Source organism: Callospermophilus lateralis, chromosome 16 (genome assembly GCF_048772815.1).
Source record: "Callospermophilus lateralis isolate mCalLat2 chromosome 16, mCalLat2.hap1, whole genome shotgun sequence".
Classification (NCBI taxonomy): domain Eukaryota; kingdom Metazoa; phylum Chordata; class Mammalia; order Rodentia; family Sciuridae; genus Callospermophilus; species Callospermophilus lateralis.
Window position 1 is genome coordinate 53,284,673 of NC_135320.1, and position 564,829 is coordinate 53,849,501.

Consider the following 564,829-nt stretch of genomic DNA (forward strand, 5'->3'; position numbering starts at 1 on the left):
GAGAAAGAATAGTTTTCTACTTGTTGCAAACTTCTATTCTCATTCTAAGAAAACCTAGGGTTTATAGTATTTTATGTTTTTATGTCATTTTTGCTAGCATGTTATTGTATTTTACATACTGTATATACAGAGTTACAAAAACTTATGCTGTAAGTGGGTAATAATGAGTGTAATACATTCTACTATTGTCATGTATGTAAAAAAAGATAACAAACAAACAAAAAGACAAAAAAAACAAACAAAAACCAAAAACAAAATATAGCAGCCATGAAAGATTGGACATAATAAAAAGTTGTTCTTTACTCAAGATTGTTTGAAATAAAAGTAATTTAATGGGCTGAATATGACATCCTAGAAAAAATGATCATGCAAAGGTTGACCAGGGCCCCATTGTGAGGGTCTTTGAAAGCCTTATAGAGTTGTTGATACTTTGTGCAGTGGGCCACTGGATTCATTAAAATTTAGAAGCATTTTAAACCAAGGTTTATGTGTATGTAGGTGAATGGGCTTTGCACATTTTTTGTGTGTTTAGTGAGCATGTGATTTTTCTTTTTATTTTTTTAAGATTTGTGTGTGTGTGTGTGTGTGTGTGTGTGTTTGGTTTAGAGGAGAGACTGGAATTGCTCAGTGTTTCACAAAAATAACTGTTTGTATATGATAAGAGTTTGATTAAACAAAAGAATCTAGATAATCAAAACATAAAACGTTGACAATACGTGAGCACATACTTTTGTGACCAGAAATGCGTGTGACTGTTGAGATAAGGTAAACCCGGTAATCGGATGAGTCAACTCTCTTCTTGGGCACCCTTATATAATTAATGGAGAGAGAGAGAGAGAGAGAGGAGAGAGAGAGAGAGAGAGAGAGAGAGAGAGAGAGAGAGAGAGAGAGAGAGAGAGACTTTCTGATCTCCTAGTTTGGGTTATCTCCTCTCCCCTCCATCATCACTGGCTCTCGAACAATCCTGAGCCAGGAGGATGGGGAAATAACGGTTTAATGATCGCTTCCCGTGGGAGGTGTTTGACAGCTCATAAAGCACAGTTTCTAGACACCGGACTTCGGGCTTCGAGGATGGCTTGCCCTTAGCCACGCTCAGAGAAAGAAAAGCACCGGTCCACTTTTCCTTTCAGCTGCGGAGGCCCATCCTTTCCCACCTGCAGAGATTTCTTAAAGCACCTCCACTACTGTCGTGCCCCCAACCCTGTGCCTTCTGGTGGCCCTGACGCAGGCCTGACCGGAGGCCACAGCTTCAGAAAAAGAGCCCAGGCCCTGCAGACCCAGGTTTGAAGGCGACGCCCGCGTCTCGGTCGCCCCTATAAGCAGCAGCTAGGCCAAGGGTCCGGGAACTCCAGGTGACACCGATTTTCCAACAGGAACCAGAACCTAGAAGGTGGGGGGGGAACCATCCGGCGGACTGGTGGCCCCGAGGTCGCCGGACTCCGGGCGAGACCCCCAGGCGCTCTGGACTCCGCGCCGGAGTCAGGCTTCCCGGTCCCGCCTCACGGCCCAGGACGCGGGGGAGGGGCGGGGGGAGGGCGACGGTCAAGGTCCGGCTGGGGGTGTGGCCGTCGCTACTTCAAATCCCGAAGCAACCTCCCTTGGGCGCTGCCTCCCTTGGGCGCTGCCTCCGCCGCCTCGGCCGCCTTCGCCCTGGAGCTGCCCGACCAGGTGCGTGCGCCACGGCCCGGCCGTGCCCGCGGGCGGCTGCGCCAGGCCCAGGCTCCTCCTGGCGGGCGGGCCCGGAGAAGGGGACAGGTTTTCAGCACCTCTCATTCGCAGGAGCGACTGAAGGACGGGACTAGGGAGCCACTGGGAGTCGGCCCGGGCCTGCCCCTTTCGTGACACTGGAGGCCCGGGCGCTGGAAACCTGGAGGCCCCAGGACGTAGGGTGGAGGGGGAATCCGCGCGACCGCAGCGAGCTCTGCCTTCCTTAGCAGCCCTTTCCCACCGCGGCCTTCCTCCGCCTGGGCCCCGGGCCCCAGCCCCGAGCCGCCCGCGGAGCTTCCCTCAGGCCCCAGCTGCAACATTCTTAGTTCCTTCGAACAGCCAAGGGGCTTGATCGGGGCACTTTTGAGGTTCCTTTCACTTTGTACCTAGTACTTGTGCTTTTGGTGTGAGTGTCCAGTTTCCACTCCTAGACTCTGTGTTGCATGAGGGTCAGGCCCACGCCTGGCTTGTCATTACTGCTCTGTAATGACATGAATATCAACGGAGTAGAACCGAATGAATGAACAAGTTAAGTGATTGATTTATATAGGAATATAGGAATGGATACAAATACCTATGAATACCTAGTTTGGGTCATCTCCTCTCCTCTCCATCATCACTGGCTCCCAAACAATCCTGGAATCGGCAGGATAGGGAAATAACGGTTTAATGGAGGCCCGTGGATATGCAGGCTTATAATTTGCATTTTCTGATAGTTTTCCAAAGAGTTGTGTAAGTGTTGCACTTTTACAAGTGGAGTCGTTCTGATTGTCATTACTTAAGAGGAATTCTATGCTATTGTTAAAGAAATAATCACCAGGCACCCCCCTGATATTTTTCTTAAAACAAAATATACCCAGTCCTTAATTTTCTTCTACATTGAGACTTTTGAAAGATCTTTGTCAACACGGTGTTATTTAATATATTTCTAAAAGATAAGTTTGGATTTAAAGGTAGAACCACATGACTCAGACTTGTTTCAAGAACCAGGCGTTTCTTTTGAATTCAGGATTGTGAAGAATCTTCTCTGTTTTCCTGAGACAGGTGCTGGTTCATCTGCAAATGACTGAAGAAGGCTAAATATGGCCCAGAGAGGAAAAGAGAGACATTTATCCATGTGTGAACACATAGTACATGAAAGACTGCTTTAACAATTGGTTAATGAAGCAGTTCTGTTTCTATGTCAGAGTTCCAGAAAAGCTGGATGACCTTGGATCTCACTTAATCTCTTTAGGTTTTAGTTTCTTAATTTCCAAGATGAGGGAACTTAGCTGGGTCTCCTTTGTGAGTTAAATTTGGGGGATTCTATTTTATCCTGGTTAGAGAGTGCAGATCATTTCTTGGAGTTCTGCTAACTTCACTGGTCTGCTTGGCATTCTGCAGAATCTTGTTATTTTCTTCTCTGCAAATTACAGCTCATTTGCTTTCCTCTCAACATTTGCAGAAAGAGGAACTGAGACCCTGGCTGGTGGGAAGAAATGAGGGAAAGACTTTGTTCTACATTGTCACAGGCTTCCCACCCTGGGTCTAACTTGTTTCCAGTGCAAACCAGACAGAAGATGCCATATATTTCCACTTATCTAGGGAGTTGTGTCACTGTTAATTTGCATGCATTTGAGATTAGTTATCACAGATCACATTTTGGAGCTGAAAGGACCTTGGAGATTTTTAAAAGGCACTTAAAAAGTCATTTTACATACATATTAAAATATTTTTGCACGCTACATTTAACAAACACAAAGTCCAAAAATAAAATTAATGTTACCTACTTCAGTTATTTCAAGTCTGCAGCAAGAAGTGGAGCAAATGTTTTGCTTTGTGAAAAAGACTGATTTTCTCAGGCTCTTTTCCCAAAGAGCCAGTTATGGGGTCATGTGTTATTTAGGCATGGAATGTCACAAAGATGATATTTATGGAGCACTGACCATGTTCGAGGCACTGGTATATTTAACTTTTTTACTTATGTTGGCTCATTTAATCCTTACTGTAAATTTAAGAGCTCGGTACAATTGTAATCCGTGTTTGACCTTCCTAAATAGGAACAGTACTTGCAAAATGGAAAAATCAGGACTCAAAATACAAGCAGATAGAGGCAGGATTCCTCCCAGAAACACAGACAGTTCCTGCTAGGAAAGCCTATGTCTTGTTGAAGAGTATGGTCCAGAATGAATGCACATTCTGGGGCCTTGAGGATAAGTGAATTTAGAATGGAAACCCAGGAGTGGAATGATAAAAACTGAATTATAAAGGTGTTGATTTTGTTTCATTATATTGAAAAGTATTGACTTCTATTGAGATTCTAGAAGACTGTGATACTTTGACCTAGGTGCTCATATATTGTAATTTTATATGTGTTCAATCTTACCGATTTGGAGAGTATAAAGTGCCTGACATTGGGAGCTGTCATCAGTGAGTGGCACTTGAGAGCTTTGAGGCAGGAGTGCCAAGCACTGTTGTTTCTTGGGCTAGCTTTGTGTACTTGGGAAGGTGCTGCCTGCCAACCCCTTCATAAGGAGGACAGTTCTTGGTGCAGACAAAGCCCAATGCCTCCATTTCTGTAATCCAGGGATAAGACAGTAAGATGGGTTTCCAGGATCCTTAAAAATTAATTGACAAGAGCAAAGGACCAAAAAAAAAAAAAAAAAGTCCATAAAATAAGTGAAAATAATAATAATAATAATATTTATTATTATTATTATTTTGTCAACCAGGTTTATCCTCATGGAAGGCAGAGACCAATTGTGAATGCCTGAAAATCTGAGAGCTGTTGCCAATTTGATTTAGCTCAAGAAGCTGAAACTTTCTGCCCTGAAGGCTGGTGTGATGGAATAGACCTTCCCATTGCTTGCAATATTATGGAAAAAAAAAAGCCAAACAAACAAACATTAAAGAAACAATTTTTATTACTTGCCCTGGAGCTGGAGCTTTAAAATGTATCTTCTCCCCCTACCCTTCTTAAACTACTTGGTTTTTAAAAACAAACAACCCAATTCATGTGTTAGCTACAGTCAGAATATTGGTCCTTTCTCTTTATTCCTGGGCTCCTTTCTTTAATGCAACAAAATAATAGGACTGGTGTGCTTCTAGGTCTCTGGAATTTTTCTTCAGTTCTTATTTTATTCAGCAAATATTAATTTTCATAGCTATTTACCAAATGTGTATTATGTGCACATAAAGAATGGGATACAGAGTTTCAGGAGAAGAGTGACCCATTTACAAATATTTGCACCCCATATGTAGAAGAGGAAAGTGGTGTGGTTGGAGCTTTGAAATATGTTTTGAGGGGAGAGGCAGCTGTGAAACATCCAAGTATGGATGCCCAGAGAGCCTTGACCCTAGCAGAGTTGTCTCATGGTGGAGACTTCTGTCAAACATTACAACAGGTCCTTGGACTAAAAAGGCACAACAGTTCGGTATCTAACTTATAAAGAAGAAGGAAGAAGCACATTTGACTTGACTAATGACCATTACATTGTATTTCAGGAGAGTTCTTAGACATCAGATCCTTACGTAAATTTCAGTGAAGAAAGGTTGGAGACTTGAACAACAAGGAATACTACAAGCCATCAAGAGAGACTGTTATAGGGAAAAGGACAGTTTCTTTCTTTGTTCAAAGAAACAAAGATAAGAAAACTGCAGGACTGTAACAGAGAATGGTGATTGCTAAAGATACAAGTATGGACAGATTTAGAAAACAGAAGAAAACCGAGCTGTCTTTTCCAAATAACTGTACTTCTCTAAAGATAACACTGTCACAAGCTTTGATTTCTCATCTTTACTCAGTTTGTCAGGAAGACAAACAGAAGATTGTTCAGAGGTGTGCAAGTTGTCTAGAGAGTTGATCTTATTTTGCAGAGAACATGTTGGGAGACTTTGAACTAACTGAAGAGTAGCAGAGGAAGAATAAGATGGAAAGAAAAAGGGTAATGATTAGGCAGAAGTTTTCAGAACATTTATCAAATTTCAAGAAATGGTTGTTAATAAGGAAGAGGTCACCTGGTGCATTGTATGTTGGTATAGCAGTATTAGATTTTCTTGGAAAAAAGATTAGTGAAGTACCTTGTATTTAAGAAGCAACTTTACATTTGATTACAAACATGCTCAGATGTAGATGTAACCAGGGACTATCATCTTTCTCTTAGAAACTCACAATCTGATATTAAGGTAGCTAGCTATCACTGGCAACAACTCTCAGCCTTCTGACTTCCAATCCACTGCTCTGACTGTTGTATCAAAGTCTTGCTTTGTCTTGGAGCCTTGGTTTCTTGCAGTGTATCCCCTCAACCTCTACCATGTCACATCAAATAAAAGTAAAGCAGATGGTCTTTGAAGGCCAACAGAGTAAAGATCTTCAGGGGGAGAGGCAGTGATGGAAAGGATGCTTAGTACAAGTTCTGATGAATAAATGAAGGGTTGTATTTAGAGAACATCTGTGGAAACAAAATGACACTTTCAATGCAACAGGCAAGTACAATATGTAATCTTACAAATCAATCTTCTATGATATATTATCTGAATAAATCCAATTTTTTAAAGTTTGCTTAAAGCAATATACATCTCTAACATCTAACTTTATTACACGTGAAGACTTTCCTGACTTGGGTATCAAATATGAAGATGGGAAGCTGGATCCCCAAATTATTAGAGACTACACATTGAACATAATGATTTTCAGTTAACTTCATCTAGCTACTTTTACTGCTTACCAAGCACCTACATGTAGGGCACTGGATGGAATGAAGGACAAATCCAGCCCTTGTGCTCTTCTCAGTTTAACTGTGGAACTTGTAAGTCAGTTATAATGTAATCCATCCAGACAGTGGGTCAGGGCAGGGAAACCGGAAACTCTTATGGTCCTGAGTTCCATATTATACTAAAGTGAAACCAAGTGTCCTTCAAAACAAAGGGCATTACACTAAACCCAGAGTTATTTTCTATTGGTAAGATATAAAAGCTAGAAGGAAGAGGTAGTTGTGACTTTTTATGAGTCAAGCATTTAAAATGTATATCTTCAAAATAAACAAAACAAATGGAAGTATGAAATACTAGAAAGCAATTTATAGGAGACCTTAGGTCTTTTGTTTTACATGATAAATAAATTAGACAAAGCTAAATGGAATATTTGAATAATATAACTAAGGAGATTGAAGACTATAATTTATGAGTGAATAGGGATAAGAGTTGTTTCAATAATATGAAATTTCAGTTGTGGTAATTTCTGTAGGGCAGACATGACTAGTGGTCATGAACTCTGTTAGTTTTTGTTTTTCTGGAAATTTTTTATTTATTCCACATTTCTGAAAGATAGCTTTGCCAGGTAAAGAATTTTTGTTGGCAGTGTTTTTCTTTCAGTGTTTTGAATATATTATTCCATTCTCTTTTGATCTGCAAGGTTTCTGCCACAGATAGCTGTATTGAGACTCACTTTTTGTAATGTATTTCTTATGTCTTGGTGCCTTTAAAACTTTTTTTTGTCTTTGATTCTTAATAGTTTGACTGTTATGTATATTAGTGAACTGCTCTTGAATTGGAGACCTCTGTAACTTCTTATATATAGATATTGGCAATATTGGCATCTTGTACCAGATCTTGGAAGTTTTCAGCCAGTATTTCTTTAAATATGCCTTCTGGCTATTTTTTTTCCTCTATCTTTTCCATTTGAAATTTCTATTATGTAAGGGTCATTTCTCTTGATGCAGTTCCACAATTTAATTTCTTCATTTTTTCATTCTTTTTTCTTCTGTGACTAGATGATTTCAAATGTTCTTTTTTAAAAAAAATTTTAAACATTCATTTTTTTAGTTGTAAGTGGAAACAATACCTTTATTTTATTTTTATGTGGTGCCAAGGATGGAACCCAGTGCCTCATACATGCTAGGCCTCACACATACTAGGCAAGCACTCTACCTTTGAGCCACAACCCCAGCCCCTCAAATGTTCTTTCTTTGCACTTACTCTTTTTTTTTTCTGCTTTACTGAGTCTGCTATTGAAGATTTCTGTTGGATTTTTAATTTTAGTCATTGTGTTCTTCATATCTATGATTTTTTATCTTTTCTTTTTTTATCTTCTGATTTTGTTTTTGTATTGTTTTCCAAATTTTATTTAATATTATATCAACATATTCTTGGAGTTCAGTGTATATTTTTTAACTAGGATAATTCTGAAATTGTTGTCTGTTATTTCATAGTGCTCCGTTTCTTTTTTTAGGCCTGTTACTGGAGCTTGATTAGTATATTTTGGTGATATAATTCCATAATTCTTGTGTTCTTGGACTTGGTGTCTACACGTTTGAAGAGACAGACACCAGTTCTGGCCTTTGCAGATATTCTTTGAAAGTGATAGATCTTCAGTACTTAGTTTAGCCTATAATTCTGGTTGGGCCATCTGGTATTGACCAAAGGCAGGTAAATCTTGTTGTTGGGTTCTCTAGTTAGCTAAACTGCTTTCAGTGTTCTGAGGTTGAGTGGGGCTGCTGTTTAGGCTCTCAGCAATCAGGTGGAACTTCCAGTTATGTGCTGCAATCCCCTCTGGTTGAGTGGAGTTGTTTCTGTGTGTTTTTGTAGTTAAGAAGGTCTGCAGAATGTACTTTGAAGTTAGGTAGAAATGCTGCTCAGAATGAATGGGCCCAGAGGTTGTGCTCTATCAAAATGCAAAATTGAGAATTGCCTCTTTTCCTCTAGGTGTCCTGGAATGGGCTCTGAGTGTAGGCTGAGCTGTTGTTTGCTCCCAAGTTGAACAGTTTCAACCCCCATACTCCAGAGAAATGCTCTGTGGCAAGAATCTCCCTTCTGAGCTAGAGCCCTGGAGTAGATTCAGAGATAGAGCCCAACCACTATTTGGACTCCTAGATTGGGCAGGAGTAGCTCCTGATATGCACAGAGGCAGTGTCCTCTTGCCTGTGCAGGCCCCTGGAGTAGGCACTGAGACGAGGTGTGGAGGCCATCTATCTAGGGACTCAAGCTAGGTCGAACTTCTCCACTGTGCTTCTGGGAGTGACTAGTTTGGCTTTGCTGCTGAGCTTTGCAGTTGACTGGTAACTGATTGGATGCCTACACTGGCAGGAGCATGAAGCTACCACCAAGATCCCTATGTTGGTTACTGTGAGCTCTGCCTCCTTTATTTCTACCTGACCCCATTAGGTCTATCCCTGCCCTTACCCTCAGTGTTTCCCATGAGGTGAGACAGAAGTGGACTTCCTGGGAAGTGTCTCAGAATCCATTTTTCACCTTTATCTACTGTGTCCCTTCTGTGCCCAGATGATCAGAATGCTAGAAAAGCTGGATGATTACTTCCAGTTCTCTTTTCTCGCTGTAGAAACTGTGAGCCCAGGGAGATCCTGTCTTTGTGCTGCTGTGGCAACTAGGAAGAAGGGGGAGGGTTGACATAGTCAAAATGAAACTGTTCTTCTTGCTCTCTAATATGATTTTACTTGGTTCTGTGAGTCATGTGGTATCTTGTCTTATTCCCAAGTTTTGAGGTTTTCACAAAGGTGTTCTTGTTTGTGGATATTTGTTAGTAAAAGTTTCTATTGGAGGGAAGAGAACTTTCTGCAACCTCTTAGTCTGCCATCTTGCTGACATCATTTTTATATATTTGCAGAAAATTTACTTCCTTCTTGGAACACTTATGAGAAATTGTTATTAAAAAAAACTAAACGAAGACTTCAGTGAAAAGTGTCTTTCTTATTTTTACTGGTCTTGTTACTTAGTCCTCTTGTTTAGTGCATGGTTTTAGCCAACTTTGTAATAGATTGAAATAGTAAAATAAAAAAGGTAACATCTCTCTTGTTTCATGATGATGTCAAGCTGCTCATATAATCTATTTACCACTTTCATATACATATGCCCTTTTTGCATCCAGATAATTTTTTTTGTTTTGTTTTTGGTACCAGAGATTGAACGCAGGGGCACTCAACTACTGAGCCACATCCCCAGCCCTATTTTATATTTTATTTAGAGACAGGGTCTCACTGAGTTGCTTAGCACCTTGATGTTGCTGAGGCTGGCTTTGAACTCACAACCCTCCTGCCTCAGCCTCCTGAGCTGCTGGGACTACAGGCATGTGCCATCATGCCTGCCCAGGCGATCATCTTGAGGGGCCTTTTTCATTATAAAACTACATTAGATCTACGTTACATAACTAATTTATATCTGTATTTATTATATTTCATTGATTACTATAGATCTATCTTGGATCACTAATGCTATATATTATATCCTACAATTTACTTTTTACAATATCTGGATGTTTTTTCATAGGGTTTCTCTTTTCTGAGCTAATGCTTTTAAAAAAATAAACAGGGGACAATAAGAAGGTTAAAAAACACAAATGGAGGAATCAAAAATACCAATTAACTTATTTGAGAAGCAGATGGTAAATAGTGGAAATCAGCCCTATTCTGACTTTATTTATCTGCCTATTCAGTCTAGATTTTAGGTTTGCCCTTAAGCTAATCACTCACTAGTATCCTGTATCCCTAGTAGTTTACTGGTGAAGAACTTGGGCTTTGGCCTGGTGTGGTGGTGCATACCTGTAATCCCAGAGGCTTGGGCAGGAGGATCCCAAGTTTAGCATGTCTTAAGCAACTATCTCAAAATAAAAAATTTAAAAAAGGGCTGGGAATATGGCTCAGTGGTTAAGTGCTCCTCAATTCAATCCCTGGTACAAAACCAAAACCAAAACCAACCAAACAAAAAACATGGGCTTTTTAGCCAGTTTGGGTTCAAATGTGAGCTCTGCCACTCTCATCCATGTGACCTTGGGCCAGTTATATATCTTCTCTATACTTCAGTTTCTTTATCTGTAAAATTGGGAAAATAAGTATAGCTGTCTGTGGTAGACAGAATAATATCTTGTTTCACCTTCAACCGTGTCGATGTTCTAATCCCTGAAACCTGAGAATATGTTAAACTACATGGCAAAGAGGAATGAAAGTTACAGATGGGGCTGGGCACAGTGTCACATGCCTATAATTCCAGCAACTCAGGAGGCTGAGGCAGGAGGATTACAAGTTCATGCCCAGTCTCAGTAATTGAGCAAGACTGTCTCAAAATAAAAAAATGAAAAAATAAAAAAGGGCTAAGGATGTAGCTCAGTGGTACAGCACCCCTGCATTCAATCCCAATACCTCCCCGATACAAGTTGCAAATGGAATTAACATTGCTAATCATCTGACCTTAAAATAGGGAGATTATCCTGGATTATCTAGGTGGCCCTCATGTCAACACAAGTATTCCTAACAGTGGAAGCAGAGGAAGAGATGTGACTCTGAAAGAATGATCAGAGAGAAGCGATATTGTTGGCTTTGAAGACAGAGGAAGTGGGCTATGAGTTAGGGATGGGAGTGACCTCTAAAAACTGCAAAAGGCAAGCAAATGTTGAGTTCCCTCCTAGAGCCTCCAGGAAGGGGTACAGCTCTGCCAACTCTTTGCTTTTACTTGGTGCATCCAGGGTTGGTTACCTGGCCTTCAGAACTGAAGAGTGTGAATTTATATTATGTGAGATACCTATTTGGTAGTGATTTATTATATTTCTGTGACAACAAAGTAAAGTTGTAGCAAATCCACAGTCCCATGGAGTTTCAGACTGGTTTCATGCAAGGATCAGTGCTGAATCAATATTAGCCACAATTAGTATTTATTGGTACTGTAGTCTCCCTTTTGTCCTTGTCTGTTTGTCATAGTTGTCTTGTGATTATCCCATTTTGTGGTACCTCCCCTACCAAGACCGTGGATCCAGGAGTCTCTCACTTTCCTGCCGGGCTAGACTCCGTCTCCAGCAGTTTGCCTGCATTACTATTTCAGTGCTCCCATCCATCATGGCTCCGGTAGCATATGGTTCAGGTAAGCAGCTCTTGGCTGTGACTCTCTGGCTTTGCCTGCCTCTCTGATTGTAGGATGGTGGTTTGCCATTTCAGTTCTCTGATGGCTCCAAAGAAAGTTACTGGTTTTCAGTTTGTTCAGCTTTATCTGTTGTTGTAAGGACAGGAATGATGACTGGGAAGGTCCTTCCATGTTGGAGCTGAACTTGGAAGTTCTGGCAATGTTGTCTTTACCCCAGGGCTTTAGGGATCTCATTTGTCCTTAGGAGATCTTTCATGTCTAGACTTCTTTCTGATTTTTATTCTCTGGTCTTCACCTTATCAATCTGTAAGAGTGGCAGAATTTTCTTCATGATTCTTTTCTTGAACTAAATATTAACATGTTACACAATCAGTGTTCTTAATGTATATGTCTAATTTGGGGCTTTTAACACTTAAATTTTTCTCTTAAAACATTTGTGATAATAGGACAGAGTGAAGGTATTATAACAATTTGAGATAATTGAATCTTTTTCTTCATTGCATTGTTAAAGGCAGAGTATTATTAGTGGTTAAGTTCTTAAAGATGAATGTGTTCTTCAATGTGTATTTGTAGTATATCCTTATTTATTCTTCCCAAAGAACTGCTTCTTTATAGCTTGTATGTTAAGTTGGACTTGTCTCTTAGCTGAGCCACTAAGCTGAATTTTCCTGGGTCAGTGAATAACAGAAACAATTCTCAGAATAATTAAATCCGCTAAGACCCAGTTTCTGGGCAAGGAATTAGGACTTGATATTTTCTTTTTGTTGGTTTTCTGAAAACTACTAAAACTTTAACACTAAACTTTCTAGAGATGGAGCAATCACCTCTCCAGTCATTTCTCCAAAGCCTTTTCTGAATGGAGACAGGCATTTGCAAAGATTGGCAGGGGAAGGAGGATGTCTACTCATGAGGGAAGAAGGACTGGGCTTTGAAAACACAGATGAGCCTTTAGATGTGGAAATTTACAAGGCTCAAAGAGCCCTGAAACATCTTTAGAAGCTGAGTCCAGCAGAATAATGGGAGGCTGTGTGCTGGCTTGGCGTTGAAGACTGTCTGGCACAAACTACACTGTAAACAACTCTTCAAACATTTGCATCTGCATACATGACATTAGATTCGCAAAATGTCCAATTAAACACTTGTCAATGGAAGAAATGTTTGCTTCCTCCGGGGACTGGGTGTCAGCCTTGGTCTTTCTGCTGGGGAAGCAGCTTCAGCTGATACTGTTGTGAGCTCTTCCTTTCTGGGCTTGCTCCTCTCCTTCTTGTTCTGATGAAATTCCTCTTGAAAGCTGTGGACAGTGTGCCAAGCTGTGGGCCATGGGATTTGACTAGGTAGCTAAAGAAATATCCAGGCTGTGAGCACTTTTCAAACCCAACAAAATATCCGTGTTTCAATTTATTTTGCACAGTTCTAAACTGGTTGTTCTTGAAATTTTTTAGCAAGTGATTACAGTTGAGGAAAAAAAGGGTAGTGCTGTTACTTTTTTTTTTTTTTTAAATATACTTTTTCTAAGGACTAGATTCATTTTTTCAACAAGCTTTCTAGAATAGGAATTAACAGTGCTGTTGTGTATGTCTTCATATGTCCTCATCCTTGTTGACCAAAGTGTTCAAATATATTTCTCTGTAATTGAAATAGCAATGAAAGATTTGGATATATGTTATAGAAACGCCGAGAACAAGAAGTTTCAATTATTTTTTGGAAAAGTTGTATAAAAAGAAAACTCTGTGTCCTTGAGAAAATTTCCCATCCCACTGGCCTCACTTTCCTAATCTACAAAATAGGTAGTATAATATCAATAACAGCAAAGATTAGTGTCAGAATTAAATATGGGAAGCCCCTGTAACAGTACTTACCCCATTGTAAAGACTCTACAAATTATTAGCTAGTAATGAAATATTAATAGCTTTATGGACTAGGGAGGTTTAAACATTCCTGTATGGTGAAGAAAAGGAGAAAAGAACAGGGAGAGAAATTAGATAGTTGATGCAGTATGGAGAGGGGATTTAGTCTGGGGAAGGATGGTCGGCAGTTCTTTTATCTTTGTAGGAGTTGAGAAGCTCAGGATAGATAAAAGGATTGAAAAGTTTTGAGGGAGGGTGAAGGAATACAAAGCATCTCACAGTCATAAAATTGTCCCCTGAATTATGTGGAAGAAGAGAGCTTTCACTGGTCATGAGGGGGAACAGGGGTGGAATTTAGGGCTTAAGGAGAGTGGAAAAATTTTGTAGCAGCTGTGTGGGGAACTTGATAGGGATCAACTGAAGATAAATATAAGGGTTGCCCAGCAATGCTGAGGATACAGCTGAGGTCAGACAGCCCCAGTTTCTTGTGGAGATATTTGGTTATATGAATGTTAGTAGTAATATTGTGCTCCTCGGAGCATGCACAGAGACAATCCAAAATCAGTTTGGAGGAATAGAAAAGGAGGTGAGGAAGGGATGCAAAGGCATTCTAAGGTGCTAGTGAGAACATTGTTGAACTTATTGACCACCAAGTAAGTTTGTGAGCTAAGATGAATCTGGAATAGTAATTTGGGTGGATAAATGTTCAGACGACCTAGTGATAGAGGGCTCTTTACTGAGCCCATGTGGATCTGACTGCTGCTCTGTTCCATTCATGTACCAAATAATAGGGTGACAGAGACGTAGGAGAACACGGTCACTCTGAAAACTCAAAAACTGGGCAGATGATCCAAAGGACAGCAATCTGTCCCTTGGGAAGTTTAGCCTGTGACTCAACCAGGTAATTCAAATTCAGACAGTGAGGTGCTTTGGAAGAGGTAAGCAGAGGGTGTTAGGAATTCCTAGAAGAGGACCTTCAAACAACCTGTGAGAAGAGGGTAGGTCAGGAAAGGCATGCTGGAAAAGATCTTGCCTAAACTGAGCCAAGGCAATTGTAGGAGGCTGAGGTGAAGAATGACAGGAAGAGTGAGGAGAAAACAAGGAAGAAGACCAGGGCAAAAGGAGGGCAGGGCATTGATTTGGTCAGGGCAAGTGAAGAATTTCACAGAGAAGGTGATACCTGAGGTAAGTTCTGTATGATTCTGCTGCTGAGCAAGGGAAATCAAGAAGACCTGAAATGAAAAATGGTAAAATTTTATTGGTAGGGACTGAAAAAAAGTCAGTAGAATAGGAAGATGAGATTTAGTGACTGATAGAATATGTGGGGAAATGAATAGGTGATTATGTACTTTTGAGCCTGAGTAATGGGGAAAATTATAGATTCAATAACAGAGGGAAATCCAACCATATTCTCTTTTTTTCTGTTCCGTTTCAATTTTACTACTATTTGGTTTCAATTTTATTTGCTCTTTAATTATCATGCCTGTAATGTTTTATGCTTCTGAGGGGAGGGATCTTTGCTTTCACTTCTTTTGTATCATGGAAAGTTTAGGAGATATTGTTTTAAATAAAGAAGTGGTAATTGACTAATTATTAATTGGAAAAACTACTAATCTGCAGTAATTGCACTTTGAATATACATTGTAAGCTTCCCTTTTTCCCTATGGGAAGAAATAATTTTGAATTGATTGGACTGACAGATGCTGAAACAATTTAGTTCAATTAAGCAAATCCTTATTAAGTTCTAGAACATATGGAGAAGTGCTGAATAAATATTCATTTGTTCACTCTTTCAGTCAGCAAATATTTAATGAGTATACACTATTTGTCCTGTACTCTGTTAGGTACTGTAATAAATATTTACTGTTAGACATTTAGATATTTAATTTCCAAACATGATAGCTGGGCATGGTGGCTGAGGCAGGAGAATCACAGATTTAAAGCCAGCCTCAGAAATTTAACGAGACTGTAAGCAAACTAGTGAGACCCTGTCTCAGAATAAAAAAAAAAAAAAAAAAAAAAATTAAAAAACGGCTGGGGATGTGGCTAAGTGGTTAAGCACCCCTATGTTCAACCCTTGGTAATAATCAAAAAACAAACAAATAAATAAATAAAATCCAAACATGAATCTTATCCCCATCAACGGATTATTGCATTGATAGCTGAATAGACTACTGAGGGGTGGTGAATATGTAGGTGGAGGTATCATGTTTGGAGGAAATAGGTCACTGGGGGTGTGCCCTGGATGTGTATTTCTTGTCCCTTGTCCTCTCCTCTCTCTCTCCTTCTCAGCTGCCATGTTCTTCTGTCTCACTTCAGGTCCAGGCAATGAAGCCAGCTAACCAGAACTGAAACCTCTAAAACCATGAGCCGAAAAAAGTCTTTCCTCCTTTAAGTTATTCATTTCAGGCATTTTGGTCCCAGTAACAAAAAGATGACTAACACAATTAAAAAGCTTTTCAGAAAAACGGAATATATGCTTGTGAACATTTGAAGAAAGGAATAATTCATTCTGACTCAGATATTTCAGGAAAGGATCTACAGAAAAGTTAATATATAGGAAAAAATGAAGCGTGCTGAAAGGAAGCATTGACACTCATGTTTGCTCTGGGAAAATCTTGTGTTTTCCACAGGGTGTTGTTAAGAAGTGGCATGTTGGAATGTTTTCATTTCCAGGAAGATAGGAGCATATATAGTTTTTCCTGTTTACCACACAAGTAAAACTAAAAACCTTGACATTATGCATACAAAACAAATATACAAAGTCTCTGAAAAGTGAAAAGAAGAAGGCAGACCATCCAGGGAACTTGGGACCTAAACAATGACATGTTAGTGTGTTTTCTGGGTTTTCTTTTTATGTTGTATGTTTCAGACTTACAGCCGAAGAAGTGGCAAATTGGAAATAGCAATGGATTTAGAGATAAGGAAAAAAGGGAAAGGAAAACCCGATAGTCTAGCCAGACAGAAAACTTTTAGAAGGCAAGCACTCTACTCCAGCCCATCATCACAGATAAACACTGTTGCCACCCTCAGCAATGCCACCAAAGATGGAGCAGGCACCTTAGATATCTTCCCAACCAAGGCTGTGTGAGATATCCTAGACTCTTGATTTGATGGTGTCAGAGAAGACCAAATGGAGAGCCAGGAATTTTTCTCCCTCCACACCCCCATCTGTGGTGTCAGTAGGGACTTTGCTGGATGCTTGGACTCATGGTATAAGTAGCAACAATGTACTCTTCCCATTCCCTGCTGGAATGGTGTCAAATATGGTTTTGTGGAGATTCAGGACTTTAACTATTGCCCAGAAGCAATGGGGCCATCCTGTCATAGTGTCACTGGAAACCACACAGGGGATCTGGAATTCCTTCACCCAGAATCAATGAAGAGACCTCCTCCTCCTCAAATGTCCAACCAAGTAGGCTACCTGGACTTCCACATATACTTGGCACTGATGAGGCACTGTCTTCCTCTTGCCCTATAATGGTGGTATCATGGAAAGCAGTTTAATTAGATCCAGAGCCTGATAGTACAAAAGTGACTAGATTTCAATTAAAATTTATTTGTTATAACAAGAACTAGAAAATTTCATGGTGAAATGAATGGCTACATGTGATAAAAATTGCTTTTATTTTTTAAATACCTGACAGTGGAGTGCATCATAATTCTTATTACACATATAGAACACAATTTTTCATATCTCTGTATAAAAAGTATGTTCAGTCCAATTTATGTCTTCGTACATGTACTTTGGATATTGATGTCCATCACATTACCGTCGTTGCTAACCCCCTGACCCTTCCCTTCCCCTCCCACCCCTCTGCCCTATCTAGAGTTCGTCTATTCCTCCCATGCTCCCTCTCCCAACCCCCCTATGAGTCAGTCACCTTATATCAGAGAAAACTTTCATCATTTGTTTTTATGGGGTTGGCTAACTTCACTTAGCATTATCTTCTCCAACTGCATCCATTTACCTGCAAATGCCATGATTTTATTTTCTTTTATTGCTGAGTAAATGTGATAAATTCTTTAAAAAGAAAATAAATGATAAAAGAAGGAACCTTGGAGTGTTAAGAGGGAAAGAATGGGGTAAACAAATATGTTGGCAAATCCAATTGGTTTTTCCTCTTGAGCTTTATTAATTGTGTTTGACAGGTGAGGTGAAAATTATTAATACTGTCTAATGTAATTCTAAATCTATTTAGAGAAAATAGTTATGATTATATTGTAAATGTGAAAAGGTAATGGAATATAATAGCAAGTAAGTTTCCACTCAAACTGGTAAAATGATGACACAAGCAGACCATGATATGTATATCAATACTCAGAACAGGTACTAAAAATGCTATGGATGTGATCCTGCAATCTGTACACTCAGAAAAATGAGATATTATATCCCATCTGATTCAAATGTATGATATGTCAAGGTCATTGTACTGTCATGTGTAACTAATTAAAACAAATAAAAAAGAATTACACTAAAAAATGCTACAGATAAAACAAAGTGGAATTCTATAAATGTTCAAGTCTAAGAAAAAATAAGGACAAAAACCCAGAGAAACAAAAAATAGAAAGGAAAAATAGAAAACAAAATAAACAGATGAGTTTCAATGTATAAATAATTACATTAAAGATTAATAGTGCAAATATACCAATTGGAAAATAAAAGTTGGCAGAGTGAATTAAAAAAAAAAAAAAAGAAAACCTGTTTCAATTGTATGTTGTCTATAAGAAAGACACTTCATCTATAATACAGGCAGGTTGAAAATAAAATGACGAAAAAAGATGAAGTGAATTTTTGTTATTTAAGGTAACTATATTATTTAAATTTGACTTGAATTATGAATTAGCAAGTATTGAACTGCTGTTCCTAGGGGAGATGCAAGGTTAGCTTCCCAGGTGTTACAGGGTTAGGAGCTTCTGGTCACATTTTGTCAATTGGTAAGTAGATAATTTGTTTTGTGTTTGTTTCTGTTTAAAAATATCTTATTGTATATGTATTGTTGATTCATTAGCTTTGAACTCATGGTCAGTAGCACTGTGACTCATGTCTGAACAAACCTTGTCTTACATATACAGTGTTTCTCTATAAATCATGTCATGGCCTTCATGTGCATAAGAACAATAGTCAGCACTTCATCACTATTTTGAACAGTAGAATTACCAAGTTACAGCACAAAATTATTAAAAATTTGGCATAAAATATACTGGGAGAGAATGACATTTGTTTATAGCATGAGAACTAAAATAAGAAGCCAGAACACTGTTTTATTTAACTTTGACTTGGACTGTGCAGGTGTGGGGGAGTGACTCAAGGTTTCTGCTACTCTTGATGTTCACAAATGACTGCAAGAGCTCTCTGAATATTGATTTTGGTATTACAAATAAATTTTAGCAGAAGGTGAATCAGCAAATATAGAATGCACAAATAATGAAAATCAACCATCTTATGCCAAGATTAATAAAAGGGAAGCAACAGTGGCTATATTGATATCAGATAAAGTAGACTTTGGTCAGAGAAAATTACCAGAGACATTATGTAATGATAGAAGAGTTAGTCTGTCAAGAGGACGTAACAATCCTACATGTGTAGGTACCCCAAACCAAACTAAACCAAACCAAAATAACAATAAAACAGTTATATAGGAAGCAAAACCTAACAGGAATGAAAAAATAAAAAGACAAATGTAAAGTTATAGTTGGAGACTTCAGTATCTCTTTCTTCTCAACTATTGGTTGAAGAGTAAGGCAGAAAATCAGCAGGGATATAGTAAAACTCAACACCACCAACCACTAAAAATATATAATGGGTATTTATAGAGCACTCCACCCAACAACAGTGGAATTCACATTTCTTTTCAAATGTCCGTGAAATATTATACTAAGATCATATCCTGGGCCATAAAACAAACCTCAGCAAATTTGAAAGAATGGAATTCATGGAGAGTAGGTTTTCTGACCGCAGTGGAACCAATGTAAAAGTCACTAACAGGAAGATAATAAATCTATAAATCTATAAATAGTTGGAAATTAAACAACACACTTCTAAAAATAATTCATGGATCCAAGAGAACATATCAATGAAGTAAAGAAAAATACACTGAATGAATAAAAATGAAAATACACATGTTAAAATTCATGGGGCACAGCCAAAGCAGTACTTAGAGGGAGATTTATAGTACTATACTATCTGTATACATTAGGAAAAAAAAGTCTAATATCATTGTAAGCACCCACCACAAGAACTTAGGAAAATAAAATCAAAATCAAAGCAAGCAGAAGGAAGGAAATTTTTTTAAAAAGTCAATATTCAATGGATTTGAAAAAGTAAAACAATAAAGAAAATCAATGAAACGGTGATTCTTTGAAAAGATTTATGAAATGGACAATTATCTAGTAAGATTGACAAAGAAAGAGAAAGCACATGCTAATAGAAGCAAACTGATGAAAAAGAAAGAAGAAAAATAGAAATGAAAGAAGAAAAGGACAAATCTAAAGCTATACTTGGAGATTTCAGTATCTTTCAAATATTGCTTAAATAATGAGGCAGAAAATTAGCAAGGATATGGTAGAAGTCAATGCCACCAACAAAAGGCTAATAAGAGAATACTACAAACAGCATAAAGCTGTTGAATTTGACATGAATTTCTGAACATAAGTGAAATGGACCAATTCCTTGAAAAGCAAAAACTACCAGAATTCACTCAACATGAAAAAAATAATTTTAATAGCCCTGTAAATATTAAGGAAATTTTAATTTATAATTTTAAAACTCCCAAGAAAAGAACTCCAACCCCAGATGGTTTCACTGCAGAAGTCTGCCAAATATTTAAAGAGAAATTAATACAGATTTAATACATTCTAATCCAGAAAACAGAAGAAGGGGAAACATTTTCAGATTCACTTTATGAAGGTAGTATTACTAAGATACCAAATAGTAAAAGCAATAAAAAATAAATATATAAAACTAGAGACCAGTATTCCTCATGATTATAAAGGCACAAAAATCTTGAATGAAATATTACCAAATAGAATGCAGTGATACAAAAAAAGAACTGTAAACTGTGACTAAAGAAAATTTATCCCTGGGATGCCAGGTTGGTTCAATATTTAAAAATCATCAGTGTAATCCAGCATATTAGAAGACAAAATAAAAAAGAATCAGATGATCTTATCAATAGGTACACAGCAAGTATTTGACAAAATCCAGAACATGTTCAGGATTAAAATTCTCAGCAAGATACTTTGTTAAGGAGTGTCTATAAGAAACTGTTAACATTTTTGTTTACTGATAAAAAGCTCAATGTTTTCCTCCAAGATCAAAATAAAATGGGGGGGGGGGGGAATTAGTCTATTCTTTTCAAACATTATTATACAGGTACAGTAGACAAGACTGTGTGGTATTAGTGAAGAGATGGACACGTGGATCAATGGAGCTGAACAGATAATGAAAAAGTATATCCACATCAATGTGTCCCAGTAATTGTTCACAAAGGTTCAAAAGAAATACAATGATAGAAAGAAAAGCATTGAACCTTCTCAGCAATATATGATCCTTGATGTAAGTCTCAGACCCTATATAATATTTTACTCAAAATAGATCATGGACTTAAATGTAAAATGTAAAACTATAAAACTCGTAGGAAAAAAAAAAAAAACATGGGAAAAAATGTTCCGGATCTAGGGCTAGGCAAAGAGACTTGACCTCAGAACATGATTCATAAGAAGAAACAATAAATTTTCAGTATTCAAAATTAAAACCTTTTGCTCTGTGGAAGATTCTGATAGGAAGATGAAAAGACAAGATGCATATTAAGAGAAAACATTTGCCAACCACTTATCTCACAAAGGTCTAGGTGTCTAAAATAGAAACTCTCAAAACTCAAAAGTTAGAAAGCATGTAACCCAATTAACACAAGGACAAAGATAAGAAGAATCATTTTCCTGAGGAAAATATACAGATAGGAAATGAACACCTGTAAAGTTCAGGGATCATTACACACATATCACAATGGCTAAGATAAAGAATAGTGACAACAGTGTCCCTGGTAAGGATGTGGAGAATCTGGATCCCTCATACATTGATGGTGAGAACATAAGATCATACAGCCACTCTGGGAAGAGTTTGGCAGTTTCTTTACAAAACTAAACTGTAACTACTATGCAACCCAACACTTGTACTCCTGGGTGTTTATTCCTGAAAAGACTTATGGTCACTCAAAAGCTTATAACTTAATATTCATGGCAGCTTCATATGTAATAGCCCTAAACTGGAAACAACACTGATATCTGTCAATAGGTGAATGGTTAAAAAATTCTGTCACATATCCATCCTGTGGAATATCACTCAGCAATAACAAAGGACAAATTATTGATGTAAGCAATGACCTTGATGAATTTCCAGGGAATTCTGAATTTAAAAAAAACAAGGTAATCTACTGTATCATTCTATTTATATAATATTCTTGAAATGACAAAATTATAGAAATGGGGGAGAGAATAGTGGTTGTCAGGAGCTAAGGAGTGAATGGGTAGGGGTGGAAGAAAGGGTAAGCTTAGTTCTTAAAGAGCACACAGACAGCACATCCTGGTGCTGTCGGAATGTTCTGTATCCTGCCTGTCTCAGTGGCAGTATTCTGGTTCTGATGCTGTACTATAGTTTTGTAAAACGTTATATCGGGTAGTGGGGGTAACTGGGAGAGGGTTCTGTAATGAGGCTGGAGATGCAGCTCAGTGGCAAAGTGCCTGCCTAGCATGCATGGAGATCTGGGTTCGATCCCCAGCACTGCAAATGCAAAACAAAGCAAAAGACCCAAAAAGCCTATAAGAAAAAATCAGGATGCTTTAGTGTGGTTTCTTTCCCTGTGGCTGATCATTTTAAATCTTTTTGTCAACCATTGAACACTGATCTACAAATATTTATTCTAAATTCCTGATTTGCACTCAGCATTATGGTTGCTGGAACTATTCAGTTCAATTATAGAAACATAAGATTTGGAGTACATACAAAAATGTGTGTGTGTGTGTGTGTGTGTGTGTATGTGTGGGTGTGTGAAGCATGTGCAAGTGTGGTCATAATTCTCCTCTTTCAGTAGTTCTAATGTTCCACTGTAAATTATAAAAGTTATAGTGTAAAGTGGTATTTGTAATCCTATTTGGCTCTTAACTTGCCAGGAAGAATATCCTCTCTCAGGATATGTAGCTTCACTACAGTACCAACCATTGTATTGTCAAATCCATGTGAATTATGCAAAACAAAAGAAAAACAAATGGCCTAGCTAAGGTTTGGCAGCTGCAACAAGGAACCTATCAATCTGAGGTTTGTTGTAATGCTCTGCATTTAAAAGAATATTCTTCCAAGTAAATCTAGTGCTTGGAATGAATGAAGAATCGTATTAAAAATCTGAAGTTCATTTTCGAAAGATTGGAGGAAAAAAAAAGAAAAAGAAAATGCTTGCCAACTTTTCCTTGGTTTGAACTTATATAGAAAGATTTAGCAGTTTAGATTCTTTCCTAATTATTGGTTAATTTGCCAGTGAAAGCTCTTGGAAAAATCTATTTTCACATTTATTTGAATTTGAGGAAAAATGGAAAGTTTGGGAAAAATAAGAAAAGCATTTAGCTTGAGGGATAGTTCACGAATATGGTTTTCAGGGAACTGGCAGAAAAATAGTTCCTATCAGATCTCATGGTTTAGAAGATTTTTACAGATTTAGGTAAACCAGATTTGAGAATTCCTGATTTTATACAATCAGATAAATGTCTTGTTATGCAATGTACAATTCCAGCTTACTACGTGATAGAAATGAAACTATAAAAGCAAAAAGGAGGCAAAAATAAGGCTTCATGGACTCCTTAGGCCATTTGTGAAAGCCCCTGTATTGCAGATCGCAAAGCAGGTGGTGAGCAAAGACTTTGTACCTTGACAGGGCTGCGCTATTGTACTGCTCCAAGGCTGTGCATACGATGTCCTCTGGGCTGTGTACTGAAGGATTGGTCTGGATTGGTGAGGATAACCTGATGCCTGACTCTGTGTTAGGTATTGAGGATACAGCAATGAACAGAACACCTGGGAAAAAAAAGTCCCTTTCATGGTGTTTCCATTCTAGATGAGAAATACAGACAATAAACTAAGGGTTTGAGTTAATTTTACAAAGGTTGAATCACCCTTATCTGAAAAGTTAGGGGCAAGAAATGTTTTGGATTTCAGATTCCTTTTTGGATTTTTGGAATATTTGCATATACATAATGAGATATCTTGGAGGTAGAACCCAAGTCTGAACACAAAACTCATTTATGTTTCATAGACATCTTATTCACACAGTCTAAAAATAATTTTATATAAGCACCACATAAAAATAAGGATATGTGTCCACTTATAACTGAAAATAAATATTTAAAAAATATATTTGTTATGGTTTTGATGAGAGGTGTCCCCCAAAAGCTCATATGTGAGACAATGCAAGATTTGGGAGATAAATGATTGGGTTATAGCCTTCACCTAATCAGTGAGCTCATCCCCTGATGGGAACTGAGTGATGACCAGATGCAGGTGAGGTGTGGCTGGAGGAAGTGGTTCATTGGGGGCGTGGCCATGGGGTATATATTTTGCATCTGGAGAGTGGAGTTTTTCTCTCTCCGCTCTCTGATCATCATGTGAGTTGCTTCTCTCTGTCATACTCTTCTACCATGATGTTCTGCCTCACCTCAAGCCTCGAGGAATGAAGCCAACCTTCTAGACTAAGCCCTCTAAAACTATAAATCTCCAAATAAACTTTTCCTCCTCTACCATTGTTCTGGTCAGATCTTTTAGTCACAGCAGTGAAAAAGCTGACTAAAACAATATTTTACATAATTTTATGCTTGAATTGAAGTTTTATGGTATGGAATTTTCCACTTGTACATTATGTCAGTATTCAAAAAATTTTGTATTATGGGGAATGTTTGATTTTTTTAATTAGAGATACCCAATCTCTGTAATCTGTTGGAAGTGACATGTTCTATGCAGAAAAATAAAATAAAGGTGGAGGAAAAGGCTATCTAGGATTGTGGGGTGGGGGTGAGGTCACTGTGATTTTAAATGGGCAGGTCAAGGAAAAATTCCCTGAGAGGATTTTGTCAAAGACTGGAAGTTACTACATTCCCCCTGGTTAAGAGTTTTCCAAGCAGAGGGAACAGCTGGTTCTGGGACTGAGGTGGTAATATTACAACTCCACAATGAAGCCAGATTAGCTGGAGCAGAGGGAGGGAATGCTAGAGATGAGGGGCTTTGGGGGTCCTCCCCAGGACTTCCTCATAGTGAGTTGAGACCATTCTGAGTGCGGTGAGCCAGGGGGCAACACCATCTGATCAGGTAACTGGTATGAGTTCTGTGGTGCCTGGTTAGTTAGGAAGTGACTTAAATACCATATGGATGCAGTTCCAGTAAAACGCTAAAGCTAGGGCTGAAACTGGGAAAGATGGGGGTTAAAAGGGCTACAAAACAAAAACAACCCCTAAAAATATTTTTATATTGCTTGTCAGTGGAGCTGTAAGAGTGGTGGATATTGTTTTGTAGTTAAAACTTGGTCTTACTTTCAAAAAGTCATTGTTCCATTAGAAACAATGAAAATGGATCATAGGGGATCCATTTTAGTAGGTGATGCAACATGTCAATCATTGTCCTGGTATGTTAAATCTTTTAACATTGGCAAAATATGTAAGGCTGATATGACTGCTTGGATTCCTCCTGTTGGAAAAAAACCGAAACAGAAAGATTCTGAAGAGGAAGGGAATATGAGAAGTAGAAAGGGCTGAAATGAATGGCCTTTTTTCTTCTTAATAATGTTGTGCTTAAAATACTCTTGTGGGTTTATTTAATAAATTTACATCTCTTAATATTAGATCTACATGGCAAAATAGTACAGTTTGGTATTCTCTAATGTGTAGGACTTCATGACCTATGTAAACTTTCATATTACCCTGAAACAGTATTATTAAGTGTACAAGTTTCATAAGAAATGCTTATGGAGACTTTAAAATAATGAGAAGTACCCAGCACACCTGGTTAAGAATGATTGCACGACATCCCCACTTTTCTAGATAAAGGTCTGCCAGCACATTTGCTCCAGGTGCATAGGTGCAGGTTACAACTTGGCACAGTGGCTCTAAAAAGGATAGAGATTCAAACGGGACATGAACAAAATCTTTCTTTTGTTTGAAGGAGACATTCTCTTCATACCTTGATATAACTGCATCCCACAGAACTTTGGGAATCTTATTTTCATTTTGTTTTTGGTAAAATAATAAGTGCCTTTGAAAACCAGTTTATCTTCGGATGTAAAGGAAGAGAAAAACCTTTTGATGTTTGGCAAGATTTGCTTAAGAACAAAAATGATTTAAAGGGCTTTTTAAAGTGAGCCAGTGTTGTCGATTTTTTCTTCTTCTACAGATCGTAATCACACAGAAAATTGAAATATTGATACCCTTAAGGCTAAACATAGTCTGCCTATCCCTGGAATACCCACAAACAGGACACCCTCTTTGGAAGAACAAACATTAAGTGCATATCTGTTGACAATGTGAAAAGATACAAGAGTCAGATAAAAGAAACCATATTAAAAGGCTTTTTAAATTTCATTTTTTTTTCACTTTGCCATCCCCAGCGTGTAAACTCTTATCTTCATGGTTATCTCTTTTGGTTGCATAACTGTGGCAAGAAACAGGAAAAGTGCTGTTTCTCACGTTTCTTTCTAAAAGCAGAGAAACAAATGTTTCCTTATGTCTCATTGGCCAGAATTGAATCACATGTTCATGTTAAAACAGATTAATATCAGGGTCATAGATTTACCAAGATTTGCTGACACTAATCACAGATCATTTCCTGGATCTGGGGAGAAACTCTTCCTACTTCTGACAAGAGAAACAGGAAGGATGGATTTGTATAAGTCCCCCAATGTATCTGTCACCCCTGCCTTGATGAGGTGAGGAAATCAGCACAAGTATACCACCATCAACTTTCTCACCCCTTGTTCTCACTTTTGTTAATTATGCATTACTACATGTTAGGGTTTCTAACATACTCATTCTATTCTGTAATCATAATCACTGTATTTGTTTCAGTCTTAGTTATAGTGAATTCAGTATAATTACAGTCATGTGCTGAATAATGATGTTTTTGTCAATGACAGACTGCAGATATGACAGTGGTCCCATAAGATTATAATGGAGCTAAAAAATTCCTATTGCATACTGACATTGTAGCTGTCATGATGTTGTAGAGCAATGCATTATCCTGTGTTTGTGGTGATGCTGGTATAAACACACCTACTGTGCTGTCAGTCATATAAAGTATAACACACAGTTATGTGCAGCACTTAATATGTGAAAATGATAATAAACAAAATGTCACTGGTATATGTATTTACTGTTCTATACTTTTATCATTAGAGTGTACTCATTCTAATTGTTTAAAAAAGCTTCCGTAAAAAGGTATGCGACTGACAGCAGCCTCGAACAGCAATGCCTCTTGATAGCATTGTTTTCCCTTGTGCTTGATTTAATTTTATGTTGGGTTCATCATGGATTTAGGAGCAATAGGCTATATATCTCATATAGCCTGGGAGTATAATAGGCTCTACCATCACAGGCTGTGTAAGAACACTATATGATGGTCACACAATGACAAAATCACCTAGTGACATATATCTCAGGACACATCCCTGTTGTTAAATGAGGCATGACTGTATTAGTCCTTTTGCCAGAGTCGTTTATTTATTTATTTATTTTTAATATACTTCTTGGGTAAAGTGAATACACTAGCAATTTCTTCCAGAAAAGGGAAAAAAGATTTCTTTGGGTTCTCAGACACTCAAAAACTATTTGTCAGCCTTTCCTAATTCCTGAAGTTCCGGAGAACCTATGAGATTCTGAACAAGTCAACTATAGCATTCAAAGAATCAGGCACACATCATTTCCCCTGCATGGCATATGTAAGCCATGACACAATGCCAATAGAATAGTGGTAGGATGTCAGAAGAGAGCAACTGTGGCTCCAGATCCGTGGTAAAATCAGCAGAAGACTGAACACATTCTCATCATGGGTGGAGTGAGTGTGCAGCAGAACATCTCTCCCAATAAACCACATGCACCTTCTGAGTATAAATCACCAAATTAGTGAAAAACAGCAGCATCAGAGAGAACCAGACCTGTATGGAGTGGGAATCCCAACAACCACCACCTGTCCCAAGCAGCCAGTTCCATACATCAACCCCTGCACCTGTTAGATTTCACCCTCGCTGCTGTAAGGCCTGGGTGCACTCAAAGCCTGGAAGACGGAGGAGGGAGGAGGCACAGTGCACACACAGTATGTAGGAAGAGAAGAGCAGACGCTGCTCCCTTCAAGCAGTGACCTGAACCCTGGCTGGCTGGGGAAAGGAAAGGAGAAGAACTTTAAACTAAATATAAATTGGAATTTGAACACCTATTAAATACTTGAATAAGTCTTGTAATAACAGAAAGTGATTGAAAAGTTGTGGAATCTGCCCAGATGTTATTACACAGCTGGCAGCAGGGATCATTTGTATCCCATTGAGTGTAGGCTCTACAATAACCTGTTTATATACAGTACAGTAGAACCAATATAGACGTCAAAGTAAGACTGATTTGGTTTGACTCCTTGCTCAGTCACTTATTTTCCACATGATTTTTGGAAAATTTTGTTACAATTGTTTCCTTAACTATAGAATGGAGATGGGTGGTTACATCAACTTTCCAGGGATTTGGAAGAAGATTAAGCGAAATAAATTCCAGGAGATATCTAGTGTGATGCTTGTAGCATAGATCCTTGAAAATGGGTGGTGGTGATAACTATTGCATCTGGAGACAGATGTGTAAATCAAGGACTAATGGTCAATGTAGCTATTAAGTGTAGTTTGCAGTGGTTAGATGTGTCAAGTGCAGGGAGTGTTGGGCGTTTTCCCCAAACTATGTTTTTTAATGAGGTCTATACATTGAGAAAGCATTTTTTTTTCCCCTGCTTGCTTTGAAAGTTCAAATGTAACTAACTGGAAGCTAGTACTATGAAAACCATGATAAAGGGCTTCTTGTCTTGGATCAGAAAAATGAGGACGCTCCAAAGAGATCTGAGGCAGACTTCTGCCAGCCCCAAAATGTGCCACCCACATTTCACTGGAAAGATGCTCTGAATAACATGCTCTGGGCCATGTGAGTGTGTTCCTTGGCAACCCTGGGCCTGCAGAGTTTGGCAGGAAGGGATTTTCATCTTGCCAGCTAAATCCCTGCCACTCTAGACTGGCTTTAATGTCTTTGCTCCCGACCCCTTCCTTATCCCCAGCTGAAGGAACTTATGTTTGCACAATAACCATTGTATCCTGTCCCTTCTACTTACTGGCTCTGGCCCTAACCTCCTCTCCATATTCTTTAGCTCGGACATGCGCATGGAAGGCTTGTTCTGAGAAGACCCCAGCTTTGGGCATTGCCAGTTTCTCATCTGCTTCCCAATCTCTCTCTCTTACTTTTTCCGGAGCCTATCTCCTTTGGTGACCCACTAAAAACTGATTTTATGCTGGTGAGTGGATAAGTCTGTTCTAGGCTGGTGTGGAAGGAAGAAGTTGTGCAGAGCTTCAGGGTTAGTGGGAAGGTTCCTGCTGCCCACAGATGGTCAGTTTTTCCTTGGCAGCAGCTGATGGGAGTACAGCACGGAGGTGAGATCATTCCAGAAATTGTCCAGGCTTTACTTGAAGGAAGTGCCATCTGAGAGCAACTTTCCCCTAGAGCAAGCTCTACCTTTGATTCACCACACTCTTTGAACAATATTCTGGGGGGGCCTCTCTGTGGTTTGAGGCATAGACAAGAAGGAAGTAATGAAAATGAGGAACCAAAGTGGTGGGAAGGGACTCTATTCATCTCACTAATTGTTTCTTTTGCTGAGAAGAAGCTCTTTAGTTTGAATCCATTCCATTTATTGATTCTTGATTTTAACTCTTGTGCTTTAGGAGTCTTATTAAGGAAATTGGGGCCTAATTCAACGTGATGGAGATTTGGGCCTACTTTTTCTTCTAATAGATCAGTGTCTCTGGTTTAATTCCTGGGTCCTTGATCTACTTTGAGTTTTGTGCACGGTGAAAGATAGAGGCTTAATTTCATTTTGTTGCATATAGATTTCCAGTTTTCCCAGCACCATTTGTTGGAGAGGTTATATATTCTTCAATGTATATTTTTGGTGCCTTTGTCTAATATAAGATAAATGTGGGTTTGTCTCTGTGTCCTTTATTCTGTACTGTTGGTCTACAAGTCTGTTTCACAATAGCTAAACTGTGGAACCAACCGAGATGCCCATCAGTTGATGAATGGATAAAGAAAATGTGGTATATATACACAAAGGAATACTATTCAGCATTAAAAGAGAATAAAATCATAACATTTGCAGGTGAGTGGCTGGAGTTGGAGAATATAATGTTAAGTGAAGTTAGCCAATCCCAACAAACCAAATGCTGAATGTTTTCTCTGATATAAGGTTGCTGATTCATAATGGGGTTTGGTGGGGGTAGCATGGGAGAATTAGAGGAACTCTAGATAGGGCAAAGAGGAGGAAGATGAAGGGAGGGGGCTTGGGGGTAGGAAATGTGGTGGAATGAGATGGTCATGATTACCCTAAGTACATGTATGAAGACACAAATAGTGTGACTCTACTTTGTGTATAACCAGAGATATGGAAAATTGTGCTCTGTATGTATAATATGAATTATAATACATTTTGTTGTCATATAAAACAAATTAAGAGTTTTGAAAAATGAAAAAAAAAATAGTGGTAGGAAGGAAAAGGGAGAAGTATGAGAAAGGTGAAGGAAAGCAACCCCTACTGAGTACTTATCCTGTTCTAGTCCTGTATTTTTACTGATAGTTTAAGATAATGTCCCATTGTTTTGTGTTTGTTTACTTTGATAAGTAACACTTACATAGTGCTAATTATGTACCGGGCACTGTATCAAACACCTTACATGTAGCATGTTTCTTAATCTTCACTGCAAACACTTGAGACAGGTAATATTATTATCTTCATTTTGGAGATGGGTAAACCAAGGCAGGGAGTTATCAAGTAACTTTCCTTAGATCACACAGGTGGTAAATGGTAGAGCTGGGTTTCAAACCCAGGAATTACATTTTCTTCTTCCTTATATGTCGAGATATTAGGTGTCCCCCAAAAGCTCATGTGTGAGACAATGCAAGAAAATGTGAAAGTGAAATGATTAGGTTAGGAGAGCCTCAACCCAATTAGTAAATTAATCCCCTGGTAGAGATTAACTGTGTGGTAACTAGGTAGGGTGTGTGTTTTTTTTGGGGGGGTTCTTTGGAAGTTTGCCTTTAGGGTATATATTTTGTATCTGGCCAGTAGAGTCTCTCTCTGCTTCCTGGTATGATGGTTTGAGCCTCTTCCCTTGGCCACACTCTTCCACCAAGATGTTCTGCATCACCTCAAGCCTGAAGAATGGAGCAGGCTGCCTATGGACTGAGACCTCTGAAACTGTGAGCCCCTAAACTTTTCCTCCTAATTGTTCTTTTCAGGTCTTTGGGTCACATCAGTGAAAAAGCTGACTAATCGCATGCCCCTCCTCCCAAATTGTAAACAATTGTCCTTTTTGTAGTCTACTTAGTTTGTTATATATATATATATATATATATATATATATATATATATATATATGTATATATTTATGCTTACTTTGAGTGATTTCACTGTTTAAAATGGTCTCTTGTATAGGACTATCTAGTGCTTCTGATTGCAAAATGTTTGTGATATGCTTCCTGCAGGAAGTATGTATACTAGACAGAACTCCTTCAGACTTCAACTTTAAAGCCAGAAAGACTGTGGCTACCTGTCTTTGGCTGGCACCTCTGGCCATGTGTCAGGCTGTGCTAGGTATTGTACAATACTATCTTAATCCAGAGATAGATTGTTGTTGACTGTGAGTACATTGTTAAAGAATCAATATATATTAAATCTGATGTCTTTAAAAGAACCATGCATAAAACAAGATTGTGTATTGATAAGCTAATAAAAATGATGCAAACAGAGGTTTATATAACCTAACCCCATTTTCCCCCAGGAGCCATGATTCAGTATTCTCAGTCCAGGGTTTGTGGCAACTTTACAGAATATAACTACTGTGCATAATGAGACTTAATCATATGTCTGTTATTATTTTTTTTTTGCAAAGATGATAGTAAGTATCTCCTTGCCAAATCTAAGTTTGGTTAGATACACTTTCATCTTTCTGAGCAAGGTGGCCATTTTCCAAATACTGTCACTATATAGGTTTTTTTTTTTTTTTAGTTCATAAAATCCTATACATAATACATGGTGCCTGGCAAGTAGTCTGCACTTGATAAATGCTTATTGGTGGTAGTGGTATCCCAGGGATGGAACTCAGGGGCACTCAACCACTGAACTCCATCCCCAGCCCTATTTTGTATTTTATTTAGAGACAGGGTCTCACTGAGTTTTTTGGCACCTTACTTTTGCTGAAGCTAGCTTTGAACTTGTGATCCTCCTGCCTCAGCCTCCAGAGCAACTGGAATTACAGATGTGCACCACCATGCCCAGCTAGTAAATGCTTATTTAAATGAATGAATTATTAAGTGAATGGGAAAATTAATACTTTAAACCTAAAAGATAACGTAGTCTAGTATTTTGCATTTTAAAAAATATATGAATGGACCTGGGAATCAATATTTTCTTTCTTTTAAATAAACAGTAAAATCTTTGAGGTAAGAAAGTTGTTCCAAGTTGCATTCTAGTTGATTAATATACTATTTGTTGAGCACTAACTATTGGGAATTTTTTTTCTGTTGTGATTTTTGATATGCAATTTTACACAATTTGCTGTGTGGATTGTTTATTTCCTTTAGTCCTGTTGAATTAGATTAAGATCCATCTGTCTTGAATAAGATTTCACCATTTATTTATCAATAGTACTTCATAAACAAAAAGACTATTAGCTACTCATATGGGTACCTTATAGTCTGTTAGGCTATAGTAGAGTTAAAAGGTGATGGCTCAAATGATTTAGATAGATTATATAAGGGTATTCTGATCCATAAAGGGCCTTTTAGTCTGGTGTCTTATGGCAGTAGATTTCTACTTGATTTATTCATCTATTCCACAAATATTTTGAAGATGGATTGGTGATATGATTTGTAATATTAAAATGTGACTTCATTGAGATTGTTCTTTGGCATATTAGAAAATAGTCCTATTTAGAGAGAAAGATATCTTTTATACTTTTATTCCTCAAACATTCACTTAGCCCGTATGTTGCAGGAACTTGGGATACAGTATAAGAAAAAGCCCCTGCCCCTAGAAGTTTATATTCCTTCAGGAAAAGCAGACACCAAGCAATCTACCCAAGGTTTACTCTCCCTGTGGCCCTGTTTCTGAGCCAGCCACCATCTATTTCATCATCTGTTTTATTATACTCATATCACCTATTACTGTCTAAAATTATCATCTCTATTTATTTATTGCTCGTCTCCCCTGATGACAAGTGTGCAGCTTTAGAAGAGCAAAGACCTTTTTGTCTTCCTGCCGAATCTCCACCTGAAATGGAGAATTTGGTCCAATAATAGCTTCTTAATAAATGTTTGTTCTTATTTAATTATAGTAATGCCATGAAGTATCTTCTTGAAAAGTTTAACTTAGCGTGGGGAATCAGGAGTATTCATTAAGGAAATACTGATTGAATTAAACTCTGAAGAAGAAGTCAAAACTAACTGAAGGAGCAAAGAGGATATATTCCAGGCAGAGCAATCAGGACAACACATGGCACATTGGCAGATGAGAAATAAAATCAATATATCTGAAGTTTCAGAGTTCGAAACTGAGATGGGTGGGCCTAGAGGGGTAGGAGAGGGCAGGTCATTCAGGAAATAGGAGGATTTCAAGTTGTACCTTAAGAGCACTGGGAAGCTATTGTGGACTTTTAAACAGGAAATTAATCTGTTCCTCTATGGATTGAATAGGGACAACTGAGTGGGTGTGTTACTACTCATAGCATTGAAGATTAGTCATTCCATTTTGGAAATCTTGAATGAGAGGTACCTGTGAAACATCCAGTTGAAGATGAGAAGTAGACAATTGGGTGTACACATTTTGGGGTTCAAAGAAGAGGTTTGAAATGAATATGCTTATTTGAGTGACAGCATTTTGGACAGTGGTTGAAATCAAAGACTGATGAAATTGTCTGAGGAAAGAATACAGAGGAAAAACAAGACTTCATTCAGAGTAGGCATTGAGGAACTTTACCTTTTAAAGACTTGATAAAGAAGCATGAACAGAGACCACCTTGAAAGCAGAAGAGACTTACTTATGCTTGTTTCCATGCCCTCTCTAAATGGTTCTTTTCTCAATTACCCAAAGTATCTCTCTAAATGCACCTCAATTTACTATAATTTAATCATGGATTTTTTTTGGTCTTGTTCTGTCTATTGTGCTTGAGAGTGGTTTTTAAAAAAAACATCATGCTTGAAATCCCAGTACCAAAGGCACTGCTGTTGGGTAGCACAGAGTGTGCCTGTGATTAAGTCAGAGTAAAGACTAAGGACCCTCCTTAGGAAAGAGCTGGAGCAGAGAGCAGGCTTTTCCTCACAGAGCTTCTTCCGATGTGGGAGACCATAGGCGTTCTATTTAATTCATTGACCTATCACTGTGAAAGTTTGACTTCAGGTATTGACAAACAGATGGGAAACTTTTGAGGGGCAGAAGAGTCTAAATTCTGCATCTGTGGATTTGCACCTACTCCTAGACCCGCAGCTGGTAGAAGTTATTTCCAGAAGCTTTGTGGCTGAGAATTTGATGTCACCAACTTGGAGCTTGGCCTGCCCAGGTCTACCAGTAGGCCCTTTCCTCTATTTCCTTTCCCTCTGGACTTCTGCCACTGACTTCTCTTAATTTTACCCATTTCCTCTTCCTTTGCCTAAAGAATCCCAGGGACATATTTCATAATTATATCCATCATTTTACTGAGGATTTAATAATGTTTTTGGTTAGCTAGCACCTTTTCTTCTCCATTTTCCATTCTGAAATACATTTTCCCATCTCATGTAATTTTTGCTTTTGGTAATGAGATTTCTGTATTTTCTTTGATAATGGATCTGATGCTAATGTGACCAGTGTGTGAAAGCCAGTGGGCTGCCTCTCCTTCCTGTCATTCCTTATTCTATCTGGGTGTCTCAGCTAGCTAAGCCTGCCATTCACATGTTTGGGGATGTGTTCTTTTTCCTGACTGAGGCACTCAGTTGTAATATTAAAGCTTTTTGACAGCTAGTGATCCAGACGTTGCTGCCTGGACTCTGCTTTGATTCATGATCTTTGCTGTCTGAATTTTCTTTTTTAAAATAGTCTTACTGTTTGTTCTTGACCTGTGGAATTTTATGCCTACTTGATCTGTGGAATTTCTCTTAAGTCTCTGGTTTTGAACCAATGACTCTGTTATTTAAAGCCAGGTATATGTCTTTCACCCTGTGTCTGTCATCTTTTGTGCTGCCTTTTATATTTCCCATTCCCAAGTGCCTTGGTTGATGGCATTTTGTCAGCTTTGGGGAGGACCAGCGTCAACATGACCTTCTGTGATTGGAGAGGAGGACTTAGCTCTTGAGGGCTGGGCAAGAGTATGTGAATAGAGAGTCCAGGAGAGAGAGTCCAAGCAAGAGAAGGACAAGTGGGAGGGAGATTTGCAACAAAAGAGTTTTACTGGTTTCAAATCAATTGAATGTGAAGTTCTGTCTACATGAGTGAAGGCTAATTTTTAAAACATTTGAAGGCATACATTTAAAACGACAACTTAATGTTAAAATGGGAAGTTATGATTCATAAGTAGTAGTGTAAGTTTGAATAACATGACCTTATTCCTTGACCCTACTTTCTTATATCTTCGGGTTTCATTATATTAGTCCTGTGAATAAAACCCAGTAAAGTTACAGAGGAGGAAATGGTTTTGAATTTTTTATCCATTATTCATTATTTATATTGTATATTATTTGAATTACATGACTTTTTACATTTTTGCACATTTTAAATTCCAGTAATGATCTTGCTATTCAATTTTTCTATTTCTTATAGCCATAACCTTCTGGAATAGGCACAAAGGTAGAAGTTAGCTGAGGTAAGAAGGCTTTGAGTTCAGTCAGTTAAATGCCTTCCCCCGGAGCCCATGGTATCTCCTTTCCTATGATAGACCCTGACTTTATTTGACTGAGCTATATCCATGGCATTTTATTTATTTATTTTCTTCTGGCAACATATATATTTATGTTTGATCTAAGAAAGAAAAGGAGGCAGGCTTATAGCTACAGAAATAGTCAGGCACAAGGTGATAGGTCCTAGAGCAGAACTGAGGAAGGCCCTGAAATGATCACTGCTGTTCAACAGAAATTTGTGTTGGAGATTGAACCATGGCCCTTGAGCATGCAAAGCAAGAACTCTGCTGATGAGCCACACCCCCAGCCCTGTGGTAACTGTTTTGAATAGCACGGTTCTAGATCATTATACTTAGCTTTATTTTTAAAAAAGTTTTTTAGTTAATTTTTTTAGTTGTAGATGGACACAATGATTTTATTTATTTTTTATGTGGTGCTGAGGATCAAACCCAGTGCCCCACACTTGTGAGGTGAGTGCTCTACCACTGAGCCACAACCCCAGCCCCTGCATTAGCTTTCTAATGCTTTTATTAAAAAAAAGCCACAAACTTAGGTGGCTTCAACAACCTAATTATATTATCTCTTAATTCTGCAAGTCAGAAGTTTGGCATAAAAATCAAGGGACTGGCAGAGCAGCTTTCTTTTCTCAAGCTTCTAGGGGAAAATCCATTTCCTTGCCCTTTCTAGTTTTAATGGCTGCCCACATTTCTTGGCTCATGGCCTCATTCCTTCATCCTCAAGGCCATCAATGTTGTATCTCTCTGTTTCTTTCTTCTATAGCCACATCTTCCCCTGAATTCGCTCTTTGCTTCTTTGTACTTATTTAGCCTAACATATCCATAGGTAAACATCTCTGGCTCTTCTAAACTTGGAATCATTTAGTGAAAGGACAGGTGAAACTCTATAATTTATCTATAATATACCTTATAGATATCTTGAAATCTGTTGTCTGTCTCTGAAGGTGTGTGTGTGTGTGTGTGTGTGTGTGTGTGTGTGTGTGTGTATTTTAAAGGCAAGTTGAATTACTGATTAAACATTTTGAACTTAGATAGAATTTTTTTCCCCATGGAGATATCTCCATTGTGCCCTTCTAATTTACTGGGACTTAATTATAAACTGTTTTCTCTGAAAATCTTATTAAGGCTTTCCTTGGATAGGTCTACAATACTAAGTATGTTAGGGCAGTGTTTCTCAATCTCTCTCCCCACCCCCTCTCTTCTCATTATTATCATCCAAAGAGACTTTCTGGACATTTTCTCCCAATTATGGTTTGCCCCTGCACAATTTTAATACCAAAGCATAACTATATATCTGTTTGTATATGGTGTTTTTTGGAGAGATACAAAATACTAAGATTCTTTTTATATTTCTTCTTCCCACTTAGAAGTAATTTTCACCCCTTTGGGGATAACATTACCTCTGTTGAGAAGGCATTCTCCAGGCTATGGTCCTTGTTCAGAAGGTGAAGGCTTTCTGGTGTCTCTGCTGGATGCCCAGGGTACTAAAGGGGTATTAATGAGATCTTTTTCTTCCTTAACTGAGTCAGAATTCCAGTTATCCTCAACCAAAGCTCAGACCCTACTGTTTGTATCCCTTTTGAACTCAGAAGAGCCACTCTCTGTAAGCTTTTAGTAATTTGCCCTGTAAATGAACAGCATGGCCCTCGGTGATGGACTTGCAAGGGACCCTTGCATAACTTCTTCTGATGCCCTGCCCTGAACAGTCCAACTCTTGACCCTTACAACTCTGCCTTTTCAGTTCAGTGTGACTGTTGGGGTCTACTTGGAATCTAGCTTACTTCCCTGTGATTGGAAAGTGGTCTCAAGGCAAAAATGTGGACAATCAGGATTAATTGATGATTTTTTATGTTCAGAGATTATAGTCTTTTATTGTCTCCTTTCCTTTGCCTGAAAATAGTTACCTGTTTGTGTCTGTTTTTTCTTTTCTTTTCCATCCCTCCCTCCCTTCCCCCCCGCTTCTCCCTCCTTCCTTCCTTCCTTCCTTCCTTCCTTCCTTCCTTCCTTCCTTCTTTTTTTGGTACCAGGGATTGAATCTAGGCCATATCCCTGGCCCTTTTTTCTTTTTATTTTGATACAGGATCTTGCTAAGTTGCTTCAGGCCTTGCTAAGTTGCTGAGGCTGGCTTTGAATCACAATTCTGACTCAGCTTCATGAGGAGCTGAGATAATAGGCATGTACCACCATTCCTAGCTTTTGTGTCTGTTTTTTTGGTTCTGTGATCATTTATGGTGGGAAGGTTAGCCCTGTACCAATAACTCTAGTCTCTCAACTTCTGTAGGAGACAGGCTTTCCTGTGTAATCTGCCTCCACTTCTTGAATCCTTATGTATTTTTATGTTGATCATTCCCAGTTTGTCCAATGTGCACTGAAGTTACTTGCCCCCTTGCCTTGGCACATTTATTTTCCTATGTCTGGAATCCTCATTCTCTGATTCCCATGTTACTTGTCTAACTCTGCTCGCCCTTAGGTCTAACCTTTTCAAAAATGCCTATATTAGCCCCTGCTACATGCTCCATATGCTACTACCCTAGTATAATTGCTTAACAATTCTCCTAACTCCCCTGGAAATAAGCTGTATTAAGATAGGGATTTTATCTGTCTTGTCCAGTGCCATGTCCACAGTACTTAATACAATGCCTAAGGAAAAACTAGTTAGCCTATTAATATTTATTTATTGAATGAGTGAATATGTAGAAATTATGTTTATTCCTTTTTTTGTAAAACTCTGCTTCAAATATGAAGGATTATGATTATGGATTCCTTAGTCTTTGCTTCTCCTGGCTATATATCCATAGATCATGATGGAAATTATTAAATATTTATAGCAGTATTTGGCAATCTATGGCCCTTAGGCCAGGCCTGGCTTGCTATCTGCTTTTGTAAATAAAGCTTTATTGAACACAGTCCTGCCCATTTCTGTATGTAATCTACCTATGGCTGCTCTCTTTCTTCCATGGCAGTGTTGAGTCACTATGACAAAGACATATGAAGTTTTAGTCAGCTTTTTTTGCTGCTATGACTAAAAGACCCAATGAGCACAACTGTAGAGGAAGAAATGTTTACTTGAGGGCTCATGGTTTCAGAGGTCTCAATCCACAGACAGCAGGCTCCATGCCTTGGGGCTCAAGGTGAGGCAGAACAACATGGTGGAAGAGTTTGGTGAAGGGAAGTGGCTCACATGATGAAAAGGAGAGAGAGAGAAAGAGAGAGAGAGAGAGAGAGAGAGAGAGAGAGAGAGAGAGAGAGAAATCTCCATTTGTCAGATACAAATATATACCCCAAAGTCACGTCCCCCATGCCCTACCACCTCCAGCCACACCCCACCTGCCTTCAGTTACCACTCGGTCAATTCATTCACTGATTGGGTTAAGGCTCTTGCAATCTAATAATTTCTTCTCTGAACTTTTTGCATTATCTCACACGTAACCTTTTGGGGGACACCATATCCAAACCATAAAATATGACCAATGTACCCTAAAATATTTGCTTTCTGGACTTTTACAGAAAAAGTTTGTTGACCACAAGTCTCCAATATCTTCTATTAATTTAAAGGGAGAAACATGGGAAACTATGGTAAAGTACATATTGTTGATGATGTAGGTTAGTTTGAGGTGGAAGTTGACCTTGAAATCTCAGTGGTTTAACTCAATAAAGATTTATTTCTGCTTCATGCAAATTCCTGTTCTACTTTAGCAATTTTCTCTGGCACTGCTCTCTCTACAGTGCTACATGAAAGCACCTATCTTCCTGATTGCCCTGGCAGGGTGAGAGGAGGCTGGAGGGCCTTCAGTTCTTGGGCCTCAAAATGACACCCATCTCTTCTTCTCATAGCCCATTGGCTAGAGTATTTATGGCCTTGCCCAGAAGGGTGTTGAAAAATAAGGAAGAACACATGGATACTTGGTGAGCAGTGTGTATCTGTCACAGGATTGTCTTTTAAGATAATTAAAAAATCTTTTCCTTTCGGGGGGTGGTTAGTTTTTCAACTTAGTGCTTTCAGTTACAGTTATCTTGCGTAGGCACTCTTCCATGCACTGCATTATAGTTATGCTTTTATTTATAAGTACCATATTCAAAATATTAATACATCATTAAAAGTAAATAGGAGGGCTGGAGTTGTGGCTCAATGGTAGAGTGCTTGCCTTGCATGTGTGAAGCACTGAGTTTGATCTTCAGTACCACATTAAAAACAATAATAAACAAAATAAAGTTATTGTGTTCATACACAACTAAAAGGTAGCAGTTCTGTTAAAGAAAGTAAATAGGAAAAGGTATTGTTTAATCAGAAAAATTTAGAACCACTTTTTTAATAAAATTAGGGTTGAGTGGTTTTTTAAAAAAATTATTATTTTTAAATACTCAACTGATGCAATTCTTCAAGAATATAACAGTCATGTAAATTAACCAAAAAAATACAGTAATGTTTAATTACATGGCCTGAAGGATCTCCCTGATGTAAGAGGATCCTTTTATGAACTCTTAAATGTAGACTGAAAATTTATCCCATTACTGTGGTATCATTTGGAGTGATGATTTTCAAGTCTTCCTCCACTTTTGTCTTTTAAGCAATGGAACCCTTTAAACTTAGGAGGAAGCCTGTTTTTTAAACTACAGGAAGGACACTGCTGTGGTTGATGTGGATTCCTGTCTACTCAGTCTTTCTTTTATTGCTCCCATTTCTCTTTCCCTAGATGGGCACCTTTGTAGGTATCCTTGAGGAGTGAAAACCACTGCTGTATATATGTCTTCTGCAGGACAGAGTTTTGAATTGTAGAACCATAGATGTTAGGACTCAAAGGGAATTTAGGGACCATCTATGCCAATTCTACTGTTTTTTAGTAGTTGTTGGTTATCAACACTGGAAATACAGAACAACAACCAACGTGTGTGCCATATCTTCTACAAAAGTAGGGACTCTCAAACAAAAATAACTTGAAAGTGCTTAACATATTAATTTTTGTGAAGAGAACTCTTTATTGGGTAAATATCATAAATTCATATCAAAATATATTCCAAAGGACATTTTCAGGATATAAACTTTCCATTGAGCTTAATTTTTATTTTCATTTATTTTTTAATATTTATTTTTTAGTTGTAGTTGGGCACATACTTTATTTTAATTAATTAATTAATTAATTTATTTATTTATTTATGTGGTGCTGAGGATCAAACTCAGGGCCTCAGATTTGCTAGGTGAGTGCTCTACCATTGAGCTACACCCCAGTCCCTAATTTTTTTTTTATTTATTTATTTTTGCTGTCACTTCAATAATTTATTTTTCGTAAATTGCTTTACATATTTTTGTTGTTTTATTTGTGCTCTCTATGTATAATAAGAATTGTAATGCATTCTGCATTATATATATATATATATATATATATATATATATATATATATATATAATTTTTATATTTAATAGCATAAAAAGTATCCAAGAAACAGATAACCAAAACAAAAATCTGAGATTTTTACAATAATTTACCTTTACCCCTCATGAACACATCACCCTGCCTTATTCCTATCTGAACTAATCATTATCCTGAATCCTATGTTCATATTGTTTTGCTTTCATTTTTATAGTTTTATTACATCTGTATACTGTATACTATCTCTCTATCTCTCTCTCTCTACACACACACACACACACACACACACACACACACACACTGTTTTTAACTAAAAAATAGGGTTTCAGACTATTTATAATTTTGGGGGATTTATTTTTTTAAATTCAGTATTATTTATTCTGAATCATCCATATCATTTCATGTTACTGTCATCCATTTATTTTGACTTCTTTGAATAATCTGTTGTATCAGTATAACAGTTTATTCATCCACTCTCCTGTTGATGGGGAATTGGGTTGTGTCTAGGTTCTTATTGTTGAGTATATGAATATTCTTGCATATGTTTGTTTTTGGACATGTGCAAGAGTTTGTTTCTGATTGTATGCCTAAGATAATTATTGGGTCATGGAGTATGTGAGTTTTCCAATTTGGAAGTAATACTAAATCTATCCCTTTAGCCAGTGTCTGAAGCAACAGCATCTACTTAGGTCTGCCCTTGCTATCCCCATTCCCTCTCTTGGGCTGGAACCTGCATTACTGAGGGTGACTAACTTTGGAAACAGGTGGGTTCAATCAACTGCTTTCATCTTAGATCATTCTTGGTCTGATTAGCAGTTTCTGTTCTTGACACGAGGCATAAAACACTGTCAGATCCGCTTCAGGTTTGGTCTCATCTTACTGCTGAGTTCTGTGTTGCTGCCATCTTGATTTTCTTAGCTGCTTGAGTCCTGACAGTTCTTTAATATATCACCTTGCTTTATGGTTCACAATCCCTAACTTGTAATTAAACATGGAGGAAAGATAACTCCTAGAACTCACTGACTTCCAGACCTCTGCTTCTTTTTCACTTTTGGCAGTTGAGTAATTTTAAATCAGAGGTGACAACATTCAAATGCTTATATGGGCTGGGATGGGAACACCAAAAAGTGATCCAGCATCCCAGGATTAATATAACACTATTGGGTGTAGAAAGACCATGGAGGCTTGATGATGGGGTAGACTCTTCTCATGGGGCTGCTCCCAGAACTTCTGCTATTCCAGAAGAAAATAGAAAACTAGTTTTGTATGTGAACTTGACCTTTTTATGTCAGCACTTTATTTGATATTTGCAAAAATACTGTGCAGGCCAAACAAAATACATCTGACCTGGTCTCATCCCACAGAACACTCATTTGTGAACTCTGCCTTGCACTTTGGCTTATCTGCCTTTTGCTTTGCTATTGCCCTGTCTGGCTGCTCCTGCCAATTTGTCAACCACTCTCTGGAGGGACACCTCGTTGTAACATCTGTCAGGTTAACCTTGACTTCTAAGTGGACTGATACTGAGAATAGGCAGGGCAGTGTTGATTATTTAGCCGTTCCCTCACTGCTTGCCTTAAGTACTTCTATCAAGTGTTGGTGCTTAAGAGGCCTAAGATTTTTTTAGAATATTAGGAACAGAGAAATGTTATATGGAAGGTTTTTTCTTAAGCTGTTCAAAAATTAAGCAGGAGAAAAGGCCAGAATTTCATTGTTCAGTGCCTCTCATACCTGTTTGCACTTGAGGGTTTCTCAACTTGATCTTGCTCTAATAGTAATCAGATACCTTGCCTTTAGTAGATGCTGAATCCCCCATCCTGCTTTATCCTAATGACTAGTGGGCTGAAATAACAGTATTTTTACTTACAAAAAGAAGTTCTTTCACCCTCTGCCATGTTAGAAATGTTCACCACTGTGTGATTTGTGGACTCTAGGCTATTGAGTGTTTTAAGCATAGCCTTCTTGAAACAGAAAACCTTTGCTTTCCTTGGAATTATTTGGCACATTCAAAGGGTGGATGTGGTCAGTATCAACCTGGGGAACCAAGAAAGCACTTCATAAATCACATAGTTTTCTCTGCTTTTGAGTATCAGACACAGGTATTTCCTGAATTTGTCCTGCTGATCTGCCAGGTGTGGGATTATGGGTGAGGTCTCTGAGCTTGAACTAGAGCAGTTTATTGGAGCAAGGTAGAAATAAGCACCAGATCAAGGGTTTGATCCCCAAATTTAACTGTCAGCCCCCAAAGAGACTCCTGACTCATCCAATCTAGCAAATGTATGGTCTCAGGACCAAGGAGGATTGGATTAGTGAGAAAATCCTTCATCATTAGAAAGAAGGGAACTTCCTCTTGAATGTAGGAAGTGATGTCATCTGTGGCTGGAGTTAACATCAGTACCACCCACATATAGGGAGAACATTTGCATCCAATGAAATCTCCCAGCATTTAAAATATAGAACACATGATATTAAATGCTCAACGAAACTATTATGGTTTCCAAGAAATATAGCAAGAGAGGAGGAGTCTTGTAGTTTAATGGGGCTGGGATGGAGCCCATGGCCAAGTTGGAGCTCTGTTGTGTGATTCCTTATTGGGTGTAAAGTCACGCACATGCTCTCTAAGACAATGCTCTCTTCTCAGGGATATTAGGTAGAAGGGCAGAGAGGTTGTCTGTGGGCCTAGGATTGTGGATACTTGTGCTGTGGCTGCTTTATGCACTCTGTATATTTGTACACCTGTTGTATTATTTCCCAAGTGTTTTCCTATAGAAATCTTCATTATAAGAAGGACAGTGTTTTCTAGCTGTACCTATTTATTATAAGGATGAGATATTTAATTTTTTTTTTACTGTGAAAAACTTCAAAGTAACGAGAATAGAATAATGAACATCCATATATACATCATCTGAATTTAACAATTGTCAACATTTGGCATATTACTTCATTATTATTATTTGTGCTGCTGTTATCTCATCCTTACATATTTTTCCAAGACAATGGCAATTTCCTGCATAGCCACAATACCATTATCACTCCTATTAAATGAGCTATAATTTCTTAACATCATCTAATACTTGGTCCAAATTCAAATTTCCCAGCTGTCCCCATTGTGTCTTTAGCAGTCACTTTGTTTAGTTCAGGATCCATTGAAGGATAATGAATTTCATTTGGTTATGTCTCATAAGCCTCTTTTAACCTAGAATTATTTTTCCTCACTTCTGCTTGTGTGTGTGTGTGTGTGTGTGTGTGTGTGTGTGAACATATGACACGGACTTGTTGAAGATGTAAGTCAATTGGTCTGTACCATGTCTCATTTTTTGGATTTGTCTGATTTTTCAGGATGAGTTTTGATGCTTTGCATTTGGTGTTGAAAATGGACTTGGGTCTGGAGGTTGGCAGTGACCAAGAGACCCTGTACACAGAACAGCCTCTGATAATGAGTAAACACAAAGGCAGCAGGGACGTTCCATGTTCCTGCTCCCACCAGGACTGACAGAGTCATGTGAACTCAGAGTCTTTTCCAAAAGAACCAGGGAACCTTCTTTCTTTTCTAGGCCTTGACACAGAGCTTGATTATGTACTGATACTATTGAATGTATATTTTGAATAGTGTGCCCTGAATAAAACAAGATCTACAGGAATCTAAAGCTATAAGATGGTCTAGCATTTTGAGTTTGTTCTTTCCTGAAATCTGCTGGTTTCTCTAAACCTGAATCCTTTCATTTATTCTTCAGAGCAGCATCTTCATAGAATTAGGCTGTGAAGAGGAGGACCATTTGGAGAATGACTGGTATAGAGTTTACTGGATTTCAACCATCTAAAGCTGGATTTGAATCTGCCTTTGTCAATATTTTTAGCTGAATATCTTTGGACAGATGTACTGAAACTCTCTGGTCCTCAGTCCCATGCATCTTAATTAGAGATCATAACTATCTCACAGGTGGGAATGAAGACTAAATTTGGATGTTAACTAGTGTACTCTCAACAGAGGTTAGTTAACTCCTTTGGTAGGCCAGGCTCTCCTGAGGTCACTGTAAACCTTCAGATCTGTTCTGGGCTGGGATTGATGGTTTAGTTTAACATAGGAAACTTTAATCACCCTGGTATTATTTTATAGGATGAACACAGATTCCCTTTTCTTACGATGATCTAAAATTTCTGATTCACTTGCGGTATAATAGAAGCATATGTGATGGGGTTGAGGTGAGGGTTTGTTACTGAGTGATGAGGAGGAAGCCAGGCACTTCCATGGAGTGGCTCAGGAAATGCTGTATAACTCAGGTAACCTGATCAGTGGAGAGGGAGCCAGAAAAAATCTGCTTCTATGAAAATGACTGGGTGAAAGAGGAATGAAGGTTCATTTAGTGTTACTGAAGGGGCTGGGTCAGGGCTGAGGTGGTTAAGGAATTCTCTATGGACTAAGGAGCAGTTCAGGAGTGAGAGAGGAATTTTTGATTTTTTGATAGGTATATTTTTAAGAACAATGAATTTTAAGCAGGCTCAAACATGAGCACATTTTTTCCAGTTTTTGTGTGCCAATATGGTTCAACTGACTCCCAGATTATATAGAAATCTCTTTTTTCCTTTTACTAATATTTTGCCAGGTTATCAAGAAGTTAGATTGATTGAAATGAATGCATCTCCCTCCTCCTTCTTATTCCCACCAAAACATTAGTAAACAGTAAAATGGCTAGAGATGTTCAGGAAGATGACAGAGGAAAAGTCAGAAGCCTGGGGAATTCTAAAGTTAGGTGATGTATAATTGAATAATATTGAACAAAATACAAAAATCAAAAGTCGTCTAAAGTCTGTTAGAGGAGAAACTCATTTGGGTTGGCCCTGTCTCAATTACATTGAACTGATGTTTCAAGTCTAAACATGGCCAGAGGTGGTATTTCCTGTTTATCTTTCACAAAGCTAGCAGCAATTTCCACATCACATTCTCTGCAACATCCCTGACCTCTACAGAATGAAAAGTGCTCTTGAGTTTCGTTAGCATTCACAATGAAGAACCTTCCAGAGAAGCTTTCTTTTCTTCCTGGCATCTGAATAAATGGTGAAATATTACCCAGGGGTAGAGGTATTTGGCCAATGAGAATGTTCAGTGGGCTCAGTGGGAATGATCCTTAGTGTTAAAATTTGTTTTTTATAATTATCTTATTTATATATTATTATCCGAAAATCTCACAACAATGTTTGGTCACTATCCCACCTTAAAGTAGTAGCTATATATATATATATTTTTGTCTTTTAAAACATTTTATTTCTTAATAGATAAGGAAAGAAACCAACTCAATTTTTATCCTCATATGAGTGTTTACATATCAAAAGGAGTCTCCTATAGGCCACAGCTAATACATACACAAAGGTGTTTTCAGTCTTTCAGGTATAGATTTCATGGCTGGAGCAGAGTGGCATAATCTTTCATATAGACCTTCCCAAATCTCAGTGAATGACTTCTATTTTAAATCTATCAGAAAGGCAGAAACTGTTTAAATTTTACCACAACATCATCAAATTCTGCTTCTCTCATATTTCCACATTGCCAGGACATTCAAAAGTGCTTTCCATTCCCACCAAAGAAAAGACATGGGGGGCATCCCATCTCCTTCCTGCCTGTGACTATTCTTGATCCTGGTGAAGAGGTAGAATGTGTACACAAGGGATTTCACCCTCTCACGTTGCATTCATTAATACATGACTTCATTTATAATGGTCCTTACTTTTCAACCTGAGGCACATCTTTATTTCAGTTTCTGCAGTGTTAACAATGAATATTTTACAATCCATCACTTCTTAATGAAGACATGATTAATAGTGAATACATGGTTTGGTTATTTCTTAGAATAGTCCTGTACAATGAAAATATGATGTGAGCCTCATGTTTACTTTTAGATTTTCTAATAGTCACATTAAAAAATAAACAAGTGAAATAAATTTTACTTAATCCAATATATCAAGCATAATATCATTTCAACATGTAATCAATAAAAACAGTGAGATATCTCATATTCTTTTTTTTTCTGTACATGGTCTTTGGAATCTAGGATGTGTTCTAAAACTATAACAGATCTCACTTGGAGTAGCTACATTTCAAAGTCTCGATTACTAAATGTGGCTAGTAACTACCATATTCACAGCCTTAGGACATTTCTGAGGAAGAAAAGTATAGAAATTTGTGAATTTGTGCTTAGTTTTAGTTAGACTGGCTGGGGATACAGCTCAGTTGGTAGAGTGCTTGCTTTGCATGCACAAGGCCCTGGGTTCAATCCCAGCAAAGCACACACACACACACATACACACACACACATCAATTAGACTGCCTTCTTTAAAAAATGTTTAAATCAAAACCAATGATTTTTCTCCATAAATCTGCTTCTGTGCTGTAATTCTCCAGTCCAGTAATTGTCTCTGATAGTCTTGCCATACATATACTATTTTACAGGTAGGACACTATACCTCCAAGAGGTGCTATTTACAGTGTGCACAGTTGTATGCAGCAGTACTGTTTCAATGATACTACTGAGGTGTTCATGCCAGAAGGGAACTTGTTTCAACAATTCATCTCCTTCATCTCTACACTCAATCCTCTGAAATTTTCTTCTGTTGGTTTTCCCAAAGGACGTCTAGATTCAGGCCACAGCTCTCAACTTCTCCTAACATCTCTTTAGATAAGCTGTTACACCAGGACTGCTACCAACACCTCTAACTGGCTCTCCATACTGGGTGTTCTCCAGTCCATCTTCCATGCTGCAACCTGTGTCGTCAGGGGCAAAGCTGGGCATGTCACTCTCCCTTTTAAATCCTCCAACAGCTTCCCAGGCTGCTGGAGGAGAGCCCAGCATCTGACGGTGGTCTGGCTCTTATCTACCTACCTCTGCTCCCTCCTTAATGTGCTATGCTTCCCTCTCTTCCTGGGGGGACTTTCACACACTCTATAACTTTCATCTGCCTTGCTGTCGCCTTCTCTCTTTGCCTAGCTATCCTCTTCCTGCCATTCTGGTTAAACTGGACTTCCTCAGGAACTTCTTGACTCTTGGGCTCCATTATTGCATTGTTACAGTACCTAGTATATCTCCTTCCTACCACTTTTAACAACCATGTCTCTATGATTTTTTAATTTACTTTTGATATATCATCTCTATCCATCAATTTAAACTTTATGAGAAAAGAGAACCACATCTCCTTTGTTTTTCTCTGTTGTTTCTGTGGGATTAGCCCAGGATCTGGCATATAATAAGCCTTCAATAAATTCTTGTTGGTGTGTCTATGTGTTCCAGCTTCTGTTTCATTGTGAATATTTTGTGTATAAAATTTAAGAGGCAAACCATGACACTGATCAAATAAAAAAGCCTGATAATAACTATGAGAGAAGACTCAAAACAAAAGAATTCCCACACTATTGGAGAAAGTTCAAGTTGGTATAACCATTTTGGAGAACAGTTTGGAACATGCATGTATGCATTACGACCTAGTAACTCTATAAACACAAGCTGGAGTAAGGGGCAAGAGGGATTAGTGATATGAGTATGCTTATTTTACAAGGCTAGTGGATGACATTGTGATAATCTCCAGACCTGGTAGAAGTTATCTGGGTTTATCATGTTGACATCTCTTGCTGGCAAGGGTGGACACTCAGTATCTACGTCCTTTGGTGCATGGGAGCTCCTCATGTTGGGTCTATTCATTGCCTTCATCCCTGACACCATATTCTACTGAAGCACCTATTGTGCCGCACTCTTGTGCCCCAAATCAGAGACTGGATCCTTTTTGTCTCCTTGGTTCTTGAGTGCTTTCTCTGGAAGCATTCTTTTTGGTGAGTCCTTCATACATTGTGATAGGCCTCAATCATTCCATCTTCAGGCAAGCTTCTGGTTCAGTTTTCTAGTTAGTGGTCTTTATTCTTACGTCTCAAGTCATTCTTCACTGTCTATTAATACTTACACCTTCTAATAGCACGCCACTTCTTTTGAACATAAAGAAGATGACTAGGTACACTGCCTGGAGCTTTGTCCTTTAGGAAGGTTTGCCCTCTTTGCTGTTTTGTTTTTGATTTTGTTTTGTTTTGGTACTGGGGATTGAACTCAGGGGCACTCAACCACCGTGCCACATCCTAGTCCTATTTTGTATTTTATTTAGGTCTCATTGAGTTGCTTAGTGCCTCACTTTTGCTGAGACTGGCTTTGAATCTCAGATATTCCTGCCTCAGCCTCCCGAGCCTCTGGGATTATAGGCATGCGCTCTTTGCTATCTTTTTAGTCCATCTCTGATTGGGTTTGTTGTACAATAGCTGTTCAATTTTTAGTCACATTGATACTAAGTTTTCTTTCTTTCACTTTGGAACATGCATGTATGCCTTAGGGACTTTGTCATTAGGTACTCTCCATGTGGCCACAGGTATCATTTGAGGAGAAGTAGATGACATGGGCATCTGACAGATACAGTTTGCTTGTGCCCTTAGGTCCTTTTTTGAGTCCAATCCTAGGTCTTATGGAAAACTGCCAGACCTTAAGACTTGATAGGTTGGGAAGAACTCAGCTCATGCTTGTCATTTCTTATTGTAGGGTAACAGATGTCCTATGGTAGATGCTCACTTTCTTCCAGGGCTCAATAGTATCATAGGAGGTACATATTGAATGACATGTAGTTCTTTGTTGGAGATGGCATGGTCTTATTTCAGAACCTAGGGGACAGATTATGCTATGATTCTACTATTGTATATTTCTGTAAAATCCATCGAGTATGTTTTCATACACTGAAACCTCAAAAGCCAAAGAGTCGACCAGATCAGACCCTGCTGCAGAGGTATTTGCTGTTTGGGTCTCTACTTATAGCTAGAAAGCATGCATTGTTGCCTAACACATGTAAATGGGTACTGCTTCTGATCCTCCTTATTGATAGGAAAGGCCTACCATGTGCCAGATGTGTTAAGTCTATTTTAGCAAAGGCATCATTTCTAGCGCAGTAATTGTAAATGAGGCTACTTGGTTATAGAATGTTATAGATTTAATTTCTTTAATAATTATTAGGCATCAGAGATTTTTAAACATCTCTTTGAATCTCTTAGTATAAGTATAAGTATAAACTACTTCTCTAGGACTATTTCACCTAAAATAGTTCACAAATTTGTCTAATCAGCTTTGTAACATCTGCTACATCTATAGTTGCATTTTTTTTAATTCCAAATGTTATTTATGATATTTTTATTATTCACATTTGGCATGCTAATTTTATTGGTTTTGGCAAAGAACCAGTATTTGAATTTATTATATCCTTCTATTATATCTTTGCTTCCTATTTTATTAATTTCTTTATTTTATCTTTATGTTCCTTTTCATTTTTTATGTTTCTCCTGCTTGTTATTTCCTAATTTCTTAAGTTGTATACTTAACTTATTAATTTTTAAGCTTTCTTGTTCTCAGTTACAAGTATTTAAGGACATATATAGGTGTTTATATATATATATAATATAATATATAATTTATTTATACATAAAATATATTTATATTTAGTTGCAAAAGACTATAAATCTGAATCTTGATGCATCTCATGAGTTTTACTTGGTAGTATTTTTGGTTTTTCTCAACTTTATGTATTTTCTAATTTTTATTCTTCTATAATACATGGATAATATAGAAGTGTGTTTATGAATTTTCAAATATATAATTTTCTTTGACAGTCCTTTTTGCTACTGTTTATTGATTTAACTACTTTTGTAGATAATACGGTACATGAGATATGGATCCTCTGACATTTGTTGAGATCTATTTTATGATCTGAAATGTAATTAAGTTTTAAACTTGTTGTTAGATGCATTGTTTTATAGATACAGGTTAGATCACACTTGTTGAATTGTTCAGAATTTTTAATATCATTATTGATTTGTTGTTGGTTGAGATATCAGTTATTGAGGAGGTATGTTAAAATCTATTATTATGTGGATTAGTTTATTTCTCTGTATTTCAGATATTTTTTTGCTTCACATATTTTTCGTAAGTTACTGAGCACATATAATTGTGAAATTATTGTATATTCTTGGTGAATTGGGCCTTTTATGTAGTGATCTTTTATATTATATATAATCTTTTTGCCTTTAATTTGTTTTTGTCTGATACTGATAAAAGATTTACCAGTTTTGCCATTAATGTTTCCATGACATATCTTTTCATAAATTGTACATTAAATTTTTGTGTGTTAAGCTTTGAATGTGTCCCTTGCAAATGTCTTTGAGTTGTATTTCCATTTTTAATCCAGTCTGATGATATTTGTCTTTTAGCCAGAGGTATGCTAGGTAATCAATTCCATTTACATTGTGATTAATGTTATATTTGGATTTATGTTTATTATCTTGTATTGGTTTGGATGAAAGTGTTGATCTGAATTATTCCTAATTCTTTGGTTGAAAGATGTTCCAACCACTGAATCACCCAATCACCCATGCGTTATGCTGGATTAGCCCTATAGTCCCTGACTGCACAGTGACCTGGAATCAAATAGTATCATAAAAAGATGCAGGAACTGGACGACAGTTGGGTAAAGAGAGCAGTTTCAGGAAGGGACAAGTTCATCATCATCCTGTCTTTAAAGGACTATCATGTTCATATGAAAGAAGGATTAAAATGTGAGCGGCTAGTAATAGAGTTAGAACAGATGACTGAAAGAATACTTTATGCACTGAGCAACTGTATGTGCCAGAAAAATTGCTAAGTGCTTTAAGCATTTTTCACATATAACTTAATTCATATAACAAGCCATTGAGAGAAGGGGTTTGTTATCATTATTGTGTAAAGGGTAAACTAAGACTCAGAGATTAAAGAAGACACTCAAAATCAAACAACTAGTTAAGTGACAGAGTTGGCAATCATAATAAATTCTGTCTAACCCTAAACCCTTGCTTTTTTCACTGAATTATACCACAAGGAGGTAATCTGGTGAATGTCAAATAATAGAGGAATTATCTTATAATTAAAATTTATCAAAAATGTAATGAAGTGTCATTTGAGCATCCCATCACTGGACATCTATCTCTAAGCAGAGATGATGTGGCTATGTCAGGACCATTACACTGGAGTGGGAAGTTGGACTTTAGAACAGAGGCTTGGATTAGATGATCTTTAAGATCTAGTTCAGTTTCCATCAGCTTTTTGGAATTGTCAGAATTTAACAAACCTGTGCTTTTCAAAACTCTCTATTTTCTGAAACTAGCTGTGGTATGAACTTGTCCTTTCTTCACTTAGTCTCCTTAACTCTCTGCAGTGACAGGTGATGTGTGCAGGTGGGGACTTAATACAATGCTCTTTTATGATGAGTTGATGAAAGTCTGTTTGGCTCATTTAGATGAGAGAAAAAGAAGTCATGTATGTTTCATAGAGTGAAAATATGAGAGCAGAGTAAGGCTTATTAATGGGATATGCTAGAGCCAAGAAATGCAAAAGCTGAGAGACTCAAGACCACGTTCATATATCAACAACCTTAACATTAAATTCGTAACTCATTTTAAATACAAATAATATTTTAAATATGATATTATTTTCTAGGTAGATTTTTAATTTGTTCTTTTTAGTTATACATGGCAGTAGAGTATATTTTGACATATTTATACAAACATGAGTCCATCTTATTCTAATTAGGATTCCCATGTTGTGCTAGTACACGATGTGGAGATTCACTGTGTCGTATTTGTATGTGTACACAGGAAAGTTAAGTCAGAGTCATTCCACTTTCTATTTTCTGTCCCCTCTTCCTAGGTAGCTTTTTTGTAAATTTCCAGAGTTCATTGGGAGGTAAAATAAAATCTATCTTTTATACCTTGTTTTGTGGACATGATCTACCTTATGAAGGCCAGGAGTCCATAAGAATAAAAAAATTAATTTCTGTCAGTAATAGTCTCATCAAGCTTGTCCCTCTGTGACCTCTGCTTCTGTTGGCTAATTTTTATCCTCACTGCTACGAGATCAGTGACCACCCCCTTCTTTCAAAGCCTAGCCAACAGCATATTTCTTTCAGAAGCCTCCATTGACTTTGGCCTCTCCCTGTACTGTATTTCTCCAGGTAGCTGAAGTATATGAACTATTTTATACATCTTTACTTTTATTTTTGAGTAATCCTTTGAAACCTTGTAAAAGTAATTCATAACTGGTCCCTACAAAATCTCTCTGTGTCCTCCTTTACTTGTGGGGGGCACATTCCAAGACTTCCAGTGTATCTCTTAAACTGTGTGTAATGACATACGTCTATGTGCTTTGTTTTTTCCTATAATATACCTACCTATGATAAAGTTTAATTTATGAATTTGGCACACTATGAGATTAACAATAATCTCTTATTAATAAAATAGATAAATTTTTACAATATTCTCTAATGAAAGTTATGTGAAAAAATATTTTATTGGGCTTTCACATTTTCACTTAAATCATGGAGTCCCAAATTTTTAATTCTGAAAATATTTCAATGAAATTGGCAGGTATATTAAAATAGGTTTGAAATAATAATCTAGAGATTGTATATATTATTATATAAATTAATATTATTATAATTATTATATTCTTCATATTATTATATAATCTTATAATAATAAATACTATATTTAAATTTTTTAGTTGTTTCACATCAGGGATGGTGGGACATAATGGGTTAAAGTAAGCACTTTATACCTTCTCTTTGGTATATCTAAATTGCTGTCACTACTCTTGTGCCTTAAGACCATTAGTAAATAAAATAAAGTTTCCTTTAACACAAGTACTATGATACCATGACAGTCAATCTGATAACTGAGAAAGTTACTAAGTGACTAATGGGCAGATAGGTTATACAGTGTGGATACATTTGATAAAGGGAAGATTCATATGAAGTGGGATGATGAGAAATTTCATCTTATAAATTAGAATGGCATGCAATTTAAAAATCATGAATTATTTTATTTCTGGAATTTTTCCCTTAAAACTTTTGGATAGTCCTTGACTGCAGGTAACTGAAACTATGAATGCATGAAGAAACTGAAGCATAAGGAGACTGAATTGCTCAGTAGTTAGTGATAGAGTTTTATCATCTTTCAGCTCCACAGACTTATAAGCCAAGTGTTATGTTCCATAATATTTCTTATGGATTTCTGATTCTTGGATTTTTATATTATATGCCATAGCAGACATCTGGAATTTGTGTTTGCATTTGGCTTGACTTTTTATTTGAAAGGGCCAAGGAAGAGCTAACCAATGCAAACAGGAAAGAATGGATATTAAATTCCTACTAGAATGTGAACAAATTTTGAAGAAAGCCTATAATTGAGGAGAGTACACTATAACATGAGTGTGAGGCAGAAGGCAGGCAGGCAGACAGGCAAGAAAGTAAAAGAAGAAAAAGGAAGTACCCAAGAAAAAGTCTTTCAGAATTTGGCCATGTATCTCTCTGGGTTGGATATTCTGGTTTCATCCAGTTGACTCCAAGTTGACTGGGGACTGTTTGGGGCAGTCAAAGATGTGTAGTGTAAAGTTTACTGGGGATTAGGAGCATGAGGTTCTAATTCTGGAACTTCTCAAGGTTAGATGGTTAGATTTATCACTTTTATTTTCCTGGCTTCAGCTTTTCTTGTCGACAGTTGAGGAGCTTGCACCAGACCAGTGATTCTCAGAGTATGTATGGTCTTTGGATGACATGCACCAGAATCACCAGTGGAGCTTGTTAAAAGTCCAGATTCCTGGACTCCACCCAAGCTGACTGAATTGGACTCTCTGAGGGTGGCTCTCATGTATATTTGCCTTTTGACAAGTTGACTAAGTATGTGCATTGGAGCTTGAACACCTCTGGATGAGGTAATCTCCAAGGTTCCTTCTACTTTTGACATCCTATCATATCCTGAGTAAGAAAGACAGTAATTACAGATTTCTTTATCCTTCTTTAGTTTCAGAGCCTCTAGTGGTTTTAAATTTGTCAAAAATCATCTAATTAGCATGTGATGACAATATATTGTTTTTATTTTTGTAGGCCTCTCCTGGCTTATTATGTGCTTTGGTTCCGTTTCTTTCCTCTGCTACTGTTCAGCAATCTTCAATCTCTGTCATTTATGTTATCACTGGAGTTTTTAGTGTTTTTTTTCCTATTAAAAAGATACTAAAAAAAATCCCTCATACAATTAATATACTGTTCCTTTGTATTAAAAAAAATCCTTCAATATTTTAGCAGGATTTACTTCCCAAGTATTGCATTATATCTCATTTTTGTTGTTTTATCTCCCAAATTCTCACCTTTATCCATCCAGGTATCCTTTAGTTCTTGAATGAATTTAGGTAGCTGATTACCTAGAGCCATCTGGTTTTTATAATAAACATTAAGTAGATTTATATTTTACTCCATTATATCATTCATGGGCAATTTTATTCATGGAAAACATGAAATAATAAAACTTTAGACAGTAAGCACTTATTAATAAAGAAAATAAACAATATATTTAGTTTGGCTCTTCTGAGTTTACTATTTGACATTTTTTGTATCTTTTTTATTTTTTGGTTTATTTGCTACCTCTTAGTTTTAGAAAAGTGAAGACAAAACCATGTAAATATTTATGGAAGAATAACTTAAAATAATTCCATATATTACATAAGAAAATAGACCTTGCAACAGATTGCACCTTCTTGCCATTATGTAACTCAGTTGATAGATAGGGCACCAACACGGCTGGGGCAGCAGGACCTGTGCCCTTATGTGTCCCTATGGTTGGGATGTATCTCTTCAGCTTCTTTTCTTAAACAGCTCCTACTCAGATTTCAAGACCCAGCAGATCTGCCATCTTTCCTGTGAAGACTTCTCTGGCTTCCATAGAAATAACCGAGTCCTCTTCCTTTATGTTTTCCATGTTACTTGGAATATTTGTCTATACCTTAAAAATAATTTACATATCTGTATTTCTGTCTTTCTATCTATCTATCTATCTATCTATCTACCTACCTACCTATCTATCTATCTATCTATCCATTCATTCATCCACCCATGCTGGGGATTGAACCCAGAGGTTCAATAGGCAAGTGCTCTTCCACTGACCTGCATCCCTAGCTCTATAATTCATATTGAACATCATAATAATCATGCTTCTGTTTCTGTTTTGCTCTTATATCGCATTTATCTGTATGTCTCTGATTTTATGGGGACTGACACAAAATATGTGTTCAATAATTGATGTTTCTTGAATGTTTTGTATGGACTGAGATATTTGTTCCCTAAGTAACATACTCTTATCACCTTATTCTGCAGTACCTAGAACACAGGATCTTTTATGTACCCATTTAGAGATGACAGACTGGCCAAGTGATCTGGTTTCTCTCCCTGCTATGGGAAATAGTTCAGCTCTGCCAAAAAGCTGTCAAGAAGAGTTCTTATATTGAGAGTGATGTGGTGATGGCTACTTGAACAGCTCAGAACTCCCTTCTTAGATTAATAGAGTCGGGTCTGCCTCAAGTCTGGATTAGGGCCAATGCTTTCATATCCCAGTCAGCAAAGATCAGAAGTCAGCAAGTCACAATCTTTCATTCTGTTCTGAAAATTGCAGAAATGATTTGTCAATAAACAACAGAGACCTTCTAGGACTGGATACGAGAGAGGAGAAGCCTAGAGATCTGAAGGCATGTTTTTCTGTTAGTTTGGGATTGTGGGTTATGCAGGAATCTTACTTCAGTCTGGTAAAAAATTTGAGAATAAGGGCAATGCAAGGGCATAATAGTCAAACAGTATAATAATACTGGATATTGGTTCAGGTGTGAGAAAACAGGCACTTCACACTGTTGGTGGGAAGGACAGAAGTGTAGGTATCATCTTTCTACAGTGCAATGTTATAATGTATCTTAAAAATATTAAAGGTGTTTATACTTTATTTTCCCACCAATTTCATTCTATGAATTTTTCTTAATGAAATAATTGGACAAGTGTATCAAGATGTTTGTATAAGGATGTTAAATTAGAACCAACCTAAAGATCTCAAAACTGTTCAAATTGATTCATCTGTATAAGGGGATATTATAAAGCTACTGAAATAATGATACAATGACATTCACAGAAAAGGAAAGAGGTATATATTTTTAAATTAAAATGAAACTAAATTATATCTATAACAGATAGTTTATAATTATAGATTATAATTAAATTTTATGAAATTAATTAAATCTTTATGTATGTATATACCAATTATGGAAGTTACTGCTGAGGGATTTTTTTATTTAATTGATTTTATTTTTTTTAAATGCATGACAGAAGAATGCATTACAATTCTTATTACACATATAGAGTCTAATTTTTCATATCTTTGTATATAAAGTATGTTCACCCCAATTCATGTCTTTATACATGTACTTTGTTTTTTTGTAATTTTGTAATTTTTTTATAATTCTGATTACACATATATACCACAATTTTTTATATCTCTGTTTGTATATAAAGTAGATTGACACCCAATTCGTGTCTTCATACATGTACTTTGGATAATGATGTCCATCACATTCCACCATCCTTGCTAATCCCCTGCCCCTTTCTTTTCCCTCCCATCCCTCTGCCCTATCTATAATTCATCTATTCCTCCCATGCTCCCCCTCCCTACCCCACTATGAGTCAGCCCCCTTATATCAGATAAAACATTTAGCATTTGTTTTTTGGGGGATTGGCTAACTTCACTTAGCATTATCTTCTCCAACTGCATCCATTTACCTGCAAATGTCATGATTTTATTCTCCTTTATTGCTGAGTAAAATTCCATTGTGTATATAAGCCACATTTTTTTTATCCATTCATCTATTGAAGGGCATCTAGGTTGGTTCCATAGTTTAGCTATTGTGAATTGTGCTGAGATAAACATTGATGTGGCTGTGTCCCTGAAGTATGCTGTTTTTAAGTTCTTTAGGTTTAGAGGGACAGCTGGGTCAAATGGTGGTTGAGGGATTTTTTTCTTTTGATTTATTTTTATGTCACACATTTTTCTACTGAGAATTTGTATACTCAATTTATAAAGAAATAATTTTTTTTTTCCAAATTAACTTCTTCGGTTTGGCATTCTCCAGGTTGAATGAGCAGCACTTGGAACAGAATACAAGAATCAATTATTAGGAAATTAAATGACAGAGTGAACAGGCAAAAAAATCTACTTACTCCAAATTTGGTGATATTTGGTAATACTTTTGTATTTTCTGAATTTTCCCCTTTCATCGCCTTCCACTGAAACTATTTTGTGGGGTAGCTGCTTTTAAATTCCTGAGATCTTTTCTCTTTCTCTGGCTTTCGCTTTTCAGAGGTTACTGTCCTTCTGCCATACACATGAGATTATGCCCCTTCCTTTGAGTGCTGCTGGTGTATTTCAGGTGGACAATTATCATTTTACTTGTTTCATTAAGGATTTTGAGAATCAGGTTCCATGATCCAATGTCATTCTTCCATGTTGGCCTGTTAAGTAAATGTTATGATGTTTAGAAACATCTTCCTCTGTCTGTTTATTTACTTATTTTATAGTCTAAAAATTCATTAGTTTTCTCTTTAGAGTTTAATTTTATGCATCCTTTCCTTGAAATTAATTTCATTACTAGATTTTTGATTTGATTGAATAGTTCACCTAAAACACAATTCTTGCTTAATAATGAAAATATTTGTCTATCCATTTGATTTCAACTTCTGTATTTTGTGGTACTTTAGGTACATGGTGCAAATTCCAAGGAGAAGCTTGAGATTCCTTCCCCTGCCCAGTCTCATAGTTCCTCCCCAGAAGGCAACCTCAGTTACAGAGACCCTAGTCTTTCCTTCCAGATCGATGCTAAGTGGATTTGAGTTCAGTTTTGCCTGGAATGCATTGTTTTTATTTGGTTACTATTTTCATTATTTTAATATAGGTTTTACCTTTAATTTAAATTTCTTATTTGATATAATAATTAGGAGAGTGGCTTTAAAGCACTTATTCATGGGATACTAAATTATCTTGTTTTTAATTTCAAGTTTTATTGCATTCTGAATAGGGAGCACAGTGTACAATTTCTATTTGTAGAGCCCTGAGATTTTTCAAGCAATCAACTAAATGGTCAATTTTTATAAATATTTTCTTATATATAAATATTTTCTTATATATAGAATGTATAGTCTTCAAATGACACATAGTATATAATTATTAATTCAAAATAATTTTATTTATTGTGGTTTACTTAATCTATTATGAAAAGTGATAAATTTGTTTCTTTCTTAAAGTTTTATCAACTTCTGTTTATGTTCCTGATAATTTTATGTTTATATTTTAATATAAACATAATATGAAATTAATATTTGGCAGGAATGCATGATTCTCATATATTAACTCTTAATTTTAATTTTTAGTACAAAAATCCTAAAAGTAGCACCTGTACCTGGTTATAAGAAGGACTCCAGATGAAAAGTAAAATCTTTCCTCAGTCTCCTCACCTCCAATTTTACACTTCAGTGGCAATTACTTTCAAATACTTTTTATTATTTTTATTTATTCTGGGTGATAAACTTAATAGCTTTAAATAATATGTTTATATCTTTCATTTTTAATTAACTAACTTTAGGCATTATATATTGATTCATTGATATGAAAGATCAAAGATAAAATTATCTGCACTACCTTCTCTTTTTCAAATAATTTCAAAATTTTTCTTAGACAAGTGAATTTTATAATTAAAAAAGACACTTCAACTTCTTAATTCATGAACATTAAACATTTCTTGACTCTTTTTAAATTTAGGATGGTATGTTAATCAGCTTTCCATCACTGCAACAACATGCCTGAGATAATTACCTTATAAAAGAAAAAGTTTATTTTGGCTCACAGTTTTGGAGCTTTTAGTCCATGACCAATTGGCCCTGTTGCTTTGAACCTGTAGTGTGGCAGCATGTCTTGATGGGAGCATATCGCAGAGCAGAACTTCTTACATCATGGCCTGAATCAAAGAGGAAGAGGGGCTGCCTGGGGTCCCACAGTCCCCTTTGAGGGCATGTCCCCAATGACACAAGGACCTTTTACCAGGCCTCACCTCCTGAAGGTTCCACCACCTCTCAAAAATGCCACCCTTGGGGACCAGAATTTTAATACATGGACCCTTAGGGGACATTCAACATCCAAGCTATAGCAGATGAGAACATGAATTCCCTAATATAATGTTTCTTGTGTCTCCCTTTCTCTAACATGTGACTGGTATTAGCTACTTTATCTCTTTTGTGTGGTGAATAGAGCATTAAAATCTCTAATTTTAATTAAATCTATGTTTTGCCTATAGGTTAATTAAAAATGTCAAAGTTTGATAGATAACATTTCAAAACTAACTTTTTTTTTTTTTAAATGGGGGTCTCATTATATTGCCCAGGCTGGCCTCAAACTCTCAGGCTCAAGCAATCCTTTTGCCTCAGCCTCCAGAGTGACTGGTCCTACAGGTGCACACTACCACACCTGCTAGATAGCATTTTAATATAATAATTATGTAAATAGTCACTGCACATTTGGTGGGAATATTGGACATGTAGAGAAAGCAATGCAATTCAGTGCACCTATGTCCCTTTAAGGAGAATGCTCTAAAGGTTGTGACAAAATGGATTCGCTCTAAATTTTAATACTCATTTCATCTACTAATCAGATTAATGCCAAATAACTTAGTTCTCCCTTCTTTTTGACTACACTTTCTATAGCTTCATTCAATCTATTAGTTTAACCTATTAGTTTCTATCTATTTATTTACACCTTATGTTCTTGACAAAATACACCCATATCTTTCTACCCTATCACCAATACCTTGCAACCATTAGTCATAGTATTTATTGAATGCTCTAGCAAGAGTTGTCTTATTTCTAAGTCTGTCTCAGAGCTGTCGCTTCTATATTAGTTCCACTATTTCTTAATCCTGTATATTACTTAAAAAAATACCTTTACCCACCTTGCAGTGACATTCCTCCCCTCTCAAAAGTTTATGGAAAGTAAACTTTCTGGGTTCTTGTTTGTTTTGAAAAATGTCTTTATTTTTTATTTTATTTTATTTTTTACCAGTGTTTCCCTGAAAGTTTTGCTAGGTAAAATTCTAGACTTAAAATCATTTCCTCTTAGCAATTTGAAGTTGCTGCTCCTTTTAGCATCTCTCACTTCTAATAAAAGGTCTGATGCCAAACTGATTTTCTTGACTTTGTAGGAAAGATGATTTTTTCCTACTGGAAGAGTCTAAGATTTTTCTTTTAAACTTCAGTATGATGAAATTTTGCCAAATGTGTCTAAGAATTGCTTTTCTGTATTCATCTTAGTGAACAATCCTAGATTCTTTCAATCTCAGATTGCTATCTTCAGGTTTGAAATTTTTATTATATCTTCAGTTATTTTCTGCTTTTATTTTCTTTTGTATTTTTAAAAATTCTTTCTTCGGTAGGTTTTCTGCAAGGAGAAGAGTTATATATTGATAATCAATCTCCTTCCTGAATTGGAAAACTGCACTGTAATTTTTTTCAATATGTTGTGATCCTTTTTGTTCTACTTAATAATTGTTGACTCAAATTCCTTTGTGTTTTGCATGCACAATGCACTCCTTTTTTTGGCCTACATTTGTTATAGCTTTATTCTATCTATTGGTTTAAAATATTAGTTTTTATCTGTGAATTTACACCTGAGGATCTTTGAGGTTTGTCATTTGTCAGCAGCACTGAATTGGATTTCATGCTCACCTGCAGTCCTTTAACACTGTGCCTTTCCTATTCATTGGCTCTTCATTTTGATTAGACTCTGTAGGTAGAATGTCTTTAAGTAGTTTTATCTGGAAGTGTGAATCCATAGTGATATTTTCTGAGAACATTCACATATGAAAATATTTGGGACATGCATGATAAATTGTATGATATTGGATTCTTTGGGCACAGAATTTTTTTCTCCAATATCTCTACGTATGTGTTCAGTTTAGGGAAGTCTGAGACCAGGCTCTTCTCCATGCCTTCCTTCTCGCTCCCAACTAGCATACCTACGCCAATTGAAGTCGATATTTATGCTTTTTATTCTACTGACCATCATTCTTCTTGTAGCTTTTTTTTCTCTGTATCCTAGGAGAGTTTTTCACACTTTTTCTCGTTAGTTTTGCTACCTTCTGCAGTTTCAGCATCACCAACAGCTTGTTAGAAATGCAGAATTTGGGTCCCACTCCAAGTACAAGTCAGAACTGTTTAAAAGATTCCTGAGTGACTTCTGTGCTCATAAAAGTTTGAAGTACTATTTTATCATAAATTCTATGTTTGCAATTTCCTTCTGTTCTTCATTGTTTTTCATAGACTTTTAAACTTCTGATAGCATTTTTAGTTTTCTTATTTTTCTATATTTTAGCTACTTCCTTTGCTAGCTTATTTTCTATTTATTGTGTTTTGGTTTTGTTTCATAGAGATGATGACCTTTGCCATCTTTAGGAAACCAACAGTAAAAATATGCTTAAAAATTTCACCTGTTGTAGAAAACTGTTTTTAGAAGTTTTTCTTTTGGAGGTTTTAGTTTTCTCTTTTGCTAGAATATCATTTTCCTTTTTCACAATTTCATTGTTAGATATTTTACTGTTTTCGCATTCTGGAGGAAAAAAAATGTATATTTGAGAAATATCCAGACTTTGTCTTTATAAAAAAAAAGAATTATTTGCTATTATACTTTTTACATGTTCTGTCCAGATTTAAACTAAAAATTGAGTTTGATTCTTTCACTTGCCCTCCCAGAACCTGAGCTGTTTGTTACCATTTATAAAGTCTTCCAAAAATTTGTTTGCACATGTACTCATTATCTCACTAAGTTATGAGTGTAAGGAAAGTAGAGGTCATGGGACAGGAAGACAGGTTTATGTGGGAGTCCAGGATGGCAAGAGAGCATAAAACTAGAGGCTGTTCACCGTATTTCTAGCACTGCAGCCCATGTGTTAGGAAAGTTGCTGTAGACTCAGGAGGTTATTGAGATCTTTTCCTTTATTCTTTGGGACCATCCATTCTGTCTGGTTGTAAGGATAAATTATGTGCTGTATGGTATAAGTGAACTTCCTACCCCATTCCCATTCATGCTGTACTGAATGGAATTTTTTATTCTCATAGTGAAGGGCTCTATCATGTGTGTACATGTTTCTTGAAAGGGCAAGTGGGAGAAGCCCTTCTGTGCACATCTAACCTGCTACCTGCTGCCATGTGTAGAAGTCCAAGCATTGGCTTCTTAGTGAATTTGGCTCAGCTAGGCCTCTCAGGTGGCACTTTTGGTTTTCCCTTTAGTTATTATTATTATTACTTTGCTTTTCATACTTTGTGATTACTTTTGTGATTATTTTAATCCATCTTAAGTGCTAAATTCCCTCTCACTTAATTCATCTTGGATTCTCCCTTAACCTTTTTGCACCAGAGTCTTTTATAAATCTTCTTACTGCTTTTACATCCTGGCTTACACCTTACATTAAAAATTACTGATAATTATTTCAGCAAGTAGATTGTGAGCCATTTCCATAATGTTGGAACCAAATCTTCCTCTGTATTCCCCACATGATAGATGTTTGATGCATATCTACTGATACAGCTAATCAGCATCCTGAATGTAGAGGAGAGGAGTAAGCTCCTGCCCCTCTTTCTTCCACCAAAGCTAAACCCTGGAAAAGGGCAAGATCTGAATGATACTTTTTTTTTTTTTTTTTGGAAGGATATTTTTAAGGAGAACTTGGAACCCAGATGCCCACTATTGGGACCTCACCCACTAATGCCCTACTTAGCCCTGTCTCCCTGGTCCAGCCAGTAAGTGTGCTGCTCAACGGCTCTGCAGGAGGGGCTCACTTACCTGCTTACTTTTCTCTATCCCTGCACTGACTTTCATCTGCTTTCAGGAGGCTCAACTGATCCTCTTGTCTCCTTTCTTCTCTTCCTCCCAAACCTCCAGTGAGAGAAGAGATTTTAGTGTTAGGAAAATGGGATGTTGAATTTTAAAAATCAGAAATAGATCACATAAATATGTATGAAGCATTAAAACCCTTCTTTGAAGTGTGATTTCCTGGCTAATGGATGCTTCTGGGCTGACTCCCCCTCCCCACTCCCTTAGTTAAGCTCTATTCAGACCAACTTACTTTTGGGATGGACTTAAGGACTTTATGATTAACAACCATTAGCATTTCTATAACATTTTGTATTGTAATCATAATACCTTCTAAAATTTCAACACCATATCTGTCACAAGAGTGCTTTCACACCTAGTTGTTTTATTTGATGCTTCCAACAATGTCCTGATGAGCATTGGGAGTCGGTTATCTTTCCTGTTCTGTAGAGGAGGAGACTGAGATGCACAACCTCTGAGTGGCTTATTCAAAGTCATGAAGTGAGTAAGGTAGCAAATGCTGAGTAGGAGCCATGTGTTCAGCTGGTATGGTGAGGATATGCTTTCTAGTGCTGTTAGTTACTGCAAAGTATCACTAACACAGAGTGTTAAAACACAGTAACTCCTATGAACATTTTTTTCTTTAATACTCTTCACAACATGGTAAAGCAGATACTACCATTATTCCCTCAATTACACGCAAGGAGACTACAATTTAGAGAGGCTAAGGAAACTTACTCAAGCTCACCCAGCTAGCCCTGGTCTAGCTGCAGTCGGGACCTAGGCTTCCCTCAAGTTTAAAACTCTAGCTCCTGGCCACGTGGATCTCTCTCAGCCTTCTTGGACTGAGCTGATGAAGATGTTCAACACAGCACAAATATTAAGAGGCTGTTCGATTTTCCATGATTTCCTGAGTTGTGATTACAAATTCTGTTCTCCTCCCAGTGACTGGCACAGGTCTGGGGCCAGTTGTCAGGGGTAGAATTCAGAACCATGTGGTTGAGAAGTGGAAAAAGAAGGGAACTAACATTTAAAGAGTACTTACTACATCCTACTGACTGTTAGAAACCTGTATCACAAGAACACTCTATGTCTGATATTATAATTCCCACTCTATAGAGGAGGAAACACAGGCCAGAGATGTGAAAAAAAAAAAAATTGTGCAAGCTTGTCAAAGTGGAGGAGTGGGGATTTTTTTTTTTTTTTTTTTTTTTGCCCAGGTTTGTCTTATAGAAAAGCTTACAATCCAGACTTTCTCCTCTGTGCTCCACCAGGCCTGGGCTCAATGTCAATGTTCTAATGCTAATGAGAAAGAGCAATATTTCCCAGGGGTCTAAAGGGGACTTAACTAACAGATGAATTTAGCCCCTGCTGGTTATAAAGCATTATAATCAGTATTCCACAGTCCCATGAGCTCTGTGCTCGGAAGGAACTCATAAGAGAACCCAAAGTCAAGAAGAGCTGTGGGAAGTTGGAGGCTACATTGCTTAGCTTATATCACGATGCCAGCGGGCCTTTGACTGGGATACATTGGAGCTGGGACTTAACCAGCAAGAACACATTGGTAAACATCATAATGTTACCCACATTTAGGAAAATGATGTTTTTAATTTTAAATGCTATGCAGCCTTGCCTTTTATAGTCAGTGCTGGGAAGTTGTGGTATACCAGGAAATGATTTACATTTTAGCCTTAGGGCAAAAATATGGAACTTGTAATTATGTGAGAGAGAGGCAAAATCTTCTAACGAGAAAAACTGAAGCTGTAAAAGTCTCAGTTAGGATGTGTGTTGATTAAACTGAGTGCTTTGCCTGACATTTCATAGGGAATAAGCAGCTTTTAATGACTTTCAGGTAAAAACTTCCCTTCTAAATCTTCAGTGCACTACTGCCAAAGTTACAGAAGTGGTGGGGGGCAAGCATTTTTCTGTTCCTTCTAGGGCCTTCCTGATCCATGGTGGTCTTGAGCTTGGAAGGCTGTGCTGGCTGGGCTTTTGGCTCATGGGAGGAAAGACACACATCAGCTCCAGATACACGCTTGCTGGAGCTGGCCCGAACTCTTATGCTGATGATCAGTTGCAGATAAATTGCCAGACAGAGAAGCTGCCTTGCAGATGTGACTTTGCTGCCTCTGGGAGCCAGGGCTTTCTGCACCTGTGATCTAGGCACCCCTAGTTTTCCTTTTCCAGTAGTCCCAGGATGACTTCAGTAAGAGAAACCCTTCACCAGGGTATCTGGTGACAGGCAGTTGATTGCCTCGCCCCTGGGAATGGAGTGGGGAGTTTACAAGGGAGTTTCTGATTCCTTTGTTCTTCCTCTGCCTGAGAGAGGTAGGCTCTAACAGTAGTTTAAAGAACTGACTCTGCAGTCACAAATCTGGTTGCAAATTATGGCTCTGACTTTTACTTATTGTGTGACCTTGACCACATCATTTATATTCTCTAAGCCCCTTTTTCATTTATGACATTATGTTAATGACACCACAATTACAGGGTTCTGGGAATTAAATGAGATAAAGTCATATGGAGTCCTTAGGACTTGGTAAAGTTTAGATATTATTATAACTTTTACCTCTACTGATGGCATCAAAACATGGATCTAGTCTGAATGTGGTCTCTGTATTACTTACTATTATTATTTTCTATTTTCTTACCATTTTGCTATTAGGCCCTATTTCTGAATGCAGCTTTGGCTTTTAACCCTGTGAATTCACTAGCCACAGGTCCCTGTGCACCACTTGCTTGATGGCAGGGAAGGTGTATGCATCCGGAAGGGGGCTTGTCAAAAATATTTGTTCCATAGCTACCACACTATCGTGTGGCTGTGTTCACGGGAAACATATCCTGGAAATTTGTTACAAGTTATTTTTACCTGAAATTTATCTTCCTAGGGAAATAAACTTTTCATCTTTTGAGAAAGGATATTCATTTCGTACAAGTGGTTTATGTCCACAGAAAGTTCTTACGTTTCATGTTGGTTTTAAGTCACTGTGTGTGTGGTGGCCCTAAACATTGGAACTCTGAGGAGTGTGGGCTTGGAGGTCAAAGCTGGGTCTAGATTCCAGTGTGACTGGCGCCACCTGTGAGAGCCGTCACTTCCTCATGGGATTAGCAGAGAATATAACACAACAGCATATCTATCACATTTATAATAGCCTCTCAGTAAAAGTTAGCAGTTATGATTTGGGGCAGATCCCAATATCATGTTACTAAAATTCCTCAGCTTCTCCAGGTTATTCTTTGGGATTCCACATTCTGTAGTGTCACCTTAGAGGTTCCAAAGGAAGGTGATCTGGAGACTAAGTATCCAGGGCCCCTGTTTCCTTCAAAAACAGCTCTGTCAGTGTCTGTTTTATATATGGTGCTCCTTGTAAAAAAAATTTTTAAGAGGGGAAAAAATGCTTAGAAAGTGTTTTAGGTTCAATTTGTTATTTGTTATTTTTATTTTTTTTTACTATATGAACCATAGTTTTAGCATTGTGTCTAGGAAATGTTTGCACAACCAAAATTCTGTTATACTGATTGATTTATCGATACTTCAATAACAAATTGTCTTGATTGCTTTAGCTTCATAATGTGTTTTAGAAATAACTGATTAAGTAGACTTCTTCAAAATGGAAAACTTCTGCTCTTTAAAAGACACTTCTAAGAGAATGAAAAGACAAGCCATGGCTGGGAAAATTATATACACATACATCTATGTATATACACACATATAAGTAATTTGTAAATCATAAATCTTATACAGGACTTACATTCAGAATAAAGAATTCTAAGATCTAAATTATAAGGAAATACCCCAATAAGAATGGGCAAAATTTTTGAACAGACACTTCTGTTCAGAAAAAAAAAAAATGTGAATAGCAATTAAGCACCTGAGGATATACTCAACATGATCAGCTGTTAGGGAAAAGTTAAGTAAAACCACAATAAGACAACTCCATACATCTGGCTATATCAAGACCGATGATATTAAGTATTGTTTACGATATAGGGAAACTAGAACTCTCATACACTGTTGGTGGGAAATAAAATGGAACAGATATTTTGGAAAACAATTTGGCAGTTTTTTAAAAAGTAAAACATATATTCTTCTAGCTGTACTATTACTAGAAATGAAAGCATATTTCCATATAAAATTATACAAGAATATTTATAAGATTTTTATTTGTTATAGGCCCAAACTGGAATAGCCTAGTATACTTCAACAGGTGAATGGATAAATGGATTGTGGTATGTATAGACAATGGAATACCACCCAGAAATAAAAAGGAATAAACTACTGACACTTGTTACAATGTGCATGAATCTCAAAATAATTATACTGGGTGATAGGAGCCAGACATAGGAAAAGCATATAGCATATAATTCCATATAAGTGAAGTTCCAGGAAATACAAGCTAACACATAGTACCAGAAAGCAGATCAGTGTTTTACTTGTATCAGGGGTAGAAGGTACAAGGGAGAGTAGGAGGAAAGGATTACTAGGGCATGAAGAACTTTGAGAGGATGTTCATTATCGTATGTTCATTACCTTTACTTAATAAATGTATATTCATTAGCCAATGATTATATTTTCATTATCTTTTTAAAATTTTTTTATTAGTTCTGGTCAGTTATATGTGACGTAGAAAGCCCTTCAACTCATTGTACACAAATGGAGCAGGATTTTACACTTCTCTGGTTGTACATAAAGTAGAGTCACACCATTCGTGTGCCTAGGGTAATGATGTCTGTCTCGTTCCACCATCTTTCCTGTCCCCATGCCCCCTCTCCCTCTCTCCTTTGACTTGTCCAAAGTTCCTCCACTCATCCTATGTCCCCGCTCCTGCCATTATGGATTAACATCCATTTATCAGAGAAAATATTTGGTTTCTTGGGATTGGCTTATTTCGCTTAGCATGATATTCACCAACTCCATCCATTTACCTGCAAATACCATAATTTAATTCTTTTTTAATCCGGAGTAATATTTCATTGTGTATATTACCACAGTTGTTTTTTTTTTGTTTATCCATTCATCTATTGAAAGGCATCTAGGTTGGTTCCACAGTTTAGCTATTGTGAATAGTGCTGCTATAAACATTGAAGTGGCTGCATCACTGTAGTATGATGTTTTTAAGTCCTTTCTGTATAAACTGAGGAGTGGGATAGCTGGGTCAAATAGTGGTTCCATTCCAAGTTTTCTAGGGAATCTCCATACTGCTTTCTAGACTGGTCACACCAATTTACAATCCCACCAGTTTGAGTGTGCCTTTTCCCCCACATCCTCGTCAGCACTTATTGTTGCTTGTATTCTTGATAACTGCATTCTGACTGGAGTGAAATGAAATCTTAGAGTAGTTTTTATTTGCATTTCTCTAATTACTAGAGATGTTGAACATTTTTTCATATATTTATTGATTATTGTATATCTTCTTCTGAGAAGTGTCTGTTCAGCTCCTTGGCCCATAATTGATTGGGTTGTTTGTTTTTTTTGGCATTAAGTTTTTTTGAGTTCTTTATATATCCTGGAGATTAGTGCTCTGACATGCGTGTGGCAAAACTTTGCTCCCAATATGTAGGTTCTCTCTTCACCTCATTGATTGTTTCTTTTTCTGAGAAGAAGCTTTTTGGTTTGAATCCATACCATTTATTGATACTTAATTTAATTTTTTCAGCTTTAGGAGTCTTGTTAAGGAAGTCAGGGCCTAGTCCTACATGAAGAAGATTTGGGCTTACTTTTTTTTCTATTAGGCATAAGGTCTCTGCTCTAATTCTGAGGTCCACTTTGAGTTGAGTTTTGTGCATTGTGAGAGATTTGGATTTAGTTTCATTTTGCTGCATATGGATTTCTAGTTTTTTCAGAACCATTTGTTGAAGAGGCTATCTTTTCTCCAATGTATGTTTTTGGTGCCTTTGTCTAGTATGAGATAACTTTATTTATGTGGGTTTGTCTCTGTGTCTTCTATTCTGTACCATTGGTCTACATGTCTATTGGGGTGCCAATACCATGCCATTTTTGTTACTATAGCTTTGTAGTATCTTAACTGCAATAATGATCCCATGAGTGCAAAGACATGTCAAAACTTATCAAATTGTATAATTCAAGGCTGTGTAGCCTGTTGTTTGTTAATTTTACCTCAATGAAGTTGTTAAAAATATGATTGAATAATTTGGACCAACTGTTCAAAGGATCAAAGAATAAAGTGAAAAAAATGCAAGAATTTTAGTAATCGGCCTTCAGACCTATTAGAGTTTCCACTCTCAGTGGCATTTGAACAACTATATTTCTTGTATACTTTATGAAATATCCAATCCAGGCTGTCTGGAGACTAAGAAAAGACTCTTTACAGTGTTGGTAGCCCTAAAATAGAGGTTGAACCACACAAATGCCAAGACAAATTGAGGAAGGTTTACCTTTTTCCGTAGATTTCAGTCCCTATGAATTGAATGTCTATTTGGTTTCAGTTCTAGTTGCTAGAGGCCACGTTTTTTCAAGTTCATGATTGGCTCTCTCCTCGACTATGGAATTCAGTAAAAAGAGCTTTTGCACCTGTGTTTGCTAAAATCTCTACCTAAGTGAGTTGGGAACAAGAGACAAAAGTAACAAGAAGCAGATTTATTGCAGTCTGGACTTTGTTGTTTGACCTCTTTTTGCTGGTTTTCTGAGTTGATTAGACTTTGCTAATTGATGGGGCTTCAGGGGTGATAGCCAGGCAGACCCCCCCACCCCTAGCTCTGGACTTGGAATTGATTCAAACACTCCTGGCAGTCAAGTCATGTATTTTCTAGTTTGGAAACAGACATTGGAACAGGATTGCTGGAACACCACTGCGGGGTTCTATGATGCAGAAAGCAGAATCACTTCCAAAAACATGGCTCAGGTAATTTGGCTCTCATTTCATTCCCATCTCTAAAAGGAAAAACCCTCCAAAGTGGAGAGCATCTTAAACATTTCTGAAGTGGTGACATTGAATATGAATAACTGGTGTCCGTGGGCCTCTGAGGGTAAAAATGGGGCTGGTAAGTGCTTCTCATTATTGGATAGAAAAGAACCCAGAAGAAAACCTGTAGACAGACTACATGTCAACCCAGCACTCATTTTCAGCCAAGAAATATAAAATGCTACAGGGTCGTGTAGTCCCTTGCATTTAAACATCCTATTTTATAAGTCCACATCACATTCCACATAGTGGTATTAGTGCCACGGAGGCTTTATAGGAAGATCCCAAAAGTAGGATGTGGATAGTCTTGTTAACCACTCTTTCATTGGGCTAAGCAGCTGATTCAGTTAGAATGCTCTAGACTGTGGAATAGTACCTAGTACAGCACAGTGCTGGGACCTGTGGACCACCTAGCCCAAACTGTGAGGCGTGGTGAGGCTTCCCAAAGAGTGAGTCTTCTTTGAAGAAATGGACAAAGCCTGCATCTCGCTTCCTCTGTGACAAGGAGCAGAACAGTATTCCCGGAGTCCCTGTGTTGGACGTCATACTTTCCCTCACTAGGTGCTCATGAAGATTAGATCAGATGAGCTGTGTTAGAGCACCTGGCCATCTCTTGCCAATATTGTTTTTTCTTCTTCCATTTTTTTTCTCTCTTCTGGCTTCGATCAAGTGAGAATTTTTATTTGTATAACAGACAACACTGAGGTAACTTTGGGAGAGTTCTCAGATGCCATCTCTGTCACTTGGTGTTTATCTTCCTGTTTCCAATTCATTTGGGTCTTTTTTTTCTGTGATGCTGGTGTGGGCCATGCTCCCATCTTTTTATGTTCTGCCCGTGACACTTCATCAGGGGAGGTGGCTGGCTCTTTGAGCAAGTGCTGGAGGCCGAAGGAAGATGGGAAGCAAATGTAGCCTCCACGGGGCTGTGTTGAACAGAGCCGCGTGTGGCCTTCACGTATGTCGCCACGCCCTGAGGGGCGGGAGCCAGGAGATAGGGATGCCTCAGTAGCTGAGCAGAGAGGAGAGACAGCTGAATGCATGTCCTCCAGGGAGGACAAGCAAAGAATAAAATCATCTTCAAGAATAACTCAGATTTATTCTGTATATAGTGTCCTGAAGAAGTACATTATTCCTGCTCTTGCCCAGGTCTTACCTGCTGTAGGAGCTAATGGTGTCACTGCTTTGAGGGGTCTTTCTGACTGGTGAGCAGGTGCTTCCCACCTGGAAAGCAATGCAGAAAACTCCTCAAAGGGCTGGGCACCCTTTGCTTTCTGCTGCTCTGCATTTTCTTTTTTTTTTTTTTTTTTTTTTTTTTTTGGAGAAAAATCAGTTTAATGTCAGGTAATTAACATTTAATTGATCAAGAAAACAGGAGAGTCATCTTCTTGTACTCTCAGCTATAAAGAGTAACTGTGGATATGAGATAAACAACTAAAAAAATATGTAGAAATGGGTATTGGCAGGAAAGAGTACTTAACACTAATACAAGTTGGACACATAAATTCCTAAACATTCACAGGAAGCAATCTCACATTATTGATTTTGGCTATGTTAAGAAAAGCCATAGACCACTTAATCTTCCTTGTATGTTTTTGAGCCACTTTGAATTCTGTGTATCTATCAAATTGTGTTATGAGAGCTGGGTGGGGAGGGAAGCACGGAGAGAGATGTGACCCCTTTTCCTCTGTGGTCTCTGCTATCACTGCTATCAAGCGTTTTTATATTTTCAACTGCATTTTCTTTTGAATTAATTTTCCTGGGCATTCTCTTTTCCCAAGAAGATTCTGCTTTTTCGAATCCAAATCACCTTCTCAGGTTGCAAATCCACCTAACCTCAGACTTTTTTATTTTTTTTCCCCCTGTACAGCTGTCACAACAAACTTCCCCTCATCTGCTACTAAATGTATCAGACACCATTGCACAGGCTGAGAGTTGCCGACTCATTACCCGGGGGGGCTTTCCAATAGAATCTGATGTTATCCAAAACTTCTCATCTGTTTCAAAGGGTACAATTTCCTGCATTCTCTGGAGGGAAATCAAACGCAGTACATTTAGGAAATAGGAGGATCCTTCACAGATTTAGTAGACCTCCAGGCAATTATGAGGTGATTATTCTGAACTTAGCATTTCCTCACCTCATTTCCCATAACAATGACTGGAGTGACCTGACTCTGGGCTTTTCATCTTTAGACTGAGACATTGGGAAATAAATCATAGAAATCAATAGGAGCTGTGGTCTCTTTCACTCCACTCCGTCTTCCTCCTAGGTTGGTTTTTGACTCCCCAGAGGCATCCAGTTCTCTTTCTCCCTTTCTTTCTGCAGTCTCTGCCAGGGATCCAAGAATCATTCTCTTGAAGTCCATTTTCATAATCCTTTAAGTGATACACCAAGTCTCCTGATAAATGTGCTTCTCCTTTTAAAAATTACTTTTTGAAATTAGAAAATGCCTGTGAAGAAAAATCACTTTCAGCTGGTTTCCCAGGCCCCTATACAGGTCTTCTCTCCTCCCTTCTCACCTCTGGGCTGGGAGGTATTTTCTTTGCTCCATAGTTTTTGTTCCACCCTCCAAACTCATCTCTCTTCAAGTGTCTCCCTAATTGCTTTTTAATTTTTTTAGGTTACCCTTTTTAATTTCCTGCTGTCAAACATCTGCTGTATCACCTTGAGTCCTTGAATTCCTAGAAAACCTGTTTTACGAGTGCTCTTTCTCCATGGTATCATTTTGCTAGCTGTGCACTGATGTGGTGTTACCATGGTTTTATTTTACGTTGACTGATTAAGCATTTTAAATCATTGTTTTAGCTCCATTACTGTGAATCTATTTGGCTTAACACCTTTCTCTTGCAAACTTTGATTAATGGGTGACCATTGAGAAAGAGAGGAATCGGCACATTAATTTCCCCTCGACACCACCAAGAAGTGCTCTTTTTCCTGTGCAAGAGCCTGGAGCAACAGATGCTCTGCGCTCTGTTGCAGGAGGAGGGAGAAGGCTCTGTGGAAACGTGTCAGTGTGTGCTCTGAGCCAGTGTTTGCTGATGGTGCTGTGTGGCAGCCATTTCATCCCAGAGAGCAAATGTTAGGATTTAGGAAAAAGCATTCCGGCATATCGGATTTTAAAACAGCGTGGTGAATTTCTGTTGAGTTAACAGCGTATAGCTAGATGGTATTTTCTTTTTAAACTCATGAAACTTAACAGCTGTTTAGTGAAGCGGTATTTTCATATATGTCTGTTTGACAGGTTTAATAGCAAATCTTGCAGTAAGTGACTTGCTGAACAGGCCTCCCTGGCTTGGGCTGGAAAAGAACTGGGTTTGCAGCAACATAGATTGAGAGCTTTTCTGCTTTTGTGTTTATGGGATGGGGAGTCCTGTCTAAAGTGAGGGAAACCGAAAAGCATGTTCCAAAGGAAATTACTAATACTCTGCCAGAGTGTTCCTTGGAACTTGTTATTAACCAGTTCAGGGGAAGATAACAAGGGAGAAACATGCTGTTTAGCAATAAAAGCACGTGAGTACAGTCAGCTCACTGTGACCCTATATTGTTGGGTGATAATTAAATCTGTATATCTCTGGCTTTACGGTTTTCTGCAGCTGAGTCTCTGGAAGACTTCTGTACCTCGTCTTGATTTGAGGAAGCCCATATTCTCTCCTCTGCTTCTGAAAGAGGCTGTCATGTTTTATAATAGCTTTTTAACATTACTAGATTGAAGACAAATGCCTCAGTGGTTTTATTAGCACTTCTTGTTACTCTCATGTAGTGTGTGTGGGTGGGGGGTCCACGTGTTGGAAAACTAGCACTTTATGAAGCTAGAATTCCATTTCCCTTCTTTGAATTTCTCAGTTCCCTCAGATTGTGGGACCTCAGAAGTGCTAGTACCTGGGGTTACCTACTTTATATTTGGACTCCAAGGGTATAAAGTATACTTTTCATGGTTTGTCTGTGCTTGTATTGATTGTATGTGCTTGGTTGTGGCTGCAAATTGTGAGCACATAGTATCACAGGGTGTAGACTGCTATTCCCAAGGGCAGCCACCCTCATGGTCAATTTGACATCTTCAAATGACAAAGGCTTCTATTCCTTTTTTAATTTTAGGACAGACTTTGCAAGTCAAGAATACAATATTTGCCCAAAGTTCATACTTGACTTCATTGATTGTCATTTGAATCAGACTGTTTCACTTAAGCAGCATGTAAGGGAGTATCATACCTGAGTCTTGTTGTAGCAGAAGTCAATAGTCAGTTACATGTAGTTAGCTGCATGACAAACATGCCTTGTTTTGAACAGTAGGAATTTAGGCTTTCTTGTGTTAGGAAAGTTGAAAGATGAAAGAAATCCAGAGAAATTAATAGTAAAATGAGCCTAAATAATTTTTCCAAGATGGAAAACTCAAATGCTCATGGCTAAACTGTAAAATGCCAGGGACATAAAATGAGTCTGCCCACTGGCTTATGGAAGAGAGAGGAAGGGGAGAGAGAAGGTCAGTTGCATTGGTGGAGAGTGTGCCAAGGGCCATGGCGCTTTCATTGTGCCCAGTGGGAGGAAAGGTCCATGTGAGTCCCTGCAGGTTGTTACCCACATGCCTCCTGGCCCACAGCTCCTGAGGTTCCTCTGGGAGGACATCAGTATACCACTTGCCCCTCTCCTCATACCTCACAAGCCTCCTGCCTCAGAACCAGTGGGAGTGGAAAGGGGATATCATGAACTGTCCATTCACCCAGGCCTTCAGATTCACCTCTTTTCCTTTAATCTTCCTTCCTTCTTGTTTCCACAATGCTCATGTTTGATTCAGGATTCTGTGTTCAGTGGCAGAGACATTTGAAATGAAGATTCTTTTTTTTTTTTTTTATTGTGGGTGTTAGGAAAAATAATGGTGAATCCTAGTCCAAGATGGCGAGAGAGTTGGCCCTGGAACAGTCTTCTTCCTGTCCTGGAGCCCAATTCTAAAAAGCAGATTCAGTTCTGGCTCACTCCTGTGTGGCTATTTTCTAAAGTACAGATGATTGTTAATGATATTTTAAAAAAATGTTCAAACTTTTAAATATTGAAGGCAGATAGGGAGGACTTAGTTTTTCTTTTGGAATAATTATAGAATCACAGGAAATTGCAAAAATAGTATAGAGAGATTCAGTTGTGCCCTTTGTCTAGATTCCCCTAGTGAAGCCTATCTCTAACTATGGTATGATGTCAAAACTGGGAAGATGTCATTGATATAATCTGTAGACTAGACGGTATTCAGGTTTTACTAGCTGTTGCTGGTTGGAATTTTCCAAGGAATCCAAATTCTATGCCTTTTTTTTTTTTTTTTTTTTTTTTTTGGAGCGGGGAGCAAGTAGAATTGAGGATGTCCTGGGAGCAAACATTCCTTTTTGCCCTTTTCTTCCTGTCCCCCATATGTAAAAGTAGATACTAGAAAGTTAATCAACAAGTACATTCTGAAGGCTTATTCTTTAAGGTAGTACAGTAAGTATCAAGGAAGACATGAATATGTATAAGAAGAAAAATTATTTTATATCTGGGAACTGTATGCTTATATAAAAATGTTCAGCTCAAATCAGTACCTATTTCCAAATCATATATCTTTAGCATGATTCTTTGGGTTATAACAAAAGAAGAACCAGTCTAAAGTGTACATCCACCTCTTCTTCCTCCTTTAGTGCCTAGTTGCTCTGTTAGGCTTTCCAAAATGAATTCTATATTGCCTCCTGTATAGTCTGCCTGTGTTCCCTTAGAATTACATTCAGTAGACAAAAGTACCTATCAAATTAGAGATTAATAGTACATCCTAGGGGCTCAACAATAGACTTTACATTACTTACCTACAGTGAGTCCACAGTTTAGTGGGAGAGAGAGACATTTAAAGAAGAAAATGCAATAAAGTGTAATAATAGGTATATGTAGAAGTATGCCTATAGGAGCAGACAAAAGAACCAGCTAACTCAGACTAAAGGAGTCCAGCAGAGATTCTGAGAGGAGATATAACCTTTGCTTAGTGTATCGATAGTTTCAAAGGGTGAATAGGAGTTATGATCAGAAAAACAAGCATTCAGGCAAGGGGATCAGCACATGCTATGGCTTTCGGGCATTAGAAATAATGGCATATTTGGGAACTTTGGGTGGCTATCTTTGCTAGACCAGAGGATGTAGAACCAAGAGGGACAAAGGATAAACCTGGTCCAGAAGCAGGGGCTTTCCATTATAGGCTGATGCTTTATTTTGAAGGCAGCATGCTACCAAAGGGTTTGAAGAGAGAAGGGAAACAATTGATTTTTTTTTTTAGAGAAAGATAACTGCTGTAGCAAAGAGACTCTATGGGAGAAGAAGAGGTTGAAGATGGTTGTGGTAATTCAAGTTGAGGGAAGATGTCTAGAAACCAAGGTGGTGAAGAAGAACTAGATGGGAAGGGATGAGTGTGAGGATGACTTGGGAATTAAATTTGACAGCACTTAGTGACTAACTGGCTTCAGCATTTAAAAGAGAGTGAGGTGGCAAAAATGGTCCAGATGTTGGGTGCAGGAAATTTGTCATGCACCAGGAGTGGGAGTTTAGGGAGAAGAGCAGATTCTGGAGGAAAAGTTGTGAGAGGCTTGTGGATAAGGTGGACTTGAGGGGCATTTAGGTTGTCTACACTGGAGCTTATGAACTCACATGTGAGCTCCAGCAATAAATAGTAATAAAGCCTTGGAGTGAATGATTTTGACAGTTTGAGTGTGTAGTAGGACAAGGGGGTCAAGGAGAAAGCCCCAGAATCTATCACATTTAAAGTATATATGGGAAGGAAAGGAGGAGATGGAGGAGAACAGAGATAGAGGAAGATGAGTGTATGGGAAATGAAAAGCTGTCTGCAATGTCAAGTGTTTCTGATGGATGGTAGAAGTGGAAATATTGTCATAGGATTTAGGAGCAAGGGCATCCATAATGACCTTTGTAAGTTCAATTTCTTTTGCAGTGGGAGGAAACATCAAAGCAGTGGATTGAGTAGTGACTTTTAAGTATGCACCAATTAAGAGTTTGGTATAAGGTGATTTAGTTAAGTGCTAACATGGAGTGTAAAGAGAAGTGTGATTGATATTAAAATATTTAAGAATATCCATAATAAAATGTTAGAGTTGCAATGCAGCCCCTCTTTTATATTAAAAAGAGACTTCAAATAAATTCTTCAAGGTCATACACCAAGAGAGACACAGCCAGAACCAAGTCTCAGGTCTCTTGACTCCCTTTGTAGAAGAAACTTGTGAATATGCTGTAGTCTACAGGGGCAAATTAACATCTGATGAAAGAAAAGTAATCATTAAAGTGATGAATCAGAGCCATATACTTCTATTGTGAAATACAACTACCTTATGATGAATTTATTCATTTATTCTATAAATATTTACTGGCAGATATTGTGCCATTTGGTTTGTATACAAAGACAAATAAAGCACATTCCTTGAGGAGAACATGTTCGGTAAATTTGATAAAAGTAAAATATTATCACCATTAAGAAATGTATAGTCTACTAGCAGGGTGATAGACACAAACAGTAGCATACAGGATGCTATTAAAAAAGCAGCAAGTAATTCTGCCTAGGAGATTAAGACGGATAAACTGGGTCTTGCATCATGATTGCAATTTCTCCAAATGGAGAAAGGATGACAGAGGGAATAATATGAGCAAAATCAGTGAGATATGGGTTGGGGTTTTGGCTCAGAGGTAGAACACTTGCTTACCATGTGTGAGGCACTGGGTTTGATTCTCAGCACCATGAATAAAAAAGTAAATAAATAAACAAATAAAATAAAGGTTCATCAATAACTAAAAAATACATATTTAAAAAAATCAGCAAGATATAAGGAATGTCTATAACTTTAGAGACTGGTAAGCAGTCCCTAAAGTTATAGCTTAGTGGGAGTTTTAGTTGATTTGTGCTGCTCTAATAAAATACCCGAGATGGGTAATTTATAAAGAATTAGAGATTTATTTTCTTATGGTTCTGGAGGCTGGAAGTCCAAGATCAAGGTGCTTGCATTTGCTTTGGATGAGGGCTGCTTTCTGCTTTGTCTTGTTGCATTCTCCAAAGTGGGATGAAATCCGTGTTCTCACATGCCAGAAGAGTAAGAGAGAGCTCCCTTCAACTTTGAATCATTTCATAAGTACTACTCCCATTCATGATGGTAAAGCCCCCAAAACTTAACCACCTCCCGAAGCCCAGAGCTCTCCATACTGTTGTGTTTGGGATCAAGCTTCAACATGAAATTTGGAGGGGCCTTCATCATTCAATCCTTAGTGAAAAACACAGCCACAAACAGATGGATAAATAGTGAGAAACTAGTGTTTTTAGCCCAGGAATCATTTGATTTAGGCTTAAGATAAATCTTGTGGTAGTACAGGAGGTGAGATGGAAAAGTGCTTGAGTTTAAGGAAGTGAGATGTGAGGAAATGTTTCTAATGAGGGATAACAGGGTTCTGGGCTAGGGAAGTGATGTAAAGGTGGAGAGGAGGAAAGTTAGTCAAGGAAGAATTCGGAGGTGGAATTGCAGGCAGATTTTTCCAATTGTTCACCTGTTCTCCCTGAGAGTTAGAGAATAAACCAATAAAATATTGCAGTTTCTAACTTACTGATCAGAGTCGGGAATAAGGAAGAGGAAACTTGGGATGGATTCTGAGTTTGGTTTTGGATATTTAGAATTTCAGTAGCTCTGGGATATCTACATAGACCATATGCGAGATCCTAGGACTTGCTTATGGTGTTCATTAGGGTAAACAATATGTTTAGCTGTGGGTCCCCAAGAAACCCCTCAAAGTAGCATATCCATTGGAAATGAATTCATGAATAGAACGAGTGGAAAACCTGACTAATAGTGGCTAAAACAAGTAGAGTTTATTTTTCTCACAAGAGAGGAATAGTGGTAGTGCTGGGTGGTGGCGCTCATCTAGCAGGGTGACAGCTGCTCTGGGATGGAGGACCAGTAGTTCTCTTGGATTTCCCTCAGAGTTAAAAAGCAGATGCAGCTCTAGCATCAAGGCCGCTTTCTTGTTGGGTGCTTTTGTTTGGGTAGGATGGGGCCACCAAGCCTTCTCTGGCTGGAAGGTTGCCTAAAAGAGAAAAGAGAATTATTGAATTTCCTGAAACCATTAGTTCTCATTCTATGAGTCACAGTGCTTCTTTGTAAAAAAAATATTAATAATAATAATAATGTTTGCTTTATTATCATGAAATAGACTTCAAAGATAATTTGCCTATATCCACATTTTCAAATGATCAGTATGTTGTCCTGACTATAAAGCCATGGAGAAATTAAAGGAGTTTATAATAAAGTATTTCAAGATGTAAATTATGAGGCCTGACTATACCAGAAGACATAATGAAGTGGTTAGGTTCTTGCGTGGTGAATGTGACAGGGGCAAATGCAGATCATCCAGGGGTACAGTAATGATGCTTCCAATATCACAAGTGGCAGAGGCATTGTTTTACCAGCTCTCGGTAAAATTTTGAACAAAACAGAGTATTCTCCTTTTGATAGACTTGGTAGTTGCTTCTTGAAAAGATCAACTTGCCTCAAAACTGTAGAAAAACTCTTTTGTATTTGTGTGTACAATAGAGTTAAGTTCAAGGCTCAAGTTTTTCACATCAAGAAAAACTATTTGGAATATAGCACATAGATTGTTGTCCATGTAGCAGTGTGTCTGATGTCCTTGGGCCCTGCAAAACTAATTATCAGTAAGATCAGTGGGAACTGAATCATGCTGATTTTTGTATCTTCCTAAACATTCTTTCAGGGACTAGCATATTTCTTCAAATGACTGAATGAATGATTGGAGAGCAAGTTAACTAGGTGAAATGGAAGCCCAATATTACCGGAGCTTTGAATTTAACAGGCAAGAATCTTTGTAAGGATGTTAGGACTACATACCATAAATCCAGGAATGCCATTGGGAGTGAATGAATTAGGAAGGGAACTTTGATGTGCCAATATCTATGTTAGGATTTAGCATTTCTGATCTTTTTATCTGTCCCACATCCTAGACTGAAGACTTAGAGTTAAATTTGTATCTGTGAATCCTACTCAGCAATGAAAGATTTAGGGGAAACATTTAAGTTTTCATGTAAGTTATATATTCAGTCTTTAGAAGAAAAAGTAACTGATGCAATAAAAAAATCGATAAAAATCTCAGGCCCTAAATCTTACTCCTTCTGTTTTTCAGCACAATTCTCCTTTTTGGTGTTCTTTTCCACTTCTGTTAGTCTATTCATTCTGGCGTTTTTATCATAGCTTGAGATATTTTCAAACAATATTTTTTTAGGAAAGAATATTTAGAAATAGAGGCAAAGGGTTTTGTTTTGTTTCCTCAAAATATAAACCTATTATTAGAATACAATTCACAGTATGAGAAATGTTGGTTTTGCTTCAGTTTACTTCCAGATTTAAGTAGAGAAGAAAAAAAATAACATTATAAAGAATCTTATCACTTTTTGTGAAAAAGATAATCTATAACTATGGATTACAAAGACAATATATGAAAAGCAAATCCTTTTCAAACGGTGCTCTGAAGATGACTTTGAATATATATATATTCAAACATTTTAAATTCAAAGGTGTGATACTGCATGAGTTTTAAAAATAGTCATTTAGCATTTTGAAGAGTATAGTATTTAATATTTCTATAGTTGAATACAAGTAAAGGAACAATGACTTCAAACTTTTGTGTATGAGAATAAAAGGCATTTTAAAATATGCAGTTTAAGTTTAGACATTTCAAATAATTGTAAAATTGCTTGGAAGAGTGCTAGACCTCCTTTTTTGTCAATTAGGTTATTAATAGTTTAGGCATTTTAAATGGAAGAAAATCTTGAGTGTTTTTGTAAATGAATTACTTGACTAATGCATCTTTTGTGGGCAGAGATTACTTTTGCAGGATTATTTTCATCTCTCTGAAAATTTTAAAGAATAACCAGATAGGTTGTAAGTAATGGCTTATTAGGGGGATTTTGAGGAGCTTCTGGTGCTGTCCTTGTCCTAATGTGGTATTGGGCACATTCCCTACACTAAGGAGACAGGGCTAGAGAAGATCAAAGAGATTTCCTTCTTCCCTCCCTCCCTCTCTCCCTCCCTCCCTCCCTTCCTTCATTCCTTCCTCCCTCCCTCCCTCGTCCCTCCCTTCCTTGCTTTTCTTGGCTGCAAAGCAGGCAGGTGAGAGGAGCCCTCACTGTGCCCCCAGTCCAACACTCTGGGACACTTTGCTTCACCTTGTTGGAGCTTCACACTGCAATCTCTTCCAGGCAAACCCTGGGGGATACTCCCTTGTTTTTGAGGCTGTTGTTTTCTCACCATCCACAACTTTTTGTTTACCCCTGCTTTGTGGAACTATACTTCAAACTTTTGTGTATGAGAATAAAAGGCATTCAAGGTTTTGTAATGCCTCTTTCTCTTTGCATGAGTTGATTCCTGTTGAGTTTTCTCCAGTGTCAGTCCCACCTGCTTCGGGCGTCATGGGTAAACTCCTGGTTATGCTAGTCTCCTCTCCTCCTCTGTTTCTCATAGACCCTTGTAACTACCCTACGCACAGGGCCTTTCACATCTACCTCCTTATTATACTTGGCAGCTATATGAGGCTGGGGATTTTATATCTTTATGCCTCTGTGCTTAGTAGGTACTTAATGCATTTTTGTTGAATGAATAGACAGATGAAGTTATGACCCCAAACAAAACAGAACACCTTTTATAATTGAACAAAAAGAAAATGTTTGAGATGAGTAATACTATTTGTCTTTGTAGATCACCATATAATGATTTTTCCTTTTTGTAGACACTATATAAACACTACAGGTTACTTTTTTCAGCTGATATGACTGTAGAAGGACTCTGTATTTCTTTGTAAAAACTTTTTATTTGTTCTTTTTACTTACACATGACAGTAGAATTAATTCTGATATATTTATATAAGCATGGGAAATATGTTATTCTAATTAGGATCCCAGTCTTGTGGTTGTATGATGTGGAAATTGACTGTGGTGTATTCATACATGAACACAGGAAAGTTATATCAGGTTCATTCCACTGTCTTTCCTATTCTTATCCTCCCTCCCTTCCCTTCATTTACCTTTGTCTAATCCACTGAACTTCTATTCCCCCCACATTGTGTGTTTAGAAGCTCAATTCAAAATGACCAAGCTATTGAACCAACTGAAGTGCTCTTCAACAGATGAATGGACAAAGAAAATGTGGTATATATACACAATGGAATATTACTCAGCCATAAAAAGAATGACTTTATGACTTTTGCTGGTAAATGGATAGGTCTGGAGACTATTATGCTAAGTGAAATAAGCCAATCCCCCCCACCATCAAATCAAAGGTTGAATGTTCTCTCTGATAGGCAGATGTTACTTGTAGTCTTGATAATTGCCATTCTGGGTGGAGTGAGGTAAAATCTTGGTGTAGTTTTAATTTACATTTCTCTAATTGCTATGATGTTGAACATTTTTTTCATTAAATTTGTTGACTATTCATCTTTCTTCTTTGAGAAGTATCTGTTGAATTTCTTTGCCCATTTATTGATTGGGTTATTAGTTTTTTGATATTTAGCTGTTTGGATTCTTTGTATATCCTTGAAATTAACATCTTATCTGAGGTGTGGGCAGCAAAAATTTTCTCTCTCTTCACTTTCTGGATTGTTTTCTTTGCTGTGAAGAAGCTCTTTAATTTGATACCATCCCATTTATTGTTTTTTGATTTTCCTTCTTGTGCTTTAGGCATCTCATTAAGGAAATTAGTTCCTAAGCCAACATGTTGGAGTATTGGACCCTATATTTTCTTCTAGTAGGTACAAAGTTTCTGGTCTAATGTCTAGGCCTTTGATGCACTTTGAGTTGAGTTTTGTACAGGGTGAGAGATATAGGTTAAATTTCATTCAACTACATATGTATTTCCAATTTTCTCTGCATTATTTGTTGCAGAGTCTATCCCATGTACGTTTTGGTCCCTTTGTCTAGCATGAGATAACTGTATTTATGGGGGTTTGTCGCTGTGTCTTCTATTCCATGGGTCTTCATGCCTGTTTTGGTGCTAATACCATGCTGTTTTTGTTACTCTAGCTCTGTAGTGTAATTTAAGATCTGGTATTGTGATGCCTCCTGCTTTGCTTTTTCTAGCTAAGGATTGCTTTGGCTATTCTTCCAAATGAATTTCATGAGTTCTTTTTCTATTTCTATGAAGAACATCATTGGAATTTTAATAGGAATTACATTAAATCACTATAGCACTCTTGATAGCATGGTTATTTTGACAATATTAATAAGAACATGAGAGATCTTTCCATCTTCTAAGGTCTTCTTCAATTTCTTTCTTTAGAGTTCTGTAATTTTCATCATAGAGGTCTTTTACCTCTTGTGTTAGATTGATTCTGAAGTATTCAATTTTTTTTTTCAGGGTATTGTGAATGGAATAGTTTTCCTAATTTCTCTTTCAGCTGATTCATCATTGGTATACAGGAACACAATTTATTTATGGGTGCTAATTTTGTATCTTGCTACTTTGCTTAATTCATTTATGAGTTCTAGAAGTTATCTGACAGAGTTTTTTGGGTCTTCTAAATTGATTGGGTCCCAATCAATTGATAGGATCATGTCATTGGTTCACAGAAATTGTTTGAGCTCTTCTCATTCATATCCTTTTAATTTCCTTTTATGGCAGGGTGGGGGCATACCAGGGATAGAACTTAAGGGCATTTTACCACTGAGCCACATCTCTAACCCTATTTTGTATTTTATTTAGAGACTGGGTCTCACTGAGTTACTTAATACCTCACTTTTTCTGAGGCTAGCTTTGAACTTGCGATCCTCCTGCTTTAGCTCCTGACCACTGGGATTACAGGGGTGTTCCACTATGCCCAGCTTTATTTTTTTCTTTTTTCTAATTGCTCTGGCTAGAGTTTCAAGGACTATGTTAAATAAAAGTAAAGAAAGAGGGAATCCTTCTCTTGTTCCAGTTTTTAGCCGAATGCTTTCAGTTTTTCTCTGTTTAGAATGGCTTTTACATGGCTTTTATATAGCTTTTACAATGTTGAGGTACGTTCTTTCTGTTCCTAGTTTTTCTAGTATTTTAAACATGAGTGGATGCTGTGTTTTGTCAAATGCTTTTTCAGCATCTATTGAGATAATCATGTGTTCTTGTCTTTAAGTCTATTAATGTGGTGAGTTACATTTATTGATTTCTGTAGGTTAAACCAAACTTGCATCATGGTACACTACCTTTTTAATGATTTTAAAAAATATGATTTGTCAGTATTTCATTAAGAATTTTTTGCATCTATGTTCATCAGGGTTATAGGTCTGAAGTTTTTTCCTTGATGTGTATTTGTCTGGTTTGGGTATCAAAATGATACCAAAAATGATATCAGAATGAGTTTGAAAGAGTTTCCTCCTTTTCAATTTCATGGATTAATTTGAGGAGGATTGGTATTCCTCAAAGTTCTTCCTCAAAGGTCTGGTACTTGGCCGAGAGTCCATCTGGTCCTGGGCTTTTCTTTGTTAGTAGGATTTTGATGGTGTCTCCAATTTCATTACTTGAAATTGATCTGCTTAAATTTTCTATATCCTCCTGGATTAATTTAGGTAGGTCATATGTCTCTAGAAATTAGTCAATGTCTTCAAGGTTTTCTAGTTTATTGGTGTGTAAATTTTCAAAATAGTTTCTGACTACCCTTTCTATTTCAGAAGTGTTTGTGGTGAGAGTTTCTTTTTTATCATGAATTTTACTAATTTGAGTTTTTTTTCTCACTTTTTATTTTGGTTAGCTTGGCTAAGTGTTTATCAATTAAATTTTTTTTCAAAGAACCATTTTTTGTTTTGCTTTAATTTTTAAAATTTCAATTTCATTGATTTTGTTTCTGATTTAAATTATTTCCTGTCTTCTCATGATTTTGGTGTTGGTTTGCTCTTCTTTTTCTGGGGCCTTGAGATGTAATGTTAGATTATTTATTTATTGTCTTTCTATCTTTTAATGAATGAGCTTTCTGATTTTTTTCTGCTATCCATTCATCATTCAATAGAGTATTATTTAGTCCCCAGATACTAGAGTAGCTTCTATTTTTTTTATCTTATTGTTGATTTCTAATTTCATTCCATTGTGATCTGATATAATTCTCTCTCTCTGTCTCTCTTTGCTAAGTGTTGCTTTGAGGCCTAAGACATAGTCTATTTTAAAAAATGATCCACGTGCTGCTGAGAAGAAATTATATTTAGTCATTGATGGATGAAATATTCTATATATGTCTGTTAAGTCTAAATTATTCATTGTATTTTTTAGTTCTATTGCTTCTTTATTTAGTTTTTATTTGGAAGATCTATTTAGTGATGAAAGAGGCCTGTTAAAGTGACCCAGCATTATTGTATTGTGGTCTATCTGAGTCTTGATATTAAGAAGGGTTTGTTTGATGTACATAGATGCTCCATTGTTTGGGGCATAAATATTTACGATTATTTTTTCTTGTTGTATAATTCCCTTAGGCAGTATGAAATGCCCTTCTTTGTCTTTCCTGATTAACTATAGTTTGAAGTCCACTTTGTCTGATGTGAGAACAGAAAGCCCTGCTTGTTTAAAAGATCCATGTGAATGACATATTTTTCCCCATCCTTTCACCTTCAGTCTGTGGATGTCTTTGCCTATGAGGTAAGTCTCTTGGAGAGAGTATATTGTTGGGTCTTGTTTTTTCATTCAATCTGCTAGTATATTTTTTGATTGATGAGTTTTGATCATTTACAGTCAATATTATTATTGAGAGATGATTTTTTTTCATATCATTTTGATTTACTTCTAGTTTTTAATTTGTATTAGTTTCTCCTTTGATTATTCTTCTAGTTTAGTTTCTCCCTCTTCTAGTTTTCAATTTTATCTTTCACTTCTTTATGAAATATTTTATTGAGTATGTTTTATAATGCAGTCTTTCTAGTTGTGAAATCTTTTAACTTTTTTATTTTTATTGTGGGGGACACTGTATTTCTGAGATAGGGCAGACTTAGGGCAGACTTCAAGTCTTTCAGATCAGCACAGGGAACTTGAGGTTGTTCAGTGTGGTGCCAGCACTTTGTAGTACATTTACGACAGTTTGGTTTCTAATTACTGTATTATTCCTGATTTTATCTAATGCTTTTTTCCCCCTTTGGTAAAAAAATTACATGTGTATAAAGTTGTGCATTTTGATTTTTTAAAAATTAGCCCTGAGTTCCTAGGGCTGCCCCCTGGTACAGTACTAATATTAAATTTGCTGAGTGAGTTTACATTCATTTTATCCTACCCCTTTCTTAATTTAATATATTAGAATATCTGTACTCCTGGCCTAGTCCTTTCACACACAGAAAGGCTAGTGTTTTTAATCATTATGTCTTCAATCATCCTTCTTCTTTGCTCTGACTCCAGGTCTAGAATGGGTTTTTCTAATGTACAGTGACTCTAAATCTGTCTTAGGAGAGACTTTCTTCAAATTACCCTTGAATTGGATTGCTCTTTATCCAACTTTATTCTGTCCTTATATTTCATTATTTTAATTTTCATGATAAATATCCCATTTATTACTTAGAATGTATAAATCAATTAGATTATAGTTCAAGTGTTTTAAAATCACATATTTTGTTTTGTCATTTTTCTTAAGTGGGATATGATATTTCAATATCTTCTTCCAATTTTGTTGCCTCTCCAACTATAGATTATTAATAATAATTATTTTCTATAATTTATCAATAAAAATATCTTAGTTGAGCTACTATAACTTTCTAAAAACAATAATAATAAAAGATTCTCTAGTATTCAGTTTAAATTACATTACAGGGAAAGTCAGGCATGGAATCAATGAACACATACTTACTGTTTACCTACATCAGCTATACTAGGGATTCCTCATATAGTTCATTGTTTTGCACCTTCAATCTTAGTAGATATTTTAAGTATCGATATTATACTCAGAAAAAAAAATTGATCCTTTGAAACATAACAAATCTTCATCTTTTAAATTAGCCTACTTTTAAAAAAATGAGCATTTTTGCATTTGTGGGATTTGAAGATTCAGATTAGTTAAGGTATTCAGAACAACACTCATAGGCATCAGTTTCTCTTTTAAAGTCTTGTTTTTTTAAAGTGTCAGAATTAGTTTACTGATTGCTAAGTATTATTATCAAAATGGCATGATATTTGTTAGCACAATGACATACATATAAAAGGTTGTAAAGATGAGACTTAGGCATTGCTATATTCTTGACCTAGCTTCCATTTATTATTATTATTATTATTATTATTATTATTGATACTACTACTACTATTACTACTACTACTACTACTATTACTGCTGCTGCTGCTGCTGCTGCTGCTGCTGCTGCTGCTGTTGCTGCTGCTATTTGTAATCATCCAAGAGTGGACCTTTCAACTGACTGGCGGTCCCTTGGGAAGGTGTTCAGTTCCCTGTACTCTGCCTGTTGAGCCATGTGAGGATGTCTTGTTTTCTTTAAAGCTTTTCATATAAACCTTTGTTCTTTGTGTTCCCATGGTGCTTTATGCATGAGTCTGTTTGAGCACATGCATTTCATTATAGTTACTTTCTTCTTAGACTGCATTTGGGCATCCCTCATTGAGTTTCTATTATATGTAAATGTACACCATTTCCTATAAAAACAATTTATAATCCTGCAGGAAGTCTGTGTCAGTCCAGATACCTGGTTGATTATAGTTGCTGGTTTTTTGCTGCCTGAGAATCTCAATATAGTCTTTGGTTAACTTTCTACAAAACAAGGGTGTGGACTAGGGATCTCTACACTCTTCTTTAACTCTACAGTGTTGTCATTATGTGATTCTAATTCATCACCAGAAATGTATTGTGAAATTGTTAATTAATGTTGCAGAATGCTTTGAGAATTTTTATTGAGAAGTAGCTACTTGTGGTTAGTGTTAGTGGTTCATAAGATGGTTTATAGATCTTTCTTACTTTCTTCTTTTTTTCTTTGTACTAACACCACATTGGAAAAAAAAAGTTCTTTTATGAATAAATTGTAGTCTTGTGTAATATTTTGATTGCTTCACAAAATTTAACTTTTAAAAACAAGTATGGTGATCACAGAAACCAAGAACCTATACATGTCAATAGTGATTACAATCCAGAAAGTAGCAGCATGAATTTTCAAAATATTTGAAGTATGATAGCAAGTATTTATTCCTGTAGCTTCTTTGTGAAGGAGGCAAGAACAGTACTCTAATACCACTAAAACTTAGATTAAATGCTTATTTATTCCTTAAATTTTAAAAAACACATGTATCGAGTGCCTAGCAATTGAAGGTGCAGTGGTGAATAATTTATTCTACTTGACTCTGATGGTAGGGGAGAGAGATTTATAAACCAATATGTGGCTGATAACATATTAGTCACGGTGGAAGCACAGAAGATGGAGCAAATAACTCAGGTGTTGTTTGGTAAGGCTCCACAGAGGAGGTGATTTTTTAAAGCATGCTCATTAAAGAATGAATGGAAGCATTCACTAGGAGAATAGGAGCAGGGCAAGAAGGCTTTTGCAATAAAAGAGAATGAATGAACATGGGTAAGGACCATGAGTGATGAATAGGCCTGGGAATTTGAAGAGCAGTATGAAGTTCAATGCAGCTACATCAATATTGTGCAATGTATATATAAATGTGTAACCTAACGATTTTCAATAGCCATATTAAAAACAAACAAAATAGGTAAAATTAATAATAACAAATCTTATCTAACTCAATATACCTGAAATATTTTCATATTTAAGTATTTAAATCAAATTAAGTGCATATTTTACACTTATAGAATCAAAATATCTCAATTTGGGGAGGCCACATTTCAAAGTGCTCAGTATCTGGAAGCTTAGAAATTCTGTGTGAAGGCTGCGGGGTGGTGGTGAAAAGAATGAGAAACCACAAGTGCACTCTAGAAGGGAGGAGGAGAGATGACGTTGGCATAGCTGTTGGCCTCATTTTTTGAAAGGCCTTGCTTAGGTGCCAGCTGAATTTAAAATTTATCCTTATAATATAGTTGCTAGTGACTATGTTTCTGAAATTATCTGTGGTACAGGACTATTTTAAAAAATTTTTAAAAATCTATTGCAGACTAAAACTTCTGTAAAATATAATGACCGTGAATTAGACAAATAAAGTGAAGCATTCTTTTTTTTAGTATTACATTTGACAGATGTAGCCTGGGTCCATTTTGTGCTGCTCTAACAATAACACAGAAAGGATAATTAATAAAAACAGAAATGTATTGGCTCACTGTTTTGGAGCTTGGGAAGTCTAAGGTTGGGGTTGACATCTGATGAGGTCCTTCTTATTTTGCCATTATGGATTGGACAACATCATGTGTCAGAGGGAAAGACAGGACAAGAAAGAGAGCAAGAGAGGTGAACCCACTTGTAACACAGTGAGTCCATTCCCGTGATAATAGCATTAGTTCAGTCATGAGGGTGGGGCCCAAGGGTCCTAAACACCTTTGAAGGCCTCATCTCCCGATATTGTCAAAATGGTGCTAAAAATTCAACATGTATTTGGGAAGGGACAAGCATTCAAACCATAGCAGATATGCAGTCTACAAAAGTGTCGAAACCAGATTTATGCAACACTCTGTAATGATACAAATGTTCTGTCTGTCCTGGACGGTATGGTAGCCATAGTGTGCATATTGAGTGCTTGAAATGTGGCTAGTGTGACTGAGGATTTAACTTTTTAATTTTATTTAATTTTAATTGACTTAAATTGAAATAGCTGCGTGAGAATATTGGCGACTGTATCTGGTAGCAATAAATAGATTTACTCCTAATCTTTGTATTTACCCAATATGGACTAGTAAAACCAGTCTGTGGATTGGCTTCAGTCCCAAACCCATACTTTGAGTAGCACCATTTAGAACATGGATTCCCAGAGCTGGGATGGCTTTGTGTGTCAGCCAGTCACTTAATCTCTCAATGCCCTAGTTCCTCGTTTGTGAAATAAAGATAATAATAAGAAACCACTTTATATGGTTGGGTCGTTATGAGGATTAAATGTGTTAATGAATGCAATGTACTTAGAACACTGTTAGATGCATGGCAATAAATGTATCTTGTTATTATCATTATTGTTTTCATTATTATTGTGTAGGTGATGGATATCATAAGCTAATGGAAACAAAGCCCAGTCTCTTTATTAATTCTTTGCTTTTTGTAGCCATTTAGACTTTTTTCTTCTAAAGGCCTGCTGCAGTCCATGGTACATAGTTGGCATTCAATAAAAATAAAAATTTTGAACACATAAAATACTTTTGGAGCACAGATGAAAAAGGAATTATTTTTTAGTGGAAAGGGAATTAGGAAAAGCATTGAGAAAAGATGACATCTGAAAGTGCCTCAAAGGCCATGCTCGACAAGCAAAAAGGAAAGAGCACATCAGATATGGGAACAGTGACACTCACTGGGTCGTACTCTATTTAGAGGGAGATGCAGCACGTAACACTGTTCGCCATATCATTGTTGCCACTGCTTCTTTCTCCCATTCCTAGTTCTCTTTGGTTTTAATCTTTTAGTAGGCAGGATCACTAGATAACAAGAGTTTCTATGTTTTAATAAACGCTGCCCTATTTTTGATAAGGCCAGTCACTGCCCCATTGCTTGAATGTGATGGAGGAGACTGGATACTAGCTGGGAAGGAAAGGGACAGGGTTGCTGCCTGAACAGCAGTCCCTGGGTTATGGGTAGATGGCCATGAGAGTCTTGCCCCCTAACACATCATATTTTTTTACTTACATAGGTTATTTTGGGAAGAAAACCAACCTGAAAAAAAATGAAGTTCCTTATTTTCACATTTGTTGGTGTTGTTCACCTTTTATCCTTGGGCTCTGGGAAAGCTGTATACAAGCACGGCATCACTCAGAGAACTCTTCAAGAAATAAAAGAAGAAATAGCCAGCTATGAAGATGTCGCTAAAGCAATTATCAACCTTGCTGTTTACGGTAAAGCCCAGAACCGGTCCTATGAGCGATTGGCACTTCTGGTTGATACTGTTGGGCCCAGACTGAGTGGCTCCGAGAACCTAGAAAAAGCCATCCAAATCATGTACCAAAATCTGAAGCAAAATGGACTGGAGAACGTCCACTTAGAACCAGTCAAAATCCCCCATTGGGAAAGAGGAGAAGAATCTGCTGTGATGCTGGCCCCAAGAATTCACAAGATGGCTATCTTGGGTCTTGGCAGCAGCATTGGGACTCCCCCAGAAGGTATTGTTTTTCTTTTTCTTTTCAATTTGCTGTGTCCTTTATTCACTTGATATAATTGATTATAAATATGCATAATTTGTATTGTAATTTGGACAATAGAAAGAAAAGGAAAATATAATCATTTCCCAGTCTGTTGACTTACTGAGTTCTCTAACACTCCTCTTCTTCCTTTCTCCCCTTCCTTACTTCCATTGCCTTTTGAAAACAAAAGAAAGCTGATTGTGTAGGGTTACTTTAAAAATGAATGTTCTATAGCTTTTGTCCCCCGATGCTAATAAGCCCCATCACTTAATAATTGTGATCTAATATAAAATTAGCATCACTCTGTAGAGAATCAAGATATATGTGAATAGAATACAAAAAAGAATCACTTCTAAGTGGCCTCAATGTGCAGAATTTCTTAGAATTAGTGAAGTAGAAAAGCTTGTGTAGTGAATTGATTTTAGTTTGTTGTTTTGTTATTATTATTTTACAGAATCTGAGACTCCAATGCAAGGAATTACCAAGGGTCATGTGTAAACTTATCAGAACCCTGGCTCAGTTTTATTAGACACAATAAATGCCTGGATAGGAAATAGCCAGTCAGTAGTGAGCTGTCAAGCAGTCTTGAATGTATTCATGAACTAATTTCCCATGGCAGATGAATTAGTTTCTATTTTTTGACTTTCTCTTATGCTAAGAGAAGTAGAGAAGTAGATTGTCAGTTTAAAAAAGTATTTATTGAGATATAATTCATGCATTATAATATTCATCTGTTTAAAACATACAATTCAGTGGGGTTTTAGTCTATTCAGAGTTATTCAACCTTATTGTAGAACATTTAGGTTGCAGAACACAATCTAATTGTAGAATATTTTCATCACCCCCAGAAGAAGTTCCATTACCCATGAGGAACCCATCTTATCTGTATCTTACTGAGTCCTAAGCCCTAGGGAACCCCTAATCTGCTTTCTATCTTTATGGATTTGCTTATTCTGGACATTTCATATAAATGGAATAATATGCTCTGTGTTCTTTTGTGACTGGATTCTTTATAGGTTTATCTATGTTGTGACATTCATTTTATGGATGTACTACATTTATCTTTTCATCAGTTGATGGACATTTGGGTAGTTTACAGTTTTTTATTATTATGAATAATGCTGCTACAGATGTTTATGCACAGGTTTTTGTGTGGACATGTTTTCATTTCTCTTGGCTATATACCAAGGAGTAGAATTGCTGGGTCATTTGGTAATGCTATACTTAATTTTTTGAGGTACTGCCAAACTGTTTTCTTAAGTGGCCATAGCATTTGTTTTAGTTTGCTTTTGCCTCACTGTGACCGAAATATCTGACAAGAACAACCTAGAAGAGGAAAAGTTTATTTTGGCTCATGGTTTCAAGATTCAGTCTATGGTTGGCTAATTCCATTGCTATAGGCCCAAGATGAGGCAGAACATAATGGCAGAAGGGAGTGGTGGAGGAAAGCAGCTCAGGACATGGCAACCATGAAGCAGAAAGACAGAAAGGGGATAGAGAGAGTTCCCTGCTCACTCATGACAAAATATAAACCCCAAAGGCATGCCCCCAGTGGTCTACTTTTTCCAGCCACATCTTTTTTTTTTATTTTTAAATATTTTTTTTATTGGTTGTTCAAAACATTACAAAGCTCATGGCATATCATCTTCCATACATTTGATTCAAATGTGTTATCAGCTCCCATTTTTACCCCAGATACAAGTTGCAGAATCACATCGGTTACACATCCACATTTTTACATAATACCATATTAATGACTGTTGTATTCTGCTACCTTTCCTATCCCCTACTATCCCCCCTCCCCTTCCCTCTCCTCTTCCCTCTCTACCCCATCTGCTGTGGTTTAATTCTCTCCCTTTTTTTTCCCTTTCCCCTCACAAACTCTTATATGTAGATTTATGTAACAATGAGGGTCTCCTTCCATTTCCATACAATTTCCCTCCTCTCTCCCTCTCTCCCACCCCACTCTTCTCTGTTAAATGTTAATCTTTTCCTCATGCTTTTCTTCCCTGTTCTGATCTTGGTTGCTCTCTTTATATCAAAGGAGACATTTGGCATTTGTTTTTTAAGGATTGGCTAGCTTCACTTAGCATTATCTGCTCTAATGCCATCCATTTCCCTGCAAAATCCATGATTTTGTCATTTTTTAGTGCTGCGTAATACTCCATTGTGTATAGATGCCACAGTTTTTTAATCCATTCATCTATTGAAGGGCATCTAGGTTGATTCCAAAGTCTAGCTATTGTGAATTGTGCTGCTATGATCATTGAAGCCAGCCACATCTTATCTGCCTATAATTACTGCCTCATTAATCTATATCATTGGATTAATCCACTGATTAGATTAAGGCTTTTGTAACATAATCATTTTACCTCTGAACATTTCTTGCATTGTCTTACACATAAGCTTTGGGGGGACCCTTCATATCTAAACCATAATTTTCTGCCCTGGGCCCTCAAAAGCTCATTCCCATCATGCAATGCAAAACATACTTAATCTATTTTCAAGACTCCCCATAGTCTAAACAGTTCTAGTATTGCCCCAAAACCCAAGACCAGAATCTCATTTAAGACTCAGGGCAAACTCATGAATGTTTTCCCCTATAAAGAGCAAAAGCAAATTACACATATTCAATGTATAATGGCAAAGATAAATACCATTTTATGTTCTCACCAACAATATATTATGTGTTTTTTCCCGTATCTTTGCCAACACCTGTTTTGGTTATACCTATCCTACTAGGTATGAAATGTTATCTCATTATGGTTTTTGTTTGCATTTCCCAAATGGCAAAATGACATTGAACATTCTTCCATATTCTTACTGGCAATTTGTATGTCTACTTTAGAGATATAATTCTTTGCCTGTCTTTATATTGGACTACTTGGTTTTCAAAAATTGATTATTGATTTGGAAAAGCTCTTTATGTATTCAAATACAAGACCCTTTTCAGATACATGATTTTCAAATGTTCTCTTCCATTCTATAGATTGTCTCTTCTCTATCTTTATGGTAACATTTGCTGCAGAAATCTTAATTTTGATTTACTACATTTTTTCTTTTATAGCCTGTAATTTTTGTGTCCTGTCTAAAAAAACCATTGCTTAAACCAAGGTCATAAATATAGTTTTACTGGATCTATGATTCTTAGTTGATCATTTTTTTTTGTCAGTACCTTGAATATATTATCCCATTGCCTTCTGGACTCCACAGTTTCTGATAAGAAGTTAGCTGTTAATATCTTGGAAGTTCTGTTATACATGATAAGTCATTTTATACTTACTGCTTTCAAAATATTCTCTTTTATTTTTAATATTTTTACTTTGATGTATCTACATGTGGCTTCTGTTTTTATCTTACATGTACATTTAATCTTCTTGTCTGTGTAGATTAATGTTTATCATCAAATTTGGGAGGTTTTTAGCTATTACTTTTACAAATATTTTTCTTTCCTTTTCTCTTTTTCTTCTGATACTACATTTATGAGTATGTTCATGCATTTAATGATTTCCTACATTTCTTCAAAGTGCTGCCAATTTTTATCTATCTCTTTTCTCTCTCTGTTTTTCAGTATGCATAACCTCTATCAATCTATCATGAAGTCCACTGATTCTTTTTTCCAGTAGTTCAAATCTACTGTTGAAATTCTATACAGTAATTTTCTTTTCAGTTGTTATAGTTTTCAACTCTAGAGTTTCCATTTTATCTTCTTTAAAAACTATTTTTTTATATTTATATATTTTTTAGTTGTAATTGTCACAACACCTTTATTCACTTGTTTATTTTTTTATGTGGTGCTGAGGATTGAACCCAGGGTCTTGCACATGTGAGGCAAGTGCTCTACTGCTGAACCACAACCCCAGCTCCTATTTTTATTTTTTAATATTATCCATTTGATCAGTCATTGTTATCATGCTTTTCTTTAAATATTTATTACTTTTAGCATTGCTTTTACAACCTTGAGTATGCTTATAATAGCTGTTTTGAAATCTTTGTCTGCTATGTCCTTTATTGGGGCCCCTTTGTAGCCAGTTTTTACTGTGTACATTTTGTTTAGTGCATGGTTAACACTTTTTTTCCCTGATTTATAATATTTTAATTGAAAATGAACATTTTAAATAACATATAATATTTAAATAATATTTTGCAGAAAGTCTGTATACTTATTCCTCCCATTGTAGTCACTAGAGGTTGATTTTGTTGTTGTTGCTGTCGTTGTTGTTTTTGTTATCATTTGTTTGGTTTTCTTTTGTTTAATGACTTGCTTTGAAATCTATTTTTTCCAAGTGTACAGCTTCTGATATCCCTATTCATATTACTTTTATTTTTCCTTATTTGTTCTTTTAGTGTGTTTCCCTAATTGTCACCTTGGATCTGCGTGAGCCATTTATTGGTCAAAGATTGTGCTTAAGTCCTCTTTTTACTCTTTAATGTTGGATGTTTTGGTGGCTTGGAGTCTTTTATTAAAACTGAGTGAGTTTATGTTTTTGCCCCAATTTCAGCCAGGACTTAGTTTCCTTTCTAATCACTGCTAAGAGAGTGTATTGGAATGCATATTGTCCTCCAGACTACTAGGATCATGTAATTTTATTTTAAATCCTGGCTTAATCATATTTTCCCTGGGGTGAGAATGGCTTATCTTTCAGTCTATATTTGATGAGAGGTTATACTTTAGCCCCACAAGTGAGTAAGGCTTCTGCCTTTTGTTGATGGACCTGTGCTCAGATCAAGCAATGTTTACAAGTCTGATCCAGATCTTATTCTATTTGATTCTGAATAGGTATATCCTAGGTCATGTGTGTAGGTGTCCCTACTCCCAGGGCTTAATGGGATCCCAGGAGAGTACTTTCGTTTTTTTCTCTCCCTGATCTTTTAGTTGAAGTTTGGCTTGCTCTGTCATTTTGCTTGGTGCTCTCAGTATCATAAAGATACCAGCACCTTAATTTTTCTACCAAGCTTTCTGTTGTTTTCAGCAATACTTTTAAGTATTGAAATATCCATGATCTGCTTAAAATGAAGCCACTAACTGCAATGAAAACTATGGACTTCTTCATCCTCATGACATCTTTTCATCTTCATGGGAACTAGATACAGTGATAACAAGATGTTTCTCCCAGAGTGATATCTTTAGCAAGAGTTAGAAAGGGAGGGTGATGGTTCCTGGTCTTCTTGGGCTGAAGTTCTCAGAATGGGATTATTATCTATAAGGGAACTGAAATGGGGCAATCAGGGTCCCAGTGTTCTTGTTAGAGACCCTTGTGGTAGAGTTTCTACCCTATGAGGAGCTGGGTAGAAGAATGGAGTTAGTCTTCTTGGCCATGTTTGCGTAGAACAGAACTGCAACAGGGAAATGGGCTTGAGGAAATGATAATAATGGTAGCTTGAGGTTGGGGCTGTAGCTCAGTGGCAGAGCACTTGCCTAGCATGTGTGAAGCCCTGGGTTTGATCCTCAGCATCACATAAAAATAAAGAAATAAAATAAAGGCATTCTGTCTATCTACAACTAAAAAAAAAAAAATCCAATGGTAACCTGCCCTTGCAAGGGTGAAACCATAGCCCTAGACTGAGGACTGATGAGGGTAGGCAGGAGCGGGTACCCCATCTTCTTGGCTATACTTGATTGAAATAGAGTGGCCATGACAGAATTTCTATAACACAAAGCTGGGGATGGGAGAGGGAAGCAGGTCGTTACAAATGTCACAACTTTCACTGTTCTTTTCAAGTAGATTTGCTTGAAAAAATATATATTATATTTATATATAAAACTATAATTTTAAATTATATAATAATACATATATGTATACACACACACACACACACACACACACACACACACACATATATATATATATATATATATATATATATATATATATTTGTAGGGATGCATGATGATTTTTTTTTTTAAATAATGCCTTTATTTTTTGTTTTTAAATAATCTTACCTTATAAAAAAGTTGCAAGTACACTACAAAGAACTTCCATATATCATCTAGATTGTTCAGTTGTTAAGATTCTATCATATTTGCCTTGTTATTCTTTCTCTCTCTTTCTCTACACACACACACACACACACACACACACACACAAGCACACACACTGTGCTTTTCCAAAAAATTTTGGAATAAATTGCAGACATGAAGCACCATTATGTTTTTTGTGGGAGAGAGGTCTGCTCAACTCCCCACTCAACCATTCTGGAAGTATGACTAGGGTGGCCAGTTTTGATCTCTCTAAGACTGCATGAATAGGTAGTAGAGAACCCTAAGCTTCTTAGGGAGCCTCTCAACCTGGGTTCTAGTGTCATTCGGGAGTTAGTTCCGTTGCCCTCTGTTAAGCACAAATCTGTGTTAGGTGCCTCTTTTTAAAACCCTCCCAAATGTCTTTCTTTTTTTTTTTTAATATTAGTCTTTTATTAAATGCTACTTTCTTCAAACCAATTGCACGGCCAAAATTTATTTCAGAAACAAGCACTTGGTGACTTTGAACTTGTGATCTCCTTCCTCAGCCTTCCTGAGTCGCTAGGATTACAGGCATGTACCATCATGCCCAGCCAGGAAAGGTGACCGAAATACTCTGGTCTGGATGGATAGGAAACAAGACATACAACCCTGTTGCATAATAGAACATATTGCAAGCCACAAATATGCACCACATGTGTAATTTAAAAATTTCTAGTATCTGTATTTAAAAAGATAGATACTGACAAAATTAAATTTGAATAATATAAAGATTTAACCTGTTATATCTAAAATGTTATCATTTCGATATGAATTACATATTCATAAGAGATATTTTACATTCTCTCCAAATGTCTTAAAAAGGCTAGACTTGACTTTCTTTTCTTCACTTCTTTTCCTTTTCTTTACTTCCCTTTCCCTTCCTCTTCTTATATTTTCTCCCTTTCTTCCTCCTCTTTCTCTCTTCCCTTCCTTTCCTTCCTCCTCCCTTCCTTCCTTCCTTCCATCCATCCATCCAGAAAACCAGACTTTAACAGGTTCTGTGGTTTACCCAGGATTAGACAACTGGTCACAGGGCATGTTGAGGCATATGTAATTGTGAAACTCCAGAGTTGTGTTTTCAGTCATTAGACTACATTGCCTCACATACAAATATTCTGATGTTACTTTAATCTGTAAGATTCCTATTCATAGCCATGGACGCTAGAGCTGATCTGTTTTAAAAGTTACTGATACCTGAATTGTAATGCATCTTCTTTTTGGACACGTTTTTCTATTCTTGTTACTTTCTTATCCTCATTTCTCATTTTGTAGTGGGGCCTGTTCTGCCTTGGCTATCTGCCTGGTGCTGAAAACTAAGCCAAGTTACTAATTGCTCCTGAGGCCTTCAAATCCCAGGGGAAGTAAGTTATACTCACTGGAATCTATCCTGGTGTTCCAAGACACACTTTCACCCCACTCCTCATTCCATGGAGTTCAAAGCAGATAAGCAGTTGTCTGGCAACTGGACTATTTTAGGCTCTGAGGAGACTATGCAGTTAGTCTGGAGCAAATACGGAAGATTTCCATAGGAAGTGGAATAAAATCTGCATAGAAGAATCTCAAGGTGTAAGCCGAGTGAGGCAGAGACATCTCCTAGCCATTCTCCCAGGAGGTCCACCTTATTATTTTGGCTTAGTCATTTAATTACCATAGGCCTTAACATTGTGACTTGAAAGATGAGAGTTAGTTGGAGGGGTAGTCTGTAAGGTTTCCTTTAGATTGGGAGATATCATTTTTATGAGAATCTACAAGGGATCAGGAGAGCTAGAATTCATAAGAGCTGGGTTCTCTCAGACATATGTGATGAAACAAATTCCTTGTATAACCAGAGATGATGGTTTTTTAGCTTTCCAATTTTAGGCTTGAGTTTTATAGTATGTGTTGGTTTCTCCATGTGACAAGGTGAGGGTTCTGTGATATATTTGAGAGTTTGCTGAAGGATATACAAGCAGTGTAAGTAAGAAAAGATGTAGAACAAAACACAGTCATAGAATTAAGACTTGAGAAATAATAATCTCCAAAGAATCCCAAGACAATAAAACTGATATGAGATTTGAACAGAACAAGTGAAAGAATGAGACTCAGGAGTCAAACCCAGAACAGTCTGACATATGGGCAAGAAACAGGAACGTGGGTAGAATGTATGGCTGTTCCCCAGCAGGCACAGCTCTGTTTTTCATGAAGTTTGGTCTCTAAGCCCGCTCAGTAGATCATTGAACATTTACTAATACATTTCTGCAGAGATACAGAGCTTTACCCAATACTATATGCTATAGATCGCATGTCTGATATCAGCTTGAGAGCTCCTGAAGGCCCGGAGAGAATCTTATCCATTTCTGTATTACTAACACCATGTTCAGTAAGCAGTAGTTATTCGTTCAATGTTTGAGCAACAGTGTATTTTTTTAGGTAGGTCTTTCTTTGAGGTATTATTCAGTTGTAATAAAAAAAAGTGCCTCCCAACGAGGCCCGACCCTGGTTAGCTTCCGAGATCAGACAAGATCAGGCGCGTTCAGGGTGGTATTTATGTACAAACAGAGCTATGAAAAATTGTTCTGTATATGTAGTAAGAATTGTGGTGCATTCTGCTGTTATGTATTTAAAAAACAAAACCCATTTTAAAAAGTGCCTCCTCTTTCTATGTACTGAATCACAATGCTCCTGGCCCATTATCATTAAAAAAAATTGTTTTAGATGTTGATGGAGCTTTATTTTATTCATTTAGTTATTGAGAATTGAACCCAGTGCCTCACACATGCCAGGCAAGTGCTCTACCACTGAGCCACAGCCTCAGCCCCCATTATCATTCTCTTATAATTTTCCTGATTATAAAATCAATAACTGATAATCACAGAAAATATGTACATAAATATAACAATTAGTAAAAATCTTGTTGAAATTTTCTCTCCAGTGGGATCAAATGTATTTTTTTCTCCAATATTTACATATTTATATATATTTTTATTTTACAAATTTGAGTTCATACTGCATACATTTTGTGTCCTTTTATTTCATATGTGTGAACAATCACCACATACCAATAAATATCATTTGAAATAAGTTTTAATGTTTATAGAATTAAAATATATGAGTTAATGTAACCCAAGCCATGTTTTGGAATCTAGATATTTTTTTCATCTTTCTCTTTCTCTTCTTTTAAATGGTATGGCAATAATAATCCTTTATTATAAAAAATGCAAATCGATTTTTAAAGGAGATGTTTTTACATTTTTAACAAAATAGAAAAGGAATGACCAGGATATTCTAGGAAGTTGTAATAGAGAAGCAATAAATAATTTTAAAACTATTCCTACAGATTTTAGAAATGCCAATATAATTATTTGAAGCCATTTTCCATCCTAACAGTTTTAATTGTTTAAAGATATTAAAGTAAGATACACACACACACACACACACACACATATAAATAACATTATATGGGATGTTATTTATAATACAATGTAATACACATTTATATTACTAATATAAATATTGATACATTTAGGTTCTTGAAATATTTATCTTAAATTGTTTTCCAGAAATATTACACACATCTACTCCACTATCAGCAATGTCACTTTAATCCTTGTATATTTGCCTGTGTAGATATTTTTTCCTAATCCTTATAAATTTGATGGGCTAAATGTAATATTTCACTATTAATTTACTTTGCATTCTTTTGTTTATTGGTGACATTAATATTTTCATTTGAATATTGGCCACTTTCATTATTCTTCTTTAAATCATTTAGTTCTCTCCTGCCCATTTTTCTGTTTGTGCCTAATGATTTTCTAAATGATGTGTAAGAACTCATTACATACCTAAAGGACTTAAAATCAGCATACTACAGTGATGCAGTCACAATAAGGTTAATAGCAGCTTAATTCACAGTAGCTAAAGTATGGAATTAACCTAGATACCCTTCAACAAATGAATGGATAAAGAATATGTGGTATTTATACATAATGGAATATTACTTAGCCTTAAAGAAGAATGAAATTATGGCATTTGCTGGTAAACAAAAGGAGCTGGAGAATATTATGCTAAGCAAAATAAGCCAATACCAAAAAACCAAAGGCCGAATGTTGATGAAAATTCACAGTAAGCGGGGGAGCTAGGGAAAAATAAAGGTACTTTGGATTAGGCAGAGGGGAATGAAGGGAAGGGAGGGGTATGGGAGTAGGAAGAATAGTTGAATGAATTGGTCATTACTTCCCTATTTCATATATAATTACCCTATATACATATATGTAGATTGGTGTGATTCTGCAACATGTACAACCAGAAGAATAAGAAGTTATACTTCATTCATGTATTATGTGTCAAAATGCATTCTACTGTCATGTATAACTAATTAGAATTTTTTTAAAAAATTAAATGTAAAAAATAAATTTAATTGTTTGATTTTCATGTTTGATTCAAACTGAGCATTTTTTAAAGTAATTGAGATGGTTTCCATTGATCTATCACTCTTTACTCATTTCTTTTTGAATGCATTTATTTTCTCTTATTTGAGAAAATCTGGAGTATAGGCATGTGGCTGCAAAATAGCAAAGTTGACCAATTTACATATCTTCTACCCTATCAAAATAATCCAAGAAACTGAGTACTTTAGGTCATTTTATAGACTTTGGACTTAAGCCTCAATGTTTGCTCTTAAAATTGCACTTACAAACTTAAGATCTCAGTCTAGCTAGACTTGGATTTTGAACTATGTCTACTTCCTTTAGTTCATATTAATGTATGTGTGTGCCTTATTACTTCCCTTTATGGGAATGTTTTAGGAGTGGGAGGAAGAATATGTAGAGATAAAACTAGATGGAGCTTCACGTAGAAGTGATGGGTGGTTATTAATGGTTAGCTTGGAGATTAGAGTCTCTTTTAACTGGTTTAAGCAGATGTGGGTATCTTACAGAATTTTAAATGGCTTACAGAATCATAGGAAAGGTGCATGCTGCAGACTTTAACTGGTGCTTTTCAGAATAAATTTGAGAATCCCTATGTAGAGCCAGGATGCCAAGATGACTATTGCCTTTCCTAGATTAAGCAATGGCCTTTATCAGAAACCAGCTGTGGAAAATTCAGACATTTCCAAAATGGCACTTGTCTCTGAAACAGTAGAAGTAGCAGAAAATAGCCTCTTCCTAATTCCTTCTTTCCAAATCTTGTTCAAGTGCAAAAATTTGGTATCACTTAATTTACCTCTAGTCCCTAGCCGAAAAAGTCCTAGAAATATAGTTTTTAGGTTTTAGTCCGTGCAGAACAAAGACACATTTGAAGGAGGTTGGAAGGGATGTGGAAAGCCAAAAGCCCATATTCAACGCAAAGTTTGTTTTGTTTATGCTTCTTAATTAACACTATGAAATGAAATATTTTGCAAAAATTAAACAAGAAATACAGTCATTGGTTATATAGTATAAATAATACCACCAATTATTTGTTCCTCTGTGGCTAATGGATTAGAATGGATTTAACAGTATGAAAAGGAATACAGAGGAGAGTAGTCATGAAGTGGAGGGGCCCCCAACTCCCAAGGAAGGTTGATGGATTGAAGGGAAGTTGCTGTAGGGTATTCATCAAATCTGCTATATAAATTAAAGTGGGTCTTCCTTCATCGGTTCTACCATTTCTCCCTTAAGGATTTTGCATGATTCTCTTTATTAGACCTTATACTAAAGATCTCAAAGGTGTTTTCAAAGGTTTTTATCTTCCATTGATTAATTTATAAACATTCTGGTGGTATGATGTACTCCATGTCTTTGAGTACCATCAGCTATGTACTTACAACTTCTAAAGATGTGTGTGTGTGTCCTTGAATTCTATCTGCATTTTCAAGAATGACTGGATGTTTTACCAGTTCCATAAATTCAGCATCCTGTTTCTCATCTTTTTTAATGACATTGCCATTCACCCAGACCCAAGCTAGGAGCCTGAAATGGTATTTTGCTTTCATGTTTTTGTCCTCTGTCTGCAAAGCCCATGATTAACAATTCAGCTTCCATGTCTCCTCCTCTGTGGAGAATTTTTCTATGCTTGCTCATCCCCAAAGAAGTATTGACAGTTTCCTCCCATCTGCTTTCCTTGCAATCTGAACATGCTTATATCAAAGCATTTCTCTCCTACATGATATGCCTCTTAAACCCAGACTCCTTAGTTTCAATGGTTCTCAACCAGGGACAGTTTTGCTTCCCAGGAGAAATTTGGTGACACCTGGAGACATTTTGAATGGCTCAACGGGGGATGGTGTTATTAGTCTCTAGTGAACAGAACACAGGAATGCTGCTCCACACCTCACAGTGTAGAGGACAGGCTTCCCCCTCCCTCTCAACAAATGGTTTTGTATTCCAAAATGTCCCCAATGCCAAAGTTGAGGAATCCTGTTCAAGTGTTCAGTACAGCATCTCACATGCTGAAAAGCAGGAAGAAACATTAGTTGAACGAGTTAGCCTGTCCATATCTCACTCTGACATGCAGTGGCGCATAAGGCCTTAAATGTCACATGACTTCCCTTTTTTAATCTTCACTGTTACTTCAGAGTTCAGGACCTCTGACTCAGTGTTCTATTTTCTCTTAGCTGGTATTCCTGATTCAGGAATGCCATTTCAATTTCATCTACTTCCATACTGCTGTTTTAAGTTATCTTTGCAAAATATGGACCTCATGCCACTCCCTTGTTTAAAATTGTTTCATTTTTTTTCAGAGAATAGTTTAAATTCTTATGACCAGTGCCTGTGGTATAATAGATGCAAACTAAAGAATGAAGGGATTTTAAGAAAGTTTAAAAATTGAAAAAGGATTTTGAAAACTCATTCATGCTTAAACATTCTTGAGGATTGTGTGATTTTCATAGTTCTTTTATGCCCCCATCATATCCAAATAATGAGTTTAGATTTTTATTTGAGTGAAAGCAGTCAGGAAAGAGGATGATAAATGAACATCAGTCAAATCATGATGAGGGTGTTCATGACAATCTTTTATTTTTTTTTTAACTTAAGCATCATGGGTCAGAAATTCTGGAAAGCTTATCCACATCTTCTCTGCATTCACCTCATAAGAACCTAAAATAGCATCCCTGCATACCCCTAACACGTCCAGCACAGGGAGACATCCTTCATCCATTACTTTCACTCCATTTGTTAGTGAGGTGACAACTAATCTGCCCATAAGACCCCACCATCAGATAATTAGTCATTTGCATTTGTCCTCTTCAGGAAGAGGACTTCTTTGCTCTCTTCAGGGAAGTAGCATGTTCACGGTTTTTCCCCCCAGGACATGATATTTGATATCTAGTCACAGTATAAACAGAAATGCCTTGAAGAGCCTGTATCCACAGATACTTTGAATTTGAATTTGGAGGCACGGGATCAGCTGATGGATGTGATTGCTAAGTGTCAGAATTTGTTGAGGAGGAAGGGGCAATGGAGTTTGTATTTATTGAGTACCTGTCCATCATATGCTGGAATTTGTGCAGATTCATTTACTTACATTGTCTTTGGGGACAGGGATTGCTCCACTTGATGTATGGTAGCCTCTTGCCCAAAAAGCAAGACACCTGGTAGTCTAGCCCTGAGGTTGTGGCTCCCTGAGAGCCTTCCCTCTTCACCCTGCTACCGGGTAGATCTTTCTGCCTCTGTCCTTCAGGTATTTCCACTCTCCACTTGATTACCTCTGTAAGAATGAGATCACCACATCTATCTTCCATGCACCCTCACACTCTCACACAAACACATCTTAAGAAATGAAAGCACACTGAATTTGGTTGCACCAGAATTAAGAATTTCTGTTCAGCGAATTATACCAGGAAGAAAGCTATTAGCAAAATGGCAAGGGATGTTAGCACTATTTCAAATGATTAAGGGATTAATGTGTAGACTAATCAACAAGGAAGAGGCAGTAACCCTAATAGAAAAATGGGAAGGGCTCTGAATTGGAATTTTAAGGAAAAGGAAGCCTAAAAGCTAACAAGTGCATGAAGAAATATCAACTCATTAATAATCAGGACAATGCAAATTTTAAAAGTAGTAAGATCATAGCAAGGATATAAAATGAGTCGGCAGGGCTGCAAGGACAGGTAGGGCTGTGAGGACAGACAAGCTCATGCACTGATGGCTGGGCGTGAAGCATGGTGCTGCCGTTTTGGAGAGCAATCTTAAATATATTTATAGCAAACTTAAATATATTTTCATACTGTGACTCAATAATTCACTTCTCTGGTATATTTCAAAAGGAAATTGTCACACAGGCCCCTAAGGGTACATATTCAAGGATGATTATTGTAGTTATATTTGGGAGGCAGAATCCATCTGGAACAGTGGACACGTAAAATGCGGCAGATTTCCCCCTGTCAGGAATATTATGCTGTAGTTGAGAGCAGTAGACTAATGTTTTGTATGACAACATGAGTGGACCTGGCTGGGGTTGTGGCTCAGCAGTAGAATGCTTGTCTAGCATGTGTGAGGCCCTGGGTTCAATCCTCAGTACCACATTAAAAAAATAGTAAAACAAAGGTATTGTATCCAACTACAACTAATAAATAAATAAATATTAAATAACATAAATGGACCTTGAAATATTAAGCTAGATAAAATAAAATGAAATATATATATATATATATATATATATTCAGTCATATTTACAAATACAATTTTAAATGCACTCAGAAAAATACTTTACATTTTATCAGAAGAAATATAAGTGAAAAAATTCCTTAGAATGGTAAGACATGTAGGGTAAGTGAGGAATGGGAATTAAAAGAAACAAATACATTTTAAAAACAAGCAAATCAAAGAGATTTGCCTTGAAAAGCCTAGTGATAAGTTTGTACTGTGCATTAAGAGTATAATTAACCCAATATTATGCATCTGATATTAAAACTCCAAATCCATATGCCTACCAGTGAGGTTAAGCTAGATGTTAGGACACTTAGTCATTTTTCCCCAAGAAGAAAGGGGGCTGCTTCTCTTTTACTCTTTAAACATTTACCAGCTCCCTCCTGACCCACCATCTATCTATGACATTCACTTTGAGTTTTTCTTGTACAATGTAACTTATTACTTATTATTCATATGCTTTTAGTTTTCAGGTTCTGTGTATCTTTCTCAATCTTGTCCTCTGAATTTCTAAGATTTTAGGGGTAGGGATGATGACTTTTTTGTTTCCTTTTGTATAACTTTTAGCATAGTCATATCTTTAGATCACATTAGTGATATCCCAGTGTTTCGTTTATAAAAGTATTCTAAGAAGAGATTTTCTTTTTGAAATACTAAATGTGTGGATAATGTTCCCTAGAGATTTGATAATGAAATAATGTAGGTTGATAGTCTTAGAATTATAGCATGTGAAGCAAACTGGTGAGTACCTATTTTGTACTCTATGACAGTAAAAAAAAAAGTTTTGTGATACATTTTACATTAAAAGTAATTCCCTAAGAGTCAGTGCCATTTTGTTGGCACCTAGAAAGTGCATCAATAATCTTAATTACCTGAGGGCACTTTGATTTCTCTAGAGTAGCTGAGTAGGCCACCTATTCACTTATGGGGTGCCTTACATTCTTGATTTTCTTTGTCTTGAAAAATTGCATGTCAATTTTCCAGGAAGCTTTAGAATTGTATATCATCCAAGTGAAATATTTTCTTTTCTGAGAAAAACATTAAGCAAATTGGTTTTCTTTGTTAGCAGATGGCTTATAGGTTTGAGACCAACTACTGGTAAATGCAGTGGGTATTTAAGTTCTGATTGATAAGACGGATATATGTACCACTGGGACCAGATGATATCAACCTAATATTTTTTAATAAACTAGAAGATGAAATTGTCAAAACTTGATTAAATTATGTTTAACCCTTGTTAGAGCTGAGATCAAGAACTGTTAGATTTTCCTTGAACACCTTCTACAGGAATCACTCCAAGAAAACCTTGAGAAGTACAATTTATTGTTGATAATTAGTCTTTATTTCATCTCTGTGTTAGGGTCCTCCAGGGAAATATAAGTAACAGGTGGTTTATCTACATCTATAAATATTATGTATTATATATATGAAGAAACTTGTTAGAAGTTATTGGCTCAGATGGTGGTAAAGGCTGCAAAGTCTCATGCCCTGCCCTCTGCAAGCAAGCTGAAGGCAAAAGAAAGGCAGCAGTTTCGTTTGAAGGCTTGAGAGCTGAAGGGCAGTGGTATAGATTCGGGTTCAGGTCTGAGGCCTGAGAACCAGGAACACCGAGGGCTAGAAGAAACTGGAGTTTCAGCTCAGTCAGACAAATTCACTCAACATTCCTGCCTCTGTGTTCTTCTTGGTCCTTAGTAGTTGGATGATGCATCTCCTTCACTCAGTTCAGCAATTCAAATGCTGATCTCTTCTGGAAACGTCCTCACTAACACCCCAGAAGTAATGTTAAATCAGCTGCCTGAGCATCATGTGACCCAGTCAAGGTGAAAACATGAAAATAGCCATCACAATTCCCAGGTATACAACAAGGTAATGTGTAGGGCATATATAGATGCACATATAGATGACAGACAGTAAGTGACGGAGAGTAGAATGATGATGTCTTAATAGTGATGAAAACCTAAGACAGGGCCAGATTGGATTTATAGTTGGGGAAACTATCGCATATTTATAAGTAGGAGGATTTTCAGACAAACATTTTTTAGAAAGCATTCTCTTGACTCTGTGACAAATGGGTGGGAAAGAGAAAGACTGGAAAGAATCCAGATTCAAGGGACTTATAGTTTGGATTCATGGCTTCAGAAATGGAGGAATAAATAATATTGGAGAACAATACCTTTTTGATATAAGAGATGAAAGATTTAGAGGAATCAACGATGATAAAGCTTTCAGGTATGGGTTAATAGAAAAACCAAAATAATATTCCAGTAAGATCAGTAGAAAAATCATAGTGATATTATAGAGAAAAAATAAAGGAAGGTTGGGGAAGAAAGTGGCTGAAGACAGAGGATAAAGAGTTCAGTTTCAAATATACTGATATTTTGAGATCGATTCCATAGGCAGCAATCATGTCCTTTTATACAATGTCCTCAAATGTCACAGAGTAATAATAATGGACCAGAGTAATCACTGATCCTATCCATGTGGCATTTTTTATTTCCTTCTGTTAAATTTACAAACTCTTTTCCATATCCTCTACGGATACTGCCACCGCAGTCATTCTTGTTTACTAACCTGTCAGATCAGTGTACTGTCAGCTTGATTATGACATGTCTGCCTAGAATTTCTGTCCCTTTGACCCCTAAGGTAGCACCTGCCACATGGTAGGTATCTGGTACTTGGTTACTGCTTTGGGATCACTTTCTGTCCAGTACAGGTGGTGATGGTAAACAGATGGTAAACAGGGTCAGGTGGTGATGTTAAACAGATGAATTAGACAAGGAAAAAACTGGGGTAAGGTAGGAACAAGGAGAAGAGGGGAAATAATTCTGTCTGAGGTTGAATAGTCCTTTAGAGGAATATGACATTGAAGGACAAAGGGTTTACTGGGGCCGAGAAGAGAGGAAGGGTGTTTTTAGGATAGGAAACAGAAAGAGCAAAATCTTGAAGTTGTGAGAGTGTGGGGTCTGTCTCTCAATGACTGGAGGGACAGGGTCATGTTAAGGGCTGCTCAGTGGGTGCTGGTGGGACTGTCAAGGTACAAAGATGGAGAGTAGAAAACCTAAAGCCCTCTTGTGTATTTCTGGGTTGAGAAATATATGGAGGGACCATTAGATGATCATTTAATTTGGTATTTTTAGTAAAAGCACAGAGAACTAGAAGTGAAAACTTGGTTTGAGTTTTAATTTTTGCTACTAAATAATGTGACCAGGGCAAAGTTATAGAAATTCTCTGAGCTATTTGGGGTCAGTTTCTATTTTATTTATTATCATATAATTTTGTATCTGATATTAGCCTCCCTGAGAGTTTTGTTTTTTAACAACATATCTAGTTTTTTGATTTTTAAAAATTGAATAAAATAAACAACATTTCCTAGTCTGTTGATTATATGTACATAGATGAAATAATTTCTAGCCTTACCTTCACAGGAGACTGTTTACTTCATTGCCTGGTAATGTCCCTCTCCTTCTTTACCCTGCCTTCACATAAACTCTCTCTGACAGTCTATGATCCAAATCACTTTAAAGGTAGTGAAGTTTTTAGTGAAAGAACTATTTCTTTGTGAAAAAATGTTTTTAAACTTCAGACTGCCATATTATATTGCTTCTGAACCTACCTTTCAAGTGCATTTTCTGTACTTAATTTGGGGGAAATTATCTCAAAACCTCCAGTGCTTTGTTTTCTGAGAAGGCTTTTGGCTCTCTCCTTCAGTTCATGGAACAGGACATTGGTACTAAAACTGCATTGTTGCTTTATTTTTATCCTTATTTGTGAATACATCTGGTCTGAAAACAAGAAGCTAATGATGTGCAAACCGAAAGTATTAACTCCACAGAGTCATTAAAAATAATATTTTCCTGATTATAAAAGTAATGTATTTTCTTACAAATGTAGAAATTTGAAAAATAAAGAAAAACAAGTAGGAGAAAACACACACACACACACAACAACAACAACATCAATTCTTGCTGTTCAGAGGTAAGAGCTCTGATCATTCTGTTCTATATGCATACTCTAAATTTTCTATGCATTTGAATGTTTGCATTTTTTAATTCTTTTACTGTGAAAACATACTCTAAAAAGTGGGAAGTTTTTTTAATGAGAGTATAGTATAATTGTTCAGAACTTGGATTTGAGGTTGAATCCTGCTCCAGTCACTAATTGACAGTGTGATCTTTATCAACTTATTTAACTTTTCAAAACTATTTTTTTCTTGCAAAATGTAAATAATTGTGTTTAACTCCTTGGGTTAGAATCATGGCAAAATGAGATAATGCATTTTACAGTATTCAGTGCTTGGTGCACAGCAGTTTTTTATATGAGTACTTCAGTATTGAATATTGAAATTACTTCTTTTAAATTTTTTCCTGTATGTGATGTTTGCTATGCTATGCTCAGTTGGTTTCATCAGATTCATTACCATTTAGCTCCTAATCTATAAGTTTGGTTCTGTAAAGGTGAAATTTTTAAGCTGGTTCTAAGTCGCAGAGCCTGAGTTAAAGTGTAAAAGACCGGACATTGTAAAGTTTCTAGGCTACAAGGCTTGGGTTAAAAAGTAAAAGATCAAGTATTGTTAAATTCCTCTGCTACCCCCGGAACCTGTAATCTCTGTAGCTGTTAGGACAATACCCGAACTGCCCAGTAAATATTCTCATTGACTCCTCTGGTTGTCTAATAACTTGGGACTCTGAGTAGCCCGGCACGTAGGCATCCAAGTCCCAAAACCAATCAGTTTAAATGTGTACCCCGCTTAGAAGTGACCAATCACCCCTGTCCAATCTGTTCCCGCCAATGAATGTACTAATCAGGTCTCAGAGTTGTTGTTCAATTTTCCTGCGCCTGATGATGATTTGTTCTGATGTATGCAAAGCCCCCGCCCTCCCCAAAAAGTGTACTTAAGCTCTGCTTAACCTCTGCTCTGGGCTCTGGGCTGCTCTCCCTTTTTGTGCGAGCCTGCCTGGAGCCTCAGCGCGCTGAACCGGATCCTAATAAACTTCCCCCTGCTTGTTGCATGAGGCTGGTCTCTTGTGGTCTCTTTCTCCGACGCTTCGCTGGACCCTTACAGTTCCATCACAAGAAGAATTGCTGAGTCAGATGCTCATGCCCCTGTAGGCTTTCCCAACTGAAAGTTTTTCCATTCATTTCTGAAACTTGGAACTTCACACATTTTTTCCCCTCCATATGCATTTGGTCACTTGTTTGCTGAGGGCTTTACTTCTGAAGTGGTGACATTCTCTCATGGGTCCTCCATGACTTGGTAGGAATGAAACTAGTCAGATGGATCTAATAACAGAGATGATAACCCTAGATGCACCTTCTGGATGCATCTAGAGTCTGGATCTGTGTCACTTCTGGCAATGGGGTCAGCCATAAGGTCCATATGAGTGGTTGTTAGAACCCTATTAAGAAGAGTACTGAAGTCAGGGATAGAGAATGTAGAATGATGAGCTGGCTATCAAAAGCATGAGGTAGAATGGGTGAAGGGATGAAGCTAGCACAAATTTAATTAATTTGCTGCTGTACGGGTTCAGCAGAGTGTCTTCTTGTGTCTTGGTGATGTCTTAGAGCCTCACTCTATTCTTATTATTTATTAAAAATATAATAAATTGAGACAAGATTTAACAAAAAATTTCCAAGTTGGACCCTGGCAAAAAGTTTTGGAGGAGGAGAAACTCTTAAATGCTACTGAGAGTATGAAATGCTATTCCAGCCACTTTAGAGAACTGCTAGGGCAGAGGAGCATATCCTGATTCTAGGCACACCTCCTAAAAATCCTTGCATACAGTACCTAGGAGACCTGTACAAAAATATACATTGCAGTGTTGTTTGTAATAAGTCATTATTACAGGAGAGTGGTCAATAAATTATGAGATACTTGCATAGTGAAATAGTAGCATCAAAATGGATAAGCTAGAGTTATACATATGTATTGAACAATGTTGAATTTTAAAAGTTGAGGAATTATAGGATAATCTCACTCAATTTATATGAAGTTAAAGAACACACAAATAGTTCTGTATTTATATACTTATGTGTGGTGAAAGTATAAATGTGCATATTTTGAATACCACTTTTAGACAATAAGCATTATGTCTGGAGAAGGAAGAGAATGGGAATGTGGAAACATCATAGATTTGTGGCATAAAGGAAAATGGGAGCCAAGATGGCAAAATATTAAAACATAGGGGTTAAAATATATTCTTTATTATCTTCAGTCCTTGTATGGTTAACATATTGAATGTTTTCATAAAATAAGACAATGGGGACAAAGGAAATGAATATATGACCACAATAAGGAGAAATTCTAGAAGTGCAAGGGGAGTAAGTCTTTATTACCTTTGATCCCTGGTCCCTGTCCCTGGGGCCAGAGGAAACCAGTGTTAGGATTTGCCCATGAACCCTTCCTGCCATGGCCTGTGGTGGGAAAGCCTGGCATTCATTCATTCTCTTTGCACCTGCCCACCTAATGCTCTTTGCTCTTTTTGCTGAAACATATATATATATATATATCTCAGTAGTCTCTCACCCTCCAATTTCTAACATTGTCTTCTCAAGAAACTTTTGCTTTATGAAGGTAAATACAACCATAGTCTAATACTCACTCTTGAAATCTCTGCTCTAGAATCTGTAGGATTGATTTTAGGTAGTAAATTGTCAAGACTGGTTGTGCTCAGACCCAGAATCAACTTGGAAACAAAGTATATCTATGTTCATATTTAAAAAGCACTTTCCCCACTTCTGTTTGTCAAACAATTGACTATATCAAGCATGGGACCAGAGACATAATCAGGTGAACACAAGTGAGGGATTCATAACCTTTAAAGAATCCCACTTACTGTGGCTTCAGGCTAGATGGGATTTGGTACCTATGCTACTTTTGCAAGTCACTGTTTAAGACCATAATGGCATCTCAGGGTTGCTGTTGAATCCAGATAATACTAATTTTTGTCCTCATTTGTATTCTATTTAGTTTTACCAAACTAAATGTTTACTAGATGGTACTCTTAGGAGGTTGTTAAGATAGTGTCAAAAAAGCTGTATTTTATAGAAAAACGGAGGAAAGCTCCCTTAAATATGCCTAAACTCTTTTTTAAGGTAAAGAAAGAAGAATAAAGTTGACAAAATAGTGAAGTAAGACTTGGTAGTTGAGCTGAAGCTGCCGGGTGTCTGGCCTGGCTTTTGGGAGGGTTTGTTTTGGTATCGAGAAGAGCCTGGATACACAGAGTGTGGAAAGCCCCTGATCCTTGTCATTAGAGTTTGGCTTACGGCCTCCACCCTCGAAGATGGAGGCTTCCCGCCTGTCTGACACTGTTTTCTCTTTCTCTTCTCAGATCAAAGGTTTTTTGTTTTGTTTTGTTTTATTTTTTTGCTGAAATTCTCTAGAGTTGAATTTTGGAGCATCAGAGGACAGAACTTATGTAAGGCCTAAAGGAGGAAATGTCTCCTCCCTTATCAGTCTACATATAATTCAAATATTTCCTACACCCACATGTTTACTTCTTTGTCATGCTCAGGCAAAGGTCAGAAACTCCAGAAGTTCCAAGTTGAAGTCCTTTGTCTTTATGTTTCTCTGGGGTCTCATGGTGGTCCTAATTCTTGACTTCTTTGAACCTCAGTATCCTCATCCTCAAATGAAGTCAATAATATCTACTTCCAGAAGGGACATTCAAAATGTCTGATAGAAGAGTGACCTGTCACCAGTTGACACAGGCACCCCACAAGGTGCATGGTGCTCAGCAGCTGCCTGTCAATCAGGAACACTTTTGGGGAGTTGCTGTAAGGGTAAAATAAGACCATTCATGTGAATATGCTTTGCAAACTGCAAAGGGGGTATGCAAATTTGTATTATTAATGCAAAGTACATGCAGTGGGCAGGACATGTGAGAAGTGCTTTGAGCTGTTTAACTAAAATATTCTTTAATGGAATCAAGAATTACTATCCCAACATATTTAAGTTATTGTCAACTTATTTAAGCATATGCTTATTATACAACTCAGCAATTGCACTCCTAGCTATTTACCCATGTGAAATGAAAACATAAGTCCACACAAAGGCTTGTATGTGAATATTCATTACAGTTTGATTCATAATGGCTATAAACTGGCAGTAGTTCCCCATGTTTACCACCTGGCAAATGAGTAAACATGCATTCATGCATCTCTACAAAGGCACACAACTCAGTAATAAAAAGGAACAAATGACTAATGGAATGTACAACATGGAGGAATCTCAAAAGCATTATGCTAAGTGGAAGAAGCCAAACACAAAACATTACACATATGATTCCATTTCCATGAAATTCCATAAAAAGGCAAGACTTTAGTGACAGCACTTTATCAGCTGTGTATCAGACTGTGTTCCCTAAGAGACTATGTAGTCTTCTGGAGGTTAGAGACCATAGCTCATACAGTCTTAATCCCCAATGCCCAGCATGTTGCCAATGGTCATAAAAGGTTTGTAGAGGGAATGAATGGGAGTGCCAGAGGGATTGGTGAGGCCACCTGAGACTGCAGAAAGAGAAGGAAGATATCTTTCTTTTAGTGCTTAGAGTAATTTTGGACAAATGAGTTGATGAGTCAGCCTCAGTTTTATCAGATAGAAAATGAATACTAACTATGGGGTAGGATTGCTGTGAAACATAGATAAGAGGATATGTATGAAAGTACCCTTTCATAGTTACACAATTTGAACAATAAATTATTATGATTATATCATTGCAAGAGTATAGTTTTTCAGCTCTGGGATATGGTGATGCAAAACCAGACCTAATATATAAGGTATGTTCACCTTCACCCGTTTAAGTGTAGCTGCCACATTACATTGACGTGTTCACTTGACTCCTTACAACATCCAGTCAGAACTAATTCTGCTTGAGAGAGACATCTGTAGTCTTGTGAAGCTGATTTACTCAGTGTTATTTATCACTGAAGCAATTGCCAACTAGTCTGAACATGGATCTTGTTGTATTTATTGTTGAGTCCTCTACAATACTTAGTAGAATTGCAACAAACCTAAAAATGTTAGAATAGCACACGAAGTACAGTTTAACATAGAAGTCTTAAGAAACGTCATCCAGTGTCTTTAAGAAGGCTTAATTTCTAAATAGTGAAATAATGCCTGTCTGTTAAGGTCATGTTGGGTTTCTGCTGAAACCTTTGTTTAAAAAATTTTTATTTGTTCTTTTTATATGTGACAGCAGGTTTAATTTTTGACATATTTATACAAACATAGAGTATATCTTATTCTAATTAGGATCCCAGTCTTGTGATTCTACATGATGTGGAGATTCACTGTGGTGTATTCCTATATGTACATAGGAAAGTTATGTTAGATTCATTCCACTGTCTTTCCTATTCCTATCTCCACTCCCTTCCCTTCATTCCCCTCTGAGTTTAAGCTGATAAATTGCTCTGAGTCTTTGGAAGTCTACTGGAAATTTGTATGACTAAATAATTTCATAAGAGCTAATATCTGGTTTCCATACGTTTTTAAATCTGAAATATAACACATTATCTGTATGGTATTCTTTCTAGTATTTAATTAACATTTTCTTTTTCAGTTTTCCATAGTCGTAAGATCTGAAATATAACACATTATCTGTATGGTATTCTTTTAGTATTTAATTAACATTTTCTTTTTCAAAAATAGTGTTTTACCTCTATAACAAAGAGAGTGGAGACTAGGCCTTATTTTTAAGCAGGAACAGCACCAGGCTCTTGACCCATTTCCATTGCCTCTATTCATCATTATTTTTAGTTTCTACTAAACTTATTGATATTATTTAGAACAAGATGAGAGAAAATCTAATTAGTCGCATACATTTTGAGGTACATTAAGAATCCATCAAAGTGATATTCTGGATAATGTGACTATTTTCAGAGAGGATTAAAAATAAGAATTGACAAGAAAATGTGAGATGTACTTTGCTGGTACAATATAGTGTTCAAATATTTACATTTGTAAGAGAATTATAATGGGAAGCAAAAATGTCTCTACATTATAATCATTTTTAATAAGTGAATTTCTATTTCAAGGTAATTTAAATCTATGTTCTAATCTTGGTGAGCAATTTAAAATAATTTGTTGACTTGTTGATTTAACCTTTTAAACAATATGCCAAGGGCCACTAGCTTTTTGCAGCATGTATAGATATGTATCTGAATGTGTTTTTGGTTAGGATGTGAAAATATTTGGGGAATAAATCCAATACTTGTGCTTATTTACTTTACATAAATCGGAGTTTCCCATGAGTGGCTGTAAAAATTGGAAAAAGTGGAAAGAAAGCGGAACTTGAATATAAACCAAATGTTTGTTTATGGGCTTTATTTAGAAATCTACATTAGTGACTCTTATAGTTGGAATATTAACCCAATAATTCCTTCTCTTTGTGGATTATTATTTTCATATATGATTATATATTCTTATGAGGCAATTCTCTTTGGAGTACCTGAAGAGAAATATGACATTTTTACCAAATGAATTCTTTTCAATATTCTAATCTAGAAAATTTGCATTTAAGAAAACTATTTTATTTCCATTGTAGATTTTTTTTCCCCTACAGATATTTTTCTGTTCATTCCTATCTCCCACCAACCCAATAAAAGCAGTTTATAATATCTCAGAGCTTGGTCTCCTTTCAAGATTATAGTACTCATGCTGAGCTGTATGCCAAAGCAAAATATTCCCCATCATCTTTAATTACATTTTAATTTACATTAATTTTAAGAGGGATAAAAGCACCTTCAAAAGTCATTTATTTACTAAACATCATGTATTAATTTGAAAAAAAATCATTCTATGGCTCTCGCCCCAATACATAAATAACTTCTCCTTTTGAAAGTAATTGCTGTAAAATATTGCTTGAGGGATTGAAACATTTGTGTGATTGGGAAGTGGGATCCTGGCTCTAAGGTTGTTTTGAGTGGCTTGGGTATAAACATTAAGCTGGGTAAAGAGAGTTGATGTCAGGGGATGATAGAGTAGTAAGTACATGTCTTTGGAAAGTCCTTGAAAACAAGGGGGGGGGGGGTCTTCTGATCTTTGCCCAGTCATTCCAGTTCCTGGTGCAGACCATCCCATGGTGGGAAGGGTGGTACTGGCATTTGAACATCCAGGAGACAAATAAGATGTTGTTGGTGGAAGACGCTGTGTCCCCTGGAGCTTTCTTTTCCCAAGCTGAGCTGATGTCATGTGTTCTGATCATAAAGAATTTCTTTATAAGAAGTAGCATTCCTGTTTTAAAGAAATCTCAAATGTTTGTTTTTAAGTTTGGCAGTGGCTTGGACCTTGCTGAGTGAGAGACTTCTTCCTGTGCTTGGGTCCTGTGGGGTTAAGTCAGAGGGAGATGGTTATAAAATAAACTGTCATTTCATTTTGTTGATCTTCTACTCAGAAATCTCTAGTGCTCCCCATTTCTCCACAGTGATGATAGGAAATAGTTAAAACACTTCAGCATAGCAGGTGAAGGCCTATCTAAGCATGATTTGTAAGAATCTCCAACTCAGGCCTCAATTTTAGCTCAACCACACTTCTAGGTAATCAAGAGTGATTCTAGGCACCTCTGGTGGGAATCAGAGAGTAAGCCAAGGCTGGAGCGGGTGAGGCCTGGGGAGCTCTAACAGAGGTGGATCGCACCCACATCACCGAGTTCAGGGGCCAGTGAACTCTGGTGCTGTCAATCTTTGAGTGGCAACTTTTCAAGATGAGAGAGCAGTGCTTTTCTAGGTGACTGTGTTTGGACACATGACATTTCGTCATACGTGGCTGTCATTTTATTTCTTGGTCAGGACATATTCTATGAGTGTATGTATTTGATTTTGGAAAGAACAGACAATCCCCAAAGACAGGTGGGAATTAAGCAAAGAACTCAGGGCTGGTCTATGTAGTGTTTAGTGCTGGATTTGAGTCCATGAGGAAATCACCATGAAAACTAGGACCAGACTGGCCTAAGACTGGGGGTGCGAATGGGTCGGGGGAGGGCAGCTCATGCTGATGCCTGGACCTCTTATACCCCTGGCACACCAAGCACACAAGACACTCATCCTGCTGTCCCAGAGACGTCTTTGATTTACTCCAAGGGCTCTGGGCAGGGGACAGCCTATCAGTGACTTCAGTGACTGGCTTTTAATTTTAACATCGTGACAGGGCAAATTCTTTCAGGGACTGATATTCACCTTCTCTGGATTCTTTCAACATCATAACCCTTTATGATGTGTATGATTAATTATTTCATCTTTCCCAATCAGTTCATCTTAGTTTAGGCCAAGGAATGACTTCTGTTTATTTTTTATTTTTCTCTAGGTCTTACCAAGATATTAAGCCCTTCTCAAGTGATTAACACATTGGGGTCATTATTATATCCACTTTCTTAAAGCAAGGATGATGGCAAACAGTCTACTTTTAGAAGTTAAATTTTAATTATTTTTAATGGACAGAAATTATTTAATTTCCTTAAGCTCCATTTTCCCTCCTGTCAGTAGAATGCCAGGTGACAGGATCTCTTTATTGCGAGTTGTGAAAACTATAAAGGAGAAGAAGTGCATCTCTTTTGATTATTTTAGAAACTGTTTTTATTTTTTTATTAGGAGGATAAGAAGCTTGAAAGCAAAGACATTTGGCTTAAAACTGTGAGGGGACTTTGGCTGTTCCAGAAGAGCTTCCATTTCAAGCAAAGAAAGTCAGGCTATACAGAGGGAGAAAAATAATCTCTTTGCCATGGAAACTTTACTTATTAGTGTGAAGGGTCAACAAATGAAATATGCTAATCTGAATCTAGATATTTGAATTTCCCTAAATCATGCCCTCACCTATGTGTTATTTCAATAAATGATTTTGGAGCCATCCTTCTTTCATTTATTCAGTAGACTTTTTATTGAACACCTGTTATGTGCCAGTTGGGCTGCAGCTGCTATAGATAACAAAATGATTAAGATACGGTTGCTGGCATCAGGGGCTCACAGTCCTCGCTGGCATCATGTGATGCACCTCATTGAATGCAAAGAAGAGTCTCGAAGCAACCAAGGCATGCACTTTTAAAAAGTGGTATATTCATACAGTAGAATATTACTTGGCAATAAAAATGAATGAAGTAGGGGCTGGGGCTGGGGCTCGGGCTCAGCAGTAGAGCGCTCGCCTGGCAAATGCGAGGCACTGGGTTCGATCCTTAGCACCACATAAACATAAAATAAAATGAAAATAAATATATTATTAAAAAAAGAATGAAATACTACCACATGTTAAACTATGGATGAAACTCAAAAGCATTAGAATAAATGAAAAAAAGTCTATCACAAAAGACCACATTTTTTATGATTTCATTTATATAAAATGTCCAGAATATGCAAATTAACAAAGACAGAAAGTATATCGGTGGTTGTCAGGGGTTTGGACCCAGATGGAGAGTAATGACTAATGCGACAGTTTTGTCCTAGGGACGATGAAAATTGTTCCAAAATTGTTTGTAGTGATGGCTGCAGAGAACTGGATACACAAAAACTTTTGAATGGTACACTTATTTAAATTGGTAATTTCATTGGAAGTTAAATTCACTATCTGTGAATTTAATTTCAACAAAGCTGTTATTAAAAAGAGGAAGAGAGGCAGAGAAAGGGGAAGTCAGAACTGAGAAGGCAGTAAGGAACATGTTTTATCTGTGTATTGGTAATCTGATTTATATAACAGCTTCACATACACATTCTCATTTTCTCCTCACAACATTGCTGTGGTTGTTTTCTATGAAGAAACTGCAGCTTGGAGAACTTAAGTGACTTGTGAGAAGACGTATCACTTGAGTAGCAGAATGACTAATTAAGCTTGGGCCTCTAGAAGGCAGAGCATGATTAAGGAGCTGACTCAGGAAAAGGGTCATGTGTTTACTGAGATGGGAAGAAAGAAGGACAAACAAGAAGAGAAGTTCTCGTAGTCTACATCACAGTTTTGGTATCCATTGTAGGCTAATGGATAAAGCTAATTAAGTCTTTTTCTTTTTTTTTTAATTCCAATTTGTTATATATGACAGCAGAATGCATTACGATTCATGTTACACATGAATTTTTCATATCTCTGGTTGTATACTAAGTATATTCACACCAGTTCGTGTCATCATACATGTACTTAGGGTAATGATATTCATCTCATTCCATTGTCTTTTCTACCCCCGTTTCCCCCTCTCTTCCCCTCCCACCCCTCTGCCCTATCTAGAGTTCATCTAATCCTCCCATGCTCCCCCTCCCAACCCCACTATGAATCAGCCTCCTTATATCAGAGAAAACATTTGGCATTTGGTTTTTGGGTATAGGCTAACTTCACTTAGAATTATCTTATCTAATTCCACCATTTACCTGCAAATGGCATGATTTTATTCTCTTTTATTGTTTAGTAATATTCCATTGTGTATGTATGCCACATTTTTTTTATCCATTCATCTACTGAAAGACATCTAGTTTGGCTCCACAGTTTAGCTATTGTGAATTGTACTGCTATGAACATTGATGTGGCTGTGTCCCTGTAGTATGCTGTTTTTAAGTCCTTTGGGTATAGACTGAGGAGTGGGATAGCTGGGTCAAATGGTGGTTCCATTCCCAGTTTTCCTAAGAATCTCCATACTGCTTTTCATATTGGCTGCACCAATTTGAAGTCCCACCAGCAATGTACTAGTGTGCCTTTTTCCCCACATCCCCACCAACACTTATTGTTGTTTGTATTCTTAATAGTTGCCATTCTGACTGGAGTGAGATGAAATCTCAGAGTAGTTTTGATTTGCATTTCTGTAATTGCTAGAGATGATGAACATTTTTAAAATCTATTTGTTGATTGATTGTATATCATTTTCTGAGAAGTATCTGTTCAGTTCCTTGACCCATTTATTGATTGGGTTATTTGTTTTTTTGGTGCTTAGCTTTTTGAGTTCTTCATCTACCCTAGAGATTAGTCTCTATCTGTTGTGTGAGTGCTAAAAATTTGCTCCCAAGATGTAGGCTCTCTATTCACCTCACTGATTGTTTATTTTGCAGAGAAGAAGCTCTTTAGTTTGAATCCATCCCATTAATAAATTAATAAATTATTGGTTTTAATTCTTGCACTATAGGAGTCTTATTAAGGAAGTAGGGGCCTAATCTCACATGATGGAGATTTGGGCCTACTTTTCCTTCTATCAGGCGCAGTGTCTCTGGTTTAATTCCTAGGTCCTTGATCCACTTTGAGTTGAGTTTTGTGCATAGTGAGGTTTAATTTCATTTTGTTGTATATGGATTTCCAGTTTTCCCAGTACCATTTGTTGAAGAGGCTATCTTTCCTCCAATGTACGTTTTTGGTGCCTTTGTCTAATAATATAAGATAATTGTAATTATGTGGGTTAGTCTCTGTGTCCTCTATTCTGTACCATTGGTCTACAAGTCTATTTGAGTGCCAATATCATGTTGTTTTTGTTACTATTGCTCTGTAGTATAGTGTAAGTTCTGGTATAGTGATACCATCTGCATTACTCTTCTTGCTAAGGATTGCTTTAGCTATTATGGATCTCTTATTTTTCCCAATGAATTTCATGGTTACTTTTTCTATTTCTATGAGAAATGCCATTCAGATTTTGATTGGAATTGCATTGAATCTGTATAGTGCTTTTGGTAGTATGCTCATTTTGACAATATTAATTCTACCTATCCAAGAGCAAGGTAGATCTTTCCATATTCTAAGGTCTTCTTTGATCTCTTTCTTTAGCATTCTGTAGTTTTTGTTGTAGACGTCTTTCACCTCTTTTGTTAGGTTGAGACCCAAGTATTTTATTATTTTTGAGGCTATTGTAAGTATGGTAGCTTTCCTTGTTTCACTTTCAGAGGATTTGTCACTGATATATACAGTAATGCCTTTGACTTATGAGTGTTGATTATATCCTGCTACTTTGCTGAATTAATTTACTGGTTCTAGAAGTTTTCTGGTGGAATTTTTTTGGTCTTCTAGGTATAGAATCATATTGTCAGCAAATAGTGCTAATTTGAGTTCTTCTTTTCCTATGTGTATCCTTTAATTTCTTTTGTCTATCTAATTGCTCTGGGGCAGCATTTCAAGAACTATGTTAAATAGAAGTAGTGAAAGAGGGCATCCCTGTCTTGTTTCAGTTTTTAGAGGGAATGCCTTCAATTTTTCTCCTTCATTTTTTTTTATGAAGGCATTAAAAAATGCCTTCATTTTTTTAGAATGATGTTGACCTGGTACTTAGCATAAATGGCTTTTATGATGTTGAGATATGCTCCTGTTATCCCTAATTTTTTTAGTGTTTTAAACATGAAGGGGTGCTGCACTTTGTTGAATGCTTTTTGTGCATCTATTGAGATGATCATATGATTCTTATCTTTAAGTCTATTGATGTGTTGAATTACATTTATTGATTTCCAGATATTGAACCAACCTTGCATACCTGGGATGAATCCAACTTGATCGTGGTGTACTATCTTTTTTATTTGTTTTTGTATTTATTTGCCAGAATTTTATTGAGAATGTTTGCATCTATGTTCATTAGAGATATTTCTTTCTTTGATCAATTTCGCTTGAAATTGTTCTGTTTCAATTGTATATATCATCCTGATTCAATCTGGGCAAATCATATGACTCTAGTGTAAGGTCTGGTATAGTGACATTGAAGTCTTCAATATTTTATTTTATTGGAGTAAACATTTTCTATTTATCTTCTGTATTTCTGTAGTCTCTGTTGTGATATTACTTTTTCATCACATATGTTAGTATTTGAGTTTTCTCTCTCATTTTTTCCATTAGCATGGCTAAGGGTCTGTCAATTTAATTTATTTTTTCAAATAAATTAAATTTAGGAATCAGGGTGATATTGGCTCACAGAATGAGTTTGGAGGTGCTCCCTCTTTTTCTATTTCCTGAAATAAATTGAAGAGTATTGGCCTTAGTTCTTCTTTAAAATTATTGTAGAACTTGGCTGTGTATCCATCTGGTCCTGGGCTTTTCTTGGTTGGTAGGCTTCTGATGGTGTCTTCTATTTCATCGCTTGAAATTGATCTTTTTAAATTGTGTGTATCATCCTGATTCAATTTGGGCAAATCATATGACTCTAGAAATTTGTTGATGTCTTCTATATTCTATTTTATTGGAATAAACATTTTCTATTTATCTTCTGTATTTCTGTAGTGTCTATTGTGATATTACCTTTTTTATCACCTATGTTAGTATTTGAGTTTTCTCTCTCATTTTCTCCATTAGCATGGCTAAGGGTATGTCAATTTATTTTTTCAAAGAACAACTTTTTATTTTGTCAATTTAAAAAAATTTTTTTTGTTTCAATTTCATTGATTTCAGCTCTGATTTTAAGATTAATTATTTCCTGTCTTTTACTGCTTTTAGTGTTGATTTGTTCTTCTTTTTCTAGGGTTTTGAGATGTAAAGTGAGGTCATTTATTTGTTGACTTTTCTTCTTTTAAGGAATGAACTCCATGCAATGACCTTTCCTCTAGAACTGCCTTCATAGTGTCCCGGAGATTTTGACATGTTGTTTCAGTGTTCTCATTTACCTCTAAGAATTTTTTAATCACCTTCTTGATGTCTTTTGCAACCCATTGTTTATTCAGTAGCATATTACTTAGTCTCCAGGTGTTGGAGTAGCTTTTTTTTTAAACTTTGTCATTGATTTCTAATTTCATTCCATTATGATCTGATGAAATGCAGGGTAGTATCTCTACTTTTCTGTATTTGCTAAGACTTGCTTTATGGCATAATATATAGCCTATTTTAGAGAAGGATCCATGTGCTACTGAGAAGAAAGTGTATTCCTTTGTTGAAGGATGAAATATTCTATTTATGTCAGTTAAGTCTAAGATATTGATTATATTATTGAGTTCTGTAGTTTCTTTGTTCAGTTTTGTTTGGAAGAGGTGTGTTAAAGTCACCTAAAATTATTGTGTTGTGGTCATTTTGACTCTTTAACTTGAGAAGAGTTTGTTTGAAGAACATAGATGCTTCACTATTTGGGGCATATATATTCATAATTGTTATGTCTTGTTTGTGTATGGTCCTCTTAGGCCTATGAAATGTCCTTCTTTATCCCTTTTGATTAACTTTAGTTTGAAGTCTACTTTATTTGATATGAGGATGGAAACCCCTGCTTGCTTCTGCAGTCCATGTGAGTGGTATGATTTTTCCCAACCTTTCACTTTCAGTCTCTGGATGTCTTTTCCTGAGAAGAGTCTCCTAGAGGCAGTGTATAGTTGTTCTTTTTTTTTTTTTTTTTTTTTTTTTTTAAATCTAATCTTTTAGCCTATGTCTTTTGATTGGTGAGTTTAGGCCATTAACATTCAGGGTTATTATTGAGACATGTTTTGTATTCCCAGCCATTTTTGTTATTTAACTTGACTTGGTTTTTCCTTGATTATTTTTTTTCTTTAGTGTAATACCTCCCACTGTTGAGTTTCATTGTTGGTTTTCATTTCCTCTTCATGAAATATTTTGCCAAGGATGTTCTGTAGTGCAGGTTTCCTAGTTGTAAATTCTTTTAACTTTTGTTTTTCATAGAAGGTTTTTATTTCATCATCAAATCTAAAGCTTAGAATCTTGCTGGATACAAGATTCTTGATTGGCATCCATCTTTCAGAGCTTGATATATGTTGTTCTAGGGTCTTCTAGCTTTCAGGTTCTGGGTTGAAAAATCTGTACATAACCTAATTGGTTTCCCCCATACGTAATCTGATTCCTTTCTCTAGTGGCTCTTAATATTCTCTCCTTATTCTGTTTGTTAGGCATTTTCATTATAATGTGACTTGGTGTGGCTCTGTTGTGATTTTGTACATTTGGTGTCCTGTAAGCCTCTTGAATTTGGTTTTACAATTCATTCTTCATGTTTGGAAAATATTCTGATATTATTTCATTGACTTGATTGTTCACTCATTTGGTTTGGAACTTTCTGCCTTTCTATATCCCCAATACTCTTAAATTTGGTCTTTTTATGTTGTCCCATATTTCTTGAATGCTCTTCTCATGGTTTCTTACCATTTTCATTGTGTGGTCTACATTCTTTTTAAGATTATATATTTTGTCTTCATTGTCAGAGATGCTGTCTTCTAAGTGGTCTAATCTGTTGGTGATACTTTCAATTGAACTTGTAATTTGGTTTATTGTTTCTTTCCTTTCAAGGATTTCTGTTTGTTTTTTTTTTTTTTTTAGAACCTCTATCTCCCTATTGAGGAATCTTTTGCTTCCTGTCTTTGTTTATGTAGCTCTTTGTCAACATGATCTGTTGTTGCCTATATTTTTTCTCTTACATCGTCCTTTAATTCACAGAACATTTTAATTATGTACATACTGAACTCCTTCTCTGAATTTTCTTCTGCTATGCTGGCCTGGATTCTAATAATGTGGTATCTTGATTTGTTTCTTCCCTTGTCTTTTCATGTTGCTTGTGTGTCTTTCCTTCTGAAGCATTACCATTTTTACCCTATAGGCTTATAGTGTCCCTGAAGGGTTCCAATACCTATCTTTTGAGGGGAAGTACAATGTTAACAGATCCCAATATAAATAATATACAGCCTTAAAAACAATTAGTTGTTATTAAGACATTTATAATTTGATCATAATGTACAGAAATGATGAATTCAATTATCATCTACAATATAATCAGTAGGTTTGTAAAAGGGTTTACGGTTTCTGATTGTGGGCAAAGAACTGGGGGTGAGGTGTAGGCTGATATGGTAAGGAGGTAGGAAGTGAGGATATAGAGTTATTATACCTTAGGAAGTGTGGAAAAGAAATCTAAAGAAGAAGGCTAGTAGCAGGAGAATAGAGAGAAAGTAATTTTGGGTAGACAAGTATTTGGGAAGACAGTAGAGTACTTAAAATACTCACATATATATTAATAAAAATAAAAAATGTTAAAATAGTAAAAATTAGAGGAAAAAAAAGAATATACAACACAACTGTAATATACTATTCAGATATCCCAGACCTCAAAATCCTAGTTCCCTCAACGTACTTGGTTTCACATATGTTGGGAATGTGAGGTCTGGAGAATAGGAAAGGGGAAGACAAAAAAAAAAAAAAACTTGAAGGAAGAAATGAGGATTGTTTTGGTTGGAGATCAGTATCTTTCCTGCTTCCTTTCTCATCCAATTGGTGGGGTTGTCTGTTGTTAGCCGGTATCTCCACCCTCAGGATGGTGAAGATAGCCAGGGTATCATTGTGCCAGGGTAGCGGTTGCTCGGAGGAGGGGGATGTTAAAACTGGATACCTGGTCAGCTCGAGTTCCCAACTGGTAGTTGCCCCTACTAAAGATGGTGATGATGGTGACCCAATATGGAGGCACCTGCTTTCAGTGATGGGGTGTTGGGTTGGGTGGGGGGAGCCAGGTGATGGCATTGGACATGGATGATGTATTCAGAGAAAGCTCTGTGGCATTCAGTGTGTGGTTTTGGCTCTCTTCAGAATCTGTGAATTTCCCTGGTGCAGGTGGACTACGGCCTGTAGGGGACTATCTACGTTGCTGCTGAGTCCCAAGATGTAGGTGACCAGGGGAGCCTCATGTTGGTATGTGGGGGCCCACATGGGAATGGTAGTTGGAGTTCTTGCATGTGGGTAGCTATTGGGTGTCCTGCATGGGAGCAGTGTTCAGTATTTTGGCTCAGGTGGTTGGCCGGCCAAAAGTTCTGTGTGGGTGCTGATGCAGATAATCCTGCTCTGTCTGACATACGGTAGTCCTGCGTGTGTGAGTAGTCGGAGACCTACTCTGATGCTGAGGCTTAGAGCCCTGCATGGGCACAGTGGCCGTGATTCCTGCATGGGAGCAGGAAAATGGCTTGTAGAGAAACAGTATTCTCACTGGTTGAGTCCCAGGCCACGGAGCGAGAAGGTTGCCTCCCTCTGGCCTGCCATCTTGGATCCCATGCTAATTAAGTCTTTACTTTTAAATTCCTTGGATACAAGTTGATGTTTATGTCATTAAGACTCTTCCAGGTATATGTTGGGACTTGAGCACCCATTTGCTTATGTTAGGCAACTGTATTCCAAGGAAAATGTGAGCTCATAGGCAACTAGCAAGTAGAAGTACAGAGGCCCAGACTCAAACCAATGTTGTTGTCAGTTGTCTTAATTTCTAAGAGGAAAGCCATTGTCATGTCAATATATATATTGTTCTTCCCTGAATTACTGAATCTGAACACACAGTCACCAAGTTTTTGGCAGAATCCATTCTTTTAGCTCTTTATTATTCATTTCTGATCAACTTACTTTCTTTTTTCATTTTTCTTTTCATTTTACTCTTCTTTCTGTCCCTACATTGAATCATTCAATGAAAACTGTTGATTCTATTTTTAAAATATGTTGCAAATTCAGCCACTTCTTTTATTAAACAGGCCAGGTCACCATTATTTATGTTTAGATCTCATCGGTCTCAAACATTTTCAAGTCTGTGTCTTCTCCATAACTGTGAATATTATAATTTTTAGTGAAAATTCAATTATATGGCTCCTGGCAAGGCCCCCTGCCTAGAAAGAAAATAATCATCACACAATTGTCTTTTAAAATGACATCCAAAAAACTCATGAAGCAAATGTTTCAGGACCTACTGTTTGCCTAACACTCTTCTTGCTTTGATTATAGAACAAATTCTCCTTCTTTTTTAGCTGTTACATTTTGCAGTTTTAAAAATACTATTTTGTATAATTGACAAGGAAAAATTATGCACATTTATGGGATACAATATGACATTTTGATATAGGTATATATTGTAAGATGGTTAAATTAAACTATTCAATATATGCACTACCTCACTTTTTTTTTCAGAGAGAACATCTACTCTCTTAGCAATTTTCAAGTATGCAATATGTTGTTATTAACCATAGTCACCACAATGTACGGTAGATCTCTTGCACTTACTCTTCATGTTTTACTGCAATTTTGTCTTTTGGACAACGTCTTCCCAATGCCTGCACCCTCCAGTCTCTAGTTATTTCACTTAACATAGTGTCTTCCAGTTTCATCCATGTTGTCACAAATGACAAGATTTCTTTCTTTTTTTAAGACTGAATAGTATACTATGGTTTGCATATTCTACATCTTCTTTATTTACTCATCAGCTGATGGACCCTCAAGTTGATTCCATATCTTGGCTATTGTGAATAGAGTTACAATACACATGGAAGTGCAGATGTCTCTTTGACATCTGATTTCATATCCTTTGGATATACAATCAGAAGTGGGATTGCTTCATCATATGTGGTAATTCAATATTTAAGTTTTTGAAAATCTTCTACACTATTTTTGATAATGGCTGAGCTAATTTGCTTTTCCCTCAGCAGTATACAAGCATTTTTTTCCTATATCCTACCAACACAAATTCTAACACTTAACTGTTATGATATGGCCTGTGTTTTTCCTGTAAACTTCATATCCTGCTCCTATTCAACCTTTCTTACTACATTTTGGCCATGATGATCTTCCTTTATTTCCTCAGAAAAGTTCTCCTGCCTTGAGGCCTTTGTACATGCAATAACCTCTGCAAGTAATATGTTGGTATCCACTATTCTGTGAATAGCTCCTTAACAGAATCCTTCAATTCTCAGCTTGAATGTCTCCTCAGAGAGGTCTTCTCTGATCAGCTAAACCAAAGGAGATTTGTTTTCCTCATTCTTCAGTTAGCTAGAAAACTCCAAAGAAGAGTGGCTTGTTTATACAACATAGAAGTTTTTTCTCTGGAATGTAAAATTCTAGATAAGTGTCTTATGAATCCACACTGCTGTCCAGATGATTGTGTCTGAGCCTACCTATGGTCCACAATGGCATCCTCCATTCTCATTTGAGGCACCAGGAAAGAGTAAAGTTAGGCATCCCTTATTAAGGAGCCTGGAAACATCCAACTTTCTATATAGTCCTGTTGCCAGCAAGATTAAAAGGTTTTATTACTGAAGGATAGGAGAAAATGGGTGTGGAAGGTGGAAGAATAATGTCCCCATGTTTTATACTCACAGTAGAAATGAACTCTTGTCCATTATTTTAATCACATATTATTTTCTTTATTATTTCTCATACCATAATTTTCTTGTAGGAAAGATGTGCTTTTCCAAGATAACTGCTTGTTTTCCTCTATGAACACTGAATTTTGTGCCTGACTTTTTTGTGCTCTTTGCTTTGTTTTCCAGGCAATTTGTACTGAACTTATGGTCCTCTTCAGCAACTGCATAAACCTTATGGCATATATATTTTTTCAGAATATTAACCATGGTATTATTTTAATTTTACTATCCCTGTTTTCTTTACCTTACTTCCCCATTTATTTTTATATTTTGATGTATTTTTTGAAGTCTTAACAAATTCTTTTGGCAATAAGACAGGGAATAAGCATTTAAAACATAAGTCGAAATAAATAAAATATCCTGTATTTAATGAAGATAATAAAAGTGCCTATGTCACAGGACTGTTGAGAATCAAATAAATTAATATTTAAGGTATTAAATAATAAGGTAAAACACTTAGAATAGTGTCTGGCATATTGTAAAAAGTGTTAGTTCTTTATTATTATTTTAATTAAATATTTATTCAGTGACCATGAAATCAACCTGCTTGAAAAGACAGTCTTATAAACATTTTCAAAGTATGTTAAATGAAGGCAAAGGTGAAAATATATATTTAAGGATCATTCAGTGAATTATTTTATGTCGGCATATGATAATCTGGATAGCAAGTAAGTGCTGTGTAAGATATAGGATAAAAGTCATAGTCAAATGGCTTCCAAGACATTTTGGATATTTTGTATTTAGGCATCTTATAGATAAAATGTATAAATGACTAACTGGATGAGGATTAGGTCACAAGAAGAACTGTTACATGCTTTCTCCTTTTTTCTGATAAAGATAGAGGGTCTCTATCAGATAAGTCTCCATCTGAATCCTGAATTTACAGCTGACCGAACTTTGTGACCTAGGTCAGTCTCAGTTTCCATGTCAGTGTATTTACTGATAGGGCATCAATAATACCTACCACATGGGGATAGGGATTACATGAAACAATGCATATAAAGAGCGCTGCATGGTCCCTGGCCAGAGTATGCATATTATAGTCATTATCATTAGTTTCATGCAAATCTTTCAGGCTGAAGGATTATTGCCTTTTACCTCCTGATTTTATGTTGAGTACATTCAGGCTGATGTCTTTTCTTTTAAATATTTGAAACCCTACCTTGAAAATGGATGGAAATTCTGCAAAGGCTTAAATTTTTAGTTTTCCATCAGGATACTATGCAGAAAAGTGGTTTTCAAATGTGAGTTAAGAATCACAAATGGATTCTTGGGAACTGTGCAGGCTGTGAGCCCCTACAACATTAGTATTTCTATTACCATAGCATTTGTACTTAAGTTTCTAGTGTGGATTAATAAATTATTGATGTTGCTAGATGAGCGCCTGTTTTTCATTAATCTTAGTTCGTCAAAAGCTCATCAGAAACTTCCTATTTGTTTTGTTGAGTTCAGTCACTGGGAGTAAGTGCACTAAGAGGCTCTTTGGTCTGCCAAAGTGGATCAAGAACAATATAGTCAATTTAATTCAGTTCAGCAAATATATGTTGAATTCAGAATATGGGAAAAGCATTGTGCTACATTTTATGGCAATATCAAAAGACATCACCACCACTCTGTGGTAGGCATTTTCCTTCTGTTTGGGAATTGAAGCCTTTGCTAGTTCCCAACCATTTGGTTTGGGTAGGATTGGCCTCTTACCCAGGATGAAGGGACTTTTCTTAAGACAGTAAGCAGAGCCCATCTCCATGGCCATCTAACTGGATTCAGTAGTGGGCCTATAACCCAGGAGTCTTGGACAGACTCGTTTGCTGGAGCTCTGTCTTTGCTGTGGAAGCGACTGGAAGACACTGTCTTTTCCTGGGCATTGTGGTGATATTTGTGAGGTCTGGGAGGACCTGGAGCTGTGATGAGGTAGAACATCACACAGGCACTGGAGATGAAGCTGACATGATGAAAGGTAGTACCAGGAACCAGGAACCTCCTGAAGCCAACCCTGCTACTGGTCACATCAGTGAAAACCTTTCCAAATCAATTGCAGTGGAGTTTTCTACCATTTTCAAGTAAGAGAATTCATATATTCCTTGATCTCAGTAATTAGAAAAACGATTTATGGTAGATACAACTTGAGTGTTACTATTATTCTAGAATACTTACTCATATCCGTAATCAAACTTGACCCAGGGATTAAGATTATTGTGAAAACAAAATTGACCAATGGCAAATGTTTCTTGAAATGGACTTTGAAGTCAGTCTGACTAATGCAGCTCCCCTGCACAGTCAGTTCACGTTCAGTAGTACTGGGGTGAGTACCACCCTCCAAAATCCCAGTGGCTTGGAACCACCAAGATTTATTACCACTTTCTAGTTTGGAAAAAAAATCAAGAAGATTCAAGAATCTTCATGTGACTTAGTAAGATGGGAGAAATAATCTTACCCCCTCTATCGCTGTACTTCTTAAATGCCTTTTCTCACTTATAAAGTGTGGCATTAATATCAATACTTGGATTTGTGTCCTTCTAGGTTAAGAGTTTTCATAAAATGGCCTCCAAGAAATTTTCATGTAAGTCACGTGGTTCTGATATTTACAGCATGTCTCTAGAATCTCCTTCAAGTGGCAAATTATATCAAATTGAGTCATTAGACTGAGCCAGCTTTACTACTATTTCAGACAGAAATTCTGTTTTGTTACAATATTTTTTTTAACCCAAGTTTTACTCCTCTAAGAAGACAGCATAGGACACTCAACATTTCAAAACGATAACTAAATAAAAAGGCCCACTTTGGAATACCAAGTTGTCATAGAGTTGTTTTATCTCTCTGCCATAACACTGTAATGACATTATCTTGTATCTAATATAAACACAAACACACTAGTTTCTGTCATTTTTACCCTTGGTTTGTGAAGATGGAATTCAGAGAGAAAACACATTTAGAGATGAAATAGTGAAATTTTCTGAAAGTGCATAGAATTACTTAACTGTGACAGAGCTACTTGTTTCTTTTAGGAATGACATTGGTAGCTAACTAACTGAAGCTACCAAGGATATGTTTTAATGTCTCTGGGGTTTTTCTGCTATTTAAAATTCTTTGTCATTGTAAATCTACATATGTTAGATGAGTGACATTTGCTAAATTCTTCTTTAGATTTTTTGTTTTCTGTTGTTGATCATTTGATCACTTTGATGTGTAAAAGGCGGAGGAAATTAGTTTTTGAATTTTTACTGAACAATCTTTCTTACAGTATCAAATATATTCATTCTCTATCTTATCAGTTAGCAATAGATTGTGGGGAAGAAAACTCTGATAGAAACTTTAAATTCAGGTCCCTGCAACAGGCAGTACTCACTCAGTAGTATGGCTTTTTTGGTGTGGGGTGGCACCGGGGATTGAACTCAGGGGCACTAGACTACTGAGCCACATCCCCAGCCCTATTTTGTATTTTATTTACAGACAGAGTCTCACTGAATTGCTTAGTGCCTCACTTTAGCTGAGGCTGGCTTTGAACTCTCAATCCTCCTGCCTTAGGCTCCTGAGCCACTGGGATCACAGGCATTCACTACTGCACCTGGCACCATATTGCTTTTTATATATCAGCTGCCAGTTGGTGATTCTTTTGTTCTTGCCTCAAGTCTCTTTTTCACCCTAGATCGAAGAAGCAGCTCCCATCTGGGATGTCCCATTCTCGTGGCCAAAGACAAAAAGTTCTTAAGAGAAGAAGTCAAATCTTGTAATAGTTTTTAAAGGTCCTGATCAGCTGTGACCATCTGTCATGCCCATTCACACTGGGTTGGCCAGGGCAAGTTGCTTGGCCAAGTCTCGGGTCAGTGTCTCCAACAAAGATCCTCCAGTTTATAAGGCAGTTGATAGGAATGTGCTATCCTCTGAAGAGGAAGGGAGAGGAAATCATAGTGTCTCACAGGTCTGTTGTGGATAGGGCCATCATCTCTGGCACCCATGCCATGTTCTGATGCTGCCTCTCCAAAAAGTCCATTTCCTGCTTCTTTCACCCACCCCTCCATCACCGCCTATGTAGCCCTTGTTGTCAGGTAGACCCATGGAAACTGCTCAGCTTTTCTGCAGCCTAATGTGGGGCCTTTATGACACACTGGCTAAATTGTTGGTTTGGTAAAAACTAGAGTTGTTTGATATGATAGGGAACAGCTCTGCTGTAAACTAAGAGGGCTCAGTCTTGACTAAACTCATATCCACTTTTTTTTTTTTTTGGAAATTTATGCTATTGGCTCAAAGCAAAATTTTAAATAAATCAGATAATTACTGCTTATATCTAGTAAATATGTGTCCAGAGCGCTTAAATATATACCCTATTGCCTTAAAGCACTTTATAACATAGAGAGTAATTTTATCATCCTTATCTCATCTGGTGCTCACAAGAAGCCTAGTGATGCCAATATTATTGCAGTTCCCATTTTATAAGATAAGATCAAAAGGCATGTCCATTAAAAATAAGAAAGCATATTTAAAAATAAATAAAAAGATAAATGAGTTTAACAAAGAAAGAAAAATGCCTAGTGGGCTTTATGGCTGGAATTCAAGCCAGGGTACTCTGATGAAGAAATACCTTCTTTTAAGTATATCTTGAAAAATGCATAATGTATTATGCAAAATACCTTATTTTAAAATTATGGAATAAGATGACTATTTGCTTTACTGAAATAATTCACCTTAAAATTTTTAAAAAGTATTTCTTTGGTTTTTGAATATTTGCTTAATAAATTTCAGTTACACACAAATTTCCTTAGGAAGACCATCTTTGCACAGAGCAGGCAGTGTGGTCATTGGAGCACAAAATTCCATGAAGCCAGTTACCCCATCAGAGAAAATGGCCTGCCATCCAAGCGGTTATTCAATGTGGCCCACTGGACCGTATCCCCACTGTCCATCCTGGTCTAAACCACTATCATCTAATCTTAGCCAAAATATGGCAGTAGGACTTTAAACCGCCTTCTATACCTTTCCTTCCCTCCTTCAAGTGCCTAGTGACACTTTCAATCTGTGAATCCAAAATACCTGACTTCTCTTTTTCCACCAAGATTCCTACACAGATTCCGTCACAGCTACAGGCTCCCATGTGCTGTCCTCCCAATGCTGCCAGTGTCTCTTGTCATTCTCTACCTACCTTCATCTCTGTCCTCTTTTCGGCTTCCTATCCTCCTTGCCAATGTCTGGTAGCCAATTAACATTCATTTGGCAGATTTCACCTTTCCAGGGAATTCTGCCATGCCTGTAGATTCCCGTATCCCCAGCCCTTTGTTAGTCTACCTGGTCAGCAACTCACCCCTATGTCCAGCCATCATGAGGTCCCTAGATTGTCCTCTTTAACCACCACTTGAAGCTGACTGAGGTGCTTGGTGTCTTTCTGCTGCTTATTTGAGAAGATGTGTAAGATGATAGTGGTTTTTGCAAAATTCCTTACCCACCCACACCAGTCACCCTTATAAGGTGACACACAGCAGCTGCGGGGAGAGCAACCATGTCAATCATGTTTCAAAGCAACCAACTTGTTCTGAAAAAGAGTCCAACTTATGTTTTAGAGTAGAAATGTTCCCTGTGATAACTGCTAGAAATAATGGAGGTCCTCCTAAGTCTGATCACCTCTTTATGCTGCTGAAAGGACAATGGGAGTGGCTGGATTTTAAGGCAATGGGGTCTCTAAGGACCAGCCTGTGCTCCATGCTTGTAGATGCTGCATGTTGCTGAGCTGGGTCCCTGTAGAACGCGTGTTCTGCCTTAATGCTCAGTTAAGCCTCGTGGTCCTGTGGTAGGCACTGTCCATAAACAACAAAAGCTGTGCTATAAATTCTCTAAATTCTTTAGAGGTTGAAGTAGACAAGTTGCTCGGCTTGCAGCTTGGCCCCAGATGTTAGTGTGGCAAGATGGCTCAGCACCCTGGCAGATGAATAGTGGCCTCTCTAGAGCTGATGATAATTTACTGTGCCAGTGGATTTTGATGTAGTTGGGTCCTCTTGTGAGACTGACAGACCAGGTTTAATTGGAGCCAGGCCTCAGGAGACCCAGTTTGGAGAGGATGGGTCATATACCTCCAGGGACCTTTTGGAGCTGTGCTTTGCCCCTCGCTTATCCAACTTTCAGTCAAACTAATAGCTGAGTTTTATTTTTTTGAAAATTTCTCTAAGAGACCACTTTCCTTCCTTCCTGGAATTCACAGAGGAGAATGAGGGCCTATAAATATCTTGGTTAAAAATTGGAAGATTTTGGAGTGACTGGGGGCCTGGCAGGAAGTCTCATATTTGCTGTAAATGAATAGATGTTTCATGTATTTTTTTCTTCTCTTCTTTGTTCTTTACCTGGGAATGCCCTTTCCCTCATTTTCAGGCAACTGAAATCTTCTAAATCCCTCTTAAAGTTTCTTCTTACAGGAAACTCGCTAGATTCTTCCTGCTCAGAGTTTAAACTAATCTGTGTTGTCATTTCATGATGTTATGCTATACTTTTATTTAGCGCTTGTGGCATCCTGAGTCATTTGAAAAGTTCTCATTTACCCATTTTTCTTCCCTGGATTATACCTTCCCTAAGGTGAGAACTGGAACTTACTCATCTTCCTTTTGTCCCCAGTCCCTGGCATGAAGTCCTGGCCTAGAAGAAGGGCTATAAACTTGTTGAATTAATTTAAATCTTTTAGTCTTGTTCCTCCATGAAGTACATTGCACAATCGCTAATATTCTCCATAAACAAATGGACCCTCAGAAAGGAACATCTGATGTTCTTTTATCTGCCTTGCCATGAATTTACAATTTCCCCACCACTTCAGGCAAAACACTGAGTTTCCAAGAACAACTGTTTTACCTTCTCCATAACTCTGAGTTCAGGAAAGGCCAACCATTCCAGGGACCTAGTCATCTTTCATAGTGCACAGGGTGGAAGATTCCATGATAAGAGTATGAAGCCTGGCTTCCTTTTGGGTAGGGCTAGACCACTTCCTGTTTGGGGGTTAAGTCTTCTTCTGAATCAAAATCAATTTCCTAAAACATACCACTTTGAATTGAGCTCCAGAGACATGTTTTTATATCTTTTGCTTGCTTTCAATAGTAGAAAACATAAGAGTTCTCCCTTCACTATCTTTTTTTTTTTTTTTGAGGCAGTCTCTTTATGTTGCACAGGCTGGCCTTGAACTTCCTATCTTCTGCCTCAGCCTCTGGAGTAGCTGGATTACAGGCATGCACTACCATGTCTTGATTTCTTCTTATTTTTAACTCTGTTTGGAAGGAATCAAGTCAGAAGAGATGGAAAGTGGGTCTCTATCATATTCCCTATAGAATGGATGACTGAGCCAATACCACACTGGTTAGCATCTTTTGTCCCTGCAGGGAGACTGCAAACAGTAATCACACACAGGATAAGTGGCTTAAAAATTAATGGATCAGTTTTGAAAATTTGGTATAAAAAATATTTGTGGCTCAAGCGGTAGCGCGCTCGCCTGGCATGTGTGCGGCCTGGGTTCGATCCTCAGCACCACATACAAACAAAGATGTTGTGTCCGCCGATAACTAAAAAATAAATATTTAAAAATTCTCTCTCTCTCTCTTTAAAAAAAAATAAATAAAAATAAAAAGAAAAAGAAACCCAGGATTTTTGAACTGTTTGTGACTTAAGAGGCTGTCGCCAAGAGAGTCACTTTGGGTGTTTTTAGCTTGGGTCCCACATTCTTTTCTGAAATTAACTACTGTGATCCTTTTCATCACTGTAAGGATCTCACCCTAGAGTGAAGAGCCCCTCAATGCTCCCCTGTGAATAGGCTGGACCCCTTGGATAACAGTACCCGGAGGGCTCCTGGAAGATAACTGATGCCTGACAACTTAGGTTGGCTTCTGTGTAACTATTTCTTTTTCCTTTTTATTCCTCTTAAAATGAAAACACTGAGCTTTTCTTTTGATATGTTCTATATTTATGAGAGAAGAGTGATGTAGTTAATAGGAAGAGCATGGCCCTTGGATTTAGACAACACGGATACTCAAATCTCAGCTTCCACACCTAGTAGTTGTGTACACTTAACTCTTGGCACCTCAGTATCCTTGTAAAAGCTACTTTGTAGACTGCTGTGAACATTAACATACATAACAGTCACCCAAGTACAGCTATTAATATCAATTATTCTCACCTACAGGAATATGCAAGTTCCTTGGAAACATGCATTTTTTGAAGGGTGATAAAGGATGAGGCATTATATTTTAATTAATATTTTTGTTGTTATTTTTTTCTTCAGTCTGTGTTTCACATATATATGTCGGGCATCATTTCAAGCACTTTGGTAACATTAATGAATAAAATAGATAAAAATTTCTACCTTACATTATTGTGATGGGTACAACTGGATGCTGTTAAAGGCTCTGAAGAAATTAAGAGAGCTAAGAGGAACAGGAGGTTGGCAACAGGCTGTGATTGTGAATTGGTTTTGTGTCCTCAGAGGCTTTTTAAAACTACCTTTCAGGATGGTGAATGGGAGGGAGGGAGACGGAAGTGAGGAGTAGGAACCTGCTGATTTGTGGGAGAGCATGAGTATTCCCTTTGGTGTAACATGTCAAAATGCAAACTCAGAAGAGTGAAGTTTTCCAGATGGCCTGATTTTATTTTGTTTAATTTGGGCAAATATCTTCCTGTGATGTTTTGTACGTATCCTGCTTTCTGCAACAATGGCTACTGAGTACAGTCTACCTGGTCTGTGACAACTAGAGGAGATCATCATGCATGTCTGTTATTGGACTGTCACCAAGCAAGTCCATTGGGACCAGCAGAGATGCTCTCAGCTATTTGCCCTGTGCAGGGGCCTGAACCTGCAGTCACTGTGAATGCTACCCACATGTGGCTCTTTAAATGTAAATAGACATTAATTACAATGAAGTGACATTTGAAAGTCCCATTCTCAATCATACCAGTCACATTTCCTGTGCTCAATAGCCATATGTAGCTAGAGGCTACTGTGTTAGATAGCGCTGATGTGAAACATTTCCATCACTGTGGAACGTTCTGTTAGTATTTATTGCTTTGCATGTTTCCCTCTCTGACTTGGGTTTTTTGTGGTGCTGCTGTCAGTTTTCAGACCAATCTTACCCTTTTCATTTGTTGTTTCTCATAGATTTTAGGATTAAATGCCAGATGTAGAATGTTGAGCTAAGGAAGAGTACCTAGGCTTTAAGGGAGATTAGAAGAACTACCTTATGTTGAGGAACCTAGATTTTATTCTTGGGATTTATATTGGTATCAGGATTACCCAGTGCTTCTTTTGCTTGGTTATTGTGTTGCAGCTTTACTCTGGGTGGTAAGAGAGTCAGACTGCTGAGTTACTGTGGGAGAGGGGTAGTCCAGCTTTAAAGGTAAAAATTGCACATTCATGGGAATGCTATTGGTCCAGTCAATGATCCCTTATTTGGAGCCATGACATTCAAGGAAATGTTGAATGCCCAAATGTCTACCCACACGCCCAGAACTGTGTTAGTCCCTGGAGATACAAATGAGAATGAACTTGGCCCCAAAGCCTGAGGAATTCACAGTTTAGGCAGTAAAGAGAGCTGCATATACAGTTTCATTTGTCTAGTGCCCAACTATTCCGAGCACTCCTAAAAATCTGGAGGAGGGTGGTATATGATTCAGCCTTCCCAGGGACAGAGTGAGGGGATAGGAAAGGAAGCAGGAAGCTGAAAAATGCCCCCTAAAGAAATGATTCTTAAATGGAAGCTTGAGGGAGAAATAGGTGTTGGTAACATGAAGATGTTGAGAGAGGAACGGGGCAGAGTGGTGCATGCCTGTAATCCCAGTGGATTGGGAGGCTGTGAGGCAGGAAGATCGTGAGTTCAAAGTCAGCCTCAGCAAAAGCGAGGTGCTAAGCAACTCAGTGAAACCCTGTCTCTAAATGAAATACAAAATAAGGCTGGGGTTGTGGTTCAGTGGTCTAATGCCCCTGAGTTCAATCCCTAGTACCCAAAAGAAAAAAAAATAAGGTGTTGAGAGAATGGGGTCAATAGACACAAGTACCATAGCATGAAAAACAAAACAAAACAAAACAAAAAACCAAGGAGTGGAATAACAGAGGATAAGAGTGAGAACTTGTAGGATTAGGATTGATGAAGCTTAAAATAAACAGGAATGAGTGTCTGTAGAGGTAGGCTGATAGATGAGTTTCAGCAGGGAAAGTGACAGAGTGGTGGTTCTGTTGGCAGATCTGGCTTCTCAGTAATTCAGGTAGTACATTCGGGTAACTGTGTAGGTTACTTTTGGGGGAACTGGGCTGGAAGTTGGAATGCCAATGGTGTGAGAGGGCTGGGGAGGAGGGGCTTGTAAGAATCCAAAAGGAGATAATGAGGGCCTGAGGTCAGAGAGTATAACAGGTTGGACCAGGGGACATGGATTTGGTCGATACTAATTTTTAAAGGTAAAATTATTAGTATTTTAAGGATTGATTTTATTATTGGGAATGAAGGAGACAGGAATAAGAGATGACTCTCAGCTTTCAGGGAAACAGTTTAAGTCAAACTCTTCTCCCAAGTTCATTGTGACAGGCTTTGACCTGTAGTTGCTACTAGTGATTTGCATCAACAACTGTGCTGTCTAGGTTACCTTTTGGCTCTCTTTAGTCAAGATTTGAGTTGAAGTATAGACTGTAGTGAAGTACCACCCTTGTATGACTTTAATTTTGAAATTTTACAGAAGTTTGGCTTCATTTTTAGTGGCTCTAATTTAGACACAAAATTACCCCATTTGCTGGGACATCCCTTGGGTGGACCATTGAACCTGTTATTCATTAGGAGCAGCTGAAAACCATCAGCAAAATTCCTGCACTATGCCAACAATAACACCAGTCAAATTTCAAGGTAACTCTAGGTTTCAGAAAGTTATGAATCTCATAATCTGTCTAGCTGACTCCTTATTTGTATTTTTATGCAGATTTGTCACATAAAGAGCTGGAGGTTTCCTTATTTTCCATATTTGTACACTGCTTTTCTTAGATCATAAATTAAATTCTGAGTTCTGAGTGTTGACGGAGACATACTTATAGATTTGTAGCTAATCATTTTAAAGTAAATGTACAAAACCAGCCTAAAGGGACCATTATAATGGGGCCTGTATAGAATTCTCCAGTACCTGCAATGCATTTTAAAAGGATTTTCCAACCAGCAGTTAGCATTTTAATGACATCTTAGTTAACCATAAGTTAAGCTTTCAAAAGAAAAAGAAAATAAAGAAATATAGTTCTATAGTTTGTATTATTAAGGAAATATGAAAAATATATGTTGATGCTTCACATGTTAGCAATGTATTTCTTGACTGCCTGGTTAAAGCCACAAATGGTAGTTGTTTACCACTTTCTTTTATATGGTTTTATTTAACCACTGCATCTGGCCTTTGCTACTAAATATTTTTTCTTTGTCATTCTAACTGCTCTATTCAGTAGGCTCTTTGGTGATGCTCTTTGGGCACACATCTCCCCAAGTTAACAGGACAATTATACTACATGGTGGAGAGTTTTATTTGAAGACTAGTAACGTGTTTGGTGATGAATGAGGACTGTAAAATGAGAAGCACGGGAAGTTTCCAGATCCTTTAAGAATGTTTTTATACAAAAGAGGAAAGAAGACAAGCTCTCTATAATTCTTAGGAGAAGTCACATTAACCATTTGTTAAAAGTTGGATTTACAAGGAACATTGGCTTCTTAAGAGTGTCCCTCACAGGGCTGGGGATGTGGCTCAAGTGGTAGTGCGCTCGCCTGGCATGCGTGTGGCCCAGGTTCGATCCTCAGCACCACTTACAAACAAAGATGTTGTATCCGCCGATAACTAAAAAAATAAAATATTAAAAAAATTCTCTCTCTCTCTCTCAAAAGAGTGTTCCTCACAAACTGCCATCTTTTGCATGATGTCATTGAAGGTTGTTTAGCAACATATCAAAATAGTTTTATGAAAAGATGAATATGTGTTTCATTAATCCTTAGAGGAATTTTCTAAAATGCCTTTTTAAAAATAAATAATTAGTGTCATTCTGTGAAGTGCATGACTTCTTAGGGTGGGAAAGAAGAAGAAGAAAATAAAAGGGGCTATTTTTTCAAGCAATTAGTGATTTAGTACCAGCTGGTTAAGTGAGGTGAAAAACCCTGAGTTGTATGTTATATTATTTTGAATGCTAACCTCATAATCTTTCTCCCATGGTAAATGGCTCTAAACTTTGATCTTCTCAAACAAGTTTGCCAGATGTAGCGGACAAAGCATGTGTGACTTTTTGTGCACCATTTCCACCTGGCTGATGGGAAACCATAAGTTAATTCTCATTTGACTTTTATTTCTAGGCATTACAGCAGAAGTTCTGGTGGTGACCTCTTTCGCTGAACTGCAGAGAAGGGCCCCAGAAGCAAGAGGGAAGATTGTTGTTTATAACCAACCTTATGTCAGCTATGCCATGACAGTGGAATACCGAGTCCGGGGTGCCGTGGAGGCTGCCAAGGTGGGAGCTTTGGCATCCCTTATCCGATCAGTGGCGACCTTCTCCATCTACAGGTTGGTTATGATATTTGTTTGGAAATTTTAAAAAATCTTTTCCATGAAAGAGAAGCCCTTACGAAATAAAGACAAAGCCATTCAAATGAAAATACTGATAATGCATGGAATTCCCCCACCCCCCATTCCACATTTGGTCATTTGTTGGCAATATCTTTTGGGGGCCTTTTCAGGATTCCAAGCTTCATTTATGCATTCCTTTAAAAAGCTTTCCACATCCACAGCCATCCTTTAACATTCCTTATATAACGAATACACTGTGTATTTTCATTGGAGGGTGGGTTGACTTCACGTCTGTGTTTCATCAGCATTCCTAATGACTTCAGAGGAAGCCAGGCCGCTTTCCACATTGCTAGAGGAGTGAAATAAAAATAGAGTGGGTAACATGGTGGGGGCCAATTCTGGGGTAATGGAACAAGCTGGGGAACTAGAGGAACCTGGCTCTGCTAATGAACAACTGTATGAACAACTTCAGTATTTCTTAGACTTCTCTGAGCCTCACAATTCTCTGTTGACAAATGATGATGAAGAAGAAGTGTGTGAAATTCTTTTAAGATTAAATTGAGCAAACTTATAAAAGATAATCGATTGTCTTTGCAGGTCTATAAAAATATTTGGTGGCATTATTTGAAAACAATGTAAGACTTTTCTTCTTTATTACCCTGGTTTTTATTATCTTAGGAGACTAACTCCTCTTAGCCTGCTTTTTTTTTTTTTTTTTTTTTTTTTTTTTAATGGGTCTGACTGTGTTGTCAAGGATAGCCTTAAATTATTGGATTCAAGGATTCTCCTGCCTTAGCCTCCCAAGTAGATGGGACTACAAGCTTGTGCCACTGTGCTGGGTCAAGTGTTTCAATAATTCTCAGGCCCAGGATGCAATTCAATATTGCAATGGATAAAAGGTCTAAAACTTGACCTGTAGACATTTGACCTAGTTTAATAGTTACGTGTAGTTATGTCACACATTAAGGATAATATATTTGAGTAACATAGATAAAAGAAATGCTATTTTAGTGTTGTAGCCTGGCCCATTTTTTTTTAAAATGCAAAAATAATTGCAGATGGTGTTTATTTGAGTTTCAGGACTGGATTTTTAGTATCTATGTGTTAGTATGTAAGTTTATTCTGCACAATTGCTGTTTGGAGATTAAGACACAGCTGCTTGACCTTAATTAGCGTCCTATACTCTTGAAAATAAGATAACAAAGGAATAGATGTCAGCAACTAGTGAGAGAGGAATGATACAAAAATGCAGAGAAAAGGAAAGAGAGTTAAAAAAAAACAGGGATTATATGTCTTCCCAGGGGAGGAAGAAGACAGGGCATGTTAAAACCACTTTTTAGGAGTTTTATGAGAGAAAACCTAGTTATACTGGTGCTATAGTGCTAAAAATAATATTCTTTGTAAAGTCTTTAATGGCTTCATGACTAGTGAAAAGTGATTGGATCATATTCTTTTGGATGGTTCATCTTCCCAGGAGGGAAATCCTAAAAAGGCTAGCTTACTTCCCAGAATCTCTCTGTCACCCTTGGAATAACACACTAAGCAAGCTATGGCCATTCACCATGATTTCATTGGTTATGAGAATGAAATTATGGAGCTAGTTTGTTGCTTTGTGAAACTGGGAGATTGCCAATAATCTTTATTTAAGGACTACTACTCATAAGACTAATAAATTCTCAGATGACTTAATATACAGTGATCTGCCAGGGTTCATTGGCATATTATTTTTTTCTGGCATAGTAAAGACATCTGAAAAACCAAGGATACAGCATGAATAGGATTGTCCAGCATGAGACTTCAAAATGTTATCCTCTAAGGCTTGGGGTCAGCAATTTGTTATATGGATAAAATGAACATTTTCTTATACTTCTAAATCTAGACTGATGGTAACTTTTCTCTGATTTTATAGTCAACCATACTTCATTGGATTCAACTTTTAAACTCCATTCTCTGGCCATTTGTAAATGTGTAATGACACTGGCCTTTACATAATATCTTAAAACCTTTCACATAGGTCATATTATTTATTGTGATTACATCCTGAAGGGTCATGCAGATGAAGCATTATCCCTTTGTAAAAGTTTAGAGAATTAGACATATTAACATGTTTACATCTTACATCCTGAAAACTAAAAACTAAAATGAAATAGGCTTCCTTTGTCCACTTCTAGCTTATTGTTTTTAGAACCAAGTTTCTTTAGAGTGTTCTGCATTCCTATCTCCAGGTCCTCACTCCCCTACACTATGCAGACTGTTTCAATGTGGCTTTTCCCAGTACCGAAATGGAACTTCTTAAGGTCACAAATAACAACCTAGTTATCAAATATAATGGACTTCTCAAGCCACCATCTTATGGCATCTCTCTGAAGCACGTGTCACTATTGACTTCTTTTTAAATATTTCTTTTCTTTGGCTTTTATGACTTCTTTTTCATATTCACTTTCTTTGTCTGCTCTCTCACTCCTCTGTCCCTATTTCTCTAGCTTCTGACTCTGACTGTTTGTTCTACATGAGCATTACCATCACATTTGTGGCTTCAATCACCTTTATGCTTTGACGATTTCCAAGCCCACCTCTCCCATCTGGACCACTGCCACATTGCCAGTTGCCTATGGGTTCTTCTTTTAGATGTTCTATGGATATCTTGGTTCTAGCTTTTTAAAAATTTAATTCATCCTTTCACATTTTTCTTCTGCATTTTCTATCTCAGTAAAAATAACCTCTGTCTTCTAACTCACGCAGCCCTTGATTATGCTTGTTTTCTTCCCTTGTCCCTCATTTCTAGAAGTTACTAAATCTCTTGGGTTCTGCTCTATATCAATCATTTTAATACATACAGACTGAGCAGCTCCGTTTCCCAGCCTCACTCCATATTCCAGTCACTGGGAGCTGCCAACATTTTCCCCATGTGCTATGTTTCCTAGGGTTTCATGACAGCCTGTGCTTTCTTCTCTGCTACCCTCCTTCCCTTCCTCACCATCACACTCCATTCCTCAAGATTTATCTTAGTGGCTCTTCTTCAGGGAAGTACTCTGATATCCAGTGTAGCCCAGGTGAGCCACCTCTTTATGGTATTCCCATGCCATCCCATATATACCTGTATCACAATGTTTTGAAGATAGTTTTGGCTCATACTTTGGTTGGGTACACTAATGGTTGTAACAAACAACTTCACATCTCAGTCACCTAACTCAACAGAGGTCTCTTTCTTGCTTACATAATAGTGCCAAAGGAGTGTTCAGCAGGTGGACATTTGCTCCTTTCCATCTGTGACTCCACATCTCTGAGATCTCAGAATCCTCTGTATCCAGCAGAAAAAGAAGGGAATATTGAGAGAAAGTCATTCACTAACCAGGAGGTTTTTTCATGGTCATTCCTATTCTGGACTGGATATAACATACTTCTGCTTGTTTTCTGCTGGTCAGAATGCCATTATATGGAGGCTGTGCACTTTGGCTTATCTTTATGCTCAGGGTATAAGGAGAGTGAGTTTGGTGAAAAACTGTTCCGTCTGCCCTGACTTCCTGACTACATACTAGACTAACTAGACTCTCAGTTTCAGAAAGACATTGATTTCGTGTGTGTGGGTGTGTGGGTGGGTGTGTACTTTTTCTTTACTTCTGTGTTCCTATCATCCAGTACAATGTTTGATACATAGTGTTCTAGAAATATCTATTGAAGGAATAAACTTGTCTAAGTTTATATAGTAAATTATGTGACAAACAAATTGCATTAGTTGTGTTAGTTATTCATTGCTGTGACCAAAATATGTGTCAAGAACAATTTAGAGGAAGAAAGGTTTATTTTAGGGTTTACGGTTCAGAGGTCTCAGTCCATGGTCAGCTAATACCATTGCTTTGGACCTCAAGTGAGGCAGAATTTCATGGTGGAAGGGCATGGAAGAGGAAAGCTGTTCAGTTCATGGCATCTGATGTGAGGAACAGCCAGGAAGAAATATAACCCAAGGTCACATCCCACCTGCCTACAATTACTACCCACTATTCCATTCAAATTAATAATCTATCAAATGGATTAATACATAGATGAGGTTTCAGGTCTCATAATCCAATATTTTTACCTCTGAACATTGATACATTGCCTAACAATTGAGCTCTATCAGGGGTATTTTTTAGATCCAAACCATAACACTGGGTGAGCCAATTCCTAGTGATCTCTGACCCAAATATATAACCTCTATAGTAAGTAAGCTTTAAAATGGCTTGATCTTTTAGGGAACTTTGTATTTGGAAGAAAATGTCAGGTACCCAAAACACTAGATTTATATATATGTATATTCTACCAAAACATTAATGAATAATGATGTTTTCAGTTGCTAACTTAAAAAAAAATAGTTCCTTTCTCCCTTGGAAGATTTTCACCCTTAACTATGGGAGTGGGCAATATTAGATTCTATCTAGGAATATTGTAGAAGTCAACAATGCTAAAGAACAGAATATATATTGTAATTTGTTGCTGCTTATCTTCAGAATTAAAGAATCCCGAGAGGAAGTTCGATATGACACTTTTCAGTGCAGTCACCAGTGTCATCGGCCATTTTGGAAGTAGAATAGTCACATGGCCTCATGACAGATTCCTCCAGAGAAAGCTCATTACTTGTTGCCAGCAGCATCTCCAGGTTATTCTCTTTGTTTCTCTGGACTACCTTTATTAGTGGTTCTGTGCTCCGGCTTCAAAGAGAAGACTTTTCCTTTATTGATGTTTTTATAATAACAACCTGACCTTTCATTCACCATTGACTGTCAATTCATTGCACTTTTTATGAATGTAAAACACCTCTTCTCTTTGTAATGGGAAAATATTTTAAAAATCAATGTAATTAATTACAGATTTAGGTTTTACAGAGGAAAACTTCTTAATAGAACCATTTGTCTTATACTGTTTCTCAAATTTATCATACTTTTTAGTAAATGCTTTCTGAGAGCTTACCAGCTACTCCGAAGTTTCCAGGGACTAGGGTTACTAAGATGAATCAGATATGCATTTTTTTTTCCTTCAGAAATAGTCTATCTCAGGAAAGAGAAGGAGGCAAGGTTAAAATATAACTGATTAGGGAAATATATTTTATATGTAATACTTAATGCATGATTAGGGGAAAGAAATGAAAGAAGGGAATGACCATTTATTAAATGCCAACTTTGTACTATGCTTTTCTAAAGGCTTAAATTGTTTTAATTCTTTATGCAACGCAATAGATGTAAATTTTGGTATCTCTCTTTTACAGGTTCAGGGTGGTTAAATGGCTTATAAAGTTACACCCATGAGAAGGCAGAACTAGACCAAGAGAAAGTAGGTGGAAAAACATTCTATACAAGGTCAAGGCAAGGTGGGAGTGCATGATGTATTGGGGAATGCACAAACAGACATCTCTACTGGAGCCAGGTCTCCTAAGAAATCAGAGAAATGGAACCTTGGGGCGAGAGGAAGAGGTCAGGGTTAAAGAATCCAGAGTACCAGATTGGGGCATTGTCAGTGTAATATGGAGGAAATGGAGAACTGCTGGATGTGTTAGCACTGCCCTGGAACAGTGCTCTCAGAATGGTGCCTAGAAGGAATCAGCAACCTCACCTGGGAGCTTGTGCAAATCACAAACTTTAGGCCCAGTAAGAGATTCATTAACTCAGAAATGCTGAGAGTGGGGTCCAGAATTTGAGGTTTAACAACCCCTCCAGATGATGGTGCCGCACAGTGAAGTTTAAGAGTACTGTTTTATTTGTTTGCTTTTAAATGCAATGTTATTTCTTATTTATTTATTTATTTATTACATACATGACAGTAGTGGAATGCGTTACACTCATTATTACCCATTTACAGCAAAATTTTTCTTAACTCAGTGTGTAAAGTATGTTCATGCCAAATTATGCCATTATACTTGTTCTCTCTCTCTCTCTCTCTCTCTCTCTCTCTCTCTCTCTCTCTCTCTCTTTGCATTACAATTCTTAATACACATATATACCACAATAGCAAGAATGGTGGAAGGTGATGGTCATCATTATACAAAATACATGTATGAAGATTTGAATTTGATGTCAACATACCTTATATACAAACAGAGATATGATAAAGATTACCGTTTTAGAAAGATCCCTCTGCACTTGTGCACAACACACTTGGCAGAGGAAAGCAAGGATACCTCCCTACTAGTGCAGAATAATGAGGTGTGGATGACGGTGATGGCGATGGAAATGGCAATAGCAGTGGATAAAAGAGACAGCAGGAGGGATAGTGTGGAAAAAAAAAACAAAAACAACAGAACTTGAGGACTGGTTGGATTTGAAGGGGAAGGAGGAGGAACTCAAGTATGATAGGCAAAGATCAAAAATCAGTTTAGCTTAATATTTTTAAAAATAGTATGCTTTATAAAACAGTATGGGTTTGTGGGGTTTAAAGAAAAACCAGACCTGATGACATATCTGGCCTGTTCTGTAGGGCAAACTTGCGCCCAGGAGATTAGCCACCAAATCCTTTTTATTGGTGGGATGAGCCCTTTTCCCTTGCTTTTCTCTTTCCCCTTGTATTTTACCTTACCTGGTTGGGTACTGAAGGCATTTGTGTTCATGATCTCTGCTCTGAGGATACAAGACTGGAATCTGGACAATGAGGAGATGTGTAGGTATCTAGATAGTCTAAAGGGTAGCACTGCCAGTTTGTTTTTTAGACATTTTGAGTTTGTCTAAAGGTCATAAATCCTATTGATCTGATTTTTATGTATTATTAAAAAAATAGTGCAGCATTTCCATTTCTTCGTTATCCATGTTTTTGACCATCCAAGGCAATTTAAAATTCTAGCCTAGCTTACTCTGCACTGCAGTACACCTTGGGGCTTCCACCTCCTGCTTTCTTAGCACACGAGCTCAAGCATGCAAAATAATTTTTACATTAGCCCAAGTGCAATATAACTCAGAAGGTAACTCTGCTGAGGCCAAATTGTCTGTTACACTGCCATTGCCAAATATTCATATTTTTTCTAGTTATTTTCTCCATTGCCCCAGATAATTGAACAGACGGTATGTTTTAATCAGCTAAGGAAGCAAAAGGCGCTCCTTGTACTGTGCAAAATGTATCCCCACACTGGGTAAGAATTCACGGAGGTGAGAATGAGTTGTTGAGAGAACTTGGCTTTGTAAACACTACTGGCTTGTGTCTAATGTCAGGTGGCCTTTGTGTACTGTTCTGATAGAATAGTGAGAAGGAGGAGGAGGAGGAGGAAGAGGAGCAATCATTTTGGAGATGACTAGGAGCTGCTAAACCATGCAGCTGGGGAGAGACGAGTGCACCCAGGTGATCTTTCTGGAGTGCAGAGAGGGAAACTGCTAGACCATCTAGCAAGAGAGATGTGAAAAAGTATATAAATCAATCTCTGTAATGATACTTAATTAATACAGAGTCAATAAGTAACATAATTGAAGTGCTGGTTGGGCGACATTGTGGAGTTAAACAGCCTCAAAGAGGGCACTGATTAAAGCCATTACAATTTATAAAACATTCTTCATCTTAAGAAAGCGTCTTGATGAGATTTCACACGAACGTTTTGTAATCAGAAGGCCAGCTTAAAACATTCAGAGCAGAGGTGATTTCACCTCTGCTCTGAAGTTTTAAGCTGGCTTCTGATTACAAAAGTTCGTGTGAAATCTCATCAAGACGCTTTCTCCAAGATGAAGAAAGATTTATAAATTGTAATGGCTTTAATCAGTGCCTTTTAACAAAAAATTAATGCTGCAACTCACATTGAGACAGTCTTGGATTTGGTGTGTTACTTTTTGCTTGTATTAATTAAGTATACTTACAGAGCTTGATTTAAACTGTTGTGAAATATTGTTGCGGCGGAGGGGGCTCGTGTGCCTGCTGGGGAAAAACAAGGAAAATATGGTTCTGACTCAAAACAGGACAACTGGGCCAGTCTCGATTAGTAGGCTCTTTCCCCTCTTTTTAATTTTATTTTATTGTTTTGTTTTGTTTTGTTTAATTCACTCAGAACCTCATAACAGATGCACAGTAATCAAGCAGAATGCCAGTTCTCATCATGTATGCTGGTGGAGGCCACCATGCTCCCGAGGGGGGAAACCAGAGAAGACCCACATTGAAGGCTGCATTTTTTCTTCTCATCATCCTTTTCTTTCCCCCACCTCCCCACCTCCTCTCTGGTTATTTAAAAGGCAGATTCTTTGTTTGGAAGACCTTAGTTAGAAATTTCAAAATGTTCTTTAATCACTGAACTTGTAGTATAGCTTCAGGTAGTGAGAACAGGCATGCTCCTCATAATGGAGAGAGCTGGGCCGTCACATTTTGGAGCCTGGATTCTGGAGTCAGCAGTGCTTGGGTCTTTGTTCAGTCACTTGACAGATGTGACTGAACATCTTAGCAAATTGGGTAACCTCCCAATGCCTCCATTTCTTATAAGACAGGGGAAACAATAGAACCTTTCCCTAGGAGTTTTGTGGAAATGAAATGAAGTGATATTATTGTCTGATGCATAGTAAGCTTTAAAAACATGTCAAATACTATTGTATAGTTTTACTAACTAATGACTAGACATAGTTATTGAAAGAAAGTGGAAGGAAGGAAAGAAGAAAGAAGGAAAGGGAGAGAGGCATAGAGAAAAAGAGGGAGGGAAGAAGAAAAAGAAGAAAGGAGGAAAGGAAGGAAGAAGGAAGAGCTTAGTTTTTTTTTTTTAAAAAAAATGTCACTGTTAGAAATTGGTGCATTATAATTGCAGCTATGTGGTTGGAAGACAAACCCTAACATCATATGGCCATTTAGATCTCTGTCTCCATAGATTTTCCTAACTCTGCCGGGTATGTGTCTGCTTGTCTGTCTGCCTTTCTGAATTGACAGCTCTCCTGGACCCAGGCTACACAGTCTTGTTCCTGTAGGTGTTTCCAGGGCTCTGCACAATCCCTGGCACACAGCAGTGCTTGAATGAATGTGTAAGAGTCCCAAGCAGCTTACCCAGTTTGCTAACATGTAAATTCAAGGTGTCACCATTTCACAATCACAAATGTTGAATAATAATATAGATGAGGTGACTAACCTTTGGAATTGCTACTTATCAAAAATAGAATCTCTGGAACCGGAGAGCAGACTCTATAGTTATGTAAATTTTGGTAAAGTATTGCAAACTGCATATTACTATGGTGCTTTGTGAGGCTGCTATAATTAATGGTCTGTTTGCATTTCTACTATAGACTGTCATTTTTCATCTACTTATAACCTTGATGTAAAAATTTATTCTTGGCTGCTATTTTGCATTCGTAATTTTAAAATATATATAAATGTTCACCTTCTATTTTCCGGCTTTCTGATTATCAAAAGCGCCAGCTTAAGAATTACATCACATGGCATGTTTTTCTGAATCTCTAGTGGTAAAAAGAAATTAATGCATTTTGAATTCAGGTTTCAGGATTATGAGAGTGCTGTTTGCTTATGCAGTGCCCTTTGAAAAATGACTAGTATATAGCATAGGAACCAAAAGAATTCTGAGTAACTTTGAGCCAATCCTTACTATTACATGTGCTTTTCTCCCTGCTCTTCCCCACGTACTCCAATTTAAGGATGACTCTACATATCCTCTTGCACCATGACCCTCTGACTCCTTTGACCCACTGGAGAAAAAATCAGCCAAAAGTCACTACCAGCAGATTTGGAGACTAACAAGGATTCAGACAGACTGGATACCAGCGCTGGTTCTGTCTCATAGATACTTTGTGACCTTAAGTACATTACTCAACATCTCTGAGCCTATTTTCCCCATCTGTAATACAGGAAGAATGCTACTTACCTGACAGAATTATTGAGAGAATCAAGTGCGGTCAGGCACTCGACACAGAACCAGCACATGGGAAGTAATTAATGAGTTGTAACTGACAGTTTGTCTTGATCATGTTGATTACCATTGTCACTGTCATTGCTAGATAATGATGGGATGAAGGATGTAGGCTGTTGTGAGATGACTTATCTTAAAAACCAGGTCTAGAACTCTCCTCATGTGGGCTCAAAGACCTTGGTTCCAGATAGTTCTGATTTCAGAACGTACTTTTCCTAATTTCCCTTAGACTTTGGCTTAAAATGGAGATGACTTCTGGCCTGATAATTCTGAGCAGTGTTCTCCCTCAAATTCTCTACATAATACTCCTCTGTGTGCTCAGAGTCCTAATGGCACTTGGCAACTCTGTCTCCCTATCTACTTGTTTAGCGTATACTTTCTCATAAAAATATAAGTTGCATGGGGACCAGAATTGTATTTTTCTAGGACACTGTTATATTCTCAGCATCCAGGAGATTGCCTGGCCCAGGGCAGGTACACAAGGGATATTTGTTGAATGAATAACTATTTTAAAAATCAGCTATGATAAAAGAATAGAGAACAGATACACATACATATTGTATCATGGCTTTTTTCTTTAAAATATACCACATTTTTTTCCTGTGTGGGGGATCCAACCCAGGGCCTCCTCCATGCTAGGCAAACGCTGCCATCAAGTCCATCTTCAACTCTACCACAGATTCTTTTCTTTCTTTCTATTTTTTTTTGGTGGAAAATGTCCATCTGTGATAAAGTTGAAGGAATAGAGAAGAACTCATTGAGTCTTCATAAGAAATTGCCTGGCATTTCCAGAGTGGTTGTATGTCTTACACTCCCCCGCCATGCAGGAAGGGTTCAGGCTGCTCCACATTCACACCTACTCCCGGCCTGGTCAGTCCGTTCAATTTTAGCCTTGATGTTGGACCAGGTTGACATTTCCCTGAAGGTTTGGTGAGCATTTTCCTATTTCCTGAATCTTCCTTTGTAAAGAGTCTACTCAAGTTTTTGCCCTTTCATTATTTATTTTATTCAGGAGTGAGGGTTCTTTATATATTCTAGATACAAGACCATATCCATATACAGGTTTTGCATGTGTTTTCCCTTTATTGATGTGTTGCCTGTTCTTTTGCTGGATAGTGTCTTTTGATGGGAGGTTTTAAATATCAATGAAGTCTACAACTTATCAATTTTTAGTTGCTTTGTATCCATCCACCTGCATTTAATCTCTCTTTTATACTTTTCTGTTCTCTCACTCTTTTGGGGAGTAGGAAGGAGTACCAAGGATTGAACTCAGGGACACTTGACCACTAAGCCACATCCCCAACCCTATTTTGTATTTATTTAGAGACAGGGTCTCACTGAGATGCTTAGCACCTCGTTGTTGCTGAGGCTGGCTTTGAACTTAACCATCCTCCTGCTTTATCCTCCCAAGCTGCTGGGATTACAGACATGTCACCATGCCTGGTGCTCTCTCTCTCTCTCTCTCTCTCTCTCTCTCTCTCTCTCTCTCCACCACATTTGTTTCTATGCCATCCATCTTTCTCTCATTTTCTGGGTCATTTGAAAGTAAAGTAGGAATAATAATGAAGAAACTTCACTAATAAATATATTAGTATGTATTTCATACAAACAACAACTGCAGTATCACTTTATGACTAAGAAATTTAACATTCTTATACAAATGTTATATGTTACAAAGTCCATCCATATTCAGAATTCTGTGACTATTTCTCTCCACCCCCAATAATACCTCTGTCTTTTTCTTTTCTAATTCCATAATCCAATCAAGGACATTTAGTAGTCATGTGGCTTTATTATAACTATTAATTATTATTACTTTAAAATTGGGGTTTATTTGGACTTAATTATCATAGATAAAAATAGAAAAATACATTATTTTTAGGGACATAGATCTGAATTTTGACAAGCAAAAAAGTTGTGTAATGACAACATTAAATTTTGCTCCCTGTAAAACCCTGTGCAGCTCCATCAATGATTCTCAAACCTAATAATGTACCTGGACTGAAAAAACAATATCAGTACTTGGGGAAAAGTAGAGATACTTTTTAAAAATACAATAAAAAAATAAATCAAAATTGTCAAGAATTATAATAAAAATGAATACAATAATTTTCCTATTAAAAAATTCACAGGAAGAGTAGAGATTGGTTTTGGTTGGAGAATAGGTGGAAAGAGAAACCAGGGGAACAGACAAATGAGGAGAAGAAGAATAGCAACAAAGGAAGAAAATAAAGACCTAAGATACAACAAAACTGCAAAACACCATTCAAATATTATCGTCCTTCACACAATGATGCATAAAAACCACCCTGTTCCAAGTATGGTAGAGAAGTTAGTGAGTAGAAAAATTAAATAAATCTCAATGGAAAAAAATTTTGCTTAAGCCCTGCACTCTTAGATAACAGTGGTGATTAAGAAATCTTCTTTTGTGTTCTAGAAAATAACTTATTGCAGAATGGCCCTTCCTCATAAAGCTTATATAAGATTTGGGGACACATCCCTGTTTGCCTACCACAAGGGCAAGGCTTTAGTCTCATGAAGAGACTTGTTTCTTCTTTTTAAATCTGGAATTGTTCCCTATTCCTTTTAGCATTTTATTTCACTGACATTTTTAAAGATTACAGGACCACAGTGTTGTACAGTATCCTTCAGTTTGAACTTTTTGATCATTTCCTCATTAGATTCAGTTTTAATATATTTGGCCAGAATTTTATATGAATAATATTATGACCCTCTTATTATATCACATAAGGAAGCAAATAATGTCACCTTTCCTTGTTGGTGAGTGTAAATTTGATCTTGTCCAAGCCATTTTCTGTGGATTTCTTCACTGAAAGGTAGAATTTCTCCTTTGCAGGAGAAATTGTAATTGTAGTGAGATGCTTTGAGACTTTGTGAATTTTAAGTTCCCCTAGCAAAATTTTAGCATCCATTGATGTCCTTGCCTGAATCAATCATTGTATTTGAAGTTGCAGATGTTTTTCCAATGCAGTTATTTCTGGTTTTCTTATTAGCCAGTGTGCTCTTTTAGGAAAGAGAGTCCAACCTCTTAATTTTCTTTTGGTTTCTGAGCCATCACTTTATGGACTTTTTCAAGTGTATGTGATAAAATTCATTACTGTCATCATTCTTTTTGATAAAACCTCAAAATTTTCAAAGTGCTTAATAAATATCAAAGTTAGAATTATAGGATAAGTTTGAATATTTGAAGCACTGAAAGGCATTCACTTTTTAAAATAATTCCAAGTTACCCAAACTCCAGATAAATCAGCTAATTAGCAAGATGTAATCAATACCATTTCCTCTGAACTTTTTCATTAGCAGCATGAGCTTTGGGAAAATAACTCCTGAAGTTATTTTTAGTTTACTATTACCAATGTATACCATATGCAAATGAAGACTCTTCACCTCATACATAATTGCTGTTAATTGTTAAAATAAGCGAGCAGAAATCTCAAAAACTAGCAATCTCTTCTGAGTTTCTCCAGACTGACTCCCTCTCTTCCTTCCTTCCTTCCTCCCTCCCTCCCCCTTTTCTCCCCCACCCCTCGACTATGCAGCATGGATGTTAAAGAATTTGTTTTCAAAAAGCTCTTTTTTTTTTTTTCAAGAGAAATTAGAGCCTCACTGTGGGTTTGCAGAGGCTGCCAGGATGTTCTCTGAGTTGAGATACTCTGGTATCTGTGGCACAGTGTAGAATCAAACAGACCATCTACTCTGATGATCCCACTCCTGCTATGGCTCTAAAGGGTTACCAGGGGGTCAACAGTCAGTCTAAGGGATCTGTGAATGGCTGCTACTGCACTGTCACTGCTCAATAAAGTAAATATTTGAAGTCTAGGAGAAGAATTCAATTTTAATATTTTCCAACTTTCTTCATTCATTCATCAATTCAATAAACATTTACTAAGCATCTTCTATATTCCAAGTTAGGAGAGGACCCAAGTTTCTTTTTAGTTGTTGATAGACCTTTTATTTGTTTATATGTGGTGCTGAGAATCGAACCCAGTGCCTCACACACGTCAGGCAAGTGCGCTACTGCTGAGCCCCCACCACAGCCCCAGGACCCAAGTTTCATAGACATACATGCTTATATAATTTTGGGGCCTCTTTAAGAAAAAGAATACAAAGTTGCAAAAAAAATTAGATATAAAGCTGGTATTTATTAGAAGAAATTAGAGAAGAAACTGCAACAAATTTAATAAAGATGTCAAACACAAGATTTTGTTTTTATAATACCCCTCAAGGTGCAATATTTTTCTATAATTTTTGCTTACATAGTCATTGTTTTTTCATATAACAATGCTATTGTATTGTGTTATATTTTCTAAAGAGAGAATAAAAAAAGAATTAGTCTTTCCTCTAGTATGCTTGATCAAAATTTAGTTTTTACCAATGATAGCTTGGAAAAACTTCTTTCAGCTTTACACCTTTTAATTGATAGTATCACATACATTTTTGGAGTTGTCACCTTTTGAAAGCTGCTATCAAGTTTCTTTCATGTATGAGATGCAAGTTTTAAGGACACTGTACAAGTTTTCTTGTACAATGACAATGAATTGACAGCATTAGAATTAGTATGTTGTCTGTAGCCTCTTTTTAGTGGCCCATTTGACTTTCTGTTAACTTTGTATATATCAATATTTTGTGTCAAATTAACAAGAAATGTAAATATTTTCCAAAAGTGATTTTCATTATTTGGATTATTAAATAATCTAAGATGATTCATTATGAATACTCAAAGCACATTTCTTTTTTTTTTCTTTTTTTTTCAATAAATCATCATTTCTATGATGTGTGTCTGGAATCACTAGACTTAGTCATTCATAACAGGATGTGTTATATATACTAACATGTTGCCCAATGTGTTGAGACAAAACGTGTGATTCATACACAGATGCGCTCATTACAGCACAACTATAGGTTTGTGCCCTACACATGAGAATTTTGATGAATTCCATTTTGTATGGCTTCCTTAAAAAGGAAAAATAAAATACACAATGGGAAGAGGTGTTTATAATATCATACTCTGAAAAATTGAGTGTGTCCTTGAGAACATTTCCCTTGTAAGTAGGCATCAATGAGAACTGAATTCTTGGACCATAGTTCTATGTGGGGGAATGTTTATATATATATATATATATATATATATATATATATATATCTCAATTGGGGGAATGTTTCCAGTGACTAGAGTCTCCATCTCCACCACCATCTCCATACTTTCACCACCAGGTATTGCAGGATGCATTCCATCACAATAGACCTCTGCCCCCAACCCTTTTGTATTATGACACCAGAATGGAAAGAACTGTGAACCACATAAGTGCATCCCTGTAAACCAAATCGATAATCCCCAAATCAGCTTCCTGTTAGCTAGATCTTCAATGCTTGTAGACAATCCAGTATGATCCAAGATTATGGAGAGTGTTATGGTTTGGATGGGAGGTCCCCAAAGCTCCTGTGTTTCTGAAGGACTATTCAGAGGTAAAATGATTGAACTGTGGAACCTATAACCTATAACCTAATTAGTCTGTCCTAACTTGAATGGACTGACCGGGTAGTAACTGTAGGCAGGTGGGGCCTGGTTGGAGGAAGCTGTCACTGGAGCATGCCCTGTTCTTCCTGTGGCCCCTTCCTCTCTTTCTCTTTCTGTTTCCTGGCTGTCATGTCCTCAGCTTTCCTTCTCCACTCTTCCACCAGAATATTCTGCCTCACTTTGGCTGACCACAGACTGAACCTCTTAAACCATAAGCCAAAATAAACTTTCCCTCCTTTAAGTTATTTTTGTCAGGTATATGTGTCACAGTGACATGAAAGCTGACTAAAACAGAGAATATAACAGAAATGAAGTCAGAGTGGGTCGAAAGAATTAACACCTGTGAGGTTCATGGATTGGTACTGCCCTCCTCGTGAGGTATCCACAGATGTCAGCCAGTGAGATCTCCCTGTCCTTCCTGTCATCATTTCTATGCGTCTTTTAGAGGCCTCCTCCAGTGTTTGCTAGTTTGGCACTTCATAAGCAGCTTCCTCCTATTTCTACTTAATTTACTTTGAGAACTCGGATTTCAAAATTTTTAAAAGGAACTTTTAGATAACATCTGCTCTATCCCTTTTTCCACAGAAGAGGACATTGGGGCTGCAGGTTACTCAGTTAATGGCAGGACAAAGACATATGTCTCAGACTTCTTAATACTATTTTTGTTTTTCTCTCAAGTCTCATGGGTAAATCTCTATCAGACTACATCCAGTCTCCCAAGTTTTAATGTGAATTGATTTAGTCATGCATCAGTTTAATCTTTATGCCTCCCCACAAGGATCTGTGCTTCTAAAATGCTGCGCAACAGTGTTATTTTGTTCATTCTGATGACTTTTAGCAAAGTGAGCTTGTCCTGTACACTCTCATAGGAAATGGAAACTCACATTGTGAAAAGGTGAGCTTTCCAGGGGCTTGTGTTTTCCTTTCCTCTTCAGGGAAGAGCCTATGCATAAACTGCCTAGCCTTCCTCTGGGGCTTGGTTTTTAATCTCCAGGGAGGCAAGGCTGACAAAATGTCATCTCTTTGCCTGCTAAGGAAAGAAGCTGTGAAATAGATCTTCATTGCTTACACTCCTCAAGTTGCTTAGCACCGGCTGTATCCATAACACCATGGCGTATTTAAAATTCTGCTCATTGGATTACTTTTTTAAAGGGGATTCTGATGCTCATAAATAACCAAAGAGGCATTATGGTGTAACACTGATTTTTATCTTTAATTAGATTTATTCCCTTTAGAAAATTTAAGTGTATGGATGGATGCATGTCTAAATCTTACCCATTACTGATCTGGATTTTTCTGTTATAAGTTCTAGAAATCTTTTAATTCAGAGAGGAGAAGAGGAAAGAGCTAACATTTAGTCAAGCTTTTAAGTACTGGGTGCTTTATAAATCTCATCTCAATTAAACTCGCACAAGAACCTTGGGAAGAGGGAGCGATAGATACATTTTGCATTTAACTCCAACAAAATCATACCCTAATATATTTGAAAAAAAAATTTCTTCAATGATCTGTTTTTCAACATGAGATTCTTAATATAACTAAACTAGAATTTAAAAACCTCATATAGCTAAGGGTCTTTGCAGGATCACTTTAGTAAAAGTTACAAAAAAAACCACAAAATGTGTCCCAATTTAGAAGACCAGTAAAGTGTCTTAGTCTGTCTGTGCTGCTGTAACAAAACGTTATAAGCTGAGTAATTTATAAAGAACAATATTTGTTTATCATAGTTCTGGAGCCTGGAATGCATCAAGATCAAGGTGCCAGCAAATTAGGTGGTCTGGTGAGAGCTGCTCTCTACTTCTAAGGTGGTACTTCATTGCTGCATCCTCCAGAGAGGAGCACAGTGTGCTCACATGGTGGAAGATGAAAGAGCACATGAGTTGATTGGTGCCAGGGACCCCTTTTATAAGGGCTTTAATCCTGTTCACACTGGGAGGACCTTTGAGGACCTCATGACCTAATCACTTCTTAAAGGACCTGCCTCCTAGTACCATGACATTGGACATTAAATTTCAGTATCTGAATTTTGGAGGGTTCAGGGTTGAACCATAACATAAAGAAAATAAAAGGAAGAAAACTAACAATAAATGTACTAACATCAGCATTCATGCCATCGAATTAATCCAAAAAGGCTTCTAAAATATTGAGCTCTTTGTTTTGGAAGACATATTTTGAAAGATGTCTTTGGTTCATCTTTGGTTATATTTCTTTGAGGTCCATTTGTTACTACCCTTCTTTCTTGTCTCCTTTCTCCTTTTTATTCAATACCTTCCTGTGGTAAATATCAGTTCCTAAATTAGGTTCACTGTTACTTTCCAATTTGGAAAGCAAAGGCACAGTCAGTGCCCTCCTGGTAATTATTTATATGATTTCTCCTTCCAGAGATTTGCCTTATGGCAGCTTCAAATCATTATCATCACTTCTTTTGCCTATATTGGCAGCTCCCCAAGACTCACAGAGGGAAAAGCAGATCTGAAGATATGTAAACCTCAACATCAAGACTTGCTTGATGAAATCACTCCTCCACTTGCCCTTGCCCGTTACTGAATCCTGTTCCAGCTGAGATGGAAAAGTGCATTGGTCATGCTGTCAAAAGCAGATTGGATTTCTTCACTGCTATTTCCTCCCTTCTTAACTAAAAACAATAACAAAACACCACATACGACAAATAAAAAAGAAAAAGGGCTCTGAGCATGTGAAGGTAGTTTGTAACCATTTTTGTATTTCATATTTCTGTCAGCAAACATTAATGGAAGTGGTTCTTTTCTTTCCTTCCCCACCTTTTGGCATCAGATTTCCAGGTGAAGATAGAAACACACCAACCCTCCAAGAAACACAGCTCTGCACATCCCCTTCATGCTCTAGGCACATCCCATCTTCTTGCCTTGTCCTTGCTTTTGCTCACCTCTCTCTCTCTCTCTCTCTCTCTCTCTCTCTCTCTCTCTTTATCCTTCTCAATCAATTCAATCAATTCAGGGTTTAGAGAAATCTTTCACTCTTCTTTTGACAGGTGTCAGATAGACAGTACAAGCTCCTTTAAGCTAACTATCTTGGGGAAACTAAATTTGTTGAGGAGAAGAACAATTTGGATGACAAGTGCCAGGGTGTACCAGATGGCCCAACTGGAGAAATGCTTTTCAGGCTCCCAGCTCACGTTCCAGGTGGCCTCTCTGTCTTTCTGTGTCCTCTATTCTTCCTGGTTCATGATAGATTCAAATGGGAACCTTTAAATATGAATGAAGTTCTTAAAAATTTCCAAGGGTTAATGGTGACTCAGCCCAAGATGCCTGCATCCCCTCAAAAGGATAGCCAGTACTTATTTATTACTATTTACACTTATGAATGCTTTCCATGCACATTTGGGCATATATTTGAAGAAGCCTCATTTATGAACCCCACTAGTTGTTTGGTAAACAGGTCTATTTCTTAAGCTGAAAAAAAGTGGCATTTTAGACAGTTCCCAACCTCAGCTAAAGCTTGAAAGTTCTTGCCAAGATATGAATGGAAGTGTTCTTAAAATTCTTCATCCTTTGCTACACAGTCTGAGTGATTTTATTGGCTTTTACTTGCCAGAAAGGGAACCTATGGCCATAAATGTCATAGGAAGGTCTTTAGTGAAAGGTGAGATTTTTCTATTCCATGTAAAACAATCTAAAATTCAAGGCCAGGTCACTGTGGCAGGCTCTAATCTATGAATCATTATATTCTTAACATACCCTGAGAACGGGAAGAGAGAGATCAACCTTTACAGACACAGATGGAATTTCTCCTTGGAACACTGGTAATTCATGTGACATTTGCTGTTTGTTTATGTTTGCAGTGAAATTCTTTCCCTCAACCTTACACTTGGCTGTTGCTGGTCACTCAACTGACCTTCTGAAAGAGCAATGCAAGTTGATGTTTGAGGTACACAAACAGGGCAGATGTTTATAATGCTGGGCATCATGCTTGATGTTTTTTGAGTCAATATTTGGTTCACATGAGAAGTTTTATTTTTTCCAGCCTGTATGCTTTGGCTCTGAATTTACATATTTTGGAAGGTCTGATATTGTTGATAATTCAGTGATGAAGCTTAGTCATAGAAAAGGTTTATTGTGAGTGAAGAAAAAAAGTACCTGGTGATCTACACAACACATGCTCTCCTTTATTATTTAATTATACTAAATTATATGTGTGTTTGGTATTAGGAATCCCACAGTAAGGGCAAAACCAATGGTGTCAATGCCACACTAATCTGGAGGCTGAGGTTTCATTAATAACTTACAGTGGAAATCAAAGGAAAAGACCCCTGAGCCACCTTCATAGCCATGAGAACCTTCATGTAGCAAGGCAGCTTATTGCATTTCTGCTGTTCTCATCAAGAGCCTTTGGGGCTTTGGCACATTAGCTTTTACATGTTTAGTTGTCTGGAGTTTGGGAACGTACCAGACTTACAGATATAGGAATGATATTCAGGAAGGACAGAGGAAAACTGGAATGTAGCCACAAAGCTGGATTGTCCTACCTTACAGTGGTGGGGATTCATAAAGATAACATCAAGTTATCCAGAAAAGTTTTATTGTGTCTTCCTTTTAAGAGGCTGACAAGTGGGATCTTCAGGGTGAGTCACATGCTGAAGATGCACTTGTTTAGTTCCTCTCTGAGTCCAAAGGTCTGGGATCCGAGCGCTGACGGGGTAATTCCAGACTGAGGGCTGGCATGCTAGAGAACTAGGGAAAGTCCACATTTCAGTGCAAGTTCAAAGGCATGAAAAAGCTGATGTCTCCTTTTGAGGACAGTCAGGACAGTCAGGCAGGAGGACTTCCTTTTCATTAAGGGGAGAGTCAAGCTTTTTTCTTCTATTCAGGCCTTCAACTGTTCAGATAACCCCGTCCACATTAGGAACATGCTCTACTCAAGTCTATTCATTTATGCATTAATCTCATTCAATGACATCTTCACAGAAAGATTCAAATTATGTTTGACCAAATACTTGGTTACTCCATAAAATTAACACATAAAATTAACCATCACAGCCATCTTTCTAGTTAGTCACAGAAAGTTTTTTTACTCTCTCAGAGCAATAGATGGTTTTCAATAAAGGCCAAGGACGGGAGGTTGATGGTGTCCTGTCATGTATTCAAGGGTCCAGGCCAAAGACAATAAATCCAGCTCTAATAGGAAAATGTCTGGTTCTTAGAAATGGATGGATTAGCTTCTAAGCTATGGAAAGAATCCATTCATTCATTCATTCATTTTTTTTTCATTGAAATCTTTACTGAAATATCAGTTTTTCAGGGGGCCTTCCCTAGATACTGTCTAAAGTACTTCCTTCAAGTTGCTCTCATTTATTTATTTGTTCTGGGACTTCAACAATGACTATGAATAATAAACAAGGTCCCTTCTCTCATGCATTTTATATACTAATGGGGATAGACAGAAACTAAATAAGCAAATAAAAAAGGTAATTTCAGATAGTGGTAAGTGCTATAAAAACAAACTAGGGTAATGGAGCAGAGTGTTGACTTGGGAACAGGGGATACTTACACCAGTTATGTTGGTCAGGGAAGATGTTTCTAGAAGATTACACTCAGTGTTGAGAGTGATGAGAGAAAAGTATTCATTCAAGATCTGGGAGAAGAACCTTCTGGGCAAAGAGCAGATTACACAGCTCAGAGAAGAGAACTGTTTGACCTGCCTCGAGATAGACAGAAAGCCAGTGTGGCTGGAACAGAGTGAGCAAGGCGGAGAGAGGCAGAGGGGTGCAGAGATTGACAAGCAGATCCTCATGGAAGGCCATAGAGACCTTGATTCAGAACTCGCATTTTATCCTAATGGAAATTGACTCTAAACAGAGGCGTGACTTGATCTGATTTGTGCTTTCATGAGATCACTGGCCACTGGATGGGACGTAGATTGTGGGGAACAGTAATGATAGTCAGAGGAATATTTAGGAGGCTTTGCAAGAGTCCAGATGAAAAATTATGGTAGCTTTATTAGGGTAGTAGCAGCAGAGACAATGGGCAGTGGTCAGATTGGGCTATTTTGTGGCAGAGCCTTCAGGACTCACTGATGGATTATATATATAGGGAGTGAGAAAACAAAAGATTCAAGAATGACTCCTGGCTTTTATTTTTTAGTGGCACTTATTTTTATTTGCAGTTATTTTATGTATTATTTGCTATCTGTCTCCTCCCATCAGGCTATACATACAAGGAGATCAGGATCCTTACTTTTCTTGTTTCCTGCCTTTGGCTTAGTATATAGAACAGTCCTAGTGCCTTGAATGCTTGGATATATGTGTTGACTGAGTATGGACAGAGCCTGTGCTAAGCCTGAGATACAAAGGAGAGCAAGACAGAAATGAGCTCCATGGTCATGAAACAGACAATAAACACACAACCAAGTTGTTTCAGATCTTGGTAAGTGCTGGGTTGAAAAAAGGCAACTCCTCTAGTGCTATTGCTCTACATGTATTTACTAGACCGTAACTTCTGGGAGAGCAAGGGCAGGGTCTTATATTCTTTGTATGGTGCTAAGAAGCTGGTGTGTACCCAGGAAATGCAAGTGGTCTAGTCATCCTGGGAGCCAGGCTTGGTTCCTGGCACCCCAGCCTTCAGTACCTATTTTACCTGTGTGATATGACGTGCTGGGGAAATTGGCCAAGTTCCTCCTCTCCTGTGTGGGTTGGCAATGGCTAGGCCCAAGGGCCTCTGCCTGGACAGGCCTGGGATATAACTGTTCCCTTGGCTCTTGTTTTAATAGGCATGGGCAGCCCACCTATGGGTTTGCACAACCACACACAGCCTTGCTGCAATTTAGCAACAGATAGTGCCTCAAGGTCACTAAGGAAGAATTAAATCTCTCAGGGGAATAAACAAAGTCCAAGAAGCTTGGAATGCCAGAAAGCAATGTCCGGACGGATAGGAGGAGCATCTGCATGTTTACTAAAAAACAGTTACAACAACAGAAACCCCACACCTCCTCCTCTCCTTCTGAAGGGGCACATTTAGACCTCCTCTTAGGAGGCCATTTCTTCCCCTGCATATGCCCTGAACAGAAGACGTTCAAAAGAGCTTTGTTTGCCCTTCAGCAGTCTCATCCTCAGATGAGGATGAACAATCAGAGAAATTTCACTGGCTTGTTGGTGAGCTATCAAAATGAACAATGAAAACTCTTCCCTAACTGGAGTAAGTGTGGAATACTTTGGTAGCACAGCAGCATTCAGTCACCCTTTTACAACTCCTGTCCACGTTTCATCCAGAAAAAGACATTTTAGTTGTCAGGTAGTCGATAAATATTTATCACATGCCTTCCATATTCTGGTCCTCCACTGGGAACTGTTCCTAAAGGTTTGCTTTCTTGTTGCTTTTCTTGTCCCTGTGTTCATCATAACTCAGAACCGCTGACCCGTTGAGGAGGTTCAGGAAGGCAGCGTTGATCGGAAAGCAGACTGGACTGATGAGTTGCAGCAGTTCTATGATGCAGAAAACTGAGTGGAGCAAAATGCTAAGCAGGTGGTAGTTCTTCAATTCATAATTCAAAATTAATTCTTTCAGTGAATGATGGCCTGCAATGCGAATGTCTGGTTGTTTTCTTGCTAATAAATATCATGCTCAGAGGTCTCTTCAGTGGCTTAGAGCACAAGCATGAGTAGAGGCTGTACTCCATGAGGACACCACTAGGAATGAGGCAGGACGGTGAGGTACCTCCATCCTGTACCCCTGTCAGCCTTTTGGGCACACAGTGCTAAGTGAGAGCAGAGAATCTGTGTGCATGAAGACAGGATCTCAAGAAAGAATGCGCTACAATTAGTAAGAGAAATAAGAAGTCTTGTGGGGAAAAAAGGGGAGGGAGGTATTAATTCTTCTTGGGAACTTCCAGGTCTTACTAGGGGTCATTCTATACACTTTACCTCCAATCCTAATTCTGAGGGCTCCTCTGTCTTGTGTCAGTCCTCATCAAGACTGGTCCATGTATCTGTGTTTGCTTTTATCAGGTCATCTTCTACCTACTTTGATTTTATCCTTTGTTTTTGAGTCCTAACTTAACTTCTGAATTCTTTGCATAGCAGTGTCAGATATTCTGACTGTTACTCCTTTTTCCCTCCCTATCCAACTGCAAGTTTATATTAACAAAATGAATATGACTAAAATCACCACTACGGGGGCAGTTAATAGGCAGAGGTCTCCCACTCACCCTGCGCCCACAAGCCCCTCTCCTTCGTCCTATCAAGGTGAATGGTTGCTGGCTCACCTATTTCCTAGCTCTTGTGATCAGTGCCTCCTTTCCCCTGAGGCAGACAGCTATGCGCATCTCCCTATTTCCAAGGTGACAGACTCATTTAACTGGTTTTGAGAATCAGTTATGTTAAAAAATGAAAGCATTTGAATAACACAGATATATATTTCCCTTGATTATCCTTTACCCTCCCCTATTCTATTCATTATCCTTAGATTAAATGAATGATATGAATTCGATATATTTTCTTCAAGACTTTTTCTCCATGTATCAGACAATTGTGTGTGTGTGTGTGGTTTTGTGCTTTTACCTAACTCAAATCTTTATACACCAGTATATATATAGCACTACTTCATTGTTTTCTTTTTATTTTTTTCTTGACTATTATTTACATATTTCTGACTCTGTGCATATTGATTTTTGTTAAGTGTCAGTCATTGTTTTAAAAGGCTATAATGGTTACATAGGTTTACTTTTCCTCAACTGGGCATAACAGTTGAGGGACTAATTTCCCTAATTCAATGCAGACTAAATTACATCAGAACAGTTTGCAATTTCCTTAAGACTCAAACTGCTTCTGATTCTGTTTTTGGAACTCCTTCAGGGCTATTATTTATTTTTATTTTTGTGATGCTACGGCTGGAATCCAGGGTCTTGTACATACTAGAAAAGCACTCTACCACTACTCTCTACAGGACTTTTGAACAAGAGCCTTGTTAGCCTTTGTCTCCTGAGCACTGAGAAAATTCAGAAATACTGGTTTGCTTTTAGCAGATTTTGGCTTAGCTCTTTAGTCTTCTATCCTATGCAATATCAGAACTTGACAAATAATAGGGAGACCAACTCTGTGTAGAAGGCCCCACAAATCTTTAATTTTGTCATTGATGTCCTCTGTCATTACCAGAGGATCTACTAGTTTCTCTGTCCCAGCAGCTTTTTTCTGTCTGGTCTGTCTTGGTTCCATCCTCCACTGTCCCTGTGGGTAACGACTGTCCTTAGCTCACCTCTGAAATCTTCTTTTCCTTTCAGAATTATACTTTTAAAAAAATTTTTATTTTTTATATTTTTTTAATTTCAGTAGCTCTCTAATGTCTTTAAATATGTGATTTTTGTAATGTAATTGATTTTTTATTTTATTTTTTTACTGGGAATGTTGGCCTGCCATGAGTAATTCCATTATACTGAGAAGGAGAACTTTCCTCTCATTGTTTTAACTTCTGAAGATTATTTCATTGTATTTCTAAAGTTTCATTGTTATAATCTTACAACTAAAATTAAGATATATGCATCTTGTGCTCTTACTTTGAATAATTACTAATATTGGGGATATCTACATTGAAATGTATGGATTTTAAATTTTAATAGAGATTGCCAAATTATTCTCCAGGGGTTGATGCTTCCTTTCAAGTAAACCAACACTTTTTAGGTGTGTGTTAGAAATACAGAGGTGCTGCAAGAAATCAAACACATGCTCAAAAGGGCAAACTTTACTTCTGCCAGAAGAAAGTGCTAGGGCACTGGTTAGCAAGGCAGCTGGGAGGGCAGTCCCCTTGCTTTTTTCCCTAATGTAGTGTTGTCCCTTGCTCTGATAGGAGAAGCTCTGGGTTACAGTCTATGTGATTGGCTAACTTAAAAATTGGTGTGGACAAAGGGAGGCCTAAAGTTAAAATGGCTATGAATAGGGTCTTACATACCAGTTAATGCTAAACAATATATTCTGAAAATGGACCATTGGACTTTGTATTTTTCGCATGTGTTTCTAGTCTAGTAGCTGCAGCCTAGTACCAAGCAGTTCTTCTGGGAGCATGGGGAGGCTCTAATTCTCATAGGTCCTGAGCCAGTGAGGGTTCACCTGCCACGTGGCCCCTGCTCTTCTTCCTCCTGAGGAACATTTAATAATTTTACCATGTTTTGCATGATCATGTAGTGGATTTCAAGAATTCAACACATTCCCTAAGACATCAGGGGATTGACGCAGGCACTGAGGAGACATTCAGTAGGAAAAAATATATAAATCACTAAGTGGAGTGTATTTTCAATACAGGCAATTTCCCAGTTGAAAATCTTAGTTATTATTGCACGGAGAGAACACTGGCCATAGCTTCAAAGCTGTGGGGCCTACTTTTTATTCATATCAGTGATTTCCCCATGCGCTTTGGGTGGTTCCAATCCTTTGGGTGGTTCCCTCATGTATTTGAATACCTTTTTCAATTCCCCAAAGCTCAGTGGCTCAGTAGGAGTTCCGGTTCTTGCCAGGGTATGGGAATGGAGAGGTGCCTTTTCTAGAGGTCATTTATTGATATTGAGCAATGGGAAGGACTGGAGCCAGTGAACATGTAGTGTGCAAAAGTGATCAGCCTGTAGGAGCTCCTCCAGTTCCTAGGTGGATCTGCTGAGATGGTTGTCTCAGGTCTCCTTTCACTCCAGGGAGGAGTTAAGCTCTTGGCTGATCAGGTGGGATGTAGATAAACCGTAGACCTCTGGGTACTCTACTTAAAATAGTAAAGTAAAATTCCTTATTCGTTTCTTTCTTTTCAGTAGCTTAGCTTTAGGCAGCCTTAATACATTCTCTATTGTACTGAAGAAAGACCCTATAGTGCTTATTTTCAAACCTAGTAAATGAATTTTCATTTGTGAGCATACTGGTTTATTTTGAATTAAAAATTAGAGTTTTGATTTTTGTGCCACAAGTTCAACTCTTTGACATGTAATGGAAGATGAGTTAGAAACAAAGCAGTGTTTTTTCCTCCTGGACTCATTCATTCATTCTTTATAAGAGGTGTTAAATCCCTACTAAGTATATAACATTAGGCTTCGCATTGGTGATAGAAATATGAACCAAACTGTGATATCCTTGTTGGTGCTGCATCATATGTACTGTGTAGAGTGCAATGCTAAGCAATGAGCATTTCAGAATATAGAAGGTAGAAACTAAGCAGACTTAATCTAGTTAGGAGAAAAAGTATATGTCTAGATATTTTTTTTTCCATTTTACAAGTAATTTAGAACCTGTGACTAAGACTAAGCAGAAAATTGGGAAGAGCAGTAAAAAGAACAAGAAGTTATTGGGATGAGGTCAGAACTGAGAGGACAAAATTTGAATGAAGGGGGAAGAGGAACAAGGATTGAGGAAGATTGACCATGCCACTAAACCTTATGTTTCTCCATTTGTACATCGTGACCCTGAAGACGTCAGTACATGACGAGAATATCGCTGAGGTGTGACAAATTCTTCACATTCTCACTTCCCTTTGCTAATTCTGGCATCAGATTTTCTTTGCAGAGAGCATGCTCATCAGGGTACAAGGATACATCTAAAACAGACGATCCTGTACTTAGTCAAGCAGGGCATGTTTAAATTCAGATTAATTCATTAAACAAAAGTTACATAATTATTCAGAATATGGGGCAGCCAGTGTTTCTCAGAGCAGGCATGTGTGTGACCAGCACACAGGTTGGCACTTTAGAAATCTTCAGAAAGGGCAGGCTGGGATAGAGCCAACCAGGATAGAAGATAGAATAGATTTAAGACTTTAAATGAAAGAAAACAAAACAAAATACTATAAACATGCAGGGGGAAATGTGCTTTTGGTTTGGGGAAGGAGGGTAGAGGGAGAGAAGGTAAACAAATCAGAGAAACTTACATGAAGGAGTGAGTTTTTAAACCAATTATAGAAGATTATTTGAATGTCAACAAGTGATGGCATCTTAACGGGAGGAAGGATGCAGGTATCTTGGGTGAGAGAACAGCATGGGCAGCTTGTTTGATAACTAGCAGTGTGTTACAGGGTGGGGGGGGATGCAGAGAAAGAACATACTTTGAGATCACACATTGTGTCTTCAAATCCAAGCCTTTGCACTTATAAAATGGGCCCAAGTGATTTAATTTAATATGGGACAGTTGGTTTGACCTTTCTGAGTCTCAGATTTTTCATCTTAAAAATGAGGACAGTAGTAATGATTTTGTGTACATGTGTGTGTGTGTATGTATGTGTGTGTGTGTATATGAGACAGCGAAAGAAAGGGAGAGAAAGCAATGGGAGAGAGAGAGAGAGAGAGAGAGAGAGAGAGAGAGAACAATGAGAGAGAGAGCACAATGAGAGAGAGAGAGAGAGAGAGAATGAGAATTGTTCATAATCTATGTAAACCCCTGGTGTTCAATAAATGGTAGTATTATTATGGTCAATAGACTGTCTCAATTTTGGACAGTGTGTTAGGTAAGATCAGAAAAGTAGTTTGTGACCCAATTTGGGGTGGTTCTAAGAAGCTAGTTAAGGAATATGGATTTAATTTCTGAGTCATTGAGAACTTTTGACTAGGGAGTGATATGATTAAGATATAAAATGGGAAATTTTATTCTGATAGCAATACTGATGCCAGTTTCATTATAGAGATAAAACCTAAGGATAAGAACCACTAGATAAGGAACATGGTGTCTGACATCTGAAAATTTGTAATTTTTTCCCTTCACAGTAATAAAAACCCTGAGTTTTAACTGGCAACATGACTATTTAAAATAAAGACCTATTTTCCTTGTAGCTGTGTGTAGCTATCTGACTGTTCTGTTCAGAACAAAAAAAATCAGTATAATGGATTTTATTCCCCCCTCACAACTCAGCCTAAAAGATGGCTAGCACACGCCCTTTGCTTCTGTCCTTGTCATCATTTCATCTGTCCTGCTACTTAGGTCATCTGCCATCTTGGTCCAGAGACAGCTTCTATTTTGGACCCAAGGAATATTGGAGGGTTGAGTTGAAGGAGCCTGAGTCCAAGAGAACTTCATGTAGCAGAATTGTCATGCTAACTCTAGAATAAATTCCACCAGATTTCCACTTAAGAAATCAATGTGTACACGTGGTAAAAATAAGAATCCATACCCCATTTGAATCAAATGTATGATATATGATATGTCAAGATCATTGTAATGTTTTGAGCAACCAATAAAAAAAACAGAAAAAAAGAAAGAAATTAATAACTTTGTTCAAACCTCTGGGATTTTGAGATTCTTTGACTTGCAGCAGAATCTAATCCTATCCAATTCAAGAAAGAAGGAAATAAATTACTAAGAGCTTTGTTCCTAGGATTTGAAACCAACCACAGTTATAGCAGTAAAAGAAACATGTTTGGAGCAGGGGAAGGGAGGTGGTGTTCAACCCAGGTGGAGATATCAGGTGAGTGTAATCAAGTGTTGGGAACTTGGAAGAGAGATCTGAGTTGTAGTGTTAGACATGGGGGGTGGGAACCAGGCTTTTAAATATCTCTAACAGTTGAATATCTGGTAGGGGAAGAAATTTCCAAGGGATAGAAGTTTTAAAAGAGTGCAAAAAAAAAAAAAAAAAAAAATGAAGGCTGTTCCTGGCTTGGTTGGTTCAGACAGGGGGAGGAGGCAACTGAGATAGTGAAGTTGGGCAGGAGGAGCTGTCTAGTGAAGGTGAATATAGTGCTATTTTGTTTAGTGTTGGAAAGCTTTGATTCCATCTCAGAGTTGTTTTTCACTTTTAATGCTTAGTTACAGCTTTGTTAGACTCTTCTCAGGTGAACAGCTGCACACTAAAGTGTGCCAATGACAGAATTACCAAGGAATTCCATGGAGGATGGAATTGGTTGGAAAGTTACTTACTGGCTTTTGAAGTTACAAGCAGATGATCATGCTGCATGAATGACAAACTGTGAAGACTGAGAACTTGTGAACAGCTTTGGTGTTGGCTTCAAGTAAAATTACAAACAAGTCATATTTGGTATGTTTTAATAGCCTGCATAATTCTTGTTTGTCTTCATGATCATAGTAAGTTGCTGTTACTGTCCACACTGATATAGATTAACTGGGAGATAGTTATAGGTAGGTAGGGTGTAAGTAGGTAGGAAGTAAGTCATTGGGGGGCATGCCTTTGGGGTTTATGTTTTATCCCTGATGAGTAGAGCAATCTCTATGCTTCCCAGTTGCCATGGTCTGAGCTCCGTTTCTTCATGGCATCCTTCCACCATGATGTTCTGCCTCACTTCAGTCCCCAGAGCTGTAGAGTTGGCTGACCATGAACTGAACCTCTGAAACCCTGAGCCCAAATAAACTTTTCCTCCTTTACGTTGTTCTTGTCAAGTCTTTTGGTCCCATTGATGAAAAACCTGATTAAAACAGATACCTATTTTATAGATTTGTGAAAACTTATAAGAACATGCATAGCAAACTCTGAGACAATTAAAATGTTAGGTGTGGTGATTGATATCAATATAGTAATAAAATAATAAAAAAATGGAGCTCTGTTATAGAGTGGGATCTGTGAAGAAAAGCTTGATTAGAAGCTAGGGTATAATGTGTGGGCTCTGGGACCCTGGATGTGTAGGGAATCTGGGGGCCCCATAAAGTAGAACAACAATGATGGTGTCATTGGTTGTCATTTGTCAATTACAGTATGCCAGACATTTTGCATATAAGGTATTCTGAAGACCCAGCAGTTCTCTGATCTAAGGATTCTTCCCATTTTATTAATGAAGAATCTGAGGCTTAGCCTGGTTTTGAGCCCTCAGTCATACTGGTAATGTCAAAATTGGATTTGACCTTGTTTTACTGGTTCATAGGTGGTCCTGCTCTGTAAGATTCAAAAGAGAATCGACAGTTCCACAAACAACAGCAAAGCTCTCTCCAGTTTGAGCACTTGAAAAGGGTAACTTTCTCACTTAGTGAGACCCTGTGAGTCTGTCTGGAATACAGAGGCAATACTGAGATTAAACCACCAAGTTTAGAGGGGGAGGGGGCTCTGAACATCATTTTGACAGCATTGAGCAGCACACAGGAAGGGTGTACCCAGGTGTCTCACTCCTTGTGCCAGTGAATTCGGCAGGAGCACAGCAGAACCCTTTTTGGTGTCTTTGGTCAATAAGCTATCCTGTGGAGGGTGGCCATGTATTGAATTCCTATTCCACTCAACTTCAATTCATTTGACTTTGGAGGGTTTGCAACATGCCCTTGCCTCTTAAGCTGAGTTTTCTCTAGAGTTGCTATGTGACTGATTCCTTGTCGGACTTCATTAGAAATTCAGATGATATTGATTTTAAATGGACCCATGGGGTTTGAGAACTGGTAGAGCATAGGTAAAAAGGAGAGGTTAAATTTTTTCCTAAATTCAAGTTGTATTAAATTTATCATTTCCCAGTAGTGCACATAGTAGTGGAAACAATATATTTTGGGTTTTTTTTTCAACTCATTCATTCATTCATTCTCTGGGACTCAGGTTCCTTCCAATTTATCCTTCCAATACACCTAGGGTCTAATAAATGTTAAGAGCCTACTGTGTATAAGCATACTGGGGTGAATACTAAGTGCTATACATATAGAGATTTATATATCAATCATGCCTGTCTGTCCTAGGGAGCAGGGCAGAGACCCCAAGGGTGGCATACAGTCTTGGATATAAATCTCAAGCTTTTGCAAAAATGTGAAATTTTGTTTTCTTAGAAGATAGGAATGGCATTTGTTTTGTTTATGGATGTAGCCCATCTCTCTACCACCTAGCACAGAACCTATCTTAGTTAAGCTTCAATAGGCATGTTTGTCTTATATTTTAATTGGTTCCTTTTAATTATACATAATAGTGGGATCCATCATGCCAATAGGCACTTTTTGAATTGACTTTTTTTAAAATTTATTTTTTATATTTGTTCTTTTTAGATACACATGGCAGTAAAGTATATTTTGACATATCATACATACATGGGCTATAACTTTTAATTAGGATCCCATTCTTATGGTTGTACATGATATGGAGTTTTACTGGTTGCATATTCATATATGAACATAGGAAAGTTATATCCAGTTCATTCCACTGTCTTTCCTATTCCCATCCTCCTCCCTTCCCTTCATACCTATTTGACTTAACATTTCTAATTGCATGATCAAGTAGCCAGAATCTGTTAACTCATGAGTTCTTTTTATTCTTTTTAGTGAGCTAGTAATTTTTGGTTTCCAAAGTCAATCTGGTAGCCAAATGATTAAATTCTGGTAATTGGTGAATGTGCTTATCCACAGATTGGATGAATGTTTTATTTTTAATAAAAGCAAAAGGTTCATGACAAGATCAGCCAGTTGTTGGCAGTTTTAAGTCATTATACCAGGTAGCTCAGGAAAATTTCTCAGCAAATGAAACCTGTTAGATTATATAATATTCTTGCAAGGCAACTAGGAACATAACTTTTAAAATTACATCTATCTTGTTATTTAAAATCAGAATTACATGAAAAGTCAGAAGTTATGAAGAATTGATTAGATATTTGATGACATATGATTCAAAAAATTGATGGGTGTCGATTTCTCACAAAAGTTACAATATAATTCTAGATTTAGAAATAATAGTCTCCAGTTGATTACCAATTTTGTTAGAGTCATGTTCACCTACTTTTGGATGATTTTACATATCCCATATTTTTAAAATTCAAATTCTAAATTTAAGGTTATATACCTCATCACTGTGTTTATGAAATGTATTTAATCTTACAGAATGTTCCAGTGCAATCTGAAACCACAGAAAGTATTAGAGTTTTTACGTTTGGAAAATGTTGTAATCAGTGATGGATTTGGAATTATTGCCATCTGATTCCTGACTCTTGAGGCCTAGGCCTTATGAACACATTATCCAGATGTTTATAAAATGTCATTTTACTAATGTCTTGTTTATACTTTGACTTTGCGCTTAAAAAATACATTTGCTTACTTCAAAGTACTAGATGAAAGAATTTTACTTTAACTAAATTACATTTAAGCTACCCAATAGCCCTCCATCCCTACCCCTTCTGTCTTAAAAAAAAAAAAACAACAACAACAACTTCATTCCCTATCACCAATTTTCTCCATGACACATGACAAGAGTTCAGTCTGTTTTGTGGAATTTCATGTGAATACTGAATTCCTGGCATTGCTTCTTGTACCTCCCTTTGCTCTTCTATTTTACCTTAACAGTGTTTTCTCTTTGAAAGAAAACATCAATTTCTTAAGTCAGATTATTAATTAAAATATGCAAAATGGATGAACACCCACTCATTCCTCAGAACTCAGTAGCAAATCTAATCCTTTGAAAATCTTTCTGCTTAACTCATCATTATTAATCAGGGTAAGACTAAGAAAAGGTTACAGGAGACAGCAATCGGAAAAGGGAAGAATAGACACTAGTAGAGCTGATGTGTTATAGTCAGGTTGAGGGGCAGTTGAATGTCCAGCTTTTCTTTTTCAATTAAGAACATCATGTAGTTTGACAATTTTTTTTTAGCTTTACAATGCTTTCATACTTTTTTTCTGATTACAAATGTGATATTTACCCTTACAATTTTAGAAAATGTAGAAAAGTAAAAAAAAAAAAAAAGAACATAAAAATCATTTATGATCCACCACCCAGAGAAAACCACTTTTATGTTTTCTTCCATTGTTTTTTCAAGTCATGTTTTGATGTATAAATTTACATCTACACACAATTAGGGTAAAAAAACATGCAAAATTTTGGAACATGTTTTAACCATTTTCTTGTGATAATATGTTCTTCAAAATGTGGTTTTGGTGGCTGCAGTCATCTGTTATGACTTTACCATCCTTTATTTGGTCTTTCCTGTCAAGTTTTAAAGAAGAAACTTCTGTCATTTCCTCTGACATTCTGACATATTTGTATTATCCCATATTTTTTCTATTTCTTGTGCACAAAATTCATATTGCTTTTCCAAGTTTACATGCAACTTGGCGTTTTCTCTATACCGAAACTTTCATGTAATTTTCTAGTTTTCATAATTAACATTTTAAAGGCTGAAAAAATTCCATTGGAATTGAATGCCATACACATACCACTATTTTCTTATAATTGAGTTCATATTCTGTTGCTACTTTTTTCTAAATACTGTTGGAATAAATAATTTTAAAAGTATCTTAAAACAAGTATGCTAGAATGTATACATCTAATCAGTATTTTTGCATAAATAACTTCTAAAGCTAAACATTTTCCAATATAGGTGCCACTGTGGTAAACATTTCTAATACTTCTCTTTTGAAATTGTCTTTAGAACCTGTTGATGAGCTGCACAGTAAAAACTGGTCTCATTATTTTATAATGTATCTTGGTTTAGACCCCATATCATTCATTCATCATACTTTGATTTGTTTATCAATTCTAATTTTGAAGTGCCAAACTGTGCCTCCATGTAGACCATTTGGAAGGCTGCCAAATGCTCTAAAGGCAATTTCAGGGGTAAAGTTCCCAAGACATTTAGAGCAATGGGCAATGGCTGCAGTAACTGTGGAGCCTACTGCAGTGATGGCTTTGGAGGGATAACACTCCTCCTGTTATGTGAGTTTGAGTAGATTTGTTACTATAGCCATGAAATCCATAACACTGTAATCATGCTTGCCATCAAATACGTGTCACTTCTTGAGAGCAGCAACAAATTCTTTCAGGGTACCTTCATTAGTTGTGCACACAAAATGCATATATATGTGTGTGAATGAGCTGTAGAAGTTCCCTGTTGAGAACACTCTTTTGCCACAAATAAGGACCTACCTGAAATAATACTTCCTTCTGGTGAAGGCTTGAACTCTCCAGAACTCTGGAGTGTGATGCATTAGCATCACCTGGGAATTGTTTGGAAATGCAAGTTTTCTAGCTTTATCTACTACATCAGAAATTCTAAAGGGTGGAACAGCAATCTGTTTCAGCAAGCTCTCCATGATATTCTGACACATAGCACATGATCTGTAAATGGTAGGGTTTGCCTGGAGAAAAGCTAAAAATAAAGGTCAAGGAGATGATTGCATGGTGAAAGAAAGTTGGTGTTAGAGGTCACAGATTGCCTAATTCAGTAAATGTTTTCTGAGTACCTATTATGGACCAGAAATTGTGCTATAGACAGACACTAGATCCACAAAACTATAAGAGATAACATCTTTGTTCTGATGGAGTTGATGGTTTGGAAAAATAAAGAGAAATGCAAATGGGTATAAATATGTAAATAAATACAGTGCTGCATGATACTTGGATATAAAAGTACATGCATGATATGAATGATGATGACTGTCACCACCACTTATGAAATGTGTTATCTTCAGGCAAGTACAAGTGCTCTGCATTGCAATGTATTGTTTCTTTCAGTCTGTCTGTCAGAAGGAATATAAAAGAGACCAAGATGTTTGGGGCCTGAATAGGGTCCCTTAAAATTGGGAAAATTTGTTCTTGGTTTCAAAGTTCAGAATTTCTTATTCAGAGCAATCAATTGATCCCTTCATGGACTCTGAGTTCACTTTAGAAATAGGTATTTTGGCACCCATGTCAGAATCAATAAGTTAAGGTAATGTATGAAGTTGCTTAGCTCATCACATGTCACAGATATTCAATAAATATTAGTTATTTTTATTGCTATTAACTGTAATAAGCTTCATCATCACTAAGGTGAGGAGTGTCAATGTAGTATTGATTCTGTAGAGATAAGAGCATGACTCCAGCCAGGTCTCCAGGGTTTAATTCTGACATTTTCTAGCTGTGTAACTATGGGCTTGGCCTCCCTATATTTCAGTTTATTCTAAAAGAGACGCAATATAAGCCAGTACTTCATAGGGTTGTCTTACTGGTGAATGAATGAATGCACAAAAACACAGAGATGAGGCAGGCAAGTAACAAAAGCTCAGCAAGTTTTCTGAATTATTGTCATTGGTTGATTTAGAATATTCTATGAACTGCTCTGCCTGGGACTCTAACATTTCCTTGTAGGATTCAATGATTTTGATGGGATGGTGTATGCTTTGGGGGGTCCATGGAACAATGCTATTACCCATCTTTAAGTCTGTGGGATTTGAAACTCATTACATATTGGAGCAGAAGATTTCTTCTTAATATCTAAGAATAATAAGAAAGAAAACCTGATACCAAACTAAGGCTTAAAATGTTCCAAGGTAACTGGGCATGGCAGCATGCACGTGTAGTCCCGACTACCTAGAAGGCTGAGGCAGGAGGATTTCATGAGCCCAGGAGTTTGAAGCCAGTCTTAATAGCATAGTGAGATTCCATTTAAAAAAAAAAAGCCAAGGGAGGGAAGTTTTAAATAAAAGTTCATCCATTTTTATTTTATGGAAATATATCATTTAAACAAATATGCTGTTAATGATGCACAGATGCTGTTTGTAGACACTGTTTTCTTTCTTTGCTTTGAAGTAACTGAGTACATCACAGAGTTTTACCTTGCCAGCAGTCTTTTCAGAATTAATTATGTGCTCCTCCCTATCACTGTGTGGGACAGAGATCTCACATGTGACTTTTGTAAAGATTAGAAGACTAAAATATGTATCTGTTGCCTCAGAGGCCAAGAAGATAGACACAAACATGAATAAACAGTTAAAACACCACCAGATGTGTAGAAGAGTCCTTAAACACATATGATTGGCATTTAGAAAATATCAGCTTTGTAATTCTTCCTAGACTGTACATCGCTGGGTTGATGCTGCAAAAGGACTTAGCTGCACATATACCCTGTAACTGATGGTGGAAGAAAGGAAGAAAAGACATTTCAACAGACATATTTCTATTAATTTGCCACAGGTGCTCAAACCCTGCAAGTTAGAATCTCAAGAATTCAATTGCTACTATGATAGCTTTAGGCTTCGCTTCCAGGTTTTTTACTGGTTGTGGCATACACTTTTAAGAATTTAATTCCATTTATTCGTAGTGTTGCAGTTTGCTCGATTATGGTTTAACAGGATGACTGTCATCTTTCAAAGACCTAAGTACACCACTGCAAGTTCATGTTCAATCTTTATCATGTGCACACTGTTCCGTTTTTTTTTAACCTAATATTATTACATCTACATGATTCTGTGTATCACTTTTGGCTAGTCACATGATATAGAAGCCCTCCATTTTACTGCTCCCTTTCCTGAAGTTCCTCTGTTTGATTTCTCCTCAACTTACACATTTATCTCTGTGTAGAGGTACAGCAAACATCTTAGGACACTTTTCTTTTCCTGTGGAATTGTCAAAAGAGTTTCTTCTCCAAAGCAGAATAACGAGAACTAAGTCATTTAAGAATTTTTATGTTTTTTTGATATTGGTAGAATCTCACTCTAGATCAAACTAACTTACAGCACTACACACATGGTGTATATGTGCAGTTTCCCCCACAGTTTACACATTGTTATATTTTTTTTTCTTAGGATGGAATAGTTCTGATGGTAATTTTAATTTGGATTTGTTTACTTGATAGGATACTTTTGTAAAAGGAGTTTAATATTTTTAATGTTAAAATATTTAATGCACTGACATACCTACTTTGGTCATTACAAACTTTAGGGATATATTTGGCTACAAATAAAAGACAATTTGACTGATGGCCTTGTGGAGACTATATTAGTCAGTGTTCCCCAGAGAAAGTGAAAGAGAGGCAGAAAGGAGAAAGGAAGAGATTTACTTTAGGAAGTGGCTCATGCGATGGTGGTGACCAAGTCTCAAGATCTGCAGTTGGCAAGCTGGTGACTCAGGAGAGCTGATAGTGCAGTTCCAGTCTGTGTCTGAAGACCCAAGAACAAGGAAAACCAATGTTGTAAGTTCCGGTGTGAAAGCGGAAGACTTAGATCCCAACCCACATCAGTCAGTCAGGAGGAGTTTCTTTCTACTCAGCCTTTCCGTTCTATCCCCATCTTCAGTTAATTGGTGAGGCCCACCCACATAGGGAGGGCAATCTGCTTTACTCAGTCTGATTCAAAGGCTAATCCTGACCAGGAAAACCCTCATCAACTCGCTCAGCTTAATGACTGACCAAATATCTGAGTGCTTTGGGGCCCAGTCTTGTTGATCATTAAGCATCACCATGGCTTAGAGGCATGAGGATTTATTTATCATACTTAACCGTGAATCACGTTGGGCTTTAGTCTCAGGCTCTTTCTGTCTTGGTCTCCATCCCTGCCTTCATCCTCATGCTCACTGACATATGGTTGTAAGACAGCTGCTGTCTCTTCAGGCTTCCACCCTTTTTCTAAGCAGAGAAGCAACAGAATGGGGAGAAAAGTATGCAAAACCTCTCTTCTCTGAGTCTTACCTCTGCCTCCTTCTGATTGTCTGAACCACATCGTATTCCCAAGTTCTACTTCCATGGGAAGCTGGAAAAATGGGTGTCTAGTTATTCAACTTTGTAGAGGAGGGTAAAACACAAAGTATTTGGAAATGGTGTTGGATGAACCACTATGGAGTTATTTGTCAAACCTCTAACCAAGTAGAATCTGGACACAGTTTTGGTCAATTCTCTTCAAAATATTTTGTACAGTAAGTTTTAATTAGCTATGTGTGTCATATTCTTTCTCTGTGCTATTGAGTCATTATTTTTAATCCTTTTAAAAACACATTTTATTTTGAAAAGGTTGATTTCAGTCCATCTCACATATGCTGTCCTTGCTTATATTTTACTTTTTAAAAAGCTTTGAAGTTATATTAACATTTATTACATAGTTATTCTTTTCCTTTTATACATTTTCCAGCTTTCCTTATAATAACTTATTTTCTGGAATCCATATTCTATATATTGGTTAAATGTTTTGATGATCAGTCTTTTTATTTTAAAATATGATAATGCAATTCTGTTATATATTTAAAATTTTTTTTTTAGTTATAGATGGACACAATATCTTTATTTATTTATTTATTTATTTTTACGTGGTGCTGAGGATTGAACCCAGTGCCTCACACATGCGAGGTAAATGCTCAACCACTGAGCCACAACCACAGCCCCACAATTGTTTTAATAATAAATAATTAATTAATTATTTTAACGTTATATTAAAACATTCTTTATTTCTTACTCTCTGAAAACATTTCATTATCAAATACATTAAGCATGTATGTATTTGTTGAACATAAAGATATGGTAGAAACTATAAATACTCAAAAGTATGGTAAATCCTATAAATTCTTACTATATGAAGAATTAGAAGAAGTCTTAGCTTTTGAGAAACTCATATGTAGGACATGATCTTTAAATTGTTAATCAGCATTTCATTGACTATGACAAAATATCTGAGAAAAACAACCTAAAGGAGGAAAGATTTATTTAGGCTGTCATTTTCAGAGGTGTCAGCCCACGGTCAGACCACCCTATTGCTGTGACAAGATAGAACATCATGGCAGAAGGGCACAGTTCAGGGAAGCTGCCCACTTCATGGCAGCCAGGAAGCAGAGAATGAATGAAGAAGGGGGCCAGGGACAAGATATAGTTCTCAAGGGCACATCCCCAAGGACCGACTCTCTTCAACTAGTCCTACCTCCTACAGTTTTCACCACCTACAAATGGTCCATTCAGCTGTGAATCCATCAATGGATTCATCTGTCGATGAGGTTAGAGCCTTCTGATCCAATCCCTTTCTAAAATCTCACCTCTGAACTTTGTTACACTGCGGACCAAGACTTCAACCCATGAGTTTTGGGGAGATGGGGAGACATTCCAGATTCAAACCATAACAAAAGATATAGTTACAATATAATGTACTAAAGGCTGTAGACAGAGGGATGGAGGGAAGCACAGGAGTAGACCGGGGAGCCCATGTCCAATTCTGTCCAGATAGTTTGCAGAGGTGTTACAGAAGAAGGGCCACTTAGTTGAAACTTGAAGGAAAATATCCAGGTGTTGCCAGGGGGAGGGAATGGTTCAGGCACAGCTGCAGTGTGTGTCAGGATTCCCTGCTGATAAGAAGACAGGACTCTTCTGAGAATGGTATGACATCCGCATCTGTTGGGAAGATACAGGGTTCATCTGGGGAGTGACAAAAGCTGGGGGAAGAAACAAATCGGGGCCAGGTTACGAAAGACTTTATATATCACACAGGTTTAGAATTTATTTTCTGGCAATGGGAGCCAGTAGAGGGATCACTGCACTGGGAGAGTTGGAAATGCTGTTGCTAGCATTATTTCAACAAGCTAAATTGGGATGTCACAAACCATATTCTTGTCTTGGTCCTTCCTTTTTTTTTTTGTATCAGGGATTGAAACTAGGGGAGCTTACCACTGAGTTACATCCCTAGCCCCTTAATTTTGAGACAGGGTCTCACCAAGTTGCTTAGGGTCTTACTAAGTTGCTGAGGCTGGCCTCGAACTTGAGATCCTCCTGCCTCAGTCTCCTGAGTCACTGGAAATACATATATGTGCCATTGTGCCTGGCTCTGGGTCCTTCTTAAAGGAGACTGAATTGACATTTCACCAAAGTTATAACTCAGATAATCTATGGGATGATAAAAGTGTGTGTAAAAAAAAGGTTTTATGTTCAATTAAGTTTGAGAAATGCTTAGTCAATGATGCTTCTTAACTATATTTTTTCTTAGAGCTTATGATAGGCTAATATCTATCATGGCTCCCCTAAATGGGAACACTATCCAGGATCTTATGGATTGATTTAACCATGAATTTTTGCTTCCGTGTAAGATTTTCTAAGTTTAGTATATGATGGAACACATTGAAAACGTGGCTGTAGTGTTTCTTCATTAAGCACTTAACTGATGCTTTCTGTTAGATATTTTTCCTCATGTCAAGAATGAAATCAATTATTCCAACTTTTATCCCAAGAGTTTCAGTTGAGAATGGATGTTAAATTTTTCATGTGTATTTATCCTGCCTCATGTCCAAAAATATATGCTGAGTCATATGATCAGTCCTGTTGTAACAGGAGGATATTGGGGCCCTGAGGGTGATGAGAGAAATATAGTTTAGTTGAGTACACGGGTAACTTAGGATGTTTCTGAAAGAGAAGACAGTGATCTGGGTTAGCTAAGGTACCTTGTACTGTAACTAATCAGTTACAATGGTTTCCCATTGGAGCTGAAACTGAGAATAATAGTTGATAATACAGATAGAGCATTTCTTTGTTGAAGAAATGCTAAAAAACTACTCTTACCAAAAGATTTTTGTGTTCCTCCATAGCTTTATCATTATATTTATTAAAGAAATCATCTATTTTAATATTTTTGTTATTCCAACATAAGTGTTCATTTTGCTTAATATTGCTACACATAAATACATATTTCTTTTTAAATGATGAATATTGAAGGAGAAAATGAGGGGGAAAAGATAAATTAAGATGATAAAACAAGTATAAGCAGAAATTGTAACATAATCAGAAAGGAATCAGGGAAACTAATGTATTTTGTGATGCTGAGTTTGGTCTAGAGACTATCTAACAAAAACAAATATTTATGCAGTGCTTTCTAGCTGACAAAATATTAAGTGTAAAAATTTAGCTTTTTTATTTTCTTTTATATTTATTTCATAGGCAGTTACCTCCTAAGAGTCTCTTTACATTTGTGATTGAGAAAAAAAGCTAAAAACCCTTCCTATGTGCTGTAGATTTTAAGAATCAGTTTTATCCTCTCAGCATCTTGACCATATTCCTTTTTTCACTCTCTTGTGGTGTTGGCTGTTTGGGAAGCTACATCCTCTGCACCGTGTGTGAGAGTCTCCTTACTGGGAGCTGTAGGACATAAGGTATTAATGTGTCTGCTGGGTTTTGTACACATGGATTCTGTCATCCACATGGAAGAGAATTCAGGAGTCTGACTTTTCCTTTCTTCTACCATTTCAACTGAATTGTAGATGTTAGCAATGAACCATGGTCCCACCTCCTCTTTTTTGAGTGGGTTTTTTTCTTCTTTTTTCTTTTCTTTTACTTGTGCAAGTTGTCAATAGTTCAGTATTTCCCCTTTGTGAAAGTATGTTGTAAATTAACCTTTTACTTTTGTGCTGTTGACAGTATAAAAGCTTAAGATGGATTGACTCTTATTGTGGTTGATGACAGTTTAAAAGTCTGAGATGAGTTTGTTTAAAGGTGCTAGATTTAAAAAAAATTAATAAAGTCAATTGTAATTTTTCTTCCAAGAGAATTACCATCTTTTAAATATATTTTTTAAATGTTTAGGGCATTTTATATTCCTAAGAACCCGCCAAATGTCCATCTTTCATAAGGATTTTTAAGTCAAACAGGGCTTTCTAATAAAGAGAGTAAATGTTCCTTACTTACTCTTATAATGAAGAAGGAAAAAAACAAAAAATTCAAAATACCTTCTAGAAGCACAAGACTAGTTTCTGAAGCACACTGTCCTCCAGCCATTCCCACCTCGAGATCTTCTCTTTAGAAAGCACTTCAAAGCTTCATAGTGTTGTGAATAATTTTACCGTAGTCCATATATTTATGCCCCAGAAAAACCTACACATTCTTCATAGAGATACATAATTGTCCTCTTGTTGGATGCTTACCATATAAGTTGACTCCCAGTTTCAAGGATTGATTTGAATTTTGGAAAGTCTCAGAAACAAACTGCCTGGTATCTTTTATAAAGAGCCAGTCAGAAGTGAGTAGTGTTAAAGTAGTTGGATTGATATGTAGTAATCAGATGGGAAATTCACATATTTGTTTAAACATTGCACTACTTTATGTAGATAAAAGGAAAATATTCAACTGTCTTCAAATAAGGTCACTTTTCATAGTATACACAAGCAATTTAATAAAACTTGGTGAACTGATTTAAAGCTTTCAAATCTCATTTTTGTCTCACATTTATTTTATATTTGGGATCTATTGTCATTCACACAGGCATAAGCAGGCACTTTTATATATCTCATAAACCGCTTCCCTGGAAACAGGGTTGTTTTTTTTTTTTTGCGGTGCTGGGGATTGAAACCAGGACCTTATGCATACAAGGCAAGCACTCTACCAACTGAGCGACTGAGCTGTATCCCCAGCCCTAAAAACATGAATGAGAAAGACACCAGGATTTTCTTCTTAAAAATCTGGAAACTTAAGACTCTAATTTTGTTTTTTATAATAGATATTTTATTTGGGATTTATTTCACATATTATAAAATTTGCCTTTTTAAGTTGCACAAGTCTGTGGTTTTAATATATTTACAAGTTTCACAACCATCCTATCTAATTTTAAACATCTCTATCATCCCCCAAAGAAACCTCATACCCGTTAACAGTCACTCACTGTTCCTCTCTTCTCCACCAGCCATAGGCAACCTAAAACTTACTTTCTATCTCTGTAGATTTACCTGTTCTGGACATTTCATATAAATGGAATTTTGCAATGGATGGTCTTTTGTATCTGTCTGCTTTCACTTAGGATAATGTTTTCAAGGTTCATCTATGGTACACCATGTACCAGAACATTATTTTTTTAATTGCTGAATAATAATCCATAGTATGTCTATACTGATGGACATTAGGGTTGTTTCCACCTCTTGATTTTTATGGATAATGCTGCTATGAATATGTGTGTGCAAATTTTTGTGTGGATGTGTATTTTTATTCTTCTTGAGTATGTACTAAATTATAGACTTGCTGAGTCATATGGTAAGTATATTTTTAACTTTTTGAGGAACTGTCCAACTGTTTGATAAAGTAGCTATATCAATTTACATTCCCACCAGCAATGTATAAGGGTTAAAACCTCTTCACTACCTCTCCAATACTTGCTTTCATCCATCTTTTTCATAACAGACACCCTAGTGAATGTAAAGTTCCATCTCATTGTGATTTTGAATACATTTTCCTGTGGCAAATGATGTGCAGCATCTTTCAAGTGCTTGACAGGCATTTGGACAGGTTCTTTGGACAAAGTCTATTCAGGTTCCTTGCTCATTTTTAAATTGGGTTGTCTTTTGTTATTGAGCTGTTGAGAGGTCTTTGTATGTTTGAGGTACTGTACAATTGATTTTTTTTTGTATATTGATCGTGTATCCTACAATCTTGCTGAACTCGTTAATTAAACTGCCATAGAAGATATATGATTTTTTGAAATTTTTTCTACAATTTTGTGTGTTGTCTTTTTACTCTTTGGTGGTGTCCTTTGCAGCACAAAGGTTTCACATTATAATTGTTGAATTTTTCTATTTTTTTCCTTTGTTGTTTGTGATTTTGATATTGTACCTAAGGAACAATTTCCTTACCCAAGGTCATAAAGTTTGATAAATTTTGCTCTCACATTTAAGTCTGTAATTCATTTTGAATTAGCTTTTGTACATCATGTGATGTAGGATTGCACCTTTATTCTTTTGCTTAAGAGTATTTGATCAGCCCAGCACAATTTGTTAAAAGTACTTTTCTGTCCTCATTGAATTCTCTTACCATCATTATTGAAAAATCTATTAACTATCTTATAGTTTCTGGACTCTCAATTCTATTTTATTGATTTATATATTTATCCTTATACCAGTACACCACCTTGGTTACTATAGATTGGTGGTAACTTCTGGAATTTGGAAGTGGGAGTTCTCTAACATTATTCTTTTGTTCAAATTTCTTTTGAGTCCCTTGCTTTTCCATATGAATTTTAAAATGTGCTTGTCAATTTCTTCAAAATGGAAGAAATTTTGATGGTAGAGATTGCATTAAATCTTTAGATCAATTTGGGGAGTATTACCATTAAGCCTTCCAATCTATAAATATCAGACATTTCTTCATTTATTAGAACTTTAATTTATTTCAACAATATTGTTTAGTTCTTATTATGGTTTGGATAGGAGGTATCTCCCCTAAAACTTCTGGGTTCATCCAGGAATATTTAGAGGTAAAGTGATACGATTATGAAAGATGCAACCTAACCATTTCATCCTAGTGTGAATGGATTAACCAGGTGAGAACTAGGCAGGTAGGGTGTGGCTATAGAAGGTGGGTCACTGGGGGTGGTCCTTGAAAAGTTCATCTTTCCTGCGACCCCTTTCCCTCCCTCTGTCTGCTTCCTTGCCACATAATCGAGCAGTGCTCCTCCACCACACCTTTCCACAATGACTGCCTCACTTGGGTCCAAAGCAATGGAACTGACCAAAATATGGACCGAACCTCTGAAACTGTGAGCCCCAATATAAATTTTTCTTTCTTCCTTTAAGTTGTTCTTGTCAGATATTTTGGTCAAAAAACCTAACACAGTTTCCAACAATGTATAAGCCTCATGCTTCCTTTGTTAAATTTATTTGTAGTAATTTACTGTGTGGGTGACAAATACACCATAGTACAATTAATTTTTGTATATTGATCTTTTAGCCTAAAACCTTGCTGAACTTGTTAATTATATATATTTGTGTGTGTGTATTTCTTAGATTTTCTATAAACATAAGCTCATATCATTTGTGAATAAAGCTTTAACTCTTTCTTTTCAACTTTAGTCCTTGATCAGTGTTTTCATCATGAACTAATTTTAGATATTGTCAAATGCTTTTTCAGCATCTATTGAGAAGATCATGTGATTTTTTTCCTTCATTATTTTAACGTGATATATTGCTTGGTATTATTTTGGTAATATTGATTAATTTTTGGATGTTAAACTAACCTTGCATTCCTGAGTTAACTACCAATTTAGTCATACTGTGTAATCCTCTTCATATATTGATGACATTTTATTGGAGATTTCTTATATTTATATCCATGAGGCTTATTGGTTTGTAGTTTTATTTTCTTCTGGTGTCTTTGGCTAGTTTTGACAGACAAAGTGACCTTGTAGAATGAGTTGGAAAGTGTTCCCTCCTTTGCTATTGGAAGTATTTATATGAAGAATTAGTATTAATCTTCAAATGTTCTTTTTTAGTGCGTTTGCATTTAATTTATAGAATAATAGGTTTCAGTGTGGATTTTGTATCTGCAAATAACACACTTTAATCATATTTACCTTCTCTACCTTCCTCTAACCCTCCTTTTTATCACTATTCTTCTCCTTTCCAAGTCTTTAAGGTACTCTTATATCTTTCCCCCCTCTAGATTTCACAAATAAGGGAAACATGATACTTGCCCTTTTGTGTCTGCCTTATTTTGCTTAACATTGTGATCTCTGATCCCATCCATTTCCTGCAAATGACACTACTTCGTTCTTGTTTATAGCTGATGATGGGAGAGAGAGAGGGAGGGAGGGGGAGAGAGACTGAGTATACAAGTGTACTAGGTGTTGATGGCATCTAGACTGATTTCATAACTTGTTATTGGAATTGTATCACATTAAACATGGGTGAACTGGTATGCTGACATGAATTCCTTTGTGTATATATCAAGCTAGAGTATATGATAGTTCTCTCTCTTTTTTTTTGAGTGACAGCTGTACTAATTTTCATAGTGACTATACATTCACACCAACAGTGTACAAGTGTTTCTTTTCCCCTGCATCCTCATCAGTACTTACTGTTTTTGTTTGTTTGTTTGTTCACTTGCTTGTTTGTTTTTGCATTCTCAGTGTATCTTTTATTTGCATTTTCCTGATGGCTAAAGATGTTGAACATTTTTTTCACATAATTATTGGCCATTTGTGTTTCTTAAGTGTCTTCTTTTGAGAGTGCCCATTTATTGGTTGGGTTATTTGAGTTTTTTGTTTGTTTGTTTTGGTGTTATATTTTTTAGGTTGTAGATATAATGCTGGATATTAATTCTCTGTTCAAAGAGTAGCTTGCACAGATTTTCTGTCACTCTTTAGTTGTCTCTTCCCTCTATTATTGGTTTCCTTTGCTCTGTAGGAGCTTTTTAATTTGATGCATACCCCTTTACACAGTCTTGCTATAATTTCCTGAACTATTGTAGTCCTATTCAGGAAGTCATTGCCTATGCCTATGTCTCAATGTGTTTCTCCTATGTTTTCTTCTAGAAATTTCAAAGCTTGTGATCTTGTATTTAGTTCTTTGAACCATTTTGAGTCTATTCTTATAGAAGGTGAGGGAGAGAGGGCTCTAGTTTTAGCTACAATGTGGATATCCAGTTTTCCCAGCATCACTTGTTAATGAAGCTATTTTTTCTTCAACACATCTTTTGACATGTTAATCAAGAATCAAATGGCTATAGCTGTGTGAGTTTGTCTCTGTATTCTCTATTTTATCCCATTGGTCTGTGCGTCTCTTATTATGCCAGTATCATGCTGGTTTTGTTACTGTGGCTCTGTAGTATAGTTTGAAATCAAGTATGTGATGCCTCCCACATTGCTTTGTTTGCTCAAGATTGTTTTGCCTCTTTGGGATCTATTTTGCTTTCATATGAATTTAGGATTTTTTAAATTTATAAGAAGAATGTCATTGGTATTTTGGTGAGGAATGCCTTGAATCTGTGGATTGCTTTTTGGTAATGTGGCCATTTTGACAATAAAAATCTACTGATCCATGAACATGGGAAGGTTTCCATCTTCTAGTGTCTTCTTCAGTTTCTTTATTCAGTGTTATGTAATTTTCATTGTAGAGATCTTTCACCCTTTTGTTTAGGTTTATTTCTTGGAAGCTCTTGTGAATGAAATTGTTTTCCCTATATCTTTCTCAGTGAGTTCATAAATGGAGAATAAAAAGAGCTATTGATTTTTTTGTAAGTTGATTTTGTATCCTGCTACTTTGCTAAATTTGTTTATCAGCTTTCAAAGTCTTCTGGAGGAACTTTTAGGGTCTTCTAAGTTTAGGATTATATGATCTGAAAATAGGGCTAATTTGACTTCTTTCCTGTTCAGCTCTCATTTATTTCCCTCTCTTGCCTAATTGCTCTGGCTAATATTTCAAGCACTATATTGAAGAGGAGTGGTGAAGGCAGATCTCTTTGTCTTGGTCCTGATTTTGGAGGAAATTCTTTCAGTTTTTTTTCCCCATTTAGTATGATGTTGGCTATGGGTTTTTCCTATATAGATTTTAGTATGTTGACATAAGACCCTTCTATATCTGGTGCCTTCAGGGCTTTTGTCATGAAGGGATGTTGACTTTTGTTGATGGCTTTTCTGCATCTACTTAGATGATCATGCAATTTTTACCTTGATTTTTTAAAATAATTTCCTTGGTAGTTTACACTTTGCTACTGTTACATTGCAGAGCCAATAAATGAAGGCAAAAGGTGGTGATTATGCCAATTGTTTCCTCTCGGACAGTTTCACTACAGTGACAGGATAAGGTTCTAAAAAAACACTATTGACTCTTCATTTTGTCCTCTTATACTAAATAATGATGGGTTCACCATTGGAAGATGTATTTAGTTGCAGAAAAAATTTGAAAGGCCTTTATATTTTGAATTTAGAATCATGGCTAAAGATGCCTTTCAGTGTTGTTTCTCCCAGGGGAGCAGTGGGTACAGATATGACTCACTATTCCCCTGTATACACTCTTTTCCATAACCTATTAGTAAAAACTACTCTAGAAACAGTATTTAAAGAGCCTTCTCTTGAGAAAGAGAGTTTGAGAACAAGGAGACTTTGTCAAATTCCAGACATCACATATGAGTAATAAATATTTAGATTGTCTTCCTACATGTTGCAAGGTGATTTTGAAATTCATTAATCATTCTATCAACTCAGTGAGAAAACTCTGTACTGAAGAAATAATAACAACTAATGGTTACTAAGTAATCACTATGTTCCAAGCACTGTCTTAAATCCTTTGTGTATACTATCTTTTATTCCTCATAGCAATAATATGAGATTAACACTAATATTATTCACCACTTTATAGATGAGGGAAAACAAAGAAGTAATCCAAGTTGCTTGGATGTCATACAGGTAGAGAAAGCTGGAACCAAGATTTATGGTTTGGTGACGCCAGAACTTGAACCAGGAGTTGGAGTGGATGACACACAGTCTCAAGCAGGCATTCAGATTCAGGGTATCTCTACTCTGAATTCTGAGCTTATAAGTAATTTGTCTTTCTTTTGATGAATAATAAAGTTTGCAGGCAAAATTTAGGAAATATCCATAGAGGGTATATTCAGATGGTGCTAATGACTAGAGATTAGTCAGTCTCTGCAGGGATTTGTAATAAGCAAGTTAATAAAATAGATATTTAACATTTATTGAATTATTACTATGTTCCAGGGTAAGTTATTTTCTTGCATAAATTTTCTGGAAAAAAATAACTGAAAAATAAATTACTTGTGTAAAATAGTCTGAAAATAACTCTATGAAATACCTACTACTATTATCACCTTTTGTTTTTAATAGAAGAAGCTCCTGCAACAAACAAGTGGGTGATTTTCCCAAGGCCAGTTAGCATTCAATGGCATAGATCAGATTTGAATCCAGATAGTTTTATTCCAGATCTTCTGTTCTTAACCATTTTGCTATGCAATTTCTCTAAGTAAATAGATTCTTGAAATATGGTAAGAACAAAGCAATCACATCAAGAAAGTGGTTAGATATAAAACAGGATTATTGTGTTTGTGTGTAGGGCTTGGAGTCACTCCTTTGGAAGAGAAGTTTCAGACTCTCATCCACAGAAAGAAACGTGATGTGGCTAGAGGAGGGGGCTCCCTTGAACATATGAAACAGCCTGAGACAAATATGTGAATAGGGGAAGAAAAGTTAGAAGGCTTTTATCTTCTTTTCAACAGAACATGGGAACAGACTAAAACATTGTGTTATGCATGCAGAAGCTGGGCTGTGGTCTTGGTGTAAGAGGAACTGTGTTCTGAGAGGGTCTGAAGCTGTATCCCAGCTGTAAAAAGGGACAGTTTGAATATGCAGTTTTAGAAAATGAGTTTGACAAACTTCATTGGCAAATACAGAGGTTGAATCGACAGTACATTAACAGATTCCAGTGGAAGTATTGTGAGTGGCATCCAGACCTAGGTTCATTCAGCCTTTTTCTCATAGGAACACAAATATTTCCCCACATATTTTTCTACAGTTTTCCTGTGCAGTGTTCTACCACCCAACACAGGGCTTTATATTTGAACCTTCCCTTGGAAAAAAAGAGCCCCAGTGCCAGTCAGTGAGGCTGACAGTGTTCTTCCAAGCATGTGAATCTTCTGGTTTACCCTTGATGGACCTCAGAGCTCCCTTAATCCCTTGTTCACATGTGTTCTCCTCTTGATCATGAAAGTACTGTTAATGTCCTTGAGAGCCTATGGCAATTTGCAACTCAAAAGGATCATCCAACTTATCAAAACTAATTCCATATAATGTTTTCAGTGAGATGATTATGAAATTGAAATGTTAAAGCTATTTTTAAATGAAAAGTAAAAATTTTACTCTCACATCAAAAACAAACCAATACTGCCCACTGTTCCTACCCTCCATATGAGAGTCAAAGGTTGATAAGCAGGGGCTTTTGGTCCATTTTCACTTTCAAGGTAACCTGTGGCTTCTCTTCCCAAGTCCTCACACAGGAATGCAGGAATACCAGGATGATGTGCCTAAGATCCCAACAGCCTGTATTACTGTGGAAGATGCAGAAATGATGTCTAGAATGGCTTCTCATGGGAACAAAATTGTCATTCATCTGAGGATGGGAGCAAAGACCTACCCAGATACTGATTCCTTCAACACTGTGGCAGAGATCACGGGGAGCAAGTATCCAGAGCAGGTATGTGAAGGAACGGGGTTGGGTTGTCTGGGAATAGGGTGTTCTGGTCAAGTTTGCACTTCACTTTTAGAGATTGTCTAGGAGAGAGAGACCATGTTTGTGGAAATGATCCTCATAGACTCATTAAAGGCTGAAAATCTCTATCTATCTATCTATCTAATCTAGCCATCCATCTACCTATCTATCTATATTCCCATTAAAATTTTTGTTACATTGGAGAAGGACAAGACAAATTGAAAGAATGAGATCCATACTGTATAATTCAACCTCTGAACCACTCAGAGTGGGATTTGTATATATGTGTTATATTTATTCCATTTGAAGCCAGATAGGCCCTTGAGATCATATCAATAGTTAATTCTTATTATGTTCATTCTGTAAATTATCTTGTTTAATCTTTCAAGGCTCAATTAAATAGAATGTATTTTATTCATTTTATAGGCAAGGAAACTTATCTAGAGAAAAACTCACTGGCCTAGATCCACACAGGTAGTAAGTGGCTGAGAAAAAACTCAAATCCAGGACATTGTACATATGAAAACAGAATTTAACCCATAGTTTATGTACAGTTTCCAGTCTTTATTTTTTTAAGTAGTCTTAGAGGTATATCTAATCTCTATACTAACAGAATACTAAATACCTTACTTAGGCAAGGTGGAAGTCTCTGAGTTTTAGAGAATTTATCTGTAAAAATCGAATAGGTGTATGGAACTAACAGGATTACTATGAAGACTAGACAGAGTACATCAGAAAGGCTAGTACAGTGTTTGTGCCTCACAGGGGCTCACTGAATTTGAGTTTACTTCATGTGACACCAAATGTGCATAAAACAGTTTTCACAAGTTATCTGGTACAAAAATCTTCTTTATTAGTAGTAACTGAAGTTCTCTAAATAGAACTAAAAAAGAGTTATTCAGAGGATTTTTGCTTCTATTTTGATGGTGAAGAAAGAGTTAACGCCGGTGTTTGGTGATGGAGGAGCAGGCCTTCTCCACAGGTCTGGATGGAGCATTGCTGTGTTGCAGTAGAGATTATTTTTCTGTTTAACCCATTTAGTCCCTTCTCAAGCCACCTGCTTCTAGGACCTAGGGCTCTTCAACCATGGGGATAAGACCACAGGGATGACGGAAAAGCAGATTTTAGTTGGCCATAGGGAGTCAAATAGCTGTAAGAAACTATAGTTTCAGCTGAGTGCAGTGTGAACACCTGTATCCCAGCTGCTCTGGAGGCTGAGACAGGAGGATCACTAGTTCAAAGCCAGCCTCAGCAAAAGTGAGGTGCTAAGCAACTCAGTGAGACCTTGTCTCTAAATAAAATACAAAATAGGGCTGGGATGTGGCTCAGTGGTTGAGTGCCCCTGAGTTCAATCCCTGGTACCCACCCCCCACAAAAACTATGGTCTCAAATGTTGAGAAGGAACAGGCTGAGCTCCTTGTCCCTTCAGGAAACTAGTAACAGCAGAAGAACTAGGAGACTATTCCAGGTACAGAACAGTTAGACTCAAAGTGTAATCCTTACCATATCCCTCAACCCTGGTTAATAGCTCCAACATAAAGTTTTGCCATCTTTAGATTAGGGGTTTAGGATTATTTATCATTAGCTGTCTGGGTGAGTGAGCTGATTCTGTCCCCAAAGATGAGTGGTAGGTGGGTAGCAAGGTCAGTGTGAGTTATTGGGATCTTCAGACTAGAGCAGTCAGGGGTGTCAGGGTTTGAGGCTAAAGCATTTTGGCAAAAGAGTTCTTGAGAGCCATATGCAGTGGTAGTGTTGGCTCTGTCGGTGTCCTGAATGCCACTAACATCTTCCAGCTGGGATGACTTGAACCTGTCCCTCAACCCAGCTCAATTTGTTCTTTTTAGTTTTTAAGACCAGTTTTATATATAAGTGAAACCATATATTTGATATCTGACTTCTTTCACTCAGCATAATGCTTTTGAGATTTATCCCTACTATTCTGTCTGTTGTTTCTTTCTGTAAATTGATGAGTAATATTTCATTGTATGGTTGTACTGCAAATCGTTTTCTCATTCTGCAATTGGTACACATGTGGTGGTGTTTAGTTTATGACTCTTCTGAGTAAAATGTCTGTGAATATTCTTTTTTATGTTTTTGTTAATGCATATGTAATAGTGGAGTGTGGTTTGGCATAATCATACATGCATGGAATATAATTTGCTTCATTTAAATCCCCAGTACATCCTCTTTCCCTCCCATTTTCTTCCACCTTTTCTCTTTTCTTTACTGTTTTTCCTTCTATTTGTTTATTGTGTTTAAATTGATGCTTTGTAGATATGCATAAAGGTAGAATTTGCTGTGATCTATTCATGTATGTACACTTAGCATAATTTGATCAATTTCATTCCACAGCTCCTTCCTTTTTGCATCTCGCAGCCTTCACCCTCAATCCTTTTCCTCTACTCTATTGATCTCCCTTCTATATTTAGGCCCCACCCCACCCTGCCATGTGCCTTATTTTGCTCTGTCTTCCACATGTGAGAGTATTCAACCCTTGACTTTTTGAGTTGGGCTTATTTCACTTAGCATGATTTTTGCAGTTCCATCCATTTATCAGCAAATGACATAATTTCATCCTTCTTTAAGGCTGAATGAAATTCCATTGTGTATATAAACCACATTTTCTAAATCCATTAATCTGTTGACCAGCACCTGGACTGTTTTCATTACTTGGCTATTGTAAATTGCATTGCTATAAACATTGATGTGCATGTAGCACTGTAGTATACCGAATCTAGTTCTTCTGGATAAATACCAAAGAGTGGGATAGCTGGGTCACATGGTGGTTCCATGCCTAGCCTTTTGAAGTATCTCCACATTGCATTCCAAAATGTGGAATTTGCAGTCCCACCATCAATGTATGAGTGTACCCCCCCATATCCTTGCCAGTATTTACTGTTTGTATTCTTGATGATTGCCATTCTAAAGAGAGAGATGAAATCTATTCTATTTCATTTCATCAGGCTTCATATCTGTTTTGGTGCCAATACCATGCTATTTTTGTTACTATAGCTCTGTAGTATAGTTTGAGGTCAGGTATCGGGATGTCGCCAGCATTGTTCTTCTTGCTCAGCATTGCTTTGGTTATTCTGGGTCTTTCATTCTTCCATGTGAATTTTGGGATTTTTTTCTAGGGTTGTAAAGAATGTCATTAGTATTTTGATGGCAGTTTCATTGAATCTGTATATTGCTTTTGATAAAATGGTCATTTTGATACTATTAATTCTGCCTATCTAAGAACATGGGAGGTACTTCTATCCAAGGTCTTTGATGTCTTTCTTCAATGATCTGTAGTTTTCATTGTAGAGTTTCTCTGTAGAGGTCTTTCACCTCCTGGGTTAGATTTAGTCCAAGTATTTTATTTTATTGAGGCTATTGTCAATGGGATAGTTTTCCTGAGTTCTTTTTAGCATGTTCATTATTGGAATATTCTTGTCCAAGTCTTTCTGTAGACTTTCACTTTTATTTCTCTTAGATAAATTCCTAGGAGTGGAGCTGCTGGATTAATCTAAATTTTAAGACTCTGGTCTCTGTCAAGAGCTTCACTCTCTGTATTCTTTAGGAGTAGCACCTTCTCCCGGTGGGTAGATGAATGATTTCAGAGTGATCTCAGGACTCAGGATTAAATTTTCAACTCTATCATTATGTTCACTAGCATCCTAAGAATTGGTCATAATACCTTGTTCCCAAGATATAAAAGGTATACTATCAAAAGTTCTCTTACAGGACTGAGGATGTGGCTCAAGCGGTAGCGTGCTCGCCTGGCATGCGTGGGGCACTGGGTTCAATTCTCAGCACCACATAAAAATAAAATAAAGATGTTGTGTTCATTGAAAAACTAAAAAATTCTCTCTCTCTCTCAAAAAAAAAAAGTTCTCCCACAGGAAAAAAACACATTCAAACATTGCTGGTGGGACTGCAAATTGGTGCTGCCAATTTTTAAAGCAGTATGGAGATTCCTTGGAAAACTGGGGATGGAACCACCATTTGACCCAGCTATCCCACTCCTTGGTTTATACCCAGAGGACTTTAAAACAGCATACTACAGGGACACAGCCACATCAATGTTTATAGCAGCACAATTCACAATCGCTAAATTGTGGTACCAACCCAGATGCCCTTCACTAGATGAATGGATAGGTAAGCTTTGGTTTATATACACAATGGAACATTACTCAGCATTAAAAGACAAAAAAAATTATGGCATTTGCAGGTAAATGGATGGAGTTGGAGAATATAATGCTTAGTGAAGTTAGCCAATCCCCCCAAACCAAAGGCTGAATCTTTTCTTTAATATGAGGATGCTGACTCATAATGGTGATAATGGCCAAGGGAGCATGTGAGGAATGGAGGAACTTTAGATAGGGCAAAGGGGAGGGAGGAGAAAGGAGGGAGCAAGGGGATAGGAATGATGGTAGAATGAGTTAGACTTCATTACCCTAAGAACATGTATGTATGAAGACACAAATAGTGTGAAAATACTTTGTGTACAACCAGTGACTTGAAAAATTGTGCTTTATATGTACAATATGAAATGAAATGCATTCTGCCATCATGTATAACAAATTAGAATAAATAAACAATTTAATAAAAAGTTTTCTCACAAAGAAGCCATAACATTATTTCCACAGGAGGAATATAAATGAGTATAGTGAAGTTCAAACTGTGTGGCTGTATTTTGGGGAAAATCTGTCCTATAGCTGGCCTGAAACCCCAGCAGATACATAGACTGTGAAGGCAAGTGACAAGCACAATCATCCCCCCTTCAAATGTTAGGTTGGGTTCATGGACCTGAATAAGCACCATCTATCTCATCCCTTGTTAGTGCCATCTCTTCCAGGAAGCCTCCTCTGGTAACTCTCCCCTAACCCCAACACTTTTAAGTCCCTATTATAGCGTTATTTCCCTAAAGCTTGCAAATGATCTAGGAACTGACGCTATGTTTATTTTTTTTTCTTTTTCTCTTCTCTAATGCCTACCCCAGGACTTGGCATAAAGTAGCTTCTCAACACATATCTTGTTTTATTAAAGTGAAGAGAATAAGTAAAAATGAAATGGATGGAGGATTTTCTTAATCTTTATCCTTTTTAAATCTAGAAGTTTTTCCTGCCCTTTTAGAACATTGACTGTCCCTTGGCATATTGGACGTCACCACTGAATGTGCTCAACATGTCTACAGCTGAGCATACCTACTCCCTCATGTCTTATTCCTTGCCTTGGTTTCTTGTGTCTGTTAAATGAACCATATCTATCTATGAGCACAGCTACAAAGCTTCAAGCTATTTTTCAATCCCTCCTCCTTATCACTGTCTTACAGTCAAGTATCACATCCTGTTCAATCTGCTTTCAGCATATTTTTTTGGGAAAAAAAAAAAACTGTTCCCACCTTGCCTTTACTGCTGTTATTTCCCTGACAAAGACCCTATTACCCTCCTGAGTTTTCTTCTGATGTCTTTCATATCCCTCCTGTTCTTTGCAATGAAGTTCAAATTATCTTTAAAACACGGATCTCAATGTGGTATTTCCATTAAGAAGAAGTCGTATGTTTTTGTTCACAAATGAATGGGATATGGGAATGAAGAAAGGAGGAAAGGAAATGTGTGATGAGATCCTAGGCCAACTACAAAATGTTCATTCACAGTTCAGTGAGAGAACTCAGTTCTCCCAGACTCTGGCAAACTTTCCTAAAGTCATTAAACTTTATGTGTAATTATCAGTAATGCTGACAGGGACATGATGCTGGTTTTGATAGTTTAGGTTGACTAATTTATCCCTGAAGTATATTTGCTACTTTGTTCCACAGCAAACTAGAGAGAAGTGCTGCTAAATAACTGAGTAAATTGGTTGCAGTGGAAATTCTCTTTTAAAGAGGAGACAGGAAGCTGAAAATCCCATTATTCTACCTGCAGTAGGACATGCAGGGTGACTTGAGGATAGGCGAGGGGAGGAAGATGTGCTAACACCCGGCAGTGTCTGAGACATTTCAGTGATAACACCCAGAACAGTATCTTATATCTCACTGTGTATGCCCAGAACCTGAATAAAAGTGAGCAGTTTGCATGTAAAGAATCTTCTGTTTTAGCCTAAAAACCATTGAAAGATGTAGTAAATTTCAGGTCTGGAAAAGTATTTATATGATTGATGAAGTATTAACACATTCAAAACCCTATTGCATAATCCAGCCATAAGCCTGGGATAAATTACCACAGAATTTTTCAAAATGCCAATAATACAAATACTTTTTTTTCCTTGGGATTCAATGTGCGAACATAGTAGAACAGGGTTATTATACACATAAATCTTACTCTTTTCCCAAAGAATTCATGGTGGCACATTTTGGCTGCTCCAAGATAAGGATTCTCTCTCCACTCTGACCTTATCAGAAACTGGCTTTTCTGTGTATTGGTTGTGTTGCAGGATTTATCAGATCTTGGATGCTGGAAACTCTGACATTAGCCTCTGAACTCCTTTCTCAGATAGCTTTCTCCCTGGGAAATCATCTGTGTTAATCAACTTTCCATCACTGTAACAAAATACCCAAGATAACTAACTTGTAAAGAGAAAAAATTTACTTTGGAGGTTCTGGTCTAAGATCAGGCAGATCCATTGCTTTGGACCTCTGGTGGGCATGCTGGATGGCAATTGTGGGGACCCTTGGCAGAGCAAACTGCTTGCCTCATGGCCAGAAAGCAAAGGAGAAAAAAGCAAGAGGTCAGGGACTTATAGTCCCCCTTAAGTGCAGACCCCCTGCTATCTAAAGAAGTCTCTGCTAGGCTCTACCTCCTAAAAGTTCCATCACCTCCCAATAGCACCAACCATGGGAACCAAGACTTTAACCTGTGGGCCTTTCAGGGACATTCATCCTGGTTTCTTTGAGGTCAGTCCATGGCTTAGAATGAGTCATGGGGAAAGAATGTAAGGGTTTTTTTTTAAAAAAAAAAAAAAAAAAAAACTTCTCCTGAGAAGATATTCCATGGCACTGGATAGCAATGAACCCCTTTTCATTAAGGAACTATTTTGTGTCTGAAAATTCATAGGAAACTTGTTGCCATTTATGAATAGATTTTATGTTTTCTTAAATCAATAGAGATGATCCTAAGACCTCTTAGAAAGAGATAGAGTAGGCATCCTAGTACCAACTCTAGAAGTTTCTGTGCAAGGGGATACCATAAATGCATGATAGGAAAACATATGAAGCCTTTAGGTTTCCTGACTCCCATTTCTTCCTTCGCCTAAGAAATTCCATTATGCCTGGGTTCTGAATACTGTTTAAATCTGAGGAATGTAGTAGAATTGATTCAGAATATAAGCAGCACCATCCTTACCAAGTTACTACACAAGAGAAATTTATATCTTTCTCTTAGACTTTTTCTCCTGGCTTCTCTTTCCTAGGCACAAAGAGCTCTCATGTATTTTGACTCTTGTTGTCTCCTGATAGCACCCACCATGGGATTTCACCTGGGAAAGTTACCTACCCTTGGTCCATTCCTCTTTCTTATCTTCTCTCAATCAAGCCCTCCACTGGCGATTCCTTTTTGATTCCTTGTCACTTTAGAAGAGGATCTGATGACTATATCAGTTCTGTGATGTTGATGACTTTATGGTGCCCCTTTTCCTCTGTGCCCCACCCATGTCCCTCATCCTCACCATTCAGGCACGTCTCTTTAGCAGAAGGTTACAGACAAAGCCACAATACCTCTACCAGTCGCATCATCAAAAAATAACAACAAAAACAACTTTTCATTTTGAAATAATGTTAGACTCACAAGAAGATAAAAAAATAATGCAGAGAGTTAAGGTATACCCTTTGCCCAGGTGAACGTGGTCAGTGATCACATCCTATGTAGTGATAGTACATTAACTAGATGAGGAAACTGGTTAAAAGATAAGTTTCTTATAAAGCCTGGGTTGCCCCAGAGCATCCTCTATGCAGCATCCAGTACAGGGTGGACTCTGCTCTGACCTCAGCGCTCAGGCCTTTCCCAGGGTTAGTTTCTGATGCTTCCATGATTTTCCTTTCTAATAAATGAACAAGTAATATGAGAAGAGAAGCAGTTGTCCTCAAACTGACTTGACCGGAGGGCAAATGGATCTGAAGCTAGAGTTTCATTTTACCTGTTGCAGACTTTCTCACTAATAGGGGATTCTCTATTGTTGACTCTTGGGGCTGGCCTGTTTCATTTGATTCTCAGAGATTTCCTAGGTCTTATTCTGGGATTTTCTTAGGAAATGCAATATTTTTAAAATGTTAATATATTCAAGAATATGTTCTGAGAGGACTGTATGGAAAAGAAAAGTGTTTTGGATTTGCAAGGGTGGGGGATTGATCGTATCTAAATGCATTCTGATAAGGCCTTGATGAGGGGAATTGTTTTTATGCACATATTTTTTTCTATAATAGTTATTTTCTTGGATTCAAAGAAAACTTTCAGTTTCATTTGTCAGTATTATTTCAAATGCAATGGAGCACTATGAAGACCAGTGGGAAACAGCAATATGAAAGCTCTAGACTTTCAACTGAGCACTCTCTCTCTCTCTTTGCTGGTGGGGCAGGGCTACTCAACATGGTTGCTGTTGACTCTCTGGGTCAATGGTTCTGTCCTGGGCATTAATGAACATCTAGCAGCATCCCCAGTCTATCCCACTGTATCACTGCCCCCACCCTCCTTCTGTGTTTTCAGGTCTTAGTTGTTATTTTTTAAAAAAGTAGTCAGACATAAATTTTATCATGAATGGATATAGGACACTACATGTACTATTAGAGAAGGGTGTTAGAGAAGAGCAGAATTTCATGGAGTAGGAATGTTACTGAGTTTTAATTTTAATTTTGTTTTCAAATACAGTTAGAAACTCTCCTATTAAAAAAAAATAAACAGGCTCTTCTGAAGCCTGTAATGTTTTAACCTAGTGATATGCATTGGGTGTCTTTAAGAGGGAGTTTTGCAATAGTCTCCCAATTTTTGATCATGGAGCCCTTTTTTCACAGAGTAGTTGAACATGAAACATAAATTGAGAAACAGTAGAATAGAGGAATGAGGTCCACAGGGTAGGTTATGTTTTGAATTTTTTCTGCAGTCTTTTTTTTCTTATTATTCATTAATTCAGCAGACATTTATATTATCTGGTACATGTCAGGCAATAGGGTTCAGCAAGATCATTGGATAGGAAGCTCTGTGATTAGATAACAAAGAAGAATTCAAGTCCCGCCTCTTACATTTTGTTGGTAGGCTATTTTGCATTTCTGAATATAGATATTGGCCTTTTTCAGGGAAGGGAGAGTTTATAAAAGGGGAATAAGGTTATAAAAGGAGGGGAGAGTTTTAAAAGCAAGGAGTTGAGAAATAGGAGGCCACCTCAAGACCATGGTGGTGCTGGGATGGGGATGTGGCTTTATCCTGTAAACAGCAGGAAGTTGCTGAAATGACTTAGCAGTGGATTTGCCTTTTACTTCATTCTATCACTGTGATACATTTGAGTAGGCAAAGACAGAAATTCAGTCAGGAGGTAATAGCTCTTGAGCTAAGATAGTTGAAGTAGCAATTGGAAAAGAGACGGATTCAGAAAATATTTAGGAAATTAAATTTGTAGGAGTTGCTAAAATTGGATATAGGAGAGAAAAAGAGAGAAACCCCAGTTTGGATGATTGAGGCAATTAATTCATTAAATCCACAGGAATTATTGGAATTAATACTCTGGTTGTATTGAATTAAACTCATGGCACTTGCATGGTAGACATGGGCAGTTAAATAAGCAACTGCAATAGATGGTTGTAAGTGCCATAATACAACAGGACATGATTAGATGCGGGCTCATTTCAGTAGCAACCACTGGAGGCCAAGGAAGGCTTTCTGGAGAGATTCAATTTATTCCTACAGGATGAGTAAAATGAAACCATGCTAATGGTTATAAGACTGGGATTGGGATGGGGTGTATTCCAAGCAGAGGAAAAAGTACATTTAAAAGGCCAAAGAGTGGTATTATTCTATTTTTAAGGAATGTGATATAAGTTCCTATATTTTCTGAATCCATTTGATAATAAGCCTTGTTTTCATGGAGTTATGCTATAAAATAACCTGGAGAAAAAGGCATAGCCTATTTCATGTATGTGTGTTTTTTAAAATAAATTATTGAAAAGCTCGGCAATCCCCTTGGAAACTGCTTTAATGTTGACGCTGTCAAGACCCTTGTTGAAGTAATATACAAAACCTGATTGACCTGGTGGACAAAATCATTCCATACATAATTGAATAGTTAGAGGCTGTGCAGCAAATGCAGCTCTGTCTTTCATCTGAATACATAGTCTGATGATTTGTAAAGCCTTCCTAGTGAGTACAGCAGGTTATTCTGCCTGGGTGGGAGCCTTTTTACTAACTTAAGCAGCTGTTTAAACTTTCATAAGCAAAGTAATTATTAAATCTTTCATGAACATATTGGTTGGAACATTTGTTCACATCTTAACCTTGAATCGGAAAGTTTTGAGGGCGGGGTTAAAGGGCTTTAAGCTGACAAATTCATTCTTTATTTTTTTTTCATTTTTATTATAAACTTTTATGGCTTAGAACCAGCCAACCTAAATCATGGAAGGAAAAATACATGTGTGGCAAGCATGAGGCATTTCATTGTTTGTTTTTCAAGTTTCTGAACTGTGCTCATAGCTATGCATGCCTCTGGGCTCATAAAGACAGCAAATAGAAATAGCTTGAACCAGACAGGCTGTTTTAGATAGATAGCCACCCAGGTAGGCAAGACAAACCCTGGTGATTACTCTTTCCTGGAGTCAAGTCATCTCGATGTGCCAAAATGGGACTTGCAAGTAGGAGGATTTTATTTTTTCATAGGTTTGAACACCTTGCCCCTAGGAATGATGGAACCATTTGATAATAATCACAATCACAAGATGAAGGATACTGTACATTTATAGAGCACTTACTACATGGAAGGCTTATTTTAGATGCTTCTCATACATTATCCCCTTTAATCTTTACTACTACCTTCTCAAATAGATAATGCTATTATCCCCACATAACTGATGAAGAAACCAAGGGTTAGAGGGCAAAGTTCACAAAGCATCTGAGAGGTAGAGCTGGAATGTACACCCAAATCTGTCTTATTGCAGAACCTGCATTCTTAACAATTCATCCTCCTGTGCTTCTCAGTTCCCTTCTATGCTATTTTGTAAAATGCTTCTACCTGAAAACTTTCCCTTGTTTTACACTAAATGAAAAGAAGCTGGGACAACCATGAGCAACAAATGCTTGATGAACACTGCATTGTGCAAGACACTGTGTTATGAACCTGGGAAATATTATGGGACAGAGAAAAGAGAAGATAAAGAGTCCTTGCTGGTGGCTGTAAGCTTTGGAACTCAGACTACAGTGCTGAGGCAGGGCTCCTAGTTCTGCATCCTGGCTGGCCCAGTACTAACAGATGCATGTTGCACTTTGTAATCACTGTGCTCTCACCTATATTATCCCTGTTTAATTCTGGCAGCAGTGCCAACTATTATAATTCCCACTTGAAAGATGAGGAAGCTGAGTTTCAGAGAAGTTAAATAACTTGATAAGTCAGACATATGCCTAATAAGTAGGAGATTTTTTAAAAAGTGTGATTCCTCCTTAACTTGCTATGGTCATTGTCCAGAGCCCTGAAACTTTATATAGCATAAGATATAAGCTTTATGGATGCCCGGAAACAAACTGAAAACATTTGCATAAATAATTATGATAATAATGATGCAATAAAAGAAATGTTTATAGTTTTAAAATATGTCTGCAAATTTTTGATCTCCTTTTGAAAGATGGAGCTGAGTTCCCTTCCCCTAAAAGTGCGCTCTACCTTCTGTCTTAACTTCTAATGAATATAATGTGGCAGAAGTGGTGTATGAAAGCCAAAATTAGAATGTAAAAACCACTATGACTTAAAAAGGCGATGTGCTCTCTCTTGAATCATTACTCTGGATGAAGCCAGCCGCCATACTGTGAGGATACTCAAACAACTGTAGATAGGTTCACATGATAAGAACTGAGGCCTTCTGCTGTTAAATATAGTACAAATATTTCAATAAGAAAATCCAACTGCTCCAGTCTGGCCTTTAGAAGGCTACAACCCTAACCCATATCTTGTCCACAACCTTGCCAGAGACCATGAACTGGAACCACTCAGCTATATTATTCCCAGATTCTTGATCCACAAAATCAATATTAGATCATAAATAATATTTGTTTTAAGCTACCAAGTTTTGGAGGAAACTAATGTAGCAATCAAAGAGTACAAGACACACAGAAAAGAATAACTGGGTCTGAGTTGCTACAAAAGTGGAACACTGAAAGATGACAAACACAAGTTAAAAACTTAATAAGTGGACAAATAATTTATTGTAAGAATAGCGTGTGCAAAAAGCATGGAAGGTGTGTCACAGGAAGGTCTGTTGATGAAACTGCACAGTACAGGACAGCACAAAATCACACACCTCAAAACACACAGCATTTTGAGTATGGGAATCTTGCTATAAGAAATTCTTGTATCATAATGTAACAACCAAAGTTCTTAAAGTAATTGGGAGTCTACTATGAGTTCATTTTCATATGGACTATTTAAGAAGACAAGAAAGCAATTAAAACATCATTTGAAATATTTCCTTCAAAAATAAAGTCCTCCAAAATCTCGTATATCCTTAAAGTGGAGTCTAGGCTATCCAGAATGGCACCCTCCCTGTTGATACTTCACCAGACTGTCTGGGTCCAGGTTTTTGAGAACTCTAGCTTAAATGTAGAGCCAAAAGTAACTAATGAAGAACACCTGGACTCTCCCCAGGATTTCACTGCACCAGTTCTGCTACAACAATCAGGTAGAAATTAACATTTTATAACCAATTAAATGTTTTGCTTGGCATCATGCTACCCAACTGAATTTTTCAGAAAGAGAATTGCCCAAATTGACTTGTTATTCTATGCCGTACCTCATTCATTGACTGACTATTTATTGAGTGCTATCCATGTGTTACCCACTGTGATAGGCCCATAAACCAAACCTTTATGGTTGCCAAAATCTCTTGGCATCCCAGTTACAGCTCTACTGTTTTTAAGAGTTAATAGCAGTTCCTGGTACAACAACCATGCTTATTGTTTAAGTTGGGTCTTTAATATAAAATTAATACCTACTCTTTTGGTAAATAGAGAAAAATGAAAGTAATCTTTCCTTGGAAATGCATGAACTCAAAGGGTTGCTCTTATCTTCTTGGTACACTTCCTTCCCCTGTATTTTTTCTATGAATATTTTTAATAGTTATTATATTTTATAGATACTATCAAATTCCAGTTTTACTTAGTATCAGGCCAAAAAATTCTTGAAACAGACTTTTTAATATATTTAAATTATGGTTATTCTATAATTTACTTAACCTGGTATTAAATGTTGTGATTGTGCATGATTGACATGTAAAAATGATGTCATATCTAAATAAATATGTAACTAGGTAATTCTGAATTTGTCTTTTGAACTGTTTATAGGGTTTGTGACAATTGAGTAATTTTAAATAATAATCAACAGGAAACTTAGGAAGAGGTTAGCATGGCTTCTGTCCTTGCTAAAAGAACTGCCTCAGTAAAGTTCTACGATGGCCATTGTGACCATGTGCTGGAGGTGCTGTCATAGTTACACTGCTTGCTAAATTAAGCATGAATGGTTGCATGAAGAACATTATTATTCTGAGTACATTATTGACTCTTAATTTAAGGTTAAACTAACTTAATTTAATGTCATGTGAATTTTTAGCAGCAATTATGGGCAGTTAATGCATGTTCTTTCTTAGTCATGCCTCATCTCTTTGCAAAATTACAATATTTCATTCCAAATTTATTCTGACCAGATTTGTAAAAAGCGTTTTCTTCTCTTTCTTCAGTGTTTGTATCAAAAGACTTTGGGGCTTATACTGTAAAGCCCCATTGTATATTTTCATATTGAATCTCTAAAAATCTAATCTGGATATGAGGGCATTAGAATCAGTACAAATTAGGGTACTAGCCCAGTCCTATCTTCACCCTTTAGGAATATTGTGTGGACAGTAGAAATGACATCCGAACATCTCCATCTGATCCTTTCCCCTCTTTATCTTGCAAACTACCACCCAACCGATATCCCTTCAATCTATGTCTCTGTAGAAGTATAAAAAAATCAAAGTCTTCATACTTCCTCTAAATTCATAGTCAATATTCCTTAAGTCTGGCATTCAAATCCTCTATGTACGAGATGTTATATTAGTCATGTCTTTTCTCAAAGGTAACCTATGTTCAGGAAGCCTAGAAGACTCGGTTCTATGTGTTAGGTTTCTTCCTTGTCTCGGTGCCTTCCCCATACTGGCCCCTTGTCTATATTTACATGTTGAAGTCTTACTACTCTTTTTTGTTCACTTATTCATCAGTTCTTCCAATAGCATTCATTTACATAATAACGACTGAGCACTGACTGTGAGTCAGACACGGTCAAAGGTTCTACTCAAATGTCACCTCCCTAAGAAGCCTTTCCTAACTGCTCAACCCCATGCAGTGTTCTCTCTTGAGAATTTCCATTGGTCTTTTTTTATGCTTCTCTTTTGTCATAAATTCTCTGCCTCATTTCTGTGCCTACTGTATGGGCTCAGAAATGTCTTTTTAATTAAGGAAAAAATAAATGAACTAATGAACTAATGAATAAAAGTTATGACTTCTATACCAGCAGAAGTTAATGACCAAAACAAAATAGTTAATCTGGAATAGAAACTTAGGACTGTCATGGGTTTCTAGTCTATGAAACACCTTCAGCGTGGTTTCCATATTGGATCACACTAACAGAGAAGGGTATAGAACCCTTATCTTCAGATTTCTAGATCATTGCTCTTTTCCCATTATGCTATCAAATTCAACTCCACTTCACAACAGAAGTCAAAGATAGTACTGTATCCTGTCATTGCTTTCCATTGGAAGAATGAATGTGTCATTATAAGAATATGTTTTAAGGATATCATTGAACAGGAAGATTACTTTCAGCAATGAGTAAGAATTAGGGACTATGATTAGTTCCTGTTAGAAATGAGCCACCAAAACAGTGATCATAGCAGTCACTTGGTGTTTACCATGTCTCAGGAACTTTATTGCTCAGTTTCTCATTTAATTCCCCAACAGTTCTATGAGTCATATAATTTTATTGTCCTTATCTTAGAGGTAGGGGACAGGAAGCTTAAAGAGATTAAGCAGCTTGTCCTTGCCCACAGGGCTAGTAAGTACAGGGGCTGGGCAGATTAAACTTTAGTTTTTCAGTCTCTGAAGTACATGAGCTCAACCTCTGTGCTGTTCTTTGTCTATTTGTGATGCTACTGTATGTGTGGGCTTTGACAATGACACCTGAAATGATTTTTATTTACATAGTTGTTTCTGTATTAGCTCTATTAAAGAAGAATAGGACTAGGGGGCTAAATTTTTGTTTGTACTTTATTGATTTTTGGCAGGAAGGTTGTTGAAGCCACAGAAGGAAGGCATCTCAAAAAGGCACATGGCTTTAACTTGCTCTTTTTAAATATATACACAGTTAATACACACATGGTGCATTCAGAAACAGAATATGAAGGACTCTCCTTCTGGAGATGATCATGCCTCCAAAATCTGGAATTATGTTAAATTCTAGTTTTTAGAATAGATTTTCAGAGCAGAGAAGGGTAAAATGTAGGGGCTCTATAATTAAGAAATCGGAGAATATTTGAGAAGGATGTTTTTGTCTTCCCAGTATTCTTCCCTTTGGAAGTAGCCCCTCTCCCAATGTCTGAGCTCCTGGTGGATTTCTGACTCTAAGAAACTGGGATCTTGAGCTGAAATAAGCAGGTACAGAGAAGGTTGGGGCTGAGTCATCCCTGATGATGCCCTGGGCAGCTCAGGATATCTGAGCCTCAATCTTTCTTTCTGCAAAATGGGATTCATTTGCCTCTCTGAGACTTTAATGAAAAGGATGGTCCTCACTGAGGATTCAGTGAGCTAATGTCCATGAAAGCTCTGGCCTAAGGTTGTTATACAATGAATGTCAGTCACCACTCTTTAAGATTAGTAGTCTTGGAGACAATTCTTTTTTTCTGCCTAAAGAAATAAAGGCAAATGCAGACTTTCTACTGAGAAGGCAGGAAATGCAGACTCACTGAAGGTACTTGAAAAGAACACTCAACCATTCAAATGATGAATTAGCAAAAAGATAATCAGGAGATTATAAACTGTGGGATGATGAACTGCTGTTTTGTTAGACTATTGCCATTGAAACCCATGGTACTCAATTCTTTAAAAATCAAGAGTACTAAAGAAACTCAAGCTTCTTGGGAGGGGGAGCGCTGGCAGGAGATGTGGAGAGAATAAAAAGACTGAGAGTCTATAAAGGAACCAGCCGTCCAGCTATCTATGGTCAAGTCCTTCTTTTAATGAATAGAGTTATGATGAGGCTCCAGCATATTAATAAATGTCCCACTCTGGGTGGTGAGAACTTCAAAAGTGAAACATTTCTTATTGGATTTGATAATAAGAATATAGAGAATTATAAATGAGATGTCCAGGAGGCATCTGTGTTAAGGAAACCTAGGATCAAGATTTTGTGTATTCTAGCTGATGAAAGGTTGCGGATAAAATTAGGGTGCTCTGGTGGAAAAAGAAAGGATCCTGCTAGCTGGAGGGACACTGGTGATCAGGGAGTTTTGATCAAGCATGTGTCTTTGATCTTTAATATAGGGGCCTGAAGAGAGTATTAGAAGCCATAGGTGCAGCCACATACCTGATTAAAATGTGACTTTTTGCTATATTATTTTAAATTTGAGCAATTACCACTTCCCCGTGATTGGACAGAGAGTAGATTTTTTTTTTTTTTTGAAGTCTGGAATGCAATTTTACATAGACAGGAAACTGCGCATGACTGTTTTATTCATTTTAGTTTTAGGTGTGTCAGAACAAGGTAAGAGGAGGAGGAAGTCAATATGAGGGGCAGAGGATGATAGAGAGATAGACTTTCTTCAGTCATCTAGGGAATTGTTTAGGGACTTTGGGCTAACTCTTGGGGGGGGGGGGAACGGAGTTATCTCTGATGACTTCTCTTTTCTTCCTCTTCCACTGGTTTCCATATACCCTTATTACTAACAGAACCCTCTTATTGCACAAACCCAATGAAAAGTGTTATCACAATGTTACAGTTAAGGAAAATGAAACTCAGATACATTTCTATAACTTTCGGATGTTCATTTAATAAGTAAATGGGGAAAGTCAGTTTCATAATCAAAAATGTGGGACTCAAAAACTCATGACCTCCAACACTTCTGGCTTGGAATATCTGAGTTAATAGTGCCACCATGAACAATGAAATGTGGGTTGGTGTAGGTAGGAGTAAAGGAAAATAAACTTGATTTTAGATAAGCTGATTTTGAGCTACCTTGGGATAACCATGTTCTTCTGTCTAGTCACAAGGGAAATCATGGTTTGTTACCCAATGGTAGAGATCAATGAACTTGGAATGTTTCATTTGCTTTAGAATTAGTGTTAGATGGATATGTAGATAAATAGATATGATAGATGGTTAGATAAATAAACAGACATATAGTTGTTGGTGAGGTGGGTATTTGAAAGTTGGAAAAAATCTGCACTTACTAGACAATATTCCTATTGCTTAGCAACTTTATTTCTACATGTAGCCAGAACAAATGAAACTTTCATATTTATTTATTTTTGCTTTAAGGTTGATAGTCCTGCTTGTGAATGGTACATAAGTGACAATTTTATATTGTGAACATTACCCTGGTTCTTGGAATCCTAAAATCTCCAGGTTGGAAGGGAAGTTATATTTTCTCTCTTGGATTTGTTCTGTAGTCAGATAGATGTTGCTTCACACCTTCACGAAATCATGATTGACACATTGCTGTTCTTCCAATAGCTTCCTATGAAAGGTCTCACTTTTGAGGTCGAATCTTCCTTGCATATAGTTTTTTATCAGTCATTCCCAGTTCTTCACATGAGGGATCAGCACACTTTTGGAAATGATCTCCATGTTGCTCTTGATTTTCTTTTCACTTGGCTTAATTTTTTCCTCCATGTTGTTCCTTTGAGGACATCTTACTTCAGGGGATTTGTTGGCCCAGGTGGTAGGAATGCATTTAGAAGATGGCTCCAGTGTCACCCCTTTTAGGCAGAGAGCTGCTTATCTTCTGGTGTGGTCCACACTCAACGACTGATTCCACTGTAAGTCCAAAAGCCCAGGTATTTCAGTGAATGACACCTCTGATTAACCATTCTAATATCTGGGATGCTCATGAGGCCAGCTGAAGCCTGTTGGGCTGCATTGCAACTTGACTGCTCCTTCTGTCCCTTCTTGTGTCCTTTCCCTCACTTTCTCAGGTGTTCATCCCAAGGGCATGAACTACATATGCCAACATAAGACACAGTCTGCTTCCAAGGAAGCCCAGCCTATAATATGCAACATCAGATCTTTTCAAGAAGTCATTCCAACTTCTTTGTGGACTTAGATACTTTGATAGGGCTTCTGGAATAGATGGATACCTAGGCGTAATATCCTCTATAAACAATGTGTTTGGATTTGAAGAGTATTTTAAAATAAATTTCATTATTATGTGTCCACTGTTTAAAGCTCACATGATTCAGAAACTTTTCACTGGGGGTGTCTTAGTTTAGCTTCCCTTTCAAAAACAGATCATGAGATGAGGATTTACATTTGAGTGGTTTATCTGGGAAAATTATCTCAAGGGACAGAAGCAGGACACTGGGAATATCAAAGGAAGGACAGCCAATCCAACGTGGCACAACAAAGCCTGAGCACAGAACAAATCCAAGACAGAAACTTCCCATCCAACCTGGAGATTCTAGGATTCCAAGAGCCAGGATAATGCTCATTACTGAGCAACTTAATACTCCAGGCAACTGAGGTATACTCCCAGTTGGGACCTGCTGAGAAGCCATGTAGAATCATTTGCCAGAGGATAAAAGAAGAGCATGTATCACCGAATCCTGATCCCAGTTGGCCAAGCATTGCCTCTTGAGGTATTAATTCCTTTGAATTTTCAGGGTGTGTGCCTCAGAACAGTAGAGTGAGTACTGGTCAGCCTCCCAGGGGACAGGCAGAGAAAGCCCTGGGCAGGAAGTTAGCTGAAACAAGGTGCTATCAGGTTGCTCCTGTACACAAGCGCTTGTTGCAGCAACAATGAGAATAAAATGTTGAGCTGAGAGGATGTGAGATAGTGCATAAAAAGAACTGATACAGGGGATAGCCATGGCCAGTAACATTGGGTTTCTAGAGCTCTCTTGGTGAAGGACAAAGTGCATTGAATTAGATTCTCTCCTGTAACATCCTTGGAACTACTGCCAGCTTCCTTTTCTCTGATCATAAGGGACAGAGAGACTTTCTGATGAGTTCCATGCAGTAAAGCAGTATGCTCATGAATAAATTATTGTCTTGGATAGCTAGACTTATGGCCAATAAAATACTACAAAGAGAAATCACAGAAAACACTATAGAAAGGCCCACATACCCCACATTCTTTAATATCAATAGTGGACACAAGAGTTTTGACAATGGTTTTACTATGAGTTCTGGAATGTCTTTGACTTAGCTGCTCTGTGTCTACTGCATATATAGAGTGCTACTAGAGATTTGACTGGGATGCTATTAAGCCATGTGGTGGTTGATTGATAAATTGAGGTGAGAAGTGAAGGACCTGGGAAATGGCTTGAAATCCAAATGAAAGATCACCTGTCATTGCACAGACTGAGACTGTGTTCCGGCATCACAACCCGTGTAGAAATTGCTATCCTTTATTTTTGAATCACCAATGAAATGATTGGTCACAATAATCTCATGATTTCATAGTTAGTTTTTCATTGGCAACTTCCTATGAGCTCAGTCTTGGGTGTCAAGTGGTAAAGCCATGGGTTCTCGTCAAGAAATGTGAGCGATGTAGTCAGACAGCCAATTAGCATTTTGATTTACCTTGGGAGAGCTTTGAGTCACAAGACCAGCATGAAATTGTCCTGTTAGAACTTTCCCTGTCTAACAAAATGTCAAAGATTTCATATTTGTCACCAGGAATTTGACCTAATAGGACTGAGAGCTTGGTGACCAGGAGAGACTGGTGAGAACTATATGTCAACAAGATGAGACATCCAAAGCATGGAAGAAGTAAAGTCAGTTCAGGTAAAGAGAATAGACTGGGTTTAGTTTAGGAAACACATCTCAGAAACAGGAATCTAGATAGGAGATGGAAAGAAAGACAGACACAGGGCCTTGCTGAAGAACCTAGGAAATCAGAGGTCCAACTGCAGAACAGATGTCTAACAATAGCAAATACATATTATGTGTCACTACACGTCATATACTGTTCTAATAATTTGATGCATCCAATTTGTTTAATTCCCACAAAAATGCCTATGAGGTAGGTGCCATTATTATTATCATCATGTTATTATATGATGATATATAATATCATATAATATTATTTGCAGATGTGGTAACTGAGGTATGAAAGGATCAAAGAGTCCCATAGCTAAAAAGTGGTTAAGCCTGGCTTCAAATCCAGGCAATGTTTCCCAAAGTTCCTGCTCCTCTGAATATTATTAGGGTTTCCACATCTGTTTCTGAGATGGAAGTTTCTTGTATATTATAAAGTCCCTTGAGAAAGGAAAGACTGATTCCGAATATGTGGGGGGAATGCATATGTAACAGACCCTCATTTCTACGCCTCCTCAAACGTGTCTGGTCAGCTGCATCTTGCCCTGTACCACACTTGCCTTTTCCTGCACAGTCCTTGCCTTTTCCAGGTGGCTTGACTTCAGCCTGTCCCCTGCTTGGAGCTTCTGGCCCTTTCAGCTCCTTCAGAACTTGGATGAGCTACTAAGCAACAGTGCCCAAAGAGTGGCCCCTTGAGTATCAGAAGTCACTTATATAACTTGGAAATGCAGGAGGGCTCACCCTATGGTGTGGAACTTGACAGAGGAAAGCAGTTAAATGAATTCCCTCATCTTCTTCTGTCCCGTCAACTACTCAGAGGCATGAGTTTTCCTTCTGGCTCAGACTGTCCCTTATGTCAAGGATGCACCTGTGAAAGACCTGTCCTATCTCTGGTTTATCAAGAAGCAGTAGGCAACACAGCGACACTTTCCTTGGTGTTACTGGTGTTGTTCCTTATCTCACTTTGCTTTTTCTGAAAAAAAAACTTCAAAGAAGCATTAAAAGACAAGTTGACCTGGGCTAAAAGGTGGAAATAAATGAAATAATGGATATAGTTCCTAACACAATGGTATGGTTCAGAGACAAGGAAAGATGTAGATTCTTTGAAAAATGAATTTAGAATAAAGTAGAAGTTGATATGATAAGCAAAAGTGTCGGTACTTAATAACCAGTAACCATAATATGAGCATTTATAAAAAAGGAGGCGGGGATTTGAGGGGGAAAGGACTCCCTGATCGGGCTCTTAGTCAGGTTGCTCATGGCCTGCTTTGCCCATGTCCTCCTCTTCGTGTTACCAACAGCGAAATAGCCACCATTTTCTTAACACTTTAGTATGTCTGACACCGGGCTAAGTGATATATTTCTCATCTACTCCTTCAAGGTAGAAAATTGAGGCAGGAAAATGACAGACTGCCGGAGTGTGAGAGCCAGATCTCCAACCCAAGCCTGCCTAGCTCTGAAGCCTATGCTCAAAATCTTCTGCTATCTTTTGCAAGATTCCTCTTCAAATGAGGTGATTTGGAGCAGAGAAAAGCCACATGGGGAGGAAATATGACATGAGAGAACCTTATTTCTTTGTTCTAATTTGCTGCAAAAGCAAATTGTAATGGAGCTTGCTGCTGATGTTTGGAGTATCCTTACCTCCTATGAGGAAGTGCCCATTCCTGGGAGCACATTGATCCTTCTTAAGGCTAGAGTACTGTCTGTCTTCTTCCTTCCTTTCTCTCTCTCTTTCTCTCTTTCTCTCTCTCTTTCTATCTCTCTTTCTCTCTTTCTCTCTCTCTTTCTCTCTTTCTCTCTTTCTCTCTCTCTCTTTCTCTCTCTCTCTTTCTCTCTTTATTTCTCTCTCTCTCTTTCTCTCTCTCTTTCTTTCTCTTTTTCTCTCTTTCTCTCTCTTGCTCTCTTTCTCTCTCTTTCTCTCTTTCTCTCTTTCTCTCTCTTTCTCTCTTTCTTTCTCTTTTTCTCTCTTTCTCTCTCTCTCTTTCTCTCTCTCTCTCTCTCTCTCTCTCTCTCTCTCTCTCTCTCTCTTTCTCTCTTTCTTTCCCAGGGATTGAACTCAGAAGAGTTAACCACTGAGCAATATCCCAAGCTCTTTATTTTATTGTATTTTTTATGTTGAGATAGGTCTCCCTAAGTTGCTTAGGGCTTGGCTAAGTTGCTGAGACTGGCCTAAAACTTGTGATCCTCCTGCCTCAGTTTCCTGAGTTTCTGGGATTACAAGCACGTGCCATCATGTCCAGCCATTAAGATAAGAGTACTTTCTATTGTAAAATATCCAACTCCTTCATAAACTCTTATGTGTTGGATTGGTATGAGTCAATCCTCTGAGTCTGTCTGACAGAACCCATCCCTCAATATGCTGACTCTACAGATGCCACTCAGCCCACAGCAGCCAGCAGTCTTCCTTCTTGATACCTTCTTTTTTTCTTATTTACATAGAAACTTTTTAATCTGTTCTTTTTAGATGTACATGACAGTAGAGTATACATTGACATATGATACATACATGGAGTATAACTTCCCATTCTGGTGGTTGTATGTGATGTGGAGTTACACTGGTTGTGTATTCATATATAAACATAGGAAAGTTATGTTTGATTCATTATACTGTCTTTCCTCTTCCCATCCCCCTTCCCTTCATTCCCCTTTGTCTAATCTAATGAACTTCTATTCTTCCCTTCACCCCTTTAATTGTGTTAGTAGCCACATATCAGAGAAAATATTCAGCCTTTGGTTTGGGGGTATTGGCTTATTTCACTTAGCATGATAGTCTCCAGTTCCATCCATTTATCAGCAAATGCCATAATACTTTCTTTTATAGATGTCTTTAGGGGAGCCAACATTTCTTTCAAATTATTCCTTTTAATCTAGAGCTCTTATGTCGCATTTCTTCCTCTTGGGTACAATCTTGGAGTCTTACGTTCTTGGTTTAACTAGGGTCACATTTGCATGGGAAGAAGCCATGGTGTAATTGATCCACGTGGTAGAGAATACAAAAATGGCATCTCAGATATGAGGCTAAGAGGTCTCAACCACTTTTTAATCCTCTCAAGTAATGTTGTTGTTATTTTGTTGTTTGTTCTTGTTTGTGTTGTTTGCTGGTGTTTGAATGATGGTGGCAAAGGCCCTTGTTGAGAGTCATGACATCTGGAATCTGACTGCAGCTCTTTCTTACCAGTTGTGTGTGACTTTGACCTGTCACCTAGTCTTCTGAGGTCTCAGCTCATTCTGCTGCAAAATGGGACACTTGGGTTACAGTATTTTTTCCAACCATCCTGATCATCAGAATTTTCAAGATGCCTTTGTTTTTTTTAAGGACCCATCTTAGATCTGAAGTACACTTTCTGATAAAAGGAGGTCAGTGTGGGGTGGGGGAAGAAGCTCAAAATCCACAATTGCAGCAAGCTCCCTAGGTCATTCTGATAGATACTTTATGTAGTATAGCCAGTTGCACAATTCCGTGGGTGCCATTTGCACTGTATGGACTCCATGGGCACGGTTCACTCAGAATAGAATGTGAATAATACCTCTCAAAGTTGTGCAACTCAGCAGCCCTGGTGAGCTGTTTTGGTATAGGGTCATTTCCAGGCATAGCATGAATATTCTTTGATTTTTATGACACTAGAGTGGAGAGAGGTGCTGAGTGGACAGTGGCCCAAAAGCATATGGTTAAGGATGAAGGCATGGTAGCCATGCCCACAGGATAGAGAGGTGGAAGCAACTCAGGAACAGCTAATCAACACTGCCCAAGGATGCTGGCTATCAGCTTGTCTCACCCACATAACATTACAACTAGAACCTTTCGAAAAGAGAGAGAGGTTTGTGAAGAGAGCAGGGAATGGAAGGCAGCTTGGCCCAAAATGTGTCCTTGGATCAGGAGTCCTCAGACAGTCTTGAATGAAGGAAGAGAAACAAGGCTTTCTTCCAGCCAAGCCATGCTTATAGTTGCCAACCAATTTCTCTGCTTCAAGGGTTCTTTGACTTCGCTTTCTCTTTATACATGGTGAAGTTTCTTATGGAAAAAAATTCCAACCATATGTTAGCTAAATCAAAGAATTAAGAAAAGGCTTCTTCTCAGTTACAGCTGTACAGAGATGTTGCAGAAGCTGCCAGAAGCTGGATTATGTTGGTAAAAAAATTGCAAAAGACTCAGGGTATTCAGGCATATAGAAGGCTGAAGTTCTAGGGGAAAAGAGATGGCATGCATTTGTCATTAGATTAAATGTTGTGAGTTCTTTTCTCACAAGCTAGCAAGATGTGGCTGAGCTGATGTGAGGTATGTCTACTATCTAAAACCAAACTTTACTTAATTTGCATGAGGATCAGTTGAGGCACTTGTCAAAAATGCTGATTTCTCTGTGACCCTACTCATTTTTGATTCAGTAGGGATGGAGGGGACACCTGGGCTCTCTGCACCTTACATGAGCATACAGGAGCCAGGGCCCATGCTTTGAGAATGCTGTCCTAAACCATGAATGGAAAGGTGGTGAACTCTACTCTGTCCCAGAACAGGGTCTTGTGTTCCTTGGGAATTATATTAACTCTTCTGAGCCTTAGTTTTCCCTTTTATAATATGGATAATGATACCTTCTTTGGCCAGGTCTCAGAAAAATATTTCAAAATAAACTGAATGGGTTAAAGAGGTGGTGATAGTTAGAAGTCTGATGAATAAAAGTCTATGTAATGGACTTCTCTAAACCTACTCCCCAATGCAGCCTTGACATACATATACATACAAAAGGAACTCTATAATGTCAGCTTAAAATTGCTTAGGAGACTTTTTTGTCCATTTGGGTTACTATAACTGAACACCATCATCTAGGTAGATTATAAACAACAGAAATTAATTCCTCACAGTTCTGATAGTTGGGAAGCCAAAGATGAGGTGCCAGCTGATTTGGTGTTCTTGCATGGTAGAAGGGGCAAAGCAGTTGCCCAGTTTCTCTTTTATTAAGAACATTTGCTCTGTTCATGAAGGTTCAGCCTTCATGGCCTAACCACCTACCAATGGCCGTTTGCTAATATCATGACATTGGTGATAGGTTTCAATATACGAATTTGGGTAAGACACAGACATTCAAACCACAGCAGAGCCTTTGAAATATTTCTCAGAAATTAAAATGACAGAACTGCTATTAATTAGTGCCTATTAGAAAATAGAATCCACCAAAGTAATATAGAAGAAGAACTTGTCAAGCAGATTGATAGAAAAAGTTTAGTAGATAAGTAAAACAAGTATTGACCAATTAGTTGTATTTATAATCTATTTATATTTGTACTACATTTTATTCTTATTTGGAAAATATATTAGGGCAAAGTCTAGCTGCCATAAAAGGAGGATCTAATAATATAGTTTCTCAAATAATAAAGAAGCTTATTTATTGCTCTTGTCTAGTTCTGATACAAATAGTTCATGCCTGATGAGTATCTCTGCTGCCCATGGTCATTCAGGGAAGGGTTTCTTTCATCCTGTTGCTCAGCTATCACGGAGGACACTGTTATCATCTGCACTATAGAAGCTGGCTTATCACCTGGAAGAGGAAAAGAAGATGGAGCATCTTAGGCTCAGACCTGAAGTGACACTTCCTTCACAAACCATTGACAAGCTTAAAAATACTATCATGCCCACGGGCAGCATGGGAAATGTAACCGCAGCTGAAGAGCCACGTGTCTCACTATAACTCTATCTTTAATGCTGTAGACGAAGAGAACAGCAGAGTTGGTAACTAATTAGCAGTCTCTGCCACAGAAAAGGTATATAGGGCTTTGAACATGGAGCCAACCACTAAGTTTCATGGCTTTACTAATTGACCAGAGCTACTACTGTGCTGTACAATATCAGTATTTCCTTTGATGTGCTGTTTCCAGCTTTACTAAAGTCTTATTCCTAGTATCCAGCTAAGCCTGCAAATTCTTCTGTATAATGTGGTTGTTGGTATTTGTGTTGCTCAGTTTTAGTGCTCTCCTTAATCCTGTGTAGGTCACAAGAAAAGATATGTTAATTCTTATCCTATAATTACTAAACATGCTATTGGTTAGAAAATGCTGGCAGAAGTACCAGAATGAATTTTCTTCCATTTGCTTTTTTCAATAGTTATAATGAATCTCAAGTATGACCACTGTCACATAATCAGAGGCTCTGAGCATTAAGAACATTTTCATAAGGATCATCCAGACAGAAAATGAGTGCACAGATTTTCAACATTTTTACTGATGGATCCCAAGGCTCCACCTATCCATCTATCTCTGTATTCTTTATTCTGTACTACCTCTTTATTTTATTTTTCTCTCTCTCTCCCTCTCCCCTGGGGGGAGAGAGAGAGAGAGAGAGAGAGAGAGAGAGAGAGAGAGAGAGAGAGAGAGAGAGAGACACGTTGTTGGGAGTAGGAGAAAGAATGTTTTAAAGATAATATATTTTATGAGTCTTCAAGATCATTCCTCATTATTCTTTGATGTATAGCACTATTCATAACAGAAAGGTCTGATAATTAGCTTCCTTGGGATGTTCTAGAGGTGAAGTCACTCTAAGTCACTCTGCTGTCATGCATCTTGCAAGGTTAGCAATATAGATTGGAGGTTGGCAGGTGCCAGTTACTGTTGGGGAGGACAAAAGAAGATTGATATCAGTGAGAGCTCTGCCAGGATCAGAGCCTTGGTTTAGAGAGTGACCTCCACACCATGGGAACTAGATCCCTGTGAGATTGCAGTATGGCTCCAATGAGAGAAATTACCTCAAAGAAAAAGCTGAAGGCATATTTTGTAGAGTAGGAGGAACTCGGATGTACTTACCATTGAACCACATCCCCAGCCCTTTTTATTTTATTTTTTATTTTGAGACAGAGTCTCACTAAGTTGCTGAGGCTGGCCTTGAACTTTTAATCCTCCTGCTTTAGCCTCCCGAGTTGCTGGGATTGCAGGTGTGCACAATCACACCTGGCTGAAGGCAGATTTTGAGGGCTGAGAAATTGTTTAGGAAGCTCAGATTACCAAACACAAAAATATCTATGTGTATACATGGGGTAGTGGGAACTAGGTTGCTTTCCTAACAGCTACTTGCCATTGTCGTTAAAGTTTGCCTTAGTGGAAAAATTATACAGGCATTTCTCTTTTCAGTTATGTACACACACACAAATTTTGAGAATGAGATATTTTGTTTTACTTTTGTATCACAATTTATTAGCCCCAGGAGATCTGGGCTGCCAACCGTGTTCTTATAGGATTCTGGAATTTTCCAAGAATTCTGGAATTTTCCCTCTACTTTCATTACCCAAGTGTTATGGAGCAGTGCCTCACCAACTGCGTTTCTATTGCTTGGTGAATGTTCCATCTTGGATTTCAAGTTTTGCCGCTTGAGCTGACAATTTATCATAAAACCAAGATATGACCCATTTTGTGTCCAGCAATTACAAAAGGTTGAAGCCTGCCTTTGATGTACAATGTGCCTTCCACGAGGGGACAGCTGTGATGTGAATGTATTTTTTGGGTAGGGAAAAGGAGCCTTAATGCCTCTTCTCTTTTCCCATGGATATAAAACTTTGTTATAGTAAACTAACCCTCTGATATCATATAAACTGCTGGCATTCTAGATTGTTTTAATGGCCACTCCTTATTGCTTAATACTAAACATTACCATCTGTTTCTTTCTTAATTATAAATGCAGCAGGAATTCACGATTACATCAGTAATGGTGGAAATAAAATGGAGCTAGAGGCCTGTATTTAACACAAGGCAGCCTTCCTCTAATACTTCTCTCCTGTCGCAGGCATTCATCAGAGAGGAGAATTCCTTAGTGGTTTTCTTCATCCTCTTTTCAATACACTTACCAGGAGAGCATCATGCTATAAATTCAGTGATTTCTTTTGGTGAGAGGGAGAGCTGTGTTTATTTTCTGTCCATGGAGCTGGCCATGTGTGGGCAGCTCTTTCTCACAGTACTAGAAACCAGTGGTGTGATTGTTCTGCTATTATTGGCCTATGTTTTTGTGAGAAGAGAGATGAGTTGTAATAGCCTAATGACATGAGTCACATCCATCCCCAGAGAAGACTTGGGAGTGGACATCTAAGGAACATTGGTAGCCAGACTGCCTCTCCATGAAAAATAAAGGAACATTTGGGGAGAGAGGTCATATAGAAACTTGAAGATATATTTACTCAGATTGTTTAGGATCTTTTTTCTTTTTTTGGCTGTTGTTTTTCTAAGTTGAAAAAACTAATCAAATTGTAGGCTTGTGAAAATTTAAACTTAAAAGAAACCCTTTGAAATCACCTTTATCAATGCCATGGTCACTATTTTTTCCTTTTATGGTGCCTGGCCAGATTGAGCGTGGGATTTGGAGTCAGCAGAACAAGGTTTGAATTTTGAGTCATCACTATGTGCTTTTGAGTTCTCATTGCTGGGTTTTTAGTGTCTCTGTCCTCTTCACTCAGGGCAATAAACACCATAATGCTTCTTGTGAAGTTTGCTATTTTAGTAAATGAGAGGAACAAGTCAATCCTAGACATTCTACCTTCCTCTTTTTCCATTCATTTATGATATATGAAGAAATATTGGTATGAACAGGTTTGATGCTTCGCCCAATGTTGTATGTCTAGTTAACAGTGGAACTCTAGCTAGAAATAATGTTTTCTAAGACCTTATTCCAAGATGGTTTCTTTCATATCATCTCTAGAGATTTTGCTGTCTTTCTCCACCCTAGTCAACCAATATATTTTTGCACAATGAATGATCATAATAATTATCATTCATATGGTTTTTAATCTGTGAAGTCCTTTTTAATATGTATATTCCATTTAATATGCAGAAGGTAAAGTCATGTTGTCACCTTATCATTACTCCTTAGGGAAGCAAAATTTCTGCAAGGCCAAGTCTCTTGTTGAGATCATAATGAAGGCTGAGTCAAGCCTTGACCCCAGGTCTGTAAGACTCTAGTGTGTGGTCTTCATGCTGTACTCAGAGGACTGTCACTGTTAGACCAGTGCAAATGTAGATGACTGTGCAGTGAAGCAAAAAGGAATTAATGTTCATTTCTATAATTTAGTAGATGTAATTAGGATTTTTAGGTTGAGGATTCTATGAGACCAAAGCAGTTTTCTTGAATTATATTAATATTTTAGTGATCCATGTGCGTTTTAGGGACCAGAAGGTTTCCGTGGGTATATAAAGCAGTGGAGCAAGAGACAGCAGGTTTGCACTGGGAGTGGTTACAAAACAAAACAAAGCAAAACAAACAAATCAAAATGTACCAGACAACAACTGCATAAGGTCCTTGTTCCAACATGCAAATGAGTAATTTGCTACTTTATAAATGTATCTCATGAATAAGAAGACCATTGGAGTTATTTGGTACCACCCAAGTTCAGATTCAGGCCAATAATGGTCAGGCTGGTGCATGATCTTAAATGGGCAGCTGTGAACTCAGCAGTGGGAGAGTCTGTGGGCCTTGTGCTTACCTCTGCATTCCAGCATCCCCAGGTGTGAGGTGTCAGTCCCCTTTGTCTTTTCTCAACCTCTAGGTCTCTTCCATCCAGTGTGGTTTAAAAGTGAGCTTCACTCACATCCGGCTACTCTTGTACAATGCCCGGGCTCCTCCTGTCCTGCCAGGGCTGAACCCTCTAGGCCCACCAGGCATGTACTAAACAGGCTCCTGAAAACTGGTCCTTTCCTGTGGTAAAATGAAATCTTTTAATCTCAGAAGCCCTATTATTGACCATGTATAGAAAACTGTGCAAATTTTAAAAATGTAAACATTGACCTTGTGAGGTTTTCCCGTGTAACCTGATGTAGTCTGACTTGCCCATTCTCTCTGCTATTTCTTTGGGCATGTTACCAAATCCAGTTTTATAAGACACTCAGCAGCAGCATTGTTCTGATGGAAAAAGGAGAAGCGGGAGAGCCAGCTGGGCCTCAGGTGGAGTCTGATATTCTTCAAGTTACCTGCATAACCTCAGATGAGTCCTCTGAGCCTCCATTTCTGTGTCTGTAAAGTCACAGAGCCTTCCCTGGCTGGTGCAGTGAGGATCACAGAGCCACTGCCTACAACGTGCATAGTTACAGCATTTTCCCTGAGCTCACTCCCCAGAATCAGATGAATGCTTCATTTGTGATGTTTTCCCCTCATTAGGAAGCTAGACAAAAGTCATTCAGGATTTTTTTTTTAACATATGAAATACATACTTTTTATTCAAAAAAGCAAGAAATCCTATTTTTAAAGTTTTATCCCTTACTTTAGAAGTCAAGTCTTATAATATTAATAGGTTTTCAGTTCATATTATTTTCATTTCTTATCCTTTCCCTGTGAGCAAGGTAGTGAGAAAGGCATTCTTTCTATCTTACATGTGAAAATCTCCATGTGCCAAGTACATCTTTGTGAGTGTATTGTTTGTTTTAAACTAGCCTTTTAATGTCCAAAAAATTCAAGAGTTCCAGTATAATTATAATAGCTAAAATGCTTATTAAAAAGCATGTTAAAAGATAAAGTTATTTTGAGGACCCAGGGGCATATAAATAGGTTATTATTTTTTCATAATTGTATTAAGCCTAGCATGTGCTAGCCAAGTACATGACTTTATATGGTTTTTTTTTTTTTTAGAGTTTAATTGAAATCATGCTAAAATAAAGGAATGTGAAATCCTTTGCCAGTTCTTTAAAGAACACAGTAGAATCTGGCCTACCTCAAAGGAGTATTGAGAGAAACAACCAGTTTTAGAGCTGAGGGCTTCAAGTCTTTAAATGGTCTCAAAGATCAAACCTCCCTCAGCTGCAGAGTGCTTCCATATGGTCTCCTCTGGAACCTCCTCTCTTCATCTCTAAATGGGGCCATTTGATCCTCATCCAAGGAGGAGAGGGAAACAGAAGGACTCTGCCAAAGAGGGTGTGGGAGATGCTCAGGACACTGTCATCTCATTAATGACAGCCTCACTTCTGTAGAGGCCACCCTGTCTGTCTTCTGTTCTGCTTTCCCCTGCTCTCCTCTTTCTACCACACATGCACCCAAGCTCCTGTGTACCCACGTATGTACACCTTCTCTCTCTTAGAAATGAGAGGCTGCTGGGTGTAGTGCCACACACCTGTAATCCCAGGCTGAGATAGGAGGATCACAAGTTCAAAGCTACCTTCAGCAACAGTGAGGTGCTAAGCAACTCAGTGAGACCTTGTCTCTAAATAAAATACAAAATAGGCCTGGGGATGTGGCTTAGTGGTTGAATGCCCCTAAATTCAATCCCTTATACCCGTAACCACCCCCCACCCCCCAAAAAATGAGAGGCTTCACAAATTATATTCTTTGGGAAAAGAATATCATTCCTCTCTGGTAAGAGGAATCCGTATCAAACATTTCATTCTACTAACTATGCAGATGCACTGAGCTAGACAATCAGGCCACCACATGTAGCTCCAGATGTACCATACAGATGGACCATTGTCCACACTGCTGGTGGGGCTGGCAGCATTTTGGTCCCTTGCCTTTTGCTCTGGCTTCTGAAGTTTACTGATCTAACCACAATATCATTGTGCTGCTTCCAGGGCAGCAAACACATGTTCTCCAATTGTGAACACCACGTTCCCCTAATGCGAGGTGGGAATTCAGTTTCTAAATGAAAGTGAGAGGTACCAAGTTTTTCTGTCATCCTACCCTTGAAAGCAGAGGTGAGTGTTAGGTGCAGAAGGAAGAAATTAACAGATTGGACTCTTCTTTCTTTTCAGGGTTAGGCACCTCCACCATTGTAAGCCTTCCAGCTTCATTGGGTGGTACTTCCTCATCTCTCTCTAGCCAAGGCTCTAAGTGTGATCGCAGGCTGGAAAGTAAATTCTTTGTGCTTTGCAAACAAAAAGTTTTGCGCTCTCAGAGCTGAGAATTCTTGTTTTGCCACAGCCTTCACAGTCATTTTAAGGAAATTTGCTTTGGTTGTCTGGATATTTACAAATTATTATCAGCAGTCGCCTAACATCTTGCTAATTGCTGAAAAATTTAGAAAAAAAGATTGTGGTCATTTACTTCTTGGAAATTACTTTGCTGTATTCACACCCACATGATTACCTTGAACACCACTGAAAAGAAATTATAAAATAATGCTTCCTGAACACATATTGAATTTACAAATTCATTATAAATGGATTTAAAAGAAAATAATTCCTATTCTTTTCATTGTGTTCAAACTTCTCGACATAACTGTGTCTGTGCATGTTGGGAGATTGAGGTGGTAAGTTAAAGTACACAGCCAAATAAATCTAGTTATTTTTTAACAGACAAAATTATACTAGTGGTGCAGATACTTTTGTTTTAATTGAATTTGAAAAGCATTTATCAAGTATCTTCAGTGTGTTGTAAGAAAACTTGACCTTACTTTGGGAATGAGGTTTTTGATTGTTTCCTTGTCTTGACTAGTTTTATGAAAGGAGACAGCAACCCCAAGGACTTTTATAACTATAAAACAGCAAGGGTAGTTACTAATGACGTGGATATGAGAAAAAATCAGTTTTGATTCATTTCTTGAATGCCTCCATCACAGAACAGCCTATAACAATAGTGGTAAGATTGTGAAAGGAAATGAACAGAGCTGCAGGAATGCTCTTATGGTATTTTCAGCAAATATCGGTGGTAGAAAATTAACAGATAAAACACTGTAGTTGGGTGCCATTTTATCTATCCTTTGCATAGGTATAGGAGCTATAATTGACTTGGGCCTAGAAATCTGAAATATAGTTTTTCAAAATAGTAATTTTCTCAGTTCTGGCATTTTCCACTAAATATCTTAGTTTTCAGTGAGAGGAATACAGCCCTGGTCCTGCTTTGTCATTTTGGGATGATTTATTTTAAAATTATAGTAAGGGATTTTTTTTGGTCAGAATTCCACCAGGCTAATTTCAAACTGAGTTTGCTGACTCCAACTAGCCATAAATGGTCCCCCACCTCCAGCATACAGAACAGGAAATGGCATACTAGGATGCCAGGAATAAGGCAATTGCTCAGATGGAATAACACTTGGCAGTTGGGAAGAATTTGTTGATGTAAGCTGAAATTGTAGGTTAGAGACTGATTTGCGGGATGCATTTCTGTCAATGATGGTCCATTGTACAGTCAAAAATAGGAGAAATTACTTACTGCAGCTGGCTCTTTGGCATTGAAATCACTAATGGAATAACCAGAGGGAAATCTAAGTTATCAGAAAAGATGGATTGTGACATAGGATGCTAGTTTCCTATGTCATCTGTTTTACCTGCCTCACATGACATGAACATTTTCTGTTCAGAGGCGCAATAAAACCATGAAACTTCTGGGTATTCTTTGACATTGACTTGTCCGATGATAACTGATGCCCTTCCTGTCCTGCTGCTTCAGGGGCCTGTGTTTTTAAGAGATGAGGCTTTCAGAAGCCTCTTTATCTGTATCCATCCTGGGTCCAAAGCTCTTGGAGCATTGCAACTTCCTGTTCTAGGAGCATGCACATCATCTACCTGGAAGCCTGCAGCTGAGATGCTGGGTGCCAGAATTATTGCAGCTGATCACTGGAAACATGCCTAAGACTGAACTGACTGTTTCTTTTTTCATTCATGAACTTGTACATATTCTAAAAACATCCCTCTAAAAATAAGGTTTGCAAAAGAGAAATTAAGAGAAAAATGTACCACCTCCCCATGTAGACCAAATGGGCAATTCTCTTCCTCTGTGAATTGCAAGTCATTTGGGCTTTCCCTGCTTATTTTTCAGTGAATGCCCTTTCTAGTAGACCTGAATTTTAGTCAGCGTTTTCATTAAAAGAACTGACAAGAACAACTAGGGGGATAAAAAGTTTATTTCGGGGCTCACAGTCATACGTCTCAGTCCATAGATGGCCAGCTCCATTCCTTGGGGCGAGGTGAGGTAGAACATCATGGTGGAAGAGTATGGTACAGGGAAGGGGCTCAAGACACCAAACCAGGAAGCAGAGAGAGAGCTCTGCTCAACAAGGACAAAGTATATACCCCAAATGCACATCCCGATGGACCCACCTCCTCCAGACAAACCTACCTGCCTACGGTTACCACTCAGTTAATACTTATCAAGGATTAATTCACTGATTGGGTTAAATCTCTCATAACCCAATAATTCTACCTATAAATCTTCTTATGTTGTCTCACACATGATCTTTTGTCGGACACATATCTAAACCCTAACACCCTGCCATCATCTGACTTTGTCCTCCATCACATTCCTCCTGGTACTTAGGAAAGATCTTGAAGATTCCTCTTTTTGAAGTCACACCTCCCTGTTCTTGGTACTTTTCTCCTCTGTCCACTATTTCAGGATGCTTGGGTCTAAGTACCTCCTTGTCTGGACCTTCCCTTTCAATTGTAAATTCCTGAGGGGACTCAGACATCTGATGTTTTGGCTCACCCAGCATCTGCTTCCTCTTCTTCTGCAAATAGTACCTTAGTTACTGAGGGAATGCACCCTCTTCATTTGCATGCAGGCTCAGTGGTATACCAAGTAAGACACTCTGCTCTCTTCTATCTGGAGGTGATCACATGATGCCAGTGAGACTATCCAGACTGTTTGTCTCTGTTCTAAGTGAACTCCTCTAAAAGTGGAAAAGACATAAAGCTGATTTCTCTCAAGAGAGTTCACTGAAGAGAAAGCATGAGATACTGCTGCCTGACTTCTACCTGCCTACTTCCGTCCTTTATAAGGTCTGGATGGGTAGATTTATCTTAGAATCTGTGAGCGGCCCCCAGAATTCCCATTAAATCCTTTTGGTTTATCTTAGTTGGCCAAAATTAGTTGTTCTTTGCTGGCAAAGTACCCTGAATAGAACCTCTGTCTTCTATTCCCTATGTAGGTACCATGGTGTCTGCAGCATTTTGAAAGCAAAGTGGTTTGTTTCACAAGCTTCAAAAAACATTCTGGTATTCAAAGAGGTCATAGATACAAATGAGAACCAACCACATTCTCCATTATACCACTTCATTTCTTTCCAGAGTTTAAAATGAAGAACCAGAGCTGAGATTAGCTGGAAATTTAGGATCATTATCTTTTTAAAAAATATTTTTAAAATTTTAGAATAGATTTACATTTTCAGAATTATCATGAAAATAGTACATAGTTCCCATGCATCCTATACCCAGTTTCCTTTATTAGCATCTTAAATCAGTATAGTACATTTGTCATTATTGATGAGCCAGTATTGATGCCTGATTTTTAAATCCATACATTATTCAGATTCCTCAGTTTTGCCCTAATGTCCTTTTTCTGTTCTGGGATCTTACTCAGGGTACCTTGCTCTATTCGGAAGTCACACATCTAGTACAAATTTTCCTAGACTTTCTTGTTTTCATTGGTCTTCACAATTTTGGGGATGGGGAGCACCAGGAATTGAACCCAGGGACCCAGGGTTGCTTTATTACTGAACAACATTCCCAGCCCTTTTATTTGGTTGTTTGCTTTTTTAATTTTGAGACAGGGTCTTGCTAAGTTGCTCAGGGCCTTGCTAAAGCTCCTGAGGCTGGCTTTGAACTTCTAGTCCATTTGCCTCAATTTCCTAAACCACTGGAATTACAAGGATATGCCACCATGCCTGCCCTGGCCTTTACAATTTTGAGGAGGTATTTTGTAGACCAATCCTCTATTGGGATTGGTCTAGTATTTTTCTAATAATTAGACTGAAACAATGGGTCTTGGGGAGGAAGACTGCAGAAGCAAATTGCTTTTCTCTTCATAGCATATCACGGCTACATACTGTCATCGTTGATGTTGACTTGGATCAACTGATTCAGGTAGTGTTTGTCAGAGTTACACTGTGAAGTCACTTTTTTCCCTCTCTTTGCAGACTGCACTCTTTGGAAAGAAACCCCTATGTGAAGCCCACATGTAAAAACCCGGAGCATTATACTCCACCTTCTTAAGGGTGTGGTATCTATATAAACTATTTGTAATATGTTATTATGTTGCTTAAGTTGTTCTAACTTTGGGAGCTCTTTCAGTTGGCTCAGAGGTCCCTTTGACATACTCCCATTATTGGGTTTTTGTTTGTTTGCACTTTCTTACTTTCTGGCACTAGCTATCCTTGGCTTATCCTGCTCAGCCATAGAATCATCGATTTTTCCAAGGAGCCCTAATTATTTTTATTGGAGGATGGTATTCAAAACAAGCCTATCTCTTACACCTATCCTCCATTTAGTTAAATGTGCCATTTCAGCATACATATATTGTCATTTCAAAATCATTAACTTCTATACCTATGGGAAATGATTTTATCAACTAGAATATAGTGCCTATAGTTCAGTTCCTTTTACTTTAAGCCTTAGGGTCCCCTCATTTCCAAAGTTACTTCAATGAGCACCTATTCCCCACCCTACATGGAGAGGTGGTTTCATACCATTATCTTTTAAAACTTATATTTCATATTTTTACAAGAGATTAATTCCTAGCTAAAGACAAAAATTAGTGTTGACAGTCTTATAATGAAAACTGGCTTGGTCCCCTCCTCCCACTCCCACTCACCCTGACCTATTTCCCAGAGCAGACTTTCAACTCTTAGCTGTTTATGTACACTCATCTAAAGTCCAAACAATCTGCCTTTTAACTGTCTCTCGGGACATCAACTTGAAACATTATCCATTGATTTTTCTATCATTGTAGATGAAAATTTAGCTTTATTACATCTCCTCCACCTGACCCATTTTTTCATGACATATTTTATAATTTTTTATTAAATCAATATTTAGTGTTTGAATTACTTTCCTGATAATTTTTAAAACCCTAGCTTTAATAATCACTTCATTCTTTGTTCTTATTGTAATTTCCCACCCTCCAACATCATTCTCCCACACAGTCAAACTGACCCCTCATCTTTACCTCTTACCTCAAGCTTACTCATTGAGAATTGTGCACACCCAGGAATGAGGCTGCTGGTATCTAGAAACTGAGTGGGGGCAGAGTCTTGAGATCTCACTGTCTTATCTGCAGGCTTCCTCTTGTCCTTATTCCCAGATTGGCACCTCATCCCACAGGTCACTAAGACCCATGCCTTTCTGAATCATTCTCTGTGTGAATGTAGGTTGCAGTTTTCTGGGTGGGCTTGGAGAGAGTAGGAACCTGGGGCTCTCAGTCTTTCACAGATGTCTCTTACTTCCAACCTTGTGCTTTATCTCTGCTTTAGTGCCTCTGATTCCTGTACCTTCCTTAGATTCATCGCAGTAATGCTTACTTCTCTTAGGTAGATTCCCTGCTTTGTTCTGCTAATTCAGTAAGAAGTCTAATATCAAGTTTTCAGCTTCACTTGGTGTGTTTAAGTGTTATAGATGTCTTTAAATTTCATCAAAAATGGAATTTATGTTTGAGCATTTTGTGCTGTTGGTTATTGTGTATGTGAGGGGGTGACTTTCTAGAGAAAAGGATGTCCTAACTTAAACCTGAAGTCATGTGCCTGGTCTATGTTTCCTGTGGCCCCCACTAAACCCAGCTTATGTAACCTCTTGGGAGGAGGTCCTCTTGAATCCTCTATGCAAAGGAAGTTGTTTTGGATTGACTTCCATGGCATTTTGTCTGTGCCTCTACCAGGGCACATGCCATACTCTACTGAAAGACGTCTGCTCATTTTCTGTACTAGACTGTGAGTTCAGTGAGGGCAGGAACTACATCTAACTAAAGTATGTGCACACGTGCCCTGCACCAGCCCATCTCTGCTGGGTGTACTCAGTGTATGGTTATCCAGTTAAACATGAGTCAACAGTGTTGGGTTTAGTGCATTAACAAACAGGCTCTGAAACCTCTGAGATACATGACAGTTGCTTAAGCTCTAGTGGAAAAGTTAAGTGACTGAATTAGAACCTCACATTTCCAAGGACTAGGACTTAGTCTTAGGTGACCTGGAAAAGAATTGGAGGAAATGCATAATTTGTAATCTGGAATGTTCCCCCAAGGAACTTGATTTTTCTAATTAGATAGTGGTATCTTTCATACTTTGATTTCATTACTGTGTCGATTTACTGTGACCTTGGTGTGGCCTGATCATTAGAAATAATCACTTTAACAATGGAATTAACTTAGAAGTTCAGTTGTGGCTAAGATAAAAAGGCCACATGAAGTAATGATTAAAATATGTGCTCTGAAGTTAGATGTGACTTTTAATAGTTCATCCTTCACTTATCAAATTGCTCTGAGCCTGTTTTTCTACATGAAAATAATACATACACTATAGAGTTATATGAGGTTTAAACAAGACACTGTACTTAAAGCACCGAGGACAATGTGTGACACATGGCAAATTGTCAATAAGTGTTATCTACATTCATTGATATCCATTATGACAGTTAATATAATGCACAGAAAATTGATTATCAGAAATAAACTGAGAAAGTTTAGTGAAAAAAAAAATGAGGGAGCTGGGAGTTGGGGATTGGGCATAGGAAATTAAGCAATGTGGGCAAGCAGTGGTATTTTCTTCACTGAGCCCAGTTAAATTGAAAGATTATGTTCTAGCAACCAAGGAAAAAAGTAGCTATACGAATCATTTCTTATGATCTAAAGTCCATTAGCCACACCATTTAACTGTTAATGTTGTGAGGCCATCGGTGTAAATAAATGTGTTATTTGGTAATGGACTTGTTTTCTTAACAATTATAATATATTGTTCTTTCCAACTGCCATAATTTAACTCTGGCATTCCACTAATTAGTTGGCAGATCAGCCTTCAGCTCTGTCTCAATAGCCCATCCCACATCACATTTTTGTATGGAAACTTACATTTAGTTGCTGTTATAGGCTGAATTCTATTATCCCCAAATTCATACATACCCTGATCGCTTGTTCCTCCAAATGTGATTGTTGAACTTCAACTGCCAGCCTCCAGAACTGTGAGAAAATAAATTTCTGTTGTTTAAGTCACCCAGGCTCTGGTATTTTGTTATGGTAGCCCTAGCAAAAATCTTATAGTTGGTACTGACAGTCAACATTTAGACAGAATTTCTGATTTTATTTTATTTCTTGTGGTTTATAAAGTTTTATCTCATAGTCATTTGAACTGTACCCATACCTGTAACTAAATGTTAGTGTCACTATCAACTCTGATTTAAGAAGGAAGCAATTGAGTTCAGAGAGACAACACACACACATAGCTACTCAGGGAACAGGTAGAATTTGAACCAGGATCACTTGATTTAACTCCTTTCTCTTCTTACTTTGCCAACTTGTCTCACTTCTCTTCCCTTGAGTAAGGAGAATTCCCCTGTTTCTTCCTTGTGTTGTTTGTGCACTTGTACAAGTGACAGGTTATCCCTGGGGACTATGGATGGCTGCCTCATGCTGGGCTGAAGAAAATAACAAATTTGCTAAATCTGAAAAGAGAGCATTTCAATTTATTACTCAGCTTTCAGAATCTAATGCCTTTTAATTTTCTGTCATTGTTCCACAGAAAGTAAAGAATAGAATGTTGATATCCTTTTTTTATTTTTCTACATTTAAACCATTCCACATGATTAGATCCACTTTTAGGTATTCATTCATTCCACAAATATATATTGAGTACCTGTTATGAGCTCTGAGCTTGCATGTCAGTTTTTGAGGGAGGCTTTAACGTGTTCAGCATGGAGAGATGGGGCTGAATAGAGAACGGCTGGTTCTGAGCCAGGGAGGCTTTTCCACGAGATGACATTGTAGCTGCTTTGCTGTATTGAAAATATGCCTTCCCCTACCCCACATTAAACTTTGAATCTTCTCCCTCATTCTCAGAAGATTTTTCTTGAATGTTGAAGTAGTTTGCCTCAAAATAACATAGCAATCAATCTGATATGACTTGTTTTATATAATCTTAGTTTATTGTCACAGTCATTCATAATTAAAATTATGCTGCTCATATTGCAGGTGTCTTGGGGGGAAAGTGAAAATAGGCAGGGATGAGACATTTTAATAATAAATTTTATTTGGGATTTCTTCCCTAATATTCTTAGACTATAATTTAAATAAGCTTATGTGCAATATCTTTATTTTTTTTCACCAAAAATTCTACTTTATAAAATGGAGAATGCTCCATTTCCCCCCTAAAAATAGCAATAGATTTTAAAATTAAATTAGAAATTTAAATTTCATAGACTTTTGTTGTTGTTGTGTGACAAGACAGAATATGTAACTTCAAGCTTTGAGCCATCTAATTACAAAGCTGTTTCCAAAGTATGACCAGCCCTGGAATCGGGCCAGAGCCCATATTTATAAACAGTCACTACGGCAACCCATTCTTCCTAACCATGTTCAACTCCTAATACTTTCCCAACTGTCTTTTTTTTTTACAAGATGACATAAGTAGAGGGTTTGGAAAAGGAGGGAGGAATAAAAAAAGAAAAAGAAAAACTGGACGACTATCAAATACTTTTTGCAAACAGAGCCTGTAAAGCTGTTTGTTCGGCAGCATGTGATTGGGACAAGTGGGAGTTCATCAGACAGCAAGGATTAACCCCCTAATTTGTTTCTCTTTTTTCCTTTTGGAAGAAGATAGACTGCTATGAATTCCATGTACTTAGCCTGAGTTGTCAACTTCAATTGGAAACCATTTGACTGACTGGTGGCTGAAACACGAGGCGGGGACAATTCATTGTTTTCCTGCTCTTTGTGACCCTATGGAATAAGGTTTTGTTTTGTTTAAAAGAAGCAAAAATATATCACAATTTTCAAATCAATGTCTCCATTGCCCTGAAAGTTAAGTTATCCTTTTCTGATAGAATGAGATGATGCTACTAATTTGTGGCAATTTTAATCAAATTCCTTCTAGTTACCTCCATCTCCAGTACGGAAACTCCCTTCAAATGAACAACACTGCACAGGTCATGATGTATTTGAAGAGCCAGTTTCTTTAGGATGAATGCACATATGATTGCTTTGATTAGACCATTGTGGTATGCAGAGGGCTCAGAGAATCCATGGCAGTGTCAAAATAGCCCTCTGGTGCTTGACTGGTTGGCATATCCTGTAAGATGAACTGACTTTCTAAACTGAGGTGGTGGCAGGAATGTGCAGTTGAGACTTCTCTTTAGGACTGACCCCTCCCCTCCATTCAGTTCCAATGTTTCATTAAGATTTAGTTTCACGTAGGCAAAAAGGAGTTGCAAGAATTCTACTGGAGCAGCCCCATCTTTCCCTGGGCCGACAGTAACTGCTACAAACAGTTTGACCATGTCTCTAAGAGCTCTTACTACTGGATGTTGAAATCATCTTAGCTGTGAAGGGAAAAGGACTTCTCAGTCAAGGTCACAACAGCCATTTTAGTGGCACGGAGCCCATTTAAGCAGTTTGACTTTCTGATACTTTCTCTTGCTTGGGCTTTAAAGAATCTTTTGCTGGATTTTTAAAAAAATGTCATCTCTGCAAATTAGAATTTTAATCAGGGGGTTAAAAGTATTGCATTAACCTGAAGTTGTTAAAATTATGATGTGAAGAAATTTAAGGAAGCTGTATAAAATACAAAATTGAATCATCAGTGGCTGGAAGGTAAAAAATGGTCTGAGTAGTCAGAGAGTACCTTTTTAAATGTGCTTAACTTCCACAAGCCCATGAAATACCTTCTTTTCACCCCTGTGCTGGCATGTCTTTTCTACCAGAATCACTCAATTATACCCTAAAATCTGGCCAAAGGGACAGTTCAATCTCCTTCTTCCACTTCTTCCCTTCTCAGGTGTCATTTTTTGGCCCATTGCACTATATTAATCTCTATAATTTTATTCATTGTCCCCCCGATAACACACTTTTCTTTGTCTAGCTTTCTTTTCATCCATTCATCTGTCTGCCCATCCATCCATCCATCCATCCATCCATCCATCCAATCAATTGTTATTGTGCCTTCACTATATGCATGTGAAGTATATTCCCAAAGCTAGGAAGATGATGCAAGATCAGATGCTCTGACTTAGCCAGGCACAGTGATGCCTGCCTGTAATCCCAGCCACTCGGGTGGCTGAGGCATGGAGATCACTAGTTCAAAGCCAGCCTCAGCCATTTAGGGAGGCCCTAATCAACTCAGTGAGACCCTGTCTCTAAATAAAATATTTTAAAAAGGGCTGATAGTTAGGTGTGGTGGCACATGCCTATAATCCCAGCAGCTCAGGGGGCTGAGGCAGGAGAATCTCGAATACAAAGCCAGCCTCAGCTAGTGAAAGCGAGGCACTAAGCAACTTCAGTGAGACCCTGTCTCTAAATAAATACAAAATAGGGTTAGAATGTGGCTTAGTGGTGGAATGCCCCTGAGTTCTATCCCTAGGACTGCCCACACCCCCCAAAAAAGACTTGAGGATGTTGCTCAGTGGTTAAATCCCCTGGGTTCTATCTCTGGTACCAAAACAAAACAAACAAGCAAGCACTGGCTTAGGTTGGCCCTTCCAAAGCGCACACTATAAGGACTTACTGAGTGTAAGTTGTTTACTTATTTGATAAGTGATACCAGGAAGCAAAAGTGAAGTCAAGAGGGAGAGGGAAGGAGGACAAAGAAACAATGGATGCATTAAGAAGTGGGAGACTGCTGTGGTCAACTTGGACTTTGTCCTTCCAGGGATTTTTTTTGAGAAACTTTGTAGAAAATGCTTCAGAATCATCCCACTGAAGGACCCAAAAGTTGAGATGTTCATCCATTGACTCCTGTCTTCATGGCCTGGGAGTATCTTGGGGATATTACATACCTTGTACTTTCAGGGTAAGTTCCAGGGTTTGCAAGCCCGAATGCTAGAGAAAGCACTCAGGCAGATGATAGGACATTCATAGGTCTCTTCCACTAGACAGCAGGTGAACTCAGAGGTAGGCCCAGTGGCTGTGGAGTGAGGCATTTGTATCTTCTGCTTCAAACTCTGTGACCATACCAACTGCCTTTTGTGGAGGTGCATGATAATTTTCCATTTTCTTGTAAAGAACACTAGGGTGGGCATTTACTCTATTTCATGTGCCGAAGCTCAGCACTACATATAGAATTGGACTATTATAGAGTGCATCTCTTGGAAATATATGACATGCCTTTTTTTCTACAACCTTTTTTTCAACAGATTTATGCAGACAAGAAAAATATTTTAACCCAAAGCACCACTGCAAATTTCACTGTGCTGACATTAATCATGTCCATTTGATTTATTATCTATCATTTGAAAAGAATTATTTTACAACTCTGAATGATGGTTTCTTCCTTTTTTTTACCAAAAATGATTACATCCTTAGAGCATAACTCTTTAATGGCTAATGCAGTTTGCTTTATCACCCGTTCACTCCCTAATTATGGTATGTTAGTAAGCAGACATTATGCATGAAAAGTTGGGAGAGAAATAGTTGATGTGACCTATCTTTTAGAGAAAAGGAGATGGATACAAAAACCAGACAAGATACCATAGCTTATTGAGTGCTTGGCTTGGTGGGCTTAATTTACTAGGTACTATTTAACTGTTGGAAACATTTTCTTCAAAATTCACTTCTGTGGGTATTAATACTTTCAAATATCAAAGTTTGAATTCCATATATTTTGGTCCATTAAAAAGCTTTTCACCTATCCTTTCTGATTGAATTAATCTTTTCCTTTTTTCCTCAACACGGTCACCCACCCTTGTGTATAACTGTTTGTACTCTATACATCCCTTGAAGACAAAAGTAACTGTGAGCAACTAATACATGAAAAATATTTATTGAATGGATGAAAAAAATCCAGTTGAGGCTTATATCCAAAAATGAATGCAGGTGAACTGTAATAGAAACTAATAAATTAGCTTTCGTTTTATGTTCATTTATAGATACCGCGTGTGTGTTTATCAAATACATACCAGTTTATGCAAAGAATGCCTCCCTTTTCCCTGAATTTATTAAAATGTTCAACATTTAAGCCCAGAAATAATTTTTCCTTTTTTAACCCATTTTGTCCCATTATTCTAGATGTGGAACACCTATGAAAACTTAAATATAACATATAACGTAAGTACGTAATATTAAGAATAGTGTAACAATTTAATATAATATATTAATCTGGGAATATGTAAGCTTTATTTATAGTTTCCAACCTATTTTAAATACACCTATGTCAGAGTCATTGAAATTTTCAGAGAATTGAAAACTTGGGGCTTAATGGGTTAATGAAGTTTCCCCAATTTCTTCCCTTCAAGGCTTCTTACTCTTGACTGAAATTGGGAGCTCTTAAAAATCTCTTTGCCTGAGCTACACAATGAAACTTAGATGGTTGAAAACGACACGAATGTCATAGCTCTCTATTCTGAAGACCCAGCAAACCCAGATTGCAACTCTTAAAGATAGTTTAATTGGCATTATATTCCGGATCAAGGAACTTTCGAAGATCAGCTTATCCAATCACTCTCTCAATTCTTGGATACCTTTGCTAGCCTTTGGCCATCTAGCTTGAATACCCACCCATGGAACTCATTCCCCAGTGCAGCCATGTCTATCTTTGAGCATCTCTGACCAGTTGAAATACAAGCTAATCTCTTTGTAATTTCAAAAATCTATGGCCATACCAACTGCCTTAAGTGGAGGAGCATGGTAATTTTCCATTTTCTAGTAAAGAACTCTATTTTGTGTGCAGAAGCTCAGCACTATGTATAGAATTGGGCTTACTCATTTTTCTACCAGTTTTGAGTGGAGATGGGGGAATTCTTATAATAAGTTTTGTAAATGTTTAGCAATTCATTTATTCAATGAATGGTTATGGAATGCCTGTCATATATTAGACACTAGGCTACCTCATGGGAAATAAAAGTATGGGTTCCTAGGAGAATTTTCCATGTCTATAAATAAGTTCTGGTTTTTGGTGGTGATTTTAATCTACTACACTTAAATAAAAAGTTATCCCAAGTTCGAAAAGCAGAAGAGCAAATAGGCTTAAGCTACATCACGAGAAATTTAGGTAGCAGACTGATAACTGTTAAACTTTGGGAACAGTTTTCTGGGTAAAGTGTGGAATCTTTCCTTGAGGCTTTAAATATGACATACTTTCATGTGATTCCCTTTACATTTTATCTTCAGGACAGAGGGCAATGCCCTGGGTTACTTCTCAGAGTTTCTTTTGAGTCACTCTAAGTCTCTAAAAGGGGCAGCCCTGAGGGATGTCAGAATGAACAATCCAGATAGATACAGGTTCATTTCCTGATGATGTTTCCAGGAAAAGTTAAACAAAGAGTCTTCTTGCCACCTGCTGTTCCCCACCATGCACGCGGGCAGATGAGATCTCTGGGGAGAATCATGGTCCAGCAGTGCTTGTCTGTGCCACTTCCCTGAAACTGAGGGTTTGGCTGGGAAACAGCACATTAAGGGTGGATCTAGGTCAACCCAGACTCACATAGCTTTGCAAGGCAGGAAAGGCTGAGTTCTCCTGTTCTCACACTGTTGTTCTCCTGAGGGGATTGGTGGGCCCTTGCAAGAGAGTAATGGGGTGGTTCTGGACCCAGGGTACCCTGGAGATGGGCACCTTGTGAAAGAAGTGTGCTGGAGAAGTTAGCAGTTTCCTGCTCTCCCAGCCCAGGCAATGCCAGGGGTCCTGAAGCTCTTTCTTGAAAACTAGAACATGGTTCCATTGACCCTAACCTGAAATAGACAGACAGGCATTCTATACTGTGGGAACTGAGCTAGCTGTTTCTAGCACTTGCTTTAGCCCCCAGATCCTTCCTCCTTTCAAATGCACCCCACCCTAAGATGGCCTGAATTCTGTCTAATCTGAGTACAAGATTTGTTCTCTGGTAACTGATTTCTGGTTTATTCCTCCCGCCTGTCCTACTTTATCCTGTGGTGTGCATTATGCCCTGATGTAGCTGTGCCCTCCCCCAACTGTATCCACATTAAGGCAGACAACAAGCCCTTGACAATATGCAGGGTCAGACTGGCAGGTCCCAACTACTCACGGTCATCATGGTGTTTTACAACCAACCAATTACTCAATTCATTTTATGAGTTGACTGTGCCCATCTTTTATTCTCAGGAAGCATTTTCTAATATCATAAGACAGGGAGTAAGGGAAAAGTGCTTTCAGGTCCAAACCCTGGGGCATTTATGCACTAATAACCTTCCTCCTCTGTGCTTTTCAAAAGAACGTAAACCAAAGCAATTAAACTAAATGGAGTTAACATTGGTGTGGTAGCATAAATCAAATGTCAGGAAATTCAATATTAAGGGGTTAACATTCCTTTCTTATGAACTGACTGGTATATGCCTACTCTGAATATAAGAATAAGATAAAAATATGACCCTGGTATAAATGAGAAGATTTCACACAAGAAGGAAAGAGAGGTTGACCTCTGGCTGATGCAGACAGGCTGACTTGTGATTTGCGGGGGTGCATGTTCACCAGGTACTTGTTTTCTTGCCCATGGTGTTCTGAGCAGGCTGACACAGTTGAACAGTGAATCACCATGCCTCTGTGATCAACGGTTCTGTTCCAGAGCTGAAAGGGAACAGCTCAGTGTGCTCAGACTGCAGCCACTGAGCTCTACTCTGCAGATGTGCAGGTTTCTCCACATTGCTGACTCTCTTGATATATATCAAGAGGCATCCCCAGCTGGAGAAATCAGCACTGGGAGGGGAGAATCTTGGCCTTTCTGAACTTCACTGGCCTCCTCTTCACTTTGTTCATGGAAGGAAAGCTGCTTGCAGGATAGGCTTCCGAAACTCAGCCTACAATGAAGGAAAATTATACTCTTAAGTCTGCAAGCGGCACATCAGAAGAGACACTTTGGATTTGGGTCTGATTTTAATTTCAGGAATCTGGGGCCTGAAGGTTTTCTGCTGAGTCCAAAAACAAACAAAACCCAACTCCTCAAACCAGGTTGCTTTTAAAGAATTGTAAATTATTTAAAACCTGTATTTTTTTTATTAGAACTTACTGCCAGTGAGTAGATGCTCTCCCCTTCCAACTTCATTTTGCATGTGACTTTCTAAAGAATTATTAACAAGCTTTTTTGCTAAGAGCTTGCTTAGGCAAAGAGGGTACTTTCATTCTGTTTGTTGGGGTGGTACAAGGGAAGGACTAAAACTACCTAGACAGAACCTTTCAAAGACAAAGGACTAAAGTATGTAACATCCCATTTTGTCAGCACGTGGAAGGCCTTATTAAATCTTGGTGAGCAGATGTCACCCATTTCCTTGTTTAAAAGGAATATCAGAAGATAAGATGGTTTGTTCTGCTTGCATGCATATTTTTAGCAATGTTATATCATAAAGAATTTCTGCTTATGACTCTTTTGACCTGTTTCCTGAGATTAAATAGAGGTGCTCATTTTTCTAGGTTTTCTATACTTTGCTCAATTCTAGTTTCTTAGCTCTGATGCTAGACAGCTGAAATGTTATCCCCTGTTCCGTTACCACTTTGACTGAATTTCAGAAACCTACTTAGTTTTTTTATCATAGTTCAAAGCATATCTTCTCACCAATTCTGACTTTCTTGCTGAAACAATCCTTAAGTTTTCCTATATCCTTACATTGTAGAGTTTGGGTTGGAAATGTATTTTGACTGTATTTCTCTTATTTTCAGGAGTGTGTATATAAGTACTCAAGTGAATTATGCTCTAAGATACAATTACCCATGATTGTTTCCAACATAAGGCATCCACTGAAAGTAGATAAAGAATTTAGTAGTACCTCTGTATATCATGTCTAGGTAGACAGAAGTTTCTTTATAGTAATTGCTATGCCTTGGGACCAACCTTTTCTGTGTTCTGAAAACTCAGGAGGGAGCTGTGTTCAGCTCAAAAATTGGGATGAGATATATCAAGAGGCATCTCCAGCTGGAGAAATCAGAACTGGGAGGGTAGAATCTTAGCCTTTCTGAACTTCACTGTTAGAAGATCAAAGGGGACATATAAGTTTCATGAGACATATTTAGAAACTATATGGGTTTCTAAGGCAGACAAAAATGAAAATATAGTGTCACTTCTTTTCCTAAGATCCCTCAGCTTCACATGAGCCCAAGATCAAGGGATCAAATGCATAGAAAGTCATAGAGCAGAGAGAGACACGTGCTCCTTTTCACCCAGCAGATGGCTAGCCACTGGAACACCTTAGTAGCTCTTCACTGGAATCAAGAGAACTGTTGCATTTCTCTCATTTTTGCATAATTTTTGGACAGATTGAAAATTTAATTCTATTCATTTGTGCACAGTTGTTTGAAACAGAGAATTTATCTCATTTGTACCCCCCTATGGAACTGAAGTTCAAATTGCTGTTTTAGGAGTTTTCATTCCCTGGCGAGCTATTTCTAAGTGTAAGTAAAAACCCACACAAACAAGATTACCAAAAGTTTGGTCTTCAGCAGTGAAGATGGCTTTCTTTAAAGACTTTTTAGTTTTAAACCTCGTATTTTATTGGAGGTACAGTTTGCATGAGCCCATTTCCCAGAGGTTAGATGGAAAGGTTTCATTACTCTCCTGGTTCTCCTAGCAGTAACTTTTTGGGTCTGTAGAATGCAGAGGACAAGGCCAAATTCCTTCCCAAGATTACACTCAGACACACCATTTGAGTGCCTGGGAAAAGGGTAGGAATGGAGATAGTTATATCTGGCTGGACTCCAAGATAAGGAAAGAATTTTGATGGGCAATTGGAATGTCAGATTTATGTCTCCTTGGACTTGGGTCTGTCAATACTGCCAGGAGGAGGGAGATGTTTGTCTCACATAGAGACAATCACACTGCAATGTGCTAAGTCTTATAAACATCCTTTGTATCAAACATTTTGGCAGGTGGTCCTGAAGGACAAGCTACACACTCAAGGTAACCCTCTCCTGTCACTGCTGTTTACACACCAAAGGATATATTGACCTTTCATCAAATACACAGGCAGGCCTCAGGCCACCCCTCCCTCTTTCCCACAAAGGGCTTGTTGAAGTAAAGATCATGTTATTGGATAGTAGGTAACAGGCTTCCTCTTATAGAGTATCCCAGGGATTACAACTGACCTTTTCTTTTTATAGCCATGCTAAGTTCAAACACAAAATAGGTTAAATGGTTTTGTTTTTAGCTTCCTTTCTTTTTACTTCTCTTTAACCTTTCTCTGTGCCACAAAGGATACCTGTTTACCTAATGAACTTTTGGCAAAGGTGAAATTTTGGTCCTGTAGTTTGAGGTAGCCCTGGAGAAACTGCTTGCTGTTTCCATAACATTATTGCTTGCTTATTTACTTTTATTATAGCCTCCCTCTCCTTTGCTCCCGTTTGATGGAATAGAAAGCTAACTCTCCTGGGCTCTGTCCAACACCTGTTCTTGCCTCAGCTGGAGAAGCCTGCCTTTCAGAGGCAGAGTGGACATGGAAGAAAGGATGGATATGAGACTACAGAGGTTTAATTTGCTTAAAATGATCTCCTTCTCTTCACCTGGAGCCCCTTCCCTAAGAACCTGCAATCATCCCATGACTTGGCCCAGTTGGGCCCTAGGACTATCCAAGCCATGGTCTCTATATAACAAAATCTCCAGGATAACTATCTCATAAAGAGAAAAGTTTAGTTTTGGTTCGGAGAGCTTTGATGATTCAGTCCATGATCAGTTGGCCTCCCTGCCTTGAGCCTGTGGTCAGGCAGCACAAAATGGCAGGAGCATACGACAGAACAAAATAACTCACCAACAAGCAAAAGCAAACAAAGTTAAGAGGGGCCTGGGGTTCCACTAACCGCCCTCTAGGGCATGCCCTCATTGACCTAAAGACCTCCCTAGGCTCCTCTTATTGGGAGGTGGTTCCACCATCTCCCAATAGTGCCATCCCTGGGGACCAAGCCTTTAACACATGGACCTTTGGGACATTTAAGGTCTAAATTATAGCAATCTGAGTATTGTGAACTTTGAAACTACTATTTTCCTCTCCATCCCAACCCCACGTACCCTCCAACCCCACAGGCTGACTCTCAAAAGAGTTCTGTCAGCAAAATTGCTCCAAATAGATGGTGCTTCCTTTGGAAGGAGGAGAGACACCAGATTGCACATTGGTGTGGTGAAAGGTGGGAGCAGGTCAAGATCTTCCTGGTGCTGACTTGTGTCCTGTTGCCTTGAATGGTACCCACAGATCTCCCTGGACTATTTCTCTCTTACCAATCAGTAACTTCCCCAGAAGGAAACTTGAGATCTTTACCTCTGGGTTTATGTATCTCTAAATTGTCTCAATGTTTCTTTCTTTATTTTATTATTTTAAAATTTTAACGAAAAATGCTTTGAACATACAAAAAAAATTCAGAAAACCAAAAAGAGATGAATGTATATATTCATTGAACAGGTATTTTTAACACTTTGCTGTATTTGCTTCCTATTCCTCCTTAAGGAAAGAAGCAAGAAAGGAAGAAAAGAAAGCAAACAAACAATACAGATAAAATTAATTTTCTACCCAGATTTCCTGTCTTCTCTTTTTCCCCCACAGAATTCACTTAAGGTTTGTGTAAATCATTTTCATGCCTATTTTTATTATCTTTATTCAAGATACCTTTGTTCTTGTAAACAGTGTAGACTATTGTTTTTTAGTATTATAGTTTTAAACATGCAGTGTTGTAAAGTATGCATCCTTTTGAAACCTGATTTTTATTCAACATTACTTTTTACTTATTACACGTTTAAAAACGGGTCAATGTTGATCTATCTAGCTCTAGTCCATCCCTTTTAACTGTGAGAACCAGTCAGAGTTTACTAAGCATCCCCATTGCTCTGAATACTACTTTACTGTGCAAAGTGATGGTTTGTCCCCTACTCTTTGCAACTTGACCGCAACCTGCTCTAGTCACCATGAATGACACATTCTGGATCCACGGCCCTGCTTGGACCTGGCTTTTCAAAAGAATCATTAGTTTGTAAGTTAATTGTCTGTGCTCTGACCCCGGTGAGAACAAATGGTCTCATGAGGAGGCCCTTCCAGGTGAGAGAGATCATTTGAGATAGAATTTGCTTGTTCACCGTTATCTTTCTAGCATCCAGGAGAGTGCTTGATTCTTAATAGGTGTGTAGCAAACACTTGTGGGATGAATGCCTCCTGAGTGGAAGTTAATGGCTGTGGAATAAGGGTTTACTACCCGTGATGCCAGTGCATGTAAGAGGGTATTAAGGTCTTTTCTAAAATACAGCACTCTCCAGCAACCATGGGTTTCCTGCCAGTTCATTATTCAGGCATTGCTACAATGGAATAAAGAGATGATTTCTGTCAGCTCTTCCAATTGTAGAATCCCGCATGGTTCAGTGAGGACCATTGGATGTTTGTAAAGAGACACCCAAAGCTCTCGCCATGAAGAACTGGTGATTTGAAAGGCCTGGCAGATGGTACACTCTTTTGCCATCTGTCTCTTAGAAGTAGCTTTGACTTGTTTTGAATAGGCCCCAGCAAGGTCATGAGTGCCAGATTTGGTGAGAAAATGCCAGTTACATGGCTCTAGTCAACAGGAGACAATTTTCCCATATGCTGCTGTTCTCCACAGCCCAGGGTCAGTTTGCTCTGTCTGGGAGTGGGCATGGCCTTCTGTAATGAGTCAGGCAGGGGTGGGGGGCATGGAAAGTGGTTCTGTGCCATCAGCAAAGGCTTCCTGGGGACCATGTCAGCCTCATTCATTCAAAAATTCTTTACTAAACAAGCAAATGATGAAATGTTACCACTACCCCCAAGTTACTTCTGATCAGTGGAGGAGACAAAATGTGGTGTTTTTCAGACACTCGGTAAATGCTAATGTCAGGAGCAGGAGGACAGGGTGGTATAGGGGCCTGTAAATGTGTGGTGGTCAGCAGAGGCTTCCTGGGGGAAATGTCTATCATATGGGGATAACAGCCATTTTGCAAGGTGGAGAAAATTTAAGGTAATGTCTTTAAATTTCCTGCTGCTTGCTTGGTAACAGCATGATGACAATGTGGTATTGATGCTGTAATGAGGGTGACAGAAAAGGGGGAAGAAATGGCTTCCACACGTATATAGCCCTGGTTTCAAATCTGGCTGTTCCTATTCTTACTTCTATGGTTTTGAGTAAATCACTTAGGCTCTCTGTGCCTCATGTAGAAAATGAAAATCTGATTTGTGGGGTTATCACAGTAAATGTTCCTAAGGGGCCCTCGCACAGTGTCCTGCACATGGGGTGTTCAGTGAGAAGCTGGAGGAGGGAGTTGGAAGGAACATTCTGTAAAAAGAAAATGGAAATAGGAAGGGAAGGTAGCAGCAGGGGGTCCTTAGTGGACATGGAAGGAAAGCTCTTGAGATGGAATCTGGGGACCTAGGCTTTCACCTGACTCTGTCCCTGAGGAGCTGGGTGCCCTTGGGCTTGTCTTGTCTGGCATTCTCTGGTGTCTCCCATTGGTGCAGGTGGGCCCATCCACAAATCAGAAAAACTTTAAAGTGAAAAGAACACACAGAAAGGACCTAGGATTAAGGACAGTGGAGAAATGCCCGACTTAGGAAGCCTTTGTGGAGGAGAACAGCCTTGGGCTGGGTGCTGAAGGTCAGGCAGGATTTAGACAGGAAGAGCTAAATGAAGAGGACATTCCAGGCAGGGGCACAGTTGAGCAACAGGGGCCAAGTCACACGTCAAATGTGTCAGCACCTTCCCTCATCGCCTCCTCCCCTCTGGGGCAGCCCTGCTCACAGAGGAGAACGGGTGATACAGAGGTCTTGACTTTGGCTCAGAAGTTTCTTTCTCTGATAGTCATGACTGGTTCAGGGAAAACTGTCAAGTCATTGGAGTCACCTGCATGGCCATCCATCTTCCTGTCAGTGGTCCACCTTTCTCTGCCTGTGTGCACATTCCTGCCAGCTAGGCTGAACAAGCCCCCATGCTCACCCCTCTGCAATCCTACTTCCCTCCCTCAAAAGCATCCCTGGAATCACTGTATGTTAATGCTTAACAGAAGCTGGGTTCATTGTGACAGGCCCCTAATTTTATTATGAAGGGACATGCCTAAGGTTAAGTACAGAAAGGGGACAGAGGCAGATGACTGTTATGTCCTCTTTCTTCCACTCTGCGCCTGCATTTCTCTCCACCATGCATTTTGTTTAACTCATGTGAGGCAGGGCCTCCATACCCATGTGTTCTTCAGTACTGTGGGGGGTTTAAGCATCAGAAACCTAGGGAGATGGGTTTAATGAGAAAAGGATGTTTCAGTGTGTTTCACTGAAGAATCTTGCGGGACCAAGCCCAGGTTTCCAGAAGGTGGGGGTGTTTGCCTCTCAGGCTCTGCTTTTTGAGTGTGGCTCCATTCCCAGGCACATGGCCTACAATGGAATCCCAAAGTACCAGACTTAACATCCCAAGAGAAATAGGGGGATTTTTCCAGCAGAAGTGAAGATCAGCTGTGTGTGGTGGTGCGCATCTATAATCCCAGTGGCTCAGTTGGCTGAGGCAGGAGGATCACGAATCAAAGCCAGCCTCAGCAAAAGCAAGGTGTTAAGCTACTCAATGAGACTCTGTCTCTAAATAAGATATAAAACGAGGAGCATTTTTAAATGAGGACTGGGAAACTGGCTCAGTCATTGAGTGCCCCTGAATTCAATCCCTGGTACCCCCCCTCCAAAAAAAAAAAAAAAAAAAAAGTCTAGATCAGGCTTCCATTGGTTTTCCTTGAGCCATGTGCCCACATTCCTTGTGGTGAGGGGTTGTTGAGCTGTGATTGTCCATGACAAGGTCAATGCCCTCTATTGGAACCAGGGGTCATGGTCAGTCTCCCTAAACTATGGATTAAGAGTAGTGAAGAGATAGATCCTAAGATATAAACATGGTTCTATTTTTAAAGGAAGATAAATGGATGTTGATCCAGTGTGTGCACCCACTCACACATCACCCCACACAACCTACCACAAGCTGCTAATCGTTTAAGGTATTGTATCCCTGATAGCATTTGCATCTCAGGAAGGATTGTCAATGTTTTAGTATGTGCAACAAGGGAATTTTATATACCCTGGAAAGGTCATTGAGGGCACTGGAGAAGGGAGAGATTTGGGATTTCAGTTTCTTCAGGCTCCCCCAAATCACAGCCCAAGTTAACTGCCTACTTTGATTTCTTCTAATTCCTATCTTGATGTCAGCCAGGGCAATCACCAGATGCACAGGTTTCCACTGGTCAGTCACAGGTGGACAGGTGAAAACTGATGCTACCTAATTGTTCTCCCAACTGTACATCCATTTGGATTCATTTCCTATCAGGTGTTGCTTATCTCCTCCTGAGCATAACTATTATCTTATGAGCCCAAGTTCTACAGTGCCTGTCTGATAAGAAATGATAAATTTGTGTATTTTTTCTCTCTTTTTCATAACCTTTGTGTAGAGCTCATGTGCTTGGAGAGAGCCTGGGAAGTACCTGAGTCCTCTCACCCAGATAGTGTGGCATTGGGTCCAGTGGGCACATTTCAGAGGAGGGAAGGACGGAGAGGGGCAGTTAAAAGGTAACCTAGTCCAATATGGTGGGATGAATACAAATATGCATTTCTGGACTGAATTGAATGGAATTTTTGCCTGTGGTCTTTTAGAGATCATTTTCAAGTCTGTTTTAATTCCTAATGTTCTCTTACATGATTTCTGACTCATTTGCTTAATGGTTTCATTTGTGTTTAAAAAAGGAACACCAAACCTTCATTATTTACTTTTGCTGATGCTTCTCAAATACCATGGAATTCTGTAAAGCCATCAGAGAGACAGAGGGGGCCAACATTAAACATTCATCTTCGTTGCTTTGGCAAAGAATTCTTGAGATAATTTGGCACAGAGGAACCAGTGTGGGTCTTGGATAGCTGTACCTAGAGCTAATTAAAACACGCTTGCAAAATCTCCTGCCTGACAATTGGTAGAAATGTACAGAAATATCTGAATACTCCAAAGATATTGGAGAGATCTCTGGAAAATATTTTAAAACATTTAGAAACATCAGAAGTTTGAAAAACAAAGTACACATGGAAGCCTGGAGGTGGGGACAGGACTATGTATAATTTTTCCTTACATCACTGGCCCTCGGTGCAATGATCGGCAGAGAGAAGCTTCTCAGTAAGTATGTGGGGAAATTTGTGGCTTCATCTTAACACTGATCTTGAGTGAATCTAATGAAGAGCATTCGAGCAAGGAAAACAGGCAGATGGGTTTTGTATTGTCGTATCTGTGGATCAAGCAGCATGAGATTTTCTTCCTTCCTTCCCTCCTGCCTCCTCTCTCCCTGCACCTTCCCTTACTTTCCTCTTTCCTTTACCTCTAATCTGCATCAATGTCCCTGATGAAACAAAGGTGAATAAGACTTAACGGTTTGTAACCCTCAAAGCACTTACAGTTCAATGAGAAGATACAAGCAAATAAATGGGCACTTTTAGTGTAATACAATAAATACTATATTGAAGGAGCTACCCATGCCCATGACAATATTTAAGGAGGAGACTTGAGTAATCAGGACAGGCTTCTCAGAAGAATTACCACCTAATCTGCAGTTTGAATGAGAAGGCAGATTGGCTAGACCTAGTGTTCTGTGGCTGGGTGGGTCAGATGGGAGGAGCCTGGGCAAGGCAAGTGTTGGTCATCAGTCCTGGCTCCAGATGCTCAGATAGAATCCAGTCCAGTGGTCACAGCATGGCAGCCAAAAGATTCAGCCACGTAGTCCATGGTCTAGAGACACCTCCAGGCCCTGGGTAGCAAGAGAGAACATAGAAGTACTGGATGTATCTGTCAGACCTTAGGAAAGACACTTGTATGAGCATGATCAGGTGCAGTTCTAATGCACAGAGACAGTGACAGAACTCAGCCCCTAGAAGCCCCGGGACCTCAGGGGTATGGACCCTGCATGGTCCAGGAAGCAGCCTGACCATGGTTACCCATAAGTAGTCCCAGGGGCCACCTCCGCCACACCTCCCAAAAAGCCTCTATGAGCTTCTCTGGGAAGCATTCCTCTCTTCCCTCTAGATGCTAATCTTGATTCTGAAAAATTCTTCAGGTTTAACGTTCACACTAATGTGTTGGCATTCCTATCAGCCCCTGTGGTGCTGTGCCAGTCAGGCACTGTGCTAGACACAGGGCATGTAGAGATGAAGGGACCTGTGTGTTCTTCAATCAAGGTACTCAACATTAAACATTCATCTTTGTTGCTTTGGCAAATAATTCTTGAGATAATTTGGCACAGACAAAAACAAGAAAACAACAACAACAAAAACAGCTATTATTTTCGGTACTCTTAAAATTTTATTTTGTCCAAATAATTCATGACTACTTTTCCCTTAGAAATAAGTTACACAGTATAGAAATATAATGACCAAAATATTAATGTTTTTCATCTTTCTCAAATTCTAGCTTCCTTCACTGGCACACAGGACTTTTCTCACATATCTCTCTAGTCCATGTTCTGTGCTTTTCTGTCCATATGTAATTATGTCAGTTGGGGCCCCAGTAAGAAACAGATGATACATTTAAATTAGGACCACTTAAGGTGAGTTTAGTAAAGGGAATATTAACAGGTATGGGGGTGGTTTGGGGAAAAGACAAGGGATCATATTTACTATGTTGAAGGGGCACAGAGAGGGAATGGTTATGGACTGAGGCACAGGGTGCCCCAGGAGGTCAGGAAGGACCCCCTCATGGTCGCTGAGACCTCAAAGGAGAGATTCAGCTGTCCTCCAAGATCACAGGAGGTAGCTGGGAATAGGGCATTCCTACTCTCCTGCCAAGCTCCCCCATTGACTGAACCCAGGGAAAGTCAGGGAACAAGAAAATCTCGCCTCCTGGGCCTGAGAGCAGAATGGAAAAAAAGTCTGGAGAGCCAGCTGAAGGGGCCAACAGATGGTCTGCAGCACAAATCCGTACTTATCATATGATTTTGTGACCTTTAATTTCTCTGCTTGTAACAGAAATGAGATGGTACCAGGCTCTTGTTCTGAGAGTTTTGTTGTAGTTAAACTAAACAGTTTGTCTTCAAATCTTCTCCGCTCAGTACATGTGAACCTAACTTATCTATTTTATTCATTGTCTGTGAAGCATTTCATCATACAATATATCAGAAATTTTACATTTGTAATAGTTGCTCTATCCAATAGAATGTGTACCATCTATGTAAATTAGGAAGGCTAACAATACAACAATTACCTGTAAACTCGGCTCTCAGCCTAAGATCACTAATTACATTGGCCCACGTTGGGGCTCTTCACTTGTAGACTTTCTGTGCTCTCTTACCCTGTAAAGGCTAGTCTGATTTTTGTGTGTGCATGTGTTAATTGTCTTATGTTTTAAAAAATGTTTTTTTTCCCCATATTTGCAGGTATCTCTAAACAACACCTTATATAGTTTTACTTTTTGAAGCAATATAAAAAACTTCTATTTTAATGATATATAGTCTTCCTCAATTTGCTTTATATTTTTAAGCATAACATCCATTTTGCTGGGTGCAGCTGTGCTGTGTTTATTTTCATAGCTTATAACGCTGCATTGTGTGAACATGCCACGATTTACCTTCCCATTCGCCCATTGATGGACTTCTGGGTTGTTTCCAGGTTTTATTGTTTCGAGCAATGCTGTTTATGAACATTTTTGTCCATGGCTTCTGGCACATATATAGGAGAGTTGCTCCAGGGCATATACCTAGGAGTAGAATTTCTGGGTCATGGAGTTTACACATATTTGGTTTTACTAGGTAATGTCAAATTGTTTTCAATGGGAGTCTGCCAGTTTACATTCCCACCAGAAGTATGTAAGAGTTCTGGTTGTTCCTTGTCCTGCCGGGTGCTAGGTATTTTCAGACATCTTGATTTTTTTATTGCTAGTATTCTTTTCAGCGATGCCAAGGGAAAGCTTAATGAGTTTCTGACTCTTTTATCATAATAAATATTTTTAATCTGACTATCCTAAAACTTGACTTCTACTTTTCTCTGTAAAAATTCTTTTCCCTTGCCTGCCCTATTTTATTTGCCCCGTCGTTTCCTGAAATTTATGTTATCTACTAACTATAATACATTCTAAACATACTTAAAGGTAGTTAATACACAGAAAACAAACGAGACTTTCAGTTCTTTCCAACTCCAACATAAATTCTGATAGGACTCCATATGCAAATTATGGTTCATGAAACTGAAGACCAGGATTGATCCCATATGGAGATATTAGCTCACAGAGAGAAAAAAGCCAACCAGCGGTTCTCCGTGGCCCCATTTTACCAAACTCTGGACCACCTGGCCTTCCACAGCAAACTGGGTTGTGTGCTCCTTGAAAGGAATTGTGTCTCCCTCCGTCATCTTCTTCCTCCCTCCCTTCATTCTTCTCACTCCATTCTATCTTTTTTCCTTCTTTTATATACTCATTCACTGACTAGCTAAAAATTCTAGTGGAGAAAATAAATGTATTATGACTCAGTGGCCAGCAAAAGGGATGATGAAGAATGGACCATGGTTTCTGGAGGGCAGAGGAGGAAACTTGACCTCTGTATCCTCTGGGTCCACTTCAGTCATGGGATGGGGAAGGCACTACTGAGCATTTGCTAAATGAATAAATGAATCAATACTACAAAAAGTTCTCAGTTCTTTGCTCACTGTAGTTTAGAAAGAGCTGCATGGATTTGAATTCCTAGCAACCTGTCCATCTTTTATTACTAGAGTTAATCTCTTTGGTAATTTAATACTTAGTGTGCCTTCTATGATCTCTTTGATTGATTCCTTCAGGAGATATAAAACATTCTATTAATTTATTTTACTTTTTTTATTAGCTTGTGCTTTCTTTCAAGCACTTCATCTTCTTTTCCTAAATCTTGGGAACTGGCATCAGCTCCTTAAAACAAGCCAGCTTGCTTTTTCCCCCTTCCATACAAGTAAGAGCTTGTAATCACCCAGTGTTCCTCTGACCTAAAAAAGCTGAGAAATTCACATTAATGAAAACACAGGGACTAACAAAATTGCTGTCAGCTCTCTCCCATGGAAGCATGTCTGGTGCTTGGTAATTAGCTGGATGGAATGTGGGTAATAGGTGGAGAGCCTGGCTACTCTGCTGCTGCTGCTGCTGCTGATAAGGTTATGCAACTTTGAAATCAGGAAGCAGAATCTGTGGGGTAGGGGAGAACTGCTTTTAACAAGCTGCTGGGATTGGCTGAACTTGCACTGGCCTTGCACTCTACTATTATAACCTTGATGTTTTTCTCATCTGTAAACTTTATTTGCACGCCAGAGCTCAGCTGCATTTGCCCGGGTCCCTAGTTTCTTTAATCTTTTGTCTTGGCTGCCTTGCATGTAAATTGGCTTCAGACTTTCAGCTGCCCATATATTGCCCCAGTTCACACTCTGTAAAGAGTTTTTTCTTTGTAGGCTCCTGTCCAAATGGCAGTGTGGCTTAACACTGAGCAATATGGTTGCTATTAGTAGTAATGAGTTGTTATTGAGCCTCAGTAAGAAGCTTGAGTAGATGGAGCAATTCAGACAGTTCAGGGCTGAGGGTTTCCCAGCTAATGATCTGTGAGACGCTGGAGAACCTACCCAGCCACCCAGGTATCTCTTCTGCTCCTTCCAGAGGAGAGGTTTCCTTTCCCTACTAGAGATGTCATAACTGATGATTCTAAAACTGTTGCAGTGAAAGTTTGTAACATTATTCTGTGTCCCTCACAGTAATGGTATAAGCACCATTTCCATACCTTTACATAAAACTTATGCATTATTCGGTCCTCTTCTCATACCAATGCTCCAAATGTGGTCATTTTTCTTTTTGAAAATATAGAAATGCAGAAAAACTGAACTGATAGAGAATGAGGCTGTTAATATTGAAAGAGGAAGGTGCTTAGCTTTCCTACTACTTAAATATTGAATTTCTTTAAAGGTGATATATGCTTAAGAATATTTTTCCTTGTCCTTTTTCCTCTACCTTTTCTCTAGAACAGATGAATTTATGTTGCAAAGTCTAAATAACTGAGAGGATATATGCTGATTTACAATTTAGAGAAACAGTTTGGCTGCTCTTGCTAACAGAACCTGAATAGCATTGTCCTTTTAAAGACTGTTTAACTTGATTTCATGAGTTAATCACAAAAAAGAATTATTTTTTTATATTTCATCATATTCCATTCCTTTCTTTCATCCCCATAAAACAGGAGCCAAGTCAGCTTTTTATAAACCTTACTATTTTGACCTGAAGCCCCCCAGTTGTTTTATAGCAGGAACTCAATAATCTTGCCAAATGTCACGTTGAGGCAGGAATCCTGCAGAGGCAGCAGTGTTCTTGGAACCAAGTTCTCAGGGTGACCAGCTGTGCCCATCACCTTCTTCGGTCCCAGCATGATTGGTACACTGAGTTCTACTATTATAACCTTGATGTTTTTCTCATCTGTAAACTTTATTTGAGGCTGGGTGGGGTACAGGGACCAAGAGAATGGAAAATAAAAAGGACCCTTGGGATGCAGAAGAGGCGAACCAGAGGTTAAGTGGCCTACATCTCTGCTAGCCGACACAAAAGATCCATCAGCAATAGCACAGGTCTGTGACTCTGTTCCATAATCTGAGTCAAATTTCTAGAGAAGTATGAGCAATTCAGCACACACAGGAATCATCTGGATGCCTAACAAAAGCATAGCTTCCTGGGGGCCCTGCTCAGATTCTGATGCGGTAGGTCTTGTGTGGGGAATCCAGGTATCTGCCCTGTGTGGAGGGTGCATGTGATTGCTGGTGTTCTGAGGACTACACTTGGAAAAACACCAGGTGAATGCCCCTTGTCATCGCTTCCCTTTGGCCCTTTGACTCTGCTTCATAAAGTGACTCTGAATGTGACTTTAGTGTCACTACCTGGACTGGAGTCAGGATTCCTTTGATGTAAGAATATGTTATATATATATATATATATATATATATATATATATATATATATATATATATTTTTTTTTTTTTTTTTTTTTTTTTTCTTCACCCCACTCGAACTCCATCTGAGGGCACTTTAGATACATTCTTTCCTGGAAACCTGACTTTCTAGAATGTTCCCACTAGTCCAGTGGTGGAACTGTAGAAAGCTGGAACCAACACCTAGCTTTTCAGACCACCACAGATCTTCTTCCTTTGAAAAGCCCTCTACCACTCCAGTGTTAAGAGATGTTCCCAGGCTGGATTTTCAATTGGGAAAAGAAAATGAACCAGAATTAAATTGTCAAGAATTTTAAAGCTTCCCCTGTGTATCAAAGTGGGATCTATACAATCTATAGGTACAACTTAAATAATACAAATAATACAAATCATTTATAATTTACTACTGTTTGTCAGGTCTTATGGTCTTATTCTACAGGAGTGTCATGTATTCAGCTAATCCTTGGAATTACCAATACTTTAAGAATTATTATTATTCTCCTTTTATAGATAATGAACCAAGGTACAGGGGAGTTAAGTAACTTGTTTAGTGTTGGACAGCAAGAAAATAGCAGCCTGACCATCTTGGCTTAGAGAAGTTAAAATGAAGTTCTTAAGGAAACCATGAATCAAGAGCTTCCATTTTCAAAAGAGAAAGGAAGTAAATTCATGAAAGGTGGGGATCAGAGGGACACAACACAACCAACTATGAGAAGCGCAGCTATTTTTTTTTTAATTTCCAGAAGTGTACCTAGACATAGTAGCTTTATCCTCTAATACATTTGGGGGTTAACTCCAGGACTTTTATTGTCATTCAGGATTTGACAATATATAGTTATTTGTGTCACTAAACCTTTAAGGCTGGAAGGTTTTGTACTTTAGTAGCTGTTAAAGATCTTATGGAGGAAATCACTGTCAGGACCCTGGAAGTTCTAATTTAACCCGCATTGGTCAAAACATGTTTTTGGCATGGTCAAACAGTTCTTTCCTGATTCAAGTAGCTTTACAGAGTGTTTTTATTTTTTATTTTTATTTTTTAAAATATTTTGTTTTAGTTGTAGTTGGACACAATACCTTTATTTTATTTTTATGTAGTGCTGAGGATTGAACCCAGGGCCTCACACGCGCTAGACGAGCACTCTACCACTGAGCCCCAGCCCCAGCCCCTACAGAGTGTTTTTTTTTAATTAATTTTTATTGTTGGTTGTTCAAAACATTACATAGTTCTTGATATATCATATTTCACACTTTGATTCAAGTGGGATATGAACTCCCATTTTTACCTCGTATACAGATTGCAGAATCACATCAGTTGCACATCCATTGATTTACATATTGCCATACTAGTGTCTGTTGTATTCTGCTGCCTTTCCTATCCTCTACTATCCCCCCTCCCACCCTCCCCTCCCCTCTTCTCTCTCTACCCCCTCTACTGTAATTCATTTCTCCCCCTTATATTTTTCCCCCTTTCCCCTTACTTCCTCTTGTATGTAATTTTGTATACCCCTGAGGGTCTCCTTCCATTTCCATGCAATTTCCCTTCTCTCTCCCTTTCCCTCCCACCTCTCATCCCTGTTTAATGTTAATCTTCTTCTCATGCTCTTCCTCCCTACTCTGTTCTTAGTTACTCTCCTTATATCAAAGAAGACATTTGGCATTTGTTTTTAAGGGATTAAGTCTGACTTCAGTCTGTCTGGAGATATGTAGCCCTTCTGGTTAGTCCTAGTAGGTTACCTTTTGAGGATTTTTGCTTGTTTATGTTTAGTGTTCTAAAATGACAGAAAAAGAATTGGTATTGCTTAGTTCTTAATTCCAGAGTTCCATCTTGATAGAAATGTCTTCTGGGGCTGGGGCTATAGCTCAGTTGGTAGAGTGCTTGCCTCGCATGCACAAGGTCCTGGGTTCAATCCCCAGCATCACAAAAACAAAAAATTAACAAAAAACATCAACAAAAAATTCTACTGGCTTACCAGCCACAGTGCAAAGGTGGTCTCATTATGGCTCATGTCCAGTTTTGCATCCTGTATCCTTGGCTCGCAGAGCTGCAGCTCCCCATGCCTCCTACCAAGTCTTCTCCAGGCAATTCAGAGAGTTTCAGGGGTGACTCTTCTGTGCTCAGTCCCAAGCTGTTCGTGACCATCAGCTTCTATCATCTCATTAGTGTACTGTGATATAATAAAAGTTGGAATAGAAAATAAGTGATAGGAAGGAACAGATTTCTATGCTTTACCACTATTTCTTTCTGAGGAGCAATTTGTTTAAAAAAAGAAAATTCCCTCTTTCTGGAGGTGTGGAGTTTTTCATATGTCAGCCAGCTGTAACCTTTTGAAGCTTTAATGAAATCAGCAAATATAATCCACTATATGAGAGTGGATATGAATCAAGTCTATTATAGTTGAACAAATGGCATTAATTTCCAGTGCACATGTGGACCTGAGTTTTAAAATATTTGTTTGAAAAATGTCAAGCTGCTCATTGTTTTAGAATATTTGAGCAGCCTTCCAGTGTACTCTTTTTAAACAGTTGTGTTTCTAAAAGGTTACTGTGTTCACATATTTACTCTTTCAAATTTAAAAATTCTTCCAGTGGCATGGTAATAGGGAAGTAACTCAAATCCCTTTTTTTCATAGAGTGTACTTCCTCTAGGGTATAAAAAATTCCCTTTCACTTTCAGCAGTGGCTTTAGGCTATGGGACTATTGTATACCCTGGTGCTTATCAACTTGTCCCTGGGTGGGGAAGGTCACCTCAGAGTCTCCAGAGGTTACAGAATTCAATTGCTTAAAGCTAATGACTCCTGTGTCCAGTGTCAGTGCCCTAGGAAGGAGAGGGCCTGGAGGAAACTAGCTTGAGGGCTCTTAAGACTCTGGGGGTTGAATGATGAAGAAGACAGCACCCTGAGCCCTGTCCCCCTGGAGCCCAGCAAGGGTCACTGTGGGCACAGGCACAGCAGTCTCCAAAGTGAGTATGGGGAAATGCATAAGAATGTTGGGAGAAAATACAAAACTTAAGTTTATCTCATTTTAAGTTTCTACTGTTGTGTATGTTTCATAACGCACATAGTATGTTGATATCATGGTACATCTTTTGTAATAAACTTAATTATTTTGCATATATAGGCACAGATAAGCTTCAGGACTTATCTGTTGTTTTTTTTTTTCCTGTTGATCTTACCTGATATATTTAAGAAAGATTGACAAGTACATTTCAAAAATCTAATCTAGCTAATCAGGAGATTGATTTAATCAGAATGCCACATTCCATAAAAGATTTGATTGAACATTTTTTTCCCCTAAAGATGAAAGAATACCCAGCAGCATGGTTACTTTTTTTGCTCTTATATCCAATTTAGCACTTCTTTCCAGTTAGATTTGAAACTAGAGATACTTCATTGGTGTGAGATAAGCTGTTGTAAAGGTAAGATAACTCCATTTCTTACTAAAACATAGCCCTCCTTGTTAATTTGTTCACTCTTCTCCCTTCAATCCTTTCTGCCTTGTGTGATTTCTCTGTTAACTGGTTTGCACTTGCTCCTAAACCACCTCCCTGCTTGGGGAAGGCCCCCACACTCTCACCTGGCTCTCAAATTACCCTGGGTTTTCTCTCTACCCAACACTGGTGCTGAATTGCAGACAGCCCAGGTGACTTCCAGGTGACTACTTGCCTGAGCAGTGGCCACTCCTTTCATGCACTGCGGAACCCCCTGGGTTAGGCTGACCAATGGTGTCACAGCTGTTACTATCAGAGCTGCTTTCTGTGATTTTGACCTTCCAGTCAACAGAGCCAGAAGACGTTTCTCTGAACTCCGCTTCCTGCGATCCATCACTAGCACTCATCCTTTCCCAGGTTTTTTGTTTTTGTTTTTTCCAAAAGAAATTCTTTCTTTTTCTTCCTTCCTAAGGTACTTCTCTAACAATTAGATGCATGTATTACTTTCATTTCTGAAACAAAATTATTTGATAACTGTGCATGATTGAAAAAAAAGAGTTATAAGAAGATCACATTTTCGTTTGCTGTATTGAATCTTTCCTGGCTTATTTCTCCAGTTCTGATTTGTCACATTTCACTGTAAGAATGGAAATTATCATCAGCATTTCCAGATGGATCTGTGTGTCAGTGTTTAATAATTTCTTTAATTTTCTAAGTTAGCATGCCCATCCATAATTCCCCAATTTAAATTAAGTCAGTATTTCTGGCACCTCAAGTATTTCCTAAGTGGGGCTCCCTGGTTCACTACTCTGCTCAAAGCTGACAAGTTGTTGTGAAGAAAGTCTCCAGCGCTCAAACTCACTTCCACCCGTGGGCCTGTACCAGCTGCTCCCTGAGGCTCAGTCCTCTTTCTCAGATCTTCATAGACTGGCTCTTACCACTCAGGTCTCAATTCAGATTTGACTGTGTTGGCCACCGAGTCTTCTGCCACTGTCGGTCACAATATTTGCTTTTGTAGGAAGTGTCACTGTCTAGAGTTGCATCACCCAACCTCTGATGAGAATGAAGGTTCAGAAGAGGAGGAGCCTTGTCTATCAAGTTCATTGCTCTATTCTCTGTACTTAGTATGGTGCCTGGCACTTGGTGGCATGCGAAATGCTTACTGAATGCATGGATAAAACATTTGAGAAATGCTGGGCAAAATACAGTCAGAGTGAGCTCTATTGGCACAACACTTCCAAATGTACCTAAGAACACACATACACAGCTGGGGGAGCATAGAAGAAACTGGATATAACGTCATAGCAATTTACTGCATATAAGGGGCAAATTCAGGTACATGATTGTCAGCTTAGCCTTTTAGTAATTAACGGTTCTTATAATTTTAAGACTGCACTACAGGCCAGGCTTAAAGGTGAACCAAGAGAGCCTCTAGAAAGTGCAGAAGAGCCCTCCCTCTTCCATTGCCCTCCATGTGTGTCCTTAGTTTCACCATTCAATGCACGTCACTGCTGGAGAGTAGACTTGGAGCTGCCACAGACTAGAGGTAGGCTTCTCTTGTGTCTGATTTCTGTGTTATTTTGGCCTGGTCCCTGATTTTGGTTTGAGAATTTGCAATTGTGATAGCAGAGGTGTTTCCCTTGCCATGTGTGGGACAGCCCTTAGAACTCCATGAAGGGGGAATTCCTAAGCCTCCTTTCCTAAGTGGGGGCCTGGGGCAGCCTCCTGCTTCAGGTATAGGATAACAAATTTGGGAGACAGTCTCATATTTCCATTTTAGTGTCATTTTGATCTTTTATATTGTCAGATACTTCTCCATTAGTACAATACTGTACATATTCAAGAAAAATAAACAGTGGTGCTAGTGTAGTATTGTTAGGCTTTCTAGATTTGGGTGACGAAGCAGAAGGAGTAAACAGATTGAACATGATCATTTTCTACTCGACACAAATCTTTAAACAAGAAGCTAAGGTTGATCATCCTAAATGTCAGGTACATAATCTACAGAACCCTTCATGTGGAGAATCAGAATTGTAGGTTTTAATTTTTTATAAAAACCACTAACTTACATTTCACATTTTAAGCCAAGCATAAGTTTTCATTTATTTTTTTATTTGCCTTTCGAAGATAGACAAATATACTTTAGGACTGTACATTACATAGATTAACTAGAATCATAAACCCACTTTTAAACTTTGCCTTTTTATTTTCTTGTTTTATCTATTAGAATTGGAGGAAGTTTTGCTGCATGTTTAATAACCGTGCATTGTGTTCATAGCTAAGATTAGTCGAAAATTTATGTTACTATGCTGTCCTTATTACAGTGTCAAGAAAAGTGAGTTGGCTTAACTTGATGATTATTCCTTTAAATTGGATAAACTCACTCATCAAACCTCTTGAATCTAGTGACTTCATGTGTAGGTGAAGAAGGGAGAGAGCACTTTTTGATTTTTGATTTAATTTCTCAATGTTTACTTATATTTTCAGGGTTTTAGTTTCTTCTTGAATCAATTGTGATAATTATTTTTTTCTAGATATTTATTCCTTTCATCATCCCAGATAGATAATTTTCAAAAATGTGGGCAATCTTTCCATAAACTTAATGTAATCTGGAGTGGAGTTTTCCTCCTAGCTGTCAATTTTATTGTTTTATTTTATTTTACTGTGGTAAGAACACGTAATAGGAGATCTACGCTCTGAAGAAATTTGAAGTGTGTAATACAGTATTGTTGACTGCAGGAACAATGTGGTTCAACTGCTCTCTAGAGAGTCTTCATTCTTGCTTCACCTTATGACTATTGGTTCATGGCCCCAAGTCCCCCTCCCTCCCGCACTGGGCAGTCACTGCTCCACCCTTTGATTTTATAAATCTGACTATTTTAGATACCGCCTATAATCCTTTGGCACAGTACTTGTCTTTCTGTGACAAGCTTATTTCACTTAGCATAATGTCTTTCAAAAGGTTTGTTGTGTTCCTACTTCTTCATAGATTTATTTCAATCACTTCTGGATAAATACCCAGAAGTAGAACTGCTGGATAATATGGGAGTTCTGTTTTTTGTTTGTTTGTTTGCTTTTTAAGGTACTTCCTTTTTAAGGTACCTGCTTTCCACAGCAACTGCACATTTCACATTGCCATGAACACTGTGCAGAACTTCCAGTTTTTCAACATGGACAATGTGTGTTGTCTTTTCTTTTTAATTTAATTTTATTTTTTAACTAACAGCCATTCTGACAAATGTGAAATAATATCTCATAGAGGTTTTGATTTGCATTTCCCTAAAAATGAGTGGCCTTGAACATTTTTTTATTTATCAATTGGTTATCTCAATGTCTCCATTAGAAAAACATTTGAGTCCTTCACCCATTTTTTAAACTGGGTTATAATTTTTTTCTATACTGAGTTATTAAAATTCTTTATATACTTTGAAGATTAACCATATATCAGATATAGAGTTGGCAATTATTTTCTTTCTTTTCACAGGCTGTCTTTTTACTCTCTTGACTGTGCCTTTGTTGGCAGAAACTTTTCAACTTCATGTAATCCCACTTGTTTGTTTTTGTTTTTGTCACCGATACTTTTGGTTTCATATCCACAAAATCGTTGCCAAAATCAACGTCATGAAGATTTTTCCCTGTGTTTTCTTCTAGGAGTTTTACACTTGCAAGTCTTATTTAAGTCTTCAATTAACATTTTGAGCTGATATTCATACATGGTATAAAACAAAGATCCAGTTTCGTTCTTTTATAGTGATTATTCTGTGCTTCTCAGAACCGTTTGTTGAAGTGTCTGTTCCCTAGTGTGCATTCTTGGCACCCTCGATTAAAGTCATTTGACCATAGATGCATATTTATTTCTGGGGTCCCTATCCTGTTCACTTGATCTGTTTGTCTTAATTCCAGTGCTATATTGTTTTGATTACTGTAACTTTGTAATATATTTTGAAATCAGAAAGCATGATGCCTTCAGTTTTGTTATTTCTTAAGTTTGATTTGGCTATTCTTTTGTGGTTCTCTATGAATTTTAGAATTGCCTTTTTTATTTTAAAAATATGTCCTGATAATTTAGATAGGAATTACATTGAATCTTTAGATTGTTTGGAAACATATGGAGATTTTTATAACATTTAGCTTTCTGATCTATGAACACAAATGTCTTTTCATTTGTTTGTGTCATATTTAATTTCTTTCCTGTTTTGCATACAAGTTTTTAACTTCCTTGGTTAAGGTTATTACTAAGTATTTATTATTTTTGAAGCTATTATAAATGAGATTACTTTCCTAAATCCTTTTCATATAATTTATTGTTAGTTTATAGGAACACTGCTGGTTTTTTAGCTTATTGACTTTGTATCCTATAACTATGCTGAATTAGTTCTAAGTTTTTTGTGGAGTTTTTAGCACTTTCTCTAAGTAAAATTATGTCATTGTAAATAAGGACAATTTCACTTATTCCTTCCAACTTGGATTCATTTCATTTTATTCTTGCCTATTTGTTCTCAGACTTCTAGTACAATATTGAATAAAAGTGGTGAAAGTGAGCATTCTGACCTTGTTCCCAATCTTCAAGAAAAAACTTTCAATTTTCCACAGTTGAGTTATTATGTTAACTGTGGGCTTTTAATATTTGGCCTTCATCATCTTGGGGTAATTTATTCCTTCTCCTTGTTTATTACATATCTTTAATAGGAAAGGATGTTGAATTTTGTCAAATGATCTTTCTGCATCTATTGAGATTATCATGTAATTTTTATCCTTTATTCTGTTAATGTTATATGTCATATTAGTTTATTTTTATATATTAAACCATCACATCCCAGGGATAAATTCCACCTGGTCATAGCATATGATCCTTTTAATATGCTATTGGATTTAGTTTGTGAGTATTTGGGGATTTTTGCACTGTATGTTTATTAGGTAGTTTTCATTTCCTGTGGTCTCTTTGTCTGGCTTTGGTATAAGGGTAATTCTGGCATTGTAAAATTAGTCTGGAAGTATTCCTTCTTCTTCAGTTTTTCCAGAGAGATTGAGAAGGATTGGTATTAATTTGTCTTTAAATATTTGGTGTAGAGTTCACTAGTGAAGCTGCCGAGTTCTGGGCTTTTCTTCATAGGGAGGTTTTTGATTCCTGATCTAGTTTCTCTACTAGCTATAAATCTCTTCAGACCTTCTACTTCTTCTTGCTTTAGTACTAGTAAGTTTTACATTTCTAGGAACTTGTCCATTACTTCTAGCATATCCAGTTTGTTGAAGTAGAATTGCTCATAAATTTCGTACAGTCCTTTTTAATGGTTATGTCATCAGTTGTAGTACTTCTTTGTTCATTTTTTAAGATTTTATTTATTTGGATTTTTCTCTGTTTTTTTTTCCAATTTTAGTTAGTTTAGTAAAGAAAGAGTTGGTCAATTATATTTACCTCCTTAAAAATGCCAACTCTTAGTTTTGCTGATATTTTTTTCCATTTTGTTTAGTTCTTTGTTAATCCTTATGTCCTTCTTTCTGCTAACATTGGGATGGGTTTTTCTCATTTTACTAATTCCTTAAGGTATTAGTTTAAATTGTTTATTTGAGATCCTTCTTCTTTTTTAGCATAAGCAGCCCTTTCTGTGTACCTCCATCTTAGTACTGCTTCTGCTATGACCCACAAGTTTTGATGGAATGTGTTTTCTTTTTGTTTGTCTTGGATTATATGATAATTTCCTTTTTGGTTTATTTTTTGATACAATGCTTGTTCAAAAGTGTTGTTTCATTTTCAAATATTTATGACTTTCTTAAGTTTCTTCTTGCTGCTGATTTCTAGTTTCATTTTATTGCGGTCAGAGAAGATACTTGGTAAGATTTCAATCTTAAATTTATCAAGACTTGTTTTATGACCTAGCATGTGATCTACCTTGGAAAACACCTATGTGCACCTGAGAAGAATGTCTACTCTGGTGCTATTGGGGGGAATTCTGTACATGTCTGTTAGCTCCCTTGGTCTATAGAGTATTATTCAGAATCCTCTCTTTCCTTATTTATCTTCTATCTGGATGTTCTGTCCATGATTGAATTGGGATATTGAAATTTCCTACTATTGTTACTTGCTGCCTATTTGTCCCTTCATTCTGTCAGTGTATGCTTCATGTATTTGGGTGCTATGATGTTGGGTGAATATATTTACTATGGTTACATTTTCCTGGTGAACTGACCCTTTTATCCTTACAGGTTTTTCTTTGTCTCCTATGATATTTTTGTCTCAAAGTCTATTTTGCCTAATAAAAGTGCAGACACTCATTCTCTCTTTGGTTACCATTTGCATGGAATACCATTTTTTCATCTCTTCCCTTTCAGTCTATGCACGTCCTTAAACCTAAAGTGAGTTTCTCAGGTTGAATTGTATTTATTTATTTATTTTATCCATTCAGTTACTGTGTGTCCCTGTATGTCTTTTTTTTTTTTGTATTTACCCATTTATTTATTTTTTAAATTTCTTCTGATTTGTTATACATGATGGCAGAATGCAATTCATTTCATATTATACATATAGAGCACAATTTTCCGAGACACTGATTGTACACAGAATATTTTCACACCATTCGTGTCTTATTCATTCATTAGGGTAATGATGTCTAACTCATTCCACCATCATTCCTATGCCTTTGCCCCCTCCTCCTCCTTCCCCTTTGCCCTATCTAAAGTTCCTCCATTCTTCCCCACTCCCTCTCCACCCCAGTCACCATTATGTGTCTGCATCCTCATATCAAAGAAAACATTTGGCTTTTGGTTTGGGCGGGGGGATTGGCTTGCTTAATTTAGCATTATATTCTCCAGCTTCATCCATTTACCTGCAAATGCCATGATTTTATTCTCTTTCAATGCTGTGTAATGTTCCATTGTGTATATATACCAAAATTTCCCTATTCATTCATCTACTGAAGGGCATCTAGGTTGGTTCAATAATTTAGCTATTGTGAATTGTGCTGCTATAAACACTGATGTGGCTGTGTCCCTGTAGTATGCTGTTTTTAAGTCCTTTGGGTGTAGACTGAGGAGAGGGATAGCTGGGTCAAATGGTGGTTCCATTCCCAGATTTCCAAGAAATCTCCATGATGCTTTCCAGGTTAACTGTACCAATTTGCTGTCCCACCAGCAATGTATGAGTGTACCTTTTCCCCCACATCCTCGCCAACACTTACTGTTGTCTGTATTCTTAATAGCTGCCATTCTGATAGGAGTGACATGAAATCTTAGAATAGTTTTGATTTGCATTACTCTAATTGCTAGAAATGTTCAACATTTTTTCAAATGTTTGTTGATTGATTGTATATCCTCTTCTGAGAAGTGTCTATTCATTTCCTTGGCCCATTTATTGATTGGATTATTTGTTTTTTTGCTGTTAAGGTTTTTGAGTGCTTTATATATCCTAGAGATTAGTGCTCTATCTGATGTGCTTGTGGAAAAGATTTGCTCCCATTCTATAGGGTCTCTATTCACCTCACTGATTGTTTCTTCTGCTGAGAAGTAGCTTTTTAGTTTGAATCCATCCCATTTACTGATTCTTGGTTTTAATTCTTGCACTATAGGAGTTTTATTTAAGAAAGTTGGGGCCTACACAGACATGATGGAGATTTGGGCCTACTTTTTCTTCCATTAAGTGCAAGATCTTTGGTTTAATTCCTAGGTCCTTGACCCACTTTTAGTTGAATTTTGTGCATAGTGAGAGATAGAGGTTTAATTTCATTTTGTTACATGTGGATTTCCAGTTTTCCCAGCACCATTTATTGAAGAGGCTATCTTTTCTCCATTGTACATTTTTGATGCCTTGGTCTAATATAAAATAACTGAAGTTATGTGGGTTAGACTCTGTGTCCTCTATTCTGTACCATTGGTCTACAGGTCTATTTTGGTGTCAATACCATGCTGTTTGGGTTACTGTTGCTCTGTAGTATAGTTTTTAGGTCTGGAATAGTAATGCCACCAGCTTCATTCTGGGTCTCATATTTTTCCAGATGAATTTCATGATTGCTGTGTCTATTTCTATAAGGAATGCCACTGGGATTTTGATTGGGATTGCATTGAATTTGTATAGTGATTTTAGTAGTATGGTCATTTTGACAATATTAATTCTGCCTATCCAAGAACAAGGTAAATCTTTCCATCTTAAATTTAATGAAAGAGGTGAAAGACCTCTATAATGAAAACTACAACATGCTAAAGAAAGAAATTAAAGAAGACCTGAATGTCTATTTATGGGGGAAGGGTATACCTGAGATTGAACTCAGGGGCACTTAACCATTGAGCCACATCCCCAGCCCTATTTTGTATTTTATTTAGAGACAAATGTCACTGAGTTGCTTAGCACCTTGCAGCCTTGCCATTGCTGAAGCTGGCTTTGAACTCACAATCATCCTACATCAGCCTCTTGAGCCACTAGTATTATAGGCATGTGCCACCATGCCCAGCCTACTGTATATCTTTTAATAGGAGAATTTCATCCATTACATCCACTTATTGTAATTATTGATAAGGGAAGGATTTACTATTGCCATTTTGTTGGTTGTTTTCTATTAGTCTTGAAATCCTTTCGTTTGTTTTTCCTCTCTTGTGATTTTCCTTTGTGTTTTTTTTTAAATATTAATTTGCTTTGTTTCTTATTGACACTTTAAGCCTTACAGTTCTTTGTGTGATAGGGAATTTTGGTTTGCTGACTTATTTTGCATAGGCTGTTTTAAATTCCATTTTTGTTGAATTTACTCTCCCTTTAGGCTCATTATTTTTTCCTCTAGAAGTTTTGCTATCACTTCCACCTGGCCTGCAACACTTCCAGTCCAGAGCCAGTTTTTTTATCAGTCACTCTTGCTAATAGTGACTTTGAGGATAGCTCATTCTCTCTCTAAGCCAGCAGGTGACTGGACTGAGAGCCTGGTGTCGAGTCATGTCTTCATCCATTTTTCCTCAACAGGCTCCAACTTTTATAAATTTTTATCACTTGCCATGTTTTCTTGTTTGTTTGTTTCAGCCTCCTCTCATAAGCCCAATCTCCTTGCTTGACTTCACTCAATTATCCTGGCTTAGGTCCCTTATCCTCTGTAAAGCAATTTTATGTTCTTTCCCTGAGGAGCAGAATACCCAGTGGTCAATGCTAGCTTCTTCAGCAGGTGCCCTGCAGATGCCCTGGCTTCACATCTACTCTCTACTTGTGATTCTAATCTATTTCTAGTCCACGGAGATGCTTATCTTCTTCTTGGAGCCAAGCTGTAACCTTTTGGTTTTCACTTTTTATATATCATCCCTAATTGCCTTGTGTTTGGAGCAGAGGAGTCATAATAGTGTAGATTTGCTGAACCGTGTTGACCAGAAGTCTCATCATTAACTGTTAAGCATTGCTTCATTTCTGGCCCTAATTTCTTGTCTGTAGCTTTGTATGATTCTGACCTTTGAAGAACACAATAAAGGTTAATTTTTTAAAAATGCACTCATTGTTTATACTCATCACTGAGCGAAAGTAGGTTATATTACACAGTAGTTGAAAGTAAACTTCTTTAATGTTTTTATGCCTCTGAAATTGTAAAGGTCAAAGTGATTAATGGGAAATGTGTTTTAATTGGGCATTGATCACAAAAAGTGATCTTATTTCCTTTTAGGGACTAAATTAAAGCTTGATTCTGAGTCACATTTTATTACTAAACAAACAAATCAACTTGAGTTGCCTCTACTGTCCTCCAGGCCTTGTGAAAAATTGATGTGAAAGGGGATAAAAGGAGGCCTGTGCCATCGGGAAATCTAGTGAGTCTTAGCTGGAGACTGGGGTGGAGGGCATGCTCCTCCTGACCCCTTGTAGAAGTCCACCAGAACCAGAGAGGACAGCCTTTTTGTTTTTGAACCTCCCAAACTATGTCCTGGCCTCAGCTCCCTATCACCAGAGGAGTTTATTCCTTATCGCACACCACCACCCCCCCAACTGCTTGAGAATTACCGTCAGAGCCACTTTACTAACAACATCCATCATTGGGCATTATGATAACAATAAAACCTGTAATTCCATTCTAAGAAGGATTAGGAAGGTGGACGGACTGAGCATGCGCTGGGTGCCAGGCAGTACAGTAGGCCTTTGCCATCACTGCCCAGTGGCACAGTGGACGGATATTAATATCCACTGTTAGATACATTGAAATAGGTGCTCAGAGAGCTCAGGCAGCCTCTGAGGTTCCTAGTAAGTGGCGGAGGCAGATTCCAAATCCTGGCCTTTATGCCTCTAAAGCGTATGGTCTTTGCTGCAATAAGAGGGACAAATACAAAGCTAGAGTGTAGGGTTAAAACAGAGGAAAGGATACCATCTAGTTTTTTCTTTGATCTTTAAACAAGATTCCACTTAAACCTTTGTCTACAATAGCATATCAAATTGAGAGTCACCCTTCTTATCTGCTCCCCATTTCTGACAACCTCTACTTCTTCTCGACAGAGTATGCTTTGATGGCATGTCATGGGACCTCAACCAGTGCTTTTTGTCCTCTGCTTATGCTTCTCATTCCTCCATGAAATATTCCAGACTTTTAATGCTTTCTTCAAGGCCCATTTGCACCTTCTCCTTAGATTTAAGGAGCTCCTAGGGAGAGGGCCATCGTGTGGCCATTTTTGTCAACTCTGTTCATGAAGTTGACTAGAGTCATTTATAAGATTCATCAAAACCAACAAAACCATCCCAGGTATATGGGAAGCTTCAGTTCAAACCCGGAGCTGCCTGGTTACCTAGTAACTCCAAGTTCTTTAGAGAAGGCTGAGCATATGTGCTTGCTTAAGCTGTAACTTTTTCACCCTTTGTACCCTATAGTTGAAATTAAAATGTAACTTAGTTATTTCATGGCCTATAGATGTTTTCAAATGGAGCAAATTCATGCTGTTTTAAATTAGGCTCACCAAACAACATTTTTAGAATATTTGTCACATTTCTAAATAACATGTGCTTGTGATTGATACTCCCTCTAATTCAAACTGGCAGCACATAGTACCCTCAACCAGTGTAGGCTGAAGCAGACTCTATGAAATCTACTTATGCTCTGCAGCTACCAAGTGACTCTTTCCTAGGAACAATGTTTGCAATGTTTGAGGTCATCTTAAGATAATTATGGTATAATCATGAAAACATCAATTTCTTAATTGATGGCAATCATTTGACAAATTCATGTCATGTGTCAGGGAATAAGACAGTGGTAAGACTTCATCTCCTTTAATTCTTACAATGTTAAGGTTGTAAGACTTCAAAAGTAGCTTTCGATTATTACTTCCACTTTACAGATTGAGAAATTAAGTTTAGAGGTGTTTAGTAACTTGCCTGTGTCAAGCTGACAGGCATAAATTGTTGAAAGCACTCATAACCATTATGTGTGTCAGCATCATGGTGTAGAATAATTTTTAGCCTAGTCAAGTACAAGGTCATGCATCAAAGGAAGGCTCTGCACCATCTTTTGTAAAGCAGACAAAAGGATATGATTGAAATAACCCTTGGCTCTGGGGTCAGGAGCCCTGCATTCTGTTCTCAGGTCTGGTGACTTGGGCAAATCATTTTACTTCTCTGTGTAAAAGTAGGTATTGCCTGTGATCTCCTAAGGTCATCATAGCTTTAATAGAGTATAGAAATCTAGAAAAGAAATCTAGACTCATTGTAGGCTTTTTAAATTTATCATATTCTATGCAATTAAAGAGGACAAATAAATTTTGGAAACTGTCATGAAAGTTATTATAGTTTAGACATAATATACAAGAAGTTCATGGTATCTACACATCCCAGTCTTGGTTGCTATGTCTCTAAAATATAGTAAAATTTAGGAAAGTTCTGAGGGAGCTATCAGAATGACACCATAAGACATTATGGGAGGAGGAGTAGCAATCTTCATAGCCTGCAAAAGGTTAAAAAAAGATAGAAAAAAGAAAGAAAGAAAGAAAGAAAGAAAGCCTCATTTCAAAATGATTACACATCATGGTTTTATGTATTTCATGCCTGAGAAGGTAATGTTTGGGCAGATCAAAGGAAATACTGTTTCACAAGGTGGGTAATAAATTTCTAGAACCTTCTGCCCATGGACAGAAAATAGTAAAAAGAACTCTGAGAACATTTATGCCAATGCAGAAATGAAAGTTCATCATAGATTATCAAAGGACACAATGTGTGGTGTTGTCATTGATTGTAATCATTGTGTCCTTCGCAGGGTTACCCCAGGCTCCAAAGGAAGCTGGTGCTTGCCCCATGGTTTCTATTCAGAAAGGCAAATTTTAAGTCCTTAAACATTCCTTTTAGGATGGCAGAGTTCTTTAATAAATATTATGATTAACGTAGTATAATTAAAACTTTTTTTTTTTGGTTCCAGAAGAAAAAAATTCATGATGATAGAAACTTAGAAAAACAATACTAGACTCATAGGAAAACATTAGAAGTTCCTTCCCACTGAGTAATGGCCAAGATAACCCCCTTTTTCTTTTAGAATCATGCACTTTAGTGTTGACAGTTCCTTGGAGATCATCTATCCCAGGGCCACCTTCTGCTCCAGGTCAGGTATTCACTCTTTACCTGACAGATGTTCCTCCTTCCTCCTCCATGATTCTTTTGCCTCTGTTTCATCACAAGGATTTCCTTCCATGGACATTCTCTGCTGTGCCCCATCCTCAAATCAATGTTTAATCAGTTTCAGCCATTTCTTCCAAGTACACTGCAATCACATTTTCCATCTGCCCAAGGTTTTCAGGAGCCACAGATAAATTATACCCTTCTTGTTTTAGCCTCAGATACCAGTCCAGTAATGTGCTCAGAGAATTCAACTAGGAACAGGCATGAGTTTCCTTTTATGAATCTAATCTGAGTGACCTGCACAAATCAGAGTGGATAGTCTGGGAGTGGAAGCATCTCTTTTCAGGCGCAGCTGTGGTGGTGCATGTACATGTGGGCAGATGGCCCATTTTCTTGCAAAAGGAATCTGCATCCTATAAGCTAGCACCCAGCAGCTTCACTAAAAATGCTTGAAGATAAGAAATCAATTCAAGAGCATCACAGATGTTGCTGTGTTGTCTCTGGACACACCCTGTATGTCAGGGATCTAGCTTTGTTCTGTGGACCACCTAGTCTGAATCACTGGGAAGGAAAATATTTGTTCAAACATAGCCCCTTTTGTCTGTGCTGAGCAATAGCATAATACATTCAGCTATTGCCCTCTGAAAGCCAAGGCTTTATCTCCAACAGGGATCATGAAAACATCAGTTTCTTAAGAATCTCTAGCCCACCTGTGCTTAGAATCAAGTGTATGAAAAGATGCATAGAAAGAGATGCTCAGAAAAAAAAGGTGTGGAGAGGCTGAGGCTGTGGCTCAGCAGTAGCACACTTACCTGGCATGTGTGAGGCACTGGGTTTGATTCTCATCACCGCATATAAAAAAAATAAAATGAAGATCCATCAACAACTTTAAAAAAATGGTGTGGCGTTTATGGAGACTTTTCAAAGGACAATTTCTTTACAAGTTTTTGAAAACTGTATAATTGTGTTAGGAATTTTGTTAGTAGGAACCTTAAGAGGTTTTATTTATTCCTTCCCTTTTAGTTTTCCATCTAAGACCTATACATTTATTCTATTTTAGAAAGCCTCCAAGGAAGGAAATTTTCCCTAATCTTTCCGCTGCTATCCATTTTTTTTTTTTTAAAAAAAGACCAGCCTTTATCAGAAAATTCTTGATCACTTTGATGGCCCTAATGCTCATGGCTGCAGCTGAAGATCCGTTCCCATTGCATTTTCTTCTGCTGTTCATATATCCGCAGAGGGACCAGTCTCAGCTGAAGCCCATTATTAGGTCACTCCTTGGCCTCTTCTCTAAGGCTAAATAATGAGTTTCTTTTTCCTCCTCCTTTGTAGGTCATATTTTTCAATCTCATTTTTTTGTTGTTGAAAATTTGGGGATTTCCTGTCAGGAAATGCATTAGGCCTCAAACTTTGTGGACCTAACACTTCTCCTAGCACCATTTAAAATACACACAGTAAAATTAAGACTACAAATAAAACAAAGCCTCACAGAAGCCAAAAATAAACATGCTGAGTTGCTGTCTTCCTGAGTTCTGATTTACCAAGATATTTGTAGAATGAAGCATGCCTCATTGTCCAATGGACATCCTGTTTATTAGTGACTGATCAACAAGAATGTGGTCAGGTTAGATAAATACCTATACAACTTAAATTTCAGTGAGAAATGTTAAAAGCTAGGCATGCCAAGAAGATAAGTGTGGCCCAACAGTGGCCTCTTCTCAGTCTGACTGATTGATTGATGGGTAGCAGAGATTGAACTCAGGGATGCTTAACCACTAAGCCACATCCCCAGTCCCTCTTTATATTTTTTATTTAGAGAGAGAGTCTTGCTGAGTTATTTAAGACCTCACTAAGTAGCTGAGACTGGCCTCAGCCTCCCAAGCCACTGGGATTACAGACGTATGCCACCATGTTCGGCCCTTCTTGGTATTTCTGATATGTATACAGCTTCTAGTTGCATTTGGAGACTATGGAGCCAATATTGCAATATCTTTTAAGAAGCTGCTAGATACAATGATTTCAAATTTGCACAATTATATTTGATCCCTAATAGGTATTTATGGGAACTATTGTATCTGTCAGGTTTTCATATTAAGGTTATTATGGCTTTGTAAGTAATTATAGATATTGTCCATATTTTTCTGTTTTAGAACAATTGAAATAGGATGAGATAAATGTTTGGTTGAACTCATTTATAAAACTGTCTGACCCCATGCCTTTCAAAGGTAGGTCTTTGGTAATTCTTGTGAGTGTCTAACAAAGCCCATATACAAAAGTCTTTATTGTGTACAATCCAGAGAACTGTAAAGGAAGCATCTCACATGCTCTCAGCACTCTATTCCAGAAACAGACAGTAGCAGTGCCTCAGAAGCTCTTGTGTCTCCCTCCCTGTGCATCTCCTCCTCTCTGACCCAACCCCATGTTCATGTAAATACTACCCTAATTCTGGTTTGTTGTTATGTACTTGGCTTTTCTTCATGGTTTTACCATTTTTTGTATGTATTACTCTATTGCCAGCCTAGCTGAAATTTATCTTATAAAGTCAAGCCTTTCTATTTCTTCTTGCAATTTTTTCTTTTTTGTTCCAGATTTTTGTTTTTAGATTCATTTAAATTTGTATATACAACTGTAAGTCATTTTCACTATTTTGTAATATTTTACTATATGTCTGAGCCACAATTTATTCATCCATTCTACTGTTGATAGACCTTGGGACTGTTTTCAATTTGTTACCTGATTGCTTCTGACTATTTTGGTAGATGTGTTCTAGAACTCAAGCCCTGGAATTCCTCTACACCCTAATTGGAATTCCTCTACACCTTAAGTGGAATTGTTGGATATGGGATGCACATATATTCACCCTTACAAGGATATGCCCAGTTGTTTTCCTGAATGATCTTACTAATTTCCTGCTCCTACCAAGAGGAGATGAGAATTCCTATTGCTCAGTATCCTTGCTAAGACTTTGTAGTGTCAGATCTTAAGCTTCTTTCCAGTCATTTGCAAAGAGGTGTCTTATGGAGGACTGAGTTTAAATGTCCCTCATCGATTATGAGGTTGGTCATCTTTTAAATGCTTGATGTCCATTTGTATTTTCTTTTTTTATGAAATGCTTGTTTATCTCTTATCCACTTACCTTCGAGTTGCTTGTTTTATTCTTGTCAATTAGTAGGAATTCTTTATCTCTTTTGAATACAAAATCACATGTTTTGGGCTATATGTATATTATAAGTATCTTCTCCCAGTTGGTGCCTACTCCTCTCATTCTGTGATTTCTCTTGATCTCTTGATGAACATAAAGGCTGCATTTGTGTGTGTGTGTGTGTGTGTGTGGTTCTGAGGATCAAACCCAGGGCCTTGTATATGCAAGGCAAGCGCTCTAACAACTAAGCTATATCCCCAGCACTCAAGGCTGCATTTTATTGTAGTTGAATATGTGCATCTTCCTTTTCCTACTTTGAATCTTTTTAAAAATATTTTTTAGTTGTCAATGAATTTTTCACTTTATTTATTTATTTATGTGTGGTGCTAAGGATCGAACCCAGGGCCTTACACATGCCAGGCAAGGGCTCTACCACTGAGCCACAACTCCAGCCCCTGCTTTGAATTTTTTATATCCTATTTTAAAACTCTTCTATTCCCCACTGAAGATATGGTTTTATTTTCTTATAAAAACTTAAATTTTGACTTTTACACTCAAGTATTAAGTCCATCTATAATCATTATGTTTTTCACTTTTAGCATTTACATTTGATTTTAGTTTTGGCATATCTAATAAAATGCCCCATCTTTTCATTAGATCCATTAACATATTAATCATGTCTTTAAAAAATCCTTATCTAATACTTTAAACATTTAGATGATATCTGGGTCTGGTTCTGCTGAATACTGGGCTTTGTGATAATGGATTGGTTTACTTTTTCTTCTCTTGTATCTCATAATTTTTAATTGGATGCTAGACGCTGGATGTAAGAGAAGGATGGGCACTAAGAGAATCAATGTCAATATTTATATCCCCAGGTGAGAACACCTCCTGTAACGAACGTGGTGCAGTTGACTGGGTCCATGCAGAGTGGAGCTGGGTTTGGGTTTCATTGCTGGGTGCTCACATGCTTCACAGGCTGGTGCTACTCTGCTTTAGTTTGGGGTTTGCATTGCTGGAGGCATCTGCACGGTGTCCGGGCTCATCCTCAGCTTTCAACAGGCTCTCTGTGTCTGCACTGCAGAAGGTGCATCTCTGTGCTCCTGTCCTTCCCTGGCTAGAAACTGTTTCTGCTCTGCCTGTGACTCAGCCTGATGGGGACAGGGTGATTTCTTGGTCCTCCTACCCCTTGGTCTTAGCCCTGTATGCCTGGGCTCAAGGGTGGGCTTCCTCAACATATTACTCCCCTCCTACCTCCGTGCCCCTTTCCAGTGCAGTAGGACTCATCATTCTGTCTGTCTATGCAGCACTGTGGGCCTGAGTAGGCTTCCTGCCCTTCTCCAGAGGCCAGGAAGCACACACATTTCCCCCAGTGTCAATGCAGGACAGGAGTGCCACTTCCTACCCCTCTGCCCATGCCACTGACCCTTCTCGGCAGCTGGCATTCAGGACAGTTTTCTGCTTCTCCCTCAGAGAGATGGCCCTGTTTCATGGGAGAGAAGGGTCCCAGAGGCATGTTTGTGGGCCACCTCCCAGCAGCGTCGGCCATCACCTGCACCCATGCACCCCTGCTCCCCTGTGGCAGGCTGTGCCAGGGCTAATGCCCAGCTTCCAGTTTTTCTTGAGAGCACTAAACAGAGGCCTGTGAAAAAGATGTAGAAAATGGACACCAAGTGCCCTTACGTGGGACTTCCAGAAATTCTACTCTCAGGCCAACCCACATTTGCCCTCTCAGAATTCATTAGCATTTCATTTGCTTTCTTCCTTTCCACTTTGTCCACCTTTCCTTCCTGTCAGGCCAAAGGCAGAACAGTTCTTGGGTCCCACCTCTCTTTGGAAGGGCTTGTCATCCCCTGGAGCTCTGTCCATCTTGTTGAATCTCTGAACCACACTTTGAAAAGGTATGATGCATGGACTATCCAGCTTTTTGTCATTGTTAGGTGGGGACACCATTCTCCTGGGACTGTGTACATTTTAAGAGGGAACAGACGGATTTTCCCTTGCTAATTGATTTCTGATGAATTACTTTCTGTGAAATTGGCCTTCCTTCCTTTCCTCCTTCACTCTTTCTCCATACTAGCAACAATATTTAGGCATCAGCTGGGTCCTGTGATTTCCCCCAGCTTCTCCTCCCAGTTAGAATAGGGTCCACGTTCCCCGTGTGGCCTACAGGCTCCTCCTTGCTTCTTCAGCCTCAAGCGTCCCTCTGGCCACTTCTCCCTTCCTGCTGTCTCCGCTCCAGTCGCAGCAGCCCTCTTGCCAGACTTCAAACAGGTCACCTGTGTTGCCACTCAGAGCTTTTACATGTTTCCATGCTGCCGAGAATGTTCTTTGTCCAGATTTTTCAGGGCTCACTTTCTGTGTTCCTGCAGGTCTCTACTCAAATGTCATCTCCTTAGGGAGAGACCCCCGCTCCCGACATTTCTACCTAACACAGCTTCCTTTTTCCATCCACTCCCTGCCAACATCCTCTATTCTCTTTCTCTGTCTTAAGTTTTCTTTATGGCACTTAGTACTGCCTTGATATTGTGTGTGTGTGTGTGTGTTTGTTTTCCATCTCCCCCAGCAGAACGTAATTCCACTTTGTTCATTTCTGTATCTTCACCATTTAATCAGAACTCAGTCAGATGGTGGAAGGAAATCATCAACAGATTCCAAAGATCATGACATTTTCTCTGATACCTTACATTAGCTCAGTTCATAAAAATGCAGTTCCCCTGAGACTGTACTCTCTTGTTCCGCCATATTTTGATCATGTGCTTAGGTATCTTTTAAGTCAGGTGAATCCATTTGGATTCAGTGTCTCTGTAAGTGCCAGTAACAGAGGAGAGAGGGCTTGTCTTGGGTCTGCTCACCATCCTTCCATACTTTCGTCCAGCTCATCTCTGGGAGACCTACCACAGACCTTCAGGTGGCTGTGCCATTGCCAGGCTGATTCCTCACCCCAGCAACCTTGCACCCTCTGCATTTCTGCCCTGCGATGCTAGATTCTTCCCCGATTCCCAAAGCCTGTGGGAGTCAGAGCTAATGTCTGCTGCACAATGAATAAGCTGAACATCCTTGAGCGCTGGACCCCCCATTCTTTCTTCCCAGTTGTTTTGTTTGGGCTGTTATTTCAGTTGCTGTTGTTTTCAATCAATTTAACTCTGTACTGCCTTTGGAAGAGATGGTGGTGGAAAGCAAGTCAGGGGGGGTAAAGAATTGGTCAGTGTTCTCGCTGCCTCAGGGAGCAGTACAAGAGGAGGAGAGACACAGGTGCCCACATCTGTCTCTGTTGGCTCTAGGCCATATTTTTGCTCTAGGGGCTCCATATCTGACAAGGGAGGCAGTGAAGGAACTGTGTGTTTTCTGACTTCTTCTAGGTGATTATCTTTCATGAAACGAGTTTACTACAGCTCAGGGTAGTCTGTTTCTGTTTGCTTAAGCCAGGTCCAGCTTCATTATAATTAAACTTCATTTATGCCTGACCTTGACCTAAGGCAGATTTTTCAGCAGCTTTGTGAGTTTTGTATATTTTTATGGAGTATCTTCAGACTGTGTTAAGAAATGTTGGCCAGACACCATTTTGAATGAAACCTTCTTGCACTACTATTTTCTAAGTGTATGCAGAAGTTCTTATAATCAGAAAGATTCAAGTCCATTCAAAAATGCTGATGAATGAGAAGTATTTTTTTATTATTACCTAGTTTAAAATCAATAGATATTGAAATTATAGCTATAGTATTGTGGCCTCCAATTTTTTTCTTATTTGAAAAAATCTCTCACAAGCTAAATGACATATAATTATTCTTCTATAGCGTTGTATCAAAGACCTTATCCTATGAGATATCATTTAGTTTTCTATTATTGAAAACCATCTTTTAACTACTGAGTGTAAGTAATAATTCTGGTTTAGAAAAAGGAGGCACTTAAGAAAACATAACGAAGTATGATTATAAAACCCCAGATATTGTGAAGGAAGTTTGAAGGATAAAGTAATAGCCTTCTTGATTTTGTAACTTTTATTTATCCGAGAAAAAGTGTTATCTGAGAAAAAGTTTATTAGAACACATTTTGCCATTTTTAATCCACTGCAACCTTATTGAAAAAAATGGTTGTGAAATTGATGAGAATGTTGACTAATTATGCTCTCTTGTCTCACATGGGATTACACCACACTCTAAATCAAAAGTTCCAGCTATTGCACCATGATCACCATGATTCTTTCTTTCTTTCTTTTTGTTTTGTTTTGTTTTGTTTTTCCCCCTGCCCCTTAGAAACAATCCATTTGGGTCCATCACATGGCCACTTGTTAGTCTGGGGCATTATCCCTGTTTGTGACTACAATGAGGTCATACTAGGCTGGGTCTGCATATAGTCAAAGGGATAGCCCACAGCTGCTCAGGGGACCAGGCAATACAAAGGGCCACCCTGATATTTTAGGTCAAAGTCCCTGCTTTCTCGGCATAATGGGGAATTTTTATTTTAACTATCAAGAAGATTGGTTCAATTTTGGTTTGCTTATTACTACATGCTGTGCATAGATATCAACCTGTTGAACTTTTTTTTAGACTTCATATTGAAGTGTAATATTCTCAGAGCAAAAATGCTAAATGTATGATATGGCATACTTCTGCAAGCTGAGCATGCCTGCTCAACCAGGACCCTCATCAGGAAACAGCATGGCCCGCCCCAAGAAGCTCGCCTCAGACCCCCTCCCTGTCACCAGCCCTCCTCACCAAGGGGAACCACTTTCCTGCTGGCTTTTATGCTTGATGTAAATGGAATTGTGCACAGTATATTATTTTGTATCTGGCTTCTTTCATCCTTCATTATGTTTATGAATTTATCCACATTTATTGTGTATTGTGTCTGTTCATTCTTATTGCTGTGCAGTGTCCTATTCAAGAAAACAATTTATTCTTTCTACTGTTAGCAGGTGTTCCAGTCATTTCCTTTTGGGAGGAGGGTGGGGTCTTATGGATTTTCTGTTATGAACATTCTAGTACATTGCTTTGTTAATCACATATATACACATACGCACCCGCCCCCCCCCACACACACACACAGTCTTGTGGAGGTACCTTCATAGTTGGGAAAGGGACTGTGAGGTCATAGGCTTCCCTACTGATTTTTGTGTCCAGTTTAAGAAATCTTTGCTTACTCTAAGTTGGCAAAGCTGCTCTATTCATGTCTCTAAAATCTTTATTTTGCTCTATAATCCACCTAACTTGATATTTCTTTATTATATGACATTGTAGGAATCAGGGCATATTTTTTTCATATCAACATCCTATCATCATTTTGTTTAGTTTTTAATGTGTTTGAAATGTGCCCATAAAATTTAATTCCAGAGAAACATTTTTTAATATATTCCTAGAGACAATAATGTTTCTTGAAAAACAGCTTAGACTTATGGTAATTTAAAATTCATCGTGTAATCTCTAGGTTTATTTAAAACTAATGTAAATTGAAATCTCTCTTAAAGATCTTCCATTCAACGAGTTTAATTTTTAAATCTAGCTACTTAATTATTCAACACTAAAAGTAAAGTATAATGTATAAAATGCAATATTTTAAAAAACAAAGTATTAGGTCTGGGGTTGTGGCTCAGTGGTAGAGCGCTTGCCTACCATGTGCAAGGCCCTGGGTTTGATCCTCAGCACCATTTGAAAATAAATAAATAAAATAAAAGGTATTGTGTCCAACTATGACTAAAAAGTGAATGTTTAAATAAATAAAGTATTATTCCCCTTTTTCCATTCAAATTCAATTTGATACTTCTTTATTATGTGTTTTCTAAAATGAGAGACAATTAAGAATATGATTGAAGTTTTAAGTACATTTTAGTTTTAATTTATGTAATAAGATTACCAAACATCTGTCAATATTAAACCAATTTCTTTAGTACTCATTTATTAATAAGGAGAGGACTTTTATTACTATTAAAATGACCTTAGACTCCTTATGCAATGCTGCTATACCAAGTATTCTGCTAGTGGGATAGATATAAAAATAGAAAAGGAAACATAAAAGTTTCATTTTTGTGTTTCTGATGCCTATGATGTCAGCTTGCTTAGTTTGTGACTTTTATTTGTTCTAGGTTGTGCTGGTCAGTGGACATCTGGACAGCTGGGATGTTGGGCAGGGTGCCATGGATGATGGTGGTGGAGCCTTCATATCATGGGAAGCACTCTCACTTATTAAAGATCTCGGTAAATATTTAGAAAATTGTTCACCAAGGCGTGAGGATCTCAGTAGTGACATGTTGAACTTAATACACAAAATTCTTAACAGATTAGTTCCTATGGTATGTTCAAAGATACTCCTGAGGCTTATATTTTTTTTGTTGTTGTTGATTCCCAGAAAAGAACTAATTTATTCCCTTAAAGAAAGACGTTTTTATTTGAGTGTTCTCCAGACATCCAAAGTATCACATGTTATTATCAGCCACTGGGGAAAATGAACAAGCAAATAAAACTGAAGCAAATGTAACCCATCACCTAGAGACTGTGCAAGGAAACCATGACCAAGTGCGGAGAGGTTGGCAGCTACCCTACTTCCTTTCCTTCTTCATCATAAGACATTTCCAAGCTGTTAGGATAACGAAAAAGGTATGATTCCTCCAGACACAATAGGAATCTGGGATGAGAAATTGGACCTTCCAGGTAAACCCAGATGTGGGTCAGATGGTGAAACATAAAAGGGGATGGCTAATAGCAAAAGCAGTTTAATTCAGTGACCAAATTTGCAAACAAATTACATGTATTTTCTCTGTGCGCTGGCCAAATAGGTGGATTTTGAGTGTGGTTAGAAATTTTTGACAAAATAGTCCGAACTGAAAGTTCCATGCCTGATCAGACCTGTGGTGGTTTTTGAAGTGCTTATCAGCAGAATGTCTTGTACCATAACTGTGGAGTAACCTGGTTTTCAGATGTAGTAAAGATCAGAACATTGCACTGCTTCTTTGGGAGCATATGTCTTACTTCGTGTTTCCTACTCTTTTTAGCAAACCCTTCTAATCTCATATACAGGCATATGAAAAAATGTGCATCTTCTTAATAATAGATTGCTAAAATGGTCTTATTTCTTTGATGTAGTATTTAGATTTATATCTTACTTTTTTTTAATTTAAATTTTAATTTTATTCATTTCTTTTTGGCACTGAGGATTGAACCCAGGGGCACTTAACCACTGAGCCACATCGCTAACTCTTCTTTATTTTTTATTTAGAGACCCAATCTCTCTGAGTTGCTTAGAGCCTCTCTAAGTTGCTGAGGCTGGCTTTGAACTCACGATCCTCCTGCTCAGTCTCCCGAGTTGCTGGGATTACAGGTTTGCATGACTATGCCTGGCTTACTTGTGTTTTCTGTTTTAAAATGGAGAGATGCAAAGATGGTTCTGCATGTTTTTACTTCTCAGTAGGGCAGGGTTTCCCAATCTCAGCATTACTGACATTTTGAATCAGAAAACATTTTGTTGTATGGTGTGTCTCCTGTGTGGTAAGATGTTTTGCAGCATCCCTGACTGTTATTCACTTGGTGCTAGTAACACCTACCCCCCCTCAAATTGGGACAACCAAAATGTCTCTAGGCACTGCCAAATGACCTTGGGAGAGGGAGGATAATAGTTCCAATTTGAGAAACACTAAAATGAGGTACTAAAAAAAATCTCTAGGTTACTTGAATATAGGATTTTTCTTTCTTTAAAGAAACACTTGAAACCCTACATTACATATACATATACCTTCATCATCATTACCATATGTGACAGAAAAGAGTCGTTGAGCACCTACTATGCTTTTCATAAAGCCCTTTGTGAAAGCTGGGCACACAGAGAAGTTTAGAATGTGTCCTCAGTTCTTAAGAGCCATAGAAGAGATTTGAAGACACACACACACACACACACACACACACACACACACACGCATAATCATCAATATACACGTAGCTTCAATGTCTACTTTTAGAATGGGTAGCACTGGAGAGAGGAATTGTCCATCAAGTAAAACCAAAAATTACATTCCTTCAGACAAGATCTGAGAAACTCCATGAATGCTTTCCTCTTTCCCATTCCCTAAAAAATGTTCTCTTTTTCTTGCCTCACATCGTTCCAGAATGAGGTGGGCTCTAGAGTAAAGAAGACAGAAGCAAAAACATTTTTCCTCTTTATAGAACGCAGAAAATTTTCTGGAAATTAAGTTTATTTCAGTGCATTCAACCAACTTGATTGGAAGTGGAATGGTGAAGAAGAAAGAGAAACGAGATTCATCTGAATTGATTTTAGGTGACTCTGTGCTACAAACTGCTTTTTTTGGCCCCAGGTGGGTCATTTGAACTCTCTGGACTTCATTTTCCTCATCTCTAGTCAGTTGTAAGCCTCCCAAGTATTTTATTTGCTCTAGGTTGAAATAAAAATTGTGTCTTCTCTAGGCTTTGAATCTCCATGCTCTGACACTCAGCATGGGACCCTAAATCACAGTTAGTTGAGTTCAATTCAATTGCATAGATAAATGTCAAGTACCATGCCCAGGTGAACCGGATATCTTTCTTCCCGCTCTGACAGCACATTGACTTCAGTTGCTTTTGATAGCTAGTCATCAGTCTTTTCAATTCAGAACTCTACCTCTGAAAGATTTCTGAAAAACGTATGTAAACATGTGAATAAAATGAAGAATAACATTTATTTTGAGTACGTGTTTATGAAGCAGAACATGATATACTTAACACACACACACAAACACACACACACACACACACACACACACACACACCCCTCTGGAACCAGCTGCCTGGGTTCACTTCTCAATCCTGCGATTTCCTAGCTGTGTAATTTCATCTGTGAAATGAGGATAAAAATCAGACTTCCCTCACGGGGTTGCTTTGAAAGTTAAATGAACACATAATATATGTAGAAGAGGGCCTGACCCAACTCAAATTCCCAGTAAATGTTAGCTTTTATAATTTAATAAGCATGACTATGAATCATATTTTTAATATAAGGGAGGATAACTTTTTTTAACAAAATTTTTTCCTTCCACACCCATGAGTCGATTACTTTGCCTCCTAATTTAATGTTAGTTTTACCAATGTAATTCTAGGGCCAGCTGCTATGGTATCCCTAAAATATCCTTTGCCTTTAACATTTAAGCCACCATCTCTTGTATGATGAAAACCCACTCACCCCTCCACTTTTTTCCATCTTTATACTAAATTTTCTGGAGTCTTAAATTCCTCCTAGTTGCTTCCAACACGCACGTCTTGCTTAGATTAAGTGCCCTGTCTCCACTGTGCCCTTCACTTCCTGTAATTTCACCCACCAAGTCTTATGCTTCCATGTTAAATTTATGGATTTTGATTTGTAGATTGCCAATGTATTTTAACAGGAAGAACTGGGCCCGACATATGCCATGTAGGATCTGGACAAAAATTACTGATATACTTGAATAAGAAATAGGGCCTTGGGCTTGGGACCAAGCAATGGATTCATAATGATATTATTTAATTACATTGAGCCCAAACTGTTTAATTGGTGAAATATGAAAAGCTCTGCAGTGATTTTTTTCTTCCCAAGAAAAAAATGACACTCCTTCTGGATGCTTTTCCTCGAATGACGTGTCATGTGGCATGCGTGTTGGAGTCCCTTGGTGGCTTGTTAATTTGAAGTGTTGGTCCAGTGGGGCTTTCTGATATTTTGAAATCTTTTTCTAAGCAATATCCTTCTGGTGTCTTCTCTCTTGCCCTTCTTTCTCACAACTCGAAGATTTACTCTTTCGCCCAAGCCATCAGCTTAAATTATACTCAATTAATATAACGAGATCTTTGTGCTTTGTAAATATAATCAGTCTTTCCCGAGTAACTGTCAACAGAAGGCTATTTGCTGTGAAGTGCTGTTGAAGACTTTTTTGTGTGTTTGTGGTTTACTGGATGTGAAACTGTTTATTTGAAATGTCATTTCCTGGAATGTTCTGGTGTCAGTGGACAAAGTCTATGGCCAAAAATGCTATACTTCAAATGTTCATTTGGCACTAGAAAAATAAACTACCATCCATTCCAAAATTCTTCCAACTTTATCGTTTTTTCTCTAAAGTTGGAATTTTGAGATGTTAGGCTCAAAGGAATGAAAGGAATTGCAATGAACAATATTGATTATTGAAATATGAGGTATATAAGAAACATCTTTCTAGAGAAATTCAAATGTGAGCATCCTCATTCTGATCATTATAGAGTGGGAAAGTCTCTCTCTTAGAAAATTACTTCATTTGTGTGTTCCTTCACTCATTCTCTCAACAGGTATTTGATGTGTGTTAACAGCCTGCCCATGTCCTGGATGCCTTGTACCAAAGAGGAGGGAGAAGAGACACTTTTTAAAATTTGTTCTAGTTAGTTATACATGACAATAGAATGCATTTTGACACATTGTACACAAATGGAGCATGACTTCTCATTCCTCTGACTATACAGGTGCAGAGTCACACTAGTCATGTAATCAATGTATGATGCATACATAATAATGTCTGTATAATTCCACCATCCTTCCAATCCCTACAGCTCCTCCCTTCCCCTCACTCCCCTTTGCATAATCCAAAGTTCCTTCATTCTTCCCTACTCACCCCCTACTATGGATCATCATTCACTTATCAGAGAAAACATTTGGCCTTTGGTTTATTGGGATTGGCTTATTTCACTTAGCCTGATATTGCTAGTTCTATCCGTTTACCAGCAAATGCCATAATTTCATTCTTCTTTAAGACTGAGTAATATTCCATTGTGTATATGTACCACATGTTCTCTATCCATTCATCTTTTGAAGGGCATCTAGGTTGGTTCCATAGTTTGACTATCGTGAATTGAGTTGCTATAAACATTGATGTGGCTGCATTACTGTAGTATGCTGATTTTAAGGCCTGTGGGTATAAACCAAGGAGTGGGATAGCTAGTCATATTTTGGTTCCATTCCAAGTTTTTTGAGGAATTTCTGTACTGCTTTCCAGAGTGGTTGCACCAATTTGCAATGCCACCAGCAATTATGAGTGCACATTTTTCCCCACATCCTCGCCAACACTTCTTATTGCTTGTATTCTTGATACTTGCCATTCTGACTGGAGTGAGATGAAATCTTAGAATAGTTTTGATTTGTATTTCTTTAATTGCTAGAGATGTTGAACATTTTTTCATATATTTGTAGATTGATTGTATTTAAAAAGACATTTGATTCAAAAATTGCAGTGATATTTTTTATAAGTTCTTCAAATGTAATATATACAAATTATTTTGGAGACCAGTGAGGGAGTAGCCAGAATACCTTGGCTGAGTCTGGGTAACTTCTCCAAAGTAAAGTTTGAGATTTCTTTTTAAATAGTAATTCCCAATGTGGAAGGTTTCAGATGCAAAATTCCAAGCAAAGTGTAGAGCTTCCAGTTCTGCATATAATAAAAATGAGGAGAAAATTGTTGACAGTAGTAGTCTTGGGATTGAGAGTTGGAGAATGAGGGGTAAAAGGTGATGGAATTGTAGGAGCTTCCTACTTTTTACTTGATATGTTTGCATATCATTAGACTTTAAAAAATCCCTCAAAAGTGTCCTTTCAAAAAAAAAAAAAAAAAGAAAAGAGAGATACTCTTTTTATTAACTTATCTTACAGTAGGATGATTTTGACATATTGTACACAAAAGGAGCACAATTTCTCATTTCTTAGCTGTCCATAGTGTAAAGTCACTCCAGTAGTGTAATCACACATGTGTAAAAGGTAATAATGATTCTTGATGTAATCATTACCATAAACACTCTTAGGAACAGCAGGGCCGAGGTGGGAAGCAGGAGTCACTAGGCCTTCATGGCCCAGATCACACCAGTGAACAAGACTAAATGTCCTCCAAGGTTTTCACCCGCTGATCCCATAGCAGTTAGAGCTCCACGTGGGCATTTCCAATACAGCGGTCTCTCTTGGAAGTGGGGACCCAGCTGGAAGAAGGTTTCCTCTCCCAGGCCCTGGTCAACCCTGCCTTATAGAAACCCCAAGAAACCCAATCTGAGTAACTGAGCAAAGGAAATGGGCAGCTTCCAAAGAAATGGAGGCCTAAAGGTGGAAGTATCTAGCTGAAGCCCTGAAACCAATTTGGGACTAACCGAGACCTAGAAAGGTGATTCCCTCTTAGAAAATCCCTCCCTGCAGGCTTAGCCAGACCTTTGGTTGTAATGAAAGTGCTAAGCGCTAGCATTTATAGCACTGTGCAGCAGGCACGGTGCTGAGCATAGCGCTACACACATGCTTTCTTATCTTCTGGACAATAACCCCAAGCAGGAGGTAGCTGTCGTTAGTGTACTGAAGAGGAAACTGAAGCAGAGAAAGCTAAGTCCCCTGTCCAGTGTCCCACAGCTATCATGTAGAACACATGAATGAAGCAGTCTCACTCCACACTCAACACTCTTAAGTACTTGATAAAACTGTTTTACTGGAACAGATTCCCAGTCTGTTCCTAGAGACATCCGTCCTCAGGATATCAAGAGAAGTTGTATAGAAAAGGGTGGGGGGACACCTATGGTCAAGTATGTTTGGGAAACTCCCTTGGGATAATTACTTTTATTTATCAAAAACATTTGTTTGGGCTGGGACTGGGGCTCAGTGGTAGAGCACTTGCCTTAGCATGTGAGGCACTGGGTTCAATTCTCAGCACCACATATAAATGAATAAAAAAAATAAAGTCCATCAACAACTAGATGAAAATGAACATCTGTTTGAAGAGTGTTCCTTGGTACCATCCGTGGAGCATTTTTGGAGGTAGCAGAACTGAAGAAGAATCCAAGAATACTTGCTCAGTTGTACCTCGTGGAACCCAGTATGAATGGCCTTGGATTTGTTCTCTTTCTAGATTTTTGGCTGCCTTTGGGAGTTTTCATTGCCAGGATATTGACAAACCAGAACAAGGTGAAGGTTCCATAACTGACATGGTGGAGGTTGTTGAAATACATTTGCTTGAGTTCATTTTCAGAGCATTGATATCTACCCAAGCCAAAACTCTCCCCAAACTCCACCCTGTTGAGTGAATGCATGAAGGAGCAGAGCATCCAAATAAAGCATTTCCCTAAGAGATGACTTCCCAGCTCTACAATCTCACAATCCAGATGCTCACATTTAAATTTTTCTAGAAAGATGTTTCTTATATATCCCACATTTCAACAACTGAGTTCTTATCCACACTCTCTGAATCTATTTTATTTAAAATGAATGTAGTATTATTAGAAATATTTTAAGTATGCTAAGGCCTTTCTCTGCCAAGTTTTTCTATGAATTTGGATTTGGAAGCATTATTTCCTAGAAAGAAGTTTTATCTTAAAACATTCCATGAACTCTCCCTATTCCTGTTTTGTATGCTTTTTCTCCACAATTGTTTTGTGAATGCAAGAAGGGAGTCTAATGACCCTGGGAAAGATATCCTATTAAAATCACTGGACCTCAGTATTTTTAATTTGAGCATGGTATGGGAGACTCCATAGTCATTTTAGAGCATTAGGCTGCATGAATTTTGCTGTTATCGTTGATCATTTTCTTTGACTATTGCTGTTTATGTGTAATGGCAGACATAACCCAAGCCCAATGGCATACAGCATTGTGACCAATTCCTCTGGGCCAGATAAAGAACCTGAAGGGATGGCAGATGAAATACATTTGCTTGTGTAGTGTCCAGGCAACCGACTTGTTTTAAGTCTTAAAAAAAGATTTCCCCTAACATTAAATTTAATTTTTATTAATTTCAATTTTATTGTATGGATACATGTTTGCTTTTGTTTTTTTATAAACAAATATTATTTGATTCTGACTTTTTGTAATTGAACTTAGGCACTAACCTAGAATAATTTAACTATTTAATTTGTTTGTTTATTCCTCCCCCCCTTTTTTAGCATTTATACTCTTTGTGTTTGAGGATGATCTCATTTTTCATTCAAATATGTTCTTTTCTCTAGTGGTAAGTTATATTGTGTCTAGTTTTCCATAAGACCTATGGAAGACACATTTCCCTCTACTTGGGAATTTCTGAAAACTCCTTCTGTGGTTCAAATTCATTTATAAATTTCACTAACACACTTGGCATCTTTATATCTCATTCAGCTAATATAGACATTTCTGCTGGCATGTGCAAGAAGATAAATTTTATGTAGATTGATCTGTAAAGTAGTCCATGGGATAAAGTAAGATTTATTAAAAATGAATCTCAGAGTGTGATCTACCTTTTAGGTTGAATGTGGTATGGGAAATGTGTGGTCATTTTAGAGACATAGGCTGCATGAATGCTGCTGTTATTTTATCATTTGGTTAGGATAGACCATTTCTATATAAATGATCACACAAATCCAGGCCCAATGACTTATAGCATCATGATTTCTTCCTGCCGGACTAACAGAGAATCTGAAGGGATGGCAGGTGAATGCCAGGAGAGGAAAAGGCTAGTGGGCCTCCCTTTTCCGTAGCAGGCTCAGCTGCATCCCCCACAAATGCTTTGATTTGGCCTTTATCCCTTAGAAAGTGAGAAAACAGGGTGGTAAGGGAAGTGGAAGCTTAAGAAATTGGTATTATTTATCTTGGAGAAGAGAGGCATAGGAAGACTAACAGTAACATTAGTATCCTAGTAGATTTTCTCCCACCCAAGAATGGGATATATACGAAAGTCCAGGGTGGAACTGTCTGGAAAGCCTGGCTACCTCACTGAAACAGTGCCATCATCATATATAGTGTAACTGGGCTCACAAGATCTCCTTTCAGTAAGTACTGAGTATCTACTTCACATCAGGCAAATAGAATGGACGCGGCACAATTCCTCCTGTGGAAGAGCTCATGGTCTGGCAGCAGTGGCCTCACATGCTCAGAGACATTGAGCTAAGTCTTGAAAAGGTCGGAGGTGGGAGAAGAAGAAGCAAAAAATTAAAGCTCATGAAAGGCCAGAGCTTAAGGAGTGAAGGCAACATTTTTGTAAGTCTGGAGCAATAGGTGGGTGAGAGGTGCTGGGAAATGATCAGATGCAGGGAGAGGGTCAACTTTGAAGGGTGTTGGATGCAAAGCTAAAGTTTGGAGTTGTGCCACAGGCAGCAGGAGCTGTTGAAGATTTTAAGCATGGGATTGGCTTGGTTGAACTTCTTTCTAAAATAAAGATGTCAGTTAGGTTCTCCTATTAGCCTCTAAAATTATATGATAAGAGAATGGAAACAGAAAAACTGTGCAGGAATATACCAGCTATACTGAACCTGGAAAACCACAGCTTTGGAATGACTAAGTCAATTTCATCTGCTGTGTGGTGATGAGCCAGCCTCTACCTCTCTCGCGCTAAATATACCAAAAAGGAAGTGGTGGGGTTTCCAGGGATGCTGGGTTCCTCGCCTCCACACTTCTCTGTATCCTGCTAATGCTGCATTTTGCAAAAGCTGTGGTTTACCCAGCTCCCAGTAAATTCTTTTCCAGTAAACGTGCCTAAAAACAGAGGCCTACAAAGAAATGAGAAAATATACTTTGAACATCTGATCTGATCTTTATGGCTTACTGGATTTTAAAAGTTGTCCTGGAACGTTGGGTTTAGTTTGATCTATTCTTAGGTCCCTGCACTCCTGTGAACATTCTCAAAAGCAAACATGAAGAACAGAGAGGTTCTATTGGTCTGTGATAGGAATGACAGGCTAAAGAAAGTATCAAAAACAGTGGGCTATTATAAAAGTATACAGTTGCAATCTTGCAATGCTCTCTCATATTAAATGAGCCCATCAATAACAGTCAATCATCTCTGATGAGCCGATGCTCAGCCCGTGTTTTTATCTGTCATCTGTAGCTTCAGACTATGAAGTGACCCAGATCTCTTTGAATTCAACCCTTTACATCCTCCTTCCTTTAAATACCTCAAAATTGGGAGGTACATGAGAAATAGCAGGAATACTAGAATAAGTACATGCTCTATATTAGAATAGCTGAGGTTCAAATCCTCTTGTGCTGCCTAGTAGCTGTCTTACCCTGGATTGATCATTCAGTCTTTTAACCTCAATTTTCTCTTCTTTATAATGAGAGTATTTTATCCTTAATAGCTGATAGGATGGTTTGAAATAATTTAGACAGTACTGGGCCCCCAATAAACTAACAGTAATAGTGACCATTATTATTAGAAGCTAATTGTCAAAACAATAGATGTGGGTAACCCGGCTGAACATATAATCTCAGGGTCCTCTCATCTCTCAAGTCTTCATATTACTCATTTTCTGGTTCATATTACCCATTGCCCAGTTCAGCATAGTCGTGGCTGACCCCCCATCAGAAAAGCCCTCATAATAACAGCGGCTGGTTCACAGACTTCCACCCCAGTTGGTTGCATATAAAGCTAACATACAAAGCTGATATTCTCCTCTTTGCTGCAGTGAAACACACTAAAGAGATGCTTCATAAATGTTATGAAAAGAAAGGGGAGGTACAGGGGAACAAAATTGACCAAATTATATTTTATATTGTGTTATATTGTGTGCTTATACAATTATGTAACAATCCTGCTATTATATATAATTGTAATATATCAATAATTTTTTTAAAAAAATAAAAAGATATATAAAACATAAGTAAATAAATTAATATATGTTATACAGAATTAAAGTAATATTCAAAGAGCTTGGAGATGGATATCTTCTTTTCCCATCACCTTTGCTCTCTGTTAATGTCCTTAACCTAAAAGTAACACTATATGTGGAAAAATGTATAATATTCCTGAAGAAAAGAATAGCAAAAAGAGGAATTAGCTGTCGAGGGTAACCTGATATACAAAAATTATCTGAGAGATAGAAAAATATTAAGGTGCAGAAAACAAAGAATCAAGTGCTTATTATTTACAATTTACACTGGTGACTGAATTCTCAAGAAATCTTTGTTTTAATATAGTCAAAACCCCACAATTTTCAGGCATTCACAGATCTTGCAGAGAAAACCAAAGTCAATAACCACTGATGCTTATTTTATTGTTCTTTTTCTTTTTTATTGTTTTTTTTCTATAATAATGGCATCTTTCAAAAGGATTGTGTTCAAGTCATAATTGGAATTATTCTAAGTTATTGCCTTGATTAATGCGTGTGGGAAAATATAACTCAGAAGTATTCAAAGGCTGTATTTCTGTCCTTATCACCATAGAGATCCATTTAGCCATCCCATGTTTACTTGTTTCAGGCAACACATTAGAACAAAGAAATATTTTATGAAGTGCTTCATGCTGGAATTACTCTTTTTCTGAAAGAAAAAAGCATGAATTCATCCATTATGGTTGAATAATTTTAAGTGAAGTCATTTAAACGTCATTTTCAGTCACAAATGAAGAGTTTGGTCAAGGGATTTTTTTTAACTGATTACCTTTCTGGAATGTTGCATTGGTTAGCTCTGGAGGTGGTAGCTCAGTGGTAGAACAGTGATCCAGGCCACATGGTCCCTGGGTTCCATCCCTAGCACAGCAAAACAATTAAAAAAAAAAAAGTTTTGTTAAACTTAGAAAAGGATTTTGATAAAAATGTAAAATATCTTCCGAGAGAATCCCATGTCCTATGTTCTTGTTTAACATAAACAAACAGTAATTGAGCACCAGGAGAAGGGAGGAGAGAACCTATTGATTGAATATCATCTATGTGCCAGTTACTTTTCATGATCTATTTTAATTCTCAAAACAGCCTTCTAAGGCATTTGTATTATTAACTTTGGTAGGTCACCAGTCCTTGGTTCTTTATCAGTAAAATGGAATGACAATGTTTGCAAAGATCAAACATCATGTGGGCAAAGCACACATCTATCAGAGTTGGAAAAAATGGAAAATACAGGTGATGACATGAAATGTTGAAGAAAACCTTAGTCGCAATGCTGCCACTTGTGATCATCCCACTGACTTGGAATTCCACGGAGCACTTTGGTGGAGCAGTGGTGTGGCAGGTAGAGAGTCATGACAAACTTCCCAGGGGTTAGAACAAGGCAAAACGTCACTATTGCCCCACAGCATTTTATAACGGAAGTGTCATTTAACTAATTGCAAATATATGACATTTTATGAGTAAAGAATCCATGGTAGCAGCGAATATGCTCACTTTAAGACTTAAATGAAGTGGAGTCAAATGAAATTTCACATCCAGATCTGCTTACATTGATATGAAGATGAGAATAGACTGTTTCCAGTTTTAGGATCAAGTAGTGAGAGCAATTAGCATTCTTGAACACATGGGACCAACTCTGTGTTGTATGGGCAGTTATCATTGAATCTAGAATTACAGTTGTTCCTAAGGCCCTAAAAGTAGAAAATCTCCTATTTCTTTTTCTTAACATTGCTTTTTAACATTTTTCTTCTGCTCTTGTTTTTAGCTAAGAAATATTTCAAGTGTTTAAAAATGACATAGAATAATAAACGCACACATGTCTACCCAAATTTCATAACAATTTGGAATATATTGTATTTGGAGATTCTTAGTATAAAAGAAATGAGAAATGAAAATTTACAGATACTGTTGAAATGTGATTCATACCTCTGCACTCTCCATTCCCTTCTTCCTTTACAGTTGTAACAAGTGGTCTAAGATTGTCTTTATAAGTATGCACAGCCAAAAACACTATCCTGCAGTTTTTGTGATTTTGAATTTTCATCAACAGTAGTATTCTCTTCCATATACAAGTTTGTTGTCTTATTTTACTGTCTTCTTGAGGTAAATGTTTAGCCCATTAATTTTCAGTCTTTCTCAGTTTCCAATGTATGTGTTTGAGGCCATACAGCGCTCTCTTGATTAGCTGCATTCTACAAGTTTGGAATTGAATAACTATTCCATCTAAATATGTTGGAATTTTTGTTCTATTTTCTTCTTTGATTTTCTTAATTATTACAGCTTTAGTTTTCCAAAAATAGAGTTGTTATCTAGCTACTGAGTTCCAGTTCTGTTGCATAATGATTGAAACATGGTCTACAGAATATTAATTCTTTGGAATTTGTTGAAAGTCAGTTTTGGCTTATTACCTGGTTGGTGTTTGAAAACTGTATGTATTGACTTAAAAAAATATGTAGCCTCCTTTTCTTGGGAATCTGATCCTACACATATTCACTAAAGATAATTATTAACTCTGCTATTCAAGATGACTGTATCATTACTAGGGTTTTAAAATCAATCTATCGGATTTTGAGAGAAGTATATAAAAATTTCCCACTAGGATTGTGATTTTATAAGTTTCTCTCTGAGTTTCCATCAGCTTAGCTTCATACAGTTTGGGGGCTTTGTTGCTTGATATAGTTGAGCCTAAAGACCTTCTTTATTCTTAATAACGATTTTTCCCCACAAGTCCATTTTATCTTGCATTAATATCACAGAACCAACTCTCTTTTGGTTACTCTTTTTCTATTCCTTCACTTTCAGCTTATCTAGGTCATTGTGCTTTAGTGGATTTTGTTGTAAACAAAAGTTAACTTTTTAAATATCCAATCTGACAGTATTAGTTACTAGGGAGGTTTGTTCTGTTTATCTTTATTGTGATTACTTGTATGTCAGTCATTCTCCAAAAGGTTTTCTTTTGCTATAGTTTCCCCTCCTCTGCCCCTCTTTGGAATTGTTTGGTATTGGATCAATTGGTTTTTCTTCCCCTCTCTTCCACCTTCCTTCAACTATTTATAAATTTGTACATTTTTCTTTTATTTTTTTAGTGGTAACTATTAAAATATCATTAGTATATTTGTCTTGATTAAATAATACAGCAATTATAGATTGCTCTAATATGTCCCCTTCTGTTATATATTATCATATGTATTATTGTTGACTAGTGTCTTAGTTAGACCTTTTTTATTGATATGTCACTGGCTTTTATTGACAAATTAATTTTAATTTCTTATATTTTATAATCAAAAAACAAAGAGATACCTAGATAGCCAGAGTACTATAACACACACACACACACACAAAAAAAATCTGACCCTAAAGACATAGATCTTTCTACTTTTCAAATAGTTTAATAAATGTAATTGTATTAAATATACATGAGGTGTCCACAACAAGAATTTGGCTAATTATAGACAGTTTCATACACAGTTTTTGAGCTATACCATTCCTTACAGTTTTATAGTGTTAGAATAATGTAATATAAGTCACATTTGTTTAAAATAGTTGTTAATATTAGACCTTTCTTATAAGCCCTTCCCAAATGGGTTATTATAGTTTGCTTGTTTATTTTTTACTTTGCCACTTACTATTATCTTGCAAGTTATTAGATTGTGGTATGCCTCCGTTTCCTCATATGTTTAGTGGAGAGTATAAGAGTATCTACTATGGGGTTATTTTGATAATTAAATGACCTAGTTCAGTTCTTGATATATAACTGCTCTGAAGTTTTGCCGCTCTTATTTAGTTAGTGATTATTAGATTGTCAGTGTGTTTACTGACATTTTTATTAACTATTCCTTTCTTCTGGTTCATTACCTTTTGAAGTAGAATCAACAGTGGTTCTTTTAATACAATTTTGTGAACAATAGACTTCCAGTTTTATTTTTAAATGCCTTTATTTTATTAGTTTTGAATGATGTTTAGCCAGGCATGAAATTATAGATTGCAATTATTTTTTTCCCAGAATTTGGAAGACATCCTATTTTCTTTTGGCTCCTATACTTGTTCTTAAAAATCTAATCTTGTCACTGATGAGCTGCAATTTTTACCATGATTTGTTTGGGGACACTTGGTTTTTATTTTCCCCTACTCTGATTCTTTCTGCTTCTTCAATTTGAGAAATAAGAGTCCTTATCTTCTTCTTTCTTTTTTTTTTTTTTTTTTTTTGGTAGGAGATGGTATTTGATAATGTTACTGCTGGTATCTGTTCCGATATTGCTGTCTGTCATTCTGTTCTCTCCTTCAGGAGTCCTCACAGGACAAATACCTCATTCTGTCTCTCATGTCCCTTCATCTTTCTTTGCAGCTTTCTGGGTGGTTCCTTAGGTCCATCCTTTCAGTTCATGGTATTTTTTTTTCTATTGAACATTTCCATAGGGTATTTTTTAAATAAAGTTTTTAATTCTAGAAAAGTTTTAGATTTATAAAAAAAATTACAAAGATAGCTCAGAGCTCCCTAATACTCTACACCCAGCTTTCCCTTTTAACATCTTGCAACTCATGTGATCATTTGTTACAATTAATGAACAAATTTTGGTACCTTATTATTACTTAAAAGCCCACAGTTTATTGAGAGTTCCTTAGTTTTGACCTGGTATACTTTTTTCTGTTCTAGTATCCCACCAAGGCACCCCATTACATCTAGACCTCGTATCATCTTAGGCTCCTGGCTGTGAGCTTCACAAACTTACCCTGTTTCTGCTCTTTGATATTTAGAGGGTGTCAGCTCTTTCTTGAGGATGCTTCTTGATTGTGATTGATCTGATGTTTTTCTCAGGGTTAGACTGGGGTGTGGGTTCTGAGGAAGAAGATCACCAAGGTAAGGCCCTATTTTAATCACAACATATAAACTATATATGCTATTGACATGTCTTTCACAGTTGGAGTTGACCCAGATCACCTGGCTGAACTGTGATTACCAGGACCCTGTCCATTCTGTACGATTGGAAGGTGCACGGTTTAGCAACATTAGGCATATCCATCTCTCCATCTCCAGAATGTTATTCTCCTTACAAAACTCAAAGTCTGTACCAATTAAACACCAATTTTCCATTCATTCCTCCCTTTTTCCCTGATAACAGCCACCAAGCAATTTCTATTGAGATTTAATTTGAACTACATGTGGTCTAACATTACATAGAGTCTCAGTGTGTGGATTTTCCTTATGGTCTTATTGGGTCCTTTTTCCCTGAGAGTAATGTGGAGGCGCCTGAACTGCAAATCCAGGCTTGCTGTGACTTGATCTCTCTGCATCTCAGAGACAGCCGTTTTCCAGTTACTGTCTCATTTTGGAGCTTTCAAAGCCCAATGGATTACTGCAGCACCAGCTTTGACTCTGCGCTCTGGCCTAAATTTTCTTACTGTGTGGGTATCTGAGGATTTCTGGCTTTCTTTATCTTCCTCTTTCCCTTTTCTTTCTTTCCATCCTTCTTTCCTTTCTTTCTTTTTTCCCCCCGAGTTATGCTGTGCATTAGCAGTAATTGCTTCTAAAATTCACACTTTCTAAGCATTTCCACATGTTTTTACGGCAAAGGGATCCCTTTTGTATCCGTTTGATTGGCTAGAAATACCCCTAATTCTTCGCTGAGGAAGCAAAACACATTTCATTCAACCTGATATTTGTCATCTGGAGAATATACCTAAAGAATCAGAAGAGTAACTTATCTGTGACACCCAACAATGAAGGGCGAAGGTCAGTTATCCCCAGTTTACCATCAAGTTTGCCTTACATTTGTATCTTTTTTGTGTGCTTTGCAGGATTTTAGAACTAAAAAGGAAGGAAAGCAACACTTGAATTTGTTACCTAATGATTATGTATTCCAGGTTCTGTTAATCACAAACATGTGTTAACAGCCATGTTTTAATTTATCATGAGATGACCAGTGTTACGAGAGTAAGTTAATATACTTTCAACAAACAGCAAAGAAATTAGAACCATATCACCCATAATTTTTTTCTAAGTTTCTTCAGAATATTTGAAATGGCTCATAGAGTCCCTTTCATGATCCTGAGTTTGGCAGCACGTCATAAATGTTCTGATTAGAGCCCCAGAAAGAGGAAAGTCATTCCTGTCCACCTCTTTCCTCTTTTTAAGATCTGGTACCCCCAGCTAGTCCAGCACCTGCTCTGTAGCCAGTGTTCACTCCCTTCTTGACCCAAGAAGCAGCATCTTCCAAGGTTACAGATGCAGTTCCTAAGTATTCTAGGTGTGGGTGTTGATTAGCTTTTAGAAGATAATATTCGGAATAGCACAATGAGTATCACACAAAATCATTTCATTGCCACCCTTGACAAATGACCCCAATTTTCATATTAGATTAGAAAGTCCTGGATCATCAAAGCAAATGTATTCTTTTATGGCTTATCAGTAATTCTGCCCAGCTTTAGAAAATGTACCTTATATAATCAACTCTCATTTTAAAAACTTTCACTGTGGGTCTGTTTATTCTCACAGAATCATGCCTTAGAAAAATTTGTAACTGATTTTTCTTGACAGTTCCCCCTCCCATCTCTCAATCTCCAGTTCCCAGCACTGAGGAAGAAACTAATCCATAGCCCTGAGTCCAAGCCATTAGCGAAACCCACTCTGGTCTTACTCTGAAGTCATCCTGTAATCAAAAAACAGTGGATAGAACATGAGTCACTGAAGAGCTTGGGGAGACCACAGAAGGGGAATTAGGAAGCCATCAGGAGGTACAGTTATCTCTTTGTTACTTTATGTAGTTAGAGCATAATTCTAACATGGACTTTGCTAGAGAGAGAAAAATTAAAATTCCATTATACAAACTTTTGAATCACACTCCTAGCCATTTGACTTGCTCCTAGGTAGTATTTTTCCAAAATAAATAAGGGCATTAAGTGAAGGATGGTATGTTAATAAATATACTTAGGCTCACTACATATAAGTCTGAGTGATATGAATAAAGAGAATGGAATGGAGAGTGACATTGGTCACTGTTGGTCAGTACCCTTGGTCACTGTTGGTCAATATCCTGGAAGGTTTGGGATAGGTACTGAGTTGGAACACATAGCAGTCAGATGGAAAATGAGCAAGTGTGCATCTTTCAAGTCCTTCCACAGAGTCTTCTGCCTGCTTCCCACATGTCAGGGGATTTTATGTTGTGTCTACCCGTAGATACCTGATGTGTCACGATCTGTCACTGTTCCTCATTCACGGTGTCTCCCCACTTGTTGTGGACTCATTTCTGCGATCGGATTTGAGTTCCTTATGCATAACTTTTAATCTTACCAGGCCCACACACAGCACCAGGTAAAAACCAATAGAGTTTGTCAGAAGAACTGACCCTGCTCAAGTGCATCGGAGCAGGGAACTGAGAGGGCCCGAGGGAAGTTTCATTTTGGGGAGTAAAGAAGCCAGTCCACAAAGGCTCTTGATTTTTTTTTACAAATAAAGAAAAAGGATTTTTTAAAACTTTTTTATTTTTTAAATTTGTTCTAATTAGTTATACATGACAGCAGAATGCACTTAGAAACATGGTACACAAATAGAGCACAACTTCTCCTTTCTGTGGAGAAAGGATAACAAAGAGTGACAATGACCAAAGAAAATGGACAGGAGAGAAAAAAAGGCAAAGATACAAAGCCAAGCAACAGCAGAGTTTGGCCAAGGAGGCAGAGTTAAATGGAGGACTGACATTTTTGGTGCCCATCATGAAGTCACTTGGGAAGTCCACATCTGTGTCTGTTTGGTTTGGATCACCATCATCCTACTGTCTCTGGTTTTTGACCTTTAGTTAATCACTCAGCCTATATTTAGTCATTGAATCATTTTTAATTTGGCCTCCATTTTCTCCTCCTCCTCCTCCTCCTCCTCCTCCTCCTCCTCCTCCTCCTCCTCCTCCTCCTTCTTCTTCTTCTCTCTCTCTCTCTCTCTCTCTCTCTCTCTCTCTCTCTCTCTTTCTCTCTCTCTCATGCTGGTGATCAAACCCAGGACCTGTTGTACACCATAGTGGGCAAGTGCTGTACCTGTGAGCCACATCCCCAGTTCCCTTGGCTCCATCTTAAACATCACATGAATGTTAACTCAGAGAACTTTTAACCTGGGCAGTCTCCAGGTAAGATACTCCCAGTCTCTTTTTGATACACTCATGTTTAAAGTGACAGTTATTTCTTCTTATGGAAGACAGATCTTATTAATAATTTTTTCAAGTGAGAAGATTAGTTGTGGTCATGGTGGCAAATTTTTCATAATTCTCCAAGTGCTATAAAAAGCAACTTAATGGCATGAAGTGAATTCCCATGATAGAGTTGTCCTGTCAATGTGAATTGCTGTAATCATCTTTGAAGTGATATTTTTTTCCACACTGTCTGTCAGCAACTATGTATAGTTTGTTTTAGATTCAAAAATGGGCAAGATTAGTTGATCTACATCCAAAGAATTCAAACTTTTTTTTTGGTTGTTGTTTTTGGATCTGGTCACCATTTGCTAGTTCAGTTGTGGGTAGGTTTTAGTTTTTGTTATGTTTATCTGTCCTGAAATTTCACATAGAGATGCAGTTTTTAACGTGTCCTCTTTTCTTACCCTTCACTCATTGAAGGATAGCTATAGGAAAATAATTTTTATCTTTCCTTTTTAATATTAACTTCATTGCATCCATCTTTAATAAATCATACAGCTTCTTCTCTACAGTTTTATTTCTCAACATTTTGATGCTGATGAGACTGATCAGCATCTTTCCCTTTCTGCTGCATATGTCTTCAAGGATTTTGTTTTCTTTCTGTATCTTCTAGACTGGGAAAGAATGTACTGTTTGTAAGCAGATGATTTAATTTGGATAGATGCCTTTTTTATTTCTCTTTCCCTGTGATTTACTGCTTAAACCCATGAGAAACTTAAGTGCAAATGCTGTTTTCCAGCTTTGACAAACCCTTGGTGGTTGACCTCACAAACTTAGAAAGATTTATCTCATGTGATTCATTGTTGGAAGCAATAATATCAGCAGTTAAAATCTTCTAAGACACCATCAGGAAAAGGTAATTTTGGTCATTCTGCTTCTTGTTAAGAACAGCTGGCAATTTAGAAAGTAGACACTTGCTTAGGGGGAGGAGAGGAAAACGATCAAAAGAAATGCCTCCTTCTCCAGTAAAATATGAACTGAAGATACTGCATGGTAGTCATAAAATCAAGTCTTAGGAGCTTTCCCTCGATGAGTGTGTAGATATGTGCTTATTTTTATGTGATCTTCAGAGATTAATTTTCTTGTGCATTTAATCTCTTTGAGGGAAATCCATCTAGATCAAAAATATTATTTCTAAACTTCCGGTTCTATATAAAAGCCTGCTTAAGATGTCATGTTTGCTTTGGGTTTGTCAAGACTCAGACAAAGTTATCTGCTGTGAATATGTCTAGGATAGAGGGTTTCTCCATGCCTTCTGCACATGGATTCCATTCATCCAGGAAGCAGAGGTGATTCCCATCACTCTGAGGCTATTCATAGAAGACAGGCCCTCTGCAGCACTAAACTAAGGCTGCCACAGTTATCTGCAAGTCTTGATTGTGCAAAAGCATTTTCAAAAGAAAATGATTCTTAAGAAAGAAATGTGCATGACCAGTTTTATGCAGTGTGATGTCATGTAACTGGTGGCAGCTGTCTTCCTATCGGAAGCATATATGGCAGGAGGTAAAAGAAGTGGGCATGTCAGCTGGATTTCCTCAAACCTCACTGCTTTAGTGTGAATGCCAAGTGTCCCTCAAAGGGCCTTGTGTAAATGCTTGGTCCCCAGGTGGGGCTTCTGAGATACGGTGGAACCTTTAGCAGGTAGAACCTAGCGGAAGGTCCTTAGGTCATTGGAACCATGCCCTCAAAAGTATATGTGGGGCCATGATGGCTTCCTCTCTCTCTTTTAATTCCTGGCCATAAGGTGAGCAGTTCGCTTCACCAAGGAGCTCCCTGCCATTGGCATCCAACATCCCTGCCAGAGGCCCAAAGTAATAGATCTGCCTGGTCACGGACTAGAACCTCTGAAACCATGAGCCAAAATAAACTTTTTTCTCTTTATAAGTTAATCATATAAATTATTTTGTTATGGTGACAGAAAGCTGACTCACACTCACCAATCTGGAACAGTGAGTTTTAAGAACAAAATAATAAGGAGCTTCAGCATCTAACATCAAACCACCCAGGCTTCCTACTTTCAACTTATGGAATTCCAGGGGATTGCAGCTGTGCTAAAATTAATAGAATGTATATTTACTTGTTCTTTGTGGTATTGGTTCTTGTCTGTCTCTGAACCTTTAGCTAAAATTGGAATTGGAAGTTGTCTTCCCCAGTAGCTTCCAGGGTCAAAGAGTCTCAGTTGCCAGAGCTGGAAGCAAATCTCAAAGATCATCTAGTGAAACAATCTTAGAGTTCATGTCAATAAATTGGAAGCAGTAGAGAACGTGGTTTATGTAGGGACATGGACCATAGAGTCCATGTCAGAACCCAGGTTTTCTGACTTGTAGTCCAGGATACTCAATAATATACCCTGCCAGTGGAATCCCATTTCTCCCCAGACACTTCTACTTCACCAAATGGGTCTCCTCACTGTGTCTTCCACAAGCCACCCATGCTAGCAGGTACTTCCTTTTATCCTCTTCTTGAGACAGTTCAAGCAAAGAATAGCTCCTATTATTGTTGGGAGTAATCTTCTAAAGGACTTGCCAATATTGTAGTTTTTGAACTCCCAGTTTCATCTATAGCTCCCCTTTAAGAAAGACTGGAAGACACAGAATGGGTTTACTGGTAGATGCCCAGCATAGACATTTACTACCTGGGTGGCAGGTAACTCCTAGGAAGGTCAGGTATTCGAATATGGACCAAGGGTTATTTCAAGCAAAATAGCATCAGTGAATCATAGGGAAATCAATGCTTTATTAAAAATATTTTATAGTAGATGGATAATAAATAAAATAAAGGTATTTTATTTATTATGTGGTGCTGAGGATTTTATTTTATTTATGTGGTACTGAGGATCGAACCCAATGCCTCACATGTGCTAGGCAAGCACCCTACCAACTGAGCTACAGCCATGGTCCAATGCTGGTTTTTTTTTTTTTTTAAGCTCCTTTAAAAATTTTCTCCTAAAATATTCCCATGGGTTAAAGTCAAGAAAGGGAAGGTCTCAAGGTCACCTATAGAATTTATTATAATCTATTTAGTCTTTTTCCATCTGTATGTATTCACCATATTCAACTTGAGCAATGTCACAAGACAGAAAAAGTCCTAGACTAGTCCTTTAAGTATAGAGACCCAGGTTTAATGTCTGTCTGTGCTTACTGTCTCAAAAACATTGTTTAGCTATAGGGAAAGTATTTTTCTCATTTCACAGATAAGAAAACTGAGTCTGAAAGACATGAAGTTTTGTTCACTGTTTTTGAGATATGAAGTTACACAGTCAGACCCCCTTATTGTATAATAGGGGCAATAATAGTGCCTTCTTCAAGGGATGCTCTGGTGAATCAGTAAAAAAATATATGTGAAATTATTGGCATAGAATCTGGCCATAGTAAGTATTCAGTAAGGGTGAGTTTCTACTTACTTTCTTTCCCTTCATTCTCTTTTCTGTAAGTTAACCTGAGATGAAAAGTGGCAGAATTAGACTTCTGTCCTGTAATGGCTCACTTAAAGTGCATCCTCTCCATTCATATCCATCTTTCAGATTGCTTGCTGTACGCACATCCCCTGTTAACACAAATTGGAGGGAGTAACATGACCTTCATTTGTTGACAGAGACACGAGTAGGCAGAACACAGTGATGGATGCCTCAATTCAGGCAGAAACTGAATATTGCCTGTGGGGTAGGATAGCTCTGCCACCCGCATTGACCATACATCATCCCTGGAAATTAACCCATCTTCACCACAGTCATTAAAATGGAAACAAGTGCCTGTCCATTGAAATTCACCTTCAAATGGGAAGGATGAAGGTCTCGCACAGTATATGGTGCATCCATATCTATAATCATGTCAATGTTTGCGTTATTCTAACTCTGCCACTTGAAAAATGTTTTAAGATATTGTGTTGCATGAATGGGTTTGTGTGTGTTATTTGTTTCTTGAATAAGAGCTGAGTAGAAGCTAACAGCTTCATATGAAAATATAATGATTTCCAAATTTTGAGTTAGTGTTCTTTTTCACATCCATTCTTGTTTCCTTTAGTACCCTTATGCATTCTCAAACATATTGAATGTGAAGATTGTGATGTGGATCCTGTCTTTATAGATCCAAGGGGTGATAGAACTATATCCTTGATATTTCAAAAGTATTATCACTTGCTGAAATATACAGATCATTTTAATTTAAAATAATGATTAGCATGCGCGTGAATAGGTTCCACTCTAACAACTATTTGTTTCTTTCCCTTTGTTAAAGACCTGAGTACTAATTTAACCTTAACTATTAAATCTACTAATTCAAATACTATTTATCAGTAGGTAGATTATCTTAACACTAGGCATATGTTTAAATTTTATGTAAGATAATGTTTATATTAATACAGAATAAAAAATGTTTACACATTATAGTGTGAAAACAAAGGATTAGTGTTTCTTTATAAAAATTAATATATTTAGGTTCTATAATTTTGTATTATTTAATAATACATCAGGAGAACAGAAACTATTCTAGTTATTTCAAGCAAGGCATTTAACTTTGAGAATTAGAACCTGTAGCAGAAATAACTAACTATTCTATCATTCTCTCTGGCGTTAGTTTAAGGCCTTATGATGGTCCTGGCTGAAGGACTCTGAAGGGAAGGGAAGTTTAATTTCCCAAGGTCAAACTGGTCAGGAGCTTGTGTGCCTCTTCCAACCCTTATTGTTCCTGGAAGCAACCTTGGAAGCTATATGTTAAAATGGAAAATAAAGTGATGGAGAATCTCGGTCATCTAAGTCACCAGATGGAGGACAGTACTTCCCAACCTGTACTGGATTTTGCATGAGCAAAAAAGATAAACCATGGAGATTTGAGAACTTTGTCTATTGAAGCATCTAGGGTTTCATTACCTTGCAAATCCTTATAAAATTGTTAGAAGGTCTCAGGGAGGAAAGGACAGGGATGCAACTACTTGTGTTCAGAAAATCTTGAACCACAGGAACGATGGGAATTGGTCACCAATGATCTCACTGTCTTCTGACTGAGTGATTCCAAGAAAGATACTTGGAATCTGTTGGCCAAAGTTCATATCTGGGGTCTACCAAGCCCTTTTGACTACCCACCTCAAAGGGGCACAATGGTTTCTATTTTATCTTTTATCTTTGAAACTTAACGTGGATGAGTCTCATCATGTACATTGAAACCATATTCCTACTGGCATAGATCCTAGGAAATGTAGTTTCCATGGTTTAAGTCCCTGTGGTACTGGGGAGTCTATAGAAGGAGAAGGTGATATAGAGTTGCTAAAACATAATCTGGTATATGTAGGCAATTGGTGTGAGGATAGAGTGGAGATATAGCTGAAAGAAGTTGAGGAATTAAGTTGTACAAGTCTTAATAACTAATTGGTATAGTGGTGAAGACCCTTAGACTCTTTAAGTCAGACCACCTGGGTCTGAATACCAGCTCCATCACTTACTAGCTATCTTGTGAAGTTACCAACTAGTCTATGCCTCAATTTACTACTTTTTAAAAGGGGGATTATAACAATTCTCTATTATTATGACAATTACATGCAAAAAAACTTATAAAGCTCATGAATGCCTCACATATAGTAAATACTCAATATATATTTGTTATGATTATAATAATGAAGAAAAAATAGTTGTTTCTTCTTTTGCAATGGTTGAATATGAATGAAGTTTGTAAACAAATCCCCAGGTTTCTGACTTGGGTGTCTTGATGGATGGTTGTATAAAATAGTAAATGTAAGGGCAGCTGTCTAAATGGGTGAAAGAATACATATAGTTCGGAAGAATTACTCTAAATGAATAAATACAGGAAAAGCTAATTTAAGTGGAGGAATAATGTATTCGGTTTGATTATGTTGAGCTTGACAACCTATGGCGTATCCAAATGACCATGTCTAGTAGGCAGGTGAATAACTGGGTTTGGGGCTCAGATAGAGTTCCAAACTGAAATCTGGATTTGTGAGTTGTTAGGATTTAGATGGCAGTGGAAGCCAAGGAAACATCAATCAACTAGAGTATGCAAAGGTTATTAGCAGTTATCTGGGGATAAGTCAGTATTTAAAAGAAACCCATGAAAAAGACAAGATTTAACAGCCACAGAAATAGAAGACAATCAAGAAAATGATCTGAATGAAGGTAGGGTAGGAGAGAAAGTCAAAAACAACAGAGGGACAACAGTGCCAAACACAAATCAAGAATGAGTTCCACATATTCAGCAATGTGAGTCTTTTGGTGATTTTAATAATATATTCAGGGGCTGGGATTGTGTGATAGAGCGCTTGACTAGCATGTGTGGGGCCCTGGGTTCAATCCTCAGTACCACAAAGAGATAAATAAAGTGTCCGTCTACTACTACTACTACTACCACTACTACTAATAATAATAATAATAGATTCAGTGGAGTAGAAAAGGTAAAAGTCCAGTCAACCAAAGGTAGAGGTGAGAAATGAGAAGATAGGACACACAGATATGAAATATTTTTCTTTTATTCGGGACACTTGATTGTAAAGGAAAGGGTTAACTGATGGCTGGAGGCTTTTTTAAAAGCAAAGCCTAGGTGATCATTTGGCCCCAGAATCACACAGAGGATTTGCAGGCCAGGAAAGATTTTGGATTACATGACTTTCAAAGTCCTTTCAGTTTCAAAGTGTTTATTATTCTGTGATAAGTACCCAGGTTCGGCTTTTATATCCACAGATTGATACCTGTGAACAAGGCATAAAATCTGTCTCATCTAACAAATTTAAGTTAGAATTTAACCTGATCTGACAATTTTTTAGGGAAATATATTTTGGGGATCAAAATCTATATCCATATGTAGCGTATGAGTGGTCTTCGAATTTTCTAGCTTCACAAACATTTTATTCCTTCACAAATTATTTTGTAACCGACTTCTCTGTTTAACCAGTTACTTGTGCTTATATGCAATTGGTCTTTTTGACTACTTTTTTTGGTGCCTGTTTCCAGCTTCTCCCAAAGAATAATTAAGAAATGTTTACATCACAGCATTGGAGGAGGTTTACTGAATGGTAATTCTTTTCAAAGACTTCAGTGTTTCCCCCAGAATTTTGCTTGGTTTATCAGTTAAAATAGAGTTAATTTGCTACTAGTGGGGTAAGTTAGGCTCCCATCTGGAAGTGTTCTACCAGGAGGAGCCCCTGGCCTTGTTTATGAAAGGTCCCAGGTCTGCCATTACTCACCTGCACTCTTGCTAGGGCACGCTGGAATCGGAATTTATAACCACGTCATCGTTCTGTGCTACAGCCTTTCATCTGGGATCTTCTGTTTGGAAAGTCTCTTCAAATGTTTTCTTAGCCTCAAGGGGAAAGTTTCTCCCAGAGATACCTCAATTTTGATCAAAAGAGTTCACAAGTCCCCTTTTAGTTTTTTTCCTCTGCCAATTAAGGTCCCCTTAGCTGGGTAGATTAAAGCTCATAAAGTTGGTTGCCCTGGTTTATTAGAAAACTCACTTTAGCTAGAAGAGTCAAAGTTTTCATACAGACAGACCCTAGGGAGCTAGGAAAAGGTTATTTTCCTCCAAAGAGTTCAAGTCCTTTAATTTAATTTTCCTCTGGTTTTGACCAAGCTCAGATTTTTGCTGACTTTATTGTGTAATGTAGCCTATCTCTCTTCAGTTAGAGATTGGTCTCTGCTGTGCCTTTGCATTAGAAATTCCCAAATTGTTGCTATCATTTTATTATTTGTTTTTATGTTTGTATTTAAAGCATTTCATAATTATATTAAAATATTCCATTTTACTTTTCTTTAATTCTGCATAACATTAGTGGAAAGATGCACCTTTGAGATAAGAGTTTTTCAAGCGAAAAACTCCTTCTCAATGAATGTATACATTGATCATAAGGCTGCTCTAATTTCAGAAGCATCTAATCTGAAAAAAATATGCTCTTGGAATTGAAGAGATATGGCCTTAATGGTCATTTCACTTGAATGAGCCTTCTCATTGGTGATATCCATCCCTCTATTGCTCATTAATGCATTCAACTCAGTTATTGAGAACTATATTATATCTTCAGCTCTTTTGCTGAGCAAAGGACAGTGAATAGTATTTGGAGATAACTATATTTTGAATTTGAAAATTGAGCCATTTATCATATGTCTTAATCTAGGATATTTCCCAAAAGGATTCAACATTTTCCTCTAAATATTTTGAAGTCCAACTTGAAAAAATAGAAATTACAAGGTGGCTTCTCACATAATCTGTATCAACTCTATTCTTCTATTTCTGCCATTGCCTTAGTTTTACACAGCAATGAATAGCATCCAATAAAAAATAAGAATAGAGCCTGGGGGTGTAGCTCAGTGGTAGAGTATGCACTTAGCATGCACAAGGCCCTAGGTTTGATCTCCAGCAGTAAAAAAGAAAAGTAAAAATAAGAATAGGAATTTACAAATGACACTAAGTGGTAATGAAATCAGAATGGGCAGATAAAAGAGAGAACTAATTTAAATTATTAGAAATAAAAATGTATAGTCACATATATTTCTTAGAAAATCCCCACAGTAGAAGGAATAAACAGAGAATGCTGTCAAAGAGAGACTTTATTAATTGGATCACAAAAATTAGAAAATTGTCTAGGTGTATGAAAGAGAATAGAATTAAATATATAAAAGACTTTGATATCATTATCCAAAGTACATGTATGAAGACTCGAATTGGGTGTCAACATACTTTATATACAAACAGAGATATGAAAAATTATGGTATATATATATATATGTAATAAGAATTGTAATGCAAAAAAGTACATGTATAAAGGCATGAATTGGCGTGAACATACTTTACATACAAAGTTATGAAAAATTGTACTCTATATATGTAATAAGAATTGTAATGCATTCTGCTGTCATGTATTTAAAAAAATAAAATTAATAAAACTAAAAAAAAGACTTTGAAACAGAAAAAGTTCTATTATACATCAGTCAATACTTCCAGTGGGAGAAATTTGCTGAATATTCTCTAGAATTAAGGCAAGATGTGAGTATTCATATTCAAAAAAGGACAAAAGATGCCAAACAAGATTAAGTTTTTTTAAAACTTCTTTATATATTTATGTTATAGCAAAACTTAATAACATCAAGGGTGAAATGTCTGCATTTTTGAATGAGGAGATATCAAATATTGCTGGATTTCTATAGGCCTACTCTTGCATTCTGTTGGAATAAAGCTCTCTCCCATGTTGATTTAGCTATTTGCTACTTCTCATCCAGTCAGTGTACTGGCACCAGCTTATTTTAGTTTACTGCAATTCTTTGCTAGTTGAATAAAAAAAAACTATTTTTATTAGAAGACATGTAATAAATAAGAATAAACTATGGAAGAAAGAATTGGCTTTACACCAGGCTCATAATACTAGCACAACAATAACTTACATCTCTAGGGTCTCAGTAAACACTTTAACAAGGTTTTTCCTTATTAATCTCATAACATTTCCATAAGACTGGTACTACTTAATCTTCCCATTTTCCAGATGAGGAATCTGAGGCATGGAGAAGCTGAGGCACTTGCCCAAGGTCATGAAACTCTAGCTAGTAGGTTAAGTAGAAGATCTTAGATTTTATCAGAGTTAAATCCAAGCTCAAATTTCTAATGACTATTCTATAAATTTTATTTATTTATTTTATTTATTTTTTATTTGTTTTAGTTACACATGACAGTACAATGATCTTGACATATCATACATTTGAATCAGATGGGATATAATTTCTCATTTTTCTGAGTGTACAGGTTGCAGAATTACATTGGTCATGCAGTCACATATATACCCAAAGAAATAATAATGTCTATTTTATTTTATTCTATAAATTTATTCTATTTTATTCTATAAATTTTATTTTTAAAAAAATAGAAAACCTTTTAAAAAAACTACTGGGACTTTTTAATTAATTAATTAACTTTAATTAGGTATATATGACAGAGGAATGTATTTTGATTCATTGTACACAATTGCAGCACAACTTTTCATTTCTCTGGTTATGCACAATGTAATGTTGCAACATATGTGCAGATACATGTACCTAGGGTAATGATCTCCATCTCATTCCACCATCTTTCTTGCCCACAGACCTCCTCCCTACACCTCCCTCCCCTTTGCCCCATCAAAGTTCCTCAATTTTTCCCATGCCTCCTCCATTATGGATCAGCATCCACTTATCAGAGAGAACATTTGGCCTTTGGCTTTTGGGGATTAGCTTATTTTGCTTAGTGTGATAGTCTCCAACTCCATCCATTAACCTGCAAATGCCATAATTTTATTCTTTTTTAATCCTGAGTAATATTCCATTGTGCATATATACCACAGTTTCTTTATCCATTCATTGATTGAAGGGCATCTAGGTTGCTTCCACAGTTTAGCTATTGTGAATTCAGCTGCTATAAACATTGATGTGGCTGTATTACTATAGTATGCTGATTTTAGGTGCTTTGGGTATAGACCAAGGAGTGGGATAACTGGGTCATATCGTGGTTCCATTCCAAGTTTTCTAAGGAATCTCCATACTGCTTTCCAGATTGATTGCACCAATCTGCAGTCCTACCAGCAATGTATGAATGTGCCTTTCCCCCCATATCCTCGTCAACATTTATTGTTGTCTGTATTCTTGATAACTGCCATTCTGACTGGCGTGAGATGAAATCTTAGAGCAGTTTTGATTTACATTCCTCTAATTACTAGAGTTGTCAAACATTTTTTTCATATATTTGTTGATCAAATGTATATCTTCTTCTGAGAAGTGTCTGTTCAGCTCCTTGGCCCATTTATTGATTGGGTTGTTTGTTTTTTCGGCATTAAGTATTTTGAGTTCTTTATATATGCTTTATTTATGGAAATTAGTGCTCTATCTGACGTGTGTGGAGCAAAAATTTGTTCTCAGAATATTACTGGGACTTTGATCATTCTCTTTCAGCAGCCCTTCTCCTGTGGGGTTGTATTTTGGAATATTGAGATTGACCAATTCATAGCTGTAGACTGGTGACTAACTGTTCTCTGCATATTCAACTTTTCTCAGATCTACATGTGGCCAAGCCCATCCAGGCTGCCCAACCATGAGTCCTTTCTCCAGCAGTCTAGTTATGTCTCTGATGTATCACGGGGAAACCCAAACACTCAGACTCCTTAGTCATAGAACTTACCTGCCTTCTTTAGAGTGCTAAGAATTTTCTTTTGCCAGAACTTAAAGGTCTTCCCAAGCTGCCCAATAAATTCTAACAGAGGGGCATTTCCTCTTGCCTTTATGTCTTTCTCTTGAAAGCAGAAATTGGTGCTGCTTTTAAATTGTGTAAGGTTGGGATAAGTTGGCAAGTTCTTTCTGTAGCGGTTGCAGAACAGGCATCTAGAGAGGGCCACACTCAGGCAAGTCCTTCAGACTGTGGGTGAGTTTCTTTGGTGTAGTTACCCCCAATGTTGTCCCCAGAGAGGTTTCCTTAGGAAAGGATAGCTGAGGTCATACTGAGGGACAAAATCAAGACTATGTCTGCCAAAGACGCAATTTGTTCCCAAATTTTCATTGAGTTCCTCGGGAGAAAGGTAATATTTTGTTAACTCTGAATAAATCAAAGCTTTATATATGGCAGAATTCATAGAGAAATTGAGAGCCAATATGTCAGCCAGAGAAGAAGGGCTGTATAAGACTAGGAATCATGGATGAGGTTGCAGAGTTGACTGGTCTTGCAGTCTACAGGTCTTACTTCAGTTTCCTACACTGCACCATAGAAGTTCTGATTTTGGACACCTCAATGAAACTTAACTGCCATGTCAATAAAATGAAGAATTTTACTTTATGGAAATTTTGCTGGATTTGGGGGAGGTGAAACTGAGGAAATTAATGTGAAAACCATTTGAATTACCTAAAAGCACTACGCATAACTTAGTTGTTATTAACCTGAAATTTTGTTTTAGGCAAATAAAATTGGAATTTAATTATTTTGACTTTATTTCCCAGGACTTGACATGCTATAAACTTCTATAGAGTTCTCTTGAAGCCTGAGAATCTTCAACCATACTCATCTTCATTTCCCTTTGAAGCCCCATCACTAAAATTCTGGTGTGGAACTCCCTTTGCTCCATTTTCCTAGTGGCCTGATGCTTCCTAACTCAACCAGCAGTCATCTGCATCCATTGCCCCAGGAATTTGATATGAAAGGATTTCATAAAGACCTAAGATAAGCATGGGTTTATACCAATAACCTCTTTCAGAAAGGGAACTTTTAATTGGCACTCTTCTTCACAAATGCCAAACCAAGTGAGTAAAAATAATTCTCATTACTAGGGTCGACATTTTAGAGCATCTACCTTAAACCTCTTCACTCTGCTCAGTACTATTATGTGTCATTTTGTTGACTATCATTATCACTCTATATAGTGATATATCATCTAAGATATATGTTTCTTAGTTAGACTTAGAAATGTGGGTTGTGTTGAGAAACAGTATTATTGAACTTATAATCTTGGAGATGGAATTACATTTTGGAATTAACTATCCTGACATTTTTTTTCTTTAATTCTCCTAATTCATTTCTATTATGTGACAATCCAAAGCTATCTTTTGAAGTATAGTTAGGGAAGTCACAGAAACTAATATAAGACATATAAAGGAATTCTGATAAAACTAAAACAAATACTATCATTAACACATAAAGTATTCAAACAAATCAATGAGAAAGAAGCCTCGGGAGTGCAATGAATAAATAAGTAAAGTCCTGAAATACATAATTTGCAATTAAGTTTGAAATATTAGATTCCAATAGCAATTAAATACATGCAATTCAAGAATCATAAAATAAACTTTTAGGCTTTTAAATTAATTATTTGAAAAAATATAACATTGCTGATAAGAGCATGACAAAAATGCATTTCATATATTGTGGAAAATAATTTGGTACCAAATATTTGGAAAGCAATTTGGCAATATATGTCAAGAGCCATAAAAGTACCCTTGGACTAGTTTTATTTCTCATAATCTATAAAAAATTCAAATATCTGAAAAAACTTTATGTTCCAAACTAGTCATTTCAAATTTTACTTGTATCAAATGTTACATTATCAATTAGAAATAAATGAAAACTGGAGTAGTTGAAGAACAGTTAAAATTTGCTTCATTCTTAAAATATTTTCAAACAATACAAATAGAAGTTTAAAAGTTTAGGGAAACTGAAATAACACAAATAAGTGTGTAAATTATAATATAAAATTGAATATGTACATGTCTTATGGATCAACTTTAAGAAATTCAAAAGAATTTTAAAAAGAAAAAAAATTGAGGAAGCTACCAAAAAGTTCACACAGATTATCCTTTGTTTATAGGGTTTTGACTATTTTTTCCTATATCTTATGTGCTAAATAAGATTTCTTATATTTTAAGAAGAAGACAAAATTTTATTTTTTTTTAACAAAGAAAGAAAAATATGATCAAACCTGCCTTTTGGGTAGGTTGGGGGATGGTGAATCTCGCTATGATTCTCAAGCTGGTCTCAAATTCATAGGCTCAAGTAATCCTCCTGCCTCAGCCTATTGCATGGTGGAAATATAGGTGTGCATCACCACACCCAGCTTCAAAACTATTTCTTTTGGGGCTAGAGATAGGATGTCTCTATAAGTGCCACTTGGCTGGGAAAGCCTGTGAATTTTTCCTATAGTAACTGAGTATTTATGATTATTTCATATGGACTAGTTTAAATTTTGTTTTGAATAACTAGCGAAGATAACTTCTCCTAAGCCAACCTGTAAGAGCTTAAGAAAGATGGCCAGAAAAGTCTTTAGCTTAGATCCTAAACCACACTTAGTTTTTGATGGGCTTTAACATGCTAACTGCACACAGATGATGCTAATTGCAAATCAATCTTATCTCTTTTATTGATAAGGTTATCAGTTTAAAGAGGTGAAATCCAAATGTGTAAGTGTGAGTATATATAGTTGAACTTTGTTTTTCGGTTCTGATGATTGAGCCTCAGTTAGGAGTTGTTCAGGGCTAATCTTTCCACTCTAGAAGATATTTTCCTACATACATGCACATATTGCTGCCCTGTCCAATGGGGACCTAAAATGAAAAATATCACTGCCTCTATTGTGTGCTCCTAGAAATCCATTACAGTAGCCACCGTGTCTCAGGTCCTCTCTGCAGTTTAGAATCTTGAATTCTGTCCTCAAAAACATATGGGGAGGGAAGAAAAAGTCTCACCATTCCAGACATTGCCAGTCATAGAGGCCTTCCAGCCTCAGTCAGCCATATCTGTTGACTGGTCTGAGGGCCCTGGACCAGTGAGTTATCTGCGCTTGTCAGAAGGTCCTCAGAATTTCAGTAAAAGTGAGAAAGCAGTTTTGAAAACAATAAGATTGTTAAACTCTGAGTAAGTAAGAGAGATGTAGAAGTGCATGGTCAATCAGGGCAAGATGGCAAGTGAGGAGGGCTGGGGCAGAGCCAGACTAAAGGATCATGGGAGATCTTCCAATAAGGTCAATTTCCAGGGTAATGAAATTGCTTATTGATCCAGTAAAAATGAGGGAGATCCAGTCTGACAGACACTTCCATTCTCGTGCTCCTAAGCAGGGGATCCAATAGAAAACCTAAAGTAGACATGGGAACATGAGGAGGCACCAGTCAATATTGGTGAGGAGAACATGGACACGGGAAGAGATAAGAAAGAAATTTCAGAGACCATAAAAAGAACAAGCCAAAACTTCCATGCTGGACTCCCAACTCTGGAGCCCCTTCTCTTCAGAGAACTCATCTTACTGTTGCTTTGCAATAAATCTGCTGTAAGGTGTATTGCTATCTCTGTGTCCTGGTCTTCAATTATTTGCTGAAGGGAGACAACAAACCCAACGCCCCTAGATGCATAGAAGTGAAATAGAAATAGGATTATTTTAGCCAGCTTTTTCACTGCTGTGACTAAAAGACCCGACAAAAATGATTTTAAGAAGGAAAGTTTATTTGGGGGTTCATGGTGTCAGAGGTCCATACACAGCTGGCTTTATTCCCTGGCTCAAGGTGAGGCAGAACATCATGGTGCAAGGTATGGAGGAGGGAAGCGGCTCACGTGATGATCAGTCAGCAGAAAGAGAGATTCCACTAGCTAGACACAAATTATACACCCCAAGGCCACACCCCCAGTGCCCATCTCCTCCAGCTACAGCCTACCTGCCTTCAGTTATTGCTCAGTTAATCCCATCAGGGGATTAATTCACTGACTAGGATAAGGCTCTGAATGTTCTTGCATTGTCTCACATATGAGTTTTTTGGGGACATCTTGTATCCAAACCATAGCAGGGATGAAAGAATCTTGAACTTGAGTTACTTGTTTGTTGTTGTTGATGGTGTTTTTTTTTTTCTTTTTTAGTCTCCTCCAGTGTACATGCAATTTTCTCAAACCTGACTCATAAAAGGGGTCAGGAACTGGTGTCTAGCAGCTACTCTCGAAGGGGTCTGTTATTCCTACATATTTTGTAGTCAGTAAACAGGATAGCAAAGAATTGTTCAGCGTACAAGGAAGTACAACGGAAATAAACCTACATAAAGTACATTTGCAGTCTTCTCAATATTTGTCCTATTTGAAAAATTCCGGCTCTGATTTCTTAGTCCAAATTGCAGTTCAGCCAAACATAGCTGATTCTACCTTGTATGAGTTGGTTATTAGTGTCTCTCCCTTTCTTAGAACCCCTGGGGACATATGAGGCAAAGTAATAAAAACAAAATACTTATTAAAATGTAAATACAGCAGCTGGATCCCCGATGTGTTATGCTGACAACCCTTGCTGGCAGCCAGGAGGACCCAGGTGCACAGGGAACCAACTTATCTGGTCACAGAGGGCCTGGAGACGGACAGGCTCTGAAGGGAGCCTTTTGTTTCCTGACTCCTGTGGCAGGTTGCCGGCTCATCCTCCTGCGTGGCATAGCTGAAACTTGTCTTTCAACTAAATAGAGTACATGGGGGCAGAAATTCTTTTTTAGTTTGGCAACCCATAGTATATGAGGGGGAAAGGCCGCTCTGAAATAAAAGGAAAGCATGAAAAATGCTTTATCAAAAAGCATAAAAGAAAACCAGAGGAAAGCATATTCGGCCTCAGTCATTAAAAAGCACACTACTGTTCCCAGTCATGCCTCCCACCACCCTTACAAAAGTTTTGTTTGAAGAATTTCTTCCCTAGAACTCCAAACTGGCCCCCAGTAGCCGGACGTCTTTAACAGCTGGTTCTGGAATAAGAGACATTTCTCTTAAGAAAAATAAAGTCTTCCATTGCATTTGGAGTTTAAAATACAACAGTCTTCTGTGTGTCTTAATTTTGGGCATCTGTTTTCATAGAAACTGTGTGGTGTTTTTTCAGTTAGATCTTTGAGTGCTAGTGTCTTCCCACAATGCCCCTGGCAACAGATAAAAGCAGGCCCACCCTGCAGAAATGCCACAGGTACTGCCTCAAAGAAAGGACACATGCAAATGCCATGGGGAACTTGCTTGCCTCCTGACTCATATTTTATCTCCCATAAAGTGACTGTTTTCAAAACTGACAGTGTCTGTTGCCTGGTAATGGAAGATAATGATTAGCACAACAAAATGGGAGTAATCACGGGGCTATTTGACACTGTTCTTAGCAAAATCCTGTATGTACTCAAAAGCCAAAGCAAAGAACTATTCCTAAAATGACAAATGTGTATCCATTTTCAAAGCAAATTGGGATTTCACTAGAAAACCCAGGCAGCCAGAGCAGTTTGCTTTAGAGTATAAGGCGATCTAATTCTTGAAACAAAACTTCATGCTGAGCAATGTCATGAATTTTTAGATAGGAGAAGAAATCGTTATTGTTTATACTAAAGAGCAGGCTGTTTTTCTTATTTGGGAACTTGAGGGAGATGAAGTAATGGCGTTAATGCTATAAAGAAGTGGGCTGCGAAACCTGGGTTAAGTCTTATTTATTTAACATTTACTGCCCATGATCTGTTAGGCACGAAGAGGCAGGTTCTGGTGCTATTATTTATTGCTGGAACAATAAAATTGTCTGGCCAAGATTAGATTAGGCAGTTGACTGAAAGTACTCCAGATTCAAGGATCAAAACTGAATAGATGAACATCGTTACTGTACGGAGCTCTTGAACATGTGTTATGGGGTGACGGAGCCATGTACAGTCCTCCCTCATTAGGGTCCCTCCCGTAGTCCAAGGCTTGAGGAAATGACCTGACATCTTTATATTATAAAAACCACTCTAATGTCAATCATCTTTTGAAGAGTTTAAAAAGAAAAACAATCAGATGCTTTCTGCTATTGATCCTCCAGCACATAGATATAGATTGAGGCATCATGGTGGTGGGCCAAGCCAAAGAGAGCCAGGAAACTGGAATCGATAGCTCAGTAGTCTCTGCAATAAGACATCAATTTACGCCTGGACATTTTAAGATGTGTATTTACACAAATGTGCCTTTAACAGGGTGAACCCAGTTCTCAAAAGAATAGCTCTTTCCTTGTTCTAGGTTCCTTGTTTTTCCATTGTGTGACTGGCCCAGAATGCACTTTTTCTAACTGGAGTCTCACAAGTATGTGTACAATGAATTCGTTACTATTTCCATCTGTGCCAGGTTCCCACTGGACTTATCCACACTTAAGTCACCCTCAGTCCACTGGGAATATTAAAGGGATTCACATAGAAGGAAACCTTAAGCCTTGGGCTGTGGTCAGAAGGGTCTGGGTTCAGGTCCTATTTTTGCTTCTTATTTTGTATGTGACCATGAGTGTGTTGCTTCACCTCCCTAAGCCTCAGCTTGCTGATTTGTAAAATAGGAAAAAAATAATAAAACATCCCTGTGTTACTCTGATGGGAAAAATTAAAGGAACCCATGTATAAAATGAACTTAGCACACTGGCTAAGTAAAGGCTAGCTTTCTTTTTACATTACTGTTCATCTTTAGTGTTCTCTTGCCCAGGTCAAGGTCAGCTCAACATCACAGAAGTCAAGACTGGTTTGTAATTGTGTCTGCTGCATACATGCGTGTTTCTTTACTCACTGACTTGGTTGGCTGAGGTATTGGACATGTGTCATCCTTCCTGTGTCCCCTGGCTTTCAATCCCATCCCATCCTCTGCACAATGCCAGGAGCAGAGCTGCTTTTATTCTTCCTGGCGGAACCCACCCAGTCACTCTGCATTGGCAACCTCTGCACAGCCAGCTGCTGGGCACTCATTCTCCATCTGCACTGGCTCTGTGCTAGCCTCTAGCAACTACAGTGCACCTGTTGATACCTCAGAGAGCCAAGCCAGACAGACCCCTTCCTCTCGGAATGCCTGACTGCTTCCAGCATTCTTTCTGTGTGGACCCAGAGACTTTGCACCTCATCTCCTTTATGCCACTTCTGATTTTCCCTTCTTTTGGAGGTTAAGTGCAGGATCTAAAGAGTGAGTATGGTTTGCTGACAACTGCCCCAAACAGGTAAATGCATTGGCAGGACATGCAGGAAGTGAGAGACTAAGGTATCCACATCTTAAGTTTATGACAGTACTGTGTACAGTCATTAGTTTTTATGACTTATTCATCTATGAAAAGAAAGATGCTCTTTATTCTATTTGTTCTTTAAAAAGACACACAGGTTGCCATCTTGCTTTCATCTTTTGAAATGGACCTTTCGCATGTCTATGTTGTATCCGTATCATCCATGTCTCGAGTCATTGTGTCATTTCTTACTTCTCACTTGTTATTTTTCGTGCATTTATTCATTGCTTCAGTTGGTTGTTCTGGTGAAGGAGCAAGGCCTGCTAAATCAGAAGGTGACAACTTCTAGCAGAGTTCTGTGCATAGAGTATAGCGGGCAGAGGGGAATGCTGATGCCTCATGGCCTCAGCTTGGAGGGCAATTGGTGCAATTTCTGTGATTTCTATCAGTCACAGGCTGCTGGTGTTTGATTTGCTGTGCTGGGCTTTGTGGCTGCCCTCAATGACTTCTTTCTTTCCTCACACTCTGCCTTTATCTGAATCCCTATGCATTAGTCATTTTTTTTCCTTGTTGTGATCAAAATATCTGACAAGCAATTTAGAGGAGGAAATTTTTATTTCAGGCTCACAGTTTCAGAGGTCCAGTCCTTGGCCAGCTGATTCCATTGTGCTCTGGGCCCAAGGTGAGGAAGAACACACACTATGGCTCAAGTCATGGCAGACAGACGCAGAGAGGGAAGGAGGAGCCAGGGAACAAGGCATAATACCCAGGAGTACACCCTCAGTGATGCAGTTTCCCAGCCATGTGCCACCTGCCTATAGTCACCATGTAGTACAGTAGTCCTTACATATTATTAACCATCAAATGGATTAATCCACTTGATTAGGTTACAGCTCTCAATCTAATCATTTCACCTATGAATATTCCTGCATTGGCTATCATATGAGCCTAGGGAGATATCTATATTCAAACTGTAACCTCTTGTTCTCCTGGGGAGGAGTGCCCTGGGAACTTGGGGGTGGAAGATGGGGATATAGTAGGAACCAAAATCGAGAGGTTAGGACATGCCTGTCCCTGCTGTGATGATGCATAGTGACTCAACACGGATGACTCAGTAAGCTGTTCAGTTTCTCCCACATAGTGATCGAAGTCAGCCTTTATGGTCTACTGATGCTGTAATATTTGCCTAAAGTCATTTTTGTTTTCACATATCAGAGAACATTGTGTGTCAGGGATCCTGAGTCAGGGTGGTCTAGTTGAAAAGGCCTGGGCATTGGGGTTAAAACAATAACTTTGCACTCATATCTAGCCTCTAGCATTGATTAGTTCTGTGATATTCTGCAAGTCACATAGTTTTTTTAAATCTTTGTTTTCTTATCTGTGACTTGGGGATAATGTTATCAGATATCATAATACTCTCAGGTTTCATAGGATTGTTGTGAAAATTAAATGAGATAATGTCTGGAAAGAAATGAGCCCAGTTTCTGGCGTGGTGTTAAGTGCACAGTAAACCCTAGTTTCTCCTCCCCCCGCCTCATCTCACCAGCATCAGTGGAACTATAAATACCTTCAGAGTTATGTAACTGCTCTCTACCAATCTACTCCTTGATCACCTCTTGGCCCTCCCTTCAGATCTATACCTAAACTCAATTATGACTCTACCTCTGTTATAATCTCCCTCTCTGTAGAGAACAGTAAAACCTCAATGTTTAGAAATGATTATACTTTAGAAAAACTTAAAATCCCTAAAATATCATTGTGAGCTATGAATGTCTACATTAAAAAAAAACAACAATGTGATCTCAAATAAACAACTCATTGATGCATCTTAAAAATCTCAAAATATAAGGGAAAAAAATCCAAAAACTAGTAGGAGGAAGAAATAATAAAGATTAGAGCTGAAATTAATGAAATAAAAACTAAAAGAATAATACAAAGGAACAATGAAACAAAGAGTTAGGTCTTTGAAAAAGTAAATGAAATTGATAAACCTGCAGCCAAACTAACCAAAAGAAAGAGAGAAAACACAAATTAACAAAATTAGAGTTAAAAAATGGGGATATTATTAACTATACAATTAAAATCCAGAGAATTATTAAGAACTATTTTGAAACTTTACATTCCAATAAATTGAAAAATTTAGAAGAAATGGATAAATTTATAGACACAGGCCACATTCCAAAACTGAATCAAGAGGATATAGAAACCATAAATAGACCAATAACGAGCAATGAGATTGAAACAGTAATTAAAAACCTCAAGACTAAGAAAAGCCCAGGGCCAGATGGATTCACAGCTGAATTATCAGATCTTTACAGAAGAACTAGTACCAGTATCCCTCAAATTATTTCATGAAATTGAAAGTGGGGAATGTGTCCAAACTCATTCTGTGAAGTCTTAATCACTCTGATTCCAAAACTGGATTAGGCCACTTCAATAAAAGAAAACTAAAGACAGATATCTTTGACGAACATAGCTGCAAAAAATCCTCAATAAAATATTAGCAAATCAAATTCAACAACATATTAAAAAGATCATACACCATGATCAAGTTAGTTTTATCTCAGGTTTGCAAGGCTAGTTCAACATAGGTAAATCAATAAATGTAATGCAACATAGAAATAGAACCAAGGATAAAGATCTCACAATCATCTCAATAGATACACAAAAAGCCTTTCACTAATTTCAATACCCTTCCAATATAGAAACCGTGAAGAAACTAGGGATAAGAAGGCACTTGCCTCAAGACAATAAAGGCTATATATGAGAAACCCAAAGCCCACATCACACTGACCAGGGAAAAACTGAAAGAATTTTCTCTAAAAACAGTAGCAAGATGAGAAGATCTGCTTCCAGCCCTCCTATTCCACACAATCAGCAACTGGGAAAGAGAAAGAAAGAAAAGGGTACAAATAGAAATGGAAGAAGTCAAATTATCCCTTTTCGCAGATTATATTATCCTATAGAAGACTCTGAAGGTTCCACCAGAAGATTGTGAAAGCTGATAAGGAAATTCAGCTAAGTAGCAGGATTCAAAATCAACATATAAAAATCAATAGCTTTTCTATACTCCAATAAGGAATCCACTGATAAAGAATCAGGAAAACAATTTCATTCACAATAGCTCCCCAAAGAATGAAATATCTAAGGATAAACCTAACCAAAGAGGTAAAAGACCTTTACAATGAAATCACAGGACACCAAAAAATTGGTGAAGACACTAGAAGATGGGAGGATCTCACACGTCCATAGTTGATAGAATTAATTTTGTTAAAATGGCCATATCATAAAAAGTAGTCTATAGATTTAATGTGATTAAAATACTAATGATGTTCCTCACGAAACTAGAAAAATAATACTAAAATTCATATGGAGGGACAAAAGACCCATAATAGTCAATACTCTCCTGAGAAAAAAATAGTGACACTGGAGGCCACCAGCATCACAATACCTGATTTCAAATTATACTGCAGAGCTGTAGGAACAACACAGTATGGTATTGACATAAAATCAGGCACACAGACCAATGGAACAGAAGCCACAGAGACAAACCCAGACAGATATAGTCATCTGATCCTTGACAAAAGTTCCAGAAACATATGTTGGAGAAAAGACAACCTCTTTAACAAATGTTGCAGGAAAAACTAGATATCCATATATAGGAGAATTAAGCTAGATCCTTATTTCTCATCCTGTACAAAAGTTATCTCAAAATAAATGTAAGACCTGAGTATAAGATCAGAAACTTTGCTACTGTTAGAAGAAAAAAAAAATAGGGGAAACACTTGAACATATAAAGAAAAAAAATAGGGGAAACACTTGAACATATAGTTATAGGCAAAGACTTACTGAATAGAAATCCTATACCTCAGGAGTTAAGAGCAAATATCAGTAAATAGGATGGCATCAAATTAAAAAGCTTCTGCAAAACAAAGGGAATAATTAACAGAGTAAAGATACCACTGACGGAATGGGAAAAAAATCTGTGCTACCTACTCTGATACTAACAGAGGGTTGGTATCCAGAATATGTATTAAAAGCAAAAACCTCAACATCAAAAAAATCAAGTAAGGGCTGGGGTTGTGGCTCAGTGGTAGAACACTTACCTAGCATGTGTGAGGTACTGGGTTTGATTCTCAGCACCGCATATAAATAAATGAATAAATACAGGTCCATCAACAACCAAAAAAAACTTAAAAAAGAAAATCAAATAGCCAGGAATAATGACACATGCCTGTAATCTCAGCTACTTGAGAATTCAAAGCAGGTGGTTTGTAAATTTGAAGCTACCCATGGCAACTTAGCAAGACCCTGTCTCAAAAATTTTTTTAAAAAAAATATTTTTAAAAGGACTGGGATGCAGCTTAGTGGTAGAGCACTCTGGAACCCTGGGTTAAATCCCCAGTAAAACACACACACACACACACACACACACACACACACACACACACACACATGCCACATCAAATAACCCAGTTGATAAATGGGAACTTCTGAAAAGGAAAGTACAAATGACCAACAAATATATGAAAAAATGTCCAACAATCTCTAGCAATCAGGGAAATGCAAATTAGAACTACACTGAGATTTCATCTCACTCCAGTTAGAATGGCCATCATCAAGAGAACAAATAGCAATAAATGCTGGCAAGGATGCAGAGAAAATACACTGTTGGGAATGTAAATTAGTACAGCCACTATAGAAATCAGTTTGGAGGTGCTTCAAAAAGCTAAAAATAGATTACCATATGATCCAGCCCTACCACTCCTCGGTACTTATCTAAGGGAATTAAAATCAACTAACTATAGAGACACATGCATACCCATGTTTATGGCAGCACAATTCACAATAGCCCAGTTATGGAATTAGTCTAGGCACCCTTCGACAGATGAATAGATAAAGAAAATGCAGTAAATATACACAAGGGAGTTTTATTCATCCATTAAAAAAAGAACAAAATAATGTCATTTGAAGGAAAATGGACAGAACTGGAGACAATTTTTTTCCTTTATTTTTTGTTTTGGTACTGGGGATTGAACCCAGAGATGCTCTACCACAGAGCTATGTCCCCAAACCTACCTACCTTTCTCTCTCTCTCTCTCTCTCTCTCTCTCTCTCTCTCTCTCTCTCTCTCTCCCTCTCCCTCTCCCTTCCTTCCTTCTTTTCTTTTTTTTTTTTTGAGACTGTCTTGCTAAATTACTGAGACTAGCCTCCAGTTTGTAATCCGCTTTTGTCAGCCTCCTGAACTCCTGGGATTACAGGCTACTGCGTCCAGCTGAAGATCATAATTTTGAGTGAAATAAGCCAGACTTAGAACAATATCATGTTTTCCCTCATATAAGAAGCTAAAGGGGAGAAATGAAAAGCCATGTAAGTAGAAGGGTGATTAGTAAAAGAGAGAGAGGGGGTTGTGGGAAGAGAGAAGGATAGAGTAGAGAACGTTTTGAGGAGGAAAATTGATCCAATTTGTCTTTATATATGTATGACTATTAGATGAGACTGGAGACAATTTTTTCTTTATTTTTCACAATGAAACCCACCTTTCTGTATAATTGGGATACACCAATAAAAATAAAATTCATTTTTTGTCAGAAAAATGTAAATTCCCTAAAATGTCATTGTAAGTTTTTGTCTTCAAACAGAATTTATTACTGACAACAACAAAAAAATCAACATATTCACTTTGTATTTTACAATATAATCTTGACTGTGCCATTTTCTTGATATTTTGAAAAGTCCTACGATTTTTCTGAGGAGACAATACATTGTGTTGGTTTTTTAAGTGCTAGGTTTATAGTTTTTTAAGTGGATGCTAGGTTCATAATTTTTTAGATTTATTTTTCATTTTTCTGGAGCTCAGTCCCCTGAAATGCAAGTAAGTCCATCTTCTCTGACTCCTACTTACTCTAAGTTACTGATGACTTTTGGACCCTGTAGTTCAAGATTTTTCTTCATTCTTGATGCTCTAAGTCTGGACTTTGCAGTGGTGCTCAGCTTCTGACGGTCTTGGGAACTGATGGCTTACTTATCTCCATCAGCTTAGAAAATGTCCATCCCATGGGCCCCAGTTTCCAACCCCACCGACTGAACACATCCTGTCCTAATGTCTATAGGTGATATTCTTGCAACTTTGTCCCTGAAGCTGGACAGTTTCAGCTGGAACTTGAAGGTGCTAACATGGACCTCTGCGTAACAGGGAAGAAGCAGTAACTTTGTTAGATTACATCCTCTAATGTGAGAGTTTCACCTGAAATGAGACATAAGAAGAGGGAGGTTGCTCAGGACTGGCCAAACCCTTCCTTGAAGTCTGACATTTGGAAAGTCAATCTCATGAAGCAATTGAGAACATGGTTTGGCATCTGAGAGTCCCAGGTCTGACTCTTGGCTCGTCCACTTCCTAGCTGTGTGGTCAGGGCAAGTGATTTAATTTCTCTGTCACTCACTTTCCTTATTTGGAAAAGAGGGAGGCAATAGTATCTGCTTTGCAGAATTAAATGAGGTAATGTTTATAAAATTACATGAGATTTTTGTCTGGAAAGAGCACAGTGTCTGGCATGGGGGCCTGTACATCTTGGTCCCTTCTACCCTAATCTTGATCATCTCTAAAATCACATGGGAGATGCTATTAATATCTCTCTCTCTCGCTCTCGCTCTCGCTCTCGCTCTCGCTCTCGCTCTCGCTCTTGCTCTCGCTCTCACTCTCTCTTCTAAAATCACTCTTTGTCCAGAAAAACAAACTTTTTAAGATTCACTGCATAGATTCAAAGCACCCATAATAATGTCAGCAATACAATTATTAGAATTATATGGGATTTCTTATTCCCCTGTTTTTCTAGACAGCGGATTTCATGAGTTCAAATAGCATGATCATCTTCTTGCGTTGGTTCCTAGGCCAGGAATAGTTGTTGAATTAATATGTCTGCTATTTTGAGTAACTTTGATTGTGCCGTTTAATCTTAGTGTTTTCTGCACAAGTGAGTGCTTGTTGATTATTTGTGTGTTCACTTCTATTCCAGAATTTTAGTTTCTTCCTTTATGGGGTAGAATTTTTTATTAAATGATTTATTTATTCTAATTTCTTATACATGATGGCAGAATGTAATTCATTTCATATTACACATATAGAACACAATTTTTCAACTCACTGGTTGTACACAAAGTATTTTCATACCATTTGTGCCTTTATACATGTACTTAGGGTAATGCTGTCTAACTCATTCCACCATCATTCCTACCCCTTGACCCCATCCTTTCCCCTCATTCCCCTTTGCCCTATCTAAAGTTCCTCCATTTATGGAGAATTTTTAAACATATGCTTGTGTGTCCAAGATGGACATTGATGATGGATTTTAGCAATTGTTAAGTATAGGAATTAGAAATAAGTTAGAACAAGAGAGGAAATAATGTTCTGGATAGGTTAATGTCTACATGGTGTGGGGGGAGAATCTAATAGATTGATTTTAAGGTTTGAGGACAGGGGGTCCTGGGAAAAGTGCTGAGAATGAAGACAGTACATTCCTTCCCACACTAAGCACATAACTCTGCATGAATTTGGTTTCATTTCAAAAAACGGAGTGTTCACAGACTGAACACACCCCTATAAACTTGACCCTGGGAGGGCAGCAGATAAACTTGGGGGACCATTCTCAGACAACAATCCCCTGAGATTTTAAGCAAATTTTGACATATTCCTATAAATATTTTTAACAGACACAATGTAACATTTCTCCCATCCCCTACCAGTTTTATACAAAAGATGGGTCAAAGTGACCCAGAAAAGCAAACACTGCATAAGGTCAGATAACCCATTACCTTAGCGATGTAGTATTCATAAAATTTGAAGCACTGAAATTTCACATAAACACCTCTGAGTTTGCTCTAGGTTTTCTTTCATCTTGAGAATACAAATGTGTCTCACACTTTCCATAATTAAGGAATGAAAACATTTGAGATAAACAGCACTTCTCCTGGGAGGCCAAATACTTCTCTTGAAGAAATGCCAATCTCATGTCCCTGTGGGTGAGGCTCAGTATTTGTAGAGTCACCAATTATAATATCCTAGATCCAACAGGGATTCGAAGATTCCAGTCTGTTTCCACTCCCCACCTGCCCTACACCAGCCTTGTCTGCAGGCTTTACTGTTCCTCGGGTAACTATAACTGATAGTGGATTTAATGTTTGAAAATATACTCTGTCCAAAGTTCTTTCTATAAATCTAATCTATATCTCCTGTTGCAGCTTCAAACAGTTCCATTAGTTCTGCTAATCCATAAACTAACAAATATATATGGGGTGCTTTGATTTATCAGCAGCTGTGTGTGAGAACCAAAAGCAGGAAGTACATTAACCGTGATTAATTGCCAAATGGGTGGACCAGAAAATAACAACTTTGAAGTTTAGAGAATGGAGAGCATGGTGCAGGAGGAATTGGAACTGGATCTGCAAAGATGGATGGATATGGGTCAGAGAGAGAAAGGAAGGACAAACCAAATGGCATAAATAGTGTGAGGAAAAGCACAGAAATGGGAAGAAAGTAAAGAGAAAAATTTACGTGGAAATGAGGACTTGAGAAGAATAGTTGGAGGTGAGTCTGCATAGGTTCTCAAATGCCATACTAAGGGATGGCCTGTCCCATAGACCAGTGGCCTCTAAAGCCAGAGTGTGTATAAAAATCCGTTTGTGCACAGGAAAACATTTACTTTTTATATAGAAAAAGAAATGAATTTTACTAATAATTACTTGCATTGACAATGTTGTATATGTGTCATTTATATAAATATACATATATGGTGATTTATGCTCAAGTTCATTGAGCATATATAAATTGATATTTTATTGATAGAGATGCATGTTTCAAAAAAGGCTGGAGGTAGAATATTGCTACAAATGATAAAGAGTGATTGAGGATGTTTCACATGGCCAGTGACATGTTCAACACAGCATTTTAAGAAGATGAATTTGGTGGCAGTTTTTGAGTTTTTGTTGAAAACTGATTGCAAAATGGATAAGTACTACTAAATGTGCTGTGGTCTGAAACCTAAACTGAAATGGAATCAAGAACAAAAAGTTATAATTAATTATGGGTCAAAAATAACAAAGATTAATACTTCAGTCATGTATAAGTAACTTCATAGAAATTATTGGTAACTTCACAACTAATTTTATACACAAGGAAAATCTGAAAGTATAGAATATATCTTCTCCATCTGCATTACCATAGAAAAGAGCTTTTGGAAGAGTTAACGAAAATAGCTTAATGAGGGCTTCTGAGTTTTCCAGCAATGTATTCATCATCTTCTGTTGGGTATTCAAAATGGTCCCAGAAATGTTCTCCTCTCTGTTGCTTGTTGCCATTGTGTTTCTTTTTGTTAATCCCTGATCCCAGCACCGACAATGTTGTTGTTCTTCCTACAGCTGCATCTTCACAACAAATATAATTTAAAGACCCACATTGGTGAATATAAATTTGAAAGGAGCTTTGGTCCTACTCATACTTGATTCATCATCATTTTCTTAAGAGCTGTGCTGTTTAACATCTCACTAGTTGATGTTTTTGCAAGATAGAACTCTTAACCAAAGTGTGATTCAGAGTTCAAATCTATCATTAGCCAGGCTTCTCAATTTCTCCTTACAGATAAAAAAAAAAAAAAAAAAAAAAAAAAAAAAAACACTCTAAATAATGATAGGGAAAAGGAAATAGTACATTTTAAAATGCCAACTGGATCAGACTTGTGTTCTGTACATGCTGCTAACATTATCTTAAAAGTATATGATTGAAAGAGTTCTGCTAACAGGCAATTTCAATAAGAAAAACAAATTCACGTATTTTAACTCCAGTCAGGCATCAGATTTAAGCTTAACATTTGTCTCAATCAACTTACACTAGACTATAGATTGTGTATGAGTGCATAAGTGAAGGTATTTTGGCTGAAAATAAATAAAATGAAGTATAAAAAAGTAGATGAAACATGAAACACAAAAATAAAGGCAATAAGATTGAAAGTTCAAAATTAAGTAAAATTGAACATTCTCCTTCTAATAATATAAGTTGATACCCTGTCTTCAGGGCATTGGTAACATATGTCAAAAAACTTGAAAATGTTTATATTTAACTTAGACTCAATATTTTTATTTTTAATATAAGAATTTGTCTAAAAAATAAAAATCTTAGATGTCCAGTAGTTAGGGAACAGCTAGAAAAATCAAGGACCATTTTCCTGAAGATGGTTGATCATAATAAAAACCATATATTCCATGACTTTAATTGAAAACAAGTAGTATAAAATTATATGTAAGAATAACTGTATATATATGCTTATATAATTTTGTATGCATAAGTATATAAAACATATAAGGAAATATAATAATATAGGTTGTTTTTTGCTTTCTTTTGTTTTAAATTTTAAAAAGGATATATATTTTCATATTCAGAAAAAAATCAAAATTAAAAATTTAAGAAAGTTGTCAATTTAAAATAAAAAATACCTATATGTTACAATTTTAACAGGAGAAGTCCCCCAAAAGCTCACGTGTAAGACAATGCAAGAAAGTTTAGAGATTAAATGATTGGGTTTTTGAGAGCCTTAACCTAATCAGTGCATTAATCCCCTGATAGGGATTACCCGGGTAATGACTTTAGGCAGGCAGTGTGTGGCTGGAGGGGGGGCATTGGGGGGGCATACCTTTTGGGTATATATTTTGTTCTTGGTGAGTCGAGCTCTCTCTCTGCTTCCTGATGCCCTGTCCTGAACTGTATTCCTCTGCCACATCCATCTGCCATGATGTTCTGCCTCACTTTGGGCCCAAAGCAATGGAGTTGGGGTCTATGGACTGAGACCCCATGACCAGGAGCACCAAATAAACTTTTCCTCCTCTAAAATTAATCTTTTCAGATCTTTTGGTCATAGTGGTGAAAAAACTGACTAAAACACCTGTAATTCTGTACCATTATATATTTATTTAATAACTTGATCAACAAAAAGCTATTGACATACTAAGTTTTGACTAGACAGTGCTGTGTTACAAAAATAGGCAATGTGATAGCAACTGAAGCAAATGTCATAGTTGAAGCACATTTAATTACCTCGACTACTGAAGTGCTTTTCCCTGTGTTGTTTGTGCTCTGGCCTCACAAAAATAGCATATTTTACTATCTTATCAACTTTCTGAACTGAGTAGGTACCAACATGCTTTAGATTAAAGGACAAGGCAGTACCTTTTATTTATATTTAAATACACATATTCAGTCAATCAGTTAATTAACACACATTTATTTATTCAGCACTTGTTAAATGGTAGGTAGTAGTCCAGAGCATGAAAAAGGGAAATAAGAAAATTAATGGTTTGGCGGGAAGATCGACATTGAAGTATGGTTGGACATGAAAATAGAGATATACCTATATGAAGTTTTAGAAGTTTCAGAGGAACATTGAAAAAGTAGCAGCCATCCTTGCCTCTGAGTTAGGGAAGGCTTCCCAGAGAAAGTGACACTAGAGATGGGCTTTGTCAAATGAATAGGAGTTTGCCAAATAGAAAAGGTGAAAAAGGATTATGGATAGCAAGAAGTGCATATGCAAAGGGCCAAAAATCTGAGGTGCAGGGCATGTTCAGGGACCAGTAAGAAGTGTGGTGTAGTGAGAGATTAGGATGAAAGGCAGGAGCAGGGGTGAGTGGAAAACTGGGTTGGTCCGGAAGTGGCCTTCACACATTTGTAGTCACAGGAGTTCTGCTTTAGCAGTGATTGATAGTACCTTTCCTGGCTATTAGAATCCTAATCATTGTAATGAGGTAGGACTGTTCCCTTTGAATTATGGAAATTATAAGTGTTATGACCTGCTCCAGAACCATAGATTATAAATATTGTCACATCGCTTCCATCTCCTTTGCAATTAATCACCTAAGCCTCCACAGGGCTGGTTAGCCGCTGGTCTGTCACCCCTGAGGTCCCTCCCACCACCTCTGAGATGTCCATGAATCCTGGGTCAGGCCAACAGGTCAGTGTTCCTCCAGAAACCCACAGCTGAATCTGCCTGTGCCAGCTGTTCCCTCTGGCTGCTGTGTGGCGTCATTGTGCACCCATGTCACAGCAGTGTCAGTTTGGAGCAACAGGGTTACAGCTCCCTTTGTTTACATTTTTCCGTCCTCAGCTGCTGTTCCATAAATCATAACCACTGCAACAGGGTGACTGCATCTGGAGGCGTTTCTGGAGTTGGCCTCACACCAGGCTGGAAGTAGTCCTTGCCCTAGAACCTCAGGTTGAACCCAGCCCAATGGCCTAGACTCCTTTTATCAGGGTCCCTTTATTTATTTAGTTTCTAGGACCTTCCCTGCCTCAGCACCTCAATCAACCATACCTCAATCCAAGAAAACAGGGGTGGGGGGCACAGAGGTTTCCCTTCCAGAAGTCTCCTTTTTTATACTGATTCTCCTCCTCCCAATGTCCAGATTATTTCCTCAGTTGGCTCAAAACCTATCAGCTTGCAAGATAGACTTAAAAAAAAAATTCTGTTGCCCTTCCCAGTGCCCCCACAACAAAGTGTCTAATTGCTTATAAATACATAACTAAGAAAGATACAAAGCAATTCTTTTAAGAACAAAGATCTTCAAGAGGAATGTTCTATTTCTGCCTTCAAAGATAAGTTGCAGCTTACTTCCCTAAAACAATTCCTCTTTGTCTAACCACACCCTCTATTTTGAAGAATCAATGTTAATGTGCTTATTATATATTATATGAAAAATTGTCTAACTTGTACAAAGTAGAAATCAGTCTCAACCCCCATGCATTTACCCACTAAGCTTTAGTATCTCTTATTCAATTCGTATGCTTTCTTGTCATTATTTCTGTAACTCAGATACTGTGCTCATATTAATCAAGCTTATTGCAGGAAGAGAAATCTCTTCAAATGTAAACCCTCTCTTCCAAACTGTTGCTAAAGGAGAGTTTGACAACTAATGTATTTGTGAACTCATGTGAGTGTATTTCTATAACAGTTGTACTTTCTCTACAAAGTTAGGCAGAAGGGGAAACTTATTTGTAGTACTAGAGAAACTAAGTAGTGGTTGGATGCTGGGGTCAAGACACTGCTAACAAATAGTGTATCTTAGAGGTCATGATTTGGGAAAAGCCATTTACATGTTTGGATTAATCTGAGTTCTTCTGCTGAAAGTCAAGTTTATTTTGTTTTGCCCTTCTCCTGGTGCAAACATGAGTCAACTGACCTTTTCAATTGATTAGCTTAATGATCATCATCTCTCAGCCTTCTTGTCTTTAAATTTGCAAATAATGGAAAAAAGTCAAAACCATTTATTTCATTTTTCTCATAGGCACTCTTTCCCCCTTAGCATTATTACTCTCTGCAATGAAATGAAAATGAAATGCATGTATATCACATTTCATAAACCAAAAAATTAAAACAAAGTTCAGACACATTACTGATAGTTTTTGTTCTTTTAGAGAAGAACTATGATGTTGTAAACTGTTTTTTCACTATCTGGAAGTCATAATTGAAATTCTAGGCGGTCAGGAGATCTCTGGGCAGTTTCTTTAAATCTGTAGGAAAACAATTTGCCTATCCTCTGCTGCAACTTCAGTAGGACTTGTCTCCTAGCCAGTAATTCCCACTTACCTCCAGTTCAAGAACTTTCTTTCGTATGCTTGCTTTGGACTTCAGCTGCATCCCCCCAAGCCAGGGCCAGAGTTGGAGACAAGGATCATGACTGGGCTGTTCACTTGTACCCCCGTTCCACCACCAAATGCACTCTCTGCATTTGACCTCATAGCAGTTTGTCATGTTGCTTCTCCTGCTCTTGTTTTATTCCTGTAATTGTTGCTGCTGATATTTTATATACTTCAAGTTCATGAATTCTAAACTAGTTTGGATTTGAGAAGCACAGTAAGTTCTATCACTTAAAAATGACAAATATATTGGCCAAATCATATCGTTATATTGTGTGCATGTACGAATGTGTAACAACAAATCCCATCAATATGTACAACTATAAGGCATCAATAAAATATGGAAAGAAAAATTTATATTTATACACATATAAATATAATTTTATATTTATATATTCTATTGTTTTCAGATGTATTTAGCCTTTGATCTCATCCAGAAAATAACAATTCTGGCTGGCCCTCACTTTAAACGTGTGGAGCCTGCTTCTGTTTATTTGGATTTGAACATACTAGATGTTGGGTTGAGGGAGCATTTTACACTGAAAACAGCCATGCATTTTCCTACAGGGTGGATGAGATCTGTGTTTTTCTTGCAGGGCAATGCATTCTGTATACTCAAAGACATTCTAAGGGTCTTAGGTGGCCTAGGGACCCAAATGCCACACTAAGTTCAGGGTCTGGTCTTTCATTGAATGAAATTTCATCATTTCTCTTAGGTTTAAGGACCATCTGATTATCAGAGTGAAAGGAGACTTTGGATTCAGTTAGGTGTTTGCTAACCACTGGGTTCCTCACCTCTCTTGGGGACCCTTCACTTTGTGAGTAGGTGCTAATGTTCCATTCTGATGGGAACTGACCTTCACCAGGGCTTGATGGGGGAGAACACAGGGGCATCATTCCAACAGATACCAAGGCAGCAACTTCTTCAGCAGCTCAGGAAATAATGCCAAGAATCAATAAATGGGATGGCATCACACTAAAACACTTCTGCACAGCAAAGGAAATGAGAGTGCAAAGAAGCACCTACAGAATAGGAGACAGCTACTCTTCCTACAGATGACTAATATCTAGAATATGTAAAGAACTTGAAAAAGGCTCTTGATCATTTTAGGGCCAGCTATGCTTCTTTCTGAGGCCTTAGCATCTCTCAGTTCATACTGATTGCTTCTTTATTATCCTAATGTGATATTGTGGGCCATCTGGTTAATTTTAAGTGTGAAGGAGACTAATCCTATCTGTAATGACTCTAAATAGCACACCCAATCTACAAGGTGAGTCAGAGCATTTGCTTTTAAAAAGTGAATTCTCTGTAGCCAATGCTGTTCATCCTTAAGAGAGCTCCATCATTTTGATGATTTTTCCTTGTACTGGGGGTTGAAACCAGGGGTGCTTTACCACTGAGCTATATCCCCAGCCCTTTTTATTTTTTTATTTTTTACTTCGAGACAGGATCTTGCTAAGTTGTCTGGGCTGGCCTCAAACTTGTGGTCCTCCTGCCTCAGCCTCCTGAGTCACTGGGATTACAGATATGTGTCATAGCATCTGGCCATTTTAATAATTTGATACTATTTTGCTGGGATATGCAGAGAGATGTAAAAAGAAAGTGCATCTTTCCCCCTTCTCTTACAGATTTAAAAGTGTTTAGAATTTTTACTTGCAGCATATAAACAATATCACCTTATCCTTTCTTACTTTTTTTTTCCTGTGTTGCAAGCAAAATGTCATTTGATACAAATGAATTCTAAGCATATTTCCTTTAGAGAAACCAAAGGTTGACATCTATCTTTAAGATTAGATTTCTTTCTCAGACAAGAGTTTAAGCTTGTGCATGAATCTGAGCGGGTGGTTGGACTCCATGGAGCAGGCAGTGGGTACTCCAGGAGTCTTCTGCCCTGCGCACTTGAAAGCCTTTGGAGGAATTTCCTCTCTGGGTGTGTTCATGTCCCTTCTTTACTGTGGGGTTGAAAGTGTGCCTGGACACCATTACATTGTTTTGTGGTTCATTAATAAGTGTTGATTACATGGCAGCGCAGGGTTGTCTTATATATTATGACATCCTATCTCATTTAATCCTCAAAGCAACCCCAGGTAAGAGTTATGGTGTAGGCAAAGATTATCTCCACTTGTCAGATAAGGAGACTAGGTTCAGGCAGGTCAATTTTCCACTAGTTATCTAGTTATCACCTAATGATAGGAGGGTTCCCCAAATCTGTCTACCTTTTTCAAATATAATGCCTGCCTGGAGATGCACTATCAGAAGAGTTTTAAATGAGGCCGGAAAAAGTGGTTTAAGTTTTATTCTAATCAGTACATCAAGCTTTGCACTCATTCCTTCCTCCAGTGCCACTTGATAATACTTAATGTGTGTCAGACAATCTGGGGACCAGGGACGTTTCAGTGAATTAAAAAGCATAAACCCCAGCCTTCCAGAAGTTTCCATTTTGGTTATGGGAGGTTCTGAGCAGAGACAGGAAATGCCATAGCTTAGGCTTTGCAAAAGACCTGTTTCCATAATGTGTAGCATCACCTGCAGAGAGGGGAGAGCTGTAGGGAGGCAGGGCAACAATCCAGGCAGCAGGAGGTAAGAACTTGGAGTGGAGCAGAGTGCAGGTAAGAAATTGGGTTCCAGATGGTTTTAGGTAGAAATGCTGAAAGAATTTGTTGAGAAATTGGATGTGGAAATTGCTTGTCTAGATTTTACCTGGGACTCAGGTCAGCCTACGTCCTCATCTGTGGTCTTGTGGTGATGATAAAGTGCTTGAGTGAAAAGTGACTTCACCCTATATTCCAGTGGAGAATGCAGCTCTTTCCCCTCTCAGTTCCTTGGTGTTAGGTTTGTGAAAGGAGAATGCTTGTCAGTGCCTGGCGGAGGCGGGATGGAGTTCCCAGTCTCAGGGGCACTTGTCATCCAGGCTGCGACTGCTCCGCTGCCTCCTTCTTTCAAAGGCTGTGCCCCCAGGTGGTGCACGTAGGTGGTTATTCCTGAGATTTGTAGCATGACCATCTCAGAGCCACTCAAAGTACATTTCAATCTTTCCCAAAGGCTCTTCCCGTGAAGAGGCGGGAAGATGAATCCTCTTAGTTAAGATTTAAATCCTGCTTCACTTGTTCTGCCGTTCCTATTTCTCAAAAATGACATGATCAGGTATGAATCAGGACAGATTTTAATTCTTGATGACAAAAGTGGCACTTTTCACATACAATTTCACCCTGTGTTTTAAGTTTGGAAAAGAGCTTTCTTGTAGTTAAATTTTACTGAATAGAGTCACTCAAAAATGGTTCTAGACACAGTAAATCTGCCACTAGCCTTAATAACTTCAAGATACAAAGGCTCCTTGACTTATGATGGGGTTGCATCCTGATAAACCCATCCACAGCTGAGAGCATCACAAGTCAAAAATGCGTTTAACATTCCTCATCCTACCAACACCCAAGCTCCGCAACACAGCACACTTCAGAGTACCACTTGTTCCCCTGGTGACTCTATGACTGATTGGCTCTCTTTCGCTGCCCAGCATCACAAGAAAGGATCATGCTATATATTGTAGACTGGACAGAGATCAAAATTTGACAATCAAAGTTCATTTTCTACTGAATGTGTGCTTGCTGTTGTGCTATCCTCAGGTCAAAAACTAGCAAGTGGTGCCATCCTAAGTCAGGGACTTATATAAATTTGTTTATATATGAAATTGCCACCAAGCTGTTGGTGAAGAAATAAGGTGAATAACTGTCATCCTCATTCAGTAAATTCTCACTGATCTTAAGGGAATGACCGTATATTTCCAAGTAGAAGAAAAAATTGGTCATGGGTAACCATAAATGTTTCATCTGCTTCTCAGTTATTACATTACTGGGGATAGCAGGAGAAGCTAGCTATACTTGTAGATTCAAACTAAGAAGTAATCTCCAACACACCTTATCTTGAAATAGAGCAAAACTTGATTTTAATTAAGATTTCTGCAAGGTCCCAAGATCTACTAGGCTCCTCCTAACTGCACCTTCTAGATATGACCTAATATCTCACTGAACTTGAACACCTGTTGGACCCTGCAGGGCAGGATATCTAGTTAAGGCTCTGATCAGAGCCTCTCCTTCTTGGCCTATAAGACTGAATTCGTCACAACAAGTTTTGCCATTAACCTGTCCTGGAGCTCAGTACCGAAACTGCTCCTCTGCTATGTCAGCCATACACAGAAGCAGGCAGCCACACCAGCAAGAGAGGAGTGCCTCTGATTCCCCCTCACTGCCTCCACAGTGCCATTTTTAGAAAGTCATAATCAACTGAAGCACTGATTCGTCCTTTATTTTTCCTAGGGCTCCGTCCAAAGAGGACTCTGCGCCTAGTGCTCTGGACTGCAGAGGAACAAGGTGGAATTGGCGCCTCCCAGTACTATCAGTCACACAAGGTAAAAACCAGCCATGGATTGCTGAGTATCTGTACATATAATATCAGTGTAAGCCAAAAACACTGATGCTTTTGGTTAAAAAAATTCTTGCTAATTGTCCCATTTAGGATTCTCAATAATACTTTGTGTTCAGCTAACCCTGCCAAACACTCCTTCTGTATAAGCTTTCTTCATCCAGCTCTGTGATGAGAACATACTGCTGAACTGAGGACGCTCTGGTGCGGAGCTAAGGGCTTTTCTATTTCTATTTCATGGTCTGCAGTCTTAGAAAACTCCCACCTTCACGCTGCCATTTTCTATAGCCTCTCTAGTTCTTCTGTACTTGTGTGTTCCGGAGATATGGACAGGCCCCCTCCTCACCGAGCACCTCCTCCCATACCTCTGTGTGCTAAATCCTTCTGGAAGCCCTGGTATTGGAGGACCCAGTCATGGGACCTTGAGTCAGTCAACAGCATTGCCCTCATGATGTTTGGGATAGGGCAGCCAGAGGTCTCAGATCTGGGAATGTTGGGGACAGTTTGGCTTGACACTAACTGTGATTGGGCAAGAGTGGAGCCTAATCAAGAAGGGAATGTGGAAGAACATGATTAGAAATCCAAGACCATTTGGGGATGTGGAGATTAGCCTCAAGAACAAATGTGGAGAGAGCAAAACACTAAGGTCAGGAGTAGTGTGGATCAAGCCAGAGGAAGTGCCAAAGCGGTGCGTGTGCTGCTGGGCAGGGTTGTGTGGGCAGGGAGCGGAGGGGCTGCATTGCTGCCACTGCTGCGGATCATTGTCCCTAAATCTCCAGATTGAAAGAAACAGAATGTAAATTACCCAAGTCAGAGGGCGTTTGTTTCTTGAATTACCCCCCCATTTTGGGGGCCATTTTTTACAGAGTCAGTCTCTATGTCCTATTTCAATTAGTTAGAGCAAGAATTTGGGGTCATGAATTTGATCACTAATTATAATTGTTTACTATACAAAGAACTCATGGTTTATGCCTAACCCTTTTACCTTTGACCTCCAGTAATCCTGGGGATAAGAAAATTCAAGACAAATGTCCTTTGGTTGGTGGGTCAGTAACATCATATTCCATATGTCATGGTAGACCTCAAAAGTACATAAGGATTGTTCTAGATTCAGCAACATTCAGTTAACATTTTCTGAGTAATACTATGTCTCATGTACTATGTTGGATATGAGATTTAACCTAATTAAAAAGATTCATCCTGCCCTTACATAGACTGCAATGCAAAGGACATTGACCACTGAACTTCAATTTTATGTGCTAAGTCTTCTGATAAAGAATAAGGTGTTGATGGCAGACACCGGAAGTTCACCCAACTGGACTTTGAAGGGCAGTTGGAATAAGGTGTGTGGAAGAAATGACATCTAAGTTGAGACCTGAAGACTGAGTAAAAGTAATCAAAGGAAAGGGAGTTGGAGGGAGAAGCGGAGTACCAGAGCTTATGTGTGCAAAGGCTGGAGGTAAGGGAAGATGCAGATCCTACAGAAATAGAAGGAGCTCGGAGTGGCTGGGTGCAGAATGCACTGTGCATTGTGATGCTAGCATAGAGTAGATATGTAAGCAGGAGCCTGAACAAGAACATATAAATCCTGCTTAGAAGTTTATACTTTATCCTCAGGGCAAGAAGGGTAACTGAACTATTTTTAAGGAGGAGCTTTAAAATTCTATGCATCTTGGACATCATAGAAAACAGAATATTTGAAAGAAACTATTCTTAAAACTCTTTTATTCTCTATAATATACTCTACCCCAGGGGTAAAAAATGGATTTAATCCCCAATGGATCAGCTTAAAATTTCTCACCACTGAAATTTCTGGGATCTGAAAAAAGATTTATTTCTTTATACGGTTTTGAATTTCACCATAGACTACTGAAATGCATGGATGAAATCAGGAATGACTTGATTTTAAACTTCTAAGAAATTGGGAGGGACACACACACTCACACACACACACACACACACACTCACATTCATTCATTCTCTCTCTCTTTCTTTATGAAATGATGCATAATTTCATGAACAGACCTGGTGAGTCTTGATGTTATCTCTGTTACCTTCATACAAATGCTTCAGCTTGCAGGTGGCTAAGTCTGCATTGCATTTTCAGGAATGGAAAGAAGAAATTACAGAAACAAAAAACATAAGCTTTTTGTTTTAGGGTAGCTCTTTATCTTACATTTTAAAAGACTATCTGCATGTTTCACATAGAAACATTGCCAAAAGCATAAGCATTTGAGGTAGGGGTTACTGAATTTAACCTAAAAGTAAATATATAGCAAGTCACCAACTGGAAGGAGGGAACAAAGCAGATTGTCTTTTCTGAGGCATCTCTGAATGCCAACAGCATCCTGTTCAGTGCAGTCACAACAGAGATCCTCTGTTCTAGGTAAGGAATGGCAAGTTTTGGAACAAATTAGTCCTCCAGTTTCAATGACAGCATAATAAAAGTTTATTCCTTGCTTATTTAACATCCAATATACTTATGATAGGGTTCTGTTCCATGTAGTTATTCAGGCTGAGAGATTTCAGCAACGTGACCTTTAATATGCTTTTAGCAGCAACATCCAACTGGCAGGTGGGGGGGATGGTGGGAGGTTTTGAAGGGATAGTTCTGGAAGTGGGTCACATGATTTCTACTTATATTCCATTGGCAAGAACTAGTCAGGTGGGTCTGGGGATGTGGCTCAAGCGGTAGCGCACTCGCCTGGCATGCGTGCGGCCCGGGTTCGATCCTCAGCACCACGTACAAACAAAGATGTGTTCGCCGAAAACTAGAAAATAAATACTAAAAAATTCTCTCTCTCTCTCTCTCTCTCTCTCTCTCTCTCTCTCTCCAAAAAAAAAAAAAAAAAAAAAAAAAAAGAACTAGTCATGTAATGGAACTGCTTGGGTATTAGATGACACAAGCCTGGCTGGGCAGTCACTTCCCAGCCACAACCCTGCATACACTATTAAGGGAGAGCACACAGTTCTGGTGCAAAGCTAGCCCATGCAGAGGTCTTCCTCTCACTTTGTTCTGGATTCTAAATCAATTTCAGCTGCCCAAGAGACCAGTTGCCACAGTCTCACCTGCCATGGTGCTCAAGGCAGGATCAGCTCTGTCAGCTGCCTTTTAGGTGAAAATGTTTATCACCACCACTACCTTTGCCCGTCAGTACACAATAAGAAAAGAAACCACAGTATTTGCCCATAAAGAGCTTAGAAAATTTAACAATAACTTTAAACTTATATAAGAAATTTAGGAAAACAAACATTATAGGACGTGTTTCTAAATGATTTACCAAAAAAGTATTTATTTATTTACCAAAAATGTATTTTGTTTTTTTGCAAAGGAGTCAATCATTAACAGAGTGCTGATGGTATAAAGACTTTAGCACAGTAAATGTAAAGGGGTTAGAAACAGAAGAAATGATCATGACATGTTTGTCATGGGGGAGGATTCTCAGCCTCATCCTTGCAGAGTAAATGGATCTGAATGAGTGATGAGGAGAGGAGAGAGGGACAGCCACTCCCCATCATGTCAATGATAACCGAGCCCTGTGGGCTGCCATTCCTCAGTGGGGGCGATGAAACAGGAAGAGAATTTTCCTTCAAGGGGCATTTATTTTGGTAATTGTAAAAATAAATGGTTTTTAAGTGACTCTGCCAGTATTTTCTCAGTATGGTTATGGTCATTGGTGATCAGTATCAGGAATCAGCAAGTTGAGCCCTACAAGCCAAATCTAACCAGCCACCTGTTTAGGTAGAGATCCCAAACTAAGAATGTTTCTACGTCTTTAGCTGATTATGGAACAGAGACTGAATGTGGCCCACAAACTTAAAATATTAACCATCAGGATCTTGACAGGAAAAGTTGACAGACTCTTGGTCTATATGATAAAAAAAAATCATACAGTTTCTGCAATAATCTCTTTATGATTTTGAGTAGCCTAAAGGGGAATTTTGTAAATTTTATTTGGAGTACAGTATTTTTCAATGTAAATTTTATTCTGGAAGATATTATTATAATAATATAAAGGTATATGCACAATCTTTTTTCCCCACTCTTATTTGAGTTTAATAGTAAAGTTGGTTAAGCTTACATTGCACCGGCTATGGAGCAAAACAACATGTAGAAAATTATTTTTTCTTTTCATTGCTCTGAATGTACACTTTCTTTCCCTATGAAGAATCTATCCAATAGTGAAAGTACTACAAAAGTTATTTTAATGGACATATTTAGGTAAAATTTATGGAAATAAAATTAATATTGTTCATTGTCCTTTTCTTAGAAGAGAATATATCTTTATTTACAGTGCGCTTTTATTAATATATGCAAAGAAAAATATAAATCAAAGTGATTTTAAATTATATACTAGAATTTATAGCCAAACTAATTTTCAAAATTTTACTCAGATTAATTTTAAAATACCTTTACTTCATAATTATGCTGTCTTGTGAAATATTACCTCAATTGTTATAATAACTGTTAAAATTTACTAAATTTACTAAACAATTCATTAAATTGTTATGAAATATGTGAAGCTATTTGTGCTTTGTGTACAAATTTTAAAACTCATATGCAACTTTATTATAATATCTAAAATGTTCTTTCTAAGGAAACAAACTGTGCCTCAAAAAAGTCTATAAGCATTTTGATGATAGTTACTAAGTGAAATAATTCAAATGAGAACTATTCATTTTTTCCCTATATTTTGGCATCAACTAGAATAGAGATCATTCCTGAGATCCATCAACAGAAAGTACCATAAAGGATTTATATACATATTTTTTTCTTATTCAAAATATGCTAGCTCACATATTTTGATAGGTTGTAATATGTTCTTCCCTGATTTTAAAGTTCTTTCCACTGTCTCTCTTCACATTAGCATGAACTTGAGAACTATTTAGAGAGATACTGTTTACTCTTTATGTTTATTGGTTCTTTTCAAGGTAGCTCATCATTTTTTATGCTAGTTGTGTTTTATGGAGGTTTAACTAGCATTTGGTGAATTCCCAAATCTTGAGAGCATGGAAACCCCTGTATGACAGATCATGTAGATCATGAAGAAAGCATTCCCACTGCTCTAGAAGATTCTCTTCAGGTTGACCCCCATCCAGCTCCACCAAAGGCAACTACTGTGCTGCTCTTTATCACCATAGATTGGATATGTCTGTTCTTGAACTTCTTTTGAGAGGTCAGGGGGTACTGGGAATTGAACTCAGGGATACTGGGACACTGAGCCACATCCCAAGCCTTTTTTGATTTTATTTAGAAACAGGATTTCATTGAGTTGCTTAGAACCTCTGTTTTGCTGAGACTGGCTTTGAACTTGCAATCCTCCTGCGCCAGCCTCCCAAGCCAATGGTATTATGGGATTATACGTGTGTGCCACCACACCCGTCTTGTTCTTGAATTTCTTACAAATGGAATCATTCAGAATGTAATCTTGAGTCTGGCTTCTTTTCCTTACAGTGTGGTCCAGGGATTTATTCATATTGTTGGACTGACTAGTTTGTCCTTTTCCATTGCTGAGTGGTCCTCTGTTACCTGAATAGGTCACAATTTCTTTATTCTCCTGGACAAATGCAGCATGGATATTCTCTTGATGGACATTTGGTTGTTTCCAGTTTTACCCATTATAGAAAGACATGCTGTGAATGTTTCTATACAGATCTTTTGGTGGACGTAGGCATTTATTTTCTTTTGTAGTGGAGTTGCTGGACCATATAACCAGTGATGTTTAACTTTATTAGAAATTGCCAGAGAGATGGGAGATTTAACCATTTTACATCCTGCCAGCAACCCCTTAGTTCCCTCCCCATCCTTCCCAGTACACAGTATTATTCATAGTCTTTTATTTTGGGTCATTCCCGTAGGTGCCATATTTTTATATTTTTCAAAGTACATTTCTGAAGAGTAACAAGGAAAGTTTTGCCTCCACCTCCAATAGTCACCGTTCTTCTTTCTCCCCTGATGCCTTGCCTTGTTTCTGATATTCGACTTATTATTGAAGGGGGACTGAAGGCCTTTTACCCAGTGAGGTTTGCAGGGGCTGTTCTAGTTAGAGTGACCCTGTGTCAACTTGGAGGAACACCTTGGTGAGAACAGGACATGGAAATGCTGTCCTGCTGGAGCCACAGCTCATGGCCAGGAACACTGCCTGGGGCTGTTGCAACAGCAGAGTCTGGGAAGGGGACGATTCTTGCAGGGCTTGGGAAGGGCCATTCCTCTGGCGCCAGAAAGGAGGTTATTCTAGGTAGGAGAAGAAAGACTGCATAAAATGTCTTCTTGTTATTCTTCATTGATAAAAAAATATTATTTAAAAAATATGAACTCCTTTATTGGTTGAAATCTGCTTATATTAACTAGAAGAAAATATCACCACACAGAGAAGCATATTATGGTGAATGAGAGTTCAATTACAGGAGCAGAATTTAACTATGGAATTTAAAAACATTACAGATGATTTTATTGAATTTTCAAATCAGTGAATAGAATGAGAGCTATTCAGATGCCATTTGACCAATCTGCTTTTATGGGAACAATGTTACTCTCTTGTCATGGAAAAAGAGCAGGATATCATTTCTCATGTCCTCAAATCTACAAAGGAAGGGAGGGGGGGTACCTAAATTAGTTTCAACTGGATTTCTGGCATTTTGAAATCTTTTCCATTTTAAGTAAAAATATGATCTGGCATAATTATAATGAGTAAGGTAATCTGGCCCTGAGAAAGCCTCATTACACAAGGTAATCAAATAAAATAGATTGATATGTTCTATTCTGGCATGAAAAATATTTTAACCTTTTCCTGATTTATTGCTCAAACTTCTGGCAATTGAATTACAAGGATAATGAACATTGCTGTGTTCTGCTAGTCATTAATAAGGGCAATATTTTAAATAGGTTTTATTAAATGAGGGATGGGATGTATGATCATTCTAAACACATCAGTTTATTTGAACTCTAGCCAACTTGAAAACAGAAGAACCTAAAATGATTTTGTGTACTATTTTTGTTAGCATTTCCTGTGTTGCCAGTACTGAGGAACAAAATTTCCTTTTTAGTTATATAAATACATCAAAAACATCATGTTAGCTACTTTTAGGAGCAAACTTCTTGCCAACTTCCCCACCCACGTTTCTCATTTCCCTCTGAAATGAAGAAAATGTTAGAAATGCTTGTGAGACTTCAGGTGATCCCGGCAAATGTGTTTTTATTTTGCAACCCTGTGCAACCATGTAATGTGGCTGTGGCCAGGATGACCCTGCTAGAGAGCGACCTTGCTGTGCTCTATAGAAGTCATAGATAGAGCTGATGTACTCACCCAGCATCATGGCACCCGGACTTTGTCTCCAGTGCAGCTTTTCTCACATCTTTAATGTTCCATGCAAGACGGCCACACTAATCAGAGGTTATGGTTGCAGTCATTACTGCTGGGCTTTTATGCATCCTGTGTTTTTCTTTCAATGTCTGAATATTTGCATTCGTATGTCAAGCACATCACAAAATTGGTTTAAATTTCACTTGTCTCCATGTGTTCTTGGTCTGTAGCTCTTGTAGTTACATCATTCACCTAATTTGTATAGCACACCTGGGAGCTCTTAGGGGTCTTATTAGAATTTGTGGATATTATTAAAAAATAAAAGGAAAAGACAGCCTTTGGCATGTGTTTGCTTTCTCCTGTGTAGAATTCCATTATGACTGAAGGATTTCATAATCTTATGTACATATGGTAATTATATATAGATGTATGTTGGTCTGGGCAGAACTATCAAAATATTCCCTTTGCTATTAAGAGAATCATATGCCACTGAGTGAATAAACGTAAGTAGGCATCAATGCATTTCTTTTTTCTTTCTTTTGTCCCTCTTTAGGAGGGATCCTTCTTAACTGGCTTTTATTATTATTTTTCTATGAAATTGAAAAGATGGGTTGTGACCCTAGAATAGAATTTTTCCATGTCTTTGGGGTGGCAAGACCTTGCCTGCTGTTCTGAAGTAATATTTAACCTATAACAACTTGAGGTTTCACATCATAATGAATTTTGACTCAAGTGTGGGTTTCAGCCCAGTACATGTTTAAAAAAAAAAAAAAAAAAAAAAAAAGATCCGGACTTCTCTGCTACCACAATTAACCCAAATAAGGCAACAGCCTTTTCAAGTTGGTTCTGAAAACATTGGGTACAAACACTGAGGCTTATTGTGAAGTATTGTGGCTGGCATCTTATCTCACTTTTCCTAAACCATGAAGGGCCTCAGCTTGTTCCCAGTCTGTTTTACCAGCTTGCCAGAGGTTTTCTATGAGGCACAAATAGTTTCTGCTCCAGTGCTCCCTATGTTTAACCAGGTCACGATCTGACCTGGAAGGACCCACAGCACATCTACTGCACAAATGTCCCCAGGAAATCAAGTTGACACACCAGGAAACACAAATCTGAACCGAGGTGTCATGCCTTGGGCTCACAAGTGACCTATATGGGTCAGAGCTTTGGGGACTAAATTATCCCATTACGTGTACTTGGGCCTCGCAAAGTTACAGAGTCAGCAAACCACTTTTGAATCACCAGCACTATTTTAATGTGCCTGGAGCTGTCTTCTACCCTCTGTCGTCTAAATGAGAGGTTGGCAAACTTTTAAAAGATGAGATAGTAAAGAGTTCAGGTCTGCAAGACATATGGTCTCTTCTCGTTCTGCTATTGTAGTGCATTCATAAACAATGCCCAAAGAATGAGCATGGCTATGTTCCAATAGACCCTTATTTATAAAAAAGAAAAAGAAAAAAGAAGAAGAAGAAAAAGAAAGCAGATCAGATATTCAGATATTTTGCTGACCCCTGTTCTAAGTCCTTTTTGTGCGGAAGTTTAGAAAACTTTCTCCTGAAGCCATTGCAATCTCAGTCACAGTTTTTGGTGAAAGAGGTCTCTAGCACACAGTACAGTTCTGACATTTAAAGTTTGTGTCTTAGTAGGCTAATCATGTGTCTTGTTTATAAGGCCAGCACTCAGGAAAGTGCAGATGCTCTCCTTAGGTATCCTGCCAGCAGAACCCCCATCACCAGTTCAGTGTACAGCCTTAGTTATAGCCCAGTGAGCCACTCAATGTGGGTGCCAGAGTCAACGCACTTTCCTCTTATTTCTTAGAGCAAGAATAGAATATTAAGATGACTAAATGTGACAGGCAATCAACTTAGCAAAGCCCTAAGCAACTTAGCAAGACCCTGTCTCAAAATAAAAAATAAAAATAAAATGACTGGGGATGTTGTTCAGTGGTTGATCACCCCTGGGTTCAATCCCTGGTACAAAAAAAAAAAAAAAAAATGGCTAAATATAAAAGTCCTGGAAGACATTAAAGAGCATTTTTAAAAAATTTTTTCAGTTGTAGATGGAAACAATACTTTTATTTTATTTATTCATTTCACGTGGTCCTGAAGATCCAACCCAATGCCTCACACATGTGAGGCAAGCACTCTACCACTGAGCCATAATCCCATCCCAAAAGGGCATCTTTTGAAGAAGTTGACATGTCTAGAAATAGCTCTTAAAGAAATCAAATTCCAATACATCTTGGTCGGGCAGCTTTCCTACTAATCCTGAACAATTGTCATTCATTGTTTAACCACATCCTGGTTTTATGCACGGGCTTGCCAACTTGTATTTCGTTTTTTAAAACTAAATTGTTACCTGAAAACCAGGCTTTTTCTGAAAGATCCAAAGAACATTAGGTCTTTGGTTAATCAATAGCCCTTCCAGAAGTTTATCCTTTCCTTCTGGCTCCTGTGGTTTCTCTGCGATTCTGCTACACACATACACAAACATCAGAGAAGCGTCCTCCCAAGATGGCCTGAGGAGTGAGTGGGCACAGACTGGCAGGCAGCCTGCAGGGTCAGCGCTAGAACAGAGCCATCAGGAGGTGAGGTCTCTTCATACTCACTGTGTCCAGCAGTCACGTTGGGCAGTACATAAACTGTGTTGTTCTGAGTGCTGAAGATCAGACACGGAACTGAGCGACAGAACCACAGGGCACAGTTGCAACCTGAGAACTTGTCACAGTCCTTTGTTTTCTGGAACTCTTCCTAATGGTCATTCCTAAGGGCATCAGTCCTGAAGTCCTGTGGTGTCTTAAGGGCCACCTGTCCTCTGATAGAGTTGGTCTGGGTCTGGTTTTCTAACCTCCTTATCAATTAGACCACATCTCTAATTCTTGTCCCCTTTACTTCCAGTGCTTGGGATGGAACCCAGAGCCCTAGACATGCTAGGCAAACGCTCTACCACTGAGCTCCATCTCCAATCTCTGAAACTCCTGTTGACTCATCTATTTGTGTAAAAAACCCAAAGGCATATTTTTTACCCCTAACCTGAAGACTAGAACTTCCATTCCTTATTTTCTTTCAGAAGACCTCCCTCTTGCAAGCTCTTATCAAATGCTTGTCCTGCATTTGCAATTACTCATTCTAGAAGCTGAGGTTGCCCCTAGCAACCAGCAGTTTGTCTAAACTGCATTGGTTTCAGGGTTCTCTTAAAGGAGAGTTTCTCAAAATCAATTTCTAAAGAGCTTTTATGCCCCACACAGCAAAACATATATAAACAACAGTGCAAATTCAGAGAGCTTAACGAGGCCTTTCAACAAAGGCTTAGAGTGGTTTCATAACTTGAGTTATATTGAGATTAAACAGAATTTCTGTTACTAGTTAAAACAGGAATGTAATTTGCTTTTATAGTTTCTTATATAGTTTCATTTAATAAAATTCATCCAATGAGGTGCACCACCCCCTGAAACAAGAGGCAGCACCGTGGTCAATACCTGTAAGTGTGTTTCAGGCAGCTGTCCAGGTATTAACACAGGGCCAGGAGAATGTATGGCATGCCTCTGTCCCCACTCACTGCCATAGCTGGGTGACTTTGTTCCCCCTCCAAAGCTCTGGAAAATACTCTATTATACTCGTTGGGGGGCAATCAGGCTGTTTTGTCATTTGAATTAGGAAAGGTCAAAGGGAAGAGAATGGAATAGTAGACAGAGGGGACAGTACTTTGTGAAAATCGTCGATCTTTCCATGTGAGGAAAAGTAATTTGGTCCTTTTATTAGATCTGAAAATCCAGTGGTAGAGTTTTTTTTTGCATAAGCATATAAAAAGGAAAGAAACCATCAAAAATTTTGAAAAATATCATTCCCTAAACAAATTATGTATCCAGTTCTTACAGTTTACATGATGGCCTTGTAACCTCTTGTATTTATGTGACCATTTATAAATTAGAGTATTCTTTCATAGACATCATCTCTGCTAATGGTAATGACTCAGGTAGAAGCCAAAGTAAGCACTGTTTTCCTAACTTCACACATGATGAAACAGAGGTTCTGAGAAGTAAATAATGTACTCAAGTCTGCACAGCCCAGCCTCTGAGGTTCAAGGCCTGAACTTGAATTTAGGTTTTTAAGTCTCCAGACTTCAGCCACAATGGATTCTATGATTGTGTACTTCTCTCACCCATCTTAAACACAGGTATCTATCAGCTTGTCCTACACTAAAGGAAATACACATTAATATATTCAGGAATGCTGGGTCATTAGTATACATGAATGGATGAGTAGAAAAATCACTTCAAGGTGCTTGATTTGAAACACATATAGCACAGAATCGATTCTGTACAATTTTGGAGTAAAAAGCCAAGGAATCCTGTGTAACCATGCAGATGTTGGTTGTCGCTAAGTCATTCCCAATGCTCTGAATTTGCACTTTCTCCAGAGAGCATAAAAACAAATATGTATATTATTCTAAAGTTAACTCTCAGAATCCTGCTACAATAATTTTTCTTTTTCAAAGCATCACTTCAATTTCCAATAAAATTTTTTCTTAGTTTGGAGCATTTTTTTAAAGCAAAGCGAGAGCTAAACAATAGATAAAATTAAAAGTAAAATAGCCAAAGAGACCTTTTCATAATATAAGATTTCCTTACACTAATAAATGTTAAAATCCTTCCACTTTTTAAAGGACTATCTTCAGATCAAAAATATCCCAGGATACCATCTTAGGATATTCCCTACTGCCTTAGCCTTAAAGGAATAGGAAAATGAGGGCAGAAACCCAATTCTTGAGAGATGGAAATGTGTGTGTGTGTGTGTGTGTGTGTGTGTGTGTGTGTGTGTATACAATAAAGTCCAGCCTTCTTCTTTTGGAGTAGCTGTGCCTGAATACCAGGGGCAGAAATATACCAGGATGGATCCCTGCCTGTGCTGTTTTTAAGGATTTCTAAGGACAGAGATTTCATTGTGTCATTATTTTTTAACATTTTCAGACAATCTACTCTTCCTTTTATAAAAACACAACCATTAAAAACACAACCGGCCAGTTCTACTTAGTGATGTCTTAATCTAAACATGCAAATTAGAAGTCAGGAGGCACAATTATAAAAGAAGGTAGTTGCACTTTTCCAAAAGTTAACATCCCTAATCCTACCTGCCTTAGTTGTTCCTGTGTGGAGGATTAAGGAAGGGTAAGTGAAGTGGGGGGCTGGGAGGTGAATTGTGACTTTTGAAAGAGAAAGTTAAAAAAATTATTTGCAAACAAAGCACAAATGACTTAACACTTGTTTGGTTTTGTTGTCGTTTGTTTTTAAGAAATTGGAGTCCTTTTTTCTTTCCTTGGTTAGGAGATCAAGAGCTCAGGTTTTTAAGTACCTTCTCTAGCAAACCATTTTCTGAATGTGTTGGAAAATTGCACCTGCCCTTGATGCTTGCTCTTCCTCAGGGAAGGGTGTTGGGATGAAGGGCTGTCTCTTGAATGGTTCAGCCAGTGTCTAGTACAACCGAAGTATGTATTAGAATGAGAATGAGGACGTGGGATGGTATTCCAGAGTATAACAGCATTGGCACCGAAGGCATAGGCCTCAGCTTCCAAAGAATTTGGTGGAAAGACTGACCACTAGTGTGATTTTTATCTTCTCGTCTCTGGGGTAATTACCTTAACATGGCACACTATCGTGATGACTTCTGCGGAAAGTCTCTATTTAAACATCTTTTTCTGAATCACTAAGGAAAGAATAGAGCAAATGAAGAGGAAGAAAAAGAAATGTTCCCTTGTACACTGAGCTGCTACCTTCAATTCTCGAAAATTGTAGCTAATGCCTAATCAGACTGACATTCCTATTGTACAAAAATGTTGGGAATGCAAATATAACTTCTCAGCTAATTATTTCATTACATGGAAGTGACATGTGTGAAGTAATAAATTAATATTGTCTTCAGTGACAGCCAGCAATTGTGGATTTTAATATTGAAATTTTTAAGTGGAATAAAGTGCATTTTTCTTGTGACCAGGTGAGAAGTGCCTTCTGTATTTGTTTGTGTAATACACCTTCTTTTTCTAGCAGATATTTTGCCATTAAAACAGGTTAGTGATATTTATGTGAGTTAACAACTATGATGGGGAAACCCTAGGGATGTCAAGAGGCGTGGCGCCAGCTGCTACCATGGCCCATCCCTCTCCTCACTCATGGTTGAAGCAGTTGACTTAACAATAGGGGTGAAAGAATTTACTTTTCCTTTTTAAAAAAACACAACCATTAAGTGGCTGTGTTACTTGTTTTGAAGGTAAAGAGCAACAAAATGTCAAATATTGTCTTCTCAAGTTTATGCTAGAAGACTGTGGAATCTGGGGGAGGAAAGAGTCACTGAGGAGTGACAGTGAGCCTGGTTAGAAGGTGTCCAATTTTCCATTTCTTTAAGGATCATTAGTTGTCAGGCACAATTAAGACAGATTTTCAGTAAAACTTAAGCTACATTAAATTTACAGGGTTTTTTTTAAACTGACAATATTTCTAACTAACACTTTTGTCTTTAGAATCAACCTATGTCTAAAATACCTTGAGCTCAGAGGCTGCAGATTCCCTCTGAGTACCATTTGGTCACTAGCAGTGAAGCCTCAGGACCAGGGTGCCTGGCCACTTGGGGTGGCCTGTACTCCTTGTTGGACGAGGTGTTCAAGGCATGCCTTTGGGGTTGACAGTCTGATCGTGAGTCATATTGAATACATCTTTCTCCTATATCTTCAATGTGGCTAAATTCTTTTCCAGTTTATTTTTAATTTTACTATTTCTAAAAGTCACATAGCTTCTCTTGAAAGACTTAGGGAGCTTTTGATAAATCATTCAGGACCGGAGTGGGAGGCCTCCATGATACACATTTGATGACAGCAGTCTTTGCCAACCTTGAACACTCTATGGTCTATTCTGAAGATTTGGTGGTTTCCACTGCACATCATTGTCTTGCCTCACACAGGAAAATCAATCTTCTGCATATCAAAATTTTATGAAGAATTTTAATAAATAATTAGAGATTCATTTTAATGGTCTGTATTGATACAGTGCAGATACCTTAAGTGAGGTGTAAAAGGAATTGCCTGAGACCCTTTCTTTCTGAGGAACCCTGCACCCCAACAAGCAATGACAATGGCATAGTTCATTTCCTTGGTGTTGGCCAGTGTCTTATGGAATGCATCAACAAGATACATTCCAGTTTCCAAAATGTGATGATAGGTAGAAAATGAGATCCTTAGAATCCAGAAAATCTGATGTTTATTTGTTAAATTTTGTAAAGTGGCAGAAATAGATGATACAAAAGAATCAGAAAAGTAGCACTCTGCAGCCTTTTGGCTCCTGATTTGCCTGAGATGGTTGGTACCCACCCATCCTCCTGCAGAATCACCGCTGGCCCTCCCTTTCACTCTCACAAGTGCCCTCCCTGGCTTAGATGTTACCTTAGATCAGTGCTCTTTTTATTCATTCTTGTTGATAATGATTGTAAGTCTCAAGAGAATTGAATAGCATGATATATGACCTCTGAATACATATATGGAATCCTCAGAACAATCCTGTTAAATGTAGGTCTTTCTCCTGTTGAAGAGGACATGAAGCTCAAAGAGAGTAAATGACTGTCAAGGTCATTTAACTGTTATGTGACAGAATCGGGACTCCAACTCAGATGTCCAGAGAAAATGACCTCTGATGAGTATAGTAATTACAACAACAGGAATAATTATCTTCTTCCCTTACTAATGAAGCTTTACCATTTGCCCAACACAGGCCCCCATCAGTGCTTATGCCACCGACCACAAGCTTGTGCCACAAATCTGGTGAAACCTATGCACTTCTTCTCAAATAATATCTTTGAATGCATAAAATAATATGGATGGTATTACAAGGATGTGAATTTTATTAAAAACTGTTATCTAAATTTTTATCCTAAATGTATTATGCATGTGGCTTTTCAATACATCAAAGAAGATCTTGGAGTATAATTTATTACTATAATTTCCAAGTAGTGATGAATAAGATTATTTTGAAATTTCTGTGACAGTTCTAATGTGGTATGAAAATATCTATGACTTCTGTTGGTGAAAAAGTGACAGGGTCTGTTCCACTCCTGTGTTGTGTTCACAATAGAAGGAAATTTGGGATTTCAGTTAGAGATTAATGGAAATAAAGATATCATTTTTGCTAGTCCAAGTGTACCAGCTTGCTTTAAATCTGAATCTTCAGGGGACCCCAGAGTGAAAACTCCTGCCTGGGAATAAACCTTCAAATAATTATTGTTATCCCCATTTTGCAAATGAGTCAATGTAGGCCCAGAGTAGTGCAGTAACTTGCCTATTATTTTTCACCCACTGGCCAAGAGGTGCCTCAAGTGACATTAGCCTCTGCTCATCACCTCTTCTTGCCCCCAGGTGGCAGTCACTAGGAGGTGGGACTCATTCCCAGGATCACAGTCCCCTAGAGTTGCTGCCCTAGTCACCAAAACAGCCTTCCATCACCAGGGACGCCCCTGATGAACAGCGCAGGAATCCACAGGCGAAGCAGGAGAGAGGGCCATGTGCCTGTCCAGCTGCTTTTACTGAACTTGCCCTGAACATTCCTAGCACTCAGTCTCCCCTCAGTGGTCCTCAGGTGGCTTCCCAGATGATCATTATTTCCAGCTATTTTTCTACCATAGCTATTTTCTTCTTCTCCCTTTAGGTGGTTATTGTTGCTGCTTATTACTATTCTCAGAAGAGGGAAATTGTGTTCCTTCACCTCTCTTAACTCAATACAGATGCCTATTGAGAATTTTTTTTCTGTAATCACTATAATTCCTTGGCCTCCTTTTATCTAAACTATACCTATTAAATTATCTTAACACTTCTCAAAGCTAAATTGCCTCATCTATTTATTATTTCCCTTCATTTTGCCCGAATACTTTAAAACTTAGGAAGTATGTGAAGTGATTGTTAAATCTTGTTAAAGTAGTCCCAGAATGCATTTATTGGTTTCTCTAATTGAGTCTTACTGATTATATCATATATTATTAGCCTCGTGTTGCACTAAGTTTAGTATAACAAACCTTAAGATTTTTAAAATATATACCTAATATTTTTTAGATTCCATAAATTTTCGCTTGGTAATTATTGCTCATCCCCTTCTCCTCCTGTGCACAGTGGCCATTTTATTTTGGGAAGCATAACACATTAGATGCTGTCCCCTGAGATGGGGAAATAGGCTCTGCCAAGAATGTATCCAGCCCTTGTTTTCACCTGAGAAGGGAACTGCAATTGCCACACAGCCTCCAAAGTAAGAGCACCTTATTATTCCATTATGGAAAGAACCTTAGACATTTCCCTTGCAGTTGGATAATTTATGGACATATTTTTAAAAATCACTTTTACTTTATATAACTTTCTAAAAAGTATTTGTTTAATGATTTTTAAAAATTATTATTAAATTGTTTATAGATACTCATGCAGTTATAAGAAATAATAGATCCCATGTGCCTTTTACCCTGTAGTAACATCTTGTAAAGCTATGGTGAACTATTATAGTCTGGGTGGTGAGTAATGCAGATAAGACAAAAAGCATCTCATTTCCAGCAGATCCTTCAAGTGCCCTTTTGTAACCACATCTACTTCCTCCCACATTTCTTTTTTCTCTCTTTCTTTATTTTGGAGCCACTGGGGATTATAGGCATGTGCCACTGCACCTGGTTTTCTCTCTCTCTCTCTCTCTCTCTTTCACTTATTCATTCTTTTTCTTCTATTTTGCTTTATTTTTATTATATTTTAAATTAATTTATGTTAAGCTGATATATAAAAACTTTAAAATTAGATGTATTAATGCAATAGTTTAGTACATGTATACATTGTATAATGTTTAAATTGGGTTAAATATCCCCTCAAACATTTACCATTTTTTTATGGTGAAAACTTTCAAAACCCTTTATTTTAGCTTCTTGAAATGTACAGTTCATGCTTGTTATCTGCAGTCACCCTACTGTTTCCTGCAATAGCCCCTCTCTAACTGTAGCTTGGTACCCACTGACCACCCTTTTCCACCCCTGCATCCCCACCCCGCTCCGCTCCTCTGTAGATGTTATCAAAATCTCTATATTTTTAGAGCTTTATAAAATATACACCTAAAAAACAGCTTATAACCTTAATTGTGAACCCCATCCTTGCTTGAGGAATTAAACAGCAACAACACAAACAGATTCTGAAAAGCTAATGTTGCATTATCACCAACACCATTGTGGTCATCATCTTCACTGCCACCACCATCATCCCAAATGGGATCTGGTTATTTGCTCTTTTGGGCTTGCATATAGAAATATTCACACACTCATGTGTTAAGTACATATATACATACATCTATTTATTCTTTGTCTCAGCCCATGTTTATTGACAGCCTTCAGAAATGTCAGAAAGTGTTCTGAGTTCTCTCTTTGGTATAGTTTGGATATGAGGTCTCCCCCCAAATCTTCTGTGTTAATGCTGTGTTCATCCCAGAGGACCCAGTACTGCACAGCCTGGCAGCAGACCTCGGTGTCATCCGCATGGTGCTGGTTCTGCAGCAATGCAGAATGCTGAAGCTGTGGGGTCATGGAGGCTTCCACTGAGATTTCAAAAGAGGACCTAGGAGGCCAGGCAAAATATAACAGGGTCAGAATCCCTGCAGGCTGCTAGGCATGGTGGCACATGCCTATAATCCCAGTGGCTCAGGAGGCTGAGGCAGGAGAATCGCAAGTTCAAACCCAGCCTCAGCAACAACAAGGCACTAATCATAGTGAGACCCTGTCTCTAAATAAAATACAAAATAGGGCTGGGAATGTGGCTCAGCATTTGAGTGCCCCTGAGTTCAATCCCCAGTACTCCTCCCCAGGAATTTCTGCAGGCTCCCCCGAAAGGGTGATGTGTGAAGTTGTCGAGGTGCAGCCGAAGCTGGAATGAGACCCTAGGAATTAAGAAACACCAGTAATGTGGTCAGTCTGCCAAGGAAAGCTGCTGGCTGTGGAGAAAGCCAGGCTGAAAAATAGTACATGTATGCTGCAACCAGCAAGGTCAAGGGGTGGGACTGACCTTCTTGCCACCGTGTGCCTCAGATGCTCAATGTGGATCTACAGCACCTAATATCTGCCTAGTCAGGGTTGGTCTTGCTTTAGTCCCATCCCTTCTTTATGCCCCTATTTCTCCATTTTGGAATGGGAGCATTTACTTGTTTACACTATATATGGGATATATATAAATTGCTTTTGATCATTACAGGGTCTCACAGCCAAGAGTTTGCCTTGAGTCTCAGAAGAGACTTTGGACTTTGCACTTTGGGGGCAATTCTGGAACTGTTAAAACATTGGAGACTCTTAGAGACAACTAAATGCATTTTGCATCATGAGATAGACATGAGCTTTTGGCAGTGAAGAGTGGAATGTTGTGGTTTGAATATGAAGTGTCCCCGTGTCAATACCGGAACATTCAGAAATGATAAGATTAGATGGCTGTGATCTAATCAATCCATGTGAGTTGGAATGGAGTGGGTAAGGTGTGACTGGAGGAGGTGGGTCATGGGGGACGACCTGCCCTGGAAGGATTCATCTTCCCCTGGCTCTCTCTGTGCTTGCCCACCATGAATGGAACAGCACTCCTCCACCACACCCTTCCTCCATGATTTTCTGCCTTACCTTGGGCCCAGAGCCAGAGACTCAGTTCATCCATGGATTACACTCCTGAAGACTTTTCCTCCTCTAATTAGTCCTTGTCAGGTATTCTGGGTCACAGTGATGAGGAGCTGACTACCACACTCCTCGACTTGCTCCCGTTCTAGTGAATCAAGACTTATAATAAACTGGATGAATGGGGAACATGGTATGTTAGATGAAGATAACTACTGGGGGGAAGAAATTGGACAGAGAGAAAAGATAGGGATGTGAGAAGGGAGATGTTTAGTTTTTTATAAGGACAAGAAAGACTCCATGGAGGTGATTTGAGTGAAGGCCCGAAAAAGATGAAGAGGAGGGCCGCCTGGGTCTCTTGGAGGGAACTTTCTAGGGCAAGTGAAGAGTTGTTGCAAAGAAGCTGATGGGGACCTGCTCAGCATGCAGGCAACATGGAGGAAGCCCGTATTCCTCAAGTGGAGCTGAGGAAGGGAAGTCGTAGGACGTGCGGGCATGGCTATAAAGGAGTCCAGATGGAGCCGGGCCTCCTGGGCATTTCCCCTGAGTGAGATCGCAACTATTGAAGTCTCTTGAGCAGAGGAGTGTCGTGAACTGAATTAGTGGTCTAACATGATTCGTCTGCTGCTGGGTGAGAATACCCTGAAGGGGACCAGAACTGAAGCGAGGCAATAATCCAGCCGAGAGCCGAGGGTAACTGGAAAGGGGACGGTAGCAGTGAGGGGTGACAAGTCGTCAGGCGCCAGCCAATTGGAAAAGCCAGTTGGCTATGATCGGGGGAGAGAGGAGAGGAGATGATGTGACCCCACAGTTTGGGACCTAAGCCACTGAGATAGAGGAGTTGGAGGTAAGTTACAGATCAGGAACTCAGCTTTGGACATGATGAATTAGAGCTATCAGACATTCACACAAAGAGGTCAAGGAGGAAATTTTGTAGAATTCAGGGAAGAGGTCACCTGCTAGTCATGAGCATGTAGTTTCCTCTGTATAAATGCTCCATCTGCTTCAGCAGTAATTTTTGCCCTCTCTCAGCCTCACTTCCTGTAATGCCAGTGGCTCACACTGTGATGGTGGTTTTTATACCTTTAGAGTTCCTTCTTAAAGACTCCCTGGTCCCTCAGGTGAGCTTTCTGCACAGGCCTCCTCCATCCCCTCCTCATGAGCCTCACAGAGACCTCTTAGCTCTTTTCTCCCACTACCTGATACTCAGTTCTCTCCTTCCCTTCCCCCAGGGCCATTATAGCCACCAGCACCTAAAAGCCACTGGATTCCCACTTCCCATTCAACAAGCTGATTGATTTAGTTGGATTGGGATGGTTTTGTGGCTAATTCATTGTCTTCTTAAGAGGTTCAATTCAACACTCTATAGACAACTTGAGGCTTCTTTAATCATAAAAATAAAGAGCCAGTAACTCTTGCTTCCAGATTCTTCATGAACCAGGATCATTTCCTCTTTTCTTTTGGTCAAGAATTCTGAGAATTCAATTAAGTGTTTGGGCATTTCAGCAGCTTCAAAGAAAGATTTGGCTGTAGGGCCTTCGGGAAGAATACAAAGGCTTCGCTTTTCACTCTGAGATGGAAGCCATATGGAGGTTTGGAGATGAAGAATAGGATCGTCTGGCTTGGATTTTTTTTTAAATGAGGATCACTCTACTGAGAACAGGCTGAAAGATGACAGCGCTTGAAACAGGGGGACAGTTGGGATGCCATTGCAATTCTCCATGAGAACAGCGGAGCCAGGGAGAAGTTGTGGAAGAACTGGCCTGTTATTGAAAACAGAGCTGACAGCATTTGCTGACAGATTGCATTTGGGATACAAAAGCAAGATAGGAGTCAAGAATGATGACCAACGTTTTTAGACTCTGTGACCAGAAGGATGTTTTTGCTGTTTTCTAAGTTGGGAGGAGAGATGACCGAAGGAGGGACAGGATGTGTGATGACGGTGAAGGAGGAGAAGAAGCCTTGTGATGAGAGACAGGAGCCAAGGAACAAGGGTACTTCAAGGAGCTGGGAAAAGCCAGACAAGTGCCTAGAGAAGGAACCAGCTCTACCAACCCCTTGACTCTTGCCTGTAAGATTCCGTTCAGACTCAAACCCTCCATAACTGTGAAAAGAATAAATTTGTGTTGACAAATTAATTTAAATCAGGAAAGATTTGGGCAGTAGTAAGACACGAACACATTTGAGGGAACTAGCAGCATAGAAAATTAATACACAATTAGACTTGAAAGTAGAGATGCTGAGTGGCCGGTGGGAGAGTCTGAATTCAGGAGAGAGGTGTGGAAATAGGAGCTTGGATTATCACCAAGTAGATTTACTTAAAACCAAAAGCTTGCTGGGCGAGGTGGTGCATGCCTGTAATCCCAGCAGCTCAGGAGGCTGAGGCAGGAGGATCGGCAGTTCAAAAACAGCCTCAGCAATGGCGAGGCACTAAGCAACTCAGTGAGCCCCTGTCTCTAAATAAAATACAAAATAGGGCTGGGGATGTGGGTGAGGGGTTGAGTGCCCCTGAGGTCAATACCAGGTACCAAAAAAAAAGAAAAGAGAAAGAAAAGCCTGGTTGAGAATTCCAACAGAATGAGCAAAGAAGAGAAAAGAGGCTTTTAGACTGTTTCTGACCACCCCAACATCTAGAGGTCAGGTACGTGAGAAACCAGCCAAGAAAAAATGAGAAGGAGCATCCACAGAGGCAAGAAGAGAGGCAAGATTTTGAGGTCCCAGAGGCCAAGAGAAGAACGTGTTTTTGGAGTAAGCAGGTGTCAAGTTCAGCTCCATTAAATAGTTGCAATTTAATACTCAGATATAATCTAATATCGAAGTTTTTGATAACTCCTCTAAAGTTCTAGGAAGGACAATTGGTAGTTGAGAGTGGGGTAATTTATAGAACATGCTGATAGTTATCCTTTTAGGGATTGCCTAGGTTCTGCTCCTCTCTGGAAAAGCCACAGATCTGGCAACATTTTGTAGGTGTTCAGAATGGTGCCATTTATCCATTTATTCATTGGTGGGTTGCAATATGATTTATTGTAAATCAGGAAATCTTTGCAAGGGAAAGCTGTCTCTACTAATAACATACTGAGGTAAGGGGTATAAACTGGGACTGGCCAGGGCAACAGGGATCTGTGGCTGTCCAACTCCTCGGTTTCTTTCTCAATAACTATTGAAGAGATACATTTGCTCCCTGAAGAAAACACCTTACACCTTGACTGACATATGGGTCAATATTTTGTTTTTAGCTTTCATTGAGTATCAATATGTAGGAAACAGTTGGGAAAGATAAGCAACTCTTATATTTTGTAAAATCATTATTGGAGACTCTGTCTGTTATTTTGTTCAGAGTTCCTCACATGAAGAGACATGGAATAATTCCTCTTAGAAGTGAATGTTGGGAAATGCATTGCCCCTTCCAAGGAGCTGGTAGGATCTTGCATTCTATTCCTAGATGTTGCAAGCTCAGTAATACATCAGTCCTCCCTCTTACATTGGCAGTCACAAGCTAGAGCTAGATTGTACCCTCAAGTTGCTTCTAGGGTCGATGTCAAAATTTTCCCAGTTGTGACTTTTTTATCCTCAAGCATCTGTGAAGTACCTTGTATGTGCTGAGCTCTGTAGATTAATATGGAGATGCAGAAGGGACCCACCAGACCTCTCTCCCTTCAATTCCTGGCATCTTCTTGGTCCTTGAGCCTTTACCTACTCTTCTAATATGTTATTAAGATCTTTTCTTTGCAGAAGCTTTGGATTCTTTCAGGAGAAAGGTAAGTATAAATTAGATAAGATGGAACTGACCAGCATATTAGGGGCATGCTAATCAGGAAAGATTTGGGCAGCGGTAAGACACGAAGACATTTGAGGGAACCAAGAGCCCAGAAATTCATACTTGGCTACTACGGTTTTTAGGAGGTTTGAAACTCACTACTGTGTTGTGGTTTTTTTTGGTGTTTTTTTTATTGATTGTTCAAAACATTACAAAGCTCATGACATATCATCTTTCATACATTTGATTCAAGTGAGTTATGAACTCCCATCTTTACCCCAAATACAAATTGCAGAATCACATCAGTTACACATTCACAATGTTTACATAATGCCATATTAGTGACTGTTGTATTCTGCTGTCTTTCCTATCCCCTACTATCACCCCTCCCCTCCCCTCCCATCTTCCCTCTCTACCTCATCTGCTGTTGTTCAATTCTCTCCCTTGTTTCCCCCCACCTTTCCCCTCACAACCTCTTATATGTAATTTTGTGCAACATTGAGGGTCTCCTACCATTTCCATATGGTTTCCCTTCTCTCTCCCTTTCTCTCCCCCCACTCGTCTCTGTTTAATGTTAATCTTTTCCTCATGCTCGTCCTCCATGTTCTGTTCTTAGTTGCTCTCTTTATATCAAAGAAGACATTTGGCATTTGTTTTTTAAGGATTGGCTAGCTTCGCTTAGCATAATCTGTTCTAATGCCATCCATTTCCCTGCAAATTCCATGATTTTGTCATTTTTTAGTGCTGCGTAATACTCCATTGTATATAGATGCCACATTTTTTTTAACCATTCATCTATTGAAGGGCATCTAGGTTGGTTCCACAGTCTAGCTATTGTGAATTGTGCCGCTATGATCATTGATGTGGCAGTATCCCTATAGTACGCTCTTTTAAGATCCTCAGGGAATAGTCCGAGAAGGGCGATAGCTGGGTCAAATGGTGGATCCATTCCCAGCTTTCCCAGGAATCTCCATACTGCTTTCCAAATTGGCCTCACCAATTTGCAGTCCCACCAGCAGTGTACAAGTGTACCCTTTTCCCCACATCCTCGCCAAAACTTATTGTTGTTTGGCTTCATAATGGCTGCCAATCTTACTGGAGTGAGATGGTATCTTAGGGTGGTTTTGATTTGCATTTCTCTGACTGCTAGAGACGGTGAGCATTTTTTCATGTACTTGTTGATTGATTGTATGTCCTCCTCTGTGAAGTGTCTGTTTAGGTCCTTGGCCCATTTGTTGACTGGGTTATTATCTTATTGTTTAATTTTTTGAGTTCTTTGTATATTCTGGATATTAGGGCTCTATCTGAAGTGTGAGGGGTAAAAATTTGTTCCCAGGATGTAGGCTCTCTATTTACCTCTCTTATTGTTTCTCTTGCTGAGGAAAAACCTTTTAGTTTGAGTAAGTCCCATTTGTTTATTCTTGTTATTAACTCTTGTGCTATGGGTGTCCTGTTGAGGAATTTGGAGCCCGACCCCACAGTATGTAGATCGTAGCCAAATTTTTCTTTTATCAGACGCAGGGTCTCTGATTTGATATCTAGGTCCTTGATCCATTTTGAGTTAATTTTTGTGCATGGTGAGAGAAAGGGATTCAGTTTAATTTTGTTGCATTTGGATTTCCAATTTTCCCAGCACCATTTGTTGAAGATGCTATCCTTCCTCCATTGCATGCGTTTAGCCCCTTTATCAAATATAAGAAAGTTGTACTTTTGTGGATTGGTCTCTGTGTCCTCTATTCTGTACCATTGGTCCACCTGCCTGTTTGGTACCAGTACCACACTGTTTTTGTTACTATTGCTCTGTAGTACAGTTTGAACTCTGGTATCGCTATACCTCCAGATTCACACTTCCTGCTTAGAATTGCTTTTGCTATTCTGGGTCTTTTATTTTTCCAAATGAATTTCATGATTGCTTTATCTATTTCTACAAGAAATGCCGTTGGGATTTTGATTGGCATTGCGTTGAACCTGTAGAGAACTTTGGGTAATATCGCCATTTTGATGATGTTAGTTCTGCCTATCCATGAACAGGGTACATTTTTCCATCTTCTAAGATCTTCTTCTATCTCTCTCTTTAGGGTTCTGTAGTTTTCATTGTATAAATCTTTCACCTCTTTTGTTAGGTTGATTCCCAAGTATCTTATTTTCTTTGAGGATATTGTGAATGGAGTGGTTTTCCTCACTTCCATTTCAGAAGTTTTGTTGCTGATATACAGGAATGCCTTTGATTTATGCGTGTTGATTTTATATCCTGCCACTTTGCTGAATTCATTTATTAACTCTAGCAGTTTCTTTGTAGACCCTTTTGGGTCTGTTAAATATATTATCATGTCATCCATAAATAGTGATAATTTAAGTTCTTCTTTTCCTGTTTTTATGCCTTTAATTTCTTTTGTCTGTCTAATTGCTCTGGCCAGTGTTTCGAGAACTAAATTGAATAGAAGTGGTGATAGAGGGCCTCCCTGTCTTGTTCCAGATTTTAGAGGGAATGCCTTCAGTTTTTCTCCATTTAGAATGATGCTAGCCTGAGGTTTAGCATAGATAGCTTTTACCATGTTGAGGTAAGTTCCTGTTATCCCTAGTTTTTCTAGTGTTTTGAACATAAAGGGATGCTGTACTTTGTCGAATGCTTTTTCTGCATCTATCAAGATGATCATATGGTTCTTGTCTTTAAGTCTATTGATGTGGTCAATTACATTTATTGATTTCCGTATATTGAACCAGCCTTGCATCCCAGGGATGAATCCTACTTGATCATGGTGCACAATTTTTTTGATATGCTTTTGTATCCAATTCGCCAGGATTTTATTGAGAATTTTTGCATCTAAGTTCATTAGAGATATTGGTCTGTAGTTTTCTTTCTTTGAAGTGTCTTTGTCTGGTTTCGGGATCAGGGTGATGTTGGCCTCATAGAATGAATTTGGAAGAACTCCTTCTTTTTCTATTTCTTGAAATAGCTTGAAAAGTATTGGTATTAATTCTTCTTTGAAGTTTTTGTAAAACTCCGCTGTATACCCATCCGGTCCAGGGCTTTTTTTGGTTGGTAGTCTTTTGATGGCTTCTTCTATTTCTTCCTTTGTTATTGGTCTGTTTAAATTGTGTGTGTCTTCCTGACTCAATCTGGGCAGATCGTATGACTTAAGAAATTTATCGATATCTTCATTATCTTCTATTTTATTGGAATATAGGGTTTCAAAGTATTTTTTAATTATCTTCTGTATTTCTGTAGTGTCTGTTGTGATATTGCCTTTTTCATCCTGTATGCTAGTAATTTGAGTTCTCTCTCTTCTTCTCTTCATTAGCATGGCTAAGGGTCTGTCGATCTTATTTATTTTTTCAAAGAACCAACTTTTAGTTTTTTCAATGGTTTTTTTTTGTTTCAATTTCGTTGATTTCTGCTCTAATTTTAATTATTTCTTGTCTTCTATTACTTTTGCTGTTGTTTTGTTCTTCCTTTTCTAGTTTTTGAGGTGTAGTGTGAGTTCATTTATTTGTTGGTTTTTTCTTTTTTTTGAGGAAAAATCTCCAAGAAATGAATTTCCCTCTTAAAACTGCTTTCATTGTGTCCCATAGATTCCGGTATGTTGTGTCTGTATTGTCATGTGTCTCTAAGAATTTTTTATCTCCTCCTTTATGTCTTCTGTAACCCATTGATCATTCAGTAACATATTGTTCATTTTCCATGTGATGTAGGATTTTTCCTTCCTTCTTTTATCATTGATTACCAGTTTCATTCCATTATGATCAGATATGGTGCATGGTATTATCTCCATACCTTTATATTTACTGAGAGTCGCCCTATGGCATAATATATGGTCTATCTTTGAGTAGGATCCATGTGCTGCTGAGAAGAATGTGTATCCACTTGATGATGGTTGATATATTCTATATATGTCAGTTAAGTCTAGGTTATTGATTGCATTATTGAGTTTTATAGTTTCTTTGTTCAGCTTTTGTCTAGAGGATCTGTCCAATGGCGAGAGCAGTGTGTTGAAGTCCCCCATAATTATTGTGTTGTTGTCTATTTGACTCTTGAACTTGAGGAGAGTTTGTTTTATGAACGTTGCAGCACCATTGTTTGGTGAATACAAATTGATAATTGTTATGTCTTGATGGTGGATGGTTCCTTTTAACAGTATATAGTGTCCTTCTTTATCCCTTTTGATTAACTTAGGTTTGAAGTTGATTTTATTCGATATGAGTATGGCCACTCCTGCTTGCTTCCGAGGGCCATGTGAGTGGTATGATTTTTCCCAACCTTTCACCTTCAGCCTGTGTATGTCTTTTCCTATCATATGAGTCTCCTGCAGGCAGAATATTGTTGGATTTGTTTTTTTAATCCAGGTTACTAGCCTATGTCTCTTGATTGGTGAATTTAAGCCATTAACATTTAAGGTTACAATTGAAATATGATTTGTACTTCCAGTCATGTTTATTTATTTATTTATTTTAGTTTGGCTAGTTTTTCCTCTTTGGTTATTTTTCTCCCCCTTTACTGAGATACCTCCCACTGTTAGTTTTGGGCACTATTTTTCAATTCCTCTTCTTGTAATATTTTGCTCAAAATGCTTTGCAGTGCTGGTTTTCTGGCTGCGAATTCTTTTAGCTTTTGTTTATTGTGAAAGATTTTAATTTCATTGTCAAATCTGAAGCTTAATTTTGCTGGATACAGTATTCTTGGTTGGAATCCATTGTTTTTCAGCGTTTGAAATACGTTGTTCCAGGATCTTCTCGCTTTCAAAGTCTGTGATGAAAAATCAGTCGTTAACCTAATTGGTTTACCCCTGAATGTAATCTGCCTCCTTTCTCTCGTAGCTTTTAATATTCTCTCCTTGTTCTGTATGTTGGCTATCTTCATAATTATATGTCTTGGAGTTGGTCTATTACAGTTTTGGATGTTTGGAGTCCTGTAGGTTTCCAGGATTTGGCAATCCATTCCATCTTTCATCTCTGGGAAGTTTTCTAGGATTATTTCATTTAATAAGTTGTCCATTCCTTTGGTTTGATATTCTGTGCCTTCTTCTATCCCAATGACTCTCAAATTTGTTTTTTTTTATGAGATCCCATATCTCTTGGATAGATTGCTCGTGAGATTTAAGCATTCTTTCTGTGTTGACTATATTCTTTTCAAGTTGATAAACTTTGTCTTCATTGTCTGATGTTCTGACTTCTACTTGATCTAGTCTATTTGTAATATTTTCGTTAGAGTTTTTAATCTGGTTTATGGTTTCTTGCATTTCTAGGATTACTGTTTGGTTTTTTTAAAAATCTCTATCTCCTGCTAAAGCTTGTTCTTTGCAGTTTGAATTTGTTTGTTTAGTTTATTTTCAAAATATACTTTCAATACTTGGACTTGCTGTCTCATGTCTTCTCTAATATTTCGTTCCATCTGAGTTAGGTATGCCTTGATTTCTTTCCCTGTCCATGTTTCTGATGCTTCTAGGTCCTCCTGTAGATTTAAGTTGCCTTGCATTGTTTGTAGTCCTTTTTTCCTTTGTTTTTTCATGTTGTTCACGTTACTTTCCAGCTCTGTTTGACTGTTTTGTAACTGCTTTTTCCTATACATTTGTTTTGGCTTTGTATATCTCTGTTGTCTCTCCTTTGTGGTTGGAGATTATGCCTAGAAATGTTGGGCTTTATTGTACTTTAAAGCTGATTCATTCAATTCATAAAAGGCTTCCAGGTTCTGTATGCATATAGTGATTTGTTGTTTGTTCTTAGGACTATATGTTTAGGTTAGGTGCTATGATGGTACAAGGGTTCGTATGTCTTGGCTACTTTAGAAGATTGCTCTACTGAAGGTGGATACTAACAGGCAATTGGATCAGGGTATTGGTAGTAGCTAGGTATTTAGGAGCCCTATAGACAGCCTCGAGACATTCACCTATTTGCATTTAGACAATTACACATAATGGAAGACGTAATGCTTGGGATGAAAGTTGGGGGTTAGGGGAATGAAGGTGCTCTTAAAAAGAAAGAAGGTGAGAGGGATAGATAGATTAGAGGAGAATGAAAAGAACAATACAACTTGAAATGGGAAAGAAAGAGAGAAGGAAAAGAGGAGAAAGGAACAGAGAGAGAAGAAGAAAAAAATATATATTGAAGTCTTAGAGATCCATTTTCTTCTCTTCCAGTAGGCGGAGCTGTGCCCTCCGAGCAGAGCTTCTGCTCTCTACCTGCCCATAGCAATCCCTGTAAGGCATCTCCTGGGGGTCTCTCAGACTTATCAGTCCAGAGCCGTTTCACTTCTCTGGCCCTTACCCCCCTTCCTCCTGTCAGCCAGCCAGCCAGGTCCTGTTCCCCAGAAGCGGTTCCCCAGAGATCTAGTTACACTTGCAGCCCCACCGCGTGTCCCTTTTAAGCCCCAGTGCTGTGTTAAACTGGTGGCTAAGACCTTGGGAGTCACCGCTGGTGATATGGGGGGTTGGGGGTCGGGGATCCCCTCTACTTCCCTACAGACACGACCCCTGAGAGGTCCATGAAGTTTCCTGGCTTCTTGTATCTGGATGGGGAGGGAGTCACACACCTGCTAAAGTGGATTCTGCTGGGAAGGAATTCCGTCGGCTGAACTCCGATGACGTCACCTTTCTGCTATGGCGGGCCCCAGGCTCCTTGCCAGAGTGTCCGAAGGGAGGGGTGGGACTGGTCCGTCCCCGGTTGGCCTCAGCTCCTGGCTAGTTAATTCATGAAGACTTGGCTAAAGACTTCTTCCTGCCAAGCTGCATCTTGGAGGCTAGCGGGACTCAGTCACATTTGCTGCGGGCAGACAGGCGGGTAGTCGCGGGCCATGGCGCGCAGACTGTGGCTGGCGGATCTGGACCTCTGCATCTCGTGGGGCAATCTGTCGCCTCAGAAAATCCTAGTAGCTCCCGGCCGGTCTCTCTTCAGTGGAATTTTGCTGGGAGATTCTCCATTGGTAGAATCTAAGCATTATCTATGCGTCTTTATGACCCCATCACTGGGGGGGGCGGTATTGAAAACACTGCCTCTCCGCCCGCCGCCATGTTGGATCTCCCTGTATGGTCACTACTGTGTTTTTAAATGAGAAGAAGGAAAAGACTTTTTAATAAACTATAATTATTTCTAAAGCTATGTTTAGCATCTTTACTAATATTACTAAAGAGTCTTTGATCAAGTAAAGCATATGAGGATATTGTCATAATCCTAAAATGCTAGAAGTGCTTATGTGTATAGAAACAGAATTCATGAACTGGGTTTTTAGTAGGATTTCTTCTAGGGTTAAGTGATATGTGGGTTCTTGGGTATACAGTAGCTTATTTTTTAGGACATGAAAATGATGACTAATGCAATTTTAAAAAGAAATAATCTGTCTACTTGTAAGAAGATGAACTCAGATTTCAGTTATAACCTTGGGAAGAGACTAAAGAAAGAAGCTGGGGTAGCCTTCCCAGCCAAGGGAAAGGCAGCAGGAGTCAAGCCAAAAGCACTCTCCTGGGGGCAGACCAACATCTTCCAATGTAAGAAGCACATCTTTATGTCTGTGCAGCACATCAGGTTAAAGGAAGTGGGTCAGTGAAGGATGAGCTCTTCCTTTTGGTAGTTTGCACCTTCCAATCATGGAGAAGGATGGGAGTTGGTGGGGATAAGGAGAGACTGACAGGGAGTAGCCTGGGAGGAAGGGGATGGAGAGGACAGAGAATGCCAAGTTCAAGGAGTCTGCGTCTACAAAGTCAGTGATGTCGAACATTTCTCTTCTCCCACTGCAAATGGAAATGAGTATGAAGCCAGTAACATGAAACATTTGGCCAATGTATGGCGTTAAAGGAATCACACTGTAATTGTGGGATCTTTCACCAGACATGGTGGCACACACCTGTAATCCCAGCAACTCAGGAGGCTGAGGCAGGAGAATATCAAGTTCAAAGCCAGCCTGGCCAGCATAGCAAGACTTGTCTCAAAATAAAAAAGGGCTGGGGATGAAGCTCAGTGGTAGAGCTCTTGCCTAGCATGGGTGAAACCCTATGTTCAATCCCCACTGGGCCTCACTATGTCAGCTGTGCTAGGCAATAGCTCAGAGTGTGTGCACGCATGCACACACACACAGATTGATTTTGAGGTCCACTGCCTATGATCAAATATGTTGCTTCAACATCAGAAAAATAACTAGACACTGTGATCAGCATTAATTTAAGCTATTTTAAAGTTGATCTAACAATACCCTGGATCTTGCATTCTTTTATTTTTAAAAGCAATGTGAATACAGTCCTATTTCTTATATACTATAAGTAAAATGCATCTTTTAACCAATGTTCATGCCGATGTTTTTATCCTGCCGACTCACCGCCGTTACCATAGTGACATTTAGAGAGGGATCAGATGCCTTTGTAAGTTTAAGGGCTATCTGCGGACCTTGACTAGCCCAAGAGGAGAATTCACTGAGATCTAGAGTGCTTCAAATGACATTGTAAAAATGGGATTGCCTGAAAATACAGGTTTGTCTCACAGCAGAATTCCTCTGCACACAACGTGTGATCGTGCCGGAACGGGGTCCCTGGAAGCTCTTCATTTTGTTCCTGTCTCCAGGCAGGTGGTGGCTAACCCACAAAAGTTGTCTGCAATTTTTGTACTAATGCGACTCACCCAAGACTGCCCATTTCGCAATGCTGCTGCCAGTTTAGCTGCCAAATGAAAATAACTTATGGCACTGCACCTTGTCATCTTTCTTCTAGATCTCCCTTGAGTACCCGAGGCTGTTCAAAACAGAATTCTGAAGACTGGTTAGAAATAAAAGCACGAACTTCAGGGTAGACCTGACCAGAAAGTGAAGCCTGATTCTGACTTTGCAGGGCAGGGGAAGCCTCTTTAGACCAGGAACATTAGCAGTGGTCTGAGCTGCTGCTCTGTAAAGACTGGCCACCTCCTCCTCCACCTCTACCTATACCTCCACCTCCACCCTGGAAGCAGGGGACTCCAGGGTCACCAGCAGGCTATGAGAGATGAGTGCAGTGGCTCAGCTCGCACATTTAGGAATGAACTGCTTTTCAAAACCCATTTTGTGCCCACTACCTGACCAAGCAACATCACCACTACCTGTGTAAAATATGTCACCGCCACCATAAAATGTTAACATTCAGTGGGGCAAGAAAGTCCTACCAAGGCTGATTGCCCTGTGTTAGTGGGGATTTCTTCTTATGGGAGGGTTTGGGGGGTACCAGGGATTGAACTCGGAGGCACTCAAAAACTGAGCCACATCCCAAGCCCTATTTTGTAGTTTATTTAGTGATAGGGTCTCACTGAGTTGCTTAGCGCCTCATTTTTGCTGAGGCTGGCTTTGAACTCGCAATCCTCCTGCCTCAGCCTCCTGAGCCGCTGGGATTATAGGCGTGTACCACTGTGCCCAGCTGAACTTTATTTCTTTGATGATTGATATGAGGCTACATGATTAATTAAAATAATAGGGGGCTCTTGTTCTTTTCATTTGATTTTGGGATTTCAGTGTCACTTTAGGTCAAAACCAAAGACATTTTGAGAAAGATGAGAAAAACGCATTGATTTTCTCCTGGTTTTCTCATCAGTTATTTTCTGTAGGTTATGAGAAAATGAAAAGCTTTTAAACAAAGAAGAAACCAAATTGGGGGGTGGGGTCAGGGGGGGAGAGGAGATGTTATTGAATTTGGGTCTTTATTTCTGAAGAAGAATCGCCTGGAATTTTATAAAAGCCAATAATACAAACATCATTCTTGTGTTTATATTAGGAAGTGAGCATTTTAAAACATGCAATATGTATTTTAAACAGTTTTCTTCTTTTTAATCTTGCGTTGCACCCAAAGAATGCGAATGGTTACCAAATTGGTTTTTGGCAGAGTTGCTTGACCCTTAAGAGGAAAAAAAAAAAGAAGAAGAAGTGTTATAAGATGTGATTGTAGCACATGACAAAGTCATGAAGCCTCAACTCTGAGCAGATATTAACTAATCCAATGATGCCAACCAGGGAGGTTCCCTGAGGGCATTTCTCTACGTTACATTATGCACATTACGTGGTAATGAATGACAGTTTCCCTGGCGCCAAATAGAGAGATTCCTTTATTAAGAGAGCAAAGTGGGGCGGGGGTGGGGGGGAAGCAGATAATAACTGAGCTTATCGTTGAACAGCGTGGCCTCCTCATCCGTACACTCCAGCTTGTCTCCATGGGTGCTGGTTATCTCAGCAATAAAGCATCCCGTCTCTTGAAGCAGGTTTCTTCCTACTCCCTGTAAACCAGAGGAAGACTGTCTTGGTGTGTGTGCTAGAAGGAATTGGGTAAAACGGGCATGGCCTGCTCCTTGTCACTAGCAATAATCAGGTTTTCACATCCACCCTGAACATGGCCCAAAGCTCATGGCATATAAGGAATCTGAATGTTTGTGACTTTGGCTCCTAGGAAGCAACAGTTGTAGCAGCCCAGGGACCCATTGATCCATCTCAGCTTCTCTCAGCAGAGACATTTTGTTTTCCCAAATCCTTCACCATGTGCTAACAATTAGATAATGACTCCATAAATGTGGAGCAGAGGCAGTGTCATGGACAGTGGGTGGTTTGTTTTCTTAGTTCTTTATTGAAAACATATGGAGAAGTTTATATATAAATAGGAAACAATAGAAAGCTACCATCATGTTAGCAGCTAATACAACTCTACATGAATGGAAATCAAACATCTCTACCTACGCCAGAATGCTGGCTTACTGATACCTACACATCCTGTGTTATTTGGCTATAAAAAATGTTTTATTAAATTAGGCTTTTTATTCCTAGTTGGGAAGAAATCTGGAGCAAGAGTTTTAGCTTTTATTTTCTATCCTCTCTTTGTTTAATTAAATTGCTTTATTAGCTGGGATAATAAATTCTATCCAAGCAGACCTTATATTGAGATCATGAAGTTAAAAAAAAAAAAAAGAAAGAAAGAAAGAAAGAAATCTATACGTTTCTTCAGCTACAGTCTCGATTTCTGATTTAAAAGTGTGGACTGGTGGCTGGAAAGTTAGAGGTGACCTCGGGAGACAGGGCAGTGGGGAGAACCCACGTCTGGAGGGGCAGACCTCTGTGAGTTCTGACTGCACCACTTACTAGCAGGTAACTGTGGGAAAGTTAGGAAGCCAAATGAACCTCAGTGTCTTGTCTGTGAAATGAATATAACAGCAGTTATCTTGCAGCACATGGGATGAGCTGCAAAGCATTCTGCAGTGTGTGTCTTGTAGGAGGCACTGAAAAAAATGCTAACCTGTCATCATCATAATCAGCTTTCAGAATAGTTGGTATTGGCACCATCCTGACAGTCTAAGAGGTATTGATGGCCAGTTCTGAGAACAGTCACACAATGGTGCTGCTGTTTATCAAGTGCTAACTGTGCACCAGGCTCTGCAATGCAGTTGCTCACAACTCCATGAGTTGGGGATGAGGGTGGGGCACTATCATCCCCATTTCACGGCAGAAGAAGCTGAGAGGTTACGTGGAGCACACAAAGTCACAGCGCTAAAGATTGGTTATTAAGAGGCTGCCACCCAGTCAGGCAGACTCCAAAGCCCATACTTTTCGTCTCTCTGTGAAAATGGCTGCCACATAGATAGCTCATGCTACCTTTGAAATGTTCTTTGTTTACATTACTCTGTATACTCCTGTCAACATCCTGTGACATGGCACAGTGGCACTCCCAAACTGTGAAGTCCCCTGTCCTTACCACATTTATTCATTTGCAATTAAAGGAAGCCAGGAAGCACTTAATGAACATGTTGTTAGAAGCCATGGTAAGTTGAGTTCATGCAATGCTTTCACCCTGGTCTACAGAGGTCATTTCTTTAGAGGTGCTAGAAGCTCCATGTGCACAGGTTCATTGTTCAAGCTTAGGAAAGAGCATTTATCCCAACCTGAACACGATAAGGCAAGGGCCAAGGTGGGGTGACTTAGGGAGAAGGAGGAGGCCAGTCTCTCCATCCTAGTAGCCCAGAGTGTCAGTTGCTATGTCAGGAAGAGAACAAATGAATCCAAGCCTGGTCCACCTCGCCCGGCTGCTCATTAGTGTGGGATCTGACTGCTAAACTGTTCACTAGTTCCACTTTTAACCTAAATAGTACCCAATTAGGAGCCCTTCACATGAATTTCTTGTTGGAAACATAGAATATTCCCACAATATGGGAACCCTTACATATAAGATCACCCAATTCTGTTTTCATTTGTAAAATATACTTGTTTTTTTTTTCTCCTGTTTACAGGCAAGGCAGAGTTTGGGGTGAGGAGGATTGGAGGCCTTCAAGGGGAAAGAATTAGTACTGCCAAATCCCAAGTCCACCTGCTGACCTAGCAGCAACGTACAGTTAAATGATCCCTGAATATAGGCCACGAGTGCAAATATTTTGCATATTATTAATTCTAATGATGCTACTACCGTGATTCTGTAGCCACCAGCTGAAAGCCGAGGTGGCCTTTTCTATTATAAATGACTTGGGTCTTTCAGTGAAAATCACCATGAAGACAGAAAATTCCTTAGAAATGAAAGTGGAAACACGAGCAGGCTTCTGCTTCGTTAACCTCCTCATCATTAACAACGACAACAAAAATGCAGGCGTCTCAGGGCCTCCTGTTCAGGCCTATAAATGCTGGCAGTACCCTCCCTTGGAACCCGCCTCTGCCCTTGCTTTTTTGTGGCCTCAGTGTGTTTCCACAGCAAATGTTAAGAAATCACTATAAAGTGGAATCTGCTTCAGGAGAAAAGATACTTATGCAACTTTCAAATTGTTATGTAAGTGAAAAGTCATCTTAATGCAGAACAAGTGTGTCACCACTCCCGTATCCATGCCAGCAGTGGCACTGTGGAGTTTCAGAAAGCAAAGGAATTCAGAGCAGGTGCTACCATTTGCCTGCTGTGTGACTTTGAATGAATCACTTGACCTCTCTCATCCTCAGATTCTTTCCTATAAAACTACATCAATAATAAAAACTCTTTGTTGATTTTATGAGTTTCCAAAGAAGACTGAAAGAGATTGCAAATGTGGAAACTCTCTGGAAGCAGTATACCAATGTGATTATTGATTTGTACTAGATGAGTAATGAAGAATGAGTAATAGTGCTATCCAAACCAAATAGCTGATCAGTCTTGGAGAAGGGGGTGGCTCTTGGGAAACAGAGGGCCTGACCAGCTTGAAGGCCCAGAAATTCGCAAGTCAGGGCTGGGTAGCAATTTAGCTGTGCAACCTGTCGAGAGCCTGTTATAGTCGAAGCTCTTGCAGTGACGATATTGGCTACATCAAATCACTGTAGGCTCTCTTACCAGACTTTATTTGGGAAGAGTTTACAAACTGGCAGCCTGGCAGAGTTGCCTGGGATTAGAGTGCTGTGGTTTCACACCAGGGAGAGCCGTGTTTCATGTCTTGTTCTATTAGTGCCTCCCCAGGGATTCAACAGATGGCACAACAACAAAACCAGAAACCCAAGACAAACCTGCCAGTTTGATGCCTTTTAGCTCCAGCAGAACTCACAATTAAAATGAGATAGAATATCTCTGTGGAGGGAAGAAGTGCAGAAACAAGTCCACAGGGCACGCCGCCTTTTGTCTGAGCACGTCCAACGCTCCCTGGAGATCCCTGCCACGTAGGAGGGGCTGGCACAAGCAGAAAATTAGCTGAAAGAATATTATTGCTAATAGAAATAATTGAGCAGCTTTAATACATTTCCCTTCATTGTATTTTTTTTTTCAATCCTTCCAAGGCAGGGCTTGAGTTTGGCAAATCCCAGGGTAAGTGACTGTGCATCTCAGAACCATCAGGTAACGTGCAGACCAGACCCTGAGTCAGGCAGAGCCACGTCTGTCTTGGGTTTTGATTGTTCCCAAGGAGAAAGCATGGAAGCGGCAGAAAGGAACCAAAATTTTTTTTCCTCTTTTGTTCAGGTAAATATTTCCAACTACAGTCTGGTGATGGAGTCTGACTCGGGAACCTTCTTACCCACGGGGCTGCAATTCACTGGCAGTGACAAGGCCAGGGCCATCATGAAGGAGGTGATGCGCCTGCTGCAGCCCCTCAATGTCACCCAGGTCTTCAGTGATGGCGAAGGGATGGACATTAGCTTCTGGATCCAAGCTGGAGTGCCTGGTAAGACGAAAAGATGAAGTCCATGTTCCTTTCGTATGGCCACCGATTTAAAGTGAAATCTCTATTTAACGAGGCACAGTGGCTGCTCGCAGGCCAAGTGATGCGTGGAACCCCTAAGCTTTTGTCTATCAGGTACAATTTGATGATTCTAAAATTGGGATAATGGTACTCAGTTTGCATTTGTTACCCATCTGTCTTTTCTTTCTAAATGATAAGTTCCTCTCCCCTCCCCCCCATCCTGATTTAATGACTCTAGGATTTGGCCTAGAAATCAGTTGTTTTGTTTTGTTTTTTAAAGAGGTATCTCTGGTGACTGTACCACAGTGATCTCAGAATCAAAAGTTTGAAAAACAGAGTAGAAGGCAATTAGGATCACTGACACCCTTCTCATTCCGCACTGTATCAGGAAACCTTTACTGATCTAAATTCTCTACCCAAAGAGCATGGCATCTGAAACCTTACCATGGGAGATTCATTCTTTGAGGGTGGGGTGCTTCCTGCTAATTATGTTTTTTTCCTTAATGCAAAGACTTCCATTAAGAGGTTGGAGTTAAACTGACTTGCTCTGATTATGATTTTCATCATATACATATCCTGAAGAGAAGCCCTAAGTCTCTGGGGATAAGGATGGAATTATGAAGTGGGAACTTACCTGAGGAGGTGACAGAAATAGAGGCAGAACAGTCTCAAGAAGACAAAACTTGTACAACTTCATGAATGTGCCCAAGCCCAGGCATGGAAAAGTGCTCTTAAATGTTCATGACTCCTGTGGTCCCCAGCACCGTTATATACATAATCAAAATCTTGTTCAAGGAGCCATCTGCAAATTAGTCTGTATTTGTATTACACAAATAGGAAGGCCAGACTTTGAACATTTTAACATTATTGTTTCCAGAAACTATGAAACATTTCAAAGATACAAAAACAGTGTCTTCGAGGCATACCCCACTCTAGTTTTGTTTTTGTTTTTGTTTTTCCCTGTGGGCAAAATAGATTTCACCAACAGCATACTACACAGATTTGAGATTTATAAAAAGCTTATTATTGAGATATTGAAGGTTTTAAGGCACATTTTAAGTTTTAAGGTTTATATTAATCTTCCAAAACTAGAAATAGAAGTTTTCCTTTATTCTAATACAAGAACCTGGGCTGGGGATGTAGCTCAGTGGTAAAGCACTCACCCAGCCTGTACCAGGTCTTGGGTTCTGTCCCAGCATGGAAAAAAAAAAACAACTAATACATGGACCCAAATTCTCTTCATTTGTTATGTATGTCATTAACAATGATGGTGTCATCCCTGGACAGATCCATATATCGACATATATGTCATTGATAAACTTGATCGAAGTTAAGGGAAGAGAGTTTGCCCTGTACATCACATAGAATAATCTGCTTGAAATTTTGAATTTTTACTGAGCCTAAACTTTTCAAAAGGAAATTATTGAAATTTGAGAACCCCTAAGGAAGCTTCAGGTGGCAGCTGTGAGGAGCAGAGTGGTAGAAGAGGGTGAACTTCCCTGGAGACCCTCTGGGGTGGTCATGGGAAGTGAGAAGGAACTAGAACCTACAACAGCATTGAGGCACAAAACCTTGTGCTGTTCCTGGCTTTGTCGTGTGTGACGGCGAGATCGCACTGCACGTCCACCTGATCCCTGAGGAAGGTTCTGTGTGGAAAGCATGAGTTGATTTGTCTTCACCCGAGGGAAGGAGGCCTGGTCCTTCTCAGCCTCAATGAGGTCAGATTTGAGATCCACCTGCTGAAGTGGAGAGGGGAAATTTGAGCCTATTACCATTCCTGAGGAATTAACTTACAATTTGTTGAGCTCTTGCTATTTATGGGGTGCTACTTTTGCAGACGCTGCCTTTGAATCCTACCACCATCCTGTGAAGTAGGTGAAGAAACAGATTCAGAAGGGTTAAATGACTCAGTACAAGTCAACACTGCTGTCAGGGCCAAAGTCACCCTGAGAACGAGCCAGGCTGGGTCAAGGCTGCTGGACTTTTTGCACCATGAACAACACAGGGACGTTGGAATGCTGAGATGGTCCTCCAGATATCTGGCAGCCTCTACAATGTTTATCTTACCCAGCTCTTGCTTATGCAAAGGACTGCAGTTCACTGCTGCTCCAAAATAATTTACCTCGGGGAGAGAGGAGTCTGTTATTGTAAATAACTACTTGTTTTTTCCCTCACATTCTTGGTTCCACTCCCCTCCCTGGCTCTGTAGATTAAAAAGGCAATAGTTCTTTTAGATGACTATAAATGTTTCCTGGAATTTTTTAAATATTTTTTCCTTTAGAGTATTGAAAGGATGAACCAAATTATCTCAGCCTTCTCCTGAATTCTGTTCAGCTGTCTTTTGAAATTTCAGGTTTGGGCTATTCCTGGAAGAAACAATGGAACTGCCCACATTAGAACTTTTGTTGCTTATTGAAAATTTCAAGAACTTTCAAAAACAAAAGAAACCAAAGAAGCATAATTGATCTAAAAAAGAAAACTTCTCTGTATTCTTAAAGACCTGGCAAGTAAAATATTCAAACCTAAGGGTAGAATTCAAAATACTATTTAAGTTATGTTTAAATAACTGCTTACCTAAAATTTGGAAGATTAATGAGAAGTAATGTTTCCAAATTCCATCCATCTTTTTTTTTTCTTTCATTTCTCCCATTGTTTCAATGAACCAACATTGATTGAGCCTCTAGTGTGTTTAATCCTATAAAATTTGTATGATGCTTGGGCCCTGGTTTCTTAATGTTCCATATATGCTGAATACCAAAATATGAATTGAGAACACAGAGAGAATTAAAATTCAACCTGCTTTTCACTAGTTATATAAGACAAATAGATCGATTTATGACAGTATCATCTTTGGAAGAGGAGAGATAATGTCCTTGACCTATCTAGATGAAATCTGTAGCAAAGTAAATACAAGGCTTTGGAGGAAAAACTTTAAAAAATGAGTATCTTGGATGTAATTTCTGCATAAACGATCTATTCCAGATCTTGGTATTCCAGCCTTCTGTCCTTCTGCTTTCCCCCCAAATCCTAGATGTTCCTTAAGGCACACTCTGCAGGTACTGTTCATTGTCCTTCCTCAGCCCATGGTGCCCTATTACTTGTCTGAATTTCCAAAGCACCCCTGGTCCTTATTCACAATCTGGCACTTGACCGCTTATGACAACATTGCTCTTGGATGCATCCTGCATCCAGACTTTAACCATCAGTTCTTAGAGTCTAAGGCCAGTATTTTCTACTGCCATGCCTTTCACATAGCTTTTAGTTTAATTCTGGAAAATACTTAAGTTCTTGCAATTCTAACGTGAGAGTAGAAACAAAGGCGTTGAAAATAATGTTTGATAAGGTTTGGGTCCCTTACATTAAGAGTGTAGATAAAAGGGTTGGGATGTAGCTCAGTGGCAAAGTGCTTGCCTCCCATATGCGAAATCCCAGGTTCAATCCTCAGTTCCAAAAAAGTAAAGAAGAAAAATAAGGTGAGGGGTGTGGGGGAGGGGAGGTAGAAAGGATGCCATGAAAAAAGTCAAAAAGATTTTGAAATATTGGAAGAAAGATATATATTAGGAAGTCCAGCAATTACAATTATTTCTCTTAAAAGAACAAAATTTGAGAAGATGTTGAAAAATATCTTCTAGTACTTTAATGATTTTCCTGCATAAAATGGTGAACAGCTGTTTGCTGAGTCTTTCAAAGATAATTTCAAAGATCACTTGCGACAAGTGATCTCAGAGGGGTTTAAGTTAGTCTCTATTCACTCCAGAGAGTGAACAGACTATAAATTTAAAAATTTGTGCTTGATTTTCTAAGTGCAAATTTAGAAATAGGAGAAATTTAAAGTAAACAGGACTTGGAAAACATTTGGTTGCATGTCCCAAATTATAATTGAGGCTTTTGGATTGTTGCACCAGTCAATGAGACAGGGGACAGAGGAGGAGGAGGACCAAATGAGGATACTTGGTGGAAATGATGATTCTCTTAGTATGAGCTAAAAGAGAGGAATCTCTTTCAGTTTGAATATTTCAGTACTAAGGTATAATATATGGTTCTCAGATGTCCCTAAATGCATCCCTCTTGAACATCTTTCTTTAGAAACTCCTTCACAAAGCATACACTAATGGAAAACTCAGATACCCTCTTAATATGACCTAAGAGAATGATTCCACTTTTATTCCATATATACCAGTAAAAGTTTCCTCCTCTGCCTCAAAATCTGTGATTTGACCTTTTTCTCATTTGTTGGCTTGTGGTAGAATGTTCTGGAAAAAATTAGAGACCTTGAATATTCTGGCTTCTCAGCTTCTAACTATATGTGCAAATAATGTAATTTTTCTTTCTAAGCCTCACTCATTTATTATTGAGTATCTTCACTAGTCATCTACTGTCTAGCACTGGGCACTCAGTAGTGAAGGGAGTGGTGGAGATCCCTATCCCCAGAGACAACACAGTCCGGTGAGTGACTCGTGGGTATCTCATCTGCAAAGTGCATATGGTAACTTACAAGTCATCGTTTCCACCAAGTATCTTCGTGTGTTCCTCCTCCTCCTCTGTCCTGTCTCAGTGACTGTAACCACAATCCCCAAACCTCAGCAGAATCTGGAACATGCAACCAATCTCCAAGTCCTGTTTCTTTTAAATCCCTCCTATTTATTCAACCCACTTCCTCCACCCCACCCCACAGACTTGTCTCATCACCACTCACTGATTCCTACAGCAGCCTCCTAGGATTACGCTGACCCACGTTCCCAGTCTCCTTCCACCCACTCATTCCAGAGCAAACTGCCTACATTGAACATCAGTGCATAAGCTGGGTTGCTTTTGTCTATGAAATAAAACAGAAGACCCAACTCAGAATGGCAGGAAGGGGATTTTTAAACTTCTCTTAAAAGGAATGTCCAGTCATTCAGCCACAACAAGGACCTCAGTTCTTTACAGCTTCACATTGCCATCCTTGGCATGTTGACTTTTATCTTCAGCCTTGTCGCCTCATGGTCTCAAGGTGGCTGCATTTGTTCCAAGCTACACATGTTGTACAATAGTGGAAGAGAGAACGTCTGTATTATCTCTTTTTAAGAGTGAGGAACTCTTTTCAAGAAGCCGTAAAACAGGTTTCTCCTCAATCTCATTGGCCAAAAGTGTGACACGTGTCGGTGGCTGAGAAACATTCTGCTGATGGAGTAGAACTACCCAGGTTGGCTCATGGGGATCCAATTCCACTTCCTGGGCATGGAGTGGAGCCCCATATCCACTGCAAATAGCTTCTGGATGTACAAGAAAATGTCTTTAGGAAGAAGACAAGGATTTCCAATGTGCAAAAAATTAAAAGTAGCTGCAATGTCAGATCGTCTGTCCTCCTCGTTTAAGACCCTTCGCGGTCCCCCATTGTCTCCAGAGCATTATGCGTCACAAAAGTGTCTACTCAGCACAGCCTGCGAGGCTTTTCTCATTCCACCTGCTTTGCCTTTGGACCTTCCCTGTTCTATCTTTTCTCACCAGCCAGTTCCATGATTCGGCTCTCTGTTCTCCTCCTTTTCAAGGCTTCTCTAGTCTCCTGTAGCCCTGATAAGTGCCCCTGGAGTGTGCCTCTCCAACTCTCTAAGCTCACCTCTCTTTGGTTTATGGGAGGCACTTGAGACACACTTGTTGATGGTACAGAACTTGTTGAACAGAACTTGCCCAGCCATTACTTACACGCTGTCCTTACAACCGTGATCCACCGTGAACTCCTCGGAATCCCCAGTGCCTGAGCAGTGGTGTCTGTCCCCCAACAAAAGTCTATGAATTGAAGTCTAAAGAAGTAGGCTCCAGGGTTCTAGGAGGAGTAGAGTGCTGTGAGAGAGCCTGGTTATGTGCAGTGCATTACCCAAGGATTACGTTAGTAATAACGTTGCCTCACTGACCTGCGCTCTTTTGCTACATGTTAAATAGGGTTTAAAAAAATCATATTTTGACTTCTTTCCTCTTTTGTATAATAGTTCAGACTCCATATTGAAGTACCCAATACACAGATTACTCAGAATTTCACATATTTTCTGTATTGCTTATTTCTTTTTTTTAAAAAAAAAGCAGATTTATTTTTCTTTAAATATTTATTTTTCACATCTTCATACATGTATTTTGTATAATGATGACCATCTCCTTCCATCATCCTTCCTATTCCCCTTCTCCTTCCCTTTCCCTCTCACCCCTAGTCCCTATCTAGAGGTAATCTTCCTCCCATTCTCTCCCTCCCTACCCCACTTCGAGTCACCCCACTTACATCAGAGAAAGTGCGACTCTTAATTGGCACTAAGCAAGCAAGGTCTATCAGCTCTGGGGTTGTAGGAGAAGGAGGAGGTGAAGTTAGGAGATTCTGGCAAAGGTAGTTCCAACTTTATGACAAAAGTGAATCAGACAGAAGCAACAGAGAGAAGTAGGTGGAAAATGTGATGAGCTTGGAGTTCCAGCTGTCACACTTTGCAGTTTGGTTTTATGAGCCAATAAGTCCTCTGTTTTTTGTTTTTTGTTTCCATAGGAGTTCAAACTACATTTCTGTCACTTACAATCAAAATTCTGACCTTTCTGAACTTCCCTGTTCTGGTTAGTGACACTCCCACTGGGAAGTCGCCAAGCTGGGAAATCTCCAAGTCTTCTTTTCCTTTCTTCTACAAGTCCTGTCAATCACCATGTCCTAAGAATTCTTCCCAGCCAAGAAGTTGAACATCCTAAAATACTGCTTTGGACCAGTTACTTGCTCTAAAGCCTCTAAAAATATGAATCTTTTTCAAATTTTGTTATGATTATAAAATGATAGGTGGAAAGATTTCATACGATGCCTTCAAACTAATGGGTTAATTTTTCCACCATAGATTTCCCCTGCCTTTTTTTAAAATTTTTTTTATTATTTTTTTATTTTTATTTTTATTTTTTTATTGGTTGTTCAAAACATTACAAAGCTCTTGACATATCATATTTCATACATATGATATGTCAAGAGCTTTGTAATGATAGGTATTGCTTATTTCTGTCCAGTATTTCATATGGCATTAAGCAGAACTAAATTAAAACTTTCCATTTTGACATTCCCAAAGGCCTTTCTTCTAAAATGTTCCAAGAAAAGAGACAATGAGGACACAAGTAGGCATCAATGTGTAAAGTAAACAGAAGGTTCCGCCTCTGGACCCATGTCACGTAGGTTTTCCGGTCACCAGATGGAAGAATGCAACCCAGCAGTCCTATGTCACCTGCTGTCCCTAATTAAAGGACACCTCCCTTATGGTGAAAACACTCTGTGCAGTGGAGTTTGAAGAACGTATTGCTCTATGGGGAGGAGACCTCACCCCACTGGAAACATGGAAAGGGTGCTCTCCCTGTTGTGGCTGTAGTCCTGAAACCCTCACTTAAATGGCTGCGCAAGTTCTGTTCAATCAACAAGCATGTCTCAAGTGCCTCGCATAAACCAAGCACTGTTTAGACACGGAGGGTAGAGCATGGAAAAGACTTACCAGATCTCAGCCCCTGAGCAGTTTCCATTGCAGGAGAGGGCACAGGGACAGTGTGAAGAAGGGGACTAGAACAAAGAAATAAATCAAGAATGGAGAAAAATCTTGGGGGTTGATGAGGGTCATACAGAGAAGGCCAGTAAGTGGCTCCCTCTTCCCTCTTCACCTCAGGTGAGTCGGGGCTCTGGCTTTACTCCTCCTTGACCCTTTTATTCCAGATGGGTGTGTACAGCAGCCACATCAATACTGCACCCTAGAACTGCACGTAGGAAGAACAAATGAGTTCCTCACCCTGCTCCCCCTTGCAGCACGTCTGCTTCAGCCCTAACAGAAGCCACTGGGTGGCATGCCCACAGCAGAGCCAGTTCAAGCCTGCAGGATGGTAACACAGTGGGTAACACAGGCACTGTTATACCCCGGGGCAGTGCCTTATGAAGTGCCTTATGAAGTGTTACCTCCAACCGTTATTTAAAGCACACGCTTTCACTTTGAAGTTAATGTACTTTGCATTTTATCTCCTTCACTGATGGAGGAGCAAGAGAGCATTTTACTCTAGTTTATATGCCCACAATGCCTATTACTACCTGGCACATAAAAGTTTACTGATTACACATATTGATTTGAAGATGAACACAAGAAAAGTTAAGTAACAGTAAACGGTTGATTTTGGTACAGCTCCCGGATAAATAACACGTGCAGAATGGCTGCAGGATCTCCCAGGATCGGGGACAGAAGAGCATCAAGAGGGGAGCTCAAGCTGGACACTGAACAATGCTCAGATCACAATGGACAGAAAGGGTAGAGAAGGGCCTTCCTGGTGAGAGAAAGGATAGGAGCAGGGCAGTCGTCCCTGCAGGAGAATGGCCTCCCTGGGCAGTTAATCATGGAGGGCCAGGGGCAATGAGAACAGGGGAGTAACTCTGGGCCGGAAAGAGCCATAAATTTCAGGTTGAAAATACTTACAGATTTAGCAGAGTGGCTAGACATCTTCAGCAGGAGAAGAGAGTGGACGACAGCAGTGTTTCAGAATGCTGGGGTGTCCAGATCCCTCTCAAGTAGGAGGCTCAAAGTGAGAGCCCTGGAGTAAATTGGGAGCCCGAGAAGTAACAAAGGAGGAGAAGCATTGCTTTAGGTACTGTAGTAGCTCGTTGCATGCACTGTAATGACCCTTGAACACTCTGACCTGAGTGTCTCTCTCTACCATTTGCTTTGCCATCTGATAATGTAGCCTGGACAGGTGTTACTTCTCTATCCGCTCCTTTGTGGGTCTCAAGTTGGTTCTCCTGGGTTTCCCCTCTTATGCATTTGACGGTGATACTTGACAAATGCTATACAGATGTTCCTCAACTTACAGTGGGGTTATATCCTGATAAAACCATTCATTATAAGTTGAAAATATTGAGTCAAAATGTATAATGCACCTAAACCACCAAACAATAATTAAATTTTTGTTTAATAGGTAGCTATATGATATATAAATTATGGAGTATACAAAAATAAGATATGACCCCTTCTCTCCAAGAGCTCACAATTGAAAACTCACTGATTTAGTTTGAACCCCCATGCACCACCCATCACTCAGCTTCAGGAATTTTAAATTATGGGTAGTCTTATTTCATCAATGTCCAACCACTCTCCTAAACCCAGATTATTTTAAAGCAATCATTTCATTGGAAAACATTTTAATCTGTGTCTCTAAAAGGCAAGAACGCATTTTTATGTTCATAACTACAATACTATACTATTATTCCACCTAAATGCTTTACATAATTTTAAAAACAACTTTATTTGTACATAATAATTACACATAATGGTGGGATTCATTATTACATATTCATCCATGCACATTATATAATCTGATTACTTTCATTCCTCCAGACAATATCTTAAAATTATACCCAGTATGTAACCAGTTTCCAAGTGTTTCCAATTAAATTCTTCCAATTTAAAAAAGAGAAGTTTTCTACTTTAAACCAGGATTTCAGTAAGCTCCAAGTGGCTGATATATCTCTTATCTCTTATCTTGTCTCTTTTAATTCATAGATTCTACCTTCATCTTTTTTTCTTTGCCATTCATTCATTATAGAAACCAAGTAATTTGCGCTGATTCCATTTCCATAGCATCATTGGACATGTTTCTCTATCCCTCATCTTTATTGTGAATTGCTGGTTAAATTTAGAGGCTTGCTCTGATTTGAGTCTGATTGTGGATGGTGGGGGAGGGCAAGGGCAAGGATACTTTCTAGGTATTTCATTTTATTCTTGTCAGGAGTAATGTCTAATTCATTTCCCCCCACTACCCCCTTCCTCAATGTTAGCAGCCATTGAGGCTTATTGCCTAGATCATTAAGTCATTACTGTATATTATAAATGATATAATTCAACTCTCTCATTTCTTCTTTGTTTATTCGTTGAAATAATTCTATAAGAACTTGCCCCGGGCTGGGGTTGTGGCTCAGTGATCGAGTGCTTGCCTAGCACGTGGAGGCACTAGGTTTAATTCTCAGCTCTGCATATAAATAAATGGATAAAATAAAGGTTCATTAACATCTAAAATTTTAATAAAAAGAACTTGCCCCTCATCAACATTTGGTTACCTTGAGATACTTTTGTATAAAAAAAAAGGTGGTAAAAATGTTTTATTTTTCCCTTTATTTACCAATTTTAAAACTCATCATTTGGTTCCCTACCATCCAAAATTGATTAATTGATTGGCTTAAAAAATACTTGATGTTTTTTATTTTGTTGCAGTAATAATTTTTTGGCCATTCAAATTGTCCCATCTTTGGCCAGTGAAAGCCAAATAGCTGTTTCCTGAGTTCTTTTCATATGATTCTTGCAGTATCTTTCTGTTGCTGTGGCAAAATAGCTGAGAAAATCAACTTAAAAGGAGGAAAGATTTATTTTGGCTCAGTTTAAAAGGTTCCGGTTCATATTCAGCTGGCTCCAAGGCAGAAGCATCATGGTGGAAGGTGTGGAAGAGGAAAGCTACTCACCCCATGGAAACCAGGAGCCAGAGAGAGGCTGGGGATAAAATATACAAAATATGCTCCCCACCATCTACTTCTTCCAACTAAGCCCCACCTTCTAAAATTTCTACCACCTTCCAATATTACCATATGCTTTGAACCCATCAATGGATTAATGTATTAATAAGGTCAGAACCCAGGTGAGTCGATCTCTTCCCAAGAGCCCCACTTCTGAACATTGCTGCATTGGAGACTAAGCTTTCAACACAGGAGCATTGGGGCACATTCCAAATCCGAACCACAGCAACCCTCACAGATGCTGGGAGCATCTTCGTTTTATGACATGGCAATGGTTACAGTCCATCTTATACATTTCTTACAGCAGATTTGGAATTGGCTTTTATTCCAAAAAGCCCAATTTCTTTTTTTTTTTTTTTTTTTTTTTTGATACTGGGGATTGAACTCACTCAACCACTGAGCCACATCCCCAGCCGTATTTTTGTATTTTATTTAGAGACAAGTTCTCACTGAGGTGCTAAGCACTTCATCATTGCTGAGGGTGGTGGAAAAAGCCCAATTTCTTTTACTAGGACATGGTATATAAAAGACACTCTGTGAGCATACTTATTGCTACTGGTTTTGTCATTGATTCTAAGTCTTTTAAGCAACCCAAAATAGAAAATATGAGATTTCTTTCCAAAGAGAAATTATATTAGAATTATATATTTCCAGTTCAATATTAGGATTGTAAAGTTGTATATAACTTCACTGATGTTAGGTCTGAATCTCCTTTATCCCATGCCAAAAATCTTTGTTTCCAGTAGAACAACATAATTACTTGTTTGCTTTGTCCCAAAATGCACACACAATAGTCTCAAAAAAATAAAAATAAAAATACCACCAGAGTCACCAACAGTATGATTAGTGAAAAAATTTGATTCAGTTTGTTTTTAGTATGTATATTCTACTAGAGATGTATAAACTTATGTTAACCTGTGTATGATATCATTTCTATCTTTGTGATTTTTGTATTAACACTGGAAACTGCTGATTTCTAAAGTGTTTACATGATTATTTCTAATTTTCCTTTGTAAAGTGAAAAAGAGATTACAAATAAGAATCATCGTGGGCTTTATTATTACCTTGAAAAGTCATAATTGTATTCCCAGTATGCTATTGCCTGTTCTTTCTTCTTAGATCCGACTCAGACTATTTCACATTTTATTTATTTGTCCAAGAAATACCTAATTTTATATAAATGTATATATAGAGATTATATGTTTATATATATACTATATACATTCTCTCTCTCTCTATATATATGTATATATATATTATTCATGTGTGTGTGTGTGGAGAGAGAGAGAGAGAGAGAGAGAGAGAGAAGGATTGAGAGTCTATTCTTTGCCAAACATCATGCTAGATGCTTTGCATATACTATATAATTTAATTTCAGGAGAACCTGTGTACTTCTGAAGTACATAATATTATTTTGTAACCAAAATTGGGGCTCAGAGAGTTTCCTTTGTCCAAAGTCACAAAGACATTACATGGAGAGGTAGGAATTAACACAAAAGATCTATTTTACTCCAGTGTCAAATGGACTAGCTCACATGGACAATGTCACATGACCATCCCTGTCCTTAAAGAGTTAATGCATTGTTTAACATAGGAAGAACAAAATACAATAGTTCAGGCAAGTGAGGCATTGATCTGCTAGGACACAAAAGAGGTGACATTTCACCAGATTACCAGGAAAGAATCGGGTTCAGTTGGTTGAAAAGGGAATGCACTCCATGTCCAAAAACAGGGGTAAGCAGAATCCTGTAGGTAAGAGATTGCAATGGGTTCTTGAAATAATAGGTCATTTGGTTTGGTTCAAGTTTAGACCTAGTAGGGAAATAGTCAAAGATAAAACTAAAAGGGTTGCCTGAAGTCCCACTTGGATAAAACTAAAAGGGTTGCCTGAAGTCCCACTTGGAATCTGACTGCCATCCAGAGGCTTTAGGATAGTTTGAGACTTTGGAAGGTTTTGAGCAGAAATGAGACACAGTGGGATTTGATTCTAGCCACTTGACAGGCTCCATCTAACCCCAATCCTCCTCCTTAAGGGACTCAGACAAGACCCAGCTACTTAGATCCATGTATCTCATGACAATTTGCATGCCTACTGGTAATTTCCAGGCAAACTTGCATTTTCTTTGATGTTTTGCTACCAGAACTTTTGCCAAATTAAAGCCTTTCTGTTGGAAGTAGTCCCACGAAGCATTACACTTTTGAACATCAGTGGTTGTACTAAAATTCTCAGCTATTAGCAGAGTCTGATGACTTGGCATAACCTGCTTGTTGAATCTTGGGGTCAGATAAGTCTGGGAATATTGTGGCATTTCATGGGCTTCTTAATAGAGTTCTGCTAAAAGTATGATTACCAATTTAATTACTTTAATGATTATGGAAGCAACAGAAAAAAATCACAATGGAAGAGATTTGGGCAAAATTGAGTTCATATTGGATAAGGACTTTTTAGTATAGAAATGAATTATATCTCAATTATATACAATAGACTCTAGTTTGGGCAATTTAGATAGATTAAGATCTTCCATTTGTTCAGTATTGAAATTTAAAAAAATAACCACTTACCATGATATTCTTGTATATACCCCTCTTGGGAATTTCTAACACAGTAAGTTAAATCTCCCTATTATCCCATTTTATAAGAAAGCATGAGATTAGGTAATTAATGGTAACTAAACTTTCTCTTCTTATATGACATTTGCTGTCTTAATTGTCCTTCCAGTGCATAATATCTAAGTCAAATGTGGTTGAACTCTGTGAAATCTATTAGTTGTGGATCTCTTGAGACTTGAATGATCTGTAGCCCATAATGTAGATGAGAAGTGTCCTCATTATTCTTAGTATTCTCTCCCTCTCCTCCCACCCACATTCCTTCCCTTCCTCCCTTCCTGCCTCCCCTTCTTCCTTCTATTCCTGGCAGGTGAGAGAACAGAATCTTATGGATAACTATGGCATTGAGTCCCTCAGTAATCAAAACCATCCAGTTGTTGGAGGTTTAAACCTAAGTGAAAAATGTTTGCTGGCATGTCCTTTTTAAAAATCCCCTTTTTTTTGCAGAAATAATTTATCACTGTTAATGTCATATTTACAGATGAGGTTATGCAATAGGTATCATTTTAATATCTTAGCACAATGCTGCAAAATGCAGTAGAAAATAGAGCTATTGTCCAGGAGGTTCAGTGCTTCCAGACTCTATTCCTCACAAATTTTATTTGACATACACGATGATTATAGTCACGTGGCGGGATCATTTCAATGGTCCCCATAAGCTTAAGTTTTTTCATTTTGTGCTAGTGTAAACCCAGACATATAAACCCATGATATGCGTTTGGTTGAAGTCATGGTTCACACTCTGCTACACTTTAAAATCACCTGGGGAGCTTTTAAAAATGTATCAGTGCTGGGGCCCCACTCCCAAAGATTAGATTTAATTGGTCTGGCTGCAGGGTCACAACAGTTGTGGAAGGGGAACACCATTTATGGAGAACCTATTTACCCGCCAGCCCTCCATCCTCCAGGAGCACAACTCCATTGTTCTATGTGAATGGTTCTCCCTGTGTGTCTGCAAACTCAGAGGCTTTAGAGACAGGGCCCAAGCACACCTGGTTTCAGAATACCCCAGGTGATTCTGATATGCAGCCAGAACTGAGAACTACTGGTGTATAGGATCGTGTCAACACTAAGAGCCTCCCTCAAGAAGCCATGTTGAAATGGACTCAGAATCTTACTCTTACTTTCTTTTTTTCTTTTTTGGGGACCAGAGATTGAACTCAGGGGCACTCAACCACTGAGCCACATCCCCAACCCCATTTTTTATTTTTTATTTAGAAAAAGGGTCTCACTGAGTTGCTTAGCACCTCACTTTTGCTGAGGCTGGCTTTGAACTCGAGATCCTCCTGCCTCAGCCTCCAGAGCTGCTGGAATTACAGGCGTGAGCCACGGCACCCAGCCCTCTACTGCTTTCTGGTTGAGTAAACTTAGTGAAGTCATTTAACTTCTTGGAAACTCAATTTCTCAAAAAATAAAATGGGGATAGTAGTACTTCATGAAATTATTTTTTTAAAGGATAATCTAAGTAAAATGCTTGGCACAAAGTTAACACTGAACAAGTCGCTGTTATTACTTTAGTTACTAAACCAAAATTTCCATATTAGTCTAGACTTCTTAGTTCTAAGTGACAGAAATCCAATTCAGATGACCCGAAGCAAAATTGGGAATTTAAGTAAGCCACAAGAAGACTGGAATTGGATCTGACTTCACAAATTCCAGCATTTGAATAATGTTATAATACATGCTCATTCTTTCTCTCTCTCCCTCCCTCTCTCTCCCATTCCAACTTCTTTTCTCATTCTGCCTTCATTCTCTGGGACCAGCTGCACTCTTAGGCTAAACTATGACCACGGACAATTCGAGACATAACTTTACAGCCTCTTAAACACAGAAGATCTAGGGAATTCATCCTGTTCAATTCAGCTGGGAAAATCAGAGTGACCCAACATGGCTGCTATGTCCATCTCTGTGGTCAGGGATTAGTCAAAGTAGAAAGAAGTGCTACCATGCAGATTTGTACTAGAGCTACCTTTAAAATTTCAATATTGACACCTGATTCAAAATATATAAAACACTTAAAATCTTTGCTGTCCCTATTATCAAGATGAGCAAGATCCCAGAAGCAAGCAAGAAGATCTCTAAAATTAAAACACTTAGTGTCTGTTCTTCATGACCCATATAGTAATCATACTCTTAAATGAATTTTTTAACAAAAGAATTTGTTCACTTTTCAGATATAGTTTACCTGAGATACTCAGATTGCTGGGGAGATGAGGAGTTGGGTCAGTTCCTACCTTGCTCCCAGCAATCTGCATTACCAGCCTCTGAAGTGTCCTCTCCCGTCATTCCCACCCCAGTCTCTTTTTACAGACAGGTGGGAAAACATAGTGAAGTTACTTATGAGAACATCCTCTATGCTACTTTACTGTGTGTGGTTGGTCTCCATGAGGAAGGACAATGACAGGCCTAGAGACACCCTTTAGCATTTGAATTATCCTAAACCCTTACCTAAAAATTACAGTGGAGAGGCAGCAAGTGTCATGAAAAAGGAATAGGATCTCTCACTTTCTTAATTTTTTTTCTTTTTAGTACTGAGAATTAAAGTGCCCAGGGGCACTTAACCACTGAGCCACATTCCCAGCCCTTTTTTATTTCTTATTTTGAGAAAGGATCTTGCTGAGTTGCTTTTACTAAGGCTGGCCTCAGACTTGAGATCCTCCTGCTTCAGCCTCCTGAGTCACTGGGATCACAGGCATCACTTTCTAGCAATGCACTTTTAACAAGTTATTTAATTTCTTGGAGATTGTTTCCTGATCTGTAAATGACAGGAATATATTCTGGGCTATTGTAAGAATTGAATGTAATTGATAAGTGAAATGTATTTGAAAGTCAATTATACTCTACGTGGATAATAGTAAGTGATTTTTCAGGGTTTAAGAGGAAGTTTTATATTTTAAAAGTTATTGAAAAGGACTAGTTATGAACATACTCTCATGTATTTAGACTCAGTAGAGAGTATGACTGGGTGTGTATTTGACTAACCTATGAAACTTTTCAAAGGATGCACAAAAATTGGCATTAACTGACCTTTGGGCCTTTAACCCACTTTGTGATTAATAGACCAAGTTCAAGCACTGCTGGCATTCACTCCAAGCCACCGCTACTGTCCTTGTTCAGTGTGACCTTTTCTTAGGAAGGCAACCTGACTCACTTCACTGTAATGTGGTGCAACACTTCAGAGAAGGAAGCAAACAAGAAAAAAAAAGGCAATTATTACCAACATTACTAGCTCTTCTATTTCAAAGGATGCCACTGGGGAGTTTGAAGTCTCTTTGCAGCTCCCATTCAGCCAAAGTACATTGATTCTGAGTCAATAAGAGTCAGTGGGGGGAGTATCTGAATGAATGTGTAAAAATACATAGCCAAGGACACAGGCTGGCGCTCTAACTGGCTCTCACAAGCAGCACCTAGTTCTGAAGTACACATAATGGACTAACTGGATCTTCTCTGTTGGCCAGAAGCCTCACCCCAAATAATGATGTTAATGTAGTATTTATAAAAAAAAAATAAAATAAAGCATATAGTATGCACGTCTCTTGCCTGCAAATGGAATAATTATCTCTGTAAGCCTCTCTTAATGTTTAAACTATTTAATCAAAACACCATTACTCTCCACATGAAACAAGAGCATTTTGAAGGAAGGAGCCAGTCAACTCAAGAAATCTTACTTTTTAGGAATAGAAGATGAAATAGTCAAAAAATGCCTATGTCAAATAAACATGAATAAATAAAGGTGAGCCAGAGATTTTATATAGTCAAAAGATTGGCACTTCAACATCACTAAAATACAGGGAGCAAATTGATGAGAATATCTCATAAGTGAAGGAACGTTTTCTTAATTTTTTTTAACATCTGGTTTTGGAACCAATTTTACTTCAATTTCTGCTAATATAGCTGCATAAATGGGTGATTTATTCAGTTTATGTATCCCATGGCAACATAATCTTTTTCTTCTTTCATTTCCTTCCTATCCCCCTCCAATTTTTTTTTTCCTTGAGAGAATCAGGAAAAGGTTTCCTATTTCTCAACTGTTGGATCTATTTATGAAAATTTGAAGTAAACAGTTTAGCACAATTAAGCAGGATGCCTTATTCATCAAACCTTCATTTTTCTAAGACTCCAATCCTGTCAGTCACCAGAACTCCTGTGTGAAGTGGAAGCCACGTTTCCGTCTCCTGGCACACCACATCTGGTGACGATTACAGAGGCACAGCAATGCCATTCATGTTGTAGTGTATGTCTCCTGTGCCTCAGTTCACAGGCCCTTGGGGTCATTTACAAAGTGTGTGCTTTTTAACTGTCCTGGAACTCAAGAGTTTAATTTTGCCTGAGAATGTGTTTATATGGCTTGTAAAAGAGCTAGTTATTCCTTTTGTTTTCCCTTATTATCGTGTGTGTGTGTGTGTGTGTGTGTGTGTGTGTATGTGTGTGTTTCTCCAAAGAGGAACCATACAATAATGGGCACAAAAATTTTTTTCTACCTACTCACAAATCTTTCTTGGAAGTTGCTGCTATTTATTTATTTATTTACTTATCTATTTATTTATTTCTGTTGCTAGTAGTGCATTTCTTGGCTTCTCTTGGATTTTTCTGTTCTTTGAATTTAGTTCTGACTTCATACCTTCATATTCTTCAGTCAAGGGTCAGGTCAGATTTCTTAATATGATATTGCATGTAATGATGTTGTTGGGACCCTCTCTGCAGCTAGGCCCTTTTTAAAATCTTTTCCTGACTAGTAAACATATAGCAGTTCATCCTAAGCCATATTATTCAGGAGTATCTAACACCTGGAAAAGTGGAGCTGAAATCTTCAAGTCATCTATCCAAGGATTTTATTTCTCTAATCTTAATACCTGGTATATTTGACATTATTGAGCATTTTGTTCCCATTTTCATGCATATGTTTAGTATTAGGTATGCATAACCATCAGAATGTTATTTTTTTGCATTTAAGTGAGAAGTGCTGCTTTTTGACATTGTGAGGATCTCTTATTAATATTATGGATAGTTAAATGAATTCTAGTAAAAGAGTTACCTGAAGATGTTATTTAATGGCTGAAAAAAATATCTAGGAGAAAAAGAGATTGAGACTGAGGTTAAAGATAATGGTGGTTTTATCCATGGTGGTTAATGATGTTTCTTAAACTTCAAATATCAAGTGTGTTGTAATGCTTAATTATCCTTCATATCTAAATGAATTACCAGCATATTGGGGAAAAGTGGAAATGACCTACAAATTCTTTAGTGTTTACTGAAAAGGAGCATCTTGGGGCTTTGAGCATTCTACAGAAGAGGGGAAACTGTTAAATTTTAGGCTGCCTTGTCCTTCAAATGGAAAAAACAGGATGAGTGTGTCTCTTCTCCAGCATTAAATTTAGCATCCATTTGCTATTAAACTCAAGGATATGTGAAGGAAGCAATTTTAATTGCTTAGCACTTAAACAGGCTGTTCTACTGTTCAATGAGTTAGAAATATTTTGAAAATTTGTATTTAGGGACACACATATTTACCTGTAATAACATTTTTGCTGAATACCTCAGAAGTTTATCCTCTAGAAATGAACATTTAAGTAAAGATGGAAGGTAAATGGAAGCTGAGATTTGTGGAAGACCTACAATGTGCCACACACATGACTATGCATTATTTTTTCTACTCCTCTTAATATCCATATGGGTATATATTGCTGTCTGTGTTTTCTGGATGAGGAGACTGGGGCTAAGACTGCTGGGAGCCATCATCTAAGGAGTATGAGGCGGTCAGAGCTGAAACCTGCTGTTTTCCTTCTTGGCTGTCTTTACATCCCTGAGATTATGTTGAAAACAGCAGAGTGGCCACTTCTTTGCAGTCAGTGCAATCTGACTCATCAAAGACACTCACCCAAACTCACCACAGAAATCCACCTGGGAGCTGACTTATCTGGAGTTGTGTTTAAATTATCCCATACATCAAATAATGCTGCTCTTCTCTCCAGTTTCCGCTTTGTCACCAGCTTAACATGTCTCAAAACTCAGTGTCTCAGAAGAATACTAAGCATGTTGTCTTACGTTAATCAAATATGTGCTGTGCTGACTGTCTCACAGTAATTAAATTGAGGATAGCTAAATCAAGAATCCTTCAGGATGGCATTTGAGATGTGACCTATGTCTGGTGTGGGAAGAGCCTGTCTTGAGATTTTTCTTACACAAAAGGAAAGAAAGCCACCTCTAGGTACCCTTCAGAGTCCTTTCAGCTCATCCCCACAGAAGAGGAATCTAGTTTTCATGAAAGTTTTTAATGAACCCCCTTATTGGACAATTAGTCGAACGTCCAGAATACGCATACCTTTGTTATTTATTTTTCCACTTAAAGTTATGTTTTAAGGCTCTTTTGATGTTGTTTGCACCCCTAGGTCATAGTAAATGACCGGGATGGCTAATAGGCTGGCTTCCACAGGCGCCTGCTAACGACTGCCTCATAAATATTCAACAGGGGCATTCTGTGTGAAGGGCTGGGGAATTAGGTGACCTGCCAAGTCTTTCCACATCTAATATCTGTGATAATGGCTGTAAATTACATGGGACAGAAGGAATGGCCTTGCACGGTGAAAAACCAAAAGGGAATCAAGATGGCCTGTGGCTCCTAGCACAGGAAGGCAGCCACAGCACCCCACACACCTGTCCGAGGTGTGGCTGCTGAGATCATGGGTCGCCCCACCTAAGAAGCAGTACCTCTCAGGCAGTCGTGACCACCCTGAAGAGGGATGAGCTCTTCTCTTTATTTGAATCTTTGTTATAATGATAATTTGCATTACATCTTGAATAGTAAATTAAGAAATCCAAAACTGAATTTTAAATTTAAAAAGCTTTTCCATTAGGAATCCAGTTGCATTAATTTCATGGACTGAAGGTAAGCTAAATTAGACCAAGTTTGTGCATTCATTACCTTGTTCTAATCCTCGATATCACAAATGCAAAAGGCTGTCATTAAATCTGAGAACTGACAAGAACTGGGATTTCTCAATAATAGGGTTGAAAGATTAATTTGAAAAGATCTTACTTCAAAAAACACAAAAGGTTATTGCTAACATGAGATATTTTATATTCATAGTCTGTATCTGGTTTTAAAATGCCTATTTATAGTATCTGTTTTTTAAAGGAGTTATACATTTAGAGCACCTGATCAAATTGTAATATTTATAAATTATTTATTCTGGTGATATACAGGCGCAGTTCATAATATTGGAAATATTTCTTGATTATCAAGGAATATTTTATTTCCAGTTATTAAACATTTTACATCCAAACCAAAACTAAAAGCAAAAAGAAATGAGAAAGAATGAGCTATTTTTTTCACCCTCTTTCTTCATTAATATGTTTTTGAAAGAGAAAGTACCTCTTTAACATATTTCACACTTTCTGTGTGTCCTCAAAATACAAATGGTGAAGAAGAAATGGTAGTGATGTAAACAGTGGTAGTGAATTTCATCAAGTGTAGTTACTTTTCACCAAGCTAGTTGTGAAACTGCTAGTGGGGTAAGACTATAAATGTTTCATCTTTGATCAATGGAATTTTTAAAGAGCTATATTCCTTGATTCATGCATCTGTAGCAGATTTTAAACATCTGTGTTCAAGATGACCATTGGCTTCATTCAATACAAGTTGTTTGGTTCTATGTACTACATTTTCAAGTCCCAAATGAGGCTTTTCTAAAAAGAAATTTTACACAAATTGCTTACCTTATTATAGATTGTATAACCTAGAATAGCTTAAAAAAACAGCATATGTGATTTCACTGTGAGTTTTCCAATGTTACTCAGTTGTTGAAGAACTGAAACTTACCCATTTCAACAGTGAAAATGAGAATAATTGAGACGTAAGTGCTAAAGCGGCTGGTAGCAAATGACTCTCTTAGAATCTCTGCTACATGGGATCCTCACTTCTTTGTGGGATCTTTATCAGTCTATGGGAGATTTTTGCATTCAGAATATGTGGCCTTGTGGTTTTTTTTTTTTTTAAATGATACTTTAGGGGAATCAACTGGTTTATAGCATTATCTTTATCAAACGTGACTAATTTTAGCTATAGGTAGCTTGAAAGAACAGCTTAATTAAAACTACTACATATCCAGGAAGAAAAGAAATAGATTGTTTCTAGCTTAGCTGTAAAATAGGAAGTCCAAGCCATGCTTGAAATAACTTTTACAGATGGTCCTTCTATTTAAAAAAAAGAAAGAAATTATAATATTACCACTCTTTAAATGCCTAGGCAGCTGTTGCCATTAAGAAAATAGTCCTGCTTCTATTCCTCCTTCTGTGTCTTTCCCCAAAGCACAGGCCTCACTGCATTGCTGTGATGGGGTATAGTCCATAGTCTTTTCTTCAATCAAGGCCAGACCTCAAGCTGCAAATTCTGCTGTCATCAGAATAATCTGCTGATTCCTTTTCATCTACTATTAAGACACAGTTTTAGGTTTTTTTATTTTTTTTATTTTTTCTCCTGTGGGCTTCAAAATAGTAGCTTTGTTGCAAGAGAATCTGAAAAATCTCTGGATTGCTTTCTTCTTAAGATCTGTGGTATGTTTGTTGTTATTCAGTTGGTTTGGTTTGGTTTTTCCAAAAGGTCCCTTCTGAAATTTTGTTTGATGGCTCCTAATTTAAACATTGACCACCAGCTCTGCCCCTCTGAACTTAAGATGGATGGAGAACGAAGTATCGATCCCTTCTCTAACATGAAGAGGCTTTGGGGAAACACTTACCTATCCCTGGACCAATAATATTTAAATGTCTCCTGTAAAGCTTGGTACAAGTGCAGATTCTCGAGTCCCACACCCCAAATACTAATGTAGTAAGTCTGGGGTGGGCCTCAGAATCTTCATTTCCCCTATGTTTCCCTGATGATGAAGATGCAGGGCATCTGCACACCATCTTTTGAGGTTGCTGGGACCCTATTTCACTCATGGAAATGACCTATTGTAACCACTTTTGAATTGCATGACCTAGGCAGTATTTTTTCCATGTTTAATAATATGATCAAGTTCAGGACCACAAGGAAAGCAATGAGGCCATTCCCTGAGAACAGCAGCTTGGCGGATACAGAGACATTCTGGAACAGAAGACAGAGTGAGTTCCAGGGTCCCATTGCTCAGGATCCAGCAGTATTGTGCAACTCATTACCACGACTCACTCTGCTAGCCTGTGAGTGGAGATAATCATCTTCGCCTCCTACCCACGTAATGCCAATGCTCTGACAAACGTTGAGGCACAACTTATAAAAATAAGCCAATTTCTACATGGAGGTGTAGTTACATAAGTAACAGATTTCCAGAAACCAAACACAAATAGGAAACCCAGCATTTTTCTTTCTTTGTGTTTTATAATCATTTCCTTCCATTTGAGATGATGGCTTGTGAAACCACTTCCTCTGAGACTTTCCCCATAACTGTGTCCTTTACCTTCATCCTGTCTCCATTCATTTCTATAAAAGATACAGAGATGGCAGATTAAGTGTCATGTTTCCTCAACCACCCTCTAACGGGGCGTCCTTGGAAATATTACATTTCCCATACTCAGAACCCTGGAGGTCAACCATATTTGACTTGCTGAAAATAACTACCAGCTGCTGAGGCTAGCCTGGGGTATCGTGTGGGATAAAAAGTCAGGTTCAACCACAAAACCCTCCTAGTAATGAGTCAGTGTGTGGGTGCTTCTATCCAAGACCTCATCTGAGAGCAGAAGGAGCTGAGTAGGGGAGAGTTTTCAAGCAGTTCTTCAGAATGAGAATTTGGGCAAAGACACATCCCTTGCTAGAGAAACTTTGCTCACTGTTTTGCCTACCTCAAACTCTCCAAACGCTCTGGTATTTCTCCACATCAGAACAGAGCATCCAAAGTCCATGCCCCCCCCCCAAACCTATGCTTTGTCTAGGACCCGGAATGCCCCTGTGGTTGAACAAGTTAGATTTACTACCCAGTGCAGTAGCAATGCTGGAGGACACACAACCTGGGGAGTCATGAGGCATCTCAGAGAAAATGTGTTAGAGAGACCTAGAGGATGTGGGTCTCACTTCTAGGAGGGTTTGAGGAGAGTCCAGGGAAGTAGAGATTCGCTCTATATTGGTGCTATCAGGAAGCAGGGACAATTCTATGACTAGGTGTCTTAATAAATTGCACCTATAGGAAGGGACAATCAGATAGATGCTGATGCTATAATTGGTAAAGAAGCAATAGTCACTCGTATTACTCAGAAAGGGGATGTTTAGTACTTGGTGGTTGGCACAGTGGCTTTGTTTTTTTTTTCTAAACTTACACAAAATTATGAAGTGGCTTGGTTTGACTCACTCTGTCACAGTTGCAGAGTGACCTTGTCTGATGCTGGCGTTCCACAAGATTAGGTGTGTGTCTAGCAGGGCTTCTTTAATAATGCTGACATCTACCTGTAAATGTCAGGCTAATTCCCAGATGCCAGGGGCTGGTTTCTTCTTCTTTTCGATCAAATATTTTTGTAGTTTAAATTCAGTTTCAGGGCAGTATGATTTTTCATGGTGAGCATTTCAGGTTCTCTTTGTGGTTGCTATTTTTAAAAATTAATCTTCAGCTTTGCCATTGTTCATTTATGAGCTATTGATCTAATTTCAAGGTACATGTCCTTAGCATTTAGGAACCTATACATTGAGAACATTGGGGGATTTAGGAACAAATATGAGAGCCAAGAAAGACTTCTCCCATGAAACAGTGGATCAGTAAGGAATTTGTAAGGAAAGAAATGGTGGCCTAAGTCCACAAGAGATGGTGGGGAGGGAGGAGACTGAGAAGAGTTTGAGAGAAAGAAAATATCAGGCTCATCTGAACTTCTTACCATACCTGGAGAGGCTGAATTATCCTGAATACCTCTAGAACCAATCACCAGCAAAGCCCACGATTCCTTCCACGGCATTATTTATGACTGTCTGTATGTATGTACTTACCTATGAAAATGTTGCACCTATTTGACACATTGCACTGACAACAGGGGCTGCTAATATAAAGGACCAGCTATCGTTTCAGAAGGATTCTTTCTTTTTTTTCTTTCTTTTCTTTTTCTTTTTTCTTTTTTTTTTTTTTTGGTATATAACTAAGGGGAAAATATGTGGGATGAAAACTCCAGTAGAAAACTGTGCAATGCAATGATTAGTTTTAACACCTACTGCCTCAGAAATCTGCTGTCAGCTGTGTTGTCCTCAGAATCATAAGGTTTAAAGGCTAAAGTGCTCATTTTCATATAGACACAGAATGAAGTCAGTGTCTGAGGGGATACATTCATTTCCTAAAAGGCACTTCTACAGAACCAGCCAGGTGAGAGGGAGCCTTCTTCCAGAAGAGTGGGGAGAGCCTAGCTGTGACACTGTGACACCAGTGGCACAGGAAGCCGTGGAGATTGAACTCCTGTTTGATGTTTATTACCTGGAATAGAAGGACAGTGAACTCCCTTCTTCCTGTGCTCTTTGTAAGGACGAGGCCTCCTGAGAGTTTCAATCACCAGAGTCTAAAATCTTTATGAAAACCATCCACCAGTTATTCTTTGCCTTCTACTTTATAAAGTTCTGTCATAGTCAAAAGTCCATCTCTGGCACAATTAGCATCATAGTAAAGTCTGTTTTGTGGTATCCTAAATCCACTGAGCTGGTGTTCAGGGAAAGAGTCTCATTGGGTCTGCCGCATCACAAACAAAAGTAGGGCACACCCTTGGCCAGCCCTGCCCCCTGTCAAGGGGCTGGGCTTCTCTTTTTCCTTTTGGGGTCTTTTGAGAATGAGCATTTTGAGAGCAAAATTCTTCTCTGATAATTCTTATAAAACACTTTTGTACTTGACTCTCCAAGGACTAAGAATTGGACACATAATTCTCCACTCATTTCTCAAGTGTCAAGAGAGAATTGAGTTTAAAGGCTCCAATTCCCTCTCAGGTTGCACTATCTGGATGAATTAGTATTCAACACAGCTTTGGGAGAATCTCAGATGATTTGCAGGTTTGCAAATTGTTCCAACCCATAATGAAATCTCAGGCTGAGGAAATCACTAAACACTTCCTAACATGAGCTTTTATCCCAGAGGTCCAGATATCTTGAACCAATTCATTTATCTGCTTTCTCTGCCCGTCCACATCAGCCAGCCAAGGGACTGCTTGGGAAAGTCACATACACACTACCTTGGTGCCACTCCAAAGTCATAGCCTCCAGTTTTAACTTGGCCCCCACTGAAGTCTCATAATCCTGCTGTGTGTCCTCAGTCAGCTCCTTGCCCAAGCTGTCACCACTGATGTCATTCCCCAGCTTTCCAGCCTAGCAACATAGCACACGGTAGAGCATCATCCCCCACCCCCGCCCACCCCAGCCACTCTTCCTTTCAGATGCAATAAGACATGTGTCCCTCATCTCATCCAGGACCATGTTCTAGGTTCTATTCTATGTCCTCAAGTGCCTCAAACTGGCTCTTATTTCTATCTTACATATTCAACTCTCTGTATTCACTTAAATCCTTCCTTCAAAATATAAAATATTTTGTGTCTTTTCCTGTAAAAATACATAATGCCTTCACTTGACTCCATGACTCTCTGACTCCTTCTCTTCCAGCTAAGTATTTCCTCTCTCACTGATTCTTCCTCCTCTGAATTCCACCTGAGCAGTCTACAAGACTCTAGGCCTCAAAGTCCTTGTATGAACTCAAAGGTACTGCTTTGGGCCAAAGCAAATGGGCCCATTCTCTCCTTTCCTTACTCAGTTTTTCTGAAGCACTAACATAGTTGACCACCATCTTGAAACCCTTCACAGAGCACCTCTGTCTTACAACTTTTCAATCTGTATGACCTTTCAACTTCATGATGGTGTGAGAGTAATAAGACTTCAGTAGAGATCACACTTTGCATTCTGAACTTTGACCTTTTCCTGAGCTAGGGATATGCTGTCCAAATTCACTCTCAGTGCTGAGCTCTGGCAGAAAGCAGCAGCCCCCAGCCAGCCAGAGGACCCCAAGGGAAAATGATATCTACGGTGTACTATGTTGCTAGGCTGCAGTGTTGGGTAGGTAGGTGTGTTAAATGCATTTTGACAACCTAAAAAGAGTTTATCAGGACCTAACCCCACCATAAGTGAAGGAGCATCATACTACTTTGGTTTTGTACTCTCCTCTCCTGGGATTTTGAACCCCCTTTCTCCTTTCCTTTTGAGTCTCCTTTCCTTATTCATGACCACTAAGTGTTGGTATGTTGCCATCCTTGGACTCTTCTTATTCAGCTTTCCATCCCTGGAAGCTAATTCTACAGAATCTCAAATCTATATCTACAAATATTATATCCCACATAGCTGTTGTTACCACTTGGAAATCCTGTAGGTACTTAAACTAAACATGCCCCAAATCAAACTTTTATCTCACCCCTCTCCAACCTGTCTCTAGGAATTACTGCCTGGTCCCTTGAAGCTGGAGCTTGGTACTCATTTGGACCTTTATTCCTCACTTGGCCTTCTCCATTCAATCTGTCACTGAGACACATCACTCCAGTCCTCATAAACGAAGCCTCTTCGCTGATCATTGTGCAGGTGCCTTAGTTACAGCACACTGAGTTCTCAACATTTCACCTCTGCTGGGTATCTTTCTAAAATGTGGCTTCCCAATACTTCCAAGGCAAACTCTTGAGCGCAGCCTCTATCTGCCAAACTCTCCAGCCTGACCCTTTACCAGTTTTCCTCGGGGACTTCACTCTTGCCATCTAACATCCTACTGGAAGTTTCTTAAAGTTACCCAATTATTTCACCATTATGCATTTCATATTCTGCCTCCTCTGCTTCTAACAGTCTTCCTTTCTGGTCCCTCTGGCTAATTTGTACTTGTCTTTAAAGGCCCTGCTGCCAGTAGCTTCTTAACATATTTGGATCGGTTAGGAAATGTTGCAATCATTATTGCTGCCATTTTTGCTTTTGTCCCTACCTTTAGTGTCTTGGAATCTTCCTCTGTCTCCAGGGTAGTCCTAGAACAGCATTCATCAGACTGTGCTATGATTGGCCACTTGCTCTTCTTACCACCAAGTTCTCAATTTTACATTTCTTACTTACATTACTTTTCTTAACTCTAAAGGCATTCGGGTTTCATTTCTGTTTAAAATAACAAAAATCATCTACAATCTTCCAGTGAAATGATTTTGGTGGTGAGGATAATGGTGATGATGATGATAACTACATTTATTGAGTTCTGTGTGCTAGGAACTTCCTGAATATTTTCCATTATAATCCTATTACTAATCTCATTTAATAGGTGAGGAAACTAAAGCTGAGAGAGATAAGTACGTTGGCCAATTCGCATAGCTTTTGAGTTGGTGGAGCAGATCCAGAATTTGTGCATGTGGAATGGTACTCCAAAGGCTAAAAAAAATAAATAAATATTATTCATGTTCTGACACTAACTTATTTCTGTTACTCTATGAGAGACAGCCTGGAATGGCAAATCCACATAGTCGTTATAAATATACTTTTCATTGTTTGAAATTCAGCCTTTGAATAAAACAGAACTCTTCCCTCAAGTTTACTTCCTAGAAAGGGGAATAAGATATGAACATAACTAAATAACTAGGAAAAATATTATAAATGCTAAAACTTACAAGCACTTTGAAAATTCAAAAGAGGAGTTTTAAACAGATTGAGGAATGCTCAGGAAAGTCATTTAGGAGGATAGAGCCTCAGACATGTGCCTGAGTAATGGAGTCCCAGTGGGTGAGGGTGGCAGAGGGCTGAGCACTGCATGGGTTTTGGGGTTGCTTGCAGGGAATCGAACAACAATATCTTATTACCTTGCTTCATGGCAAGAGTAAAACAAAGGCCTGAGTCCAGCAGAACCTTTTGTCTACAGGAAAGAAAAGAGTACAGTCCCTCTTGACCCAGAATCTCTTGCTTTGCTATGAGGGCATCTATGGCAGGAAGGAGGTGAAGCCCAGGAAAAGTATAAACTGGCATATCATATGCTTCCCTCCTAGAACCCAGTCCATTCCTGTATTAGTCAGTGTCTTCTAAACACAGCCACTTCTGTGGCAATGCATTGAACCTGTGGAGTGGTCACTTAACAGATCAGGAGAGGGTCCTGCTGTCCTGGGACTTCGTGTTTGAACACAGTATAGTTCTTGTCTTGAAAGGGTTGTCAGTACTCTTTTCTTAAACTACAGAGTTGTGTAACTCCTGCCCAGAAAGCAGCTCAGTGCCCTTGACCCTTCTCCTTCTCAGAAGACAGCAAACACTTTTATTTGATGAATCTGTTCCCTTGTTTTTTAAGTAAAAGAATATTTTATGGATGCATTTACTTAGGGAAAATAATTAATGGTCATAAACAACCTGAAGTTGGTAATGGCCAACTCTGACATGACTTCTTGATGAATATGTCAACCTTAGTCTCTCTTCTTTTAGTTTATAAATATACAAAGAATTGTTTTTAAATGCCTAGCATGTTATTTTTTGATGCTTTGCATATGGAAGATGCTTAATAAATTGCATTTCTGATTCAGTATACACAATTGTAAATATGCCTGTGATTATAACTCTTATTTTCTCTTCCTACTTTCTGTCAGGAATAAGAGAGGTCAAGGTCCTTATAACTAACACAAAATTTAATTAATGTAAGTAATCTTAACAACTACGTAACAGCCCCATCTCAGTGGCTTAAAACATTTAGTCTTCGGTCATTTCACAATGCAGTGGGCTCAGTCTGAAAGAGTGCTTTAGGGGAGGGACTGTCTACCTCACAACTCTTTTAAGTTCCAAGACTTCTTCTATCAACTGGCATTGCTGTGTTGTAAGGCCTCAGAGCCTGACCTATAAGGCCTCACACATAACCTCTGCCTAAATTCCATTGACCAGAAAAAGTTACATGCTCCATCTAAGCTCAATGGAATCAGGAAGGGTATTAAGGAAAAAAAAATACAATGATTTATAAATCACTTATCTCTGTTACAGTCTTTCTCCCCTTATTATTCTAGTTATTCTGATTATTTTGAAAGTTTCAAAGTCTCCTCTCCCTTCTCAGATGTCTAGAGGGGTCTCATAATAAGTTGGTAGAGAAAGCTGGGGATACAGAGGTAGTCAGGTCTTCCCAACTATATGCCATCCACTTGTTCCTTGATCCTCTTTCTGTAGCTGCTTCCCATTTAATTTAGTTCAAGAACAGTAATTGAGGTGCACTGTCCTATATTACGGGGAGACAGAGACAGTCTCTTTACCCCAGATGCCTATCTAGGGGGGCCTCTTCTACCGTGGCATGTCCTAATATCAACTCTCTTTTCTCCCTCTCGAGCTTCTCCTGAGTCCTTCACTTTCCACACCAGCTATAGACAACAACTCTCTGCAGAAGCTCTAGTGGTTCCCTCCAGAGATACTCTGTTTCCAAACCTTCTGCAACTCTCCCTAAAATTGATTTTGAGAGATCAGTCTAGGTAATATAGCCCAGAAGCATACTCTTGCTCATATTATTAAAGCTGTTTTTAGATTGTGTTCTAAGACATGACACAAATTAACCTGAGCAGACCACCATGTACCTGTGGAGGAAGAAGACTCTTCAGTAACTAGGAGAATGCACAATATCCCCAGGTTCCCTTTCACACATCTTCCATAAGGGGGAAAAAAAGAATTTATGCAAATCAGACCCCAGCAACAGCCATTGGAATCCTATAATTCCTCAAAGACACATAAGCTAAATTTCACCATGATCCAAAGGGGTGTGTATGTTTAGCATTTAAATTTAGAGAAGTTTTTTGTGGGAAAGACTGACTTAGGCCTGTTAAATGTAAGTTTGATTTAATAAAACAAAGAGAGGTTTTTCTTCCAGATGCCAAATTTCCCAAGATGAATTTTCTGGAAGAAGTCCCTCAATTCCTCCTCTGATCATTTTCTACCAGACTTGGAGGAGACAGGTGTTTTGTTTTGATGGGCTCAACTCCACCCTTGCTCATTTGGGTTATAGTAAAAATTCTGAAAATATGTTTTTCTGGGGAAGAAGTTTTTCCTAGTGCTAAATTCCCACCACGCCTGAAATGTTGTAAGAGAAGCTCTAGTTGTCCTCAAGCAAAGGATTAAAGAAGAGAAAAACATATTAATGAGTGCCATAATTCAAAACCTCTTAAGTTGTTCCCAAGTGTGGTGAGACTTTCCTGGAATATCTCTGAGAAATAGATATTTTAGATCTTGCTTTAGCATAAACAGGAAACTAGTCTCCAGGAAGTTTCTCCTTATAATTCCTTTACAAGTTTCCTCCTAGAGAATTCCTAAAGTACCTTACTGAACAGTAATGCAGATTTTCTAGAGTTTAGAAATCGATGGAAGCATGGAGTGAGCTAGTGTTTCCAGTATGTTTACATGTATGGCCCCCTGATATCAGCTAGCTGTTCACCGACACCACCAAGACCACCACCTATTTATTCAGGGATACACTGCACAGCAATGCAATTACATTGTCCTTCATGGAGAAAATAAGAGTATGGCTACTATTGTCAAGGAGATTAAAGCCCAGACATGAACCCTAGAAGCTGGAACCCCAGGGGGAAAGTAAGCTCCATGAGAGGCAGGTTTATTTGGTGGTAAATCCTTAGTGCCTTGAATATGCTGGAAAATGATAGAATCCTCAAGAATTATTTGTTGAATGAATGAGGATAAAACTGCACACAGCACTATACCATCGAGTATTACAGATGTGAGAACAGAAGGAGCTCAGTTAGAATAATGAAGCCTTTGTGAGTTGATCCGAGCCATGAAAACTTAGAGAAGAGTGTCAGGACTAGGTAAGGAGCAAAGATGAGGGAAGTAACAGAGGGTGGACTGAGCATGACGCAGTGGGAAGGAGGACCTGACTGATCAGAATAATCACGTAGTGGGTGAAGTATAGAAACCAGCAGGTCAGGCATGGAGAATGAACTTGAACATGCCTTCTAGATTGTGTACTGGCTGTGCCATTGTTCAATAACTGATAAAGAACCCCTATTTACTATCTATAAATTGGGAATAACACATAGTACCTATATATAATAAAACCAGGAAGATATTATAAGGTGAAAAGTTATCCACTTGAAGAGCTATTTAAAAGATGGTGTTATCATTGTTGGTATTGGATGGCGCTCGTCACATTCTGATTGGCCTTTTGATTCTGGTGGTTCTCTTAAAGTGGGGAAAATGGTTTGTAGAATGGCCCCAGAATGTGTGTCTGGGAAAAAATAAGTGAAAAAATGAAATCTAGTGATTGATTGCTTGTTGGACAATGTCCAAATAAGACAAGTAGGAAAATTCTCTTAAGATTCCTAAGTAAATATTAGAAATGAGCTGGGCGTGGTGGTGAACACCTAAAAATCCCAGCAGCTCAGGAGGTTGAGGCAGGAGGATCACAAGTTCAAAGACAACCACAGCAACTTAGGGAAGCTAAACAATTTGGTGAGACCCTGGCTCAAAATAAAAATACAAAATAAAAAGGGCTGGGAATATTGCTCAGTAGTTCATCATCTTTAGGTTAAATCCCTTGTACCAAAAAAAAAAAAAAATCCTAAGTAAATATTAGAAATGAGTTTCAGTTAAATTTGTGGGATCAATTTAAATTATTATGAATTGTACATGTTCATTTCACAAAGTTAGAATGTGGGAAGTAAAGATCTATTCATGCACTGAGTCAGGAAAGGAATAATGCTTAACCACACTTGTGTTGCTAAGGAATGTTAGACAAAGCTTTATTGTTGATGATTCTTTGCATATATAATATTCCTTATCTTCAGAGAAATTTGACATTGATTTAAACCTCTTTTCAAATAGATTCTCAAATTAAAATCAGTGTTTCTGAGTACCTCTAAAAGCATAAAGTAAGATTTACTGGTTGTTATGTTAAAGAAACCATTGAAGAAGCAGAAAGAAAAACTGTGTATTCATAGAGTAGAGATGGTTCTGGAGATGATGGCATTGTCTTAAAACAAATTTGGGCAGTATGCTCTGCGCACAATCAAATTGCATAGACAGTTTCAGCACATACAGTACTCCTGTTAACTCCCTCTTCTGGGTACTAAGCAGGTATCACTGATCAATCACATATTCTTCCCACTGAATCTGGATTTGAGGTATAGAGCTCAGAGCAGTCAATATCAATAAATCAGAGTTGTTACAGGAAAAATAAAACCCACTTATTATGCAAGAGTAAAGGAAATGTCTCTATATAGTTTCAAACAAAGAAACCCCCTTTCAGTGTTAATGGCCTGCAAATGTGTAAGTGCGGATGATTGGTAATACATAAGTATAAAACTTACATGAAAATGCTGTCTCAGCCTTCCTTCTTACATGTTGCTTTCTTCATTCATTTGGCCCTTTGTTATTTATTCATCTGACTGGTCCAATTCCCCCTCTCAATAATTCATCTTATGTTGGGTGTTAGGAGAAAACAGATATGAAAGGTCTACTTGCTTCTTTGGAATAATATACAGTATGGTGTAGTTGGGGAGGTAAGATCTAGCCATAGGAACCAGTCAAATCCTGCTCCATTGTAAAATTAATGTGCTCTCTTGAGCTTTTCCTTTGTTTTAAAAATGAAAATGCCTTCAAACCTTAAACAAAGTAAAAGGGATGTGTTTCTTTCTGGGTTTGCAAAGCCATTTCTGATTTCAAAGAAAGTTGCTGGGGGAATTTCTTGGGGGCTCAATTCCTGATTAAAGCTGGAAGAAAGAAGAATTTAGAAATCAAAACACTGAATTACTAAATCATTTCTGTCCAAGCATCTCTGTTCAGATTAAGCTGCCCTTTTCCAGAATTTAGAATAGAATAAGGAAGAAGGTCTATGATGGGAGGAGGGTGAGGGCCAGAGCTATTTGTATTGACAGGGGCATTGTGTTCATTGCTACTTCTTGACTCTCCAACGTGTGATTGAAGGTGGGCTCTTCCACAGCATTTGGCAATGGGTATTCTTCCCCATACCTCTTTTCGTCTGAAGTTTTAAGGATTTAGGTTTTAGTATTTTCATTAAGAACATGGTTTGGGTTACCAAAGACCTGAGTTCAGTTATTGACTGTGTGATTTAAGGTTAATTCTGAACATCTCTAAATCTGCTTCCTCAACTATAAAATGAGATTAAAAATAATTCCTCAAAAAGATTGATGGGAGATTGAGCCAGATGCCCACATGGTGTCTAGACATGGCAAGGACTGGATAGTTAATGTCTGTTATCCCTAGTGACCCTTAGTTACTGCACTGGCTTCCTGTTGCTACTGCAAAAAAAAAAAAATCACCCAAAACTTAAAGGCTTAAAACAGTACAAATTTCACATTTCTAAAGCTGGAAAGTCAATGTGCTAAAGTTAATGTGTTAGCAGGGACAATTTCTTCTGGGGAGTCCATTTTTCAGTTTCTAATGTCTGGTGGCCCCTTCCTCCATCTTCAGAGTTCAACACTCCAGTCTCTGCCTCCATCATACATTTCCTTCTTCTCCAATTCCTTCTAGATTCCTCTTACATGGACCTTTGTGATTACATTGGAATATCTCGATTATCCAGGATGAGTCCCCCATTTCAAAATCTTTAACATAATAACATCTGCAAAGTCCCCTTTGCCAAGTAAGACTAAGATAAAACTCAGTCTCTGGGGATGAGGATGTAAACACTTTTGGGTCCATTATTCAGTCTACCACATTGACTAATCAAGTTTTTGAATATTACTAAAATAATGGGCTCGGTATTTCATAATACAAAGTAGTGAATGTAAATTCTGAGGACATGACAGTTTCAGAAACTTATCATTTAGGAAAATCAAGTATTTTCCATATCATCTCCCTTTCCCCCTTTTTCTTTCTCCACTTGTCCAGCAAAGAAGATATTATCAAATTGAGCATTATTATTGGCTAGAGAAGAATAGAAGAGTATAAGCCTAAAACTCAAACCTGGGTTCACATTCTAACTCTGCAACCTTGGAAAAACTCGATGATGTACTCCTGGGTGTATTCCCCAAAAACGTTTCCTGAGACAAGGAGCAGGGACATGAGTGAGAAAATAAAGGGAAGCCACTTAGCAAGCAGGTTGCTTGGATGGGCCACTGAGTGATCTCTGGGATCTGGAACACAGTGTAGAACATGCCTCAGAGGTGTCTCACCACTGGACAGGAAGCTCTCACACAGGGACACCATCTCCAGCACTTTCAGGCCCCCCTCATGCAGGCCAAGAAGCCCTGGGATGCCACAGAGCAGCCAGTTTCTTATAAGGATCCCTAAGTGTGAAAGGGTGGGAATGGGCCCTCCCAGCATCTGCTGACGGTCTCTCTGACTTCAGTTCCTCTACAAACTAAGGACCAGTGTTCCTTGTAGGTTTTTTGGTGATCATTATTAGTCATATATTTAAGCACCTAGTAGCTTCTCTGGCACATAATACTTGCCAAATAACTGGTGTATCTAAGTCATGCTGATATCAAAGGTTTCCTTTTAGTTTTGGCTTGTGAATTTAGTTTGTGTTTGGGAAGATCACTCAGCATTTCTGAACTCCAGTTTTCTCTCTCTAAAATCAGACAGAAGAGTAAACTGAGCCATGTCAGTGTGCATTCGTAGGACTCATGACTTGATTCTCATAGTTTGATTGCTCACAACCTTTGACAATAGCATTTCCCTCTGACCTCTAGCTCAGCTGGTGATGATAAACTGGCCCATGGCTGGTTTGGCCATGTGTGACTCTTAGGTTCTCATTGCTAGAAGTACCTGATCATGGCAGCCTCTGAGGAAGTTTTGAGGTAAGGGTTGCCAACTCTCCTGACAACTTTACTGTGAGGTTGTAGGTTGTAATGAAAAGAAATCTCAAATATTGTCACATATAAAACATCCATTGAGTAAATACTTATTAGAAAATAAACACAGAGAGAGTTTATGATCTGTTTTGTAAACTTGAATATAACCCAACTCTTTATTTTAAGGTATTCTGACCCCCATCTTGTAAAAATTATTCAAAGGCCATCATAAAGATTCCAGGTTCAGGATTCTGCCACTCTTGTGGCTAATAACATCAGTGATCCATAATCCCCCAGTGTTCCTGGCTGGACAGAGGACCACTTAGAGATTTATCTTTTACTTTCAAACCCAAAAATAAAAACACCGAACTAATTTGATTCTATGTTGGAAAGCAGCTAAGGGAGTGTCTTTAAAATAGTTCCACCAACCCACAAATAATGAACACTTTTCATTTCACTAATGAGAACCCTTTTCTAACATTCACCAGATTAAACAACAAACTACTAATTTCATCAAAAAATGCATTTCTGACTTTTGGCATGTTAATCGGCAAAGCATTGCTTATGGATTGAGATAGAAGAAAAACCCTTGGTAAGTAATCAGAAAGACCAGTCCTGAGTAGTACCCTCTTGATATGCTTGCAGACAGCATCCAGGTTATACCTTAGCAATGAGCACATAGTATCACACATGCTGAAGTTTTTTTTTTAATTATAGTAAAATATTCATGACACAAACTTTACCACTTGCACCATTTTTACCTCTATAGCTGTGGCATTAATGCTGTTGTCTGTAGCCACCATCCATCCATGGAACTTCTTTATCATCCCAAAATGAAATTCTAAATGAATGAAAAATCCATAATTCTCCATTCCACCCAACCCTGGCTACCCATCCTACTTCCCAACTTTATAAATTTAACTACTCTTACCACTAATACGCAAATAAATGACATTATCCAATACTTGCCTTTCTCTGACTGGCTTCTTTCACTTAGCCTAATATCTTCAAGATTCATCCTGACCATAGTATGTGTCAGAGTTTCATTGTTTTTTGAAACTGAATATTATTCCATTTTATGTACATGCCCCATTTTATCTCTTTATTAGTCCATGGACATTTGATTTGTTTCCTCCTTTTGACAATTGTAAACTGTTCCACTATAAACATTGGTGCAAAAACATATACTGAAGTATTTGAGGTAAATTACAGACATAGTAATCTGGTGCTTTTACAAGAACCTAATGAACTAGGTAATAATACAAGCAGAATATTGTCTGACCCTCAGTGTTACTGCCGTTTATGAAGCACTTGTAACTTCTTCTGAACCTTACTACAACTGAAAACCTTGGTCTTATGGTTCATTAGAATAAGATTTTAGAAGTAAACAGTTTTAAAGCCTTGATTTGGTATCATAAAACTGATTTTTATATTTCATCTCCAAAAGAGCTGTTAAAATATCATTGATGGTATTGTTGTTTAAATTTAAATTGCTTAAATTTTCTATATGATGTTTTCATTCTGCAAAAATGAGATCAATTTCCACCGTTGTTTGATACTTCTGAATTCCAGGATGTAACTGCATAAAACATTGTATTCTGAGACCTCATTCTCTTTATCTCTGAATTCTGAAATGTACCTTCATCTTCCTTATCATGAGAAGGACACCATACTTTATAGATTTATAATAAGCATCCTCAGCAAGACTGTGAATGAAGGAAGTGTCTTCCCTGAATTCTAATGCTGGCCAATGATGAACCTAGTGGATTACACATTGACAGAGATCAGAGGGTTTGGATTCTAGGCAGGACAGATCATTTGTTTCTAATTGATATGTGTGAGTAAATGTGTTTGTAAGATCAGAAAAATTAAGAACCAGGTCCTGTGCTCACTCACAGACATGCTGGCAGAAAGCTTCTATCCAGGCCTCTGGATCTGTCTTTGACATACTTGGAAGGAGGTGGGTTTCCTGAGTGATGAGTGCCTGGGTTCTGACCCTATCTCTTCCATGAGCTATAAGGCCTAGAGAAGGCTGGTTTTAGACTTTAAAAAAAAATAGAATATAAGGTGGTTCTCTTTTAATTTTTTGAGGAACCTAAAACTATTTTCCATAATTGACTTTGGATTTTGATCATACATTTATGAACACATTTTTATTGAGTAACTACTTTATACCAGGCACTCTGCCAGGGGCTTTAGATAACTTGGTGAATATAACAATACTCTCTGCTCTTATGCCACTCAGAATCCAAAACTGTTTTTGATATGGTAGCCACTAGCCACAGATGGCTACTCAAATTGAAATCTAAATATGAATTGATTCAAATTTAAAATTCAGTTCTTTGCTGTACTAGCCTCCATATTTCAAGTGATCAGTCGCCTCAAGTAATAGGCCAAGGACCATTTAAGCAGAGAATCCTTGGGGACACAAGGATTAAGACACAGACATGCTGGCAGAAAGATCTAGAGTAAGATCTAAAGAGCAAGGGGCCTCACCTCTGGGTGAGCACTTCTCCTTGGCCCAGAAGGTGCTTACTCCAAGCACAATGGATATCCACAAAGGGACAGAACATAGCCCTGTAAAGCATAGGGCCAAACAGGAGCCCTATTATCAGCTTTCTGAGCTGATGGGGAAATAGGGTTAAAAAAAATAATAATCTTTTAAGACTGTTTTTAAGATAAGCAAAATAATAACATGTTTGTTCACTCAAGAGAATAATCCAGTCCCAAGAGAAAAAAGATGATGTGGAAGAGAAAAGGCTGACCAGAACAGTGACCTGGGTAGGCAGAAGGGAAGAGGTTTCATGCACAGGTGTAGAAACCGGGTTTGGATGTAAACTTGAGTAATCACACAGGAACAAGGGGAAGGCCAAGCGTGGGTACTGGTGAGGAAGTAGATGTGATGGGGGAGGGCATGGAATTTCTCTTCTCACTCTTCAGTGAGGCAGAAGGTCCCTCACTAAGAATGCCCTTCCAAAGTACCATTTCAGGTCCAAGTTGATTTTTGGTCCATTTAATTTCTATCTGTCTCACTCATAATTCACTGTTAAGTACATTAAGAATTTATGCTCCATGTTGTATAGCTCTTTCACTTGCACAATTTCTCCACAAAGAAGCTAAGGCACAGAGAGACAATGATATGTCAAGAGATACACAGCCATGAACTGGTAGAAACAGTTCTGCTACTTCCTCCCAAGCAGCTGCCACTGGCCTTATGAATATATTTATTGATAAAGAACTCAGGGAGTCTCCAAATAAGAATTTTGATCTTTGAAAGTTTGAATAAATTTTCTTTTAATTTTAAGAATTTTTTTAAAAGAAAAGATTTGGAGAGATAAAAAGGAAATAATTCCTTTTTTTCTCACTAATAGCATTTAAAAAGTGTCAAAACATGAGGCTTCTTTTCAGATACTGAAGTCTGTAACATTTGGTGTCCTTTGTCTACACAATCACTTTCTGAATGGTCAAGTGATTTCAGCAATTACCTCTGTGCCCCCAAATCTAACTCCAAACGGAAGACAGGCATTGAGGAGGAGATGAGGGCCTGGAGTAGGGCCCTCCTTATTTGTGAAATGTGAATAGAAACCACTTTTATGTTAGTCATAGAGACTCGATGGAGATCAGCTTTATAACATATCCTAAAGACTTCATAGAATTAAAAGGGTTAAATGCAGCAAGTAATGTAGAAGAGAGGAAAACGTGTTAAGAATGCTGTGCCACATACATTCTCTTGGGGACTCAGTCCCCTTCTTACTCATCTTCGGCCATCACCCTCAGTGACTCCAGCTGCCGATGCTGAACGTCACTGCCTTTCAACCTACCTTCAGCAAACCTTGGAATTCATCATCACTGGGCAACTCTCCTAGGACTCTCTTCCCGAGTCAACACTGCTTATACTTACCTGCTTCTTGATGCCTCCAGAGCTTGCCCTTGACCTTCACCTCTCTGTTGGCCCTGTCTGTTTGTCCTTCTGCCATGACCTATCCCCTCTGGGTTCTCAGCAATTACAGTAGTCACAGTGAACTTTCGTGCCTGTCCAGGCCCTGGCCTTAGCACTGACCTCCATTTTCCATCTACATCATGGGGCTCCCAGAAGGTTCCCACCCATCTCAGGCTTGCAGCCTTCAGATTCTCTGTGGTGTCGTGTTCTGAGTCCTCCTCCTGCTCCTCAGATGCCAGGCTAGTTCTTTATCACTCTCATAGAAGGTCTTTCCTCCTGCTGTATTGGGAAAGGAGAGGACTCCATCATGATTCTCCTCATGAGCATCAACTCCCACGCTCTTCTCTCTCACCCTGCAATTTTGCTCTGTCCGCCACCTTCCTTCCTGGGTACCAGGCCCTCCTCCCTTCTCTAGTGATAATCCAAGCAGGCTCACCAGAGCCTTGCCCTGTGAGTGGCCTCCTCTCTTCCAAACCCGTTCCTCTGTGATTCTGCCCATGCTACCAACAAATGTGTTTATATTTTACGTTTAAGTTTTTAAAAAACTTTCATTGATACATAAAATGTCTACATATTGATGGGGGGTACCAGGTGATGTGTCAAAACTTATACAGATTGTGTCCTGTGTTCAAATCAGTGTAAACATATCTTTCTCTGGAAATATCACTGCTCTGTGGTGGAAACAGTCAAAATCCTTTCTTCTGTTTTAATTCCCTGGATTTTTTTTTTTTAATCCCTAAATTGTTATTCTGTTTCCCTTCTCTCTCTTGGAAAATCTTCTGGAGTATTTATTCACTGCTTTTGGCTCCTCTGACCCACCTGGCATCACAACCCCTGCCTTCCTTTTTGACTTTGTCCCCCATTCCCTTCTAACCCTTCTGGGACCCACAGTGCACTTTACTTTCCCAACTCCTACCTTCTCTCCCTGGTTCATCCCTCTGGGTTGCTTTCCCTCAAGGATTCTTTAAGGATCTCACCTCATGAGGCCTGCTCAAGGCAGCACTTTTACCAAGCCAGGCTGTCCTTTACACAATTCCTTTTTATTTAAAAAAAAAAAATTATTAGGCTATCATTGGCATAAAGTAATGCACCCAGTTTGGTAACTTGATAATCATGTAACCTGAATGACCACTTTCCAAGTCAAAGTATACCATGTTCAGCACCCCAAACATCTTCTCCATTCTACCTTCCACTCAACATGCCCACACCCACCAGAGACAACACTGTTTCAACCTCTATCACCAGGGATTCCTCGTGCCTGTGCTTGAACTTCATATCCGTGGACTCACACCTGGATACTACGTCCTGCTCTTCAGCTCCACATCCTGTTTTTCGGATTCACCCATGTTGTTACATTTATCAATAGTTTATTCTTTTTGATTGCTGAGAACTACTGCATTATAGTTCTCAATATAATGTGTTTATCCGTTCTCCTGTTAAATACACATTTTACTTTTTCAGTTTGGGGCATTAACACATGAAGTTACTGTGTATATTCAGATGCAGTTTTTTAGTGGACCTGTTTTATCCCCCGCCTCCCTTGGGAAAATATCTAGGAGTGGGATTGCTGAGTCACAGGGTAAACATAAGTTTAACTTTGTCAGAAACTGCCAAGCTGTTTTCCAAAGTGTTTTCCTCGATTTTTTGTCCCTACGTCTCCTCCAGCAGCACATGGGGGTCCCAGTTACTTTGCATCCATCTCTGACTTCCATGTCCTCATTCACACTTTTCTTTGACATCTCTCTCCACATGAGCGGCTGAAGGCTGCACAGTGCCTCAGTCCCCTGCTATCTACCCTTCCTTAGATCTGCTCCCACTAATTCTGTACAGAACAGAATAAAATGGAATCCAGGGAAGCAGCCAGGGGCTGGGGGATTCTGTACAGACAGTGGAGTGGCCTGAGGAAATCAATATGATCTGACTCACCCGGCAGTGTATTACAATATTACAGCTTGAACGCAGGACTCCTGTGGCCATTTGTTAGTCTTCAGGAAAAGGCTTTTTATCAGATTCATAGCGGCAAGCGATACAAATTATTGGATTTCTTTTCCAACATAAAAAATAGCTATTTGCAGCCTTTTGAAGCGGGGTAAATGAGCCATTGATCTTACCTGTGGAACACTGCAGGATATTTTTGTCCTGTCTTAACTTCCAATATTCTGTGACTAGAGCCCGCCTCTCTGGCCAACTTGGCCTAATCGTCATTCCCTGGCGGTACCTTGTCCCTGTCCTCCTCTGTGCCTTTTCCCACAGTATGGGGAAATTCTTACTTGGAATGCCCTCCTCCCATTCTCTCTCCTGGAATCTAAATCTTCAAGGCCTGGCACAAACCACGATGTCTCTGTGACACTTTTCCAGCTGATTCATCCTTCATTTCTGTTCTCTCTCATGGACGATTATAACCTTCCCAGGGAGGGATAATAGGCCCCATCCTAGCTCCCAGGGCCTCTCGACTATTAGGGGCATCCCAGGGCAGCAGAGAGCGCCCGAAATGACGAGTGTACCCCAGATGCTGTGGCCTCGTCCCAGAGGGCCAGATGCTATGCAGGCTGTCTTTTGATGTCCCTTGCTCAAAAGGAGCCACTACACTCCCGGCCAGCACTGTCTGCCTCCTACCATCATCTTGAAGCAATAAATTGCTTCAGACCAGGTTTCATCACTCAGCAGTCGGTGCAGAGCTTGCGTAGAGTTCAAGAGCACATGTTAGAGCACTCAGTCCTCTGGGCCTGCAGAAGGCCTGGAGTAATAGGGCTCCCACAGGCTGGTCAACAGGCGCCTCATGTTCCAAGGAAGACATAGGAACTTTGGGCTTTCAATTTGGCAAATATCATGAACAAGAAGGGGTCAACAAACCCTCCGTGTTTTATTTTCTCTTGTTCTCTTGTTCTTTCATACTCTAAAAACAAACCAGTGCCTTGTGTGTTCCCTCATGTGCTCTGGCAGGTTCCCCAAGTGTCTTCCTTAAAGACAACCCAGAATCTAGCAGTATGTTGACTCCCACTATCTCCAGAAAATGGAAGCTGGACTTTCAAATGCTGCCATCTCCTGCCTCCTTATTTTGTCCTTCTGGTTTTGATATTGTACTCACTCCCAACCTCCCAGCCCTACAAAGTATGTTTGTTCATTAAAGAATACTTACTCCTTCCTTCCTCCCTTCCTTTCTTTCACAAGAGTCAATGGTAGGGTTGGAAGTCCAACAGCAGTCACAGTAGGATCAGAGCTACTTCTGAGATCTAAGTAATACCAACAAAACCGTGTCCTGACTGCCATCATAGTAAAAGTACAGGGCATGGGAACACCAGAGAGGAACTTGGAGTCCAGGCCCAGGAGCCCTGGAGAGGCCTCAAGGAAGAGGACCCTGTACATGACTAAGTTTCTCAGAAGTCAGTCGCAGGACAGGGGAAGGGTGCTGCTCACCGAGGACACATGTGGGAACACCCAGAAGCCATGAGGACGTGACACAGGAAGGCACTGCAAGAAGCTTGGTGTGTTCAGAAAGCAGAATTCAAGCCAGAGTGGTGACTGTAAACCTGAAAAGACAAGCAAGGGCAGGGATGGCACTTGACTTAAGAATTTTCGACTTTACAATGGTGGGGAAATGATACACTTTCAGTAGAAACCATAGGTCAGATTTTGGTCTCTCCCCAGGCTAGCAATATGCAGTCTGACAGAGTCCCTGTCCTTCTCTCCGCCTTCTTCCCTCCCCCACCCTCTCTCCCTCCCTCTCTCTCCCTCCCTCTCCTGGGCGGCACAGTGAGCAGCTACCATTCAGCCACACTATCCCATAATGAAACAACCCAGGCGCCACAGTGCACAGTGTTGTTCAGCCATGGTGTCTGATGGGTTAGCTGTAGCATCTTCCACTTAACAACATTTCCAGTTTACGATGGGTTTCTTAGGACATAAAGCCATCGTAAGTTGAGGACCATCTGCATTCCTATAATAGGGCTCTCGTGAGAGTTCTGAGGAGTGGGGACCTCTCAGAGCAAAGGAGAGCGAGGAAATGAGAGAGCTCGTCCGCATTTGGAAAGGTCACTCTGGCCGTGGCATTGATAGCATGAGTGGGAGTGGCAAGTTGGGACAGGCAGGAAGGCCAGACAGGAAATGGGGATGGCCTCGGTGAGGAAGTGGTAGTGCAGATGGAGGAGATGGATGGGCTGCAGTGTCACAGGAGAGAAAAGGGTAAAGGGTAAGTCTCGGCTTTCAGGCTCTGCCCTCTGGGACAATGGAAGTGCATTCACAGGAGTAGGGAACACAGGAACTTCAGGCCAGGGGGCAGGACCAAATCATTCTTTAGGCTGTTTGATATGTAACTGGGCCCCAGGAGAGGTCTGGACTAGTAGGGCCATAAATCATCAGCACTTTGACATAATGTGGCCCCAGGAGTGGATCAGACAGCCTGGGAGAAGAGGAGAGCCTGAGGACACTAAGGCACACCCAGATGTTGGAAAGCCCAAGGGGAAGACGGAAAAGAGGCAGCCAGGAAGTGGGGGCAGCCAGAAGGAGGAGTCTTCTAAGAGTGCATGCACTAAGAGTCTTTCAAGAAAGGCAGATGGCTCAGTAGGTCCAATTCCAAAGAGACACTTTTTTTTTTTTTTTTTAGTTATAGATGGACACAGTATCTGCGTTTTATTTATTTATTTATTTTTATGTGGTGCTGAACCCAGTGCCTCAGACATGCTCGGCAAGTGCTCTACCACTGAGCCATAACCCCAGCCCCAGAAAGACACTTTTATACCCATTGGATTTAGCAACCAGAGGGCTGAGGCTGGCAAATACAATTTCAGGGGAATAGTGAGAGTGAAGTAGGTTGAAAAATGAGTGGCAAATGCAGAAATGGAGCTACAAAATAAGGAAACAATAGATTTGCCTGTAAATGGAGAAAGAGCTGTATTAATGAGGGGTGTGGAGTAAAAATTTGGTTTCCTTAAGATGGAAACAACATAAACAGGATTTCACTGTGTTTTGGAATTAAGTAAAAGAATGAAGAAATGAAATATGTGCTGAGAAGCATCAGTAGAATATAAAGCAAATAATCAAAATATAGATATAATATTTACTGACTTAAACATGCAATAATGGCATAACTCTGTAATAGTGGGCTGAATCCACAATTTGCAAAAGAGTTGGAGAACTCGGTTCCATTTCTAAATTGTTGAAACTCAGATTCATCTGAAGAGCTGTGCTGTCTGTGGAAACACTAGGGTTTGTGTCACTGGTCCCAGCACAGGCAGCCAAGTATACATCATGACCTGGATGCAGTATGGTGCAGACAGAGCTAGAAGTCTCATTTGGGTTCCCACCCTATTTCTTTTTTTTCTTTTCTTTTTTTTTAAACATGGAAGCACTTTTATATATATGACAGCAGAATGCATTACAATTCTTATTACATATATATACTACAATTTTTCATATCTCTGGTTATATATAAAGTATATTCTCACCAATTCGTGTCTTCATACCTGGGTATCTTTTTTAATTTCTTTCATCTGTCTACTTGCTCTGGCCAATGTTTCAAAAACTATGTTAAATAAAAAGTGGTAAAAGAGGGAATCCCTGTCTTGTTCCAGTTTTACAGGGAATGCCTTCAATTTTTCTCCTTCTAGAATGATGTTGGCCGGGGGTTTAGCATAGATGGCTTTTATGATGTTGAGATATGTTCCTGTTAGCCCTAATTTTTCTAGTATTTTGAACATAAATAGGTGCTGTATTTTGTCAAATGCTTTTTCTGTGTCTATTGAGATGACCATATGATTCTTATCTTTAAGTCTGTTGATGTGATGAATTGCATTTATTGATTTCCATATGTTAAGTCAACCTTGCATCCTTGCGATGAATCCCACTTGATTGTGGTACATGATCTTTTTGATATGTTTTTATATTCAATTTGCCAGAATTTTATTGAGAATTTTTGCATCTATGTTCATTAGAGATAATGATCTGAAGTTTTCTTATTTTGATGTGTCTTTGCCTGGTTTTCTAATCAGAGTGATATTGACCTCATAAAATGAGTTTGGAAGTTCTGCCTCTTTTTCTATTTCCTGAAATAAATTGAAGAGTATTTGTATTAATTCTTCTTTAAAGGTCTTGTCGTACTCAGCTATGTATCCATCTGGTCCTGGGCTTTTTTGGTCTTTTCATGGCATCTGCTATTTCGTCATTTGAAATTGATCTGTTTAGATTGTGTATATCATCCTGATTCAATTTGGGCAAATTATATGACTCTAGAAATTTGTTGATGCCTTCAATATTTTCTATTTTATATCGATAATCTGTTGTAATTGTGTCTCATTCACCTCTAAAAAATTTTTCAAAATAATTTCTAATTATCTCCTGTATTTCTGTAGCATCTGTTGTGATATTTCCTTTTTCATCAAGTATGTTAGTGATTTGAGTTTTCTCTGTCCTTCTCTTCATTAGCATGTCTAAGGATCTGTCAATTTTATTTAGTTTTTAAAGAACCAACTTTTTAAAAATTTTTTTTATTAGTTGTTCATGGACCTTTATTTATTTATATGCGGTGCTGAGAATCGAACCCAGTGCCTCACACATGCTAGGCAAGTGCTCTACCACTGAACCACAACCCCAGCCCCAAGAAGAACCAACTTTTTGTTCTGTCAATTTTTCCAATAGTTTCTTTTGTTTCAATCTTACTGATTTCAGCTCTGATTTTAATTATTTCCTTCCTGTCTTCTGCTGCTATTGGTGTTGATTTGTTCTTCTTTTTCTAGGGCTTTGAGATGTAATGTTAAGTCATTTATTTGTTGACTTTTTCTTCTTTTAAGGAATGAACTCCATGAAATGAACCTTTCTCTTAGAACTGCTTTCATAGTGTCCCAGAGATTTAGATATGCTGTATCTGTGTTCTCATTCACCTCTAAAAGAATTTTAATCTCCTCTTTGATGTCTTCTGTGACCCATTGTTCATTCAGTAGCATATTATTTAGTCTCAAGGTGTTGAAGTGGATTTTATTTCTTATTTTATCATTGATTTCTAATTTCATTCCATTGTGATCTGATAGAATGCAGGGTAGTATCTCTACTTTTTTATATTTTCTAATAGTTGCTTTGTGGCATAGTATAGGGTCTATTTTAGAGAAGGATTCATGTGCTGCTGAAAAAAAAGCATATTCTCTTATTGAAGGTTAGAATATTCTATATGTCAATTTAGTCTAAGTTATTGATTGTATTATTGAGTTCTATAGTTTCTTTGTTCAGCTTTTGTTTGGAAGATCTATCTAGTGATGAAAAAGGTGTGTTAAAGTCACCCAAAATTACTGTGTTGTGGTCAACTTGACTCTTGAACTTGAGAAGAGTTTGTTTAATGAACAGAGCTGCTCCGTTGTTTGAGGCATATATATTTATAATTGTTAAGTCTTGTTGGTGTATGGTTCCCTTGAGCAGTATGTAGTATCCTTCTTTATCCTTTTTGATTGACTTTAGTTTGAAGTCGGCTTTATTTCATATGAGGATGGAAACCCCTTGCTTGCTTCCATAGTCCATGTGAGTGGTATTATTTTTCCCAACCCTTCACCTTCAGTCTGTGAATGTCTTTTTCAATGAGATGAGTCTCTTGGAGGCAGCATATTGTTGGGTCTTTTCTTTTTTTATCCAATCTGCTAGTCTATGTCTTTTAATTGGTGAGTTTAGACCATTAATATTCAGGGTTATTATTGAGACATGATTTATATTTTCAGCCATTTTTGTTTATTTTTGGTATTTAACATGACTTCGTTTCTCCTCTGATTAGACTTTCCTTTAGTGTAACCCCTCCCTCTGCTGATTTTCATTATTGTTTTTCATTTTCTCTTCTTGGAATCTTTTGCTGAGGATGTTCTGTAGTGCAGGTTTTCTAGTTGTAAATTCTTTTAACTTTTGTTTATCATGGAAGGTTTTGTATTTCATCATCAAATCTAAAGCTTAATTTTGCTGGATATAAGACTCTTGTTGACATCCATTTTCTTTCAGAGCTTGGTATATTTTGTTCCACCAATCTCCTGGCTTTGAGGGTCTGGGTTGAAAACTGCTGAGATACAAATTGGTCTCCCCCAATATGTGATCTGATTCCTCTCTCTTGCAGCTTTTAAGATTCTAACCTTATTCTGTATGCTAGTCATTTTCATTATAATGTGCCTTGGTGTAGATATGGGTTTTTTTTATATTTTTTTTATTGGTTGTTCGAAATATTACAAAGCTCTTGACATCTCATATTACATATAATAGATTCAAGTGGATTATGAACTTCCATTTTTACCCCAAATACAGATTGCAGAATCACATCGGTTACACATCCACATTTTTACCTAATGCCCTATTAGTAACTGTTGTATTCTGCTACCTTTCCTATCCTCTACTATCCTCCCTCCCCTCCCCTCCCCTCCCATCTTCTCTTTCTACCCCATCTACTGTAATTCATTTCCCTCCTTGTTTATTTTCCCCTTCCCCTCACACCACTTCTATTCAATATAGTTCTCGAAACACTGGCCAGAGCAATTGGACAGACGAAAGAAATTAAAGGCATAAAAATAGGAAAAGAAGAAATTAAATTATCACTGTTTGCGGATGACATGATTCTATACCTAGAAGACCCAAAAGGGTCTACAAAGAAACTGCTAGAGTTAATAAATGAATTCAGCAAAGTGGCAGGATATAAAATCAACACGCATAAATCAAAGGCATTTCTGTATATCAGCGACAAAACTTCTGAATCGGAAATGAGGAAAAACACCCCATTCACAATATCCTCAAAAAAAATTAAAATACTTGGGAATCAACCTAACAAAAGAGGTGAAAGACCTATACAATGAAAACTACAGAACCCTAAAGAGAGAAATAGAAGAAGATCTTAGAAGATGGAAAAACATACCCTGTTCATGGATAGACAGAACTAACATCATCAAAATGGCGATATTACCAAAAGTTCTCTATAGATTTAATGCAATGCCAATCAAAATCCCAACAGCATTTCTTGTAGAAATAGAGAAAGCAATCATGAAATTCATATGGAAAAATAAAAGACCCAGAATAGCAAAAGCAATTCTAAGCAGGAAGTGTGAATCAGGCGGTATAGCGATACCAGATTTCAAACTATATTACAGAGCAATTGTAACAAAAACAGCATGGTACTGGTACCAAAACAGGTGGGTGGACCAATGGTACAGAATAGAGGACACAGAAACCAATCCACAAAGCTACAATTATCTTATATTTGATAAAGGAGCTAAAAGCATGCAATGGAGGAAGGATAGCATCTTCAACAAATGGTGCTGGGAAAATTGGTGTAGATATGTTGTAATTGTGTACATTTGTTGTTCTGTAAGCCTCTTGTATTTGGTTTTCCAATTAATTCTTCATGCTTGGGAAATTTTCTGATATTATCTCATTGAAGAGATTGTACATTCCTTTGGTTCGAAACTCTGTGCCTTCCTCTATCCCAGTGACTCTTAGACTTGGTCTTTTGGTGCTGTCCCATATTTCTTGGATGTTCTGTTCATGGTTTCTAACTTTCTTCACTGTGTGATCAACTTTATTTTCCAGATTGTATACTTTGTCTTCATTATCTGACTTTCTTTCTTCCAAGTGATCTAGTCTGTTGGTTATGCTTTCTGTTCAGTTTTTTATTTGATTTATTGTATCCTTCATTTCAAGGATTTCTGACTGGTTTTTTTTTCAGGGTTTGTATCTCTCACTTGAAGTAATCTTTTGCTACCTGTATTTGCTCTCTTACCTCATTGTTGATCAATTTTTGCTTGTATTTGCTCATTTTGGTCATTCTTTAATTCACAGATCATTTTAATTATGAACCTTCTGAACTCCTTCTCTGACATTTCATCAACTTCACTGTCCATGGGTTCTGTTATTGTAGTGTCCTGGTTTGTTTGGGGTACTTTCCTCCCTTGTTTTTTCATGTTGTCTATGTGTCTTCCTTTCTTGCAGTGTGGATCTGAGATATTACAGTTTCCACCCTATTCTTGTAGTACCCGTGCAGATTGGCTGTACCTCACCTTGATGTTGGGCTTCCAGACCCTGCTGGTGTCCCTCAGTGAATGCTACTGCATCCTGGATCTGGGTCCTGAGCAAGTTGGTGTGGGTGGATCTGGACCACTGGGCTTGACTTCCCTCAGTGGTCTTCTGGTCGGAAGTGGTGGTCCTTCACCAGAGCCTAGGCTCTGGTGGGTGTCTGCCCTGCTGGGGGAGGGGTGAACCAGGCCTACAGAAAGCATGGGTCCAGGGAGGGCTGGTGTGGGCATTCTGGGCTGGATCTCGGCTCCAGCTCCCACTGCTGGTCTGAAGGAGTGGTCCCACCCTATTTCTTTCCAGAGCTTGCCTCTGGTCTTCTGATGAGATTTCCCTGTTCCAGAGGGATGCCAAGCCTGGGGATTTCATCATACTCCCAAGCCAGGCACCAGATCTGTGTAACTGTGGTTTTGAATTTGTGATTTGAATTGTCCTTCAAAGAGGCCCCGTGCTGTGTATGTCAATTTGTCTGTGTGTTGATAAAGCTGAAATTACAGGAGACAAAGAACATGAGAGTGTGTTCCAAAGTAGTTGGCCCATATTGGTGATCCATAAGCACTGGTTTCCTTTCCTTTTAGAACTGTGTTCTATAAGGCAGTATGGCAGAGTAGAGCCATAGAAAATTTGCCCTAAAATTGTAGCTCTACTGTTGAGCAGGTCTGTGAACTTGGATTATTTTTTATATCTTCTTGTGTCTTTTTCTGCTGTTCTGTGAACCAAGCCTAATACCTACAGCACCCATGTGTTTTGTGGATTAAACAAGACAATGTGGTGAGGTACGAGACCCATAGTAAGGATTCAGTGTTTTACTTCTCCCTTTTCTGTGTCTCTGTTTTGGCTACAGGGAACCATGTTTGCTTTCATGGATCCAACATATTTCTCGATGCCAAGTCAATATATCAAGTATTTAGTCATCTCTTATGCTAACGTGCTAAACACACTACCAGGAAGTCATACTATTACCTAGACTCATGCCTGTCTTGTCAGACACCCACAGAGTTGTGAGTGGCTGCAGTAGAGATGTAACCCCCAGTTGTCAATGTTGAAATGATGCACTCCTTCACTCTGGTGAAATCTGTGCAAGCACTGTTCCTTTCTCTGGTTGAACATTTTGCAGTCTCCTTTAAAAACGATGCCCTCATTTCATTTCCTCTCTCTCTGACCTGCCTCTTCTCCTCCCTCCCAGCTTCCTAAACCCCATCTTGTTTCCCTGTATTGTTTGCTTAATGGGCAGTTTAATGAGTGTAGCATTTCCATTTTGAAATGCACAGAGCACAAGACAGAAATTGGATTTCTTCCTGGACAGTTTCCATCTGCAGTGCTTGTTTACAGCTTTCTCCTTTCTTTTTTGTTCTGCAACACAACTGAAATTTGCTGAACCAGAAAGGGGAGGAAGGAGGTATGAAAACAGGGGCAATCTGCTTTCTCATTGTTTCAGGAAGAGCTTGTTAGCGTCCCGCTCACTAGAAGACCAAGTGCGGGAAAGGTACTCCTGGTGCCTCTTCTGTTTGTACCAGGACTATACAGTGCATGACAGAATCTAATTACCGAGATAATTATTGTTACCTGCACTGCCCAACTGTTGTGTTTTATAATCAAAAGCTGTATCGGCAGGTGTTAGTCTGCCAAAACCTCAGAAAAGCTATTGAAGGCCTATCAACCAGAAGTAATTTTACTCTAGCTAGTAGGGCCGGTGTTGCTCAGATTTTTATGTTAGCACAATGTTTGGAGATCCGGAGGATACACCAGAGGCCTTCAGCCAAGACACAGACATCAGTTGCCCAGTAGGAATATCCTCACTCAGCTGACTCAGGTTTGTGTGTTGCTGGAACTGGACTTCATGGCAGTTTCAAAAAGGCTCTCTGACAGTTTTCAATTGCTTCTACAAATACTTGATCAGTATCTTACACAGCTCTCTTTTGGCATTCAGTGGAGGATAAATTGCTTTCCTCTGGGCACAGACAGGCTGTGTGTTACTGATGGACAGTGTGTGCTGTACTGGATGTAGGTATATATCCCCGCTCCCCACCACCTGTTTCATATTCAGTCTGGCACAGAGCTACAAATTGGCATTCCATTCCCCGTCTCAGCCAGCTCTTGCTAATTTATGTCTTTACCTCTTTTCCATAGTACACTAAGGGAAATGAGGTTTCTACTTTAAAAATCAAAGTTTATTAAAAATAAAACATGGTTACAATCGGCTTTTAAAATGCTTAAAGAAATTCCAAGTGGAATTCAAAGCACAAGTTGCAAAAGAGAGGGGGAAAAAATAGGTAACAAAGACAAGGACACTTAAAAGGAGAGAGTAAAATAGCAAAGAAAAATGGGTGAAGTTGACAAGTGATATATTGGAAAGGGAGAAGGGGTCAAGGAAAAAGCAGAAGGGAAGAAAGGAGAAAGAAAAAGAAATAATATGGACTTGAGTAATGGGTTCAAAAAAAGAAATAGAAAAAGTGAAGGCCAAAGCAAGAATTATGGAGGAAAAAAGTCAGAGACATCCAGGTCTGAAGAATTACAGGCTCTCCGTGGCCAGGAAGAAGTAGAGGGGGACGGATCCCTAATGAAGCTAGATGTCTGAATTCCTGAAGACAGCCTGACAGTCAGGAGAGTCCCCTGCAGATGCTAATTCAGACTCTGAAATAAGAGCCAGCCAGGCTCATTACTGAGTTTGGCCAGCTTGTAATGGCAACAGAATTCACTGATGCATATGTAAACGGAATTTTTCTAACCAAGGTCTTAAATAAACAGTCACCAGATGTAACTGAAAAATCAGAATGGGGGTTTTCAGTGTTTCTATAGGAAAAGTCTGAAGATCTTCACACTGCTTTTTCCAAAATTTTTGGTCATTTGCAGTTCTTAATGCTTAACTAGTATGTTAGAAACTATTCCATTGCTGGACTGGGAATTCTTCTAGGGTTTACTTTTGCATAGATGGTGGCTGACCTGTGATGTAAATGAAGTCCCTTCAAAAGAACATTAACTCTATCAATAACAGAGTAACTTCGGAAGGATTCTAATGGGACAACAACAGAAATTCCTTCCCCCAAAGCTGAGAAATCCAGAGCAAGTCTCCCTGACCAGTCTGCATTTGCAAAACCAGTTTCATCAGAAACAGGTAGACATGACAGGAGACCTAAGAGAATCTCAAGAGGGTTTCATTTGGCCTATGGACTCAGATGCAGAGTCTGGAAACCTGGCACTACCTCCTGGACTTGCTGTCCTGTGCTGACAACTGATGCTCCACTGAATCCAGGACTTGGTAATCACCAGGAACTGGGGCATAATTTCCAGGTGGAGGATCAACTTCAGCTAAGCCCTTTCATGTGTTTTCTGTTATGGGTGGAGGTAAATGCCCTCTTTGTTTATATATTTTGTAGGTTAAGTGGCAATACAATTTTGCCAGTGAGTGAGAGTGTAGCACTAATTATCCAAACTGATTTATATTTGTCTTTGGACCAGTCTCTTATAGATACCCTGTGATATTTTAATAAAGTTGGGTCTGGTTTTCTATAAAGTGATGAAACCCTCTTGCTCAATGTTGCTAGGGAGAGGAACAGCCCTCCTGGTCTTTCCCCCAGTTCCTCAGTTCCTATTCCACAAAAGGATCATCACCTCCAGGGATGCAGAGTTATGGGTAGAGGTCAATTCATTCAGCAATTATTTATCCAGCAATTAAGGTGATCAAATTATTCGAGTTTGCTTGGGACTTTTTCTGGTTTTAGCGTTCGGTGTCCTGTGTTCCAGGAAATCCCTCCATCACAGGCAAACAAGAGAGTTGATCTCCTTGTCCTCTTTTTGTTCGGGAAGAGCTAGAAGAGACCTTGGAATCATGATTCACACCCATCATTTTAAAACACTGAGAGAGAATAAAATTTAACTCAGGGTACTGCAGTGTGTCAATAAGAATTTTATAATCTAGATTGGGATTTGATATTTAGATAATCAAAGAGGACAGGGTATAGTTCAGTGGTATAGCATGTGCTTAGCATAGGCAAGACCTTAGTTTCAATCCCAAGCATCAAAATAATAATAATTAAATAAATATAAAGTAGATATTCAAAAAGACAAAGTGAAAAAAAATTATTTATTTTATATTTGGATACTTTTAGTACATCAAAACAATCATTTATAAAATGGTATCACTTCAGGAATTTGAAAGAATAAACTACAATAGACATACTATTAATTTATCCAGTCCTAGCTTTTTTTTTCCCCCTGAAAAATGTTTACAATAATGTGAAGGGGCAGAAGACCAGTCTGGGGGCCAATGGATGGTGGTCCTAGTCCTGGCTCAGTCACTCACAGACCACTGATCCCACCCAAGTCATTCAGCCACTCCATTGATTGGATTTCCTCAAGTGGAAATGAAGGCTTAAGTAAGAAGTTCCCATGGAACAGGTCGCAGAGGAGAAATGTCACAAGCCAGGAGACCGGTTCTGTAATTTCCACACTTCACTTGTAACCATGTGGCCTTGGACAAGGGCATTAGCATCTTAGTTTCTTCACATATCAAATGGAAAGTCATTAACAGCCTACTGAGCAGTATTCTTGTGAAGCTCGAGTGATAATGTAGGAAGTACATACCGGTGTCACAACCTCATGTCATATAATGGACATTCAGTTCAAGGTAGCATTTAGCTTGAGTCATATTTAGTAGTAAAGTTAATAAATTGTGGCCCACAGTCCATGCCTATTCTGGCTTAAAACAAAGTGCATATAAATTATTTAACATACATATATATTAATATAGCACATTATTTATATATATAGCATACTCTATAAATAAATAATATATAGCCTTATAACAACCATGCTTATTCAACCATATTTACATGTGTCCATAATTGTTTTCATGCTGTAACCACACAGTTGAGTAGTTGCCTTGCAACAGAGATCGTATGACCCTCCAAAATTAAAATGTTTAGTTTCTGGCCCTTTATGAAAATACCTTGCTGATCCTGATCTAGCAGAAAAGTATCAAGACTGTTATTCGAAAGCCCATGGTCTTCCTAGGTTACATGTCACTGCATGATCTCAAGCAAATAAATGATATTCTCTCTCTCTCTCTCTCTCTCTCTCTCTCTCTCTCTCTCTCAAAAGAAAGGAATGCAGAATTCCTTCTTTCCTTATGGAAATATTGAGAAGATACATAAGAAAACAAAAACATTGATCCTTTCTGGAGGAAAGATTACTAAAATTCAAAGTATTATGCCTAAGTTGGATGCTGTTAGATGACTCAGAAATGATGGTGGGTGTTATTCTCTGATATTAATTTTTTCATGCCAGATCAGTGATGGCATACAAACCCCTGCACCATGGTACTCCATCAAAAGCTAAAATACTATGTAGGAATCTAATTTAATTTCAGTATCTAGTCAGAAATATTGGTTTTAATTGCTTCTTTATCCATTTATCCTCCCAAGACTGTCATTAAACATTTATGAGACATGAACTTCAGATCAGGCCAATATCATTACCAAGGTCACCTGGAAACTAGCCATTTTAGTCCAGGACCAAGATGGAGGTGCCCTGTGGGCACATAAGGAAAGACTATTCTCAAGATAGAATAACTGGAGGCAGCACATGCATGGTTTGCAGAGCAAATACCAAAGATATCTGTTTATGCTAAAACTTCAATCCATTTTTGAATCTTGGATGCATGACCCATATCCAGGCTGGTTAAACACATACACAAATGGTTAACAAACCTGAGCCTCACGCAAGTAGATATAGAGATCTCTTTCCCAAGAACTTCCTCAAATCTCCAGGGAGAATTTCCCTATAGGAACAGCTCGTGTGGTTGAAGGCAGCCATATAAGGGAGCCAAGCCTGGTCTTTGAAAGTAACATCATTCTACATACAACCCATTTATAGACCCTCTGTACCCAAATCTAGATTTACAGCATAGATAAATTAGTGGATAATCATTGCTCTATAAAAGACTCTTCACTTTACAAGCAGATTCACTACCATCTTCTTTTACTGATCTATTGCCACTGGTGCAGTTCCAATAAAATCTCATTGTTAGAAATTCAGTACACATATGCTTTTTCATTGCTAACCTGGATGGAAAGATAATGAACAAGGCACAGTTATAATGCCCTTAGATATTGTCAAAACTCTTTTGTTCTCAGCCTACAAGTTTAAAGTTACTTGCTATTTATGATTGTCTGTGAGAGATGGGGTAGAGAAATTTTTTTAAATAACCAAAACAGACTGGTAGACCAATGGTACAGAATAAAGGACACAGAGACTAAGCCACAAAATTACAATTATCTTATATTAGACAAAGGTGCCAAAAACATACTTTGGAGAAAAGATAGCTTCTTCAACAAATGGTGCTGGGAAAACTGGAAATCCATATGCAATAATCCCTATCTCTCACCCTACACAAAATTCAACTCAAAGTGGATCAAGAACCTAGGAATTAAACCGAAGACTCTGTGGCTAATAGAAGAAAAAGTAGGCCCTAATCTTCATCATGTCAGATTAGGCCCCAACTCCCTTAATAAGACTCCTATAGTGTAAGAATTAAAACAAAGAATCAATAAATGGGATGGACTTAAACTAAAAAGTTTCTTCTCAGCAAAAGAAACAGTCTGTGAGGTGACTAGAGAGCCTACATCTCAGGAGCAAATTTTTACCCCTCATACATCAGATAGTGTACTAATCTCAAGGGTATATAAAGAACTCAAAAAGCTAAGCACCAAAAATACAAATAACCCAATCAATAAATGGTCCAAGGACCTGAAGAGACACTTCTCAGAAGATGATATACAATCAATCAACAAATATATGAAAAAATGTTAATCATCACTAGCAATTGGAGAAATGCAAATCAAAACTACTCTAAGATATCATCTCACTCTAGTCAGAAAGGCAGCTATTATGAAGAAAAACAACAGTAAGTATTGGCGATAATGTGGGGAAAAAGATACACTCATACATTGCTGGTGGTACTACAAATTGGTACAGCCAATATGGAAAGCAGTATGGAGATTTCTTGGAAAACTGGGAATGGAACCACCATTTGACTCAGCTATCCCTCTCCTCCATCTATACCCAAAAGACTTAAGAATAGCATACTAAAGGGACACAGCCACATCAATGTTTATAGCAGCACAATTCACAATAGCTAAACTGTGGAACCAACCTAGATACCCTTCAAGATGAATGGATTAAAAAAATGTGGCATATACACACAATGGAATATTACTCATCAGTAAAAGAGAATAAAATCATGGATGGCATTTGCAGGTAAATGGATAGAGTTGGAGAAGATAAAGCTAAGTGAAGTTAGCCAATCCCCATAAAACAAATGCCAAATTTTTTCCTCTGATATAAGGTGACTGACTCATAGTGGGGTAGGGAAGAAGAACATGGGAGGAGTAGACAAACCCTTCATAGGGTAGAAGGGTGGGGGGGGAGGGGGTAGGAGGTTAGCAATGATGGTAGAATGAGATGGATATCATTATCCAAAGTACATGTATGAAGACACTAATTGGTGTGAACATATTTTATATACAACCAGAGGTATGAAAAATTGTGCTCTATATGTGTAATATGAATTGTAATTCATTCTGCTGTCATTTATTTTTTAAAAAATAAATTTTAAAAAGGTATTATGTGATGATATTATGTAAAACAATATTAGATGATTTTGTTGACTAATTTTCTCTGATTATCTGCATGAACCCCCTCTAAAATGAAGCCTCAGTCATATAGAAATCAGCTCACTGGCCTTTTGATGATTAGTAATAACAATATTAACCATAACTACCATGATCATGTGCCAAGCAATAGTCTAACTCTAACACACTAAAACTCAAACCTAAGATGTAGATATGATTATTTATCATTCCTGTATTATGCATGGGAAAACTAAGGCTCAGAGTAATAAAATATCATACTCCATGTTTTAAGCTATTATATACATAATCAGGATTCAGATACAGCAACGCTGACTCTATAAGTTTTGATATTAACAACAGTACCATGCTGACAAGTAAAGCAGCTATCAGACACTGAGATGTAAGAGCAGGAGCAACATTTGAAATATTTTCTACCTTTTTAAAAAGCTAATAAGATAGCCAGGCACATAAGCACATGCCTGTAATCCCAGGACTTTGGGAGGCAGAGGCAGGAGGATCACAAGTTCAAAGCCAGCCTCAGCAATTTAGTGAGGCGCTAAGCCACTCAGTGAGACCCTGTCTCTAATAAAATACAAAATAGAGTTAGGGATATTGTTCTGAGTTCAAGTGTCCCTGAGTTCAATCCCCAGTACTCGCCACCCCCACCCCCCCCCAAAAAAAGCGAATAAGAATTTCTGCCTGGGGTCATAAAAGAGAAACTGCATTGGAATTGTCCTTTTTCATTAAAAAAAAAAAAAAAAAAAAAAAAAAAACAGGAAAACTGGACAAATTATATCAAACAACTATCTTCATTCATTGGACAACAGGAAGGTGAGGCCTATGATCCTTGAGATAAAGGAAAGAAAAGAGGAGCCCTACAATTGCCCTAGTTTTCTGCCTACAGGCACATTTTGGACCATGTCTGATTAAATTGCAGAGACAGAGATTAGAATTCAGGGAGTTTGCGACAGCTATATTTTGTACCACAGAATGCCAGACAGGATAGGGCTACACAGAAAAAGCTCCAGAAATATGCATGAAGGTCCCCTTGAGTCTCCAGCTGAATACCAAAATGAGCATGCTTGGGTAAAATTCTACAAGCCTCAGCAAAGAATAGCTACCAGGGATCTACAGGCTGAAAAAGTCCCAGATCCCACAGGGCTGGTAAAATTTTCAGCTAAAGTGGAAAGAACTTGTTGAATATGACATATTAACAGAGACCCCAGAAAGGCCACAGTTTAAGAGTAGGGCTAAATTAGATTGAGACTGTGTTGGACTCCTCCTACCAAAACTTAAAAACAAAACTTGAAGGGATCAACCACATCTATAACTACCAAAATAATACTCCACACTCTTTAAAAGAAGACAAGAAAATCCAAACATTCAACAGTATAAAGTTCACAATATCTACCATCTAATCAAACATTACTAGACATGTGAATAAGCAAGAATATGTGACCCATAAGAAATCACTTAGTCAAAGAAGCAGACCTAGAAATGATAGTGATGATGAAACTGGCAGACAAGGAATATGGATTTAAGGGAAATCAAAAACATAATGAAAAGCAGAATGGAAACTATAAAAAGAGTCAAATGGAATTCTATAACTAAATTTAAAAAAAAATTTTAATTCACTTAATGGGTTCAACAGCAGATTGAGTCCAATGAAAGACTGGTGAACTTAAAAACATAACAATAGAAGCAATTAAAACTGAAGACAAAAAAGGAAAAAAAAAATAACAATGAACTGAGTCTTAGTGCAACAACCTCAAGCAGCATAACATGTAAACAGAGTCCCAGAAAATGACAGGGTAGTGGCAGGGGAAAAAATTGAGTAATTAATGCCTGAAATTTTTTCCAAATGTAATAAGAACTATAAGCTCTCATATTCAAGAAGTTCAATAAAACCCAGCAGGAAGAACAAGAAAACCATTATAATCAACTCCCTGGAAAGCAGCAATAAATAAATATCTTAAAAGCTTCCCAAGAGTAGAAACACATTACATAAAAGAGAAAAAGATAACAGTAATCAATGATTTTTTGAGAAAATATAATGTCTTAGAGAAACAAAGGAAGACATCTTTGAAGTGCTCTAACAAAAAAACTTCCAGCCCAGAATAATCAGCATACACATTCCTCAAAAATGAAAGTGAAATTAAGAATTTTTACACAAATAAAATTATGGACAAATTCTTCACCAGAACACCTATGCCACCCAAAATGTTGAAATTTGTCAAGTCAAAATAAAATAATGCCAGATGAGTACTCAGATCTTTAAAAGAGAGAAGAATTGGTAAACAGATAAATTTTGAGTTAACATAAAAAGGATTTTTGCTTTTAAAATACCTTTAAACATTAAAAATTATCTCACTATTTAAAGCAAAAAAAAGTAATGATATATGTATGGTATATAAATATATGAAGAAATACAATGTTTAATAATAACACCATAAAGGGCAAGGGAGAAGAAATAGAAGATTCTTAAATATGTGAAGTACATGATATTTAATGAAGACTGTGATAAGTTAAAATGAAAGTGCTATTGTCACCATTCAAAAAAAGATACATTAAAATAAGAATGGAAAAAAGAAGAAATAGAAGACAAATATTAAGGTGGTGGGTTTAAACTAAATCATATCAATAGTTACATTAACATAAATGAACTAAACACATCAGTTAAGACAGAAATTATCAAGCAATTAAAAAGTCTGATCCCATTATATGCTGTTTACAAAAACCACATTTTATACATAAAGGCACTGGTTAGATGTAAATTGACAGAAAAAATATATACAACATTTTTTGAATATGTGAAAGCTACCATAACTGTACTGCCTGAAAAAGTAGGCTTCAAAATAAAGAATATTATAGAGGAGGAAGGACATTTCATCATGATAAAATAATCTATTCATCAGTAAGACATAAAAATGTTAAATGTGAATGCACCACATTGCAAATCTTCAAAAAATATATGAGTGAAAAATGGACAGAATTGAAAGAATAGACAAATTTACAGCTGCAGTTAGAGATTTCAATATCCATTTCTCAGTCATTGTTAGAACAAATAGATAGCAGCTCAGTCTGGACATGGAAGATTTGTCAACTGACTTGACGAAGCTGGTGTTATAAAACCCTGGGCTCCACAGTAGCAGGACACACATTCTTTTTAAGTATAGATGGAGCATTCACCACAAAAGATCACATGCTGGGTCATAAGAGCAATCGCAAAACATTTAAAAGGACTGAAATCATGTATAGGATGTTTGCCGACCAGCATGGAATTGAATAAGAAGTCAGAAGATGTAAATTGCCAATATCAGGTATGAAATAGGGCACATCATTGGTATGTCATTAAAATGATATTAAGAGACAAATATACATCAATAAATTCAATGACTGATGACATGAGCAAATTCCTTAACCATCACAAATTACAAATACCTATTCAAAGAAGAAATTAAGAACCTACATAGCCTATAAACTAATCAAATTGAATTAATAGATAAAAACCTCCACTGGAAGAAAACCCCAGGCCTATTTGGTTCCCTAGTTAATTATATTAAACATTTAAGGGATAAATAATAACAATATTATACAACAGCCATTAACAGAGGAGAAGGTAAATACTTTTCAACACATTTTATGAGGCCCATGTTATACTGATACCACCACTAAACAAATTTATTGCAAAACGTCAAGCCAATATCCTTTATGGACATAGATAGAAAAATCCTTAACAAAATAGGAAATCAACTTTGGCGATATGTTGAAAGAATAATATATGATGTCCAAGTGGCATTTATCTTAGAATTTAAGGTTGGTTTAACATTTTTTAATCAATCAATGCCTTTGTTTTAGTCAGCTTGTTTGCCATTGTGACCAAAAGACCTGCAAGAGTGACACAGAGGAGGAAAAGTTTACTTGGGGCTCACGATTTCAGAGGTCTCAGTCCATAGACAGCTGACTCCATCTGGGTCCAAGGTGAGGCTGGACATCATGGTAGAAGATAGCACTTCAGGGCATGGAAATCAGGAATTAGAGAGAGAGAACTCTTCCCTCAACAAAGACAAAATGCAAACCCAAATTCATGCCCCTAGGGACCCATCTCCTCCAGCTATACCATACCTGCCTACAGTTGCCATCCAGTTAATCCCTAACAGGTGATCAATGCACTGATTAGTTTAAGGCTTTCATAACCCAACCATTTCACCTCTAAACTTTCTTGCATTGTCTCACACTTGAGCTTTGGGGGACCCCCTCATACCTAAGCCATAACAACACTTCATCCCACTTAAGAAGAAAGGAGAAAAGTATTATAAATTTCAGGAGATGCACAAAAATATTGAACAACATTCAATACCCATTCATGATTTAAAAAAAAAAAAAAAGAGGCAGCTTTGAAAATCTACAGTTTATTTATAAAAGACCAATGATGTCCTCCAAGATGGGGAATAAGACAGGATTTCCATTCTCAACACTTCTATTCAACATTATACTGAAGGTCCACCTAGCACAGTTAGGCAAGGAAAATAAATAAAGAAGTACAGGCTGGAAAGTAAGAAGTAAAATTATATTTATAATTAAACAACAGGATTGTGTACACACAGAATCCTAAGAATGGTACAAAAATATGTCAGTAGAATTAAGTAAATTTAACAAGGTCACAATATACAAAAATTAAAATGTATTTATGTATTCTAACAACAACTAGCAAAAAAAATCACATCAAAGAACATGAAATATCCAAGAATAAATTTAACCAAATATATGTGATATTTGAATGCTAAAAATCACAAAACATTTCAGGTAATTTAAGGGATACCGATAATTGGAGATGCCTGGTAGTAATAGGCGGGGAGACTCAATGTGGTCAAAAGTTAGTTCTTCCCAAATTGATCCATAATGTTCTGCAATTGCAATTGAAATTCCAGGAGACTTTGTTGTAGAAAACAATGAGCTGATTCTAAAGTCTATGAGTGTTGGGGCTGGGGTTGTACTCAGTGATAGAGCACTTGCCCGGCATGCGTGAGGCCCTGGCTCCATCCTCAGCACCACATAAAAATAAATAAATAAAAATAAGGTCTTTGTTAAAATTCTACAAACCTAGAATGATCAAAACAATTTTGAAAAAGAAAAAGAAAAAGTTGCAAGACTTCCTCTATCTTATCAATTTACAATAATCAAAGTAGGATGGTATTGACATAATGGCATAAGGATAGACAGATAAATGGGATAGAATAAAGCCATCCATTTATGGTCATATTTTTACAAAAATATAAGGTTATATTTTCAATGGGAGAGAGAATAGTCTTTACAGAATATAGTACTGAAACAGATAACCTTATGGGAACAAAATGAGTCTTAACCTTACCTCCACACCATACATGATAATGTACTCAACAATCGATCACAATCTAAACATAAAATCTAAAACTATGACAACTGTAGAAGTAAATAGAGAAGAAATATTTTTGACCTCAGGTTAGGCAAAGACTTCTAACATACATTATTTAACACCTTAACCATTAAGAAGAATTAATACAGTAGACTTCATCAAAGTTAAAAGCTTCCACTCTTTGGAAGACATCATTAAGAAAAACACAGGAGAAAATACATCTACCTGACAAAAGACTTGTAACATTTACAACTCAATTAAAAGGCAATAATTTAATAGAAATGGCAAACTGTTTTCACAAATACTTCAGGAAGATACATGTATGCCCAATTAAGTACACAAGAAGGTGCTTGACATCATTAGTCATTCTAGAAATACAATTAAAATGAAGATGAGTTGTTGCTATGAACTCACTAAAGTGGCCACAAGCAAGCAAATAAACCATCCAACCAAACAGATGAATTTCTACAAAATTGTGCTGAGAAAAGAAGCTGAACAAAAGAGATTAACTATTGTTTGATTCCATACATGTGAGAGTCTAGAAAAGGTAATCAACAGTGACGCAAGCAAATCAATGATTTCCTGAGGCTGGAGCAGGAAAGAATGGAAAGGGGACAGGAGACAAGGCTCACCACCTACAGCTTTCACCCTTAACGTGAAATATATGAATGCAGCACAAAGTACAAAGGTCTGCAGACCCTCTCGCTCGACTCCTGTGCTTATGATCATCATTATTACCTCAAAGCCAAAGTTTACTCATCTGTAAAATGAGGGTAATAATAATTATAGAATCACTGGGAATATTGATAAGATAAAGCATGTAAGTATTTAATACAAGGCATGGCTCATAGAAAGTACTTAGTAAGCCTAGCTATGATAATAGTTATGGTTTTGTTCCTTTTTTCATTATTAAACCATATGTTATTTTCTCTCAAGATGAAAAGTGGGAACACTGGCTCCCCAGCTTCCTGTACCTGCCCATCCTGAAACATCCTGTGCCAGGCACTCATACCCCAAAACTATCACCACTGCATTAAATCAGGACCTTGGGGGGTGGTGAAGCTGTTTTCTTTTCAAGCTTCATCTGCAGAGTCTCAAGCAGTTTTCAGTGTGCTTTTATTTCCCAGTGGGCCTCATTTCCACCAAGATATACTCCCCTAAATTGCAAGTTCCATGAGAACGGGTACATGGAAAGTTAAGCCCACCATGGATTCCCCACCGCCCAGAAGGGACTTGGCACTTAGTTGGAAGGAGCTCAATAGATAGATATCAGTTAAATTAATATGATCCCTTTTCCACAAACCATCTATGCAAGTCATGTTTGAAAGAATCTGCTGGTGGCTGCCTTGCTACAGACGCAGCCATGAGTGAGAAGTTAATATTGTGATCGTTCTGGGTAGCCATTTAACCTATCCACAGCAGCTGGAAGATCATTCCTCAACTCTGTGAAATTAAACAAGAAATAACTCACGCTTCATGTTCCGTGTCTTCCATAATGAGGTCTTCTTACCAGTTTAATTAGTTAATGAAGGACAGCACAGTTTCTACTTTCTGTCAAGAATCCTAAAAGCTTTTGAGAAAAATGACTCGGGATGTGAAACAGCAGGACTCCTGGAAACTATTTCAGGGTCTGTGGCAGAGAATCTCAAGCACTGATACCCTTACCCCATTGTTCTGGAGTTTGAGTATGAATAATGGAGCAGCTAGTGATATGTTAGCCCACTAAGTACCATTAGCTTCCTTCATCATCAACCTTTTTTTATTTTTTTAATAAAAAAAATTAGATTGTAGTTTATCTCACCACAAAAACATTTAATCGGATGTGGTTTAATTGCATTTTGGGTGACTCCTGAGAATTACCACTGTTTCTTTATTGTAAGGATTGTCCTGTGAGAGTCATCCATAATTAACACTGGGAATTTAGATACACTTAACTGTTAAATTTGCATCTCAGTTTCATGGATTCTCCATAAATGCTCTGTCATGGGCCAGGATCTCTTCATGAGCATTGGTATTTAATGGATATTCCTTGAACCAACATTTTGCTTGAAGTGAAATGTATTTGCATTAAAAGCATATTCATTTCCCCAGGATCATTCTCACACATTTATTTTCCTTTGTTTTGGTATTCACAAAGCTTTTCATGTTTAGCTCATTTATTCTCTTGCAGCATAATGATTTTTAGAAGGTTTGGTATTTAAAAAAAAAAATGCATCCCCTTAACGATAGTCCAAGGATCTGCATTTTGCTACTAAAAGGGAAACTTTGAGGTGACCAAAAAAAAAACAACAACACATTATTTGCATAAATAAAAGGAAAGCATATTAGAGTAATTGAGCTAACATTTACCTGATTTTTCACCAATGTCAACATCTTTCTTTGTTTCATCTTTAAGATTTATGCTTTGAGACAAGGATTGTTCACTGTGTTTCTGTCCTTGTAATTCTTTCCTCAGAAACTGATTTGAGGGAAACCTCAACTAACATGTCATCACACTATCCAAGTAGTTTGTCATCTCTTGGTGACCAACTGCCTTACATAAAAGCATAGACACACTTACTTTGGATAAATCAATGTTGTCTGACCCATAAACAAAAATGGAGAAAAGAAAGAATCCAGAAGCAAAATGCAGATCAGTTTTCTAAATTGGCCTGATCTGCCTCTACACGCAATTATGTGACACCATCCTCATTCTTCTGAACGTGAGACGTATTATTCATTAGTGTTCGAGCTTTGTTATATTTTAATTTATCCTTTAAGATAGGATTTCTTTTAGTAGGAAAACTTTCTTTTATTTATCTTCTACAATCTATGGTACAGCTTATCCTGACCTTGACACTGTGGTATTAAGAAATGAAAAAAAAAATCCCATTTCAGTTCAGACACTTGGTCCATCCAGTCCATAATTCTGCTTCTGATGATGGTCCCCTGAGGCATTTTATGGATGGTGAGGCTGCCCATTTTGACATCACCCCTAAACTTATTGAATGCTCCCTCTCCAAAATAATTTCATTTCTCTTTGTAACCCAGCATAGCTTAATCACTGTGTATTTACACTGGAACCCTTTAAAAGGACAATTTTAGCCTGCCCTACTTCTTGGTAGGGTAGTGCAGATTCACAGCATTTTATAACTGGAAGGGCCTTGACAAGTTCTCAAGATTGATTCCAATTCCAAACAGCATCAATCCTCAAGTAGACCTCCTTATAGAGAAATATTTGTTTCTGTTCTTTGTCTCATATCCAGTTAATTCACTATTCAGAGCAAGTTATTCCCTCAATCCCATAGCAAGTCAGCCTTTTTGATTATTAGTATAGTTTTACCAAAGTTTCTTTGAATAGATAAAACATCCCTTTCTCCTTGCCTCCAACCATTTCTTTTTTTCCTACATATTGGAAAGAACTGTCAGTCGAGACTTCCTCTTATAGAATACAGGATTTCTTTTCCCCTACAGATTATATACATAAGCTCTAAATAATAGACTGTGGATTTATAAACTCTATCGGCTCAGCCATGTGGAAATAAAGGTCACAGGTCAGGGATTTCTAGATTCTCCCTCTGGCCACTCTCATTTTACTGAGTGTCAACAGTTGGCCTCAAATACCATAGTCATTGCACTAGGGCCAAGAGAATTGGGACTCGAGCTCCACATCACCGGGCAATTCTGCAGTACTGCCACACAACCTTGCTGAATTACCCATATTCAGGATGGGAAACAAGTCAAAACATCATGTGTACGTACTTCCCACATGGCTAATTCCTTTGTTTCTGCTTGCCAACAGAATGGGAGGTGGGCATGAAGAGGTGGGGACACGTTCAAATTCCATATCTGCTAAAACCTGCCTTCCACTACACAGTGGCTTTGTAACTTCCGTGCTTTTCTAGCCAGAATTTTTTTTTAAAAATCTATTCGAACATAATTATATATATTAAAAAAAAAACGTGGTGGTGGTAAAGCTTTCATTATAAATGCCACCCTGGAAACAATCTTTAGGGTCTTTTCAGGTCCGAATACCCATATGCATTGAGCATTCACATTGAGCTCTGTCAGAACAGCTTTCACTGGGGTTTTCTTGGTGAGCATCATTCCCCAGGTATGAGGAAAACCGCAGAAAGGTATTTATGAAGATTCACACTGGCTCAGGAGGTGAAGAACTGTATAGACATCTGACTGGGAGGGAAGAATGGGAATAAATTCTGTGTGGACAAAGCAGAAAACCAGTATATTGGGACTAATAAATAAACTTGAGTATGATTCCAAATCACCCCATGAGAAAAAGTGCCAATATTGGTTTTTGTTAGAAAACAAACAAACAAACAAAAATCTTAAGGAGGCATGAGTGTTTGTTTTTAAATACATATGGCATGACACGCATTTAAACACACACACACATACATACACACACATACACACACACACACACACACACACACACACACACACACACACACACTATAAATTCAAAGATAAGGAGCCCAGAGTCATGTGAATGGCAATAAGCAGACCAAGGAAGAAAGAAAGAGTATTCAAGGGGGTCAGGGTCAGAGAGTAGGTGATGAAGAAGAGACCAATTTTACACACACAGGCACATGAACATATGTACATATCTTCATACATATCTTCATGTATTTATATCTAAGTGTTTATTTCCCCCAACCCCACTCATACATGGGAGGTCATTCACTACATACAGGGGGCCACAAGCTTTCTAAATGAAGGCCAGTCCTTATGTTAGTGACCAGTTTGTTCAATGCTCTTACTTACTAGGGTAATCATGGATAAAATCATGGGTGGTGATTTTGTGAGTCAATTAACTTTTACAAAGAAGCCTATGAAATATATGAATGTGATTGTTCTTTTAAATTTGTGTAATGCTTTTCACTTTTTAAATTTTTTTTATTTGTTGATGAACCTTTATTTTACTTATTTGCATGTTGTGCTGAGAATCAAAACCAGTGTCTCACACATGCTAGGCAAGCGCTCTACCACTGAGCTACAACCCCAGCTCAAATGTAAGCTTTGTAGGTGGGTGGTAGTAAAGTAAAATTGTCTGGGATATAAAATCATGACTTTAATACAAATATAAATTGAAAACATCAAATATTTTACTCAATTATTGACTTATACAAAAATTAGTAAGATGTTGAGCTCAATTCAAAGAGCTTTTGAAAAGTAGAGTTTATACAATTTACTAAACAATTAGGAAAACTTACTGGGTTAGACAAAATTTGCTTAATGTCTTAGAGGCCAATGAACTGTAACCTCTGGGATTATTTGTTCTATGGGACAGATCATTTTTATCTCTTCTAGGCACTCATAAATGAATATGCAAGTTTAGTAAGTCTGGAACATTTAATCAATAGTAAGTAGTGAGTCAAAATAAGTGCATGCTCCTAAACACCTTTGGGTAGTCTTGGCCCTTGGGTGACATTGAGAGGACATGCTATCCACCATTTTACCTTGTTTTCAAGTTATGAATAATTTCCTTAAGAGTGGTAAAAGTAGGAACACACTGTAGTACCTGGGAGAGTATCCAGATCTCAGCTTGGAAGTAGGTGCTGACGTATTTTCGGTGGGGAGCACCTATTTATCATTGCTCAAGACAGAAGACAAGAATAGATTCCCAGAAAGTGGGACTTATTTATCAAATTTGCTATAGGAAGGGATAATGAAGCCAGACCTTTGCCCCATTAGAAAAATGTCTAATAATTCATTCATTTATCTGTTTAGTGGTTCAACACTCATCTGTTGAGTATTTGTTATATATCAGGCATTGAGGACTGCAGTGAAAAAGACAAGGTCCCTGCTCCTAAGAAGTTTACATTCTAGTAGATAAAATAGGCAACAAATAATAAAGCCATCACAGAATAGGTATGGTTTCAGGTAACCTAAATGCCCATCAACTGATGAATGGAAGGAGAAACTGTGGTACATATACACATGGAACACTATTCACCCATAAAAAGAATAAAATCCTATTAATTGTAACAGTACGGATGGAACCGGAGAACATTATGGTTAAGTGAAATAAGCCAGGCACAGAAAGACAAATATTCCATGATCTCACTCAGACTTAGAATATAAAGTTGATCTCATAGAGGTCAAGAGTGGAATGATGGTTACCAGAGGCTGTAGAGAGGGGTAGGAGAGTTGGCGAAAGGTTGATCAATGAGCAATAAGTTATGTTAGATAAGAGTAAGAAACTCTGTTGTGGCATTGCACAGTGGGATGGCTGTAGATAGCAAGTATGTTCTATATACCTTAAAAAGCTGGAAGAAAAAAATATTGAATGTCCTCAACAGGAAGAAATGATTTATGGTTGATGGTATAAATATGTCTAAGCTAGGGCTGGGGATATAGCTCAGCTGGTAGAGTGCTTGCCTTGCAGGCACAAGGCCCTGGATTCAATCCCCAGCACCATAAAAAAAAAAATGTTCAGCCTGATTTAAACATTACCCAATATATACATTATATGGTGTATTGAAATATCATATGATGCCCCATTATTATGTGCAAATTTTATAGTTTTGTGTATGAAGTTTAAAAATAAGATAGAGCCAGGCATGATGGTACATGCCTGTAATCCCAGCGATTCAGAAGACTGAGGCAGGAGGATTGAAAGTTCGAAGCCAGCCTCAGCAACTGAGTGAGTCCCTAAGCAACTTCATAAGTCTTTGTCTCAAAATAAAGATTAAAAAGGAATAGGGATGTGACTCTGTGGTAAATCACCCCTGGGTTCAATCCCTGGTATCAAAAATAAATAAACAAAATAAAGAACTATGAAAAAGAAAACATAAAAGAATTAGAACAAGAGAGATACTAAGTGACCAAAGGTAAAGGTGGACTTTATATTAAATGGTTGGAGAAATCTCAGGAGGATTGGTAGGCCCACAGTGTGTGGCCTAGCCCAAACTGAGGGATCTATAGGCCTCATTCATCTTCTGACAAATGGTCCCAGACTGCTTAGGTCTATTTTATGAATGCAGCTGTTTCGTGGTCCAGTGTATCTCCAACAAAAATTCCCATCCATGAGGAGAAAATGGGCACAGAGACTCCTGAATTTGAATCCTTTCCTACCACTTACTGCTATATGACTTTAGGCAAGTTACTCAAATCTATTTTTCATCTGTTAGTGACACATTATGATCACTTCCTCCTGGTGTCATTGGGAAAATTACATAAAATAATGTTTAAAGCTCTAGGTACATAGGAAACACTCAACAACTGCTAACTTCTTATTCCCCGATGTGGAACGTCTTCATGCAGTACTGGTTAGCCTTGCTAATAGCGTAGTACTAATCACTGCTGTCACATACTTCAGGACCCCTCTGTCCTTGAGGTCCCCCAGATGTATTGGTGTTGAGTTAAAACACGTGGTCAAAATTACCCCAGCAGCCAGTTCAAGTTTTGCAATGAGATGGAAGTTACACAGTCCCGTGGCACACCTGAAATATTTTAGCACAAGCTTTTTGGTCCTTGGATAAATGAAGAGTCTGGAAACTAAAATAACAGAACTTTAATGGAGTTTTGATTTGGGATGTTTTTCCTTTCCTTTCCATTCCCATCTTGCCCTTTGTTTTCTTTTCCTTTTTCCTTCCTCTTTTGAGTTGTCTTCTCTTCTGGGGAGCTATGGGTTCAGAAGCTATTAATTAACTACTCCATATTCTAATTTTCAATAAGATTTAGTAGGGATTAAACTACCCCCTTGAAAAGAGGGATTAAATGTCTACAAAGTCCATGAATTGATTTTCTAATTGTTTTGGTAATAATGGTTTATTTCACTTGATAATGTTGCTGAAAAATAATAATTTTTTAATTAAATTCTAAATGTATTTTTAGCATTTTATGGATCCTAGGGAGACTAAGTTTTCTTGTAGAGAATATGTTAAGAACATCACATTCTTCTCTAACTCCATAGTTATTATGATCAGGGGAATGCCCATGATACATTCCATTGCAATTCAATTGCGCACCCCAGACAGCTCAAGATCTGTTTATAAAGGAGAAAAAGATCTTCCACAGCTGCTTGCCTCTGACTGCATCCTTCACGCTGTACCACAGCAGCCATGGATGTGCTAAAATAACAGACTTGAATTTAAACTTTCAAAGCTCTCAAATGTCTTTCAAAATCGTTCTTATGATACAAATTGCTTAATTTTCCTACATGAAAACTCACTGATTACAGATGAGTGAGAGTCAACACATGAGAAGAGGCTATGTAGAATCTTTGTACATTTGCCCACCCGACTCTTCAGGAACTAACAGGATTAAGTCTGGTTCTGATCCAATGGAGGTCATGGTCATTACTGTACTCTCCTTGTGGAGATTGAAATCCACTGTGAACAGTATGGGGCAGCTTGGGAATTTCTTATAATATTCATTGGCTGGTCATCACCCTGTCACACAGCTGGAAAATATTTTCTTTGAAAAATGAGTGTTTATAAGAAAGACTCAGAGGGAGAGGAGGAAGGAAGAAGGGAAGGAAGAAGACAGAAAATAATCCAAATCAGAGTCATATAGAATAGACCTCACCATCCAATTGCTTCATCTTTAAGAATAACAATAATTAAGTTCTTGAAGAACTTTGATTTATTAAATTAGAATGTTTATTCCTCAACTTTTATTTAATTGATGATGATGCTCTATATATCTGGGTCATCCTTGTAGAGATACAATAACTGTAATAAAGAATTTATTGAGGGCCTGGGATGTGGCTCAGCAGTAGGCATGTGCCTAGCACGTGTGAGGTGCTGGGTTTGATCCTCAGCATCACATAAAAATAATTAAATAAAATAAAGGTATTGTGTCCAACTGCAATTAAAAAATATTTTTAAAATATTTATTTCTTTAGATTTTAGGTGGACACAGTAATTTTATTTCACATTCATGTGGTGCTGAGAATCGAACCCAGTGCCTCACGCATGCTAGGTGAGTGCGCTACCACTTGAGCCACATCCCCAACCCCTAAAAAATATTTAAAAAAAAAAAAGAATTTATTGAGGGCTGTGGTTGTGGCTCAGTTATAGAGCACTTACCAGTCACATGTGAGGCACTGGGTTCAATCCTCAGAACCACATAAAAATAAATAAATAAATAAAATTTATTTTAAAAAAGGAATTAACTGAGTACCTACTATCCTCACAAGCATCTTGGAAACTGAGTTTCAATAGTCCTATTTCATGATGGAAGAACTTCAAGTTGAATGGCCTTACATGATTCTTGCAATGTCACCTAATTATTGAGCAGAAGGTTTGAATCTGACCCCAGCCTCCCTATCTTGAACCCTTCACTCTCTCAGCTCTGTCTCCCTTCTCCTTGGCTGAAATGCTGAGGAGCATGTCTTCGCAACCTGTCCTTCCAACCTCCCTTGGAAATCATTGGCAGCAAACTGCCCAAATAATGCTGTAGTTTGTTTCCAAGAAAGAATATTGGCCTTCAGAGCAGGTTCCGTCTATCAGCTTTCTACTTCTAAAAAGCACTGCAGGATTCTCTGTTCAGAGCTCATATACCCGTCAAAAGAGAGTCCACAATTTATCCCTCGTGATGGTTAACATCCCCCTACGCTGATGTCAGGTGCTCTCAGAAATTGAAATGCAGGAGTTCCCTCGATGCCAGTCTGTTAGATCAGGGGCTGTCATGATAAGACCTCTCCTCAGAATTACAGGGACAAAGCTGGGGGACAGCCACCAGGCCACCCTCACAGCTTCTGTGCTTATCAGCATATTCGCTGGTGGTATCAGATTTTCCAGGGTTGTTTTAATTTTGTAGAGTGATCGTGGGAATTGAGAGGATCTCTGAGGAAGTGCCTTCCTTAAGTCATGAGTTCTAAAGGGAGGTCGCCAACACCCACCCATCTGGCAGTCAAATTCCTTCAGTCAGAGACAGGGAATTCTGGAGGCCTAAGGGGGACATGCGCAAATATTCCTTGCCTCTATTTTCTCAATATGGGATTTGGAGTCCTTTCCTGTCAACCACCATTCAGTGTCTTTTAGAAGCTCCAAATGGAAGGAAAACAGCTCTGGTGAACCACACTCTGCTGGTATTAAATGTTTCCTCTTGTTTCCCAATATCCATAATAACATTTCGTCCTCTGTCCACCCTCAGTGACTTCCATTTGGGGAAACATCTTGACTCTGTCCTTACTTTGTGCATGAATTTGACATTCACTTAACGCTCTCTGCAGTCTACAGAGTGTGTGCTCCCTACCAGCTTCAACTAATTCTAAAATGTCACGGTTTCTGTTAAAATGCTTCCAGCGACTGCCAGAGTAAGCAAACAGATTTTTCTTTCCTGTGTGTGCTGTGAGCTCATGGCATGAAGAAGCTTTTGGTTTTAAAGTGGACTTCTGGTCTTACCATGAGAAGAGTGGTTATCTTTATCCACTTGCCTTCCTGAGAATTTTAGAGGATGAGATTTCAGCATCTGACTGTGGCCCTTGTCACCCAACCCCCAGACTTTACGTCTTTCCCAACTTCTCCTCACCTCCATGGCAGTCCAACAGCTTCTCCTCCACATGTTTCTGGAGCATCTCCCAGGGTTCAGCTGCCATCACTGAGCCTTCCCTCCTCCCTCTAGCTGCCTGGGGTTGTGCACTTGTGAACTATATTCAGTCTGTTTTCAGGCTCAGATTTAGGACCTTCCACAGTCAGTTGCTGACTTCATCTACTAATAATTAGTCCAAATTTTCCCCATGTCCCCCACATTGGGGTACTGAATATCCTAGAATACGTGGGTCCTTGTCTGTCTGTTGACATCCTAAGTATAGGTGCTGAATATTTCTCCACTTTCTTCTACCCTGGAGATGAACTCTTATGGACTACATTAATGAGTTTCCCTTGCCCTCTGGGTTATGACTGGGCTTTGCTAAGGGGGACCAGGAGGATATTAAGAGGCACTAGAAGGGCACTGAGTCCCTGACTACCTGTGCAAATAACCACAGCTCCTCTCTACCCACTGTAACTTCAGCATGGCTATCCTCCTGGGCTCTAAGTGCTGGGCCATATTGGCTCATGCCTGTCATCTCAGCTGCTTGAGAAACTGAGGCAGGAAGATTGCAAGTTCGCATACAGCCTGGGCAACTTAGCAAGACCCTGTCTTAAAATAAAATTTAGAAGGAACTGGGGATGTAGTTCAGAGATAGAGTGTTTGTCTATTATGAACGCAGCTCTGGGTTCAATTACCAGGACTGCAAAATAATAACAATAATAATAATAGTAACAATTCTTCAAGTTGCCTTCTTAAAATGTCCCATCTGTTTCCTACAAGAACTCTGACAGGTATAGCACACTACAGGCCCAGTTTGTTCAGGAAATTTGCTGATTTTCATTCAGTCAGTAAAAAATAAATATGTTTATATTTATATTTTTTCATCTTCTATTTGGTGCCATATAATAGGCATTGGTGACAGAATGTGAAGCAAAACAGAAGTCCTGCCTTCAGGAGCTTACAGTATAACAAGGGAAATGTGAAACAGTCAATTATAACAAAGGATGGGACAAGTATGGTAAGGGCTGTATGGAGAACACACAACATGGGGACTTAGTCCAGGGGTCTGAGAGGTCACTCAGTGACATGATCTCTCCACCGTTTCTTTGTCCTTTTGCTGTAGCGCTCAGTGCATTCTATGTTGTTATCACTCGTGTACACATTTTCTCTGCTCCCACTGAGCTTTGTGAGAGCTTTTGGAGAGCAGAGGTTGTGTCTTTTTACCTTTATGTCTGCCTCAGGCCTTAGCCACTGCCTAGAATATTGTAGAGACTCAATAAGTGTCCAGTCAAATTGGATTGAAACTTCAGAACACTGTGGACCTCAGCTCCAGCCCACCACTGAGGGCTTTATGATATCAAGCTGGATGCTAATGAGTTCCAACCCATTCTGAGCCACTGAAGTAACAGAAAACAGTCTTTATAAACTAGTGTAGAAAGAAAATCATTGCACAGGAAGGAGCCTTCTAAACATGAGCAAAGAATTTGATAGATATTGTCAACACACTCTGTTTGGGATATTTGCCAATAGGCATAGGAGCCATTAATGGGGTAATAGCTGAATTTTCTTTTATACTTTTCTTTCTTTTTGCCCCACTCACTTGTGTTCTGTTTAATAGACCATGGCTGAACTCAGCATGGAATGAAAGAAAAAGAGGCAAACGCAAACTCTGCTCCAGAGCAAGGAGATTGGGAGTGTGTAGGGGCAAACCCTCTGGTGAAGTTTTTAAAATTTAGGTTAGGAGAAAGTCCACTCAACATCCTGAGGCAGTGAAGTTCTGCAGAATGAGTATCCAAGGACAAGAAGTGGGAGAAGAAAAGAAACCCTGACAGTGTGGTTACCAGAAGTTCATAGAAATGTACCTCTCCTGCCCCAAAGGAAATATTGAATAAAACAATAATTGTCTTTTTATAATATATGGTTTATCACAAGGCAAATAAGGGAACTTCTTAGAGGTAAGAAAGGATAAAGTGAGTATCCACAGAGATAAGATAGCTTACGGGTCGATTCCTGTTTGCCTAGAACAAGGATTGTAAGAAGCAGTGAGTTCACCTAGAACAGGTGCAAAATGTGGGGCTGCTAGTATCCTCAGGTAATGTATTAATTAACTTTAGACTTATTAAGATAAATATGTGACGTCTAATTTCTACAGTCTCTATTGGAAGAATTAAAATAAACTATAACTTCCAAATGGGGGTACAGGCTGGGACGGGGGAATGAGAGGAGAAGGAAAAATCAATGCAAAAGAGGCAAGAGAGAAAGAAAAAAGATTCTTTTAATTTGAAAAATGAACAAATTGAGAGCAAAAGTTAAGATTGTATAAATGAATCCAATTTAACAATAATCACGATTTGCATAAATGGATTATAGTCTCCAGTTAAAAATCAAAGAATCTTAAACTAGATTTTGAAACTCACTTATAAACTATTCATAAGAGAAACCCCTAAGAATATCAGGACAGAGAAAGACTGAAAGTAAAATGAGGGGGAAAGGCATACTGGGGCCACACTGCACAAAATGAAATAGGTGTGGCTACATTAAATATTAGAAAAAGCTAGTACTAAAATGTGTAGGCTTCAGTACAAAAGCAATTACAATATAGAGAGAGGGTCGCACGTAATAAAATTTCAATTTCCCAGGAAGACAGAATTCTGTATTTATATACCCCTAATAGCATAAATTTTGAAATATATAAAAAGGAAATTGCTAGAACTACAGGAAAAGGAAACATATCCAAAATCACAGAGGGATATTTTCACACATCTCTCCCAAAATTGATGGATAGATAGACAATGAATCAGTAAGGAGTTAAAAGGTTTGAAGATCACAATTAGCAAGCTCAAGCTAATGGACACACACAGAGCCCTGAGAGCACATTCTTTTCATGTAGTTCACTTGAAACATTTATGGAAATGGATCGTATTATAGACTACGGAGCAAATCTCAGCAAAATTCAAAGAATGTGTCACTTTGTCTAATAGTTATGTTAGAAGTTAATAATTAGAATTAAGTTAGAAGTTAACAACAAAATAAAAACAAGGAAACTCCATATTTTTTGAAAATTATTGTTAAAAAATATTCAAACTCATGAGTCAAAGAAAAAAAGTCAAACTTGAAATTAGTAAATATACATGTATACATATATATAATTGAACAATCATGAAAATATTGATCAGACTAAAGCTAAAGCACAGTTAAGGGTAAGATTGTGGCCTTCCTGCTCATGCTGGAGACAAAGAAAATCTACAAAATAATAAACTGAGGATTCAACTCAAGAAATTAGGGGAAAAAAAGAAGTTAGAAAAAGAAAATAAACCAAAGAAATAATGAAAGAAACTCTACTGTATAATAGAAAGTATCTGAAAGTTATCTTTTTTTTTCCTTCAAAAAGCCAACAAAAATGCTAAACATCGGGAATGAAAAAGAGACATCACTATAGGTCAGTGAACATTGGCAAAAAATAAAAACAGGATATTATTGACAATTCTTTGCTGATTATTTTGAATATTTGGTAAAACTCTTAAATTCCTAGCAAAAATGTAATTTCCAAAATTAATTCGAGAAGTACAAATCCAAACAGCCCAAATTATCATGAAAGAAACTGAATCATTAGTTAAAATTGTTACCATAATGCAAGCATCAGATTTATGTGGTTTTGTAAAAAGTTCTACGAAATAATCAAGAAATAAATAATTCTAATCTTACATTAGATTCCAGAATGTAGAGAAAGAAGGAACTCCATTTTATGAATCAGATATACGCTTTTCACTAAAAGTGGGTAACCATAAATAGAAAAGGCGAGTTTGTAAATGTACAATTTACAATAACCCCAAAGCATATAAGCGATCCAGGAAATAAAACCACCAAAATGTGCAAATTTTTGTACTATGAGATTTTTTTTTAAAATTACAGAAGACTTAAGTAAATAAAAACACACATCAGTACAGCATTTTTATTGATGAGAATACACAACATCCTAATAAAATGACATAGCATTCTCCCTGAATAGATACATGGATTAACATAACTCTCATCAACCCCCCCCCTTTTTTTGGTAGAATGTTAAAATGATTCTGACATTTATCTGGAAAAGCAAAGGTTAAGAATAACCAAAATATTCCTGAAGGAGAAGGAAGGGAAGGTGAGGGAACTTGCCCTGGCAGATGTCAAGGATTAGCAGGCGACAGCAGTGAAGATAGTGTGGCCTCGCCACAGAGGTCAGCCAGCAACCACTGCAGCAGAATTAGCCCAAAGGAGCCTTCGCTTTTTTTTTTTTTTAATAAACTTTTTTTTTTTCTTAGTTGTAGACAGGCACAATATCTTTTATTTTATGAATTTATTTTTATGTGGTGCTGAGGATCGAACCCAGGGTCTCGCACATGCTACGCAAGTGCTCTACCATTGAGCTACAGCCCCAGCCCAAGGAGCACTACATATAAATAAATAAAATAAATGTTCATTGACACCTAAAAAATTTTTAAAAAAAGAAAGAGCCTTCACTTTTAAGGAAACTTGATACAAGGCAAAACTAATGCTGCAGGTGATGGGCAAGGAGGATGCACTAGTTAAAAATGTTCCTGAACACCTAAAACGTAAAAGTAGAAGCCTACCTCGTATCCTGCACAAGAATCCATTCTAATTCTAGATAGATGGAGATCTTAAAAGTGAAAATCCAAACTTTAAAAATTTTACAAGAAAACACAGGAGAATTCTGATTCTAAGGTAGGGAAGCATTTCTTAAAGAAGACATGCAAAATGAAAATCATAAAGGAAACAATAAATTCAACTACATTGAAAATAAAAGCATTTAGTGATCAAAACACATGCTAAACAAGAGGGGGAAGTTGAGTCACAAACAACTGGAAAATAATACATATACAAGCTTCATAACAACATAAGAGTAGTATCACAAACAGATCAAAAACATATCATCACAAATCAAGAAGAAACAAATAAATCAACTGAAAAATTGTCAAAAGACCTGAATAGGCATTTCACAAAAGAGAAAATATAATGACAAAAAATTCATATAATAATATGTGCTCATTCCCATTAATAATTAGAAAAAAAGTAACATTTTACACTCGCCAGATTAGCAAAAATTACTTTGATGATACCAAGTGCTGGAGAGGGTATGAGGCAAGAGAAGGACCCATATACTGATGTGGAAGTGTGAATTGAAAAGGAAAATCTTTTGGAATTACATGGTAAATTGAATACAGGCATACCCTACAGTCCAGCAATACCACTTTTACATTTTGGCCCTAGAGAATGTTGATGGCAACATTTTCCAGTTACCTATAATAATAGATAACTGGAAAAACCTTAGTACCCAATGTCAGGAAAAGGGATAAAGACAGTGAGTAATGAATAGCAAAAAGAAAACAGAACGAAAGAAAGAAAAGGAAACAGTACAGCTATATATGATAACAGGTAGATTTTACATGTTTGAGTGGAAAAAAACAAGATGAAGAAATACATCTGAAGTATATGGTTCAAAAGCTGGCAATATTATAGTGTGTGTGTGCGTGCATGTGTGTACGCGTGATTAGCACACACGCAGGACAGGATCATGGGAACCTCTGCAGGAAGGAAGGGATCTGAATAGGAAGTGAGGGGATAAAAAAAAAATGGCCTCCAAAGACACTGGAAATATTTTCCTTGTGTTGAATTATGGACATATGTGTACTTTTTATATCATCGCCCTTGGTAATATACATTTTTGTTTTCTGCACTCTTCTACATGCATGGTGTGTTTCATAATAAAACAAACTGCTGGAGGCTGAAGAATTGCAACTATCCACAAGATGGGCCTAGTAGGTTTTCAAGGATGAGCAAGACTGGAAGTTTCCCTGAGGTTCTGATTCAAGACTAAAACTAGTGAAAAGTGAGAAGAAAGCTTTTAAGTGGGGCAGAGACTCCTGCTGGTGTCCTTGGAGGTTGCTGGGTATTTCATGACTGCAGGAAGTAAACGAGTGATTTGAGGAGGAAAACTTGAGCAAAGGAGTATTGACTTTCTTTTGTATCCAGGAAGGTACATTACTTACACTCTTGCAGACACAAAGATGCTCTTTTATAAATATGAAGACATCTGTATCAGTGACTCATACAAATGAAAGTTTATTTTCCCTCAAATGGCAGGGAGTCCAGAAGTAGGCAGGACAGAGTTCGTTGGTTGGTTAGCAGTAGTTTCTTAATCCAGATTCTGCTGTCTTTCCACTCTGCCATGTTGAGCTTGTGGGCTTTTTTGCCCCTGGCATCTCCTAACTTCTCATCTGACTTTAATGCAGCATTAGAGACGTTTTCCCAACTCTTTTGTCAGCAAAGCAAAGGTTTTCCAAGTACGCGCCCACAACCTGTCCTTCATATCCTCATAGTCAGAATGTTGTCACTTCTTGCTGCAAGAGAGCCTGAGGAAGTACTTATTTTTCCACTGCAGCTGGTATATAGGAGCAGACAAAGGGAGGGGGTAAGGGTAGCAGTGGTTTCTCAACAATCTATCAATATTCCACTCAGAATTCTTTCTCTTTTCTCCCCAGGAGCCAGTCTACGTGATGACTTATATAAATATTTCGCCTTCCATCACTCCCATGGAGACACCATGACTGTCATGGATCCAAAGCAGATGAACATTGCTGCCGCCGTTTGGACTGTTGTCTCTTATGTTGTTGCAGACATGGAAGAAATGCTACCCAGGTCCTAACAACAGTGAGGACCAGGGCACTCTCATCCTTTGTAGCCAGGAATCCTGGGTCTGCAGCTTCAAGAAACTGTCCTTCGCAAAGCAAATTTATATGATTCATCTTCAGAACACAACTTTTTTATACTTTCTGTCATCCTCTGTTTTAATGCTTCCTGAAATGTTTCTAGAATAAGGAATATCCCCCATCACCACCTAGAATCACCATATGGAAGGAATTACAGGGAGGGCATTTCTTTATGCCACCTTTTAAAAATATTATTTCTACTTTGAAAATAAATGCTGAATGAATCTTTGGAAGACCTCCAGTTTTTATGGGTTTGCTTATGAATATTAAATATAATGATCAATTGTTACGTTTATGTTATTTATTGAAGGAGTAGATGAATTACAAATTCTTTTTAATATCTTAATTGAATGTATGGATGCATTTGGCTTTCTAACTTGCACATGTTTATAGTATATGAGCTTTAAATGAGATATGGAATTTTTAAATTAGCAAGAAAGAAAGATGTCCCCATTTGGAAAAAAATCAAGGATGTATAATCCAATTATCTTATTAAATGTGAGTACTAGGATCCATTATTAAATAAATAATAATGCCTATATACATGTACATTTTATATATTTCACACACTTGAAGGAAGTTATGGCTTATTTACACATTATTGTGATTGAAGCTGAAGAAAGGGCAGATAATATCTTCACAGGATTCTATAGAGCAAAAGCAATTGCCCTCATCTACTCTACAGACAATCTCTACTATTCCTTCTATACAATACCAAGTATTAAATAAAGAATTACAAAATATACCCAAAAAGGCAAGAAAAAATAAACTCATTGTAAGAAGAGCAAGCAATGAAAAGAACTGCATTTAGAGGCAACCCAGAACTTTTAACTATCAGAGAGGGCATTTAACATAACTGTGATTAATATGTTAAGAATCTAGTGTGAGAAGTGGACTATGCACAAGAACAGAGAATTTCAGCAGAGAGATGAAAACTATAAACAGAGTCAAATGCAAATACTCACATAAAAAATACAATGACATAAATTTAAGAATTTTTCTGTTGGCTCATCAGACTAGACAAGGTTGAAGAAAGAATCAATGAAATTGAATACGGGTCAATAGAAATTATTCAAATTAAAACACTAAGAGAAAAAAAAAGAGAGGAAAAATATGCCAGAATGGATCACCCAAGAACTATAAGACAATGTCAAAAGATCTGATATACATGTAATGTAATTGGATGACAAGAAGGAGTAGGAGGAGGAGAGGAAGGGAAAGGGGGGAAGAGGAGAAGAAATAATCAGTTTTGTTAGTAATATTTAAAAGAACTGAAAGACAGAGTAGGGTCTTTCATTTCTGTCAAGGTAGCAGACCAATACTCTGGCTTTTTAATCCTGAAAACAGCTAAAAATGCTAGATAACGTGAGACTGTATGAATGTGGTGATTAAAAGATGTGAAGACATGTCCCAAGAGAGATACACAGAGCATTCAACCATCTTTCTCTTTGAGAAAATCTGAAGAATGGATGTGGAAAATCTAAATCTCATTTTTTTCAGACTTTTCAAGCTTGGAGAACTGTAAACAAATCCCAGATCCTGCCACATTAGGGATACTAAAAAATTCCAACAAAAATGAGACCTAAAAAGATTATACCTCAATACCACAGTGAACTAAAAATAACTCTGAGGGCTTCAAGGAAAATTACCACAAGTAAATAAGTAAGTGCTGAGTAGAGGGTCCCAAGAAATTTCCATAGATAAAGTTACAAAAAATATGAAGTCACAAGCAAAAGCAAAAAACAAACTGGAACCATAACATTCTGAACTTTCACTCAGAATGCAAACCAAAAATACCACAACAGAATTAACCCACAGTGTCCTCTGATAATTGGAATTTTTAGGCTGAGTGTTTTTATAAACTATTTCCATCAGGTTTAAGGAAGTAAACTAAGGGATTGAAAATAAAGAGCAAAGGATTATGAAAAATAGCATATTATAAAAAGAACTAAAGAGAACTCCTAGAAATATGGAATATAAGTGAAATTTTAAAATTAAGGGACCTATTTAGTGAGAAATCATGAACTAAAAGATTATAGTTAAGACATTAATGAAAATTTACCTCAGAAAGATAAATATTTGAAAAATATGAAAGGTTAAGAATATATAATATATGCATGATATATAATAAAAACATATTTATACACACATGTATACACATGTACAAACATACACATATATAAAGGATAAACTTACATAAAGAAATAATCTTACATAAAGAAATAATAGATAGAAAATGTCAAGAAATAGTGAAATAAAGCAGTCACAGAATCAAGAAGCTTGATGAATGCCAGAAAGAATAAATTAAAAGATATGAAGAGATTATAGGCCTCAAAATGCAAAGAGAAAGTATTTGAACTCAGAGAGGAGAGATGGATTATCTTAAAAGATGCAATAATTAGACTCTTAGCTAACTTCTTAATAACCACAACAAAACCAGAAGTCAGGGAAATATCTTCCAAGTGCTGATGTAACAGGGGTCCCTGTTATGTTCTGAGTTCAACCTTGAATGTGTTTTTTCTTTCTTTCTTTCCCTCTCTCTCCTTTTTCTTCCTTCTCTTCCTCCCCTTCCAAACCATGAAGGAAAACAATATTTATGTTCTTCCCTTAATGTTCTTCCCACTCTAGGTCAGGCTATCTGTCCTTTAACTCACTGACAACAAGAATGGAGAAATCCACCCCTGGGAACTGGTCCAACAGGTCTGAGCAATGGCTCTCTCAAGACCACCAGCTGGACATTAATTGATAATCATAATGATAATTACTGATAATCCGACTCAGAGCCTAGTCCTTGAATTCCCCCTTTAAAAGCCCTGTTACCCCTTGAGAAGAGGATCAGCAAGCTTTGGGACCTTAGTCCACGGCCCTCCTCCTTTGCAGGAAAATTAATAAAGCTACTTTTAATTTTTTCTCAAAAACTCTTGTCCTTGTTATTTGGTATGGCACCAGGGACACGCTCTGAACTTTTGGTATCACTGAGAGACAAATATCTACCTCAAAATTCTGTGGTTGCTGAAAATACTTTTCAAAATCCAGGACAAAATAAGAATATTTCCAGAGCAAAAGCTGAAGAGAATTCACCACCATCATCTTCACTAAAAGAAACCTGCCAAAGGACACTCCCAGCAAGATTAAGTGATCCTAGAGTGAACCCTAACATGGAGTACAAGCTGTCCAGGAGCCTGGGTCTCAGCCCAAGGCGTGGTGTGCTCTTTCAGGTCTGTGAGCAATTACAGACCCATGGTGTGGCAGGCGTCCTGAGAAAAGACTGCCCTCCCCACTCCAGACAGTGCACCGTCATTGTAGGATGGTTTTCCAGAGGGAGCTGCAGTCAGGCCCAGGCCTCCTGGGCAGGCCATGCGCACTTGCATATCTGCATTCTTATCCCAGGTTCTTCCACGAGGCCTTCTATTCTTATGAGGAAGACACTTTCCTCCACTCTGACTTCATACTTTTCCACCTCTGCTCAGTTCCGTATGCATAAAAATACCAGAAATCTTTTGCCCAGGGCTCCTCAGCATGGAGGTGCCTCCACACCACATCCACACTGTTCATCTGACCCCGCCCTGGTGACATTCTCTAGGGAAAGAAGACAGAATACCAGGTAACTGGCACCTATTTCTGCCTCTTGCTTCTGCTCAGTGAGTGACTAAGTCTTGTTACTTCCAATTTGCTCATTGTCCTAATGAACCATCTCAACCTGCCAGCCTCATAGAAATTAATAGGAAAAAAAAAAGGTGGTAATCGTTTTAAACAAATTATGGGTCAAATAAAACAATGATAATGTGATATTTGAAAAGAAAACAATATGGGGACTGGGGTTGTGGCTCAGTGGTAGAGCGCTTGCCTGGCATGTGTGAGGAACTGGGTTGGATCCTCAGCACCACATAAAAATAAATAAATAAAGCAATTGTGTCCATCTATAACTAAAAAAGAATTTTTTTAAAAAAGGAGACACTTAACTAAAAAACATATGAATAAGAAGGAAAGTTATTGGAATTAATGGCCTAAGGTGCTTGAAATGCCCTAAAAGAGAATAAAGATATTGTCTAACTTCAGGCTTTGCAAAGTTAGATATGAATGTTAAATTTTCTAAAGTAGCCACAAAAAATCAAATTAGAGTGTATAACAACAGAACAACCCCCAACACATGGAATGAGAACAAAGGACTAACAAATTTGACATTGAATTCAGGAACTACAATGCCACTAATCAACTAAAAAATATTCTTGATTACCCCAATCCATATGGGTGAAATTTTGAGAAATAAGAAATGGCTAAATGCAATTTAATAAGGGACTACTAAGTAACCCATAAGACGAAACCATTCAATGAAATTAAAACATTTACAACTGAATAATAGCACACACAAACATCTCTATATCAAAACTTGTGGAATGCAAGTAAGCAATTTGTTAGAGGCATGTTTACAATTCTAAATGATAAAATAAAAGGCAGGGAAAAAAAGAGAGATAATTCAATTTAAGAAGGAAAAGGAAAGGGAGGGATGGAAACTCCTTACAGTGCTTTGGGTAGTACCATCTGTATGGTATCCTCACAAAAGGAGACAATGATCACCAATGGGAACTTGGATTGGAAGACACCACTCAGTGATCCAGCTGAGTAGTAATTCCTGCTGCAATGGCCCCAGAGAAAGACAAGGAGCTGTTTGATTCCACAATGGCCCCAGAGAAAGACAAGGAGCTGTTTGAAACTGATTAGTAGTGGTCATGTGGCTTACAAAATGGTGTCTTCCAATCCAAACCAAAGACGGTCACTTTCAGGATCCTGTTGGGTTGAGAAAAATGTGCACTCTAATTTTTCAATCAAGCAATATGAGGTAAAATTACAGAAGCATTTAGTTTACAGCTAATTTTGACCCACTCCTAGTGTGCAATACTTCTGTATACTCAATGCCTGGTAAATTATGAGGTCTTCATCTATGCCTGGAGGAACAGAAACTATTTCTGTCTTTGTGTGACATGAGTTCCTGGTGTTATTCCTTCTATTCCTTTCAGTTGGGTCTTTCCCCAGTCTCTGATAGTTTCCTCAAATGCATGCACCAATGAGCGGTTAGCTGAAGATATGAGTCAGGTGGGCAGACCTTCTGTGGATCTCTGACATCCTTTCTCTGTGTAGCCCTAGTCTCTCCAAGAACATGTCCCGTGAACTCCAGCTACCACCACCTCCATGGATGTTCTAGTTCCTCTCCTCACTCATGGCGGGCTCTTCCTGGGTGTTCATTCCCTGCACTGTAACTGAAAACTTCCAAGGAAGTTCTCGAGGGTCATCACGGGCTCACCTCATTTCTTTACTGTCTCTGGGCGTCATTGTCCTTTATTTCCTGATGTCCTTTATTTTTTAAAATGCTATTTCATATAGTTAGTTTGATTTTAAGTTATTTTCATGCATAAACACAAGTCTGGTTCTTATTACCCTTGCTTGGTTAAAAGTCAGTGTTCGGTCACTAAATTTTGACTAATAACTACACCCATATTCTTTTTTTTTTTTTTGCATCTAGTACATTTTGACTAATTTTTTTCTCACTACTTGATTCCAATCTGAGAACACAGATTATCAGGAATTTCAAGAACTGCCCAAAGACTGAACTATCATAAATTGTCATAAAAGGAATTATTCGTTTGTTTAAAAAAATAATATATCATTTGAGTGGTGGGTTACTCCCTGCACATCCAGCTGCTTTCTGATTTGACTTGAGGGTTCAATTGCTTTTCTGATTCATTCTGGCTGAGTAGACTTAAGTGCAGATTGAGAAGAGAAAACCATTTAAATATTGTATAATAGGAAAAGGGTGAAATCTGGAACAGAAAAAGAATAGATTAGGGGGAAAGGAGGCTGATGGCTGATGTTGCCCTTGAAATTGCTAAGATGTGGTTTCTGAGGGTTCTAGTGTGTCTGTGAATGATTTGGTGTTTAAGTTCCCTGGAGTGTTCCACCTTCCTCTCAATAATTACACTAACGACATCAAGAGTGTTTTGAAAATCCTCATGTGTCTACCCTGCATACATTACAGCGCCACGTGGTCCTATTTGCTCAGTATGCACTGTTCAAAATAATTTGAGATGCTTCCCATTTACCTTGAGTAAATATCAAACAGATCTTGATATCTATATCTGTCTCATGAAATATACATCTTCTCTAACTGAGCCCAAATGATTAATTTACAGCTATGTGATGATTAGCATAAAAATCTCATCACGACACAAGATAGAAATGTTATCACTAATTGCCATTTGAAGTGAAGAATGTTTGCTGCATAGAAATTAATGATGCATGCTCACTTCTCAATTCTCCATTAAACCCGAAAACCCAGGACTGTTTGGGGAGCGGAAAGAAATTACCTTTGAAGTTTGTTTTTCCTTTTGCCCTCTCCCTTAGATGCTTCACAATTAACCAAAGGAAGGAAGGGAGGCAATGGTTAATGGAGTTTTGTACATAAAACGAGACAGATGAACTCAGCTCTCATTCAATCAGGTCTTCCAATCAATTGATTCCTCAACTCCAGGCAAAGACCTTTTCCCTGGACAATTAGGACCTCCTGTGGCCTTGAAACTTAACAGATAAATATTCATATGTTTGCAGCATATCCTAAGGGTGCTCGAGTGCTTAGGAAAATCTGACATTCTTAATACAATTACTAGTCATTTCAGGTTTGCTCAACCAGCCACACAATTATCTACAAGTTTGGTGGTCCCTCACAAATCTATGCTTTATTTGCCAGATTTAAAGAATACTTAGCTGGGCTGTAGACCTTGATGATAAAGTCACGTCCTGATCTAATTAATTCCCTTAATTCTAAGTATCAGCTAGTCCATCCCAGAGATTTCCGCCAAGCTGAGCTTATCTCTGATCCTGTGCCAGGCCATCCACACCATCTTCATCCTTATCACTAATACCCACGCTGGGCAAACGATGCTGCTAATAAACTTAACGTGTATTCCTCAGTGAATTCTTATTCAATAAGTTGGTCCCATTTTAACACCATTTAAAGATGATAAAACCTAATTATTTATCAAATATGACTGAAATCTAGAAAATTCACACTGAATATCATCCCCAAACATGCACTCTCTGGGTGGAGACCCATCCAGTCTTTACACTGTGGATAGATGCCTTTTATCTAGTGCCATTTTCATTTCAAGAATTAGAAAGTGGATTTAACACTACCACACTTTCACCAAGGAAAGAGGGTCCCTGCCCTGGACCCTGTGCTTTAGAGTGACTAACGTATCACAGAAATACACCAATAATAAACGTATTGAGGGGGCTGGGGATATAGCTCAGTTGGTAGAGTGCTTGCCTTGCATGCACAAGGCCTTGGCTTCAATCCCTGGCATCACCAAAAAAATAAATAAAATTAAATAAATAAGTGTATTGAGGGACACATGGATATTTCTGTTACCAGAGAGCCAGCATTCAGGGCCAACACAGTGTGACTCAGGACTCAGCATACACATTCAAGCTAATGCCATTTAGGCTCCAAAAAAAGGAGGTCCTCAGGTCCTGCCTTTGAGAGAAGACTATGTCTCAATGCTGTGAAGAAAGACGCTGCTGCAGAGCTTGAAGATTTGAGAAAGAAGAAAAAGCAAATTCATTAACTTGTCAAATCTTTCCTGTTAGCATGAAAGCAGTAGGTTCTTACATAATAAGGTTTTGTTTCCTGGCAGTCTCAAGCTTCTTCTGTCTTCCTGATTCTCAGCATGTTCCCGTTTGTGACTCTGAAGGTGTTCATGAGTTAGCAGGGCATTAGCAACAGTTGAACATGGTGATGTTTTGCATTATTTAATATTTGCAACATTAAATAATTTGCCTTCCTTATAAACTTGAGTATGTGTTAGTCTAAACGTAATACTTCTGAAATGTAATATCCATAACTTACATTGTCAACTTCATTGGCATGCCGTACTAGAAATGCAAATAGTTTTATTTTATACAATTAATAATATTCAACAAACATCTTAAAATTTAAGTAGTAAATGTTTTATTTAAATATTTTTTATTTGGGGGCTGGTGTTGTGGCTTAGTGGCAGAGCACTTGCCTAGCATGTGTGAGGCACTGAGTTCGATTCTCAGCACCATGTATCAATAAATAAAATAAAGTTCCATTGACATCTAAAATAATACTTAAAATAAATATTTTTATTTTAACATCTTATATTCATTAATTATAATTTACATTTCCTCTTAATGTAATAATTATCATTAAATTATTTTAAAATTTTAAAAAGTCAGATAAAATTTACCATCTTAGCCATTTTTAATTGTACAGTTGAGTGGCCTTAAGTACATTCATTTTACTGTGCAACTATTACTACCATTTCCAGAGCTCTTTTTATCTTGCAAAACTGAAACTCTGTACCCACTGAGCAGTAACTTCCTGTTCCCCCCGCATCTCAACCTCTGGCAACCACTGTTCTACCTTATGTCTTTAAGTTGACTGCTTTAGGTACCTCAAATAAGTGGAAGAACCATACAGTATTTGTCTGTGTTGACTAGTTTATTTCATGTAGCACTATGTTCTTTTTTTTCGGTGGGGTGGGGGGGAGCTTAACAGGGATTGAACCCAGGGGTGTTTAACCACTGAGCCACTTCCCCAGCCCATTTTTTTTCATATTTTATTTAGGTTCTCACTGAGTTGCTTAGAGCCTCAATAAGTTGCTGAGGCTGGCTTTGAACTTGTGATCCTCCTGCCTTAGCCTCCCAAGTCTCTTGGATTACAGGCCTGTGTCACTGTGCTTGGCTAGCATAACATTCTTAAGGTTTATTCATGTAATAGTATGTGTCATAATTACCTTCCTTCTCAGACTGAATGATATTCATTGTATATATATAACACATTTTACTTATCTCTTCATCCACTGCTGAGCACTTGGATTGCTTCCACTTTTTAGCATTTTGCAATAATTTTGCTATGATCAAAGATATAAAGTACCTTTTTGAGACACCGTTTTCAATTCCTTTGGGACTATACCCAGAAATGGAATTGCTAGATCAAATATGGTAATTCTATTTTTAATTCCTCTCACTTTAAAAGTTAATTTTGAATATTTTAGAAGAAAGAGAGTCTTTTAGAAAACATATGAAGTATTTTTACATCTACTTTATATCTTATTGAGTGTATCCAAATGTTCTTAATTATTATACAAATTAATTTTAATTTGTAACATTTTAATTTATAACACATTGGTGTTATTGTCAACAAAAATACAAGTTGTTTGAAAAATAATGATTTTGTTAAAGATAAGAAAAATTTTATGTAATACATATATAAGTTACAAATTATGCATTTTTATTATTCATTCACATACTACTGGCCCATCAATAAATGCAAATTATGCATTTTTTATTATTCATTCACATGCTACTGGCCCATCAATAAAATATCCAGGCATGGCAAATAATAATTAAATTCACTACCTTTGATACTTTTCCAACTTTCAGTAATCATCAACGTGTATTTTTCAAAGCAATATGCTAAAACATATAGTTTAACAGTCTGTTAGTTTTCCTTTATAATGTTTAAATATTTACACATAAAAATTCTCTCTCACAATCAAGAAGACCAGAAATCTCAGGCTGGACAGCTCTGCAGCTCAGTGCTCCCCTCCCCAGAGCTTCACAGACATTACTGGTAGGCTTAGATTTGATGGTTCAAATACAATAGATTTCTCATCAACAGAAGTTATACTCTGATGAGATAACTCACTCCCTACATTGCAGCCAGGATATTTATCATTACAAGCTGTGCACTCACTTGCTTGGAGTTCTTCATGAACTTCCCTTTGTACTTGGAATAAAGTTCCAATAAAGTTCATTATGTGAAGGGCCCTGCATGTTCTTGCCCTGCCTCCCTAGCTAGATTCAGTTTTTACTATCCTCCTCTTTACTCTAGACACATTGGTGTTTGGGGTTTGTTTTGGTTTTGTTGTTGTTGTTGTTGTTGTTGTAGTTTTTGGTTGTTTTTGTTTTTGTTTTCCTACTTCTTCCAACATATCCCTTTCTGCTCTGTAATATTTTTTCCCCTCCCCCTTCTTTGTCTAATTAACTCCTGCCTATCCATCAGACTCATCTCCCAGGTTTTTCCTTCAAAAAATACCCTTCGAATCTTTTAGAGAGATCTTAACTTGAACAAAAATAATTACCATGATGGTCATGCATAAAAACGAACAGGTGTTGAGTGTTTGCTATCCAACCATCCAAGAAGTATGCACTTCACAAGTATTAAGTCTTTGAATTTCCACAAAGCCTGCCTTCCTCTCTTATAAATAATTAAGTCAAGATTAGACACGTTAAGTCACTTGCCCAAGTTTACATTACTAATTAGAAGTAGGCCCACGATTTTAATCAAGACCATGTAAAACCATTATTTAGCCATGGTGCCATATTGGTTTTCTCTGGTAAGGGCCCTGGTTCAAGATTTATACACTCATCCTATGTGTTTGTTAAGTTCCTATCATGTGCAAGTCACTGTAACGCACTGAACAAACAAGATATCCCTATGGAATTGAACAGGTTCTGAGATGGAGAGGAAGTGGGGATGGCCAGCTATTGACAGAATGGATCTAGATGGCCTCTAAAGAGAGGATATTTGAACTGAGTCCTGAAGGATGATGGACTAGAAAGAGCTAGATGTTCTTCAAAATTATGGCCTTACTATAATAATAGAGACCCTACATTTTAATCAGAGTAAGGATTTCATTTTCCCACCATACCTTGGGATTAGATGTAGTCATGTGACTAAATACTAGCTAATGAGTCACAACTATAAGTGGCGTGAGAAATTTCCAGCCAGGCTCCTTAGGGAGACTTAGGGATGGGAATGCTCTTTTCCTCCCCATCCAAGTCAGCAGACTTGGATCATGAAGTGAATTAGGGGATAGAAGTCATACAGCAGCAGAGAAGCAGACAGGAAGGGGGTCCCTGAGCTCTGGACTGACCACCTCAGATAAACTTCAGTGATATCATGCTTCCTTCCAAGGGATGATTGGACTTCTTTATCCTTCTGAAGATATACTGCTGCTACTTATGCAGTGCAGATGACAAGCTTCATATACCAAGCTTTGACCACAGTGGTGATTAATAAAAACATCATCAAGAAGTCACTACAGACCCCCTGGGTTGCCTCTGACTCCCAGTCACAGGAAGTGGCCAGTTTCCCTTTCTCTCGTGCATGTCTTTGGAAGGCAACTGGGAGGTGTTTGGTACACTGGAGGGGCCAGGAGCTTGATCAGATGACACCTGCCAAACAGCCAGATTAAAAAGTGCTGCAATGCAGATCTCTGAGAAATGCCCCCCTGACACAGTAGTGATTTCACAAACACATTCAAGTGCTTAGATAAAAGCTTTTGATGTCCCTGATCTTTGCACTTCCAAATGGTGGCTGAACAAACAAAAATCAGTCTTCTTTGAAATCCTTCAAAGCAGTGAAATCGCCTAAATCAGTTTGTTGACTATTCTTTAACTTCCAAAGGTCAGGGGAGGTTTTCTGTTTGTTCATCTTTCCAGAGACACTTTCACATTCTCTTCTATGTACCTTTGTTCTAGGAAATCTATATCCATAATTTATCCGTTTGATATACAAATTGGAATTCTCCATAAAGACGGCCAATTTTCCTGAAAAGTGAGAATGATTACTTTCAACAGTTGTGTAAACATTCTATTAGGAAATGGTAAATAGAATTTACCATCATGGCAGTAAATGATCAAAGGCAGGAACTGATTCCTTTTTTTAATTGGTACATTATGATTTTACATTTTTTCTCTCTAGCTTCCACATATGAGAGAGAATATACACTCATTGACTTTCTGAATCTGACTTATCTTGCTCAACTTGATGGTCTCCAGTTCCATCCATTCTCCTGCAAATAACAAAGCTTCATTCTTCTTTGTGGCTGAATAAGACTTCATTGTGTATATATACGCCACACTTTCTTTAACCATTCATCTGCTGACTGACACCTAGGCTGGTTCTGTAACTTGGCTATTGTGAATTGCACTGCTATAAACACGGACATGGTGTATCACTATAGAATGCTGACTTTAATTCTTCAGGATAAATACCGAGGTGTGGTATAGCTGGACCATTTGGTGTTTCCATTCCTAGAGTTTCAAGGAAACTTCATACTGATTTCCATAGAGGTTGTACTAATTTACGACCCCACCAACAGTGCACAAGTGCTCCTTTTTCCCCACAACCTTACCAGCATCTACTCTTACTTGGATTCTTGGTGAATCCAAGTAAGACACAGAGTCTGTCACTCTGTCTGAAATGAGATGAAATTTCAGTGTAGTTTTGATTTGCATTTCTAGGATTCTAAAGATATTCAACATTTTTTCATCTATGTGTTGATCATTTGAATTTCTTCTTTTGAGAAATGTCTGTTTAATTTAATTGCCCAGTTATTGACTAGAGATTTTGGGGGGGGGGGGCTTCAGTTTTTTTAGTTCTTTATATATTCTGAATAGTAATCCTCTGTTGAAGAGTAGCTAGCAAAGGTTTTCCCCCATTCTATAGGCTTCACACTCTTGTTTCCTAAACTGTGCAGAAGCGTTTTAATTTCACACCATGCCATTTTATTAATTCTTGGTATTATTTCCAGAGCTTTAGGATCCTAGTGAGCAAGTCATTGCCTGCATCTATATGTTGGAATGTTAACTCTGTGTTTTCTTCTAGCAGTTACAATGTTTCTGGTAAAATTCCCACATCTCATCCACTTTGAGTTGACTTTGTGCAGGATGAGAGAATGGATCTATTTTCATTCTCCTATGTACAAATATCCAGTTTTCTCAGCACCATTTATTTAAAAATGTTTTCTCCAATTTATGTTTTTGGCACCTTCATCAAATATCAGATGACTGTACCTATGTGAGACTGTCTCTGTCTTCTATTCTGTTTCATTGATCTATATGTCTTTTCTATGCCAGTACCATGTTGTTTTTGTTACTATAACTCTGCATTATAATTTGAAATCAGGTATTGTGATAACTCTAGCTTTGCTTTTTGCTCAGTATTTCTTTGGCTATTCTATATTTTTCTTCCACATGAATTTTAGGACAGTTTTTTTGGTAGATCACTTTTGGTAATGAGGCCATTTTAACAATATGAATTCTGTTGATCCATGAACATGGGGGATATTTCCATCTTCTAATATCTTCTATTTCTTGTTTTTAGTATGCTGTCATGTTATTGTAAAGGTCTCACACCTCTTTGATTAGATTTATTTCTAGATATTTCTTATGGGCTATTGTGAGTGGAATTGTTTTCCTGATTTCTTTTTTAGAGGGTTTATTATTGGTATATAGAAAAACTATATTTGTATATTGACTTTGTATACAACTTTGATGAATTTATTTATCAGCTCTAAAAAGTTTTCTGGTGAAGTTTCTTTTTGTTTTGTTTTTGTTTTTTCGAATCTTTTGAGTATAGGATCATATCATCTGCAAACAGTGGTGATTTGACTTTTTCCTTTCTCATTTGCTTCCTTCTTATTCTCTTCCCTTAGCTAACTGCTCTGGCTAACATTTCAAGTATTATATTGAATGGGAGTGGTAAAAGTGGACATCTTTTTCTTTTCTTTTTTTTTTTGGGGGGGGGTGGGTTGGGGAGTGGGAGATACCAGGAATTGAACTTAGGGGTAGTTAACTACTGAGCCACATTCCCAGCCCTGTTTTTCATTTTATTTAGAGACATGGTCTCACTGAGTTGCTTAGAGCCTCACTTTTGCTGAGGCTGGCTTTGAACTCACAATCCTCCTGCCTCAGCCTCCAAGCCTCTGGGATTTTAGGAGTGCACCACAGTGCCCAGAAGACATCTATTTCTTTTTCTTTCTTTCTTTCATTTTTTTAAGAGAGAGAGAGAGAGAGAGAGAGAGAGAGAGAGAGAGAAGAGAGAGAAAAAAATTTTTTTAATATTTATTTTTCAGTTTTCGGTGGACACAACATCTTTATTTTATTTTATGTAGTGTTGAGGATTGAACCCAGCACCCCGCGCATGCCAGGTAAGCGCATTACCGCTTGAGCCACATCCCCAGCCCAAGACATCTTTTTCTTGAACCAATTCTTTTATCAATGTATTTAAAACCCACAAAGTCATACACGTGTCATTGTCATCACTCTAGAAAATTCTGTGTAATTCTATGTGTGCTGAGGTTGTTGCCTTACCATTTATGTAAAATGGAGCTTGGTCATGGTTCAGGAAGATGATGATTTGTACCTGTTTTTCAACAATTTTTAACTAAGTAATCAGCACTTGAGGGGGGTGGAAAATACCACAGAAATTACTGCATGAGGATACGGGATATGAAGCGAATGCTTTGGGATCTTTTTGTCATTAGAGCCCTTTAATCAGGGAGCTACAGGAGTAACAGAAATACATTTAAACAAACTTCAGCAAAAAGAGGAGATGTAGCCAAGCCTGGTGGTGTACCCTTATAATCCCAGCTACTCGGGAGGCTAAGGCAGGAAGATAACTAGTTCAAGGTCAGCCTGGGAAACTTAATAAGAACCTGTCTCAAAATAAGATAAATAAAAAAATGTTTTAAAGGGATGAGAGTATAACTCAATGTCAATGATAGAGCTCTTACCTAGCATGTATGAGGTCTGAGTTCAATCCCCAGAACCTCAGATAGGGAGGGAGTAGGGGAGAGAGAGAGAGAGAGAGAGAGAGAGAGAGAGAGAGAGAGAGAGAGATGCAATGAAAAAATGTCCAGATAGCACACAGACTCAAGGTCTCCAACACAGCAAGGCTTCAGAAACTGAACCAGAGACTGATGCCTGCTCAACCATGCTTCCCAGCCTTCCTCGTCTCACATATATTACATAAAATAATGATATTTCTGTGGCCCATGGGGATAAAATAATGAGGCTGCTTCATGCAACTGAAAGTGACTTGCTCCCTGGCATACTGATCAGCCACTCAAAGTCCTTTCTTTTTTCTTCCAGTTCCCAATCAGGACCGATATTTACTGAGCTTCTTCCTGGGTGTGGCAAGCACAGTTGTAAGGACTCTGCATGCATTTCCTTCACTAGCCCTCTAGGTCAGGCATTCTATTTCCTCTTGTTAAAAATAAGAAAACCCAGTTGTTTAGGAGTTAAGCAACTGGCCCAAGGTCATGAGGTTCAAGGTGGAGGCAGCAGTTGAATTGTTTGCCTCTAGTCCCTGAATCCTAGGCCCCAGTGGTCAGCTCTAGCAGGCATTAAAGCTTTCCACAGTAGGAAGTGAACTGATGGCCAAGGTTGGGTTAGATCCCCACTCCTGAACCAATCAACCATGGGAAAGGGGTGGGCTCCAGGGTAGAAACCCACCAGGTGCTCCTGCTGTGGAAGTGAGGAAGGGCTGTGTTTGCAGCACATCCCACGTTCCCCTGACCCACATCTTGTCCAGTCCTGTGTGTTCTAGGGGTTGATGGAGGTCAAGGGCCATCCCTTTTCATGTCAATTACCCACCTATTTGGTGAAGCATCCCAAGGTCGAATCTTTCCCACTCACCTGCCTCAATTTGGGAGCCCTCTTGTCTGAGAACCCCTCCCTGTCCGGTGCCCCCAGGCTGGGGTGAGTGTCCCCCTCTGTCCTCCCAGAGGACAGACACCTCAGAGCAGGTGCTTCACAGTACAGAGTCTGGACCGAACGGCCTGAACTCAGAATCTGGCTCTGCCACTTACAAGTTAGGCATAAAAACTTCTCAGTGCTGCTACTTCCCTGTCTGAAAAATGTCATTAACAACTACTGAGAGGATACTTGTGAGGATTCTGTGGAGAAAAATCTGTGAAAAGTGCTAAGAATAGTATATGGAACCAATTTGTACCTACTAAAAAAAAATACTCAGTACATATATTGAAATTATCTCTTAGCTGTCTTTCTCTGCCACCAGACTATGAAATCCTTGAATCCAGGATCCTGGCTTTCCTGTCTGTGCATCGAGTGCCCCACACATGGCTGGAGTCCAGTGCATGGTCATCAAATGCAGCCCTCTCCTGCTCACACTGTGGCTTGACATGGCTGCAGGATTTGTATGTGGGAAACAACTAGATTGAGAAGTGGCTCAAAAAGGAACAAACTGGAGATGTAGGCTTAGCAGGTAGAAATTTCCTGGATCTGTAAGGCTATGCAATAGAAATATATAGCATCAGATGCCACATACAGCTGAGCAGGTCAGCAGGTCACACAAGACTGGCCCAGAGAGGACACCCTTACCCAGGCAGCTGATGGGCTCTGCTTGAACAGCTCAGGGCTACATGCTACCAAGTTCTGGCCTCGCATGTGTTCACCTCAGCTTCCTCTTCTATAAAACAGGACTGCTAACATCCACCTCACGGTATTTCCCTAAGTACCGTGTGAGCAACACCTCTCCAAAGCTTTAAACGGTGTCTGGCTTGCCCTCCATCATCAATAATTCAGCTCTTCCTACTATGATCATCACCAAACCAACTATAATGCCACGCTCTTTTTATCTTGTATCTTGGACAGTTTTTTTTTTTAATGTGTGTGTGTGTGTGTGTGTGTGTGTGTGTGTGTGTGTTGCTTTTTGCTTTTATTTATTCAACACTGCTGGGAATCATTTGTGAGCCAGTTGTCCGTTGGAAGTTTAGGACCCAGTCCTCTTGGCCTCAGTAAGCGTAACCCTGTATTCACAGGTGAACAATATAGCTTCTTGATCTTCGAAGGCTTCCTTAAGCAAAGCATCATTCTCAGGTTCAAGTTCTCTTGATATTCCCAGGAATGTGAGGGGACGGTGTTTGCAATCAAGGAACCCACTTACGTGGGGATGAACTTGATTTTGTTGTTAAAAGCAAATAAAGAAAGAAGAACAATAAGAAGGAAATCAAACACAGGTCTGGCGGGACTCTCCTTTAAGTAATAAAGGACTTTCTCATTAGCTTTCTAAGCAACTTTTAGACTGCTGCTGTGCTGCAGAAAGACTTTTAAAAAATGCTTTGGTTTCATACATGGAGAGCAGCCCTCAGGGTGAATTACTGGATGCCCTACATTAGAGGCCTTAGCTGTAAGAACCATTAGCTATAAAAAGAGAGGTTAATTACGAGGAGAACTTCACGGGCTAAGCAGAGGGAGTTACAGTGATTCCCAGTGGGGGAGCTAATCAGGAGGTTGCATTTGGTGGCAACAGCCCTCTCCTGGTCAAGCGCTTAATGGGAGAGTCCCATTTGCGGTGTTTGGGTTTGTGTTGGGAACCAGGAGCCCTGTGTGTTTGGGTTCATTAGCTTTGGGGATTATTGCCTATGGAGATTCATTAACTAGTGGCAGGGGAGGGGTCAGGGGCAAGAGGAGCTGGCAAGATCCAACAAAAGCTCTCATTCTTTAAAATGAGGGTCTTGGTGAAAGTCCAAATAGCCTGCCCAAGGCTGGCACCCTGAGTCACCTGGCTTGGTAAATAGACGTGCACAGCATTTTATAAGATCTTACTCCTCACTGTCATCTACTCCAGATGATTCTATGACATATGTGCCTTAAAATATGCTCACATAAGGAACACTTGATTTCCAAGGGATTGCATGAGTTTTTCTCTTAGAAGCTCTTGAAAACAACATTTTGCTCTTTGTCCCCCAAAAAGGTTTATTTTGAGCAGGAAACCCAATTCCTGATGCAACACTCACCACTGCTAACACTGTGAGAAAAAGGGGCAAAATTTAGGAGCTCATCCCATAAAAGGATTTTCTGGAAAAGTGTATATGCATTTCTGATACCACTGTCAATTATTGAGCACCTACTACATGCCCAATACTGTGCAGAGCATGTTTCTTTGCCTTGTCCCACAATTCTTGCAATGCTCCCAACTCTCTGGGACAGGGCATGGTCACCAGTTCTGCAGGTGATGAGGTTCACGGTCACACTCACAAAAGCCACACCAGGAGAGCAGAGCTAGTTTCTGTACTCAAGTCCTTTGGCTTTGGTCATTTTCCATCATTCTGAATATCCCACTGGTTATTTGTAATCGAACTTAGACCATGTCCTGAGCACTCAAAGGAAGTGGCTTAAGGGAAGAAAGGTTAAAACTTCTATCCCTGTGGGTTTTCTGTGTTGCCCTTTAACCTATTTCACCCACCCCTCCTGATGCTTCTGGACCTTTTGTTAATCTTCCCAACTTTAGAATAAGTGAGTATGCACTTATCAAATGTAAGAGAAATATGAAGTGCTGGTATGTGTTGATGCTCCATTGCTACTATGTTTTCAATATCTATAAGTAACCTTTTTGTCATAACATTTTCAAATTGAATTATGTTTTAAGCCGATCTACTTCACTGTGCTAGCACAGAAGATAGTCCATCATTCTGAACTTCTGCTGTTCATGCCAATCTGGCCATAGAGGCAGTTATATGACATGCTACTGAACAATGGTCATGTCACAGATTAATAAAAATTAATACATTTGACCTTTAGTCTTTGGTTTCTTATCAACAGTGAGCCTAAGCATTTTTAACTTTCCAATATTTTATATTTAGCAACAATAAGGCATTTCCAGTTGCGTTCAGCCAAGGTGGTATGCAAATGAGGGGCTGACACTGTTTGGGAAGTTGCTGGATATGGTAGCAAGAGCATGGTTTTGGGTGCCAGCTTTCCTGAGTTTGACTCCTGATATACCATTACCCATGCTGTGATCTTGGGCAAGTTACATCACCAATCTTCATCTTACTCTCTTCTCTGCAAAAAAAAAAAAAAAAAAAAAAAAAATGAGATTAAGGACTGAGGTTTAGCTCAGTGGTAGGATGTCTGCCTAGCATATGTGAGGCCCTGGGCTGGATCCCCGGCACGAAACACACACACATACCATGAAGTATTAATTTATGTAGTATTCAGAACAATGCCTGGAGCAGAGTAGCTCTATTTAAGTGATTTCTGTTATTATTCAGCAAGAATAATGAATAGGATCTAAAAATAAATTGAGGCAGCAGCTACCATGAGATCAGGAATCGGGATTTATATATGTTTGGATTGTACCATCAGGACCTTCTGGAATTGAAGAACTTAGAGTACTAAAGAATTCAGTGATCATCTTAGTTTCTGTTTCCATTTTAAAAATTGCAACAGACTGGGGAATATATAAAGAATGAAAATTTTATTTCTTATAGTTCTGGAGCTGGGGAGTCCAAGGCCCCTGGCACTGGGTCTGTTAATCTTCCCAACTTTGGAATAAGTGAGTATGCACTCATCATATGTAAGAGAAATATGAAGTGCTGTCCTCCTCAAAGGTGACTCCTCAATGTTGCATTCTTACATGGCACAGGTGAAAGGTCAAGGGCTTCCCCTTCATGATTTAAACACCTCCTAAGGGTCTCACTTAATATTATCACATTGGTGATTAAGTTTCAGCACATGGATTTTGGAGGGAACATAAAATTTCAAACATAGCAGTGATGTATTCATTACTCTCCTTCTCTAACTCACCTCTTGGGCTTTACCCTATGATGTGTTTTGAGAAATAGTTATGAATAAGTTTGTAGTTCACAAACAGGCAAACTCTTTGAAGATGTTTAAGAATAAATAGCTCATAAGCAAAAACTTTAATTACCCTAGGTAGAATTCATGGAATGTATTAAGTATAATATAGTTAATAGGTAGAAATCATGTATATTAATCCCAGATAAAGAGGGATGAAAGGACTAAGAAATACTTAATATTTATGAGGCATCTGAGTACTAAATATGCATAAGGTAGCAGATAGATATAAGACTAAATTCATGATCTCCTAATTGGGCTACATATTGGCTACTCTTCTAGCCTCATGACTTCTGCCCCCAAAATGCAAATGGAATGGAGAGTTGCTCATCTCTCTACTAGAACAATATGGGCTCAAGGCAATCAATCCATCATGGGCCCCTGTGTTGGCGGTCACCATGACCACCCTTGTGGACAATGATTTGCTAGGAAGACTCACAGAAATCAGAAAAGCAGTTAAACTCATGGTTACAATCTGTTAAAGCAAAAAGATATAAATTAAACTCAACAAAAGAAAAAAATTGCCTAGTACAAAGGACAAGAAAAACCCTGTGAAAGCTTCTAGTTGTCCTCTCGCAGTGGAGTTGTGTGAATAACACTTAGTTATCCCAGCAATGATGTTTGGCACCATATACAAAGTATTACCAACCAACGGAAGTTCAACCAAGTTTTGGTGGCTATGGTTTTTATTGGGATTCAGCTACTTGAAGTATGTACCTGTGTAACTTAGTCACTCAGACGCCGGACTCCTATAGGTCAAGTGGCCCAAGGCTCTGCTCTAAATCACATTGTTAACAAACACTATCCAATGTGGTCCAAGACCCCAGGAAATCAAAGACACTTGTATCAGAAAGAACGTTCCAAGGCCTCAAAGGTTATCCTCTAAAAACTGATCTAGAGGCCAGTCCTTTCTTTGGAATATATAGGATTTGAAAACCCTAAGCCCAATGCACAGCAGGGTTCTTATACCATACTTACACCAAAGCCTGAGTGTGTTAATTTACCCTATCTCTCTCCTCTTGTTTCTCACTCTGTGTTTTAAGTTGACTTAACAAATATTGTGATTTGAGCCTTTTGGTTTTCTTGGTGAGTGAGCCTTTCTGGGATATTTTGTCTGAGTGTGTATTTCAAGACTACCACCTAATGTATTTGAAGCTCATTTCTCCCATGGCATGTCCTGCCTTCAGCATTTGCCGCTGGTGGGTGGAGAGAGGTGATGTATCAGTCAGCTCTGCTGAGATATGCCACAGGAGGAAACTACCCTAAAGCTTGCAATGACCCCAATTTCTTATTTATTGGCCTCACTCTTCTCTTGTGGCTGTTGAGAACTATAAGCCGGCATACTTACAGCCTGGCAATGCTAGCTATATGAGAGATTCTGTTTCCCAAGAGCTCCACCACAGACCAAGAAGTTGACAATTTTGATTTGCCCAATCACTCTCGTCACTGAGGTGGGGCAGTAGCCAGGCTTGGTGACATGGCCACCCTTGATGCTGGGTGCTGCAGTTAGTCTCACTTGAATCACATGGATTAAGGATGAAAGAAAGCATTCCCCATAGGAAAATGGGGTTGTTGCCAACAAAAGAAGAAATGTGTCCTAGCAGGCCAAAACAACTTATGTTCTCATAGGGTACAAAAAAAAAAAAATCCATGAATATGGGTATTCATGGATGGATGGATGAATAAATGAATGCAAAAATGCATTGCCCAAGACAAGAGTCTCTGAGATAAGAAACTCACAATAAAAATATTTCTTGTGTATCCAAACAGTAAGAGGAGTCAAGGTTAGACTAGGTTAGTCAAGGTTAGATAAACTTTGCTTCTCTTCCACAAAAAGAGACACCAGGCAATTTAGGGGAAATAGTGTTTTAGTCAGCTTTCTCATCACTGTGACCAAAAGACCTGACAAGAACAATTCAAAGGAGAAGTTTATTTCAGCTCACAGTTTCAGAGTTTCAGTCTATGGTTGGCCAACTCTACTCTGGGCCTGAAGTGAAGTAGAACATCTTGGCAGACGGGTATGGCAGAGGAAATCAGGAAACCAGGAAGCAGAAAGAGCTCCACTCACCAGGGACACAATATATATATACCCAAAGGCACACCCCCAGTGACCTATCACCTCCAGCCACACTCTACCTGCTTAGAATTATTACCCAGTCAATCCATATCAGTAGATTAATACACTGATCAAACTAGAACTCTCATAATCTAATCATTTTACCTCTGAAAATTCTTGCATTGTCTCACTGCATATATAAACCATAACATTCTTTCCTTGGTCCCCAAAAGCTCATGCTCATCTCACAATGCAAATTATACTGAGTCCATTTCCAAGAGGCCCCATAGTCTTGATGGTTGCATCTTTGCCCAAAAGTCCAGGTCCAAAATTTCATCTGACTTTCAAGGCAAACTCTAAGTTGTCAAAGTAAGATGAAAAGCAAGTTACATATATCCAACATACAGAAGTAAATATTTCCTTTTCACAAGGGAGAAATGGAGGCATAGAAAGAATGGATGGGACCTAAGCAGGACTGAAATCCAACTGGGCAAACAAGTCTATAGTTCTAGATCCAGCATCTGCAACGTATGGCCTTGAGATGTTTTCTCCAAAGGACTGGTGTAGCTCTGCCCCTATGGCCTGGCTGGTTGCAGCCCATATGGCTTCTCTCTTGGCTTGTTTCTACTCAATTCCTGTAGAGTTTTTGGCTGAGCATAGGGAAGAGTCTTTTTATACCTCCCCTGCTGCAAACAGGGTGCCTCAAGGTCTCTTCTCAAGTGAATTTTCACTTTTATACCCTTAAGCCTGAGATGGGTATGGCCTTGCCAATTTCTGAGATGCTCTCAAGTCATATTTCCTATTATCTCTGTGAAAGAACTTAGCATCTCTTTAGTTGCTGTAATGTCTTTAACATTCACAACTTTCTTAGTCTCAGTTTTACTCACACTTTTCTGGGCAAACTGCAAGTTTTCCATATCTTTCTGCTTTGCTTTCTGCTTTGGATTATCACAGTAAACTTGGCTAAAAGCTACCAGTGATAGCCATGCCACTGCCTAGATTCTGCACTACCTTGAAATTTCATCTGCTAGATTAATTAGCACATCACCTTTAAATTCAGCTCCACAAAAAGTCTCAGGACCTGGGAAAAATGTAGACAATCTCTTTGCTAGAACATAGCATGAATGGTCTCTAGTCCAATTTCCAATAGAGTCATTCTCTGAACTCTTATGAACCCAGTCTTTACTATCTGACATCCTATCAGCATTCTGGTCTTCTGAGCTCTCACCAAAATTGTCCATTAAAGTCCACTTGCAACATCCTAGAGTTTTGCCAGCCCGCATCTTAAAACTTTTCAAAATCCCTCCCACAATCTCCAAGAAACTCTAAAAGCTTCTGAACTCCATGGTCAGATTAGTTACAGCAACAGCCCCATTCCTGGTACCAATTTCTGTTTTAATTAACTTTTTCATCACAGTGACCAAAAGACCTGACAAGAACAATTTAAAGAAGAAAAGTTTATTTTGGCTCACAGTTTTAGAGGTTCGGTCCATGGTTGGTTGATTCCGTCACTCAGGGCCTGAGATTAGGCAGAACATTTTGGGAGAAATGTGTGGTAGAGGAAAGCTCAGGACATAACAACCAGGAAGCAGAAAGGGGGAGGGATCTGCTCACCAAGGTATGTATATGTGTGTGTATATATATATGTATATATCCCAAAGATACACTCCCAGTGACCTACCTTCTCCAGCCACACCCTACCTGCCTAAAGTTACTGTCAGTTAATCCATATTAGTTAGTTAGGTTACAACTCTCATAATCCAATTGTTTTACCTCTGAATATTCTTGCATTGTTTCACATATGAGATTTTGAGGGACATCTCACATCTAAACCATAACAGATGGTGAAGGGGGACTATTGAAAAATAGGTATACAAAACAAAAAATGAGAACAGAGAAGAAATTCTCTAATAGAGACCATTACAATTTTAATAGGACATCTGCTCTAAGCACTGTGGTTTTTCCAGATGCTGCTATTGTTGTTATATCTTTTTCTTGGTGCAGTAAGTTGACTGCAATTGTCATGGGCAATTACAGTCCAGTACACAAAGTCACAAGTCCCATCTGGAGAGATGGTCACCTCCACTGGCACAAGCCAGCAGGATCCTCAGGAAATATGAGCTCACTCCACAGGGCTTCTCAGATTCTCTTCAACTTCCTAACTCAAGCCTTTCCTTTAGGTCGCTCCTTCGTTTTCAGCCCTGTTTGTGTCCCCTGAAAGCTGCCATTTGAAAAGCTGATTTTCAGAATGGGATTTGGCAGGGCAAATAGAGCCCCGGTTGAGAGAGTACATCTACCCTGCTGAGAAGGTTATGAAAAAGGACAGGACTATAGATTCCAGCAGCAGGTACAGGCAGAGAGCAAAAAAGCACCATGCACACACTCACATACATAAGTACCTTGAACTGCTTTTGTGCACAGCTTGTGTTCAGCAAGCCCTCAGCATATTTTAGCTCCAAACCCTTGTTTTATGTTATTTTTCATCCTGTGCTACATTTCAGGGGAAATGCAATCTGCCTCTTTCTAATTCATCTGACTTCAATTTTGTCCTTAAGATTTATTAACCCATCTTTTGTTTATTAGTTCATACAGCTACTCTTGGATAACAACTCCAGTTTTCCACAGTTGAGTAGACATCGGTGTCTTTTGTGTTGATATCAGAGATTTGTTGCAGGGTGGTAGTTTTCTTCAACCCAGAAGTTTTTAAGGGTCATGAGCATCTGGGCTAATGGGTTCCAGTCAAGAGTGCCTTTTGAGGTAAGATGCTTCCTCCATTTAGCTCTGATGTGAGACTGAGTCTGCTTGGAATCTGGGACCTAATATCTTGCATCAAGACTTATGATGTCCATCTCAGCCAACTTAGGGTTAAATGTAAGAAAATGTTTGGACTATAGCTTGCAAATAACCAGCCAAAAATTATGCTCAGCCAGGCACAGTGGCATGAACCTGTAATCCCGGAGGTTCGGGAGTTCAAAGCCAGCCTCAGCAAAAGCGAGGTGCTAAGCAACTCAGCGAGACTCTGTCTCTAAATAAAATATAAAATAGAGCTGGGGATGTGGCTCAGTGGTCGAGTGACCCTGAGTTCAATCCCCATTCCGCCCCCAAAAATATTATGCTAAAAAATTACGCAGAGAAAGTAAAGTCACTTGTAGAGACTTTTGCCAACCTGGCTGATCTTGAAGCATGAATGAAGCAAGAGACTTAATTTCCTAACAGTGCCTCAGTTGGGCACAGGAAGGGAAGCCCAGCAGAGATCCCAGCATTACCCTACATAGACACACAGACGTCCTGGAGGAAGTGGTGACTTGGCCCACTTCCTAATCTCATCCTCAAGGAGCCTCAACCCAGTGAGCTTGAAACACTTGACCAGTGGGATGATAAACCCAAAAGTCAGGCCTCCTCCCTTCAGCATGCTCTCCAGGAGCGACAGGTCCGAGGCCTCTTGAGCCTACCCAAGCCCCAAGCAGCTTCCTGCAGTACACCTACTTCCCTCAATGCATGCAGTTGCCATACATTACGATCAATGGGAAACCTAAAAGACAAAACAAAACAAAAAAAATGAACACTTGGGACCACCAAGACCAATGAAACTGGGCTCTCAGGGATACAGCTCTGGACATCAGGATTTTTTTTTAAGTCTCCTAAGGTGACTTTAATGTGTGGACAGTTTGAGGACTGACTCCTGGCTGAGATGGAGCTCTCCCAGGGTTGTCAGCCAAACTGAACCAAGAATACGTGTTGATGGGGGACTAGCGATTTAAGTTATAGGCAAAGAACAATTATGGCCTCAGAGGCTATGAAGTGATTCTAAGGACCTGGCCTCTGCAGAGGATGAAGAGATGACAAGGGGCATCTGAAAGGTGTGTTCTCTCCCTTAAAAAACTCACTTGCCTCTCCCTGCTCTCTGTGCAACCAGATTCTTGGCACAGATAATTCCAAATGTACCCTTTCCCAACAGTCTCAGCTGGCCAGAAATTCTGTAAGATTTTCTGCTTCATCCTATTTTATTACCTACCAATCTCCACTCATTCCAGTTTGGACTAGATATAATTAATGGCAGCAAGAGCTTTCCAGCCTACAAAATTAATACAGAAATGGCTGAAAAACCGTCTGGATGGCATAAAAAAGAAACATTCCTTATAATTTGCAAACAGTCCGCTGCATCTATAACTGCACCTTTTCACCTGCAAATTCGAGAGCTGACTTGATATATGATCTTAATTAGGCCTCTTTAGGAAAGAATGTCACATCTGAACTTGACTTCAGGAAATCCAATCCTCATCCACCTTGGTACGTAAGGTCAAAGTAACAAGATGGATTGATTGATTTCACTAACACATAAAAATTGTAAATATTTATGGGGTGCCCAAATTAATGTGATTTACGTGAATGCCTGATGGGGGGCTGATGTGCTTTATGTGAGGCTTGACGTACATCTTTGCCTACCTCCCACACCATTTCATGTGAATTCAACTTTCAGAGTCCAGGTATTAATACTGACAATTCACCTGTTAAAGATGGGGGATGTAACTTTTCACACAATGAACTAGATAACCCACTGGCCCAAAATTAATGTACTTAAATGAAAACTTTAGTCTTAGAATAAAGCCAGACTGGTGAGAGGAAGCCAGAGTGGGCAAGGCAGACCAGGACTCTGAATTGGAAATAATGTATGGTTTGAATTATGGTTTGAGTTACTTCGTCTTTTTTTTACTTTTATATTATTCTTATTTTTTTTAACTAGGATGCAAATTATTTTAAAGATGCTCTTTAAACAAGGGAAGGAATGACCAGACCTGAGAGAACCAGATGTCAGCACTCAGGACACTGCATTGTCACAGAGAAAAAGCAGGAGCTGCCGTTGCATTTCGTATATTCTCTGTAAGCGGAGCTGCCCACGTTCCAAGTGGCCTCACTGGTCTTGCTGCAAATGGAAGAACTGGTGAGAAAAACCAGAATCTGATCCACCTCATTGGTTTCTCTAAGCAGCCAAGTGATACCAACTTTGTCTTCGTTACCTTACATGATAGATTTTAAGAACCAGGCTCCCAGCTTAACTTTAGCTGCCTTTGGCTTCCTGCTTCCTGCCTGGGCTTTGGCACAGAAAAGTCCTGACTGACCTTGGTCAAGTCACCCACCATCAGCCTCACTTCCCTGTTCTGTACAATGAGCCCGAAGGATGACCTCTCAGGCATCTCCACTCTGCCTTCCTGTAGGTCTAAGTCTTCACTTTTAATCTGTTTCCAGTTAAGTGACTGATGTGAATGGCTCAGAGGAAGGTTCTGAAGGACAAGATCTAACCTTCCCCTGCCAGAGCAGCATACAGAAGCACATCTACCAGTTGCCCCCTCTCCTTGTGGTACTTAATGCACCCAATTAGGATTTGCCTACTTGCCTGTCTTCTTGGCTGGGCATGTGCTTGACTTCCTTTGGCTCCTTCCCCTGCATCATTCCCAAATGTGGTCACCATTCATGTGCTGTGTAGACAGCCACGTACCCAACATAGGGCCTCCATTTCTGACCTCCACAAAAGGGCAAGATAGTGTGACCCACGGCTGTAAAACAAGATACGAAGAGGAAAAGGAAGTCCCACCTGAGGAAGCAAACAGGAGGAGCTAGGAGAAGGGTAAGAGAAGCTCACAGAAATAGCCTCAGGACACTTGCACAGGAACAGCTCCTGGGTGCCCTCTGGCCTGTGGTTCTGTGCCAGCTTTGGTTTCTTACCTCTGATGAAACTGGGAGCAGGTAGGGTGGGGATACAAAACCAGATTTCAAAGCATCTCTCCTTCTTTGACTCCAAGAAACAAGCCTGTAGGCTTCCACATACAGAAATATTTTTGACAAGATTTTGCCTTCTGGGGGTTTGGGAAGGAAATAAGATATAATAAGTCATTCAGAAGGGCAGGGCGGCAGGAAGGAGGGGGGACAGCTCATAGAATAATAATCAACCATCATAAATTAATATTGAAACTGAAACATGTAGGCTCCCTTTTAGGGCATAAATGATTAGTTCTCACATAGACCAAGTCTTTACAAATATTTAAGCTGGAAAGGGAGAGAGGAAACAAATCCACATTTGCAGGAAATATCTGAGTCTTGGCTTGAGAGACTGTGGGGCCTTCCAGGACAAGAAATGATGCCTTGAGCAAGTTCAGTTCCCACTCCTGCCCTGCAGCAAGCTGCCTTCCACTCCAACCCGGAGCTCTGGCTAGAGGGTCCCTCCACACCATCCCTTCCACACCAAACCTCCCTGGCAGAAGTAGGGGACTTGTAGGTGGACGCTCTTTCTTTTGGAGTATTTTCTTCATGCAAGCCCAGAAATAAGATGCTAGTAAAAAGAAAATAAATGCTTAATTCGAACTAAAACTATAAAAAGATTTAAAGATCAGACTAAAAGCACCACCTTGTTGAGAAGAGTCAGTTTAAAGACAAAAGTCAGAATATATTAAGTTTGATTAAAAAAAAAAAAAAGAGGAATTTTGAATCCCAGAGTCCTTGGTGGATTTTGAACTTTGCCATTGGAATCAGGGCCATTTCACAGAATATACCTTGACTGTTATGAAGAGGGGTAGTAATAATGATGAAGATAAATGGGTTATCTGAAATTAAACAATGAGTTGTTCTCGATTATGAGCCCAAATTACTTTCTACCCGTCATCTCATTTGATAGAACAATCTTGATGAAAACGCCAACCCAGTCCAAGGCAGTTCAAAGACAATCCTGTGTGTTAGGACCTGATGTCCCACATCACACATTCTCAGAACTGGAAGGAATCACTGAGTCCAGGCAGATCATTCTACGGATAATGGTAATAAACTCTGGCTAAAACAGGCCCCAGGTTCCATACTCTACATTCACTACCTCACTGACTCCTCTCAATCCCCATCCCCAGTTTACTGGAACAAAAGCCAAAGCTCAGCAGGGCTAAGCCCCCTACTCACCCTTACTCAACTGGCAATTGAGAACCAGGCTCCACGGCTCCAAGGCAGTGTCCTGACTGATCGGAACATGCCCTGCTCCTATCCTACACAACCCCACATTTTTACTAGCAGAAGGACAAGGTAATGACTAGTTTTCTGCCTCAGAAGCGAAGGGTCCAAAAAGAAGATAAATGAGAGTGAGAAGACCTGTACTAATGAGCTGTTTGACCTTTGGAAAAGCAGCCTCCCACGGCCTCACTTTCACTTTCTGTAAAACAAGATGCTTAGACTAAATGCTCTCAAAAGAATCATCGAGCTCTAACATTTTATGATCCCGTGAAATACATCATGTCTGCTGATAGGCAAGTATGATGGGAATGGAAATGTGGCTATTAGCAAAAAAAGAAGAAAGGAATAACCATTGCTCCTTTTACATTCCAGAGAAGCAGCAGAATTCCTCCCACTGGACCCTTCAAATGCATATGATTAGGCCTTTGGTTGTTAGCATATTTCTTATAAAGGAATTTCTAAGCTCTCTGAGGTTCATAAGTGATTTCAGCACTTCAGAATCCTTCTCAACACAGCACCACCAATCATTGATTCAAGTGGGCATGCAAGATAAAATGCACATTGTATCCTTCTCATAGAAGATTATCTGTTTTTTGTTTTTTGGTTTTTTTAGAAAGGTATATGCCTTGTGGGCATCTCAAGGTTAGATTTGCAAAGACTGCTAAATGCAATTGTCAGGGACAAGGTCAACATGCATATGAAAATGAGGTAGCTCAAGCTGTGGTCATCAGTAAGATCTGACAGTACTATTCATTAACTCTCATCATTAGAGCTTAACCCCTCTGGGTTAGGAATCGATCTGTCCCTTTCAGCCAGGGCAGAGAGAGAACAGTTTCACAGGGAGAGTGGACACTCCAAACCCTGGGGATTCCTGTCTGGGAGGGTGGTAGTTGCTCTTAGAATGCCAACTCCCAGGGGGCTTGGGGACAAAACATACCAATCCTGTACAGATGAAAGTAACCTGCCAATCTATCTCACTTCTCTTGCCTTTGGGAATGAAGATGAGCTTGTGGAATCTTGGCCGCAAGCTATAAATAACAGTTGAAAGGAGAAATGGATGATGGGCAGCTTCTGGCTGCTGCTGCTGCTACACCAACAGGCCCCAAACCATTTCTCCAGAAAGGAGCATGTATCGCCTGGATTTTATTTCTCCTGAACTCTGGTTTTCTCCTCTCATCACCTTCTCTCTGTGAAAACTTGGATAATCAACCATCACTAAGCAAAAATCTCACTTTCTTCTTTTGAGGCAGGCACTCCCAGGAGGCCCTGTGATTCTCTGCATATGTTCTCTAAGGGAAAAGAAAAGAGTCTCTCTTGAAGTCCCCACTGGGTGGACAATCAACACAGCACATTGAGCAGCCACTCGGTGAGAAATGCAGGAGATTCAAGAGAAAGGAGTGGGGACATGGTCATGGAACTAGCAATCTAGATGGGAAGATGGCTACAAGTAGTTACAAATGATAAATGGAGTGACTTTCATATCCCAAGTGGTGTGCCAGAGGATAGTAGACAAAGGAGTATCAAATGGGGCCGCAATGGAATCTGGGTAGTACATGGTAAAAAAAATCACATACACTTATTAATATACACAAATCCTCAGAGCTTTGTAAACATGGTTACACTGTTAGTCTCACTCCCTCTTCGCCTCAATTGCAGACATTTTCCTTAAAGATCACCTCCAAATGCAGGGATAAGCCATGTTTTCCAGGTTCTAGGCTCACCAATGGCAGCAGTAGTGGTTGTGGCCACCATAGCCATCAACACAGTGAGACAATAGCACAACAGCGTGGTCCCCACCACGGCAGCTGCCTCGGTGGTCCAGTAAATGTGAATGCTCAGCAGGTGCCATTTGCCCTTTCACCCCCTCACCTGAGGAAGGATAGCAGCTCTGTGTGGTTACTAACCTCTGACTTCCCTCCCTCTTCCCTTTTTGCTTTTCAGATTTCCAAATCAATTCCCCAAAGTGAACTCTTCCCATTTGATATCTCTGGTACATTTCAGTTTTCCTGATCGGACACTGACTGATATGGGTTACAAAGATGTCTAAGATATGGCTCCGTCTTCTGGGTCTGCTGAGGACCACCTTGACCTTCCCTTTCTGGTAGACATTGGCATTCTTGGACTTGTGGCTGCTCGTGCCAGTCTCTGCCTCCACCTCCCTGTGTGTGTCTGATCTGTCTCCTTTACGTAAGGACGTCTGTGATGGTGTTTAAGATCTACCTGAAGAAACCAGGACAGTCTCCTTATCTCAAGATCCTTAACTAAATCATGTCTCGTGAAGTTCATTTCTCCATAAAAGGTAACATTTACATGTTCCAGGAATCAGGGCCTGATTTCTTGGGGGGTCATTATTTAGCCTTCTATAACTCAGGTCCCTGGGCTGAGCTGATGTCCTGAGTTCAGAGGAGTTTATGTTATCCCCTAGGTCACAGCCAAAATCAAAGCCCCACTGATAGGGCTGAGAGGTTGCAAATAGATATGCAAGGGAGCCCACTTGGAGACTCGGTGGATGAGCGGGTATGTTTGCTGAAGGGAGACACCCTAATCCTGCTTAAGACTGACTCCCTGCGTGCCTCCAAAAGCTCAGCTAGTATCAGAACAGGCGTTGGCTGGGCTTGTTCTTTTAGAGGATTGGGTGGAGGCAGGAATGGCAGAATTGGTCTCGCAGAAGTTTATACTGGCCCAAGAACTCATTTGAAAAACAGTCTGGCTACTAGATCACTTAACAGGAACTCAGAGATTCTGTCTTCCCTAATCGGTGGAACTTTCTATGCCAACAAAATCAGCTTTTTTTTTTTTTTTTTTTAACGTAGCAAACTTTTTCTCCCATGTCCAGCTCCACCCTCAGGAAGGAGAAAACCCTCTATCTTCATATCTACCCACATGGTACTCAGCATGAGGACTATTGGCATTCAAATTTTGTCTCAGGGTTATCTGACAAAAATCCAAGCTAGGACAACTTTCATCTCTTTGGGTCCACCTGTATGCCCCACACTCCCCTGGGCCTGGTGCCTAGAAGAAGCAAATCTTTCTTTTCACTCTTACAGGTTCGTTCCTTGAAACCTGGTCACTTTGGTAATAGTGTGGAAAACAGATGTGGCTCAGCATGTCCTTGCAGGTCTTTGTCAGACAAGATTGTTCCCTCCTGTTTGCTTATTATCTCATTTTTTTCACTTCAATTTAGTTTCCCGCCACAATAAACACCCACACTTCTTTTCAGACACTATTCCAAGGCCTGCTTTTGGTAAACTTCAAGTTTTTCTTGCTATTTGGTTTATTTCTAATTTTTAAACTTTCCCTCCTCTTTTACAAAGAGGCAGATTCATGACCCCTGAGACAAGTCAAGCCAATCACTTGACCTCCTTCCTCTCTTCTGAGATAAATGCTGGCCAACGGCTCTCCTAGGAAATCTTCTGCCACTTGCCCCCTTTGCAACTATCAGAAACTGGATTTCCTGAATCAGCTCTTCCAAAGCTGTCAGTATTTATCTTTCTGGTTCCCAAATTTTCTCAGTGTAGTTGACATTGTTTTAATGAAGACAGGCTTGATCTTGATCCAGGGTGCCTCTGCCTCAATTGACTTGTATCCCATGCTCTACCAGTGACAAGACCCTCCAAGTCAGCTTTGCCCCAAAATGAGTCTCGTGACCTCAGTAATTACTGCCCCATTACTGGGCGTCTTTCACTGCATATGGTCCATGAGTCCTGCTTATAGTGATAATTGCTCATGTGACTAAAAATACAAAACTATTATAAATACCTATTTTTCAGTTGCTAGTAATTTGATCAAACTTTTTCAGTGTTACCCCGAACAGAACCCAAATCTCTGGAAAAATCTTTGAGCTAGATTTAGAGGCGAGTGAGTTCTGCCCCTACCTTTCCAGCCTGCTTTTCTGCACACCCCAGAAGTTTCTAAATGATTACAAGGTTGGTAGGTGAAACAAAGATGGAAAGGCCTGGACAAAGTGCTTGGGTGTGGAAACCATAGAATCCTGGGTTACGTATTTTGCATGTGACCCTAGACAAGTAAAGTAACTGCTCTGAGCCTCAGTTTACTCCACCATAAAGCAGAAAGGCTCCACAGAAAGAGCTAGGCAATAATAAAGCAAGATGCTGGCATACAGTAGTCCAGTGCCCTCGAACCAATGTCCCATTGCACATGGATGTGGTGTGAGTCATGGTTTCCCCAGCAACTGACCTGTGGAGAGCAGTGGGAAGAGGCACCAAGCAAGAGAAGAAATCTTAAGGCATAAATTGAACTAGAAAATCTCTGCAATATTCCAAACCTCTCAAAAGCCTGGTCGGTTTTCATTTCTTGACTTCCCTGCTGTTTATGGAGTCCTGTCTACCAGGCACCATGCTAAGCACTTAACTACATCCATCGTCTCTTTGAGACTTCTCAACAGCCCTTTGAGGTCAGTAGCATTATCTTCCTTTTATGGGTGAATAATCTGAGTGAGGGTGTGTTAAACAATATGCTCAGGGTCACTCATGTAAAAAGTTGGAGTTAAGGTTTCAAATAGTTTTTTTTTTCTGACTTCAAGAGCTTTTTACTAACTCACATATGAATTTCACTCTAAGAAATGGAAAGCCAGAAAAAAAAGAAAGAAAAAAAAAGAAATGGAAAGCCAGTACATGCATATTTTAAGATACAGTCTGAGCTCTTTCTGTTTTTCACTTTGTTTAGGGTGAGGAACAGGATGCAATGCCACCATGGGATCTCATATGCATTTGGGTAATCACACTGAAAAATGTCAACTTCCTGAATGGAGCTTGATTTCAGGACTACCAGCATGCACTATATCTCCCCAAATGTCCAGTGACTAACTTTTCACACATTTGGGATTTGGAAACTCAAACCTGAAAGTGAATGGCTCAATGACTTTCCAAACTAGACTGCGATGTGATTTTTTTCCTTAGAGATGCCATCAAACAGTAGAAAGATCACCAAGACACAATCTCCATGTAGGAATTTCTGACTGAATAAAATAACACATCAAAGGACAAATCATAGTCCAGTCAGGTTGGATGAGAAAACACACGGTTTAGGAAGTGGTGGTGGGTGGATGTCCACTGGGAGCAGACCTTTGCACTGCCTGCCCAAGAACTTGTGATCTTAGCCTGTCCACAGTACGTGCTATGGCCCAGAGCGCTGGACAGAGGATCCCCAACATTCCTCAACTGATCCAAAAAGAGACACCATGCTTTATAAAGAAGATGATTGTATAGAAAGCAACTTAAAACTAGATGCTGGGTCCTCAGGACATTCTACTAAAGATTCTGTGCTAAGTCATTTTTAGCACAAACGTCCTAGCTAATATTTTTTTTTAAATTTAGGTATAAAAATTAGAAGCATATTTTGGTATTATAAAATTCATCAAAAAAAGTGAAGTGTACCACCTGATATTAGGATGGACTTAATGTATTTTTTTAAAGATGTGGCAAAAAATATATGTCAAACACAGGAAAAAAAACCCTCCTATATGACAAATAACTAATTGAAATAATTGTTTTTGAAGTACCGGTCTATGCTGAATAGTCACTGTGAGGTGCAAAATCACAGATCAGGTTGGGGACAAATGGCTTACCTCAGTGAGGTGTTTTTCTGGGCTGTCAGGAAAAAAGACTGGGCTGACAGGGCAGAGGGAATTGACAGAGGAAGGGACCAGAACATCTGGAGTCTGAACAACCAAGAATAAAAACACGAATAGCAAGCACATCCAAAGACAGCTCCCACTCTGTAACAGTATATGGCATAGTGGGTTACTGAACTCTAGGTTCCGCCCTTAGGTTCTCTCTCTTCGCCCTGCCCCTGGAGGCTACTGCCAACACCTGCTTCCTATTATCCACTGTTTTATATCATGCTGCCCTACCTAGAGAAGCTCACAGGACTCTGGCCATAGTGGTACCATCAAGAGCCCCTTCTTGGGGCAATATGACACAGAATTTGTACTATGAAAGTAGGTCAGTTGCCAAGGAAGAAGCTAAGATTTCAGGTGATTGTCTTGACTGCCTATGGCAGCTCTGAATACAGAGTCAGGCTGGGCAGCCAGAATATGGTGAGGGGTTCTGGAGTAGGGGAGACTGGGAAGTTGTCACTTCTTTCCCTCACAGTGAAGAAACCCCACCTGTGAGCATGAGTGAACGCCCAGAATGATGTCATATGCTGCACCAGAGGGCAATTCTACAATGCCAGGAATGGGTTATGTAGCCACTCTCAATAACCGCATTCTGTTTACCACCCAGTCCTGAGCACTTGGCTATGTTCCAGTGCTGTAATCAGCAAAGGGTATGCAAAGATAAGCCAGAGTACCACTCAGTGGTAGGGCTCAGCAAGAATTTGTTGAGGATTTATTCAATACATGAATGAATAGGTAAAGGAAGTCATTGCCCTCAGGGTCTACACACAGAAAATTTAGTGGTAAACAATAAAGGATGAACTGGGGATCACACTGAAGCAAAGGTGTCATGCTATCCTAACACAGCTCACAGGATTATGGCCATAGTGATGCCATCAAGTGCCCCTTCTTGATGCAATATAACACAGAATTTGCACTATGCAAGTAGGTCAGTTGTCAAGGAAGAAGTTGAGAATCCAGTTGATGCTATTGATGGTACATGGTAGCTCTGGTTACAGAGTAGGTTGGACAGCCAGGATGTGGTGAGGGTTAGGGTTAGATTATTTCTTCTTAGGTGGGTCAAGAAGCAGTGCTTCTGGGTTTTGAAAAGAAGAGTAGTTTTTCCAGTTGTAACCCAGGCAGAGAAAATGATTATGCGAAAGCATAGAGGTGTAAAATAGCATATGATCTATTTGGGGAACTGGGGTTGTTCAATATTGCTGGAGAGTGGAACAGAGTCATTGGAATGGTGGAAGTATCAAGATTGAATTGAGATTGAAGGGATTCGATCATGGAAGGCTTTATGTGTTATCCCAGGCAGTACGAACTGCTAGAATGAGAAACTGAATTCATGCAGAACCTGCCAGTAAGATTTGGGTAACCACTCACCCACCTATCCCCAACCCTCATTTCAGAACTTGACTGGCTGCATGTCCTGACTATCATCTATACCCTCTGGAGCTCCAAGACTGGAGTACACTTGACTTTGGCTCCCTCTACACCAAGTCTGTACAGTGGTGGTTGGTGCTTGTGGGGGCCATGCCGTTTCTTCATGCTGGCTCCACAGTTTCTCTCATATTCAGTCTTGCCTCAAGACACAAGCCAAACGGAAATAAACTGATGCAGTTGGCCCCTTTCCCAGAGAAATTATATTTAGCCTTCCAAAGCAGCAGGCTTCAAAATGGCGTGGTCATCTCTGCTAAAAATGGCCATCCGGAAGGAGCTAGATGTGGAAAGCCATCCAGGGATGAGGAACAGGACACTCTGGGTAAATGACTCTTATGTGCTTCAAGGGATCCTGTTCTGCAGACATCATAAACTGGGCCAAATTAAAACAGATGGGCACAGGTCATTGTACAATCAGAAGCAACCATAAAAGGGACTTCTCTGTATGGCCCCAGGCCCAGAGCCAAGGTTGGCCAGGGCAAATGTTGCCCAGCTCCAAAACTGAGCTCACAACATGAATAGCACTTACGCTGTCATAATATTAAAGGCATTTTAGGGCAAAGGACATGAACAGGCATTATACAAAAGGAACAATAAAAATGGCAAACATGTGCTTTTAAAAGTTCAACCTTTGCAAAGAAATATAAAATGATACTATTTTCCAAAAATGTTCTTAAAATAATTACAGACAATGAAGGTTTAGGAAATGGGTACCCTCATTCAATGCTAATAGGAAGGTAAATTGATTTACCTGTTCTTAGAAAAAGCACTTGGAATACAGGGTGGGAAATGCATTGGAAGTGGGTGAAATTCAAGGCAAAGAGACCATTTAGGTAATAAGATTATAGGCAAAGGGAGAGGGTAGGCTGGTAGAGGGGTGGAAGAAATAAACAAAATTAAGAGGGAATTCGCAAGTCTATGGGAATTGATTGAACGGACAAAGATCAATCAAATGGGTAGAGAATGATCATTCACCACCACCACCATGATCACCATCAGTGCAAACCTTATAGACTGCCACAGTCGAGAGGAACTTTACAAGTATTAATGCGTTTCATCCCTACAATAGCCCTATGCAGTAGATGCAGTCCTGTCCCCACCTGACAAATAAGGAAACTGAGGCACAAGAATTGAAAACTCACTAAAGTTTTATATATCGACATTATTCTTTTCACCTCTATTTTTTTAAATGGAAACTATTTTATAATAACACAATAATGCTAATTCTTTGTATCCAGAAAGGACGGTTGGATGTGATCTTTCTAACAATGGGAGCAATCCCAGTGGCTCAGGAGACTGAGGCAGGAGGATTGTGAGCTTAGAGCCAGTCTCAGCAACTTAGCAAGGCCATAAGCAACTCAGGGAGACCATGTCTCTAAATAAAATATTTAAAAGGGCTGGAGATGTGGCTCAGTGGTTAAGTGCCCTGGGTTTAATCCCCAGTATCAATCAATCAATAAAAGTATATATGAATTTAAAATAAATTCACTTAAAACAAGCAGGAGTTATAATACATTACAAGAAACAGTTGATTAGAGTTATATCTTTAAAAATTATAATTAATGAAAATGTTATTGTCTGTTTTATTTAACACTGCATCAGTTATCATGAAAACTTTGAACTAATTCTTTGTACCCAGAAAGGAGGGTTGGATGTGATCTTTCTAACAAACTATACAATAGTGACTTGAGTCTCCCCCCCCCCCCCGCAAAAAAAATAATGTCTGAGTCAAGGACAAGCGTGCTGCTAGATGACTGGCTGGAGATCCCGAGTAGTGTGGCTGAAGGAGCAAGGGGAGGGGCAGGTGGATGGAACATACTTCAGGCTGCATTATCAAGGTCACTTCTTTGGCAGCTGAGGTGTAGCCTCAACTGTGATCTTTTGAGAAGGGCACAGAATGCCTCTCAGAGTTACCCATCTAGAGACTGGGCAGGAGGACTATTTCTCCATCCTCTCCCTGGCCCCACATTGCTTATGCGTTGTTGTAGGACCATTAATAATCCTAGCACCTTTGACAAGCAGTGCTGGTGTCTAAGGCATCAGAGAAATCCAGGAAGGAAATGACAGCTCAGAGTAGAAGACCTCAGGGAACCATCTCCCATCCCTTAGGCTATGAGCAGAGACAAGACCAAGAGCACATGAGTCTGACCACCAGAGGTGAGTAAGCTATATAACCCCATGACATCATAGCATTCTCATTTGAATTGCAGAATGACCATTGTGAGGACCTCTGAAAAAAGCTTTGCAAAGATGATTGCATAGTCTTCATCAGTTTTTCCCAAAGGCCTTTCTTATTCTTTAATATTTAAAGCTTTCCACAACTTCTTCCTTGTTGAGAAACTGCCCTGACCCTGCCAAACATTTATTCATGGTCTGGTATGTGATTCCAGCAATTTCTAATACTGCTATCAGCCTCAAAAACAATGCATCTTTTACAAGATTCAGGATTTCTCTTTGCAGTGAAATTGCAGTAAGTAGACTAATCAACAAAAATATCCATGCGAAGGATCAGAAACCCACAGGGAGAGCTGCCCGATAAGATTGGGATTAATTTGCTCAGTGTTAAGTTCGTGACGTCTAGGTAGTATCCTTTGCCCATACACATACCCCTGCCCTTTTCCCAGTGAGTTACCTTATGGATATACCCGCAAGAGGGCAAGAACTAATGCATGAAGCCCTGGAAATCCCTATCATACAAGTGTGTTTCCCTCACAGCTACTCCCAGAAGTGTTTCAGAGGAAAGGAAGCAATTCAGGGGTGCCTGTGTCCTCCCAGTCCCCTCTGTGCCTTCCCCACCATCTGCTGTGCTTCTTTGCTAGACAGTGTCTTGACTTTGGCTTCCTCTCCCGAGGCCCTGAACCAGAACTTTTTCTTTATCACCATAGCAATATCTCACCAATAGACAGAGACCTCCAGACCCTAAGAGTAATTCTACCCGCTCCCCCTATAGCCTCCCAACCCCATGTGTATGTGTATACAGTTGCTTCATGTTTTCTTTCCCACTGGAAAGGAGAAGGGTGACAGTACCAAAGCATGGTTGAGAGGGTTTTGGCACACCAGCTGCTTCGCTGACACACATAGCAAACATGTTCTTAAGTTTATGGAAAATTGTGAAAAAGCAGGTTTAGGCCAAGTCTCTGAGTCAGTTCTTTATCTGAAGGAAATTCTGGCCTCACTCCTGACAGGGAGGGCCTTTGTATTACTTGGTCATTGTCAAATCCCAAGCAGTAGCATGGTTGGCATGCCATAGTTGAAGTGTACTCCAAAAATAAAATACTTAATATACTATGTGGGTGTTTTTTGGTTTTTGTTTTATTAATTTTATATTTTTTTAGTTGTCAATGGACCTTTATTTATTTATACGTGATGCTGAGACTCAAACCCGGCACCTCACACATGCTAGGCAAGTGCTCTGCCACTGAGCTGCAACCTAGCCCCACTGTGTGGTTTTGAATGCACGGATAATACCAAATTAATAGATGAAGCACTGAAGTAAACGTCCAGCTAGTCAACCTGTATCCTAGAGTCAGTTTAATCAGATTGGCGAAGAACAAAAGGATTTGGGGGCAGTGTTCCTCGGGGAAATTTTATCTTATCTTCTAGGTCGCCTTCTCTTTGAACAAAATGAGAAGTCTCTCTAGTAAATTGTTCAACCAACATGAAGGTTCTAAGTGCCTACTAGGATACTGTGGGGGCTACCAAAGGAAAAACAGCGCCCCTCCTGTGCAGAGTTTCACTCAAACTAGGGGGACAGAGATCACACGTGGGGAACAATCAGAGGGCAGAAATTGGTGGGGAGGGGGTGTCTTCTGCAGCCTGGCATGACTCCTCTGGGAAAGCAGGTTCTCAGGTCCACAGAGCCTTGAACTTGGAGGCATTTATGTCCCTAGATTCTCGCATTCTTAAGGCAGTGCCAGGCCCCTGCCCATGTAATTGCCATAGACAAATCAAGTGACCTGAGCTGTGGAAATACTGTGCCTTTTGCCTGGACCCACAGACCACCTTACTTGTGCTCAGCTCCCTGCCAGTGGCCGCCCCAACACCATGATGCTTCTCCCTGAGCTTGCCAACTGGGCCCAGACAACAGTGACCCGGGCTTCAGAGGCAAACGCCTGGGCACAGCAGGCAAAGACCAGTTGTTTTACAGTCAGTGCCTTGAATGTGACACTCATCTCTTTCCCAAATCGAGCCCTGTTGGCAACTTCTAACTGAAATTCATGGGAAAGTATTTGGCAAATCACACGCTGACATGTTTATCTTGTTAGCTGTCAAAATGAGTAACTACGCACGCTGAATGCCATCATTCAGCCTGAACAGAGAAAGGCTACTACTCAAGAAATCTGACAAAATAAATATTTTCCAACCTGATTTGTCAGATTTATATTAATCTTTTGTTCAGAGCTTGTCATAATTGACCTTAAATAGACCAGTGATGACCCAGGTGAGTAGAAACTGGAAGTCATCACATGCCCCACCTATTAGACCGACGAGCTGCCAGCACTGCCCTGCACAGATGCGTGACAGAGCAGCTCTCTGGCCTGCGTCATATGTCTCGCCTTTTAGTACCACATTACCTTGAAAAAGCCATCAAAACCCACGTGCATTCCGGCCTGAGTGTAAGTGCAAGCAAAAAACCACGGGGCAGATAAGGTCCTGGTCACATCCTCAGTGATTTTGTTCAGCTCTCCAGGCAGCCAGGGCAAAACCTTGGGATCAATTCAAAGGCAGAGGAAATGGGAAGTGTATGGATTCTGGGGTACAAATACCTAGGAGTGTTGAGGGACTTCAGAATAGAGAGATCAAAATAACTGACCCCGCCCTTTTCTGATCCACTTGATCAACTCTGGCCTGAAGCAGCAGATTCAAGTTCCAAGCAGAGAGGGCGGGTCCCTGCCCTGTCCCCTTCCTTAACCTCTTATGGAACAGCATTTATCTGGGGACAGCATTCTTAGTGTCTGCCTTCCACTGGTAATTTCAACTCGGGGACCCAGGCATCTGCACTTGTTAAAGCTCTGTGATGTGGGGTGCCTGGTGTTTAAACTTAAAGTACCCCCACACCAGAGGCGGGTGAGTGTCCAGTCCAGAGCCTGATGAGCCCTGAAGTCAGGTCAAAGAGCAGTAAAATATTTGTATCATACACTGTTCTATGAAGATAATCCAGATGAACAGCTCCTTTCCAATTCTTTGGGGAAAAAACTTATTTTCCAGAAAAAATAATAATAATATGCCTTGTTTATCCTGTGGCCTCCCATGTAGGAACTCCGGAGAGTTTCCCCCATCTTGGCCCACTTCAGTGGCCCATGGCACTTCTAGGGACATACCATATCACAGCAGCAGGTCACGGATGAGGAAGCCGAGGTGTGAGGAGGGTGTGAGAAGCTTCACACAGCCAGGAAGCAGAGCTCAAGTCATGTCTAGGTTGGTTTGATTCCCCACACTGGTGCCCTTAATGGAAGCCTTCAGACCCTGGAAGCATAATCCTAGGGCCAGAGGCTGTTTCCCTTCCTGGTTGAGGATGGACTTTACTGATACTCCTCCCTAAGACCACAGTAAGAGCAGCAAAAACAATGGTGTGGGCAAGACCACAGGTGAGTGTGCGAAATGACAGGCACCAAGCACGGTTCCTCCAGGTCAGGCCCAGCACCAGCCATTTTCCAGAAGGGCTCAAGGAACTTCATGGAAAATGCTGTTCAAGAGATGGGAGGAGGGGAGGAGGCCAGCTCCCGGGGCCTTACTCCCCGCAGAGCCATGAGGGAAGATGCTGTCGCAAGAGCCCATGATGGGAGGGGCACACAGACAGGCCCAGAAGGGCCTGCACTTGGGGGCCACTACATGCCAAGGGTTTGATCTGCATCTGAAAGGGCATATGCTCTCCCAAGGCATCTCTCCAAGGACGTTTCAGTGCCTGCCTTTGTCACACATTTTTCTTTCAATTATGTTTTTTTATAGAGACTCTTCTATTATGACTATGCCTAGGGAAATCCTCTAGTCACTCTGAAAACAGGAGGAGCCATAAAGGCCTGCCTCAAAACTCTGACTTGAATGTGTAGCTCAATTGAGAACATGAAAGATGAAAGTTAACCAAGATAGACTGCAGTCAAAAGAGAGCCTGCATCCCTTGATTTAGGCTGCATCTTGGCCCTCATTCATTCATCCACTCAATCACAGATATTTATTGAGCAGCTACTAAGTAGGTGCCATGCATTGTGGTGGGTACTATGGATATTTGGATACAAAAGTCCCCACCTTTTATGACTTCAATGTCAAATAAAGAACAATGACATAGATACTTATGTATAGAGTATAGATAATAAGAACAAATAATTTCAAAGCAATAACAAATAAGAGCTAATCCTTATTTGAGCACATACTGTGCAGGCTACATTAAACTGTCATTGTGCATTAAAGTGCCTAAACTTTACAAAGCCAGGGCTGGGATTGTGGCTCAGTAGTAGAGTGCTCGCCTAGCACACGTGAGGCACTGGGTTCAAATCTCAGCATCACATAAAAATGAAATAAAAATATTATGTCCACCTACAACTAAAAAATAAACGTTGTTAAAAAAATTTTACAAAGCCCTTTGGGACAGATCCAATTAACATCTCATTTTATAGATGAAGCTACCAAAGCTTAGCAATATTAAACAACTTTCCTACCATCATACAGCTCGAGCATTTTGGAAACAAGCTTCTTGGATCTTGATTCATAACTGTTAGGTTGCAACTGGGATCACAGGGTCTCAGGTTGGGTCCTACCATGGCCACTTGGCAGCCACAGAGCAGGTTTGAAGATAAAAGACATGCTGGAACGATGCTTGGGCATGAAGGTCTCTGTGGCCCTGGTAATGAGGTCTGCACTAAGTGGTGCTGTCTGTGGGTCTGGAGACAGAAATGCAGGAGGCATCAGAGAAGGGATCCTGAGTAGGGTTTTGTGTAAGTTTTCCTGACCATGTGTAGTGGGGGGCATGGGGATAGGACACAGGAAAGGTGGTAGGAACAATGGCAGTAGAGGAAGAAGCAGTTAGACCCAGCTAGAGCCTGGAAGAGGGCCACAATGGGCAGGGGGTGGATATGGAGACCATGGAAGTCATGCTACAAGGTTACACTTGACTTTGAAGGTGACCCAGAGAGGGTAATGGGAAGGCCACTCTGCAGCAATGTGGAAGGTGGATTAGAGACGGTGACCTGAGTAGCAGCAGGAAGCTCAGTTAGAACACTATGGACACAATGCCATGGGGTCATTCTAAATTGCTCATTCGGTCTGTCAGTCAGTCAGCAAATATTTGAAGATCATCCACACAGCAGTTCTCAAATTGTAATCTGGGGATCCCTGGGAGTCCTCAAGACTCTTTTGGGGTATCCAAGTGGTTGAAATTATTTCATAATATTACCAACGGATTATTTGTCCCTTTCACTCTTGTTCTTACAGGAGTGTCTTATGGAAGTTTCCAGAGGCTACAGGACTATGGACAGCATAGCAGATTTAAGGCAGGGCCAGCTGTGAAAATCCCTGGTCTTTCATTAAGTCCAAGAGCAAGGAGGTTGCAAAAAAATATACATAAAATAAGGCCTTCCTTCTCCTTACGTATTCTTTGTTTTGGAAAATATAGTCATTTTTTTTCATAAAAATAAGCCTATGTTAATTTGTATCAGGTTTATTATCATTTTAAGTGTTGTATATTTGTATATTTTTAAAGGAAGTATTCTATATTTATGCTCTATTTGCTAATACAGAAAAGGGTGGTGGACATAGCCAATTACAGGTAGATATAAAAACAATTTTAAGAATGTATAAGAGTACCTGAAGCCAAGTCTTTGATATCTGCTGGGCTGGTAACGCTGGGTACTGTCCCAGACACTAGGAATAAAGGACAGGTTCGTCCTCCCTTGAGGTGGATCCCTTCAGGAAGCAGCAGCCTGTGAAGGACGCGGCTGGCCTGGCCTTGCTGCCTTTGTGCACAGGTAAAATACAAACCCCCATCCCACCCTCTTCTCTTGCTCTTACCAAGTGTCCTTGTCCCCAAGGGCGCCATGTCTTCTGAGGCCCCCTCCCTCAAGGACAGTTTGCCTCCCACATCCCAGGTAGCACAACCAGGAGATCTGGAGTCCAGGAGTGACTTCCCCACAGCCTCTTCCCAGCTCCCTCCCTCCTTCCAGCTCCGCATTGACTTGTTGAAGTTTCCAGAACCAGGATTAAAAATCATTCCCTGGCACGCATGCTCAGACCACTCAGCCCACAGACGGATCTTTCAAATTCTCTCCTCTAACACCTCCTCCTCCTCACTCACAGGAGCCTGGTCCACTGAGAAAATTGAAACAACCCCAAAAGAAAAAGGAACTACACAATCCCCCTCACTCCTTCCACCCTCCCCGGGTGCTCTGCCTGTCCACCCCACTGTGTGGAGGACTCTCCCGCTCTGTCCTGAGAGCAGCCTCCTGGGCATCCCTTCTCCCTACCCACGGCCCCTGGCTCCAGTCCTCCACGGCCCCTCCGTCTTGCATCATTCATCTCCCACTCTTTACTGGAACCTTCCTCTTAGCACAAACATACAATACTTCTCCCGTTTAAAAATTTTAAAAAACTCCCTTCATCCCACTTCCCTCTCTATTGCCCCATTTTTCTGTGCCCTTTTGCAAGAAAATTCTTCAAAATGGTTGTCTCTGCTTGCTGCCTCTGATTCCTCCTTCTCATCCATTCCCAAACCCATTCCAGTCAGCACTTCCCTCCCCCATCCCAGGAAGTAATTTCCCGAGGTGCTAAATGCTCAGTCCTCCTCCCTCCAACACCATTTTCACCCAGTTGTGCATGTTCTCCCCTTTACCTGACGTCCAGAGCGCCACCCTACTGGGTTTTCCTTCCCTTATGATCTACTTTCATGGTGTCCTTTGCTGGTCCCTCCCCATCCCCCTGACCTCTAACTGTAAGAGTGTCTGGGGTCTGTGCTCAGGACTTTTTCTTAGGCTACAGTCACTCTCTGAATTGTCTCCATCTCAGGGCTTTACATACTGTTACGGCTTGGATCTGGAATGTTCCCCTAAAGCTTCGTGTGTTGAAGGCTTGATCTCCAGCTGATGGCACTGTTGGAAGGTGGTGGAAACTATAGGTGGGACCTAGTTGGAGGAAGTGGGCCACCAGGAAGGATATATCTTGTCCCCATATCTATCTCTCTCTCTTTCCTCTCTCTCTCTCTCTCTCTCTCTCTCTCTCTCTCTCTCTCTCTCTCTCATTTCTTGGCTGCCATGAGGTGAGCAGCTCTGCTGTGCCTTGTGCTCCCCTCCATGACATTCTGCCTCACCACAAGCCACAGCAATGGGGCCAACAGATCATAGACTGAAACTTCTGGAACCATGAGCCAAAATAAACCCTACCTTCTCTGAGCTGATTTTCTCAGGTATTTTGTCACAGAGACGAAAAACTGACTAATGCACATAATATGCAGTTCTGGTTTTCAATTCTATATCTCTAGCCTGGGCTTCTCTACCCTTTGCTATAGATTCATAAACCCAAACCATCTAACAACTTAAAATATCCAAAACCAAACTGTTCTCCACTCCCAGACTCTATTCCTTCTGAAGTCTTTCTCATCTCCATAAATAGCAACTTTGTCTTCCAGTGCTCAGAGCCAGTGCTGTGGATTCTGTCCAAGGACATTGGCCTCTTTTGTACAGGTGCAGAGTAAGTGGGACCAAGCTGAGATTCTGTCTTGCAAGAGCAACAGAGGGACAGGGAGGCAAAGGAGAATAGGCTTTCTCCCCCAAGCCCCCATGGACTCTGAGCTAGATCAGAAAGGAACTGACATCACGGTTCCTGAAAGATTGGCTGAGTCTGTATGTTGGCAGTCCCTTCGGAGCCAGAGGGCTGCCGAGAGTTATTGGAGTAAATGAGGTATAGCAATCTGAGTCTGATACTTGCAACCCAGGTTGTTACCTTGGAAAGAATTGTTATCCAACAGTTTCTCTTACAGTTGTTTCACGTGGTGCCATATATGACAGCCTGGCTGTGGAAGTGAGGCCCTGAGAGGGAGGAAGACCAATGGCCTGAGTGGCCAAGGGTCTTGTCTCTGGATGTTGAAGGTAAAATAGCCACATCTTTGCACATCCTGTGTCACCTGATTTTTGTTATGTATCTGTCTCCCAGGCTAGAAAGCAAGTTCAGCCAACAAAGGAACAAAGTTCTGTCCAGCATCTACTTTGGAAGCGCTACATAAATGCATTTGTTTTTTTAAAAAGTCAAAATAAAATCTCAACATCTGAAGGGACAGAGAGGAGATCAATGGATGTAGGACTTCCAAAGAGAGGGATGTTAAAATCTGAACCCAAACTGATCTTGAGGCACGTGGACTGCATCTTTTGTGAGCTGTCTCTGTCTGCTCATAATCTCCATCTAACACTTAGCCATTTAAGAAGATCACACCAAAAGCTTCCTCCTATAGAAGTCAGATCTGCTCTTCTTCAGGATTCCAGGTCCAATTCCATTCCAATCTACACATATTTGTTGAATAGCTACTATGTGCCAGACCTGGAACTGCTGGGATGGAAGTGGGATTAAACCAGCTGCCTCTATTCCTCCCCCTTCATTTCTGTGACGTCTAGGGAACTTGGGTTGCAGCGGTAAGAACAGTGCTTTGCTTCCAAGAATAATTTCTTGGGGATAAGTCTTTGAGAATTGGGAGAATGTTTCTCTGAACTTCTAAGTAAGCACAGTGCTTTGCTGAGTTTCAGTAAATTGGACCAATGCCACCTTTCTAGTGAGGATTTTGCCTTATGAAGCTGGGTTCCCATTGGTTGTTTCTTCTTATTACAGCAGAACTGGCTTACATGGGCCATTTTCTTCCACGTAACATTGATCTCTTAAAGACCGAATCTAATGCACAGCCATTCACATCATGAACACAGGAGAAGCACAAGAGGCAAATGGGGACCTTGGCTTTCCTGTTGTCACTGGTCACCATCTAATCGAGGCTGCCAAATCCTCACTGGACTCCAAAGAGAGATCACCCCACTGCACACACCCCTAGCCGCCTACCATGTCACTGGTCAAACCTGAGTTGAAGGTTCCAGACCATTCTCACCCATTCTTACATGAGCCTCATATTCTCAAAGAAAATAGTTGAGATCCTGAGTTTATCACCATCTTCTTTCAGTGTCTCAATAATTTTAGCTATGTCTAACCACAAGACTCCTCTTAACTCCTATAATTTAAGAAAGGAAAACCTTCAATTCATTCATTCATTCATCATTTCTGTGCCAGGCACAACTCACATGGTCAGGGAGGTGAGCAGATGAGCAAAGCAACATTAAAGTACCGTACAACTCCCGCCAAGATGGAGGCAATACAAGGTCCAGGAGAGCATCAGCTTCTCATGCCAGTGTTTGCACATGTTTTCTTCTCTGTTTGAAATTACAAACAGCTAAGATCCACGGAGCACTTAGTACCATGCCAAGAACCATGCACAATTTAATTTTCATCAAATTGGGTGAGATAGCTACTTAATATCTTTTGGGTTTGGTTGTTTCTTCTCAAAGATTATTGAAGAGTCTCAACTTGCTAGGCATGAACATAAGAAAATTGAGTTTTTCAGTAACTGTCACTTTTAGCCATTAGATTGTTAGTACCCCATGCTGTCTATTTCAAACTAAAAAGCTTCTTCACAGAAAAAAAATCAAGAAAATGAAGAGAGAGCCTACAAAATGGGAGAAAATCTCTACCACCAACACCTCAGATAGAGCATTGATCTTTAGGATACACAAAGAATTCAAAAAACTTAACAACAACAACAACAAACAAACAAACAAAAACCCAAATAACCCAATCAATAAATGAGATAAAGAACGAAACAGGCACTTCAAAAAAGAAGAAATACTAATGGTCAAAAAATATATGAAGAAATGTTCAATATCTTTAGCAACTAGAGAAATGCAAATCAAAACTATGCTGAGATTCCATCTCACTCTAGTCAGAATGGCAATTATCAAGAATATAAGGAACAATAAATGTTGGCGAGGATGTGGAGGAAAAAATTCACTCATACGTTGCTGATGGAACCACAAATTGGTGCAACCACTCTGGAAAGAAGTATGAAAATTTCTTAGAAAACTTGGAATGGAACCACTATTTGACCCTGTTATCCCACTCCTCAGTTTATACTCAAAGAACTTAAAATCAGCATACTACGGTGACAAAGCCACTTCAATTTTGATAGTAACTCAATTCATGATAGCCAAGTTATGGAACAAACCTTACAACAGATGAGTGGATAAAGAAAATGTGGTATATATACACAATGGGATATTACTCATCCGTAAAGAAAAATGAAATTATGACATTTGCTGGTAAATGGAGAGAACTGGAGAATATCATGCTAAGTGAAATAAGCCAGTCCCAAAAAACCAAAGACAGAATGTTCTCTCTCATATGTGGATGCTAACAAACAACAAGGGAGAGGAAGATCAGAAATTCATTACACTAGACAAAGGGGGATAAATGGAGGGGAAGAGGGTTGGGAAGAGGAAAGACAGGAGAATGAATTGGACATATCTTTCCTATCCACATATATGAATACACAACCAATGTTACTTCATATCATGTACAACCACAATAAAGGGATTCTATTTGGAACAAGTTATACTTATTCTATATATGTATAAAATTTCAAAATATACTCTACAGTCATGTAAAAAAATTAAAGAAATAAATATAAAAAATAAAAATTTAAAAAAAAATTTAAAAACCTGAAAACTTTCATTTGGTTCAAAGTTCTTCTCCACTGCCCACCCAGTGCCAACTGGATCTGTAGCTCCTATTCTTTGGGGATCGTGGGTGGATGTGGGTCAATTCCTGTATTCTCACCACTTCCTTCTGATGCCTTTGGCAGGTACTCACCTTCTGGTGTTGCTCAGGGAGGAGAAAGCAGAAGACCCCTCCTCACATGAGCACCCATGAGAGTTTGCCCTAATTGCAGGCAACAGTCATGACCTCAACCCAGTCGGTCTTCAGACTTGCCAGCGCTCCCTACTGACAGACCCTCCTCCCAGGCAACTCCTTGGTAGCCATTGGTCATTTTCCATACTCTCTTTGCGGACACCCCACTGTCCTCTGCAGGGTGACTGTTGTCCTTATGCCATCTGTCTTCCGTGGGTTACTGTTGTCCCCACCCATATGTCCTCTGTAGGACAGTTGTCCCCACCCATCCATCCCCTGCAGGTGACTGCTGTCCCCACCCATCTGGCCTCTGTGGGATGACTGTTACCCTGTATCTACCTAACTTTGTCCTCTGTCATTTGTTCGGGGCTATGCCCGGATCGACACTGGGCTGAGCAGGGACCAACATGAAGGGTCGGCCTGAACTGCAATGGGGTCAAAGTCGTGTGCTGCTTTAGGCAACAGAGAACCTGAAGAATGGCACGATTAGGTTTGCGCTCTGTGGCACTCCTCCTTGCACTGTAGAGAACAGACAGGAGAGAGGAAAACAAGCAGCACAGAGATCAAGGAGATCAACAAGGAGGCGTATTGTCTGCACATGGCCAACCTTGATCAATCTTTTTTGGCCAGTGACTTAGTCTAGAAGGGGATTCAGCATGCCTTGGGACAAGTTGATTCCTACTGCTATGGAAGACTATAGCGCGTTGAATTGTGTCCTCCAAAGATATGTAGAAATCCTAGCCACCAATACCTGGGACAACTGTCACCTACAGAGGACATATGGGTGGGGACAACAGTAACCCACAGAAGACAGATGGCATGAGGGCAACAGTTACCCTGCAGAGGACAGGACTGAGAATGTGATCTAATTTGAACAAAAGGTCTTTGCAGATATGATCAACTTAAGGTCATGCTGGATTAGCGTGGGCCTTAAACCCAATGACTGCTGTCCTTGTAAGCCTAGGGAGATTTGAAAACACAGAGGAGAAGGCCATGTGATGGGAAGGATGAGGCAGGAGGATGCGAGTTCAAAGCCAGCCTCAGCAAACGCGAGGCGCTAAGCAACTCAGTGAGACCCTGTCTCTAACTAAAATACAAAATAGGGCTGGGATGTGCTCAGTGGTCCAGTGCCCCTGAGTTCAACCCCTGGTACCCCCCGCCCCCACCAAAAAAAAACATAAAAAGAAGAAGAAGGCCATGTGAAGAGGGAAAGCAGAGCTTGGAATGACACAGATACAAGTCAGCAAATTCCAGGATTGCCCATTGCTACCAGGAGCCAGCAAGGCAAGGACGGATTCTACCCTGAGTCTAGGAGCAGCACAGCCCTGCCAATAGCCTAATTTCCAGAACGGTGAGAAGACACATGTCTGTTGTTCTAAACAAGTGTGAGGCTATGTGCAAGGGCGGTACTAGGAGACAATGCAAAGGGCAAGAACATCAGAGCCATTTAGGTTAGAGGAAGCTGAGGCCCAGGGTTGTGTTGTGGCTTCCAGAAGTCCACTGGTAGTTCATGGCCACCCCCTAGATAAGGACGGTACGCTTCAGAAACAGCACAGTTCATCCGGTGGGTGGACACTGGATGGACACTGCTGTGGCTGTTCCCTTTTGACTCAGATCTTCTGCTTTGGCCTGGCCAGCTCCTTCCTCCATCCACCCCACCAAACCTCACCCAGTTCTCTCTCTGCATATCCAGTCTTTGCGCTGCTGATTGGCCCAGGGCCTAGCTGGATTCTCGGCTCTAGGAAGCTCAGGCCCAACACCTGCCCAAGCCCAACCCATTCCCACTGCCCACAGAGCCACTGGGTCCACCGGATTTGTAGCTCCTATTCTTTGGGAGCTATTCTTATCCTCCTATGAGCCGGTGCCAAGGGGTCTCTCCAGCTTCTCAATCCAAACACTTCACACTCGAGACAAAACCGTGTCATTCTTCATGTGTCTCAAAAACCGCAGGCTCCTTGAGGAAAAAGAACACCAAATTTTCACACCAACTGAATTCCAGGTCTTTCAATTTGCGTATTGTCTGCAAACTTGCCAATCACTGTACAGTACTTGATCCATAGTGAGTACGTGAGAATATTGAGTGTCCTTATTTAATTAAGTCATTTCTTCACAAGATACCTAACATGTCCCAACCCTGTGGAGAGAGCTGGAGATTCCCTGGGTCAGTTCACATGGGACCTTCCTATGCTATGCAAAAGTATGTGTGTAGGCTGGGGTAAAAAAGTACACATGCAAAAAAAAAAGAAAAAAACAAAGTTGTCAGCAGCAGTTAACAAGTGTTCCACAAAAAGAAAATATTGTATGTCCAAATAAATTCGGGAAATGCTAATAAAAGGTTAAATCTTTTTAGTACAGAACCTGGAGGGGTCTTTAATATGCTAATAGGCATCTCTCCTAGGTGAATAGCCATAGCAATCACTGCCTTCCCTGAAACACCTGACTTGGACCAGGTGTCCTCTTCTGCTGAAGGATATTTTGGACTCCTGGTGTGTTTCTGTTTTGTTTTCTAGCAGAACATGAGCCAAAGGCATCATCTTGTGAGCTCTAAGTCTCTGCCAGCTCAGTTTGATAATGCTGACATGGCCCTAAATGTCACCACATGTATATTAAAATCCCTGGCTTCTCCCCACTCTGAAATGCCTCTGGGCTCTTTTACCAACTCCTTTCCCAGGGAAAACAGGCATAGGAAAGAGATTACTGCCGTGTTGTGTGGCAGTCACCTAGGAGACCAGCTGTGCCTCTCCGTTCTGAGTGCAGCCCCAAAGAGGCTCCCCTGCAGTCTACTGAGCCTCTTATTGGGCATGTGGGCTGTGAGGAACAGAGATGCTTGGAGCTCTCCTCTGCTCCACCCCAGCTTTAAAAAGGGGGAACCTAGAGAGGGAAGATGAGAGGGAAGGGGAGGGGTGATAGTAGGGGATAGGAAAGGCAGCAGAATACAACAGTCATCAATATGGTATTATGTAAAAATGTGGATGTGTAACCGATGTGATTCTGCAATTTGTATTTGGGGTAAAAAATGGGAGTTCATAACCCACTTGAATCAAATGTATGGAAGATGATATGTCATGAGCTTTGTAATGTTTTGAACAACCAATAAAAAAAAAATTTTAAAAAAAGGGGGGAACCAGAGAGGCAGTCAACATGCCTTCCCCAGCATCACAGAGCCAATGCTTTCTTGTGAGACATTAACTCTCAGCCTACTTTAAAATTAGCAACGATCATTACCCACCAGTCATTATGTCTTATTATTTTTTTTCATATTTTTTTCACACATGCGTTCTGGTCCTCGGCTGGCTGTGGTGGTGAGGGGTGTGGAGGAGAAGGCAACAGGGAGGCAACTCTCATGTGCCATGGCAAGACATCCATGGGGCCAAAGTCACTGTGATTTCTTTCCTCCAGTTCTCAGCTGCACTTACCCCAACCCTTGCTAGCTCCTGGAGATTCGCCTAAGTGGCTGGATTGGTAACTGTGGGGCCTTCAAGGGAGACTCTTCCCTAGGCTCCCCAGAGGCCCCTGACCCTAGCTTCCTAGAGTCCTCCTTACAAGGAGAGGAGCCACGCCTCTCACCTCTTGTCAGAGGGTCTCTTTCTTTCCTGCAGTGAACCTGCAGCAGTGAGCCCTCTGAGGCCCTCTGGGACTGTCCCCTGTTTGGGGACAATTGCATTAACAAGGGAGTCTACACTGAGAATACAAAGAGGAGAAATGCCACACACCTGGTCCTGCGTCTGGTACTCTCATGGTTCAGGAGGTGGGCGCTGTAGTGACCTTTGCTCTCCCCACTCTCCCCTCAGCACCCATTCACCTGCACTAATAGCACCTACATTTCCTTCGGGTTCGGGTAATGGTGGCATTGTGAACCCAGGCTCCTGCCCTCTGGATAGACAAATAAAATGCTCCTTCCCCCACAGCCTGCCTGGGCGCCCTGGTACTACAACAGACGGACACCGGAGTACACTGTAAACACATAACACGTGCTTTCCACCTCTTTGAGCATTGAGTGGGTATCCTCAGGGCAGGTGACAGGGTCAGATTCCCTCAACCCCACCTCATGCACCCCGAACCTGCACACACAGCCCAGATAACCTGCTCTTCCCACGTCTCCTCTTTCCCAGCCCCGGCCCCCTGCCTGTCCCCTAGCCTCAGTTTCCCCTCTAGTCTATGAGCACTTGACCTACCTCCGGATAAGCCCCTTTCCCAGGGCCAACCGCAGTTACTTTCTGTCACTTTCAGTTAAGGGACCGTGCAAGATACAAATGGCATACGTACAGGTGATCCTCAGCAGACAGGGTAAATAAGTTAGCACCCACTGCCCTGGAGAGAGGGGAAATGCCAGGAGAGGAGAGAGAATGGTAGGGGAGGGTGGTCCAGGAAGCCTGGGAAAAGGAAGAGACTTGGGGGTAAGGATCATTCATGGGGCCAGGAAATAGCCTTTGAGCAAGCATGAGGATGGGGAGCTTGGGGCACACAGAGCAGCTATGAGAAAAGGAGGGAGCAGAGCCTGTCCCAGGCGCCCCTCTGCGGCTGACAGACCCAGCCAGCTTCCCCACTGAGCTTCCCCCGCCAGAACTGAGATCGGACACCCCTGGATGCGGCCCCAGAGACTGGCGCCTGTCCCTTCCTTCCATCTCTGGGCGGGGGCGAGAAGGGAATGAGATTTCACAACAGTGACAACAAAGCCAAGCAGAGACATGTTGGCAGCCTTGCAGCCTCACACAAGGTCACTCCGGAGCCTTCCACTGAGCCCACTGTGGGGTCACGGCAGCTTTGGGTTCTAGTTCTTCCCCCTTCCCTACCCCAGATTCCTGAGGAAGAAAAAAAAAAAATTCCCCTCTTTATGTTTACGGTTCTCCATTGACCCCATGGGAAATGGAGACCTCTCAAAGTGAAGAGGGTTTTGGTTTTGTGTTTTTGTTTGTTCAGTTTTATGCTTTCAAGGGGACTACACTTGTAATGCTCTAGATTAGTCTTTTCCATAGAGATTTGAGCAAAACAGCAAATCTAAGTAAATGAATTCTGACAAAGCTCTGGCAAGAAAAAGAAGAGAGAGAGAGAGAGAGAGAGAGAGAGAGAGAGAGAGAGAAGAGAGCCATGTGTAGTCCTCAAACCCAAAACCTGAGCTTATGGCAATTTGTGTGGTATTCCCAGGTGTCGGGGACAAAGGCGAAATAAAAGTGACCCTCCTTCATGCCTGCTCCTTCTTCTCAAGGACATTGGATATAAGGTCTGGGAATGAGTTACTCCAGGGTTCAGCTACTGGCTCATAGACAGGAAGGGATCTTGGGAAATACAGTGCAATGCAATTGTGACAAAAATCCCTTTTCAAGGATTTGCAGAACATTAAACACTACCCACTGCTTCCATCAGAGTCCCCAGTTGGAAAGAACAGAGGCTTTTGAACCTGAGGTTCTCTCCCTGCTGTACTGGCAAGACAGCTCCTTCCATTTGGGCTGCTGTGTTTGAGGTTCGGTAATGAGGTGGCATTTCCTTAAAAGGGAAATAAAATACATATTTTGGTGGCTATGGCCCAGGTAGCACACGTTCCCAGAGGAAATGAAAATCTTTTAAAGGAATGTTTGCCTCATTCAGTACAAATAATGTTGATTTGTTTATGTCTTAGCCTGTGTTGGGTGCTTAATGAGTGAAAATACATCTTCTGAGACTTGGAGCACACTGGATCCTTTTTAGTGGGCTACCCTGGTATAAATAAAAAGGAAAAGAATCATTATGACTCCAGTGAAATATAGTGTTCTTAATCAATCTGGTTTGGATGACCCAGGCTGTTCCTAGGGAAATGTCAGCTTTTTCATTGATAATTTTCTTTCTTTTTCTTCTTACACAATCATGATTCTTAGAAATTTTAAATTACCCCTTAGGGTTTAACAATGTAAGTAATTATGTGATTGTCTGGTACACTGCATGATGTGGTAGAGTTGGGGAGGGGTTGAGTTCCTTGACTTGATTTGCAAGTCAGCTGTAGGAGTGATTGGCTGTTGGATCTTAGAACCATTTTTCCCTTCAAAGCCTCAGTTAGCACAGGTGTGAAGCAAGGTGATGATACACATGTCGTTCCTTAAGGCTTTATGCAAATCTGATGGAATAAAGAATTGAAAGTGTCTTGAGGAAAAAAAAAAAAAAAAAAAAGGGAAGCATTTCTCAATTGTGAGAAAAAGAAAAGCAAAACAGTTTGCCCTGTGTACCAGGCCCTTTGCAGTAGACTCCTGGGCCCTCCCTACACCACCAATCTTGCCACTCCCAGCCCAACCCAACCAGCAGTGGTGGTCAAAATGGCATAAATCAGACTGTGGTTCCAGCTCCAGAGGCCTTCGCTGTTCTCCCAATGCAATTATTGACAGTATCCAAACTGTCAACTGGCCCTGCCTGACCCGGCTCCTGTCTCCCCTCCAGTGGCAGCACCCGCCACTGTGACCCTCACTTTCTCTGCCTTTAGTCTCCCTTCAGATCTTTGCAGATGTGGGTCTCACCATGTTGCCCAGTTTGGTCTCGTACACCTGGTTCAAATGACCCTCTCACCTCAGCCTCCTGAGTTGCTAGAACTATAGTTGCTGCTCCTTCTTTCTCCTTTCTTTTTTTTTGGGGGTGGGGTGGGTACTAGGGATTGAACTCAGGGCCACTCGACCACATCCCCAAACCCTATTTTGTATTTTCTTTAGAGATAGAGTCTCACTGAGTTGCTTAGTGCCTCGCTTTTGCTGAAGCTGGTTTTGAACTTGTGATCCTCCTGCCTCAGTCTCCCGAGCTGCTGGGATCTTTCTCCTTTCTTAACCTGACCAATCCCTCTTTTTCAATTTGCCTATCATTTCCTCTCTTTTGACCAGGACTGACACATCGCCACCCTGGTTGTGCAACATAATATCTCCAGGGAGTGCCATTCACATAGCCTCCGGTCTGCTGGATGGCACGTGGCAACTCCATTCTCAGCCATCACCACTACACTCCTTATAACCTTGACTTGAACTGCACTCCTTCTCAGCAGTCTGCACATTGCTAATCATTTATTTGTTAAATGTCCTTCTTGTCCACTAGACCATCAGAGTAGGGACTTTGACTCACCTGTTCACCCAGAATCCTCAGCACCTAGAACAGCACCTACATACAAAAGGTGTTCAATAAATGTGTATGGACTTTCTGGGAAGTATAGAGGAGTTCATATCATGCTGTCTCAATCCACTGTCACTGAATAGGAATAAGCATTGAGGCTAGGAAACATCTCAGCAGCTTCCCATTATCCACCCCCAGGGACAACGTTGACCTGGAAGCTAAGAAGTACTGGGGGCCCACAGTCTAGGTGCAGAGGACCCCAGAGGAAGAAGAACAATAGGGCCACGGGGAACTGAACCCTTCCTTTGGTTGCTAAGAGAGACATCCCTGCCCACTAGAAGCAGTTAGTGCCTCTCTTTAGAAATGAAATGATCCAAGGAAAAGTATATGAGAGCAAAGTCTGAAGATCTGAATTTTTACTCCTACTCTTTGGCAAACGAGCTGGTGATGACTGGTAAGTAATTATTAAATGAAAATGTGCTGTCCTTTATCCTTGCTGGGATATTTTTAAATTAAGCAAGGCACTTTATAAGTAGAACCCTTAGCTCTAAAAAAGAATGGCTCTAATAATGTGATGTAGCATTACTGTTTTACAGTTGATTAATAAACTGCTCACAGCATGCTTCCCTCTCACCTGGAGCTATCCTCAGTTATGACTTGTTGATTAACCAATCACAAAGGATTTAGGAGCAGAAGGTGATGCCTGCTCTGGGTTTTGCATAATATTAAAATAAATAACCTTAGCAAACTCAGCACTATTGTTCGGTGAGACCTCATTCATTCACTGGTTCTTAGAGCAAACATTTATCAAAGGCCTTCTCTGGACCAGGGACTGGAAAAGACCTGTTTCCTGCCTTTGAGGACCTCACCAGCTACTGCAGGGGTCGGGGCCAACAAGGGTGACCCAGTGTGCATGCCGACTATTTTTTTGCAAGCTGAGGGTAAGTGTTCTGTGATGGAAGCATCAACTGTCTCCCACAGCAGCACAGGGGAACCCCAATCCACTCTACCTGGGCAAGATGCTTCTCGGGGACAGTGTCTCAAGGTTACTGTGGGTTTGATGGCAGATCCTCAAGAGAAAGGAAGGAGAGAAGACTGTCTGGAGCTATTCCTTTTTCCACCCCAGGAAGGAGAACAAAGAGGGCACTGCTCCCAGGGCTTGTTGGTATGAGACTCATGGGCACAACATGCCTCCAACTTCCTCTTGAACATGAGGGGCTTGGCAGGGGCTGATTTTTGCCTGGAGCATTTCCCTTCATTTTTGGTGAACTTATATACTTTGGATAAAATATAATTCTTGGGTTTCTATTTATTTACATTTCTCATAATGCTGTTCTTTAATCAAGGTAAAAGGAGCCTCCATAAGCCGATTCTTTCAAAGAATGCTGGATTTTTGAGCCTCCAGGATCCAGAACGTGGTCTCCAAGATCTGAACCTGGAAAATCAAAGGACGTTTGAGTTACACCCATTTCCATCTCTAACTCCCTGGACTTTTCACAGGGCTGGTAGTGAGATAGTACATGGGTGTAAAGGTGTGGGATACAGGAAACTGGAGCTTACTGTGGCCGTCATACCCGGGGGCTGGAGTCAGGAGCTGGCTTTGGTTGACCTACTGAACTCCATGAAGCTCTGGACAGGCTGAATATATTGAAAAATATTTTGATAAACTTCCTGGAGGAAAGATGAGAGCCAAAGAGACAAAGGAGATGGCTAAAGAGCTCCATATTGGAAATGGACAGAAATTTGGGGGTATTGAGAAAAGACAGGAGAGATCAGGAGATGAGGTGGGGATACAGCAACATGGAGGTCCTAAGAGACTTTTAGAAACAGGATTCTATGACGCTATGTTTTGAGTCACCTTCTAACGGTACAGCGTAGTTCCCTTCATCTTCCCAAGTCAGGTCCTCTACACATAAAATAAACACCTGCTGGGAGGTTTTTTTGAGGAAAGTTAATGACTGATTCCACATTGGGGTTGAACTACCCAAGTGGGATGGCAAGACAATGCCTAAACTGACTGATTTAAGCAGAAGCAAGAGTTTATAACCTGAGGAGACCCCAAACAAATTACCCAGAAATTCCCTTGACTCTGGAGGAAATAATTAGATATTCCATAATTTGTAGTTGGAAGGTACTTTGATTTAAATATTTTTGCCCCCTCTCAAACTCATGCTGAAACGCAACCTACAAAGCAACAGTGTTGGGTGGTAGGACCTACTGGGAGGTGCCTAGGTCATAAGGTCTAGGTCATGATGGGTTAGTACCTCTGTATAAAAGGCTTACTGGAGCAGGTTTGCTCTCCCAATCTTCTGCCTTGTGAAGAGCAGCATTCCTTCCCTACAGATACATTGTTCAGGTGTTCATCTTGGAAGCACATACAGGAACCTCAGCAGACACCAAACCTACTGGTACTTTGATCTTGAATTTCAAGCTTTGTGAACTGTGAGAATTAAATAATCTTTTCTTTATAAATTACCTAGTCTCAGGTGTTTTATTATAGCAGCACAAAAAAGACTAAGACAGAGGGCTTAAGCAGTCTCATCTAGCTAACCCTGATCTGACGAGAGACCCCAGCTAACATCTAGGTTTTAGTTCTTTACTGTCCCAATTTGTCATGCCATAATTTTTTTTAAATATCCTCATCTTCCAAAGGAAAAGTCCCAGATAGTTTGTTAGCCCTCTAAGTCTCATACCTAATAAGTAACAAATTCAGAATTTGAATTCAAGATTTTAGCTGCAACTTTAAAGACTATTTGTTCAGAAATAACTATAGACTCATAGGAAACCACAATAATTGTACAGAGGAGTCCAGGGGACACTTCACCCAGCTTCCCCAACTTTAGGAATTTCTTCAGTCATTTACTATACTTCCCATTATCCATCAAATCTAGGGAGGAAGAATTGAGCTAGAGTAACTGAAGTTTTATGCAAAAGCAGTATTTTTAGTTTCTTTTGCTGGAAACTGGAAATCAAGTAGATACAAAGAGTTTAACCTAAAGAAGCTCAAATCCTATCACATTCCACCATTCTTGCTAATCCCCTGACTCCTCCCTTTCCCTCTCTCCTCTCTTCCCTGTCTAGAATTCATCTATTCTTCCCATATTCCCTCTCTCTACCCCACTATGAGTCAGCCTCCTTATATCAGAGAAAACATTCGGCATTTGTTTTGGGGGATTGGCTAACTTCACTTAGCATTATCTTCTCCAACGCCATCAGTTTACCTGCAAATGCCATGATTTTATTCTCTTTTATTGCTGAGTAAAATTCTATTGTGTATGTATACCACATTTTTTTATCCATTCATCTATTGAAGGGCATCTTGGTTGGTTCCACAGCTATTGTGAATTGTGCTGCTATAAACATTGATGTGGCTGTGTCCCTGTAGTATGCTGTTTTTAAGTCCTCTGGGTATAATCTGAGCAGTGGGATAGCTGGGTCAAATGGTGGTTCCATTCCCAGAATCCCCATACTGCTTTCCATATTGGCTGCACCAATTTACAATCCCACCAGCAATGTATGAGTGTGACTTTTCCCCCACATCCTCGCCAACACACCACAAATTGGGTGTCAACCTACTTTATATACAAACAGAGATATGAAAAATTGTGGGATGTATATAATAAGAATTGTAATACCAAATAAAACAAAATACATGTATAAAGACATGAATTGGCGTGAATATACTTTATATACAAAGATATGAAAAATTGTGCTTTATATGTGTAATACGGATTATAATGCATTCCGCTGTGTGTGTTTAAAGATAAAATAAAATAAAAGAAGTTCAAATCCCAGAGCAGTGGCTCTCAGCCCTAGCTGCACGAAAGGACCCTGGAGTACCTGTCCCAGTGCAGTGGTTCTAATCTAATCAATTTGGTCTGAGGCTTAGGCATCAGGATTTTCTGAAGCTCCTCGGAAGTCTTTAATATATAACTAGGGTTGAGAAACAGCTCTAAAGCTATACCTTTGGTACCAATGGGCTCCCAGGTGAGTCCACCCTCTGATCAGACCCAGTCAGGATAACCGTAAGAGGAGCTGGTGAACTGAGAGGCTCCTGGGGTTCCTGGCAGAGAAATTTCTCTGATGCATTTATTGCGAATCTTTGTTGTCCTGCTGCTCAGGACTGTGCCTCCCTTTTTGAAATAGTCACTCAGCTCCTGGCACATCAAAGGAGATTATCATTCCTGTGGCACCAGCTTTGTTTTCCGATACCTCTGAAAGAAGCAGGTCCACTTATCTCCAGAATGCTTTCCCAGAAAGCCCAGTCCCTGCTGGGTGAGGTCACCAGTCCACAATTTGCATCCATCACACCTTATACAAAGTGAGGAGGAATTGGTTCGCTTTGTTTTCCAGCATGGAGGAAACAGATTTCTTCTTAAGCTTCGCACAATAAATTGTATTAAATCCTTTCAGCAGGGTTTCCATGGCTATGTGAAAGGGAAATCACACAGTAATTGTTTTAAATAATACAGCAAGGCAAGCTAGAGAGTACATCTTAATTTTTGTCATCTGTGTGGAGTTTCTGTTTGCATGGAAATGTTCCTGAAGCAGACGGAAAGTTTTCTGCATTCATGGGAAGGTGTTTGGTGAATGTAGTGCAAGGTCAAGCACAGACTGAAATAAACAGACCCCCAAATCCCTCAGCATCCCCCCCACCATCCACATGAGCCTCAGGCCTGGTTTGCTTGTTTTAAAGAGATATTACAGTTTAGATACAAAGTGTTCCCAAAAGACTCCTGTGTCAAAGCAGGAATATTCAGAGGCAAAATTATTAGATTATGAGAGCTGTGACCTAATCAGTCCATCCCAGTTTGAATGGACTAATTAGATGGTAACTATAGGCAGGTAGGGCATGGCTGGAGGAGATGGGTCCCTGGGGGTGTGCCCTGGAAGGATTCATCTTCCCTGTGGTCCATTTCCTGCTCTCCTTCTCTGTTCCCCAGACACCACAAGGTGAACAGCTTTCTTTCTCTGCCGTTCTTCCACCATGATGTTCACCTTCACCTGAATCCAGAGCAATGGAGTTGGCCAAGCATGTTCTGAAACCATGAACTCCATAATAAACTTTTCCTCCTCTAAGTTGTTCTTGTCAGGTACTTGGTCCCAGTCGTGAAAAACTGACTAACACAAGTGAGAATTACAATGATATCTATGTATCTCTTTGCTGCATGGGCAACTCCCATTGCATAAGCCTGACTTCAGTTGGAAGAGAAAGTTGGGTCTGTGCCCTAGAAAAAGATGACACTGGAGACAAACTTTGAATATAAATTTGTCCCCAGTACCTGGAGAACTGTAGGGTCAGGCCCTTATAGTAGTCTTAGGCCAAGAATTCATAGAAAAAATGCCATGGATAAAAATCCAGGTTTTTGTAGGTGACTGTCGGAGGTTCAGGTCCATAGTCCATCAGTCAGGTTATTGCAAGTTGCCTCACTTCTCTGCAATTCCATTCCTTTACCTGCAAAATGAGAATGATGATCACCTACCTACCCAAAGGTTCTGAGCCTTAAATCAGTTTAAGAAGATATTAAGCCCTGAAGTATTCTAGACTTGGAAAAACTGTTGTTCAATCTATGATCAGAGTTTGTATAAAATAATTTTATCATTGTTATTTGACTATAGGAAAATGCTTTCCACCCGACCCCCACCCCTGCCCATTGTAAGGTGGATTTGAGGGCTGTTTCCTGCCTGTGTGATATCCAGGCTAAATTCAACAGATAATAAAGAGCCCTTCCAGATGTCCTAGAACATGCTAGGAGCTGGAAAATGGGGACCGAAGGTCTGATTTCTGCCCTGAAGGAGCTCTCAGACCAGAACGGAGACCCTTATCAACTGATGTTGATGAACATGACACTCAGTTTGTACTTGACCATGGCTGTCCCACAGGGAGAACACAGTTCCTGAACTTGGGCTGAACCACCAACTGGATAAGGAAGGAGAGAGCTCTATATTGTCACTGACAGAAAAGTCGCCTTCAGTCCCTATCCTTGAAGGCAATTCAACTTCCAAATAGGGATACAAATAAAGTTCCTCAGCCAAGCCCCAAAGAGAGTTCAGGGCAGACTTCACCCTGGGGCCTACTCCTCTGACTATAGCTGTTGTTGATGAGAACCTCATGTGGGTGGGAACTGGGGGAGGTGAGAGGAAGGAGAACATGGGAGGAGGAAGGCAAAGCTTTAGCAAGTATGCATGAGATCACTTGGCAGGCAAGTCAACCTTGGAAGAGAAGGACATTGGCTTTAGTCACAGTCTGCCATTTTGAACTCTGTGGCAGTTTATTTTAGCTTTTTTAATATAAATGTTTTAAAGCATGGATAATAAAAAGTAACAGAGCACATGTTAAAAAAGATTCGCCCACACAGAAGTCATCCTTGGAGCCAAAACCAAGACAGGGTTGAGATGCTTTTGCTTTATGTCTGGGCCTTTGGGAGATGTTCTTCCCTTCGGGCCCCATGGGAGATACGGAGCAGACGCACCAGATTCCAGGAGCTGAGCCTCAGAGTGACAGCTCATGTCCTCTAGAGGCCCATGAGGGCTTACCCTTTGGTGCCTCTGGTCCGTGGCCTCTGCTTGAAACTTGCTCTTTGCAAATCTTGAGCCTGTCCTTTTTCCAGACCCAGATAATGCCCCACTTGCTGATTTTTGTCACAAAGTGGAACAGAGTTGAGGCCAGGATTGGGGGCCCCGCTCTCCACGCCTTCATTGTCCTCTACTACTTCTGTTCACAAATCTGTCTCCCCCCTTAGATCATGAGCCCCTTGAAGAGGGACTGTCTAGATGCACCATGGGTCCCCAGAGCGTAGCCCAGTGTGTGGCACGTAGAGGTCTGCAATAAATAAATAAATTCACTCATCAAATGAGTGAATGCCTTATATGAGTAAATGAATGAGTGACAAAACTCTCAGGGACCATTTCAGTATGATGATGTGCTCAGTATAATGTTCCCTAAAAGCTCTTTGCTGGGGTCAGATCCCTTTAAGTTTGCTGTGGCCTACTTTGAATTCTGACACCCCCCAACTACCCACCCACCAACATGCAAACACTGTGGACACCAACACCAGCCCAGGGGAACTTCAGAGCCCTTCCTATCTCTCTAAGCAGGAAACCCACAGGTTGCATGGTGACAAGGACCGGGTCTGCTCACTGCAGATTATGCCCTTCCTGAACTAGGCCCCCTAGTTTATGTGGTGCCGGCAAGTGCCAGCTACAGAATCATAGCAGCCCCATTTTCAAAGACCAAGTTGCTTATATTTTTTCTGACCTCAGGATTTCTTTGGAACACTTCTCCAGTGACTCAAAATCTCCTCCTGGTTGGCTAACAAGTCACCCAAGGCAAGAATTTATTGTTTCTCATGATCTTATGGGCTGACTGAGCTCAGCAGGGTGGTTCTCTCTTGGGGTTTTCATAAGATCATGATCAGATGTCAAAAGGGGCTGCACTTATCTTGATTGTGTGCATGTTCCAGACATCTCACTCAAACAGCTGGCAGCTGGTGGGAACTGTGAGCTAGGGGCTCAGGTGGAGCACCTGCATGTGGCTTCTCCATGTGGTGTGGGTTTCTTGCACCTAGTTCTGGGAGGGAATGCTCCAAGATGAAGCCACAAGAAGCAACTTCTTGTGACCTAACCTCAGAAGTCCCGGAATATCATTTCACTCTATGTTATTAGTCAAGCAAGTCACTGTGACCAGCTCAAGATTCAAAAAGAGAGGAATTAGAGTCCATCTCTCGATGGTGGGAAAATCTCTGAAAGCTCCCATTTAAAAGGAAAATCATGGGTCAGCTCTGCATGCTCAGTGACTTGTGGATGCTGATGCTGCTCCTAAGGCCATCCTGCTGTCCCTTACTTTACAAATACACATATGGCCCCAACTTACCACTCTTCTAAGCTCCATATCTGCAAACCAACGGTTAACTCGTTAGTAATCTTATAACATGTAAATGCCAACATTGGCCGTGGAGCTGTGAAACAGTCTTCCCTGGGGAACCCAGATCGGGGATGCAGCTCCTCTTTAGCCAGTTCTCCAGCAGCAGTTAGCTACCCACTGCAAAGAGGAAAATTCCCAGATCAAATATATTTATGACCTTAGTTTAATCACTGCTGATAAGTAGCACATCACAGTGTAAGTCTACCTCCACTTACATCCCTCACAGGGCATTGATTTTGATGGTTTAAGAGTCATGGGCTGCTTTTTGCTATCTTCATCTTCAGAATGGCTATTTTATGAGAATGAAAGTGAGCAGCCATTTCACACTCACACTTCTCCTGCTTTTGTCTACAAGCGCAACAGGAGGGATGAGATTGTTGGGGAGAATGATAAGAGGAATAAAATTCAGCAAAGTCTCTGCAATTTTTTTAAGTATGTTGGGAGCCAAAAGAATACATACTATGCTACTCAAAGGACCATTTGGCAGTATCTTCTCACACTGCTTCAAGGGTGTATAGCCTGGTGAGAAAGGACACAGCTCTAGAATCAGATGGCTTGCAATTTGTTCCTGGAATCTCCACTTCATGTGCCACAGAGGCCAAGTTAGTTCCCTGTTTGTGCCTCATTCTCTCGGTTTTCAAGACTGATTAGTCACATGTAATTTACTTGGCCACTCCCTCCTCTAGAAATACCTAGAATAAATAAAGAGTACGAATAGCCAGCTAATCAGCTGAGAAACTAACCATCTGAGGAGATGGCATTTAAACTGAACCTAGAGTAAAAAGAAAACTGAAGATATATAGCAGTCATGGTAGGTGTATTAGTTTCCTGTGGCTGCTGAAACAAATTACCCCAAACTGGGTAGCTTAAATCAACACAAGATGTATTCCCTAATAGTTCTGGAAGCTAGATATTCAAAGTTAAGGTGACAGAACTATATTCCTTCCAAAGGCATTAAGGGAAAATTCATTCTTGCAAATCCAGCTTCTGGTGACTCCAGGTATTCATTGGTTTGTGGCTGCATTACTTCAATCTCCTTTCCATGGACACATTGTCTCCTTTTCTCTGTGTCTTCACCTCTCTGTGTCTGTCTAATAAGGATGTGTGTGACTACATTTGGGCCTCACCTAGACAAGTCAGGATACACACCTCTTGTCAAGATCCTTAACTTAAGCATATGCCTTTGCTATATAAGGCAACATTCACAGGTTCTAGGGAACGAGCAGGTGGACATACCTTTTAGGGACCAATATTCAACCTACTATAATATGGTCAAAGAATAACAAAAAGTCAGGACGAGAGTCTTTTCAGCCTAGGAGGGTATTTAGTCCTACAATGAAAAGCCAGGAGAGATCACAAGCAGGTTTCGTACTGAGGTCTGTGTGTTACAATGATTGTACTTGATCATTTGTGAGGAATGTATTTGGGGGGAGAGTGCCAGAAGGAAACCCAGTTCACAGGCTATTGCCAACCTAAAAATTTAGGTATAGGGCAAATACTTCTTCGTCAAAACCTACAACCCAATATTGCTGGGATGAACAGTCTTTTGACAAAGCAAATTCTAATTCTACATCCTGTAAAAAAGGACTAAGTCTTGGCCCCATTTTATCCTACCTTAATCCCAAGTAATTTACTTCTGCAATAAACTAAAATAAACTCATGTTCTCTCTGTTGCAATATTTAGGGACTTCCTCCTGATTTTATGGCCAGGAAATTACAATAGCCTTGAGAAGCTAAAATATTAGGTTAACAATCGCCAGGAAAAAAAAGCAGCCACTCATCAAGTAGGCAAAAGTTAAAACATTTGCAATGGAGGGCAAGTAGGTAAGCAGTAGCCTGGACACATATTGTCTCTGGGCTGATATAACAAAGTACTATAGACTAGGTAGCTTATTCTCACAGTTTTGGAGGCTGGAGGTGTGAGGTCAGGGTGTTAGCATAGTTGGTTTCTGCCAAGGATCATCTTCTGGGTTAGAGATGGTACTTTCTCTTTGTGTTCTGACATGGTGGAAAGACAGTGAGCCAGCTCTCTGATTCCATTCACGAGGGCTCCAACCTCATGATCTCATGACCTCCCACAGGTTCCACTTTCAAAGATTATCACATTGAGATGATGGGTTCAACACACACATGGCGCCTCCCTCCCCTTGCTATGCCCCACAGACTTCTTTCATGACCTGAAATTCCCTTGGATCCTACTCAGTTGGTGGGTTCACTAGCTTAGGGACGTGCTCAAAAATGAGCTTCCTAGAGAGCTGGGAGCTGTGGCACACACCTATAATCCCAGCGGCATGGGAGGCTGAGAAGGAGAATCTCGAGTTCAAAGCCAGCCTCACTCAGCAAAAGCAAGGTTCTAAGCAACTCAGACCATGTCTCTAAATAAAATACAAAATTCAGCTGGGGATGTTTCTCCGTGGTTGAGTGTCCCTGAGTTCAATCCCCAGTACCCACCCATCCCCAAAAAAGAGCTTCCTGTAGAAGAATAAGCATTTTTGTGATTGAAAAAGACAGAGATTAACTTTAAGCCATAAATGTCTCTTTCATGCATACCGTACAGATCTCTATGATCTTAACCAAGTACCTTTACTGTCTTGGACTAGCCTCAGAGTTCACCTCAAGAGCAAATGTTGGCACTACCAGCAGTTACCTTTGCATCTGTCCTCTGTGCATCTGGGCATCTGTGCCTTGCTGCATAGAGAAAGGGGAGAGAGGACCAACTTGGGCCACACCCTCTCTCACAGGCCTCTGGGGCAGGCAGTGCTGGCTGTGCCCCTGTGTTCAGACTTCCTCCCTCTCCCTCCTATTCAGTAACAGGACCCTGGGTTTTAACTGGTGAAAGTTGCCAGATAAAAATACAGGACCCCCGGGGCTAGGGATGTGGCTCAAGCCGTAGCGTGCTCGCCTGGCATGCGTTCAGCCCGGGTTCGATCCTCAGCACCACATACAAATAAAGATGTTGTATCTGCTGAAAACTAAAAAAAAATAAATATTAAAAAAAAAAAGAAATTCACCTGGAGTGTTTTTTAAAAAAAAAAAAAATACAGGACCCCCAGTTATATTTGAATCCCAGATGAAAAACAAAAAATTATTTTAGTAAAAGCATGTTCCAAATATTTTATGATACATAGTCATGTTAAAAATTATTTATGATTTATCTAAAATTTGTTTTCTCTAAAATTTATTGTTTATATAAAAAACACTGGATATCTTGTTTTTGTTGCTTTGTTGTTGTTGTTGTTGTTGTTGTTGTTAAATCTGGCATTGGGCTGCCTATGAAGCTAGGTGTGACCCTGTGAAAAAATTCTGCCAAAGTGATGTAAATAAAAGCATTCTAAAAGGGAGTGGTATATCCCTCTCTCTTTCTCCTTCCAGTCTTCTTGTTGGAATATGAAGGCAATGTTGGAGCTCCAGCAGTCATTTTGGACTGAGAGATGATCTAAGGAATGAAGCCATTCATGGTAGAGAAAAAAAAAAACTATGAGGAGCTTGGTTCTTGGTCTGGAACATGAGTGGAAAGTGAACTGTCTTATTCAAGCAACTGCTATTTGGCGGGGGGGGGGGGGGGGGTGGCGGGTCTGCTAGTTGCAGCTGAAGCCAATAATATCTAATTTATTTTGCCATCTAATTGTCACCCAGCCTTAAAACTAAGGCACATTTCCACATTTTAGCAAATAAAAGCCCAAATTTGAGAAAAGGCAAGAAAATTAGCCAAAGTGGTCAGATAGCAATTGGTGGGCCATATTGTGAACCCAAATCTACCTGAATACTATCCTGGGCTCTGATTTTTCTATACGTCATTTACTCTCTGGGTTAGAATTTTTATCAAATTCCTAGATATTGTAGCATAAAATCAAATTTGTTTCTGCATGTCTCATATCTAAAGCATTTAGTCTTCTCTCTCATCAAAAATACAGAATATGGGAGGTACCAGGAAATGATATGACCAAATCATGTTATGTTCATGTACGAATGTCACCATATCCCACTATTATGTCTAATTATGATCCACAAATTTAAAAAATTATTTAAGCTACAGAATATGGACATGTCTGGCATCTGTCGGTATCACATGATCAAGAGCCCCACTCCCATGCCTGATATTTCAAAGATCGGCAACAAAAGACACAGTTATTTATCAGTTTCCTTTAGAGTCTCTAAAAAGATTTATCCAGTCTGTATTACAGTGGTTCCCTGCATGCAAAAAATGTCTCACCTGAGTTACGATTCAATATGAAGTCTTCAGCTTTTATAGAGAATCAGTATTAAAAGGTCTATTTGTATCTTTTGGAAACATATTGTGCTGGTTGTTGCTCCTTGTAAAATACAAATTTCAAGCAATAAATTTCACATAGAATTTAGAGCTAGGACAAAAATCAAAAATATCTACTCAGGTACAATTCTTTTATATATATTTGGGGGGGGGGCGGGGGGGCGGGTCAAAGAGTAAGGAAAGAATAAAACCTGACAATTACTCTTTTACTCTGGTTTCCAGAAGCTAAATCTTATGTTCCGTCATAGTCATTCAATTGGCTCAGACACTAACACATTTATGCCTCTTTTTTTTTTCTTTTGCCATCTTTTTCTCTCTAACATTTTTCTCTCATGTTTAATTTTCCATCTTAGAGAACATTTTTATTATTACTGACCACCCCAAACTACCTTCATTTATTCAACAAATGTGTATTCCCTGCTCCCTTGAATACAATATCTGGCTGAAAGAAGATGAACTACCAGACCTGCCTTCCGATTGGCGGCTTTGCCCATAATTCAAGAAGGAAAGGAGTTCAGCAACTTCTACCAAGTGCTCTATTCAGAATTTAGGGGAGCATCAACAGCAATCTTCGTCATTTTCCAAAATTCACTTATCTTTTTTCCTGCTTAGAAAACCAAAATATTTAGCCCCATCCATCTATCCTCGGACAAGACACATGTATCATCCACAGATTCCAGACACCACCAACAGACATGCTAGAGACACTTGCAAAGGGAAAGGAATTGGCCAGACGCCCTTCAGTGGCCTTCTCTTTCTGCAGTGGGAACCTTCTCTTGGTTTCCAAACACTGAGGTCTTCCTCTCACTCACCTGTCATTACTGACACCCTTTACTAAGGACACCTCAGGCACTGATTAGATTCTTGTGTGGATGTCACACAAGAAAGAACATCTCTTAGCCTTAGCTGCAAATGAAGGGAAAAGGAGCTTTGTTTTCATTAAAGAAAATGTATTCACTATTGAATTCTGGCCTTCTGAGGGGGTCTCTGAAATGGCCACTCTGGTCAGGCATGCGAGGTGCCCAGTTGTGCTGCCCAGCGGAGCACCTGGCAGGTTCATGTCTCCATGGCGACACAGCCTGGTTTGTCAAATATCACTGAGATTTCAGAGGATGGGAAAAAAAAAAAAAAAACAGTCAAGCTGACAAATTGAGCCTTTTTGCTCGACCAGGAAGATAGGATTGGAATTCTGATTTTCTTCATTCCAGTCCCTAGAAAAAGTTGACCCCCATTGTCTAGTTCAGCCTGAGCTTTTTGCTTTTTTATCCTGAGAGGAGAGAGCAGCAATGGTCGGTCCCCACTCCTGAGGCACACCCCTAGTTGTCAGGCATGGTAGGAATCTGCCTGTCCTCCATGAAGTCACCTCCCTCAGCCAGTTTCTCTTCATGGAAGACGGCTGCTGACCCAGTTCCCCTCCCACTCTCACAGAGGCAACTGGCTCACAGTGTCACGTTGTGGTTTGCAAACCACTTTCCCAGGTTCCGTGAGGTAGGTGAATAGGCTCAGAAAAATGCAGTAACTTGGAGAGTTGGGACCAAGAGGCATAGCACAAACACCAAGAGATATTTTCAGTTCTCCTCAGCTGATGGTGTCAGAAGCCTCACACTAGCAGATCCTTAGCTTCACCTCCTCTGTTCTTGTTAGCTGTTGATGTGACTCCGTCACCAGAACGTGAGCTTGTTAATATCTGGTTCGACTCTGACTAGCCCATTCCTAGCATAATAAAGTTTAAGTGAATGAACTTGGGGCTAGACCCTTAGTGCTGTCACACCAACATAACAAGAGCACTGTGGTCCTATCACACCCTGTATACAGGGAGAAAAATGGTTTTCTTGGTAAACAGAGGTAAGCCAAACTTTGGCACCTTAATAATGTAAATACAGACTTGCTCTCTTTGGAGATTTTTCATCTCCACTCCACCACCGATATAGTCAGTGTATAATTGAGCAGCTTTTGGACATTTCAGTGGGAAAGATTTAGGACCGTGGAATAATGTCTGCCTCATCAAGTCCACATCAGAAAATCAAACAAACCAGAATATGATCATTTTTCTGTTTTTGTCTTAACGGCTTTGGAATTGTGGTCAATGGAAACAGCACAGTTTGCAATAAAAATATTCCTGGCTCGCCAAGTGACACATCTGGTTCGTCAACGCCAAGGCAGAGAACGAGCCCTTTCATTCCTCCGCAGCCTAGGAGAAGGCATCTGGGTGGGTCTGCCCTGAGAATGTTTGTGAAGTGTCATTCAAGTAACTCTAGGAGACTGGCATGATGAACTTCAGAACTGAAATCTGGTCCAGAATAAAGTTTGGGTGATTTTATAAGATCACAGATTCTAAAGTGAGGACAGTTAATCTATCCCTCCCCAGCTTTGAATGTGTCCCACAAAATTGGCTTTTCTTTTCTTTTCTTTTTTGTTTTTTAATCTCCAGAATGGGAAACTCCTAAACCTTCCTGGATAACACAGAGTACATCATAGTCTTCATGGAAAGACAAGTTTTCTTTCTTTCTAACCCAAATATCTCTTGCTGGAATCCACTCCTTCTTATTGGGAATCATCCAGGGATTTAATATCATGATCAGTTTTCACCAATACATGAAATAAACTTGCTGCTTTTTAAAAATGTTATATCTACTATCGCTCTTCATTGCAAGTAAATACCCAACTCACAGTAGCAAAAAGGACAAATTCTTCAGTCCCCATAAATGGAAAGTACCGAGGTAAGCCAAACTTTGACACCTTAATAATGTAAATACAGACTTGCTCTCTTTAACATTACCTGTTCTGCTTTCCCACTGTGAATCATACTAAAGCTATTTCCCCATGGTCACAAAATAGCTATAGTAGTTCCACACCTCCCACCCTTATACCACACCATCCCTCGGTCATGTACCCACAAATCAGGAAATTTAATGTGCCAAGTTAATTTAAGCAGCATCCACCCCTGCTAGTGTGGTCAGCTTTCCAGAAGCACTCAGGCTTTGAGGGGGAAAGAAGAAAATGGGATTAGAATCTTGCAACTGTTGCAGGGATGGGGAGGTGGGCAATTAGATGCTGGGTAATTATGCAAACAAAAATACCTTTAAGGTTTAAAAAATGGTGTGTGTGTGTGTGTGTGTGTGTGTGTGTGTGTGAGAGAGAGAGAGAGAGAGAGAGAGAGATAGATATACACATATATATACTGTATGTATATATACTGTTATAATATATAAAACAATATAGCATATATACCATTATATGTATACATACATTTACATATATATATGTAATGGGGCACTTGTGAAAGGCATTGATTCTCAGGTTCCTTCCCTAAAGCTTCTCTCCAACGCGTCTGCATAGGGTTGGGAATTTGTAACTCAGCATGTGCTCCAGGTGGCGCTTGTGAGACCAACTCACAACCATGACCAATCCCAATTCATGCTCCTCCTAGTCCCCAAAACAAGGCCAGCATGCGTCCTCAAATCATGATAGCTTCACATAGCATAGTCTTCGGGAAGGTCTCTACAGACATGGCCATTGTGAATTCCAGTCACCCGTCTATGAGTGATGAAGAGAATAGCTAGGTAAGTGCTTCGTGAAGAGCCGGGAGCTTTGTGTGAATTCCCTCCTGTGACTGAGACCATTAAGCAGGATTTTCCAGCCTTCTAAAAGAACCTGTGTTGTAATAGTGTGTGAAAAGCCAGGATACCTCATAATCACAGTTATATTTCTATTGTCTGAGAAAATTCATAATATCAAGGAGTCACTGTTTTGTCAAAGTTTCTTGGGCTGAAGTTATGCAAAGCAGCAGAAGCTACCATCATTACTTTATGATGTGTCGGAAGGATTCCTGGGAATCCTTCGAGGCCTCCGAGCTCTGTGAGGTGAGGAGCTGGAGATGGAAAGTGCTCTCTCCCAGTCTCTGCTTTCTAAGCTGAAAATGGGAACAGGGATGATAACACCCCACAGTTCCCAGTTCCCATTGCATATGACCTCAAGGCCAATCACCTGCACTCAAAAGCTATCTCTGAAGGCCAATTCCAAGTTCCTAAAAGGGAGATTCTGGTTGGCTGAGTTTACTCAAGGCAAGTCCAAATGGCTATGACTAGGGGTTCACATGGTATAAAGATGGTCAGAGCCAGTTTCTACTGGAAGGAGAAGCTTACTGTTCACAGAAAAGGAGCCTCCAAAGGCTGAGAAGATGACCACAAAGACTCTTCTTACAACAACCATAAATTCCATAGCTCTTAAATGAATTTTTATTTTATTTGTCCCAGAAGTATCTGGAAACACTTAAAAAATTGCAGAGCGGGATGCACTCACGCCTTCCCCAACCTCCTGCAGTAACCCCCAATGTCATTCTGGGGCCCAAGGCCAGTATGTGGGAGCCTGCATTTTAGAAGAAGTAGAATGATTCTGTGAGTCCTTGGCCTTTCTAGTCACATCCTTGGAAAGAAATGAGAGACAGAACACTTCAACTGCTAGAAGTGACAGGAGGAAGGAAGACAGGCTTTCTCCTCCTCGGCCTTCTCCCAGGACCCTCCAGAAGTCCTCCTCCTTCCTCCCTGGTCTGTCTCAGAGCAAGTGTGGCCACTATGCCAGTGAGACTGTTGGTAACATCTCAGCCTTCCCTGGCAGCCAATTGCCCAGCTTCTAGCTGCTCCAAACTATACGAGACTAATAATAAACAAGCCCCAATGAATGGATAGCAATGTAGTAATTTTGAGCTCTCAGACTTTTTTTATTGTTGATCATTAGAGTGGAGTAGACCAAAGGGACTCTTATCAGTATAACTAGGAGATAAAATTCTGATGAATGAAGCATTACCTTGTTGCTTAAGGAATAGTGCATAATTAAGAGGACTGTTGACCCTAATTGAAGTGATGTTGCCAAGGTGAGTCAAATAGCCCTTCTGGACCAGAGAGAGAGCTTCCTGCCCAAGGCGGACTCTGGTACAAGCAGAGGAGCTAACTTAGATTATGTTAAAGCTACGAAATGAGCTTTGCTAATGGGGCTGGCTTGACCTGGATATGGAGCTACACCTGAAGGGTGCCAAGGGTCAGATTCTGCCTTCCATAGTTGTCCCAGTTAAGAGGGAGGGACTGAGACAGAATCAGGGTCTACAGTCCTCTTACTGGGTACCCAGGTGAGCAAGACCAAGTGGAGACTTCCAAAGAAAGAACAAAACAAACCAACAAGAGCAAGGAGAACAACAACACGGTACATCCCACTCACGATTCACAATTTAAAATATAATAGTCAACTTGAAAAGTAAAATTTAAGGGAGGGGGTTTAACTCTATAGTAGAGCACTTGCCTAGCACATGTGAGGCCCTGAGTTCAATCCCCAAGACTGAAAAAAATAATAATAATTCATGAAATTTTAGGATGTTCTAAGGACATTGATGCATCTTAGAAATATCAACCCATTCTGAAAAGGGTTTGGGGCCTGTCTTAAGCATATTACAAGGTTCTGCTTTGATAAAGCAGCACTGTGATAAGTCAGAAGGATCAAGGACCGACTACTCCACATACCTGGTTTCCAACCCTGGCTCTGCTTCTCAAGCAGTGTCCCACAAGCTTGAGATCAAAAACTTTACATCGTGTACAACAGTAGAAAAAATGTGAAGTTGGGCTGCAATTGTGCTCAATGAATCAAAATGCATTCTGCTGCCATTAGACCTAATTAAAATAAATAAATTAATTTTTAAAAGAAGATTAAAAACTTATGCCTTGGGCAAGTCACAGCCTTTTGGGAGCTCAGAAAAGTCACCTAGAAAATGGTGGTTCCTCAGTGGGCGATGGTGAGGATCCAGTGAAATAACAAAAAAGTTTCATAAACATTGAAACACTGAATGGGCATAGGCCTTTTTACAAGAATATTCATTAGGCACAAGCCTGAAACATGGAGTGGCACAGGACAGCAGAGTTCTCATACTCAAAAAGAGTCACTGTTGAATTATAAAACTTAGACAATTGGGCCCAACTCTAATCCTCCTTACAATGAATGAGTGCTCCTTCCCGCCCCAGGGTTCCTCTTCCTTCCTTATGGTCTAATACCCATAACATCTGACCATATTTGTGAATGCAATGCAAATATATGGCAAAATAAAATTACAGGTCTGGCAAAATGAGGTATTTCATGAGGTCAATGAAAGTGATGTTGAAAGCTACATAATTCAGGAACCCTCACCACTGACCAAGAAGTACAGGCAAAAGTAGCCGGCACCCGAATAAAGAGAGCAAGGTTGGAGATGCTTCCAAGAAAATTACTTAAATGGCAAGGCTTTGTGGGGGAAGAAATAATCTAAACTCAAGTGTTTTGTAAAAAAAAAAAAAAAATTGCTCCTATTTGGATTGTGTTACAAAAATTAAATGTGAAGAATTTAGTACCAGGCAATCGTATAATTTTGTTGGGAATTTTTCACACATTAAAAAAAAAGTTTTATTCATTCTTTAAGAATCTGCTGACAGTTGATATTTATGACCTAAGTTTTGCTCAACATTACATAGAACATATTTTTATAGTTTTTAGTATGATTCTTCTAAGCAAAAATCAAACAAACCTATTGTTTGTTGTCCTTATGTGCTTTTTGGTGTTTTTGTGTCGTGTTTATTTGTTTGGTCGGTTGTTGTTTTTTTAATATTTACCATGATCTTTTTTTTTTTTTGGTTAATGTTATAAGTGGATTCACTTTCAGGTGGTTGCTTATTTTTTTCTGATATCAAGCATTCTCAGATAATGAGGCCCTTTCATAATTATTGAATTATTATTGCTAATTTTATTATTTCCCAGTCTCCTTCTATGAAAATGGTGTTGACAGCCTTGTCAAGCCCAGGAGAGGGAAAGGAATGTGCTTCCAAGCCTTTTGGAAATGAGAAGGCCTAGGATGCTTGGAAACAATGCAGACAGAAGAAAGCCCAGTTTAGGGGGAGGGCTGATGCCTGCATCCCAGGCCAGGTGCAGACTGTGCTGGAGAGAAGCTGGCAGAGATTGATATGCAGGACAAATACCTCCTTGACCTCCAAATCCTGTAGCCCACCATGATGGCCATGTGCACAACCTCATCCTATCCAATGGCTCCAACTGTCCTCTCCCCAGGAGGACTAAATCTCAATTGAAAAAGTCCCAGTTTCAGGACACCCTTGATGAAACCTGCACAGAAAACTCAGATGTTGTTGTTAGTACCCCTTAGAAAAAGTGGGTCCCCCCTGAGCAGCAGGAAGGTTGAGGAATTGAGCATGCCAGTGTTGGTACTTTGTCCCTCCAGGTCCTGGACCACACCATTCAGAGAAAATATGCAGCTAAAAGATCTCAGGGTGCTTCCAGGCAGACCTGGGTTCGAATCATAATTCTGCCATCTTACTTGTTGTGTGATCGCAGGTAAGTAAGTGCCTCCCACTGTCTAAACATCAAATGTTCCCTTCTGTAAAATGGGGAAGGATTCACTATAATAGATCTACCTCATGGGACTTGGGGTATGTGTGTCTTGGGTTAGACTCACAGAAGCAACCCCTAAGAGAGGGATTCATATGGACACAATTTTTTTAGGTTATGATCCCACTAAGAGAATTAGCAGGGCAGGCAGGGAGGAGGTACAGCCAAGTAATAGGCAGGTTCCCAGCCTCACACCACAGGGCATCCTGAAGGATCAGTTACTCCTCAGTTGGTCCCAACTGAAGCAAGAGAGCTGGACTGTAAAAATCCTGCACTTGTCACTCATGAGGTTGGCCCAGGAACTCTGGCTCTCTTCATGGTGGGCAGAGATTCCAGGAGCCCTCAGGCAGGGTCACAGGTGTGAGCCATTGGGAGTGTTGTCACAGTAAGGGACCCAAGAATCTGGGCAAAGCATGAAGGGTGTCTGATCCAGCACCAGTTAAAGGAGATCATTTGTGTCAAAACCTAGCACAGTGCCTGGTGCAGAGAGGCTCAGCACACGATCCCTGCTAGCTTTTGTAGTTGCTGGAATTATTAAAACTATGATTAATCATTTTCTTAAGCACTTTATATCGGGGAATCTGCACTATGGGGTACAGATGAGGAGCTGGTGGTCAAAGCCACCAGCTTGTGGGTAAATAGTACATTCTAATAGACAGGGAAAAAGAAGGGGCACTAACATTTATTGAACGCCTACTGTTCAAATGTCAGGCTCTGTGCTGAGCACTTCACATGAGCTGTCTCATCTAATCCTTCTAACTGCCCCATGAGGTAGGTTATTATCGTCATCTTTATAGCTAAAGAAACTGGTCCAGAAAATAAAAATACACTGCCTATTGTCACACAGCTAAAAAAGCAATCGAGACAGAATTCAAATACACTTATAACCAGGTTCCAAAGCAATATTCTTTCTTCCTAAGCTTCAGAGGCTGCCCCTAAGAGAGATGACAGAGTCTGCCTGTTGTCTGCCCAATATATTCTGAGCAGCAATGTACACTAAAATGATACATATCTCAGCTTCCCTTTCAACTCAGATTTTACCAATATAATTAAATTATCTGGTGGGGCTCCTTTAAATAAAATGGATTCCATCAGGCAGTATTATTTTTGTCCTACTTCCTTCATTCTTCTGCTTAGAACACAGATGTAATGGCTGGTACTCCAGAAACCATCTTGGGCCATGGAAGCCAGAGACCTATAGATGAGCTCTGTACTTATCTAGGAATCACTGTTGTCATATATAACAAATTAAAATTTTTTAAAAATTACATTCACAATTTATGCAACCATTACCACCATCCCTTTAGAATCATCCTTTAGAATCACCCTTTTCAATCATTCCAGACAGAAATTCCACATCCATTAAATTCCCAATAAGTCCCTTGAATCCGCCCATTGTTTTCCTTTCTGCCTCTATGAATCGACTTTTCTAGGTCTCTTACGTAAGATGGAATCATACAATATTTGTCCATTATTTCACTTAACAGAATGTCTAAAAGGTTCATCCCTGTTGTAGGCTATTTCAGAATCTCCTTTTTCAGGCTAAATAACATGCCACTATATGAGTATTTCACATTTTGCTGACCCACTTATCTTTTGATACACTTGGGTGGTTTCCACCTTTGGTGATTGTGGCTAATGCTGCCAAGGACACTGGAGTACAAGTATTTGTTTCAGTCCCTACTTTTGATTCTTTGGGATACATATGCTAAAGTAGAGTTGCTGGATTGCATGGTGCTTCATGTTTAACTTTTTGAGATTCCGTTTCCATAGTAGTGGTACATTCCCACGAGCAACGCACAAGGGTTCTGATTTTTCCACATCTTCCCAGCACGTGTTCTTTTCTGCTTTTTGTGGTGGTGGCTGTAAATAGCCATCCAGCCAGGAGTGTGTTTATATTTTTTTAAAGTTGGTCTTTTCTTGGTCACAAATATCAAGAACAAGTTCCCAAATTACCCTCTAATTGTTAAAGATAATCACTGTTTGACTTTGACCAAGAAGCGCACATGATGAAGGTTCAGCATGTGTGGTGACAGAGCCACAGAAGCTGATATTTAATAATGTAAATGGGCACGATTGGGCACAAGAGTGGGCACAGATTGTAAGTGGTTCCCATAAAAGAGAGTACTTGGGCAAATTCTATATAATCAAAGTAAACCAAGTTTTCCTCTTAAAAAAAAAAAACGATTTATTTTATATGAGAGAAAATAAACCTCTCTGTTACCTAAGCCATTGTGCAGCTGGACCTAATCCTAACAGGCACAGATTGGATGACATTTATGAACTTTACTATCTTGAATCAAAGTCAACTACCCACATGCCCCAGGCTCTCTGTCCTGGAAAAATGTTGATGCGTCTCCATTCCTCAAGGCTGAACCATTAAGTCCTAACTTGTTGCTTTCTAATCATCAACAGATGATGTCACATAAACCATGAGCAGTTTGATGTTCAAGAATTTCCAGAGCAGGTACAATTTATTACCTTTTGAAACCAGGGAGACAGGGGCACCTGCCAAGAGACAGGGTTCTCTGAGACCCTGGAGTCACTATCCCCAGCACCTGGACTTCTGTGCCTCCCTGGATGTCACCCATGGAAGCAGCATTCAGCTTCTCCTCAGGGAAGCAACAGTGTTTTGCCCTGTACCTTGAAGGCTCCTGACTGCCCACTACGCAGCCGATTGTTTCCTGACTGCAGTTCCAGAAATGGTGCGTGACTGACTGAAAGCCTGACGAGGACTTCAATCTACATCCTGCCATTTGCAGGAAGAGTTGACCAGAAGCTTCAGTCAATGTGGTATCTCCCCAGTCCAAAGCACAGCAGAGGGCTCACATAATCAAGGATGATTTGTCAAAGCAAATTTCACATGCAACTTGATTCTATCACCTTGGGGACTCTCTGGCAGAATAAATAATCACCATACACATTTTGTTAGCTACGCCTCGTTAGAGATGGATTTTTGGAAATGGCATCCTGAAGGCTGCTTATCTCTCAATGCTCTTTTTAAGCGTGGTAAGCTTTCCAGACTGTTTCCATGGCCAGGTGCAGCCCGTCATGGTTACTGGCACTGTGGGAGCCAAAGGTAGGAATATGAAGACCTGAGTTCACCTTCAGAACTTGCATCTTCAAGTGCTGGAAGAAAGCTGTTTCTTTTGCAGAGTGAAAGCTTGCTGGGAATCCTGTCAGAGAAGTCTCTGGATTCAACATCACAAGACCCAGCTTCAACTCCCCCTGTATTTCTATTCCTTTCTTCCATATCATTCACGCCTCTTCTACTCTTCAGGATGTGTTTGATCGATCCTGCTGGAACCACTACAGTATAGCAAAAGGAATTTGTTGGAAAATAACTCTACCCTCAATAACTGAACTGAGTCACAAGATGGCAGATGGTCTCCAAGCAGGGCTCTGACAGGGGCCCCCTCTTGCTTAGGGGCCCTTTGCTCTTCCCTACTACTTGAGGGCAGGGACTAGTTACTGGACTTTCTACTCCCTAGACACAGTATAGCCCCTGTTACACAGTAGGTGCTCAATACACAAATTCAAAAGAATTTGATGGGCACATCCTCCAATGACCATGGGCTTCTTGTAACCGTGAATCGCTTCTCTACAGTGAAGCTACTTTCCAGGCCCTTTCATACATTCTCCTCATCTATATTCAAAGTTTCAAGGCAGGAGCCTTCTGACTAGCATCAGCAAAAGGCTACAGGCAGGATGGATACTGCCAGTAATTCCAGCACAAAGCAACGGAACCTGATTGTCTGGTTGGGGATGTTATACATGAGAAAATAAAGACACGGGTTACCTGATTCAAGGTTTCATATGGTACTCAAACATACAGTTTGTCATTCTTTGTGAAAATCTGAATTTATCATACGCAAGGTTAAGAAATGACAACTCTTCTCAAAAAAGGATTCCTTTAATTTCCTTATATTTTCCAACTATCCTTGTACAGCTAAATATAATTAACAAATTTTTTGTACATATGTAACTTTCAGCATCATGCTCAGTCCACAGAGTAAGGGTTGTTTGTCCAGATGAGCTTGGTCCTAGTCGTTAGGTACCTATGAGGTTGGAGAGCAGCTCATTTTCGAATTGGAGTACGGCGTTCAGCCAGGAGTGTCATTAGAGGGTCATTGGCGCACTTTCTCCAACTGAAAAGCAAGGAACACAAGTTAGGAGCCCCAGAGGAAACAGCTCTGCCCTCCGTAGGCCAAACTTAGCCAAGCTGTAATTCTAAGCTGAGTAATTAGTGGCTATTTTCTTCATCCTTTTGGGACTTGTTTCCCCAGGAGAAAAAAAAGAAGGGGGTCAGATAAAGCAAATTTCCATACTCTTCTCAGACACGATATTCTAAGGTTCTAAATTCAAGAGGAATTTAGAGGTGGGTAGGGTTAGAATGGACAGCAACAGTCACCTGGTACAAGACAAAGAGGATAAAAACTTTTATTCAAACTCCCACCAATGCCCTACAGTGACTGCAAGATTGTTCCATTAAACACACACACACACACACACACACACACACACACACACACAGGCCAAATGTTTTGCATCTCAGTCTCCTTGAATTTGGCAACAGTAGTGTTTGTGAAGGATGCATTTCTCTGCATATACTACAGAAGGAGTCCCTTTATCCATTTGGCTTCCAAAGCATCCAGGGGAGAGGTTCTTGTGTCAGAGGAGTGAGCACTGAGCCTAGGAATCAGGAGAACTTTCAAGTTCTCTCCAAAGTGAAGCTGCCCTAGTCAATTGTTTTCTCCAATCTGCCACCATAAAACAAGATGAACAGTAGCAGGGCACAGTGCTTAGAGCAAGGATCTACTGCAACAGCTCTTACACCCATTCCCCTTAAAAAACAAAGGCATTAAGTTTATGGATGCGTTTGTTGGAACAGAGAAGTCCCCTGTAAAGAAAGTTTCTAGGACATAAGTAATGGCTAGTGACAGACTGGGCTTCAGGGATTTCTAACAAATGAGTGCTCCCTGAACTTCTGTCTGTCTGCTCAGCCCATGGCCAGCTGTCCAGACCTGTTCAACCCTAGAAACAGGGAGAGCTGTGGCATTCCCCAGGCCCTGGCCTAAGCAGGACAAACAGGTCACAAAGGGCTCAGCCTGTGGGTTTTCTCTCTCCAAAAGTTATCTCTTTCCTTCTCCCTGTGATGACCCCACACACCATACATCTTGAGTAGGATCCTCTTGAATGAGATGAAGGATGGACAATCTTAGTGCTTCTATCTTGCTTTCTATGCTTCTGTGATTCTTAGGGATGTGGGAGGACCACCATGTTGCACAACTCCAGAGAACTTCATTCCCACACAGATCCCAGGATGTGGTTTGGGAATTATATTTTTAACTGCATTTAGTATCTAGTGTGTTACTGAATGGCAATCTACATTTTACATCTTAAAACTTGGGTCTGTTCTTTCTGAGTACTCTTTAGTACATTTTATACTCAAATTCTTATAATACACAGTTCTTATTTCCTATACCACACCAGCCTCAAGAAAAATCAAGATCTGTGATTAATGAACAAGGCTACTGGCTCTGGAGCCACAGTTTTTTTTTAATACACTAATTATCTTTATCTCACCTTTCAATCATATGCCCCATCCCCACTTCCTGTCACATGGAGAACTTTATAGGCCTTAGACAATTTCTACATGGTGTCAACCACATTTAAACACACCCAGTCTTCATTTATAGATACTAGGTAGATGGACAGATAGATGTTCATATATATATATAGTTATCTAATTATATATTTTTCTATATTGTTTTGCTATAAATTTTGAAAGGATGTTTAATTTTCACAAGTTTTGAATTTAAGAATTGTTTTACTTTTATGATATAAATTTTAATATTTACATATAACTGTATGACATCTATCCTATACATCATCCATTATTCGTTGATTAAATGTCATAACTTTTTAAATTTTAATTATTAATTTGGGCTTTGAAATTTTCTTTATGCATCAAAAGATAATCAATATTTTTACAATTCCTGAAATATTTATAGGCCCTAGACAATCAATGAATAAACAACCCTGTACTTGTCCCCTCATCCCCAACACCACCTCAGCCAGTCCCAAATCCCCTTCCTCAGGATCTCAAGAAGCCCTGTTCCTGTATCCTGGCTACTAGGCAGATGTTGCTACTGGGTTCCCATTTCTGTTGCACTGTATTACCTAAGATGACTACACCCTCGAAAAGACCATCCTTCTCTTAAGGATTAAGCTCCCCGTTATGGAGACTTTCCATCAAGTTTCCTCAACATTCAACTTTTCCATTTTCTATGCTGCCACAGCATGTGTGTCTCAGGAGGGACACAAAACTTGACTCTCCCCCACATTGGGGTGAATTCCTGACTCCTGACGACATCCTTCACTGCTTCATTTTATCTTCAAAGTCAATCCCAGTGTCTGGGGATCTAACTGTGCATCCAATGTACTTACTCTCCAAAGGTCCAGGATCATAGAAATCTGATTTAGTTATTTCATGCTCACATTGAGATAGCTTTTACTTTCCTCAATGGATCTTTATGGACAATAAAAGATGTCTAGACCCCAAAAGATGTTCTGTCCTAGGGATATTTGCACTCCTAAGCATAATACCTTTTAAGCCACAGTTACATCATCATGGGTATATTTTTGTACTGACAGAATTTTTTGGAGAAAACTCCATATCAATTTAATTCCTTAAACAATTTTTTTAAACAGTACAGTTAAATCCTTTCCAATACTTTCAATTTTCAGTTCATATTGCATTTCACAGAAGTTATTTTCAATGGGGCTTAATTCTTCCCCATGCAAATTTTGCATAAGGCTTTGACCCATCAGTTTGTTTTCTTTACATTAAACATTATGGTTGAAAATTAAGCTATATCCATTTATGAATATATCAATGAATCCTGCTTATGTACATAATTATAATGTACTAACTAAACTAATAACAATAATAATAATAATAATAGAAGGGAGATCAGTAAAGCAAAATGATCAGAGGAGAGAGGTGGGAAGGGAAAGGGAAGGTACTGGGGACTGAGATGAAACAAATTATGAGAGTGCATATATGAATGTGACATAATGAATCCCACCATTTGTATAACCATAATACTCACCAATTTTAAAGAAAGAAAAAAATATGGTTATAACCTTTGGTCTTGACCACTTATTTTATTTGACATTTTTTTCCTGCAAAATTTAATGTTCCTAATTCAGACTTCACAGATCAAAATTTTACATTTTACAGATTTTAGCCACTATTGACTTTCTGTCAATCACATCAACCAGTATATTAATCATGAAATTTATAAAAAACTGAGGATGTCTCTTTCACAGCAAAACCACATGCTTGTACCCACAGATCTTCTAGACTAGACCCTGCCTTTAGGGCTGCATTGTATACAGTGAGTGCCTAAGGCATGAGCCCTGGAATGGAACCATCTGGGTTAATCTGGGCAAACAATTTAATCTCTCTGTTTTCCTATTTGTTAAAATGGGATCAATATTAGTACATGGATCACAAGGTTCTTGTGAAACTTAAAGCATAATATACTTCACACATTGCATGGCATGTAGAAACCAGGTAAAAATTAATACCTTTTGCTATTGCTCCAACCACCTTTAAACCTCTGTTACTACAATGACAAACCATCTGAAACCTAATGCCTTAAAATATCAGCAATTTATGACTGAATAATACTCCATTGTATGGATATACTACATTTTGCTTACTGACTCATGAACTGATAGATACTTGGGTTGTTCTCACTTCTTGGCTATTGTGATAGTGCTGGAATAAACCCCAGTGTACAAGCATTTGCTTGAGTGCAAAGAGGAATGAAGTATTTGATACACGATCCAATGTAGAAAAACACTGAAAACATTATGTTAAATGAAAGAAGCCAGTTTTAAAAGTCTGTCTCCAGAGTATCAGAAAGCAGACTGGTGATTGCCAGGGGCTAGGAGGAGGGGAAGAGGGGAGTGGCTACTGGGTACAGGGCTTGCTTTTGGGGTGCTTTTGGTGTTGTCAATAGAAATAGTTATGGTCATACAACATTGTGAATATACTAAGTGCCGATGAATTGTAGACTTTAAAACCGTTAATTTAATATTAAGTGAAATTTGTCTCAATTTTGAAAATTATACAAAAAGCCATTCATTATTTCTTTGGACAGCTGGAAGGCCCTGTGGCCTCACGTGGGCTGGCAGGAAGCTGGGTAACCATCTTCTACTCGGTCTTTTGCCCTCAAGGAAGACAGCCCCAACTTTGGCAAGTCCCAATGAAGGAACACCAATCAAACTTCTGCTTGTGTTAGGTGTGCCAAAGTCCCACTGACCAAAAACAAGTCACATGGCCAGGCCCAGGGTCAGTGTTGGGATGGGCTCCACACAAGAAAGATTCCGGATGGCATGACTCACTGGGGCAGTTACTGGGACAACCCTCCACAGGCATCATTCTAATCATCCACCCCAATTCAGACTTGGGTCTGAACTGACCCTTGCATCTTAACTGATGGGAAACAGGAAGCTTGGGCCTGTGATGCCAATGTGGTTCAAGAATAGGGAGAATGCTTTAAATATATTCAAATCCTCTGAGTGGAATGCAACTCAGCTTCCTTTGGCTTTTCCTGGACTTCACTCATATTTAATTTCACTGGTTTTGATCATGGACCACAAGGTTAGACTCTCTTACTCTGAGCCCGGATTACAATTTAATATGAAACAGCTGAATAAAGGGCAATGCAGCCTCCATAAAATGATTTTCACAGTGTCCAACTCTGAGGGCTCTGGATTCACCACCCTGACATTCCTGGGGAGTTAATCCTGTCAGAAGGGACTGAGGTCACCTCTGCTGGGAAAGGACACCTACAGCTAGTGCCTGGCAGGCAGAGTACCTATCCACAATGCCCTTAAAGAAAACTGATGTCAATTTACAAAAGATTTGCACACATGGTAACTGACTGACACCCTGCAAGGTTAGTACCGTTGTGATCCCCACTCAACAGATGAAGAATATGCTGAAACACAGCACTGTCCAAAACCTCCTACTGGAAGGAAAGATTTTTTGCCTCCAGCTATTAGTAGCTCTTTCAGGTGTTCTTGCCACATAGAGCTGCTTAACCCCAGGGCATTTCTTTCCCAACCAGGCAGCCTGTGTGCACAAATGACAGAGGTAGGGATGTTAGGCTTGTGGTAGGACACCTTTGTGAGCTGTGTGTGCTACAGAGCGCCCCATATGGATTGCTGGCCAACTCCCTATGCCCTATTCCACTCCCTCCCCTTCAAGTTCACACTATTAATCTACAGTAAATACCCTAGAGGCCAAACACCATCCTGAGTCTGCTTCCAGAAATTCCAACTGCTACAAAGAAACTGATGTTCTCAACATCCAACAGTAAGAACTTGGAACTCAGGACTGCAGCACCACCCCTGAAGGCAGTTTATGACGATAGTGAGTACTGGGCTTGGAGGCAGATAATCTGCATCAGGTAGAATGGATTCAGCCATGAGTAACAGGGACCCCAAATAGCAATGGCTTAAGCAACATGGACTCTTATTTATCTCACACATAAAATCCAGTCCCGGACTGGCATGGGAGGTGCTCCATTGAGTCTTCAGGACTCCAGCTCACAGGTCTGTCATGTTCTGCCATAACAGGTAGCAGGTGGAAAAGTGTAAGGACAAAGGAAGTGAAGTGTGTGCACTGGCTGTTTTTAAAGGAAAGTTTCTAGGGGCTGAGGATATAGCTCAGTTGGTAGAGTACATGCCTTGCATGCATAAGGCCCTGGGTTCCATCCCCAGCACCAAAATAAATAAATGAAGGAAGTTTTCTAAGAGCCACTGCCAACATTCTCTGCTTTCACTCCAATGGACAAAACTTCATCACATTGTCACATCAGCCTATGGAATTGTCTTTCTTCTGAATGACCATGTTACCCAGTTACAATTGGGGAGATTAATATGGGAGAACAGACATTGGACAGATACCCAGAAAGCCCCGATGCAAGTGGTGTTTGGGTTTTTCACTTGCTGCTTCTCAGTTAGTGAATCTCAGAGGTTATTTTGCCTGTCTGGGTAAAGGGTCTGCTTTTCATCCCTATGACCAAAATACCTGACAAGAACAAATTAGAGAAGGAAAAGTTTATTTTGGCTCATGGCTTCAGAGGTTCAGTCCATTGTCGGCTGACTCCATTGCTTTGGCCCCAAGGTGAAGCAGAACATCATGGAAGAAGGGCTGGCAGAGGAGTGTTACTCAGCTCATGGCAGCCAGGATGCAGCCAGGGGTGGGGGTGGGGGTCTACAGGGAAGAAGAACCCAGGGCACACCCAAGTGACCTACCACCCATACCACACCTGCCTACAATGGTCACTGCCTAATCAGTCCATTCAAGCTAGGATGGACCAATGATTAGTTTACAGCTCTCATAATCTAAACATTTCATCTCTGAATGTTCCTGTATTACACAGAAACTTTGGGGGTACACCTCCTATCCAAACCATAACAGGATGTGAGAAGGATGCCCAACCACCTCACCGAGTTTCAATGAGATATAGAGATGCCTGTGAAATAGAAACAGGATGTGTTGACTCTGATATTTACTCTTTCTTCCAATAATATGTGAACATCCTTTCTTGGATCCTCAGATTCCCACCTAGTTTTTTCAAATGGTCTTAGATATAGATCCACTATGGCTGGGCATGGTAGAACACACCTGTAATCTCAGTGGTTTGGGAGAATAAGTCAGGAGGATCGCCAGTTCAAAAGCGAGCCTCAGCAAAAGCGAGGCACTAAGCAACTCAGTGAGACCCTGTCTCTAAATAAAATACAAAATTAGGCTGGGGATGTGGCTCAGTGGTTGAGTGCCCCTGAGCTCAATCCCCTGTGCCCTTCCTCAAAAAAATATATAGATCCACTGTGTACTAGTTCCTGTGGTGACAATAGTGCCTCATCTTACTTAATACTCATGAAAACGCTATGAAATAAGTACTATCTGATATTTACTATTTCACTGCTCTCAAAGAAATTCATATCTGACAAAATCTGCTAAGCAGATTTAAAAAGTATCATTACTGCTGAATTAAAAGTCAGAAAACTGGCCCTCAGATAGATAGATCTGACCTACTTGGCCCCAAATCACACAGCTCCTAAGTCCTGGGGCCAAAGATTCAAACTCTTTCTGTCTTGTTGCAAAACCAGTGTTCCCAATCGCTACCCTGACACTGTCCTCTTCCTTTCCTCCCTCTCCACCACAACCTGCCCCAGTCCCATATGCACTTGCATTCTCACATAGCCCAGTAGGCTGTCCCTTCAGGCTCAAGCATAGCTGAAAGGGGCCACACAGCCAGCCTTTAGGAAACCACTGCTGCTGTGTGGAGGGGTGGGGTCCAACAGACAAGTCCCAAGGTGCCTCCTATGGCTTAGCCTTACTCTGATATTTGTTCTTTGTTCCAACAATATGTGGACATCCTTTCTTGGATCCTCAGACACCCACCTAGTTTTTTCAAATGGTTTTAGATATTGATCCACTGTGGCTAGGCATGGTAGCACATGCCTGTAATCCCAATTTCTAGTGGGTTCCTTTCCCTCCCTACCCACAACTGCACCCCTCCTGTGCAGGAAGAGAGAAAGCAAACCCCTTCTGAAAAGAGGCAGGCAGACAGCAGCAGTCCCTTCTTTCAAAGGCAAAGGAAGCTCATGGAAGTTGCCCAGAACTCTTCTGCAGCAAGAGCCCTGCAGCAATGGAGCCAAGAGCAAGAGCCACAGAAGGCTGCAAACAGTGGACAGGGAGAGATTGGCACTGCCAAGACCACACTCCTCAAGCGGGGCCAGCTCCAGGCTACATCCTCTTCTGCAAATAAACATCATGGCAGCACTGCCCAGGGCCAGCCGCACAGCTAGCGAGGAGCTGCCAACATTTCCATTAGGAAGCCCTCATTTCTCATGTTGGAAATGGAGCTTTCAGAGTTTATTCTGGGTTGAGATTCTTCCATGTAATCTCGGGCGCCAGTTTTTCATTTATTTCTCATTGACTTAAGATTCTCTAGGGATGAAGAACTCCCCTGACTCTTCACTGTCCCAAACACATCCACATTCAAAAGTAACCAAAACCAAACCCCTGGTTGATAAAATGGTCTTACTTTCTGCTTTGGACTTCTTTTTTTCTTTCTGTGCTACGGAAATCGGAATTAAGCCTAAAAGAACAAATGGTTCCTCTAGGTTGGGCTGGAGACTGAGTGCTTTATTATTTAAAAGTGCTTATGTGGGTGGGAGAGGGCCCTCACAAAGGCTTGGCACAAAATAGGACACAGACTGCACAGCCCTGGGTCAAGGCGGAAGGGATCTGCAGGAACCTTCCTGAAGCACTCCCTGGTTCTCCAGTGAACTCCCAGCTTCCTCCACCCAGCATGTATTTCTCTGTTGAAGGCCTTAGGCCTGGTCTTAAGCTTCCCCTGCTGCTGGCCCTGCATTCTTACTCAGCATCACTTCATCCTCCTGTCTCCCCACAGCTGGCTCCACACAGAGCTCAGCTCAGCCACAGAGGAGGGAAATGGGTGTGCAAAGGTCAGAGACAATGAGCGTGTGTCCTGGATCTCTTGCCTTGGGACAGGAAAGGCCTCCTCCCTGGGTGGTCTCTTTCCTTCTACACTAACCCCAGCCTCAGAGCAAAGCTCTCCTTCCTCTTTCACATTCTAGCCCAGGGCTGAGCATCCTGCTGAACCCCTCTGGTGGCTGAAGGAGGAAATGTCCTCCCTGCTTGGGCCCAGGCCCATCCCTTGGATTCCTGCATGGAATTACAGGGACTCCCACCCACTCCGACCTAGTTAGCCCCTGCCTCTTTTATGCCCTACTGCTGGGCCTCTCTTTTCTCTTAGTTCCACATCAAAGACTAGATCCCCCCATCCAAGCTCCTACATTTTGAGCAACTTATCTAAAATTTTCTTCGTTCTCTCAGCCACCTCCTACCTCACCATGGCCCACCTCCCCTACCAAGAAGAGTTCCCCTCTTTCTCTGACCCATGTTCTTGAGGTAGGTTTCTGTGGAACACATCTTGTGAACAATCTTTTTCATGGTGTTATAATTCATTCTAATCCTGTCCTGCTTATGTCTTGAGGTAAATCTTGCCATCTCTCTGAGGCTCAGGACTTCACTTGTATCTCCCTCCTTAAGCAGTACTGTCCAGTGATGGAAGACACCCACCCATCTGTGGGCAAAAGAAAAGAAGGACTGGGCTCTGGACTGGAAAGGAAAAGTGAAAAATCCTTAAATCTCCCTAAAGTACAAGCAATCTTACGTATGAGTGAGTTCCGGAGGATTCAACCAATGTACACTGCAAATGGCGCTAGGCCTACAATGGCTGCCTCTGTACTGAACATGTACAGACATTTTTCTTGTCATTACTCCCTAAACATCATAGTATAACAACTACTTCCATAGTATTTATGTGGTATTAGGTATTACAAGTAATCTAGAAGTGTAAGTATACAGGAGGATGCATTTAGGTAATATGCAAATACTATATACCCTTTTATATAATGATTTGAACATCTGAAAATTTTGGTATCACTAGGGATCCTGGAACCAATCCATGGATATCAAGGGGTGATTATACATGGAAAGCCCTGTGGTTCCCAGGAAAATTCCATCCACAGATTCTCACACACCTGCCTGAGTCATCTGGCCCAGCACCTACGCCCACCAAGGAGCCCTCATCATCTGTCAGTAGCAGCGACTAGCCTCAGTTTTTGAACTTCCCAGTCTCGTATGAGCCCAGACAACAATTATTAAAAGATTATCTATACCAAGATGCACACCAACAAATACAGAAGAAGACTACCAAGGCATTAAGAGGAATAACAGCAATTCAACAAGGATTGGTGACTTCAGAGTTTAAAGCAATGTAGCTACAACCAAATTTCAATAGAATAAAAATTGTCAAACTGCAGAGAAAGGCAGGGTTAACAGTTGGTAATTCTTGATGTCTGACCTCAGCCTAAATTCTTGTAAATAATAGTGGTGTTGTTCTTGCCCACCCCCACTTCCGTATTAACAAGGATGACCTGGGAGTGGCCTAGGTCCAGTGGGCATCTATTGTTTTGGCCTGCTCAGCAACCACCCCTCTTGCTCTGGTACTAACAACATGATTTATTTACATCTGAAAAAAAAAAATAATAATCCCTTCCCTATTGTCAGTCCTTGGAGCTTGGGTGGGTCTGATCCCATTCCTAGCCCCTGGGCTGGGCAGTGACCCAGCTCTTAATTTGGTTCAAGGGTTCATAATGACCTAATAAGCCCAGTCAATCTCAGAACTTCTTTTTTTCCCTATCCTCTTGGTACCGGCAGGAAAAGAATACTTTGTACTTTTTTTCTTTATTGGGGTTGCTGAAAGGGTAAGACCTGTTGGCCTAGAGCATCAGGAAGCCATCCTGCCATAAAGAAGAAAGCACCTACCCCTGAATCAAGACCTATCCTGAACTTAAATTGTCCCTGGGCTTTAATATTTTATTCTGACAATTGAAGTCTTTTTAAAAAATGACTTTTACCCAACTCCAAACTTCTGTTGCTCTTTTACAGATAAGAAAACTGGATCCTCCAGAAGCTAAGTTATCTACCAAGTTCCCACACACTAGCTAGTAGTTATCAGAGTTTGGAAAAGTACCCAAATAGGCCCAACTCCAGGTTTTAGCTGTCATTATCTGAGACCTCTGATGCTATTTCTTTCCCCTCACTCTGAACATCCCAGGCCTAGCTTTGAGAGATATTTAGCAGTCAATCATTCTGGAACATCTGGTGTCAGCATCAAGTACTCAAAGCCAGTGACTCTGGGAAGACTTGCTTAGATCACAGTCCAGACTCTTCTCTTTCTTGCTTCCAACTAGAGTTTTGGTTTTGCAGATGAATGTCAAGGCTTTCAGACACAGACCTCAAGCCAGCCACAAGGTGGGCATGTTCTGCAATCTGCATTTTGCTCTTTTTCTTTAGCCAAGAGATCCACAACATTTTACCCAGGTGCTCTTTGGCCCAGAACCTACTGGAGTACTCAAAGGAAGAGGATGACCCACGGCTGTCGGGCAGCACTGTCTCTTTTTAGGTTGATTTCAGTCATCCTGGTTCCAGCTTGCTAGGATTGAGGAACATTTAAAATAAGGCAGCAAAATGATTACACCCACTCCCATCAGAACAAGCCCTGAAAAGAGAGCCTGGGAAATGCCAGGGCTAAGCCAGGTGGGGAATGATACTCCCTGCTCAACTCCAACTCCACAACAAAAAGAGGCTAGATAAATAAGGTAAGCTTTACTGGGAGGATTCTATAACAAAAGTTCAACAACAAAAAATCAGGGCCTTCCAAAGGGTGATCTTATCAAAGTTAACTGGGTTACAGGGAAAATTCTCAAGAAATGAGAATTCACGCTCTGAGTCACCATTTGGGGACTTGGGGGTTTCAAATGGTGACTACTCTTAACCAACATATTATAGAAGCAGCAACATAAAATTATCAGAGAAGTAGTGTGTTTAATCTTCTTATGGGACTTTTCTAGAAACTAGGGTCATATTGAGAAGATTGCCTATAATCAGAGGCCAAATTAGGGTTTTTGGCTATTGCTATGGCATTTTGCATTATTCAAATGCCTCAAATATAACTACTGAAATAAATGTTCATGCTTAATTTGAATTTAAGGTCCCACAATTTCATTTCAATGATGCATAGACTCACAGGGAACCCACCAAAAGGAAAATAAGTCATAAGATAGCCATACTTGGTAACGCTACCAGGACTAATATTTAAATTCATGGTTGGCTCACATCTCTCTCTTTTTTTTTTGGCTCACATCTCTTGATGAAGCACCAAATATTTCTTCTAGGAAACCACAAACATTGTATTTAACATTTAAGAATAATTTCCTTGTCCAAAAATAGCCTCAGATCAAATTGAGAAATTTATGTTCATTTTCTTTGGAAGGAAATAATGAAAATAAAAATACAAAATTAATCCTGCTGATTAAAAAAGAACACAAAGTGCTTTCTCCAATAATGAGTAGGTCAAAGAATCTTACAAAGTCTACTGCATTTCTCTCTGACCCAGAGACCGTTACTAAGTGTTTATTCCATGATTTTATTGAATTGTTCATATATTATATATATATATATTTTCTCCTCCCTGGTTTAGATTATACAATATGTCCAAGCCTGAATCCTGAAGTTATTTTGACCCTCCATGGTGCCTGAGATAGAGAAGGTACCAAACAAGCAAGCTGTCCAAATCAGTGAATAAGTCGCGAGTATTCTCAATTCTCCAAGGTATTCTGTTCCAGCTATGGCAGTCACAGAGCCTGGTGAGCTCTTGGCTTTAATAGCACATGGCCAGCAGCCAGACTCCTTCTTTGCAGTCTCCATGGAACTAGTTCTGGTCATTCATGGAATTCGCATTCCTCTTTGGCAGAAATAGGACTAAGGGGGAACTCATTTCTGGCCAATGAGATGTAAAGCAAAGTCCATGGGAAGCTTCAGGAAGCATTTTTGCTCTCCAGTAAAAGAGAACAGAGTCTCCACTTGCCCTCTTTCCTGGTTTCCTATTTGGAACACTATCTTTGAAGACACGATGCTGGAACAGAAACAGCCATCTTAAAGCCATTAGACAAGTTTGAGAACAAAAAGTTCTTGCCAAGTCCATGCCAAAGATGTTGGAGGAAAAGGATGAAAAGATCTGGGGGCTTATTAAGATAAATAAGCAGCTATACTAACTATGGGGTCATCTACTTCCAAATTCCCTATTTTGAAAACAATAACTGCCCTGGTCCTTGGGCATCATTAGTTAGGCTTTCTGTTACTTGCAGCCAATCTAAGTACTTCATATCATTCTTATTAAAAATAGGACAAATTTCATCTGTCTTCTTCTAGTAAGGACAATATAGTATAGTATAGAGAACAAAGGTTTTAGAACCAAACAGATTCTAATCATACAGAATTCTGGCTGAGTAACCCTAAGCAAGTTTCTTAGTTTTCAGATCTTCAGTGTTATTAACTGGAAAATGCAGGTAACAATGATGACTTCATAAGTTTGCTATTGCAAAGAAAAAGAAAAAAACAAAAAAAGAAAAAACAATAAGATGATGACTGAATATATGTCACTTAGGCATGTAGTAGGTGCTCAGTAAATGTCAACTCCTTTCTTCCTTTCCCTCCACGATATCCCTGTGTGGAATAGACGTTTCAGTGAAATTTTGTGCAATGAGAGAAGCATAGCCTCTGGTAATGCCAAGAAATCATGGTTTGTCTATCATTATCCTTATTCAGAGACAAGAAAGAATAACAGAGATAGCTGTCCATGTGAGAGGCTGGAGCTCAAAGAAGACCTTTGATCAGCATGCCTGCCTATGTTTCCAGTGCACAAACAAGTCCCCTCATTTAGTAGCTGTTACAGCCTTTTGTTGGGCCTGGTTCTGTTTGTGACCTAGCTGCTGGTCAAACCATCTGATCAATGCCCCTATCCAGAAAGGCCTTGTCTTTGGGCTGCAGCAGACCAGAAGGTCTCTGTCCCCCCAAGTTGCATACATCTAAGAGCTTTAAAATGTGGACTCAATTGCCCCAGTGGGCAGTGAGCCCTGAATGAGCTTGCATCATGCCCTGGCAGCCACAGGATGGTATGGGGACAAGCAGCAGGCAATCTACACTGTTTTCCCAAGCTGGCTCTCTAGCCACTCTCATGGCCTTCCTATATACATGGATAGCCACACCCCTACCCTAAACACACACACACACACACACACACACACACACACACACACACACACTCAATGGTGATTAGGCACAGTGAAGCCACCTCAGGAGAGCTCTATATTCATCTATTCCCACACACTATCTTCTCTCTCTTCTGAAGTAAGAGCACAATGTTAGCTTAGCTCACCAACTCCTACCACAATCTCCAGCCTGACAGGAGTGCAGAATCATGATTAAAGAGCTCTACCCTTAACTCTGAGAGTTTCAACTTACATAACCTTGGGCAAGTTACCTAAACTCTCTTGAGCTTTTTCATCTCATTTGTAAAATAAGGATAATAATAGAATTGTTGTAATAATGTATGTAATGTGTTTAGCACCGTGCTTCACCTGTAGTACTTACTTGATAGAAATGGACTCTCCAAGACCCATCCCATATAGGAAGAGGCATCTCCTCTTGCCATAGGACAACTCCAAGGTTTGACCATTCCACCTGCTATCTTCACTGACCATGGCTAAGACTAACACTTCCACTTGTCTAAATATTTGTCAAGTACCTCCCATGGATAAACTCTGGGATCTACCAGTGAATAAAGATTCTTAAAAGCTTACAGTCCAGGGGAAGAAACAAACTCAGAGACAAAATCATGGCCATGAATTGTGATTAATTCTATAAAGGAAAAGAAAAGGTAGCGGTGAGAAGAAACAGAGAGTGAGCAGTACGAGTAGGAGTATAGTCGACTGGGACATCAGACAAGACCTCCTGCAGGCAGAATGGCAGGGAAAGGAGTTCAGTGTCCCTCACATAAGTGCAAGCAATCCCAAGCCAGAGGTGGACTGAAAATAAGATGGATTCTCCCAAGAGAAGGTGAAGGAGTTTTCTTATGATACCCCAAAGTCCTACAGCCTCCTGAGGGATAGTCTGCCCCATGATTATCTCTTCTCCAGAATGTTCCTGGGTTTGAAAGGCCTTGTTTTGCATGTGTCTCACCCTCTCTCAAGAATTCTAAAATCTTTCACAAAGTATCTGATGCCACAGCATTAAGCAAAGCAGAATTGGGCTTTGATAACCCTATTTTCCTCATAATCCTAAAAGTTAGGCTATTTTGTATTGAAGCTCTAGGTGATTTTCCCCTAGATCTGCTCACCCTGTCCATTCTGCAATTTTAATCTCCTGTTCATCTTGTTTTCCAATGATATTGCTCTTTGAGAGACTGTCTTTGTTCTGATCTGATTTTTTTAGTCATCTAAATTCAAGGGGCCTCGTAAGAGAGCTCAGACTATATATACATATCTATGTAGAATGAGAAAAAGATACCAGGAAAGTCATTGTCCACAATCACATCAACTTTGCTCGCTCTTCTTTTCGATTACAGGCTCTTGTGCTATGGAACATTACTAAAGCATAGCACACATGGTACATTTTCTACATTTTTCAGTTGCTTTCCTCTCTCTTCTATTTTCCTACTTGATTTCCAATATGCTGTGAGATTTATTTGATGCCACTAAGGGTTTTTTTGCCTGAGGCTTTGTGCAGGTAATAGCCACCCTAACCATCCCCACCCTCTGCCTTTAATTCATTTGTATTAGATTCATGCTTCTCCTTCACTCCAAATTATTCCCATTCTCTGCTCCTGGGCCCTTTCAAAATCCTTTTGTCCATTTGTTCGTGCTTAATAAGCACCTACTATGTGTAAGCCACTGTGCTAAGGGAATAAAAAATGATTAAGACATATGGTTTGTTATTATCATTTAGTGACCTAACAACCTTAGAGTCTCTGGTGAAAGTGGACACGTAAAAAATAAGTACAAGTCATTATATTAGGCACTATAAACTGAACTATGGACAAAATATTGTGGAAATTAAAAGAAAGGAAGGATTAATTCCGTCTTAAAAGACTAAAAAGAACAGCACAGAAAAATTATAACTGAGGCACATCTGAAAGCTTTCTTGCTGGTGAAAAAGCTTGTACAAATAAGGATGTTCAGAGAACCAGAAGGGCTCATACTGGCTGAGCACCACACCCAGGGTGATAGGAGACAGGGACGAGGATGAGTGGTCTGATAAAAGTTCATTAGGGTAAAATTGCACATCAACTGAGTGGCCAAAAGAAAGAGGACTGTAATTGGCTATAGATCGAGCAAGAGACCAAGCACAAGGTGGAGCTTTCTTGTCAGAAGCAGTGACTACAAGTCCTGGTAGGAAAGGCAGCTGTACATTGCCCCCAGGTATTGTCTGATGTTCATTGTCTTTTCATTCTAGTAAAAGTTCATTACTTTTACTAAGTATCCAGGAAAGGATGGACCCACGAGTGACTGAAGATCTCAAGCTCTAGCCCCCTTGATCTCTACTTATTCCCTGATGCAGAATCCCACTCCCATGACAGGTGCTGAAAAGTTCTAGATTTTCTCAAAGTAGGATGTGGAAGTATAATACATTTCTAGCCCAAGGGTCCTAACTGAGGTCTTCTGAAACCCAAGGGACCACTGGCAAAGAACTTTTTTCCTTGATCAAAGAAGACACTGACCAGGCTCCCTCTCCCTACTTCCTTCCTGCCTTTAAGTGCAGCTGGGAAAGGGTGTGATGCCTGAAGCTAAGGAGTCATGAGGGGAAAGCCAGGGGGGAAAGGTGCCCAGGTAGACTCAAAACCACAACGCAAGCCTGTAACCCCATATCGCCAGACGTTCTATGTCAGCAAATTTTCCTTCTTTTCCCAAATCATTTATATATACGTATTGACACTTATAGGCCAAAAACTTACTCAGCCTCCATCTGCAGCCATACTGTGCTTAGAACGAATCCTAACCTACAGCAATTTAGTTGGAGGAGGCCTCCCTCACCATTCTGAGTCAAGTCAGTCCTGCTCCTAACTGAGCTCCAACAGCATACATGCTGCTGTTTAAGATGGTAAAGAAGGTTCACATTCATAGCCAACTCAAACGGATTTTGGCTAATGGGCTGTGCAGAGAGTTAAATATAGATTTGGTGCCAAGAAGTGCCTAGATATATACAGCCAGATATTTGCCCTAGGCTGCATGTTCACCGTCCCAGGGGTGGATGCAGTTTGGAATCAAAGGACTTAGGTTTAAGTCCTGCCTCTAATACTTACTGATTTTGTGATTTTAGTCAAGTCATTTAACTTCTTGGAGCCTTCTTATGGAATAGTTTTATAATTAAGATAATCTAAAGTACCTTGTAAACCACGAAGTGTCACACAACAGTAGCTATTGTGCCTTCTGCTTGTCACATCAGCTGAGGATCAGGTTAATAGGAGGGAGGGAAGAAGAATTTCAAGGCATGAGACTGAGTAGCTGGTAGCAGAAGGGTGCTGATCTGGAGAAGAGAAGTATAACTACCACGAGGCCAGAATTCAGCCAAAAGTCAATCAGCAGAAATAAGGGTTTGAATAGTGAAATACAATTGGAGAAGTTTCCAAAAGTAGAAGTGAATCTGTAAGGAAATATAGAAAAAAAATGGGCTATTTATCTATCTATGTATGCTGAGGGATCCCCAATACCTGAGGGATATGACCCTACTCCATTAGTAACTCTCCAAATCTAAGGATCTCAAGAAGTAAGAGAATAGAAGGACTTTCTAATAAGATACAAATGAATCTGCTAGTAGTTCTCTCCCTGGGGGATTCTAAAATGTGTCCTTAGGGAAATGAGTCTCTTTCTTCTGTTTCAAATCACCATCATAGTGTAGAGGGGGGAAGCCCAATGTGTAAGGAGAGAGTCAGAAGTGAGTAGAGATATTGGATAAGCTAAAGGTGGCAGGGCCACTTATTTTTCTCTCCTTTCTCACCTATGGCATAGCACAAACTTCATACACTCCCAAAAAAGTTCAGCAAGAAACATAACAAGAAATCAGGCTGGGTGCAGTTGTGCATGCCTATAATTCCAGTGGCTGGGAGGCTGAGGTAGGAGAATCGTTGAGTTCAAACCCAGCCTCAGCAATTTGGAGAGGCCCTAAGCATCTCAATGAGACTCTGTCTCTACATAAAATATAAAAAGGGCTGGGAATGTGGCCAGAGGTTAAGCACACCTTTTTCTTTCTTTCTTTGGTGTGAAGAAAAGAGAAAGAAAGAAAGAAAGAGAGAGAGAGAGAGGAAGGGAGGGAGGGAAAGAAATCAGGGGGGGGAGGCTTTTGTAATAAAATTCAAAGGTGGAAAAGGGGCCAAGATCTCAGGGTCCTTGTACTCCAGGTTAGGAAGAGCCTGAGGGCCTTGTGAAGTCTCACCTAAAGGCCAAGGGTGAGGCAGCCCTCTAGCCCCTTCCTCATAACTCATGGATCTAAAGGACTTGCCAGAACTATGGGGGGGGAGTAAATTAAATAACAATCCTAGGCAAAAAGAGAGAAGAGGTTGAAACCTGGGGAGTGGGAGGAATATCAGAATAATTCAGGGCTGTATTTGTTCATAGCTCTGTCTCCAAGGCCTACAACAGAGACTTGCACACATAGGAAGCAGCAAATGAATCAGCCCATGGGCAGGTGGTGAATCCCAGCTCAAATAGAAGGTAAGCTACAGTTTGAATATGGTTTGAGTTTGTTCCACAACTGTTCATATCTTCAAAGGTTGGTCCTCATAGTGACCCTCCCTCTCACATGTACTCCTGCCAAGATGTCATTTGCTATGATGTGATATGACCAGAGGAGCCCTCACCAGAACTATAGACTATGCTATTTGGACTTTCAGCCTCTAAAACTTTTTCTCTTTATAAAGTGCATGGCCTTCAGCATTCATTATAGTAACAGAAAATTGATTAACACAAGGTGGTCAAAGGCAGGGCCTGGAAAATGGAGGCCCTGCATCTGTGGAGAAGCAAGTGCATAAGCCAAATTGGGCAGAAAGCATCTCCTAATTTGTAACCCAAAAGGACTCTGCACAAATTCCAAGAAAAGGCTCAGACCTGAAGAGGCTGCTCTCAATTGCCTTACATACTCCACATATTGGTAAATAGAAAAACTTAGGTGTTTATAAATTTTTTTCTAGTTGGAAATAAACTTAGGATATTCTGCATAAAAGATCCTGATTCCCTCCTCTTTCAAAGTGCAGTTTACAAAGGTCTGCACTGACCAGGTAAAAAATGCTAGAGGCTCCACAGCCACTGTTCCTGACCTATAAACAACACCTCCCCACTTTGTGCCCAGGCACCAATGCCCTATCTGATTGGTCCTCTGAGTGTCAGCCTTGGTTTGTTATCCTTACAGTATAAACTACTTTTGTCCCAAAGTCTGTCTCTGTAAGTATTGATTCAGAGCACATTTCTTTTGATAATGCATGACTATTCCTATGTAATTCAGACAAGAACTATATGTGTGGATTCTTGAAACAAATACTCAAGTGTAAAGCCTGGATCTACGTGAACAATTTACTTCTTTTTTTCTCATCCTGTGTTCTCAATGGAGATATCATCACCTACCTCAAAAGACAGTGGTAAAGGTTCAATTAGTTAATCCCTCTAAAGCTCCTACAACAACGCCCATTAACGTGAGCCTCAATAAAATAAAATAAAATAAATACAACTTAAGTTGTTCTTATGGGCTGAATTGTGCCCCTGACCGGTGTCCACCACCACCAAATTCCTATGCTGAAGTCCTAATCCCTAGTACCTCAGAATGTGTATCTGGAGACAAGGACTTTAAAAGCTAACAAAAGTTAAATGAGGTCATTGCAGTGGGTCCCAATTCAATGTGACTGGTGTCCTTTTAAGAAGGGATTAGGACCTAAGACACACTTCATATCTGTGAAGATAACAGAGAAAAGAAATCTATCTATAAGCCAAGGAGAGATACCCTAAGAAGAAACAACCCCGCCAACACCTTGATCTTGGATTTCTAGCCTTTTAGAACTGCACAACAAGTTTCTGTTGTCTAAATCACCCAGTCTCTAATACTTTGTGATGGCGGCCTCAGAAAACCAACATGGTTGACCTCATAAAATGAATTTCACCAACCTTACAAATTTACCAACCCCTCCTTAGTGTATCTGAATCTAAACTGTGGATGAATTCTTTGTTTCACTAACATTGGAAACCTGTGAACACTGCACATTTATTCAACACCTTCCTTATTTAAACCAATTTCATATTGTCATTTAACCACCCATCTGTATTTTTTTTCAATCATTTTCTGCTGGGCAATCTCTTTCCTGATTTAGGAAAACTTATTTTTAATTGATTTAGTTGGTCTTTGTATAGGACTCTGGCAGTATATATTTTTAAGCATCCCTGGTAATTCAAATGTGCAACAAAGGTTGAATATCATTTTTCTAGTTTAAAGGGCCTTCATAGGCACCTCCCTTGTGGCCATAGGGCAGTCCACAAACCAGCAGCAAAGTCATCATCCGGAAGCTTGTTAGCAACAGAATCTCAAGTTCTACCCCAGATTACTAATATTAGAATTCATATTTTAACAAGATTCCCAGAACAATTCAGATGTACTCTAAAATTTGAGAAGCACTGAATTCCCACTGGAAACAGCTAGATAACTTGTTAAAAACAAGACTACCTGGCTTCCTCTTAGAACCACAGAATCTCAATCTCTGGGAAAGGTTTTGGAATCAGGACTTTTCTTGTGTTTATGTTTTTGTTTTTGTAGCTAGTCACATGATAGTCTGAGGTCTGGGAATCACTTATCACAGCCAATGTATATGTCCCTCAACTGCCCAGGTTCTGCCTAACAACCTCCCAATTATGTTTTTACAAATAAGAGATATAACAGAGATACAGATTTTTATTTTTACAACATGCATATAAGCTTACAACTATTTATACTGTTTAGGAACACAGAAATAATTGCATTATTACTAGGGTGTCAAATTATCAAGTACAACAACCAGTGAGTGATTACTTTGGGGAGGTTATTTTCATCAAAAACAGCAACAATTTCCAAATTATATTTCCAAGACCAGAATTATGAGACCAGGATAAGCCGATAACAATCCTAACAGTTGCACAAATCTCCAAGTTACATAGAGGAAAAACAAACAAACAACAAAAAAAGGCTGATATCATGGCAAAGGATCTCAATTAAGTACCTTATACTGGAGTCTCTGAAAGAGTTTTAGAACCCAACAATCTGTCCTTTTGTGGACACAGAGCATCCCTTCATCTCTTTTTCAGACCCCTTGTTATGAAGACTCATTTCTGAGGTCCATTTCTGGGACTTCATTAACACTAAGACCAAAAAAACAGACTTGTTATAATATTGCTGAGACTGGCTTTGAACTCATGATCCTCCTGCCTCAGCCTCCCCAGCCACTGGGATTACAGGCGAGCACCACCACACCCAGCAAAACTGTGTTTTGTTTTGGTTTGTTTTTTTGTTAAAGCAGATTTGTACAGCTATATTTTCACTTTTTCCAAGAGGCAAAAATGGGAGAAATGGTTAACATTTTACTTAGGAGGTAAAATGTACAGCATACAGCATTTGTCTCCCACATATACAAGGCCACATCTAAACCAAGGGAAAGCATCCAAAGTAATAGAAATAAAGATTCAAATTAGACAAAACTTTGGACCCTTGCCTAGGCCCCTATTTACCGACAACCCCCTTAATTCTTCTTTCCCAACCCTGAAAAGAGTTCCTCCTATCCCCTCCATAACTGAGAGAGAGGCATGCTATCCCTGAAGTTTCTCAAACCATTTCTGCTTTTCCGGGCCAACACCACACCAGCTCCTACCTGCTGTGTTTGATGATTTCCCTGCCTCGCATCCTACAGCTACAACTTCAGTCAAAGACTCTGTTGCATAACTTAGGATGAGGTCTTCTATAAGGTAAGGGAAGTTAGGGGGGAGGCAGGTATGGACTTAGTCCCCCTCAGGGATGAGGGGGAGAGTGGACAGACAAGCTTGGGCAGGGAGGGCTCAGTTCAGCTTGCATACTCACTGGAAACAACCTAAAGATCTAGAACAGATTCCACCCATGCCCTTTCCCATAGCCTGGGATCCTCCATCATGAGTCTAAAGCCTACTCCCATGGGATTGAAGGCAAAGAGAACAAGTCCGCTGAAAGTGGAAAAGCTTGGTGCTGAGCATCCAGGTGACCAAGGCTGCCCACAGAACAGCGGAAGGCCCTGAGTCTTAAAGGGTATGCAAAAAAAAAAAAAAAAGAGCAAGAGTAGACAATAGTCCAAACACTGCTGCCTTGAGATTTCTAATTCTGGCAGATGAACAGGCATAAAAGGGGCTTCAACTTCAAAACTACAGATTGAGCCAAGAAGGTCAGGACCAGCATTTGACCACTGACCAAGTGGTGTTCTGGTTTCCTATACCCTATTTCAGTCTAGTGTGTGAGCAGGCATACCAAGTTCCCGCTATCTCCCTAACTGTGTATATAAAACCCTGTTCTTGTTTTTGTTTTGTTTTCTGAGATGTGGTTCTATTGAAGCAAAAAAGGAAGAAGAGGAAGATTAAGGAAGGTTGAAAGGGAAAAGAGGAGAGTAGCAGAAAACGGAGGAAAGAAAGGGGGAAACAGTAGGAGGGAAGTTAAGAGGCAGGTCAGGAAGCTGGAGTATGGAAATGTAAGATGAAGTCAAGCGGAGAGATGAGAAATTCCTCTTCCCCAGCATTCTGATCATATTTTAGGAGAGGATAAAGGACTCTGACAAAGGTACCTAGTTGACAAAGGTAGCTCCACCCTCACCTGTAGTATGATGACAATGAGTACATGTCCACACACACCAACCCACCCATCAGTCTGGCAGCCAGTAGGGTTCCTGGAAGAATGAGGAGTGCAGATGTGTGTCTCATGCACTGGCAGGGTGTCTGAGTTCACAGGCAGTTCTTGAGGTTCTTGTTGACCAGGAAGTCAACTGGGGCCAATGCAACCTAGATAAAACCCAGTGGCCTGACAATGACCAAGCATGGCCAGACCTTGAAGAAGGTTCACCAGGAGATGGGTCCAGAGGCAAGAAGAGACATGATGGTAGAGAACACATGGCATACTGCTTCTTGCCCTTGACCTCGTCCATGCCCGGCAGTCAAATGCCATTCTGCTGGATGTCCAGCAGGTGGGCAGCACAGACCTCAAGCCAAAGCTGGAGATAAAAGTAGATAGCATCTTGGCCGGTACCCCCAGAGCCACAGAGCAATAAATTCTGGCTGATGACTAGTACTTTGTACACTGGACTTATTTTGCAGTGGCAATAGAAAAGTTTGCCATTGATGGCATGCATGGCCAGCATGAACATGAAGCCCAGCAAGTGACTGGCTGTGAAGTAGCAGAGCCTGAGGCTGTTCTGGCCTTCCTGGTAGATGACTCCTGAGTGTCCATGTTAAAGACAAGTGAGAAAGATCAGAGTCAAGAACAAAGCCTAGGCAATGTAGAGAAAGGCAGCACACAACTGAAGCATAAGTGCTTAACATAATAAACAGCAGGGGTGAAGTCACATAGCATGTGACACTGTTATAAAAAAGCAAGTAGGCCATAGGGAGGCAAAAGAACATGATCAAAAATGCCATATTCTTGCAACTAAAGTCCAAAGGGACTATAGTACACAGAGGCCAACATGAAGAGAAGGCAGAGAGCCAAACACACATGTAGTCAGCCAGAACAGGTCCAGCAGGAGGTAGTAGGGAGATTTATGCAGGATCAGTTGGATTGGTTTACCCCAGGCTCAGGGGCCTCCACTGGCTGCTTTGCTGGACCTGGCCTGTCCTCCTTTCCTTTCTCTCCACGGGCCCCTTCACTCATAAGGTAGTACTGCAGGGGATTGGGCCATAGTTCCTCGTTGATTATCTCAACAATCTTGTCAGATTCGATAGAGCTGTGGTTTGAAAACCAACCAAAGAAGCTACGGTTGTTTTCTGGGTTTCCCTGGCTAAGAGACTGAAGGTCGTGACCTGGGAGCCACTGGATTGGAGTAGACCGAGACACCACCTGACCTGAAGGACCACACCCATATTCCTTGATGAGCACCTTATTTTGGAAATAGGGGTTGCGGCCGAAGTAGAACTTGATTTTGTAGCCCAATCTGGCCAGGCCAAGCTCTTCCACCTCCAAGCTGTTCAAGTAGCTTAGTACCTCTTTATCTTGGTTGTTCAGAAAGGATGAAAGCTGGGGGTGGTTCTGAAAAGCTTGCCCCCAAAAGCCTGGGATGTTCTGGATGAGAAGGTTCCTTCGTTCCAGGTGGTGCAGTCGCAGCTGCCCAAACTTGCGAGAGAGCCTAAGGTAGGCCCTGTCCGCCTGGGCATTCATGGTCTCCAGCTTCAGCTGGACGTTCTCCAGAGTATCCATGCTGCCTTCTGACGCTGGGATACCTGACCCTGCATCCTTCTCCACCACCTTCTTTTCCTCCACTACTGAGACGGGGTTACCTTCCCCAGCCGTCCCTTTCTTTGGCTTCCCACCAGCTATGGCCTGAGGTCCCCTCCCCAAGGCGCTACAGGTGTCTGGGGCCTTCTTCCCAGCAGGGCCACGCCGATTCCCAATGCGGGGGGCATTTTTCGGCCTTCCCACGGTTCCCACGGTTCCCACGAAGACGGTGTCGGTTGCCAGGCGCTCTGAGAGAGATACGGCCTTCCCCGGACAAAGCCTGGGGGCGGCCAGCCCGCGGTCCCCAGCTCGGGCGCGGAGCGCGAGGCCACAGTCCAGCGGGAGCCGGCAGGCAGCATCCTCCCCTGGCTGCAGGGGCGACGCGGGCGACGCGGGCGCAGCGGTTTCCAGACCACCCCAACCCGCGCCAGCCTGCACCTGTGCCGCCGGGGTGTCCTCCCCGAGCCTCTGACACTGTGGAGGGTCCGGGTCGCGCAGGGCGTCGTCAGGAGCAGCGCGGACTCGGGCTTTGGCGCGGCCTTTGCCCCGGCTTTTGGCACGAGAGGACTTTCGACCTCTACTTCGGCCGCTCATGGTGGTAGCGGACTCGGCTTCAAAGCCACGCTGTGACCCTGCGGCCCCTGGCGTCAGCTCGCGGTCCCTACCGAGCGCGCCTCTCCATGGCAACCGCCGACGTCACGGCTGCACGACTGTACCGTCGCGCGAGGACCCGCTGCGCCCGGTGATTGGCTCCGGCGTCGCGGCTGCGCACGAGTCCAGCTCGTGCACACTCCCAGCTCAATCCAAGTCTTTTTCATTACTAAAAAGTTTCTACTCACTTGGCCCCAGGATGTGCTGCCCCTTGGTCTCTTCCCATTGACCTCAGGCGTGCCCCCGCCCCAGGGTCTCATAGAACACATCTGTCCCTCTTACAGGAGACAACCTGAAGACAGCCATCTCGACCTGGCCCCCTCATGATCTATTTTCTGAACACGTTCAGTTGCTTCAGTTATCTCTGGTGACCCCTATCATGATGAAACTGCTGTTGACCTCCGTGTCTCATCATGCACACCTCTCCTGAGAGATTTACCCTGATAACTCCTGGGAACTCAAGGTGGGTGACAATGATAGTGATACCGCTGATTATCAGTGATGAGTACTGCTTCCCCCACATGTTAAATTTGAACATTAGAGAAACACGAGGCAAGCATATGAAACAGGGTTCATTTAAAAAGGAGTAACATAGACTTCTCCTGCGAGGGAGAAGGGGGCCATAGATGGTATCCTGGTACCCCAAGTGGTAAGGTGCTCTGCCCTTTTTATATGTCCCCCTTATCTTTCTCCTTCCTGCATACATTACTAGGGGTGGGATGGCCAAAAGGTGAGAAATAGGTGGGCTGAGGGGGGAAGGGCAGGATGGAGTAGACAAGGACACATTAATATAACCTTATAGCTCTCTGTAGGGAGCTGAAATTCCTGGGACAGGTTACCTTGGCAACTGGTTGGAGCAGGAGAAGGTTCTTGATAAGATCCCTCAGGGTACAGTCTCCACCTTCCTAGATCCAACCTGACTCATTTAGGTACACTGACTGCCTAATTCTGGCTTCAATAGCAAGTCTCAGAGTGATTTAGCAAAGTAATAGCAACTAGTATTTCGTGATTGTCATATGTGCCAGGCAGTTGACCAAATACCTTGGATACATTATCTCCATTTATGAGAGAAGTATTGTTATTCCCGTTTTCCTGATGAAAAAACTCTAGCTCAGGGATGTCAACAAGCATCCCTGAGGTTACACAGTAAGGGACAGAGGGTGAGTCCATATCCTATACTTTTTATTTACAGATGGCTAGACATTGCAGGTCTAAATTACTTTACTGGCTCTTAGGAAAATCAGCCTACTCTGTTAACAAAGAGGTACCAATGGAGCACCTTTTCTCCCAGAGGACATTTCCCAAGTCCTACAGGTACCTCAGGCCTAGTTTTTGGAGCAGGGATATCACTCAAGGTATGGGACCAAAACAGAAGGCCAAGAGTCGGAACTCCTGGAGTAATTGGAGTGAGACACAAATGTAGCTCTAGTGAGATGATCATTCAAGAAGCAGAGTAGGGTTTTCTAGATTGAGGTTCAGAAGCAGAGCCTTCATGTAGCAGGGTAGAGGCCCTAGAAACTGTTAATACCCTGCATGAAAGCAGCCAAACAACCTGCCTTATGTTTCAAAGGCAGCCCTAAACTGTGCTTTGACTAGCCAGGTGATAGGGCGGTGAATAGTGAGGGCACCTGTGGCCAGTATCAAAGTATGGACAGAAACCTTGTGAGATGATCTTTTCAGGTTCAAAGGGAAAAAAAAAAGCCCTTGCAGCCAGCTAATGGAGAGTTAGTACTCTGGGAGTTCAGAGTTCCCAGGACTTTATGGTCATTATTCAAAGTATTTTTATGGACCAGCAGCCTGGCTTCATCTGGAAGCTTTCTAAGGATGCAGACTCTCAGGCCCTACCCCATTCCTATTTAATCAGAATGTGAATTTTAATAGGATACAGGTGATTTTTATGTACATTAATGTTTTAAGTATAGAAGACAGGAAAGAAGAGGAATTATTTTGATATAGGCAACCCTGTTTTAAGCCAGCCCAATACAAGTGATATCTAGCTTTCTCCAAAGCCATGCAATAGCCTGCAAGGTTCTACATGCTCTGACAGGTCCCCTCACCACCACTAACAAGTTACCTCTCGGATCTCCTCTCTCCAGCCCCTTCCAACTACACTAGTCTCCTTGCTTTTCTTCAAACTCAATAGATAAGTGATGAGTCCTGCTTCCCTACATGTTGAAGTGTGAACATTAGAGAAGCACACTGGCTCTTTCTTCTGCTTTAAATGTTCTTCATTCAAATGTGGCTAGTAATCTTGGCCAGCTCCCTTCATAATTGCCTTAAATTTCACCTTCTCAGTGGCCATCCTGCTTAAAATTACCACCTGCCCCTATCTCCTTTACTCTGCTCTATTTCTCTTTATTCCATAGCACTTATTATCATCCAACACACTCTACCAATTGTTTTTTATGCTTCTTGTTTATTCTCTCTCCAAAATTTGAACTCCTTGAGAGCAGCAATCTTTGTTTTGCTATTGATATACCCTCAGTGCCTTAAAAAAAAAAAAGTGTCTGCATGTAGTAAATAATTGTTAAGCGAAAGAACCAATTAAAGCAAGAGTCTCAAAAATGGGTTTGTAAATCAATTGTCTGAAATTCAGCATACATCCTTTTCCCCACAGGTGCAATGTTATAAATGAAGTCTATATTCTCATATCAACCCATGGAAACCTATTGAACTCACATGTTAGTCAGAAAATTATCTTTGGTTACAGAGTACCATTTAAGGATAGTCTGTAGGTGAAAATCTAGAATGACAAATTTAAAAATTAAGTTTGGGAGAACTAATATTTAACTTGAAAGGAACTAGTAGTCCAAGGGTCACCTTACATTCCTATTGAAGACCCTTTCTTAACCACTTTTTCCAAGGCCTTTCATATTCACCCCAGACCATTCTACCCTTGATCTAATGGAGAACTTGTTAGCTGTACCATTTATTTAGCAGTTAGACAGGCACTATTTTGTACTATTTGTTGTGCAGAATTATCTCTTACACTGGAGACTCATAGTCTGGAATTCTCCATAAATCTCAGAAAAATCCAAAAAACGGCTGAAGCATCTACTATCCCTCCATAAATGGCATTGACTGGTTGTCCCACTTCTCAGAGTGCTCTCAGCTCAACCCATCTCTTGTCAAGAACCTTAATTCACCATCAGCACCTGTGTCATTTAACATTCACCCATGGCTGGCCCACTACAAACAGCATTAATTATGTAATCTGCCTTGAGCCTTTTTTCATCATTTCAAAGAGATCAGCATCCAGTGAAAGGAAATAAGTATAAGACTAACATCTTTTATAAAAACACTTCTCTTATCCAGGTCACCCAGTCCCTATGACTTTTGTATTTAAAAGTCTGGTCTGTGCTGCTGAACTAAGTGGTTAGTTTTTCTTCCCAGGTATTAATATTTAATTTAACATGGGAATGTAGCATAGGTTCCTAATTAGATAGTAAACTATATAAAGGTAGGGACTGTGTATCTTTTTTACTTTTATCCCTCAGAGCCCCTAGCATGGAGCCTTGAACATACTACTAATTATAATGAAGGTTCACATTTATTTGTACTTTATAGGGTTCCATGTCTTAACTCATTCAATCTCTATAACCATCCCAGAGGGCAGGTGCAATTATTGCTCCCATCTTGGAGATGAGGCTACTGCTACACAAAATGGTCCAGGAACTTCCCCAAGGTCACACAGCTAGAAAGTGGCTTTTACCCAGGCATTCCAGCTCCAGTACCATGATCTTAACCACCACTCCATGGTGGAAAATTATGGCTAGAGAGATTAATTACTGTGGTACTTTGCTTTCTCTTTTACTCTCTAGAAGGTAAAAATATTTTTTTAATTTTTAAAAATTATATATATATTCACATATATATGTATACATATACGTTTAATACATACATGATCAGTCATGATTCATTTATCTATTGGGCATGTAATACATTTGATGTGGTGATATTCAACATAAGGAGGTTAGTTTCAACAGCCCATGTTGGAAAAATCATCCCCATTTGCACTGCATTTGTCATAAGCATTCTGTGAACAGTATAAAAGAAACACACATTCACTGTCATGAATTCAGAGATCAGGGATGTTTTAATGTGTGCCCATATTTAAGCATTAATTTAATGTAAGCAAGCATCTTTTTAATGTGATATTTTATTATTAGCAAATACTCATCAAAACTTCATTAAAACACTTTTCAAAATGTTAGAATAATACATCTTCACTTTGTTGTCTGAAAACCAGTCTTCCTCTCTTCCTTTTGAAATCCGTTTTCCTCAAGTCATAGAAATCAACAAGCTGGGAAAAGGACACTTCAGTCATGCATTCCCTTCCCCAACCTAGGGAACCACATTTCCCATAGTTTCTCTTGCAGAGCTTTAGGGTTCCAGACTTGATGTTTTTAGCCAGAGGGCTCTCTCTTCTTCGCCAAGGAGCTGGTCTATGTCATTAGATGGCAGTGAGCCTTGCTTTCTGTGTGAGATTTTGCCAAACAGCCCTCCCAGGTTATGAAAGGGCGTGGAAAAGAAGGCAGTGCCATGGAATACTTTCAAAATCAAAAAAGGATGGAGGGAAAAACTTTCCTCTTATGGTAGATTTCCAGGCTATTTGAGCTTAACATCTTGAAAAATACGCCTAGCTTCTTTCTAGTTTTCCCCCAAAAGTAAATTGTATAGTAGGCCACCTGCAACATTTCAGTTCTTATCATATAAGTAGTTGTAGAATATTTTTAAGTATTGCCAGATGTATTCTTTATTCTTGGAATTTTCTTTTTACCCTAAAACATCTTCACTATTAAAAATAGATGTATAGATCTTTAGGCTAAGACTTTTGTCCTAGAAAAAAAAATACTAAAGAATCCAGGCAAGCAGAATTCAGTAAGTCAAAATTCAAAATTAAGCTTTTGAGAGGGAAAGATACAATAGCCTTGAAAGATAAAAGAGAAGAAAGGAAAATAGATTTTAAAATACATAAAATATATGTTTTTTTCAAAGGTAAATCATCCTGGGCACTATGCACATAGAGTTTGTAACATAAACCATAGAAAAAGAAAAGCATGTGATGGAATATGAGCATTTGTCCACCCCACAGAGAGGAGATAAGAACCTTTTCTGGAATGGGGAGTTGGAGGATATTCAGAGAGTGAATAGATGGCATAGGATTTTTAAGAAAGGGATTCTCACAGTCACCCTCTCCAGGGGTCCAAAACCTCGGGGAATTGGTGGAGCTGCCCTTACTTGATAAGATAGAGATATGAGATTGAGGGATATTAGTTCCCAAGTTCAAAATTGGAATTTAGACAATAAATTTTTTCAAAAGGTAGACAGAATAGTATAACACTTCATAGAGGTAAATGTTGATAAAGAAGAGTCTGAAATTGCCTGACCCACCCTCCTGCACCCTACTCCCAATCTCTCATGACCCTAGTGTAGCGTGGAAGAACAGCTATATATTCCCCATGCTTACTAAGAGAAACACAAAGGTTAGCTAAGAGCAAGTGGTGAGTCCCCCTGGACCTTGCAATGCAGGCACAGAAGATGCAGAGTAAAACACTTGGTGATCAGAAACCATGGGGGACATGCCTCATCAGTGGACAATGGAAGTACAGCAGATTCCAAAGACTAGCAGAGCCAGCTAAATCTCAACAGAGATCAACAAAGACAGAAGATGAAACACACACCAGACACTATTTCATCAATGACAGGAGAGTTAACCCTTAACCTCTGAGGGAGATGGAGGAATAAAACAGAGAACATGATAAATAACTAGGTATGTGTTAACCTAAAGGAAACTAGAGTATTAAGTAGTAAGTTGACAAGTCTCTTGAATTGCCAAGTTTAAATTCACCTGAGTTATATGTTGAAACTATGAAAATTCATACTTGATACAATGGTATTATCTAGACCACAACCAGTATCTAATGGATTTAACCATACAACACTAAAGCTGATGAAATTTAAGAGGCAGGTGACCTTAAAACTCTTTAGGGGATGAGTGCGGCAGCCCATGCCTGTAATCCCAGTGGCTCAGGAGGCTGAGGCAGGAGAATCGAGAGTTCAAAGCCAGCCTCAGCAAAAGCCAGACACTCAGCAAATCAGTGAGACCCTGACTCTAACACAAAATAGGGCTGGGGATGTGGCTCAGTAGTTCAATGCCCCCGAGTTCAATCCCTGGTACCCCTACCCCCCAAAAAAAACTCTTAAGGAGACAAGAAACATTGATATTTTATAAAATAGCAGAAAAATTCAAATAAAACCTTGTAAAAAACATGACATATGATGGCAAAAGTCAAGAAATCCATGAGACTGCAAATATAAGCATTTTTGCTACTGCTTAGGGAGGAATTCCAGAAACAAACACAACCAGTGCACTCCAAGAAAGTCTTCCATTCATTGACTATGGATTAAATTCAGAACTGTAGGTATACCTATTAGTTACGGTTATTTTTAAAATCATAACTTAGTAATTTATCAAACTTTTGAATTCTTCTCTAGTTGGATTACCTATCTATGCCAATCTTTTCTTCCAACCAGATCAGAAATTCCATGTGTTACATAAACTGGTACATGAACTGTACAGCATCTTCTCCCAGTTGGACTCATCACTTGCTCTTAGCTACAGATCCATAGTGGTTCAGGACCAAAGACATTGCTACATCAAACAACCCTCATCAACTTTCAAACCAACGAAAAATTGTTCTCAGTCAACATACCACGTGTTGTCTAGGGCAGCAAACGATAGGACACAGGTGTCTCTCTTCCTTACTATTTCTTTTCATGCTCTCAGGAATGTTTGTTGATACCATACCCCTAAATTTTGTATTTTCTATTGTGTGTACACATAGACACGCCCTCAACATCTTTACTCCTCTTTTCTTTCCCAACTATGACACCTCAACAGTACAGAAATTTACTGAAAGAGAAAAAAAAAGTTGTGGTTGCAAAATTTTCACTTGAAAAACTAATGAGAGGAAAAAATTCCAATGGGTCCTCGATACGAATCTTGTATTATAACAGGAAAAGTTATTGAAAGGGTAACAAGAAAAACTGAAACTGGAGTCATTTCTTCCTCAAATACTTAAAATCCTAGATGGATCTTATGTGGTGAGAGTGTAGGTCGCAGCATACTGCTATGAAGAGTGACCAGGACCAGCATGTAGTTAGGGTCCTGGAACAGGAGTGGAGAAGGAACCCTCTTAGATAAGCCAGCTCAGGCACCAACCAAGAAACAGTGGTGGTGAGAGAACCAATTAGAAGATTCCAGCCCTCTTATTCAAGCAAATCATCAATTATCATGGAACTAGGATCACTGAGGAAATGGGAAGAATGAACAAAGATAAAACTATGTTGACTCTTAAACTAACAGGCAAACATCATGGGGTTAAATAAAATGTTCTAATATTTTGTAACCAACTGGTACCCATAAGCATAGGGTTTCATTGTTCCATTTTATTTTACCAAGGCTAATTTAAAGATGATCTTTGCCCACATCTGAAATGCCCACTTTGGTCATTCATTCTGTATTTGTATAATACCTGGTAGCAATAAGGCATTTTACAAAGCACTTAAAATTAATATTCAAGAAAAAAATAAAGGGGCTGGGACTGGGGCTCAGTGCATGTGCACTTGCCTAGCATGCGTGAGGCACTGGGTTCGATTCTCAGCACCACATATAAATAAAATAAAGGTCTATCAACAACTAAAAAAAATTTTAAAGGAAAAAAAATAAAGAAAAATTAAGGGCTGGGAAATCCAGAATAAACAAACCAGAGTGAAATATGCATTCTACTTCTTTATGCATCAAATGCTTGCTAGAGGCAGGTCATGGATTTGACTCTGATCTTTTATCCACTAGTAATCAATGTTGGGTAGCATTTATAATTCTTGTAATATTATAGGAAAAACAAATTTTTAGGGAAAACATACATATTTGCAATACTAAATCCAAAAAGGGATGTTTTGATTGAAGTTCCCAGTGTATCCTGACACTGAATCCAGCCCTGTGCACCATGCCCTGTGCACCATGCTGTATAACACCTGTCTTACAGATCTGTGAGCAGCACAGAGAGTGACTTGGTAAAAACAGATCCATGGTGGTTCAGGCCCAAAGCTAGAATGACTTAATCCAAGGAAACAGTTTGTAGAATTTAGAGGAGAGGGCACACACATATCACAGAGTCAGCCTCTGAGACACTGTCTTCTTCCACGACATTACTCTCCCTGACAGGAACCTGGAGCCCAGGGAATTGCGTGTGGTAGGCAACATCACATGAAGAACTGACTGAGGGATTTCATTCTGCTCTCTGCTGCTAGAGGGGTTCAGAGAGCCCTGCCTTCTTGCCGTTCCTTCCTCTTCTTTTCTGTCTCTCCTCACTTTCCCTCCTCCTTTGCTCTCCCCCACAAAATGATGCATTCTGAGAAATTAATTTTATTCCTTTAAAAAATGTTTTCCCATTTCAAGGTCTATCCCATTTACATTCAGAATGAGTCCCAAGTGGAGGTAAATTTCATTTTCCTCTTACAGTTACTCCGTGCCTCTGTTTCTCCAGAGTGTCAGGAGTGGTTGTTGGGATCAGGGTGCAGATACAGGGCCAGGAACATGAGGAAGAAATGAGGAGGGTGAATATTTATGCCCCATCTCAGTTTGACAGTTGCCACTCAGCTCCAGCTGATTGTTGCCATGGAGAAACCCAAGTTTTTCTGTGAACTATCTCACTTTTTAAAATCCTACAAAAGCCAAATAAAATAGTTTGACTTGGAGGCTTCACTTTGCAACCTACTCCACACCCTTATTTCTTGAAACCTAAGTTTTTAAGTAAAATCATGAACAAATGTCTGAAAAGTATCTCTGTTCCCCCAAAGAAGAGAGGTTTTTGTTCCTATCACTCCAGGGAAGCTTTTGAAAACAGATAGTACAATAGAGTCATGGTGGAACTCTTCAGGTTAAAGCAAGCAAGCCATATGGAGGGGGGGGAGCAACTTTTAAAAGAAAGGGATACCTTTGACAAGCAATATTTCCATCCTTTTTCATTTTAAACTCAAAGATCATCATTATTTTTAATGAGGGTTTTTTTTTCCCCCATACACAGGACTCCATGTTGCCTCTGATTTTTTACCACAGATAATGCAGGCTCCACAAACATTTTCCCTCCCTACACTCAGATGCCTTTTCAAGACCAGTTCCAAGCATCCGTGCTGCTCACTGCCCTCAGCAGCCGCATCTGCAAATCTTTACAGAGCAACTAAGTCGCTCCTGACATAAATGGCAGATTGAGTGACTAACTGTGCCTCTCTGGATATTTCTTACCTCCCCAACTTAATCAATACCTATATAATTGATCAGGTGGGCCATATGGCCCCTCTGATTCACAGATTAAGACAATTAGGACAGCAGCCAGGTAATTACTCAAGCTGGCATTTTTCATAACTAAGACAAGCAAATCTAACGCTTTGTCTTCCTCAGAAAAAGCAAGCTCCATCTGGTCTTGGGCATGATTCAGTACTAATTCATACACAGTTTAGCTAAAAATGGGTATAACCATATTTAGACAAAATATTGAATAAAAGTGAATTATGTGGCAGTAAATTTGTAAGAGCTTCCACCACAGAATCTGGATTGAAATGAGATAGTAAAATTCTAACACAAGATTACCGAGTTTACTGCTCAGACCAAGATTTTACAGATTTTGCAGATGAGTGGGAGACGCAGGATACTTCTCAGAGACAGGAAAGCTCTTAGACGAGGGAGCCTCTAGCTCTGAGCTCTAAAATTATTGTGGGGAAAGAAGACCTAGAAATACAAGGCCAAGTAGAAGGAAAGATAAAACATATTTTTCTGAAACTCAGACTTATAGAGAATGCCCCGCCCATGCTCGACCCTATTTCATTAGAAAAAAATAAGTAAAACAAGCAACCATTTGAACACAGAATTATAATTTTACTTAGAACAGAGAGGATATCTATCATTTTGTGATTTGATGTATGACCTACAATTAGAGAGACCAGGAGGTTTGTGCATCCTGCTATGATGTGTTCTCTCACCTCTGGGCCTCAGTGTCCCATTACAGGAGTGGTCTAGGAAACCAGCTCCACCATAGCAGGGACAGACCTGGAAATGAGGGGACACTGAACACCTTCTGCAGGAGATTTACAAAGATTAGAGAGGCCTCAAGTCCCTGGATATTCTCATCACACAGAGAAGAGTCGAAATATGACAAGTGCCTCTGAGAAGGAGATGACAATATCCCTCCTGTCTCTTCCCTTCCATCCCTCAAACCAATTATAAGGTAAAATGACAGTACCTGAAAGAAGCAAGCAACAATTAATTATCCTGGTTTATAATCAAACCAGATTTCAGCAAGCAGTGATGTTTCTAAAATGGCTGCCATATGTCCTGTATATTACAATAGGAAATGAACTCTGTCTCCATTAAGAGTGTTTACATGACATTTTCTGGATGATAAAAGAATTCATTTACTAGAAGAGTTTTCTAGAAAAAGTCGTGTTAAGAATCATGCTGGCATAATTCAGGTTTATCTAAACCTGAGCTTCTGGCCTTGATTTTATCACTCAACAGTGACTGGAAAAGAATGGGACAAACTCCCTCCCCCACACACCTTAATTACACATGGTTAACAAAGTAAAGTGTCATTTCAAACATGAAAGCAATTTGTGTTTTTGAGATTGTTTTGTAGAATAGAATAGGGTGGGATCATGCGGGATGTGGGGCGAGAAAGGGTGGACACAGGCAGGGAGCTAATTTGTGGGTTGGTAAGAATCAGGATCTAAAGAAATCGAACCCAGGCCTTTATGATTTTTTTTTTAACTCAGAAGAATGAGATTGTTTGCCAAAGAAAAGCAGCAATGTTGAAATAGGGGAAAAGGGAACTGGGGCATGAACTAGTTTCCTATTGCTGCTAAACAAATTCCCACAAATTTAGTGGCTTTAAATAATATAAATTTATTAGTTGACAGTTGTGGGGGGCTAGAAGTTCAATTTGATTACACTGGACTACAATCAAGGAGTGGGCAGGGCTGTGTTCCTGATGGAAGACAAGAAAGAATTTGTTCCCTGGATGGCTTCCCCATCTTCCATAAGCTAACCACACATGAATCCTCCAGCCAGCAGTGATATCATTCCTAATCCCATTACCTTCGTCCCATCTCCTCCTCTCACTCAGGCTCTCCTGTCTCCCACTTTCACTTACAAGGACCCGTGTGGTTATATTGGGTCCCCCTGGATAGTCCAGGATGATTGCCTCCTAGAAAAATACGTAACTTTGTCACATTTGTAAAGTCCCTTTTGCCCTGTGAAGTAACACAGTGACAGGTTCTGGAAATTAGAATTTCGACATATCTAGGGCCATTGTTCTAATACAAGACCACAAACTATGGACTGTTATTTTTTAAAAGAGAAATGTTACAAGATTTATGATCAATTGTCATGCTTCATAATTGTTCTCCCTCTCATCTATTTTAAATCTGAGCCCTAAATCTATTTTACAATAACAACAGCTAGCATTTATTATTTTGTAAGCACTATGCTAAGCAATTTACTTGTGTTTTCGTACTTAATCATTTCAACAATCCAAACAGGTCAATGTCATTATCATTCCCTTGTCACAAATGAGAAAACTGAGACTTAGAAAAGTTACATCATTTAGCTAAGGTGGCACAGCTGAAATTCAAACCTAGGTCTGTCTGGCTCTTAACCAATAAGAAACAACCCAAATATGTTGAGGCTTATAAAAACAAAGTATATTTCTTGCTCGTGCTCCATGTCTACTACACATCATCTTGGATCTCTTACATCTCTGTTCCACATCATTATCATTCTGAGACCCAGGCTAAAGAA

At 38.9% G+C, this 564,829-nt stretch overlaps 2 protein-coding genes and 1 non-coding gene across 4 annotated transcripts; 2 read left to right on the plus strand and 1 right to left on the minus strand.

Moving 5' to 3' along the window:
* Nucleotides 1-1,072: 1,072 nt before the first annotated feature.
* On the plus strand, nt 1,073-449,439 carry Cpq (carboxypeptidase Q). 2 transcript variants are annotated; one of them, XM_077105576.1, is made up of 8 exons: nt 1,073-1,281; nt 91,486-91,951; nt 141,907-142,114; nt 191,795-192,002; nt 278,130-278,241; nt 333,199-333,290; nt 369,888-370,089; nt 448,952-449,439. In XM_077105576.1, exons 2-8 carry the CDS (start codon nt 91,519-91,521, stop codon nt 449,113-449,115), a joined length of 1,419 nt encoding a protein of 472 aa, XP_076961691.1. In that variant the 5' UTR covers nt 1,073-1,281; nt 91,486-91,518; the 3' UTR covers nt 449,116-449,439. The 2 variants fall into 2 exon arrangements, with proteins under 2 accessions (XP_076961691.1, XP_076692062.2); XM_076835947.2 differs by lacking the exon at nt 1,073-1,281 and adding an exon at nt 1,587-1,668.
* Trnaa-cgc (transfer RNA alanine (anticodon CGC)) lies at nt 254,791-254,858 on the plus strand. Its single transcript has one exon. It is a non-coding gene; the product is annotated as a tRNA-Ala (tRNA).
* Nucleotides 449,440-551,658: 102,219 nt separating the features above from the next.
* On the minus strand, nt 551,659-552,915 carry Tspyl5 (TSPY like 5). The gene has a single exon (XM_076836449.2). The coding sequence runs from the start codon at nt 552,913-552,915 to the stop codon at nt 551,659-551,661; it is 1,257 nt and encodes a 418-aa protein (XP_076692564.2).
* Nucleotides 552,916-564,829: the final 11,914 nt, after the last annotated feature.

Bases quoted from the DNA above. Each gene is read 5' to 3' on its own strand.
- Cpq (XM_077105576.1), top strand. From the start codon at position 91,519: ATGAAGTTCCTTATTTTCACATTTGTTGGTGTTGTTCACCTTTTATCC. The intron at 142,115-191,794 runs GTTGGTTATGAT...TCTCTTCCCAAG, and splicing joins GCGACCTTCTCCATCTACAG to TCCTCACACAGGAATGCAGG. The intron at 278,242-333,198 runs GTAAATATTTAG...TATTTTTCCTAG, and splicing joins CTCACTTATTAAAGATCTCG to GGCTCCGTCCAAAGAGGACT.
- Tspyl5 (XM_076836449.2), bottom strand. From the start codon at position 552,915: ATGAGCGGCCGAAGTAGAGGTCGAAAGTCCTCTCGTGCCAAAAGCCGG.